General features: G+C 38.6%; 2 protein-coding genes and 5 long non-coding RNA genes across 36 annotated transcripts; all 7 read right to left on the minus strand.

Annotated features, from left to right (window-relative positions):
• Positions 1-7,055: 7,055 nt before the first annotated feature.
• Positions 7,056-11,520, minus strand: LOC311432758. The gene is made up of 3 exons (XR_014690294.1): positions 11,489-11,520; positions 10,745-10,811; positions 7,056-7,144 (listed from the first exon to the last, which is right to left on the minus strand). It is a non-coding gene; the product is annotated as an uncharacterized lncRNA (long non-coding RNA).
• Positions 11,521-39,218: 27,698 nt separating this feature from the next.
• Positions 39,219-96,295, minus strand: LOC311432737. The gene is made up of 5 exons (XR_014690280.1): positions 96,191-96,295; positions 73,212-73,358; positions 65,037-65,231; positions 40,721-40,826; positions 39,219-40,073 (listed from the first exon to the last, which is right to left on the minus strand). It is a non-coding gene; the product is annotated as an uncharacterized lncRNA (long non-coding RNA).
• Positions 96,296-117,398: 21,103 nt separating this feature from the next.
• Positions 117,399-164,071, minus strand: LOC311432717. Of its 5 annotated transcripts, none has more exons than XR_014690253.1 (7): positions 163,973-164,071; positions 140,466-140,549; positions 140,007-140,132; positions 138,926-139,515; positions 137,961-138,163; positions 118,740-119,001; positions 117,399-118,608 (listed from the first exon to the last, which is right to left on the minus strand). It is a non-coding gene; the product is annotated as an uncharacterized lncRNA (long non-coding RNA). The 5 variants fall into 5 exon arrangements; XR_014690257.1 differs by lacking the exons at positions 117,399-118,608; positions 118,740-119,001 and adding exons at positions 135,217-135,490; positions 135,857-135,931; XR_014690255.1 differs by lacking the exons at positions 117,399-118,608; positions 118,740-119,001 and adding an exon at positions 122,717-122,868.
• Positions 164,072-177,644: 13,573 nt separating this feature from the next.
• On the minus strand, positions 177,645-415,396 carry EPHA3 (EPH receptor A3). 4 transcript variants are annotated; one of them, XM_084511168.1, is made up of 17 exons: positions 415,331-415,396; positions 381,720-381,784; positions 329,862-330,522; positions 259,088-259,243; positions 258,236-258,571; positions 238,745-238,869; positions 232,046-232,208; positions 229,702-229,804; positions 229,178-229,245; positions 224,775-224,900; positions 217,993-218,178; positions 212,921-212,982; positions 210,391-210,600; positions 199,075-199,224; positions 196,919-197,112; positions 183,423-183,578; positions 177,645-181,992 (listed from the first exon to the last, which is right to left on the minus strand). In XM_084511168.1, the coding sequence occupies exons 3-17, from the start codon at positions 330,454-330,456 to the stop codon at positions 181,887-181,889; spliced, it is 2,736 nt and encodes a 911-aa protein (XP_084367294.1). In that variant the 5' UTR covers positions 330,457-330,522; positions 381,720-381,784; positions 415,331-415,396; the 3' UTR covers positions 177,645-181,886. The 4 variants fall into 4 exon arrangements, with proteins under 4 accessions (XP_084367294.1, XP_084367292.1, XP_084367291.1 ...); XM_084511166.1 differs by lacking the exon at positions 415,331-415,396 and adding an exon at positions 398,972-399,142 and having other exon boundaries at positions 232,046-232,205; XM_084511165.1 differs by lacking the exon at positions 415,331-415,396 and adding an exon at positions 398,972-399,142.
• Positions 309,355-312,675, minus strand: LOC311432747. Its single transcript, XR_014690287.1, has 3 exons — positions 312,238-312,675; positions 311,885-312,110; positions 309,355-309,505 (listed from the first exon to the last, which is right to left on the minus strand). It is a non-coding gene; the product is annotated as an uncharacterized lncRNA (long non-coding RNA).
• LOC311432750 lies at positions 367,438-370,602 on the minus strand. Its single transcript, XR_014690289.1, has 2 exons — positions 370,555-370,602; positions 367,438-369,908 (listed from the first exon to the last, which is right to left on the minus strand). It is a non-coding gene; the product is annotated as an uncharacterized lncRNA (long non-coding RNA).
• Positions 415,397-500,705: 85,309 nt separating the features above from the next.
• On the minus strand, positions 500,706-529,695 carry LOC311432768 (uncharacterized protein). 23 transcript variants are annotated; one of them, XM_084511245.1, is made up of 10 exons: positions 529,569-529,660; positions 528,238-528,315; positions 527,217-527,294; positions 526,500-526,612; positions 525,841-525,958; positions 525,151-525,234; positions 521,292-521,353; positions 521,151-521,223; positions 520,758-520,874; positions 500,706-501,789 (listed from the first exon to the last, which is right to left on the minus strand). In XM_084511245.1, the coding sequence occupies exons 6-10, from the start codon at positions 525,211-525,213 to the stop codon at positions 501,769-501,771; spliced, it is 336 nt and encodes a 111-aa protein (XP_084367371.1). In that variant the 5' UTR covers positions 525,214-525,234; positions 525,841-525,958; positions 526,500-526,612; positions 527,217-527,294; positions 528,238-528,315; positions 529,569-529,660; the 3' UTR covers positions 500,706-501,768. The 23 variants fall into 23 exon arrangements, 13 of the variants coding, with proteins under 13 accessions (XP_084367371.1, XP_084367370.1, XP_084367372.1 ...); XM_084511244.1 differs by lacking the exon at positions 527,217-527,294; XM_084511246.1 differs by lacking the exon at positions 526,500-526,612.
• Positions 529,696-576,716: the final 47,021 nt, after the last annotated feature.

Raw genomic sequence — 576,716 nt, forward strand, 5'->3', positions numbered from 1 at the left:
GTATTGCCTACAGGATGATATCTCTAAGATATTTGATCTTTCACCCCCCATGGGGAGAGCGATCGAGGCCACAGCCCTCATGGGGTAACTTCTCTTCCCCGCCATACCCAGTGGAAACTTCTGTTTCTCTCCTTTAGCTTCAACCAGAGCGATGTGAACAGCAGGGAAGAGGAGGCAGCAGGGAGAGGCTGGAGATTGCTTCCCCCTCTGAGGGTGGGCAGGAAAGCCGGCTCTGCGATACAGCACGGCTGAGATCTGCCCAATGCACAAAGCGGATTCAACGGCACGTAGCAAAAGCCAATATGCAGCTTCAGATGTACAATGATCGCTGGAATCGGTATATTTCTGTGGTATAAATTAAGAGCATGTGCACAGAATACAGTAATGTTTCTATAAAACAACAGTTTCTAGAGAGAGGCAAAAAAAATCTACATAAAGGTACACTCACATGAACAGGTATCTGAGAGCACGCTGCATGGACTTTCTGTGCCCATCTGCATTTTGATAACCAGGGAGAACCTCTCCTCCTCTCCTGAGGTGGGGGTTTGGGAGTGCAAACTCGAAAAGTAATGAGGTGCTGAGATCCTTTCACAGCCGAGCCCAGCTTGATAGTGAAGAGGCACATTAAGCGGGATAGCCAACAGCAAGATGCAGACACTAGGCCTATGTAATAAACCTCAGCTATCATCAAAGGAACACATGGAAAATCAGGGAGTAGGAAACAGAGCTGCATTTTCTGCAGTCCCACAACACTTTCCCCTTCACCATACTGCAAGGGATTATCAAACATGGACACTAACACCAGGCAGCAAAACTCCAGGCAGTTCACCTGCAAATGAGGGATTCAGAAGATCAGAGAGGCTTCTCTGGTTTTTGTCATCTACTTTAACAAATATCTCTAAAATTGTTTTTCCACTATTGTCCTTCTGTCACTAGCACATCCATTGTCAAGTTGTCCCTTTTCATCTGTACAATACACTGGGAAACGTATTGCACAACAAGTTGCATGTGATTTGCAAACACCTATGTAAAAGCTGCTGATTGCTTCAAAGGTTATCTTGCTTTAACTTATCAGGAGATTGTTCACAGTAAATGAGTCCTACATCCAAGCTGGTAATAAGGAGACAAAAAATGTATTACCAAGCCAAAGTGCTTTTTTTTTTTTTCAGGTGTTAAAACAGTAAGCTATAGGCAGCCCTTAGAGACCAGCTGTTCCCTGGAGACAGTTTATCTTTTCTAAAATAACAGCACAGGAGATAGGTAACACAGAGATACTGCTGGCAACACACAGAGCATGCCTCTGTCAAGTTACTAGCCCTAATTAGAACTTGGCTCCAGTCAAGCCCTTGGATCAGGTACAGCAAAACTCCAGTGCATTTTGAATCCAGACGCAATGTTTAGACACGATCCAATTCCCAGTTCAGCCTCGCATTGTGCTCACTTGGAAGGGGATGGGGCTCATCTCTAATTCAAGCCAGCCTGATCGGAGGCTATCCAAAGTTGCCATCTGCTGCTTGATCTGTGGCCTGATGAAAAGTTTGCTGCTCTTTCTTGTTCTTCCAGAAGGAGGGAGCCATACGAGCAACTTCTGCAGCCAGGAGAGCAAAAACCCCAAACTGAACAACTATACATAGATATAGTTTATTCAGCATTAATTTTTACTGTTTCAGATTTGTAAATAGGCTAAAACACATCCCTAACGCCTCCGCATCTTGGTTGCTTGAACTTAATCCCCATCCCCAGCATGTTTACATTTCCAGCCATACATGGAAAATGATACAGAACTCACCCAGGAATTATGCTTTCATTCACCCACATTTCCCTCAGCTTTTTAAAAATAAACATTATTGCAAATGCCTAAACTGAGGACTACTGTCATGACTTTGCTTAGCTAACAGTGTTATAGGTTGTCACAGGGGGGCTCTTGCTGCCTCTCTTAACCCATTACCTCAAGCTCAGCACAACATCCTGTACCACCAGCAGCTTCTGTGGGGCATAACCTTCCCCTACACCTCCTACTGCATGAAAAAAACTTATTTTCTCTCCATCTCCTACACCCACACCACCCTGCTATTTGTTATGCAGTACAGCTTACAGCCTAATTTACACCTTCCATATCAGCCCACTGCACTTTCCCCTAAAAGGCTGTCTGGAGGCACAGCCCCATCCCAGACAGCAACCTCCTGCCTCTGTTCCTTGGGTTACAGTCACCCAGAACCCCTGAGTCCTGTACCTTTACCCTGGCAATCTGTGACCAGAGGTACCAGGATAATTGGAAAGGGGCAGCTAAAAAGCCAATGTTACAAGTCAGTAATAGTTGTAGCCGCAAGTAAGGATAACAGAGATGGAGGGAGGAAGGAAGGGGTTTGAAAATAGCAAACTACCCAGAAACCGCATGCCTCTTCTTGCCCTGCTGCTCCTGACTGCATTGAAAAGCCAAAAGGGGAGAAATAAAATAAGCTCCTCTGCAGCTAATGTTTTTACTCTGATTTATTTATTTATTTTTGATGTTTCAAATGAACTCAGAGGCTCTTAGGCATTTCATTTGGTGTTGAATAACATTTATTAAACTTTCTGGTTTGTAACTGAAATTCCTGCAGTTATAAGGCTTATGTGACTCAGCATCTGAGTACTTGGTGTCCCCAGGTTGCCTTTAGCAGTCACCAGATGGTTTCATCAAGGTGTGCCAAAGATGTGGGAAACTAAAGGTAGTGCCAGAGGTTCACATTATAGCTGTGAACTTCATTAAATAGTGAGATAGACAAGAAACATTATTAGCATCCTCAGTAAAAGAAAGGATGCAACATCAGCCTAAAACACTCAATGCAGCAGAAGAGCCTTACCATGACTCAGTCACAGAATAAGTATAAACCAAAGTCTTCACTGAAGACCATGCTAGCAATTCAGTCAGCCAGAGGTCTCCCCAGAATTTTTAATTAACCTTAACCTGCATTGAGGGGGAAAGGGTGGGAAGAGGAAAAACAAACAAAGATAACATGTCTGCATTATCTTCAAGCTTGTCATCAGGGCAACTGAATGCATGATTCCATTTTTGTACTCACATGGGTTTAAGCAATTGTGTCTCCCATCCCAACTCCACTTTCTAAAACACATGTATGGTTTTGGAGTTTTTTTTCTAAAGAGGAATATTTTCAGCATTCTAGCCTGTAATGTCACAGAAGAGCACGCCACAAGTCCTAACACAGTTCAAGAGTCAGCAAACTGCACCACGGGATTTGAAATCCATGAGCCAGCTTCATTATTAAAGAAAATTTCCATGGAACCACATCCTGTGACACGTCTACTGTCCTAAGCCATTCCCAGCTTGTATGAATTACTTCACTTTTAATTTCTTTTAAAACTGCTACAATTTGATCCTTCTACATTCCTGGGCTTAGGACCTTCATGGAATAACTAGTTCTATGCATAAATTAAGGAAGTAGATAAAATACTGTGATACCTCTAGCATTTTCTTTTAACAATCTCAAAGCATTTATGGAAAATAATCCTTCTCACGATACCCTTTTCATCCCATTTGATTTTCTTTACAAGTCTCTAACTCAATAAAATAATATTTAACTCAGTCACGCACTTGTGCAACAACATTTTTTAAATTATTACTACTTCAACTACAACTCTTTCAAGGACCTTATTTTCAGCTACTTCACACTGAGCTCCATTTTTGACTTCTGGCAGAGTAAGCCTAAATATTCAGAGACCATACATCTATAATTTCTGGCTGTCTAGCAAATGGGCTAGAGCAAATATCAGAATAACTTTACCTAGACAGAATTTCTATCTTGGGACTTAAATACAGAAGCCCTGAAATGGCCCTGAAAGGATTGCCATGTTTGCACGCATCTCATAGCATGTATATGCCTACATGTACAAGAATGCCTGACTGTGCACATAAATCATATATCCTACATAACCAGTAAGGCTCCCACATGCCTAATTGGTAGATACACAGAGGATATTTTCTTATGTAAGTTAAGAGCATGCAAGGTAAACATGAAAATTATAGGGCCTGTCCCAGGAACTACGGCTTATATGAACTGTCCTATACAATTTCATAAGATAGAACAAGGCATTTTCTGTTTCATCTTGAAGAACATCTCTTCTAATAGGAAGCATCTCTTAGTCCAGGATAATAGAACTGTGTTCAGAGAAAAACTGAAAAATCGAGGGATGTAAATTTTATTCTTTTTCAAACATTAATTAAAAGAGTTGCCACGCTCACAGTACAATAAAAAATAGATAAATCTGTGGCACAGCAGAGGACTCATTGCTAAATTAATTTATACAATATAAAATCCTAGGCAAAGAAAAATCAAGGGGCACTGAACAGTTTATCTGTAACCTTTCTACAGTTTTTAAGCACTGAGTGATGTCTCTCAGTTACTGAGAAACTGATGATTTTGTGAAGTCATCATTGCAATGAATAAAGAACTTTCTTCTGGTTCTCTTATACTATACCCTGATTTCAGTTACTTCCAGCACATGTGAAGATTTCCCTTCAGAGATTTGTTTTGCTGGCTTTCCAACAACAAAATATCATAAACTAAATCTTTTTAACTGAAAGATGCAGTTTTCTTCTGTTTTCAGTTACGAAAGATTTTCTGGAGAGCTAAAATCAGAGCAGATTATGAACAAATTTTAAAGTTCAACCTGAAAGTAGGGTGATAAAATGACAACTGGTTGCTATAATCTCTAAATACTTTATAGAAGCAATTTTATGAAAGCAGAATTGGGGAAGGGGGGGGGGGGGGGCACATACTAAATGTTACCATATGCATAACAAAACACGATAGATGCCTTATGTTTATGAATTCTGAAGCTTGTATTTCCTCTAATTTATTTTGTGTGACTTAATAAAGGACAAGTACTTACTGATCATTTATCCTATTTGAGATTTACTGAAGATGATTTTGCTGCAGCGTAGATCCTGCCACTGACTGGCTCCACGATAATCAAAATCTATCCTAGGTTAATTCACGTTAAACCCTTCTTAGAGCATTCATTGTTAAGTTGTTCTTGAAAATTTATACCACAACCACATGTACTTTTGCTTTATATAGAATTGAATGTTTTCCACATTCTTAAAGATTTAGAAAGTTTTACTGCCAGTTTGGCCATTAAGGGAACTATAACTTTTATACTGATTGCATATTTGCTGTGGATCACTTATGGACCAAGATCCTTCTGAGCTACTAAAAGGTATTTCAACATTTTGAAATGCTACTAGCAGCTTTATCAGCCTTTCTGCTTCTTGGAACGTGAGTATGGGAAGATGGGGAGATTCTTGGAAACTTGGTAGGTTTTTATTCAGAAAGCTGATGTTTGCCAAGTCAGGAAGACAATAAGAAAGAAAGAAAAAAAAAAAAAAAGTGAAAATTACATTGTTTTTACTGCTTTGGATGCATGTTCCTGGAATTAAGACTTTCAACCTGTAAGCATGACTTACTGTTTAATCAAAACATATGCTTGCTACTCTCTCTCAATGCAAATAAGAATTATATATACACATGTATATAAAAGAACAAAGCCAAACACACAAAAAAAAATCCACCACCTACTACTACAGCATTAACACTAAAAGGGAAGTATCTGAATTACCGTTGCCCTTTACAATGTTGACTCAGCCCCACTGGTAATATTTGCATTATGATACAGTCCGTAATTACATATTCCATTTTCTCACCTAATAACAGAATACTGCCCATGTTTATTACACAGGATAGAGGTGTCATTGAGGACTGACTATTTGACATTTTCCTGTACACTCACTGTTTGGAACATGGCCCTGTGTTGCTTTCACCCACACAGTTTAACGTCTTCTTCCAGTCTTCTCATATATACACACACACATATAGATATATATAAAATCTTTGTACTTCATTGTACAAATTTTGTACAGGAAAGCTGAGGAGGGACTCCATCAGGGAGTGTGGTGATAAGACAAGGAATAATGGCTTTAAACTAAAAGAGGGAAAATTAGATATAAGGAAGAAATTCTTTACTGTGAGGGTGGTGAGGCACAGGCTGCCCAGAGAAGCTATAGATGCCTCTTCCCTGGAGGTGTTCAAGGCCAGGCTGGACGGGGCTTTGGGCAACCTGGTCTTGTTGGAGGTGACCCTGACCATGGTAGGGGGGTTGAAACAGGATGAACTTTAAGACCCCTTCCAACCCAAAGCAACCTATGGTTCTGTGATTCATTAGAACAAATTACAAGAAAGGAATTAAAACATGAGTAAGGCTAGTCCATTACTGTTGCAAGCATATATTTATTTGAGCACTAATACGTCTCTGTTTTGGTCTCATTACTTTTACTGGAAGGTAGTGCACAGTTTCAGCACTCTTCTAATCTTCAGTCAAAATATAATTATAGATAGTTTATATTCATTTGTTTTTGTGCACTGATCTTTCACCATAAAGAGTTCTTTTTTTCTCTCTCTCACGGATTTAAAGCCAATAAGGTTTTAAACAGCAAAAATAGCTCCCGTCAAAATGGTAAACAAGATTTATCCCCAAATTAATCCTTCGCTTCACCTTTAATCTGCACTGTAATCTACCTTTCAACAATATTTATCATGTCTGTGCTTCATTTACCTTAAAATTTATCTTACAATTCTCCTATTAAGCATGCCTTTTCCAATTTTTTTTTTATTAGTTTTTCCATGACTGATAATTTTATGAACACCAAGTTGGTGCATTATGCTACACAAAGGATATATAGTACCTCTATGAAGTTATCTGAGTGACGAATCTGGTCTGATCTACACCTTAAAGCCAGTGCTATAATTAAAGACATTTTCTATGTATTTCAATCTGTTCACCTGTTCATTCCGTATTTTTATTCATTTTTTGATCCATTCATACTATTAATGTATGTAGATGCATGCATCTCTTTTCTTTTCCTATTTTAAATATAGGTACCACTTCTAAACCAACTTCTATACCACTTCTAAACCAACGTCTACAATTGTGTTTTCAGCACTGTGGGAAAGTTGGTTAATTTATTTACTTATTTGTATAGCTGAAAAGCCTTTTCTTACCTGTGTTAGATTTTGGAAACTCTTTCTTCATCTTCAAATTTTGTGCTATCACCTACAAAGGTTTTGGAGATGAGTCTCTCCAGATAACCCTGTGTGGACCAACACAGTGGGGTAATTACAGATATTCTGGGTCCACCAATATTAGAATACTAAATATTAAATAGTTAAGCATAAGATGTATTAGCCTACTACAGATTGGCTTTCACAAAAGGGTGATCTGTTATTTATTACATTTTCCATTTAAATTAAGCAAAAGTCAACCATCAATCATTTAATCCAAAGTTATTTTCCACATTTAACTCGTTTAATGGCTTGAACACTGTTTGGCAAAGTTCTTTGAAGGTTATAGACATTCCACTTTTCTCTAGACAACAGTGAAATAGAGATTATCCCGATTTTTAAACTCAAGATGCTCTTTATTCCAAGGAGTACTTCATATCCTCTACTTAATAAGAGTGAAGCTATGCTTTTACAGTTTAGTTCCACCAGGAGGCAAGGTAATGAGAGTAGCTAAGCAAATTTTCATCTAGTTGGAAAGTTATAAAAGTTACCGAGAGGTTTTTCAATGGAGTATCACACGTCTTTATATACAGGTGATAGCAGAGACTTAGCGTGTGGTAAGTGCCCAAAGAACAAGAGAGAATTGTGAAATACCAATTTAAACTGCATACAACACATTCCTCCAAGTACAAGGTTATTTGTATAATCTTTATATATGCCCTAGGTGTTGTAATTTAAATGAGTGTTTCATTGTGATGAACTCTGTATAAACACACAGAGACATATGTAATTTCCCCTTCCCAGTAAGCCTTCATCTTGAATAAGACTAAAGTCAGAGAGCTGCAGGACAAGAAAGCAGAGGTCAGACAAGCCATAAAGGATGCATGCAACCAGGCAAACTAACAGAGGCAAAACTCATCTCAGCGCAGTGTTTTGGTGCTGTTATCCATGCACATAAACAAAACATACAAGACACTGTCCATATTGTAGCAAGAAGAGTACACGTTTTCTCAGTAGAAAATTTCTGGATTCTGCTGCCAGGTGAGTTAAGCTTTTTTTTTTTTTTTTTTTTTTTTTTTTAAAGTGTTGTCAACACCATTGCGCAAAAAACATTTTAAAGACCAGTTGATGTACCATATCTACTCTGCCCATTTCTCCCCTTCTCTATGAAGTTTGTTTATCTAAGGGAAAGTTAACCCAATTAAAGGAACCTATTATCTTTTGCAGTGGAACTGATGGCATCCTAACACATTCTAGGAGTAAACATACCATTCAATCCATCTGCAAGAAAGGCTCTGTTCATGCTGCCTATTAGTTTCTGTTATTTCATAGCTGTCATGGGCAGGCACGGTCCTGTAGAGGGAGGCAGCTCCTCAGGTATCTAATTTCCAGAAGCGTTTGGAGCAGGACCTAATTCTTAAATTTAATTTTTCACTCAGGTTTTATCTGGTACTGAATAGGATGTCTTGTTCTGATTTTTGCATTCTAAATCTCATATTATTTGATATGCTGCTGTGATTTGACTGTCTCCCTTTTCAGGAGATAGGCAGAAATAGAAAAAATATATACATTTTTATAAAAAGAATATCATTTGACTCTGGCTGGAATTTTTTTCCACCTTAAAAATCTGCGTATAATTCAGATTCAGTGCTTAATGTCATAAAATAAATGTGTGGAGTATTAACCGACTCAACAGATTATAACTTGATGGGACAAGGGGGGTACTGTTTTCCTTGTCCAGGAGGGAATATTGCTTCTTTAACTCTAAGAGCTGGTATAGGAAAACAATCTCTACGCATATGCAGGGGGAGGCAGGGTAGATTCACCATCAAGGAAGACTTCATAATGCCAGGCTAAGTGGAAAATAATACTATTCAAATACAAAAACATTGTTTGGCCCAATAGCCACTAGCAAGGTAAAGGAAAACAAGAAGACATAGATTAAAAGTATGACAATCTCCAGCAGAGAGATCTCCTTCAGGCTGCCTACTAGCAAACTTACTTGGCTTCATCTGTATGATCCTTGGTACATTCAAGAGTCCCTGTATGGGACAACAGGGATCTAGAATCACCTTCATACTAACATACACAATTCCCATGCGTGCTTCAGTTCATAATGAACATTTTGTGCAAGAAAGTAAATTTATTTCTAAGCATATCATAAATACTTGCAGGACTGACTACTATGTGTGTGTTGACCTGTCACATCCTATCATTATTATGAACCATTTCAGTGGCCAGTTAAAAAGACTTAATGATCACTCCCATTTCAGATGTCTAACTCAGATTTAGTTATAGCTGACCAAATCAAGTGTTCTCACCTGTTAAGTTCAGACCACTTAAAACAGAAAAAAAGCTTAAGTCACAGCTACTGTATCTTGTTCATAAAGCAGAGCATTTCTGACAGCTGGGTTAAGGAGAACTGAAGCTAATAAAAAAAAAAAACAAAAACAAAAACAAATAGTAATAAAAGAGCAAGTCAAACAAGCCCTAAAACATCACAATAAACCTTGTATTAGAAAGCAAAGAAGAATGGCTGATCAGGGTTCACCTTCAGAATGAAAACTAAAGGGTTGCTTACTGAAGACTCAGTACACAAAGACTCCCTTCAGTTCCTTTACCCTTCCACTAAACTCCCAAGGTAAATTTTCTCAGTGAAGTCCAGGAGACAAAGAAGCTCAATGATGAGCCAAACGCGGACCCCAAGAGCAAAAGAAACTACTTAGATTCACACACACTTTCATATGTACATATTTTATGTCATTCTTTTTCTCTACCACCTTTGCTTTTCTTGACATTTAATTAACAGCATGTCTCTGATGTCAAAACAAACACAAAATATAGTTGCTTATAGGGAAAGCAAACCCTAATTAAGATGAAATTTTGGATCTAAGACAAGCTTTGCATTTTCAGCAGGAAAATACTCCAGTTTATAAAATATTCCCAGATGTGCTTTTGACTCTCTAAATCTCTCTATCTTGAAAAACTACAGCTTAAATTAAAAACTGCAATATTCATCTTCTGTGAAAGAAGTTTCCTTCTTGGAATTTTAGACAATATTTACCACTGGCCTGATTCCACTGACTTTGGTGAAGCTTAGGATGAGATGGAGCACACCATCTTGAAAGCATTAAGCTTGTGTGAAATAAATTCAGACATTTAATTTTTCTTTTAATTTACACTAAGGAGCAATGATCTTAATTTTGGACATCTTGAATCTACCCCAGGAAACTTCAGAGATAAGGAATTTGAAACAATAAAAAAGTCCACATTTATTTATGGTTGGATTCCAAGACCTGACACTGAATCTACTTCCTGTCTCCCAGTTCAGTAGGACCATTTGTTGAGTGAAATGCTAGTTAGCATGAGTACATCATAAGCTAGTCCATATTATTTTACCCATTATAAATAAATAAAAATGCGCAAGCCTTGTTAGTCACTTGTATTTAACTAGTTGCAAGCACTATGTAAAAAGCAAAACCCAGCCCCTCTGCCCAAACTAAATGATAGAAATGGACTTCCAATCTTTCCTTGATACTCCAGAATAAATCCTTTTTTTTTTTTTTCCCCCAAAAAGTATGACAAAAGCTTTTATGTAGGTTCCTTGTATTTGTTTATCACCATGCTGTACCAGAACTGAAAGTATGAATGGTTCTCAGCAAAGATCCCTTCTATGTTATTAAAAGTACCTTTTTGGGTAGTCCTGGTAAAATGCCTTCTAACAGAAAAAGGCTTCCAATGAGCATATCACATGTCCTAAAGGAGGGATAATTAAAACAAGTTACTTGTGAAATATAAACAGAAAATTTTAAGGGACAGCATCCTCAAGGCAGGGTGTGGCCTTTGTTTTGATTTTTTCATGATGGTATGAAGCACCATCTTGTGTTGTGCCTTCTCTGTTATGCCATATCCACCACCTTAACAAGGTCCTAAACTCAGGGAAAGTACAGAAGGATCACCACACTACCTGCTTTTACTTCCCCTCTCTCTCTCTTCCTCTCTCTCTCCTGAATGAAGTTCAGAATTTTTGCCAAAACAGAAAATAATCCCTCTGTATTTCCGGTGAAGTTTTTGTGCTGAAATGTCAAGTAGTAAATACACTGTGTTCTGTTAGTGTGTTCTCCCCTTGGCTTGTCCTCAGATGGAAAAGCCAAAACCTCCATGGGGACACGACAACGTCATCAGCAAACACAGTCTGATCTCTCCATGTATGCTGCAGGACACCCAGTCAATCCAGCAACGCAACTGTCTGAGAATCCCCAGGGGAGCCTAACAATTTGACTTGTGCCCTATATCCTTCTTGTGAAAATAACTCATGCAAAGCTCTGCTTTTCATCAAACTTAACAGGAAATATTCCAAGTCTTCAAAGAGATCTTGGTTCTGATGGGAATGATGAGAACATGTTGTTGGATTTATACTCATTTTGCCTTACCAGAAGAGAAAATCTTGAAGCATCACATAAACCTGTTGAGAACAAGGTTGAGAACAAGGGTTTAAGAATAAGGCATTTGATATTAAGTCCTACGTCCTAGCTAATCTTTATAGATGCTTGCTCTTTTACCTAGTATTTTCTAACTCGAAATGGAAATCTGTTTTTCCCCATTGCTGTGCAGCATGCTATAGTAGTTGTATAACATTAAGAACAGATGAACTAAAGGGACCTTTTGGTCCCAGCTCATACATACAGACTTCATCTAAGCTAGGAAACCAAAGAGAATAAAGCTTGACACAATGCTGAGCTGTTACTGCTCCTCTCTTGGCCAGAGGAAAACATACATTTGCTTTAGTCTTGTCTATGCTAATAGTCCACCTTGCCTTTAATACAAATTATTGGAGATTGATTCCTGATATGATGGTAATTTTGTACTTTCATGGGATTCTTAAGCATGTGTAAATCACATACACTATTTTTGAACAATGATAAAGAGCTCAGAGAAATTAAAATACAATTCTTCAGGGCATTTTCAATATTGAGCATTTGGCTTTGTGTAATTGCTAAATTGGGGAATTCCAGAAATTAATGAAGGAAATATAATTTGCAGTTAGAAATGATTTAATGTTCAGGATCCAAGATTGCCTAAGGATATCGTTTAGTTTTGGGTCAGATTTGTAGGCACCAATTCTGAATGCTATTGATGAGATTTTTGACCTAAAATATGATTCCAATGAGATAGAACATATAGACAGAATTTGTGAGGACCTTGAACAGTGTAAACTAGTTGTAAACTGAGTTTCATTTATAAGGTTTTGAGCACACACAGATGGAATTTAAGATTCTCAGACAAATTCAAAAAAAATATGTATTATAAACAGATTAAACTCCTAGCTTCATCATAATAATAATAAAAAAATATTTCAGATTCTGGTTTTGATCCATCAACCAACTGAAGATGATCAAACTTAGAATAGTTCTTTTTCCAAGACCAGTTTTCCACTGTCCCACAAAAAACAAACAACACCCTGGAAGAATGCAGGAGAAAAATATTTACTGATCCAAATCGACTCTTGACAGCAATATTTTATGTTAGCTATACAGAACAGAAATACCAGCTCTGTGCTGAATAACCTACTGTTCGAGACTGTTCTGAATCAAACTGGGAAAATAAACCAGTAGGGAATTTTCTAACAATTGCTCTTCTACAAATTCAAAGATTAATGTCAGGCTTCAAATTATTTTTTGACTCATTCCTCTTTGTATTAATACCAAAGGCACTAGAGAACATCTCCTACAGCTACTTCTATAATCTTCACATAATTGAACTTCTCAAAGGAACAGCAAAAACTCTGCCCACAAACTAGAGATGATTATAAGAGTTCATTTCAAGATACCTACTCTCTCCCTCAAAGCACTGCAGATAACTCTTGCAATAGAAAGTCCTTAATGGGTGGGAGCAACAATAGCCCAATCAAATTTAAGTTGTTTAAAGAGCTGTTTCCTCAATCAGGTTTCTATGTACCTTACTCCTCAAATCACCATTGCTCATCATTGCTTCATGCTCATCACCTGATGGCTGTTTTTTTTCTGGGAATGCTGAAGAAGCACAAAGGACAAAATATATCTGGTTACTTTGCCTTAATCCACAGCAAGACATCATCATGGTAGCCACTGTTCCTACCAGAGACAAGTCAAAACCTGAACTACAAAATACGTACCCTGTTTTAAAAGGAATTGTCTGGTAAACCGGAGATTCTCAGAAGGATTTATTAGCAAAAATTCTTTGCTTTTCTAGTTGTGTCTAGCTGCCTTTTGTTTGGAGTTATTGCTTGTAGGTCCATTTAAGACACATTACTATTTCAAATACATCTACCATGTGTTTTTAGGTTATTTTCAAATTTGCGCATTTCAAATTTAAAACAATTTCTACAATGACAGCTACACCAGCTGCCCTTTTATTCATGGAACTGGAAGATGACATCTTGTAATATTGCAGGACAATTACAGTTACATATCAATTTGAGATTTAAGTTCATCGTACCCTCAACCATCAATTTACTGAAATTTGTTTCTTCTTGGTCTGTTTTCTCTTTCTGAGAAGCATCAGTATCCTGTTGTTGATCTCAGTTACAACCTGTCCTAACACAATATGAACTCAGAAAAATCATTAAAACTGTATGGATTATCAATGAACTTGAGGTACAGAGATCCACTTTGTGTGCCTCAAAGGATGAAGGCAGTCACAGGAAAAACTTAGTCAATCTACAGGTTAGATTTGTTCATTGTTTGGAAGAGAGATGAAATAATAATTTCACATCACACATTCAGTTACTTCCCCCACCTCCTCCCCCCTCCTTCACTTGTGGGCAGAACCAAAAATCTACACCTTCAACAGCAGAGCAGATGGCTAGAACCAAATGTGTAATTACTCCTAGGTTGTTTGGATTAAATTTAGGAAAAAAAAAAAAAAAAAAAGAAAAAAAAGTTATGTTCATTGTTGAACCTTAGTGATCAAAGCTCAACCTTTTATGAAATTCTTATTTTTCCACTATGGATCAATACTTCAAACAACCTAACATCTTCAAACAACACCCACATCTCTAATTACAAAGAATGGGTTTAAATTAAGTCTTTACTAAAATGACAAAATAGTCAATGAGACAAAATTTGCAGGAAGACAGTAATCTTTCACTGTGTCACCTAATCAGGCAAAAGTTGTTGGGGCTTGCAAATCATTCTTCAGGTCTTGCAGGTCTGATAAAAAGCATAACCTTCACTAACAAATCTTGTGTGTCTTCTATCCATCTCAGATGCAACAACTAGCTAACACAGCATGTGAAATAATTGCCAGAGAAATTACTGACTACTGATTGTAATTACTGTCTGTGTAGGGGTCAGTCAACACATGCAACTCAAATGAATTTACAGACTCTCTTGATCCATATTGCACATGAAAAATTGTAAGCTTTCAGATACTATAGCTACTATGAATAGATTTAAAGAAAAAAAAGTCATCTTTAAATAGCCAAAGTAAGAGTAGAATAAATGAGTGCATTTGTCTGCTTATGTCTTCATAAGAAGTACCGTGTGTTTTCCTTTTGGTTAAAAGGCAAATTAGTAGAAGTTAGTTTCTGACATGAAATTCACAGTCATCAGTAACAGTGCTTAGGATCTATCTGTGAACTAATTTGACTCTGATAGAGAATTGACCTTTGGCTATAGTGGTCAATATATATTCAGTGGTCAATTTCTGATTTTTTTCCTGAATTATTCTGTTTAATTAAAATAAGCATTATATTTGCCTATGAATAATTCCAAGACATTTCTATTCAGAGGAGCAAACAGGTTGGCATACACATCACCCCTTTCAGGTATCCCCTGTGGAGGTATTACTCTACTAGAGCAGGGATCCAGTTTGGGTAACTGCTTGATAACGTCCAAAAGATGTTGCAAATATTTCAGTGAAGTGTTCTGGACAAAATGACAAGCAGGAAGAAAGCACCATGATCCAAACCATTCTGCACAGTAGGACAGATACAGCCTCTTCTACAAAACTTCTCAATCATCTTGACCCTAGCAAATTATTTCTAAACAATCACACATGGGGTAGATGATAATAAGCTGCCCTTCTACTGGTAAGTTCTGCCTGGTTTGACTGTGCAGACATCCAAAACAGAACCCAACATTGCGTGTCTCAGGTCGACCAACAGTGGATCTTTCAGGAGAATACTTAAGAATCAAAGCAAATAGTGTTCTTTACCTTATACCAAACAGCAATCAGGGACTCCTCCCAGTGAAGCAGTGAACCATTATATTTAGTTCACAACTCCTTTATGAATTTACATAACCCCTTTTTTGATGTCATTTATATTTCTGGTCTCTAAAACATCCTGTTGTAGTGAAGTTAACTTGCATTCAGCAAACTTCTGTTTATTGGAAATAAACTTGGAGGTGTAGAGTAATACCTCCACAGGGGATACCTGAAAGGGGTGATGTGTATGCCAACCTGTTTGCTCCTCTGAATAAAAATGTCTTGGAATTATTCATAGGCAAATATAATGCTTATTTTAATTAAACAGAATAATTCAGGAAAAAAATCAGAAATTGACCACTGAATATATATTGACCACTATAGCCAAAGGTCAATTCTCTATCAGAGTCAAATTAGTTCACAGATAGATTCCACTCATCTGGTGGATGCCTCTGTATTCAACCCAATCTCCTCATGAGAAAAACTGAGACAATATGCTATAAACTTTTACACTTGAAAAAAAATAGATGCAAGAACTTGGGAATCTGGCAACCCTACAAGAACCATATGCTTAACTTTTATCCTACGGCTTGATCTTCCTCCACACAGATATACACATGGTAGTGTTAGGATGAGAACTACAAAATGTGCAGTTTATCTCATCTCACTCTGAACACAGGTGTTTTATCCAGTTCAATTGTTGCCCTCAGTATTCTGTGTTGCAGTTAAAATTTCACCCGATATGAAGACTTTATCACTTCTGCTGCTTTTCTCCATTCTGTTGTGGATCTTTGTGATTTGTAGTTCTGTATCTTAGGACAAAGGTTGCAATTAATTGCAGTTAATACAAAAGAACATCCATCCCCTGATGCTAAGGAGAGTAAATTTATGCATAAGAGTGGACTAGGATGAATTAGACTAGTTTTATGCAGTAAAAATCCCTAACAGATCTAGGAGAGTAAAGATCATGCCAGGAGTTTACTTCTTTGTACATTCTTCAACATTTTACTGAATCAAGCAAGATTACTCAGAAGCTTGTCAAAATCATTTTTAAGTAGCATTTTGGGAGAACTCACGTTAATGCCTCAATGCTTATCAAGATTAGAAAAAGTAGCACATCTAAGTGGTTTGTTATATAAAAATAATATTCTTGCTTTGTTTTCCATACTGTACTTAGTATCTCTTCTTTCAGAGACTAGTTATCAGTGGTCTCCTTCTTTCTAAATACATCAAGGACTTGAATAGTTTGTAGAAGTGCTCCCATATATCCTGAAACAAAGTGTGCTACTGACTGGTCCTCCTCACTTTGAATCAGCAGTTCTGTATTTACATAACGCAAAATTTATTTTTGCACATTTTCTTCAGACAGCTTCACTGACACCCTCGTGTTATAGAAACCTCATTGAATTGAGTACAAAATGATGCAATAGAACTGGATATCTTTTGCCATCTACTGTACCTGCCTTGTATGTTAACTTGATTATATATTTAATGATATTTATATCATTAAATGTATAATTTAACATTGACCACACGGATTTTAATTGGTCCTGGTTCTAAAAATGTCATGAACTGAGAGAAAATCTCTGTTATGAGACTGCTTATTGGTTCACTTAAACCTTTTGGATTCTCAAATTGCAAAAGTAAATTGGGAGAAAGTATTTAAGGTTAGTATTTGCATTTAAATAAGCTCTGAAGCATAGAGACTAGAAGCAGAGAATTCCTCTCCCACCACAAATCCAATCGTAAACTCCTGTGCAAAATTCCATGTTTTGGAACAGAGAGCATAATTTTTTCAGCAAATAGCGGTTACAAACACTTAATTTGTTTAAAGTGAGGTACACAAAATACTGCCTACAAAATGATGAGGGAACCAGTATTTGAGCTCAAGTTTTCTTTGTTCTACTCATCACTCTCCTGCGAAACCCTATAGTTTGCAATCTAACTAGCAAGTTTGGGATGAATCAAATTTGAGTGTAGTGAGACTATACGGCTGGTTGCCATCAGCACTGCCAATGTACAAGCAAGGAACTGGAGAAGACAGAATGGCGATGTAGTATTGGATGCCTTTTTCCTTTTCCATTTCTGGTCTTTTCCTTTGAAAATCTAAGAGTATTTTCTAGAAACTGTTGGGGTTGGCTTTCTATATATTTGATATTTATGTCAATCCTGTTTTTATTGGCTGTAAAACACTAACTGTCTAATAAAAGAGTATTCTCTTCCTCATTGCCGTGTTTAAGTAAAGGTTTCCTAGGACAGCACCCTATGGTAATTTTGGTCCTATATTTAGATTTTCTCTTTTTCCATAGTATAGTTAACATTTTGATTTGTTATTCAAGACTGTTTTCTTCATTATTGCCCCCTTTTTATCTATTTTGTCTATGAGGAGGCAAAAGTGGATCTGTCAGAAACTCTGTCAAGCAAAAGAAAAGGGTGATATTTCTCTTACTTTACTCATCAGTCTCTCAAATGTATTGTATATTGAGAAAATATAGTAATCTGCTCCCATCATTAAACAGCAAAAACAGATCAATTCCCTGGAAATAGACTGCAGTCAACTGAAATCCAGTATCTTTGACTACTTCGGATCAGAAGCAATCTAATTCTATTGCATTTATTTGCTCTGAAATAAAAACCTCTGAAAATTAAAAACAAAAGCAAACACACAAACAGAAACCCCAAAGCAAGCAAACCTAGTAACATTCAATGCCTTCGAAACAGTTTCTGAATCCAGTACGCTGGTGTTGTGGAGAATTTGAATATCCATATTAATATGTTCTTTGGCAGTCCTGCTGCCCATGAATATGACAACTGTCAGAGCCTGGAAAGTCACTCACTCACTACTGTCACAAATCTGCCTAAAAACAAAGCCACCATATGTTTATGTAAAGAGATGAGTTACTCTCTTGGCTCAAGTGCATAAAGATGAAATATAGAGCATTCATCAAAAAACTATAACATAATGCTTGGCTCTCTCCCTTCTTCCTCTATTAAATTAACTTTTTTAAGATTAATATTTTCATCCATTTTGCAGCATGTCATAAAATACAGAGTAGTACTTACTTCCAGGGAAACAAAGATCATGGGTCATGCCATAGAGCAATTATTTAAAAGGCAACAAGAAAGTCCAGATTCAGAATGCTCTACGGCAGCTGGAATTCACTTCTGCAAATGCAGCGCTGGGTTCTCTTTTACATGGAATTTAGGTGCCTTATTGACTTTTTATTTAAATAAACATGTGAGCCACTTCAATTTAGCAACTCAAAGCTTACTAAAAGGAAAGACAAAAATAACACAGTTGGAGGAAAACCTCATCTGATTTTTTATTATTATTTATGGAAAATGACTTTCTATTACATTCTTTGCTTTAGCCATCTTAAGCATGTATATATGCTTACTATATATGCAGACTTGCATGGCTTTGTTGCCACTACTTGTTTCCATCAGTCTGCAGGAACTAACACAATAATATGCTGTCCAAAATGATTTATGATCTCACTCTGTGTATGCAAATGCCTAACTTTCAAATGTGAATCAAACTACTGTGGTAATGTGTCAAACAACTTGCAAAGTATTTAAACAGCTGACTACACCTGTTTCCACTTTATGAATGCTTTCAAGTTTGGGCTACTTTGATTCAAAGCAATATGTTTAGTTTAGAGCATTACTATTCACTATGAAAATTAAAATTGCCTTCTCCTGGGTATAACAATGTGATGAAGTCTAACAGCACAGATCTATTAAAATGCTGAGGCCCAACTGTCTCAGACTAACTGGGTGGTTCCCGTCAGCACAAAGGAAAGCTGTGCAGCTTGCACTGAGCACACGGCTTCCAGAAGCACCCTCCTGGATATGTGTAAAATAAGCACCAGACTAAGACATATCTGCAGGCTTGATCAGGCAGGCAGCTGTTAGTGAGCTTGAAGTCTTACAGCCTTAAAACAGGGGTGAAGACTAAGTCACAATCCACACCATCTCCAGCTGAAGAGCATTCATTTGATAATAGCAGCTAATGCCCAATGCAGCAAGAATTTATTATTACTACACATAAGAGAGGAAGGAAGGTGGAGCAGAAGGCAGGCTGTACACATGCACTGCCATGGGCTTAGCTAGTAGCACATTCTCCCTCCTCTTGATAAAATCAGCATGGCCTCCTAGAGCATCTGGTCTCAATTGCTTGGGTAACCACTTGCATGACAGCTCCTGGAGTGCTTGTCACCTGTGTGAGGTAGGGGCACAACCTGCATGGAGAGCACCACTCAGATAATGCCTGCTGCCTTAGCAAGCACTGGAAGACACCCATGTAAATGCTAGAGCTTGAAAGATGAGCAAACATCTACAGCTCTACATACTTGGAAGAGGAAACTCAAAGTAAGTTGCACTGCACATGTTGCCTTAGGTCCAGATGTAATGGCTGTGAATAGGATGGGTTTAGCACTGACTATAACATACTCCTGCTGTTGCATTCAGTTCTGAGAGGCCCTGCTCACCACTCCACTTGGCATGTTTGTAGGGACAGATTTTCCAGAAATGAATATTCAGTCCTGCTAAAACCTGAAGATATAAGCAGAGCGCTACAGACACAAAAGATATCAGGAGAAGAAACACCTGCTAAATACAGAAGTCATAGTAATTGCTATGTCAACGTTGACTTGGGTAACAATATTGCTACATCTGATGTCAGCTATTATTTGAGAGCTATTTCTGGAGTGCAATTTTTTTTATTCATTTTTTTAAAGGGTTTTAATAAAAGTACATTTTCAGTTTCTGAGTACAGGAACATGACCCAAACACAGTCCGAAATACTCAGACACTAGAAGGCAAGAAAGCAAGAATCAACATTTTCTTGGACATCAAATAATCCAGTGTTTATACTTCATTCATGATTTTAAAATGCTTCATTAGCCAATGCTGGATTCACGTGGGTCACTCATAGAAGCTACATCAGTTATCTTCCAGTCAAGTTGGGCCATATGAATGCATTTCTCTTATGAAACTATTAGAAATCTTAAACTCTGAATTCAATATTCCATATAGACTTTTTTAATTAGAAAATACCTTCCTCGAGGCAGGTTAAACACAGCAAGATCCATGAAGAGAGTGGAGAGAAATGAAAGCAGATCAGATGTGAGGGGAAAAAATACACTGCATAACACAGGAAAAGATTCACATTTCATTTACTAATTTCAAGTTTTCCTGGATTTCTATGTTGTTGCTTGCTTGGTAGTAACTGGGTAGCTGTTGGGCTGAAATTGGTACACTGCTTTAGGTGGAAAATCTGTTTCACTATACTAGCTAGTTAAAAATAAATAAATAAATAAATTACACTGTTGGGTCATTCTACTTTCCACCATTTTTTTTTCCCCTGTTGGGCTTGGTCCACAAAGTGAACGAACATTTAATTCTTCAACGTCAATGCCTTCTTCCTTGAGGGAATTTGGAGACATTATCCATTTGTCTTTCAGCTGCCGCTTGGGTTCAAACTCATTCTGTGAACAGCCTCTAGACCCTTGAAGCCTCCTGTACTTACCCCTGAGCAGTTTACAACAATGACCACAACAGCTACAACAACATCAGATCTCCAGCAGAATAGACAAGGCAGGAAATGTATCTCACAATAACAAATCTCCTTGGTCTGGCTAGCAAACTCTCCTGAGCAGCTGAGTCCAGACTTGTTATATAAGAAAGGGGAGTGACAAATCCAAACATCTGACCCAACTAGCTTTAGCAGGCCAAACATATACATCTCTTCCAAGCATTTTTCTTGAAGACTGCCTCTTGGGGTAAAACGGTTCCAAGAGAAACATTTAAACTAAGGCAAAGGATTTCCACACAAACACAGTCATAGCAAACACACACTTATTTTCTATAATAATCTGGAATTTCGTCTTGTGGCCTATTTGTGAGCCCCATGACTCTGAATGACCTCATTCCTCTCTCACTCAATCTAAGGTGAAATTCTCCCTTGTTACAGAGGGCATCCAACTCCCATTGATTTTTAAGAGCCTAAAAGACTGAAAAAGATCCCCTCTGTAATCCCACTCATTCTAGACATACGATTTCACACAGCAGTTTCTGCTTCCAGTCCATAAACTTACGATTGAATTAGAAGATATTCTCCATCCCTAGCTCTCCACTGGGACACCCAGATTTGGTCTAGATACTCCAAACAATATCTATTTCACCACTTTCTTTGCTCATTTGTTACAACAGTGAGTTTTTTAGTGCTATAAGGAGACTCCTTTCAAGTGTAAGTTTGTTTCCAGCCCCACTTCAGACACTTGAATTAAGTGCTGGTGAAGATACAGCACAACAGCATTCAGAAGTAGGCTTTTGGGTGTTGCAGTCATACAGGTAGACAGGGTATCTGTCAGTCCTTTACACAATGAAAAACTTCACCTTTTTGCTGTTGTAATGAGGCAAGCATAGTAGAACCGATCCTCGTTAACTGATGTAACAGAGAAAATTATGACACAGTCTACCTTTTTTCCATCTCTGATTTAACAACACACAGCCATATATATGATGTACACAAAACATAGTAGTGAGATACCTTATTTAATCAGAACATAGTCAAAGCTGAAAGAGTTGAACAGAGAGGAAAAAAAAAAAAAAGGTCATAGGTTTGATGAAGCATTAGGCTGACAAACACATCCACAGCCAGTGCTTGAGTCCTCTATTAACATAGATTTTTCTAAGGCGGAAAAGTTAATGTTCCCCTAAAGCTGAAATTTAAATGGCTTTAGCTTTTAACACAAGACCCTTTAAATCGGAGACTAGGTGGAGATTTTTCATTGTATTACAAATATCTGCCCATCATCCTTCTTTTCTCCTTCACAGTGAGACCTGAGCAGCTGTGATTAGTGGAAGAAATAGCATACTTCACTATAAAATTAATTGCTTCTATCTACATTGTTGTCCCCAAGTTTATAGCTCATTTGCTGCTGGGTTCCACACCACCTGCTCCCTCATGTACCTAATTTTCCCTCCCACATGGCCCAGGAGGCAGAACACAAAAGGAAATCAGAGCCTGGGACTTCACCTGAGAGCCATTAAGCAGGTTCTAACAGATCTAGGAGGGTATGGAAACACGTTATTGCAGAGGTCTTCACAAAGATAACAGGAAAGATCTGTCGTGCCGTGAATGTACTTCAGTGTCTAGCTTTGCTCTAAATCAAACTCTAACAATCCTTTCTCATAAATTACCATACTACAGACAGATGGAAGAAGTGCAGAGTGGTATAAGAATTTCTTTTAAAAATATATCAATAGTGCTTTGAAGAATCCCTCCATTTTACCAACGCCTATATGTGTGGGTTTGTATTTTAGGTATAAATCACATTCACGCACAACATACACACCCGCTTCATACTTCCTTTCAGAATTCAAAAGATTGTCTGTTCTTGAAAATTCTTTCATGGTAAAAGAACTGAGAGCTTAATTCCCCCCTCCACATTTCTGGGGGAGAGAATGGGTTTATGAACACTTGTCAAAACTGATCAGAATCCAGTAGAAGCATTTTAATTCTTTAACTAAGGTAAGAACATCTCTTTATGTAGGAGTCAATGTTGTATTCAGAGAAGTATATCCGCCCACCTGCAGTCAGTGCTTCATTTGTTCTGTTGCATCCTCATTTTAATACAGAGAACTGACTGAACACATAAGTAGATTATTAAATGAATAGTGAGTGACTGGTGAAAAGCTTCACAAATAATGATGTTAATTCAACACCCCACATGTAACCAGCAATTTATCCTTAGTGGTTTTCAATGGGGTATTAAGCTGTAAACACAAGATATACCCTAATGGTATTTTCAAATAATAATATCCTATTTCTTTATAATTTTATGAAGACTCCCCAATTTGCATTATGCATCTCTTGTTAAATGTGAAGAACACAAAACACGGTGACACCTAATTTATTCTCAATATACGCAGTATAAGAATACTGTATTTGACTCAAACAGCTGTCATACTACCACACCTGGCAGCATCCTTCTTATTTGACATATCTAGACAAACTATTCTGAGGACAAAGAAAAATTGCGACTTAAAAAGAAAGGAAGAATAAAAATACACTTAATTAAAATATGAGACTCCATGCAAGTTTACTGCATTGGCTCTTCAGCTTGATTTCTGTTGTTTTGCTTAAGACTATTTAACATGTCAACACAAAAGATGCCTGGAGCATAGGATTCCACACCCTTCTAACACCTGACCAAGCATCAATTAACTGCTTAGAAGCAGTCAAATCCATTCCCACCTGCTCCTAATAACAGCACATGCATAGTTTTTGCCATTCAATATTTTTAGACATTTCTGGGAGGAATTCCAACATCCTAGAGCATGAATGCCTGTAATGCCTTAAGAGGAAGAATTCTTCCTCCAAGTAGGGTTAGCAGGTGTGTTGCTCTTACAGAATAACATTTCCTGTTATAATGCCAAGCTATTGGACTGCTGAATGGCACTAGCTCCCTTGGAGGCATGGGGGACTGATAATAGGGACACCACTAGAGCTGATAACGGCAGTCTTACTTGCAGTTTCAGGCCTAAACTTTCAATTATAGGGGAAGATTGCTAAGCATAATGGAAAGTGAAAGTGAAATGAACTTACTAGAGTGAGCCAAGTAGAAGGCATTGAAGATAATTAAGGGACATAAGCACGTGACCTATGAGGAGAGGCTGAGGCACGTGGGAACGTTTAGCTCCAGAGAGACTCAGAGGGATCTTATCAATGTGTGTAGATGACTGACAGGAAGGTGCAGATAAAATACATCTAGGTTTTTGACAGTAGTGTCCAGTGAAATTTGTGCAACAGGCACAAACTGAGAAAATAAATCATTTAAGATTTTATTTTTTTTTTCCTGAGGGTGACTGGACACCATCACAGGTTACCCTGAGGGATTGTATTGTCTCCATCCTTGGAAATTTTCAAAATATGACCGAGCATGGTCCTCAGCAACTTGGTTCATCTGACCTTACAGCAGGACACTGAGCTCAGCATCCACCAGAGATCTTTTCCTGCCCCCAATCAATTTGTGATTTTGTGAAATACCTTAGACAGAAATGTATTTGAAATTTTCTCCCATTACTAATCCTGCTGTATTTGCCCCCAGTTATAAGTCACAGCTTCATTCACTGAAAGAATGAACCTGACATCTCCTAGCACTAACAAAGAAAAACCCATACCCATTTATGGTGATATATTTATGATGCCTCAGTATTTAAGTGCAAATGTGCAAAAAGGTGATTGTTGTAGAAAAGGTCTGCTTGAAGAAAAATAAATCAACAGCACTTTTTTTATTAAGTAAAAAATGAAGACAATCATGACATGTACTTCTTTTTTTTTTTGGATTGGCTTCAATAGTAAAACGTTCTCAGTCTTCCACTGCAGAGGTGAGAAGCTTCTCTTGTATGTTAATGACAATACCCACTTGGATGTCCTGAAACCTTGCATGGTCCAGTGGAAAAAGACTCAAAAAGCACAATGGTACTTCCATAAATTGCTTCCATAATGTTTTTAAAACTACTGGTTTTGAGTGTCTTCATACTTTTTCTTCTCCTTTTCTTTCCTTCCACAAACTCTTATCGCCCTCCCCTATCCATTCTCTCTTCAAGCCATTTCTATTTATACTTGTCCAAAAAATAAAAATTAAGGATTACCTCAGAGAAAAATAGAGAAAGGAATATGGGAATAAAAGGCAACAAGAGTTAAAAGTCTCATGACAATATAAAGCCAAATTTTAACATTGAAACTTTATTCAATCTTAAAAATTACTACTCCCACTCTGGAAGTACTCCCACCTTGCACAGCACAGTTCTGTCCACTCCAGGCACATCCCTGCCAAGCTGGGGCTGCTAGCCTGCTTCACTACGAAGTGCAGTTCTACTGACGCTTACTCAAATTCTGTAAGAGCTGCACTTCAGCTGGAAAATAGGAGCAGGAAAAAAGCAGAGTTCTCAAAATAAGAAATCCTATGGGCTATATGAACTAACATTTTTTTCCATTTATTAAATCTTAAAATCCATCCAGTAAAAATTTTGGATCAGATGAAGAATCTTGAAGAAAAGCTTAACTATGAAAACATTTGCAGCTCTTCCCTTATACTATTTGTCCATGACTGACTACACATACAAATCGTACCCTCACATAGCTCAGTAATCCTAAAGTTTCTAGATTAGTTTCTCCTTTTTTCTTAAGGAGTCAGTTCATCCTCTCAAACACACGCTCACTTGGGGCTGTCCCAGATAACTAGTTTCTTCTTTTGCATGTTCTTTCCACTCTGATGTCCTTTTCATGCAAGTGGTATTAGGAACTTCTCATTATCGCTGGTTGCTGAAATTCCCATCTGCATAGAGAGCACTTCCCAGTAGCCCAACCCATGCTCTAACAGCCAGTCCAGGGCCTCCGTGAGGAGGAGAGAAAGCTCAGTAATTGAACTGATGCAGCAACAATGAAGTATCCCTTGGTTTGGGGTAACTTGCCATTATACAGGAGGACTTGCCCAAATAGGCATCTGCAGGGCATAGGACACAATATCATGTCACATCCTTTGGTGGCCCCATTCAGCTCCTAGATATTCATATCGCTTCCACAGAGAGCCTCCAGCGGTCAGGGGGATAAAAATAATTTTGACTGATTTTTCCTCAGATTTGAGGTTCCCACCCCCAACTCCCATAAGACAGTGTCATACTCTTCCTTTTCAAATACATCCTGCAGCATCTCGAAACTTCATTTATAGAGAGTATCATAAACAAAGCCTTATCCTTAAATAAGAATTGAGATGAATTTCTTTATCAGTAAGAGGTACCTTTTGCACAGGTGACTCAGGTAAGACATGCCCTGGTAGCAAAGAACTGTTGCTAGAGACGTGCAACCAGCTGATGGTGGCAACACTGGACCTACATGAGTGGCTGGGACACTGCTGACCTACTTCATTCAGCAAGCAGAGTCAGGGCAATGTTCTGGGTGGTCAGAAAGCAACTTTTCAGAAGTGCAACACTACAGCTAGGCCATGTCTTTGCCCAGGGCTTTCTGCCTTCATCTACTTCCTGAGTTTTTGTCTTGCCTTTGGCAAAAGTTTTAATTACTTTGCTGTCAGGCACACACCGTGGTGCCACTTTGTATGATGTTCTGCTGTATCAGAGTCAATACTTCGGATTCCCTATAAAATCACAGGTGCTTTGCTTTACAGAACTCAAAATCTGATAAGCCACCACAGCAGAGTACACAGAGTCTTCGCCACAGGAGTTACTTACATTCAAGTAAGCAAGTGTGCCTCCTATTTCTTCTTTCCATTATTCCTTTTCAATTCAGTACTTATTGAAAGAAGGAGGGAGAATAGTAATAATAAAAAGAGCTCTGGAAGTTCTAGATATCCTTCAGAGACAATACTTCTCCTTCACTTCATGGAAAAGTGACTCTTTTTTAGTATTGTAAAAATTAGGAAAAGTATTTTTAGAAATGTTATGACTACCTCACTCTGGCAGAGAACAAATTTACTTCGTCAACATTTATTTGAGCAAAAATCTGTTTTCACATAGCCTCACGTCTAATTCATGTAGCCTGAGCAATATCACTGAAGGTAAGCACTTTTTGTCCCTTATGTGTGTTTTTTTTTTTTTTTTTTTTTAATTATTATCAATATTTTTTAAAAAAAAAAGCTTTATTCAAAGACCATGAACCAAACCATGTCATATTCAAAGTTTGTATGAAAAAAGTCAAATGCACATAATCCAGACACAGAATATCTTCCATAGATTTAAACTTTAAGTTTGTCCTGTGTGTTTAGGAAACCTGGAAAAAAAGCTCAGATAACAAGCCTATAAACAGCAGTTTTCTAAGCTTTTAGCCAACAGGTTGTGCTTTTCTTAATTAGGATCATCCCTTTCCACATCATTTAGGTACTCCATAAGGGATACAATTAAGATGACCATGCTGCAGGATTTTTTCATGAGTTCAGCCTTTCTCACTGCTTGCTAGAGCATTCTCCTCTTTAGCTCTGTATGTAGCACTGCAGCTCTTCCACACATTGTTCTTCATTACTAGAGGTGTCAATCGCCCTGACTCCCTGAGTTTTCCTCTCTGCTTCACACAGCTGAACTATGAATGCATTTATTTTCTCCTGTTGCCAAAACTGTCAGGAGTAAAATTTTAAAACCCTGATCTAGCAGCAATACATAAGTATGTGACAAGTCCCATTGATTCACTGTGACTCCTCAAGTGCTTAAAGTTAAGCATTTACTTAAGCATACACTTGCTTTGTTGGACTCCAGCACCAGTTTCAGCTTTGTACGACCCTAAGTCTCTGCACTTGGGATTTCCTATCTACTGTACTCTACATTCAGAGGTGCTAAGGCACTAAACAGCATTAGACCCATGGACTTCTGTAGGCTTTAGTTCACAGAAACATGAGCCTTAAAGCCATGTGCCAAATCCTGATGTTTGAAATACTCCATCCCATTAAAAGATATAAATCCTTCCCTTCAAAGCTGTTCTTTGCTGGGCTTGCAAATGCAGCTGTAAACAGATCTAGTCCTGACAGATGAGCCCAGGCAGTACCTAGCTATGGACAAACAATATGCGTCTATACATTTCACTAAGCTAGGAATGGAGCCAGTTTTCACATTTTTTCACTTGAGAATACAATATGCAAAAAAAACCACCTGTCACCAAAGAAACATATGTCCATCAGTCTGGACATATGCACATCACCCAAGTGATTGCCACAGTAACTGAAAATAGCTGCAGTAACATACAAGAGATTCTGAATCAGAGGCAAAACTGTCCTTTTCAGTGACTGTCAGAGGTGTATGCTATCCTTCCTGCAAGGAAATAAAACATTTGCAAGGTGCATCCACTTTTGGCTAGAAATTTCAGCTGTGCTCTAAAGAGGTTTCACTTAGTTCTTACCTAAAAGGATATCCCTGCTAAAAACTGATGCACCAAGAGCACCCTTTGACCGGTGTCCTCACTCTCTAACCTACTCATTCGTACTTACTTGCATCTTCTCTTCTTTTCTACTATGATTTCTTGCTGCTTAGGTCTTGCACCCTTGTTCGTGACAAACACTGGGAAGGAATCTCCTCCCTGGTGCAAGGCAGACCACCAGAAGAAGCAGGTGGCAGTTGTGAGCAGAGGATGAGAGAAAACCAAAAGAGAAAGCTATTTGGGAAGTAACGAATACAAGCGCTAATTTATATTTTAATGATTAAAGAGAAATTAAAGCCAACAGCATCACGATTTTAACTCTGCAGCTGGTGGATTTCTTTGTCTTCTGGTCAATGAAGCTGAATTATGAGACTGAGGGAACTTCAGAAGTGTTAAAAGATGTTATAATAATAATAAAGGGAGGTCTATAATTATAGAGAGATTATTGCATATAATATATAAGTGGATTGCACTTAAAGAGCCTCATCAAACCAATTTCCACTGCAACTCATTGATGCCACAGATGAGAACTTCAGGTGGGAGGATAAGCTATAGGAATGGATGAACACTTAAGAAACAAAGTCCTCGTTTTCATGCTAATGTCCTCGTACAGTTTAGAAGAAGGAGAGAGAAACAGTCTTTGTATTGTGATAGCAACGCAGCATGACAGGGGAGGAGGAAACTTCTCTGGTGCAATGATGAACAGCTTCAAATGAACATTTAACAAAGTTGTTCATGAGAAAGCAGCTGTAAGCCTTCTGCAATCCCAGCACATTTTATTGTGACTGCACAAAGTGAAAAAAAAGTCAACGTCTGTCTGGTATAACTAGAATGACAGAGAGTCATCAGGGACTGGGAGATTTTGATGCTACTGTCTTTTCATCCTTCTCTTGTTAGACTGCAAGAACAAGCTATATTCTCATGGGACTGTTCAAAAAGACTTGTCTTTCCCCACGGGGAATCACTAGTTGAACTCCCTGTAATATTAGAAGGAGTTATTTAAGTTTAAATTTAATGTAAGAATATGAAATAAACCCTCTCCCAAACAGCCCTCTTCCTCTCATGTGGATGTTCTTCTCTATTGCAACTCATCTTGACTTGTCATCTTCCTCTGCATCCTGCTTCAGTGACATCACTATGCCTCACAAAGACAAAGGCAGGTACAATTTTCACTCCTTGTTCAAATTGCTGGCTGACTTAATAAAAAAAAAAAAAAAAAAGGTATAAAAGACAAAATCAATACAGGAAATTAGATCCTGTCTGTGCTTTTTGTACCACGTACAGAAGGGAAAGAAGAATGGGGGCTTAAATATCTTGACTCTCTTCCCCAGTTTTCAGGGCTTGCTAGCCTTGTGCTACACCTGTAGCAAACACAGAGCAGATGGTTCACCTTTCTTGCTAACAGGACACAGGGCTATCACTCCTGGCACTTATTTCTTCTGCTGCAGCATGCCACAGGCACAAAAAACCTGCAAGTAACCCCAAAGCAGAAGTGGTGCTCATATCCACCACATCACATGACCCTCACTCATTTTGAGACTGGATCCAGAGGATAACACTTCTGTTTAAGGCCTACATTCAATCTGTAAGAAAACTTTTGCTGATTTTTGCTGTTTATTTTCTCCATGACTCCAGACAGCAAGAGTCCAAAAAAAATTTCTTGTTCTTCACAGAAATTAGAGCATTTATCATCTTGTTGAAACTAAATTCTTATTGTTGTACAGATTCTAGTGGTAGCAGGAGTGAGTTGAATCTTTAATTATGAATACACTACAACTAATTATGCTCCATCTCCTGTTTGGGGCTGCACAAGCTTTTTATATTCTCAGAAAGTGCTTCTTTCTGACATCAAAGGCTTCAATCCCATTCAGCAATGAAGCTGGGCAATGATCACCACACTACTACCACCCCAGGTCAAATATCACTGAAGTCATTAGGACCTGATTTACCTGCATTCCTATAAAAACAAACCATTGGGATAAATTAAATTCTATTGTTAGCCTTACCCTAAAGATGGGTTAAATATGTATTCCATCAACTGTAAATAGCTGGAACGTGACCCTTCTTTTGTACATGTTGCACATGTTTCTGTCCATCATGACACACTAGTTTACCTTTGTGTTCAGTATACAAGAAGTTTAATTCACACCACAAAACCTCCCTGTTTGGATCCAAGTTTTTTTTTGATTCAGCCTTCTACAACGAGTAACATTGATTGTCCTCATGAGAAAAATTACACAACTTCAGCTTCAGTAAGGGGCCAAATTCTCAGCTGCCATGAACTGATATTACACCAAGGTCGTTACAACTGCACAGATTTACTGCATTGTAATCATTCAGACAGAGGACTCAAGGCCATCCATCAGTGTTTCATATCTTGCATCATCACTTAACACTCACATCTGAAGACAAAATACAAAGATGAATTAACCCCTCTGGGTTTTATAGCTACTAGAAGTTGCTTTGCTTAATGATGTAATTAATCTTTTCTATTGTTTGTTTCACACACCACCTCCTCTCCCCACCCTGAAATAAAAGAGTTGTTACAGCATCAATTTCTGTTGCTGATTTTTTTTCTTCCTGTCCTGTCTTTTTTTTTTTTTTTGCATATTTGCTAGTTTACACTTAGTATTCATTCCTCTCAATAATTTATTTCATGTTCTTGTTAGTCTGCTGTCTAAAGTCAGCCTTCCAATAGAAATACTCATATTAAGATAGTCAATTTATAGGAGTTAATTGGGTTTAAAGATACACACATGTTTTTTTGTTTTTTTTTAAACTAAGGAGTTGATGATCACACAGTAACTACATGGTGTCTAGCACAATGGAACCAACTCCTGTTGAGTTCTTCAAGACAACAATGATAGGCTGAACACTGAAAAAATCCAAATATAATCACACCCATTTAAATCTTTGCAGACCTTGCTTTTAGACAAAGAGCATAAGTAATTGCTTGTTATAAGACACTTCTCAACTAATTCACTAATTCATTTATCCCCACAGTTGGATGACAATGCCTACTGCAATGTTAGTCTCAAACAGTTCTGTCCTATCATTCCACCACTCTGTCCAGTGATAACCCAGACAACAGCAAAAGTAAAGGAAGAAATGAACGTGATGGATCAGTGTAGGGTGGGCTTATTTTTGGCAGCTTCTGATATTTAGACTGTTTTTGAAACAGCTACCCCCCTCCCTTCCAGTGTCCAGTATTCCAAGAGGTTCCAGATTGCACTTGAGAGGAGAGGGGGGAAAAAACAAAGCCAAACCCACTTCCACAATCTAGTAATTCTGAGGGCTATATTCTTTTATGTATTGCCAAACTTATCAGATTTACATTGAGGTTCATATGTAGACATCTATCTCAGAAACATTAATACTTTCCCTTTTACCAATTCCTGTCTATTAAACTCAGAGCAATGCTGATCACACACATAGAATTAAGCCCATGCTTAAGTATTTGCAGCAGCTGGGCCTTAGAGCCTATTTTTTCCCCAAAGGTGTTTAGGCATCTCTGTTCCTTAATCATTTTTGGCAGCACACAAATAGATGCAGATTTGCATATATTTACCAAAAGCATACTGCAGCCTGCAGCTACTGTAACTTTACTTGCAGAAAAGATATCTGATTTTTCAGAATTGCAAAGCACCTCAGCTACCAAATGTCTTTGTGTATTTAACAAAAGCTAAGCTTGACTGAAGTACAGAGAGATCTGCAGTATCTCACTTGACACATGTACTGATGTATCGCCAATCAAAGCTATCTGTAACACCACCTTAATCAGTTAGTCTCCAACCTTGGAGAATAACTCATTAAAGAGAAGCACAAAAGAGAAGGCAGCTCAATAGTGTTTTCAATGATACATAAATAAAGCTGCCCTGTCATGGTAAATTCTGTGTAACGGGGAAAATGGTATAAAACCTGACATTGATCTAGAAGTGTGGTACCTCAGGGCATAGAAAGGGGAAAAGCCATTTAATCACTGACACTGACTGTCTCCGTGATCTGGGAGGAAGCTCATGCCCGTAGCTGTGACCCACCAGGTGACCCTAAGTCAAAGTGGATGAGCTCTGAACCTGAGGGAGCATGGCTGACTGATAATCAAACTGGTTTGATGGAAAATGGGAAAGGAAACTCAGCAAGATTTAGCCTGCATTCAAATGCAGAAACATTCTCTACCTATTCTATTCCATCCTGTGGTTATAAACATTTCGGTTGAGAAAGAAATAATTGAGATTCTGTTTGGACTAACAGCCTTTTAAGGAAAGTTCTTTGCAGACCACCAATATGGGAAGATAACTTGATGCTAATGTAAATTCATTATCGTATTTACTGAACATTTCTATTCACGGTATTTTCACTTTCCAAATACTGTTGTTTTTCCAGCCACCTTCCAAACTTGGAAGGAAGAAAAGCTTTCAAATATTACCCATCCTGATTGTCTCCTATTCAGGAACACTCCTGAGAAGTTGCTAAGGACTTAATTTCTGATGTTAAAGACGGTAGATAATTTAAATTTACATTTTGCTATGAAAATTTAGTCATTCCAAGTTAACAGTGCTTAGCCGGTTTTAGTTTTTCATTCATTTAATTTTATAGTTACATGCCTCTGACCACTATGTATTAAGTTTACTTATCTAAACAGCTATCTTTATAGGCTGGACCTTTCTGCCTTAATATTTTAGTTGATTTAGGAATACGCTTTCAGACCAAATCTCTCACTCACCTGGACTTAGCAAGTTCTGATGAACAAAGCCTATAAACGGGATCCATTTCTAATCAAATTAAAACAGAAGGTATATTTTAATACCCTGCCTAATGTTATCCCACTTAAATGGGCAATCAGGCCAGACTAGCTTGTCTGAGGTAGCATCCTGAAATTGGTAGATGACAGACTTCAGGTCCACAGCACCAACTGTTTTGCTCTTTAGTGCTGCTTCTATGGAGTTGAACTACTTACTAATGTACTTATATATGGAGTAATGTACATTTCTGAAAAGAAAGCATGATATAAATTGAAATTCAAGCAGTATATAGTGCCTTATACATGTGCTTTGCACAGGCAAAATCTTCATTCAAACACTCTAGTCACACTTGTGATCTCGTCCATGCTCTCTGCCGAATATCATACACTAACACAGTACTGAATTGCTTTAAAGTATGAACACATCCCAAAGACTACAGGATTCTGTGCTTAAGGTTTATATTATGTTGTGACAATCACATCAAAAAATTGTTTTATGAACATTGCACACAAGTCACCAATAGGTACTCTATCAGAGGATGCACAAAAACAAGCAAATTAGTCTATCTAAATTTCTCCTAGTTTGAAATTTATAGCAGCTCAGCTTTCTTTGCAAATGCATTTTCAAGTTGGTTCTTTCACTTCAGAAAGGACACAATAGAATGTCAGATCTTTCTGAAAAGTCATTTCAGTGGATTATTTTCATTATACATCATGTTGGATTGCTTAAATGTCTAGTCAGATATCAATCTCACCTGAGCCCTGCATGGTACTGATTCACTCTCTGACATTACGTATCTAGCAGCAAAAAACATGCCTCTGTGTACATGGGAGAAAGTGACAGCCTAAGGATTAACCTGCTTGTTGATATTCATGTTCCAGCACATCCCCTGACAAACAGAATACTCCAGGGGTCAGGCTTCATCCTAATCAGAAAAGAGAGAATACAGATTGTTTTGATCAGAACTACATGTGTCTGGAAGGCTAATCCAAAATTAATTAGATCTGGGCTGCATAACATTCATTTGGATTTGTAAACATGGTGACGGGGGTATGAGGATTATGCAGATAGAGAACAGATAAGGTAACTAATTTGTAGGTTGATGATGCTTTAATAATGTCACAAATGTACTCCTTTGTCTTAATAATTGCTAAAAATAAGGAATATTTTGCTGTAAATTAGTGTGTAGACAGCAATTCATTCAAAAATGAAGACATTTTAGCAGTCAGAATAAGATACAGATAGAAGTAGTTTTAACAACAACATTCAAATTAATATTTGCATTCTAGCACTGTAGTCAGTTTAGAGCTGTACAACCATTTTTAAGATGGACTTCATTTAAAGAGAAACATACTGAATTATTTTAGAATGATTTCCTCACTACCTTTTTTAAACCATGAGACTGATACATACTGCAAGCTGACGTAATACTACTGATTTCAGCAATGATAGAATGGTCATCTAATTTTTAAGCAGCTTCTCCCCACCCCATAATCAACCTTCCTGTGCCAGTAGAATAAAAATACAGTATTGTGCTTAAAGATTTTAAAATAAGCAGAAAGTTACAAGAACACCAGGGCAGCTGATTATACCATCCAGAGAAACAGAGACATTGCCTGCTTAATTTCATGTGGGTTGGGAGGGGTGTCTGGGAAAATGGCCCTCTGCAGGACTCACCTGAGGAGATGAGACATACTGCAGACAAGGTTCACAGTCTGCCTAACACAAAACGTTGATCAATTTGGAGGGAAGGAATGGGAATGAGAAAGCATGAAAATGGAAACTGGGAGCACTTACAAATTCATTAACGAAAGTGCCTTTTTGCAGACCAAGGTCATCCTTATTCAGCTGCTAGATTACACCTCCTCCCCTCCTGCTATCAACGCAAGCAGAGTGAGATAATAATCTTCACTTGTGTTATGAGAATGTCACAAACAGACCATTTCTCATTTTCATTTTACAAATGGATTAGCGCTGTTCCAATTCATGAGCCATTTCAATCTGTGTTGCTAGTGAAGACTTATTAAAACTATACTGAGATTTTATCCTGTTATATATATATTAAAGCTCAATTCTACATATTTATACTATAGTTTCACCTCAAAAAAATATCTGTATTTCAAAGAGGAATGACTGAAAACTACTTCAGAGAACTGCATGTTTGACAAGATGTCAGACAATGGCCCCAAAAGCTAAGAGAGGATGAGAACGATAAAAGTGCTTGCTTACTGAATAAACCCTCCAGGACAGATTTTATGCTGTATCTGTACAGTCCTAGTGGTGCCACTATGACCCAGCTCATGACTGGTCTTCGTCAGTACTATTGCAATGAACTAGTATTTCAAAGAAAATGCAAGTGTCAAGAGTCTCACATTAGGGAAATTGTATCAGAAGAATAAGGAAGCAATAAAGTTAAGATAAGGAGGTGCTCCCTCCTCACCCCCTGCAGGAGAGTAACACTGTAATTTGGAAACCATTTTCAGCATCTGACCACAGTTCCCCACAGAATTTGCTTGTGGGAAAATGCATTCCTCAGTGTTGTTATACACATTGTCAAGAGGCCATTTCCTTCCTCGCTTATTTACTGGAGTTTACTTCAGAACCGTCTTTGTAACCAAGCAGTTCACAGCTGACCTCTGAAATACCTGCTTTGGTTCTTGGCAGGCTCCAGGCAGAAAACATATGAGATATGCTTAAAGCAGAACACTCACAGAAATAAATAGAGGAAAAAAAGCTAGAACAAACATTTGCTATTTTAACATCAGCAAAGTCAAGAAAGTATGCTGCTGTGATATTTAATACTGCTCAGCACAATCCAAAGGGGATTGTGCAGCATCGGAACAGACTGCTAACAATAAAAAGGATATTTGCAAAGGAGAAGAAACAGACTAGCAACGTAGTAAAGCTTACTGTGTTACATACAAGACTTGGGAAAAAAAAAAAAAAAAAAAAAGCACTAGTCAGAAATTGTCAGAAAGAACAGTTTTAGAATATGGTTACACCAATTAATTCTACCCTCAAAAGACTAGGAGATATGAACTCTAAACTGATTTGCAGCTTAGTTTACTTACAGGCGGATGGCCAGTCACTAGTATTGTTCTGCAGAGCTCCATTTTAGGGTCAGTTCTACTTAACATTTTCATAAACAATTTGGATGTAGGACTTAAAAGTACACTAAGTTTGTAGATGACACTAAATTGGGAGAAGGTGCTGACTCCTTCAAGGGTGGAGAGGCCTTGCAGAGAGATCTTGGCAAATCAGAGGCAATCACCTTAAATATCAAGCTTAACAAGGCCAAGTGACAGACTCTGCTCTCAGGATGGCCATCAGTACAGACTGGGGATGAGAGACTGGAGAGCAGCCCCACAGACAGGGATCTGGGGTTCTCATCAGCAGCAAGCTGAATGTGAGCCCTGGCAGCCAGGAGGGCCAGCCCAACCCTGGGGTGCATCAGGCACTGCCAGTTGAGGGAAGAGATTGTCCCGCTCTGCTCTGTGCTGGCATGGCCTCAACTCAAGCACTGTGTGCAGTTTGGGGCACCACAGTTTAAGAAGGCTAAGAAAACTATGAGAGAGTGTCCAGAGGAGGGCTGCAAAGATGGTCAAAGGTCTAGGAGCCAGGAGTTGGGGTCAGTGATACTTGTGAGTCCTTTCCAGCTCAGGATAGTCTTTGATTGCCAACCATTTACATACTGGATCTTCCACCAAGGATGCTTATCTCACAGTGAAACTGAGAACTGAGGGCAACGTCAGAGCTGCTTTGTGCAGGTCTAATACAGGCTGCTAAGTGCACAAACCTCAATTCACACAGTTATTCCATATAACTATGCTACAGTAAAATTAATCCAGCAAATATTCCCAAACATCCATACGGTTTCAAATAACAATTCAGACAGGAACCTCAAAGCTCATCAGAAATATCAAAACCTTGGGGAGAAAAATACGCTCAAAGTAATTAAAAATATTTTGCTTCCTTAGCCTAGAAAAAGGCCAATTCAGTGTCAAGCAAGGCAAAAGCAAGAAGAAATATGATGGGGATTCAATATCATATATCTTCACTTAAAAATAATACTCCCAAACGAAGAGCAAAGGATCTGCTCTGGAAGTATGAACTTGTTTGGGGAAATACAAGATTTCTCATCACAAAGACTTCTACGCTAGTCTAATTTGAAAGCTGTGACCTTCCTGTGAAAATGACAAGCAGGACAGAATAAGTTCTTCAAAAGGGCAAGCCTCAACAGCAGGTACCACAAGTAGCTTAGAAAAAAAATAAGAGAACAGGATTCCCTTGGTACTTGGTATTGGGGTATACAGATCTTCCTTATCCCTTTACCTAGCCTCTGAAGCAATACAATTAAAAAACAAAACCAAAAATACTACCAATGTGGGCTTTGGAGTCCAATTTGGATACTAGCAAATACTTGGGGGAAGGTGAAACAGGAATGGCACAAAACTCTATTCCCCTTTGAGGAAATTGCTGCTGAGTGGCTGTCACTCCTTCACCAATCCAGCCACCGATATCCAACCATCCAACAAAATCAGCACAGGCCAAATGCTGCTCAGGCTCAGTTGACATACTTGTTTTAAACTTCTTCACTTCCAAAATAGTACTTGCCTCAGTCTTGACAGCATCCACAGGTTTACAAAGGACCTGCTTATGCACTTTAGGGTGTAAATTGACAACACAAAGTATTTGTCAAGCACACCCACAAAGTTGCTGCCTTCTGGGCTGCTCACACTTTCCAAGCCAAGTCATTCTTCTACATGTGCATTCTGGGAATCTCATCATATAAAAACATGTAAAAAACATCATGTAAAAAACAGTCTAAACAAAGGAAATGGGAAAAAAAAAAAAAAAAAACCTGAATCCAGTTCACAGCAATCGCATGGAGATTTGTGCCAGCACTCTGTAAAACAAGGGAGGACGAAGAGCTGCCAGAGCTGAATACATTTTATCCTCAAATCATGGTATTATTCTAATTAAGGAACACCCACATTTTCCTTCAGACTCTTTGAACTGCAATAGATTTTCCTCTGCAGCTGCTCCTCTCCACATGCATGCAAATGGAGGCAACTAGCTAGCTGTAGCAACACAAACATTTCTGAGCTAGATCCAATCTGGCCAGTTTAGAAAAAGCACTAACTGCATAACCTCATACACGGCCAAAATAGCTGAAAAAAAAAAAAAACAAAAAACAAAAAACAAAAACTTCACTTCTCAGCTTCATCAAAAAAACTTGTATTTCCATAGCATTACTGTCCTAAATATGCTACACTTATATCAGTTAATGGAAGCACACAAATACTTTGGAGAAACACTTCCTGCAAATAAAACATGGTTTTAAGTGATAAATAATAGGCCCACAACAGTTGTTACAAGATCTTACAAGTGATACCAACAGTCAGTGGTTATCAGTGTCAGAGTGTATATCAATTTTGATAAAATAAAACCACAAAACCAGCCAAAAAATATCACAAAAAACACACCTGAGAAAAAAATCACCGTTTTACTTGGAAAGTCACATCACATAATAAAGGACAAAGTCATCTATGACAGTGTTCTGTTTTATGGCAAAACACAAGGATTAGAGAGAGGAAAGCATGAGGATTAGAAAGAAGCGATCAAGTAACAGAAACGATCCCACTGAGAAACGTGAAAATAATGCAGTATACACATACTAAATCCAGAATTTAAACAAGATAAAGAAAATATAGCCCCAAGGGAAGCCACATCACTAGTTGGAGGTGAGGATTCAACACTGGAAATCAAGTTACAAACAACCGTACTAATATAAAATCGCATTAAACATACAGTTATAATCCTAAGGAGGATATAGTAACGTTAGCATGATTGTTCTTTTAGAAGCATAGCCTTTTGTTGTGATCGTATCAGAGCAAACTGTACGCTACAAGTATCTTGCTGCCATATAACTACATCTACCCAAAGGCGATGTGTTACTTGCACTAATATTTCTCTAATCCAGTGTAATTAAAACAGATGACAATATTAATCAAGTATTTTATATGCAAGCTTGCCCAGAGAATTGTAATCCAATACCACACTTTCTCCGCAGCCAGAGATTTTGATAGTCATTTTAGCTTACCTGTTTTATCACTTTTTTTATATATACAGGGAAAATGAACAATATGAAAACAAATTCATTAATGTTTGTGAAGCATTAGGATCTCAGATTAGCAAACCTCACTGAAAATACAATATATAAAACAATCACCTTCTGAGATGAACAACATGAAGTGTAGAGAAAATATTTATATGAAAAAATGAAAAAGAACACCCTCATTCAGTTTATACGCACAACTAAGCATAGTATTAACTTTTAACTTTCTTTTGTACAAGTCTGAAGTTTTTCATTCAAGAGGCACATTTTACAGCATAACAGCTGCAAGCATATATTGCTTTTGTAGTAGTACTCCTTAAAGAGAGCAATAAAGACAAAGTGCAGTAGAATTTTCAAAAGTTGTGTGGTGTTACATTATATAAATAAAGAATACATTTTTGTTTCCTATTAGCGAAAGTAGGAAAGCCAAACTGTCAAAAGAAGTAGGTTGAAAGGGAAGTTATTTAAAAGATAATGTCAAATCCTAGCAGGCTGAAACAATTGCATTTTACTCCTGAAATGCACGACAAGTTCTCTATTAACTATTTGTAAACCAAACAAAAAAATAAACCCATAGCCTAAGGAGTAAAACCAAAACAATTACACTAAAAAATATCCAAGAAAAATACAACTCTTCACAAGGTAAGTCTTCCTAATACTACTTTAAAGACCATCTTAATCACCTTAGATATCTACTCTATTTTCCTGTACTTGCACAATTACAATTGATGACTGTTAGAAGTGACAAAAGATAAAAAACATTTTACAAGTAACCCTCAGTCCATCATCGTCCTATTATCAAAGTTTGTATATACATATATATATATATATATATATGTACATGTAAATAGAGGAAAAAACTATGAAAATGCACCAACAGATAAAGTTATTGTTAGTAAAGTCACACAAAGATTTTTTTTTCTTCTCCTAAGAATATTTTTGAAATTTCACTAGTTACATATTCTATGTTCTTGCATTGAGACAATTTAGATAACTTTTACAGCATGTAGATGAACTTAGGACAACCAGTTCCTTTGTTGCTGCAAAAAAAACAGAAAGGGAAACATAAGAGCATTGTTTAGCTTCAGATCATCTTTCTCCTCCATAATAAAGAATGCTGATTTTCAGCAAGATCCCATACAGCCAGGCTAAACACAGCGAAACACACTACATTGAGAAAGAAAAACAAATGAATGATCACTTACAGCCCCACCAGCCCAGGAAGAACCAGGTCCTCAAAGAGGTTGCTGTTTGCACAATGCTGAGCTAGGAAACGTTTGGTGCATCTGCCCATATTTAAAAAATCTTCCTCTGAGCATTTTGAGTGGTACCTCTATAATCAGCCTCCTCAGGATCCAAGGTAACACCTGCTGGGTTCTCCAAGGGGCACAGAATTGGGTCAGGCACCCAGATGTGACGCAGAAAACCTGGGTCTGGTTGCCCTCCTGCAGCTAGGGCAGGGCAGAGGCAGCCTGGTCCCAGCTGGCCTACTCTTAGGTGGGTACTCCTAGTCACCTGGCATGTCATCAATGAACAGCACATGGGCTGTTCATTTGATTAGAAATATCACTGAAAAATCATTCTCGAAGAAGGATCTCACATATCTACATGAAACAGTTACGTGCCTAAAGATTCTTAAACTGAGCAACCATTGAGTAATACCCCATAAAAAGAACAAGATACTCACAGCTCAGGACAGGCAGACAGAGAGTGCTGGATGGGGGCACCCAAGGTGTGGGCAGGTGGTCCTAGGGCAACACACTTAGCTCAGCTGAAAGGCCACCACAAGAAATCTGTCAAGAAATCCCTGTCAGTCACACTGCAGTGGTAAATATATAATCTCCAGCTACAACACGAAAAAGCTAATTGACTCTCAGTAAACCTGAGACCCCAGTTTTCTAATTTCAACACAGATGAATGCTGTATTAGCAGCTCAGGCTGTTTGCTTCCTGTGGGTTAAGCAACAGCTGCTAAAGAATCTGCTGCTCTTTTGTTTGCTAATTAATCAATAATAAATTTTATGGGTGACATATGATACTAATAACCCCCCTTAAAAAATGAAACCTATAAGTTATTTATTTTAAAATATACTAACATAAAGCTACTGCTGCATCAAGCAACTTATTTCATGTATACTGCTTATTTTTCACTTCTACTACAGATATAAAGCAGAGACTGTGAGAAAAGCTCACTTTGATTAATTTCTGTCCTTACCATTATAAACAAACTTGATAGCTACTTTCAGTCCAAACTGACAAATTAAATAGAGTTCTACATCAAACTACGTTTTGTGTTCCAAGAGCTCAGTTGTACTTTTTATCCCTCTGTCCCTACCTGTCTTATGCCCAGGCCTCAGCTTGTGTAAACTACTGCTGCTCCTTAGACACCAACTTAGCAGGAGGAGTTTCAGCCAGCTGAAGATCTCTGGGTCAACATGTGGTGTTTTAGTTGTCTTATCTTTCCAGAACCAGAGAAATGATTCTTTATGCTCACTTATCCCACCTGAAGCTTTAACCTCTTTAACCTTCCCCCCCAGTAATGACACTGGGAGCCATTTACTTTCCTTGAGGGAGGTTGTCATGTGGCACCCACATGGGGGGACTGCTTGGAGGGAAGAGGTTTTGCACCTAGTCTCACATTGAAGTGAAGCACTACAGCTGGTTTGCACTGCAAGTCTCAAGGAGGGTAGGGTCTGGGGCTGCCTGACCCTATATGCTGAATAACACCTGATATCAAAATTTTACATAGGAACTGCTCCAAACCTTACATCCCAGGAACACCTAACAGCCTTTCCAGGAGCTTTGCTTAGCAAGGATGCTCTGGCACACCTGTGGAGCTGCATGTTGAACTGAAGGCAGCGGGGATCTGCCTCCACTGTGGACAACTGCTCTTGTTTCTGCCATAGACATTTCTCAAATCATAAAGCAAATGATCACAGGAAGAACAGCACATCAAATTGGTTTTGAAACGAACCGGGTAGCACAGCTTTAGGCTCAATTCCTTTTATAAACTGCATCTATAATTAATTTAATTTAAGCACTGCTCATGAATCAAAGGATAGTTAAAAGGATGTAATTTAATCTTTTCTAATTAATGTGATTTGTTTATATTTATTTCACAATATCTGTATGCAAACAAATAACTGTTCTCAGAGATTTCATATTTGCATCATGATTTCATATAAAATACAGAAAGAGCAGAAGAAAAACAAACAAAAAGATAGAAAAAATAACTAGCTCTTTTCATTTTACACAGACTGCAATTTGATTTGTTTTCATAACTACTGCTTTGCCACACAGTACCTGAGTCATTGGAGTGAAATCAAAATATTTCTCCATCAACATCCAACCATTCATCAAAACGGTTTTACTCTACTTAATAACAACTGAAACAGTCAGGTATTGTCTAGTAGGGTGTGTTTCTAAGAAAATGTTAATTTGTTTAAAATCACAACTTCCTGTGACAGTTGTTAATTTCAAATGAAATGTTTTTTTTTTTTTTTTTTATAGATAGTTTGTTTTTCAACTCTCATGAAATGTTTAATGTATATCTCATAATTCAAAATCAAAAGACAAAATGTTTACTTTGAGTACAGCAATTCAATTTATCCAAAAATGATTTTCTGAAACATTTTATGAAAAACAGGAGTTCTAGTTTAAATTTAGAATAAAAATCCAAGCTGTAGGAGCTCATGTCCTGTGAACCGAAAATCTCTTAAGTTTGATCTACTGGTAATGACCAGAGCGTGGACTCTAATGGTAAGATAAAAAGCATATAAGACCATATTAAAAAAAACAACAGTAACGCATCCTTCTATGTTAAATGAACAGTGATGCTTTAAGATTCTGGTCCTCACTTGCAGAACAATGAATTATTTGTATGCTGGACTGTTTGCCTCATCTTTGCACCCAAGATAAGTGCAGCACAAAATCCAGAATGACACGTCTTTTCTCAGCCTTATAGATACACCTAGTGCTGTTCCTCTCATTGACCATACAGAGCCATCTCCAGAGTACATCAAGTATTCAGCTTTTCTTTGAAATTCTCCCAGTTGCAACACAATAAAAAGAAATGAACACTTTCAAAATTCACAGAACAATCTCTCTTCCCTGCTTTTCATGTAGGAAATATGAGGAGCTTCATCTGATTGACCAGAAGTTCACAGACAAGGTCATGGGAGTGGTTGAGAATTGTATGTCAAATAACAATGCTTGAGTCTTGCCTACTTAGATGACACTGAGAAAATCATCTTGACTTTTCTAATCAGATTGAGTATTCAGGGATGGATGATTCAGTGCCAGGTTAAGGATCTTCCACTGTGAGTAAATACCCTCAGCACATTTCAAAAGAGTTATCAAAGGCATTCAGTTTATGAAGTAGAGATATTTTTTTCCAGATGTCTGAAAAAAAAATAAAAATCATTCGTCTCCATTACGGTTCTGCCTTTTAAATATTAGCTCTACAGACACAGAACTGTAAATGGTCTCCTGGGTCACTGCAACTAGATCCTGATTATGCAGAGCTGCATTATGTAATTCCTTTCATAAACTAGCACAATCTTAAAAACAATAAAGGTTTTTGCTCTCACTGATAACATGCAGAAATTTAATTTAGCACCCAGTCTGGTATGAATAAAATAAAGACAGGTGAATCACGCTATTTCTCCTTTTCCTAGTATTTTGATTCATATCTTCTTAAACCTGTCTTAACAACCTAGAACATAACTTTTTCCCGGTTGTACATATTCATATTGTTATATTAATAAATTTAAGATATTTCTAAAATCCTTCTAAACTCAGCAATAACACACATCCTATTTACTAACACATTCCATTAACTATGTTAAAATAGGTTTTCTCTCTATTTATTACCATGGAAAGTGAATGGAAAAATACAGAAATTGGCCAATATATCCACATATCTATATCAAATAACCATTTATGAATAATAGTCAGTTATAAATTTCAAAATTAATTTAACTTTTTATTCAGTCTATCTGTAATGAAGATTGTCTGCCAGGGAGTCTTCAGCCAACTTCCTGAACCACACCTAAGTGAACGCAAACTTGAACACTATGCCAGCAATGCAAAATTTCCAACATGATCTTTAGCTGTCACACCCAAATGGACACCCAAAATAGAGCTTCTCAGCCTGGGCATGAAAAAAAAAAAAAAAACCTAAGTTACCTAAAACGAGCACCAATTTTGGGCAGTATAGTGGCAAACACCATCTGACAGTTTATTTTCATTCTTCTCTATTGGAGAACATGGAAAAACAAACAAACAAAAAATGACTGAGGATCACATTATTTCCAACTAAATGACTAAAAAGTCAAAACAGAGTCCCAGAGGATTTACTGCATTAAAAGTCAGAAAATGAGAGAGGGAAAGCTCATAACATTTTAATGGTTTTAGACATGGAAAATTCTCATTCTGGGATATCAAGAATCTTAAAGCCAATGCCTCAATATCACTCAGAAGAATAATGGATCTGATTACTCAGGTCAGAAACTCAAAGACAACCTTCCACATTGTTCTGGGACACTTCTCTTTGCACTCCTGGACAATCTGGATGTGAATTTGGGAATGAAGTGTGAGGCAATGTTCACTGAGTCTCACACTCTTCAGGCACTTGTTCACAGATGCACCACATTTCACAAAGGCAGAGCAGAACATGTATTGAGAGTGTAGGTTTACATTAAACAGAAGAGCTAAATAAATAATTAACACCATTTCAAGTGTTCAGTTAATTACTTCCTTTTCTTTATATATAACTTCTGTTACTCTGATCTTGATTTTTTTTTTTTTTTTCCACTTCATAAGTAAAGATTTCCAGCAAATATTCCTCTATTACTTCCTTCAGCTTCCCACAGGCATACAGGGTTTTCTTCTCCCGTGGTTGGGAAGGAACACTCTGTATTTGGGCAGACTGCCAGTACATCTAATTGCAGCTGGAGATGGAAGTGTAGCAGAAATAATGATTCCTTAAATTCCTAATTCTGTTCAACTTGGATCACAGCTGAACCCCATAGCTTCTTCAAAAAAAACACCTTTGATAAGCAGCTCAATGACTTAACACTTGAACCACCATGTCCACAGCTAGACAAGGCTTTTTCTAGTTCAGATGATTTATACAAGCAACATACACAGAGACCATTCTGGTTAGTTGCATAAGTTAACTGGTGAAAACAGAAATTTAAATAAACCTTATACATTTCTGATACATACTTTTAGGTTAAATATACTCTTTTTCTGAGGTTAGAATGTTTTTTGTTCTATACAAACCCAAAAGTTATGAACATTTTCTTCATGTGGAAATGTTTCTTCATTTTCTTCTGTGAAAACAACTTTTATCAGAGTAAAAATCCCATGCTTTCAATCAGTTCATTTCTGTTTATTTTTTCTTATGTCTCTCATATAAAAACTAGACTGAATCATTCACTCCAGAAAATACAAAGCTGACAGCAGCTTTGATCAAACAACCCAAGAAAGATTTGCAATATGATTTACTAGTATAACATAGAATCACAGAATCACAGAATTTCTAGGATGGAAGAGACCTCAAGATCATCGAGTCCAACCTCTGACCTAACACTAACAGTCCCCACTAAACCATATCCCTAAGCTCTACATCTAAACGTCTTTTAAAGACTTCCAGGGATGGTGACTCCACCACTTCCCTGGGCAGCCTGTTCCAATGCCTCACAACACTTTCGGTAAAGAAGTTCTTCCTAACATCCAACCTAAAACTCCCCTGGCTCAACTTTAGCCCATTCCCCCTCGTCCTGTCACCAGGCATGTGGGAGAAGAGGACAACCCCCACCTCTCTACAGCCTCCTTTAAGGTATCTGTAAAGAGCAATAAGGTCGCCCCTGAGCCTCCTCTTCTCCAGGCTGAACAAGCCCAGCTCCCTCAGCCACTCCTCATAGGACTTGTTCTCCAGAACATGACTAAAGTTTATCTGTTTGATAGTGTTCTGCACATCTTCCAAACCTGCCTAAAGTTTCTCAACATCAGTAGCTTCTGATGATTCTTTTGCTTGAGAAATCTCGTGTTAATGGTGGCTGCATACTCTCCCAGCTATTTCAGCCCTCTGTCCCAAAACACTTAGGTTGTCTTATATCAGATTTAAAAACAGCTTAATGTATCACTTTCATAAAGCTGAATTAATCCATCTACAATGCTATTTTGATTAAGAAAAGGAGATTCTTTTTAATATGTACCATCATTTAGTAAACAAAGTGCAAGCAATATTCTAAAACCTGATTAAACACCAACTCCAAACTATGGGATGTCCTCAGGAAAGGAGTATATACGTTATACAGGAACACAAAGAGCAGCAGTCCTTTAATACTTCAGGAGCACCTAGCGGAAACTAGGTGTACCACAGTAAAATGAAAGATGATATTACATGACATCCTTACTTTCAAATTCCACCCCCTCTCCCTTTTTTTTTTTTTTTTTTTAAATCCTCACTGTTTACGTATTAAGTACTAAAGTAGCTGCACTAGAAAAGACAAAAATGGCCCTAGAATCATGAACTAGTATTTAACGGAGTTTCTCCAGAGTCCTCCAGTCACAACTCTAATCAAGGGTAGTTTCACTGCCCACCTCTGCACTATATCTGGGCCTTCAATTAAATTCCTCTGCAGAGAGCTGAATGCTGAGACTTCCACCACTCACCCCTCACAATTCCTCAGGACTTGGTTTGATAAAGGAGGCTATTAGAGACATCAGCGTCAAATGTTCAATGTGTTTCCTGTCTCTTCTTTTAACCATCTTACAGAAAATAGGCACATTTGCTCCCTTACACTTCTTACTGCTTTATATGGTTAAATATATGTCCTTTTAGAAACGAAACTAATGCTTCAGGCAAAGCAGAATGAACCAGTTGTATTCAATGATGATACAGAAAGGTTTGTTTTTTTTTTTTGTTTTTTTTTTTTTTTTTTACTGCATCCACCTGAAGTTAGAGAGAGATAAAAAGATTTATTCCCTCAGTATTCAAACGGTAAAAGAACTTGCCGTATCTTGTTCTTGTTTAGCCTTAAAGCTGGATTTATAACATCACCAAAGAACAAGAATGGAAAAATGAAACCAGGATTACACTTAGCTCATGGGACTATGGCAGTGCTGTGTTGGGGAGGGAGTACATTTCCATTCTCCCTTTTGTCCTGATGAATCAAAGGCCCTCTGATTGCTGGTGTCATGTAATACTGATCAGAAAGGAATTAAGTCACTTGTGAGAATGTGCTTTCTATCAAAGGGCTGGCAAATTGCAAGATGTAAAAGCCCAAAGGTCAGTGTAAATCTCCATATCAGAAACAGCAGAATGGAAAGAAGAGAAAGGGGTGTGGGGAATCTATTACAGTCAGTCCAATCCCTCACATCCAGATTTCTGTGAAAACAGAGATGATCCTCTCTCACTTTTCAATCATGCTGTGTTCTCCATTTACTGCCTTTTTTTTTTTTTTTTTTAAACAGACTTCACTTACTGGATTTTTGTCTTTCCTAATTTAGTGTTTTGTTTTTATCTTGTAATGATACAACAGTCTAGGCTGAAGATGAACTAAATCCAGTAGAATATTTAGCTTGGTAGCTGTTATATCTCATATAAAAATGAATTAGAAAACCCTCCTAACACAAGATGTCTGTCACCCTCAGAGTTCACCAGCAATTCATTCTGCTTGAGGTCAAAGACTTGTTGGGTGGAATGGGGAAGGTGCGAGGTGAGGGTCTGACCATGGGAGAGAGAGATCTAGAAGACTGCTAGTCCTGTGCTGCTCTTCCAGAGCTATTATGACAGATAAAGACAGGAGAGCCACTCTGTGCAGGTCACCTGTAACACCACCAAAGGCACGTATCTATCTACCTCCACCTTTTTCTGCATGAAAACATATAGAAAATTTCTTTTTTTATCACCTAGAATTTCCCCTTTTTCAACAAAGTTCCACACACCATCAAGAAATCCCAAGTATTTCAAGCACTCACAATTCAGGGAAGAACCAACTAAGCGTAGCTCAGGTCCTGGGGAATGTCATGGCCTGAAGTTTACTCCAGCGGAAGTAACTGCTAAGACCAGATGAAAAATAAGCACTCCCTTGCTAAATCTCTTCTCAGTTACACACTGTTTAATGCTCTTTGAGGAAACAGCAAAGCAATTTCTCCCATTGCAGAGCATAGAAGAACCCCCTTACGACTTAAACATATGGACATTGGTTTGTGTCCCAGGTAACCACGGTTGTTTAGCTCAATAAACCTTCATTTTCTAAAAGATTAATTTTCTTATTCTTCATTAAACTTAAATCCACTGATCCCTTATGCTGAAATTTGCATAGCAGAGTGTTGTGTCAATGGCAAAAGGATTGGGCTTTGAATATGGACTTCTAAAATTACATACTGTCTGTCCAGATTGCCTAGGGGAAGAAGCGTTCTGCCAAAAAAAAAAAAAAAAAGGGAGGGGGGAGAGGGAAAGAGAGAACTTGCATTGGATACAACTGGGTAACCAATATGCTGAATTTGTCAAATGTATGTATCAATTCCCCTCTCAATAGGAGGCAACAATTATGGCCTGGGATGATTGTTGCCCCTATTTCGCTATTTTTGCATTTGGACAGTGAAGATGTAAGGGGCACTTCAAGCATTTCCAGTTCTTCCCACAAAGCCTGCCAAAATATCTTTAGATTCTGCATGTTGGTATCTATTTTGCACGTGTTGTTAACAATACAGGCAGCCAAACTAGACCGCATCCATACATATGGAGCTTTGTTAAATGCAGATGGTGCAGTTTAAGTTGTTCATAATTAGGAGCCATGTCACTGTAACTTGCATGCCTTTCATAACGGAATATAAAGCTCTCCATCTGCTTTGAAGCACACTAATGTAAATAACTTACTGGAACATCCATTTTGTTTGTTCTAAGGAATTAGCATGGCTGCTTTGAAAGGATCTCTTCATAAATTCACAACACAACACATTCCTAATGACATGGTCATCATTAGTGAGCCACAGCTTTGCACTTGTCTCTCACCCAGTCCTGGCTCCAGCCTCTGCTCCACTTCAGTTGCTCACTGGGGACAGAGTTCATCCTCAGGAGGGAAACCCCATTTATAATAGGGAGAATGCTGTAATAACAGCCCACTGAGAGCAGAGCTGAAGCAATGTAAGATATAAACATTTTTCAGAACTGCAGCAATCACTAAAAGAGCAAGCATCCTACTGTAAATTGGAGAAGCATCTGATACTCACTTTAGAGACAATATAATTCCTTCTGTAAGTATAACTGCTTAGCTGGATTGTGTTCCTGCATTGTATTTATACTCGTTGTTCCATTAACTTCAGTGGAGTCAATTATTATACTAATTTAATTGCATACAACATCCTGTTGTAGAACCAACCACTTGTGAAATGAATAAAATGTTCTGACTTCTTTTACACTGTTTAGGTGTTTCGCTTGGTTGCTCTGTGACTTCCAAAGAGTTACAAACTTTTGTCGAATGGTTGGCGTTACTACCCAGGCCAGAATGTGAAAAATGAAAGTTCAAGCACTTTATAATGTGTTACTCTTGTGAACACTGTAACTGGGTGGAGCAGGGTGGGGGATGGTAGAGTAGAAGTAAGAAGTAAGTAGAAGAAAGGAGAGTTAGTGGAAGCGCCATAGGAATCAATATAATCTGTGTCTTTTCATTTCCAGAATCAGCTGTTGGTAAAGATGGTTACCTTCTTTCTAAACTTTAGAATTTCAGCCACTGAAAGAACATGGGACATGAAGAACGTGAAGAACAAGGGACGTTCCAGAATAACTCAATGCAAACTCCTTCCTCCATCCCTCCTCCCCAGCCCCACCCCCCCACCCCCCCCCCCTTATTTTAATTTCTTTTAAATAATGGTGGTCTTTCCAGTAGTGAAAGGTTGGGAAAAATCCACAGGTTTTTTTTGGTGGTGGTCATGGTAAAAGTTATCTTGCCCATACATTCTGCATAGCCCTGAAATAAGCTTCTGCCTTAGCAAAATGATTACCTTGCCAATGTTCTTTACATACCCTTATACCTTCAGAGCCGAGGCACTGTTTTAACAACTGCATGTCAAAAAAAACCTGTATTTTTACTTACATGAGGTAAAGCTATTTTGTACGCTTTCCTTATTTCCTAGTATCATTAGCTGAATGATCAATAGTCCCTGACATCTCACCGGAGACTCTGATCAGAGCATAATCTGCCAGGATAATCTGGTATGGGACCAGAGCCACAAATCATCTGTAATTAAGGTGGGTTCAGTGGATGCCCAAGTACCCTTTATCACAAATCTGAAGAATGTCTTGATTTTAGGTATCTGTAACCAATATGCTATTTTCCAAATGCCACATCACCACAGAGGTGGTTAGGTGTGATGCTGCATTAGAAATAATAATCCTACCATTCTGCTTATCTGATGGTTCTTCCCATTCACAAGCTATCATTTTCTTCTCCCACTTTGAAATCTATGTATGAAAATGTGTTTCTGCATCTGAAAGAAAAATAAAGTGTACAAAGTTTTGTACTGGACTTCTGCATGTAGCAATAAGTAAAGATGGACTAAGTATATTCCTGTAGGGAACTACTAAGAGAAAAAGTCTCCTAAGTCTAATTGCTATAATATTCATCGCAGACTGTACGATTATGCAAATTTACAACAGATCTCCATAAAGAACAGACTACTATAAAGAAAAGACTCCTCTGTTATTGATAAGAACACAAAATAGAATACTGCATATCTTTTCCAAAACTAGGGATTTGAAAATTTAATATAATGCCAACCTATTATCCCTGATTTTGTTAGTCATTTCACAAAAGACTAACATCTTGTGAAATGACTAACAAGATGAGAAAAACCTTGTATACCACCACAAGTGAAGATTTGGCCTTATGGTAAAGTTCTCGTCTTCTATGAGAACATACATATATTCTGCAATTTTTCCTCCAAATTTAGTCATTTTCAATTGGTCCAAAGCAAGAACATTCATGATGTAAATAGATACAGAGAACATTAAGATCTTCTTAAACTCTTTTTCTGCTTCTTTTAATAGAAAATATTGCTTTTTTACAGTTTAAAAAAACAAAACAAAAACAAAAAAAACAGGTTCCCTATGCTCACTTAACCTCAGAATACTATGGTAATTATTCATCTGTCAAAGGAACTTAAATGAACATCTTTCAAAATTGCTAAAATTATTTGAAGTCAATACCAGTGAAAGAAGCTGGACATGCTCTGTTAGAAAGCACATGCGTGTGTAACATTAGGTCATCTCAAGCACTGGTCCATTTATATTTATGGCTACTTTCATTAGTTTTGATTGATGCACTGTTTCCACATACTCGTGGACTGTAACTGTATTTATGTTAATTACATTAATCTGCTGTATGAACTTTTAATATCCAACCATATTAACACATGGCTGAATTGTTCTAACACTGAGGGAATTGTGTGTTGATCTACTTGTGTGAAACTGAGTAGGCAGTAGGGAGAGACCATTCAAGCAACTGAGGAATTATTAAAAAAGAGTAAAAATAATAAAAAAAATCACTCTCTGAACCTAAAAAAAGAATCTTAGAGGCGATGAAAGAATTTGCCCACTTATGTAGAAAGTCCGTCGGATGCCTTCCTCTATATGCAGCAGACACTTCTTAATTAACAGCTCCTGCAGAATGGAAAGAATGAGTTACATTCATTAGGAAGACAGTTAGATACTTTTTCCACACTGAAAACAAATGAGCAAATAGCAGCAGGGAGCAAATGGCAGTCATGACATCATTTGTTTTCAAGGCTTTCCTTTTTAAACAAACAACTGTGGTGAAGATTAGCAAGTTCTTGCCTTTATCAGCAACATCTGATCTGGGGAAGGAGCACTCTCAGACCCAAACAAATGATGCCCCTGTTGTGAAAGTTTAAAAACAGTAATGGAGAACTGGAGGAATCTAAAAATGCTTCCAGACCAACATCAACTCTTAGGTGTCAGATGTGTTTTTTGTGCTCCAAAGCACCACTACTGAATGTGCTAAAATTCAGATCCTAATCTGGATTCCAGATATACCAGGGAGGGAGAGGGGGGCTTTCTGGGGGATGATTTTCAGTCATTGCTTACATACCATCACCAGCTTCAGCAGAAAAAAATCTTCCCAAGCTAAACTTTGGGCCTCTCATCTACATCCAAATGTAGACTGCAAATGATGACCATCTGAATACTCGACTGGTGACTCTTTTGTTTATAATTTTTTCAACAACTATGCCTTTGTGAATACTGTGACCAGGAATAAGCCAAAACCCCACCACAGAATCAAAAATCTCCAAGATGTAACTGGGTTCTGCCTTCCTGGGGGGGTCACCATGCACCTTGCTGTGGATGGGGTCAGACTGAGACCTGGCTGGGACATGGGCCTGCAGGCAGGCTCAGCATGGCAGGGCCCACGGCGGGCAGGGCTGTGGGAGCTGGAGCCCGTCCCTGCTACCACCTCGCTGGGGCAGGGGCTGACAGCCCTAGGGTCTGAGATGGGGTCCTGCGGTGAGGGGAGACCCAGGGAGGGAGGTCAGGCACTGCTAGTGCCCTCGGGGCCCTGCTGGTTCTGCCAAGTATAGCAATTTCAGAAGGGAAATAAATCAGCTGATAGGAGGCAATTTTAATCCGTCAGCTGTACTGTGTGCCCTGAGCTGGTATAATAGTTTTGAAGAGAAAACAAAACTCAGAGAACACTGGAGCACTCAGCAGCCCCATTGCAAGCCAGCAAGACTTGCAAGTTCATCTCAGAGTAAGGGCAGGACACAAAAATACAGGCTAAAACCTTACCAGCTGCTCTCAGACCTTACTGCTAGAAACTCCTGCACAGTCATGCCTTTACTGGCACCTGAGCTTCAAAAGAGCACAGCATTCATCACAGAGCCTAAGTTTCATTATAGTTAATGCATCATATCAAGACCATTGTGAATATATGCATATTTGTATATATGCTCTCCACATCATCAGACATGGGTGAACAGAACCTTTTAAAAACAATATATGCCTTTAAAAGACCACAGTCTGGACACACAGTGCCTACTCTGTGCCTCGGGGAAATCTTTTACAACTTTGTTTCATGTTGAGTAATGTTGCTCTAGGAATTAATTTCTTGAGAACCTGATCTGTCATTTTGAGGGAAATGGTTAATAGCGCCAGAGGAATCAGGAGATTCAGTGGGTTTCTGAAATGATAAGCTTGTTCTAAAAGAGGTCAGATCTTCAGATTTGACTGATGATAAGGTAGGCCCCAGGGAAGCCGACTCTTGTGGCATCATTAAAACAGTCTGGTCAAGACACCACATTGACCCCATCCTTTTACAGTTTGTCTGCTTACATGATGCAGTCCTACTGCTGATTTACTGCTTCTGTGTCTTACCAACCTGACAGCCCCACCTGGGGAGGTACTCTTTTCTAAATGAAGGCCATCTCTACAAACCAAGTTAACTACATACTGAAATGGGCTGCAGTCTAACAATGTGTGCTAAAAATGTTTCGTGGTGTTTTCTGTTTTCTTACTGAACCTCCGTTCTTCCTTCCAAATTCTATTTACAAGCTGATAACTCCATTTAGAGATGCAGCACACCTACTATGATGTGAAATAAAATATACTTCCATTGTCTGCAAACTAGTTTCAAAGAAAGAAAATCCTATTTCTCTTTCTCAAAAGGAGACAGAGATTGAAGCAAACTAAATCTGAATGATAATATTACCTAACAAATCACTTGAGTACTGCAATACAGTATCAACAGTGATTAAGAAATCATTTTTACTGACCAAACCAGTATACTTACCCTTCAAAGAATTTCTAATTCACAGGGCAAGAAGATACTGTGCAATCTCTCCCAGAAATCCTTAACACAATAATCCAAGCTGCCCTGATGTATCCCTTTTAAAAAGTAATGAAACTGAATTCCTTGAGACACCCAATACACAGTGGAGTTAATCCCTTCCATAAGGGTGGTCAGGGTCAATATGAATGACCTTCATAAACCCACAGATTTGGAAGCAACAGAGAAGAAAATACAATATAATTACAGTTAATTTAAAGTGTTACTTGAACTCAATTGTCAGTGTTAGATCTATCCCTATGAAAAATCCATTTCACTTTAACCATTACTCAGGTCTACTGAACTGGTAAAGGTAATATGACTGCAAAAGTAGAGACTTAGTTATATTATAGAAGCATAAATAAGGCTGCATTCTTCTCACAATGATTAGTAGGAGACTCCCAATTGTTCCAGAATACCTGACATCTGACATCTTTCTCAAGCATGTTTCATCTTCCAAAGGCTCAGATAGCACTATTCTACATTTTGTGTCTCAGAATTATTTAATTGATACAAATTTAGAAAATGCTCTTCTACTTTTTAACACTTTTTAAAACAAAAAAGTTTATGCTATCATAGTCCCTATGCCTCATAAGTAAACTTCTCAATTGGCAAGTCCACATTTCCATTTCCCTTTTGAGTGAAACTTTGAGCACTTTAGAATACAACTCTAGGTTATGTCTCTTTGGATACCAAGCTGTGATGTCAGCCAGTTGCAGGACTCATAGATGTCTACAAAAGACCAAATCTGCATTGATTAAAACAGCATCTTCAAAATAAAGTTTTCTTGCCTTGCCAAAAAGTAGCAGAAATCAGAAATGGGAATGCAAATCAGAGAGTGCTAATACAATTACATGTCATTAGCTATTCCCTTCATCCTAACTAAGTAAAACCTAGTTCCTCCTGTTTCCAAGCTTCAGTTGACTTGATACAGACTGTGGTACTCTCTTCTCTCTAATTTGTCTTTTGGTCTTTTCTACACACCATATACTTACTGTTCCACTTAAGACTCCATTTTAAGCTTCAGTGATTTAGCATCCTCCTTCTTTACCCTACAGTTAGCTTCATCCAGCCAGGGTGGATGAAGAATGTAATCTTTCTAAGAATGCATTCTCCATCTTTTTTTTCTTTCTATTTCCCCAAGAATCAGGACATTCTCCATAAAATCAAGAATCTTCAGCATGAGGTTGGAAAGCTATTCTAACATCTTTCAATGTCCACCTTGATAAAACCAGAAACTCTTGGTACTTTCAGGGAGCAGAAAAGAACAGCAGCTCTCAAACTGCAGGCAAGCCAGGAGGCAAGGGTGACCCTGGCCCAGGCAGTGCTCTCACTGAAAGGGCACTGCCCTTGATGTCTGAACATGGCAAGAAGAGATGGGTGCTGGTAACACAGTCTATCAGCAGCCACAGGTACAGCAAGCAGTGAAACAGGCTCAGGAAGGAACAATGGAGATACGGAGATTATCTTTCTTCTCTTCACGATTCTCATTACATGGTTATCACACTGTTTTCCTTGTTCTCTTTTCTTTATCTTTACTTTACAAGGCCAAAGAATCCTTTTCCCTTTCCCTTTCCTTTCCTTTTGAAACAGGGGCCTATATCACAGACTTTTCTCATCTCTCTATTAAACTGGATTGCTTTATACAAGGTTACCTGAAATGACTAACCCTCCTATGCTATACTTGTTGTTCCAGAGGCCAAGTACAAAGTAGTTTTACGTCAAATTGATTATGGAATTATTTGTTGAAGTAATTGGTCAGCTATCATATCCAGGAATAACTAGATAACCTCAGTTGAGAAATGTTTGTGCAACACTTCTGAACCAAAAATTATGTCTTCTGTGGTGATGACCCCTGCTAAGTACATCTACCTTGATAATGAGGTTACAGGGACTCTGCTTACAATTTTAGCCAAAATCAAACATGGTTTCTCAAAATACTTCAGTTTCATCAGAATAGATGAAGTAAGAATTTTCATTATCCTATCCTGATGAAGTTTTTCCTTTATCTCTTATTTCTTTTAGGGTTTTCCTATCAGTAGTGTAGAACGTTGCCTCCTGCCCAGCTCATGATGCCAAATGTACTTTTGTTCATATAATTATAGCAGTACATACCCTACTAACAGATGTCCATCAGTCATTATTGAGATTGTTGCATGTTATCCCTGTAGACACTATTCTGCACTAGTAATACAAGTTTCTCTGTTTTGTTGTCCATGCTCTTTTCATTACGCTATAAACATTTCTCTGGTGTGGCTTTCTTGCTTGTTTGTTTTTAAGCTCAGTGCTTCAAAAGCCAATTGTCTTTTCTATACAAGATGTCTTTGTTTTTAAACAAGTATGTACAAACTTGAGACAAAAACTTCTCTCAGCCTGGATTTAATATTTCATTTGAATAAACTAGCTTAAATAATGTAAGTATGATTAAATCACAACATAGACAGAGAAAATAATGAATTTCTACCTGCGATAGAAATGGACATTCTGCTACTTTTACTGGTGCTTTCAGTAAAACTTTTTTCCAAAACTATGAATTAAAAAAATAGTATTTCCCTCATATAAAAGCTAAATAACTTGGTTTTCCTTTGGAACCTCAAAATTGAAAGGAAAAAGAAAGGAAAACCCCGTGGTGGGTATTGTTGCTGGCTGTAAATCTCAGACATGGATTCTGGTACTAAAAACTGCATTCCCACAGTACTTTACATTCATTCCAACAGATCCTCAAAGCAAAGTCCACATTTGCAAAAACACAGTGTAAAAAGCCTCCAGCAAAAAATATTTCTTTCTGAAGGGTTTTGTCTTAGCTACTGCTCATCAGACATCTTTAATCCCTAAATCTTTCTCTTTTACTTTCTGAGTCTTCTTGACTGATATTGTTAACTTTAACTAAAATAATTCTGTTCTGTAAGTTTTTCTACATTTCTCCTGACCTTATACCTTCCAGTGACTGTTTTATCTGGAAGTTAGGTATATGAAGGCTGATCCAAAACCTGTTTACCCTTTCTAAGAGGGAACAATTTCTATAAGTAGCTGGCAAGCACAATCAATTCTGAGTGTTATTTCATCAGGACTGAGGCAAAACACAAGAAACACAGTAATTTTTTCTCAAGCAAGTTTAAAACAAACAAATAAAAACAAAACAACAACAAAAACAAACAAACAAACAAACAGCCCAAAGCAATCACATATTCAAACAGAAGATTAAGAATCAAACCAGTACAATTTTCCACATACCTGAAAGCTGAATGCATGTCTGGAAGGTTCATCAACCCATTCATTTTTAGACCATTGAAACAGGATTTAATTTTTTTTTTTTTTTTTTTTTTAATGACTCAGCTTTTCAACTTTTAATATCACCTTCTGGAAATAACAAACAAGAGGAGCTGAAAGAACTTCTCAAGCATCAAAATTCTAACATATGAAAGAAATTCTTTGTGAACTGTCAACTTGCTCTATTACTTCATACTTCACTGCTCTTGATTTCACCTGTTTATGATTCTTTTTAGCATATACAGGGTGTGTTGTTCTGATAAAAGTACTGAGCTGAGGAATTGCTCAGTGAGAAATATGCTAACAGAGTAGGCACCAGTGATTTTGCCAGGAAGAAAAAATAAGTCTTAACATGCGGGAAAGAGCCTATATAGATTTGGAAAAGAAATGCATGCAGCACCACTGAATAGTCAGTGTATGCATCCACAGCTTATGGAAAAGATTCCCTATCATCACCACAACAATGGCTACAAAGAAGGATGTGCACCTGCAGAAACAGGATATTGTGGTTAAACATAGAACAGGAAAAGTGTATTAGGCATTGGGAGCTTAAACTAATTATATGTGATATGGGGAGAGGGGATGGGAGATAACAACAATAAGAAAGTTGCTTGTAGTACCGTATCATTTAGTTGTGTTTAGCTGACATGTCAGGCAGGAAACTTGTTACACTAAGCCCAGTTTCACATAAGCTGTAATATAAAACAATGTTATATCTTTACCTGTTCACCACGCTCTGCAGTCATGCTGACAACAAGCATTTTTGCAGCCATACAGGTCAACTTAATATAGGAACTAATCCAGGTTAAATTGAACCTTTTCAATTAACTGATAGGATGGACAATGAGAGAAAAACAGAACGAAAGATAGCAAAAAGAAAAATGCGACCATCTCTTCTAACAGCTTAACCACAATTTCAGTTTCAACCAGCTTATAGTGTTCAAGGAATTGATCCTTGAACACTGAAGAGAAGAATGATACTCAGTAATCCTAATTGCTGATAGAAAAAGCAAGATGATTTCTTGTGTCCCAGGTGGAAGTGAAGGAGAAAGAACTGGATGTTGTGGTTGTTCATCTGGTCTAGGACTGTCAGTGCAGGAATTAAACAGAGAGCTGAGGACTTCTTTTTTTTGTCACATTTTATTTTATAATAGTACCAGCTAGTCTGTATTTCTCTTTCCTATAACCTGTGATACAATTTCATTTGATTAAATGCCACCTCTTTTTCTCAAGTTGTAGCAGGAAATTGATTTGTTATTACTGGTCAAGAAAAATAGTTATGTATTGTTATGTATTTTTCCTTATTGTCTTCCAGGTACCCAAAATTATTATTTTATTTTTCTAGGTTTTGAAATAAAGTTGGTCAGCCTGTGATTACTTGACCCTTTCTCTTTTTCCCTTTTTTAGTAGGTGGTCCCAATGTTTGTCCTTTTCTAGCATTTTGCAGCTTCCTTTTGTTTTTACAAATATTTTTACTAATGTTTCTGTGATTGTTTCAAGTTCATAGAATATTACAGTCAGTCCTAGGCAACCTGAAAGTATCTGGATTTTTTGAGTAGTTTCTAACCATTTCTGTTCCCCTGTGGCTTCATGTCCTGTTCTTCTCATCACTGTGCTAGCCACCTTAACCATCTGATGCTGTGAGACTCTTCACTTGGTAGCAGAGTATAACATGTGCATGCACACACACTTACAAAGAATGAGACTGTCTACAGGGAAAGACTGTTTTTAAAGCCCTTGCCTTGACAAGATCATTAAAAGATTAAGTTAAAAGAAGCTTCAACTTCCCAAAATAAAAACATACTTTGGTGGTGCTCCAAGATCTTTCAGCAGAGTATCTAACTTACAGTTGAAATATCAGTGCATGGCAATGGCCAGCTGTTCAGCTAGGAAAGGGAGCCTTCACCAGCTGGGGCCCCATCCTGGCACCCCAGTGAGGTGTGCAGGGCAGCTTTGTTGAGAGCACCCTGACCTGGGCTGGTCAGCAGTGATCACAACTTTTGAATCAAGCCAGGATATCAAGTCACAAGGCTGACTAAGTTCTGCCTCAACAAGATACATGTCAGGAGGAAGGTAAACACAGTCTCTGTCAAAATTGGCCTCAATCACAGGCAGCCCAGCTCCTAAAGGAGCAGAGGAAAAGTGGGAGAGACACCTGGTGCATTTGGGGCCCCGGGTGAAACCAGGAAAGAGCTGGCTCCAACAGGAGTCAGATTTGGCAAAGCATTGCAGATGCCAACCAATACCATGAGAACAGGACAACTGTAGCTGTTTCACAATCAAGTGTTTAGAGGACATAGAAACTTCACCCCCATCATACTTCCAAATATCAGCTCCTACAAAGTTGGTCAAAGCCCAGTTAATTTCTAATATAGTTTATTAACTGAATTTAATTTCCTTTTATAAATCAATGACAAAATTCTACTGCAAGGTTTGCCTCAGGCACAAGGTTCATCTGTAATGACTTTCTCCTGTCTCCCCTTCCCCCCTCTGTTTCTCTATAAGATATTTTATTGGACCAGACAAGAGATATATTTCTCTTCTTGCACTTCGGAAGAAACAGATTTGGACAATATAGTCCTTTCTCTGGGACAAACAGCTGCAACTGGAGCAGATAAAGCCTCTGGTTCATATGTCCTGTACGAATAATTCAAGTTGAAATATTTTCATATAGAAATTCAAGTACTGCCTGGACTATATCACCATTTTCACCCTGGCTGCCAGAGAAGAACATGTGTCAGTACTTGAGAAAACAGTACGGCCCTGCAGGAGAAGAGAGACTCTGGCAGTAGAAAGCACATGGTTTTTTTGATTAATATGCCAAAGTCAACTTTTTCTGAGCACACTGCAATGCAGCAAACTTTCAAGGAGCCTGTTCTTCTGTCAGTGTGACTTATTTTCTTGAAAGATTCCCATTTCCTTCCCTTTTATAGGCACCTCAGGTGACATCCTTTATCTGTAACACATTCTTCTCTAATGTCAAATAATATTAAGCCTAACTAGATCATACAGAGGATACTGTTCCTGGATATTATTTTAATAGCAGTTCAATATTCATTAACATTATCTTATATGTCAGGGACCAAGATATTCCATCGGGCAAATAAACTTGGCATGATTTAATCAAAATATATCTAATGGTTAGGAGAGACAGAACTTTTGAAATAATTCTCTGAGACACAAGATACTCTGAAGAAAGTTCAACTTTTGCAGTTCACAAAACATGAAAGCTATCTAGCTGTTCAATGGAGAGAGCTTGCAGTCTCTGGTGAAAGGCTTCCAAGGAGGAACTTGCCAAGGAGGCTATAGAGACAGCTGTCAACAAAGAATAGTCAGTCAGCTATCACCTTTGCTGAGTTTTTAGAGTCTAGAGACCTGGAGTTTGCTATCCTCCCACTGTGCTTCATCTACAATACGGAAACTTACAGAAAGAAATGTCATGAAACACTCAGATATCAAACACACTTCTCCTCTTCCCTCCCACCATTTCAACACCACTCTTTTCTCCAGAGTCACTCACCCTTAAAACAACTAAGCACTCTCTTCTCTCCCATGTTTTTGTTCCACCACTTTAGATCTGAAAAATACCATCTTTATAAGTATTTTTTTTCTTAGGCTGAAAATAAGCTCCCACTAGTGCAGCTGCCAGAGATGTTACAAGCAGAATTTTATTTTAAACAAAATCAATATGGCAGTATTACAACATTTCTATCAGTTGAACAAACAGCATTAGTTTAAATGACAATCTCATTACTGCTATAGAAGCTTCGATAAATGGGAACCTTTCTTGCTAAAATATAAAACAGCGAAAATAAGACAAAACAAAACAACAACAACAAAACCACAAAACAATAAATTACCCAATAAAGAGCACTACATCCTTAACACGACTGAAAAATCAATACCCTTTCAAATGTACAGAGAGACAATTGCCCCCATCTGCCTACATAAGCAATTCATTCCTCCAGCTGTTATCTCATAGCAGGATTTTCAGGTACGATTAACCTATCATGGTTTTTCACTGTTAAAATTACAGTTCTCATTGCTGAGCCTATACAAAAAGCAGCCTGTGAAATAACGCGAACCCTGTGAAATAAATGAAATAAACTTATTCTTGCTCTACAACAAAGATTCTTCAGAAGTAATGTATTAAAACTCACAGTATTGTTATTTTTATGCTAAATCACCATTTGAAATACAATATGGTGTTGTGAAACACAATATTAATAATGGCAAGTGATTATTATAACAGCTATTTGGTTTTCTTCTCACTTACTTTTCCATGGCTTTCTATTATGCTGAGGATTTTTAAGTGTTCATTCATATTTTTTCTTATTGCAATACGTTCATGAGAAATAAGAAGTGAGGAGATGATGATGATGTAAAGGCAGATAAACCTCTGAAGGTGTCAGTTTGTACCTAGCTTTGCAAGTCACTCCAGAAAATCTTGCTTTAAAGATCCTTAAAGCCTACAGGGCTCTAGTACAGGGAAGCAGACTTCAATACATTCTATGTATTATCTGTAGAAATCACACATAATAAATAAATAAAAGAACGGTTCAATATTCGTGACAGTATAAGCTCTCTCCACCATATGTATCACAGAAGGTAATACTACCTGCGATACAATCTGTCAGGATCACATCTCCGGATAATTTCAGAAATCACAGGGACATAAAACTTGAGTCTCAACCTGAGCTCAACTCCCTTCTTCTCTCCTTAGCACCCTGATTCCTTAAGAATTTCATTTAACTACTTGCAGTAACATATCTCTCATTTTCTGTATTAGCTGTTACCAGATGTACGCACCTATTCCATACTAGGGGACATATGATCAGTTGGGTACTTTTTTGAGCAGACAGGAGATGTCAGTGGAAATTGAACTGTGCCAAAGCCAAAACCCTCAAGAAACCAAATGTGGATTTAGCAAATAGTATTGGTTGAAAGAAATGGGTGGGAAACATTTGAAAATGCTAAAGTATTTCCTTTTAAACTTTTGAGAAGTGGAGGAGTATTAAAAGCATTTTGAAGTATCATTTCACATCTAGAAGCTAACCTTAATTGGCAACACAGAACAAAACCAAGAAATTATTTTGAGCTAATGGGAAAGTTTTAGGCTAAATTGAAAATAAATTACGTATGTTGTTTCACAAAACTCTCTTTCCCTCATCATCCAAAATTATTTTTGTTTAGGTTTTATGTGAGTTAATACATTTCCCTTCTTTTTTTTTCATTTCAACCAACCAACCAACAAACCAAAAAAACCTGTCCAGATACACTTGTTATACTACAAACTGGCCTCAAGACTTTTTTTTGTATATGATTAAGGGAACTGTACTCACTAATTATTTTTGAAACCCAGGCCAATAAATTCTTTGGTACAGTCAAACATTAATATGACTCCGTAGCATCCTGAACAGAAGTGGAGCTGGAAAACATGCATCCTTTCAGTTTTCCAAAACAGTATTCTCTGTGAATTGAATTACATTTTATTATTCTGAAATTGATTAATATATTTTTGCTGGCAACATGTCATACTAATTTTCTGCCATTACTAAAATGATTTTAAAGATTCAGTATTCAGAGAAATAAAACCATCTTGCTTAAACTGAAATTCAGCACGTGTGGAGCTTACACGTAGGAAGTATATGGAAAAACAACCCTAGCACAAGACAAGCGAGTGTCTGTAATTCACAAAACACTGCAGATTCAGCTCTTTAACCTATCTACCTAACCCTTTCTTGTTCCACCAGTCATTGGGCACAGCCCACCACCCCCAAGAACAGTGTCTACATGGTATGCCTCAAACTCAAAGCACCAGCAGACACCTTTTCCAACTTAACTGTGAAAGTCATTTCCCTCTCTACCATGCCTGGAAAAAGTTCAGGTATTGTGTTCCTCTTGCAACAGTTAATAACACGGCAAGTGCCTGCAGCTCAATGAGAAATACCTTTCCTAGCTTTGCTTTTACTGTTACTGCTGCTGTGGTCAGATTTTACAAGAGAAACACAAAACTCTCAACACAAGTTATGGCCCCTAAAATCCCATTGGTTCACCTGCCAGCATAACCATTACCGTGCATCAGTCTTGTGAGGTCGAACAAACACATGAGTATATTTAAAGATTTCTAAAAGGTGAGATAGATGAATTGTTGACTTAGCAGTCCTACTGTGATAGAAATACATTTGCTTTGAATTTATATTTTTAACCATAGATGTATGTGAACATAAATAAGGCACATGCAGTCTACTCATCATCATGAATCCTCAACCAGAGAAACATGAGTATTTTACCTGAGGGAAGACAAAAGGGTAAATGTGTCTTTTTATTTTCTAAGGAGGATTCTTATTCCACCGATATGTATTTCTTTTTCCACCAGTTTTCTATCTAGTGCTGACTGTCTATTTTAAGCATTAGCTATAAAGATGAAAACAGTCATTATATCTTTACACAGCAATTCAACAGATAGGATATGAAGAAAAGAACACAAGGAACTGGTGGTGAAAAACGTAGAGGCAATTGGGTTTCCCTCTTGAATGTTTTTCTTAGTATAAAAATATATTAAGGTTTAAACAACCTTTTTGTTTGTTTGTTTGTTTGTTTGTTTTGGCATATGATTAAACTGTATTTCACAGCATTGGTTATTATCAGAAACAAAATAGAAATCTGACACACACAAGCTGACTAACTGTTAGAACCTGGAAGGCTCTGTGTCAATTCTCTGCATCCTAAACTCCAGCAGAGTCTGTGTTTATGATCTACATTTCCTCAAATAGAGTTTTTCTTGCTGAGCTAAAAGTTCCAAAGGTTAATGCTAAAAAACACATGCATTTAGACTGCATATATGAAGACAAGGTCACCATCTTCACCTTTTTATTACTTGATTTTGTTTTAAAAGGAACAGGCTACATTCAGTACCCTTCACTCTTTTTGAACAGAAAATATGCCTTATGTGTAGAAATATAACACATTAACAATAGAAGTATAAAGATTTAGGCTTTCAAAAGTAAAAATTCAAAATAGTCAAAATTGGTACATCCATCCCCAAAAACATGAAATATTGACAGAAGGGATGAATTTCTGAATATATAAAGGGACAAAGTTTTTCTCAGTCTTGAATATTAGAAAGTCAGGGGAAAATTAGAGGAAACAAAGCTAATAAAGAAACGTCAGTTATTTCTTGTTTCCAGAAACCGAGGAAACATGTTGACTATCTTAAGTTTTACAGTCAGGTCAGAAGATGTGGCATACAGGAGTTCTCAAAAAAAGATAGCCCTTCGACTCTACACATATTGGAGTATTTGTCTCTACAAGCAAATTCATATCTACACATGCCCTAGGCATCAAAGGTAGGTGAATGCTGTTATTGGAATCACAGCATTCTCAAAATATGTTTCAACATGAAATTTTGTTATCACATTTTTCACTGTACTTAATATTATTTAGTTTTAGGTTCACTAGCTGATGGATTTGCAACTGTATGCATGCGATCTTAAAGTACTTGCAGTCCACAAACACAAATACGATCAAATGGAAACGAAATTTGGTTTTACATTTGTCTTGTTCCTTTCATTCCAACCTGGCAGGAACCTGAGGCTACATTTCCTCACATAAACAAATCTGTTCCATTATGTCCCACACAATCATAGATAGCAATGCCATTTCTGAATGCTGCTACGACGTGGGTATTTATGTTGGTTATTGTCTCTCATTCCCTTTAGTTAAACTGAAATGCTGTCACACGTATATTAGGATTCTGATGAGTGTTTCCTGTCCTGCCTTCTTTGCACACACAAACTTCTCATGAAGCGAAAAAGAAACACCAAACATTATGCACAGATTACCCACATTAAGGCTGATTTCAACTGTTAGTTCTTACTTGCATGATCTCAGGATCTCTTTGTCTGCCTGGTTCTTGCCATTTCCTTTTCCTTTAGGTAACTGCAGGTATGTTTCCAGAGGTCTGTGCAAATCCTCTCCTGGAGGCAGTACCCTGGAATCAGACTACTGATAACAGAACTCAATGCCAAGGTAAGTTAAGTGCTTCAGAGCAAAGAAGTGAAGAAGGTCTCACCTGTAGATAAAAGAAAGTATGCCATTAATACAGGACCAGGTGGTCTGAGGTCATCAAGAAAGCACATAGCCCGTATCAAATCATTCATTAACAGCTCTAAAGCTAATGAAAAGCAATGCTCTTCTCTATTCCATATCAATAGAAGTCTGAACTGTGAATTTTTGCCAATTTAAACTGTTACTGTAGAGACATGAATAAAAGAATCCATGGACCTCTTCCTGACGCAGGGGTACTAAATTATCCTAAAATCAATATAAGTGTTTTGGTTCAGTCATCTCTACCAGAGCTAAAGAAAGTTGGCATTTGTCTGCCAAGTCTGTGGCAGGCTAAGAGGCACAGATTAAATAAAGTGGAACGGAAACTACTCCAGCTGCCCCCACATACATTTTTAAATCCTGACAAGAGTCAGTCTGGGAATGTGAGGATTATGCTAGGCTGAACAAATGAAAAAGAACACTGCTTCTGGAGCATATGTTTCTTCTCAGTCTAGAGGTGGTCTCCTAGCAAGTCTGAATTTCTTTGTGCTTTATATTTGGCACCAGTGAGCAGAATCCTAAGGTATTTTTGACACACAAAAAGAAAATGACTGGGCAAAATGCCTCCCACACAAGATGACACTCGTAATGGGCACTCTTCTACTAAATTTCCAGACTTGCTTTACATTTGTAATATGGATGATTTCCCACACAGTATTTTTCATTTTAAATATCTACAAGCAGCAAAATAGTTTTAGACATTTCAGAAGAATCAAAGAACAATGCAAACACAATGATACTGTTAGTGGCAATATTTGGTATTTTTCCTAAGGTCCTGCTACTTTAAGAACACTTAGCTTCCTTTTTGCAACCTGTATTTTGCAGGATAGTTCTTGAACATACACATGCCCAGAAGCTTAAACCCCAAAAGGATGGAAAAAGGGAGCACAGAGGGTAAAATTTATGGGCCTGCTAAATAGGAATGCAAAAGGAAAATACCATCGGTATGCTCAAACTCTTCTATTCAGCTGAAAGGCAAGAAAAAAAAAATCATTTTTCATAACATAATAGATACTTTCAAAGAAAAAACAAACAAACAAACAAACAAGGAAAAAAAACAAAACTTTGTTTATAACACCAATCTCCAGTATCTGACACCATATGATATTATTCTCCTATTCTACATTAACCTATGTATTTTGCATAAGTTTGCAAAACATTGGATTTCTACAGAATTAGTTTAATCTGATCAACAACCAAAAATAAATACAGAAATCATGATGTAAGGTATTATAAAAGTAAGCTCAACTTTCTTAATCTAGGGTGGTTTACTATCTATCTTGTGTCCAGTACGCTCTGATCAGAAACACCTAATACTACTCAAGAACTGGTGAACCTAGAACACAGGGGTCTTGCTGTCCGATATACTCCAAACTTTTAAAGTCAATAACTTGCCACAGCCACAAACTCTGAAATAGGTATTTCGAAGTACAGAGATCCTACAGGATATTCAACTCAGTGAAACCACACCAGAAAGTATGAACTAGCATTCTCAACAGAGGTTAGACGGTAAACCAAAAGAAAATCATGCCTGAAGACTTCCATATATCTGATGAGAAGTTCAAAAGGTTTATTTCCAACACCTCCCCCTGATGGAAGTATACTCCATCAGAGAATTTCAATGTGTGTAACGAAGACTGATAATCCCTTGTACACACAAAATCGCAAAACACCCATGCAAATGTCTCTTCAGTCCCAATACCATTCCTAGGTCAAGCACTCAAAAGATGTTCTGATGGATTCGTGAATGCTTGGAGTCCAGTTCTAGCCCCTGAAGGAAAACTGCAGAGTCCCAAAGCTCAACAGCAACTCAATTGCTCAATGGCAATTGAAAGCCATTTTCTAAGTTCATAGTAGAGACAGACAGAAATACTGAAGTCAGCAGGTTTAAACTGGTATAAAAATCAGCATGATATATAGTGAAGCATACTATCCCTGAGCCTGTTTGCTGATAGACATCATTTTCAGACTTACTTTTAGATGATGACACTGAGAGCATGGTAGGTTAGGAAACAATGCTGGAGTTATCAGTTATCGCAGAGAGCTGGCTGGAAAAATACCAGTATAGATGAAAAATAATGACTTATAAGGGTTACTGTAGAACTTACTGACACAATCATAAAAGTAAATCCAGAACCAATAAAATCTGTCAATTGATAATGTCAGATTGCTAGGAAGGGCTGTGCCTACAACGCTTGTGAAGATCCTTGAGAAAACACTGGCAGCTGAGACAATCCTCACATTAGCCCAGAATTTCTGAAGCAAGGCAGAACTGGAAATTTATCAGATTTTTCTCCTGCTGATTAAATCTTTTATTAATTGTGCTTCTTCACATTAGTTTTAATTTTTCATATCCTCCAAAAACACTAAACTTGAATTAAAGGCTTTTGAGAGGTGGAGAATTTGCCACAGGCTTTGAAAAAAATGCTTTGTGTTTACTCACTCTTATTGCTTTTTGTTTTCTCCCCAAAGGCTCTAACTTCACATCTAAATTTACCACATGCATACTACTTTGTCTTTTCTTATACAGGTTTTATAATGCTACATATGGTAAAAAATATGATCAATTCAAAACCTTAGTCAAATAAAACCACCAAAATCACATTCACATTCCATGCAGAACATTGAATTTTGGAACAATCCCTCAGTTTTGGAAGCACAGCAAAAGATATCTGTGACATTAAGTCAGTTACCAGTTCTGTTTTTCAGATAGTAATCGGCCTTGCTCTGTATTCCAGCCACATTGCTACGGCACACTCAAGAATACTGCACGTGAACACAGCTATAACATACACTTCATCTTCAATGGGTTTCATAGTTCAGCTGTGCTGCTTTTTTAATGTTGTCCATATTCAGGCTAATGGGCATAGCAAACGGGTTGTTTGCCCTTATGAATAATGATATTTCAAACAGTAATTTGAGTTGAGAGTTTTCCATCATTTGCACTCAGTCACAGAAAGGTCTTTGAGCAACTTCCATGTTTTTTTAGTTTCTTTTTGCTGGTAGTTTATTGATTTCTAAAGATAACATGACTTGAAAGATCAGTAAAGGTTAGCTAGTAAAAGAAACATGCATCATTTAAAATGCCTCTGTGCATCTGGGAGTTCAACAACGTCTTTTAGTGTTACTTAGGAGTTATAAGAAACAACTGCGTTTAGGATGATTTTTAATCCAGACCTTTTCCTTGCAAAGCCAATTCATGAGTACCAATTTGGCTATCTTTTCTTATGAAGACTTAGAATGCAACTTGGACATGAAATAAGAGCATACATATTTGTTCAAAGTTAAGTAAGATACCAAATTACGATCATCAGCATCAAAATGGAAAGCATGTCTGGGGTCCTCTATACAGATTCCTTTCAGTGCTTGAAATGACAGGAAAAGAAATTCAAAACCCCTGCTACCTGCCATGTTTGTGCAACTCTAGAAGCTGAAGAATGGTGACTTAGGCTTGACTGGCAAAAATTGTTCCTGCAGGTCACAAACATCCCCTTGTCCAGTGGAGTTTTCTTCCCTGCAGCTGGCACCAACCAATTCTGCGTTAGCCAGAGGCTCTCCAGCTCCTTGGAGCTTCCTAGAAGCTCATGCTAGGAAGGACTTGTAGGATTTTAGCAGTGCAGAGGAAGAGGTAACGCACGCATGTGTTTGGCCATGTCTCAGGGGACCTGCCCCCGGCAGACAGAAGACACTGGGGACAAACAGGGGCAGCTCACTGTCTTGTGGTAGGAACTCTCTGCAAAAGCTTCTAGTTGAGACTATTTGGGTAGCTGTGGAAGGACCTTTGATTTCCCCTCTGTAACCCAACAGGGAGGTGCTCCAAAGTTCCCTCCCCCTACACAGAGTTTTGTTTTTTTCTTCAGTCTCCACTGTTGATAGTGAAGAGAGTAATTCACATTACAGAGTTGTTCATTGTGAATCACAGTGATCTAAAGAAAACTGCTTATGCCAACTACCTCATATGCCAGAAAGAAAAGCACTTCTCTTTCATAAACAGTTCTTGACTGAGCTTTTAGGGAAATAATTTACAAAGAGTGCATGAACAAAAGAATCCAGTTTATCAGGAAGATTTATTAGTTTTGTTTAAAAAAACAAATGAAACAAACAACAAACAAACAAACAAACAAACAAAAAAAAAAAAAAAAAAAAAACACAACTAAGTACATTTAGAGATCCTTATTAATGCCCTGGCCTTCTATGAGGTGGGGGGTTCAGCATTCTTTCTGTTAGGAGAACTAATTAAAAAGGATACAGAAGAAGCTGAAAAGGTGTTTCACTTGTACAGTCTTTAGTGAAAGCTGAATCACATCCATGACTAACAAGAAGTATTCTATGTGTTTAGAAAAACAGTACTTTTAAATCACAGGTATACAAGGAAGATTTTGAATATACTTGTTGTGACTGAACTCCCACTGTAATATCACTCATTTATTTCATATACACTGTCCCTCTACTTCTCCTCACCATTCTTTCTGCAAGCCCCTGCAGTCATCCAGTGTGAAATTCAAACAGCATACATATGTCTAAAATTGACTTTCCTGGTTATGATGCAGTCATTTTCTATTAGTAATGAATTCAACTTACAAACCTGATATGCTAATCTGGAAAATTGTGCAATGTATACGATAGCTAGACTAAAGGCAGTAAATGCTCTCTTACCAAACATTAAACCATTCAGTGCCTTACTAATGAGCTCACTTCCATTATCTATCAACCTACAGCCACCTTTGCTATGCTATAATACCAGAGATAATTAGTGCAGGCTTGTCAATTTGATTTTGGTTAACTTTATGGTCTTTTTATTTTATTCTTTACTTTATGATCCCTGTGGGAGCTAGTAGCTTGCTCGTTGGCCAAGTGAAAAAAAGGCATTTATTCTGGGCTAAACAATAGCGCTGTTTAATTAAGAGGTGTCATGCTATTTATTGTATACTATGTGCCGTACCTTTGATGAGGGGCTATAAAAGCAAAAGGTGCGTCAGATTCAATTTCTCTGCTATAATTTCCTACCAGAGAAAATGTGACACAAGGCAGAGATCCAATTTCCCTTTCTATTTAGCATTTATATTGACAGAATTAATGATTTTATCATCATCTTTGGCCTGCTGCTAAATGGAAGACATCTACTGCCTGGTGAGATAGTAATTCTTCCTCTAAATGGTGTGTGTGTGTACACATACATATGTATATATTTATACACACACATACATATAGATTTTCTTACTTATTTTTCCACAGGGAAATTGTACCTTTTTATTAAACACATGCTCAGAGAGGAAGGGTAGGTGATGGGAAAGGTAATTAGGAAGACTAATAAGAGTTATCTTAGACAATGTTTCTAAGCAGGGATGAAGATGAAAGAGTCCTTTGCATGTTTGCCATGACAAAAGGTTCAGGAAGGCCCAAGCTGATGAACTCTTGGCATGTTGACGGAACTAATTTTATTTCTGAAGTTCTCCCATGAGAATACTATACAATATATATGCTGCACATTTGTCAAAGTTGCCACAGAAGAAATTTCAATTTCCTTTTCTGAAAATAATTGACCAAAGGATCATGAAGTTCAAAAAACTAGGGGGAAATGAATAAATATTATATAAAGATATAATGCATTGTAATCATACTGTATATGCTATTTTAATAGAAATCTAGAGAGCCCTGTTACAATTCTTGAACCTCTTAATGGGGCCAGAAAGAACTATTTTGTAGCTTCAGCAGGCTGAAATAGGGCTGAATTCTTTCCCTGCTAATCTAACCATCTTCATAATTTTGTTAGATGTGACTAGCTTTAATTTACTGCTAAAATAATATGAAGTGGATGGTATTTTAAATCCTTTTTCATGAATATTTTAGATTCTGGATAACTTATTTTCAAACCTTTTCTAAGTAAGAGTCAAGAGCAGCTTCACTTATTGTTAGGAAACATCTACTCACTTACCTGACAGAGCAAGGTAAGAAACTCAAGCTTCAGAGGACATGAAAAATTTCACTCTTCTTTTGATAGCCTGACATTATGGTGCCATTATCATTATCATACCCGATCAGTACAAATATGTGTTTGTTTATCTATATGTATAGTATATATATAAAAAAAGCAACAATACATTAGAACTTCTATGCCTCATCTAGGAACCCATTTATGGCTGGATAAGTGAGATGTCACAGAGCTGACATCTCCATTTAGAAGGAGTCGAATTAGCTGGTTTTGGCAGGTTTTTTTTTGTTGTTTGTTTGTTTTGTGTAGGAAAGCCACTCAGAAAGCAGCCTTCATCCTTATACATGCAGGTTTTCCATACTAAAGATTTGGTAACTTCTTAAGTTAGCAATCCCCAGAGTCCCAGGCAGGCTGCACTTCTACAGGCTTGTAATTGATGACTGTCTGACTACATGACTGGCTGACTACAATATCTAAAGAAGTGCCTTTCCTCAAGGCTTACTCTTGACTATGGGCTTGATGTACCATATTCCCTCAATCAGGGCACTTTGGTGCTCTCTCTCCTCCACCCAAGCATACTAACATGACTGAAAGAGCTGCCTACCAGAGCTATCCCGGTGCACCAGGCCAAGCCAGACATCTGAATACACAAAGAACAGGAGTGAGAGAAAGAAATGCCCAGTTGCAATTACCAGCCATCTACTTGTGGCTAGGCAAACATAGCTGCTCATCTCTGGAGACCTCTGAGCACAGAAGTGAGGCAATTTCACGTTGATTTTTTTTTCCCTGTAGGGAGGTAGCACTACAATGACATAAAAAGACTGGAGGAAATGGTAAACTGACCTGAAATTGCATTATTTCTAGGTGAACATCTGCAGAGGGAAATATTTTCCTCAGCACTGGAAATATATTCTGATGCTTCTACGTTTGCTAATCAGCCTATGGTAGGAGGCTTTTCCTCCTACAATAACCTCCTGTATATAAATTCACTGGAAGTAAACATTAAAGTAAGCCAGTTCTTGTGTCTTCATCTCTTAAATAGCTTTTTCAAACTCCAAGTCTGCTTGGGAAAGCTACCAGGAGTAAATCCCTTTTAATATAGGCCAGCACCCTGGTCTGTGGCGTTATAGGACACAGATGTGTTCTGAGTAAAAGGGCTTAATTGGTGGTAACCATTTTAACTTAGACATTTGGCATAAACAAATTAGCCTTAGTTAAGCATATTCTTATGGGAAGTAGTTACAGGGAAATATTTCTGTATACAAAAGCACATTTTATATACATTTATAAAAATTAATATTGCATATCATTCATCTGGCAACCATATATACATTGAGAATAGGTTAAAAGGCATCAGAGAGGTTCTGTTGGTCATACCACACACATTGGTCTGCTGAAGACCTCATTCACACTAGTGCCCAGATCTTACAGCAGGATTTTGGTTGGTTCATTTCTTTGAAAGTCTAAGCAGCTTGAATTCCTTTGAAACACAAAACTACTTTTCTTTGTTTTGAATCACTGTCTGCTCAGTTCTTTGCTGTCACTGTGTACATTCTGGCACCACCCAGTTGGCACCAAGAAGTGGAATGCCATTAGCTGATTTCTCTGCTTTATTTTTAGAATAAAAAGAGATTTTATTAACCTTAGCATTTATAAGTAACAAACCAAACTAGAACGTGACCTCCAGGATAGCTCTATGTAACCTACTATCTTTTACCCAGAACTGGTGGAAAATGTCTATCCCAACAACACTTTCTTTACACAACAAAGTACACTGAGCCTGGGCAGCCACTGCCATCATGTGTGGTTCAGCACTTCAGCCACAATTTGCACATCACTCCAATAGCAAGGCTGAAATACGATAGCAAGTGAAATACGATAAAAGTTTTGACCTTACGTGGTATGCAAGTAGCCAGCAATAATACAGAAACATTCCTGCTTATCAAATTGATGCATATATTCTCTACCCATGTACTACAGCTAGTTGAAATGAGAGCAGAATAGTTACTTTGCCTTTAAAATGAGGATATAACATTCACTTCAAAATGCAGGTGAGGACGTTTTCTTCTCTGAAACAGTACAATTCCACTGAGCTCTGTAATGGTGGTTTGGCATCAGGTTCGACTTGGATTTCAGTTTTTGGCAGGTTTAGAAAAATTACTGCAAAAATAGAAAACGAAAAAATAATGTCTGCAGCTAGCTTCCTTTTTTGAAAATCTTCTAGTCATTTTTATCAGGGAAACAAACAACATACTTAAAATACAATTGAAGGGAATGAGCATCATTGAAGTGAGCAATATAATGTGAGGTTTATAGAAAAATAATAATTTTTATATATGGTGAATGAAATAAGAATATGCAAAACAAGGCAGTAGAAATAGAGTCACATTATTTTTATAATGTAAACTAATAAAATTTCATATTATACAAATTATGGAGAAATCCTATTTCTACATAAACAGTGTTTAATATATTACTGTAAGAACAACATCAACATCCTTAGAAGGTGCATAGAAACCAGAAAAAAAAAAATAACAGTTGAACTATTGGATTCTGCTCTCTGCAAAGTCATCTACAAAAGTAAGACAAAGAAGCAGTGTTTTTTTGCCTATCCAACAAGGCCTGGAACAGTAATGTGATCACTTCGGTCATTTACTGTTGAAATTAACCATATGAAATAAACTTTCAGAGATGTTGTAATTATGTATGTTATGGGGATCTGGATATAGTCCCCATCTGGAAGGGCTCTCAACTGTACTGTAAAAGGGAACACATAGATACATTCATGGCACCACCTTCAATTTCTTTTCAGTATCACCCCCAAAAAGCTGTGAGGAAAAAAAAAAAAAAAGAAAAAAAAAAAAAAAAAGTGGAAGCTGTGTCTGCATTATAGGCTGAAGACAAAAAATGCCTCTGCCTCTGTAGAGATGTTCTGGTTTATTTATACGATTTCCAATGCCTTAATTTGAAATGCAGATCCCAGGATAGTTCACAGACCTCCAGCTCCTCTGGTCACAGAACAGTTTCCCACGAGGCCAGAGCCCATGGGAGCATCCCTGGCACCAGCTCTTGCTGGGGGTTTCCAGCTCTGCTGTTTATTGAGAAAAACCTCAAGAAAATGGTAACATGAATCATTCCAAACAAGATAAGAACTAAAATCAAACTCTCATTTCAAAACTATTGACTGCTAATGTTGATTTATGACCTTTGAAGGCTTATAACTAGTAGTACTATATATTAACACAACTTGCCTATACTTTTCCATTCATACTTCTCCTGGGACAGCTTACACCTTAAAAATATGACAAGAAGTCCAGGGCTTGGAACCAGGGAAACTACAGAGATTTTTTCAGGAATGCCACATGCCAGTGAATGAGAACAGAGTTTATGGCAATTACTTTAAAGAAGAAACCTTTCTGCCACATGATTACATGGTGACAATGAGAGTCTCCCAAAAGAAGTTGTTTCCTGAAGCTTTTGCTGTGCCGTTTTTCTGTGAACTAAAAAATACTTCACATCAATTAATCTTTAACAAACAACATGCATAAATAAGCACCAACAATTTTAACAAACAGTACAAAATAAAATTGAATGTAAAATCAAACCTGGAGCTATCCAGATAATTTTTCCAAGGTATTAAAGTGCATAAGTTAACCAATGCCTTCAACTATTTCTTTTTTGTAAGATTTTTAAAACATGGTAGGAGTTCATTAGAAATTTAGCAGGTCTTTTCCATGTGTAGGGCTGCATAGCAACACAGACACAGAACTACAATCAGCACTTTACCTATACTTCCAACTTTTATTGGGAACCAAAGAAAATTAAGAGGCTCTATAAAAATGGAAGGAAGAGTTGAGTTAGTGATGATTTCTACAGAGAGGGAACCACTGCAGAGGCAAGAATCTGCAGCCACACATACCCATGCTGGCTGCAATTCCTGTTCCTCGGAAACTTTGTCCTTGTCATTGGTGCCGCAAGGTTCCAATTGTGACTGCCCTGCTGGAAAGGCTTGAGAAAACTCTTCAAGCAGCTGTGATATTTTATATGGACTGATTTCAGTGGTTAACAGGGATTAAAAAAGCAAGCACGGTCTGGAGGGAGAGGAAGAGAGAAGGACAATAGGAGTATTTCTATATGCAAATCAAAGCTCTAGAAATTTGGAGCTTTTCACAGTTCAGATTGGAAAATGGCACATTTAGAGCATTAAAATAAAATAATTTGATGAATTAAAGAATTTTACCCACTGACAATCGATTCATGCCCTCTAAACAGCTCTTTAACAGCAGATGATATTATATAGGTGCTGTGCATGAGGGTTAGTGATAATTGCTATACATTATACGTGTTAGACCTCTCACAACAGACTTTATTGCAACAGAGAAACTAATTCATGAAGAGAAAGGTAACCAGTACATTTTGTTTCTTTTCCTGCTCCATAATCAGACTGCAATTTCCTATAATGCTTTCATTATCAAAAATTGCTCAATTAATTCCTTCAACTTTGCAGACGAAGCGTGAATTCTTTCTTCATATATTCACTTTTTGAGGTGTATTGATTAGTTCACATTAGTTGGATAAGTAAATAGCAGTGTTTCTGTTCTCCATCAGGCTGATACTTATGGACTGTTGGCTCAAAAACTTGTTTATAAATCCAGAAACGTGGATCATGAATACTCAAGCATACAAATTTGACATTTGTTTTGCCCAAACATACATCACGCTCCCATCCACTTTGATTTTTGAAATGGCACAATTTTGTTGGACCTCTGGCAAGAATCAAAGTCAGTGCTGTAAGCTTACAACATGTGGCATTTTACCTCCTGGAATCAAAATGGCAAATGTAAATTTTAACTTTTATTTTACAAAAATTATTTCCTTCCCCTCACCCCATTTCAAAATGGAATTTAAAAGCCACTGAAACCTCCGTGAGATTTAGACCCACAGGAGAAAGGGAAAAGTAGTCTAGCACTCGATTTTAAACTTCATCCTTCTGTCTTCTTTTTATAGATCTGCCAATCTTGCTGCCCCAGCAGTGGGATGTCCACAAGCAACCCTAGTGCTTGGGGAGCATGACACGCTCAGAGCGGTGTGCCAGAGGGTCCTCACACTGTCACTCAGTAAAGAGAGAAACAGAAAATCATTTAGAGAGGGAAAGATGAAATTCATTCGATAACCCCATATTTTTCTTTTATTGCCCACAACCTTAATCTTTCAATTCACTGAAATTGTATGCAGAAAAAAGAATAGGGAAGATACAAGTATTAATGAGGTAATAGAAGAAATTATTTAAAAATAATTCTAATGAAATTGATTTTCCAAAGTTATAGTGTTGTCTCTTCTCGTCATTTGGGCTGAAGTCTTTAGTACCATGTTTTCAAGCTCACTTGGAATACAACCTATGGACAAGAACTTGACCAACCTACACTTAACTAAAACAAAACAAAACAAAAAACTCCCCAAACCCCCAAAATTCCAGAGCACTGCCAATTTTCAAACCTGATGGCTGCAAACCAGAGCTGTTAAAGGCCTGAGAAGGATTCATGGTGACATGTTTCCACAGATACCTGGTAGAATGGAACAATCACCTGAAGCAGATTAAAACTGTCCAGTTTTCTGCCAGCTCAGCTTCAATCCTAGTCCTATTCCCTGGCCTGGTCTAGGCTGTATTTTTCCTCTGAGTCTCAAAAGAGCTGCAACTGACAACTGTGAAGACAAGACTAAACTTTCCTCTGGGATGCAGGATGCTTCCTTCTTGGGCTCTACCTGATCCTGACCTAATGAAGTAGAGCATTGCCCAGGCAGCTGCATCCTCATGAGAGTTGCTAGAGCAGCAGCCCTGAAATCCTCTGCCATGCACTGGGCAGGGAGTGGGTGGCAGCACAAGCCCCCCAGAATGGTCTTACCAATGGTACACAGTTGCGATGGGGTGGGAAACAGGCAATTCTTTCTCAAGGTTGCCAAAAATATGTAAGTGATTATCCTACTTGCACAATATGGGAATTGCTCCACTGCACTGAGTAAGACCTCACAAAGCAGCCAAACCAGCCATAAACACTGCACATAATTACTCCCAGTGAGTGCAAACTCTTACACCAAGATTAAGGACAGACATCAACCCACTTCCCACGTGTTTGCTTTACCGCTGTTTTCTGGATGTCTGTAGGCAAGCCATTTCACTTCCTCCCTGCTTATCTTCTTATATTGTAGGAAGATGGCAAAATAGTACTACTGAGAGAGCCCTGAGATTTTGAGATGGAAAATGCCATGTGAGTCAAACACTGGTGCTGCTGTGTGTGCTCAAGCCTGAGAATTTGGTACCATGCCTCCACACACTGACTAAACAGTCATTTACATCATCAAGGAAGCAGATTGGATCCTGTTGTCCTTATGTGTAAAATAGGAAACTCTCATCCTAAGACCCCTACAAGTGGGAATCGCCAATTCCTAACAACTCTGGCAGTTGAAGTACAGCCTTTTCGCTGAGCATAAGCCTCAGTTAGTTTCAACACATGGTTAAGTGCATTGGAAAACTAAGCCTTGTCTTATCAGTGTTACAGGAAGCGTCAAAACGTCCTAAAATGATTTCAACACAGGATCATTTTTCAGCTAGAAACCAGCAAAATAAAGGATTTTCCCATAAGAAAGCCTCTGGCAGAAATTTTGCCCTTTTTACAGAGTGATGATTTCACACATACACCAAGGTGCATCTCAACCCTGTCTTGTGGCATTGTACAGTATTAACAGATTTCAAGGTTTGAAGCACGTACACAGACTGATAAATTAAGGAAGTTCTCCTCCATATCATGTGATTTGTCACCATCATACTAGCACTGGAGAAATCTCTTTGACCAGATTAACGGTAATTAAAAAAATCCTTTGAGTTACCTGGCAAAACCCATTTAAGAGTTCCCAGGCTCTGTTATTAATTGCTACTATTTGCCTTTCTAAACCTCTAAATGTCATACTACAGATGTTTTTTCATAGTGCACAAAGAACTTGGAAAATAATTTGTTTTAGTTGCCTTCCCCCCTCTTGCAGGACACTGTAGCAAACACCTACCAGAGTCCCATCCCTCTTAAAAGCACATATAAGAATACGACAGTGCAAAGCACCAAAGGACTCCTATTCCTTTATCAAACGGAAAACATGCCAGACCAATCCACCACCAAAAGTGCTGAAACAGAGGAAAGTGTAACCATATAATTTATAAACAATCTTCCAAACTCATAATGTCAGCAAAGTAGTAAAACATTGCTTGCTAATTTGAGATACAGAGAACCCCAAATAATTTTAGAGACATTAATATGGAAATATTTTGTTATCAAAGGAACTCTAAGCCAAAGTAGCTTTTTTTCACCCAAACACAAGTTATTCTCTGAGCTACTGCCAGGTGCACACAAGGACACCACAAGCCAAAAGGGAACCAAAAAGCCAACATACTAATTTATTTTGCCAATACTTCAGGTGGTGTTTGACAAATAATGTGTTGAGAACACAACCTTAAACAACAGACAGGCAAATAGTAGTTGTTTTCCAACAGTGACAGGTGCAAGAAAGCTTGAGGAAAGTATTCATTATGGGCAAGGCTCAAATTAGGTACTTAAAAACTGTGGCTTAATTTAGGTCATTTATCATTCTCCTCAAAGCCCCTTTTGTACAATTGAATTCTGAAGTGGTTCGTTTGCTATTAGATCATCACAGCTGCTGTAGCATCACTCAAAGCAGATGCTACACAGACAGAGAGACCGACTAATTTTCACAGAAAGGCAGTAACTGCGAGTCCCTTCCTGGCACTTCTGCCCACAGAGGTGGATTCCACTCTGCAGGTGCCACCATGTTCAGATATTCGCAGGCACTCTGCATGAAGCAAGTACCAGTACTAGCAGACCCCAATCTGATTGCACTCCTGGGACACTTGCAATGAAAGCTACAGACCCCAAATTTTCAGCTGCTTTTTTCATTTTGAAACAATTGGGTAAGAAATCAGCTTAGATAATTATTGAGCAATCTCAGGTATCTGCTATGGACTGAAAATGAGGCAAATGAATCTCCTTGATTTGGCAGTGGCAGAATTGTTCCCAGCTTGTGCAAACTGCAGACTCATCTCACACACTAACAAACCATTCCTCTGAGACAGGAAACATCGCTCATCTGCCTACAGCTCCTCTACCTCCATAGACAGCAATGTGTTGCTGCACAAACCTGCAAGCAGGGATGTGCTGATGAAGGAACACAGAGAAGACTGCAAAGAAATTATTTCACTTTTCCAGTGACTACATAAAACTGCTGTGAATTTGCTTCTTCCACACTATGTTTTAGCAGTATTGAAATTTTTTAGAAAAAAGAGACTATCTATAAAGAATATGTCTGTAATTTTGGTGGTGGGAAAAATGGTTGTTTTACTTATTAAAAAACAAAACAAAACAAAACAAAACAAAAAAAAAACCACACACACACAGAAGAAGAAGGCAGCAATGGGAGCAATACATTCTTGAAACAAGTAAATGCAACAGGTCAAACTGCTCTTGTAAAACTACTCATTAATGGGAATCCTAGACTGTTAGGCACCTAAAATTAGTTAAGTGCAGAATTAGCTCAGAACTGGCAGATCAGCTCCATCTTGCACGGCATCTATTTAGTTCCAATAAGTACTGGGGCAGAGACATTTAACAGATATTATAGTTCTCTATTTAGAAGGAACCGGGATGACATAATCATATCCTTTGAAGGCGATGAAGTACTTTCCAGTCCATTAGTAATTGAGAACGATGTCATTAGACAAGATGCACTAAGGAATTAGACAGTAAAAAAGTTTAACTCCAGGAGTGATGTTAACTTTCACTCAAAATCCTAGAAGCTTTTTTTTTTTTTTTTTTTTTTTTTTTTTTTTTAAGATCTGTCTCACTCTTATTTCTAAAAATTGAAAAAACAGGGATATTTCAAAGGAAAGGAGAATAGTAATATAAGCTGCTTCTAAGAAAGACTCACAAGATAATACAGATAACACTAAGCCAGATAATTCAAGACAAAACAATGAAAAATGAAATAGGGATTTGAACTGAGAAAGAAGTCATGTTTTTAAGGAATGAAATCCTATGAAAAACAAGTAGTATCCGATAATCACAATGTCATCTGTAGTAAAATAAAAAGTTAGGTCACTAGAAGTAAGTGATTGGTAAAAATTAGGCTTTTGTGAGATTTTTGACTTTGCTCTGCAGAGCACCCAATTAGCAGTGCATAACAACAAAGCACATGGTAAATGAATTCAGATCTGTTTCTCAAGTCTCAAAAAGAGTGTCAGAAATGAATCACTCTTGAACAGCTGGTTTTATTACATTTTTTTTTTAGGCATTTCTTTTAGGCTGAATCTATTCAACTGCCTATTCAATGGATTGGCTTAAATTCGATCACTGCTGATAAAATTTGTAGATGATACAATATGTAGTGATCTGCATTCTTGATAAAGTCCTTTGAGAATAAACAAAAGGCTTCAAAGGAAATAAAGAAATTTAACATTAAGAATTACTTAATCCAGTTAACAACATAATAGAGACAATAGCTAGCAATTAAAACAAATTTGAAGCAACTAGATCCATGTATTTTAAAGTACATCATGTTAGCCATTAGAATACATCACTGAGGGAAACAGTATGATAACCCCAAGTCACAAGCTTATACCTTTCTGGAAATTATGCTTTAGGCCAACACAAGTTACTAGACTCAACATGCAGTTAACTGTGTTAAGGGTAATGGCCTGTGGCAAACAGGAGTTCAATCAAATTGATATAATAGTCCCTTTTGGATTAAAACTCTGGGAATTTAAATCTGGCCTGAAAAATGTTAGCAAGAAAAAAAACACCCTCCCTGACTATTTAAAATAGACCCACCTAATATCCTCGCCACCACTGTGTACTATAATCTGCCACTTGAAATTATTACCATCTCTGGAGCCCAGTTTATTAAATAAGGGGGAAGAAACACTGGCTACGTGCCTAGAAACCCTCAGCTCTTCACAATAGCATCTTGGGCAATAACGCTTTTAGTTGCCACAGACTTTAACCACAGCCTGTCCTTTAACCCCACTTTCCAGAATTAAGCAGGGATGACGTTGACATCCAGCAGAAAATTTGAATTTCCGGTCGGCATGGTCTCTTGCAATAGCTGTCAGTTGTGGGTGAAGCAAAGAATTTATCCCCATCCTTATGAAGTCCTAAAACAATCATGAAAATCATTTCCTCTGCTTTCTAAACCCTCAAGGAACAGTTTCTCGAAAAGCACTTCCATATGGTGATAGGTACAGGAGAAGACTCATTTGGCCCAAGACTCCCTCTCTCACACAGAAAGCATAAAGGTCCAAGATTCTTATTATTAGGTCTTGAAGTCTGAGGTATACCAAGATACTGTTTTTTTCCTTTATGCTTAAATACTCCCACTTCAGAAAGTTCCCCAATAACGTCCAGAAAAATACATATGATTCATTAAGGTTGAAGGTTTTCAACTCATTTTGGCTGAGTGCTCATTGAAAAAAATAAAAATCTATATTAAATGAAAGAGTTTCCATATTTCAGAAATGTGCATACAAGTTCTTTATTCACCTGCAGCAGAAAAAGAGTGAAGTAAAAATGTACCTCAGTTAACTCAGTGCTGTGAGGTAGAGGTACAGAGGTTTTGACCTGCCCAGAATAGGCAAGAGTCACCTACTGGTCACCCTATATGGTTATATTTCATCTAATCAGCGTAGACACTAACATTCACTAACAGGTGAAGATCTCAAGGCATACTGTTCAGTAACAGAAGTATTTTTAAACTGCATATACAAAATAGTAATGAAATGTCTCTAAATCAAAACAGAGTGAAATTAGGTGGTGCTGTAAAATAGAAGTCACAGTAAAATTAGGATTTTTATTTTTTTTTTAAGTGGAAATATGACCTATTTTTCAAAAGGCTGCTAATTTTATCACCTCAAAAAAATAACAGCCTTTGAGCACTTGTATCAGTCTGATCATTTCAAACTAAGAATTGATGAAGAGCAATTTCATTCAAAGCCTTATATTTGGTGTGAATCTATTTACGAGTGATGGAGAAAACTACGAAATTTCCCTTCCTCATTTACTTAATCTCCAAATCCTATTCATTTCACAGCAGGGATAAAACCTTGGCTCTGCACAAATTATTTGGCATTCTGACATCAATCTAGTTGGGGTCAACGTGCTCAGCACTTCATCAGGTGCTTTTCAGAGCCCAAACTGAGGATACCCAGGTGGGTGGAAAGAAAATCAGATTTCCTAACAGCTGAACAGGTGACGCTGGCTCAGCTGGATTCCAGCATGACAACAGGAAGCAGCCTAGGGGCAGCTCTAGAAGGCTCAGCATGGACTGGTAGAATTAACCACAGTTCAGGGTGCCTTAAGTAGAGTAAGGGGTCTAGAAAAGGTCATTGGGATTGTATATTCAAGGCAAGAATCATTACTTCGATAGCACTCTTCAATAGCCTCACAACTCTGTGCTCTCAGGTGTCTGGGAAGACACCAAGTGTTTTACACTTCACCTTCAGAGACTGGAAATAATCTTCTCTGTTCTTCTAGTCCTGAAAACTGGCAATACAATAGATTTATTTATTTATTTATTTAAGAACTTAGTGTGGCAGAACTGTTACAGAGACTTTGTGGCAAGTTCTACAGAGACATAAGAAGCATAGATGGTGACCAGTATGACAAAACATCCTCACAGCAGGAATTCTGAATGCTTTAACAAACAAACAAACAAAAAAAAAAAAAACACAAACAGGCTCATTTGAGATTTTTAGCATTTACTAGACTAGAGAATGGATTTTTGCTTCAGTATATCTAAGCTTGTTGCAGTTTATTGCAGAATTTGGACTGCAGAGTTAGATCAGAGTTAGAGTTGATTTCCTTTGTAAAGCAGAATACGTTAAAACGGAACCACTGGGGAGAGGTAAGAATATCATAATAGGACGATGATTTTTGCCTGAAAGGTTCTTCCAGCAAGTTGCATGATCCTGATCAGCAAGGGGTGACATACAATTTGGCTAGCAGAGTTGAAAATAAAAATCACAACAACATCTGGCCGATATTTAAATGTCAGCAGTGCATGCAATGTAACTGTGATCCCAAAGAACTAAAACCAAAAAATCTCAGGTACCTAATGTGATACCAAGGATTTGATGTTCATACACTGGCTGAAAGGAGCAAGGGGAAGAATTAAGTCTATGGTCTGAGAGTACTGATGTGCTAAATGCTGCCTGAAAAGGGTGATTATATCAACAAACAATTATCTACCACTGCAAATTAGTTTTGGATGGAAGAGGAACGAACACTACATTTATTTATTTATTTTGTATTCAGGGAAACTCATACAGGCAACCGCAACTACCTCTGAATACTGTCTTTTTTTTTCCTAATGTCTATGTGCATTTCTAATTTGTGGCTTAGTGTAGACCATCCATTTAATCTATGGAACAGGCAGTAAACTTGAATGTTTAGAGTGATAAAAGCATGTCCAGAGCTTAATTTTCCCAGTTCTGAGAGATTAGGGGAGTTTCTCCCTCATAGTTACTATCTACCTTGCTGATGCTAAATTAGTAATCAATTACTTCTGTAACATTTAGAGCATGAAAATTTATTTTCAGACAAGACTGATGTGCTTCTGGAGTTCATATAGCTTAAATTCAACAAGGTCTGTTTCTTAGTACCAGCTGCTGTCTTTCTTTCTTTTATTATTTACTCCTGGAAGAGCAAGCTGTGCTACAGTCATAAGAATAGGGAAGTGGGACTATGTACTGAATTTCAGAGAGCAAAGCTATTGGAGTTGTACTCATCAAACCTGGGCACAACAAAGCAGCATACGGCATTACAAAATCCAGCTACTGAGCAAACTGATGTGCGACAACCTGGGAAATCCAGGAGCTGAATGAAGTGAAAGGGGCAGCAGGCTAGGTAGAAAGATTACATGTATTGAGTATAGTAGAATGCGTACAGGTATTGTTTTTTTCTGAAATATTGAACAGAAAGATAATTCATCTTGAAGATTTTTTAAGGAGCAGAAATATAGGTTGGCAATTCAGAAAAAGTAACTGCACAATCAGCTTGCTAAAGTAGGACATAATGCAGTGTATGACCCGTAGAATAAACTAAGTTTAATTCCCTGTTCCAGTTCATTGTTTCCAGTTGTTCCAAATACTAAAAATGTACCATGAAAAAACAAGAGATCATCTAAAAGGATGAGATCATGAAGCAATTGTGACCGGCAATCAAATAATCAAATTTGAACAGATACCAGAAGGGGGAAAAAATGCACTATGCATCCTATCTTCTACAGTGACCCATAGCAAAGACCATCAGCACTATCAATTAAAGAAAGGGGAATGAAAACACATAACTGCATCACTGGAAAAAATAAGTATAGAATTTTCTGTGCCTTGCTATACATTTGAAAGTAATTGCTGACTCCAGCAAAATAATTCCAATTTATACAACAGAAGTGGAATTGATAAAAATAATCTTCTATTTCTCTTTGTTTCAAATGCATGTTTTTTTTATTTTTATTATTTTTTTTTATTTCCATATAATATAATACCTCAGATTAAGGATGTTCAATATATTTGATGCAGCTAAAACTAATGTAGGTTTGTTAAAGACTTGTGCAAGGGGAAAAGGGAGAAGGATGAAAAATTTGCAAGATTGTGTTTCCAAATGTAAGTCCATTCTTTCAGTTTACTTATTGCAATAATTTTACATTTTAAGCTATTTATTTACAGAACTAGTTCAGAGTCATGAACAATTATGTTTGGGATACAACAGCCTTTTGTAAGGCTGAAGTTTCCAAACATGTCATGATATGAATATTAAAATGACTTGCAGAAACATTTCAACCTTACGATACTTCTTCTCCTGGTACTGGATACTCCTACACAATTACAAAACAAGAAACCTAACAAACAAACAAAAAACAACAAAACACAAACAAAACAAAACCCAAAACCCAAGCCTGTTGAAATGCGGTGATTCTAAGATTCTAACATGATCTTTCTGATATTAACTTCTTTCAATTCAAGGAGGTAGCAACAGTCCACTAATGATTTTGAAGATACGTCAAAACAAGAGTTTTTATCATTGAGTATCTGGACAGCTCCACAGAAGAGATCTTCCTAAAAGTAATTCCGTTTTTTTTTTTTTTTGTTGTTGTTGTTATTTTGTTTTTGTTTGTTTTGTTTTTACTTTTAACTGCCTGGCATGAGTACTTCTGGCACGGAACATGTGGTTTCAACTTAAACACATACAATTGTTCTATACATCCAAGTTAAGTTCAAAGACCTAAAAATGCTGCAAATCATTAAATTTACCACACTTTCTCCCCTTCCACAACTGAGTTTAAGAACCAGTGCCAAACAATTATTGGGATGAATGGAAGGCAAAGAAGATCTGAATGCATTACAGATTTTACCTTCATTACACCTATCTGAGCAAGACTTTCAAGTTACATCAAGCACTAGGAGATAAAGGAGAAAAGAAAAAAAAGAAGAAGAAAGAAGGAGGAAACCAATGTATCTGACCAAATTCATATATTCTTAGGGTGTAGCCTCCTCAATTTGTCAAGGTCTCATAATAAAATCCAAATGTATTTTTTATATCTACTAGGCCCTCAGACCATCTTGGTGAGATTAGGCACTCCATCTGTTTTGTTATTTTGTTTTAGTTACCTTGGGTGACTGAATCTTACCGTTCAGATGCTTTTCACTATCTCTAGGTGATGACTCTCAACACAGCTAGCTTCTCCACTACTCCCTCCTCCTTTTTTTTTTTTTTTTTTTTTTTTTTTTTTTTTTTTTTTTTTTTTTTTTTTTTTTTTTTTTTTTTTTTTTTGGTTAAAAGCAAAAGAAACAAAAAATGATCAAACAAACAAAATTATTTCCAATGTCATCTCCTGTCTTACCTCTAAATGGGCCGAAAGGTGTCAACTCTGCCCCTTCTGTTGCTGGAGGCCCTTATTCACTCCTTTCCACTGAACACATGGCATAATGTCTCTTCTTTCCTTTCAGATTAATCCAACTCACACCTATTGCCACCTCACACCTCCCCTTTGTATGCAGTGAGATCGTTCATTCCTGTTCTTGCTTTCTCACTGTAACAAATTATCTTTCTTTTTCCAATGCCCTTGCTGCTTCAGTTTGTACCAAACTGATATGCTCCCTGCTTATTTTTAATTAAAATGTCTTTCATTAACTTAAGGCACAAAGAAAGGTAGATCACTTATTACGTTTGAATAGGTTTTGTATTTTTAACACTTGTTTTCCAATATGTTTCTCCAGCAAGATTGTCTAAGACAAGAGGGCTGGTGCATGTGACACTGTTTCTTTGTATTTAGACTTCATCTTGGAAATTTTTCAGAATTAATGGCTCTGAGCTCTTGCTTAAAAAGGACACAAACACTGTTTTTTCCCCAATCTCTCTACTGTATTACCTATTGTTTAGGAGTTGTGAAATGTTATATTCAAGGCACCAACTACTCTAGAATCTGAAATGTATTTCCTTTGGGGAGAAAAAAGAAGTCATTGAAACATCACAGTGAAAGATTACTTCAACTCTCAAGAAAGAGTCGCTGATGTCTCATGGGTAGTTTTGGCAAAACCATCTACTTAGATTAATATCAACTGCTTACTTCCTCCTTTCCTTCCCCCTTCCCCAACTGACTACTTAGTACTAGGGATAAGATACATAAGAGAATTCTCATTTACTTGAGGGCTTCTCTGTTTCTGAAATTATATCTCGCCATTGGAGACCAATAAAGCTGTAAAATTTTGTTTAAATTGCTCTGGATTTGAAAATGACTGATTTTACAAGCAAAGGATCTGACTTGATATGGTAAACAAACATCATTCATCCCAATCTACTCTAGAATATTACAAGACTTCAGAAAAGAAAAAGAAAAAAAAAAAAAAAAAAACTCCAAGAAAATAAAGCCAGGTGTCCAGCAATAGATTACAAAGAAAAGAAAAAGAAGAAACCACAAAAAGTCAGTTAAATTACATACAATGCAATTTGGTACCAATTACATTTGCTGAGGCCACTTAGGGACCCGCATAGGCATTCATTTGGTTTCAAGGTTGAAGCTGTATGTAGTTACATGGACATTTTTACTTGCTAAAGGCAATCAGCTCAGAAGCCCTGAGTTTGAGGACAATCTAGCTCCAGGCACCCTTCCAGTTATCTTAGAGCTACTTCAACACTGCGCTGTGACTGCAGGAAATCCCATATCCCAGACATCAGAAGTGTCACTGAAATTCTATCAGCAAGCATCACACTCTGAAATACATTGCAGCAATAACTGTATTTCACCTTCCAGTGCAGTCTAACTTAGTTTTGAAAAATTCTGATAATTTGTTTTGAATCAATGTACATTGATAAATAAAATCCAGACAAAATGTTCAAATTTTCTGTCTATTGTGCTGATAATCATTTAGTAAACAATGAAGCGATCAATGTATTTTTTTTCATGTAACAATGACAATCACAGTAGTTTCTCTGACTTAGGATTAACTTGGGCTATCACTTGTACAAAGGTCAGAGTAGTAAACTGAGTCATTCTTTATCTCTCTCAGTGAGAATAAAATTTCCTGACCTCTTTCTGTAGTGTTAATTTTGTAAAATGAAACAGTCAGCAATGAAAACGTCCTTTGCTTGCCAAGGAAATAAATTTTCATGTAGCATTTAGGGGGTTGTAGTATTTAACCACTATTTAACTGCTAAAAGAAATCACATTTGTCAAGCCACCTGAATTACTTCAGACTAGTAATTCAACTAGTTAATAAAGACTTCTGTTGCTAGAAATTATTATAGTTTTAGTAAATCTATTATCTTTCTGTAAGTGAATCCCCTTTAAGGGGTACTTGAATTTTTTATTGTTAGACGCTTTGTTTTTTGGTCAACGCAGATATAAATTCTCAGGGATGAGCTAACTCTTGACACAACAGTTTCTGAGGAAACAGAAGCGCATATACCTTCTTGGGCATCAGCTGTATAGTCAAATTCATCACTAGACAAATTAACATCCAAATAGGCCTGCTGAGAGGAATAATCAATTTCCTCCTCAGAAATTCTTTGCTTTACAGGCTCAGCAGCTGCACAGATTGCTGCACTTGCCTCCTTAACAATTGGAACAAAATCTGTTCCTGGTGTGGCTTAAGACTCATAGCTTTTTCTCTATTTTCTCTAGTTCTCCCTGTCCTCCTTTTGCTTCTCCATCTGTCTTGTTCCTCCACTTCCATTCACCCCCTTGGAGTTAACTAGCTTAGACTCTACTGAGAGGTCAGATTAAAAGGAAACAAAATACTAACACAGTAGACACACAAAAAGGTCCTTCATGAGTTTATTCATGAGAATATTGCTATAAAGCAAATAGGCAAGCATCACCATATACGAATAACTGATCAGATGGGATCCAACAATAAAGACACAGAGTAGTTTCATTATAGGCAGAAATGATATCTTAACATTTAATGCAACACCAGGAACTGAAAGATCTCTTTAGAAATTTGCCAACCATTTTCCTTAATTCACTGAAACTATTTATTTTGGTGAGCACAAGTGATTTCTCACACAGAGATGGGGAAAGAAAATTCTTCAACTGGGAGAGAAAAGATGGGAGAAAAAGCCTCGGGGAATATGGCAACCTGTCAACACATGAAATGAACAGTGATACAAAATGGACACATGGTCCTAACCCCTCCAGGCACAGATACTGCATTATCAAGGCAAAGTCTGTCTCATCATGCCAGAAAGGTTGTGAAAGCAAATTGGGACTAAGCCCTCTGCTAAGAGTACCCACACTAGTTAGATTTCAGTTTTGCACCTGCTCTTTCCAGCCTCTGCTCCTATACTGCTGTCAGTGTTTTTCTGTGAATAGGAAAAAATTCAAACCTTTCACATTGCTGCACAAAGTCTTCTGTCTTTCATCCACCTTTACTTTTGTTTTCTGGGGAGTCTGTTTTTCTGCCTGTCCTGTCCCCATACTCTGAATGCTGTGTTGAACTCCTCCTTCCTTAGGACCCAATTCATCACTAGCCTTCACTGTTTTTTCCCTCAGAGTGACCAAAATTACCACAGTCATTTGTCACCATGCTTCCCCTCCTGTCCCATAACCTGAATTACTGGATATAAAATTAATAAACCAAAATTTTACAGAGTTGCTTAAAATCACTTAGTCTTGAAGAAGTTTGATCTTTCAAAAGTGTTGACTCCACACCTGTGTGAAAAGATTGAGCTTTCTTTTATTTCTCCCAGCTCAAATAATCTTGAAATATTCAGACAAAAAGTCTCCATAGTTCCCAAATGAAAAGTTGGATGACAAGTAGTTGCTTTTTTAACCTTAATTCTAATACAATTAATTTCCAAAATTATGTTTTAGTTTTTGTTTTACATTTTCTTTCATTGACAATATGCAACACTGAACTTGTAAGTTTTTGCTGTTGTTATACATAACAATTTTCCTAACAAGTCCTCGATATTCCTTACACATAACCTATCCCCAAAAACCTACAGAGAGCTTCTAATACATATTAGCTATCAAAATGTTAATGTTCAAAGATCAAGAACAATCAATGCAAGTGAATAGAAGGGCCCCCTAGCAGTCTGGGGCAGGTAAAGAAGGCCAACCAGGAAGCCCAGGTGTCACTTTGCTACTACCCTTTGCCATCTCCATGACTTTCAACAATGACCATGAGCCGAAATGAGTAATAATAAGCATTCTTCTATTGGCTTCCTCAGGAAGAAGATAACCCTATTTTTATAAATTACCAACAGAAGCTCCTAGTTCAGTTGTGTTGGTCAATTCATAGATTCATAGAATACCCAAGTTGGAAGGGACCCACAAGGATCATTGAGTTCAGCTCCTGGCACCACACAGGTCTACCCAAAAATTCAGACCATATGACTAAGAGCACAGTCCAAACGCTTCTTAAACTCCGACAGGCTTGGTGCCATGACCGTGTCTCTGGGTAGCCTGTTCCAGTGTGTGACAACCCTCTCGGTGAAGAATCTTTTCCTGATTTGACAAAGCAAACACTTGGAAAAGCAGCCCATATTCAGATTCCCCTTGAAAGGGAAATAGTAACTGACACTTGTAAAATTATTTAAAAACCTAAATTAGAAAAATTTTAACACACAAGACAAAGTTGCCATAAATGTCAGTCAAGGAAATGTTAAATCATTAAAATGGTCAAATAAAATTAGATGGAGATTTCTGGCTGAGATTCTTACTGATTAATGGTTTCAGCTACTCCTGGTCAAAGGGGTTCCTGACAGTGCATTTTCTGGAATTTTATTCAACCTATTCAAGAAATGACATAATTGGTAGCAGTCACATAGAAGAGTTGAGTGCCCCTGCCCACATTAACTTTTTTCTCTGAAAAATTGAACCAACTTAGTATCAGCTACCTGCAAGTGACATATTTTCCCTGAGGCACAATATGAAGACTACTGGTTTAGCATGCCTCATCGCTCAGGACATTTTTCCTGCTAGTTAGCATATCATTTTATCTTCAAACACACCTGCGTACTTTGACAATTTATGCATCCTTAACATCAGCATCTCTTTCACTGCTTTACAGCATGTATTTCAGCCCTAGGACAGAGCCACAATGTGAACCACCAAAAGAGTGCAATGCGAGAGTTACTGCTGCAAGACTTTGCAGTCCACAGATGGAGAAAAATACAGTATGTTTTTCCTTTCTCAAACACATCCTTCCCTCTTCCATATACATACTTGTACCATTCAGCAGAAGTATCCCCAGGAATATATTACATTTTATATTACATTTTAGACCTTATAGATCTTGGAGTATTTTTACAAATACCTAAGAAGTCATGAAGCATAGCTTTTGCAACTGTCTTCTACAACAAAAGTTTGAAATTGAAACAATAATCAATGAGATGACAAGCGTCTGACCACTCACAGCTATACTCCAGGGTTATGGGTGATATCAAGCTCACATGATCTACACAGAAATATAGACAAAGAAAAAAGACCGTCTTTATAAAACCATTAAAGGTCTGTCATAACAGTTCACAGTTAAAAACACTCATTAAGATCTAGTTAGTTTTCAAATAATGATCCTGTGTCTGCTAAGGTCTGTTTGTTGTTCTTTGTTTCTTTTGTTTTACCATAAATGTGCCCATTTTTAAATTCCCACTAGTTTATTTTTCCTGCCAGACAAATCCAACAACACAGCCCTCTTCAATACTTCTCAATGACCTTTGAAAGTCTGTGGAAATTGAAGATAGCACAGGCTGCTTTACTATGTTCTTCTGAAGAAAGACTTAACATTCAAAAACTGAATTAATGATTTTTCTTGTTTTTGGAAATGTCAGAAGTGAATTAGTGACGCATAAGCTTACACTGGGCTTCTCCTCTGAGACCCACTGCCATCCTTAGGACAAACTGCTCTGTAGCTGCTATCTAGCCTCTACAGAGCTGTCAGACACACACCTTCAGTGTCCTTCATAGCCCAAATTAAAAATTCAGAGATGCCAAAGGCAGGAATCCTGTGCTGACTTGCTGCCCACTGCTCTCCTTTCCCCAGCCCTGCTCAAATAACAGTGATGACTGAAGAGGGGAGCCTGCAGAGATTTTTTGTGCAAGTGTCCTTGTCAGAGCACTGGGACCTGAGCCCTTTCTCTCACATCCTAGGTGAGCCTTTCAATCAGCTGATTACAGATTAAAACTCTGGCTGCATAGCAAGTTAGCTTTAAAGGAAAGGGACCCACGCTGGAAGAGCTTTATCCTGAATATGAAGGTGCACTTGAAGAACAAGGATGGATGGACTCAGTGCTTTATCCTAAAATGTGTGGACAGCCATGTATGGTACCTCTCCAACTTTCCCTCTGTCATCTTTCCCCAAGAAAAGAAGAGTGAGCAGAAAGAGGTGTCTGCTGCTTGTGGACTGCTGAATGCCTACAGACTTCAACAGAGAAGAGAAAAAAGACCAGGGCTTCACTCCAGGCTAGCAGAGGTAGCTGCTGCTTAATTTCCAGAAGACCTCTCCCCCAGATGCCAAAATCTCCCATATTACATCAAGACCGCATGCACCTAATTCAGGGCTTCAGATCTGAAGCATGAGAGAAGACAGGTTGATGTTTCAAAAGGACTTATACATCTGGGCCTCAGCCCAGACATTTCTGCAAACACTCAATCATTTGCACTGAGTTCACTGGGTATAATATAAAGCTGCTTATAAACTGAAAAAAGGAATTTTCATTTTAAACTTCTTTAGGAGGAAGAGTTTGATTGCTTCTCAATACAGATCTAAGATGGGACTTGCTCCTGCTTTGTGTCTTTGAAGGAGGATAAGTCAGAAAATTGCTTATGATACGTATTCCTCACACACTCCTGACAAATCACAAGTGATTTAGTCAAATAATACAGGTCATAAATGTACACTTAGAAATAAAAGTACATTTTGAATTGGTCTCCTACATGAAAAAGCTCTGCTGTATGTGAATAAATATACAATCTGAGAGGCCTTGAACATCTCTATGGAAGGTACTTAAAAATGCCATATAAGGAATATATAAAATAACGTTGAAACGTAACCTGCAATTAAACTACTTAAAGCCAGCTAAGCCATTGCAAATAAAATGATGCAGGCAATCTATACAATTAAATGCACAGAGAACTGAATCTCTCTCCAGTTAAAATTGTGACTTGGAATTTGAATGTTTTAACTTCTTTAGCACAGCTTGCTAATTGCTGGAAATATGTTAAGAAAGTCTTTTCAATTTTTTTTTAACCCTATGTTTCCACTTATATTTTTTTTAGAGCAGAGGAATTTAGATTGGGCTTGCCATTTCCAGGAGCATTCACTGAGCATTCATTGAAAGTTATGTGCTTGTTTTATCACTACTATTGGCATTGGTGTTGATGCAACCCCAAATTCATGTGGCCATTCAGGGACTCCTAGCCACTCCACTGTATTTGCTTTAAACTTAGACACAAATACATCGGATGTAGCCCAAACATTCTTCCAAAATGAAATCACTTCACAGAATCCTTCATTCCCACCAAAACTCCAAGAACAGCTATTTCTATTTTGAGGGGTTATCTGAGATGTTTCATGCATGGGAGGTGCTTCAGGAATGCTGCAAACAGGAAGCCAGACAGGTGATATCTGCTCAGCTTTAATTGTAGCAGAAGGAAAACTGCAGCTTCACAGTAACTAGTAAACCACTCACTTTACAAAGGGATATAATCAGACAACTCATAATTCTGTGCAGGACTTAGCCTGTGATCAGCTCTTTCACTTGGTATTTTTTTATTTTTGGCAGTGGCATACGCATCACCAGGTGGCTGTCAGAATCAATTAAGATTTTTATTTGATTGAACAGCATTTCTTGATAACGGGCACCACTATGCTGTGGGGCTGTGTGGTTCTGGATGCAGACCTACACAAGTTAAGTTCATTACCTTATACTCTGTCAAATATACATCCATGTCTGAAGCTGGGGAATTGCTTTAGATTCTTTTTGTCATTTAAATTCTTAAAGAAAAGAAAACCAGGAGGTAACCTCAGGCTTGCCTCAACAATGACACACACAGGGAGCCTGAGGATGTTGGAGACCAGGGGAACCAAGGGCATTCTGTTCTTCCACATCCCCAGGAATTCATCACTAGTGGTGTCATATATCTTATTGCTTCAGGGAATGGAGACGTCCTTCCTGAAGGACATTATCAACTGTTGTTAATTTAAGACATGCTGACCGAAGGACAGAGGCGTCCTCATAATATTTGGCTATAGTTTTCCTGACTGTAAGTCTATGTAAGTTTTAGATTCTCTACCTACTGTTTCTTAACTATGTTGCTCCAAAACCTGGGAAATTACAAATCCAGTGATCCTTAAACTCTTTTCATTATTGTTATTTTAAAACAAAAATATTTAATATTTTTGAATATATTCTTTTTCTGAATACTATTTTCTGAAATGAGCAGTAAATTACAAAAAATACACTCCTAACTGCACAAAACAGAATTATAACTGTTTTAAAGAGCAACTTATTAAGAAATGTTTACAACTGTCAACTTGGACAGTCTTGGAAAGAATAGTGTAAACAGCTTAAAGAACAGTAATGAACATGTATTTCTTTCATTCTGATTATATTTTGCTATGTGAGACCAGTACTTGTTCCAAGAACAAGTATTAAGTTTTCTAAGGAAAGTATTTGCAGTGAGTGTTGCTCTGCTCACTGCTGCAGCAAGCAGTCCTCCCAGCCCCACTCAGCTGTGGAAGGTACCAGTGGGTCTAGGCCCCTGTGGTTTCACCCCTCCTACAGTTAGTTCTTCAAATGCTTTAAGAATTACCAGTTAATATGTGTCAACAATCAAGTTGCTGATAGCTGTCAGGGTCTTACCCCTAAGTCCATACCCTCCTACCACTCCTGCTCTGCTGTGCTCTACCAGGAGTTTAGCTGGTAGATTATAAATAAGTTCAGTGGATCTGCCCCTGTGCCTCATAGGAGGACAGAAGTCTGTATCTTTCAAAGAAGTTTCACAGAGCTTCTGTAAAAAGCCTGTGTGAAACTAAATCTTTGTGCTACAGGATTTCTAATTAGAAATTTCTAAAACTGTGTTTTTTTGTTGTTGTTGTTGTTGTTTTTTTTTGTTTGTTTGTTTGTTTTTTTATTAGCTGTAGGATTTTAGAGAGTTTAACAGAGGAATAGAACAAGGTCTTTCCCATGTAAGCTCCACTCAGGAACAAGTCAGCACCACAGGAGCACTGAAGAGCTCGATTCTGAAAGGAGGAAAACTCGAAAACATTTCCCCAAGATAAGTGTTTGCCATTAAGCTTGTCATCCTATTAATATAACAGCAGCTATACATACCAAAATTAATGCAATATTGGTAATGCATCTGAAGAGAAGAGTCTTTAAGCTTATTTCTCAGATTTGAAGCATGACAACGTCATAGCCAGCTGAGGAACAAAGTTGGAAAGGCTGAACATTCAAACAAGTTTGGACGTCATCCTAGAATATGGATCTGTTTATGCCTTCATGATATCTCATACCTGGCATTTCTCTCTCTCTTTCCTGAATTTGAATTTGCTCTGCACTCTAGCTATACATACAGGAAATTACTTCCTGCAGGACCTCCCGTAAGATCTACTTGCTTTTGCAACCTTCATTAACCTGTCCTTCATCTGAGTCCCTATTTTACCTTTCAGGGGTGTCAGTTACATGGTCTGCAGACAGTTTTCTTGACGAGAGATAATCCCTGGGCACAGACAAAAGGAAGGTGAAAGAAAGGCAAGGATGAGGGGAGTATACAAAGACCAGTACTTTTATCTGTGTCATAGCAGGTGTATTTGGCATAGCATATAGTACCATAAACATCATAAATAAATACAACTCTTATACCATATACTGTGAGTGCATTGCACATGAGGTAAACTGCTGACTTGAGGACCATTTCTCCATTCTTTGCATGTATATGGCCTGTATCTGACATGGCCTGACAGATCTCACCTCTGTGTTCTACATCTGAATAACACACCCAAAGAATCATCTGTGCAAACAGAAAAGAAACAAATGCTGACCGTTAGCAATAGAGGGATTTGTAACATGGTGATTTGGAAATCGTGTATGTAATGCTGTCTCTTTACCAGAGAGCAGGAATGAAGATGTTAAAAGGAAGCAGGCACTGCCAGTAAAACCTCATCCACAGCAAGGAGCATGCTCTGCCAAACACCTGGCAGCACAGTGCCCACCTCAGCATCCTCTGCCTTAGCTTAGATAAGTTGCCAGATGTATTCAGATGCATAGAAAGTTCTCCCACTACTGAGACTAGGACAGAAAGCCCTGTTTGCTCCCACTGTGCTAACAAACATCTTCAGCCTCAAGAAACCAATAAGAAAGAAAGAAGGGAAAATATTCTCAAAACAACATTTGCAACAGAAGAACAACAGGAAGGCAGACAGGAGACCCACTCACCAGCAGTCTTCCACTGAGAGTCTTGGAGCTGAAGGGCTCTGGGGCATCAGAGCTTTGTCTTTTCCCAAGGGAAAGGAAGCAAAATCTTTCCTCAAATAAAATGCTCTGCTGAACACTCTGCAGTTTTTAATTCTCATTTTCCCTCCCTCCTTGTCTGCTGCCTTGGGAGGACGGTCAGCCCCCATGAAAGTCTGTGATGGAAACTAAAACCCAAGGCACCTAGCAGGTCAAACTGGGAGTACAGAAATATTTCCGAGTTTAACGGAAGCCTGCTACCGTTAAGCTATGAATTAAGACCAGCTTAATGATCTGCAGTGGCTTCCCTCTCAGTTAAAATTGCTGCCTTGCTGGCATGACTATGCCTGCTCCTCCTGCTGGGCCACCAGGTGACAGGACACACAAGTGGTCCTCCTACCTGTCCCACCGAGCAGCTTCTGGCAGCTGCAGCACAGTGGAATACCACTCCTGAACAGCAGGCACCTGGCCTGTGCCAGCGAGAAGCCCTTCCTGCATCAGCTTCCATTAGCAGCACTGCCAAATCCTAGCATTGGTAGAGCCAAACACATGGGAACTGCCACGTAGGGGGACAGGGAAGAAAGCACTGGGGACATTTATGAGGCAGATGTGGAAGTGGGCAGCACCGGTACCTCACAAGCAGCACCTCCTGGATGAAGGGTTGCTGATAAACGAAAATTGACTTTTTTTCTTGGTTGACCGACATCTTGGTTGCCAGCAACTGAGATGTAATGCACATTGGCTGCCGGCCTAACAAACTGCAGGTGGACCGGGGTTGAGGTGATGCCATTACAAATTATCATCTGGTAGATCAAAGTGCACAGAGAAGAACTGCAGGTGTGCTGCGTTAATACCTACATCTATCTTTCAAGTCATCTAGTAATCAAATCTAATGTGGCTTCCATATCAGTATGGTCTCTGGGACCCTGAATACTTTGATGAAGCTTAATGCATCACATATTGGCAATATTCACATGCTAGATATACAATGCTCATATTTTCTTCCTAATACTCATGTCATCTCTGCAAGGGGAACACATAAGATGATATTGTGTGCACGCAAAGGAACAATGATTCAGGCTTCATGATCTCAGGAAAGCTGAGGTTTTGTTTTGCCCTTTTCTTGCCCTAGGAATGCAAATATCTGGTCTAAATCTGGTTTGATACTCATTAGTAGAGGCTTGACTAGGCTTACACTATTTTTTAAGTTACCTGGCTTTGACAGCTTATTCTTGCTGTTCATAGTCGTTGAGGTATTTCCAGACCTCAATGCATTTATCCCCCAAACACTCCAAGTGAAACACAAAACTGTCATTTATCATCCTCACTTTTACATGACGTGGAACAGAGACAAAGATGACCAGTCTCATGCCCTTCACCAAGAAAGAGCCTAGAGCAGAGGAGGAGACACTAAGCCTATCAGCCCTGAAAGAACCTTGTGCTTTCAGAGCATCTTCCCCTTGTCACAGATGTAATTTCATTAGCTCCAGAATTGCAGGCAAATGGCTCTCTGTGTCTGTGTGACTGAGGATCTAGGTTCTCAATTAAGCTTAATTCATTTGTAGCTTAGCAAATTACCACAAGTCAAACGAACCCCCGGTGTCTGCGTGCTTGCTCTCAGCAAACATAAGCTAATGCTTAATCCTTTTTCTTTGGGGGTTAAAAGAGCATGCGTTGTTTGGATCGGCCATGAGCTGAAACTATGCACACGGACAGTTGGTGGGAACACTGAAACACAGTAATTTGCAGAGCTGCCATAACTTGTTTGGGAGTCAGAGACAAGAGAGAGAGAGAGAAAGCATGCACAAGTGTTTGACTGTTTCATTTTCATTGTAATCTGAATACAGTAATGCAATAGTTGCTTTTTGGAAAAAGTTAGCTTTCTCATATGTTTCCACAAGCCTTAAAAACATTTGGGGGCCTTTTAGTTGTCTTGTCTTAAAGAAGGCAATTTAAAGAAAACAAGACAAGACAAAAAAAAAAAAAAAAAAAAAAAAAAGCAATAAAAGACAATAAGGCTGGAGTCAGAATAAATTCACATCATTTTTAAAGGCAGGAGGGGACTGTAGGCTCAGAGGCCATGATACTTCAGTGCCTCCCAACCATCAGGCAGTGCCACACCCAGCCACAGAACTGCAAATTGTCAGCAAGACAATTTGGGGCCAGCAACAAGCGCCTTCTGCCCATCCTCTCAACCCCTTGTCTCCTGAGGGATCAAACACACTGGTACCCACCCCAGGGACCACACTGCTCCCCAGGTAGCGAGATGCAGCTTCCCACCACAGAGCGTGGCCAGCAAGCTGCTCAAGGCTGCAGCAGATGTTTCTGCTTTTGGGGGGCCACAGGAAACTTTATAAGGCTTTTCCTCCTATTCAGGGAGGGATGCCAAAGCAGTCAAGAAATGGGAAATGTATAACGTTACTCACATCTCAAAACCAGGAGGGAAATGCTATATTTGGATTGGTTGAAAGTATGTACAAGGCCAAAGTCTATCACTGAAAAAAAATTGGAATTGCACCTGTGCAACTCAAACACCCTTGACTGCATAAAGGGGGAAAAGCTCTTCTCTCTGTTTCAAGAGATAACATATAATTATTCAAAAACTTCTTTCAGACAATGATATAATAGCAATTTAAAAAAAAATATGAAATGGAACAAGGAACATCTTTCTGCACACATCTGGCACTTCATCTTATCGTAATAATACTGTCTTAGTTGTCTTCAAAACACATGCAGTCTAAGTTTCTTAGTCAGCCAATTCTTTGTTTAAATTAGACTTTAAAATGAACTATTGCACGCCTGCTATCAGAACTAAATTTCACTTAGTTTTTGAAAATCAAATTATGTTAAAGCAAATCTAAAAAAAAAAAAATAAAAATATCCCAAGAGAAGGAGAAGTATTTAATCTGTTTCATTTGCTTTTTGCAGTTTTTGCTGCCTTGATGATGATGTACAGACATGTTTTCTGGTGGAAATAACTACTGGTTTTTAGAAGCTATAACAATCAAAATTTTTGTAATTTTTACAAGTTCAGTATTTAAAAAACTTGCTCATTTATGTTTCTGCAGGAGCCCTCCTTGTAGACCTCTGCAGGGCTGGCTTAGTAGAGACACGTTCATCTGAGCAATTATTCCAATGAGCAACTGATGTATTCAATTTGAAATTAACTACCACAAGCGCTCTGAGAACAATCCTTGAAGGCAAAAAAACCTTAATGCATCTGTTACACCCTGCAGGATGGTGGTTTTTTGACTGTACATGTGTTCATCAATAAGCCACTAGACTCCTATTCAGATTAACCCTAAATATGAGTGTGGCAAATATAAAATATTTCACTTCCTCTTATTAAACTCAAAGCATGGAAGATTATTTTATTTTATTTTTAAATCTTCATATATCCTCACCTATTTCTTCACCTGCCTTGAGCCTTCTTTAACCAGCAAATACTTGCTACCCACTCATATTAGCTATTCTCACATCTCTTTATCTGTCACTTATGAAGATTTTTGTTCCTCAGGATCTCCCTGACTCCTTATCCCAGTAATTCTGTTTCTTCCCACAGGACTTCAGCTCGCCTATTCTGTCCTGCCCCTCTTCATTATCATAATTTATTACCATTCTAATTAACAGTTGTCCCAGGGGCAATATCCCACCAAATAGCTAAAGAACACAGAAATTGCTCTCTCTGTGAAGAAGGGAGTCTTCTGCCCCTTTGGAAGACCATGCAGAAGAAAGACTGTTTCTGGTATGAGTAGCCTTATGGCATCGCTCTCTTTAGCAAAGGCAGTTTCACCTTCAGCAAGAGCAGACTGAAAGCACGATATGCTCCAGCCACTTAGCTTTGAAGAAGAACCAGTACATCAAGACACTGTAACATTGTGTAAGCTGACAACTGCACAAAAGTAGGCTGCAATCGCACAGACAAATTCACACAAGCCAGTGAACCTGTTCAAACAAGTACAAACATATTTAACCTGAGCTTTTGCTGGAGATTCACAGCACAGAATAGTCACAAATTCATGAAAAGGTCATAAAGGCAGATAAGCAAAGCTGCTTTTGGTAAAATGCAAAGTAAAGATTTAACATTACAGCTTAGATTTAAAATGTAACGAAAAGGAAGTAAATTCCAATTGTGTGAACTTATACAAACGCCCACTTGAGGGACAAATACCAAGAGAATGATCAAGCTGAGTACCAAAAAATGTGAGATGCTTGAACTGGTGTTGCTCATCAACTGAAAAGGCTGAAATATAAACTGCATCCTGACAAACTGCTCTATATTCACCTGTACACACTGAGATGCAACTTACACCTCTTCCCTCTACGCTTCTCTCTGAAGGAACTCGGAGCAGTAAAATCTGCAGGGGCTATGAGAGGATAGAAGCTGATCTAAAAGACAGTGAGGAGCAATCTGTTTTGCCTTGAAAGACATGCTGTACCCACACTGTCTCCTGCTTCTATTGTCCAGTCCTGATTCTGAGGACAAAACTTAACTTTCCACTCATGTGGTCACCCTGCAGTATCACCTCCAGCCCAGCTCAGCACAATTATTTTTCTCTTGTACACTTATCTCTCTGCCTTTTAGTTTCAATGATGTGCTGGTGTAGGTTAAGATATGACTTCGCTACACATACACGCTGCAGCTTGGTACGTGACTCAAGAACCTGAGAAGTCTCCAGTTCCAGTACATGCTAAATCCTACCACAGGAAAAGAAGATCCATGGCCAACACCAATGCACTGTTCAAGAAAAATCCATTAAGCACATGCAAGTTTCATTCCACAACACATGCTGTGTGGGATGAATGGCAAGCTAAGGTACAGTTGCAGTCAGTCATCTATTTTCAAGAACCAGCCTTTTCTCACATGGTAACTAAATAGGTACAATCTCTACAGCATCGGGAGAGGTACCAAAACACATCAGTGGAATCAGACCTTCCCCAAGGAAGCCAAATTATTTTATTTCACCAAATGATCTTTATACTTTGAGCTAATTTGTAATTAAGTTAAGCTTTTTGGTGTCAAGCTTGCTCTTTGATGTCAAATTGCATACTCCAGATGCAAGTGTATTCTGCCTGTTGTTCTTGAATTATTTGTTACACACTCTTAACTTTGTATTTTGCAGGCTTGCCAATTAGGGATAAAAGTCTATCTAAATTGCCTTTTTTATTTTCCTGATGTGAGATTGAGTTATGTGTCAACAGGCAGGAAGTTAAGGGTTATAAGACATCTAAGGAAAAACTTATTTCAGGAGTTTCTTTGGCTATACATATTTGCATAGCCTGAGATTTCCGTTTCCATTAATGAGATCTCTATCTCCCATTAACAGCAATAAATTAATTAAAATAAAAAATAATAATAATGTTCAGAGCTTACAGATCATCTAGCTAATATGTAGTTTTTATTTGAATAAACACAAACAATAGCTTACATGAATATTTGCTGAAAATCTGTGAACACGTATGAAGTTCTGTAAGAACAGCAGTTTTGAAAACTTGCAAGCGGCACTAAAATCTCTGAACCAGAGAGGCCATCAGTAACTCACAAGGCTTGCTGCTCACTGTTTAGAAACTATTTTGCTACATATGGGTGCAGAAGCCCGCGACACAAAGAAATGTGACATGCAGTTTCAGAAGTGTATGCATGTCTGAAAGGGAACAACAAGGGTCTGGGACAAGGAAAACTTCAATGCACAAGAGTAGTTTTTATATTTATGGCAACAAAAGAGCATTATTACTGAGATCTCAGTCTCACCAAAACATCTGGCCACTTTCCTACATCTGGGCTCTCTCTCTCCCCCCCACCTCCCCTTTTTTTTTTTTTTTTGATTTGCTCATCTTAGGGCTGGTGAAGGTTAAGCAAGGTCATGAGCAATGAAAATCAGTGGAAAGCGTTTGATGGTTTGGGGCACAGCCAAGAGGACATTGCATAAACTGCTCCACACTGACCTCCAAGTGCCTGGAGTCACCATGAAAAGAGAAGATCCTCCTGTGAGACTAGAAGTAATTCAATCTGTTTCTGGCTGGCTCACGTCTTCTTACCAAAGGCTACAAGTTCATCTGTAGTGTACACATCATGTCCTTAATTGAATGAACTGAAACTATCTAATTTATAACCCTTGAAACATCATCTGCAGCTTTAATTCTCACTTGGGAATTTGCATTACTCTGTCTCGGGACTTGTTTCTAGCAGTCTTTTTCAGAGTGGAACTGATGAACATCATGTCAAAAAGTTAGGACTTCATCTACAGATTCTGCACTTATTTTGGCATAATAAAACCCTTTAGTTCTAACTCCATTTAAGACTTTTCACGGGTGTTATATCTGAAATTTTGTTGAGTTTTTACCTTCAGTATTATTTTTTCTTCTTTTAACTTCACCCAGATCCTAAATGGATTTATGTTCCAGATGCTGTATGATGCTAGGGTTAATCACTGAAAGCTAACAAAAACTCTCAGACAGCTTTTAATTTGGCATGAGGGAAAATTGTACCTAAGTAAAGGTGACACTTGTTCAACGAATACAGAGGAGCATGCCACTTCCTAAACTTCTTGCAGCTTGAAAGGAAACATGAAACATGAAAGAGCCAACAGCACCATGAGCTTCCAAGAATGATTAAGGGCTGGAACATATGTCCTGGGAGGAAAGGATGAGGGACTGGGGCTTCTTCCACCTGGAGAAGGGATGGCTTTGAGGGGACCCAACAGCTTCTTCCACTGCCTGCAGGAAGGTCACAGAGATGGAGCCAAGCTCTTCAGAATAGCACATGGTGGGAGAATGAGAGACAGTAGGGAGAAGAAACAGGAGCAGTTCACACCAGATCTAAGGAGAAACTTTCCCCATAAAAACTTTTTTTTAGTTTCCCCAAGAAACTTTTTCCCATAGGAGAGTGAAGCAATTGCTCAGTACAGTCTCCAGCATTTGAGGATTTCAAGACCTGGCTGGATTAAGCCCTGAACAACCTGGTCTGATCCCATGGCTGACCCTGCTCTGAGCAGGAGGTTGCACTAGAGACCTCCTGAGGTCCCTTACAAACTGAATTTCCCTATGATACCATGATGCCTATGAAAAATCTACGTTTACCCCACAAGCATTTCTTCCATGACTTTTCCAAATGTTGCAGAGCTCTTAAAGGGGCATTATAAATATTACACTAAACTCTTGCTGCTTCTTCTGTAATTCTGAAGTCCTGCTGTCATGACTTAGCTAGTGATCTATCTATTTTGCGTAGCTATTTGTAAGAGTCTCACATGCACCTTGTAGTGATAAAGTATAAAGGTATGTCGTGGTTTAACCCGGCTGGCAGCTAAACACCACGCAGCCGTTCGCTCACCCTCCCCCCTCCCTCTCTGGGACGGGGGAGAGAAATGGAAAGTGAAGCCCGTGAGTTGAGATAAAGACAGTTTAATAAGACAGGAAAATAATAATAATAATAATAATAATAATAATAATAATACAATGATGATAATAGTACTACTAATAATAATATGTACAAACAAGTGATGCACAATGCAATTGCTCACCACCCGCTGACCGATGCCCAGCCTAACCCCGAGCAGTCCGGCCCCCTCCCCCCGGCTAGCCACCCCTATATATTGTTTAGCATGACGTCAGATGGTATGGAATACCCCTTTGGCTAGTTCGGGTCACCTGTCCTGGGTCTGTCCCCTCCCAGCTCTTACTGCACCCCCAGCCTGCCTGTTGGCAGGACAGAGCAAAAGGCTGAGATGTCCTTGGCTTGGTATAAGCACTGCTCTGCAACAATTAAAACATCGGGGTGTTATCAGCACTCTTCTCATCCTAAGCCAAAACACAGCATTCCACCAGCTACTAGGAAGAAAATTAATTCTGTTCTAACTGAAACCAGGACAAGGTAGAAGTCCTGTACTAATACACCTGCAGGGATAATCAAAGAAAGGAACAAGCAAGCACTTAAAAAGATAAGAAACAAGTAAGTCTTCATCTAGTCATGTTGTCATGTTCACTCATGCTTAATAAACACATGGAAAATATGATATCTGCAATACCATGAATAACTATGCAAAAAAAGGAATAAGTATTACAGAAAATTTTGCCCAAGGATTGCTTTCTATGTGATGTAGCACTTTGGCCTCTGGGGCACCTGCAAGCCTTAGTTTACCCTTCTGGGCTTTGCCAGACCCATGCACAGGCAACCCCTACCTGAGCCCATTTTGTCTCAGACCAGACCCATGTTGCAGCTCTGTCTCCAGCTCCCTGAGGAAGCCTGTCCCTGCCTCATCCCCAGCAATGGCTGGGACTGCCTCTGGACCCCTTAATCACCTCCCTACTCTGCCCACTTCGCACTCACGCTGGATAGGGAAGGCACAGGTTGTGCCGGGTCACCTCAGCTTCTGGCTTGGCTCACCTCACAGGCCAGCCCCAATCCTGTGTCCTTCAGGATGAAGATTTCCTAAATCTTCCACATTTTTTTCTGAAGCCGAAGTGCCTAGTCACCTGTACTTTCCACTATGATTTTCTAGGCATTAAATACAAATAAAGGTGGCAAGCCCTAGCTCATTCCTAGCGCCAGGGCTACTGGTCTGAAAGCATCTAGCATAGTGAGTACAGTGCTGGCACTGCAGCAATTATTGAGGAGCACAGGATGATGTTTTGAAAGCTCTCAAGACCTTTAGTTATGGCACCACGACCACAACAGGCTATTTTTTAAAAAACATGTAGTAGTAGATCTGTTAACATTTAGTTAACTTTCTGCAATAACCTCTGTTCAGAAATGGGCCAGCATAGAAGTGTAAGAACACAATACATTTGTCTAAGCTGAAAAATGTGTTTCCCAGCCCCCCTCCTTGAGCAACCTTTTATTCCTTCTAAAAATTATGCAAGAAAGTAAAATAACATTCCACCTTTAGCAGAACTATCATACATGAACTCCTCCGAACCTGTACATCCAACCATGCCTCAGAACTGGAAACTTCCACCACACTTACCACTACTCAATTCAGTAAAAACAGAATTTAAAAAAAAAAAAAAAAGTGTAAAGTTTGTAGAGTTTTCCAAGCACTGTGCTAATCTCACCAGCATGACATAGACTCATCTCTCAACCTAAAAATCAAGTCAAACATTATCAGAAAAAGGACATTCTCAGACATGCTAGTATTCATTCCCTTTCAAGACACCATTAATACCCTCCCACATATAGCTCCACAGTCCTTTAGCAGTTCTAACAGTTGATATCACCAATAAAATATATTAGGAAGGTACTGAATTTGCAGAGTCTTTTAGAGAATTTTAACAGATGTCAGTAGAAGGTTGGTAAGGCTAGCACACCAGCTAGCTCACCATCTACTGAAGATTTATCAGAAAGTAAATATTCTACAGATCTCAGCTGGAATACCAGAGCAGTAAAGCTCAGGTCTCAGGAATTGACCAGTTCACTATCAATACTGTTTTAAAGTTTATGGGTTTTTGGTCTTTCTTAACTGAGTGCAAGCATTCTGTTATTGATCCATAATCTAGGCCATTTTATAGATTCCTGTAGACTGGCAGGAAAGATAAGGGTCTCTGACAAGTAGTAATTCTTTTCCACCTCTATTTTTGATTTGTATCTTTAGCCATCACCCTTCCAAAGGTATCTGTAATAAAAGCTTCCAGGCAAATGAAACTTAGGTCCTCTCCAGAAGTTAGAGCTAATACATCACCATAAAAATACTTCTGAGGATTTATAGCCTGAAGAAAGTACATATAGATTGCACAGGGAGCATCTTATGGGAATACCCATGAGAGAAAGATGTGGGAAATTCCTCCCTTTTATAGTAATCCTGCATTTTTCACTTTGTTAAAGAGATTTTTCAGTTCAGAATTGCTTACATCTATAGATGCTTATTACAAATTCAACAAAGGAGTGACATAAGAGAAGATTACTTTTTGCTGAATAAAACATCAGAGATATTCTGTTACAGAAGAGAGCCAGCAAATGCACAAAATCCTTGTTTAAGCAATCTGAATTAACACAGCACTTCAGAACAGCAAAAACATTCACAGCACTACCACAGTTTAAATGCAGAGGTAGAAAGCAGCAAGAATTATTCAAAATGTCTCCATGACAGATTAACAGTGTGGTGCTCCCAACATAAAATTTGAAACACATGGGGACAATTGCTTTTTGGCCATTCAAAGTCTACAGATTGCCTCCTGATACTCAGCTAGCTCTTATATTGAACTTATTTCTTGGTGATCAGACGAGGAGCCATGAACTGGCACAAGAAGAGGAAGACTTCCAAGATGGCCATCAGCATAAGATTTAGCAAAATGGATTTCTAAGTCCTGGGACAATAAGAAGACATTCAGGATGAAAGGAGACTTTCCCCTATCATTCTGGCAGGGCAGAAGTCGCCTTTGGAAGTCTGAGTCGGGAACTGCCTGAAGCCTCTGAGAACTGAGCTGCTTTGGCACCTCTTAAGTGCATGAAGTGTCTTCTCCTGTTTCCAGGTTTTATTGTGTTTCCAGTTGTGTATTTCATTGGTGTGTGTGTTTTTTTTTTTTTTTGTTTGTTTGTTTTTTGTTTTTTTTTTTTGAAAGAATGCAAGATAATTTTTTCTCTAAGAGAGATGAAAAAAAGTGGGGCTACAGACCTGGTGTATTTTAGTTAAGCCTCTGCTCAGCAACTTCATTGTTTTGGTTAAGGACTGATTTTGAGAATAACAAATAACTTGCATAATGCTTTTGATTTGGGTATCTCCTCATATTTTTAGGAATTTGGATTTGTAGTGCTCCTGCATAACCTCTTGCCTTTTCCCTCTTAAGAATTAGGAAACACTGATGCAGAGATGTAAAATCCATTCTGCAAAATCAGATGACAATAGAGAAGAGTGTGAACCCTTAACACATGAAGTGATTTACAAATACTTTAGTATTGACCTGGTTAAAGAAAGAATATGAAGTATAAACAGACAACTCTCTCCAGTCATTCCATCTTTTTTTTTCCCTCTGTTTCTGTGAACTGCAATCCCTGTATTATTTCAAAGTTAGTAAGCAATCAGAACTTGTCATGAACTTTTGTTCCCACCACATTTCACCAGTTATCTGTAGCATTGCAGGTTCTTAGCTCTACATCACGTTGGCATGTGCTGATGTCACATGATCAATGTACATTAAAGAAAAAAATGTTTACAGAAGTCTGTGTTGACCCATAACTTCCCCCCTAAAGGCACAAATATTGTACTCAGCAGAACACAGTAAATTTAGCAGGTATATAGGTTCACTGCTTCTGAATGAGGTACATATCTCAATACAATATATTAGTCGGAGGAGGAAAGCCTTGTTTGCCCAAGATAACTGATAAGGGTTCAAATAAAATTTACTGCAGAAAGCTTGCAGAGGCATCAATGAAAACCCTTGTGAAGTCATCCTTCAAATACATCTAAAAGGATTTATTTGATCAAAAAAATATACTAGCTGTTGCTGGTGATTAGTAGACTCCTAAATGTTCTTATTTACAATAATTTAACTAAGAAAGCATTTGGGGGGGGGGGGGGGGAAGTTTTGTTAATACCAGACCAAGACTTCATGGAGAATTTAAAAAATCAATCAAAACAGGAATTTACAAGCCACCTGAACACAACAGATTAAACCCAGAAGGGGAGAATCAGGACCACATTGACTACTTACTACAGACATCCTTATCACCAACTACTTTTATTGTTATACTTGTATACTGCTTTCTTCAATGTCTCAGTGGATATACAGGCATATAAATTCAAGTAAAATACCACTTTTAATTAAGTTCTGTGTCTGTGAGGATCTACTTGAGTCTCATCTTGGTGACACACCAGGGTGGAATGCAGCAACAGCCCAGCAACTCACCACAAAGTTCAACAGTCTAAATCAGCCCCAGCCAACCTGCTGGTAGGTATATAGGTAGGAGATAGAGACAACAATTACTTGAGAACAAATAGGTACCAACTTACTCTGAATAAGTTTAATACACAAAATTTGGGGCTGGAGTCCTAGGAGTATTCTGGGAGCACAGCAAAGAAGAAACTTAATTGACTGTAAGAGACAGCTCGATGTTTTATCAAAAATATGAGAGTAAGTACCTGGATTCAACAGTCCAGGAGATATCTGAAATCCTGATGTAGCAGCCTAACTTCCCACCTGCTCAGGTCTGTGGTTGAAATCTCAATGTCTTATGAAAGTTGATATACCTTACTATAATTCAGAACAGTCAACAAACCAAAAGGTAGCGTTTAGTTACATATATTTAACTTAAACTTAAAGACAGCCTAAAAGTTTGTATCAGTTAAGAGTAGTTTGTCTCTTTTCATCTCAAAACCATTTGTATTACAATAAGCTGGTTAGAAAAATCAAGCCCATCTTAGAAAGATAAGAAAGCATTCGCATAAAACAAGGTAAATTTTGACAGTATTGCTACAGGCAAGCAGAGCAGCTGCTTATAGACAAGCCTTCAACAGCTTAACATCTATTTAATTAACAGCAAAACCTTCTTTGGGATCCTGTTTAGAGGCTGCAATTGCAAAGAATTGCCACACCTCAGGAGGACCCACACTGCCATGGACCCTGGATATTGGGACACCAACCTCAAAGGGTGCTAGTCACACTCACTGGTGTGTCCTGGCTTCTCTTGTGGCAGAGCTCTTACAGAACTAGGTTAAGCAGCCCTTCTCCTTTCAGATCTGGAGCCAGGATACTGCAGGGTGCTGCACTGCCTTATGGCCTCCTACACATCCATACTGCCAATGCACAAACTTATCTGAAATCAGTGCAATAAATCACTGTAACACAGCACAAGTCATTCCTTTCTGTATACAAATGTGTTAACTAAACGGAGACATATCAATCCCTACATTAATCTACATCCCAGAAGTTATTTTCTTTATTTACTTTCCTTCAACCTTTCTCAGCAGTTTTTTTTTTTGTTTTTGTGTTTGTTTGTTTGTTTGTTTTTTATTAAGTGAGATTTATTAAGGTAGATGATCAGCTGAGATCTGCCTTGTTACATTTTCTCTATAATGAGACAGACCTCTACTGTTAGGAAGTTCTGTAAACTCCAAACATGACACATAAGCATTCAGTCTTCGCTAATTTAGGTGCAAATTTAGTATCTCTTAATGTTAAGAAAACGGTTAATTTATCAAGCCCAAGAGAATCCTTTTAAACAAGATAATTCTAGAGTAATATGGGGAAGGTAAATTGAAAAAGGTTATTTTATGCTGATGCAGAACTGGGAGGGGAGTATTTATTCCAGTGCTATTGATTCCGGCTGCTACAGAAGAAACATTCTTGGTCAAAGTAAATATCACATCAGCTTCCAGCTGTATGCCAAATCCAATCTCTAAAACTTTCACGAGGTTTCTAGAACTTTCATTTGTAGAGCCGTACCCTTTTTCTCAGAGTACTGAAGTCTTGCCCCAAACCTTTGTCTTAAATTTAAAGTAGAAAGTAGCTGTTCACAGAGGAACAGCATGATCTCAAGCACAAAACAACTAGGGATTAATTTAGGGGAAATACTGGCTTTTTAGGGCATATATTCAATTATATTCTCCAAGACGAGGAAATAGAGTGTCTTACTTCCAATTGCCATTGATAAAACATTGTCAATGCTGTGAGAATTATATATGCTATATAAAGAAGTAAAAATGCATCCAGGAACCTGGATTTCTTTTTCAAAAAGCTGACATCTGCTGACAGTAAAGCAATTCCAAGAAAATTCCCCCCCGCCCAAGGGAAACAGTCTGTACTGTCAAAACTTGCTAGAAAGATTGCTTTCAGGAAGGAAAAGTTTCAGAACTCAACAAGACATCCAAAGCATTCTTGGTAAAAGAGCAAAACTGCTTGGTTGTACTTCTGAAGGGACGTCTCAGAGGCACAACGTAGCTGATAACACAAAGAGCAAACAGCACCGGAGCAGATGGTATGACACTCTCACAGAAGGAAGCTGGGTCGCACAACTATCAGCAGAAGAAACCCATACACTGCTTTACGAGCAACAAGACAAGCTTTTCCCCACATGAGTGATCTACGCTTTGGCTGCAAAGACCCTTGGTCTCTTATGCAAGAAGCATGCTGCAGAACTAAGTTCCCATACATGCTCATCAGAAGAAAAACATGTTCAAAAAAAGCCAAAACAAAAACAAAACAAAACAAAACAAAAAAAAAAAAAACAAAAAAAAAAAAACAAAAAAAAAAAAAAAAAAAAAAAAAACACCAAAACACACCTCTGACTTGAAGAAATTACTTGAGTCTTCTATTACTTTACATCACACTCTGGCGTGTAGTGTGTCAGTCACTTCGTAAAAACAAGAATTGTTTACATTAGCAAGATGTTAAATCTGCTCTGATTCTGATGAAAATTGACCTACACATGTCCTAAACAGATGCAGCTGATCTTATAACAGATTTCTACGTGCTGTATTATACTGGTCCAGTACTTAGAAGAAAAACATTAAAAGCACTTAGAGAAAAAAGGAAATAGAGAAATTATTAGCCATAAACCAAGCTTATGCAGGAAGCAATTCTGAAAGAGTCAGTAAGTGGAAAGAAGCATGGCAATGGATAGGTTAATTACGGTTCAATTACACACATGCAGACTTGCAAAATAAAATGAGCCTTCTATCTAGCCTAGGTAGATGTAGAAATGTTATCAGCATCCCCAAATAAACTTTTTTTTTTAAAAGAAACTTCTAAGACTAGAGACCATGAAGCACAAATCATAGTCCCCCCTTTCCCTCTCAAAGTATTTATTTTACATTTATTTTACATTTGTTTTTTTCCCTTCTTCTCATTATTTTTTTCTTGTTTTAGTTTCAGATTCAGTCAAGACAATTTCCTAGATCAGGATTTGGTATAATTTTAAATGGCTTACCCAGTTTTACTTCAGCAAAAACTAAGCTCAGACTGATGTTGGGCCCTAAAGGCTGTAAGGCTTTTAAAGGCAAGGTTGTGCAGTCCAGGTAAACTGGTCAAGTTTGTAACCTACGTAAATGCAGTCTTATTTGCTTTGTGCAAAGATGCTACCCTCTTTTTAAAGCTCTGTTCTACTTTACTGCATGTAATTAAAAAACCTACAGAACTGACCAGAGTTTATTGGTGGAGAGCAGCTGGGTAGAAGATGATTCTCACACAGCACCTTGCCATATAGAAACACAAGGCCTTTTTTTATTAATTGTTAAGCAATTTGTCTACTCCACCACCAAACAACTTTCCCTCATGTGTAATCCACAGCTCAGCCAAGAGAGCCCTGCCAAATCACCACTCCCTTCACCTGAAAGTCATTTTCTTAAGTTCTTGTTTAAAGTAGAAACCAAATGGTTATTGCATTTTTGTTAATGTAACACAGCTATATTATAACAACCTGTGGCAGATACACAAGACTTGGACAGTCATGCTAACAGATGTTTGAGAAGGGAACAATTCTTTGTTTGGTTTGTTTATGTGCCAGCAGACCTTGTGCTGAATCTATATAAAAAACATCTTCCTCCATCCTGAAAATACATATTAGAGAAAGGACTACATAAATCCCTAGTGTAAATCCACTGAAGTCAGCAGTGTTACATCAGCAGTGAATTTGACCCTTTGTGGTTAGTTTACATTTATTTAAAAGTGTAGCCATGAATCCATCTTCTTTCTGTCTGCCTACCTTCCTTAAGAGAGGGTGGACTACACCAGATAATGAAGCGGATTAGTCACAGTGGCTCTCTGAATATGTACTGAATTTCTCCAGTTATTTAAGGATATGGTTTCATATGTTTAACTTTTACATTTGGATAAAGGGATTACACCATGAGTAATGTCTAACAACCACTGCATATGGTTTATTTGCTTTGCAACATCTGCTGAATCTGCTAAAGATCATATCCAATAAAAAAAAAAAAAAAAAAAAAAAAGATTAAAAAAATAACTGAAGCCTCAACAAAGCACAAAATTAGGGAGCCTGCCCTTTCGCTTGAAGACAAATGTTCCCATGTCCACAAGCATCTGAAATGGTCCTGCTCCAAACACATCCACTAATTTGCATCAGTGGTGCCAATAGGAAATATAACAGTGAAAAGAAAAACAAACAGCAGAACAACAAGGGGTAGAAAAGTAAGTACAGGACTGAGCAGAAATGGAATTTCTATAAGGGTGCCAAGTAATACGGGGAAAGGGTGAGAATGGAAACAGCAGAGAAAAAGTTCTGCTGGTAAATTAATAACACAACAGAAAGAAATTGAAAAGTGCTGCTGTGCATAGGACTGTTGGCTTGGACCTGCTCTTGGTTTCTTCAAACAAATCTCCTATTTGCAAAGGACTTGGGTGGCCTGGCAGTCTCCTGATTTTCCCTATGAACACTGACATGTGGAACATGTCTTTGAGAGTCCATGAGGAAAGTGACCACATAACAGATGGATTTTCTTGTTTATTGGCAGGTATGAGCTAACGACAAACAGCACTGCAGCTATTACCTTTTGCTTGAAATATTTCCTTAACAAAAGGACGAGTTCAATTAATGATTCCAAGTAAACAAAGAGTGAGAGCACCTTTCTAATTATATTCACTCAAAGAAAAAGGCATCTACCATCTGTATTTTTATCCTTGCTGTTCTCCTGTTTTTCTTTATCACTTATTATTTATTGATTTATTTTTAAAGCATTTAATAGCGTCTGCAATTGTTAAATCCAAATGTGGAAAATTTTGATCATCAAACATTACCTTACTTCTAGAGACTGGAGTAGAACTGAAATCTTTGTAAAATTTCCTCTCACTTGGGCCTAACACAAAAAGGAATCTGTCCTTCTTGAAAACAGATGCTTAAGTAGTATAAGAATACTGTACTTATCCATCTTTAATACATTTTATTGGTGCTCGGTGCCTGGTGTGACGCTGTCCATGGGTCACTAGAACATGGAACAAAGTTGGTCACTGGCTGAGGGGTCAATTTTCTATCCCAAAGTGAGGGTAAGTTAGACTTTTAAGACTGAAGGTTAAAAAACAGCTTAGCAATTTGGTATGTGTGGGATTCTATCATGAAGAACCTGCTGGAAAACACCTGAGGAAGAGGAGAAAAGAATGACATGATAAGAAAGAAAAAAAAAAAAAAAAAAAAAAAAAAAAAAGGAGGAAGGGAGAAGCTCAAATAAGCTGGAAAAAAAAATGAGGCTGTCTCAGGTCTTTAACTTTCTCACATCATTTAGGGAGAAATCATCTCAGCAATGCTTGCTTGTTATCTTCCATTTTCCCCTATATTAGGACCCTAAACTCATGTAGAGTCAAAACAAGTGTGTTTAGACCATAAGCAGTACCTGGGTTTGTTGTCCAAGCACAGCAGTTTTATGTGTGTCATCATTTTGAAAGTTGTCAGCCCTGTCAGCATTTCTCTGAAGTGTGAAATAAGGACCCTACTTCACTGTTCAACAGTACTTATTTATAGTCCCTATATTTCAGCTGAACTTGGGAATTGTAAAAGAAATTTAGCTTACCTTCATCTTCTAAAATATTGAGGAAAAAAAAAAAAAAACACAAACAAACTATCTTAATTCTGCAGCAAATTCCAAGTTAACAACAAAAAAATATGGACAGTTTGAAAATATTTAGTCAAAGTGATATTCACTCTAACAGCCACTGAACAACTTACTATTCCATCCCAGAGCAACCATCAACTCAATTAAGTAAACGAGAGAATCAAGTTATTTGGGGAATGTATACCTCTAATTAGCTGGAATTATTTGTTGAGTTAATTCATTTATAGATAGATTTCTCAGCAAGCCCAGGGCTTCCACTGCTTTTGCACTGCCGTAACAGGCTTAATTGCCATTCTGTTTCTCTTAAAAAAAAAAATAAAAAAAAATACTTAATGGATAATTGAGTGCTGTAGGGGAATGCTAGAAGACACAGGCTGCAAGCTCCCCCTTTCCTCCTCATCAGGGAGACTAACAATTCTTACTGCACAACCAGTACTTGTAGTGGTTGGTACAAGTCTCACCTAATTATACAGGTGTAATCACTGCACAAATACCACATCAGAGCAGATGTATAGAGCTTGCTCTTCACCTAGAATCAGCCTTCTCCACTAAATCCTCTTTGCTTCTTTAAGGCAGCCTGTCTTCCCCTAAAAACTACAAAGCAAAGACTCCTATCAAGTGATGGAAAGAAGCCTGAGCAGAGACACCATATAAAACCCACCACTTCAAATACCGACACGACAGACAGAAGTTAGCACAGATAACTTATAGAACACAGTGGTTTGCATGTTAACTTAACTTCAGCTAGTCATCTCTGGTAAAGAGAGCACAACCACAACTGATTTCAAGTAAATGGATACAAATGAAAAAAACAAACAAACAAACAAACAAAAAGAAGAAATCAAATGGTAGAACAGAGGATTCTTGCCATCTGACTCCATGAGGGAAGGAAAGAATCTGACACATTAATTTATTTTTACTGCAAAGCTTTCAGAACAGATTTTTTTCTTCTTCTTTTTAGTGACTTGCTACATTTTTGCCATTGAACAAGCATGATCCTATTTGTTTAATTAACAGCTAGGCAGCTAACCAAGTTGCTCATGACTAGAGCTATCTAAAATACCTCTGTGTAGGACTGTTGTTTTAAATGTATTAGAACAAGGAGATCTTTTATCAAATGAGCAATAACTTTTTAAAAATTACAAGAACAGAATTGTAACCACTGAGCAGAGGATAGAATTCCAAGTTATTGTCTTGCATCAACTGAAAGAAAACAGAAGAGGTGCTAGAAATACCGAGAGAGAACTCCCTCTTTTCCTACTAGCAGGTAACTTCAGTTGAGAGTTACATCGCCAAACCATTGCTACATTTCTACACCTAAGGTACCATTTTTGGCTTTGCGTTAATGATAAATATTGTCATTAAAAGAAAGCACGAGCAACCCACACACACACCAGCCACCCAAGTGTTATGTTAAATTGCCACATGACCCCAGATTTTGGAGGTGCACGTGGTACATCTGTTAGCAGACCAAGCATGCTCTTGCCAGCAGCATGTAATGCGTTTGGCTGATGGGCTGCTCTCCCACCACCAGCCTCCTGCCAGAGGGTTGCAGATTTACCCCACGGTAGTTGTTACACGTCTCTGTAATGCCGCAGTACATGTAGAAACCACTGTCCAGTGGCTGAAATTCAAGAGCTTCCTAGCCAAGTTGCTTGCTCCCCTGAGGTCTGGTGTTATGTATGTCACTTCAACACTTCTCCACCCTATCCCGGCTGTGCTGGTTTAGACTGAAAGACTTACAAGTCAGGGGATGGATGCTGATTGTTGGATGCACACCGTAACCGTGACCCTCGCTGAGGTTGCTAAGTGCTACAGTAACACAAATAAGGATATGGTATTAGACCGTTGCCTAAAATGAACAGACTAGATGGGAACTTGGGGACTCAGCTTCAGTTTCAACAGCTTTTGAGAAATCTTAGACTAGTCACCTCCTCATACTGGGTCCCAGCTTCTCCACCTGCAAAAACTGAAGTCAAGAGACTGATTTCATGTGAAAGTTCATGGGAACCTCCATGAAAGCCAAACACTAATGGCAAAACTATGTCCATTTGTCAGAAGCTATTACCCAATTGTTTTGGTAATGTTCAGTTATCTGAATTAAAGTTGAATGTTTTTTCTTTATTTCTTTAGATATAGAAACTTCACATACTGCGACCTTGACTGATCATGCAAGCACAAATTGTTTATTTGTGGGGGGTAGGGGGACTCATACGTGCTATTGGTATTCCTACATGGAAAAAGATATATAATGACCTGCCAGTAATGTTATCAGTGTAAAGATTATTTATGCCCTTGAAATTAAACCTGGGCATTTCTGAAGGAAATAAATGCATATATGAGCTGTTTGATTGATTTTTAATTACACATTTTAACATGTATTTATTTTAACTGGCTTCAGGGACAAATCATTATTTATTGCCACATTGGGTGATACTGGAAATTGGAGGCATGGAATTTATTTGTCAAGCTCATTGCAGACAGAAGAAGGGACAGATGAGTCTCAGCCATCAGTTGGGGGATTTTTAAGGCAAAAATTTTCATGGGCAGGTGATCCCAAAGAACAAACCCAGGGGAATCACAATTTCAACTGCAGAAGTAATTCGAACAACATGACAACAGGGAGCCCACACAGATAGAAACAGATGACATTGCAGAGCTGGAGAAGCCAGGCACGAAGCTGCCCACGCTCCTTGCCCAGGTCTTGCAGCCTACAACCTCCTGCACTCTTCTCTCAGCCTCCCCTGTCCAAAAGGCCTCCAAAAGTACAAGTCCCTGGCACCAGAAGGACTTGTTCCCTTCAAACTCTCTTATCTCCCCCCCCCCCCCCCCAGCCTACTATCTTCTGGAAACCACCATCTTCCCAGGCCCACCATGGCAGCCAGCCCCAGCAGCACATGTAAAGGGGCCACGATCCAGTGCTCCCAATTGAAACATTGGAATTAACTCTCTGGCCCTCTTCCCAGGAGGAGAAAAAAAAAAAAAAAAAAAACAGCTCCAGGATGAGCTTTAAGTAGGAAGGCTTTGATCCACAGAGCAGTCCATTCCTCTCCAAATACCACGCTGATTTGCTTTGCCCAGAGGGGTGCAGAGTGGAATTGCAGAACAGGACTGTTTCCAGATGGCTATCACAAAATAAATAAATAAATAAATAAAAATTGCCTCTTTTCTCTGCCAAACTTTCAACTGTCTGAAGGAAAGATATGAGGGCTAAAAATCCCTTTGGATGGGACCCTGCAGCCAAAAGGGGCATGTTTGGGGGTGGGGAAACTAACTTGCTTCCTTTCCTCCATTATTCCTCAGGCATCAAATAGTATATCTAGATAAGCACCCCTCCAAGCACTGTCCCTGGTAATTCATGACTGGTTATACCAAAGACCTCCCTAGGAGCAATAAATCTCAGCTTCAAATGATGCAGAAGCACCTTGACCATGAAGGATGCTTTTACTGTTTATCCTGCCTCTCCCTTTCATTTTACACAAGAACATCGCTTTGATGATTTTTGAGGAGGGAAAAGAGGAATAGGTAGGAAAAACAGGGGTCCAGAAATTTTGTCAGGGATTGCAATGAATACTTGGAGAAAATCACAGGTGGAGAAGTCCAGACACTTATTTCTCCCCAGATACAAGTAGCTGAAGACTGAAGGTGAAATGCTATATAACACAGGAGAAACTAACTAATTATCTAATCAAGTCAATACATCCCAGAAGTGGTGAATTTATTCAGCCATTACATTTGTCATTGTTTACAAGCCATTGAAAAAATTTAGATGCAATGAAAGTGAATGTTCTGTAATTCTGTGAAAGCCATTTAAGTGTTCTGCACTGATAAGCTACTGGCAAGTTTTTGCTACTCATGTGCTACCATTTCACTCTTGCCAGAAACTGGGAGGAAAAGGCTGAAATTTATAACTACCATGGGTGCTTCTAAGTAGTATAATCTTTCAGTACTACAGCTCTATTCCCATCCCCCCCCCCAAAAAAAAAGGGACAAGGACAAAATTCCCTTTAGCTGAATGGATGCTCTCATGCCTTCATAGAAAGACACAGCTGGCTTTGGAGGAAGTGAATAAATGAAGAATCCACAACATTACATCGAATAAGAGTAATTAGGCAGAGGCAGTCCTATGTTTACAGAAAACTGATCATCAGTTGGACTCTCTCCTTTTGCATGACTGAGTGCCAACAATTCAGGTATAGAGGGGATGGGTTAGCTTGCTAAGGATCCCCCCAAGGGCAAGTGAATGCATAGCTTCCTAGTCCGAAGGTGTTCCTCTTCAAGTGATCATAAATTGAAGAAAGCATAGATGGTCATAGATGAAGTGCACTGAACTTCGAAGTGTTTTGATTTCTTTTCAAATTAACCCAGTGTCTGTGATAGCCTTTACTTTTTATTTATTAATTTTTAGAAATATGGTATACAAGTACTGTGGTAAACTTTAGTCAGCAGACTAGTGTTTTTTTTTCTTTTCTTTTCTCTTTTCTTCTTTTTTTTTTTTTTTTCCCTCCTGTCTCTGGAGTCATCAAGAAAAGCAAAAAGGGAGAATCAAGCTCAAAGTGAAGTCTGAAGCCTTCTTTGTCTTTACTACATCGGTGTTTTTCAACTCAAAACATACAATATCCTATTGAGGATCTGACTTTGATCTAAGCCACCTGATATTTTAACAACAAAAACAGTTCCAGTGTAAGGTTCTCTTCTCTCACACAACACCTAATCAGCTATAAATAATGACAAAATTATTAGAAATAACTCCTGTAAATGCTCCTGTATTGATTCAACCATGATTATTTTGGTGTTTTATATCCTAGAGGCCTGAAGGCTTGCCTTTCCAGTCCTGTTAAGTACCTCTCCACCACCTGAAGCACCATCCATGCTACTGTGCCTCTCTTCTGCTGTGCAACTATGTATTTCCTGAAAGAACTTGGAAGGAGGTATTAGATATTCTTGAAGACAACTCTTTTTCAAGATCTAGATAGGTTTCTCTTGCTGCCATTTGGTCTATGGCTGGAAGATCTGGGGAATTTCAGCTTCCAAAGACTCACGTCTCCAGTAGTCTCCACCAGTCACTTTGATTTTCTCATACTCTACGGGTTTACCTTCAGGTTTTTGCAAGTCAGTCATCAGATGATTTGTTTTGTCATTTATTAAAGCAAAGAAAATAGGTATTTACTAAAATAATTCACAATATTTCAATATTTCCTCAAGTCCTGATTTTACCTTGAAGATTTCAAAGGTTAACACTTTTACCTCTTGAACACAGCAGTAGTTAGAGTCTGGCAAGACCATTGTCCAAAGTGATGTAACCTGTGGGACCAAAATGGAGCAACACTGTTCTTGCACATGAACATACAGTACTGCATTTCTGGGTCCTTCTAATCCCCTCTCCCCCCCCCCCTTTTTTTTTTTTTTTAAAAAAAAAAAAAAAACAAAAAACAAACAAAAAAAAAAAAAACAAAAAAAAAAAAAAAAAAAAAAAAAAAAAAAAACAAAAAAAAAACACAGGCCCAAAGCCCTCTGGGGATCATCACAAAAATCACAGTGTTCCCAAGTGCTGCACTTCGCATTTAGGGTTTGGGCTTTACTGATAGATGTGAAAACACCTAACCAGGTATGTTCCAGCAAATGCACAAGAGGATGCAGAGAACACAAGTAGTCCCAGCTAAATTCAAGAATAACATCCACTTAGGCTATTTTATTCTAAGTTTACTTTATATTGTGATGGATTTATTGTTTGCTGATCTGACTACAATGCAGACACTGCTTTCTTGCTGCAGAAAAACACCAGATAAGATGATTTAAAATGCAAGCGTCCAAATGTGTAAGATCTAAGTAATGTCAGATTCAGGAAATAGGATAATGTCGATCTTACTGATATGATTTGAGATCCTGTTTTCATTTAATGTCAATGTATAATTGCCTATGAACAGTTTTACTCTACCCTATGCACTTTCCCTTGTTCTTCCATAGCATCCAGATGTTGAAACTCACAGCATTTCCTAAAGTTAGTCACAATTGGATTCTTTGTAGTTCTCATTCGTTTCCTATCACGTATCTTCATTTCCTATAGTCATCCAACCCAGCACTTGGTTTTAAGATGTTCCTCCAAGTCTGAAGCTTACCACAAAAATGTCACTGTACATAAACCTTAATCCAAATCAGCATGATTGTTCTTGAATAATTTAAAGCTAGTCACATACTGCTGGTCTTTTTTTTTACTGTATTAAAAAGCTTTGTAGTATAGCTCAGTGGCCACAATGCACACAGAAATAAAACACGTGCCACACACACATTTAAAAGGTATGTTTCGACAGCACAGACAATAACTTCCAGTCGCTTACATTGTTTCTTCTCTAAAATACAATACCAATAATTTTCCATTGAGTATTATGACCTTTCATACCTGTTAGTCTTACAGCACTACCTCTTTTTAGGATGCAGCACTGTCACTCACGCTTGAATTATGAAAAATAGTAAGTCAGCAAACATGACAAGCAATAAAACAACATCCCTGCCATTGAAAGTGCACATGCATTATTAGATGTTAGAGCATAAAGCTTCTCTTACTATTAATCCTAGGGAAAAATAAAATAGAGACAGAAGAAAATGACTCAAATGTAAAATAGACACATCATTTAGTAATGGTTATCTGCAACTGGTTACCACAAACTATAATAGATAGTTGAGCTTTCCCCTATGTCCCCAGTCTCATCTTGTTCATACTTGTTTTTAGCTCTGCATAAAACATTATTCAGTAAGGTTACATATTTTCAACATTTTGCTATCTGTTTTGAGCTAGGGATGCACGATCAGGGCAGTATGGGAAGGAAACTTTGAGAAGACTTGTTCAGTCTTGAGAAGACTGAAAGAAAATCTTATTAATGTTTACAAATACCTTAAGTGTGGGAGACAGGGGGATTTGACCAACCTCATTTCAGTGGTTTGTGGGGACAGGACAAGTGGCAATGGTCACAAAATGGATCACAGGAAGTTCCGTACCAACATGAGAGAGAACTTCTTCACAGTGAGGGTGACGGAGCACTGGAACAGGCTGCCCAGGCAGGTTGTGGAGTCTCCTTCTGTAGTGGGATTACGTGGCAAGGTTTTGGTAGCAGGGAACCATAGGGGTGGTTTCTGTGAGAAGGGCCTAGAAGCTGCCCCATGTTTGGGAAGGGCCCCACCGCTGACCAGAGCCAAGCCAATAAGCAATGATGTTGTGTGGCTCTGTGAGAGCACATTTAAGTCAGGGAAAAAAAAACGCTGCGCCACACAGCAGCTGGGAGAGTGAGAGGAGTGAGGAACAGCCTTGCAGGTGCCAAGGTCAGTGAAGAAGGAGGGGGAGAGGTGATCCAGGCGCCGGAGCAGAAGTCCCCTGCGGCCTGTGGTGAGACCATGGTGACACAGGCTGTCCCCCGTCAGCCCATGGAGTACCACGGTGGAGCAGGGTTCCACGCTGCAGCCCGTGGAGGAGACCATGGTGGAGCAGGTGGCCCTGCACCGACAGAGGCTGCTGCCTGTGGAAGACCCCTGCTGGAGCAGATTCTGGGCCGGACCTGTGGCCCATGGAGAGGAGCCCACGCAGGAGCAGGTGACCTGGCAGGAGCTGCTGCCCGTGGGGGACCCAGGTTGGAGCAGTTTTCTCCTGAGGGATGGACCCCGTGGTATGGACCTATATCTGGAGCAGTTCTGGAAGAGCTGCTGCCTGTGGGCAGCCCACGCTGGATCAGTTCATCAAGGACTGCATCCCATGAGAGGGACGCCACAGCACAGGGGATGAGAGTGACTGAAAAGGAGCGCTATAGACTGACCATAATGCCCATTCTCCCGTGCCACTCAGGGGGAGGAGGTGGAAGAGGGTGGATGTGGGGGAAGGTGCTTTTGGTTTCTTTCCTTTCTCACTTCTCTAGCTTGTTAGTAACAAGCAATAAATCTTACTATCTCCCTACATTGCATCTGTTTTGCCTGTCACAATAATTACTGTGCAATCTCCTCATCCTTATCTCAACCCATAAGCCCTTTTCATTGTATTTTCTCCCTGTTGCTCTTTGAGGAGGGGGAGAGGGAGCAGTTGTGGTGGAGCTCGGCTGCCCACCTGAGTAAAACTACCACACCTTCTATGGAGATATTCAAGGCCCATCTGGACACCATCCTGGGCAACCTGCTCTAGGGAACCTGCTTTGGCAGGGGGGTTGGACGCGATGATTTCTTGAGGTCCCTTCTAACCCTTACAGTTCTGTGATTCTGCAAAAAGAAGCTGAAAGATTTAGAAGCCATTGTTGCATTATTTTCTTTACTAGGAGATGCTGTTTAAATAAAACTTCCCTTCTGACTTCACATTGACCATTTGTAGGAACATGTGGAAGAGCATCACGAAAGAGGACTGTGAGATAACTCCACCTTTTTTTTTTTTTTTTAAAATAGATTGAAGCCATTACAGCAGAAAATGTTTATGAACCTTAAGTCTGACTTCAGGATGTTTTATTCTCTCAGCCTCCTCAACTGGCTTGACAATAAATAACCCAAAGCACCTTAAAAACTCTTCAGATACCTTTTCTATTTTGTCATGTTTCATTTCAATCTCATTTTGTGATGATTTATATTGTGAGCCCTCGGAAATAACAGGCTGGTGTATGGTTCACTGCCTAGCTGCTTACCTGTGTGTTCATTTGCTTTAGAGGCTGTGCTGAACTGAAAACTAGTGATAAAAGACAAATGCTACCCACTTAGACCAACAAGGCACATACAGCAGGAGCAGTGGAGAGGGCACAACTCCTCCCTAATCACTGAGGACTTGCTCAGGAAGGACCCCTCTTCCTCTGTTCACTCCATGTGAAATTAGGAGGCAAATGAGCTTCTGTCTTGAGAACCACCAACTCAGACAGCCACGGCCATCTAATAGCTCTCAAACACCAACCTTTTTGTCAACACCACACTAAGTCAGAATAAGGGTCCAGCTCCCAAAATACTCCAGTAACTTCCAGTTATTTATGACTCCAACTTTCTGAGCCTGATTTTAACATTGTGCTTGATATCAATTATTTTATTTACTTCAACAAATGCAGATATTTAGCTCATACAGCATCTTTAGATGCAGACTGTGCTGAAGCCAAGACTGGATGTTACGAGCATCACAACAGCATGGACAGGTGAAGTTTTCATGATCTTCAGAGCTTCCTAGGTGAAAACACACATTCGTATTAAGCAGCAAATCAGGTTAGCTGGTTTTGAAAGATTTGCAGCGCCTCAGCAATATTCAGCTCTGATCTTCATCTATGTTTTTATTCATTTGTTATTTAAATCCCATGCATTTAACCTAGAGGCCACAAATCAAAGAACAGAATCACTGCTGCAGAGATACTCTGTGATTTCTTTACTGTTATTTATTGCCTTAGCTCTATAAGATTGCAAGCATTCAATGCTTATGTTTCCTAAACTCCCCTCAGACTCTTATTGAAAATTCTGTCAAAAGAACTATTTCTCAATGGTGTATTCAGTAACAGAAAACAAATTTACTTGCCTATTATGAAAAGACAAAAATATATTATTTTTTTTTCTTTCGTCTCTACTGTTTTGAAAGCTTTGGTACATTTAAGTCTGAAAAATTCAGTTCTACTTGCTGTTGCTCATTCAAGTGATTAAGATAACAAAACTGTCAAAACAAATGCAGATTTCAAGGAACACTGAGCATTGAAAATATTTCATTTACAATCACTCCTAAAAATCCTTTCTTAGTGTATACCGTAGACCTCTTCTTAGTGTGTAACATAGTACCAGCAATTGTTAAGAACTAATAAGACAGACTACATAGTATTTCTGAAGAGTTACCTCTCACAGCCTTCTACATAAATGAACCTCACACAGTTTCACATTGAGAAAACACGCCACGCAAAACACAAATGCAATACAAATGTAGGTAAGTTTGAGTTCACACTCCATTTTCCAAAGAGTCCCACTGATGTCAATAGGTACAGAAAAGCACCTTCAACTCAACATCTGCCTATCAATTTTTAATCGCAGCACTGAAGGAAAGAGTGAGGACAAAGAAAATAGTTATTTGAAATAAATCAGAGTAGCATAGCTGCATAAATCACACAAGGAACTGGGTGGATTTGTTCACTCCCACTATACCTTCTTGAACCAGGTTTGGTGAATCAATCACCACCTGCCCTGTGGCGAGGCTGCCTCCAGGGAGCTATACAAGCAGCTATTACCAGTGTAAAGCAGCACTGCGGCACACCTAATACCAGCAAGGCAGCGCCTTGCCCCACAGGAAGAGCAGGGAGAAGGCAGGTGCAATTACTACCTCAATTATTTGTTACTGACACCAGACCTGGCAGCTCCACCTTGAGGGAGGGGAAGGGAAGAAAGCATGCTATGAGACCATAGGTTAGCTAAAAAAAAAAAAAAAGCACCAGATCTCTGTTTTCCATGTCACTGTAAAACAATGGGCTTCTGGCAGCACAGGGCACTGCAGCACCATGCTGGCCCCTTGGTCTGACAGCAGCTACTACAGCTCAGCCCACCAAGCTCTACTTCCTAGGCAGATAAAATTATTTTGATGTATTAGAAATGTCATTCACTATATATTGGTAGTTAGCAAAGAATATATGCTGCCAGCAGAGACTGCATTAAAGTAACACATAGATTAGGTGTCAAAGACTTGTAGTTAGTTTCTGCTCAGGATGACAGCGGTTCCCAGTAGTTCCACAGGGGTGGTCACTTCAGTGGGACTAGGATAAACTTCTAGATATAAGGACCCATCACATTTACCTATTTCCTGTGTGATACATGAAACAAGGTGAAGCAGCAAAATTCTCCTTTCACACCAACAGGAAAATTGGAAGAGGAAGAAACAGATAAAATTGAACACATGTTTATCCTAACTGAATGATCAAGCTCAAAATTCAGGGCATGGAAATTTCCCTATGTCAGAAAAAATGAAAAGGTATATAGTTTTTTTTAACCAACAAATATTTTAGTTTTTGTAGTTCTTAGGTAAAGACACTAATTTTAAAGATAGCATTGACTATTCCCAAGCAATTCAGATGGCTTGTTGAGTTCCCTCAAATTACATCTCCTTTTTTTTTTTTCCAGAAAAAAAAAATATACTTCAATATCTTACCACAAACACATCACCTTTCCTACTCAAGAGTATGACCAATCCAGGCAAAATACACATTAGTTCACAATTCATCTATCATCTCATGTCTCTTAGTCTCAACTGGTTATACCACCAAGACCACCATTCTTGTCAGTGACTTTCAAACACAGCCTTTAGCTCTATGTACATGGTCTGTCACATGCCAGGAGCGTACAAAAAGTGCTTCAGGGTCCAGACAATCAGGTGAACTACAGCTTCTCTGGGAAAAGGCAGGTGCATTACACTGTCCAGGCCAGTGAAGCACTAGCAAAGATTTCAGATAAAGTCACTGTGCTGTTGGGAAACTAGAGTGCCTTTTCAAACTGAGGTCTCACCTGAAGTTGAGATTATAGGTGGTTCAGTAATTCAGGTACCTTTTCTGGAACATTCAATCATTTTTTCTTGAGCTTTTTAATCAAGGAATACAATTTATTTGTTTCCCTCCCAGAAATGATGAATACTTTGAGGAACCTTCTTTTTTGGGGGGTGAGGCTCACATCTGCTCAGACTGGATGGGTTCGAGATGGATACTTCACTCACCTCATGCTCTGTGTGATGTTAAGGGAACTGATTATCACCTGCAACATCAAACACCTGATGGTCATCTGGAGATAGCACAGCAAGCAAAGAATGAGTAATGGCTGTAATATGGTTAAAACCTAGAGTGAAAGTAGTAAATAAAAAGAGGACAGAATAAAGCTAGAAAATCCTGCACCGGTAATTTATGTGTGCTAAGGAGAGAACCTTCAAACTTGAGAAGTACGTTCAAAAACCAAGAACACAGAAAAAACTACTATTCAGAGAGAGAAACAAGACCAAAATGCTAGGCAAGGTATCAGGGGGAAGTGATCTAGGTGGGAGATTAGGAAGGACTATAAATTTCTGTTCAGAAAGTGTTCGAAGAAGAAAAATGTCTTTCACCTACTTCCATCAAAAATAACAATAATCTTTATACCCTACAGCAGTCTCCTTTACAACTCAAGATTTCTCATGCTTATTCTGTTTCAGCTGCAGTTTTACTACAAGCCATGTAAAATAAGGAGGGGAGGCATACAAAATGCTGGAATATACCAATTTTATACATATATGCACACACAATTAGTAATCTGATGACAGAGACAGGGTGAGAGGTGAATAAAACAGTGACCGTAGGTTTATTTCCTTAAGCAATCAGTGTCTTCATTTTAAAACAGAAAACGTAATGCATTTCGTACGATCTACTGCGTATGCATGGAGTTAAAATTTCGACAAAAACACTACTTTCTGAAACACTGCCATTTCAAAATTTACAGTGCAAAATTTACAGTGCAAGCACCATAATACTATTCCAACTGAAGTACCACAGCAGAAGAAATATTTAACATGAATTATGATCTTTTGGCCTCTCTTTACTCTGTTCTGTCCCTAATGATATTTTTTCTCCCGAAATATACAACAGATATCAGGTATCCAGATGGAAAGACACTGTAGAAAAATTCAAAGCATGTCACAACTTCCAGTTCCCTACCTGCTTTTAATTATTGTCATCACTCCATCTCTAAAAAACAATGCAATCAGATACTGAAACCCAAACAATGCAGATTACAGGAGCAACTGCTACCCACAGAAGTGGAAACCTCATCAAGGTAAGGATTAAAATCTGATTGAAATCTTAGTTATGAGGGCAAACCTCCCATTCAGTTTTTGCTGTGGCCTCTCTCAGGTCATGATTTTTTTCCTGTGTCTTCCTCATTTAAATAGAGAGTCAAGCAGCCATCAGAACAAAGATCTCACGTAGTGTAGAAGGAATGTAGAGAAATGCTATGAAAGTTTCTGAAAGCTTTGTAGCTCACCATCTTGACAGGTGAGAAGAAAGATGTATTATTTTCCTGACACTAGCTGCAACTACTATGATAAAAAGGTAACAGCAAGAAGAAAAATAGGTGTCACTTTCCTGCATTAATTTGCAATATTGTTTCACATTCTTTAAATCCCTTCCTCTCCCATGAAATCACCAGTGTAGGGGAATGAAGCAGTAATGAAATTCTGTTCTAGTGAAGAAGGAACAAAGAGGCCTTTCTGTCTGTGCAGTGCTACATGAAAACTAATTTATATTTAAGTTGCTCACTGAAAAGTGTTCCTGCTAAAAAAGATTTGCACAGTACCTACCTGTCCAAAGGACTGCAACCACTGCATTTTCAAATAGATTCCCTTGAGAGAGCGTAGTAAGCTGTCCCCAACCAATTCACACCCCTCTCAAATCTGTACTTCAGATTTCTCTGTATTCATCAAGATTAGGGATCAATGAGTACATATATCCATAGTGCAGTGACAATTCATTAATCTTGAATATATTTCTTGCAACAGAACATTAAGTGCCTTAAATCATACAAGACACAGATTCCCTTATGGAGCCAATACAAAGTGAAAAGCAGTACAAGGAAGGTACTAGCACAAGACAGATACATACTAAACAAATGTTATTATGGAAAAATGGCAATTAAGATTCTCTTAATTAGCCTGTCATTTTATATTTATCATCATAATGTTTGTTTTACAATGCTTTATTAAATCTGGCTTTATGACAAACAGTCTGCTGGCAATGCATCCTGCTGTGCAACATATGGTGTTACACCTAATGAATATTAATGCTGTGAAGTACAAACGGTCTTCTGGGACAAGGGCTGATGGCTGGGAAACTCCTGCAGATGGCATTATTATTCAAGAAGGTTAACCTCACGTGTTTCTCATCAGGTCTCTTCCACAGCTACCTGGTATTCTGCCTATGGGCTTTTAAGGGAATACAGTAATGCACCAAAGAAACCTCTCAGTTCTATTCCTCTCAGTTGTCAAGCTTCTATTATTATTATTTTTGTTTTTATAACACCACTTCATAGTTAGACTTCATAATGTAAATTCTTCTCATCTTGATACAATAAAATACAACCACCTTCCCAAGCTGAAGCTTATCCTCACTCTGGACTTCCTACTGTGATAGAAGGTGCTTGTTTTAAGTTCTTCTGCTCATGTTTGTGTTACAACCTCCTTATCACAGAAACACAATTATCTTTCCCCTGGGAACTTAGCGGGACCTCTGGTGGTGCCAGCAGTCACAGGTGAGAGCTGGAGGCAAAGGGATGACAGTAAGGATCAACGACCTGGTAGCTAAGTCTCAGAGGCCACAGGAAAAACTCCCTGGGATGAAGCATTTCCTGTAATTCAGTCACTGAGCATCCACAATCAAACCTGGAGAAGAGGAGCTCTCTGCAAAGATACAGTAGGACAGTGATGCACAACCTGTTTTACTTCTGGCTTACTACTTCATTTCTGAGTTTTCTAAGAAGTGTGAAGTCCCACCTTTTCAGTTTTCGAAGCCTTTCACTTCCCTTGGGGAGCTAGCAGTAGGAGAGCATCCAGGCACACCCATCTAATACACTTTGAGTCACATCAAACATGCATGCAAAGACTCCTCAATAGGCCACAAATTCAAGATTACCCTAACTTTGAGTCCACATCAGTCTTCATTTGGAAAGCATATTGAAAACATGAAAGGTAAGCTGCTTCTATCCAAAACTGGTTCCTAAAGGGCCTGCCTGGCAACTTTCTTTAAGGTGCAGAGCCTTATGGAGAGCACTTCTCCTCCTCTCCATTGCTGTCATCCTACTCCAGTCCTGTATTCTCCTGTGTGATCCAGTTAATTGGCAACTAAGAAAAGGGAGAGGTGGCTGCAGTACCCCCAGATCCCACTGCCCACACGTTTTAATGGCACATGACATAATGTTGCCTTTGTCGAACTCAGAAGGTCCCTCATACCAGTAACAAGGGGCCTGACTTCCTCCCTACCCCTTTCTTGGTGTGGGAGATCAATCACAATGCCCATTTTCCCTAGCCGAAAAATCATCACACCAAGAGAAGCAGACACTTGCAGTTCCTTGAGCGTATCTGTTTAGGGAACTAGTGCAACTGGAGAGATTCCTGCTCTGAACTAGTTTATGATTTCTTCACAGTTGCAGGAAACTACCTCAGATCTGGCAATGATGTGATCCAAGAAGTTATTTGCTGGTCTTTTCAGCACATTAAGCTTTTAGGATTTGATTACTGAATATGGCTGGTTTTTAAACAAGAGTTAGATGCTTGTTTTAGAAATCAACCACTACGCTAAATTGAAAAAACAAACAAACAAACCCCAAACACTCAAAAACCCTGATTAAGTTTGGTTTCATTGCTTCCCTTTACACGCAGAATTCTGACAGCAGATTTGGTAGAAATTAATTTTGGACATTGAAAATAAAGCCTGGAGGAAATAGCATTGTATCTCAATGAGTAAAGTGATTGTGGCTCCCCTCCCCACCAGAGACAAGCACATTATGTTTGTTTGAAAAGTCTTCTAGATTCTTCTAGAAGCTTCTGAATTAGGAATGAGAAAACAGACCCACCAGATTTCCATAAAAAGTTACTCCCAGATTCTCCATCAAAGCCTGACTATAAAAATGACAGCTGTGCTCGCCAAGTCACTTTGTTTATGCTACACCAATTATGCAGCATATTCTCCTAAACAGCTGGGTAAAACACTTCTTGCAATGCCATAAATGTTCCAGCCATTCACAGAACCACCCCAAAATATGCTTTTGGCTTTCTCCTGCTGAGAGAAGAAAAACATCACCGCTTGAGTCAGAGAAAAGAAAAATAAATACTATGCTAGCTGCCAAAATGCTGAGTATAGGCTGTTGATTTTCCCAGATTTATTTTGAGAATATTACATTTATTTTAGCCTTTCAAACTCGTATTGCTGCAACAAATAGAAGATACAGTTCATTTCTATCCAAATATTTCTGGGTAAGCACTACAGAGCTGGCACTGACTGGAACAGAAGAAGGAAATCAGAAGCTTGTTATAGGCACTATATATGTTTATGGCTTTTGCAATGCTTCCCAGATCAAAAGCTTCAAGAAATATCACACACAAATGGTCCAAGACAGTAACAGCACAGCACCAAAATGGACCCAGGCCATTACAGTGAAGGAACTCCTGAAGAAGACCAACCCACTGATTAACCCTCAGAAGCTCAGGCATTAGCTTCTTGGATGCTGTAAGACTAACAGTTTTCAATTGCTTCAGTTTTGTTCTTCTTCCCTGTACTACAGGCAGAACAGCATCCCCTTCCCCTGTCAAAGGGCCACCTCCAAGCTGAGACATAGCCTTTTGTCTAGGGAACTCTTAACAGGCAGTTTCACTTTAAATCATAACAACAGAGGCCACTGTGAGACCTGAAGTTTAATAAGGCAGACTTAGAGAGTCACCATTATCCTGAAGCTCAGCACCTGGAAACAAACCATGATGTTCTTCCACCGTCAAGACCTATGTGCATAGTTTCTCAGAACAGTTTGTGGGTGGAGACCTCTGGGAGGCATCTGGTCCAACTCCCCTGCTCAACCCAGAACAGGCTGCCCGGGACAATGTCCAGGCATCTTTTGAAGACATCCAGGGAGGAAGACTCCAGAACCTCTCTGGGCAACCTGAGCCAGCACTCCATCGCCTGTACAATGAAGAAGTGCTTCCTGATGTCTAGACTTCTGATGAAGTGATTTTATTGTGATTTTACTTTGTGTATACAATCAAGGTTCTAGATTGTGAAATAGTTTCCAGAAATAACAACCACTGTGCAGTTCTCAAAGCCAAAACTGCTCAGTTGCTTGAAATGAGCCACGTCCCTTACATACAGCTTACAGTGCTTGATGATAACACGTAGGCAGACAAGCTCATTTCCTGTTATTGGGAAGAACTCGCGGTGTGCCTGACCCCAAGATCGCTTCTCAGCTCCAGTCCCCCTTCCTAAACAAGGCTGATCTCCAGCAGACACCCAAGGAACTAATTAGATAGACAAATTAGCACAACAACCTACTGCAGAAGAGCCAGTAGATATAGCTGTGTCCTTTTAAATCCTGAGGACCAGAAGGGTATGCAACTGAATATTACGGTGAATAAATCAGAGATTTCCCTGTCAGTGGACAGTTCCGTTTCTATGCTTGACAGAAATCACCTGCTAGCTACTGTGAGTCTGGTGTGGTGTAACACTAAGAGGAATGAATGGAAATAGCAGCGTATTAAAAAGCTATTTCCATCCGTCAACAAAAACTGTGAAATCTTGGCAGTCTTTGGACACGAGGTTAGATGCTGTCCTGCCAATGTCCTCCCTTATTCCTCTGATTTGACGCATACCTTCTCTGTTTGGCAGACACCGTTCCCCACTGCATGTGGAGATCAAAGCAGAGGCTAGACTGCCGCCCTCTCACTTGTATTCCGGTTTGCTAAAGGCACCATCAATAATGTAGGCAGATCTCTGGGAATAAGATCTGTTATTTTGCTCGTAGCACATTTTGCAACTGAATCCAAAGATTGTAAAACATCATTGATGTTTTTGTGCAAGTGAATCAACAGTAGCTACCGCTTTATGGATCTTTTGGCTTCGGAGTGAAGCCTCTCTAAAGAGAGAAATTCTTCATTTTTCATACAGGAGGTAGGGAATACATCACTCTAGATTAGGCTAAATTCAAAGGCAAGCAGAGATATAACAGGCCAAATGGTTTAGCCTTGATCAGACAAACCCAGGTAAATAAGAATAAGGTGTATTAATAAGGTTACATTTAGCGAGGTGGGGGTTGGTCTGTTCTCCCACGTGCCTAGTGACAGGACAAGGGGGAATGGGCTTAAGTTGAGCCAGGGGAGTTTTAGGTTAGATGTTAGGAAGAACTTCTTTACCGAAAGGGTTGTGAGGCATTGGAACAGGCTGCCCAGGGAAGTGGTGGAGTCACCATCCCTGGAAGTCTTCAAAAGACGTTTAGACGTAGAGCTTAGGGATATGGTTTAGTGGGGACTGTTAGTGTTAGGTCAGAGGTTGGACTCGATGATCTTGAGGTCTCTTCCAACCTAGAAATGCTGTGATTCTGTGATTATTACGTTGCTCGTTAGAGTAGATGGTGCCATTCTTCTTAAAAAGTTCATCGTTTCCCTACCTTATTTACTTTTGACTTAAAGTGAAAATGTTTTGGAGATATGGAAGATGACAGAAAGCTTACATTTTAGCCTTTTTTTTTTTTTGACAAGTTTAAGGAACTATCTGCCAACAAAGAGCAGGGATTCCTTGAGCTGTTTCTCATTTAAGAACATAGAAGTTGGCCCTTTATGACCCTCAGCTAATGAAGAAACATGGTACCAATTCATTTGTGGGGCTTTCACTGACCCAGCATAAAGGGGTGCAGCCAGCACCATCCTGCCAGGTCCAAAAAGGCCTTCTAAGCTGGCTGCTGATGATTAATAACAAAACCAACCTGACACCCCTTAGAATTTTTATCTCCCCCCTTCATTACTTCGATGCAGCAAAGAACAGATGAAGAACAGATCACAAAAAGAGCTGCTAGTATTTCATTCCCTTGAGTCTGGACCATTGCTTCTGCTAATATCTACCAGATGGGTTCTAGGTGGTGACTTGCAGAATATCAGGTCTGTACTGAAGCACAAGCACAGGTACCATTAATGAGGGCAGGCCTAGCAACACAGCACAACTCTGTTTGTCTCCTCCAAGAAGTCTTCACACTACTTCTCTTTGGGGCATCTACGTTCACCCCCAGCAGCCCTCAGCACCCACATGCATGGAAAAGGGTAGAAGGAGGCCATGAGGAGACACCAAGCAAAACTCCCAGCTCCTTTCTTAGGGGATTAGGGGACGACTGCTACCTTCACACCACCTCAGGGCAGGTGTGGAGAGCAGGAACTGCTGGTCCATGGCTAGCAGAGTGCCCTGAGGGGAGCAGCCCCAAGCTGCTGAGGAAGAAGATTCCCAAGGAAGCCACTTCTGTGTCCAGAGACAAAGCAGCTGCTGAGGAGTCCTGAAGATCTTTTTTCATCTGGCTTAAGGCTGCAGTTCTGTGGCCTAAGGCAACTACCTTATTTTGCCTGTGCCCAAAGTCCATCATGTTTACCCAGGAGATGCAATTAGCAGTTTCTCCAGCACACCAGCTATTTGAATACCAGTTTTTGATTGTTCTTTCTGCTCAGAGGCTTTACATTTTATTAACCTTTACTGAGTTTTTTAAGGAGTGAATGTATTCTGACCAGCATATGCAATGCGATTGCTGAGGTAGTTAGCGCTCTTGTAATCCAAATTTCAAGTATTCCATCTGAGCATTCAAACCAAAGACCCTGAAAGCCTCATCCTAAAGAATGGTAAAGGAGAAAGATTCTTCAGGGTCTCACTCTTGATAGGGATCCTGCCAAGTAAATGCAGCCAAATTACAGGTTTGAAACCTTCCCTATTACTCTGATTCCAGACACCTACTTGGCTTAGAGGGCACCCACTGAGGTCTGTTTGGTGAATGCTGGCCCAGAACCCCCTCCAACAGCCACATACATTTCCATGGAAGTTACGTAAATAAATAAGCAAGCAGCAAAAACATAAGAAAAAACTGTTCTGCTTTCATAGATGAAGCTTGCAGCTGCAAGACGCACTTAGAGAACATAGAACTACCTTTCCATGGACTGCAAATAGAATCAGAACAAAGTTATTCTTAACAAGTCCATCTTCGCTCTTACAGGCTCACAGATAAATACAAGTATTAAAATAACCCCCACCTCTCATCCATGGTAAACCAATTTTTTGTTGTTGTTGTTTTGTTTGTTTTCTTTTGTTTCCTCTTGTAGAGTAAACATGGAGCGTTCAAGGTAAACATTCTTGACATTTTGGTACCTTGTACAGCTGCTTCTCCTTCCTGATGGAGAACGACACAACACCAAGAACTTCCTTTGTTGCACATATAACAAACATGTTGCACATGAAACAGACTCCTACAGAGATTTTAGCAGAATTGGTTAAAAAAAAAAAAAATTGGTCAAGATGACTCCATTAGCAAACCTGAGCTATGCCAGCTCTGCTGGTTTCAACTATACTATATAAGATAGCCTATAAGCAGCAGAATGATTTTCTGAAGAACAAACAGCTGATACCAGATACCAGCTGCCTCATTTACAGTGACCCCGGTCTTCCCATTACCACTGACACCAGCCTTGCCACCATGTGGCAGCTTTCTCTAAATGAGTTGGAAGACCAGAATGTCTAGGTTGCAACCTACATCCTAAGCATATTTTCCCCATAATGATAGCAATATTCAGGTCAATTTGTTACGGTGAAATGAGCAGCTTTTCAGAAGATGCGAGCATCTCAACAAATGTTATATCCTTAAGCAAACCAGCAAAGGTTAAGATACCATTAACATTGATGACTGGCTTATGAATTGTTTCTCACACAGAGAACGTAAGGAATTCACAATACTGTGCTAATTCAATAACAGGATTAGCTAGGAATCTTGTACTAGGTTATATTTTTAAATTAATTGGTGCTGTATCAATCTTAAATGTCAAGTACCAAGTTTCTAAGAGCTATGCACCATCCATGAACATAACAGAATTGGCAGGTATAATGCATCATATCTTACACACTAATAAAAATACTGGCTGCTGTGTTTTATAAGGTCACGGCTTACTGCTGTCTCTCAACAAAAAAAAACTTAATGCAGTACTAGTCTCTGCATGATCTTCGTAGTCAGACTTAATGAGGAAGAATCACAATTAATGGTTTTCTACAAGCCCATAGATCACAAGTGACAGAAGCTTATTCACAATTTATGAAGACCTGATTTTTCTCTTGGTGGGAAGAGGGCAAGAAAATTGCAAAACGATAATGAAAAATAACTGTTACACTGAATATGATAATGCAGGTTTATAATCAGAGCCCACAGATTTGCCCATTGTGGGGGGACGAACAGGCTGCAGGCTCACAGCTCCAGCCTGGACAAGATGTAAGGTACAGTCCACAAACCAAGAGAAAAGTACTTCGGGCAGCATTTGACAGTAAATCACCACTGCATAAAATGATCTCTGGATTATTTCTGTATGATTTGTGGTTTTAAATATGAATCTGAAAACAAGGAGGTAAGGTATGTTCCAGGGGAAGAAGAGCTGTGCAGGGAACAAGACCAGTCTAGCAGCAGTTAGTCCCCATATTAGACACTTGTGCAACCCTCAGTGCCCAGGTTTCAAAGTAAGTCTTATTCTGAATATCTGCGGCTCAGACCTTGAGTCATGGGTCTGAAAACTCTAGGCCACCATGGTCCAAGCTGCAAGCTTTTCCAGTTTTATTGTTACAGTGAAAAGGCCCAGGAAGGCTTATGGCTATACCTTCAGACAAATACAGAGTTGCCTCCAGTCTCAACAGTGCGGTCCCTTGCTCTTTTTTAAAAAGCAATCAGGATATAGAAATTACATTATTATTATTTTTTTTTTTTAAATATAATCTTCTGGAAGAAAAATGGAGGGGGGTAGTTTAGTAGGCAGTCTTTGAAAGCCTCTGACACAAGTTTGCAAGTTGGGTCCACTCAAGATGTGCTGCCAGTTGCCATTCCTGCTTAGGACATGAAATGCTTCCACTAGGCAAAACTGCAGCAAGCCAAGTTTGAGCACCAGAGACTTCCCTGTCATCCAAGCTCATAGTTTATGTGAAGGTGGTTCTGGAAGAAGCATTTCCTCTGATTGATTTCTTCTAGCAAAATTATCCATTGGTTGTAAGCCTCAAGTTCAACAAGCAATATGGTCCAGGCCAGCTATGATAGCAATATTTAGCGCAACCTACAGAGGTGGAGTGAAGCATTTGAATCCAGAGGAAGGAAAAAAAAAAAAAAAAAAACAGCTCCTAGAGGAGAACCCACCAATTAGTAGGCACTGAAACATTAAGCTCCACCCCCTCACAGTATCATCCCTATTGAGATGTTTCATTTCAGACACATTTGTCTCTGGGGACCCGTGGGGGCAGGTTGCCAAACAGGGACTGTGGGGGTCTATCTAGCCACCCATTCACAGAATCAGTTAACCTATAGACAGAATCCTTCACAGGGTGATCTGAGGCTCCTCTAAGTTTCACCTAGCTCTGCCAGTCCCCGAGACACAGAGCACTGCCACCTGCAAGGGGCTGCACAGCCTCCCTAAAGCTTATACCAGGAGCAGTGGTAGTGCAGGAGCAGAGCTGTTCAGAGTCTTGAATCCTCACCATCTTTGGCTGCTTCACATCATCTGCATGCCAGAAAAGGAAAGCAATATCATCTCCCTTTTCAGCTCTTTTTTGAAAGAGGAAGAAAAATGGCGATAGAAGAATAATGCTAAAATACTAGTGAAAATATAGGACAGAGTTTCACTGAGATTTAATACCTCCCTTATCAGCTATCAGAAATAATTAAAACACCTCATTTCGTAATTACACCTCACATTAAAGCTCTTGTGCAAGTGAACATCAATGCCTACACTCAATGCCCCTTCTTCTCAGCAGCTGAAGTGCCTGCACACCCACATGGCTGCATAGTGTTAGAAGAAAAAGAAAACGAGACTCTTGGTTTCAACCAAGATACTCAAGTAAGACATGCTTTGCTTGCTTACTGTCAAAATAAAAATTGGAATGAGCTTGGAAGGGTTTTGCTTGATAACATAAAAATACGAGTGTCAAAGTGAACATCGTTGGTTCAAAGCTTGCATGTCCTTTCCTCCTCCCCCCCCCAAAAAAAAAAAAAAAAGATTTCTAGCACCTAAAGTTAAATGTGTTTTCCATCCCAACATTTAGGTAATGCAAACCCACCAATTGTTTTGCCTGTCGGAGCCAGTTACCAGAGAGATACAAATGAAAGCAGAGTGATGAAACCTGGCACAATAATTCCAGCTATGACATAGATTGTGCACTCTTAGATTAATTATTGAATTGGAGTGATTAGTTACAAAGAGAACTCCTGTTTTCCTTCTGCAGCAATACATGCAAATCGGAGTAGGCAGCTGGTGACATCAAAAGGCCTTGCCGGCACATCTGATTTTCTCCTTGCATCTGCACAAGTCCAGTGACTTCAGATTTAGAGTGGTGTGGAATAGAGAATAATCAAAGCCAGCATGCACTTTTTGAGTTGAGGTGGAAAATGTCAGCAACCTTAGTCTTTATAAGAAATCAATCAAGCAGGGCTTTAATCTAGTCTCAATGTTATACCCGAATCTGCTATTGCATAATGATAGATGCGTGGTAGGTAATGTGGCTTGAAGGCTAGGAAGAGATAATTGAAATACACATGTAAACTATTAGGCTATTACTCCCTGTGGAGCAGGCAGGGGGAGCAGAGGCAGAATGGCTTCCAGGTGAAGCTCGCAGAGCTGCCAGATTGCACCAGTCCCTAGAGGATGCACATGGCAAGGGAGCATGGGAGAACAATATGGCTCTTTTATGGACTTAAATTACAATAAATAAAAATAAAGCTACAGAGGCACATGGTATAATTACAACTAAAAGCTATGATGCAGCAGGGGTGCAGATCCTGGTTAGGATCCCATAGCTGACAGGTTGCTTCCCTTTAGCTGGTCTGAAGGTGGCAGGAAGCAGGGAAAGGGAGAGGCTCAAAGGAACTTCAAGCAGCAAAAGTGACTCTAAGCTGCATATAGTTTGTATAAATCCAGCACTACACCCCTTCCTCCCCCACACATGCACGCAGCACATGAACAGAGCCAAACACACCGCATGCTATTAATACCAGTCTGATGGGAAGAGATATTAGGGTGGCGGTACGGAGAAATAAAGCAATCAGTGAAACTTAGGCACAGGCTAATGGCTTCTCAATTATTCTAAGAGCATAAAAAACACCTTGAAAATCCTCAGCGCATCTTCTGCTACAACACATCTGGGGATTCGACCTTTCATTTTCACCCACACAGTTATTTTAGCCTCTGATGTCTGAGAAAAAGAGCTTCAGAAGTGATTCCTTGCAATGCCAAGGAAACTACAGATGAGTTTTCAGGGAAATATTTGGCATAGACTTGCTATTATGTCTAACTATTAGAAGTGATAAGAAATTGAGCTGTGTCTTTTTTTACATAAAGATAAGCATCAGAGCCGTGCTTAGCTGTGAAAGAGTAATTAGCCCAAGATATAAAGCTGGAACATTTCACATAATTACCGAAATGAATGAGCGGTCTACTTGTTGTAAAACTGTGTGCTTGTTGCAATACCACAGAAAGTAATAATGCCGGTATAATTAATCTTTGTTATAAATGCACAAAGAGCCCACGCATTTACCTGCCAGCCCCAGCATATGATCTGTTCGCAGTCCTGATCTCCTCCCACACGTTCCCAGTCCAGGCAGATTTTGCTCCATCTTTCCCCCAGCCAGTTCCCATAAAACACAGATAGATGGTCGAACCCACTCAAGCAATCATTCCAGCCTGACAGCAAGTTAGGTTCTGCTTTACGCTCCGCATTGGAATCAGAGCCGAGTGACACTGCAAGTGATGACATCAGCATTAATACAGGCTCAGATTTAGATTATGTACTGAACATTTCTTCAGCAATTTCCCAAACCAACAGCATCTTTCCTGGCCTCTGATTGCTACATATTAGTCAGAAAAGATAAACTGCACATGATGCACTTGACAAAGTGAGGTCTGCTTTGGAGCTTTGCTCAAGCAATAGCTCAAAGCTGTTCACAACATAAACTCTCTACGCAAGGGGACTGAAACACTGCGAGTCAACCTGCCACCTGCTCCTTTCTCCCAACATGAGACGCTGACGTTCACCTCCAGAATCCCATTTCCTTCCTGTTCCTCCACTTTCTCCCACCCTTCACAGAGCAGCTATGTTTAAAGCAAGGAAGAGGCTTCCCAGCTCTCCCCAGTGTGCTCCAGGGATTCATGACTGCTGTGCAAGGTGGGTGTCCCACCAAGGTCAAGTGCCTCTGCCATGAGCTGGCAGAGCATGGGCAGACAACAGCAGGATAGCCAAGGAGGTGAAGGATCCAGCCCACAGCCCGTTGCGGGCCAGATGGGCCAAGCAACTCATTTTGGGGGTCCAGTGGCTTGTTTAACCTGAAGATGTTCTGTATTTGTAGCATCAAAATACTTTTGCTAATCTTGGGTTATTTGATGTACACGTGGTTCTTATTAACAAGGAATGATTTGGGCTATGCAAAGAGATTAACTTTGGTGAACTTGCTCATTGGGTAAAAAACAACTTTCAGATGCAGAACTTCTGTGATCCTTACTTACCCTGGATGATTTTATGATATGAAATAAACCAGTTGCAAAATCAGTCTCGCTTTTTGCGGACCCTGGGAGTGAACAGCAATAAAGAGCATATTCATCAAAGGTTAGTGCTCAGAGTGAAGGAGTCCATATGGCTTCAGACTGGAGGTAGAGGGGGGAGAGGCCAAGGAAGGGGTAAAGGGGAAAGTTTCAGTGAGGCCAAAAGCCATGAGAGCTGCTGCACGTTCAAATGAGAGCATTGCTTCAGGAGGCCTGAATGCTATTTCCAGAGATAAGTCCAACAGACAGTGAGTTTTTCAAACACTCTGAAGGGAGAGAGGAGGACTCAAACACATCTGGTACTGCATTTACCATGCTCAGAGTGGCTGGGGAAGTCAAATGAGAGTGTGAATTGAACTATAAAGAAATCCTGAAAAACTCATTGTGTATATGTTTCATGCTGTTGTTCTTCATGAGCTACTAAATATTGTAGTGCTGCAAAACCCAGAACAAAGCACTACGTAAACTTATTGAAAGAAGAGCTTTATCACCCTCAAAGATTTTTCTGGTTATTCCAATTTCAGGTAGTCCATACAAGTTCTGAGTGCCTCCCACTACAAAAAAAAAATTACACTTAAAATTCTGGATATTCAAAGTTAACTTTAGTCATTAAATGGAAATGTTTAATTGATCAAACCATAGAATGGTTTGGGTTAGAAGAGACCTTAAAGACCACTTAATTCCAACCCCCTGCCATGGGCAGGTACACCTCCCACCAGACCAGGTTGCTCAGAGCTTCATCCAACCTGGCTTTGAGCACTTCTAGGGATGGAGCATTACCTAATTACCAAAAAAATGAAATTTATTCAGCAAATGAGAGACAAATTTGCATCTATTCAACTTAAATGTGAAAAAGATATCTATAGGTGGTATGTAAAAGAACTCAGCAAGCATTATCTGTTCCTTATCAGCCGTGAAGGATAACAAAAAAAAAAAGGAGAAAGTTGGAAACAAGACTTTAACCCCTATCACCGTGGCTTCCATCACCTGCATCTGTAGAAACTGTTCAGCACTCTGAGCTAGTACCTCCAATCCAGCACCTTACCTTGCCTCCAGTTTGCCGGCAGCCTGATGCAAAGAGCACTGGGGACAGAGTGAGTGAACTAGTGTCCAAGCACACAACCCGTGGTGTGGTACTGCAGATCAGCTGGCATTCACACCAGATCTGCTTCTATCCCATACATCACACAAGGGAAAAAAAGTATAAAATGTCAGTTAAGGTATTTATAAATGGTCAGACTTTGTTACAGCAGATTGAATACTTGTCTGCATCTTATCAAGCTGGGAGAGAATTATGCCACAAATCTCAAGTGAAAGGCAGAGTGCATGGAGCAGACATGCTCTTCATTTGCATCCAGTGCTCAAACGAAAGAGCCAGATGCAGGAGGTAAGGTGAAATGTCCTTTAAGAAGAAATGTTAAATCCCAATCTTAAAACGTGCCAAGGGAATAAACAAGTGAACGAGCCCATCTGTTGTTGTTGAGTAACTCAAATAAAGACCCACCTCACTGTGGGAAAAAATTCCAGCGTGCCGCACAGCTGCAAGCGGCTTTTCAGCAAGACGGATCCGACTGCACCCCTGAGCTTCCTGGAAAGGTAAGGGCGAAATCTTTATGCAACTAGAAGCAGGTACATAACCGATTGCATTTTCTCCTTGCCAGCACATAGTGTACAGCCAAGACAGAGCTGAAGTTGGCAGAACAGCTTTCAGAAAGGCCTGAAACGCTGTCAGGCTTCCCATGGCTTCTTTACTTTTCCTTGTGCTAAAGCAGAATGGAAGCTATTCCAAAGACTAAGAAAATGTCAATTTAAAATATTCCTGTGAGAATTTAGCACTGGTTGTCTTGCTTAGTGTTTTCACTGTAAATTAATTAGCTCTTCCACAGGCACATATTCTATTTATAACACTTTCCTCTGCGATATTGATGCTGACTTCTTCCTGCCTAAATATTAAATGCCATCTGTGGGTTCCCCGTTGTTTCACCCACAAGTCAAACAAACAAACCGCAACAGAAAGCACTGCTATCAATGCACTCAGAAGCAACACTGAAGTTACACTTGAAATTTGACAACATGTAATGGGGAATGCACAAAGGAACATACATAGGAAAGGTATTAAAAATAAATAAATAAATAAATAAAAGCAATAGCTGCCTTGGCCTTCTGTGGGGGGAAAAAAAATTGATCTGCCTTCCCCTCATCTCAGAAGGTTTCACATCCCCGATCTATAAGGATACATAACAGACATTTTTGGTCCCCGTGGTCTCTACCTTCTGTTAAAGTATCCATTTAAAAAAAAAAAAAAAACAAAAAAAACAAACAAAAAAAAAAAAACAACAAAAAAAAACACACAAGCCCAGACAGACTGCAACAGAGTCAGTAGTGGAACACCCCACACAAACTTTCAGCACTCTGTGGCCAACTGGAGAGTAACATCAAAAATGAGTCTTACAGTTTAAAAAAAAAAGTAAATGAAAATTTAAGTTTATTTCTAAAGCCTATGTGGGAAAGAGGAACTCCTGCCTTTTCCAGCCAAGCCTTTGCTTTCTGCCTGCCGATCTCATACCAGACTTAGTCCATCTCTAAGAACCAAGGCTGTGCAGGTTAGTAGCACCTAGCCTGAAGATACTTCTTTCACCTCTCTCCTTCTGGTGGTGGCGATCAGTCTCATCCCCTCCCAGTGCACCCATCAGCATCCCGTCAGTAACAGTGAAACACCAAAGGAAAGCAGTTGTACCCAGGCACCTCAGGGCTCCCACCAGAGAGGCCACCTTGCTGTCATCCTCCTTCATCCCCATCAGCTCTCTTTCATAGTAAGGGGACCAGGCCAGGAACCATGAACTCTTGTTAAAAACTATATAAAGGGATTTTCTGTTATCTTTAATTTTTTATTTTATTTTTATTTATTTATTTTGTGGACAGCATCCTCCTAGATAATATAAAGACAGCCAAGAATACTCAGATGTTCCACAGTCTGATCTGGAAAGCTTTTAGTAGGTAGGTTGGACTTTGGGATTTTTAATTAAATAATTTCAAGACATCAATTCCATAGTGATTATTTTGAGGACTTATGAATTCTAATTGCAAAGAGGTGCTACAGAGGGATGCAGATATTTTAGGGTCTTTTGTAGCTTTGTCATCCCTTCCTTTCTCTTATAACAATATGTAGCTCTCCCACAGCACTTTAAGAAAGGAGTCTCAAAGGACTGTGAATTATTATTATACACAGAGAAACAGTCTTGTAAAAAAGCCACGCAAGAGACTATAGCCAGACCAATAAATTCCACACTCCCAAGACCTGCTCCACTTGAGTCACTGTCTCTTCATAAGAGCTTCAACTTATTAATAAAAAGCAGAATAAAAACAACTTGTGGGAAACAAAGAGATAGAGCATACTTTAAATCTTTGCTTTAAACCCAAGAGGCAGAGCTTCCATCTTACAATAGATTTCCTGCAATCCCCTACAGAAAAATACTTAACTTCGGCAAAACAAAACAAAAAAAAACACCCTGGTAAAGGTAGCTGGTACAGCATGTTCCAGCTGGAAGTCCAAAACAGCTATACAAGATTTTCCCCCTCACCTCCCCCGAGAATCTAATTTAGTTCTATCATTAGAAATATGTTGAATAGAACTTCTGTTCCCTCTTAAAAAAAAAAAAAAAATGGAAGAAAGAAATCAATCTTAATTATTGGGAGGTATATGGTTCATAAGGGGATACTGGGGAGGGTGTCAGGAAAAAAAGAAGGCCAAAAAACCCTTGGAGACAGGAAAGAGTGGCGTGAAAAGGGTGCACCTGAAGAACATATATTTCTCTGCACTGACTTGCAGACTCCAGAGAGGGGAAAACCCTGCATGATGCATCCAAAAGATTGTTGCTCAAGCAACCACAAAGAAATATATTATGCGCCAAAAAGAATATGAAGAAGCTATATAGGAGATGCTGTTTTCACTCTAACAATATTTTCTTTTTTTTTTTCCCCTAGAGATACTATGATAAAAAAGGAAAACTTATTACTTCCATGAATTCTTATCAACATTTAGAGTGCTCTTATATTCCATGCATTGACATTTCACACGTTTAAGATGTGTGAAAGCGTCCCTGTACCACAAACTTTCAGCACACAGCAGATTCTTGGAGATGATAATTTGGTAAGATAATGTACATTTAGTAAACATTGCTCAATGAATAGTTTTCCCTAAAGCTTCATACAGCATCCAAAGGTCTATTTTATTGGGTGCTGTGTATAATCAAAACCCGATGCCAGAATCTCAATCATGTGAACTCACTTCCATGAAAAAAGATCAATTTATCTCCGTTTTCTTATCACCATTTCTGATTTAGCTCCAGACAGGGAGGGAAAAAAAAAGCGTGTGGGGAAAATGCATCTTGAACAAACATCCTTGTCTACCTCACAGAAAAAGCAACAACAAAACTGGTATATTTTACACATCCCAGTGGCTCGTAATACTAATTCACAGTGAAGATCACTAGCCAGCTAATGGGTTTAACTGTTTCCAGAATAAAACTTGGAGATGTTATCAAACTTAGTTGTGTTGGTGAATAATTCCTTAGTGTCAGAGACTGTCCTCTACACCAGCTAGAAGCACAAAGCAGTCTTATTTGCAGCTTTGCCATTCTTCAGTAACATTCTAAACACAGCTTTTTGCAAAAACAGGCCCAGCCAGTGTTTCCTGAAAACAGAAAACCAACCACATCCATTTAAGACAGAAAAAAAAATGACACACACAAACAACTAATTAAATAATCATTGAGACTGTAAGCAGCCACATTCCAAGAGGAATTATAAGAACAAGATGCAACTTCTAAAAGGCTTTGAATCTGTAGCATTCTTTGTGCCTATGGCATGTATCTTCAGCAGTTTTCTCTTGATACACAATTCATATGACATTGAAGTCCATAACATTCCTGAAAGGTGTAGTGGGTTTACGTGAACCACGACAAAAGGTCAATAAGACGTTCTTGGCAAAATGCTGTCTTGCATGTAAAACCTCCAAAAGTTTAAGAAAGTGAAAGTACAGTAAAGTCCCATGACTTGTTTTCCATTAATATTACAGATCTTCTCTTATGTTCTCTTATGCTAGTTTTCCAGATTGAAATAACAGCATCTTTTTAGCTTCATCATGCCTTCACAAATGGAAAAAAAATGAAAAATAGAGAGGCAACAGTAGAGACAAAAAAAAGGAAAATACACACACGAAGAGAAACTGAAAAAGCAAGTAGAAAACAGGAATACTTGATGCAAAATATTTTATGCAGTATATTTTCACAAAACTTTTGTTTACATGAAAACTAGATGCAGTAGTAACGAAGAGAAAATTAAATGCCCAACTCCTACTCAATGACATACAGTGGAATGAAGTTTGTAACATGACTCTTGCAATAACATGGACATACTAGAGTCACTTACTGATATTAAGGACTCTTTCTAGGGAAATCAGTTTCAACATGAGAACGGATGCAGTAATTGCATACAGGTCTTTCCTCTTCTCAGTGATGAAGTACCAGCCTTACCCAGACTCAGTTTGGTGTATGTCTAGCACAACATCAAAAAGGATTGGGTGCCTATCAGGTCTCCAGAAAGTCCTCAGTTACTAAATTGGGAAAGCACTAAGTACAAATAAGAGGAAAATGATGGATCTAAGGAACTATTCTTTTGACATTTATGTTAAAGGTTCTTCCAGAAACAGTTTATATCCAGGCAACTAGTCTTACCAGTGCCCATAGCTTCCTAATCAAATTAGAAAGATTGAGTCATTAGGGTCAAGTGACCAGCCACAAAAAGATTAAAGACAGTAATCAAGAAATCGAAACTAATTAGTACCTAAGCCTATTAAAATGGCTTGGAAATAAATTACTTTTACATGAATTTATGTCCAGAGGTCCAATTTTGAGAAGTAATAGGAGAAGTTTCAGAAATCAGTAGGTCATAGTACTCCCACGTTGAACAAAGTACACTGGATTTCACTGGGATACGGTTGAGTTGGGGGGAGGGGAGGGAAGATACAGTTCCAGGTCAGCATTTGCAGTTGGATGACCAAATTTTGAAGGATTGATATTCACAGATCGAGTACTTTTCCACATCCTCCAACTATTTTATCTGTCAAGTTCAATTTTGATTTCACTTGAGAAAAAGATTTGGACTTGCTTTTATTACGAATACAAATCCAAAGACTTATGCATTCACTATATATATTATGCATGTGCACAGAGTGCGTTTTTGAGACAACACTGCTAAGAACAATAAAATTAAGCATGTTACTCTTCCCAAAATTAAGGCTTTCTTCTTGCCCAAGTCTCTGCTGAAAGCTGCCAATATATTTTAGGGAGCATATTATAGATCTTAGTGGAACAAGTAATAGAGGAAAAAGCTCTCAGTGAGTAACGCAATAATCAACACTAATAATATAGCAAGTATTTTTAAGTTCAAAGTTAATAGCTTCATAATTATAGTCAACCTCCCCCCAAACACACACATGATTTTTTTTAACCCCTCCATAGTTTACTCCAGCCCTTTGCTTTGTGATATTTTTCTTTGACTGCATCATCATCCTGGTTTGCACAAATCTTGCTTGCAATTCCACAATGCAAACATACCTACTACCTTCTACAAGAAAGCAAACATCACCTCCTCATTTGACACAGCAAGAGGTTAACTCTTATGATTAATAACAATGCTTTTCTTTCCATTTGTACAGCTTACCAAAAAAAAAGTGAAAACAATATCCTTGTTACTGGAAAAGCAGGGGCAGTAAGGTGCTCCAATTCATTGCACAAGCAGCAACTACTCTCTGTGAAGTTGTGCTAAGAGTCTTGTACATAATTACACCTTCCCACTTCATGCTTAGTCCACCTTTTTCACTTGTTAACACCATCGAGGTTTTTTCTTTAATTAAAAGAAGTTATTCCATTGGAATCAGTCTCAGGTTACCCTTTCACAACTCTACAAACTCACATAAGGCTGAGAACAGGTAGGATACTGGAACTGTAGATGTCTGTCACACAATGTGATTTCAACTAAATCAACTTATTTTCAAGATGTAATCTACTTTTCACAGGTGGTTTTCTTTTATTTTCAAAACATTTTTCCTTTGTCAGAGGTGCTGAGTTTTCAAATATATCTCTACAAGACACTTTGGCAACCAAGAAGAGAAGTGATAGAACTTACTCTTCCTTGCCCCAACCACACTCTCCTCCTTTAGGAACATTTAAGCAACAAACATATATTTTGGCTTTTAACTGACTGAAGAACTTTCACAGTTTTCTCCTTTCTCTCCTACTTACACAACACCTTAGCATCATTCATCTGCTCATTCAGCTCTCACCTCAGCTTATTCATTAGTTCTGCCTGCTTCCTTTTATCTGTTCCTTTCCCCTACAAAATCACATGAAGTCCTTCAGAGCTTGGGTTAGCAATATCTCATAATCCTGTCTGATGGCCCTTCTCCAATCATTCAATTGCTCTGGAGCATGTCTCAGTACCAAAAGAATCAAATAGAACCACACCAACGGTGCACACTAAATCTACATTGATAGCAAGAACATCATTTTAAACTATACCAGACTATTCTGGCTATAAAAGTGCAAAGAAAGCAAACACCAATGGTAGATTTTGTTTAAAAACCCACAGACGATCACATTTGCATCACTGACTGAAGCAAGACTAATGCCAAGTTTCTCTTCCTTTGATATGAGGCAGCGCTGCAAGACATGAGGTACCTCCTACAGGTTGGCAGGAGACTGCAGCTCCAGCTTTTGTTGGCGTAAGGGAAGGAACACATCTGGACAGAGAGGCAGTAAGCTACAGTTGCAACCTGCTGTGTCCTTTGGTAGGGTGGGAGCTCCCCCAAGGTGCCCATGCATGCCACTGTAGGTTGCACTCTGGTCAATGGCTTAGATTATCACAATAACTTGAAACTTATTCCAAGTGGATATTGCAAGCCCATCATGAACCACACAAGATAGCATGCAGCTCTACCTGATTTCTTACACACAAGAAAGAGAGTTAATAATAAAAGTGACACGCATAGCACATTTCTCAGCATTAGGCAAGATAAGCAGCATGTCTGGCAGTAATTCAGTTTGAGCTTGTTATATTTCTAAATGGGTGTGTTTCTTGATGTTTGGATAGCAAATGTTGTGCTCTAATTATCAAAGCCTCCTAGCATTCTCTCTTCCCTTTGAGATATTTCTGCTGGATATATTGGGCTTTTTGCAATAGTAGCAGCTGCTGGTAGTCACCTGGATGCATACGTCAGTGCAGGGCTTCTTAACACCATTTCAATCATTCATGCTGGAAAAATCAGTACTAAGCAAACTCAAATCTCTCTAGCTCTTTTTGCTTAAATTAAGCCTTCAGACATGCTGGTTTTATGATATGCAAGTCAATGGCTTCTTTGCATTGAAAATGTTAATTTGGCTCCATTGTAGAATAAACCCATGCCTAACCAAAGAACAAGTTCCATTAAAGTAGTTACAGAAAGTTTCCCCCAGATAGAGAAGAAAGCAGGGTCCTCCATTTCCACTTCTATCATTAGTTACACATGTTGAATTTTATAAATATTTTTCCATGATCATAGACTATATGCCCTGGGAAAACAAACATCTGGGGGAGGGAGAGGAATTTGCTGAGGAACATTTCTCTAACAGTAGTTTTTTCATCCATTGATTTACAAGCTACTGATTTACAAGCTGTGAATGAATAGTAGCCTTCAACAACAGGAAGCCGTGCCATTGGGAAACCCTATAGCGTCAGGTGGAGCCCAGAGACAAGCCTGTCTGCTTGCAGGGAAATTCACTCCAGGAGTCCCCTGTAATCAGAGCTGTTAACCAGAAGGAAATGTCTTCAGTACTCTTACATGGCCCTTAATCAGATACTGACAGGGTCCCTTTGATCAATGCATTTTCAAAATGAGGGTAACTGCAGTTTACAGTACGTCTGCATACATTTCACAGCCAACTCCCAAAGCACACAGCCAGAGGAATTACTCGGACTTCACCCTCTGCTCTCCTTTTCCTTTGCTAGCATAGAAAACTGAGTCAAAGAGATTGAGGAATTAGCAGCACTGAGAGTCACTGATGTTTAATAGCTTTGCTGGTCCCCTGAACATGGCAGGGAAGCAGCTTTCACTTATGTGCCTCATAGCATTTAGCAGCCTTGGGGATGGGGCAGCTGGGGGGAGGGGAAACAAAACAAACAAAAAACAGGGAAAACACTTGCTCAGCTTCTTTTAAAGGGTCCAGGCTGATGGGGAGCCAAGGCTGGAGGGTCCGTCTAAAACAGCCTTGCATACATTTACTTTGATCTAAATAGCACTCTAAGGAAAGAATTACTAGAGAGTAAGACCCTATACCCTGGAAAGCCACCTCAGAGACAACTACTTTAAATCAACTATTAGATGGCTAATAGATCTAATGCATTAAAACAATTAGGGTCACACACAAGTGCATAACATCAAGTGTTACTTCTATTCCTTTTACACCAAACGCAAAGAGAGGCGGTTAGTGAAGTTTCCCATTTAATCACTACAGCGGCATTCTGCAACACAAGAGCTGGTATGTCCCCAAACTATATATATATATATATATATATATTTTTCCTTCCAACCCTGAGAGTAATTTGGGAAACCTGAAAGGCTTGAGCATTTTTGCTGCTTATGGAGAGGACCTCCGTTTCTAATGAGAAGACTAGAACAAGAGATTCCACACATTACAGAGGGGAAAAAAAAATGAAAGAACAGAAGTGCTTTTCAGAGGGAGGAGAGGAGGGGGAACAAAAAGAATGAACAAGATGATTTTAGGTCCCACTCCATTAAAAAGAATGTGCTGCAAGCACAGAGATCATCAAGCAAAATAAGAAAATATTAATCAGGCAGTCAATCCTCATCCTCTTACATCACCTGGTTGTACCTTGGTACAGCAGGGGTCCAAAGCAGTGGGTGATCGTACATAGCATATGCAGTGAACTGTGTAGCACATATGGTGTATACATTGCAGAAACACAAGATAAAAGCTCACCTGCTGTTCTGTGGCTTTCTTAATAGAGTACCTACGCACCACCGGGTGAATTAAGAGTAGAGGAGCAGCTTTAACTCTAGATTTCCTCACTTCTGTGTTAGAACACTTTTCTTGTTTAATTTAAGTACTTATTAAGTCACTGAGGAAATGAAGTAAATGAAAAATGTGATGTTAAGACAGAATGTAATTTAAATGTAGCAAAGGAGACCTCTCAATTTTATGCAATCTTATTACATAGTAAAGGATACCCCCCCACACACAAAACATGTATAGTAGACCTATTCTATAGCAGATGTACTCTGCAATATTACTAATGGCAATAGTTGTATTCATAAAACCACAAGCAGTTCAAAAACTTGAAAGAACACTAATACGTGTTCAGAAACCCATCAATGAACTAGACAAGAACAAGACTAGCATTCAAACAAGGCTGTACACCTTCAACAATGAAGAGACAAAAAGATTAAAACATCTGCAAAGAGCTGTGTTCCATTCAGAGCTTGATATTGCACCTGTACACAGTGTATCTACATATTTCATCAATCCTACAATTAGTTGGAATAACAGCAGCACCCAGAAAGCTTGCAACATTTTGTGACTGAAATCCCACCTTAGACACACCCCTTACTTCTTTGGCCATAGAGGGAAACAGATGAACTATTTGCTAATTCTGGCCCCCGAAATTAGGTGGGATGAATTTGTGGTGTAATATTTATATTAAAAAATAAACAATAACTCTGCATCTTGATCCAGACCAGATGTGAAACTGGAGATTGTGTTGGTTCTCATTTTTGCTATTTTCCTGAAAGAAAACACTTTCCCCTGGACTTCCCCTGCCACCCACCACCATCTACTCTACAAGGCATATGATATGATCTTAGTTTTCTAAGAAACACGTTTTAGATTTTCCTTCATGCATAGCTGACTTATCACTGATCCACATGATGTTGCTTGTAGTAAGAACATCCCACTGAGTAACTGTTTCTCTGTTTAAGGATAATTTTGCCATTTGTCTGTTGCCTTAAATACAAAAATTCTGAGGAGGTTCTCATTGCTTCCATGAATTATTCCATGATAGCTGAAGAAAACCAAATGTCTGTAAGAACAGCTGTCTATTAATGTTTTCTATGCCTCAGTAAAGAATTTTTATCTTCATTGTCAAGCATCATAGCCAAAAAATAGTTTTATGAGCTATTGTTAGACACAAAGTAATCCTGTCCTTAAATCTGTATGCATTTTATATGCTCTCATTCATCAATATATTCCCCCTGCTTATGAAAAAAGAATGAAGAACTGATAGAATGGGGTAAAGAGATTGAGCACATGCTTAAGCTGCTTTACTGACAATCAAGTTCTATTGACTGAACAAGTGTAATACACAATCAGGAAGTCATATCTTACAACTCTGCACTGATTCATGGAAGTTACTACCCCTTGTGGCTTAGAAGACGAGACCAACTTTTGGAAGTGAAGCTCTCATTTCCTCCCCTTCACCTCCCTGTTGAATTCCCAAAGTCCTGCAGGGCTGTGGCACCCACCTTGGTGCTTGCTTGGTCACCAGCAGATGAGCAGAGCCAGATGGACAGGGCACCAAGCAGAGAGTTCAATGCCAACCTGCAGGACTGAGCAATGCTCAGCAGAATAAAGATGTTACCAGGTGATGGGCAGAAAAAATAAGCAACCAGAGCTTCATGAGATTCTTCTGCATCAGTATTCTTATACCCAATCTTATGTTTTTCTTCCTCAGAAAGAAATGTTTTTTTCACCTTTTGTCCCCTAAGTTTTCTAGTCACCCCTTTCATTCAAGTGTGTCCCATGCTCTTACCACGATGCCTTTTGTCTTCCTAACCAGAGAAGGAACAGGAACTTCAGTGACACATGACCATTTCACACCTGATACACGACATAAGCTTACGCTGGTAGACTGATAGCATTCCTCCCCATGTCCATTATATAGCATTTTGTTTTGTTTCAGCTAAACATTTTTTTTTTCTTCCCAGCATGAAGGAAATTAACCCCGAAGTTGGAAAGGGAAATTTTATTCAAGTGTTTAAGCACTTGGGTTCCTCCGTGTTAGCCAAGCACAGCTGACGCAAATTGAAGCAAACAGAACAACATTCATGTGCCCCAGTATAGCTTCAGCAAGTTTGGTTAAGGCTAGAGCTTTGAGCTTGTTCTGTCAGAGCTTCTCAAGTGTCCTAAGAAGCAGGGAAGATGGAGAAAAGCATAGAAGTGGAAATCCTTCCTAGCTGTTGTGACAGATGTCAGGAAACTGTTGTCCTTGTGGATGTTTATACATATACATTTTTAAAGCAAAACATCAACAAGTGAAACCACAGTGTAAGCCTAAATACAAGAGCAACCTTGTGTGCTAGCCCATAGATTGAAAGCAGATGTAGGACTTGGTAATTAGGCCTGATTCAAGCTGCCTGAAGTGCATAAAAGCAGTTGTTTTGGAAATGAAGGGAGGGACCAGGGGAACATAAACACAATTTGTCTTTTTGCAGCACATGGCAATGGATTAAAGCAAATGCAAGCAAATTAATCATGGGGCAAAAAAAAAAAATCTTCAGGGAGGACACTTACACACTGTCATCCTTCAAAAATGAAATGTTTAAATGTTACTGTTTTGAAGCTAGTATTCTAATGATTCAGGTCTGCAACCTGATTGAGAAGCTGAACTATTTGATGAACTTGTATATCTATTGAACACATGCCTCTAAGAAGCATAATTGAAGTGACTGTGAACTCACCACGAAGTGGTTGCTGCTTGTTGCTTGATCTGGTCTGATACCTGCCTGGCAGGATTTGGATCAAGACCTTGTGCTTGGTAAAAATTGAATACTAGCAAAAGCTTTTCTACGTCTATGATGCCAATACAAAATGATGCTTTGAAGAAGGCACTATAAATATATATCATTTTAAAGTTCGTTGGTTTCTGCTTTACAGACAGTTAAAACACTTCCCACTCCTCACCGAGAGACAAGTTTGACTGCAGTATACACAACTCATAGGTTGCTATGATATGCGCTGAAGGTGAATTGGACCCACTGGTGTAGGTTCTTGTTATTAAGACAACTCTGACATCCCCACCTGAACATGAAATTCCTTTGTTTTTATCTCACCGCAGCCTACTAGATGCTGTCAATCACACAGCGCACACACATTTTATTGAACTTAACGAAAATGTTACATTAAATGCTGAGGTCATGTAGGATAACAATCCGTTACTTACAGTACTGTCACACAGATGAAAATACAATTTTTGAGAAATAAAATCTGATGTTTATTAACCTCCCATAGCTATGCTGAGGATAGCAGTATTATAAACATTCACTATTATTCACTATTCTTAATCTTAACTCACCATTCTCACGTAAGTCAAAGTCTTGCCATCACACAGAAGCACAGTTTTAGTGAAGTAATTCTGAGAATTGCTGCCTCAGAAAAGGCCCCCACTCCTCTGAGATTAAACATGTACATTCCTATCATACCTGCTTTCATAACAGCACTGCTATACTTCTGTCTGAAGTTCCACCCTTACTTAGTATATGAAAAATTGGAGTAGAGTGATGCACATCTTCTGTTCAGTAGAAGTTAAGACTGTGACACATTCATCCACTATAAATACACAAGTACAATATTACAGGTTTCTGCACCAAAGGCCAACTAAGATGACAAGAGGGTCTTCAAGCCCCTCTGTGGAGCACTGTTGCGTCACCACAGTTCAGCTGCATGGTTTATCAGCAGGTTTTTGCATAATCCCAGGGAAGTCAGAGGTACATTTATTATAAGGGGATTGCTCTAATAGAACTTGGAAGAAAGACATTTTGAACACCAGCCTTCCATTTCTTCAAATAGTTGCAAGTACACATAAGTACTTAACACCAAATAAAACTTACACTCCCTGTCCCTGTGCTGAGAGTACATGTGCATAAAATGCAGCTAAGAAATGCTCCCTCTTACCCCCCGCCCCAAATTTCATTACTTTCATCTGGAGTTTAGCAATTTCTGAACATGAACCACATATCCTTATCTGCGCGCACAGAGGTTTTTCTGGAGGGGGCTCCTTGACTGAAGCCTCCAAGAATGACAAACACAAGTACTCCTGGTTTGTGCCACACAAGCTGCTCTCAGTATCCTGCACCATGAAACCACACAGGGATTCTTGCTGTGGCCAGATGTCAAGAGCTTGGATAGAACAGACAGGCTGAAGAACCCCATATCTAAAGTTACCTTTCAAGTAGAATCACTACTTTTATTTATATACATGTATTTAAATGATGTGGGTAGGATTTTTTCCTCGATGCTGTGTGTTTTATATAGTACAGAACTCAAAGGACATACTTAAAAACACTTGCATCACTGCAGAGAAGCAGAATCACTTCGTACCTGTGGTTGCTACATTTCAAACTTGTTAACATCAGATTGTTGCCCTGCAAAGGGAGATGTTACATTTTTAACATCTGAAATTTACATGTTCTATATTAACAAACAGAAAAATACCACAATAGCTTCAGTGCAACTCCATTCAATTTTTAAAACTGGATAATGAGCTAGATCTCTCGCATATCAGATACGATCTTGAATGCACTTTCAAACAGTGACTGGCATGGTTTTAGCCTAAATATTGCAATAAAGCCTATGTGACTAAGAAGAAACCTTGCGAAAGAATAAAGTGCTGAGGAGGTGGCTGTTGCTGTGGGTTCCTCAGGTCTGGAGTGACAGAAGCAAACAGCACACAGCTCTTTGATTCACATGGGCTCCCTCCATAGCCATCTCCAACACTTGGCTAACTTCGGCTTCTGAATTGCTTGGGTGTTGATTTGCAGAATTTACCTATAGCACCAGAGGGATTTTATTTTTTTTGGCTCATTAAGTCCAAGGCAGTTGAGGTAGCAGAAGGGGAGCTATCTCCCATTCCAATACTAAGGGCTTTATGTTCCCCACAGCAAACAAGATTACTGCAGCCACAGAGGCAATGAAGCTAAAAAGCACAACAGCTCAAGCTGATACAAAAGCCATACAGAAAATCAAACTCTGAGGCTAAAAAAATGGGGGGTTGTTTGTTTTGAATGCACTGACATTAAATTCCAATTTAAAGGCAATTCAAGAATCAGTGCAATCATTTCCAAGTAGTTAGCCTAGTGGTTTTATGAAAAAAGAAACTCCAACCCAAAGAAGGGATCATTCCCCCCTCACCACCACCCCCACTTTAGACCCTGGATTGACTTTTTAGGGGAAATTCAATGCCCTGTATCACTTCTGATAGGACTTGCTCTCAGATTAGGGGAACTCCCCAAATCCCTAGGATGGGGACAGCCCTTCCCTGGCAAGGAGAGCCAGAGCAGCACAACAATTTCGCCAGGGTTTCATAGCAACATCCTCACCTACTCCTGTGAGGACTGGCAGGAGCAGCAGAGCTCAGTACACCCACTCAGAACAACAGTACCAGGGACCTAAGACTAACAGTTATTTCCTCAGAGTAGGAGAAAGGGAAGAGAGGAAAAGAAGATAGTGCTCCAAGCTTCATTTTCACTACCTTGTTTTTATTTCACTCATCTTCCGCTTTCTCCAAAGAAGCAGCTTTTGACTGAAAGCTTAATTTCTAGCATTTTTCAGTATGTATTTAACTTACAGGAATATGGCTAAGGTTATGCTGAACCAGCATCTAAGCTATATTGAGCTTTCCTTCCTCACCATTCAAATAAAACGGAGTATTTTCCCAATTAACATTTTTGCTTCCTGTTTAAGTGCATGACTCCAGGCTCTGGAGTCAGTACCAAGGAGCTGCGGTTGCTCCAGAAGATGTCGCTATTCTGCAGAAATCTCCCTAGAAGGCTCGGTATCTTTGCAGCCAGTGAACAGATTAATATAGTTAAAATGAATCAGACGATTTTCAGAACAAGTCTCTGATAAGTTCAGCCACTCCATTTCCTCTGCGAATACAGCTCCACCATCTACGTAAGCCTTTTATCATAGTTAATGTGTCTTAATATATTAACATTCATTTTATTCTGACCATTTGCTGAAGCATAAAGTTACCTTTAAGCTCCTTTCTCCCTCTCAGGGTACATACTTTTCTCCTAATACTTCATTAAGGACAAAATACATTTAGCAAGGAGGACTGGGGATGGAGGGGAGGGCAAGCAGGCAAAACAGGTATTTTCTCTGCTTTTTCAACCACAATATGCAACTACACAACATTTCCTCTTTAGGACAATTCAACTGTTAATGTAGTGACATCTTTGTGAGTTTCAATGCAGCATAGTAAAACAGTCCATACCATGAGTTCAAGACCAAATCATCACATTCTTAGCAATTGCTTCTGCTCGTTAAAAAGAAAGAAATAGTCTCACAGCAGACAGTGCCCAATTGACAAGCCTTCTGCAAGTCTAACATACCAAATCCTTTATCTCATTTTCCAAACTGAGAATACTACTCTTCTGAAACTTATCACCACGGCCCCAGAGCTTTCTCTGGAAGGAAAAATTTGATGCAAGGTAGAAATATCAAACACTATCGAGGCCCCATTACTCCAGCTTATTTTAACAAGTACATTTCACAGTCATCACAATCACCAAGAACACAGATTTGTTGTTGATTTAGGTAGCCATCTGCCCTTGTCACTATTTGTTAATTATTGTTCTTCTTTTCTCTCCCTGAATACATGAACCACTTATCCCTTGACTTAACCCACTTCTTCCATCTTTCTGCCCTCTGAGAGAGTCAGTATTTTGGCTAAATCCACATGCACACACTCCACAGCTCCTCTGCATTAACTCAGCAAGTCCCTTACTGAAGACTCAGGCAAAGCTGGACCAGTCTCCAGCTCTTCTTCAACTCAAGATGGAAGCAGAGCCAGCACCGAGGAATCCACACTGCTCTCTGCTGAAAGACCAGCCTGGTGCTGGCAGGCTTGCTAGCAGCTCAGCACTGTCATCTGATGTCTCATGCTCCAAGGCATGAAGCCTGACATCAGGACTCCGCACTCAGAAGGGAAAACAGAGTGATTATCAATGCAGGTTTTAAAAAGAAAAACAAGAACAACAAACTTGAGGAGACTTGCTCTCTAACTCCCCATCATGGTTCTGGGTCTGTTAACAGGGACACTTTACATCACTCCGAGGTTTTAGAAGGAAAATATTCTTTTTCTCTCTGGTCAAATAGCCATTATTTAATTAGTTTCTACTGGTAACTCTACTCAGCACTTGTGTCTTTGCTCAACACATCCAGCAACCAAGTGACAGACTGCTGCTTTCCTCTTCAGCTGAGAAACCACATCTACCAGGTTTGACACCAGGTGTGGTGGAAAAAAAGGTGCCCCATACTAAATAAATCCCTGTTCAGCAGCACTATCACTGCTGGTCTTGTGTTCACTGGTTTTCAGTCTTAAACAATGTTTATCCACTCTGAAACCTAAGGTGAGGGAATGGTAAGGACATGCCCATAATATCTTCAGAGACCTCTGCCTTCACCAGGCTTTGCTCTGTGACTGATGAGGTCCTTCCCAGAGGGTGAAGGAACTGCTAGAGAAAGCCCAGCTGTAGCTCCTGTACAGTCAATATTCACCAACTGTGCTGTGGGGAAGCAATATATTTGCCCTTGGGAAAAAGTTGGTGCCATCATTCAGTGGGAGCTGTCATAGTCTAAGGATACGGGGAAGTACAGGAAAACCTAACTCAGCTGATTGACATCCTTCTTCCCCCTCTCCAGGGCCTCTCAAATACAGAGGCCCAAGACTGTGGGGCAATAAAGCCATACCATCAGACCCCCTCCATCAGCTATGCCTGTGCTGTTACTACGATGAACTGGTATTTACTCCAAAACCTGAGAGGATAAGCTGGGCTAAACAGTGGTATCAGCTTCCTAAAGGGCTTCCTTCACCAGAAGGCTCCCTGCTTTCCCCCCCAAGTTTTATTGATTTGGCTGATCAAAGTTATCACCACATTTAAAGAGGCAGCAGTAAAGGAATGAAAGTAGTTTCATCACGATACAAGTACTTGTACTACAGACAAGTAAGACTGCTTCCATCACCACGTTCCCCTCAATGACCAGAGGGTCCCAGACCTCTGCTTTTGTCCAAGTTTCACTCCAAAGAAAAAAAAGTAATCAAAAAAATACACACAAAGCAGCACACAACTACCCTCTCTTGCTGAGAACTGTTCAAAAGCAGAGTAAAGACATTTCCCTACTTCTCCTTCATCCAGAGTGAATAAAAAGATGAGCAGCCATGGATGAAGATGTGTTACTGAAACGCACAGTAATGTAAAAGGTTTTAAAATTGAAACTGCTGGCCTTTAAGTGGTTGTAGATAATAGCTGAGCTGCAGCCATGCTGCTTTTAATCTAACAGCACTGAGTGACAAATGATAGCATGAGGTGGAGAAGAATGCCCTCCCCTGCAGCGTCTTCCTCTTTAGTGAGGTTTTAGTGTGCTTACTAATCAAATATGAAAATAAGCATGCCATCAGCAGCACCTTTTAGTTTAGGAAGGGACTTGAAATATGAATCTCACATACATGCTCACAGCTCTGATACAGTTGAGTTAAAAATTAATGAAAGGCTTTCCATCTGGAAATTATCATTTGCTGTAAACTTCTCCTTTTTTTTTTTTTTTTTTTTAAATCAGAACACCAGAGATCAAAGCATAAACAAGGGACTTTGGAAGTCTTTAACAAGATATAGCACAGTCAAAGCCAAAGATGCTATGTAAACTCTGGATATAAAGAAGTTTCTCATCTCTGTCAAGGTGGCCATCTCCAGTCCCACTGCTCTTTGTGACATTTGATTTCCTCAGTGGTTCTCACTGCCTGCTGAATTCCCATGAGATTTGTCCTCAACCTCCTCTTTTCCTTCTGCCTTTCTCCCTAGATCTCATGCAGAGACCTGGAGTAGGATTCCAAAGCACCCCCAGCTTAAGGATGTGCTAGACCTGACCCACCACGTCCAGGAGGATGACAACACAGGCCAACTCCCAATACATAGAGGTATGGCTGCTGCAGTAGAAGAGAAGTATTCATCACTCTCCTCCAGTAAGCACTGCCTTCTGCCACACACACACAATCCTGTATGTATGATAAATTGCGCTGTCTCACAGGAAGACTTGCAGCCCTTTGTCTCCAGGTACAGTTTCCAAGCATTTCACATGCTTTTTCTGTTATGGAAAGGGTAAGTCAAAGCTTGATTTATATGAGACTACAGCCACTGCTTTGCTTAGGGAGGGGGATTTCAGTGTATATTTTACACACTCTGCGCACAGGACAAGCACAAAGGTGGTGACATTGAGAGGAGCATAGAGGACTTGCACTCAGCTGTCATTCACTGACAACAGAGCTTGGACACTGCTCCACCTAAGTAGCTATAACTTAATAAATACGTAGTCTGCTTGCAATCTCATGCACCTGGTTTAAATACATAACAGAGAAAAGCAAGGGACAGTTGAAAAATTCACTTTTCATCTTAACTGACAAATTCAAGTAGTTTCTGCTATCTTCTACTTGGATTTATTCAGAAAAAAAAAGTTCAGATTTACACAACTAAATTTGCACAATTCACACATAAGGAAAAATTAGATCCTCAATGTCCAAGGCTCATCAAGGAAGGTTTTTCCGTAAGTCATGGGTACGCAAAGGTGACACAGATACCAGACCTGGCACTGCACAGGATGCATCCCTAAGAATATTTTAATCACTGGAGCCAAACCCCCCCACCCCATCAGGGCTACTCAACAAAAAGGTCTCACTGGAAGTCAGGCTTCACATTGTCAAAACATGGCCTTGATCATCTCCACCTTTAGGTAATCAGCAAACACTCCTAAGGGGTTTTGTTTCTAGAGCCCTATTTCCCAGCCCCTGCTGCAATTCCGGTAATGGAAAATTAATGTACAGAAACTGAAACATTCACAGCCACTAGCCTTCTTAAAGGCCTCCTGCCTTCAGATGTCTTCCAAAACTCAGTTTTCCCTCTATCTGCTCCGGACCTCCCTTTTTACCATTTCAGTTGCTTCAACTTGAGCTCTACAACACCTTTACAAGGAACTACATATGGCAAGACTGAAAAATAAAGCCCAGATCTTTCACTAAAGCTCGCAAGTTTCAATTAAGTGAGAAACAGTCAAGACTGATCAGTAGAGCTTAATTAGCAGAAATGTGGCCCTTTCTCTCTTCCTGGCATAATCAGCAGTAAAATGTGCTAAAACAAGAGGAAGAAAGGATGGGCTAGGGACAGAGGTGATCATCTTGAACAACTGTCTAATCATTCATAACCTTGATTCACATATATAGTAAATATATCCTCTTCCTTTTCATCAGCATGTGTTGACACCTACAGTAATTACTCCCAGAAAGTTAACTCTCTGAGGCAATATTTCTAACCCACTTAATTGCACAAGTACCAACTTACACTCTATCAGCACTGATGAGCTGTGACATCCTCCTGTCAGCCAAGTAATTTGTTGGCAGAAAATGCCACAGACACTTTCTTCTCCATCTTTCAAAACCCTTCATGCAAATGAGGCAGAGTAATTAGCACTGACCTTTGGCTAATGGTAGTTGCCAATCAGGGGTGTTTCCCTACTCAGCTGCTGAGTTTATATATTCCACTGAACAACCAGGAGTACAAACCAGGCACACTGTGCTCGCAGCAGGCAGCCAGCAGTACTCACAGCGTGGTTGCCATCAGGGTACGGGATGCTTCCCTACTACTTCTAGGGACTGGCATTAGAAGCAAATAAAACTTCATGATGCCCTACACCTCATAGCACTAAAGGCGAGTTTTAGACCAAGAACAAACAGAAGAAAACAAAACAAGCACAGAAACAAAAGAGAACTTGACCCAGGTACTTTTCATTCAGAAACCTTTCAAGGGGAAAAAAGAGCACAAGGCTGTTTGGGAGTTGAGTTGGGTGAACTCGAGTATTGCCACCTGGTCTGGCCAGACTTGCTGGTCTGAGACAGCATTGTCTGTCAGCCTCACAGAACACGTTATTTGAAGCTTCAAAGCACAAAGTTCAACATTTAAAAGTGACCACGAAGTGGTCTATTACCATTTCCAGAAGCTCCTTGCCCAGGGCACCCCAATGAAGGCGTCCCTTTGTCCGCCTGCTCCCCTCATGAGGGCTCTCGCCACCATAGGCCTCACCCTCCACACCTCCGGGGCCTATTCTTAGCTTCCCTGCTCCCAGCAAATTGGTCACAGTTGCATTCACTGTCAAGCAAATCCAGCCAAAGATAAATCACCTCACATTAATCTTTTACAGTCCACACACAAGGCCGAAGAGCAGTAAGTTGACACTTTAATCACGGCACTGCTACATGCCCCTGTTCCCCACCAGGCTGTGAGCACCTCCTGCGCTCTGGCCCATCGTCGCCAGCCACCCCGCAGCTGTCACCAAGTGAAAAATGCCATCTCTGGAAATGCTGTCGCTGTCTGTTTGCAAGCATAAAGATTAATACAGAAATCAATGGAAGTTGCTGGTGTCTACCAGGGTGATGGAAGAGGCAAACAGCCTGGGAGCCCAGCCATCCAAAACTGGAGCATGAGCATCGCCCCACAGCAGGTTTCAGCTTCAAAGGTGGTAAAGCACTGGTAAGGGATCAGTAGAATTGGATTATGGAGTTAAGTCCCAAATACATACGCCATAAGTAATATTTCCAGTTGTGACAAAGCTTGGTTTGACTCAAAATAATGTACAACTTCAGAAGGCCATCTGTCAACAAAATACCTCTCTCCATCCCACATCCATGGAGTTCAGCAAACAAACTTGTTTTGATGTTTTCAGCATCTCCAATTAGCCAAGCATCGCAAACACATGTGCCCAATAACACACTGTCTTTCATGGATGGAGGCAGAAAATGGTTACTTAAGAAACCCGTAACTAATGAAGTAAGCCACAGGAAAATATGTGCCTAATCCATCCATTGGTGGTCTATACTTAAAAAAAAAAAAAAAAAAAAAAAAAAAAAAAAAAGAGGCTACCTTTTCCTCCACCACAGCAGCTGTGCATTTTACAATCGAGATACAGCAAACTAGCACAGTCACAGCAAGCCTAGTCAGGGAGGAAGAATGTAAAAAGATGGAGATAATTTCATTTTTTAGTTGCAGGCAAGGTCACACTCCAACAGCAGAGGCAGGCCACCCAAAGCATATTTATCAGCCTGCAAGGCAGACAAACAACATATAATTGAAGGGTTTTTTCTTCCTCTCTCTCCCCCCACCCCATCCAAAAAAAAAAAAAGTCATGCACACTTCTCTTTGTGTATTACTCCCTGGAACAAGCCATTCCTTTTGGAGCAGACTAAATATTCATGGACAACTTTTCTTTGAGATCCTGAGCCAACAGCTTCCTCTGAAGCCAAGGAAAACTGCAGTTTCTCAATACCTTGAACTACCAGGCAAACTTGTAGATGTACATGTGTGGATCATATATACAAACCACATACAGAGCTGTAGGAAGATATTTGAAACAAAGTACTCTTTCTTATTTACTTTACAATCACCATGGGACACAACAAATTAACTGAACTAATCAGCTAATAGAGAGAATTAACTCCCAGAAATCTAGACGTTGTGGTTCCTGTATTTGGGAATTGATACCAGACAATCTTCAGTCGCTGACTGTGTTACTGATTATGTCCAATTATGGACAAGAAAAGGAGTCTGAGATGTTTGAGCTGGAGCAGAGAGAGGCATAATTTGTGCCTTATGTTAGGCAGATCCTCTTCACTATTATAGCATTATTCAATTATTCACAATCTATTTACAGTCAAGGAGACAATACAGCCATGTGCTCTGTAATATTTACCATTTTACCAAGCTGTCTGATGCTAACACGTTCTATTAATAGGGTACCAAGGGGTGACACTAAGTGAAACTGCACTGGAGTGGCTCAAATCACGATCAGCTAGCATACAATTAGTCAAGGTGGGAGGTTGAGCTTCAAGCCTGGGATGTAATTCAATTCAGTGTCCTGACAAGAGGCAGCTTTAGTGCCTTCCGTGCGCTGGGTAAGCAATACTCCAAAGCGAGCACCAGGCCAGCAATGCTATTATCCCACACATCCTCAACACAGGATGTCTTCTGTGCCTCAGCACCACAAAGCTGCTCTTTCTTTTTGCTAAAATAATTAGCTGTGTGATTTAAAAAAAAAAAAAAAAAAAAAACACTTTTCTGTCACTGTCTGGCATCCATGGCTCTGTCAAATGGAGAGCATTCAGCACAAAACATAAAGCACTCCCTGCTTGCAGACAGAATCTGGGCAAGGTGTTGCTTTAGAAGAACAACGTGAGTCATTGCTTTTCCACTACTCATCTTCTCCCTTGATCACAGACTGCAAATATACACACCCCAAAACACTGCCTCTGACAACACACAAAAATATCTTTCTTTTGAATTAGAAGATTTCCAACTACTAGGTAGCTGTTAAGCAGGCTGAGACAATCACTCTCCACACTGAAGGTAGTATCTCAGTGACTCTAATCCCCTACCTGTTCCTAAGCATAAACCGTCACCTCCAAATACATGTTTCATTTGGGAAACACCTTTACAGTATGTTAGTCCAGCACCTACCTGCTCAGGAAAGGGTGTGAAGAGGAAGCCTGGAAGAGGAACTATAGCTCGATTTCCAACAAAGCAAGTAATATATATCACAGGGGATTTTATCACCTCTTAAAAAGGATTTGTATGATAAAATGACAGCCATCATATCTGTAAACCTTCAGGATTAAAAGGTATTTCATTAAAGCAGATACCATCAGATCTAGCTAAAACTAAGATATCCTGCCCTAGGCATTCAGGGTGCACAGAAGCGCAGCAGATCTAATGCAAGCAAGTTTAAATCCCTCCAACAATATGAGAAGAGAAACACTACAAGGACTAAATGAGTGTCAGTGAGACAAAGGAGAGAGCCAGATTAAGCAGTAGTTTTCTTGGCCACCTTCCCAACGCCATAGGGATGGCAAGTGGGTCGCCAGAAGCTCAGTGGCAAACTCTGGACAGGGCAGGGACACTAAAGCAGCTGGGGACAGAGTGGTAAGAAGGGCAGACAGAGCTCTTGGTCAGTAAAAGAAAGGAGAAAACAGAAGGGAGAGTCTGCCCCTGCACTGCTTCATAATTAAGCCAAACATGGAGCCACCACTGCAAACCCAGAATATGATTTTTATCAGCATTCCCCTAGCATGGCACAAGGCTTACAGCAAGAGCACAAGAGGTCTCCAAGTACTATGACAAGAGCCTAGGCAAGATAACATAGGGAAAAACCCCAACATTTTTAGGTCCATCCATCAAAGCTACAGTTTCCAGCAGCCATAACACGTACTGGGCACGTGGGCATTAGACCACCTGAGGAGGCTCAGTCAACCCAAGCTTTAAAAGGCATCTTCCAAGACTTCTTCCTTCAAACAAGCATGCCAAACACAGCAACAAGCCTTTCACTCTCCAACACTAGATGCTACTAAAACATAAGCAATGTTTTTGTTGTTGCACATACAGAGATACAGAAAGCAGAGACCTGGACAAATCAAAGCCATGGGGATCTGTTAACAAGCCTGCTGCCCTCCCACACAGGAGGGGACCTACAAGGGCAGGGCACAAAGGATGGCTGCCACCACTCCTGGTTTGAATTCAGCAGCTTCTAGATTGTTCTCAAGCTGCAAAGAAGCCTCTGCACAGCCCCTATATCACCCCCAAAACAAATCCAGGCATAACCCAACTCCCAGCTCTGGCCTTACTGGGCCAGGAACCGCTATTCACCCCCCCACCCCATTCCTTCCATTTCAGAGGAACTCCCTCCATTTGAGAGCAGCTCACAAATCACTCACAGCACAGCAGCCATGCCAGTAAACCTTCCTCTCAGCTACCACATCACAAACTTTTAACCTGCAATAGCCAACATGCCAACCTATACCCTCTACCATTAGCCAGCTCACCCCACATTTGGTGGGCACAAACTAGGATGGTATTAAAGGTTATCCTACCTGCTGCCAGCCAACTCAGATCAGGCTTCAGGAAGTCATGGTGACTGCCCGTGGTACTTGCTACCACATTGCCTTAAATATGCACAGCTGTGACCAAGGAACCACCTTTTACACCCATGCAAAGAAGCTGCCTTCAGATTATGTAGTATTTTAAACAGGTGCTGAGAACTATACATGATAAAAGGTTGTAAAAAAAAAGGGGGGTCCATTAACACCAGGTGTTCTTTTTTCTTTCTTTCCTTTTATTATTTTTTTATTTTTTATTTTAAACTGTTTTTAATTGGTTCTTCAGGATAGAAAGCCAGAGTAACCTATTAATCCCAATATAAGCTTTTCCCTGAGTAAAAGTTTGGACTGGCTTTACTTTTATCCAAATCTCTCCCTTGTGTAATACTGTGGAAGACAATCATGTTACAGCATGGGAAAATGTATGCTTTTATATCTAAGGGAAAGCTCTCTTTATTATTCACTGCAGATGGATGCAGGTGTAGGTAGTGGCTACTGATACCATTTAAAAGCCCAGCTACGTAACTTTCCCTAAATATAGGCAGATGCTTAAAGGAAAAGGTTGAAGCTGTACAGGTTAAATGTTAAGCTCATATCTCATAACAACAAAAATACAGGTTCCTGTGACAGTAGGGCAAATTTCTGGTTACTTGGGTCTCCAGAGTTGCTCCCTTATTACCACATAGTCCCTGACAAGTGACTCCTGAGCAGTTTATGCACTTGGGAATATCCATTTAGATGTCTTGGAGATGTGTTTTGGGCCCCTGGGCATATGACGTATTTTTCTCTCACATGTCAGTACATGAAATCACCCCTTCTGTATCAGATGATCATTTCCTAAGCATTTTCTGGAAGGACGTAAATCCCTTAACTGCCTTGGAATAAATCTGCAAGGCATTAGGCATCTCAAGGGGACACGGGGCTCCAGCTGTGCCAGGATGGAAGGCAGCACTCCATCCAGGGTTGGCTAAGCAAGAAAATGGACAGACATCTTTTTACCTAAGCCTGAAGAAGCAAGATACAAACACAAAACAGTCTGATCATCTTTTTTGTTTTGTTTTGTTTTGGTTTTGGTTTTGTTTGGCTACAGCCCAGCTAGTTTTTATTTGATATGATTTTGGTGTTGTTGTTTTTTTTTTCAGTCTCATCAGTTAACAGGAATTAAACCGAAGGGAAGGTCCTGTGCATTTGATCAACCCACCCACGCAGTTTTGTAAACATCCAGTGAATCTACATGTGGTATCACTCAGTTAATAAATAGAAGCTCATGCTTTCACCATCCCTGTCGCTATGCAGTGTCCTGAAAGGCAATGTAGTGCACAAACTCTGAACACGCAAGAAACAGGATGCTTTCTTTTTCTTTTTCTTTTTCTTTTTCTTTTTCTTTTTCTTTTTCTTTTTCTTTTTCTTTTTCTTTTTCTTTTTCTTTTTCTTTTTCTTTTTCTTTTTCTTTTTCTTTTTCTTTTTCTGAAAAACTGCAGCTAATGTAGAATTGAAGTTCCAGACAGCAGAGAATGAAAATAATGATTTCACAGCATCTTCGAAGACACCTCTGCAAATACGTACAGGCTTAGATTGATGCAGCAGTGTCTTTGATGTGTTTTCACCTCTCTGTTTCAGGGGCCACTTTCCACCCCAGCTCCACCATGTCATGAAGGAGTCATATCCCCTTTATCTGCAAAATACTGAAGAACAAAGCAGCTCAAGGCTACATGGGGAAAGTTTTGCCTCTGGTTAGATCTTCTACTGCTCGCAGCTCATGAGGTTGCTTTTGACTGCTCTATATGACACCTAGCTAAAAATACTGATTTCTTTTTTTGTTTGTTAGCTGGCATAATAATAACCTCTCTAAACATGTCATCCCTATTCTGGCTGAACCTGCACTGCATAAGGCCCAATGAGCAAAGAAGAAAAATAGTGGAACTCCTGACTCACTAGTACAGATCTACTCATTTTCTTCAGCTCCCACAATGCAGGACATAGATATTCACATGGGTACAGATGAAAATTCAGCATAGTGTACTGCACTGGATAGAACTCGGATAGCTGGTGCTCTCCATATTTTCCTGTCCCACCACCTTGCAGATGCATGGTTTTCAGCAGGATCGCTTGCAATGCTCTTGACAAAACACCTTTTCATTAGAAAATGGTGATTTACAGAAATTCAAGTATTCCACGTAAAACATAAAAATGTTTCTCCCCACAGTAACCTGATAAGCAGCTAATAAGTTTACAGATGTTCTCACCTCAGAGCTTCTACACTATGAGAACTGCCTCAGAGCTAAAAGCTAGGGATTTAAAGGAACACAGGAAGTTGTATAAACTGCAGCTACGCAGATGGCTTGAGCCTGGGCTCCTGGAATTTCCCAGCTCCTGGCAGGTGGGCACGGATGCCTGTGCTCTCCTCCTTTGAGCATCTGGGAGTCCTGTACAGTGGCAGGCATCTCAGCAAGGCATTTCAAGTCCTCAGCAAGTCTGGAAATCCCATTTTTCTGGCCTTCTTACCATTTTCTGCCCATGGACCAGAAATTCCCTGTGGTCTTGAGATTCAGTATTTTTCCCAAATCCTCCAGAGTTGATCTGGAAACTGCTGTGGAATCCACAGCCAGATGTGCTCTTTTGTTCAAACAACAATAAAGAGAGGGAGACAGAGGGAGATAAATGTTTTTAAAAACTCCATACAAACTGAACAGAGAATAAATCTGACAATTTTCCATGTTTAACATCACCCCTCTGCAGGAAATAGACATTAATTCATATTTATTTTCTGGTCTGGAATAAAAGGTTCTTCCAGAGATCAGTTCATTCTGACTCTTCATATGCTGAGCTCTGTCCAAGCCAGATGAGATGTTGCCTGCAATGTCTGTCATACCTCTCTCAGACCCAGTGATGGATCTGAGTGGTCAGCACTCACAGAGTTGACAGCTTGGAAGTAAAGCTCCTCTGTGAGGAACCCCAAACTTAATTTCCTGGTGTGCATGTTCATGTCTGGCACCTTTCTCATTGCTATTCCTTTACAACCCTTCCACTTCCACTATGGTCTTGGGTTTGCAATGAACCTGTTAGCCTGCTGTGGAGACATCACATTAGGGTGATGGCACCTTTGGACCCCTGGCTGTTGGACATGTGGTAGGCAGGCCCACAGCTGGACTTCTCACTTCTTTGAGGGTGGTGGCACCTTGTCCTTTCGTTTAGCAGCAACCCTGGGGGATATGAGTCCTCCAGCCTTGCTTCCTGCAGTGCCCTTAGTCATATCTTGTCTCTGCCCTGCCCTGAAGGACTTTTGCTTTCCACCCATGGCTGAGAGATGTGTGGCCCCCTTCTGACAAAGCAACCACTTAAAAAGTTTCTGAATGATAAGTTTCAGGCTGTTGTCAGCACTAATCCTCATGGGTTTTTAACTGCTACTTCAACACGACCTGTTTAAAATTGAGGTAAACAATCACATGTTAAGAATATTCATGTGTACCTGAGTGATGTATATTGATGGTATTCCGTGTATCAGATTTTCTCTACTGATAACTGCAAGAGAGGGTTTTACAGACTTTCTAAGACTGTATTCACTATGGAGGTTCTGGTTCTATCTGTGGCAAAACAAAACCAACACATCACGTATTTCGTACTCCCTGGATTGCCATTATGATGTCTAAATTACCAATAAAATCTACTTTGAGTTCCCAGATGCAGGCAGAAGCATTTCTATTAAGATGGGACAACTGGACTGACTCACTTAATATTCTTCTGTTGTTTTCAGTATGTGTGTATACATATATACACACACATATGTGTGTGTGTGTATATGTGTGTGTGTGTCCATCTGTTTTTCTTCAGAACTTTTTTATTACTTGCAAATGTCAAAAGTTCAGAAAAAAAAGGGTAGGGTCTCCAGTGTATGCTGGAGAAGTTACCTTGTGAAGAGATATGGGTTAAGCCAGGCTAAGGGACTGGGCAAGGTGCTAGGGGAAGGTCCCAGCATTACAGAGCTGTAATGAGATGATTACAGGGACTATAAGTACCCTGTGTCAAAGGTGATGTCTCAGCCTAGGGAGGGCTATGAGTAGATACAAGCTGACCACTCTTCCAAAAATAGGCCATGGCTATCTTCCATCACGCTGCCAAGGAGCAAACACTTAAGCACGTAATTTTATATAATTTATGTAATTTTATTCAACACCATGCTTCCTATGATATCAAATGGCAGCTTCCCACAAGAAGCTGAGTTACACTAGCATTCACCTTTCCATTGGTCTCCAGCTGAAAATACAGCAAACAGGCCCAGGCCTAGACTAGCTGAGGGCATAGCTGCCACTAGGGCCTCTGGTCACACTCCCAGCTGCAGGCTCCCCACCATCTCCCGAGTTTTCTGGGGAGCAGAGGGTGATCCTTCCTTGCCCTGGCTGCAGGCCCTCACCCCACGTCTCTCCCTCTGCTGAGGGGCTTGGTGATAGCCTTGCTTGTGCTGCAATGGTACCGTGGGCCTCAAGGAGTTGTTATGTTCTCTGCCCTTCATCTGGCTTATGCCACGTCACCACAGTACTGGTGACAAAAGCAGTCCTGTCTAAAGCAGGTTTCAGAGCCAGCATGCCAGAACTTATATTTCACCTACAGTGAAGTGAGACCTAAGATTTGGAAAATACTGGTAGCACAGAACCTGTTCCTGCTCCTGCCCCTGCCTCCTCCTCCTCCCTCCCCCCTCCTTTTTTTAAACATTGTCCCTTTTCCTGTCACCACAGTGAACTTTATTATAAAAATAAGACAGATTATGAGTACATGGAGAGACTGATTTGAAGCTCTAACTCCTATCATCTCTCTTAGTTAATTCAAGAAAAATAAAGGCTCTGGGGAGGTGGAAAGTCTTTCTGCAAGCCACAGGAGTCCTCCTTCAAGCTCCTGGTCATCATCGATACACATTGTAATGACAAAGGTCCTCATGAGGCTACATTAAATAACCTTTAACAGGATGTTCTTTAAACACAAAGTCAGCAAAAAGCAATGCACTCAGAAAACAGTATAAAAATACAATGTTTTGCCAGTACCTGAAGAAATGTGTGTGAAACTTTTAGAGCTGCAAACAAATTCATTTCCGCTTACAGAGCAAAAACTTGCCAACAAAATCAAGTCATTTGATTGATTTTAGTTTATATTAAGTCATCCAGAAATAGTCATCATTTAAAATCTATTGTAATTTCATGTATTAAAAATTTAAAAAAAAACAAACAAACAAAAAAAAAAACACACACACAAACAAGCAGATGCCATACTCCTAAATTTCTTGAAGCTACAATTGACTTGTAATAAAATCCCCCTGTGCATTACAAAACAGGGCTGTCAAGTTGTAACAGCTCTATTACAGCTTCTGCTTCAGTCTCTTCTAGTCTTTGTACAGACTGCCAAAATTTTCACCTACCCAAGGGAAGTTATATTCAACAACAGGGAAGAGGAAATTGTGCTCAAATGAGTTGTTCTCTCACTGAACAGATTGCACAGGTTGTTCTCTCATAACTAAAATTGTGAGGGTGGAGGACTGAGAGAAAAGCTACGGATTGATGAGCAGCAGGAGAGCAATGTGCAATTTAGCTTTTTCCCCACTTTGCGACTCCAATACTTTGTCAGTATTTTGTAATAATAACCTTACAAGGCAGCACAGCCCAGTGGCAGAGGTACCAGACTGGGTGGGAATCAGCTCTGATTCAGACGTCACCATTAATGACCACCTGAGACACTTTCAGCAGGCCTTATTGTCTGTCTGTGCCCAGCATACCAGGAAAATGGGAAGGATGATTTTTGTCTTTTATTCCGAGGACTTTTCAAGAGTTTGGGTGGGAAGTGCAGTATAACTATGGGTGGAATCAGCCAGTCTGAAGCTGGAAATATCCTGAGACTTCTGCCTCTTGCCATGCCTTGGCTACAACAAACGATTTCTGTGACATCCCATTCTATCACCTTCTTGAAAGACTTCACTGACAGAGGCTTCATAACTGCTTTTGCTGCTGATTTTGTAAAGTAGTTAGAGTGCAAGTGAAAACCTCTGAATTATTCGACAGCTACACCCATCACTGTATTTTGCTTCCTGTTTGCTGTGATTTAATGGAAACATTCACACCTTCCCTATAAGGCTGACCTAAGGCATGTTAAGAAGTTTGAACAGAAGGAAAACAATATCCACTTAAATTAAAAAGTAAGTAGGTCCAAAATACCATGAATAAACAATGACAACCAAAGCTGTTGAGGTGTTCATCAAAGACTGTGCTACTACCTTAGTTTGCCTCTGAAACCAAGGCACAATAACCAACATACAAAGAGAATGAAATCTCAGGGGCTTCAAATTATGAGCATTTTCATTAATAAAGCATTCTATCACTGCTCACTATTTTGCATTGCCAAAACTGACAGTGCCCCAGTGAGGACTAGAGATTTGTTGGGCCAGGTGCTAGTAACCCACAGGAAATCCTGACACCAGGCTTCCAATTTTACAGCCTGAATGAAATCTCTTTCCTCACCACCACCCCCGTGCAGCTGCTACTTCGGGCCCTTGATCCCTCCCCTCCCTGTGGCAGAAAAGCCTTCCTGCTGCCGGGAAATCCCAGCCCCAGCAGTGAAACCGGGGCCTTTGGCCAAGGTACCACAGTGCATGATGCCATGTGGTGTGCTGGCTGGGACCCACCACCAGCCAGCGGGAGCCCTCACCTTTGACTATGCTGACCTGATGACACCAAGTGGCATGTTGGACCCAAGAAGATTGAAATGAAAGAAAAAACACCCCAATATTAAATGTATATATATATATTTCCATCTGAGGGTTGGATAAAGTGCGCATGGTCTAAAAAGAAAAATATGTGTACATTACTCTAAGCTTATAATGGTAGCAATGTCTCATGGGTGCTTCTCCAAGTCACAATTGAACTTTTACAATATACAGAACCCCACTTTTAAGACATCTCATTCTACTTTCTCACAAATGCAAAGTGCTAGGCAATTATTGCAAAGCTGGAAATGCCTCAACCCTTAAATGACACGAGAGTCAACATATTTTTCTTCCAAGAATCTTACACTCCTATGCTCTGCAAAGAGATTTATAATGCACTGTTCCCATTGCACATGCAAGACCCTGCAGAACATCTCTGGAGAGAGGAGTAACTTTAGCCCTGTGTCCACACTCAGCTAAGGCTAAATGAAGGAAACAGGAATGCTTCCCCCGAGTCCTCTACTTCTGCCTCTGATTTTTACTGAGCTTGGTATTTCAGGTACTCAACCAGATTTTTTTTTTTTTTCCCCTCACCCTCCCATCGGAAAATTAATCAGTTCTTCACAAACTGTAGGTGAAATTTCTGACAACTCTCCTGAGCTCTGTTGGAATTTTTTTTTTGCTCTGGAAGATATAGTTTTTCTCTGCATACTAGTGGCAATTTCTCCCTTAAGAAAAAGTGCTAACGTTCAGCCCTCAAAAACAAAAACACTAGGTGTATTTCATATGTCTGTTGATCCAAGCCTGTGCCATCTTTATTGGGAAAATATTTTTAAAATGTTAGTCTCAGTATCACTGTAACACAGACTGCTTACACCTAGACATCCCTATCCCAGAAAACTCTGTGTTTTACAGAGTGACAAGAACTGTTAGTTGAGAAAAGAAACAAGTCTTATTTGTTTATAAAACAGTAGAAGGTGGGTGATCTGTTTTGAAAGTTTCCTTTGGGTAAGCTCCTAAGTCATTTTTGACCCTCAGTTTATTTAGATCAACTGTACAAACAGCAAGGACATGGGCTAGGGAAGTGTCTGATCTTAATTCCAGACCATTTCAGTAAGGTCAGAAAGGAAATTTTCAAGTTGCCTTTTTCACTAATTTCTCACCATTCTGGCTTGATTTGAACAGTATTTTTTTTTTTTTTTTTTTTTTTTTTGTGGAGCAGTGTCTGCTGTGACCCACAAGATCTTGCTTTTGAGAGAGGTATAATTTTACTGCTCCCCTAGCAGGCACTTAGCAACAGAAGGATATAGCCAAAAATCATTATACAATCTCATTAGGAGGCCATATAACAGCTAGTGACTGCCTATACTAATCTGAAAGATTTGGGCCAAGAAAGTAATACTGGGGAAGAGGTTCGTATAAAAAGGTATTAAACAGATACCAGTGAAAACCATCAGGTCATTGAAGCAGGTAGATTAGGGGAAAAAAAGCGGATTCTCTTGGTGTCATGTTTACCATGGTTAAAAACAGATGAGATATTTTTGAAGCTTGGTCCTAGAGGCACTTTGGCCTGAGAGCACTTTCTTAGAAATCAAACAACACTAGGTAACATGGCAGTCAAAGAGACTAAGCTGAAGAACCACTTGTACCCATAACAGTCATATACTTTATAAACAAAAAAGCAGATTTGAGTTAACAGAGCCCAGACTACTTACCATAGACCTAGATCACCATTTAGCATTGGCAACTTTATCTAATTAAGCACAAATAGCAGAGGATAGGGTTAACATGTGGGTGCCATTAAATACCTTTTTTTTTTTTTTTTAAAATACAAATGCATGCTTTAATCAGCATTTGTGTGGCAGAAAATACACAGTCTAGAAACCACATGAGAAGGATGAAAATAAGCTGTAGTTTTACACATAAAGGCCAGCAAAGGTCTGTGACTTCTTTAGCCCTGTGCTTCAGGGTGTCTTCCTTCTGCCTGGGGAAGGCAGCACTTACCTGGCCTGCATAAGCACCAGAAAAGTTATAAAACCATGTTACAGGGTACAGGGTTTGGCTGGCAGTAGGAACAAAGGTCTACTTTCATTTGACCTCTCTTTTATTTTATATTATTTTATGTTGCATGTCTGTTTAAAGGAATCTAATTATTTCTTTGGTTTTCTTATGGTTCTTTATATAGTCCATAATGAGGTGTTCATGTGTGTTTGGTCCCTTTGTTATAGTTGCTTTTACAACAAAATATATCCCCCCCTATATGAAGGGAATAGCTTATAGATGAGGGAGATGCAGAAAGGGACAGAAAAAAAGTCCTTTGTGGGCCAACTCCTTCTCTTCCCCAAAGTCCACATGCACAATGACAGAATGAAAGGTAACAAGGAAGAGAAAGAGAAATGAAACAAGTAATGACAGAAGAGAAAAAAAGCAACCAAGAAAGCATCTATATCTAAACCTCAGAAAGAGAATGTATTTTCATATTGTTTCCTATTTCCATTTGGCTTCCCTGGCAGGTAGCCCAGTGCTCCATCAGTAAGAGGAAAGGAAGTTACAGTATCACATTGTTGTAGGGATTGAATTTTATTGCTTTGCTATTACAATTAGGCAAGTATTAACTCAGTTAATGAGGCATAACTTTTTTTAAAAAAGTATATACAACTGGGGATTGTGGATTAGTCCTTTACTAAAGCCCCAAACAAAAAACTTTATGAGAGCTAAGGAAAGAGATTAAAAATAGTAAAATACTAAAAGGTGATGCACTTTAAAGGGGAATACTAAAAGCAGGGAATCATTAGTGTTGATTAGCTGACAACCAGCCTGAGGGAGGCTGCATGCTTTTGCAGTGACCAAACCTGCTAGCAAATATCGAGCTAGCCACGCAAAAAGCCACCCAGATACTAAACAAGAGATGGGGGAACAACCCTGGCGCCCTACTTTACTGGCCTGTGTGCAGGATACCTTTTCATTGTTCAAATTTTGAGCTTGGGATGCATTACCTCCCCCAGCAACCTGGATTTTTTTTTCTTTCTTTTTTTTGTTCCCATTCTTTTGTCTTAAGTGTCATATATTCCTACTAAAACGGTACATTTCTCTGGCTAAAATTATTATTCTACCACTCTAAATCCTAAGTGGGAAGAAATGTCTACACGGAACATGATTTATGGAGGAAACATTACAGGCAAATTTAAATGTCTGGTGGGAATCCACATAGTTAAACTTACATGGCAAGAGATCAGGAATGAAAAGCATAGTGAGGCAGGCAACTAACACGGTAACTTTTGAAATATTGCTTTGGTCATCTCCTAGCCTGAGTTCTGGATTCTCTGGCTGGTTGGGCTGTGGGCCATGATGGATTGGGGGCCTCCACAGGGCTCGTGCCAGCATCAGGAAAAGGGGGGGGGGAGGTTGGTACGATGCTTGCTGGGCACACAGGGGGATGGAGGGACCAAGGGAAGTCTGAAGGAGGAAGGTGTGCTTTGATTTGCAAAACATTTGTGGCTTGAGCCTACATTTGGGGCCTCCTGCACTGCTGAGGGAAGATGGGAGCTCTGAGAGTAATGAAAGGACTGCGTGAAGGGAGCGAGCCACCCTGTGAAATTGCTTCAAGCTGTAAAATACACTAAAGGAGTCGCTCCTGCTGCGAAAAGGGGGACAGGAAAATTGGCCTCAGAGATGCTTATTTGAATCGCTGGCCAGAGTGTGGCACAAAGGTACCAGACCTCCAGTTTATTTTTTTTATTTTTTTTATTCAGACAAATCGTTTTTAGCATATATATGTTTTTCCTGGCTTCATTTCAGCTCAGTGCCTTAAAATTAAATGTTATACTCCATGCTCTCAGTGAGACTAAACACTCTGTTTTTCGTCCTCGTGGGCTTTGTGCCAGGAGGAGAAATCCAGCCCTGGGGGGTGAGCTGGCCTAGGGCCCGTGCAGTGTTTTGGGGTGAAGACCATGGTGCTCCCAAGGTGGATGTCGTTTTGGCTGGAGTATTGGCGACTCAGCGCCTTCACAACGGACAGGGCTGCTCAGCAGGGCAGAGGCACTTGAACTTCAGCAGTTGAGCTGCAGTCTCAACATACATCCACAGCACAGTTTCTTCTGGGATTTACATGCAATATGTATTAAGGGAGCAGCCCACAGGCAGGCTACATGCGCAGGACGATGACACTTATGGGTGCCTGAGATCTCATGCCTGGTGCTTTATGCCAAGATGTGCTTTACTACTGCTGAAATGATAATTTCAGCTACATTTCATGGCTTAGCAATGAATCAATACGAGCTCAAAATCTGCTTCCCTAAATCCCCCAATACCAAGAATGTTTCACAAAGCTCTGATTATTTCACACTGTCTTGCACATGTACACTTCTGAAAGGGTTAGAAGCCCTCCTCAGTATTAATTACAAATCCATGGTGGGTAAGCTCAAGTGGGTCACTTTACTAAAGAGATTTAGAAATGGGGCTTTCTAATAATGTTCAGATAAACTGAATTGAAGAGGGGCAGAGATAAAAGGATATTTTCCCCCTTATATCAGCAGCAGTAAAATGAATTAATAGATTGCTAATGATCCCAGACAGTGGATCTCAACTACCTTCTGCCATGGTTTTGGCTAGGACAGAGTTAATTTTCTTTGTAGAGGCTCACACAATGCTGTGATTTTGATTTTTTATTAAAACAATGGTGCTAACACTCTGATGGTTGTGGTTGTTGCAAAGCAGTGCTTACACAGAGCCGAGGTCTTTTCAGTTCTGGTGAGGAGGCTGGGGGCCCACCGGGAGCTGGGAGGGGACACAGCCAGGACAGATGGCCCAGGCTGACCAAAGGCATGTCCCATGTTGTGTGGAGTCATGCTCCAAAAAAAAAAGCTGGGGTAAAGAAAGAGGAAGGGTGGGATGTTTGGAGAGATGGCATTTGTCTTCCCAAGAAACCATTCTGTGTGATGAGCCCTGCTGTCCTGGGAGTGGCTGAGCACCTGCCTGCCCGTGGGAAGTAGTGAATGAATTCCTTTTTTGCTTTGCTTGTGCTTTTACTTTACCTAGTAAACTGTCTTTACCTCAAACCATAAGCTCTCACACTTTAACCTTTCCGATTCTCTCCCCTATCCCACTTGGGGAGAGCGAGCAAGCACTGTGTGGGGCTGAGCTGTCTGCCAGGGCTAAGCCACAGCACCTGCATAGGATGCTTGACTGTATTATCCAGCCTCAAAGTCATACAGCAGTGATGAACCTCACTTGTTCAGACTAATTAAAAACAAATAATGAAAGTTGCTAATCAACCAGATGTTACGACGCATTTATTTAATGGCGACTCTTAGTTGCTTTCTTGCTTGCAAAAGTTCAAGACACAAGCTGAGCTCCTAGGCATGCAGTAAAAGCATTTGCCCATATGCATTGCAGTTTTATTTTAGAACTAGGAATCCTCGGAGTCAGAACAAGTGATTGATGCTCTCAGGTTGTCAGTTTGTGAAAATTACTGTAACAAACTTGAAGAACTAGTCCAAGAGTAGCCACTGGCTATTCTCATGGAGCTCAGCAGACTGGAGAGGAGACCTTTAAAAAGGGGAGAGAGGCAGAAGCAGGCAATTTCAGACTAGGTATGCTAACCTTGCAATACATTTTTATGCAGCTGGAGAATTACAAGGTCTTAAGAAACCAGCTAAGATTTGTCTGTCAAGAATAAACAGATCATGTCAAACCAGCCTAATTTATTTCTGTGACGGGATAATCTAAAAACTAGTAGATGTGATTTATCTTGTCTTTAGTAAGACTTCTGCTGCTGTCCCACATGACATTGCCATGAGCTAACTGGGGAAATATGGGCTATTATGAAATCACTGTAATGTGAACGCATAGCGAGCTGAAAAATCTTACTAACTTACTGAGTACTTATCGTTTATCAGAGGTTCTCTGGCAGTCTGAAAAGCATAAGAAGGCAAGAGAAGGCTGTTCTCCACATTTCATAGTTTGCATTAGTAACCAGCATGATGAACATGTGTATGGTTATATGATGTGTGAATGAAACAAGGTTGAAATAATTATTTCTAAGAGAAATATTTTAAAATTACAAGATTAAAATCCATTTAGAATTACACAAAAAAATTGGACTGAGGACTGAAAAAAAAAAACTGAGAGCACACATACAAATGGGGTATTACTGGTGAGGCTTGGAAAGGATCTGAGGAATTACAGTGGCTCACAAAATGAAGGGAAGTGTGGATATATGCATTATCAGGAGTGGTATATGTAAGACAGCAGAAGTAATTGCCTGACATTGCTTGGCACTCCTTAGGCTTTTACTGGTTTAGATAGGTAGGTCTGGTCATCATCCTTAAGAAGGAATGCAAAGTGGGAAAAAAAGTCACTTAGACATTCTTAAAAACAAAAAACAAAAAACAACTGTGTATCTGTATTTATGGAACTGATTATCAGCAATTTATCCACCCAGATTTGAGCTGAGAGATGGTGGTGGGATGGAAGACATTTGCTCATTCTGCCACTGTTCATTTCAATGTACCCTACTGTTATTTCAAAATTGGCTGTGAACGCTAACACCATTTTACAGCAAATGCAACAGTTACAAAAGCATTAATATCCACTGTGCCATTGGGGATATAATGCAAACACAATGCATCAGGTCAGGTTAAAGGGACAGACACGAGTCACCATAACAGAACTGCTGAAGTGAAACCCATTTGCACTGCAAACAGTTTGCATGCAGTATAGATGGGACCAACAGAGCTGCATCCCTGTCCTGCAAGTTGAGCATTTAAATCCCCTCATTAGGATTTAAAATGACACCAGATGCACCCACCACAGAACAGCGTGAGGCATGCTGCTGTTAAGAAGGAAAAGTGGGTTTCAATCCAGCTGTTGCTGTTTCAAGTTAAGTCCAATTTTTGTCTGTATATTCTGGGTAGCTGCTTTCGGTGATTTCCCCCTTCTACTAAAGATACCAAGATGAAATGCCAAAACAAAACCCGTATGTTTCATTCACATCCATAAAGTTTATCAACTTACACACTCCAGAACAGGTATATCATTCATTGTTTTGCACCGGTAAGCGCAGTAATATACAAAAGCATGCACAATCATTTATGGTACAGAAAGATTCTATAACTTGAGGAATAAAGTAATTTTAGCTGGTTTTGGCAAACATTCAAACCACTCATATTTTTCTGGGAAGATAATTCCTGAGATGCAAAGCTGAGTTGTATGTTGGCATTTTCAAAGATGCTGTACTTTGGTGAAGCATACAGAAACAAATCGGTAGGGACACAACAAAACAGGAGCAAAATATTATCTAACACAGATACTCAGAGGCAAGAAATGATCATGGGGTTAAACTACTGTAAGCGGTGGGCTTTTTTATTTCATTGAAAAGTACATCTATTACTGGATCCAACATAGTTATAAGATGAAAAGAGGTCCACTGGCAAGGGAAGAAAAAAAAAAGCTGAAGTTTGGAAATACTTGACACAACTGAAATAAAAGACAGCTTTTTCAGTATCCCATAGGCAGGCTGTAGTAGACGATGCTTTCCTATATCCATGGAGAAATAAAGTCTTTGACTGATGTAAGTCAGTTTAGCACAAATGCTGGTCTGTTTATTTAAAACCTGCACTACTTGTTTCTTTTAATAGATAATATAGGCAATATCTAGCTTTCACTCTGAACCCATGCTTTAACACTCAGAATTTATCCATATTTAATTACAATTTTATCACACTTTTCTAATCAAATAAATTTACTTTGTCTTCCAAGCAATCACCTCAGTATTCCAGTATGTAAAAAATACTTTCATTATGTTTATTATAAAAATATAAATGTTTCCACTACAAATCATTTTACATTAGTAAGAGGCCATCTACAATTGCACAATATATAAACTAAATGAGTAAGTAATGCTTTAAAATACAAGTTAAAGTAAATACATATTGCCAATCAAATCACATCTATACATTGCTTATTGAATGCTAAGTAACAGCACAAAACTAGATATGTTAACAGAAATAAATAAAATGGAAACTATATTTAAAGATACAAAACCAATAATATGGTATGACATTTTTATGAGCAGTTGCATTTTGCTTGATGTCAATAACCAATGCGAGTCCTGTACAGGAAGATGGCCACACGAATTCTAGTATCTCTACTCCACAATGAAGAATTGTACACTGCTATGTATACATATGTACATGGGGAAAGGGAGTATAGGATGCTTGCAACAGAGGCCACTTACAGTACAAATCAGCTTTTGATGGGGAGAAATAACTAAATGTATTTTAAAACACGCTATACTCCTAAGAGCAAAGAAAAGCAAAATTTTTTTGTTTTTGTTTTTTTTTCCCCAAGCATCAGTGAGATTGTTTTGTTTTGTTTTATGCTGAGCATGCTCAAACAGTGGGCAAGGAACATGATGTGGTACTATGAGAAAATGGAGGGTGGTTGGTGTAAAGTTTTCAGTCATAATCTAAAACTCTGAGAACTGGTTCTGTGTTTTCAGAAGCATTTCTAAGATCTCTTCCCCCTACCCCAGCCCACTCTCCCCCACTCCCTAGAATGAAGCTGAAGAGAAAGGTCATGAGGAAGCTGTTACAAAATACTGTCACCACACATATTGCCAGCAAATGGATTTTGGTGAATTTTTAAATTCACTGACAATGTCTGACAGTCTCAAACAGGAAAAGAAAGATTCTGAATGAACTAAGCAACTAAAAATACAGCTTTTATATTTAGCATGCTGTATGTCAAGATAGATTGGAGTAGATAAGAAGTGTTCTCTACTGTTTAAGTGCTTCGTATTTTCTTCCATTTTTCATTTATTTCAACTTACTTTAAAATCCATTCATTTTTCTTTCAGAAAACATTACTAAATACTATCCTGTGAGTGCATTTCAAATGCAATCCTTTACAGCATGTTCACTGCCCCTAATTCTGCTCCTATTTTAGTAATGTGAGATAAATTCTGTCTCTCTATATTTTATAAGTCTTGGACCCATGAAGAGCAATTTAAAAACTGATTCAGCCACACAAATCCCAGGAACTGATTTCTCCCTTATTTATGTGCCCTATGCTAGCTACAAAGAGCTTCAAAAACAAGACCAACATGACAAAAACCATGGCTAGTTAGCTTGTTTTGTGCACACAGCACAAGGTGGCATGCCACACAGTCATCTGCCTCACCTACAGTCTTGGACTGCCAGGGACTCACCGGAATCAGGTTTAAACTAAAGGATGGGGAGCTAGAAATCCAGGGTGGTTTAAAATGATGGCCAGAGCGTGACACCACATCAAGAGCATTAAGAAACTGGCACTGGAAGTGCCTCACACTGAGATTTAAACCATTCAGTTTCAGAGGAAAGAGCTGTGTCTGCTCAGAGCCAGGACTGACACGCTCAGGAGCTTAAGAGCTTGCTATTGGGAAGATGCTGAAGATGGGGGAGGACTCAAATCCCCTCCTGGAGGCCCATTTTTCCACTGGAAACTGAATGCTCTTCTGTAGGTATGCTCCTTCCTGCTTTCTTTCAAGGAACCACACAGTTCCTTGAAAGAGTTTACTCTTCTCTTTTAAAAGACCACAGCCTGCCTTACTCCTTGACTAACCTTGCAGAAGGTTACTCCTCCTGTGTGGAGCCTGGCAATTTTTGTTACAGCAGGACACCTACCAGTGCACACTCATGCAAGGGCTGCAGCTTCTGGACTTTCAAAAAACAGTGAGACAGATTTTGAGCTTTTTAGCCCTGTTGAGACTGGGCTGGCTACAGCCATGGGGCACCAAGTACGTTCCCAAAGAACCTGAGCCAAAAAGCAAGGCCCCTGCAGGATCACAGCGGCTGGACAGAGGTATTCTGGATCAAACTTAGGCAAAATTACATACCAAATCACCATTGCATGACCTTAAATCATCCTTGCCAGCTATCCAACTAACCTTGGCTGCAAATCACCATCTCAGTTGCTGTCTGCATGGTCATACAACTCCCAGTTACCAGCACTGGGAGTGGAGCTCATCAGATGGAAGACAGAAACGGCTTGTTCCTCAGAAAGCACCCTCAGTTCACTCAGGATGCACTCATTCCTAACTCTTTTTAAGTTTGCTAGGCTAATCTCCCATCTGAACAGCATCTGTGAGCAGTGGTCCTTGCTGTGCCTGACATGAAAACAGGCCTCTGCGAAGTAACAAAATGTACGTGCCTGAACAGGCCAGGCATTGATCAGGAAACGAAGAGGCAAACAATTCTGCCAGAATTCAAGCCTGGGTTAAAATACCACTCACTGCAAAGGGAAGGAATCTCAGCAAGTCCAGATGCTTTGCCTAGTGTCAGAGCTGGAAAAAAAGACCATCTTTCTTTCCTTTTGTATTTCATATATGATATTGTGAGCATAAAATAATCTAGTAATTAACCCTCATACAGTTTCTCAGGTTAAACCAATGAAGTTCGGATAACATTTGGCACTTGTCAATAATACAGCCAGGTTAAGGTATTTAAGCATAAATATAAACAATAATTGAAAAAAAAAAAAAAGGAAATAAATAAGTCTTTTAAAAATGAAGACTTTTTTTTTCTATTTAAATGAACACAATTAGGGAAGCTAACATAACGGTGAAAATCTTTTGTCAACTAACTCAAAATCACTACAAACTTTATTTCTGTATTTCTTTCTGAAGTTGAAATAGCATGTTACAATGACATTATAGTAAATATGGCCAGACAGGTTGTGAGGTATAGTCCTCTATTTTCCTTGCATTTAAAGAAATAAAATACCTGTTACAGATCTCTTCTGTATAAAAATACTGCAAGTCTTTCTTTCTTCTTGTTTGCTGTATAGATCAAATACACAGCTTTTATGTCCTTGGGTTTTTCATGTTATTCAGTCACTTAATATTAAAATGGCTCTAGGTTTTAGTATCACTGTTTTTTACTTGGAAGGATTTTTTTTTTTATTTTTTTTTTTCCTTTTTGAAATTTACTATCTGCATTAACAGTCAGTTAAGAGCACCCACCCTTTAGGATTAACAGATAGAAAACAAGTTCGCTCCTATTTTAAGGCATTTATACTCAGTATTTGAGTGTCTTAGTGGGTTTGAAATTTCAACCGTTACGTTTCCAGAGCTGTTGCAAAGAAGTCCTTTAAATGGTTCCGTTTATCAGCCATCACTTTTGCCCTTAGATGCAACTTTTCTTTTTTTTTTTTTCTTTCTGTCCTCAGCAACATCATTTTGGTACCTTACACAGGAACGGGGCTGGTCTTTGTATGAGTTTCTAGAGCTTTGATACTGCTGACAATCTTCTTTTGAGGCCCCACAACAGTAACGCCAATTTTCTTCGTGTCCCTGGAAAAAAGAGAACACGCACCAGGTGAGTGAGCATCCTGCATCTGCGCTTCCTAGAGCAGATGAGAGCAAACAGCAATCAACTCGCTTGTCTTATATTGCTGTGTTGGATGCACCTCCAGGTATGGCAATACAGCTAAAACACAAACCCTGGCATGAAGACTACTGAGAGCTATGAAAACAGCAGGAGGCTGCAAAAAAGTAAAATCTCATTTAGCCCTGTTGTGTTAGCTTCCCTGGAAGCAAGGACAGTGAAGCAGTGTTTGCCGCTGGCATACGCACTGGGACTTAGGGGAGAGGGGCCCACTTCTGGGCCAGCTGTGATCTTGAGCCCCTCTACCTCCTCCATGCCCCTATCAGTCTGATCACTCTTCCTGACCAATGGACATCTCGCCGTTATGTGCTGAGCCCACTGAACAATCAGTGGTGGGATTAATGGCTGTGTGGCCAAGCTTCCCGGGTCTATTGCTCTATCGCTGTTTTTCACCCCTCATTTCTGCAGGCAGCCAGTTCTCTTTGTTCCTTGTGCAACACAGAAGTGGTTTAACACTTGCCAAGGGCTCATTAACCAGTGGCTCACAGGAAATTGGGCATTCCTGGAGGATTTCTGCACTGTCCCCAAAGGGTAATTGCCATAAAAACCCATTATCAGCCTTTTTATAGTTGCAATAATACACTAATTAACAGCATTGATGTGTTTAATTATCAACCCTGCAGCTGTTGGCTACCTCTTCATAACTGGTCCTGTATCCACTGAGCCCAATGGGGAGTCAAGATTTTCCTGATCAGTAAATTTATAACCATACTTGATGCCTTTTCAGGTGCAGATAACATTACCATACTCTTCCTCATCATACGGCATTTGAACGTAATGAACTTTCAAGTTTTAAGTTTCCAAGTGTGTCTTGATTAAATGTCAAAAGGAGAGGCAGGAGGGAGTTTGCCCCCGAACAATAATTATCATGTAGGAGGAAATGCTACATAGCGCTTGTTCTTTGTCGCATGAGTTGATGGAATATGGGATGGGCAAAAAAATAAGGATTGGCCCACATGCCACTTGCGGGGAAAGAACAGATAAAGGGCAGATTATAAACAATGCACAAAGCAACTACAAAACTGTGAGTGAAGGTAAGAAATGCTTGTGTACCGCTGCTATGCACAGTGCTGCTGTATCAGAAGAAATGGCAATTTCCTTTACATTACTGAGAAAAAGGTATAGGACAGTGGTCTTCACAAAATCAACAGAGCACCTAGTTTTTTTTCATGTGTATCACAACCACTACAATACTTTACAGTTATCCCTTTATAAATAAGATTATTTTAACTAAAATCTGGAAGCTGAGTATAAAAATGCCACTCATGCTTATTTAAACGTGTACCTCCAGTCGTACATAACTGGTAACAAGGGGCTGTGGTTATTTCAAACTTACTCTGTGGAAATCTTGGCTATTGTATCACAGGAGCTGTACTCCACGCCCGTGAAAATGTCTTTGCACTGTCCTGTCCGAAAACCATTGAGCCAATCACCTGTTGAGCGGAAGGCTGCAATGTCAACGTTACTTTGGTCCAGGAGAAGATTTGATGGCCTGAAATGAAAAAGAATATGATGAAAGTTATGGATCAAGTACAAGTATAGATTTATTTTGTCTGAACTTATCACTGGCAGCAGTAAGAGCTTCCATGCTACTTGCAGCTTTTCTGCTCATCTGTGGAATTTTTCTGCCACTGAGGCCACATGCACTCATGCTGGCAGCTTTGACAAACACTGTGTAATCACCTCGCTTAAGAGCTCCAGCTTCTCATGCCCAGGTTTTAAATCACTGAAGCATCACCAATTCATGAAACGCACCATTACGTTACAATTTAATGTGTTTAAGCATTAGCAAAGACAAGCCTAATTTAGATTATGTTTATGTGATCCACCTAGTCCCAAACAACATACTAGTCAGTACAACAATGTGCACTCTAAACTTCAAATTGAGTGTGCTGGTAGAATTTACTGGTTCAGAGTATTGCAGCCCACTGAAAAATCCTAAGTGGTGCTATTAAGTTAGAAGCACATAAAATAAGATACTAGGAGATTTTTAAAAAAGTTGTTATCAAGTCTAAAAATGAAATGGTAAGTGAATTGTGAAACAAATGTAACCACAAAAGACTTGTATTCTGCAGTGTGCAGAGGCAGAAATGAGGTAATTTGTTCTTACATACACGTAGCCAAATTGAAATGTAATTGCCTTGTCCAGTTTAAAGATGGTGTTCATTCTAAGACTGAAACTTCCATAAGGGTATCATACAAATAATCTGAAAGTGCAAACTGAATTACCGCCTGCCTTTGAAATGAACTTGGTGCTCATGAAGGATGCTGAACCGACCCAACTCGCATCCAAGTTCTCTACTTAGAAAACAATCAAGAAATCAATAAGAAACGAAATCAAGTCAAGAAATCAAACAAAGCACATCTCCGTGCTTCTTTGCCCATTTAAATATTTTTTCCATAAGTTTAAGACTACCTAGAAGCTATTGGGAAGAAATAACCCTTCTGAAAATAAAACAAGGCTCAAATACGTAATTTTCTAACAAGGAGGAATATATTGTAGCTGACCCTGCACTTTGCATATTGCATACAGCAGCAGTGGCTACTCCTAAAATTGATCCAGAAAATTAGTTCTGTCTGGTATGAGGGCTCTTGTTTTCATAGTCTTGTCAGCCTATGATGGCTTCTCATGTGATGGCATGAAGGCTAAAAATAAAGGTCAGTTCTTCTCTGTAATGTCACGCAAGTCAGTCTCAACCTCACCTTGTTTTAGCCATCTAGAAATACAGTGGTTATGCCCGGGTAGCTTTCTGAACTATTTGCTACAGTCCATGGAGAGATGCACACATTTCCAGGCAGGGGATTCGTCTACTCTGCAAGAGGTCTTCCCAGCAGGCAGCTTGGATGAGACATCCAGCTCTGTCCTCAGCAGCCTCTCCTTGCTGACCTGCTCTTTATTTTATTATTTTTATTTTTTTTTTTGGTGATAAGGAAGCCCCTGAATAGCAATGCAATCAGTAACTTCTTTCTGCTGACAAGACACCTTACTAATTCCAATTTCCTTTCTCTCTCAGTGCTAATTAGTACAATAATGGCTTCCTCGACTAGTCAGATGCTATTAGAGACATCGACTATTTTTACATTTATTTCCTCCACTGACACACATATGCCAAATCCAGGCAGCTTTTTAGCCCCCATTCAGAAATACGCACGCTCCATTTTAAGTCAAATATAGAATCACAGAATCATTCAGGTTGCAAAAGACCTCCAAGATCATCTGGTCCAACCACCACCCTGCCACCAATATCATCTACTAAACCATGTCCCTAAGCACCATGGCCTACCTTTCCTTAAACACCCTCAGGGACAGTGATGCCACTACCTTCCCTGGGCAATCCATACCCTCTAAGTACATTATAGGTGTCTTGTTTCAGGCTTAAACCTAAGAATGTGCTTAGCTGTCATTTCCTGATGCTGCTACTCATGAGCACAGGAGACTGACCTAGAAGATGATCGCTGCAACTTTACAGACTGTTTTCTGCCCATGGTTCTAGTGAATATCATCTGAAAAATAATTTGACTACTACAGCTAAATCCATCTGAAATTACTTTTGTCACTGGAAAAAAATGAAAATGAGAGGTGGTTAGACTACTGTGTTTGAAGATCATGATAATGCAGAGTAGCGAGTAGGTTACAGTTCTGGTACTGGAGAACTGATATGGAGTGTAAAATGCCCTCTTCACCCCAAACCCAACCCATCTCTGAGCACTGGAAAAAGGTAAAGGGAGAGCTTGTAAAGGCCTCAAAGAAAACCAAATGTTTAAATACCAGTGAATTTAAACTTCCTTAAGAAGCCTAGAAAATCCAAACAAAGCTTCTCTATCCCAATTCAAGTCTTTACTATGTTTCATTGGGATCAGTAGCACTGGAATAACATACTCTGGCAGTAGGTCTGACTTGCACTGGGATAAGAAAAATGCCACATCAGTGACACTGAGACTTTTACCTTTCACCTTGGATGAAAAGAACAATGCAACCTTGCAATACAGCAGCTCCTGGAATTGGCTACATATTAAATGGCTTTTGATGTTTTGCCAACCCTTTCCATCAGCTGAATTCTTTGAGGGCCAGGAAATGATTTTAACACCTTCTTCCCTTCCAGGATGACATAACATGCCTGAAGAGCTCATCGGGTGCTTGAAAACCTTAGCTTCCAAATCACGAAAGGACACGCTCTGCTGCAGACCAAGCCCCGGCCTTCACCAGGTCTCAGAGCAGGGCTGTCGCTGCCTGGGCACCTTTCTTCACTCCTTGCTCCTCGGAGACCGGCCAGGTCAGGGGCTGCTGCTTCTTTGGGGTTGCCAGGTCCTGCACCTCTACTGCTGCAGCCACTGACACTAACTGCAGACCCCACATGTTGGGAGCAGCGGTGGGTGGAAAGGAAGGTGACAGAAGACATCAGAAGCCTGCTCTGCCCCCCAAAACCCTAAAACAGGGAAAAGGTGGCAAGCAACACAGAACCAACATCTGAGCTGAGGACAGATGATATAGTACACTTCATGCTACTATTCTCATGCTAACACCAGATCTTATTAGGCACCTAAATGATAGGCAGCTTTAAACAACCTCCAATTTAAGGCTCAGGTTGGATAATCAGGTCCAAGATATTTTTATTCAGTAGCTGTAAAACCTGCATCTCCCTGACTACTGTTTGTCCCACAAAAAGCCAATGCTTTTTATTTATAGTTTTCTGGATATAGTGTCTGGAATCCCAAGACATTTATTAAGAGTATTTATGACGTGTTCTTAATGATAAAGCATGGAGATTTATTTTTTTCAGCCCAGTATGCCTTTTCAACTTAAATCTATTAAAATAAGGCCTGACACAATAATCATTAATTGAAAAAAAAAAAAAAAAAAAAAAAAAAAAGCATAAACAAGTTGAAATAGAACAGGTCACCAAGATTAGGAGTTAGAGTAGCCCGAAAGAGCTTTTATGTTTATTACTTGGATCAAAGTATCATCAGGACAAAATATACGACCTAATTTTAATGTAAGTGACCTCAGAATAACCAGCACTGTAAGGTATCATTTTTCTCCTTGTAGAATTCCAAACAAAAATTAGTTACTTTCCTCCTCAGAGAGGACATCTGGACAGTTTATCAATGAACAGGAATTTGTCTCACAGCAAAGAGCCTGTGATGTCTCCTTGCATGCACCAAGGGAAAGCTGGGCTTTCAGAGCATCTGCACACATTGGTGTTTTTTTCCCCCTGACCCAGCCCCTAGACAGAAGGTCTGAACATGAAATTTATGGGCTGGGTGATGTGCGCCATGAGCTCACACTTTACCAGACAAATTAGATGGGTTGCAATCCATGCAGCTGTAAACGACGTCCTGCAGGGTTCCACCTGATCTTTTACAGCTTTTCATAAATCAGTACCTACTAGCTTCAGAGGAGAGTCATTAAAAAGAAATCATGGAAATTACATGTTTGCTCAGGGGAAGTGAAATAGAACATTTCCCTCTGTCTTGTCTTTTCTACCTCCCCCCCTCCTTCCTTTTTTAGCTCTCTTTATTTTGTTTCTTTGACCAACTATGATATACCCCATTGTGTTATCTTTCAACAGAACAGAAAGACTTTCTATCCTGTCGATCCCAACTGTGTGTCTATCTACAGAGTTGTATTTACTGATATGCGGTGCCCTGAAAAAAAAATCAGCCAGACTTGGGTTAGTGAGAGAAATTTAACAGTGAGATGCCAGTTACAAAATGTCCTGTTGCTGAAAGCTTTCTCTGGATGTGCCCATTATATTAACAGTTGGAATTAACCTTTGAGTCATTCGCAGCAGCACGGAGAGCTATACTTTGTTAACATTAGCACAGCTTTTTGTCACAATATGGGGAAACGTTTGTTGCACCATATAACAAAGACTGCAGAAAACATCATTACGGCCCTCCTGATGCAACCTCCTCTCTAGATGGTTGCTGTCTGGCTAAAAAGGGATACATTAACTTGTAAAATTCAGGAACCATGACAAGATACAACCAAAATGTTCCATCACGTCTGCGAAGGGAGAGAGGCATTCTGCGAATGCACAGAGGACATCTGCACACATGAGCCTAGTCTTCATGTTGTAGCCCTTTCCTTCCTCCAAACAACACAACCAATCTCCAGCTTTAAAATCTGGACTTCCCCTTCTATAGTCAGATTTGTTTAAATAGGAAAGCATCTAGAAAACAAAGTAATTTCCCATGGCAAACTTTAGATAATTATAAGATGATTTTGTAAAGTGAAATTGCTCCATGGGGAGGGAAGCAGGCTTGGTTTGAGCACAAATGCTATATTTTTTATAGTTATGACAATCTGAAGTTCAGAATTCTGGTCTAGCAATAAAAGTATCTCCTATTTCAATAACAACAACAACAACAAAACACATAAAAATGAACAGCTGGCACACATGGCAAAATTTACTTTTATCTTCTAGAACAAACAGAATCATAGGTACTCCACTGTGACAACAGGAGACCAGGAAATAAATAACATGTTAAGGAGAAGTAGAGACCTCACGTTTACTTGTCTGTCCCTACAAGTTATGGCAAGCATCTCTGGAGTTCTATGTCTTCGTGCCCCTTTTTTGAAGTACCTGTAGCAAAATTTGTTACTTAGCCCCCAAAATACAATTCACGTCTTAGGGAGGTCCATTTGCTTTTCTCACGGGGGCTCATATCATGTTTGCGCAGTTTGACAGGAAGCAGGCTGTGACTCCCCTTTGAAGTGAAAAGAGAGCTAGAGAAATAAAGAGGGGTAATACAAATAATCAACAGGGGAAAAGAATGCAAGTCAGGCTGCTGGCTTGTAGCAAAATGATATGTCTCTCTAAATGTCACACTGGACTTATTTTCTAGCTCTGTACTGTCCACTGGCAAAAGATCTGCCACAGTTTCCTCGAGGATAACAAGCCAATAAAATTTCAGCTGCCCCAGATGTCAGCCCTCCAGTCTTTCATACTGCTCTGGCTGCCCCTCAGAACGTGGTTTTCAAGGGGCTTCTATCTCTTTTAGAATCCCGGGGAGGGTAATGAATCATATGCCTGGGTGTATCAATGCTCCTGTATTCACTTTTTTTCTCACCAAAACCAGTGAAGGCAAAAAATACCAGCGTAGTGCTGAAAGGCTTTTCTCTTTCTCATAAAACAGCTTAAGCTGTGCTTTTAAGCAGCAGAAGTAATGTCACATGGACATTTCCTGGGATTCAGAGCTGGTCCAGAGATGGACCCTTAACAACAACCAGTCATTATTGCTTGGACAGTCTATGGGCTCTTCAAAAGGGGGAGAGGAAAATGCCTTAGAGAGCTTTTAATATGCTCTTCTGGCTCTTTGTGTCTACCATTTGGTGTATATGACCTGCCCTTATATCCCACATTTAGTTGTGCTGTGAATTTCGACTGACGTTCACTATGGCACTTGCTGCGTCAGGCCATGGCTTCATGCAGCTTCTTCAGCATGCCCATTCTCCAGCATTGCCATTAACACTAACGAGGGCTTCACATTGTAAACCCAATGCGTTGAGCTGAGAACAGCAGAACAAAATCCCTCAGAAGCACAAGCAACAGCACACACTCAAAATAAGGTCACAGGCTGATCTGTCCACATTTAAATTCTAACTACATAACTCAGCCTGCTGCAAAATTCATGTCTGAGTTGCATCGGCAGCAGCAAGCTAGAGGTGCGAGAGTACAGATAGATGTCTTACTGCACATGTGAACAGTGAACCCTCACAATTCTTAATTTGGAAGAAACAGTAATTCATTCGTGTCTACCTCTGGCAGGATGAGTCAGGTAAAGATGTTTTTTTTCTGTTTCTAGTATGCTAACTGAAGTTCCAGAAATCTCTTCAGTTTAATGCCTGAATTGCACACGCAATCCAAATTAAGATTAGACATCAGCAAGTACTGGTTTGAACACAATCTGACATTTTTCTGTGTGGTTTGTAGTTTAACTTCCCCCAGTCCATAAATTCAGTGTTTTGTGTTTAACAGACTTTTGAAAGAGAGATAGAACACCGGGGTTACAGAATATGGAGTCTTTTAGAGCTTTTTAGGTCACAGACTATATTGTTGCTGTATTTTAAGTATGGCTAAAATTTTTTCATGGGCTTCTGTTATGCAGCATTCAGCCAAACCCAGATCCTGTTTGTAATACCTGGACAAGTACAGAGCCTAAGCCCTCTCTGAAATGTGCAAAATGAAGCTGACAGCTCCTTCCTTCAATCCAAACGTCCCTAACAGGGTGAAGCAAGCAAGCAATGTGACAGCAGGTCACCAATATATTTCAAGCACCTAAAACCATCCAACCTGAATGGCAGAAAAAAACCCTTTTTAATAAAATGTTCAGGAACACAAACAGTAGTTTTGTTGCAAGTATTACTGTAAAAACAGGCCCAGAACTACACTGCAAAATTGAGCAGACTGAATTTTTGTTTTGACCTGTTTGCTACTCCTACTGAGCTTAATTTTCACAAATATCTTCTCAAGCTATCATACTAGAGAGTTTCCAGAGAATCATCAGGTTTTAGGTGGAGACAAACTTTGTTAGAAGAAAACTTCAAATTTTTAATTGCTAATGATGGCTCTTCTGCATGTTTGAGAGCAAACACACTTCACACCAGTGAGAACACCACAATGAGGGCCACCAAAGACAATTTTCTGATGCTAACACTTGCAATCAACTACTCACAAATAACAAGTAGACCAAAAACTGCTGAAGAAATTACTCCAGTGAATAATTCAAGCAGGTTTCAAACTCAGGAAAATTGGGATAGGGATGTAAACAACTTGCTAACACATGAAAGTATGTATGAGGAATTATTCACACACATTTTCCAACACTTTCAGATTTTCATCAGGAAGGCCATCTGACCTTGACCCCTTCAATTTCCTGGACTATACTAAAAGAATTTCAACTATGCTTCTTCTGAAAATAATAGGCTTTTTTTTTTTTTTTTTTTCTTTAGATTTAACAATACCAGCAGAACTTATATTTTAAATGGAGAACTCCTAACATGTATGAGAGATCTGAAACCAAATCTACCTTCTGTGCTGAAGTGGAATCCAGAAATAATGTTTTTTTTTTCTCTCTTTGTTTTTAATATATTTATTTATTTTTATATATATATATATATATCCATCATCAGGCATGCTGCTTCCTCATCACAGATTTGCAACTTGGAAATTAATGTAAGATGTGAAATTGTCTAACAGTACAGGATATACAGTCTTATACCTCCGCTGTACCACTGACCAATGGCCTGTTTCTTCCTTTTTTTTTATTGTCAGGACAGTGGAGGTACATGGAGGCACCTACATATTTTGCAGCCTTGGTTTTCAGAGCCTCCCATTAAATTACAAAAAGGTTTTATACATGTATCATAATTGTTATTCATAAACACAAATAACTTCTCATTGCATATTCATTATTTAAAGCAAGAATAACCTGACTGAGCTTTATGAAGTACCTTTGGATTTATACCTATATTCTTGAAATTTTATTTAAGTTCTACCTATGAAAAAGTTGCATAGTAAAATGAATAATGATCTCCATATTGAAATCACCGTAAATATCATTTTAAACATCTTTTTATTTTGGTAGTGGTGTAATTTTTTTAAATGTCTGTTTTCATTTCCATATTTCAGACTCAGCTTTTCATGTTAGATATCTATTCAGAAGTCCCTTAATAAGCTGCAAATAAATGGCAGACTTTTGCATATATTGTAATGTGTAACATCCAGAGCACACTAGTGGATTAAAGTATTTGTAATTACAAAATAAAACTTTGCTTCAGAAGCTTCTATGTTCTTGCACACAGACACTTCTGATTCAAATTTTTAATCCTTTTATAATTTCTTAAGCCCAAGGGCTGACTGGAAGTTAATGAGGTTGGCTGATGCTACAGGCAGTGCTTGATGTGCAGAGAGGAGTCTGCAAAGTGCAAGAGAGCTAGCACTGTCCTGTCCCTGTTGGTGAAATCAAATATTCTTACTGAAATTTGCTGTCTTTGCTGAACAAGCTCTGCCTTTTCCATTTAAGTAAACACCTTCATCCCAAGGAATTGGGGCAAAGTTGCTGATTAATTCTCCAGCAAAGAAGGTAATTTAAATTTTCCAATAGACAGGAGGAGAATAACTGTATTTGACATAGATGACATTTTGACATTTTCCAAAATAAAGCAAGGGTCAACTGATCTCCCAAGCACCAAGGGATAAGACAAGAGGAAATGGCTTCAAGTTGTGCCAGGGGAGGTATAAGTTGGATATTAGGAGAAATCTGTTTACTGAAACAGTTGTGTGGCATTGGAACTGGCTGCCCAGGGAAGTGGTGGAGTCACCATCCCTGCAAGTATTCAAGAAATGTGTGGATTTGGAACTTAGTAGCATGGTTTAGTGGTGGATTTCAATACCAGGTTTTTAAAGGTTGGACTACATGATCTTAGAGGTCTTTTCCAACCTGAATGATTCTGTGATTTTGCAAACCTACAGATGCATTTCCAAATTGACAACTATTTCAGAAATGTATTCCAAACCACACTACTGACATCTTATTGGATAAAAATTCACCACTTAATTTTAGAAAAGTACCTGTGAGCAGTAAGACATGATAATGACTTCCTATGTTAGATGTTTGGGCTGATAAGAAGTACGAATAAAAATACAAAATGATGACTTTCATTAAAATCTCCTTCCTCTTTGATAGTCCTCTCAGTTTACACTGAAAAATAAGTAGCATGTTTCAGTTTAAAAAAGTTTTAAATGTTTTCAAAAACGTGTCAGCTGTTAACTCTGAGCAACTCATCAATATCTTTTTTTGGAAGGAAGACTGTCAGACCTTTTTTTCCACATTTGTTATGAGACACTCTTGCCATTCTTGCCCTTAAATATAGCTATTAATAAAGCTAGAAACACATATCAGAAAATGATTATAGACCACTTAATAAATATTCTGAATTCTCAGGTGGTTTTCTCCCCTAGTTTGCAAAACTATTTGTCTTATATATACATTTGCAGTATAAAGAAACAATAGGAACGGTACTGGACACTGACTTCCACTTTACCAGAAGGTTGTAGGAAAAAAAATGCACAAATGCAGAAGCAAATTAAATATTTGTTTGCATGGAGTCCTTCCCAATTTTGAAATCAATCACAGATCTGGTAGAAATTCACAATTTCTGAATAATGTGTGTTGGAATTAGAACATTTTCCATTTTTTTAAAAAAGTGACTTTATTTGGTTCCTGCATCACAGATATGAATGAACACAGCACCAAGCTCACCACTGCAGCTACAGGGAGGTTGCTATAATACCTGGACTGCCTGAATCCCATATCAGAACCCTTATACCTAAAGGTCACATCATCTTCTAACAGCCTAATTCACTTTGGGGCACAGAAATGTTTTAAATATAATTATAAATATATGCTATATTTTAAGCAATAAATGTCTGGGTAACATAGAGTAAGCTTCATATACCTAAAATGATAATATACACTGTAACTCTAGAGCCATCATGTAAATATATATATATATACACACACATACAAGAAATGCTTTGTTCAGAAACCAGTTGGAAATAATAAGAGAAAAAAGTTTAAACAGATAAAGACACCAAAGAGGTACAAGTCCTCTTAAGAGTTGTAGAGTACACCAGATATTTTTCAGTTTTGTGACTGTTGGGTTATATTTTTTCCACACAGGTGAAACAAAATACTAAGTCCTTGTAGATAACAGTTTCACCAACTGGTTAGCAGGTGGGTGAAGTGACTCTGTCTCTCCTATTCAAGTTTAGAAAAATTTCCATCTGCTTTGTATCTGCATGAAATGTTCACAAATGTGAAGCAATACACAGCGGACTGGAAAATAATAAGCTCGAGAAGAAAAATAATAAAACTGATCAGAGCTGGAAGAACTATGAACTCACTTCCACCCTAAAGATATCCAAACAATCTAAAGACTTTGTTATAAAAATGAACATAATGCTTAGAAAACAAGAAAGAACAGCAAGACATAAATCAAATAAAAATATCATGCGGTTGTGGCTTAGAAAACTGCATGACTTGTACAACTCAGCATGTACCACATTCTGCTTCTACAGCCCTTTACAGAGCTGGATAATTCAAGGCTGCCTGAAGGACACAAAACACCCACGTGTCCATAACCATTGCAGGCCTTGTTAGGAAGAACTCAAGGCGGCCACCTAATTAAAAAGTGGATGTTGACAGACAAGAAAGCAATCAGCCATATTCTATACCTTGCAAGGAATAGGAAAGGCATTTTCAAGTCAATTTGAGATGAAGCGCAACATGAGGAGAAGGTATCATGAAACATTTGCTACGCTGAGGTTACAAAAAGCTTTTCTGAAGGAAGGTTCACAAGCACGTAGCAAGGTCTGCAAAGAGACAATCAATAAGGATAGAAACATCCTCTCGGGTATCAAGAAATTATTAGATGCCACGGAGTGGCCAGAAGGGATAGAAAACTGAAAAGGAAATACAGCTGTGAAAGCTTTGACTCCTCTACTGTATTCCTATGAGATATTAGTACTAAATGTGCTGGGGCTGTGGCCTTGGCATCAGACTTACAGCCGAACACATCCCTCAGTTGCAGGCAGTTAAAAGCAGTGTACCAGAGAACGGGGATATCCTATGCACCTCCAGAAACGTGCTTGCGAATAGGATACAACATTGCTGTGAATATTTTTAATAAACATCAACTTGAAAGAAGAGGCACACGTTGCCTCTGCAACAGACATCATCAGGTTAAATATTTTTCCTGACCAAGTACATTCTGAACACCTGAGAACATGTGTTGGGCATAAAGCTCTAGTATTCTTCCAGTAGCAGCACAGACATGGGTAAAAGAGAGCTGGGACCTCCATAATTTAGATTAATTGCTTACTTTGGGTATGGGGAAAGGTGCAGTGGGAGTACTACAGCCTCAAATAACAACCGACAGCAGCAAGGGAAGGAGGGAAGAGAATAAAAACCACCTTTGACATTCCCCTCAGAAATGCGCATCAGCCTGTCACCAGGAGCATTTTGCTTGGAACTCACTTAAAGCAGCTGTAAGAAGTCCTCTATGTTCCTTCCCCACAATCATCGCAGCAGGACAGGGCCACCGCCACTGCTGCCTGTGCCAGTAAAACAGATCATGACATTGGAGCAAAGATGGCAAGGCAGGAGAGAGCAATGGTGCAGTGCTCCTGGGCACGACTCAGACTGAATTTAGGCCTTGCTAAGGATATTAGCTTTTACTCGCTCTGAACTGGTAACCCCAAACCAAAATGGTACCCATGATTCCCTGCTTCCCTAATCCAGCAGACTGCTCTGGTATATCCCTGCAAAACAATTATTTTCACCAATCGTTTCCCAAATGGGGGTGCAAGATGTTTAGAAGAAATCTGCTTGACTGAGAAGACAATGTTTAAGGAACTTTGATTTTTTACAAGCTGTCACCTAGCAGGAAACAGAAATAACTGCCCTGCTAAGTATGTTGGTTTAATGTGTGCTAAATGTTCACCAGTTAAATTATTAAATGTAATTACTGTGCAAGCAGCCTTCTCTCATTATATATTTCTAGTAGCAAAGCCCATTAGCATGGCTGCCTTCCTCCTCCCAGCTCTGCTTTCCTTCTGACACCTCTGGTGTGGCAGCAGGAGGCGATGAGATTGGCCAGCCTCTAGCTCAGGATGCTGCACAATGTTGGATATGGGAAAAAGGAGGCAAGGCCTATGCAACCTGACCAGCAGCCCAAGGCCTAGTGCAGCTCTCCAAGCTGCACTGCCTTACCTCTGCTTCCCTCTGCGCTTTCCCGTTACACTGCTGTGACAAGAAATGAGTTGTGCCAGACATAAAGGTTTGGGAAGAGTGTTTTGTTGCCTTCATTTGGAAAGTTTGCCTCATGGCAGACCCTGGTCTGTCCCCTAACACAGCCCTCCAAGACCTGGGTCTGAAGCAGCAGAGAAGTGTGCATTTCCCCCGACTCTGTCTGCTTTGAGGAATTTTTCAATAGTATTTGTGCTAAAAATAATGTCACATCTCTTTAGATCACCGAAGTGAAAGTGTATTTTGTGCATTAAAAAAACCCAATTCACTTAAACCCTGCTAAACCAAAGCTCTTATTTCACCACATCCTCATTACATCCTTAGGTGTCAACACACTCTTCATTTTTTCTCAACGAGATCATTCTTACCTCATCATAGAGATGTTCCAGAGTGTATTGAATAACCAGGATTATAAATTAATGTTTTTAATGCAATTAGGAATATTGCATGGATTGGAAATGAATTCCTAGCTAAGGCATTTATCAAACAAGGAATGTAACTGCATCTTTAATTTTGTTAGTCCTAATGAAAACAATAAGATTATTCATATGATTAAACTTAAGGTGACTTGTCAGAGAAAAGTGTAAGAGTGTATGATGTATTTGGACCCAGTTCAGAACAATACTTAGGAACACGGCTGGCTGTGACCTATCAAACACTAAGCACTTAAAGCACCGCATAAGATCAGACAAGGAATAAGGAAGATTACAAGATGACATCTTTTGTCTGTGTCTCTCTCACAAACCTCTGCTCAGTCTTATAATGGATTTCACAACCATAAAATACCAGCTTTACAATATTTGAGTAAATCTTAGTACATCAGTAATAAAAATACCAGCAATAATAAAAGAATATTGAATAATTCTCCCAAATGTACAATCAGAAAGCTTCTTGTAGCCTTCAAGATTGCAAACAGCTATGGTTAGAAGTTGAAGAAGTGGGTGAAGAAATTAAATTATGGAAGATGAATAAATCATAGACATTTAGACATGTGTAATGTAAAATATAATATGTCACCTTGCTGCCGCATTGGTGATTATTTTCAGACTGCTGGGATTACGAATCAGTTTATCCAGGATGCTGACAATCTGCTCAAACTTGGGTCTGTTGTTTCTGTCTTTCTGCCAGCAGTCCAGCATCAGCTGATACAAGGCAGCTGGGCAGTCCATAGGTGGTGGCAAGCGGTACCCTTCATCAACAGCCTTAATTACCTGCACAAGGATAAAAGTTTTTGAGAACTTGGAGGCACTTACATCAACTTGTTTTTATCAGTTCTGTGAATCACATTAACATGGACATTCTGTGTTTAAACAAATGTGTTTATTCACTAATTGTCTTGCAGTGCAATGCTCTTGGTTTATCTGCAAAGTAAACCAGGCAGTAAATTAGGCATACAAAAAGGGCTGTAGGCACGTTAAGATACAGTATGTGACTTTGAGGAAGGTGAGAGTCTAAAAAAGATCTCCAAAACTCACATTTGACTGAACTAACTCTGTAAATAAAAGCTATAGTTAATAAGATGTCTGCTTAAATATGCCAAACTTCAAAAGGTCTTGAATATCAATGATCCTTAGCAACATGTGTCCCACACTCTCCAGTGGACATTGCATGCAGCAGAACACCAGCCAACTCAAGGGAGTCCCTGCACTGAAAGGTAGAAAGTCAGGTAGAGAACTGAGACTGTAATTAATCTCACAGTGTCAGAAAATACTTTAAAAACATACCATAAGGAAACTATATATATATTCCTACTAGGCAGTGCAGCCCCATTTCCTTTGTCATTTATCTAGATGCAGGGTCAATAAGATCAAAACTGTCATTTGACAAAACAAAATTTAGTCTAGTATTTACAATGTTATTGAACTTTTTGATTGTAAGTTTTTCACAAGACTACAAGGCCTCTTGATCAGTCCTACTATATTTTTTGCACCATGAGTCAAAAAACCCGACATATTCTAAGTAGAAAATGATAAAGGACTATTTTGTTATCCTTTCTGCTTTATCTGGATCAGTTAATCAAAAAAGCAGGAAAAAACTATTCTGAATCAGAACAGGGATAAGAAAAAATCTACAGTTAAAACAGTCATGAAGCCAAAATACATAAGTGGATTAATATTTCTGTTTCTGATTTCAGTGTGAACAGCTATTATGAAAGGCATTCCACTAGTACTTCAGCCTATGTAACACAATTCATTAATCTCCACCAACAATTGTAAAGCTTTCATGGCTAATTAAAAGAAATATAGAGCTTGCTGCAGACTTGCATTCCAGAGGTACTCATTTCAAAAGAGAAATATATATATATGGAGAGAGAGAGAGAGAGAGAGAGAATTTCATATGAAGTAACATAAACAATGTGTGATTACAACTATGTTAGTGACTTTCTTGAATGCTATGTACTATATGTACTAGCAATGACATATGCCAACCCTTTGGAAAATCTGTGCGTGTTAGTGAACTTGGTTCATAACTCCTATGGAATAAATCTAGGATTAGTGAGGCACCATCAAAAAACAGCCATAAGAAAAATCTTATTTTGAGAAATGTTAAGCTTCTTGCAGAAATATTGTGAGAGATATATTAATCGTTTGGATTGCAGACTTGGACAGTTCACTGATGTTGCAAAGAAGCCTTTATTGGAAGTCTTCTAATCAAATACTCTACTTCTCTATTTTATCCGTTGATTACTTCCAGAAGTATTTTGGTTTTATTAAACTCTTAGTAGAAATGCTCTGCTTCTCTTTTTCACAGGCTCCAAGAGCAATTTATTCTGTGTATTTGACATTTATGGAAACCTTCTATGTAATATTATAGAAGTGGAACCAAAGGGCATCCACAGAAATTTAGGAGGGCTTTCTAACAATAAGAAAAGGAATGTAAAAGGGAATGACATCATTGCAGTGGAACTGTTTGAATCATCCTACAGAAAACCACCAGAGTGATAAAATCCTCTTAGTTTGCTCCTACAGAGGTCCAAAATACCCTGTTAAAAAGATGTTAGCTTTTTGTTAAGTTCGTAGGAACTTTTACCTGACCAGGGACATGTGCAAATTTTCATTTCTAAATCATCTTCAATGTCAAAAACTCAGAGCCACCTGGTTTCATTATGCTTCACTTACTTTCACAGTCTGATCCTCTGTTTGAGAGCATAACTCAGATAACAGCATACTCACATCCTGGTTGGACATCTCCCAGTATGGTCTTTCTCCGTAAGACATCACCTCCCAGAGAACAATCCCATAGCTCCACGCATCACTGGCTGATGTGAACTTCCGGTATGCAATGGCTTCTGGCGATGTCCATCGGATAGGAATCTTGCCCCCCTGGGAGCAAAATCAAATAAAAAAGTCCATTTGACTGTGATACAATGAATAGAATTTAGTACAATGGGATATTTTAAATGCATCTCTGAGATTATTATTATATAAGTGTTTAAAAAAACCAACAGCGTAAGGTGGAAAATGCTATTTCCATTTGTCATTATAGTATCTTGGACGCTATACAGAGTAAAATACATTACAGTGCAAAACCTATTGAAGCTATAGATATGTAGTATAGTATACATACTGCATGCACATACATAAGTATATATACACATATATTTACATAGAGTATAATACACAGTCAAAAATTGAAAGTTAACAATGGTTGATTTTCAGTTATAGAATGTTTGGGAAATGTTGGTGAGATAGTCTACAGAATTAAGGATGAAAAGGTTAGTACCAGGCCCTTGCTTACATCCTAGATCCCTTTGCACAGAAAAAATTGCCCACTCTAGGCAAAGCCTGCAGAGACAGTCAGAGAAAGAGAGATTTAGATGGTGGTGTTTGTGCAGGGAGGAGAGTAAAAAAAAATGCCATCTGAGAAAGTGGTTTTAAACTTTATTTTTTTTACAGTCACGATAGAAGAAAACCATTCAAGATTAAATTATTTAATCTTGAACAGAATTAAAGCTACCATTACAATTAATATTTTATTAGTTAGAGGAACCTGTCTCTGTTTATCGCCACTATTTGGTGCCATAGGTCAAATTGGTAAAATGCACACAAGCAGCCTTGGGCTGAGTTTCTGCAATCTGAGAATTAGAGGGAAAAGACAGTTTCCAGTGGTGCCAGATTTGACAGAGGGCTTGAAGACTCTGATTTGTGGGTCACACAGGGGAAAAAAAAGAAGTCCGAAAAGACAGCAGTACAAAGCTTCCTGCTTAAGGCAATCTGAAGTGAATATATTTGAATGCAGAAAATTGCGAGAATATAAAGTTGTTTCCAGTTCCAGGGATGTACAACATATAGAGAGATGTTCTCTAAAGATATTACACTAGCCTGTAGCTATTTGAGGTACCTCTGCAAACCCCTTTATATTAGATCATGCACCTAACTTCACCATAACCTGTGTGGGAAAGGAGTGCTATTACTTCCGCTATTCAGTGGAAATATTCTATTACATAACAAGAAATAAAGCATAAAGACTTTGCCTACACTTCCATAAAGTGTACCTGCACTGAGGGCAGGCATACACTTACCAATTTTAGTTCAACTAGCCTGGTTAACAACAGAAATGCGGACATGAAGCATTCATTAGAAACCTGAAGACAGCCCATGTCGGAGCCTAACCATCTGCAATTTCACAGATAAAATTGCTCAAACTCACTTAAATGTAAGAAACACAGGCACATGTTGCTCAGGCTGCAATTCAGACCTCCAAAATGTCACCAGATATGTCTTAGAAGCTTGGCAAACGTCAGAGAAAGGATATAACCTGGTATATATACTTATATATACATATATATATATTTTTTTTAATCAAACCCATCCTATTTAGCAGACTCCCTACCTTAACCAAAAGACAAACCTGCATTTCACACAAAATCGTGACCATTAGGTAAAAACTGAATTTCCACATTACTTGTGGACCAACAAATAGGACAGAGAAAATACACAGGGGTATTTCAAAACACTGTTTCATCAAAGAAGCCAGGCTACAGAGCCCAATGTCTGTCACTTTCAGACTGGGAAATCTATAATGAAACGTCCTTTAGTCACAAAAAGTATATTTTCTATTCATCATATGTTATTCATAATTCCCAGTGCTGCTGTTTAACAGTACCAAGAGCATAACAATGATTTTGTTTTTCTCATACCCTATTGAGAAACAATGCTATATGCATTTTATAAAGGTCCAGAATCCCTCAGTGAGTCCAAGGCACAGCTGAAATTGCAAAGTTCTCCTGTGTGCCAGTGTTTTAACAAAAAATCAATTTGCCCTTTAAGATGTTGGGATGACAAAGAAATCGGTGCCACTTTTTCAACCTTTTTTTCTACGTGTACAGTAGACTGAACTTTGTTTTCTTCTCCTTCAACAGGTCATGCAATAAGTACTGTGAATACTAGGGGGAAAACCAGATCCTAAACTTATAAGAACAAAACCCCACCACCAGAAATAGGAAGAGCTTCCAAGGCAAGACAACATCTACCACTCATCCCACAGGCTCAGAAGTCATTTGCAATTCTGAGCAGAGTCCAAGTGTAGCAGAAAGGCTGCACAAGCAGCAGGTCATAAAAGAGATCAACACTGATGTTTAGTTGGAGAGAAGTTTTGACTTCCTGGTCAGGTGGAGAGAACTGTTGATCCTTGCTGCTAACATGGCAGTGGGGCAACCTGCAGACAAGTCCCAAGCCTTGCCTCACCTCTGCTGATTCCTTCCCTTGTGCCTGGAGACATCAGCACTGCTGGGAAGCAAACTGTTCCACCTAAATGGACAGAAACTGAGATATAGGAAAAAGTATCCTCAGTGGACCCATGGCAATGTAAGCCAAGTTGCGCCTCATTGTCCAGCAATTGCTTTGGCTACATTTTCAAAAGAGAGATGGCAGAACATAAACTTACGATGTTCCACATAAGAAAGTCCTTGAGGCAGTGAATAGTGATGCTGTTTTTCTTACATTGGCATAATAGCTGGTTTTCTGAAACATAGAAGTATCACTTCGGAATACTCAGAATCCTATTGTCCTGAAATTTGAATTTCCGTGGGTGGCTTCAGGCTCACTTTTTCAATTTTGTGTTAAGATGTGAAAATGGAACCTTTCTTGCTGAACCGTAGAGAAATGATTGTCAGATGCCACATGGAAAAATGTGCTTGTGGCCAGAACATGAGCACTTTGTGTAAGGGCAGGAAATATCATTTTTGATAGAAGGCCTTTATAACCTTGTAGGAAGTCATTTATACAATTGGAGAAAAACATTTACACAAAGTGATGTTAATTAATCTCCAAGTATTTTAGAACTGCCTTATTGCAGGTTAAGGAAGATTATAAGCTCAATGAAACAAAGTTCTTTGGTCTGTGTTTGTTTTAGTTAAAAAAAATGTAAGTACATCAACTCCACTACAAGGAAATACATTTTTTTTTTGCTAAGTCTTAGCTGCAACTCTATACAACTCTGCAGACACACGTAGCATTACCATAAACGAGAGTAAAATAAGAAGAGTATTAAAATGTAGCTAAAAAATAAATCAACTATCACTGATCATAGTATAAAAACTGTAATTTTGCTATTCTGCTTTCCAATTTGTCATAAAAATGTCAATCTTCTCTTTGTATTTAAAAGGGGACTTTGTTGACTCATATCATGAATAATTTAAGAGCAAGAACAGCAAGCAAAGTTCTGGTAAATATTTTTTAGACACATAAGCATTTTAACACAAAAACAATTCCTCCCAAAGGACTATGTAGCACACACATTTTAGCAGATGTTCAAATATCAGTATATGTAGAAAAATCTGAAGAGTCATATCAATCTAAATGCATGATGTTCTATCACTATTACCTTTGAAAACGTTAAGGCTTACTGCGATTTAAGAAGTCTATTTGCAATTCCAAAAACATGTGGTCATTCAGCATAAGAAAATTCCTTCTCGCTTATCTCCACCGTTTTAAATACACATCTCATTTGAACATGTAGCACCTCTTCTATTTTCTTCTTTGTCAGGATTGAAGATATCTTACATTAATTATCTTTGCATAAACAAAACTGAATACTTTCTCCTAGACCACATATTCGGAACTAGAACACTAAGTTTTCCTACTTCTTTCTTTATCCATCTCTTGTTTGTTACACTCTTTCCCCAGTCTCTCTATATTTAAAATTAATATAATGATTCCTACTCTAAAAACTGCTGTAATGAAAGTGCTAAGAAACCCTACACTTGTTACACATTGTCTTGTTACACATTGTATGTCCATTAGGTTTTCATACAACTTAGTCTTCTTTATCTATATGGCCTCACTATGGGCAAATCATACCTGATGATGGGGTTACAACATTGGTGGTTAAGACAAGCTATGTCCCTCAATGGCCTGTATTGTGTCCGGTGTTAACATCTTTGTTGGTGACATGGACAGTTGGACTGAGTATTCCCTCAGCAAGTTTGCCAACGACACCAAGCTGTGTGGTGCTGGGGCCGGTCCTCTTTAATATCTTCATCGATGATCTGGACGAGGGCATCGAGTGCACCCTCAGTAAGTTCGCAGATGACACCAAGTTAGGTGCATGTGTCGATCTGCTTGAGGGTAGGAAGGCTCTGCAGGAGGATCTGGATAGGCTGCACCGATGGGCTGAGGTCAACTGCATGAAGTTCAACAAGGCCAAGTGCCGGGTCCTCCACCTGGGGTGCAATAACCCCCCTAAGCAGAGCTACAGGCTGTGAGATGAGTGGTTGGAGAGCTGCCTGGCAGAGAAGGACCTGGGAGTGATGGTGGATAGTCGGCTGAATATGAGCCAGCAGTGTGCTCAGGTGGCCAAGAAGGCCAACAGCATCCTGGCTTGCATAAGAAACAGTGTGACCAGCAGGGCTAGGGAGGTGATCGTCCCCCTGTACTCGGCTCTGGTGAGGCCGCACCTCGAGTACTGTGTTCAGTTTTGGGTCCCTTGCTACAAGAAGGACATCGAGGTGCTTGAGCGGGTGCAGAGAAGGGCAACGAAGCTGGTGAGGGGCCTGGAGAACAAGTCCTACGAGGAGCGGCTGAGGGAGCTGGGCTTGTTCAGCCTGGAGAAAAGGAGGCTCAAGGACGACCTTATCGCTCTCTACAGGTACCTCAAAGGAGGCTGTAGCGAGGTTGGGGTTGGCCTGTTCTCCCACATGCCTGGTGACAGGACGAGGGGGAATGGGCTTAAGTTGCGCCAGGGGAGTTTTAGGTTAGATGTTAGGAAGAACTTCTTTACCGAAAGGGTTGTTAGACATTGGAACAGGCTGCCCAGGGAAGTGGTGGAGTCACCAGCCCCGGAAGTCTTTGAAAGACGTTTAGATGTAGAGCTTAGGGATATGGTTTAGTGGGGACTGTTAGTGTTAGGTCAGAGGTTGGACTCGATGATCTTGAGGTCTCTTCCAACCTAGAAATGCCGTGATTCTGTGATTCTGTGCGGTCGAGCCGCTGGAGAGAAGGGATGCCATCCAGAGAGACCTGGAGAGGCCTGAGAGGTGGGCCTGTGCAAATCTCATGAAGTTCAACAAGGTCAAGTGCAAGGTCCTGCAAATGGGCTGGGGCAATCCCAAACATGAATACAGGTTGGGTGAAGAGTGGATAGAGAAAAGACCTGCGGAGAACGATTTGGGATACTGGCTGATGAAAAGTATGACATGAACCAGCAAATGTCTGCTTGCAGCCCACAAAGCCATCTTTATTCTGGGCTGCATCAAAACTAGTGTAGCTAGCAAGTTGAAGGTGATTCTCCCCCTCTACTCTGCTCTCCTGAGACCCCACCTAGACTACTATGTTCGACTCCGGTGCCTCCAACAAATGAAAGACAGACTTGTTAGAGCAGTTCCAGAGGAGGGCCGTATTTCAGATCAGAGGGCTGTAGCACCTATGAAGAAAAGCTGAGAAAGCTGGAGTTATTTAGCCTAGAGAAGAGAAGGCTCTGGGTAGACCTTATCGAGGCCTTCCAAGACTTAGGAGAGGCCTGCAGGAAAGATAGGAAGGGACTCTGTCAAGAAACGTAGTAATAGGACAAAGGTAACAGTTGTAAGCTAAAAGAGTGTAGGTTTAGATTAGATATTAGGAAGAAATTCTTCACTACAAGGTCGGTGAGTACTAGAACAGGCTGCCAAGAGATACTCTGGATGTCCCATCCATGGAAGTGTTCAAGGCCAGGTTGGATGGGGCTTTGGGCCAGTGGTCTAGCAGAACGCGTCCCTGCCCATGGCAGGGAGGGTTGGAACTTGGTGATCTTCAAGGTCACTTCCAACTCAAAGCATTCTATGATATTGCTATTCCTTATCCTCTAGTGGAAAATCTGACGCTCTAATATTATCAGCTCCTACTCTTCAAAATCAGGATTTCTGAGGAACATTCAACGGGTAAGACAAACTTGCTGAAGAAAAAACAAAATTATATTATCTATCTATCTATCTATAAATCTATCTAGGCTTATTGCCTGGGAAAAAGGTTTACTCACATTTGTTTAAAATGAGCTTATGAAGAGAAATTTACATGTGCACAAATGATTAAGTTAGTGGCAATACATTTACTGATTATTTTCTGAGGATAAATGCAAGCTGTATATATTTTTGTCATGGTCTCCCTTTAAGGATATGCTTAGCATGAGGGCAGATAAGCTGTCTGAATCTGGGAAGAAAGAAAGCCTTGGTATTAGGGATGGCTGGAGTTTGTTATTACAGTTCCAAATCCCAGGCAGCCTAGGTCACAAAGCCACTCTCAGGGTTTGAAATTAGTAAGCCAGCAGCAACTGAAGGTTTTATCTGCTCTAGATGGAGCTGTGATTCCTACAATATCTGGCTTTTCAGTGTAATTTATCTCAAGCTGATGAAGTCCCCACTTTATTTCTCGCACGCCTAGCACACTGGCACAAGGCAGCTGTTTCCAGGCCTTTGCACCCCTCCCAGTACTGTGATTTATCTCCTGTACGGGGTGACTGCCACAGGCCTCTCAGCCACAGGCCTAGAGAGAAAAGAATCAAGAAAAACAGGTTCTAACAGAAAAATTAGAACAACTTTTGCAGGAAAAGCTAAAGATAAAAGCCTCGCTTTAATTAATTACCTGAGGACTTTGGCTATTCAGGAGACACCTTACTACTGCTGAGCAAGATGGTTTCATGTGAGTGAGATGAGCCTGGCTTACCCTCATAAGCACCTGAAAATTACATGACCCTACTGCTTCATCCCTTACTAATTAATATTTTATCTTGAATCTAACTCTTTCCTTCTCAAGTGGTAAATGATAACAGAGCACTGCTTCCCTCTGACGTGCTTATCAGAGAAGAGAATTTGTCGTAGTTTTTTTTTGTTTGTTTGTTTGTTTGTTTGTTTGTTTTGGCGACATTCCTCAGCAGATTTGGTTGGCTTTACTGTGTTTGCACATTTAGAAAAAAAGGAATGAGCCACAAATAACTTCTGGCAAAAAGAAGTTGCAATAACAGGTGCAGTGCAAGGGCTTTTCTCAACAAAGCACTTCCTTTGGCACGCCAGAGAGCAGTGCCTCGCTGTGCTCTCCCTGCTCCGGCACGGTTACCTGGGGACATGGTTATCAAGGTACTTGTCACCAAAGTACAATACATCTTGAGTCATGCAGATTTAAGGCGAAGTGGGTTATGCATGCAAATATAGTAACTGGACAGCATTGTACATTGAGATGCCATGAACACCACTGATGTGCCCAAGGATGAACTTAGTCTAAGTTCATCTACTGATTACCCAAATATTATGCCTTTGAGAGAGATAATTACAGTCCTTCTACATATGTGATGGCTTAAATTTACTTCCAGTTCATACTGTATGATTAGTCCACCCACTTGTTATACAGAAATCTAAAAATAATAAGAATAGAAAAGATCAATTTGACAATGACAATTTTAATACAGCCTTGGCCTTTCAATTGAAATCGAATAGGTATGGAGAACACAGATAATTACAGTACATCCCCTCTGGCACATTTAGTCAGCCTGCCACAGACACTGGCTTCTGCTTCTGTAAGCAGGCAGACCTCAGGCTGCTGAAGGCCTTTTGTGATATGAAAGCAGTGACAGTAATTCAGGAGCTAAATTATGACCCTGCCAGGTAGAAAAGTTTTCTTACAAATCCTGATTCCCCGTATTTCATAGATACACCTGTGATCTTTGTGCTTCAGAGCTCTTGTACAATAGCATGAATATCATAGATTGTGTATTGAAAAAGGAAACATTATATCTGTTAGGCAAAACTTCAGACACAGCTTCTGAGAACAGAACAAAGTAAAATTCCACCCAGTCAATGTTTTATGAAAGCTTAAAGGGCTGACTGGGCTTTTTGGGGTATACCAATCCAGCATTGCAACTATGAATTAAAATGATGTAATCATTCCCAGGCTTTGACATTTCCAGATAGAAAGTAGGGGCAGAAGAGGAAGCTAAATACATAAAAGACTTACCTTCAGAACTATGTCTATAAATTTGCCTAGTACTTCTGACATTAAACAAAGAACTAGGATTGTGATACACCATCTTTAATGTTTGAACATTTGGAAATGTGGCTATATCATGCTTTTGTTTTTCTTTCTTCAAAGATCCTACTGATCAGTAGGGACCGTGAATTGCCCAGCTTTCTGCCAGTGGCTCACAGTGCTGTCTCACAGGGCACTTAGGGCAGTGGTCAGAGGCAGCTGAGCATCACCAGAAGGTACAACGGGAACAGCCCAGGTCTTAAACACATTTAGGACATATATCCAACTGAGGGGAAACGTGCCCTGTGGAGTGCTTTCATGCTTGTGATTACCATTTTTTTAAGCTGGGGACCAAACAAACCTCAGGGACATGCTACCTGGATGTGTGTATGACATTCACTTCAAAGGACATTAGATCAGAGAGACAAGCAGCAAAGACCCTTGTCCTTCTCTCAGAGCCAAGACGTGGCTGAGGTATATTCAGTGACTACTTTTGAAGGAAATTAAATTGCCCTAGGTTGTATTTGAAGGTTGTAATTATCTGAGCATCTCCCTGCAGCAGTTCGCATATACACCATAAATGCCAGATGGAGTTTACTGAACACAGATGAATACACTTCACAAAACAGTTTCTTTCCATTGCATTTCATTATCTAAATGTAAATAGGAAGGTAGGCTTAGAAAATAGGTGTCAGAAAGAGAAGAAGAAAAAAATTTTCAACACTGCACTTGGTCACAGGAAATTTAGATGTAACACTGGCAGAAAACAGTGACACCTTGTGCACCCTGGTTTGCTGTAGCCCACCCAGGGGTATAAGCCATTTATGTGCACTCAATTTTTATGGAAGTCCACCTCTCTTATACAGCTGTATGCTACGCAGTTTGTTGGGAAGCCAGTTTTTGTGTCTATACAACTTTTTTCATTCAGGTTAACTACAACTCAAAGGTATCCTCAGCTCTTAATGTGAGTACACAAAATGCAGTTACGAAATTACAGATCAGTTTGCATGCCTGGATGAATTTTGGAATGTGAAAATTCACCATTCAAGTCTGACAAAGGCATGTGTCACAAGGTTAAGTTGTGTTGGGGGTGGGAGGAGAAATACAGAGTCCTAACTCATGAAGATACTAACAGAAATTGCATGTGTATGAAGCAAGAGCTTCATGCTGTGGCTGGTGCTAGAGATTGATTGTATCCAATTTTGGGCATTGCACTTAAGGAAAATGTAAACATGCAAAGAGTCTGAACAAGACCAGCAAGAACAGTCAAGTTTGGAAAAATGCTTAGAGAAGAAAAGATTGGAGGGATGTGTGTGAAGAGCATGTCAATCTCCATGCATGTGAGTGGCTGCTTTAAAGAGGGGATTGATCACTGGCCTATGAGCAAGCATATATTCTGCGGGAGGAAGGTTAAATATTAGATTACATGTATAGTGTACCTGAAACTGTTTAGCTTGGAAACACTAACACCCATTATTTTCACAGGAGGTTTTTAAGAAGAGGTCAGGTGAATATATCTGACAAGGCAACAGACCTCTGTGGTTGAACTATAGGTGATTTTCTCTTAAGGAACTCCTCTGTTGTATTAATATTTAACTATGGATGTTGCACCTGTATACTGAGCATGAAAGCTGCTTTCTCCTACCTAAAGTCTCTTCATATTAATCATGTGAGATCTCTGTGGACACTTATTTAAAGCAGTATACATTGTCTGCTTCTAACAACATGCTAAAGCTCATCAAAAATCCAAGAAAGCACAGAAAGGTCAAGTAAAGAACAATGTCATCATATCTGGTAAATTATGAAGATATGATTGATAAATATACATAAACATGAATATATATGTACATATATGTATGGATACATGTGTTAAACCAGAGTTTCTTAACTTGTTTTTCACTTTTTCACATACTATTTTATTTCAGTCATGAAGAGGATAGCGTGCACACTACCACAATAATTGATTGCTCCTGTCTGAGATCAGGAATGAAGGAAACCCTAGAAAACCCATATTAAGATTCTGCTGATACATTCTACTCTAATCTGGTTGGTACAGTGAAGAAGAGACTATTACTAAGCTTCAGTACAAATTACACTCAAGTAAGATACTGCATATTAATGACACTTTTCCTAAAGTTAATAAAATCCACTTGCAATAACACTAAGTGAACAACTGGGCATAATCCCAGTGTAATATCGAGATACATGAAGCTAAATGTATGCCTTCAAGGTCTTCACAACAAAACAGAAGTGTTATTCAACTGAGAACAAGAGGTGCAACAAAGCTGTGCTTAGAAGACAATGTGTTTTTTTTCTAAGGCTCCTGGCTAAGCAAATAGAGTAGCTTACAGGTAGCTTTTCAGTCAGGATGAAATCCAGAAAAAAAAAAGAAGCAAGCTACTCTATGGGGTAGCCAAAAATAAGAAAGCACAGGAAGTTTAATTATATTGTTAAGGAAAACTTCTTTTCTTGTTTTACTCAAGATTTTGCTCAGTTAGAGGTACAAGCACAAGTATGACTGATGCACCCTTCATAGAAGAGTGATCTCAGTATGTTCCAATCAAAACATACATCCCATCATACTAGAAGATATAAAATCATAAAGTTTTTTTTTTTTTTTTTTTTTTTTTTTTTTTTTTTCCCTGAGTGGGATTTTTTTAAAAACTGTGTAGTAGTCAAATCACCAGTGTGACAAAATCTGCACACATCAAGTCTTACATCACTGTGTACTGTTGTGGTATTCTTTCCTTGACACACTCAGCAGAATGAAACCGAGCCATAAATTTTGCACACTGTAAGAAAATTAATCTATCAACACAAACTGTGTTTTTTGCCTTCCAACTTCCCTGAGACATGACTACAAATACAGCTATGATATGTTTGATGCTATGCTATGTTTGATGCTATGATATGTTTTATGCTATGATATGTCTGGCCAAGCAAGACGGGATAGCCTCTGCAACACAGAGTATAAACCTGAGGGACTCCCTCAGCTTTCAGACTAACTTTGCCACAACAAAAACCAATAATTTTAAAAGGATAAACACAGAAACTCACCCTTGTTGTGTACGCAGCTTCGGGGTCATCTTCCAGCACACGAGAAAGACCAAAATCGGAGACTTTGCACACCAAGTTGCTATTGATGAGGATATTACGAGCAGCTAGATCTCGATGGACGTAACCCATATCTGACAAATATTTCATGCCAGATGCGATCCCCCGAAGCATGCCTACTAGTTGAATGACTGTGAACTGGGCATCATGTTTCTGGAAAACATTTGAAATGTCATTTCAGAGATCGTTTGTGATCCTTCTTGCACAGGATTTTTGATAAGACCTCAGAAATTCCTTGGGTGAAGAGCTCAAGTCAGGGATCAAGAGTTCAATACCACACATGGAACTACTTTGATCTGTAGAGAATAATCTCCCCATCAGCTGAGGGTAAAGGGACAGATTTTCAATTCAGATAAAAATTCAGTTTTCCTGTTCTTGCTCTCATCAGAATTTTAATTTCCTAGATGGGACTTGTATATAAGTGGCACATAAATCTCAGTTGCGTGTGCCTCTGAGACTGGAACGTCAGGACATTAGGGAAACAGATGTCCGGTTTCTCTTAAAGGCCATAGGAACTGGTAGTGAAAATCCCAGCCTTATCCAATGGCCTAATGAAAATTTTCTATTACTTTTTTCTTTCTTTCTTTCTTTTTTTTTTTCCCCAATAGTAACAAATGCAGTTTTGATTCATTGGTTTTCAAACACCCCTCAAATTTCAACTCATTCCTCAAGATTTTCCTCAACTTCATGAACACAAAATTACTTAAGCACAATATGACTTAGCCTAAAAACCAACAGATGCACAGATTCCTAATTGTATACTTCTAGACATATGTTTTAAATCTTCTAGCTCTTACTAACACTGTTTGTTAACACTAAGCATTGGTATTGATATATGGATACACAGACAACAAGACAACAGTATGACCTACAACAGCTCTCAAATGAATCCTCCATTGCCATAAATGTATCATCATGGGCAGCTCTCCAGCTCTTCCTGCTGCTTCTTCCAGAATTTTATTAAATACATCAGAGTTGGCTCTGCCATGTAGGGTGAGCTCACACGAATCAGCCTGCAAGACTGATTGCATTCATTTCATTTCTGATTAATATACTTAAGGGCAATGTTAGCACTGTAAACATTAGATAAATATATTGCACAGAGGATGCTTAAAGATCCTCTCAGAATTCTCTTTAATGAAGAAATTTATTATTATTAAAGACTCTTAGCAATTCTCTGCTATGAAGCTGTCTTAACTAGAGCCAACACAAGAGGGTCTATGTAGGCCCTGGAAAAGATTTAGTTCGGAATCACAAGGTTTGTAACCATGAAAGGAATGAGATCCTCAGATAGCCTTTCAATGGCAGTGGGGAAGGCAAACTAACTAGTTTTAAGAGGCATTTATAAAGTGGGTTACATAGCCTGTGTTGCCTATGATATTAATGACTCACAAGGTTCTTAATCTATATTTCCATGCAACAACAGTAAAAGAAAAAAAAAAAATCACACTCAAATGACCAAACAAGCTGAACAACCGGTTTCTACAGTCAGAAATTATTCTCCTGTCCTCAGAACTTTCTTCAAGGATTTCTAGCCTAAACAAAATATATATCGTTCAGTATAGGTATATTTCATTCAGATACACTGACACATTATTTATATGTATTTTACATGCTTCAGTGGACTTCATAACATATACAGTACATACTGAAACTAAGGTTGACAATATGTCCCCTTTTGGGGTTAAACGTCTAGTTCAGTGTTATGAATTTGGGGGATAATGTCATTCAACCGTGGCAGAACCAAAGCAGTATCCCAGCGACAGCTGAGTTTGCCCTAACAAATTAAAATTAAACTAGTGTTTCCCCTCAGAAGGGATTTCATTTCTGCTACACTTCGTGTTTTGCCACAAGTAAATCTTGGTGACACAGGGAGCGTTCAAATTTTTTTAGGCTCGCTACCAACTTCGACAGAAAACAAAGATAAATCAACAACAGTATCAGTATGCCTAAGGTTGTGGAAAGAAAACACGCTAATAAAGCTTGCTATCAAAACATTTCAAACACCCCCATGTAAGGGCTTATTCCCTAAACTGTTCACATTTAGGGAAATGGCCCTTGGTTCACTATTACTGGTTTACCAATAACATTTCCACAAATCCGTTTGCTTTGGAAATCACTTGTAAGACGTACGGGCTGCCAATCAAAATGCGCAATGGCATTACAGTGGTAGTTCTGCCCTAAGAAAAATAATCTTAATTTTAGTGTGCCAGATTTATTTTAATAGAAATGATATATTAATAAAACAAACAAAATCTAGTTAATTTTGGAATAATAATGACAGCAGTCAAAATGCAACAGCAGATCCTTGCCTAGCTTTCTGAGCAGATCACAATGCACACAAAACCCAGTTGAAATAATGAAATACCAAGCAATAAAAGCTCATGATACGTCAGAGCAAAGTGGCTCCACATTCATAACAAGTTCAGAACAAGAGATGGTCATGCCCCATGTAGTTATCTATTGCGCTTACCCGCAGAAAGCTGTCCAAGGAACCATTTTCCATATATTCAGTAACAATCATAACTGGTTTACCTGCAAAAACATTACAGTGGTCAGGTATTTCAAATGAACACGTGAATACAGCAAAAGAGGTATTTCAGAAACATGTCCAAATTTACCAAATACCAAGAATAATTTTACCTTTAAAATAGAAAGCAAAAAGATACATGTGCAAAAATCGCTGTGCCCACAATGTAATGGTGATTGCACTGAAAAAAACAAAACAAAACAAAACAAAACAAAACAAAACAAAACAGAAGTGCTTCAGCATAAGCTGATACTATTTTTAGCAGGTGAAGCAACCTGCACTTTCAGTGCACTGTGCCTGATCCAGTAGTTGTGCAGAATGGTTGCATTTATGCAACGAAGCAAGTGTATTCTGCCAAGCACTTACCCAATGCTTCTTCCAGAAGGGAACTGGGCACAGGCTATGGAAGAGCCACAGCTTCTCTCCACAGGTGCCTTGGTCTGCACAATGGAGGGACAAGGGCTCTACCCCTGGGGCACAGTCAACACGTTCCCCAGATTATGAGGTACCTGAGAGCAGCAACACGCTCCCTAATGTAGCAGCCCTGTGTCTCTGAAAAGCCTCTCATATCTGAAAACTCATCTGGAGAGACTCAGATCAGTTTGTGGAACTGCTTTGTTTACCCTAAGTTATCTTGTAACATGCCCAAGGTTTTATATACAACTCTGACATGCTGGAGAGAAATGAACACAAAATTAATGTGATTATGGTGAAGTTTCCACACAAAGGTCATTGCCCTGCTAATATTTTATTCATTATGTGGATTTTACTATTTCATAATATTTTCTAAAGCTTTGATTATTTTCTCTTTGTGGTAGAAAGGTGGGTAGGAGCATGAAGTTATTTAAGGAGATGAATTATTATTTCACATATAATACAGGAAGACTTCTGACCATAAAAGCATGACGAAGGCCTGCATATTGTACAGTTGGTGATACTTAGCTTCAAAAATTGAACAGCATGAGACTTGAAGAAGTACTGGGTATAATTAAAAGCAAGAAAGCCATGAGAAAAGCAAATGGTAACAACACCTTTTTCCCCACCACACACCCAAAAATACAACTTTCACCAAACAGAAATTCTTAAGAAAAACATTCACTTCAAAGAATTTGAAATTTATTTCAAGAACTTTTAGAAGAAAATCCCTTGTCCTCTTCGCATAGGTTAAGGGTTGAAATACTTTTCTTCTGCTCTGCAACTGACGCACTATACTGTGGGAGACATACTACTGGATAACACACTGTCATCCATTAAGTAGTGGGAACAAACTCTTTATTCAAAGCATTGATATCAAGTTATATAAGATATGGTACAGATAAAAGAGCTAACAATGTACAATCTAAAAGAAATTCTGTTGCTTGCTGTAAACAAGAAATATGCAGTGCAAGAAGTACCTTATGGCGTGCATGTAACATTAGCCCCAAAGCATTTCTGGTAATGCATAGAAAGTGCTGCTGGACCTTTAAGGTATAGGACAGTGCTCTGCTGGGGCTATCCAAAACTTTCCATAATAAATCCATATACTTAGAAAACAGGAGACAGTTGCCTGGTTTCTGTATAAACTCAATTTTATGACACATCAGAAGACTCAAATTAGAGTAAGAAGATCCGTCTTTCAAATTCTTAGGAGAGCATCTTCCTGACTTGCTCACTCATACTAAGAAAGCCCTAAGTGCAGGGTTTTGCTCGCATCCAGTTGGAAATGTGTCCATAATAAGAAGCATATGCTCTGAAGCAACATTGTGCACTTTTAAAAGCACACTCTGCATTCATTTATCAAAGCACAGCCGTTCATACACGATAACAACTTGTGTCAACAGTGTTGCTGAAATTTATTACACTAACAGGCTACAAATTGCTGTAAATTATTAGTAAACTAAGCAGAACATGTGTGCTGGTTATTAGGACTACTGCCTACTGAGTGCCTGGGAGACCAGCATAGCAGGAAAACTCAGAACCGAAATCAAACTGTAGTTGTATCTGGTGAGTGCCCCTCTCTCTTACTGCCAGCATGTCGTCAGGCAAATCACAGCCACTACAGCTGCAGAACTTCTCATACCAAGCAGTCCTGCTACAGGAATCGTGGCCATTGCATCTACTACGAGTTGCTTCTGAAGAGGTGCTTAGTATGAGAAGTGAGTTCACTGTTAAGGGCCACCTGTCAAAGGAGTTTAGTTAATGAAGAAAAGGTCACATTGCCTGCTTATCTGTATTGGGGGTGATCCAGCAAATGCTTTGCAGATTTTCTCTTAAGTTTGTATATAAACCAACACTTCTGAGTGTGATTTAATAGCCACCATGAAGGATACAAACACTTGATAATTTGTTATTACAATATACTGGTCTAGTTTAAAAAAATATAATAATAATAATAATAATTAAAACAAACAAACGAACAAACAAAAAAAAAGAAACAGCAAAACACAAAGAACAAAACCCACTTTCTTACCCTTCTATCACCTTAGTAAATGTTAGAGAAAAATTGATGATTATTGTTGCTTGCATTTATGCCATATGATTTTACCCAGAAAGTACTTCCAGAAGAGTTTTCTCAAGTCCCATATTGCTATTCCAGCTATCTGGAGAGGGGGATGAATCCCTGATGCTTATATTGACTTCAGCTGGGAATACTCAGATCTTGCTCTCTCATACTTGAAGGTGATAGACAGCTAGCACTCCCAAACACCCCTGAGACAGATAGCAAATATGCTGTGAGTACAGCCGAGGGGCAAACTTACTAATATTCTCCTATACAAGAATATATGAATACAGAATTAGCAATGCACATTTAAAAGCAGTGCAAAGAATCCTGAATGCAGAGCAGTAAATCATTTCTGAAGTGCCTCAGAAACAGAAAATGTAACAAAACAGATTTTAGCTCTGCTGTGTAGACTGACATTGGTGTTTCAAGAAATTCATGGATTGTAAATATAATTCTGACTGTACAAAGTGTGTGTCATTAGAAAACAGGAGATAACTTGAATTTATACAGGCAAATCTGGCAGCTCTTTCCCAATGGGAACTGTGAGGCATAAGTTGAATAATAATTTTTTAAATCTAAATCAGCAAAACAGTCTTGCATGAATAACACCTAAAGAAAACATTATAATTGTAACTGTTTCTTCATAACATATAGGGTTTTACTGCACTTTCATTAATTATTATTAAACATATATGTGTATATATATTTCTTTTACTTTGTTGCACTAAGCTGTGAAATTCTTTTGTGCCTTTTTTGTTTGTGAAATCTTGAACCACCCAATTTTAAAAAACAAGATTCTTTAGAAACAACAGAACCATCTACTTAAAAACAAACTGGGGTATACTCTAGTAAAACTGAAAGTGTCCTCAGCACACTCCAAGGAGCTCTTCATTCTAAAGAGCTGTTTTAACAGCAGTCCTCTGGGATGAACTAGAAAACGTGCTACGCACTTATTCTGCTCCCCTGAAGAATTTCAGGGCACTCCTGAATCTTTTTCATTTTTCAATTTTTTTTAAGAATAACTCATATAAAGTTTTAATCTCCTACTTAACAATTACTACAGGACTTTGATCATTGAATATATTGCCTTGTGCTGCAATGGAAACAATGCAGATGAAGTCTCTGAATTTAGGTCTTTCAGAACAAGCTTAGATGTCATGCCTCTTTTCTAGTACCAACTATTTCTGTCTTTGTATCCCAAGATAGAGGCCAACCAGCAGCACAAGCAATGAGAGCCAGAACTCTCCTAAAGAAGGCAGCATCACAAGCAGGAGATCCCACCAGCTGCTTGTAAGATGAAGGGCATGTGGCTCTTGGCAGCTGGATGGAAGAGGCAACTGCAGCTGTCACAGGAGAGCTTCCAAGAGCTTTAAGACCAACACCAGCATTCAGGAATGCCTGTTACGACATGCTGTTATCTTATATAAAGTGGAGCTGGAGATGGTTCTTCAAATAGATTACCTTCCTGGACAAGTAATCTAAGTGTGGATAGTTTTCAATTACCATTTTGTCTCAGAAGAAACTGAGTTGTTATCATAAACATTGACAATATGCTTTAAAAACAAAGTAAAACATCCACAACCCAAAGGCAGATTTATAAAATGCCCATTAGCAAAAATATAAATATTAAAAAAGAAATAAGATTAATTTTATTACCGATAGCTTAAGTCTCCAAGATGTTTTAGGATTTTTACTGAGGTATTATTCTGGAGGACCCATGCTGTTAGATACAGAATATCACACAGAATATTTTTCCTGCATGAAAACCATGTAGGAAAAATGTTACTTACATACTAGCATTTGTTCTGGTAGCCAGGTAGACTGCTCATTAATTTGTGCTGATTATAAAGTCTAATGATTTAGTTGAAAGCAGGACATATTGCTTCATTGCAATTAGGGAACCTTAGGACATCAGACTCCAGAACTCCTAACAGATTATCAGCAAGTGCCTCTTGGCCACTTTGTAGCAATTTATAGCTCCAGAGTATTAAATTGGTTCCTAAAATCTGCCAGTTCATTAGTTAGCTGCAATGTTCTTCAGAAATGCTCCTTTTTCTCCACATTATCTATATAATTTTCAAGCAGAGTATCTTTATTCCCCATTTTTCCTTATCTCATTAACCCAGGGTGCTGTTTTTAAGTCCTCAGCATCCTGAGAGCAGCAAGGCAGAGAAGGTCCTGCAGTTTCACTGCAGGCAATTGCCTCTGATACCTCTCTTTATTGGATCCATCAGCATGAGCTTCCACACGGGTAATTTTTTTCTCTGCTTTTGAGGAAATACAATACACATTGCAAAAGTCAAGCTATGTGTTTCTTTTGTTATCTCTTTTGAAGGATATTTGGTACACATTATCAAGTTTAGGACAAATGTCTCTGGAAGGATTTGCAGAGCATAAACACTGATGATTCACTCTTTTCCTCTCTTTTGCTCTTTCTCAAAAGATCAGAGGAAATAGTATAGATTGGAAGGGACCTTGGAAGGCCATCTTGTGACACTTCCCATACTAAACGGATGCCCCCCTCAAATCTTACTTTTAGTGACAACGCCCTCCAGTCGAATGATGTTAGGGTGGTCAAATTGTCCCATGATGCTTGCTTCTCCCAGGAAATCCCTCCTCTGTTTTTCTGTGTAGCCAACTTTCAGGGTTTTGATAGCCACTGAAATTTCCTTTTTAGAAGGCAGCTTTAAGCGCCCACTGCACACTTCTCCAAATTCCCCTAGGGGAAAAAAAAAAAAAAAAAAAAGTGGAAAAAAAGACAAAATATTAAATGCAGTTACTTCAAGAGAGTTTAAGAAAGAAGGTACAATGTTCAGCCGAAGTCCCTGAAGTGCTATGTCTACTGAAAAACCACAGACCTGAGCTCAGAGGAGGCCTCCAGACCACTCACTACTTAACATTTCCCAGCTTCTTTTCTCTGGCTGTTACACTGGACAATGTCACTCATTTACACCGCATATTTAGATGACTGCAGAGCAGAGGAATGCATTAATGTCACCAGAAAATTCCTATTTTTTTTTCCAGTTGATGCACTTTGAGACAATAATAGGAGGTCAAACCGCTTAACAGAAAGTATCAGAATAGTTGTGCATCTTTGCAAACATTATATTAATTTTTACCAGAGACAGTTCAGTTCCCAATTATTTTTATTTCAGTTAAAATAGCAAGATAATTTATAAGGAATAAATTTGTCTACATAAACGCCTGATGGTAAAAGCAAGCCATACAGATTTCCTTTGTTCCACCATTATTCAGATGGATCTGTGTTAATATACACTCTCACTATGGGTCTATAGGACATGACAGTCCACCATGAATAATTGTGCCCACTGTGAATTGCATGAGATCCTTAAATAGAAAATGGCAGAGATTACCAAATGCCTACTTGTATACAATGTGGTTTATCCTTTGCTATGCAACAGTGAAGAGGAGACAAAACTTATCCTAGCATTCAAATGAGCATGTATAAAGCATGTTAACAGATTGCTGGAAGAAAACGTCTCACTTGGAAATTTCTATATTTACTTAATGACACCAAACATATAAGAAAATTTCAGTATATCAAAAACCACTTGAGCTGACTTTTGATTCCCAATTATCCTCCCCGCTCATCTTAGATTTCATATAATAAACTGAACATAGAGCAACCAAGTTAAAAACACATGAATAACGTTTTGATTTGTCTGAAAGACAAAATAGTTGAAATAATGAAAAATACGATACAAATGTAGAATAGATGAAATGTATGAGGGATATGAGTGCAAGAATTGCCCTACGTGTTTATTATATTTAGAGATAATAACGAAAAAAAGACACTGCACTGAACAGGAAAGTAAAGAAAGCGTTTTTTCCTTTGTAGACAACAGAGGGTGTTGCTGGAGAGTTTTAACACATTTTCTGTCAATTAATGGGTATACTGTATTTTTTTTTTTCCTTCAAAGTATGTAAGATCTAAATGGTATTTTGTCAAGTGCCCTTGTGCAGAAAGTTTGACTTGGAAAGCAACGAGCCCAATAAGTCTAAATCTAGGCAGCATCACTTTTATGCAAATTGTGATTTTTCTCTGGTTTTGTCAGTAAAACATAACAGAAAAAGCGATTACACTTTTTATATATGAGCTTCTTCCCAACTTTATGTTCAATAATTCTCAATGCACTAGCATTGCTTTATCTCTAAAGAACAAAGGCTTTTCGAGTTCATTTGCCCACAATAATATTCCCTTTACCTGTGCAGCTGACTGTTTACATTAAGCAACATCTGTGAAAAATAAAAGTATCCCAAAAGCATACAAATATGATAATTCTGATGAGCAAATTGAAATCATGTTACTCTTTGTGGATATAAAGCTCAAAAAAGTGTGATGGATTGGCATCTCTCTACTGAAATTCTCTGGCACTATTGACTTCAGAGATGATACCACACGGGATAGGTTTTAAAATTTACCTTCAATCCATTTGTTTATATATTACTGTACTTATCTGTAAATTTAAATTATTCTTCCATCAATTTGCCACCTATATGGTTGGCATTAGAGTCCATGTCCCATTAGGAGTATTGCAATTTAGGAAGGACGAAGGCAATAATAGCAATGACCAGAATCTTAAAAGCCAGGGCTGTGTATTCCTGTTCATAGCTCAGGGAATTGGGGCTGTTTATTTGTTTATTTACAAAGACTTGAGAAATGGGAGAAATTTTAATGGTTCTGGCATATCAAAGTAATGGTTATAAAATGGGCACTAACTCCTTTTTCAAGAGGCAAAAAAAAAAAAAAAGATGTAAATTAAATTAAAATAAAGTTAAGTTAGATCAGGAAAAAAAAATCTACCACTAAGGACACTTGGAGAGCAGATTTATTTTTTTTTTTTTTCAAGAGAGGCTATGAACTCTTTTATCTTGGAGTTTGTAAAGAATAAGCATCTGTCAAGAAAGGTACCTAACAAGATCAGTTTTGGTCAAGGGCATGGACTTAATGACCTCTTGAGGTCACTTTTCAGATTTATTTTCTAAGGTTTCTCTGTCAGACAGATAATTTAACAAAAAAGCCCTGAACAAATGTGTCAAAGGGCAACAACCTTTCTCTGTTGGTAACCCATGCTAGAGTCAACAATAAATTGAAAGTCACCATATCTTATTACCAGTTGCTGAGCTGCTTCGTTTTCCAGGCATGATATTGTGCTATTAATGTAATAACCCAAAAATTAATAACAGGGCATATCTTGATATAAAATTGCACTTATATTACATCCACTATTTCTACTATTATTTGTAATTTCAGGCTGCCAAGACAGGCAAACGCTCAGAAAACGCATGATAAAATCTACTACTAGTACACTAATGAGTGTTGAGTTTCACCCAGACTTCTTAATTAAAAATATTCAACATGTAAGCTAAGATGACTGGTATGCTCTACCAAGAGCAAACACTTCAGTTCAAACACCAGCCTCAGCTCTATCATGCCAGAACACCACAAAGAGGAAGACAAGAGCATGTATTTAAAACAGGAGGAAAGGGGAAAAAAGTGTTTAAAATAAAGCCTCTTATGTTCAGATTTGTATTCCCTTTTCTCTATGCTTCAATTGTCCAAAAAGCTGTAACTCTCTAACCTCTTAAAACTGTTGGTCAGTTACTGTCAATAAAGAGTGTATCTGTGATTGCAGAAAGCAGTCTGGGCAATCAATCCTTCATTTCAGCCTGGAATCATAAATCTGGTATTTGTTTGGCTTTTGGGAAGGAAAAGGTTATGGCTGATGTCCATCAACATGGTCCTATTTAGCCATGGCTGCGCAACTTAGAGCTTGGGGGAATCAGATTCCACAAGTGCCTGAAGGCCAGTAGATGCTACAGGAGACTGAAAATCAGACACTTTGTAGTGACGAAACTCCCTGGTGTCTGGGAACATGACATGAATTTACTTGCTTGGGAAAACAACAACAACAAAACCCATAATTCTTCATCAACATGTAAATATTGCCTTAGTTTCCAAAATTTTGAGAAGCATAAACTACTCTGAGTAAGCTGGAAGAAACTCAGCAGGCAATCTAAATATGTTTGCTTCCTTCATATACATGGCCATATGGACACAACATAAGTTTATCTGGCCAACACCCATAGCGATATGCAGTTACACTACTTTTTTTTCCCTGAAAATCACTACTATATGGTCCCAGAAATGGACTTGGGACATCTGTATGTAAAGAAACAGTATCTATCTCATCAGATACTGTTTTGGGGGAATAATACTTTGTGTATAAGTTGGAAGGTGGAAAAACTGGCACTGACTTTAAGAGATGACATTGATGGCTTTTTATGTAAAGCCTTTCTGAAGTGCTCATTTTTAATTATGCTACGCCCATAAACATTATGTATCCTGTCCTGCAGACTGATGAATCTATTTATATATGGAAAACAAATACATATTATTAGGAGGGCTACTTATGATATAAAGATCTCTCTTCAGATTTTTTTTTTTTTTAATGGGCTGCTTACTGCATCAGTAAATGCTATTTGCCTTGCATTTAGTCCCAGGGGACAAGGAAAAGATGAATCTGTGAAATTGACTGCTCCATTAACTTAGCTTTGTTTTAAATAGTGATAGTACTGCTGTGCACAGACTGCCTCAGAGTTGGAGGGGCAGCTAAGTTGACTTTCACAAACCTTGTGAACCACAGTAATATTACAGCAATAAACCATACGACCTGAGACACTGCAAACCCTCGTGATAAGGTAACGCAGCTAACCCCAAAATGTTAGAAATACTTAGACAAACAAGATGCCACGCTACAAGTATATTTAAACTTTGAAAGAAAAGCACACGCATGCTCTAATGTTCAGCGAAGTACAATCTTATGTTAATTCCAAATCAAGAAAGCATTTTCCGTAGTATTCTCCTGTGATCCAATTGGATTTAAACTTTTAAAGTGGTTTGCTGAACTGGATCCATAAAAACAATGAGCTTTTTTTTTTTTTTTTTTTTTTAAAAAAAAAAAAAAAAAAGGAAGGAATTATTGAAAAGAAAAACCTGAAAATGTGGCTCCTGACCTGAGTTTTATTATGCTTAGCCTCTCACTAAAATCCCTTGTGTTTTTCTTGAGGTTCTTTTGGACAAGAGCATTTCCTTATTGCATATGAGCATGTTCTGAAAGCTATGTAAGCTGCCCTCTATTCTCTCACAGAGTTCTGGCTAAGGCTGTGAAAAACTATTTGGAGAAGTAACCCAGAATACCAAAATTACTTCTCTTGCTTGAAGATCTCATTACTTCTGTCATACTTGAATGCAGTTAAATGAATCCCTTCCTCTCAAATCTCTACCTTTTTATAATTTCATTCACACTTGCATTTGTAAAGGAGAAGGCAGGAAAAAAGTCCTTCACGCAAGTACGTCATTGACTCAAGTAAGAGACAGAAAATGCCTTTCTGCACTGGGGGAGGAAGGAAGGTGGTGCTCCTGCAGAATCAGCCTAGGAGGAACTCACCACTGTTCAGCGTCTTCCGTTGTGCTCTGAATACATGAGCTACCACATGTAGAACATGAGGGCAGCATGAAGTGATGCTACAAATGCATTTTGGAAGCTCGTACCACTGCATAACCCGCTTTTCATCCGTGCTTCCCCTTCCAATTCCTATCCTTGATGACTATTAATAGGAAACGCTAACTGTAAACCCACATGTAGAGTTTAGGCTGCATGAAACTAAGCCACGGGCTCCAAACAGACGGCTTTATAATGTATACTAAGTCCCAGCTTAATATATGCAGAGGACCTACAGGTTTTGCTGTTGAACCTACCAACACTGTCACTGGAGTAGAACGTAGGGACTTATTTTTAAACTGCCAATGATTTTTAGAACATTTAGAACTTTTAGGACAGCTTTTTTGAAGCTTCTTAGAAAACGATTCCTCCATTTTCAGAGCTCACATTTGTCCAGTTTTGGTTTACCTCTCATTTTCACGTGCACTTGGAGCTAAAAATATGTCCAAAAATGAGTTATAAAGTAGGATATATTGTTGATTCTTAGAGATTTGCTTTCTGCATTCATACACTCTACAATGCAAGTTTAGGAAGTGTACATTTGTGAATGAAGACTCCTTAAAAACTCACAGTGAAATATACTGCTCTTGGACTTAGCTTTTCAATAACACCCTTCTCTATCTATACTCATTCTCTATTGTGTGGTAAGCAGAGCTCTGCTGCCTTTACTGAAGATGATGGAGAACAGTGCACTCTTGTGGGGCAAAATTAAAACCAGCAAGAACCAAATCTATCTTTTCTGAAAACAATCTAAGTTCCTACAAGCAGCTGAGTAGCTGCAGTAAGAGAGAGTGAATAGTGTTTCATTTCACTGGGCTATTCAGAAGATACACTGAGCACAGAAGCTTGCTTCTACATTTTTTTTTCCAAATGAATATCTTTTGCTGTGCACTAGGAGTCTGTCTCTCTCACATCTCATGATTTTAATTCAAATAGTAAATTTAGAGAGAAGCAAAAAAAAAATCAATAATAAAAGAACTAGTAATTTTCAATGGATTAAAAATCAATAGTACTTCTCTCATAAATGCTTTAATTTAGCAGGAAAGCTAACACTTCATGATCATCTGGCTCAATGAGACAATCTGCCACTTCACTTCAAGAAGCAAGCAGCACGCAACCTGTCAAGAGCTCCATTCTGCATTGCAACATGGACAACTCGATGTGATGAGGCTTTCCGTAATCTGGCTCCTCTGCTACAAAATCTGCTCATTTCAACAGTTTGTTTTCAGTAAACCCAACAGTCTATGGCGTCTGCATGGCCCAGACAACCGGTTATCAGACAGACAACCCTTTCCTGCTAAATCAATAATTCAAATCCAAAGCAGTGACCAAAATCAATCTAATGGCCAAAGGTCACTGCAGTCTGATGGATGTGTGGTGACTGGTATGAAATGAGTTTGTGCTTTCACTCAAGGCATAATAGTCACCATTCCATTTAAGGAAAATATAGAAAGCATCTTCGCAGTTGATACCTTTTTCTGTGCTGACAGATTTTAAAGAGAAACACAAGTGAGTCTGAAGTCTCTTTTCGCTCTTAACCATACTGCATCCAAGAGTGAGCTGTGTGCTGTCATTTGAAAAATGGTCTAGTTATTTGCTTTCTTTGGGAAAAAAAGTAGATGTGTGTGCTACTAACTATTCATATGTATGGAAGTCAGCTATAAATATGATTTAGGAAGTTGCAGACCTTTGAAAATTTCCTTTCCAGTCACAAGTATAAAATCAAAGATGTAAAACAGTACACACAGTAAAAAGATATCTTAGGTTCAATGTATCTGATGGTCATTACCTGCTCCAACAACTTTATCAATTGATATATTGGAAGCATCTAGTTCCTTGGCAAATTCATGTACAGCTTGATTGGGATCTTCATATGTATGTGGATCTACGTAAGTTCGCAGGCCTGGGAGTTTTACTGTGTAAAAACAAATTCAGAGAGAAAATGTTACTTAGACTTAACTAATCCTTCTAAAGAAAGCAAATGAGACAACAGAAACCAAAACAATAGCAGAAAAAGGTACACTGCTTCTTCACATACCAAACAGCGTTTGATGACTCTCCACAAATCTTAATATAGAGTGAAACTGAAGCCATTGATGTAGTTATTGCATAGAAGTTTGAAAAACACTGCACTTGCCATATTTGCTTGTCAAATACTAAAATACTACCTGCCCCTCCCAGCTTGCTCTGTTTAGATGTTGCCTGATTTTTTTTTTATTTTGTATTTTTAAGAACTGCAATGAGACATAAAACTAAATGGGTGATGCTACAGTCAACCTGAAAAGTTCTCAGGAATATACTACAGAGAGCACTTGAATTCACACTTTTTCTTTCTGATTCCTCCAGCAAGATGCATAAGAAAACTACACATGAACGCTCCCCCCCCCCCCCCAGTTCCTATGTTAATACTGTACGAGGATGGTAGCCACATTAAAGTTGGGATCTAGCGCTGTTACCCTAGCATTGATGCCATTATTTTGTCCCCTTGAACAATCCCCTCGCCAGAGGTTCCTCTGTTTGCCAGAGGCGAGCACTGGTTCTAATGACCGAATGATTTTAAAGGTGGTTTCAAGCTGTCCACATCTCCTCCTCCAGCAGGATTGGAAGCAGAAGCATATTATCATTTCCAACCCTTCTCTCCACAAAGATGCTGAAAGTAAACCATTCCACCTCCCCGGCTCAAGCCCATGCTTGTGCTCATACCTGGTAACTTGTGTTTGCCTCTGAATTCATTTTAGAAAGCAAAGATATTTCTCTAAAAAATAGTGAAATACCCAGTACATCTGTCTTGATGTTTGCTGCTTCTACCACAAAACCTGAGCTCCTGGCTGGACATGTATTTTGGCTTTTCCTAACTGAATCAGTTGGTTGTGTAAAAGATATTAACTCCTCCTCCAAACATTGCCTTAACCCACCTAGTAATATCCTTTTCAGCTTGGCATGATTATCCTGCACCCAACTGTTGAGTGCTAGCATACTTAAACACAATTTGTTGTGGCTTGACAGATGGGAAAAAATACCTTTCTACCATTAGTTAGAGCTTGCCATTGTTTTGTCAAACAATCCCAAGTGTATGTGGAAAAAAAAATCCATTTTATGGAGATTTATTGGCCTCAGAATTGACAAAGAAATAATGAAACCGAGTTCCCAAGCTAATTGCCACAAAAAAACAAAGCAAACTAAGAACCCCGCTCTTAACAGAAGGGCTGCGTGTGTGCAGCATTAAATGCTGAGCGTGTTTCCTTCAAGAGTCTGATGATTACAGAATTACTTGCAAGTAAAACAAAAAGTAATTGGCTGTATATTGCTGTTGGTTAAAAACCTTGTAAATGCTCCTTTCCGTCCATGCTGAATGTACGTTACTGGCTCCCTCATACCCCCAATAAAAATAACAACAATTAAAACCTTCTGCTCTGTGGGGATTTTGGCTGCAGATTTTTAATGCTGACCCCAGAGGTTCCCAAGATCAGGTGATGGTGACTGCAAGGAGAATAATCCCTTCACACCAATAATTAAGGGCAGCCTGTATAGTAACTGGGTTCTGTCATGAAAAACAGATAATAAACACATGCACATGTGTTAAGCTGTACTACTTTACAGCTCATTCTGTGCAAACATAATAATTTACATTTTCATTTTACCAGCATGAATTGCCCTAAGGGTAGCAAAAAAATAAAAAGGGTCTAGCCAAAGAAGGCAAAGGGAGAGGATCTGAGGAGGTGAAACACATTTTTGCTCCTTTGAAGTAATATTATAGGATTTGTAATAAGGCTGCAGGGAATAGTTCATGGCTGGAGCCTTTTTTAAAGTAATTCAGAATAAACTGACTGAAATAAACCAGCTGCTGTATTTGAGATGCTGAAAGTTTACGACAGCCAGGGAAGTTACTTTACCAATTTTTAGTTCATAGGAGCTATTTTCTTATTCTTTGAGGAAGACTAGTTTAGCAGAATAATAAAGTTTCAACAGCCAAATGCATACATACACACAAATTCTAACAGATAAATGTCTGCAAAATCAATAAATCATTTTCAATATTTTCTAACAAAAATACCAGATTCATGATCAGCTCTGCTTTGACTACACAGTGGATCAGCATGGTGCTGCTCAGAAAACAGTACATAAATATCTAAAGCCAAATTAAAAGGAATTTAATCCACAGGAATTTAACTGCACTGACATGTTTAAGAATAGTGATTGCAACTTTCCATTGTGTGGGAGTAAGGAGAGCAAACTCTGACCTGTTATTTGTCTTCAACACTTTTTTTACTGGCTGCTTTTATTTTATAACCTCATTAAATTTGGATGATGAAGCATTAATTCTATGGGCCACATGTAACCGTACAGATTTATTTTTTTTCAGGCTAGTTGGTTAGCTGTAGATGGGCTGCATAAGGGAAACCCGTGGCTATGGCTTGCATATCCCTTGACAGTGCAGGGGACGGAGCACACATTTGTGGATACAGCTCTCTGGAGATAAAGAAGGGCTCCTAACTTAAAATAATAATAATACGAACAGTCAGAGAACAGTTATTCCACTGCCACTGGGATTAGGAAGCAGTTCTCATTTCCAACTACTGCTGGTAAATCCCTTATTAAAATGTTAATTCAATTATATTTGGTGGGGAGGCATATTTGGGGGGTTGGGATGCTGACACCAGTGGCTGTCTTCTTGAGGGTGGTATGGAGTCACTGTCATGTACAAAAGGATATGCATGAAAGGAAAATGCTTCAGCATAAACCACATTAAACTTACAATATGCTAAACAATAGAAATATACAGTTCAATGTGGTTTACACAGTATAGCAGGGTTCTTGGCTGGAGCTGAAGCAGCTTTAAAGACTAACTGATGCTTCTTATTAAAGGCATGCTCATTAGACACCAAGAATTCTGTGGGTGGAAATAAAGGAGTTTCCAGTCCTGGTGTTTATGAATGGCACTGTCTGCTCTGTGCAAAGATGAAAAAATCAAAATGCAGTGATTAAAAAAACATGAATTTTCTCCCATTCCTAATCAGGAGTTTTAAACCATCACCTTCCTCTCCCTTAAACTTCTCCTCCAAAATTAATTCATTCCTATTTTGAAGAGGTTATGGGCAGAGCTTTGATTGTGACCTTGTTTTCACAATCCACAACTCCTCTGCTGTGGAAAAGCACTGCCGGGTTATTCACCTCACAGACCTAGGCATGGAGAGGAGCTGCCACACTGCAGCAAGACCTCTTCCTCCAACTATGGTCATAGCAAGTGACTTCTTCTGGGTAACCACAGTCTTGGGCTTAGAAAATCGGTTCCTCCCTCAAGCACTTCCTGGATGGGACCTTGCTGCATGCTGTTCCTTTCACAGGACGCAGCCGAATGACCCAGGAATGAAGGGACATTTAGCCTCAGCAAAAATGGGTATGAAAAAATCAAAAATGGATATGCTTTGGGTTTGGCTTTGGGAGAAGTTTCAAGAGTAACCCAGATTCCTCAGGATGAGCATTAACTATTTACATTTTTTGTGATTCCAAGTCAGCAGAAAGGCTCTCTTCCTAGCTGCGGGTGAGACCCACAGAAAGCACAGACATATGCACTCTGGCAAGTGGAAAATCAGGTCTTGAACAAAACATAATCATAAAGAGAGCTGGATTAAGAAATCCCATTAATTTGTGGGATGTTTGTTTAGTAGTTATTCTTAATCTAAGAAGCTACTCCAAATCACTTTTCAGCCTATGCTTACAACAATTCCCAGATAAATTTATTATCAGGTCACCTTTGTTAAGCAAGCAATTTTCATGGTCCCTTCAGCAGTCATCAAGACCCATTTCATTGATTTTATATTTAGCTTTGAGAAAAAATGTCATTGCTTAGATGTTATACAGTTGATAAGGAGGAAGTTGAAGTTACACTCTGCATTTCAGTAATGCACAGCAGAATCAATATCATATTGCTAACCACATACCTTGTTTGAACATAGACTGCAATGTTTTGCTCATTACTAACCTGAACATAAATGAATGAATCTGAGGCTAAGACTGATTGTTTGGGGAAAATCTGCTTACCCACAAGAGAAGAGATAATTCTCTTCCCAGTTTCACTCTGGTTTAAGTGAGTTATGGCTTTTTTCTTTTGCCCTTTTTTTTGAAAAACAACAATTATCTAGGGGATGAATTCAAAAGATCTGAAAGCATTAGAAGGCTTCAGTAACTTACAATGGCCGTTCCCAAAATGTAGTCTTTTCTCATCAGCACCATGTTTAGACTTCTTGTATCCACAGAATCTAGAAGCAATAGAGGGGAAAAAAAATGAATATAGAGAATTGTATACGTTAACTGCAGGTGGAAAAAGAATAAAATGTTTTTCCTCCACAATTAAATGCCTGTTTGAAAGTTTAATGATATTTACATTCTCTGTACCCTATAGAGGCATGTTATGTTCTCAGGGAATTTGAGGAAATTGGCTAATGAGAGGATTTGTTGATTTTTGACCCCTACAGTTTAATTTTACAATTGCCTAAGAATGTGTTTATAGCATTTTTTAACAACTGCTGCATGATTGGGGTTAGTGGGCTCATTACCTAGCATAAAGCAGTGCTCAGAGCTCCAGGGGCAGCAGACAAAGGAGAAGGTGCAAACCAGCCACGCTCCCCCTGACGATGCCTGATTTGCCATGCTCATCAAGGCCCCACAAGGAAATGCAGGAAGGAGTAAATGTGCAAAACAGAGGACAAACTAACCTCCCAATCAGGACGTACACCACAACCGTAAGGAGAATGATGGCAACTGCGGCTGAAATGGCAATCATTACCACCTGGCTATTCTCACTGGAAATGGAGAATGCTGAAAAGTTAACACAAAAATATATAAATAACCCCCCACGCACAAAACATTAATTACACCACAACTGACACTCATATAGGGAACAGACAGATTGAGTCATCACTATACAGCATTTGGTTTCCTGCCAAATATTTAATCTGTGAGGTAATTTTTCATCAGACAAATAAATACAAGGGAAGAAAATGAAAGAAATCTTTTCTTTGAAAATTTACATGAGTTGTTGATCCTACTGCTGATTTTTACTATTGCTGATTGTAGTAACAGCTGTTAAACTGATTCTTACACATACATTTATACACAGAAACATACATACCATGACACACATATTGTTTTGTTACAGACAATAAGGAATTTTTCCTCTGTAAGAAATCCCAGCCAGTAGATAATAACCAACCTTACTCTCACTTCCATGTGATGGAAAGTGTTTTAAGGAATTAGGCATTGCAATTAAACCTAACAGTATCACTGAAGCACAGATTCTACCTACGTATACAAGACTTATCTAGGTTAATCAGTGCCTATAGAAGAAAAGAAGGGCTTTTTTCTCCTTACTGTGGATACTTCGCTGCAGTGCCTAAGCCCGGCCTTGGGCACACTAGGCTGCCATAGACTGGACACCTTTAGAGCTTTGGTATGGTGAAGCATCTTCTGTAGACACCTATCTATCTTTGAGTAAGCAGAATTAGGCTTCTCACCATAACATTTCAAGTTAGTTGTACACAGTGAGGTGAAAGATAGCCCTCCTGTTTCCCATAAATTGGGCAGTTTGTCTGTGTGATGCCTGGTCACACCTGTCCCCATGGGGAGAACCGCACTTGTGTTGCTATGACATGGCAGCAGTTAACTCAGTTATGTGAGTTGGTGTTTATCTGTATAATTTGTGTGTTCTTTATTGAGATACATGCAATGCTCTCTGCTGACACCTTCCACATTTTAGGTTAGTTACTCTACCTTTTCTCCCTTTTTCTTTTATCTTTTTAAACTTCTATTTTAAAATTACTTTAAAAGCTCATCAACTTCCAAGTTATGATATCTTTTATCATCACAACTGATTTCTTCTCCTTGTTGTACTCTGTCCTATTGTGAGTTTCATCCATTATGCCAATACTGCATGTAATCATAAAAGTAATTGTTATTATTATTATTATTTTCCTTAAACAAGGACCTCATTTATTTGATTTCCAGAAAGCTGAGGTGGGGGAAGAATAAGGGGAAAAATGAAATACTTAAAATATCTCAAAAACACATAGATGTTAAATGCAAGACCAATTGGCTCATGCTTCTCTTCTTAGTTAAGAATTTATTTTAGCAGAACATTTCTCACACCATGGGTTCTCAAGCCTTAGCATGAGTACATGAAAAAGCCTTACGAGTCCATATCAGAATTATAGTCCTGAGTTGTCTTACAACTCTAAACAGCAGATACAACTCTGCCTGCCTTCCAAAAATTAAACAGTCTTTAATTATGCAGCATCAGCCTACATTGGTAACTGGTTACCTAAACAAAGGCAGACTTTTTGATGCATTAAGCCACTTTCACCTTCTAGCAAAGAGAAGGTCTGATTTACTACATAGTACCAAGTGATGAGAATGTAACAATTAGGATGAAGAGCACCATTACTTTCTGATGTAACAACAAAACTGGTGAAGAATACCAATAAGGTCATCAGGTAAGCAAGTGCTACTATCTAGGCATTAGAGAAAAGAAAAAGGCAAGAAAATCTAGCAAGAGAGAGAAGGGAGTCAAACCACCCAGCTCTGGGACCAGCAGCTTAACTGAGTGCATTAGTTTCACCTCAAAGCTGCACAGCAGACATCAGCTGCACAGAAACATAGAGAATTATACCTTGACCCACTGGAGTAATGGACCAATATAATATTAATTCTTTTGGGGCACAAGGTTTAAAGTCCATAGGGTCCAGGCCACAAACTGAATAGGTATTATACCTAGCCCTCCCTCAATGGGATTTGCAGCCTAGGAAGGTATTGATTCTGGCATCAGGCTGCAGTAGGGTACAGAATGGAAGAAAATAACACCTGTGACATTTGTGGTATATTCTTTACAGCATATTTCAATTTTAATGATAAAACATAAAGTTATATAGTAATGCTACCCAGAAAGACACATCATAAATAGTAATGAGTTGCATTTACTAAACCAGAAAGGGAATGAAAAGAGCCACTCAAATCAGTCAGAAACTGGCCAGGGAGTCAATTTAAACCATTTGAACAAATACATACAATCTGGACTGGTTTCAAATTCAAACTTGCGGCTGTTTGTCCCATATCCAGCTGCAGTTCGGGCTCGAATTTGGAAGACGTAGGTGGTATCAGGTTTGAGGCCACTGATAGTAACGTTGGTGCCCTTAGCTCTCAGAATAGTATAGCTTGTCTCTTGTTCCTGCTTTTGGGAAAAGAAATTATCAGATTACAACCACACCCTAAGAAACAGAAACAAGAGGTGCTCAGTACAAAATGACTACAAATCACCTGGAGAGCACTGGCATATTTTTTGAATATTTATAGCCTGGCAAATGCTTGCACAGCCATTCATTTCCAATCAACTAAAAATCTGTTGATTAGCAAGAAATCTAAATCATTAGAGCTCCTACGGCCTTGCACTGTAAATCAAATACTAGACATGCTGAGCATACGACATTTCATTAAATGGCTTTGTACCATTTTGTCCATACCCTGTAATACAACAAGAAAAATGAAGATTACAATTTTATTTAAAAAACATAAAACAGATTTGCCTACTGCACTCAACTGGAAGTTGTAACAGGCCAATTTAGAGCTTTTAGGGCCCTGCAGAGCTATTGCAGGACTCAGTTTTTACTACTTCGTGTTTTACAAGACAGTGTGTACCCTTGTAACAGTCAGAACAGCAGTCTGCTCAGACTCCTTACCCGAGCTCTGTGAACAGGCTAATATAACCAGTTTACTATTATGCCATAAAAACTATGAGCCTGATGCGTCAGTCCTCATTTGGGCAAAACCCCACTGAACTTGTTCTTGAACACGTCTAGGGCTTCAGTAGCCAGGAAGGACACGCATATTTGCTCCATATGTTTTTTTGCTGAAGAACAAGGGGAGCATCCAGTACAGACGATATTCTCACAAATAGACACATATTTCTGACATACTAATTTTTTATATGAAATAAGAAATAGAAGACTTCATAACTTAGTAAGTTTGGATACCTTTCATACTGCGTAAAAAGCTAATTATGACAAAAGTATGTCTCAGTCCCCCTCTAAGCACATAGTCTAAAAAGTTAAGCATGCATTTGGGGCCTGAGGTATTGCTTATTTTATTAAAGCCATTCTGTACCAAAAGAGCATTTTTGGCTTTCTAAAAATGGCAGCTGGAAGTGCCTCAGAAAAAGACTTGGACAGTAGCCACATGTGGGGAGCCACGAGAATCTTAGTTGTTTAGGCTTGTGACAAGGAATTTCTTTATTTTAGAGGTGGTGGGGATTTCATCTGCTGTCCATTTACTTTGAACACTCTGAAATACACTCAGATTGTTGAGTTTTGCCTGGGTGAAAAGTAGAATGTGAGTTAGGTTAACGTATGTCGAATGCAAAGAATCTCACTCAATTTCCACTGTTTTATGGTATTGTCTTAGCTTGCACGGTACTGAGATTTTAACTTTGCCAATGCTGTACTGAGGCCAGACAGGTTGGAAAACACTCCACTTACTCTGGGATTGTCAAAGCTAGCTCTCCTTTATGTATGTGAGCAAAGTGAGTGGAGCTGTTTTAGCCTGTTTGCTCTGTAGTACTGTCCGGAGTAACAGTAAGGACTATTTCAAGTTTGCAGGTTGGTATCAGAAATTATTCCCCTCTTTGGTGCTACAGAAGTCTAACTAATTCTTGGAAATCTTTGACAGAAAGGGAAACAGAGACATTTGTACCATAGTTAGAGAAACTGCCCAAATTTTTACATAATATCCAACATTATGCACGTAAGTATTCACACTGGGGAAAAAAAAAAAAAAGCTGAGTTTCTGTCTAAAAGTTACCATCCAGAATCAAAACCTCAGATAGGATGAGCTGGACCTATTCTTGAAAGTCTGTCTATAAAAATGCTTATCACGGTCTGTTTTCTTTGCACCCTAAGTATTAAAAGGAAATCAGCATTGGATTTTCTTGTGGTTTTCTGATACTTCTCTGAAAAAGTTTTTGGTTATAGATTCCAGGGAGAAAACTAGGAAGACATTCTAAAGAGCTAACAGGTTTGCCTAAAATATGTATTTTTGAACTAACAAAGGCCTAGTATTATAATTTACAGTCTTTTCTTATCTCATCATTCAGTTGAATGTAGGCAATGACTTTAATTTCAAAGACATAATAATCTTGTCTTTAAAACATAAGATCTTTTGTGTATGCTGTGGCTGGACATTCATTTTGATCTCACTTCAGGCTGTTTTTATGAAATGCAAACATTTCCCTCTTGTGCAGATACATACGTGCAAAGGAAAATATAGTCATGGCCCTGTCTGTTAATAATCCACAATGGAACTTAGAAAATAAATGTTTAAAACAACGGTATGGAGGATGTCATGGTATCTTAGTTTATGGCAAGCTTTTTACACACATATTTTGAAAGTCATTTTTTATGTTAATAGTAATCAAATCACTGAAACACCACATAAAAGCCCAAGTTTATCTTTCCTGGGGATGAAGTAAAACTTCAGAGATACAGTGCTAGAGCTGCCATAAGCTGAAGGGATATACAAAGAGGAGAGTCACTCTTTGCCAAGCCGAACTTTAATCAAACACTCTGTTTGATGATAAATTTGAACTTGGATGCAGAACACATATTCTTCTTGATCATTTCTACATAGTTTATGAGACACAGTCTTTACTGGGAAGCAAATCCCACTACTGTTAGTGTCTCATATGCAAATGAAATTTTATAATTATAAACTATGCTTCACAAAAGACATTTTTTGGATCCATTTAGCATTTATAGTGGCAGCACTAGCAAGAGTGAATGGTATGTTCTTTTAAGATAAGTACAGTGAGTGTTTACACTACATGAGGAAGAACATTTTCTCTCTTGGCGGCATGTACACAGGAGAGGCCAAAACCAGGCTGCACATCTTTGGGAGGAACCTTTGTTTCCAGCACTGCTGGCGACAACTGTTTGTCAATATGACAGCTCCTACAAAGCTCACTGAGTATATACATGGCCTGCCCTTAAAGCCCTAACAATAAGAGTTTAAAAGCACCTAAGTGCATTTGCATTTAATTTACTTCTTCAGCCTCAGAAAGATCACAAACTGGATATAATTATTTGTTTGCTTTAACCAGTCTACTGAGCCTTGATTTCAATGATAGCAAAGGCAAATCCAGTTTAGCAATCTAAGACTGCAGTTAAATTTCACTCATCGTTTTGAACAGAACTTCACCTTTACAAAGACTGTGGGATTTATTTATCACAATTACTACCCACATATTTAAATGAAGAAATTAATAATTTTCATGGGATATTTTGTCTTTGCATAATAAAATACTCCTTTGAGAGAACTTGATTAGGTGAGCAAGGACAAAAGGAAAAAAAAAAGTATCTGCTTGTGCAAGAAGAAAACTTGATTTTTGTTATATGAGCACTTTGTTGGCTGACACTCTTAAAATCCAGCACAGCATTATATATGGACGGACTAAACTAGGGTGTCATTTTGCACCACTAACATACCATAAAATATTATGCCTTTCCATAAAGCAGATGACTAGATGTTTCATATGGTATTCATTTTTATACCTGAAAGAATAATTTATTTCTTTTAAATGCTTTAATTAAATAGTATCTAGTCAAATAACCTCATAATCAGGCCATATATGTTTTTACAGAAAAGGCAATTCTATTCCAAACACTGAGTATAAGGACTTGTCATTCTCTGTTCATAGTGTTAAGCATAAAACCCCATAAGTTCATTTTAATATAGTTTCCCAGAACTGCAATCCTAATTTCTCTAGAAACATCATACAGAGCTCTATTCTTTCTTGGGTACACAAGTGAAATCACTGGTGATAAAAATGGAAGAGTTTAGTTACATTTTCTGAAAACAAGAATTTTCCACATACTTTATATGCCAATAATGCATTAGAAAAACAAAAAGATGACATTTTTTAGATACAGAAAGCCCTATTTTTTAATCCAAATCTATTGTAACACGCTGAAAATCAGTAACATTTACTTGCCCCAAAATATCACTACTCTTCAAAATATATCAACAACCGAGCAAAGTCAAACACAAATTTGCATGGTCAAAGTACATGATGGAATTGGGCTGACTTGTAATAATCTATGAATACTGTGTATTTTAATTTATGAGAAGTGTTGTGAATAAAAACAAGCAGGAGAGAAAACAATGGCTCAACATAAATCATCTATCAGCAATCATGTACGAGTTGTCAGCAGAAATACCCAGACTGCTAACTGTGAAGGGTTTATATCCTAGCAGCTGCCACTTAACAGCAGTGTTTTTCGATGAGCACAACCAAGATGACTTCAAAAGGACTGGGCATTTTTAAAAAGCAAGCCTTCTTTTCAGAAAAGAAGAGGAAGGGACTGCTCAGTGATCTCAGACTGAAAAGCGACATCTCCCCGAAGGACAACTGAAATGTCACCACCCAGCACTGGCTGGCCTGTCTCTAGGTAAGCTTAACCTGTCTAGAGCAGTAGTTTTTTAACATTTTCTGATTTGCAGACTTAAAGAGGGCAATGGATTAAGGCCTCCTAACTACAGTCTTGCTTTTCTTTGTTAACTCCATAAACCCCAAGGAATAGGCTTCTGACTCCCAGAGGGGCAGCAGACCACACATTAAAAGCACTGGTGTTGGAAGGTTGTTTTTTTAAAGCCCCTTTGCTCTGAATGGTCTGGCTCCTATTGTTAAGCAATTGGCTCTTTGGTTTAAGAAAGCTGTCTGGTGCGTATGAACGCTTGATCACAGACTTCAAAGGGAAGAAACACATGTGCATGATCAGCCTCATAAGGCTGGTTGTCTCATGAAGCTGTCTTACAACAAGCAGTTGCTCCACAAGACTGGATATACACAGTGGGAATAGCAGCCACATGCCTAAACTGTGAGTACCCTTGTACTGGAGGGTGACAATTTTCTTGAATAAAACAAGCCAATTTCAGTGCAGAATGATCAAAACACCAAAAAACAAAACAAAACAAAACAACAACAACAAAAAAACTAAACTAACAACAACAAAAAAAAACTAACCCCACAAACACCCCACAGATACACAAATATAACTTGGTGGTAGTTCAAATAAAATGAACTATATGTTCACAAGGAGAAAATTCTTTCCCTTCAGAGCAGCTAACACTAAACAGGTCAACCTTATGCCAGGGCAAGCAACACACCTGAGTGTCACATCCCTTGCCCCACAAGACTTGTGGAGCCTCCTAGGACAGCACTTGCACTTGGAAGGGCTGGAGGCGGAGCTGAGATGGGTCTGCGGAAGCTCTTGGGAAACAAGGGGCCAGCCAAGGGCAGCAAGAGCAGCCAAAGGCTCAAATGAAATTCAAGTTAAGCCTACAGGCAAATAACCTGGCCTGTTAAAAAAAAAAATCCTGCATGTTTTTACTGCTGAGGATGTACTGTACAATTAAAAACAACCTGATGTATGAGCTGGTGCTCTTTTATTTCTCCTCAAGCCCAGGATCTGGGCTTACTCTTGTTCCCGCTGAAATTAACAGGAGAAAAAATAATCCCAAAATGAATGTTTACAGGCTACTGCTCTCTAAGGTGAGACTGAATGAAGATGTTTAAGAAGCTTTTTTTTATCCTTTTATTGGTAATACTAAATATGTTTAGAATTTTACCAAAAAAAACTCACCACCACCACCAAAACACCCCAAAATCAGATGGCACAATAATTTGGGATAAATCTTTTAAGAATATAGACTTCCAATCCCCATTCTTTGGCTGAAGAACAAGTGTGGACTGTCAATATCCCATTGTCCCACTGGAAAGCTCCATGAAGAAACTTTCTGAAGACTAACTGAATAGCTGTGGAATCTTTTCAACACAAGTTTCCAAGTGGATACTGGCACCAAGACTTCCCACGTATGCATGAAAACTAAGCCTGATTTCTAGATATGAACAGCATTAGTAAATACTATATTAAACCATTATTTCTGCCATTTTTTCAAAGTTTTCTCAGTTTCAGTAGCAATATATTCTGTCAGAGTCATATCTGATCAATCTACAGATGGCCAGTACCATTCTTCACAATCTTTGCAACAATTAATGGTATTTCCAATTCTACCAGCAAGATGTAGAAAAAACTATTTGTTTAAGCAGATTTATTATTATTATTATTATTTATTTTTTTTACTAAATCCATATCTATATATGAGGTAGTAATAAACAGCTATAAGTACAAAAAGCATTTGTACAGAGCATATTTAATGGCAGATTTTCTTTGGTTTGCAGTTATCTACATATAATTTACGAGAAATTCAGTTATTTATGAAAAGTGGGATCTTTCACAGCACAAAGCAGTCCCTAAAAGGATAGTCCATTTCTTTTCCACATTGCCTTCGTGTAACAGACGTTTGTGAAAGCACCAATACATGGGTACTGACAAATTACTCTATGAATATTGACAGCATAATAGAACTCAGTAAATAAAGTGTACTTAAGACAAAAAAAAAAAAAAAAAAAAAGTATTGCATCATTTCAGAATTAGTCTACATTAGTTCTGATGCATTTAGGGATGAACATCATAGACAACACTACTTAACGGTTTCATTTCATATTTTCATGATGTTCTGCTTCCCAAAAATGGAAGGGTTTCATCACTACTGAGACAAACAGTGAGTGAATAGTGGTGTCTCTGAACCCTTGACTTAAGCGAGACTTAATAACTACATTACTAGCACAAGAACCTCCCTGTCAGTTTTTCTTCCCACCTTTTCGTAGTATTTGACCTCATAGTCCAAGATGATCCCATTTGGATGCTCAGGTTCCTGCCAAGACAGAGACACGCTGTTCCTGGACGTCCGGTCCTTCCTTATTACCGTGATGGGGGACGGAGCTGTATAGGGGATGGGGGGAGCAAGGAGGAGAGAAAAGCAAACCGAGTTTATCTCCGTTCCAATCCTTGGCAAAGAGTACTGTTTCCATTTAAAAGACTCATGAGCATAGGTCTGGACTTATATCAACATTCAGCAGCTGGATTATCGTCCTGGTACACATGCCTTACAGCACGCCGGCCTCAAGGAAAATGAGCTGAGATTTTCTGTTAGACTGGCGGACTAGTGGCAAGACAGCAGATGGTTTCAATCTGCTACTACAGTGTAAGCAATGAAATACATTTGATGGACTAGAAGAGAACAAAACAACAGTACTACCTATTTGTTATAATGCTGATGTATTATCATCACCAGCCTCTGCAGAACTCCGATACTCTTTTCATAAGCAAGTGTAAAACGGTGCTGGGATGCCCCATGCACCACCACTAACTGCTTCCTGCAGAATAGAGCCTCTTTTATAACATTATTTGCTAAGTTCTCCAGATACAAATTGCTCCCATATACCACTTTTCCTTTACCACACTGCTTTGAAAATGAAATCTGAAGAAAAAAATACCTAAACTGCAGAAAAACCTCATTTCTGATCTGCATTAACCATGGTTAGGCATGACAACTGATTGCATGCTACAGACTCACCCACCACCCAAAACTTGGAAGTACCATCAATGTCAAGGAAAAAAAACGATAATTACCTAAGATCCTTTAACATGGGTTCATCTTCAGACCACCCAGCTCTATGGGCTGTTCCAAGACCAGGCCTAGGTTTCCTAGACTCCCTGAGAGCTATGCAAGTTTTTATTTATTCATTTATTTATTTATTTATTTCCCCCACTTCTTACGGGTTGGCTTCCTACTCCAAATGCCTCTTGTCCGTGGTTTTGGCGAAAATTCATCAGATGATAACTTACAGATCACACATTAAAGGTTGCAACTGTCTTTAAAAAGAAAAATCTTTTACCAATAAACAGTCTTTTATCTTAACATGTAAAACAAATGTGTTTATAAGTTCACATTGTGCTATCCTAATAAAAAGGCTATAGCTGATCTAAACAATTTAATTTCAGCTGAATCCTATGAAGTTTTTACTGTTCATATAAAAGTGGTTGCACTTTACAGGCTTTACACATTTGCATGCATTAGCCAGTGCCCTGTGTGTTTGGATTTTCATCCCCCCAAATTCATGCTGTGTTTGGTTTTGCTTAACTTCCTCTAAAATGTACCTCCTAGTCTTGCATCATAACCTAATAGCTTCCTTTAGCTGAGTAGAGCATCAAGAAAGCTGCATCCGCCCACAGAAGACATATCTATATACACACTTTCACATCCGTTCTGGGCTGAAATGCATCCTTTGGACAGCATTTTTACATACCACATGGCTCCCAACAGCTTCCTGACAAGACTAAAAAGTTGCTAAAATCCCCCTTTTTTTTTTTTTCTTTCTCACTAAACACAAGGAATTTCTCCTGAATTTAAATTATTGAAGATTATTTATTTATTTTTCAAGTTCAATGGGAAACAGTCTCTTGATTTTACTTAATCTCACCAGACCCATGCTGGCTGAAGAGGTATACAGGACTAGCTGGTAATGAACATCCATCAGCAATTCCACTCAAATTTCACTAGGGCACAAACCATCACTGGAGCCAAAACGCAAAGCAGCGAGCTGGCTGGACTGCTCAGCCCTAGCCAGCTCTATGCTAACTCACAGACCCATGCCTGCTGCTTTTATGCTCCTGTAAGTCATTTTTATAGCTTCTCTAAGTAGTCAAACTACTTATCTTTTGCTGTGTTTGAATAGAGTGCCAAGCCCAGTACCCAGCTGGTAACACTCCCCTTTAAGGTAACATTAATACAGATTTTATGAATAATTAATATATGATTAACAGAAATGGCTCTTCCCCTAATAAATTATGGTAATTTGTGCTATAACACACTCTCAGGGCAGGCTGAAACAATCTTATACGTGCCAATACAGATGTGCCTTAAAAAAGCTTTCTTCCAATACAGCATTAATTATTTTAAGCTAATTTACACACATCTTTGCAGATGCTACCAGTAACTTATCTCACAGTGGCTTACTAGAAAAGCGTCTGCTCTGTGGTTATCAATAACATTATAAAACATTCATATACCTCTTCTGATCCCTAGGGTTCTCAAAGCTGCTTAGAAATCACACAATATACAGTGTCTGAAAGAGACAGCATCCCAGAGCACGGCGGGTGGAGGGGAGACTAATGATCCCAGGGAACAAAAAGTTTCAGGGCCTTTCAGTCCCACACACAGAGCAGACCTGGTTTCTGCAGCACAGCACTGCGCTCCACCAGCTGCTGGACTGTTGAGCTATGGAAATTATGTATATAAACACACATATATATGAAATACATGTATATTTATATATATATATATATATACACACACAAATCTGTTTAAATCATCATCTTAATTATGTGACAGAAATTATCTAGTTTTACATAGCCTTCAGTGCATAAAGGAACAGTTCTACCAGATAATTTTGTGGTGCACTATCTGCTTCCAGAGGATACACCACACTGTTTCTATTCAGAGAGGAAGACGTTTGTAATTTCATTTTTAATTTTTTTCATCGTTTTGTATATTATCTTTTCGTTATCTTGTTTAACCACCTCATGCTGCATCTGAGCATTTTAACTTTGAAGCACACATGATTTTGAAAATAAAGACTCAACATATGGGTGGGGATTTAATTTTCCTGCTGTTCCCATCACCTCTGTGTATTCCCATTGGATTTCATGTGCAATAGTTGACTTTGGAGTGCCCCCCTCATCTCTGCCGCTGGAAGCAGAGCCTTGGAGAGGACCCCCTCACAGGGACCTCTCCCAGCAGCCAGCCTGGCTTTCCTGACACCAGTATTTTCTGCAAGCTGAGATGTAGGTGACCTGGCTTCTGCTGCACCTGCTGCCTTGCACAACATGTGTCTCTGTCTGTACTTACTCTGTTGTTTCTTTGCCAGTTATAGGTCTAGTTCTGTCTCCACCACTAAAACAAGACTAAGAACACATACCAGTTACCCTCTGGTTTGACCAAGTCAAGATAGAAAGCAAAAATTACCACCACTGTTCGTGGTTCAAGCTTCCTTTGCTTGTCTAAAAGAGTCAGAACTAACTATTCAAGTTTTAAATCTCAACACAAACATTTCTTGTTTTTCTGCTGTATCTGTTGGATAGGTAGGTTTGAAAGTGTTAGAAGTCCTTCAACCCTAACATGAGTAAACATCTTGTTCAGACCAACTGAAAGTTTATGCTTCGATCTACTGTAATCAATGGATTTAAGACGTGGTTAAAGTTAAGGTAACCTCTAAGAATGTATTATTTTGTATCGGTATAGCTGTGTGAAAACACAAGTGCCTTTGCCACCTCACGCTCAGGTCTGGGGTACATTTAGAAAGAATAACTTGACATTTGGACCATGGTATTAATTTCATTTTTTGTACGCCTCCCTAGAATACAATGCTATAAAACAAACAAACCTCATATAAACTGTGCTCTAAGTGTCTTTTGATATGTACTTATCTTTTTTTTTCCCCCTTAAGTGTTCTTGAATATACCCACTGAAGCAGAAAAGGACTACGTCCAACCAAGCCCAGAAAGCTCTGATAACCTCAAAACAACCATTTCTGGCCCAAAGCTGGTCAGCCTTAATTTCTATATTGTAAGACAACTCATCATCCCTTCTCACTAGAAAGGCTCTGTGTTTTATTGCCTCCTCTGAAGAGACTGAAGTTGTAGCAAAGAGACAAACTCCTGTTGAAGGCAGTTAACATTATAAACCATTAAACAGCAGAGATATCACCAAGAGCAGTGCTGCGTATTAGTCTCTTGGATGAGGAAGATAGAGATGAGTTTCTTGTTTCCTTAAGACTATTAAATAGCTACAGTAGGATGAGACTGAATTCAAAATCAGGTTATGGAAAGGAATAGAAGTATTTCATACATAAATTGTCCATTTTTCATTGCAGTTTCAGGATTTTCCTTTCTTAAAAGTGAAAAATAACAACATTGTGCAACAAGAATGCTAGAACAAATCTTCTAAATGGCTGTTGCTCCCATTGACAAAATCAAGGTTGTTACTACAGGATAGCAATAAATGACATATAACAAAGCATTTTTAGATAAGCAGAAGTTTGTCAGAAAAGTGTTAAAGAATCAGCATCAATACAAAGATAGGTTGAATTAATTATCATAGGTGGAATTAATTATCAGTTAAAGAACATCAGTTTCAAAGCAAAACTTGAGAATGCCTTTTTTGTTTAGACTAAAGAGTTGAATAAAAAGCATTCCAGTGACTGTTGGATAAATCCTGTTGATCACAGGCTTCTATGTATTTACATTTTTATTGGTGTTATGATTTATGTATTAGCACTCCTTCACTGGGTTGTTTGTTTTGCTTTTATAATTAACTTTAGGCTTGTGTGGCCATGCATGGACAGGTTATGTCATTTTTTTCTTCAACAAGAAAGTGTTTATTCTCAGTAGTCACATGCAACCTATACAGGGACATTTTTATGCATCAGATGGTTACTATTGCTCCGGTACTACAGTCTAACTGGTTTACGACTAGTTTAAGCAGTCAATATGAACATTCAAAACTCCCTAGAGCTACAAGGGGAAATGTACTTTGAGCGCTCAGTGCTGTTAGGTAGCATTTGTGACAACTGGGAATGTGGATGTTGAAAAGGTAACGAATGCAATGATCCAGAGAGCTTAGGCTCACAAGTGTAAAACCCTCCTCACTCACGACTATTAAAGGTGCAAGCAAATAACATGAAGGATCTAGCAGAGAGGACAATAAAACTTTGCTCAAATTGATTTCCCAGAGAAACTGACCCCAACAGATCATTTGTTTTCCTCCAGTTTAATAGCAGCTGTATATAAATCTCCTTATTGACTTTTTCTTATTCCTTGGTTATTGTTTTCATATGTGACTGGCTTGCAGATGTATATATTGGAAGAAAATTCCCTGTCCTGTGGCAGAGAGAACTCAGTATTAACTTTGGGAAGCCATGTGTGTACAACTGCTGAAATATTTAGAGTCGCGTTGTTTCTTGCTTAGGTCTCTAGATCACAAATTAAATTTTAGGGAAAGCCTTGTAGAGCTCTACAGGATTTCATTCTATAAATGTCTGTGGTCTGCTCACTTCCAGCTTTTGCTTGCAACCAGCTATCAGTGTCAGACAGTAAAATATTCCCAGTTATGCTGAGAGATGGTGATCATGAACAAATCTGAGCCAGCAAAACTGACTGTATTACCCAAATTGCAACTCCTGCTGAATTGTTGAATAAGTGGAAGGCTTGCTTCTTTTTCCTTCTTTAAAAAACTGGTGATTTTATTATCTAATCATACTGCTGTCATCTGATACAACATATAAATTTTCTTGAATGCCCCTAGGAGGTAATGTAGAACCAGAACAGTAAATAAAGATCATAATCTCAGAATGAGAGCTGCAGCCTCTGACAGTAGGATCCACTGGGACCCAAACCCAAATCTGTACGTTTTAGAGCACCAATTCCAAACCACAAAACCATCATACATTGCCAAGCATAAAGACCAAGGTCTGAATGTCTCTTACTTAGAGGCAGTTTTTCTTAAAATCTGAAGTCACATCCACAAAGTGAGGATGTGTGGCAGCACTTACCCAGCTGCAAGTATCATGTGCCCATGTTTAGCTGGATCCAGCACAGCCAGACACCCTGCACGTACATGCTACATCCAAGCAACAAGAACCCAACACCTGGGTTTTTAAGTATTGCCTTTCTATCTTCAGGTTTACCCAACCATTCCACTGTCAAACAGCATTCAGCCTGTGCCAGAGTCCTAAGCAACAGACTCATTGCAAATCAGTGCAATGACACATCTCCATGATATGATCACATTATGTTTGTATGAACTGCTGCACTTACCCTTGGACCCTTTACATCTCCAGTGTCTAGCCTGTGGATTAACATCTAGGTGGTTTATTACAGAAGACTGCTCGCAGAAAGCAGCAGTTGCACTATTTTAAGACTTGTTGGATTGCGCTATTATTTACTTTCCTTGCTGAGCACAGTTACATGCACTGCCAGCCCCAACACTGCTGTGCTACAGCAAGTAGGGATGGGGCTGGTCCCACAGGCATATTCCAAAAAGGCATGGCCAGAGTGGGGTCCCCAGGGACTCCCTGGTCATGGGGCAGAAAGGGGAAACAGCTACACTTTAACAACATTTTGGAAACCTGCTAACCCGCATCTTCCTCCTCCAGATGCAATTACCCACCTCTTGGCAAGGCCTGCAGACACAGTCCTTCGCTCTTTAATCTCCACGGCACGCAGTTAAACCAGCAAGGTGCATTTGCATGGGCTCTTGCACCTTTTGCTCGAGCTGCAGCAGACTCAATATAGTTTTATGACTTGCACTGTAAAATGTCATCTGATTCTGCAATATCATTAGGTGACTGTCAGCCAGAATGCAGTGCACCTTTCCTGTCACCAGAGACGAGGATTTAGGGAATTTAGGGAAAACTATCCATCCCAACAGCAAGGGGCCTGTGGCAGCATACAGGGCTGTTTCACTGGATTCAAGCTGGATCTGAGCAGCATGCAATCATAATCAAAGCTTCACCCTTTCTGTGAGAGGGCTACCAAGACCTGGGCATTTACACAAGTCAAAATGAGGAGAATATGAGGACAAAACTTTTAGGATAAACAGAAACAGCTTAAACTTTAGATGAAACAAAGCAGTGTGGGGCAGCTGTTTCTGCCAGAAAAGGAATACAATATTTTGGAGACTAACTGGTTTGTGATTATTTTAATGGATGATTTCCTGCATTGTGGCTGAAGCACTCCACTGCATCTGGAAGCTGGTGGACTCTAGCCTGTGGTTACAGACTCCAGAGCGGCTGCAGGCATTGCACAGGTGCCACGAAGGAAAGAAAGCAGGGAACTGAAAAAGGGAGAATGCTCAGCTTCAGCAGGAATTACACTAAAAAGCAGCTGTTTGATTTCCCTCTCAAGTGCAGAGAAAGGCAACCTTCTGGGCAGCAGCTGTCACTGGAAAAATGATTGTCAGAGCTCATTTCTCACTCTTACAAATAAATTCTAAATTAAAAGCAAACTTCATTAAGTGGTGCTCGTTCATGTTCTCATCTCTCCCCCTTTTTATTAAGGGAGATAGCAAATGCCTTCCACAGAGCGAACCAAACATTAGACTTACTCATATGTTTAACACATGTGTAATAAATCACAGAAACGCCATGTCCATTTGGGAAGTATCAGCCTGCACAAGGCACTCACCTCAGAAACCGAAAATTATGGTGCCACAGCGCTCACAGCTGTTATTTCACAGAGGAGACAAATGCCGTATATGCTTTCACAAGGATTCGGCCCAAAGGTACTCAAATATAAATGTTATTCTTTCTGTTCTCTGTTTGAGATGGTGATGGTGGGAGCTTATCAATACTTCATATTTTTCGCTGTATGCATTTAAGACCATATTGGTTTAAAATAAACAGTTTTGCTTTGCCTTTCTCACCCCATTGTTACGTTACTTCATAGGATGTTAGCATCTCAGGCTTCCTGGTGTGAAGTTTTCAGAAAACAATTTATTCCCCATGACTGTGACGTCAACTGTCAGATGCTGATTAGGCTTTCCCCTTCCATGGAAGTTATTACCTCAACCAAAGCAATGCCACTCACAATTTAAGAAATGTGTTTAAGAGCCATCTCTAGAAATACCAGTATCCAAACCCAGAGAAGACAACAATCGTATTCAGGTAAGTAATTTCTACTATGTTTCTCCTTTGTTTCTACTATGTTTCTTCTGTATGTTTCTCCTTTGAAATAGCTACCATGAGCTCTTGAACTAATCTTTTGGTAAGTTCCAGCAAAGTCTTTTCAGCCTGGTCAGAAAACACTGAATGGGAAGAGTATTTCTCAGATCCCTGGCCCTGTCATTCCCTGACAGTTTCACAGTCAGCTGCAGAACAAATGATTCTGTAAAGGCTAACCAGAACATGATAATCTGATGGAGCAGGCCTGAAAAGTGATTACATCTCCTTGCACTTTGTTTTAGATTTTGGGATGATTTTATTGTTATCTTTGTTTTTAATGTTTCTTTATATCATAGAATCATAGAATCATAGAATCATAGAATATCCTGAGTTGGAAGGGACCCTTAAGGATCATCAAGTCCAACTCTTGACACCGCACAGGTCTACCCAAAAGTTCAGACCATGTGACTAAGTGCACAGTCCAATCTCTTCTTAAATTCAGACAGGCTCGGTGCAGTGACCACTTCCCTGGGGAGCCTATTCCAGTGTGCAACCACCCTCTCTGTGAAGAACCCCCTCCTGACGTCCAGCCTAAATTTCCCCTGCCTCAGCTTAACCCCGTTCCCGCGGGTCCTGTCACTAGTGTTAATGGAGAAAAGGTCTCCTGCCTCTCGACAACCCCTTACAAGGAAGTTGTAGACTGTGATGAGGTCTCCCCTCAGCCTCCTCTTCTCCAGGCTGAACAGGCCCAGTGACCTCAGCCGTTCCTCGTACATCTTCCCCTCCAGGCCTTTCACCATCTTCGTAGCCCTCCTCTGGACACTTTCCAACAGTTTCATGTCCTTTTTATGCTGTGGTGCCCAGAACTGCACACAGTACTTGAGGTGAGGCCGCACCAGCGCAGAGTAGAGCGGGACAATCACCTCCCTTGACCTACTAGCGATGCCGTGCTTGATGCACCCCAGGATACGATTGGCCCTCCTGGCTGCCAGGGCACACTGCTGGCTCATATTCAACTTGCTGTCTACCACGACCCCCAGATCCCTCTCTTCTAGGCTGCTCTCCAGCGTCTGATCGCCCAGTCTGTACATGCAGCCAGGGTTTCCCCGTCCCAGGTGCAGGACCCGGCACTTGCTCTTATTGAACTTCATGCGGTTGGTGATCGCCCAGCTCTCCAACCTGTCCAGATCCCTCTGCAAGGCCTTTACGCCCTCATTTGAGTCCACAACTCCTCCAAGTTTGGTGTCATCAGCAAACTTGCTCAAAATACCCTCTATTCCTACATCCAGATCGTTTATAAAAATATTGAAAAGTACCGGCCCTAAAATGGAGCCTTGAGGGACCCCACTGGTGACCGCCCGCCAGCCTGACGCAGCCCCATTTACCATAACCCTTTGGGCCCTGCCCGTTAGCCAATTGCTCACCCATCGTATGATGTTTTTATTTAGCTGTATGGTGGACATTTTGTCCAGTAGGATCCTATGGGAAACCGTGTCAAAAGCCTTGCTGAAGTCCAAAAAAATCACATCAGCTGGTTTCCCTTGGTCCACCATACGGGTGATCTTATCATAAAAGGAAATCAGGTTAGTTAGGCAGGACCTACCCTTCACAAACCCATGCTGGCTGGGACCAATGACTGCTTTGTCCCCCAGGTGCGCCTCAATAAGTCCGAGAACCATCTTCTCCATGATTTTACCAGGCACTGACGTGAGACTGACAGGCCTGTAATTGCTAGGGTCTTCTTTCTGACCCTTCTTGAAAATTGGCACAACATTTGCCAGCTTCCAGTCTACCGGGACCTCTCCAAATTCCCAGGATCGTTGAAAAATAATTGAAAGAGGTTCCGCGATGACATCCGCCAGCTCTTTCAGCACCCGGGGATGAATCCCATCCGGACCCATGGACTTGTAGGGATCCAGGTGGAGTAGCAAATCCCGCACACGTTCAGGGTCAGTTGGGAGTTTGTCATCCCCACCGTCCCGGTCCTCCAGCTCAGGGCACCCTGGGTCCCGAAGCCCATCATCGGCATTGAAGACAGAGGCAAAGAAGGCGTTAAGCGTCTCTGCTTTGCCTATGTCATCGTCTGTGAGGAGACCTTCCCTATCAAGGAGCGGCCCTATGTATTCTTTAGTTCTCCTTTTTCCATTTACATATCTAAAAAAACCCTTTTTATTTTCTCTCACAGACACAGCCAGCTTCAACTCTAGCTGTGCTTTGGCCACTCGAACTTTCTCCCTACAAACACGAACAGCATCCCTGTATTCTTTCCATGACGCCTGGCCCTCCTTCCAGTAGCGAAACACTCTCTGTTTCCGCCTAATCTCCATTAGAACATTCCTGGTCAGCCACGCCGGCCTCCTGCCCCGCCTGCCTGACTTGCGATATTTTGGAATTGCCTTATATATAACAGTATAGTTTACTAGAAGGATATGTATTCTGCTACAGTTCTATTTTATGTTAAAATGCGTTTAAAAATAAACATTGAATTAATAATTCCAATTGACAGAAATAGTCCCCAAACCCAAAGAAAAAGATAACTTTTTTTTTTTTCCCCCCAGCTCTCGCTGCTTTCCAATTGTCTAGATGGAGGAGCTTTAAGAAGCAAGGAAAGTTGACAGCTTTGCTTACAGTCAAGAGGGACAGAGATTATTTCCCTCAGTGATCACTCAGAATGCTATCACACATAAAGCAGTCAGAAACCTAAGGAATTGTATTTAAGTGAGGTCTAAGCATCCTGTTTATTCACATTTCTTTCTTTTCATTACTTTAGCAAACCAAGGTATTAAATGAGAACCCACGTGTAGCTTCACATTAAAGACTGATAGAAGTGGTATACAAAAACATTATCCACCATTTCACCATGACTTTTGAAAACGGTAAAGTGGGTAGCTAAAAGCACAGAAGGGGAAAACACTGTCTGAGCTCAAACTTCACCTTTGAACTTCCCCTAAGGTCACGAGCCTTTACACAAGGACTGTGTTCACACAGAAGAGATGGATGTATGTCAGAGACTTTGAATCCTCAGCATAGCTTCCTCCACATCCAGGGGAAAAGGGATCAAAGGCTTTGCAGGCAGAGCTTCTCTAGCTAATAACAGGCTATGCATGGAGTGACATTGTTAAAACACTTCCCTTTTATATCCCTAAAGGAGGAGTTTTATTGAGTTAAAACGATCCTTGAATAGCCTCTGGGCTGAACTGTAAAACACATTTGAAAAGCGTAAAATCTTTATTTATGCCAGGAATGTTTGAAACTCAAAAGATAAATGTCATTCAAAAAACAATGTCCTAGGTATTCAGTACATAATGGGGCACAGCTGTAATAACAGTCAATGAACCAGAGACTCCCTACATCATGTCATTAGCTCACTTTTAATAAGTCTATCTTCTTATCCTTTTCATAAGGACCATAGGGAAAGAAAGAAATATATCATGCACCAAACATCTGTGGCTTTCTCAAATTGTCTCTCTTCAAAGATATATCTACTTAAGGGACCTGTCTTGGGATATAGATTGTAAAGTGCACACAACCCTTTCTAAATATGGATTTTATTTAACCAGGGAGCATCATACGTCATTTCTAAGTTGCGGAAGACTGTGCAGTCTAGCCTGACAGAAAGAAGGCTGAATGCAGAGATAGTGTCGCAGTTCTCACAAGCAATCAGAGATCCGTACTGAAATAAAACTTGGTGCCCAACTTGGTGTTGAATTTATTCCCTCAAAGCAACAGATTTCAAGCAAGCAGAACTCTAGTTCTGAGGAGGTTTGAACAGCTCTCCCTGGGAGCCAAGTAAGTCTTTGCCTTCAACAGATCCAAAAACTTCTGATTTCTTTTTTATTTTAAATGTTTATCCCTCAAGGCGAAGCTGAATAGATAGCTTGAACTTTTCTGTCTACAAATGAGACACATAGATCAAGATATTACAAACCAGCTATACCTATCCTTTAAGACACTCCTCCCAGTGATCCTAATTTCTGTGCCTAGTGGCCAGTTTTGTTCTCAAAGCTTTTTTTTTTTTTTTTTTTTTTTGACTCTTTTTTGATACTAGCCCCTCACAAGAGCTCCTTACTGCCTTACCTGTTACCTTCTTCTTTAACTACCTTATCTGTGGTGCATTTTAAAACTGTTACATTTGGCAGCTAATATATTTAAGGAAGAGATAGAAAGAGGAATAAAAATAGATTTGATTAAATATATGTAACAGAATGGGCTGTATGTTTACATCTGAAGAAACTATCTGGCTGATGTGGTTTTATCACATCATTATTCATTAGTCCACAACGAATGAGAGGCAAAAACAGATTAGAGTCCTCTCCCAGAAGCGATACTGCCACACTGAGGTGCACAGGAGCAGCAACTATTGCAGCCATCTGTTTTCCTGCACCTTTTCAAGCATGGTTTAAGCTATTAAACAGTAACAGGTTGTTCTTTTTTTTTTTTTTTTTTTTTTTTGAAATGAAATATGAAAGATAAAAGGAGGAGGTTTCTGATAGTAAGCCCACTACTCCTGGGTATCTTTTTATTATAATTCTCTATGCTATAGATGTATACAGATGCCTCAACTTGGATTCAGGGACAGTTTAAGTTTCCTATATAAAAAAAACTGTGCAGAGGAAGAAATAAACATTTCACAAGTGCAAAACTGAATGGTGAGGAGACCAAAACCCAGGTTTAGGCTGTTAGTCACTTCATGGAGGAGCATAATCACTTCATCACAAACACAGGTAGAAGTTAGCCCACAAAATCTGAAGGCAGAGTCTCAGATCTCCTGCTAGAACATATCCCCTTTGCTCTTCTCCTGATGCTAGGATGCACGGCATCAGAAGCTTGTTGGAATTGATTCAGTGGTGACACTGGCTTGTTGGCACTGAGCTCAGCTGCTATTGCCTTCTCGCAGCTGCACTGTGGAGACTGTGGAGGTTTACAAGGCCTTAACTCCTTAAGAACTAATCATACATAAAACTACCTCTAAAGTTGCTACAGTGTGCTTTTAGCTATTAGAAGAAAACAATCTATTTTATTATCAAGCAGGCACATAGTAAAGACACAAGGTATTAAAAGCCAAACATTTGGGCATCAGCATAGGTTTACTTGGAAAATACAAAAGCTGTAATTATTGACAATGAACTTGCTTGCTAATAATTATTTTCCAAGAACCCTGGACTCTCTGAATCATATTGTAAATAATTGAAGGAAAATACACATACAGAGTTTGGGTTTGGAGCCAGAATATTTAGCTTGATATGGAGAAGCTGCTGAATCCAGGAAACTGCCAGTGCAGAAAAAAGGCCACAGGCGTAACCTCTTGTTCCCACCTACCTTCTACAGATTTTTGACTTTGTTCTCTTTTCTCTGCCTCTGTGGCTGCTATGGTGTAAACTGGACAACTGGATTTGCTGCCTGCTTGGTGACCCAAAGCTATTTTAATACAGTAAATGGAAATTAAAAATATAACTGCACACAATCTCTCTTGGGACAGCACTTCAGTTTTCCAGACCTTATACAGTTCTTGCAGCTAGGAAGCCCAAAGACATCTTCAAACGTAAATTAACTGTCTCCTTAGTAAAACTGTTCTAGTATAACGTAAACTTGTTTATAAACCAACTTGATTAGATCCCACATTGGGGCACTCTTCCTGTAGAAGGTCCCAATTAATTTAACATTATAAAGTATGAAAAAAATCATTCTTGCACTAAGTGGGACTATGCAGTGGTTTGCAACAGTTTTACTGGAATGCTCACATGGGATTTAAAACTGCTTTCCCCCATTATCAAGCATCCTAATATTCATGTGGGGAAAGCTAGTTAGTGGAATGTAGGTCTCAATTTACTCCCTGCTGACTCTAAGGGGGGGAACCATAACTGTTGAACAGAATACAACAATGCTGTACAGTACATGGAAGAATAAGAATGGATACTGCAGGGTCTCTGGTGAAAACACTTAGGAGGGAGGCATTAACCCACAGGCAATTTATCTAAATCACATCTCCTCCTTTAAAGCAATCTGTTCTTATGGAGGTGTTCCACAAAATAATCTAATCCTACTGTAGTTTTTCCTGTTCATGTATGTATAAACTTTATGTGCTATGACAAATGGTAAGAGATTTGAAGTTATCATTGCTAAATAGCAGAACAATGATTCAATAACACTCTCTTGAATTTCTTTGAAACAAGGATAGAGGTTGGCAGCCCCTCCACACCCATAGGCCTTACTCTCTCCAAACTGAGTACATGTATGTGAAGTTTACTCCCCCAAATTTCATTGAGAAGGCCTAGTTCTATGAACAAAAAGTTGAAGGTGAAAAGACAAGGGTAATTACTGATCAGTCCCTTCCAGCTGCTGCTATCCCCCTTTGCACACAAACCACAGAAGGACTGAGGTGGGAAGGGGCCTTGCAGAAGCAGGGTCAGTTGGAGGAGGTTGCCCAGTTCCTCCATTAGTTGGGTTTTGAATACCTTGACAGACGGAGATGCCACCATCTCTTTGGACAACCTGTCCCAGTGTTTAATCACACAGTAAAAAAGTTTGTTGTCTATGCTTAAACAGAATTTCTCATATTTCAGTCTGTGCCTAATGCCTCATCCTGTCACTGGACACCAATAATAAGAGGAGCCTGGTTCCACCTTCTCTACATCCTCCCATTAGGCATTTGTACGTATGGTTAAGATCCCCCAGGGCTTCTCTCCTTCAGGATAAACAGTCCTAGCTGTCTCCACTTCTACTCACATGACAGAAGTTCCTGTCCCTTACATGTGTAAGGGACACAAGTAATGCCTGTCTCTGGACTCGCTTTGCTCTGCCCATGTCTCTCTTTGTACCGCAAGTGGGACAAGCTGTGGACACACCACACATGGTCTTACCAAGGCTGAGCAGAGGGGAAAGGTCACTTCCCTTGGCCTGCTGGCAACACTCTTCCTAATACAGCTCCAGGTGCTGTTGGTTTTCATAGCTGCCAGGGCATGTAGCTGGCCCATGGTCAACTTGGCATCCATCAGAACCCCCAGGTCCTTCCCTGAAAAGCTGCTTTCCAGACAGTTGGCCTCCAGCATCTCCTGGCACATGGAGATATTCCTCCCCAGGTGCAGGAGGCAATCAACAACAGAAATGGGGATGGCACTGGGACACAAGGGATGGAAGAGGCTTCTTAAGACCTACCTGACAGATCAGCATCTGCTAGCACTGCAGATTTCTGCAAGTTCTCCTTGTCTCCTCTGGATTGCAAAGATCACTGCTGAGTATATATCTATTTAAAGTGCAGCTAAGTCAATTAAGTACTTGGTTAAAATACAAACATTTTGCTCAGCATTCCTGAGTCAATCCACATGACACTATGTGATACCATAAAAACACTGACATGGCAGAAAAAAACATTACTTTCCCATGCAGTATCAGCAAAACATGTTCAGCACAGGTATTTCCCTGACCTGCTGGCTGTGTTTTGCATTGGAAAACCTCCTCCTTCAGTGCTGTAAAATGATGATCTAGTAGCATGACTGTGCTCTCCCTACCAAATCTTAGCCTTTCTTGAGTCAGTTCCACACCCTGTATCCCTTTAAAACCTCTTTGGGCTCCAGTGGGAGTTTTGTGCTTGCTACAGCCCAAAGCCAGTAAATACAGCGCTGCCCTGACCTGGAATGAACAACTTTTGCCATTGGGTTCTTTATAACTCTCCAAGGAAGATGCTTCTTTCTGGTTTTACAGATACTAAAAAACAAACAAACAAAAAAGCACAAACTGTGACCAGAAAACCCAATGAACCTATAATATCTGTGCACAGGCACCTGATCACTTCAGCAGCAAGCCAGGCAGTGTGGCACAGCTGTCAGTCCCCCTGCATGGCACATTCACAATTAGCATACCACCTCGAGGGACACTGAATTCCAGACAACCTCCTGTAGCAGTCAGTGACCCTTTCTAAATGGGGTTGATTGGTATTATTAGGAGATAACATCTGTGTGGTGCGACATACTGATGTGAGGTGAGAGCCTCACAGTGCTTCAATATAATTTGGAGGATGCCTTATCAAGCAGCAACTGAAGGCATGTATTACAGTGCAATCAAAGAGGATGATCAACAAGCTAAATTAAATAGAAATGTGTGCCCTTTCTCTTATTTTAGCTCCAAGGACAGAAAGACTTAACAGGATTAGAAATATTGCAGTGTCATATCTGTCTGTCTAGCCATATATTGCAAGATACTTTTTTTTTTCTTTCTTCAGACATGCCTGCTTATTCATTCACCTTCACTAGAAGGAAATGAAAACAAAGTGCAGTAAAAATATGACAGAAAGAACAAAAAAGCCCAATCCATTTCCCAAAATGATTCTGAATTTCCCTCAGTGCAGGGGACTGGAGCTTGGTTTTACACCACTTTTGTACAGTAAAATGTATTAACTTCCGTGAATTTTCAATGACAGCAGAATCAGAGTCTGGACGTTTCAAACCCCACCACTGACAACAAATAACACCTTTCCTCTAGTTCCAGATCAGGTCTGAAAACTCTCTAGTATAACCTTACTGTGGCTTTTAGTTATAGATTCCAGAGCTCATAGGCATTGCATAGGCATCAGCGATCTTTTCAGCAATATTTCAAGTGTGTATCTGCAAGCATATGCAAATTACAAATATGTGCATGCATGTGTGTATATGATGTGTTTACATTTAAAAATGGAGCTGCTGTGAAAGCTGACTGACTTGTTAACGTATCAGCTGAATTTATTTTAACACACACTGGCAGATCTCCCAATTGCCGTATTACAGAAAATTAGTATTATGTATATTCTGATCTATTAATCCGTGATGGATGCGTGGGAAGATACACCCATTTGTATGCTGAGAAGCATGGAGAGAAAGGTTTATTCACTTTTCAGTGGGACTTTGCAACTCAGAGACACAGCAAACATAATACAGCCCATGTGTCTCTTGAATAGAGCTTGTCTAAAGATGTACAATGTATGATTTTTACCTCCAAGAGAACTGCCATAAACATCTTGTTTTTGTCATTAGAAAATCTACACCATTCTCCAGGTCTGCCTGTGATTCTTGGAAACTCATATACTCAGATAACAGTGTTTTATGAGCGTGAAGACATTCTGCAGAACAGTTTTCACTAAGTTGGGATGGATCCTGTCACCAGGCAAAAGAAAAACATGGGTACTGAATCTCCAGGATTAAAACTGTAACTTCATCACGTCCATTGCAAGGGCACAGGGCTCTCAAATCATGGTTGGCAGAAGATAAAGAGCCTGGATTCAGGAGATCCCAGAGAAGAGTTATGGACCTTCTGTACTTCAATCCTCTCTGCAAAATTCACAGCCTGCTAACACCTTTCCCTCCCTGGGCCTGCTATGGGCTCTGTCCCCAGGATCTGTCTGGCCATCCTGAGCTGCACCACCATGTGTGATACCCCATCCACACAACCACTCCCAAAGCAATATGCCCCTTCTCCTTTCTTGGGTCCAGCACAGCATAGCCATTTAACCTAAGTTTTATCCAACTGCTAGGTACCTCTGTCCTTGAAGGAAATGTACCTCTAGACAGACAGTACAAATTACAGTCCTGGTGTCATGACTGGCTTTTGGGTCTTCTGGTTTCTTCCAGATCCAGCTCAACAGTGCTTTAAATCTTTTTCTGAAATGTTAAATTACAATGCAGTGTAAGGTGTTCAAACTTTCTCTCCCTCCTCCCAGTTGTTTATGTATAACATGAACCAAAAATATGCCTCAGGTGTGTCCCTTTTATGATCTAACCAGGAAGGCAATGCTAGAGAAATTGTGTTCTTTTAATTACTCTTAGAAAGATGACTTATATGGGTATTTAAGGTCTAATTTTAGCAACTTACATAACTTCTAGTGGAAATCTAACAAAGTAAATCAATCAGCATGATCAAGAGACAGCACAATTAAATCATTCAACCTAAAAGTACTAAAACCATCACCTAAGTACTTAAAGCAAAAACGCATACAAGTAGAAAACAAATTGCTTAAGCAGCCTGTAGGTTGCATTAAACAAAATTGCTGTTGCCAGAAAGGCACTGACCCTGACAACCATGTCACAGGAGTCATGCATTCCAAAACAAAATCAAAATCTACCTTACATTGTAGTGCAAAGGCAGCCAGCTCTGAGCCCTAGGGAAGCGCGTTGCAAAGCAGAAGACCTTTGCAGAGAAATACCTTTCACTGATCCTAGAGAGTTCATTTAATGGAGTGTCCCCAGGTGATTTTTATCTGCTACAATGATGAACAGGCTGAAAGACAATATCTCTGATACAGAAAACAGAAGAAAAGAGAGCAACTAAACAAAAGCTGCTCAAGGCACTGACACAAATATCCCCCCAAAATAACAGTAGCAAATTATTTGGAATGGACATAAAATGCAAGTTTCAGAGCTGAAGTCAATGTCTAGATGAGAAAGAGATCACGCAAAGACAGTTCAATTGGGTAGATTCTCCTCTATGTGCCTACTGCATAGTTAGACAGTTCTCGAGAGCATTTGGAAATTTACTGACTGCTGTCAGAAAACCGTCTGTTCTCACATCTTTATGCCTCCCACTAGAGCAGATCTGTGATCTCAGGAGAAGAGACACAGCCTCCCTGGTGAAAAACATTGTGATAACATAGCTTGCTGGGAGAATGTCTACTTAGAATGATGTTAACTTGGTTTGTGCTTTGAGGAAGACAGAAGTGTAGGTATTTTAAGGATGTGGTGTGGGATGGGAGGAGGTGGGAGCAGACTTATCTCATACACACATGCTTTTAGCATAAAGCTTCCTGATGGTGAACAGCGGGAGTAGGACTACTGAAATTTCAGCATTTAGTCTCTCTTTACTGGCAAACATGGCTCCAGCCTTGGTACCTAAACAAATGCTTGCAGAAGAGTCTAGATTCTCCACATCTTTCAGATAAATGAAACTTTGCCAAAGGAGAAGCAAATGGTAGAATAGCACAGCAGCGACAAAAGCTCTGATCCGACAGTCTGGGCAGAATGCTGTGCTCATGCAGGGCCTCAATGACTTTAATAAGTCACAGAAGCAGAGCAGTCCCTTTGCATACTATCAACCAATAGCCCAGGACCTAATTCAGTATGCAGCTCCACACCCCCATCATGTTGGCAGTGAGTCAGAATTGGTGAGACAACTTGCAAAGGAAAAAAAAAAAGCAGCATTTTAAACCTAATTTAATGTTAGCTTTTGATGTGACTAATATCAAGGCATTTTTTCACTTCTATTTAATCAAAATTAATCACTAAGATTACTACAGTAATTTATGTTGGAGATTATTGAAATGAGTGTTTTATTAAAATCTGGTTTTATTAATAAAACACATTCTGGCTATGGGATCTTACAAGTCTGCTATTAGAGACTATTAACTGGGGACTGGGAGTTAATCATAACAGCCATGCTGCCAGGTCCTTTGACAGCAACACACGCTGGGTTTGTTTCTGCTTTTACTTTTACTAGCATATTCAAGTCAATTAGTTACCCTAGCACATGAGCATTCAGAGTAACTCCTGTAAAGCAGGGAATGGAGACAAAGGTACATACGTCTCAGTAGTTTTGAACAAAGAAACGGTAATCAGGAGGAGACTCACCAGCCTGATTAGTCGTGATGCTGACAGCAGCAAATTGTCTGGAAAGTGTACTCATGTCGGATACCCCATTGACTGCATCAATCTCAAAAGTGTAATTAGTATGTGCCAAAAGGTCCACTACTGTCACCGTGGTGTTGGTGAGGCCAGTCTGACTGGGTAAGAACCGCACGTTGTCACTACACGGCTCACACAGCTTGCTGCTTCCTCCACATTTTTTGCAAATGATGTTAAAAGTGACATCTTTCCGACCTCCTGTGTCAAGGGGCCAGCTCCAGTCCAGGATAACAGACGTCTCGTTGATGTTAGAGATAACGTTTCTTGGAGCAGAGGGTGGTCCTACAAAAAGAAAGCAAACGCATGTGTTTTTCTGTAGTGTGCTAAGATGGGGGTATCAAGGACACAAAAATACAAAAGCAAGTAACATAAATAACCAATCTCCTCTAGTCAATTCCTGTAGGGAGAGTTGTAATATTTCACTGGACTACAGACCTAGTCTGTCAAGGACCATGTTTTAGTATAAACAATTGTTACTCTAAGGGAACAGTTCAGGACTAAGAGCTGCTTTACTAGAGTTGTGCAGAACAGCTACTGGTAATTGCACTTGGATTTTGCTAAAGATATTGTTAACAGTTGAAAAATCCTAGCTCTCCTTTTGGGGTCACGCAGAGAATAACAAGGAGAAAGAGAAAAGGCATAAACCTAGCCCAAGAATCTTTGGTAACCTAACACGTAAGAAAACATGGCAGGCAGTGGATGGGTGACAGCAATGGAACATGAGAGGAAGCAAGCAAGCTGCTCAGATACAGATGGAGGAGCAAGAACGACAGCCCCGAGCACAATGATGCTACTCACTGGTGCAAGCCATGGATGGAGGGTCTTTCTCAGAGCGAAAGTAATTCTTTTCACACCTGCAGTTCAGAGACGCGTCTTCATAGGTAGAGCTGTGAGGTGGACACTTAGCACATTTCACGTTGCCAGCAGAGGCTTTGTAGAACCCAGGTCGACAGGCTGCAAAATGACAGGAGTGGAGTTTTAAATTCCATGGACATGTCCTCCATTTTAACAGGTGATCTGGTTATTATCCTGGAATCTATCCATAGGTAGATCACATCTTGGGGGAGTTTATGGTCTAAAACCCTGAGTTTTCTCATAATGAGAAATAGAAATAAAACCTCTTAGTAGAATGAAGCAAATCAACTTAGATTTGTATTTAATTTTGCCTGTATAGCAAAACAGTACAATCCACCACCAGGAGGAAACATTTTCTGTATTACATTATGAGAGCTTCACCTTTTTTTTTTTTTTCTTCCTTCTTCTCTTCTGGTTAATTAACTAAAACATGGGCCTTGTCCTGTATAAGAAGTTAACTTCATCCTCTCCCTGTTGCCAAGGCTTACCGACAAGGGGACGCTAATTATAACCTATGTCTATTCAGTTTGGCATGACTAAGTCAGCCAAAAGGAAGAAAATAACCTAAACAGTATAAAACGTATTCCATTTCTGAAGGCCTATGCATCAAACTCAAAGAGCTGCTTCTGATCCTGATTGACTACTGGGAACTTTCATGGTCTGTACTAAGAGGATGCTTTTTGCATTACCCAGTCCTCTAAGGATGGAGCTTGAACCCACAAAAGCTGCATTTGACAAAGCCCTGGTGATGATGTTTCATTAACATTTGCACACACCCTCTGTTTTGGCTCCTGTTGCACTTCAGACTGATTCATTGCCACATTTGCATCAGATGAAAACAGCCTTTGAAATAAGTTACAGAAATGAACAATCAAGTAAATAGCTTTATGAAAAACCCATGTAGTCAAATAACATGGTTGACTTCTTTCCGCTAAGATGATCTCACCATCTGAAAACCAAAAGAAATATATTAAACCCAAACCAGATAACACCACTCAGACTCTACTGTTCAGCTGCGGTTTCTCTCCAAGGCACACATTCTTCTCTGAACAGCATTTACCCAGCACAGTCGCTCTGCTGACACCGGTCACCTGCAGGTCTGTACCCACAGCTACAACAGCAGTACACAAACAGACAATGTAACAAAAGGAAATGCATCTGAAAACTCGATCACCTTTTGCTACGCTTCTGTTCCACAGGAAACACTGCCTAATGCACTAGCATGCTAGGAAAACTGCTTTTTGTATCTGGAGTCCAGACATTCAAGCTTGAATAAAATGGCTCTGGACCTGCCATGGATTTCAATGTTAATTTGAAGCCAAAGGAATAGGTTTATCATCTTAGCATGAAGCTAAGCAGGCACACCTTGTTCATTTTTGCTTATGGACATGAGCTGATTCATAAATGTAATATGCAGGATTCCATTCGTTCGTGCACTGCCCAAACAGAATAATAATTAAAAAAAAAGTATTTCAAATGAGCAGTTTGAGGTGAAAAAATGCCAGAATAAGAACCCCAACACCTTTTTAAGGGATGGAGGAGAGAGGGAAGGTACAGCTTTAAAATGACCATTCAGCTTCCACATAACAATCCATAAATAAATCCTAACTGAATTTCTGGGCGAGGCTAACTTGTTCATTAGTTCCCAGTGCCAAACACCCAAGTGAAAAACGCTGAAGGGAAATCAAAACCCAGTACAGCCACATGTCCTGTTCTGATACATCTTAATAAAGAAAAACCTCCTTGCACGGCAGTGAGCCCGGCTTGAGCAGTATAAAATGTTTCACAAGGAAGCGCTAATCTCAGCCACCCTTCAGCACTTCCCAGCCCTTGCAAATAGATGCTGCCTGGCTGCAGCTGCTACCTCCTACTGCCACACTACTGAAACAGCTGAGAAAGACATCTCCCACTTCACGATCTCTCCTGCAAGCCCTAATGAAACAATCCCCGGGTTCAGCCTCTGATGCGTGGTGCCACCAGACAATCTGTGAAAGCAGAATTGCTAAAAATGACCTCACAGCAGAGCTTGCAGAGCCTAACACCAATCTATAGGATCTGGCACAGCCTGCCCTCCTTCAGTCAGGGCTGTTTTTGTTTCCATCTCCTCTGAAGCTGCAAGGGTCTTTGGAGACTTTTGTTTGCTTAACTTGAGGAGAATAAAGGAAACCTTGACCCCTCTTAAACACCTCCGCTAGGAGAAAATACAGCAGAAAACAGTTAGCTTCTGGGGTTTTGTTGCTAGAGCAGTCCTCAGATCTCATCCCCTCCCAGCTATTGCCCCATGACAAGCAGGTCACACCTAGAGCAAGTTTCTGTTCCCCCTCCTGCTGACAGAGGAGCTTCCGATTATTTTATTGCCTTGTGGCATGGAATGGCTGTTCCTGGCCCAAAGAAAAGAAGTGATGTCAACCCCATCCTTACCATTACCACTCACCGAGAAAGGACATAAAAAACAAGAATCATGCTGCCTCTATTTATACATTCACACAGCATGCTCATCAAAACTTCCTATGGAAACTCAAAACCAGTTATTAAACACTTAACCATATCTACTTAGCTTGAAGGGACATTTTTAAACTCATGGGAAAGCATACACCAGACAAAGATGTATTTATGAGTACATACAGCATGAATCTTTTTTTTTATTTTTTCTAATAACTGTCTATACTAGCTTAACATACAGATTGCAGAAAGACTAGTAATGTAAAACTGAACCTTTGTCATGTACTTGGTCTTCCTACAGGACCCAGTTTCAACTTCTTATGAAGCATAATTTATTCATAGCATTGTTAACACCTGAGCATTCATTCATGGAATGCAACTACAGTAAGACTGCTTATTTGGGACACATTCAAAGCACCTACTACCAACATTTTAATACGATAATGAATTAAACATCAAAAAACAAACTTGCACAAGCAGTAGACTTATTTTGTGGGGTAAGGATGAGAAAGGAAGGAATCAAATTGCTCCATTAAGAAGCGCCTCAGATGAAAACCTGCAGACCCCATTTAGTTGTTGGTGGTTGTGTGGGGAAGGAGAAGAAAGGAAGAAGCAGGAGTATGTAGGAGGCATGATCAGGCTTTTTCTCTTCCAGAGGGACAGAGAGGTCCCTGTTTCAGGCTGCTGCCACCACTGCACTGAACGAGCAGTCGGGCTGGGGGGGAAGCGCTGCTGGAACCCTGCTGCCCCTGCACATTCTAGTGAGGGCATCCCAGTCTCAGAGCTTCCCCTTGGGCTGTCTTGTGCTTGCTGTCTCTGTCTATAAGACCAATTTAAGATTATTCAGCACCGCAGCCCACAGGAGAAAAAAAAATCAATTATACTTGAAATTGAAGCCTGGAATGGGGGTGTGCCAATAAGAAGCCATCTCAATGTATTTACAATTATTATTTTCCTAATAATTGCTTATTTCTGGTATATAAGAGAAAAGAGCCAAAGTCCTTAATTCAAAAGGCATTCTTCTTTATGTCAGAAAAACTGGATTACATGAACTAATGGAAGAAAGTGGCTTTTTGAGCTGAACAGCTTCGATTTCAGTCAAGTTGAAAATAAGCATTAGCACACCAAGTCTTCACTGAATCTGTAATTTCAGCATGGGAACCAGTTGTGAGAAGTGCTTGATTTTCCTTAACTTTTTCTTTTAGAAGCCAAGGAATTTTTTTTCCCTCGCTTCCATGTTGTTTTCAAGTGGAAAACAAAAATGAGGCTATCCATTTCTTTAGTTGTTTAATATACTCAGTTCAGTAATAGGTTAATGTTCTAAAAGATAAAAAATAATGGGGGTGGAGGAGGGGACCACGAGTCTATGCTTGTGTGTTTTTCATGTTAAGCATTCAAAGCCAACCAAATTCTTGGTAGCAGTAGTGTGGACACAGGGCTGGCAGAACAGCTGCTTGCAGCAGGCTCCAGACCCTGGTGCTGCTACCACTGCTGTGGCCCCAGTGCCTGCTCCCTTTCTCAGAAGGGTTCAGAGCAGGGGGTGGTGAGAAATTGTCCCCAGGGTCGTTCATTGTCACCGCTGGGGGTGAAGAAGAGCAAGGAGTTTCCCCACCACCTGCAGCTGTCGCTGGTGAGAACTAATCCCCAGAGCGGGATGTTGGAAGGGGAGCGACATGAGCAGAAAGATGAGAAATGGTCCAGGAACCTCTCAAGACACCAAAAGGGAGTAAAAGAAAAATGGAGGGTTTCTATATATGCCATGTACACCGTACAGCAAGCCTGTTTGGTTTTGCTTCTTAAGAACTTCTAAAGTCAGATGCCCAATACCTGTTTGCACTGGTACCTCCTGTGCTAACTCTAATCAGAAGTTATTTAAAATCATATTTGGTCTTATTTCAGTCTCTTCTGCTTAAGTGCGAGCCATGCTGGCTTCATTGAAGTTGCTTGCTGGAGTTTCAGGATTGCAGTTGTCTTTGTTAATGTATAAAAATGAGTTCCCTTAAGCTAAAGTTGATGAGTGTCTTACAGAGCGGAGAAAGTTACTTCAGTGAAAGAAAATAAAGGTATGTAGCAATTCATAGTAGTTACTGCTGAAAGAAATGAGACTGTCTTTTCAACAACCAGGTGAGCTTTGCCTCCGCCCAATGTGTTTGACTTGGGGAGGAAAACACATTCCTAATTAAGGGTTATACAACTGACTTCAACTTGAATTGACTTGAAATTAAAAAATAAAGCTGTCAGGGACATTTCAGCATTCAGACCACCTCATGGCCCCAGAACACCAGTGCTGGCAGAGCCCCTTGGTGGGCACAAGGGCACCGCAGCTGCCCCTTGCTCCCCGTGTCACCAGGCCTCCCTCCGCTCCTTGTACCAGGAATGGAGGTGCCAGGCTTTGGGGCAAGACCTAGGCCATGCAGCGTGCTGGAGGTGGATATGGCTGCAGCCACCAAGCAATCAGAGTTCCCCTACTGTTTGAGAAGACAGCCTGAGGGCAAAATGCCACTGTGGCACTGAACCACAGCACCTGGCACCTAAGGGAATGTAAAGCACTTCCACACTCATACACCTGTGCGCATGCAAAATGAGATGTGACACAGCTGTCAGCTTGTGAAAATGGATGACATAACCAGCAACATAGATTATCCTTATAAAACTCCTAAAACCGTTTTGTTTTCCTTGGGCAAGTCATCTCTTTCCCTTCCTGCACTTGCTTATACCTCTGGTAAACAACAAAAATATGAAAACCATGATTAACTTTAAATGAAGAAGACTTCACAACTGCTCATTTCACACTTCCGTCACAAATTATATCCAGCCATATGTGTCGTTCATGCCCTATATTAAAAAATAACACCATATAGATGTGCTATAGTTCTGGCTCAGATGCATGAGGAATAGGAAATGAAGGTAAAATTTTGCCCTGACTCATCCCATCATCAGTTTCTATCACACATCGTTCACTACACCAAAAATGTCTCATTTTCTCCTTCCATGCTCATTACAGCACCCTGCTCAGCAGGAAACACTGCATTATAATGTAGGTATCCTGCAAAATCCCTCAGGACAGGGAAACAATCTTCAGCAGCTCTCACTGTTCATTAGCATATGAAAAGCCACTTAATCTATGGCATTACATAGGTGTACATCTTTTCTCTTTCTGGGCCTCTAGGTATATTCTTGCACAGCTACATAACCCAGACAGGCTTCTAAAAACTACAGCATATTTTGAATTCTCATTTCCATTGGATTTAATACAAGCTTTTTGTCACTCGATCTGAATAAACAGTATAATACCACTTAAGGGAGCAAGCCTCAGAGCCAAGTACTACACCTTACAGTAGGAACAGAGGCAGAGACCTGAATGTCACTGTTCCATTGTACATAGCAACTCCCTGTACCTGCTGAGGAGGAGGAGAAGGAAGAAGAGGGAAGGCTCTCCATCTGGTGGGGATGCCCTCTACAGGCTGCTGCACTAGCAGCACATTTTCTCTTTGCTGGGCAGTGGTACTGGTATAAACTCTGTGCTGACCATACTGCTTGTGGAAATAAAAGCTTACAATTATTCTTTCAACAAGACGCAATAGACACCATCTTCACTGCAGTCTTTGCCATGCTATACATAATACCTGAAATAATTACAAAACTGGCCAGCAGAAGAAGCAACCCAGCCATTTTTGTTAAGCATTATCAGCAAATCAATTAAGTCCCATATGGTATTTTCTGTCTATGAGACATACATTTTAATCTGAAAATGCAGACAGAAAATTAAGAGTTGTATTTTAAATGTTAAAGTGATTTACCAGCATTATTTCCATTATTAGCTTTGCAATAGCTTTGGAAAAATGCAGCTATTTATTATTATAACTTATCTTCGGGGGGAAGACCACTGCAGAAGGAAACATGGATCGTGTACACTTGCATCTGTTGATGGGAAAATACAGGAATCACAGCCAAGGATGTTGGCAGATGTGAAAAACTACTTCAGCTGTCCACAACTAGAAGAGATCAACAATTAACGAGACCAACACAATTCCTTTCCTATCACTAGACCTTCTCCGACAGGAACAGGTCCACAATCCGAGGGTTCAGGAAACACTCTCTTCTCTCCACCATTTCCTACCCTCTCCAGTCCCTCTCCCTGTGCGTGCAGCAAGGATTCTCTTCAGTGTGACACTGCAATGCCATGCAATGCCTCTACTCTAGAAAAATCAACTCTAGAATGAGCACTTTCCTTTTTTTTTTTTTTTTTTCACCTGAAGGCTGCTGCCAGTACAAAAAAAACATATTCAGTGGTATTTAATCTTACTCATGAGTAAATTTCTGCTTTTTCCTCCACACTTCATATTTTATAGTGATCTGTGACCTTAATGTATTTTAATCAGATGCTTTTTAAATTGGCTTTACTCCCAGGTCAAGTCATTCAGCAGAAACAATTCCTGTTCTTTGTTTAATAACTGTTACTGGCAGACATATTAATTATATGTACATAAGAGATAGCTTTATCCTAAGGGAATAACACTGCACCTTTCAACCGCAGTCTGTAATAGTTTCATGTTATGCCTTGCAGGCTTCTGCATCTCTTTTTATGAAGTGCATTACGGCCATGATTGCTACCAGCAGTATTGTTAGAAGTACAATGACAAAGACAGTCGGTCTTAAATGCAGCATTACAGTACAGATGTATTTGGTTGTGGGTACACAAATATCTTGCTCTAAAATGCATAAGGCATTTCAGCTCATTCACAGGCATTTTTTGGAGAAAAATAAATCTTTCATTAACAGGAAAACACTGAGAACCACAGCCTTGATTCAGAACTTAAAGAAAATAAACAAAGTTCTACCTTAATTCCACCCATACTTAGTGAATCACTTGAGCAAGTATTTAAACAGGGAATTTAATAAACCCATGTTTATAAGCAGTGTCTTTCACTTTCCCTAAACAAGATGTTTTCCCGAAGCAGAGCCTGGACGTGCTGAGATATATTAAACTGTCATTTTGTCAAACAAAGAAATCCCATGTTCTGTTTCTTTAGAAGTTAATTTAATCCACACAGAGATGAAAAATAACTTCCTAATTAAGAAGCATTTCCCCCCCCAAAAAGTAAATTAAAGAAATACCAGAAAAAAAATACCCACCATCAGCTTCACTGGGGGGAGGGAGAGAGGAGGTTGTAGACACACACACACAAAGAAATCTGAGAGTTTTAAATGACCATTTGGCAAGGATATAAAGTCATGAGATACTTTTTCCTTGAACTAAAATTACACTATGGACTCCTCCAAGGCAAAGGCGATGTAGGATCCCAACAGCTTCAAACAAGGAACTTTTCTTAATGTTAGCATAAAAAATACAGGCCCCCCATGCCACAAAGGGCACAAGCTCTTGGGAAGAAATTTCCTTTCCAGTTTGGTGGACTTGGTGGGCACTGCACACACATTGCTCTTGTCAGAGAATTAAAATCAAGACAGTGCCCAGTAATCCTCCCAGACTAGATTTAGGTAGTAAGTAACAACCAACTTTGATCGCTTTACTTAGCAATGTTTGTATAATTGCTCTGAGCCCAATCCAGGCCAGGTTAACAGGTTAGTGATAAGAATGTTGACACACATAAAGAATAAATGAATTGTCAAACAAATTATTTAACCCTAAGTCTTATCCTTTGCTTACCTTCCATCTAACGGTAATACCATATGAAAGTGCAAGAGAAAGGCAGAGAGAGGACACTCATCTGTCCTCCCCTTTTTTTAACTCTTATCACTAAAGCCTAGATTATCATTTCACAGTCCCAAAGCAAAAGGTTCAATAGAACCTCTTATTTATTTTTAATTAAGTTTAAATATAATAACCCTCCATATTACTGTCCTACACGTAGAATAACCAATGCTTTTTTCGCTAAATCTTGATATCAATACATTTCTCAACATTCCTGTCCAGTTGTTCACGGCAATACACGTATCTTGAGCCAGAACAGTTAACTCAGAAGTACAAAAAGTCTGCATTTTCTCTCTGGGATGGAGAGAAGATGAATTGGCATTTACCAAAGCTGAATGTTCTTTTGAAGCCTTCCACCTTTGCTAACACGTGTGGGAGAACATCACTGTCCCCATTTCACAGGTGAGGAAATTAATGCCAAATAGGCTCTGAATCCTTTCTTCCACTGACACCTCCTAATCACAATGCTGCCTGGTGGGTTGTGTGATGTTAAGAAGAGCTCCCAGATGACACAAGTCCACTACTGCAATTAGCATGAATTAGTACTTTTGTTAGTAGTCTCAGCAGAGCTGTCAAATTAATTGGAAAAGAAATTTAACAAATATCTTTCCCCTTAGAGATACTCTTTCAGGTCAGGGTTGAGGCATATTGATTGAGCAGTGTGGGGGATGCTTATGCGTTGTATACCCTCACCGAACCTGTTTTGTTGAGGAAGCAGAGGACTTTGGCTTTGGGGGCTGTTAATCTGGTACCTGTCACAAGCAGTACATGGACACAAAAAGAGAAAACTTATTGTACAATGCTGAGAAATAGTCCAGCTCATGGTAAAAACAAATTAAAAGGCTTGATTAAGTGACAGTGGCTAGAATATATATAACATTTGTTTTTGACCTAATCTTGTTTTCTTATACCTCAGAGTTAGTTCCTTCAGTTTATCTTCAATTTGCAGAGGCACCCATAGATACTGCACTGTTTCCCCAATTTTAAACAATTTCTGAATTCATCCACTGCGAGCAAGACACGGCTAGTCCCATACAAGCCATAAGAGTTAGGAAGCAAGCACTGGAGATGGCATACAGTTCTTCCACAATACACACAGCAAAAAAAAAGGCATTTTTTAAGCACTCAGATTAACAGGAGACCAAATGTTAAAATCATGTGTCTATGCCTCATTCAATGACAGCTACTGAATTTCTTACTGTTAGTTTCACTGCCAGCCGTTGACACATTGCTGCTTGAATTCATGGAGAGGTGGAGCTGGGAAAGGGAAGCTCTTAAGAAGAGAAATGGTGCATCAACAGCAGGAGCTGAAAGCTGTATGAAAAATTTCCTATGGTTTAAGTTGCTGTTATTACTTGCTGACATAACTTTGGGATGCAATTTCATGTATCAGAACGTACTCGTAATTTGTAACAGCATGTAAGAAATTGCCCTTGCTTTGCTGGTAAAACTGTTAATGTCACTTAATGGGTGCATCTACATAAGCATTATAGTTCAAGATTTGGAAAGCATTTTTAAAGCAAAATCCCAGTTGTTCCTTCATGTCATGATTTGTTTTACACTCTCATCTCTACAGCATGTGAATAGGTCAACTGGAAGGTGCTACACACCTTCTACATGACCAGACTAGAAACAATCTGGAATAAAACCCAGCAAAATGAGTATGGTATTGGTATAGTTATGTATATCATACCAGCTGCTTATCTCTACAGATCTGCTCCTACTGGGCCACACTACCTGCTAATGTAGACATAACTCACAATTATCAGCTTTCAAATATGTTCATGCAGTCAGCATCGCTCAAATTGCTAGATATTTACATAACAACAAAGATTTAAAAAGCCCTGGTAATGGAAAAAAAAAATATATGATTTTATTAAAGCCATTAAACATATAACTACAAACAAACACACATTATCTGCTGTATTTTACCACATTTACTAGGACATGGAATGGGCACAAAGGGAGGTTCCAGTGATTACTAATGTAAGGCTTTAACCAGAAGAACAAGACATTACGGCTTCATCATCTTCACAACAACCTCTCTTCTTCATTTGCTTTTTTCACTGACTGCAATTTCATCCTTCCAGAAGAAACTCTGAAAATTAACCAGTTACAGCCTCTGGGGACATCTGTGCCCTGACAATCTTCTTCTCACAGCTAAAAGGAAAAGCCCAAGGCTTTTGCAAAACTATCTAACCATTCAAGTGCAATATTTATATATTGTATGCTTGAGCTTTTATCTGGACTTCCTTGGTATTTTGCCATTTTAAAGAACTCTTAATTACTTAACATGCATTTTCTATGCATGTGTTAAAAAAAAAATCTCTAGCTTTGCAGAGTAAGCAATTATCTGCTGAACAAAAACCCAATTAAATGTAAATGGAAAAAAAAAACAGTTCAGCATTTTTATTCGCTCACCTGATACCTATGTGAATACAAGGGGAGTAGGAACTCAGATGTTTAGAAAACAAACCATCTGATGCAGTTCTGCAGAACTAAAACTGTTCCTGTAGTGGGGAAGCCTTACCCATGGCAAATCAACAAGAATTCAGTATTCCTCAACAGCACTCACTTTGCAATGTGGAAAATTAACTAGAAGGAAAAGGGAATTAAGTTCTCAGTCTTGCATTCTGTAGATATTTACTCCAGCAAGTGCCACTGTGTGCTAGTATAAAATACCACTTGTTTAAGTAGCAGATTTCAACTCTACTAAAGCTCGACACTAGCAGCAGGTTGGCACCACTGCATGCTATAGGGAAAAGAACCATGGAACGGCATTAAAACCTATTTCATGATTTTGCACTGCTTTATACAAAAGCTTCTGCTGTGTATATGTCATATGATTTTTTTGACTGAAGAAAGAATATAAAGATAAGAAGCAACTATACTTCTTATATTCTATATATAAAAGTATAGTATATAGTATATATATACACTATATACACAGTATATAGTATATTTACAACTATACTTTTATATAAGAACTATAAATATAAAGATAAATATAAAGAAATCATCATAATCAAAAAAAATCATAACTAAACCATTGGTTTATATTTTATTTTTTTCAATTTCTTGCTTGAGCAATTCAAAAGTAGAAATCAAAGAGGCTGAAAGGACATATGAATCCCTCAGGAGTTAAAAGCATTTAGGCAAATACAAAAGGAGATACGAAATTCTGCATCCATCAGTCCCCCCAAATAATGGAGAAGAAGGGTTGCGGCATTTTCCTGCTGACAGCTCAGCCTTCTAGAAATATTCACACCTACTCCCACTACAGTGCCATGGATTTGACTGGGAATCTTGAGTCACACAGTCTGCAATAAACTGAAATGATTTTTCAGCTTTGTATTGAAAATAGGGAAGTCATGTTATGTTTGGTTACATTTGCTTAGCCAAACTCAGAGTTCTGCTTCTACAAGATCTCTTTTACTTCTGATCATACCAGGCCATAAAACGTTTTGTTATCAAAGTAAATTATATGCTAGGATATTGAACCAAAATTGGATCTTTGTAGGTCAGGGCAGTCCACTGCTGTCTTGATTATATGTGATATACCATCACAGTGATATATATAAAACACAGGAAATTGTTGCATATTAATAGAGCAGTAGTTCAATCAGCCCTATGAACAATATCCAATATATTCAACCACAGACATATTTTGATCTGGTTGTAAAAGTAGTGAAAGGACTATATTTTACCATTTAATAAAACCTTACAACCCTTTTAGTACATGCAAAAATTACAATGTCACAGCCATAGAAAGTAGAGCAAATCTCAAGAGAGTGAAGAGTGCATTCTTCTTTCTTGGCTAAGTCACATATTCAAAAAGTGTATGTAATTATATTATTTTAAAGAATAAAAATATCACCTGGAAGAAAGCACTGTGAACTCTCTAAACTTGCAGCCAAACAGTACAAAATAGCACAAAAAAAACCAAAAAATATCATGCGAGACTGGACACAAAATACATTTCCTTGATTACCAAAAAAATATTGTTACACAACGCCATTCAGATAACTGAAATATTATTACTTTCAGATTGCTTTTGGTGAAGCTATAAGAGAAGCACCCCCAAGTCCTCTATTCTTATTTCTTCCACCACACTCCATGCCACAGAGCAACAAACCCACACCCTGCCCTGCTTCTCAAACATTTCCTTGCCAAGCCTGGGGTTCAGAACACAGCCAGAGGGGCTTACCAAGACCCCTGAGCACAGCCCCCTGCTGTATGGCATGCTCTCAGCAGTCCTTCCTGCAACAAGTGATGCTACAGGATGGTCGACCCCACCACCATTTGATGTGAGGTGTATGATGTATTTCCAACACTGCCACGGATTATGCTGCTGAACATGAACAGACTAGCTAATTTTTTCAATTAAAACAACCAGGTAAAGAAAGACTGATCTTGAACAATAAGGTTATGACAGAAAAATATGATTATGAACATCACTTCCATTTTGACAACTGGTTTCCAGCATACACAACATTGTGGGTTTTTCATCCCCAAACATTACATTTCCAAAAATTGTCAGTTGAACATTCACTGGTAGACACCACTGGGCACTGGACAAGAAATTCCCCTTCCAGAACCTGATTCTTAAATCAGAACTACACCAAGACAGATACAATGAATGCAACAGTGTTGCCTTCCTATGCACAAAAAAATACTGAAGTGCACATGGGCTCTTCAAATGATTTTTTTTTTCCAACCAACCAACAAGATAATAAAATCCCAGAGACAAACGAGCTCCTAGGAATCTCTGTTGTACTCCCCATCTGACATAGAAGAGAACGTAAAGGTTTCCCTTACTGACCCAATACCTGCTTACACACCCCACACCCATGACTAACCATGCACATTTCTGAGAACCCAGGACCAACGGATCAAAACCTACAGCTGAGGACAAGGCTTTGCAGGTTGGTTTGATCATATCTGACACCTTCCTGGCTACTGCTGGAGCTCCCAGTCTCATGCTGGGATGCTACTACAGGAGCCAGATCCTGAGGCAACCCGCTTCTCATGTGGAGATGGTGCAGAGCATGCTCCAGGATTCACCTAGGAACACCAACAGACTATTAGAAGAAACTACATAAAACATATTTTTCTGCAAACCCATGGTTCCGTAAGCTCATGAACTCTCATTTCATAAGCATCCCATATGCAGGTTTTCTCCTGCAGAAGTGGCTCTGTTTCTCAGCCAGATGAATGCAGATAGCTGGAGTAAAATAGAAACCCTGTAACAATAAATGGAACACCATCTATAAACATGCTCTGTGGTCCATCGAAACCTTGGTGTCCATATAAGTCAGTAAAGCATTTATACATTTTCTCTTGCTCCTCTCCTGGCTGCCAGTGCTCTGTGTCAGATTAGATGTATAGGGCGAGTGATTACGATAAGCAAGTATAGCTGTTTATTTTGAAGGTACTGTCAAAATGCATTAGCGAAATGCCATATTGGAGCATAACTAATCTGAAATGATCTTCCACTAACATGAATGTCACTAATGCTGCGGTCTGCTGTGCTGACATCATGAAGCAAGATTAAGATAGCTTTCCACAGTTAGAAACCTGGCCCCCTAGATCCAAGCTGATTAAGCACTTGGATCCCAACCTAGTGCCAAGAAAACGGCTTGCACTACCCTTAGTTTTGGCTTTTTCCCATCCTATGAATTAACTGTGTACGAACCTCCTTTGGACTGCCTTCTGTACTGATAAAGTGCTGCTATCCGTGCAACATGTACCCAGCCTGGTAAGAGCAGGCAGCTTGCTCCAGGGCTGTTAGAAGTTCCTCTGCTGGTCCATGCTGCCTAGGACAGGGACTATGAGCCACTGTGTTCGGGGACAGACGGTTCAGCTACAAACAGGGACAAAGATTTGCACCGACTGGCAACAGTCACTTTCAGATACAAGCAGAGTTCACTTTCTACTGCCTCCTTCCTAACAAGGAGAGCTTTGCTTCTATGTTAGGATGCACTGTTACGGAATGCTCCGGTCTTTCCCCACTGCTTCTCTTGGTTACACCAAACACTGGGTTTAACACATGGAGAACAGTGACTTCAAGTAGGCTAGCAGCAACTAGCCTCATTAATCTCAATGAACAGCAGAACTTAAGCCCATAATACTCGCAAACTGATTTAATAGCTGCCAACAGTCCCAGTTTAATAAATCCTGGTGCAATACCTGCAAAGCTGTCTTGAATCACACTACTCCCTCCTCCTGCCCTGCAAGCATGAATGTTACCACCCTGCCCACTTGTGGGCACCTTCCTTTTGCTCCACTATATCCACAGCCACAGTTCTCAGCTTCTCCCAGGCAGAAGATCTTGGCAGGGACTGGCAGCACCATGATCGATTCAGTATTCATTTTGTCTCACCCAGATTAACAGGTGGCCACTCCTGAAGTTCAGGAGTCAAGGTGACACTTGATGGAGCAGAGAGGGGAAGAAGGAGCAGTGCTCTCCAGAGCCGGCTCTTGTAATGAGCACTGGACAAGTGGTGCAGTTCCTGCATGTCCTGCAGCTTCTTCCCTTTGAATCTGCAGGGGGGAAAATAACTTTCTGAAAGTTGCCAGAAGAAACATGCAGCTGCCTAGGAGCCAGGGACAGGAAATTCTACACTTGTGTTTTTTAGGACAATTTGTACCTATCAATCTTTGTGTATCTGCACTACTGACGGCTCTGAAACAAAACCTAGTTGCACAGAGGCATGACTTAGAGAATTGAAACTGATGGTACTAATTCTTTCTATTCTATTGAAAATATCAGAAGATCACATAACCAATCCTGGATTTGCATTTTATATTGAAAAATCCCTCCTGCCCCCCATCTCAATGCACTCTCTGAAGTCTCCTTAAGATTAGGAGTTTATTATTATCTCATTCTTCTTACAGAGTCTTTTCTCCATCTTTTACATCTCCATCCACGGATGTTGTGCCCCATCTGCAGCACAACTCTCAGGATAGGAGTTAGGGCTCAGGTAGCAGTAAAGGAAAGTGTTTTATAAAAAAAAAAAAAAAAAAAAAAAAAAAAAAAAAAAAAAAATCTTTCTCCTAAAATTCAGAGCCATGAGTAATGTCTAAGAATAGAGATTTCATCATGTACAGCTAACATTTAACTGAGTTTATGAAAGTTGTAACAGCAGCTATCACCCAGCAAAACCAATCCATTTTAGCCTTGCATCTGAAAAATATGGACAAGGATACAGCATATTCTCCTTCCCTTTCTCTCCATCTTTTGTCTACTTCAGCTTTTTTTATAAAGAGAACTTTCTCACAGGGAAAGAATTCCATAGTCTTTTCTGAGGTTACTTCTGATGGCAGTTTCCCCCCCACCCCCAGGAAAGCATTGCACAGCCAAGCAGTCATAAGGTTGAATCTTTCGCTGTAATTGGAGGGAAGGAAATATTTGAGGACCAAAAATAGTAGAAAACAATCATAAAGCAACACCAGTAGGAGGAGAGGCTAATTTTTTGTAATCAGCATTTTGCCTAATTTCTATTATTTTCAAATAAACCTACTGCCTTAATGCTCATTCACATTACAATACCACAGTTCAAGTATAAAAAAAAAAAAAAAAAAACAAAAAAAACCAGACAGACTGCATTATCTGAGTGGTACCCTACCTAATGAAAAAAAAAAAAAAAGCTACTCTGATGTTTTCGTAGCCAAATCTTCCATGAATTCCAGATTACTAAAATAACTTAGTTTTATAAGCTATCCTGAAATGGTTCCAACTCAAGCAATAGCTGAGGTGCCTGGATGAGCAGTTAGGAATCCATATGATTATTCAGTCTTCACGCTCACTAAATTTAACGTTGGCTCTTTGGAGACCGGCTCCCAGAGAGGAGACAGAAGAGGGCCAGTCAAACACTGCCAGGTTCAGTGGTGAAAACCTGGGAGTAACAAGCTGGCTTCCTAATTGTTAGCAGCAGACAGCAGCAGTTTTTAAGTAGCAGATTAGTACATTCGGGGGTTACGCAACGCAAAAATAAATTTACAGCAAATTAGTATCCAGAGCATTTGTAATCAGACACGATCTAAAAATCCTGAATTCCCATTAAAATAAATTGGAGTTAGATTTGCTTCTACCTAGCGCGATTTTGACTGCAGGAATGTTAAGCAGTGCAAACAGATTAGTGGGGGGCTGGCTTTATCTATAGACTTTCTCTAATTATATGCTTAAAACTGGCAAAAAGAATACATGAAATCACTGAAAAGTTATTGAAAGGCTATTATACAGGTCAGCCTTTTGCTGTCATGTGGAAGGCAGGGGCTAAATCTGAATACAAGAGATCCCAAATGAAGGATAAGCTCCTGAAGCAAAGATTTAGTTCAGGAATAGATGAAGAGAATAGAAAACGTAACAAGAAGGAGGAGGGGGAGGAAGGTGGGGGGGGGCAACCCCTCTCCTCTGGAAAATTTCAAAGGTTGTTTCCAATGGTGACACCAGTGAACAGGAACACGATCACATTATAAATGATAGATAACCAGTCGGCATGGAAAAGGTAGATAAGGCTGATCTTGCCTCCGGGGAAAGACCTCTTGGGATCCCTGCGTGCCCATTTCTACAGCCCGGTGACAAGGTCCTTTCTCATTCTTTCAAGCAACAAAGCACAGACAGGAAATTCTTGAACAGGCCTTGAAAAGAAAGAAGCACATTTGCATCATCACATAGTCACCAACAGAAAAAAATGCCAAAATGGGACCAGTTTAGGAGGATGCAAAGATGAGCACTGCACACAACAAGGGCCCCCAGAGTCACAAGGAGGGAGTGAATAACTGTGCTGCAGGGCACAGGATCTCTTCTGCAGCAAAGGGGTTTGTTTACTCTAAAACAAAAACAGAAAGGTTACTACTTATTTTCCTGTAATTTTTAAGGCTTGTCTCTCCAAAACAAGCACCTCATACTGATCACTATCAGAAGGAGGAGACTGGACTAGAAAACAGCTTATCCCCATCCATTCTGCACGGTGGTTCCTATATTTCACAGAATTACACTGCTGTAACTGGCTAAGGTATCTTTTTTTTTTTTTTTCTTTCAGTAATTGCTATATCATCTGCTGCATATCAATATTTTTCTTAGCTATATCTTCACACTTCAGCCTATAGCTTTGCATTTTTATAGCTATCAGTAACGTAAGATCATTTCTCCTTTGTGGCAGCTGAAACATAGTCCTAACGGACACATACCAAGGACTACTCATAAGGCAAATCTTTTTAACAAGTTTTTTAAAGCTCATCACAAAATCCTCCCTCATTTTTATATTTGGCTTAGGCTATGTTCAGAAGGAGACAATAGAGTTCAAACACAACACACATTAAGAGGTTATCATGAGTAATAACAGTAACTGCGTTTGTGCATGCTCTTCCCCTGGCATAAATAGGAGACTGTAAAATGCACCAATGTAAGCTATTTTCATCATCTGCTGTGGGCTAAATGAACAGCAGATCCTTGCCTTTCTTTCTCCACTCAACAGCCTCCTGGGCTATGGTAACTCAGGTGCATAGCTATGCTCCAGGAGAACAACAGCAACCTGTATTAAACCATTGCAAGCAGCTTCAGCACATACAAAGCAATTCAACCATGTATCTGTGCCCTGTGTGGACACATTTAATACAATTTCTTTTGGTTTGCTGATGCTAATCAAATTTCAGGTAACTACTAGAGAAAGATGGACCATGTGAATGTGTGCATGAACCTATTTTTGTTAGAAGACTTCAAATCTCTCTGCACATCTTTTGCTTAACAGTCATTTTTATTAGCTTATCTTAAGTAGCTTCTTAATCAATTCCAGTTAAAACAAAATTAGCCTGAAATTAAGCCAGGATCTATAGAGGAGTTGCACTACCTTAAATAAATCAATTTCAAACAGCAACCTCACCTAAAGCTACACAGCTTGCTGATGTGCTAAACAAGAGTGCAGGCACTAAATCCAAGTAACAGTTTCTTAAATCAGAATAATGCACAAGCATACCTTTGCAATTATCTAATTAAGCTGTTTTCACTAATCAAACATCAGTATATCTAATGGGAAACCTTGATGTGAGGCAACAGGATTTGCTAATAAACGTAGATCTAAAATATAAGTTAAAATATGTATTGCAAATGACTGATTCTGGCTTTTCTAATGTCTCTGGGGAAATCCCAGCAAACACTTGGAAAGAGGCCAAAACCATATGATTTATACAGTGGTAGTTTAATTATTTAATCCCAAAATTTTTAGGACAAGACTGTTTTTCTGTTCTCATCGTATCCTGGGACTTCTCTATTTTTTCCACCTTTCCTTCTTTACTTAGATGACTATTTCTTGACTCTCCTTCCTCAGCTCACACCCATGCTACATTATAGCTCCTGTGATGGCTCTCACTTGGGGGCATCCCACATATTTGTTAGCTGGTCACCCCAGTGTGCAAAATAAACCATGCCAAAACACCACTGTTGTGTTCTCATCTTTTCCTTCTCCTTTTACCTATGCTATGCTATTATGTTACAAGAATAATTTTCCATGACTTCCTGCAGGCTTATTATAACATAGATCCAGCAGAGAATTTCCCAGCGGAGGACTTCTACATATGAGACTTTCATCTCCTCAGTTGCCTCTAAAGCGCAAGCCACCCATCCAGCGTTCTTGCCTTGCTCACAAAGATGACACACAAAATAGGTGAAGAAACACTGAAGGGTAGCAACTTAGGATGACCCTAACGCTGACTGTACTCTATGTGGCATCATCCCTGTACTAAGCACTGCGTTTCCTTTAACATCAAGTTTTGTGAATGTTACCATTTCTGGGGTAACTTCCAGTTTGCACAATGACTGCTTTCTATTTGCCTACATCTATGATCATTCAAATGATTCATAGAATTACAGCATCATAGGACCATTCAGCTTGGAAAGGAACTTCAAGATCAAGTCCAAATGTTAACCTAGTATTTCCATGTCTACCACTGAACCGTGTCTCTAAGCACCACATCCATTTGGCTTTTGAATACCCCCAGGGTATTCAAAATACTCCATCAAATACTCCATCACTTCCCGGGCAGCCTGTTCCAATGCCACACAATCCTTTCAGGGAAGAAATTTCTCCTAATATCCAACCTAAACCTTTCCTGGTGCAGCTCGAGGCAACTTTTTTGTTAATTGATATTTGCTCAGACAAATATGAATGTGTATATAAAATTAACTTATATATAGAGAGAGAGATAAAGGAGAAATGTATAAGCACTAATAAATAAATACCGCAAAATTACTTGTGTAAATTTCTTATTAGGAAAAAGAACACACATCCTATTATTCACTATTTTATTCCTGATCATAAAACATTAGAAACCTAGCACAACTATTTTCAGTATTAGTATATTGATTTCCCTTAGCTCTCTGCTGTTTAATCAAATGAAACATTGTTTCACTATTTGTGATTAAGTAGAGTTGCCACACATTAGCAAGCAAACTATGACACTGTGCAGAAATTAGGTTCTTTTCCAGGTGAAGCTGTTTCAAAAGCTGCAGACTACACAACAAGTACTTGTTTAGATAAGTGGATCCCTGGAGGTGTTCAAGACCAGGCTGTGGTATCCCTGCCCATGGCAGCGGGTTGGAACTGGGTGATATTTAAAGTCCATTCCAAACCAAACCATTCTATGATTCTATTTTAAAATAATCCTTTGTTGGACTTCAAGATGTCTATTACAGCACTGTTCCACCTCCACCCATTTGCCTCAAGGCCCAGGAACGCAGCACCTCCCCGTAGAGTGATGTTCACTGGTTTACTTTACTGATGAGCTTCTTCAGTATTTGCGATGAATAAGAGGAAAAAAAAAAAAAAAAAAGAAAAAAAAAAAAGCACGAGATGATCAACAATCAGTTGAAGTTTTCTTCAAGTAGAAAGGATTGAATGTATGTGAATCATCAAACTAACAAAAAAAGAAAACTGGCTTTGGAACAGTATTGCCAGAATATAGCACAAAAACCTGCACAGAAAATATTTCCCGAGACAAATGTGTATGTTAGCAAAAGAAGCACACACATTGACTAACGTGAAAATAAATACAAGCGTGTTCAGAGACATACTGGAACATCCAGGCAGTACCTGAACTCTCCCAAGGACTGTGAGGCCATTCCAAGGATATTACCCATCCCATAAAATGTCCTGGGCTAATGCTATTACTGATGTTGCAAATGGAGCCCACAAGATTAGATAAATGGATTTAAAACTTTGGTCAGTCCATCTGGGAATTTCAGAGAAAACAAGGCTGCACAGAGAAGGCCAGCTAACCGAAAGCAGACAGTATTAAACTAAAGCCATAAAAAGCTGTGCAACTTCTGGAGAAAAAAGCCCATGCTGGGGTCAGTATGTAGAATGATTTGTTGCTTCATGATTGTACTTTGAACTTCACCCAGTACCAAGAGTGAAGCTACAATGGGAACATCTACCTTTCTCATCAAAACTTAAGAAAAAAACAAGAACAAAAACAAAAGCATTATATTAGGAAGAGGATAGTGAAGTCTCTCTTTTAGGAACTGATGAAAGAGTACCATTCAAGTTATGTCCAGTCTTTCTCACCCAGTGTGCTGAGAGAATTTAGTGCATCTACGTCTTACTTGGTGCTGAAGTGCCTGCACATGGTATTGAGATGCAACTCTGTCCAGAAAAGCACACAGAAAATGTAAAGAAAACTATGTTGTATTAGTTTAAAAGGCTGATTTTCTAAAAGTGGTATCAACAGATGGTGATTTCTAGATAGCAAAAAGGAAAAAAAAAAGCTATACTTAACATTATTCATAAAAGCCTAGGAGGAATTCATAAAAAGTGAGGCAAGTGCAAGAGAAAAACGCCTGCAGTCAAGAAACTAAAACTAACATCTTAAAAGATGAAAAGGAAACTACTAAAAACAAATAGTGTAACAATTTGGCAGAGTAGGTTTTGAGCTCACTATTTCAAACAGGGTTTTCAAGGTTGGATGTGACAATGAACTACTGTAGAAAACAAGCGGTACCATCATGTAGCAATCCAAAGTTAAGTACAAAACAACTCGAGAAGCTCTTTTCATCCCTAATATCTATGACTGTTGCTTTCAACCTTTGCCATCATATGATTTGGTTGTAAACAAAGAAGTGTAATGACCTTGCTCCCTGACAGCCATTAGAAAAGCAAGCATGAGCACCAACCACTGAAATGTGGTTACGACCCACATCTTGAGAACACGTGTTCTGGGACCTTGGAGTCTCCCCTTGCAAAGTATAATTTAAATGACTTGAACAGCTTTGTTCTTACCAGCTACAGCTCAAGTGCCTTGGCAGAGTGTTTCAGCAATGTTGTTGTAGCACTTCCCCGCGCTAATCCTGGCATGAGCTACTGTTGTTAATCCTTATTTTCCTAAGAACGAAATTCATTATTATTTTAAATACTCATGGCAGATGCTGAACTAGTGTTTTCATGCACGTGAATCAGAGAAAGGAGGGGCCCTACATTTGTCCAAGTAATGCAACTCCACAGAAAGCTCAAGCACATCCTTTAATCATAATATTCTCATAAATAAAATACATAGGACTCTTGCCAAAAAGACGAAATAAACTTAAAAACATAGTTTAAAAAAAAAAAAAACAACAAAAAAAAACAAACAGCAAACAACAAGGAAAGAGAAAAATATCCCTTGATTTTAAGTAATCATTCTCAGTAGAGACATAGAACATTCACTTCCTTTTTAATGTAGTAATTCTTTATTACATTGTCACTGTACTTTAGGATGAAGCTTCTACATCTCAAGCACCAAAATAGGACTACTTTTGAACCAGCAATATGTAAGCAGATGGAATATAATTCTTGCAAACAGGAAGAGAAGAAAAGCAGCTGCAGAAAGCAAAAGATCAAGAACAATTCACAGACTCCCCAAAGGAAAGAAGAGCTATCTTAAGGAAAAAAAAAAAAAAAAAAAAGGTAAAAAATGGAATGATGGAAAAATGAAGATGTAATTCTTGTTCTAAAATTGAAGTGTTAAATAAAGCCATTGTTCACTGTCCCATGACAAGTATACAGCTCTTTTTTTTTTTTTTTCAGAAACCATGCAGTATCTTTTTGGTGTCACTAAAAAGTGAACAGTTTTTGTTTTTGTTTTTTTAAAGGAAGCTCCTTTAAAAAAAAGATCCTAAAAAGGATCTTTTTATCATACCTACATCATAACTATGCTAACCTCTAGAAACACAACATCTAGAAGTTATACTTTCTGCCTCTGAAAAAGATCAGGCAAAAACTCTACCACAGGCAATTTTGACATTTTTGAAGAGTTTGCAGGGGCCTGCTGGCAATTGAGACAGACATTCATTTTGACATGTTAACATGCTTCACTGATGTCTTCCTTTAATTAGGATGCTTTCTCCTGTGAGTGAGTAGCATCCTCTTGAGACTCCTGTTGTACTCTCTGTATGACCTTTGGGATGATCAAGTCACAATCTGATGAATATCTGTACAAAAATATTGTCTAGGTATTTCTTGTTTCCCGTGTCACCTTTCCGAAGCTTAACTTGAAGTTACCCCATCCACACTGAGCAACATCTTAATCTAACAGATCAAAGGCTTCTCAGACACAGGGCTACCGCGCTCTGACTTTAAAAAAGCTGCCACAACTGAATGCCCAAACTTCTCAGGCAAGAGGCATGCTGACGGGAGGTAGTAACTTGCATGGAACAATAATGAGTCACTGCCTGTTACTGACCAAGCTACACAAAAATCACAGAGTAGGCAATTGGCAGAGATGCTGTTGACCTTACTGTGTGTCATTTAACCAGTGTTTTATTTCAAATACCAGCTTTATGAAAGAAACATAGGAAAACTGCTGCCTCCAAGATGCAAAGCTGCTGACAGATACTCAGCAGAGGAGCACCACAAACAGACTTAGCCAGGTCCTGTCTAAGATTTGGGGTTCAAATACCCCTTTCTAACAGCTAAAAGAAGAAGCAAGCACAAATGAAGTGTTGCACCAGGTTGGCCAGATGAATGCACGAGCAGAGGCAAATGGGTGCAAAGTAGAGGGCCAGTTAAAAGCCAAAGGGTAAGTCGCTGCTGTCGTGGTTCCCAGCCCAGCATACAGAAGAGAAACATCTCCTGCTCTAAGAGAGTAGTAAAGAAGGCAGGAAAATGAGGCTTAGGGCTTCTTTGTTTTATCAGAAGTTAGGAAAAATGTAAGGGTTGAAATTACGTGTGGAGGTAGCTCTCTTTATGATAATAAATTGATGGTTCTTTGAGTGCTCACTGGTGCTATAAGATAACCAGAGCAATTACAACAGAAAAAATTGAGAAACTTCACAAGGCTTTCCTTCATTATGGCCACTCACTTGAGCACTGGCAGGTGCCAGTGGCAATTCCTCAGCTTGTTATTTGTTTAGTTTCAGCAATCAGCCTGCTGAGCACAGCTGAAGAGAACCAATGGTGCAGGCTGCAAAGGCATCTGAGTTACACTAGAGGGAAACAGAAGGGAAAGTGCTGACTGCACGTACCGACACCTGAGCCTGTTGTGCCAAGAACAACAGCGAGAGAAAAACTAGCAAAGCCTCTAACAGAAGCACGAGTGCTGACTGAGAAGAGCACTGATTTGTTAATTATCAGTTAATTGACAATTAATAACGCTTGTCTCCTGGGGCTTCTGGAGGAGAGGGACCTCAAGTGACAGCAAGTCTCAGCATCCACCCAGGGCCAAAAAAATCAATCGCATCATATGCCTGTGGTTCAGCTGAGATGTCAGCACATTTGTTAAGGTTTCACTGCCAGCCAGCCCTAATTTATCTCCACTGCCTGGGCACTGAAGCTGTCATAAGGCAGAATGTAAACCTGCTCAAAATACATCAAATCTCTTGCGAAACAACAAGAAGTTCATCAGGAGAAGAGATGTTTTCATATATCACGCCAGACGGGCACCCACGTCACATCAATCAGCCCAAAGTTTTAGCCATGCAAGACAAAGTTTCCTTCTTTTCGCTGTCAGCAAGCGACAGAGTTATAAAGTGCAGGAAATGATCCTTGCACGTAATCTCATGCAACACTGCACTTCGAGGACCTCAGTTAGCGGCTTAATAATAACTCTTCAGCTTAAGTACCTGAATTGCCTAAAAGGTATCTTCAATGTGCCATCTCCTACTGATCTCATTATTCAAATATTCAGTAAAAAAATCTTGTTTCCTCCCCTTTCTTCCAGGCTTGGGCTTTTGTTCAGGAATAAAAGTGAAGTTATTACTTTACTTAAGCATCTCTACATACAGGTCAAGCTGCTCTACATAATTAGGTTCTGCAGGTTTAAGACCATCATGACTTTTCTCAAAGCTAGGCATGCTTTGCATGTCTCAGGAGTGCTCAAGAGATCAACTTCTCGTGTAAGCAGGCTGTCTGCAAATGCCCTCTTTCTTCAGGAAAGGTGAGGAAAAGCCTCAGTACTGCGTGCCCCATGAGAAACATTCATCGCTGAGCAACAGAGAGGAACTGCTGGAGACGGCTGCTCACATCATGAGTTTTTGATCGCTCCCCCTGAGGCCAAATGTCTTGCCTGCCAAATAAGTAACTGCAGGAAAAGGACAACAAAAAGGATCTTGGCTATTGAGATCCTCAATAATAATTATTGTAATTATTTGTATCTAGTTGTCACTGACTCAGGGCTGGGTCTCTAGGCATGCCATCTTGATCATCCATTTCCCCATTTTCAAACAAGGCCTGCAGATGCCTCTGAGATGTCATGTCCTGTTAGCAGGATGCTTTACTATTTCCTAATATTGAAAGAGCTTATCTGTGAAAGCCCCTCCTTGTGCATAAGGTGCTTGTTAAGCTATTAACTTTCATAAGAAACAGTTGGATTTATTTTAACTCTCCTAACCTTTATACATTGAATAGCATTCACTTTCATGGTCAAATGCCACAAATTGGATACTTTCATGGATGATGCAAAAAGGATATATTCCCTTAGCTTTTACCACTTTGCAAAGTTACAGAAATGAGAACCATCCTGGGTCACAGAAATTCAGCCAGGCTTCCAAAAAAATAAAAGCTTCCAAAGCAAAATGTTGTGTCAGTAGACTGCATTCTGTGTCACACTCTATTCGTTAAAAAGCGAAAGCTTTGCAAACTTCAAGTGGCCAGAAGTTGAACTTTGAAAGAAGACGTGATCCTTTTATATAAAATGACTCTATCAAATCCCATGTGATCATCCACATTTGCCCAAAACTGCTGAAATATATCTTATGTACAGGTAAGATGATGCAAATTATACTCGCGTGCAGAACAGAAAACCTACCCCCATCACTGAAAAACATGCCTTCAAAAATTACAGAAATAGCTAATTCAAATATAACATACAGCATTGCAGGAAATAAGAACAAGCTGTTTTGTACAAATTATGTTTTTGGGTATAAATGAGATATTTACCTGGTATACTAAGTAGCCAAAACAGACAATGAATTTATGAGAGGGTGTTTCTGTGTGTGCAGGGGAAGCTTCTCATTCCTACCATACAAAGCTTAAGGTAAACCTTAAACTGACCTCTGCCTGCGCTGCCAAATTAAGGTTATAGGTAAGAGAAAATTGAGGTTAATTATGGTATTTAATGCAGAGCTGTTCAGAAAACTACTTTAACAAGGAACTTTCAGGGTAAAAAAAAAATACCTTCAACAACACAGTGCTTTAATGAATTGCAGTCTACCTACACAACCAACCTAACAGAAAATGGAAGGAATTCATATAACAGTCACATGACATTTTCTAATTAAGATTTTCTGTATGAATTGAAAAACACTTTTTTTTCTAGTTTAAGGTATTCATTTTTGCATTAAAAATTTAAAGATTGCCATTGAAAGTAGACCTTTATCATAATTAAAGTTTTTATCAAGAAAAATATTTTTTCTGCTGTAAACGAGCTCTGGAATATTATTTCTAAGCAGCAGCAGCCATATCTCTATGGGTAGAGTTATAGCCACATTGCCATGTATGCATTTCCACAGCTTTGCAAGTCCCATGTGAAGAAAACACAGTCTACATGTTTTGCAGCTGTTGAAAGTAATGGTCCACGCCTGACTTCTCACTGAGTTTGTACCCTATGCCCATATCCTTCCTAATAAGGACAAAATTATTATATACTTGGCCCTGTAAAGGCATGGCTGCATTTCAGCAGAAAACCAAAAACCCTTATCTGCAAACCAAGCACGACTCACGATTTAATACAGGCATACCCTTTTCCTTTTTTTTTTATGCATTCATGGGTAGGTCCAAACTGATCAAAAATAATTACCATTCTTTCTAAGAGAGTTAAGGTGGTGCTTTAAAAGAAAAGAAGAGGTTAAATTCTTTTCCCTAGTCCATACCAACCGTCAATGGCAGAAACTAGTACAGCCCCCTTGGTACCATGTATTTTACATCTGACACAAGGACAACTCTGCTGATGTTTCAGCTGAGGACTTAATTTTCCATCAAGCATTTACATCGGAAACCCCCTGGGGCTCTCTAAAGAGTTGGCTGGAGCAAAGCCACGTAAAATATATATTCAAAGTCTTCTAAAACATCACAGTTTCACTCCAAATGGCTTTGCTGCTCTGCATATACCTGTACAATAGCAACCCTCTGGGTGGCTGTAGGGTGCTGTGCATGCCCACGGAAAGCACTAGGATCGACAGCACACCCTTCCACGTGAAACCATTGCATGGCGAGATACTTTTTGAATTTTTATTTTTGTTTTTTAAACCAACATCAACTTCTCAGGAAAAGGTATGTGATGACACGTGCACAGAAAACGTGTGAATGATCACACTCCAACTAATTATCAGCTACTGAAATAGAGTTTCTGCCCAATTAGGCCACTTGAGGGAAATCCCACTAAACTGTAACTTGAAGTCATCCATCCCAAATTGATGTAGTCTAGTGAGGGGATAAAATGCAGTGCACTGACCCTCCTGTCTTTGTTACATGGAAAGACTGCCAATGCAACAAATCATGCAGTGTGCTAAGATTTCAGGCCGTAGTGCTGAAGGGAAAGAGAAGTAATGAAACTTTTGTGGGGGCCTTTTTGTAAACACATAACTCTGATTATTTTTCTTGTTTTTTCCTCCCCTCAGGTCTGTATTACCACTCTACTAACATAGGTCCTGTGCACCTATACCATGCACACACACTGACATGCACGAAATCCACAGCAAAATAGCATCCTAACTTTGTCAGATTTTTAAAGCAATTTCAATTAATGAATGATATATTTTTCACAAACAGTCATATGGTGAGAGGGATCTCATTCATAATATGCTTTTCATTCTAAACATCTGCAGAAAGTGATGCCAAACACAGCTTCTGGGTAGGTTAAATATTTAACTGGTAACATGCCTTCCCTGACAAATGAAGTACTGTGGTGCAGTACCACGTTGGCATTTACAGCCTTTTTCATAGACCATACTGAATAGCTTCAGAGCACATCAAACCTACTGTAGCGCAGTGCTTGAATGCAGCCAAACACAGGGGTCTTTATCTGATGAGCACTATTATATTAATGGCTGTTTGCATTACTAACATTTATTAGACAAGGAACTGAGGGACAAACAGAAACTTGCACTTACTGCAATTCTAGTGGAAAAGACCTACATCTGTAGCTGAACAATGCTCTAGTATCACAAGCCTGAAATAACGTCCTATAGCTCCCAGTAAATGCCACTTTTGCAGGCCTCTTCACACCACGTAAGCATGCCAAACACAACCCCACTGTAGCAGTTACAACCATATTGACTGTTAGGGACGGTTCATAAACCTGCTTTTATCAACCAACCTGCTGAACTTGGGTCTGCACATAACTGCTTCCTCCAAGCGGTCCCTTCCTAAGCCCTACTCCAACACTACCCACTCCCGTTCGTCAGGAGACGAACTGCTCAGCTAATCAGGGCTAAAACACCAAAGCTCTTAATTCATGATCTTCTCAGGCACACAAAGAACACAAAGATTTGAAGCCCAACTACCGCAGGTTCTTAACCTCTACTGACTATTACTGGCCATGTCGAACTTGGGGCAAAGAATGTGCCCAGAGGAGGGCAGACAGCGGAGCTGGTATGAGGACAAGGAGGGCATGTCCTGTGAGGAGGGGTTGAGGACACTTGGGTTGTCCAGTATGGGGGAGAATGAGGCTGAGAGGTCACTCTGCTGCTCTCTGCAGTCCTGAGGAGGGGAAGCGCAGAAAGAGGTGTCAGCCTCTGCTCCCGGTCACGGATGACACAAGGAGTGGGAATGGGATATCATAAAAGTGCAGCTAGAAAATCATCTCAGTCCCAATTTAGGAGAAGTGTTTTTCACCAGTACAACAAACACATTAACATTTTGGCTTCTGAAAACGAACATAACACCTGCAGTCACAGCTCTTTCTAGAATCATAGCAATTTTTAAGAAGCTCTGTAAGATAGCTAGTGCCAGGAGAACTGGTAAATTTGCATTTCATATAAACCACTCATGCAAAGAATATGCTCACATAGGGAAGAGGAAGAGGAACACCCAGCATTATACATCATAGTAACACCATGATTAATGTTGAACCCATCACCATCCCCATGATATAAGAGTGTGGTGCCACAGACAGGGGACTGAGGAAGAAATGTAGGGATTCAGCTCTCACACAAGGATCCAAGAGAGACAGAAAATCAACCACAAAAACCCCAGCTGGGGACTTACCCATGAGACTATTTCTTCTCATCTTTAAAAGGAAAAATGAAAAACAAAGAAAGATACAGTAATGCTGTTATTACTTTGATCATATAGCTAGCTAAATCAAAATAAGTATTTTTTCCCTAAAACGTCATCTTTACATCGGACACACTTCTTGTTAGACTCTTGAACAAACCACTTCAGAGAAACAAAACACAAAAGATTTACTCTTTCATGAATGAAAAAACCCTAATCTGAAACATATTAAATTACAAAGGATGTTCTTAAATCAAGCAAGATGTCAGAACCAAATATTTAAATCTATCATCAAAAATGCCTAGAAAGATGTTAACACAACTTTCCCACATTCTAAGACAAGCCTGAAAAGGTTTACAATTAGACTACAGTCAGAAGTAGCTTTTCAATTCCCACAGGACAACCTGGAAATTAAGTTGGGAAGATTGTGGAATGTATGCTGGCAATCAACTACATACATACTTCCAAATTAGCTTAAAACTATTATTGTTCAATCCAACTATTATTAACAATTCCAGTGGTCTAGTCTTTACAAAACTAAAGACAGGACTTTCTCCCATTTCCCGCCCCCCCCCCCCAAAAAAAAAAAAAAAAGCAACAACAACAGAACACAATCAAACCAAAAAAAATCCCCACACCACAAAATCAAACGCACAAGGAAAAAAAAAAGACCACAAAAACCCAGCCCCACATTGACTTAAAAGGTACCCTTCTCACTCTTCTGGAATATTTTGTTAATTGGACCACTTGCTGAAAACAAAGGGAAAAGATGTTGCCCAAGAACAAGAGCAAGTGATAACATTTTCAAATATTTTTTAGATGATCTTGTTTACAGACACAATTATAACTGACAAATGTGTTAACAGCACTTAATCATCCATTAAAGACTGTTGAACATCACTGGAAAAGGTACTGGCATGTACACTTCCTCTAAGGCGGACCACCGTCGATGCAGAGAAATACAAGCCAGCTTAACTGCCCTCTTTTCAACAAGCAGAAAGAAACATCAAAGTCACACCAAAACTTTCTCATTCCCAAAAGAGTATATTCAATATCAAAATGGAGACTCATCAAATTAAGCTTTTTAACTTTCTATTTTTAAAATTAACCATCAAGTACTATTCAATCCTAGACAAGCTTCACAAAACATTCATGGAAAATTTATTAGAATATTGAAATCCTAATACTATCTTATCGTATTACAGAAGTCAGAAATGAATTGGAATTAAGAACAAAATATGCTTCAAATAACTAACTTATAGGAATACTGGATTCTATATATATGGAAATATATATCAAATGTTCAAATAAAAGCCAGATAAAGTACGTTAAATGCATTAAAATGCATTAATCCTCAAGTTTTCCACTTATAAATAAGCACATCCTGTTCTGCTAGTTATTTAAGACTAAATACATGTACAAACTTCATGTCTAAATACCATCTTACATGTATACTGGTTTACATTCATTTTGAACGGTTTAAAATTGCTGTGTCATACAGCACAGAAAATCCAGTGAAAATACCTGTGACACTAGGCAGAAATGATCTTGCTGCACGGGTTTTGGTAACTGATAAAACAGTAAACTGATAGTCAGATATTTTGCAAGTTTTACAATAGCTGAAACGGCATGTGTGATTGACACCATTTCTCCTTCACTTTTCATTGTTGGAGTTGCATGTAGGAACTGTTGAATAGTGAAGCATATGAGGAAATCTGTTGGTAAATCTATTTATGAACAAATCCTGTGTGCTAAAACGAGACAAAATTCTGTCAAAGTATGTTTCTCATAGTTTGGATGGTCTGTACCACGAACCATGTCTGTTTTGATGGGTGGCAGTGGTAGAATGTTGCCTTCAGGACATAAACATGCAAGACTTCGTTTCTTTTTTTTTTTTTTTTCCTTCCAAGGTCAGTATGTTACAGTTCTAGTCAGAACAGTCTTATTTTTTTTAATATTTTTTAAAATTATTATTGTTAATTTACTGCCTTTATGCAAGTGCTTCAATTCTCCTGGGTACTTGTATTAAATGGATATAGTCTTTGACATTTTTCCTATGTGCACCATGCTAATTTTCATGAGATGTTCAAACATCTGAAGTTAAGCTGTTGGCAGTGGTTAGTGTAGCTAGCTTTGAGTGCCTCCAAAATTCTGTTTAAGCTCTAGCACATACAAGTGATAAGGAGGAGAAGGCAGTGAAAAGTTAAGTTGCAGCTGGCAAGCAAGAATAGAGACTTCTTGGCTTCCTTGCTCCATCTTTGACTTACTGCCTAACCTTAGACTCATTATTCATCCACTCCATGTCTCAGCTAGCACAGATACAGAATAGAAACAATACCCAGTTGCATCAGTCTATCATAGACGTGTAGATGAAAAGTGACAGAAAATGCAAAGTGATATTATTTATGCTTCCCATTTATTTATCTGCAGTCTTGTTGCAGGTTTGAAAGCCTCATCCCAGCCTCGGGGTACTTGCCTTCTGAGTAGTCCTATGCTGCTCTGATGATCACGCTGTCTTCAGTGCAAATACACATGTGATAGTCTCTTTGTTCTCAGCTGACAAATAACTAAAAATATTGCTGCTTCACTGATGTTCTGTAATGGCAATTCAAATCAGTCTGTCTCTGACCTTCCTTCAAAAATTTATCTGCCTTGAAATATTTATTCAGGCAGTTAAAGTTCTTTCAGTAAAACGCTAAAGAAATCACTCCATAGACATAAGTTTGAGAGTGAGAGGCAGGTTACCATATACAAAAAGCTCTGTAGGGGACGAACTTACTATTACTTTAGAGGGACACAGAGATCCCATGCAGTTCCTGCCATAGTGGAAGGAGATGCCCAGGTTTGCAGCTACAAGTGTTAAAACCTGATCTCCTGCATGTTGCCTCACTACATATGTCTAAATATTGTTATTACAACATACATGGTCTGTTCTGAAAGTAGTAGGACTGGCTTTTTCCTGGGCAAACAGGCGGACAAGAGGCGGTCTGCACGCACAGGATCGGTGGAGGGGGATATTGGGAACGCTGGGAAAAATCGGCAGTTGGCTGTTGAAGAGAGCAGGTTGCTTGTACATGTATTCATAAACGTTTGTTACTCATGGTAATACATGTAAAATACTACCAGTGTCATACTATTTACTCTCTCTTCTTCAAGTTAATAACTATGTAAAATGCATGGTACGTGAATATCACAGTCCCACCTAGATCTCTATAGGCTAGTAATGTTTATTTTCCTTTCATTTTCCTTAAAGCAGGAATTAAAATCCTGATGACTCAGGCACAAGATGACTGAGCAGTTTAATCATGAACAACAGATCTGATAATTCTCAGTTCACTCTGGCCCCAGTGCAGCAAAAACATTGTAGAAATGTTTGGCAAATTTCTCTGTTCTATGTGGACAAGTTTCCAAGCTGTATAACCTACCAACACTTTAGATAAACAATGTTCATAATGCTAAAAAAAAAAAAAAAAAAAAAAAAAGCAGAAAACAACTAGTGAAATTGCTTCATCATCCGACTTATTCTCTCGCTGACCTGTAGTTGAAGCCTACAGTATTGGAAAAATTTCACTTATGAAATATTAACTGACCCCTTAAATAAACATAGATAAACATAGGACAGCATTCTTCATGGTTACCATCAGGCAAGAAAATAGAAGAGTAAATCTTTCCATCTTCTTCATCAGCACATTAAAACACTCCATGCTATTCCTCTTCAAAATATGAGAAATTCAACAACAAAATTGCAGCTGTTAAACAGAAAATATATTAAGATAACGGGCAGATATTGTCTAGACTTCCCTTGTTACACAGGTTAGAAACTTGTCCCCCACGGGTGAAAGTTCTTCAAAGCAGATGAAGTGAACACAGGTGCCTGGCTGCCCCGATCCTCTGCAGTAGTTGCGAACAATTCAAACAGCAAGGTCTGAATCCCATAAGGAATCTTATGGGATCCAACTACTCTAGAGAGCTGCAAAGAGGAAACTGTGCCAGTTAAGTTTTTCATTCAGTTACCATTCAGCCTCAGTTTTGACTCAATTAAATATTTGTTGGAGAAGGAGAAAAATCAGCTGAAAAGATGGTTGGTTTGGTTTGTCATCCTGGAAAAAAAAAAAAAAAAAAAGATAATAATAACAAAAACAATTGCCTACCAGCTTTTCCAGGAATGACAAGGCCAGCTGATCTTTTGGAATTAATCTCCCCAGGCACCCTCCTGCTGGGAGCAGCTCCAAGGGAGGAATAGTCACTTACCTATTTACTATATGAAACTGGGCTATAGAAGACCATGATAAGCAACAAGACCTCTGCTGAAAAATGACCATCTGTTGAAACAACCAACTGGTATAGGCTGGCATATGGCCTCCAAAACCAACACAGCTTCACCACTTCCCACCTTGAATTTCCATCTTCAATTTTTGTGCATTGCTTCGGTGGCTGGACCTTTAACTTCTATTAATTTGGCTTTGGTGATTGTGATGGGCGTGTCTGCCTTTAGACCACTTGGGAGAACCAAGGGCCAGGCTCACCAATGCTCAGAACCCACCTGTAGCTTCTACTCAGTTCCCGCAGAAACAAAGGTAGTACCAAGTAAGACTCCAACCATATCAGCTGCACTGATGGAACGCGTACCATGTCTGAAACCCAACCACAGGACACCTGACTCCGAAAGACAGTGATTCCCTCCAGGACAGTTCACTCAGCTGCGATCGATTGGAATAGAAACATCACTCGTCACCACCCAAGTGCTTTGATTTGTATGAGCTGTACAATACGCAGCAAAGACAAGATGACAATGTGTCCCCTGATTTCCTTCACCAGACCCTGGCAGCCTTCGTATTGATCTAGTGTTAAATCTGAGAAGCTCTCCCTACACCACTGCTATGAAGATGCAGACAGGCTGACTAACACAACAGGTATCCTTAGTCACTGGAAAAAGGTCTCAGCTTTCTAGACCTATTTTTCTCATTTTCTAAGGAAAAAACTACCAATACTTCTGTGAAATATGACATTGCACTGAAAGAAATTCAGAGATTTTTCCAGAGACCGACTGAATAATGCGTAAACCTGAGGCATTTAATCCCACTGCATACATTTGTGGATCATGGGTACCCTTTATGTTTTTTTCTTTGCCCTGTACTTCCCCAAAAAGAAATCACAATAGGACTAAACATCTAGGCTTACAGTTCTCATCTTACTTTTTTTTATTTCTATTATTATTATTATTAATTTCAAATAATATATTCTGAGAAAGGGAAAAAAAATCTTTAGGGAAGTTGAGAAAAACAGCAGTTATTAATTACTAATTCTCAAAATATTAGAAAAGAAAAAAAATAGAGTAAAATAAGCTAGATATAATTTACATCCACAAGACCGTATTACTGTAAAGAAGAAGTACTCATGTTGCTTTATCAGGGATTATGTGCTTATATTGTACCCAAGCTGTATGTTCTTCTCCTTTTAAAACATTCCAAAATAGATTCAAGAGAGGTTATTTTTCAGTCTTGCATGTAATTATGCTGGAGATGCTAATCGGTACTGCTCGTGGTCTCATTACTCAGTATTTATGTGTTGCCATCTTATCTAGTGTTAAAAGGCTTTAACCCCAGGCTAAGCTAAAAATTAATGAGGATAGGGTACAGTGGGTGAAGGGCATAACATGCATTTACCTTCAGTATACAGCAGATGTAACAAATACATGTTTTTAAAGGACACTACTGAAGATGCATGCACTTGTGTAGGAACCAGGGGCTAACACTTGTGATCAATTAGTCAGAATCATACGTGTACAACTGGTCAACGCATCAGCTGATTTCACTGAATACTGAGCAAATTGAGCCATTTCTCTGAATTTTCAGCTCCATTTACCCTAAGCATTTATTAAACGAACCTTTAAGCTGTTAAACAATTATCTACAGACAGCTGCTTAAAAGGAAAGTATAAAATTAATCATGGATAGCTCATGATGTTTCTTTTATAAATTAGATCTTATCTGGTACTTTATCTGTAAATATTACAGTACAGCAATTGTACCTCATTGACCTTTTACATCTTCTCCAAAAAGACAAGCGGACTGCAGCTATTGTATAAGTCAGAACTGCACAACCTTTTAAGCGTATTTCTTAGTGCTCAAAGAATCTACACCTGACTGATAACAGTTGGCTTTTAAGTCAGAAACTGCCACTTTTAGCTTAACAAAACATGATACTTCTCGTTAGAAAGAATGTTTTTGGGTTACAAACTTAGAAATAAATATCAATTCCTTGCCCTCTTGAAAATCCTTCTAAGGGATGATTTTTTCAAAGGCGCAAAGAGCAATGAAGACACCTAACTCCTAATGCATGTCCATGTCAGATGAACACGTTTCCAAGTGCCCTCAAAAGCCTGTGAAAATAGTTTCAGTTTGCTTTTATTTTTGATAATACTGCTGACAAACTGGAAAATATGGGGAGTACAAGTGATGAGCTCTTCTGATAGGAATGACTTCCTCGATCATGTTGCTGCTGTTGCAGAGCTCTGTGATGGCTATGCTACGGCAGGCTGATTCTGGATCCTGCAGTCCCACTCACTGAGGAAGGACGTGATCCTGAATAAGGATGTAAAAATAAGGGGGGCAAATAGCAATGAAACAATGATAAAAGTAAAGAAGTACCAGATTTTGGTCCCTTGCTGTCAGTGAGTGGAATTTATCATGACTGTGGAGCTCCTCCAACCTGGGGAGCTCCTGAGCTGCTCAAAATAGTGAAGGACAGCAACATCTGGAGCCAGAGAGACTGTTTTCATCAAACCCTGCACCGTATTATGTGCAGAAGATTTCTTCTATGGACGCAATTCTTTCAGGCTGCAAATGTCACATATCTAAGCAGGTATCATTACTCATTTTCTGTACTAAAATATCTTAAAGGCAACTGTAATAGTCTGATTGAGATATTCTGTTACATGACAGTCTTCCTCATTTTATCTAAATGCTGCTTTGTGCATATACCCAACAGTGAGAGAGCAAGACAAAGGAGAACTGACAATACAGATACTATACGTGACACCAGCGAGATCACAAAATGACTTTCTGGTAGAGGAAATCAACGGGAAATCTGGAATGTCCTCCCGCTGGGTCTACACATGGTATTCCACTCAGCGAATGAAAAACCGGATTGTTTCGCTATACCAAACACAGCGAGCAAGGGGAACCCAGAGCTGCAAAAGTTTTCATTTAATGAACTCTGCAAACTAATCATGTTTCCATAACTCAGCCTGACAGGTTGATTTCCCACCTGAAAGAATGCAGCTTCTTCGACCTGATGCCACCTACAGAGTGCACCACATGCTTGCAGCTGCCTTTATTCAAGAGAGATGACATACTTGCATACCGATACCAAACCAGCAGAGTACCGGAATAAAATCATGCAATATGCCTTGAGTAATGCTCTGGTGTACTTGGGATTAGCAATACATCTTTAAAAGGGGGAAGGTGACCAAGTAAAATCATCACAAATGTGTCTTCGGGGTAATCTTCATTTGGCAGCAAAGCCACTGAAGTCCATTTTAGAAAAGCTTCATGGGAATTAAAGAGGTGTTATTTCAAAGGCATCTCGTAAAAACTACAATCTCATTGCAAAGCTTCTAAAAACAAAGCCACAGACCATCCGTGAACCTCTATTTTTTTAAATATATGCACAGTGAAGCATGACCTGCAACCTAGTAAAATGAGGTGTTGCCAGCCTTCTCACAAACACGAAAAGCCTTGTCAGCTGAGTTGATGCCTGACACAATTTCCAGAAGCACCGCTGTTTGAATATCAATTGTATTTTGCTAAAGAAAAATAAAGGTGTGCTGACTTCCTTCAGCTTGTGTTTAGATTTATTGAAAGTTCAAGTTTATAACCTTCTTCTCAACTCCAAGCTATTTTTCAGTAAGGAGACATTTTCTTCCCCATTAGAAAAAGACAAACAGAAATGTCACATACCAAAGCTCAATCTAAGCTTTGAAAACATGAACTGGCATGACTGGCCGTTCTTTTTATAACAGATACTATTCATATTTAAAAAAAAAATAAATTTTATATATATATATATATATATATATATATAAAATCTGTTCCCTTTCCTCCACTGACTTTGTCTCCTTATTTTTCAATTTTTCTTTCAACCTTTATTGTATGTACCCTAGGTTTTGCTTTCTGTGGTCCTGACCCAGGAAACGTATTTAAAGTATACTTTATTTTAAGCATGCACCTACATCTTTTCGAGTGAGGCATATACTCAAGTGCTTTCCTAAGTAATGCCTTTTGTCCCTCTTTATCATTTTTATCCCCTGGAGGGATTTGGCAAGGTAAAACACAGATGCAATTGTGTTAATCTCACTAATTTGGGGTTGATTCATAATGGATCAAGACTCTTATAAACACCTTACTGGTTCAAAATTTGCCTCCTATCACATTATTACTAAAAAAATTAGTATCAAGTTTGTATTAGTATCAAATTTGTATTCAGCTTTTGGTCTGCTACAGTTGGAAATTAAGGTAAACAGCACTGAATTTTCATTGTTAAAGGAAGAAAATGGAAAAGGAGGCCCTTTTCAACATCAAGTCCTGAGAAACTGGGAAAATAAAGATCCATATTGATACATGAAGTGGTAAGAAGCAGTAAAAAGTTGACAACTCATTACTGCAACACAGTACCAAGTTCTGTCTGAAAATCTTAAAGGTATGTGGAAAAGATTTTGTGAGTTAAGCATATTTCCGGGAAGATAATAATTTTAAATTGAACTATTTAATAGCAATATTACAACTTCCTGAGATGCAATCACACTCTTGGTACCATTAGCCTGCCAAGCATATTAAGGTAAAAGCTATTTTAACAAATTGTTGACTATTTCATTTCTTCAACTGTCCCTATTTCATCATCTAATCAGAACCTTGGTACAAAAAATAATACAACAACCAGACAAATATTTGACCTCTCTGATGTGGCTTCATTCTGTCCTTCCTGCTGAAGACATGGATTCTGATGGAAGTCTAAGCTACATACAGTATGTCTGCTCATTTTCAAAATGTTCAGTTCTCTATCTTTCCAAACTAAACAAATATTGCTTAACCTCTCAAGAAAAGGCACTTTTTTTTTTTTTTGGTGGAACACTCTTCAGAATTCTCAGGAATTAAACATAGCCTAGGGCTGTTTTTATCTATTCACATTCTTAAGTGGTTGTTTCTATTATGAATCTTCTGTTCCATGACAAAGACACCTTTACTAGAAAATCCACAGTGGGACTTTCCCTTAAAATGTAAGGGCTTGGTCTTCCCAGGAACAGATGATCCTGAGCTGTCAAGCCTGTTGCTTGCATGCTGTACAGCGAATTCCACACTATAAAATTTTAAGGGGAAAAAGGTCATTGCATAGGACAATTAGTTAAAAAATGTTACGGCATTAAAAGTTTCTAGTTTAATCCTACAATGCGATGTTCACTAAATGTAAGCAGAGAGATCATGTAGTGAAAAAAGCTGCTTTTATGGTTCCAGCCAAACATGATCTTCTGGAATTTCTGTAACAATATATGCTCACATTTTGTAAATTAAAGACTAACTTTAATTTTTAAGCTTGAAATAACGGATCTTAAATTTTAGTTTCTATTGCATGTGGAGGTCAGACTTCAGGGACGGAACATAACTAGTGACTGCAGCAGGATCACAGCTGTACCCACAAGAAAACCCACAACAGAACAGTAATCACTTAAGAAGCAAGTTGCTCAGATCAAATGCTGTACCTCATTAAAAAAAAAAAAAAAAAAAAGCAAAGAACTGTGAGATGCCAAAAAGATGAACAAAGCTTTTGAAATATTTATACATTGAAATATTCTCTATAAGGCAGTGGGGAAACAGTTTTCATTTGCAATTTAACAAAATTCTTTTCTACTAATTGTCTTGCCTGAATCTTCAGTTGAGGGGGAAGACATTTGGCAAAGATATATCTAAGTCCATCTTTGACCTTATTTTCTATTTTTACAGAGAGCGAAATGACAGTGGGCAGGAATACCATCACAGCTGCACTCTCTCAGCCCATCAGTGACTCACAGATATGCCTTTCAATGCAGAATGCCTGCTTCAGTGTTACAGAAGAATACACAATTTCCTGCGTGCTGTGGGAACTTCGGCTTCCTGAGAGCAACATTCAGCTTACTCTCATAAATCTTCCTACCAAATGCAGAAGGCTCAGTAAAACTTGCTCTCTTACTTAACCGAATTTATTTTGCAAGGCTTTTTCAAACAATGTTGAAGTAGTTAAAACTAGCTCTGTACCTTTCTATGCTGCTTCTGGCTCCTGTGTTGTTGGTTTTTTTTTTTTTTTTTTTTTTTTTTTTTTGTTTTTGTTTTGTTTTGTTTTTTTTTTTTTGTTTTGTTTTGTTTTGTTTTTTTCTTATTAAATTTATATGCCCAGCTGAAATGGCTTCATTAGAAATAGAAGACAGAAAGTTATCTTTGCATATGCTATTATTCAGGTTTCAATTTGGCACAAAGGATGCACAATAGCACTCTCCATGCAGAAAGCCAAGTGTTAGAAACCTTTTCTTTCAGCCACCTCTCGTCCTGCCAGCACAAAGAAGCCTGCAGCAGGAAATAGGATCAATAATATACGAGGGCAGGCTGCAAAGTCTCCGGACATGGCATAGGGCTCCTTCCTCACACAGAGGACTCATTTGAAACTCATTAAGCTGCCTTTCAGATAGCACACCATTTTCATCACTACAGGTTTGGTAGTGTTAGCGTTACCATTAGAAAAGCCCATTTGCAGTAATTTCTAATTTGACAAAGACGGCAAAACACAGAAGGGATTTTGGATTTGCAGAAGCAACGCTAAAGAAACTTAGGACAGTTAGCTGAAAGCACTGTTGACAATACATCCGAGCTTTGCTGTTCCTGATGCAAGTTCTCCAGCATCACTTGGGCAAAGCACCATAACCTGGAATAAGACAACTCCCGCGAAGACATGAGGGGGAGTCTGCTCATCCCTCTGTGGAAATTTGTCAGCTATAAAGATCACTCTGCCCTGCTTTGTGAGGTTCAGACTGGATCTGCACTGAAATTAACGTTGCATAGGAAAGCTTTCAACACAGTTTATTTAAGCTAACAACATATTTTAAAATGGCTTTACACAACTCAGACTTAAGCTGCCAAGCAAGTAGAAAAACTGTATGAGGGTATAAGAAAGCTTATTCAAGTGACTCAGACTGATTTTGCTTAAAAAAAAGAGAGTATTAGCTAACAGTAGTTGTCTAAACAAAGTTCAGTGCTATAAAAGACATATGAGAACTAATTTCTAATGTTACATGATTTAATCCTCTTTAAACTAGGCATGAAACAGACTTTGCAGTCTTGCTGTGCTTCTCAAGTCCCTTTAATAATAATAAGAATAAATAATAATAAAAAAGTACAGCTCATTATAAACAATACAAAAAAATAAAAATAAAAAAAGATCTTTCACATTCATGTCCAGCGGTTCTGAAGGGAATTTTCACTGGACTGCAAGTGAGACGATAACCCATTTTAAACCCTAGTTTTAACACTTAAGGTACGCTATTGGCCCTTTGGAAGCCCTGTTAAGCCTTCAAACAGGCTGCGTGGCAACATGTAAGCATCACTGTGCAAAGGCTAAAGCTATCTAGAACAATTCTCATGTTGCTATTTCACTTGGTGTCTGTCTTGGTCTGTCAGAGTAAAAATCTAAACTTTTAGTATCAGAATCACAAATCATGCTCTATGAGCATTATTGACAAAAACAATAAAGAAACATTTCATTTACTACATGGAACCCTTTTTAATTCTCTGTCCCTAACATAGTTTTCCTAGAATTTTGTAGAGAGCCAAATCTTACATTACTCAGTACAAATGATCGTACAACTTTTACTTTCCAACATCATGTTCCCAAAGAAATATCCCTATAATTTATTCCATACGCCCTCACCCTGGACAGGTCACAACTCCTATTTTCTGAAACAAAGCACATGGCTACGTGAACAAAGAAAACATCAGCAAGCTACCACACATACAGATACAGAAGTAGCCTGTGTAAACTTTGTCAATTCTTTCTGAAAACGTCACGTTAGAAGACAAGTTTGCTTGCAGGGGAACATTACTTGTTAACATTAAAGGAGACTCCTAAAAAAAAAAAAAAAAAAAAAAAAAAACAGGTAAAATAGATTTCCTCTTGAGTTCAAAACCCAGGAACATCGCTCAGATTTCCTCCTCTAACTCGGTCATTATTAACTGAAGGACATATCAAACACCTAGATGTTTGTACAGGAAAAAAGAAAAAAGGAGCAGCAGACAGACACTTCAACTAACCACAAAGAAAGCAGCTCAAACCATGGTGAAGACATGACCAGCAAGAGCTGTGGTGCAAGGCGTGACAAGCTCACCATGGAGGTAAAAGTGAAGATGATGTAGTGAAAGGCAGGAGGACAAGCACCTGCCCCATTCCAGCTTCAGGCTTATGAATTAGGCATGACAGAAGGCTGAAGGGTGCTGCAACAAAACCTCTATAAGGCATCTGATGGTGGTAAGTTCTGCGGAACAGGGACCAACATGGTACGGACAAAAAAAAAATGGGGAAGGAAACAATATGGACACCAACCAAGGTAAGTCAACCTTACAGAATAACTACCCTTATCAATAGTTTATTAAAACCATTTCTTCCTTGAATCCTCTGAGCAGCTTTATTTGGGCAGATGACCAAGGAATACTGCTTAGCTGTAGTTACACTGGAGAACCAGCCAATTGACAGCAGCTCTGACTAGAAAACGGAGGCTGTGTTTGATTCAGTATCCCATATTCTGAATTACTGCCCAGCTATATTACACACACGAGACACACACAGCTTCTTAGGTTACCAAACACCTCATTTCTGCTGCCATCCTCTTCCATATCAACATACCCCAGGCCCTGAGAGCTAAATGCAAAAAGCAGCCATAAGAAGATGGGTAAGTAACTGCAAAGGAAGAAGAGGAATGATAGAGCCAGCAAACAAATACAGAAAAACTATAGAGAAAAGCATCAATCACGACATGAGCTGGTCATCCATATCATTTAAGTTTTGCAATCTTACATTTTCTTCCTGCTCTGCTCTCTGTGAGTGGGAGAGGCTCAATATGTACCTAGCATAACTGAAGTATATCAGACACCAAGAAAATGAAGAGAAAGAAAAAAAAAAGTATTAACTGGAAGCAAGGGATTGAAACTACTGGGAAAAGATTTAATGAGTTCCAGGGGAAAGAAATATATACGTGAGACTGACATCTGCTAGACCCCAGAATAACTTCTCAAAAGAAACAATGGAATTCAGCCCTTAGGATCTATTTAAGGTAGGATCAAGCAAAGCTGAGAAAGGCCCTTACCGCAGGGAGCAGACAACACTGAAAGACAGAACCAGTAGGTCTTCTATCATCATTAGCTTCGAAAGTTCTAAATTTATCATTACAAACTTTTGCCACAGATTTCCAATTTTATTTTGGATTAGAATGACTATGAAAGCAAGGGAAAGTAAAATCATTAATGCTATAAGCACTCCGGCCTGTTTCTGAACAGTCTTCATAACCTCATTTCATTTAGGAAAATATTAAAATGTCTTAACATAGTCTCTATGAATGTATTATAACCAAAATCAAATCTTGGTATTGCTTCTTTAGAAAATTCTTAGCATGGTAAAATAAATAAACTCTTTGCAAAACATTCCTCACCTGCTTTAACAAAGGGGAAAGCTGATCTTTGGAGAACCTGTGTTCAGCCCTAAGTAGCTGTTAGAAATAAGGTTGTGTGAAACACTTCTGTCTGAATGCAGATCATATAAACCTTATGCCGTCAGAGTTTCTTCAACCTGGTTCCTGGTTTCATTCAAGGCTCAGTATTTTTGGAGTATTTTTATGAAAAGATCTTGGACCCAGTATAATAAATGACTTCACATGAAAATCATGCCCTACTTTCATACCTAAGCTTTTGCATAACCACTGATGTTGGAGAAGCGTGATACAGGTGCCGAACCAACACGTACAAACAGTGAAACCTGACCACTTCGGCTTCTCCTATTCCTCTGAGCAACTCACTATCAACTGTAAGAAGAAATCAGCCAGAGCCCAGAACGACCCAGAGTGTTGTACTTAGGGCAAACGCAGCACAGTGGCAGGTACTCCCTCCCCTGCCAGTGCCACAGGGCACCCCTGGCTGGCAGGAAGACAACTCCCTCTGCCTGCCACCATGTGTCCTGGGCACCCCCTCCCAGGGTGAGGAGGTAGACCAAAGGAAGGTGAAAGCAGTAGTTATGTTCAGCCATGGAGAAAGGTCAGCATCCTAGCACAGTGTGGTACCTGCTCTGCTTTCCTGGTGTGACCTCTCCCCATCAGAAACAGCAACAGACCCAAACCACAGGACAGAGCAATGAAGCCTTAAAAATAAGTACACAGGCCTCCTTGTAAGGTCCAAGGTCACAGCCGGGAAAGTTTCATCAAAGATGCAAAACATACAAACCAAGCCCCACAGAACAAGCACAGCCAAACAGAACTGGAAACACTCGATAACAAATCTCTATCACAAGGCAAACCTTAAGGGTTTGATACCACATCATGAACACAGAAAGCTGAGATGAATCAGAGCAGAAAGGATCCACATTTTCAACGTATTTGCCTGTTATTTGTCACGGAAACTTTTGAAAGCATTTTGGATTTAGCCAATACAGGTTAAGTAACAGTGTCTAGTCGATACCCTTCCTGTGACCGGCGCACCAGCATCTGAGCCCAGCATTTCCTGACACTTATTTCTTCTTGCATCACTCCTCTCCCTGATTTCCAGAGGGAATTGCAGTGCGGTTGCTCACTCTGTACATCTCAGCAGGATTTGCTGACTCCTCGTTTTTTTAATGAGAATATCCCAAGGCCCAAATAAGCCTATTTCATAGATTCACAGAGGCTGGAGATGGAAAAGACCAGGGTCATCCAGCCTGTGCCTTTGCTTCTCCTCCCTCCTTCCCCATTTCGCTAGCGTGTGATTGTTTCCTACAATATATTTCTTTCCTGTTTGCTGTCCCAGTAACGTCTGATTTATCCACTGCATAAAATAACTGCAGATAATTAATTACATGGTTTCAGTGAATCTACAGTACACTGCCTACCCTCAACTCGAGCTCCCCCACCATCAGCCGGCCAACTGAATTAATTTACCGAGCAAACAATAATGTTGTTCACCAGCTCCTTAAGTTACTTCTGGAGGCCTTGAAACATTTTCTGTAGCTTTCAGAATTTGGCTTTCTGAGGCTAAGGTTACTTTTTCCCAGTGATCCACTTTGATTTCTGCTAATTTTCTGTTACATATTTTATTCAGTTTCACTTCCAATTTAGTTACTGAAGAAAAAGAGCACAGTTTCAGGGGCTTTTTTTTTTTTTTTTTTTTCCTTTCTTCAGCTTCTCCCAGCAAGCTTGACTGCATTCTAACAGCAAGAGAGCATAAAATGTGTCCATGCAATGAATAACGTCTGAGAAAAAAGATGTAGGGAAAAGAGTTTCACTTACGAAAACTCTCGTTTGGCATTTTGTTTTAAACATTTTTTTAAAGGTCAACTACTCTTGAAGGACTTTAAAGGTTGAGTAGGAGGATCTCAGTATCTGAGCAAAACGGAATATATCATAAGGTACTGAAGCAGTGCAGAAATGTTATGCATGGGGAGTTTGACAAATTACAAGGTCAGTGATCATCATACTTCACCTGCTTCATTTCTGCACTTACTATTTACATTCCATATTCCAGAAAAAATACACAAGTTTTTCTTACCTCTCACACAGTTCTCTTTCTCTCCCGTATATATATTGGTCAGGAGTACCGAAGCCACTGTATTTTTGACTCACCTGCGTTTGCTCCCACAGGTACCCCAGGTTTCAAGAGAGAGACATCTTTCCCTCTCTCAAAGAGGTTAAAAGCGTTAAAGTGGGCAGTTCAGCAAATGCCTATTCAAACCCCTCATTTTTGTGGAGTTTTGCCCAGAGCAAGCACACAAACTCACGGGGGCTGGCATGGAGCTGCTAATCCTGCCCCCACTTCCAAGGGAATTTCCTAGCCAGTGGTTGTCCCTGTGTCTTATTCCACTCCTTGACTCTCAACGTGTCCTCTACTGGCCCTTGCTCCCTTTCCTGCCTTTTCCCTACTAATCTCCTCAGCCTAGCTCGAAGACAGCATGAGAACAAGCAGCTACACTGGCATACGTGGGACAGACAAACATATAGAAGTAAATTTGCCTCTCTTTCTCTCTCTCTCTCACAATTCCAGTTGTGCTTGATTTTCTGAAGACGATATAAGTAAATCACCCTCTGAGCTATGCAGGCACTGTGGAAGCTCTCACAGTTCAGCCACCTGAGGGACTACGTATGTGGGCAACCTGAAGAACAAGCAGAGCACTCTCAAGAGGGCGTACCTGATTCTCAGTGGCACATCTATGAAGTCTTCCTTTAAGTTGCACAGGGATAAAGTACATATAAAACAAAGCATAATGCAAAGGGAAAAGAAGATGACAGTCAGCTGACTGACAACAGACTAAGGGATCAGTTCCTGCAGTGGTAGACACAGGTCTGTTCTCAACAGGCCTCTTAGGACTTTGTGCCTCCTAATGTAAGCACCTCCCATCGTGATTAGGGGACTAGTCTGTTTCCTATTAAAATTAAGCTGTGTCTTTTGCTTTGCCCTTCAAACCTCCAAAGGAGAAAGAACTAACAGTAAATTATGTTTGGCCCAAAAAATTCTCCAAAAAGACTGACAGAGAAACATACATACATTGAATGGTCTCTCTCTCCCACTCTTTTTTCATTTTGCCTCAAGAAAAGCATTTTGTAGCTTTGCATACAGGCCAGTGACAGTTCAAAAAAATGTATCCTTCTGCCACTTGGCCATACAAAATATGTCAATACCTCAAAGAAACTCAATGCAGCTGAACTTCCCTTCACAAGCTTGTTTCACTCAAATCCCCTAAAGAACCTCTCATATCCCACTCTGAAGCTGCACAGCACTAAGCCTGCAAACTGTTATACATCAGTGTGCTTTTGACTTGAATAGGAAAGGACATCTGGAGGATTTAGGGGCAATGACACAGCCACTGCTAGCCTTTCTGGGGGGTGGGGGAGTCCACGAACTCCTATGATCTTCCCCACTATTTCTTAATCATAATTACTATGTGTAGGCTCTCACTGAGGACAGTCCCACTTTTGAAACAACTGCAGCAGTGTAGGATGACTGCCATTTGTTTTTAAATGCTACTGGAAAGAGCAGATGAAATGCAACTATTTCTTGAAGATACGTACCATACTTCATTTCCCAAACAGACAAACCAAACTTTTACGATGCACTTGATGTTGTTTTCTCTCAAGAATCTCCCCACTATCAGCAAGGGATTTTGAAGCTCTTTCAAAATCACAAGTATGTGGAAGTGCAGGATGTCCTCTACTAATCAAGGTAAGCACTTATTGCTGCTTGACTTGGTAATCTCCCCCAAATCCTACGCCTCTTTTCTTTATATGTGAGAGCTGAAACTGGCCTTTATTTTTAATACACCATGAAACCAGGACCTGATCTCTCCCCATTATACATGGGGTCATTTCTGACATACATTCTCTTTTTGATGAATTCAATACATGTTACAGCTCTCAAGAGACCAACTGAAGTTAGAGCACAATCATAGCAATGAAGGCTTACTCTGAGTCCTTAAAAGCTATTCCCCACCCCTTTCTTTGTTTGGACAAGATTTTATAGTTCCCTTCTTTCTTATGAAAGCAGTGGTTAAAAGAAATAAGAAGTATTCAAACTATTGTGTGAGGGTAATTGTTCTTATTTCATAAGCCTGAAAATCCTCTTTTTTTTCATATACTAATACGCTTTCAGATCGTCTGAGCACAAATGTACTGGATTAACTTCTATTATGCACCTCAGGAATCTACAGGCCAGAAGAGGTGACACTAGCTTCCATGAAAAAAAGTCTCCAGAAAATAATTTATGGCTATTCACCAGGGGAAACTTTGCAAAATCTTCTAAAAATGCAAGCAGGCCAGCAGCTCCTGCTGGGATCAGGAGTATCACTTGCAGCAGTGCTTTAACCACTGTTTCACCTCCACACTTGTCAATGCATAAATCTTACATTATCGCTGCGAATAACTGAACGACACCTGGGAACAGAACTGAGGAAGGATGAAAAAACACCCCAAAGTCTCCTACATTTCCTTAAACCAGATGAGTTTGACGGGAAACTTATCCAAAACATGACAGTCAGACTCATTTCAAATATATTCATTTTATGTTCAGAGCATTCTTGAAAATGAGATATGTGATAAAGAAGGCCATGCCCTACAGGTAGTGAACACAGTATCATAATTAATACAGACTGAATACTCCATTAGTGGTACTGAGAGCCCACTCACAGAGAAAATATCGCTCTCACCTCAAAATGTATCTTACCTCTATTTCTAAAAAGGAAGAGATAAAACTCATGAATTTTCAAAAACTAGCCTAGAAATTCTCTGCGGTGATTTGCTAGAGGCACTACAGATGTATTTGCTACAGATGGGTTTGGTACTACTGTGAACTTCACTGTAGTAGTATTTAGGATATTAAACGGAATTTAGGAACAGTAATCTCATGGCATGGTTCCATCTCCTTTCCAACATGTCATCTGAAGCATGTTTTGCAGGAGATTATCTCCAAACTATTGGGATTATATAGGAAATCTCATCCAAATACCAATCCCATACTCACAATCAAATCTACTTGCCTCACTCTTGTAAAAGTCCTGCTTATTTAAATCATTGTCATTGCCTAGCACAAATGTATTTTTAAAAAGTCACAATAATTCTGTTCTCAGGAATATATGTTAAACAGACAGTCAAAATCTAAGAATATCATAACCTCAATGTCAGCTATCAAACTTTTAGAAAACAGCGTCTAAAGTAAAAACATTTATGTATTTTATGCATTTTGTTTCAACCTATAGGTCTTGTACTACTTCTGAGATACTCTGCAAAAGGTAGTCAATAAAAGCAAGCCCGCAGCAAAGCTTAAATTCACCATACAAACATGTGCTTTTTCAATTAAGAAAAAAAAACAAAAACAAGATCTGAAAATCCAAACATGTTGGAAAACACTAAATCACACTGTTGCCAGATTTCTGCATTATACTGGCTGGACTGGTTAAAAAAAAAAAAAAAAAAAAAAAAAGGAATTCCGGGATGCAAGGTGATCAGGGAAGCAACCTGTGCCTCTTGTCTGCATTCATAAGCTATCTGTTAGCACCAAGTGTCAAAATAAATATTAAGTTAATAAACTGATAACTGTCATTGTTGTTAATGGCAAAACTGTTACCCTCCCAGACAAAAAAAAAAAAAAAAAGTATGTTTCTCAAAGTAGATCAAAGATGTGTGCATTTGCATTTAAATAATAAAATATGGGACATTTCAAGTGCATACCTTCCTGTAAGCCATCCTATTAGACCTGTGACTTGTAACGATGCTGACATGATGTGTAATGATGGTCTGTCCAGTTTCCTAAGTAAATAAATGAATGTACTGAATGTACTACAGTATGAAGACAGGAGAGTCTTATTAATACAGATATTTGTCCTGAATCTTCAAAAGATTAAAGTGACCTTCAAAGCTGTTCAGTTAGAGCCATAGTCGTATTCCTACTGTTCACAAAACCGACCTAAAAGTTTAAGATCCCTGCCAGTTAGATGTACTCCTTCAACTTCTATTTTGATCAGAAATATACTGCACGACTGTGTGCTATTATGTACGAACTTGATCCCCAACTAGATTGATTTAAGTTTTACTCAAAACAGAGAGCCAAACTATGGTCTACTGGGAGAAACAAAAATCAATGGAACTCTATCCAAGAAGAGAGCAATAAATAAGTGAAATACTTATGCACAACTCAGAACTGCCTAATATCTGCAGACTGATACAGACTAACGCCAGCAGATATTTTATCAGAGCCAGCAGTTGATTAACCAATGAATCAATATTTGGTCAAACATTGCAATGACATGTTTGTTCCAAATCCAGTTGTGCCTTTTTGTTTGGTGTAATCAGGCTCACCTTAGTTCATTCCTTTTGTTTCATCCTCTTGGAATTTTAAAAATATTCCAAGAAATCACATGGTTTAACTCAGCTACTTCTACAGTGAAATTTTTACTACTCAAAACATACAAACATCTCTTCCTGCAGCTTTGTTTCCTGAGCAGAGCAAGATGGCTAAACTCCACAACGACACATCAGAACCCAAGCCACCTGAAAGTATGATGAAAAGCATGTGGGGGAAAGGGCTAAACATAGAACAACAGGCCAAGAACACACCTTTTTACCTTTTTCACCTGTTTAGTGGAGGTTGAAAACACTTTGTATATTACCACCTCGGGGTCTAATTGCTCATCTTGCATTAAAATATATTACAATGTCTTTCAGAAAGCAACGGATATTAAGCAATGCCCTGTGATAATAGTTTCTACCATTTTCTTCTTCTCTCACAGGAAAAATAGAGAGGAGCTAATGAAGAACTAGTGCATCTTGTCTTGCATGTTCCCCTTTGACAGGAACAGCTTCCAGGAAATGACCTCCCTACAACACGAGAATCACTGTGAAGGAGTTGTTTTTTTTTTTCTTGATTATTTTACAGGATGGACTCAGTCATGTCAAATTTATGACTTTCCTCTACAGAATGCCTCACCTCACTGAATGCTTAGGGGTCCTTTTACTGTTGGCTGGATTGTTTTTAGCTAGTTTGCCATGCAAGAGGCTGTAGCTTGTGCAGGGGAGAAGGGAGGACTCCTCAGCATCCAAGTATCTGCTGCAGCTCACGTAAATGACTCACCTGACTTATGCAAACATACCTTTCCTGAAGAAGCTTCTGAAGCATGCTAGACACCACCTGCAAGCCACAGCAAGAGCCAAATTTTTCACTTCAAAAATCCAATGACTTTTTCGAACATTTCAGCCCTCCAGATCAGCATGTTAGTTAGTGCAGTGCTCCCTGGTCTTCAAAGCAATCGCATCATCCCTCAGCCACTTAGGCGTGTGGAGACATCTGCACCCCAGAGGGCCAGAGCAGATACCAAAGATGAACACCAAGGACTACTCGCTTCAGATTCCCTCACAGCTGTCCTACTGATGTGTTATTTCAACAAGCTGTTAGGCTTTCATCCTTCAACTACAAGGTCAGGAGGAACCTGGCCCCGCACTGCCCTCTGCTCCAACCCTGTCCCGATGCTGGTTTTGTCTGCATAGCCGCTCTGGGCTTGGGGGGAATCAGCTGGCTGCAGGGGGACAGGCACAGGCCTATTAGCATCTCCACAGCTCAGGCCAGTCTGCTTGATTACTAATTCATTCGACTTAATTAATTTTTAATTTCACACAACCTCAGCTGTTATAAATCAGGCCAACCAGGCCAAAGAAACATCCATAGGAACAGGCAACTGCCTGCCGAAGCGGTGTCTGATCACAGGTTCAGCTTCAACAATCTGTCACCTGAGAGACAAGAAGGAAGCAAATTGCTTTTCACAGAAATTATTAGAAAATATTGCCTTGATTAATTATGCTGTCTCAGAAAGGGAGGAAAAAGGACAGAAAAATCTGCATCAGTTCTGAGCTCTATAATCCAGTGTTTGGTATTGCAGCCTGCTGAATTGTTTAATCATCTAGCAAATCTAATTAAAAGAAAAAACAACAACAGCAAAAAAAAAAAAAAAAAAACTTTTTTTTTTTTTGTGAAAGAAGTAATAAGAATTTCTTCATTAAATAATGAAGAAAACAACATAAAATATTAACACCCCTGTATCTATGTAAACAGTATCTAGGCTTTTCATAGATGTTTCTGTCTTACTGTCTGTCCTTAGGTTTCTCTGCCACAGCTACAGGAAAAATAATCTTAATGTAGATATTGCCAGATGATTAAGATTCACTTGATAGACTTCTCCCTGTCTTCTGGTGCTTTGTTAACACGAAACAGTTATTTACTAAATACACCTGTACAGCAATAGCATGTTTTAGTTCCATCAGAATTACATCTCATGCAAGGCAAACCACTTTCTCTCATCAGCAAACTTCAGGAAGGGCTGCTGCCTTCTTTTTACTTTTAAAATTAAAAGTCATTGGAAGTATAAATTCAAACCTTGGTTAGAGCTGGGCTGACCCTGCTGGAATAAATGGAAGACTAATTAATTCCAGAATCTCAAAACATGAACCTGAGTGGGTCCAAATATTAGCCTTTTAATATTCATATATTGGGGACCACTAAATGATATCATAACAAATGCAGTACAGAATATGATGCATCGTGTGCACATAGCTAATTTTAGACAAACTGTGGCTGAATCCAGAAATTTCCTACAGAACTCCTTTCTTTTCTACTGGACAGGCCTGCTGCATTTCCATCTACATATTAGCACTGATTTGCTACAAATAAGGTTATTTTGCTTCTGAAGAATAGAACCATATATTCAATATATTTACAATTGTGAACACAAAAACTACTGTACCAAGTAAGACCAAAGCTTCATCAAAACATCTGTCCTTACTGGAGGCCACCTAACTGCTCGTGCCTGAGATGAATACAGCAACATGACAAATGTTTTGATAATTAATAACTTGTGTGTGTGAAGAAAGAAATGATAAAATATTTTTTGTCTTTTTTGGTATTAGAGAAGTACTCTGAGGTACGCTTGTTTCCAGAATGCCCTCCTGGTACAGTGTAGGTGCTTCAGTCTGTTGTCTGATATTCTTTTTAAGCAACTATCTGCAATAAAAATGTTCAGCTTTGTATACTTAAGATGCAGTGGTCTGGAGAACACAGGGCCTGAATCAAAAATACCTCTGATTTGACACTTAACCTCCAAAATCAAGGTCCAATTAATGCATCTGCAAAACCACAAAAAGGTGAGACTCTTGCTAAATTTTTATCTTATTTTGTAGAATATCACTTAGGAATAGCAGTCACTACTTACATACATAATATACTGAGCAACTAAAGCAACGCCTCTTCTGTAAGTCACCAGGCAGATTAACTATAACAGGCAAATGTGCTAACTGATCCCAAGGAAAGCAATTTTAGCAACAGCAAAGCCAGCTTGCTTCTGCTATAAGGGCGTTTTCTCATATGACCTCATACACGCTGATACTGCATTTAGTCTCTTTCATTCCACAGAACAAAAATCTCACTTCTGATTTGTTTCAAGCTAGATGTCTTCCTCCCCTGAGAAGGTTTAAATACACATTATGAGCTTGGTCGAGTAATCACTCAAAGCAAAATTCTGACTCAAGCCCACAAGAGCTTTGTCTGCATAAGGACCACAGGCCTGGCCTCTTGTGAATACTTTCACTTAATACTGAAAGGCTTCATTGTTTACTGTATTACCAGAACATGTATATGTGCTTATAAATGGGAGGCATTTATCATTCTCAAGCAGTGATGAGGTGGCCGTGGTTCACGAAGCGAGCAGAGAGATGAGACTCAAGAAATCTGGGTTCTGTTTCTCACTGGGTGACAGATTTATGCAGCCAAGCAACTGCATCTTCTTCTTTTTTAAGACTCGATTTGTAAACTGTAGATGAAGCTTGATTATGCTGCAGAGTGCTTTTAGATTAATGAATTAAATTCCCTGACTGATCATTAAACAAAGAGATTTCTTAGCAAATATAATCATCAGTACAATGAAATATGAATGAGACCATTCAATGGGATGGCGGGGATACAGGAAATCTCTCATTTTAGAGAAGCTAAAGTTGTATTTTAGTCCAGTTTTGCTAAAAGACTGTTTTCTGCAACAAACATTGTGCAGGAGCCCTTGCAGAAGGCCAATGTTACTGCAATGTTACTGCAATTACTACACAGAGACAGAACAGACGAACCTTTTGGCACGTAGGATGCCAACTCCTCTTCAAGCAGCCATGCACATCAAGTTATGGGAGATCACAGAGGATTTTTGCCCGTGCCATGGGTTGCACTGCCGCTGCCACAGCCCCTGCTCCTCTCCCCCAAGGCACAGCTGCAGGGCACCTGGGCCAAGGGGAGCACACTGCAGGACAGCACATCCAAGACCTCCTGCTGCTGAGAAGCAACTTCGCTAGCTTGCACCTGTGAACAATGAAGCAGGCAGCCTGAAATCAGGTCTGAGAAACAGGCAAAGGACTGTTTTGTAGCAGGAAGAGCCTGCTCTCTGAACACAGATAGACGTTTCACTACAGTAACCTTTGTGACACACCTTGAACAGGAACAGCATGGGGCAGAGGAGGTCAGAAAGTACTCAACAGCCTGATTCTTGGAGAGTTTTCTTCCTCTGGAAGAGCTGCTGGGGCTGTGTTCACCAGAAATGCTGAAAGAAATGATCTTCCTGAGTGAAGAGGAGCAGCTGCACACTGCCAAGCTGTGAGCCTGACTCGAATCCAGGTGGTAAGAAGAGGTCACATCATCAGCCAAGAAAAAACATGCAGTATGGGCTGGCTACATAACCACCGGGCACCGAAGAATGAAAAGAAAGAGAATGAAAATAAAAGGAAAAAAATGACTGAACTAAAACCACAAGGAATGAAGGCGGGAGGCATATAAAAAGTAGGTTATGAGATCAAGTCACAGAGGAGCCTACAGGAGAGCCCAGGGGAGCCACCCTGAGCTGAAGGTGGGAAGTCAGGTGAGGAGGAGGAGGAGGAGGAAGAGCAGCAGCAGCACCTGGTGCAGCACAGGAGCACAGCACCTGCAACCAGTGGGGATCGTCATCTTCAGCTGTGTGGCAACCCGCAATGTGCTATACATATAGTGGGAACATATTAGAAAGAGTGCCTTCACTTCTCCCCTTTTTTCAAAAAAGGGATGAAGACACATATAAACTTTACTTGCACTAGGAGGCTGACTGAAAGCATCGCAGCACTGGAGGAGATGATGCTGCAGGGACATCCATCTCTTCAGCTCCACACTTCCACCAGAACACGTCATCTGGGGGAAATACCTCGTGTTTCTGAATGCCGCTGCAACTTAAAAAGAGAACATTTCAGCTCTCACAATACCTTATGCTTGTGAGCAAAGCTGAGAAGACATGAAGTGTAACATATGAACAAAAGCCATTCAGATGTAACAATTTATGTCATTAGTTAAATAATTATTTTTAAACAGCCCTCTATAATAAATTTCCTCAGGGTAAACCAGACCAAAACAGCTGTTGCAAAGAGCTAGTAACCAAATCAGAGCTCAAATTAAGCCTGGCAAACAAACACTTTTTTGGCTGCAGCCGCTGAGGCTGCTGGAGGGTTTAAACAACACTAATACTTCATTTCCGCATCAAGTTTTGATTCTTTCCACTGCATGTGCCTTGGTAGCTAAGTCTTTGAAACAGAGTTTTAAAACAGACCTCCCTGATCTAAAAGCATTAATTATTATTTATGTCACAGCTCGCCTCTGTACATTAATTCTATTACTTTCATGTAAACCTGAAATCCTGCCTTCTTTTTGCATTAGCACTATGCGTATCTAAATGAAAAGTTTAACACTTGTTAGTTGCTTTTTAACATACCTTGCATTAGGTAAAATTCCCCTCTGGCAAGCTTTGCTGCCTGGCATTACCCACAGGGCAATATTTGGCATAGGGCGGCAGCGGCGGGTGATCCCAAGCCACCCCACCCCTTGGCCACTTGGTGCCGAGCTGGTGCAGACCCCCAGCCCCAGCATGGGGCACCCAGCCCGGCCCCAGCAGCTCCTGTTTGGGTTCAGAGGGAGCACCCCATGCTGGGACAAGCAGCCGCTCCAGGCTGCACCCCCACCGTTTCCATATGTTTTCAAATAAATCTCCCTGTCCTGCCTGTTATAAATGGCTCTCTCAAGACATGCAAAGCAAGTAAAGGCCAGATTTCAGTTCTTCTCTTTCTGGGACGTATCCGTGTATGTATATATACCTATACAGGGATATATATATATATGGCTGTGACAGAGAGAAAATATATGTCAAGACGAACAGTGGGAAAAAGGACAGTTTTTCTGTTAAGGCACTGAAAAGACTTACTTGAACCAGAAGACCAGACCCAAAGCCCTTAAGCACGCTGGAAGTTCAGTTCTATGAACATAATAATTCATGTAAATTTCTAAATTATAGGGCAGAAGCATGACAGTTGCAAACTGTTTCAATATATTGCTACTTGAAGCATTTCTCATGCATACAGCTCTAGCTACAGTGAAACTATGATCAGGAGGACTCTGCAAAACATAAAACCACGAGCACTGAAAACAAAGCCCTCAGGTTATCATAACTCTTCTGCAACAAGATACATACAAGCAACTGGCAATATCTGTCGTAACTGATAAATATTTTTTAAAAAAAGCCTGGGTGTACAAACGTTCCATTAAAATGTTCCATTAAATTTCTTAAAATTACTCAGCATGCAGAAAGCCGGCAAAACTGGGCCCTGAGTGACTAGAGCTGTAAAAATAATGGAGTATGCAGTTATCTACATTATAACCTAAGTTTTAGCTGGACCAATTGACATCCACAAACACACGGTTATTGCAAATACATGTAGCTGTGCTGGTGAAACTCAGTTTCTGATTTATTAGTAAGAAGCTATTTTTAGACGGAATATTTGCTACAGAACCTCTTTTTTTTTTTTTTTTTAAATCAAGTTGATCACCTGAAATTTTGATTCCATCTATTCGTAAAATCACACAGCTAATTGCTTTTGCTTTCTAACTGGATAATTTACACACTCAAATTAGCATCACATAGACATTATACAGTTCATTGAAACGTTTATGAGTACATGTTCACATTAGTTGTAGAGGCTAGCCAACTGGAATCTAAAAGAACACCATCTGACTAATATTAGCACTAACTGTTCAGTATTTTCAACTGCAATTTAATACAAAATGGTTTTGAATAACCGGCAGAGCTGAAGATCTTCACTGGGCAAATTGGCTAAACAATTGATTAGTTCCTAATTTTGCAAACTTCATAATCTGATTTGTAAGGTATTTCAAAATACAAAAGGAAACGTATTCAATGATTTATTGTAGTGCTTCCCCTAACTGATGCATTGCCATTTAAGAGGAACAGGATTTTATCAAAAAGCCACATACATTCTCATCTGTACAAGACCTTCTTGTTGTTAAAAATGCTTGGCTCACTCCCATCATCAGATCAATGGGAATTTTGCAACTGATCTCAAAGATGACAAGAGCAACCCCTTGCTCAGAGGCTTTGTATGTGAAGCATAAAGACAAAAAATACACTCCACCAGGCAGCCATTGCCCAGCTCCCCACCCTCAGAGAAGGTGAAAGCAAGCTTTGCTGATGAGGAAAGCATTCCTCCTCGCCTGGGCCACTGCCGTTTCAGCTGACAGACTTCAGCATGCCATCATCTGTCTCCGTCACAGGTTCCACCGAGTCCTGCTGAGAGCCAGCAAGGAGCATTAATCCTCAGCCAAGCAGCCTGCCAACTGTTTGCTCTGGGAAAGCTGTCTTCCCCTTGCCCACCCGCTCCCTCTTACCAAAACAGGAATGCAGTAGACAAGGATAAAAAAGTAGTCTGTGCAAAGGTCTGCAGGTCCATCACAGCATGAGAAGGTGAAATAAAAAGTTACGTCAACAACAACAAAGAACAAATGAATGCTTTGATGTTATGAATAGCTGCTGAAGCAGAAGGTGAAGCATGCTGCTTGCACCCCAACTCCTTCCTCCTGCCTTCCCCACATGCCTCCACTCCTCAGGGAAAAGCATCCAGGCAGACTCTGGCCATTTTTAATGTTTTTTCTCTTCAGCTGAGTTCCTCTACGATGAACAAACCTTTAATTCTTTGGAAACTGCTTACTAGAAATTATGAAAGTTGTGCAAGCACGATCTTGATGATTTTCCAGTGGGACTCATATTCTCCTCATAAACCTTTAAGAAGTAATAATACACAAAATCTTAACCATCATAGCTCTTCAGAGGTTATCTAAGTGATGTCAGGGAGCCTCCTGTTGGGCCCTTGTGGGAAGGATACCCCATTACAACCAAAAGTCTCTAATACATAGCAGTCAAGATCCTTCGACTCCAAATTTCTTCATAATTTCAATAGGAAGAAATGCATAGCATTTTCTTCTTCACCAAATAGAAACTTCCTCAGATTACAAAGGACATGACTGCTGTCCAAGAGTAATTGTTTCTAAATTGGTTATAGAGGCAGTACACAACCTTGTACTTATTGTTTGTTTTGTTTTAAAACCAATCCTTCTTGGATACAGCCAGATTTCCAACTCAAAGAAACAGTCCACTGAAAGTCAACAAACACATCATCAAGCACTACAAGTTTCAATGCTCCAAAACAGATTTACAGTCCACAATAAAAGACCAAAAGCCAAAACTGTATCAAAAACACATCATCTTTGAGATTGGAATTGCTCTTGATTAAGTCCTAGATCACAACAGCAGCAAAGATTTATGTTTTTCAGAGTTCCAGATGATCCAAAAAAAATATCAGACATCCTACAGTACAATACAATTGTACTGAATACAAAAATGTTCAGATGTTTGGGAATCAGATAGACTTGGGCAAAACAACACAGGAAACCATCCCCGTCCTACCCTTATATCTCAATTCTGGCAAAAAAATTGATGTAGAGAGCTGGAGAAGAACATAGCATCTAAGGTGCCTAAAAGAAGTCAAAACCTGGAGAAACACAGGCAGCCCTGAGCTACATCTGATTGCTGCAGCTGATCCAGTGCTTCAGAGGAAACTGAAAGACACAACAACTCAAAACCAAAAATTCTAAAGCATGACACACACACACACACAAAACAGGCTGTAGATAAGCAGTAACTTATGAGAAATTATCTGAATCAATATCCTCCTCTATCTGTGTGAGACATTTATAATTAGGAACTTCTTTTCTCTCCAGTTGAAACTGCTTACACCACCATATATGTAGTCATAGAGGTATATGCTTATTTTATGCTAACATATTAGAATATTTGCTGCCCTTAAGAGAGACAAGAAAACACCTGTACTTTGGATGATTATTTCAATCTGGTGGATATGCAATCTGTGGATGCACATCTGTGGATCTGATGCTAACATGCAAGTGTGTGGTAACAGCTTGACTGCTATTATTGCAAGACAGACAAGGAAGCTTCCCAACAGATGGATAACTGAGAGGCTATAAGATAATCCCTAATTACAAAAGAATTTGAGATAGATGGCAGGCCTGAATTTTAAGGCAGTAATTTAAACACATTGGCCCTAAAAAGCAATTATTGAACACAAAAACAACCAACTCAGTTCCAAAGAAGCCCTTAATCCATCTTTAAACAAACTTTCTACTGAAAGCATTTCTGCATGAACACCTACTTTTACCACAGAATTTGGGTTGTGGGGTTTTTTGTTTTTTATTTGCCTGTGTGCATGTTTTTCAATTAAAAATACAACAAGGTCTACTCTAAGCCAAAGAAGAGGCTGAGAATTAAAAGGTTAGGTTGTTACCACATTACAGATACACATCTGAGCCTGAAATCCCATTGAAAAAAAATTAATGCGATTCATACTACAATCCCATTTCAGATTCACTGCAGATTAGAATGGACCAGCATCACTGGCTACAGCGTGGGGGCAAATCTAAAAGGGAAACTATATATACATGTATATGTACATACGTGTATATAAATATAGATAATACATACAATATAATACATATAATTATACATATACATACGTGTACATAAATATATTGGTGAGTTGCTAGCCTCATGCCCCTCTATTAAGTGCTCTGCAGGCTAGGGTTAAGCTCACCGGACAGAAGGAAGCTCTTGGGATCTCTGTATCATGAAAATGCAGTCCTCTGAGCTCAGGACAAGAAGCAGCCCTTTCTCTTTGAAGTCATTTCCACAATTTCTGAGACACTGTTGAATGTTGAGAAACTCAGTGGTCTTAAGAATTCAGCAATATAAAGTAACATTAAGGAAATACTTAAAATTCTGGACAGTACCATAGAAGAGAAACAAAGGGATCATTTGCACACACCTTCCTCCGAGGGAAAGGTTTCTGAGAAACTAGCACATCCGTTCTAGACTACAACTTCATTTAGACAACCTTAATTGAACCATAGATGCACGTGTCTCAGTTTACTGTAATTCAGGTAGGATTTAAATCTTATAGCGTAACACATTTATTACTATTATTTTATTATCATCATTTACAAGTAATTCCATTCAAGACTTATGTCAAGTGACTACCATATACCCAAACATAGATATCCAAAAGCCAACATGATTATTATTTTTTGTCCTGGAACTTGTACATCTTCTTTAGCAGTTAGGCATGGAGCAAAATTACATGGAGATGCTTGTTTGCCTTTAAAGACACGATAAAATCCTACTCCTGTCTCAACTCAAATCAATATGATTTCCCTTCTTATGACAGCTTTACCTTCCAAATTTATTTATGAATACTAGCAGCAGCATTTAGATCTTAATAGAAAAAAATACATAGGCACTTTTTACTTACCCCAGTACCTTTTTCCCTCCTTTCTTCTCTCTTCCTGTTTGCTTTCCTGTTCTGACTTTTTTGGAAGTACTGTCTCTGGCTTTCTTTCTCTTCTACCATCTGCTGGTACTCAGTGCAGGTAGAGAAAAGATACAGAAATCGATTCCCCTTTCTTTTACAGTTAATTTCACTGCCAGTTCATCCCCTCACATGGCAGTAGAAACAAGACTTCCACCGCTTATTAAATGGTGCACAAGTAGTAATTAAATGCCTTTTTAATTCCACCCCAAGTTAACAAATACATATTCATATGGCCTTGAGGTGAAGGCTCTGGACACCACATCTTATCAGTCAAACTTGGCCCTAAAGTCACAGAGGTTATGCACCATATAATGGCAGTTTAATGAATGGTCTATTAATTTATGAAACAGAAGGTTCATTAGCCACACTTAACTGAGATTTCTGAACATTTTCTTCTGCTAATATGCCCTGCTCCCTACCCAACTCTAATTTTTTTCAGGGTGAACGCCAGTTTTAGAGCTGGAACAACGATCTCATGTTCGTGGTTAACACACCTTGACTTCACTTCAAGTCACAATCCCACAGCCTTGCTTTAGTTTTCCATGAACCTTATGGCAGCAAAACCTGGAAATTCCTAGAACAGATTTGAAGAGCAGCCTGTTAAAGTAACTGCCCTTACCTGTCATATTGGTATTAGGATCACATTACAGAGAGGAAAAAAATAAAAGAAGAGAAAAATATTGTTGGAGTTTCAGAGAATTCAAGTTGTTTTGTAATCTGAAGAACACTAAAGCAGTTGGAGATGCCCCATTAAACTGGGGCTATGCAACATTGAATAATTTGCTTGTATCCCTTTGTATAACAATAATGAGTAAATTATGCGATTCAATATGATAGCAAAAGAGCAGTTCTTATTGCATTTTACGGCCTCCTATGAATAATATTAAAAATTTTGTTCTGCAATACACTTATAAATAAAACAATTCTTTAGATGCATACCTAAATCTTAGAATTAAATCAGAGATTGAGGGATTCTTCAGGTTAAGTCAAATCTCTGTATAATGTTGCAAAACATCGAAGAACATATTTAATGACTGACTTTAATATAATGTTAGCCAAACTTTATGGCCTTTCTTTCTTCAGCTGGCTAACAGATGACAACTTTGTGTTTCACTGCTTTATAATAATCAGTTTAGAGATTTTTTTCTTTTTCCTGAAGATATATTTTTTCCTTCAATAACAAGTTTCTTCAATATATTCCCATTATTTAGCATTCAAAAAAAATTAAAAAAAATACGTTCTTAAACATAAGTAGACTGTTGGTGGAAGATTGTTAGTTGCTTGTTTATTGGCATTTCTTAGAGCTAAAAGCTGGGTACTTCCACGTAATTTCTTCTGTTATTCTCCTTGCATTAAAAATCCGTGCCAAATCAAAGTGAACAGAACCTACATATTTTACTCAAGACTAATTTTTGTGAAAAGTTGTTCCTTCAGATGGGAGGATTTTGAACTCCTGATGACCACCTCACTCCAACATACGAATTGACCACTACTAATGTTTATGCGAACCATAAAATTCATCAGGTTTCCTGTTATTCACATGCCCAATTTACTAGAATTAAATTAATTCTAGTAAATATGAATAAAGGCAATGTGACATAAGTGAATGCTTAAATAATCTGTTAAAAACAAATGAACTCATGAATTAATCAGCTTCTCTAACAAAGCATGTAGTTTTGGTTGAAAAACTTCGAAGGAATTGTACTATGAAACTTTGATATGTTTTTACAGCACAAAGAGCGGCCTAGACAGTTATAAACAAACTACTTTTTTTTTTCTTTTTTTTTTTTTTTTTTTTAAGCCTACAACCTTTTCCTGTCTCTTAATCGTGATCATTATTCAAAAATATTATTTTAAACTATCTACAGAAGAAGTATCACAGGATAAGGTACAATTTGAGAAAAAACAAGCGTAACTGTTGTTTTACCAACAGTTGTAACTGCTGTTTTACCAACAGCAGGTAAAAATGCATTACTTCAACCATATCGTTGAAGAGAACTGTCCTGTATCACTTCTGCAGTTATTCAGGGTTGGCATAGTGTCAACTTTTACCATATGTTTTTTCTTCCCTTGTTGAAAGTGAATCTTTCTGTCAAAGAGCAGCTGTTCTAAATTATCACATCAAATTTTAACCTTACAGTAGACAACCACTGAACCCACAGATTCACAACAGTGAAATAGTTTGCCTCCTTGACCTATGAAGGATTTGTCCTTGTTTAAGTCTACTTCTGCCTTAGCACAACAGATATGCCAATTGTCGTGGTATAAGATGTGGACAGGTACTTAGAACTGAAACCACAAACAAATTTTAGACAATGAATTTCTCACCTTCTATTCCTAAAAAGACTAAGTGAAGTCCAATGTATTACTGTTTTTGTTGTGCTATCAAGAATAAAATGCAATTTCAATGAAAAGAAAATGGGACATTAGGAATGCAGGTCTTGTTGTTATTGGGTTTGCAATTCCAAGAAACAGACAATTCCAATACTTCTGCAGTGTAAGTGTTTCAAGAAAGTCTGATACCAATTACTGGTTATTTAGATGTCTGCTAACAGCATGTTTTGACAACATCCCTCACGTTGAAGAGCAGCAGACGTATATATATTCTTGTCTTCCTGTACTCATCTTTCAAGATGGTTCTTACTTTAAGAGCATTTTTGTGGAACATTATCAAAACTTGCAGTTCTCACTACAATTGCTCTCTATTAAAGTCTAGTGCCAGCTGTCAGTTGTAATGCAAACCCCTGTTAGCCTTTACAAGCTCTGCTCTGGAACTAACAAGTGATTGTCAAATAACACTATGCACAGACACAAGTGGCAGAGAAACCGATGCAAAAAGTGCGTGCTCAGTGACTTCACACTGACAATGCAATCTTTGTGCCACTCCAAGCTAAGCTTCTACTCAAAATCAGCAAAGATAGTACAAGCAAAACATGTTCAGGATGATTCTATTAATTTAGCTTTTAATCTTCTGAAAACCTCCAAAGAAGCAAAGCCATTAAAATGAAAAGGTTAAGAAAATGCCATGAGCATCCCTTAAGATACCTGAAGTAAAATCCTGCACAAAAATTTAACAGTCATGGTTTTGAGCATGTAAGAAACTCTGACAACATAAGGTGTGGATTTCCAAGTTAAAAACCAAGTACAAGTCTCACACATATTTGTTGAACTGTGCAGAATCTGGATCTGCATCAAGTATATGCCCTAGCTTTATTTATTTATTTATTTATTTTGCTGCTGGAAAAGCAGGTGAGGTAGATGAGGAAAGAATTATGTACAGTGTGGCTCTTTGGCACAGCAAGTGCCACCTCTACACCACCAGAGACCTGCACTGAACAGACAGTGAAACTATATTAGGTTGCATTTTGCCAGTTATTAATATTTTTGCAATTATTTTATTTTCTGACCACACATGTCCATTTCCATACTAGTTTCAAATACACTCTGAAAATTCATTTCTGAATACACCTGCTCATGTAACATGCTGATACCTTGGAGCAAAGTATTAGAAAGCTTTTTTAAAGAAATACTAGGTTCCTCATCAAGGAATATTAAACGAATAAAGATATTTTAGAAAGCTTTTTTTAAAAGAACACTAATACTAGGCTCTTAATAATTGCATATTTAAAAAAAAAAAAAAAAGTGATATCTGTAAACAAGTGTTTGTTTAAATATGCCTGTCAAAATCTGCAAAAAATTAAAATTTCTTTGCAGGTAACTGCAGAGCAAATGCTTTCTAACTTGAGAATCTGTACAGTATCGTACCAAAAAAACTCCATTCTCAAAATTTCAGAATATATGTATAATCTTGGCTTGTTTAGGATATGTGAAAAATGTGTTCACAAATCACAACATTGTGCCCAACCAGTTTTACCTCAGAAACCTGCATTTTTGAATCTACTGAGTTTATGATATACAAATTGGAGAATTCTTTCCAAATTTTTAATAGAAAATACTACATAAAAAGTTGGCTGTGATCTTTTCAAAGTGCTCAGAGCAGAATTAATTTTGCCCATATGAAAAATCATCTGCGTATCTAATTTTTTTAAGATTAAAAAAAACTCTAAGAAAAAAGGTAAATCCTTCATTGTGTGTTGTGCTTATAGAATATAAGTGAATAAAAATAATGAATATTTTACAAATAATGTGATTCATAATTTATAGCTGCTGTCATTTTAAGTTTACTAGCTTGAGAGATTGAGTCCTTTTAAAAAAAAAATAAAAACAAAACATCTATCTTCCTTTTTAAAAGTAGAAACGTACTTCAAATCTAAGGAAAAAATACACCTCAAGCCTGTGCTTTAAATAATTGAAGTCCATATGCTTTTCCAGATTTAATGTAACAGGCAACTCTCTTAACAGTTATTTTATTTATATATATATATGATCTTCATATGACCAGTTCCCACGTTTAGCAAAACTGTTCCTATACAGTGTCTAGGAGTTAAAAATCACACACTTCAGTACCATAAGCAACACATCCCAAGTCACTCAGTAATTTCCAAGGGAAAATGTTATCATCTTTGCAGTTGCAGCAAGCATGTGTGCCTTCCGTCTGTTTTCACTTGCATAAAGCTAAACAGTTCCTCGCAGTACCTTTGTTCTCTTCACGTGTAAAGTTGTCTTTCATCTACTGCTACAAGCAAGTGAAACATATATTTACTTATTCAGAGACAAAATGATTATTTTAAGCATAGAAAGAAAAGAAATGTTTTCCATCCTAAGTATTAATGTTGTTTTGCATATTTTTATCTCAAGTGCGGTATTCATTCTACTGAAAGAATCAAGCATTGAATGCAATGATTCACATTTAGCAGTCACAGATGGCATTCCTTTCATATCTCCAGGAACTCTCAGAGAGAAATACGATTTGGGATATGCTCACTATACAACTTAAAGCATTGAATAATTTAGTGTTAGTAGAAATTTCATGAAGTCTTTTTTGCAATAACCAGGCACACTTCACCTCTCCCTCCCTCACCCCTTACTCCCTTTCCTTCCATTCAACCCACCTGATTAATTGCTAAAAATGATATATACAGGGAAGGGCCATTAGAATAAATCCTCTCTTTTTCTTCTGGCTTTGTCATAGACAATGTGTCAGTCACTTGTGGTTAAAGATTACAATTTTATTACATACTTTTACAAGGAAGTTTACAATTCCAGTTCCAGCAACTAAAATTTAGAACTTCCCCTGAAATGGTAGTATGCAGAAAATATAATTTTGTGCTTAGAATCATTCTTTTCAAGCCCACAAATTTCATTTTCCTTTTGATAACTGGAGTCACAAAGATTTTTTTTGGTCTTGAGGCTCACCTGTTAACACCACTCAAAAGAACGTTCAAGCTCACTCATACTTCCACGTGGATATACGATTGTACACTGCATGCTCGCTCATTATCATGAAAAATATCATTCTCCATGTCCAGCTAGGCTTTCTGAAGCACACAAAATAAACCAACGAAAGAATAGACACATTTGGGATGGAAGAGGTTTATTAGTCTAACCCTGCTAGTGCAGGATTTGCTTTGTCAGTTGGTTACTGTTTTTATAAAGAAACATCTCCTGAAAGGAGTTTTCCACCGTTATTTCTCTGAGGAAACTTCCAAATTACTACAGAACTAACAGCAAAGACATTTCTTCTCATGTTTATCCTACATTTACCTATTTATTTTGATGCTGTTACCCCAACTAACCAACCTTCATATCATTAAGGCTGTTTCCTTTGTGTATCATGCAAAACTAAAGCGAGCCTAGCTTCTCCACATAAAAATCACTCATGGGACTGGTGATGTGAATGCTCTTTTCCAAACATTATGCCACTGCATCCATTCCTAGTATACTTGCAAACTGAATATTACATGCAAGCCTCATTGCTCTTTTCATAAAAATCACATTCTTTACTTTAAGTATCTACAGAGACAGTCACAATGGATGACTCAGTCAAAAAGGATGAGTGAATGTATGGAGAAATTACTCTGTCCTCCAAATAAGAAGGCACTGAAAGAGAGGGAGAGCCTGAAAAACAGACAGCAGAGATAACAGGAGAGAGAGATCGAGATTCATGTTAATAAAAAAACTGAAAAGGTAACAGTTATGTATTATTCCTTACTATATAAGGATATGGAAAATCTTACCCAACTGACTTAAAACAGAAAGCAAACACATTAGAAGGTATGCTTTTCACATAGGACAAGTTATGGAATTCATTCCCATAAAACTTATAGATATGAAATATATCTGAGTCATAAAGGCAGACAAATTAAGAGGTGGCAGGTCACCGATTCCTATTACATACCATTTTTCTTACAACACACGCCTTAAGGCTTTGTAACTCACTGGCTGATTGTTAAAGGCCAAGGAACATACCCTGTAAAGCAGTGCTTTATTCAGTTTCTTATGTTTTTCCTTAAGAATCTGCTTTGGGATTCTATCAGAGAAAGAACACTAAGGTGCATAAACCTGCTTCCATCTAATTCGCTATGGCTTTTTTATGGGAAACAAATGGAAAAGATGAGTTATCCATGTTGACTGCAGAATCAACAGAAGACTCTCAGAAGGTGTTTAGTGTGCAGTTCTAACCAGATAATTATTATTATTTTTTTAAATCAAAGGTTAAAACAGTAATTCTAAGAGAAAAGATGCTATAAAGATATAGTTTGGACAAGATGGCATAAAGACAACTTAGAAAAGACATCGTGAGGAAATAGCCTTATTTAACCATGAAATATTACATAAAGATTGAATAGACAAAATCACTATGACGCATGTGCTGAAAAAGCTCCAATAATAAACAGTGTACAATGGATTAGATATTCTGTATTTAGTTAACTAATGCATATTAAATAACAAAGACAAAAAGTATGAAAGAGTAGATTCTCCAATATAGCACAAACATGACATCGTACCTTACCTTATATAACCCTACTCCCTACAAAATATTTAACAGGTGCCAAAGTCCTTGCTAGAGGAGGTGTTAAATCTTAAATGTTAAATGCTGTTAACTGAAGTAGGTTATGAAGACAGCATTCCTTGAACTGATGTATACAACTGCCTTTTGAGAAATTGTTTCTCCACACCTTCACAATAGCGAGGATGCGTATGGTCACAGCAAAAAGAGTCATGATTCTTTATCTGACAGGTGGATATTGCTCAACTTGTAAAATGTTTATCAGCTGGTAAGACTGGAAACAGAACAACAATTTTACTGATGAACCAAGACGCCCAGTAAAACCAATAGACCAGTCTTGGCTTTTCATGGGGTACGTTTGTATCACACCAGGAAGAAAAGAGGCTTGAGCCTTGTGTTCTCTTTTCCTGGTTAGACAGAGAAAGGGAAGCAGTCTCAGAAGCATGTTAAAAATGGTATAAATTGTGTTATTTTGAGGGCGTGACTACGCCTTAATATTTTATCAAGTACTGAGACAGGCTGCTCTCAATAAAATTTAAATGGGCTGATTACATACCATTAGGGTCCTTCATTTTAATCATCACAATGACACCGTTTGGAAAAATAGCATTACTAAAGCAAACAAATTAAAAATAAAATAAATATTTAAAAAATCAGAAACTGTCCAAATACAGGATCAAGGAGTGATGGCCACTGTAAGTCAGTGAATGCTTCCACTTATTGTGAAAACAAAAATTTCTATTCATTGCTATTCCAAACTTCATCTGAGCATTTTTTTCCGTCAATTATGCCTTGATTCCAGCCCATACTTGCAACATCATTTTGACTGTTCTTCATACTCTACTATCTTGACTACACTGTTCTCTTGCTGAAAAACAATCGAACACTCCTCCCACCCCCCTCCCTGAGAAAAAAAATACAGCACCCTAAAAGAAGGATTAAGAGAAGGAGAGAAGAAAAGAAAAGTGAAGGAAAGGTGCAAGAGCAGCCTTCAGCAGGAAGTCAAAGCATATACTTTAAACTTTTTCCAAACCATCCAACTCCTGCTGAGTTACTGATGCAGACAAATGGGAGGTTTTGGATTACTGACTGCCTTTGGAGTGCCACTTCAATCACACCACACTGAAAATATTTGATAAATATGACTTTCAATAAAAGTTAGCAGAACATCATATGTTAAATCAGAATAAACCAGAATGACCTGTCACTATTGTTAATGGTTTCATCATGCATCACTCCCTTGATCAACAGTTGGTGAGGAAGTTAGAAAAAAAAAAAAAAAAAAAAGATGAAGAAAGAGAAATGATAGTAGTTCTATGATCTGATTTTATGTCTTCAAAATCATGAATGATCACAGAATCACAGAATTTCTAGGTTGGAAGAGACCTCAAGATCATCGAGTCCAACCTCTGACCTAACGCTAGCAGTCCCCAATAAACCATATCCCTAAGCTCTACATCTAAACGTCTTTTGAAGACTTCCAGGGATGGTGACTCCACCACTTCCCTGGGCAGCCTGTTCCAGTGCCTCACAACCCTTTCTGTGAAGAAGTTCTTCCTAACATCTAACCTAAAACTCCCCTGGCTCAACTTAAGCCCATTCCCCCTCGTCCTGTCACCAGGCACGTGGGAGAATAGGCCAACCCCCACCTCGCTACAGCCTCCCTTGAGGTACCCATAGAGAGCGATAAGGTTGCCCCTGAGCCTCCTCTTCTCCAGGCTGAACAAGCCCAGCTCCCTCAGCCGCTCCTCGTAGGACTTGTTCTCCAGGCCCCTCACCAGCTTCGTCGCCCTTCTCTGCACCCGCTCAAGCACCTCCATGTCCTTCTTGTAGCGAGGGGCCCAAAACTGAACACAGTACTCGAGGTGCGGCCTCACCAGAGCTGAGTACAGGGGGACGATCACCTCCCTAGCCCGGCTGGTCACGCTGTTCCTGATACAAGCCAGGATGCCGTTGGCCTTCTTGGCCACCTGAGCACACTGCTGGTTCATATTCAGCCGACTATCCACCATCACTCCCAGGTCCTTCTCTGCCTGGCAGCTCTCCAACCATTCCTCTCCCAGTCTGTAGCTCTGCTTGGGGTTATTGCGCCCCAGGTGCAGGACCCGGCACTTGGCCTTGTTGAACTTCATGCAGTTGACCTCAGCCCATCGGTGCAGCCTATCCAGATCCTCCTGCAGAGCTTTCCTACCCTCGAGCAGATCGACACACGCACCTAACTTGGTGTCATCTGCGAACTTACTGAGGGTGCACTCGATGCCCTCGTCCAAATCATCGATGAAGATATTAAAGAGGACCGGCCCCAGCACCGAGCCCTGGGGGACGCCACTAGTGACTGGCCTCCAACTGGACTCGGCTCCATTCACCATGACTCTTTGGGCCCGGCTATCCAGCCAGTTTCTAACCCAACGAAGCGTGCGCCAGTCCAAGCCAAGAGCAGTCAGTTTCTTGAGGAGAATGCTGTGGGAGACGGTGTCAAAAGCCTTGCTGAAGTCAAGGTAGACCACATCCACAGCCTTTCCCTCATCCACCCAGCGCGTCACTTTGTCATAGAAGGAGATCAGGTTCGTCAAGCAGGACCTGCCTTTCATAAACCCATGCTGACTGGGCCTGATCGCCTGCTTGCCCTGCAAGTGCTGCGTGATGACTCTCAAGAGGATCTGCTCCATGAGCTTCCCTGGCACTGAGGTCAAACTGACAGGCCTGTAGTTTCCCAGGTCTGCCCTCCGGCCCTTCTTGTAGATGGGCGTCACGTTTGCTAGCCGCCAGTCAACTGGGACCTCCCCCGATAGCCAGGACTGCTGATAAATGATGGACAGTGGCTTGGCCAGCTCCTCTGCCAGTTCTCTCAGTACCCTTGGGTGGATCCCATCCGGCCCCATCGACTTGTGCACATCTAAGTGCCGTAGCAGGTCACCAACCAGTTCTTCATGGATAGTGAGGGCCACATCCTGCTCCCCATCCCCTTCCACCAGCTCAGGGTACTATGATATACCCATACATGTATATATTGTTATATACATACATGTAAACTCAACCTAATCTCTGCAGAACAGAGTAGGAGCTTACCCCAAGCATCTGACAACCTGTTTTTAATAACAGCATTTATTTTATTTTACTAAGCTCAACTTTTGTTTGCTCACTTGTTTGACACTTTCTGCAGTGATTGTCTTTTTGCACTCATGTATACCTGAAACTGCAAACTAACTGCTTTCAACTGTCTACAGGGAAGCAAGCTCTTATACAGTGATTAGAAGAATATCACCAACATTTCAACATTTTTAAGCATAGCTATAAGAGGCCCTAGATAAAGTATTCCTGCATGCCTCTCCTGGTTTTAGCTCTTAGCAGAACAGTTCAACTCATTTTTCCTAATATCTGTAACTAACTGCATACATAAAAGCTCAGCTCCCCTGTTTATTCACTGAGGACAAAAACAATTTAACATCTACTGAAAAGCAAAACTAAGTAAAAGACACTCATACGCTCCTCCAAATCCAGGCAAGACACCATGATTAAAGGAACAGGTTTCTCAAGTACTGTGGCTATGCCTACTCTTGTTTGGTGAGCTCCTAGTAGCCCCCTAAGACTTGCATGTTAACTTTCATTTATTTGCTTAACTAAAGACAATTTTAACCAAGCCAGCACCCTTTCAGGCACTCTGCAAAAAGCTATTAAAAACTCAAGCGTCATAAGATCCAAATTATGCTCTTCGAAAAAGCAAAATGTAGACCAATGTTTTGATTAATACTGAAGTTACATAAATATTCTATGCATTCTGATATCGTTACAGAAAACATTTATGGGAAAAAAACAACATCTCTGGTGTAAGTCTGTTCTTGGGAGCATTCACATAACCACAGTTTGCGGAAAACAAAGGCCTGCAAAAAATGATTTTGAGTTAAATGCAGGAGCCTTAATGAAAATACAATTTTGAAATTCAAACATTTTTCCAAATATACCTGCATTTAGGGACTACACTGCCTGAAATAATGCTATTTTTGATGACCAACTCCAACTAATCAATGCAGCTCAGCAGCAGATACCAACTACTTATACACCAACACAAAGTTAGAAAAAAATCACACAAATATTTTGATATAACACATTTGGGACAAGTTTAACCTACTGAAAGGAAACCCAAGAGTGGTAGAGAGATACTGTATTTGCTACATACTGTATTAACTAAAAATCAATTTTTCAACCTTGTCAAATATTTTAAAATCAAATTACATTACTTACAGAGATCAAATAAACCCCATTTTCACGGCAATTTTATGGACTAATTTATTTCTCTCAAGAATTTGCAGGAAATTAACATGACCCAATACATAGAGTAGGGACATAAAGTGAAAGCCCTGTTAATAATCGAACTGTGAACATCGAGTGCATCGTTACCTTGGCAGGCAAAGCCTCTTTCTTCATAGCCAGCATTACACAAGCACTTCCCTATGGGCACTAGCCATTCTCCTTCTGTACTGCAGTACATCTTGGGCGGCTCTTCCTCCTTGGAATGGTTGACACAAGAACCCCGCACCTCCACCAGTGACTGGGAGTCCATGGGAACTGTATCTGGAAACACGGCGAGGTTCTTGACAGTGAAAGGGCACTTTTTGAAGTACACTCGCACCGAGACTAAGGCAACACATGCACCTACATCTTGAAAAGCCAAGTAAAAGCCTTTCCTGCTAACAGGCCCCACCTCACGGACTTCTGTATTCAGCTTGAGAATTCGGTCCCCAAGATCCATTTGGGTGAAGCTCTCATCAGCCGCAATGGTGTCGATCTTTGTAAACTGATGTTCTCTGAACTTTACTGAATGGTCGTCGTCAGATTCCATGTAATACAGATTGAAAGTCTCTTTGCAAGTGCCCAGAACTAGAGGAATACTATTGCAGTCCCTCAAGGTAAACTTGAGTTCCACATATATCTTCTGAGCTGAGTTGCGTGGAATCCAGTTTGTTCGCAGCCAATTGTTTTGACTGTGATCCATAACATTGCACACCTGGTAAGTTCTGATTGGAGTATAATGCTCATCAACACCACTGATCTCTTCCCACTGGAAGAAACAAAAAAAACAGGAAAAAAAGGAAATATCTTAAGATTAATGAGCATACTAATAAAAATTCCATTTAGAGACAGAAGTTGTGAAAAAGCAATTCCAAACAGGTCTGATACCACTTTGGACATTACTATAAAATAGTCAGTAAAGTCTGGCCCACCTTGCACTTACTATTTTTCTCTTAAAACATGTAAACATCTTAAATGAACATAGAATTCACTCGTAAGAAATCAGTTTTTACCAAGTTATTCCAAGGTGGCATGAAAGGTATGACAGCTGTTTTGCACTTACTGAAAACTGGTTTCTTAAACTAATGGTACATGTTTACTATGCAATGCTTTTGATTGTGATCCCGATGTGTCTTTTCTACAACCACACTCACTTCAAACAGAAGGGGGTCCTCTCTAGAACACCACATTTACACTGCTAGAATCAAGTTGTACCTCAAAGACTCAAACAAGACTCAGAGTAGAGACATAAAAAAAAAAAAAAAAGCCACTGGCTCCTGCTGAAATTCCACATAAAATAAAATTTTACATGCTTTAAATTTCCTCAAAGCGCGACAGTTGATTTTGCTCAAGATATATGTCTTCAAAACAAGTAGTCCAATTTAGCTCACTTTCCAGATTTACTAAAATTTACTATCAACTTAGTATCTCAGTTACTAAATTCTTGCGTATACTCTATAGGATATAATGCTAAAATAGATTTTGAAGAATATGTTGTCATTGTTTGGTTTGGAGGTGACAAATGTACTTGACCCAGATACTTGACCCAAGAAAGGGTTTCCTATTTGTTAATGACTCATGGGCCAATCTCACCTGGATTCTGAAGTCACTTACAGGACAAGAATATTTGCCATTCACAGTAAAAAAAAGAAATCCTATAGGGATACTTAAAAGTAAATATTTACCATTAAGGCATTCACCATACACCACTGAGTGAATTCATATGCATCTTCCTTTGCTTTTTCCCCAAATGGATGACTATGACCACTTGTTTGTTTGTTTTGTTTTCCAGGTCACAATTTTTCAACTTTTATCCACACAAAACCAGCAGCTGTTCTATATTCTGAGTCTTATAATACAAAATGAAGAAGCCTGACCACTAGAACTAAAATAATCCTTGCCATGAACATCACCTGTTCATTACAAGATTACACCATCGTTTAGGTCAAAAGGGACCCCCATCCACCCCAACTCCCTGCTCAAGCAGGATTAGCCAGAGCAGGTTGCTTAGGATCGTGTCCATTCAGGTTTTTGACCATCTCCAGGGTTGGGTACTCCACAACTTCTCTGGGCAGCCTGCACCAGTGTTCAGTTGTGTTCGGAGTACAAAAGCTTTTGCTTGTGTTTAAATTTCAGTTTGTACCCACTTCCTCTTGGCCTTCCACTGGGCACCAGAGCAAAGTTTGTTTCCATACTCTTCATGCACTGCTATCAGGTATTTGTACACACTGTAAAGATTCCCCTGAGCCTCCTCATCATTTTTCCTATGCTTCAAACTTAATTACAAAACAAAAAAGGCCAACTCCTATCATGATAATGAAGTGTATCCTAATAGAGCATATGCTAGCACAGCAGCTACAGAAATCCCTGTTTCCCTGTCACCCACAAACATAGCCTTTGCAAGATTTTATATATATATGTGTGTATATGTATGTATATAAAAACACCCACAAACGCTGTCCCACAGCAGTGACCAGATGCAGTGCACCTGGGGAGCAGTAGAGCATAAAACAGAGCTACTGCATGGTACAAGTACAGGAGTACAAGTGAAGTAGATTGAAATAAGCATGTTACAAAAAATCACTGCCACCCTCAGAGAATAGAGAAAAAGAAAAATTTCTTCCAGGAAAGCATTTTCTCTCAAAAATCAAGTCACGTCGATGCTATATTGAAGATCCCAGTCCAAGAATTTCTCATTTTACATAAGCACCTTTTGCTCAAGTGTCTTCAAATCCTGCAGAGAAAACACTGGAAAAGGATTATTCCCACTTAGCAGACAATGCAGCTGAGGTGTAGAAACAGTAAGTGCCTTTATAGAGTCTTTGCTTTGCAAGACACATATTCCAGCCTCCTCCCCTCTCTCTCTCACACATGGAAGAAGGGAAGAGAGAAAGAGAGAGGGGGGGCAGCGAGAGGGAGAAACAGGAGTTGGCTGTATCACAGTAACATCTGAGAATACTCAGTCCCAACCCACTGACGCAGGGAAGTTTTGGTATGACTAAGAGCTGCTCTGCACAATGAAATTGTCCACACACCACTGACAATCTGATTTTAAATCATGTTATTAAACCAGTAGATAAAAGCAGTGTAAATACTCTTCCTTTAATTGAAACTAAGTTTATTTTAGTTCATTTTAAGGAACTGACTATACACAAGTTTTATCTCTTCCTGCCTGCTTCAGCAGAGCTAAAATCAACGTCTTTGCATATGCACGTGGCAGCCGAAAGCTGCAGCAAGCCATGCCACACTGCTCTGCCAGAGAGTTAGCAGTCCTGGGGCTTTGGGAGCCAAGGCTACTGCACCAGAGCCCGTGGCCACCAGAGAACTGGGTGTCCCACGGCAGCCCATCGTACAAGGACCTGCCCCCACCTGCATGAGAGGCAGCTAGACCCTTGCTCCCAGACTCAGCTCCCAAAACTTACCAGAGTACCTTCCTCTGATATCCATCCTTGTACTAGTAGTGTCCCTGAGCCAACAGGCTCTGTGCAACAAGCCATTCAGGTGCCATCATTGCCTCCCAGGAAGCTGGATATACCTACTTAACTACAGGTCTTATCTGCACAAATAAAAATTCAAAAATTCAACTACTAGATGAAACTTGGCAAGATTATGAAACAGCATGTTATTGATGTTTAAAGCAGCTCACAGTGATCCGTAAGTGATCTACTTATTATCTCTTCCATAATATTTCTGATCAGTTCAATGTATTTTACACATCCAGTGGGATATAGAAACAAAATCAGGAACTTGCAGCATTTAAAGCATCTCTACAGCAGATGTTATTTTTCTGCACAAATCTCACTAATTTTTATTCATAACTTTCTTATCAGGCATGCCTACACGGGGAACTGAATTGCATGATAAAGGTAGCACCACATCTATGTTCTTCACCTACAAGTCCCAACGAGCAGTTATCACTTCATTAATTTGTAATGAAGACAGAATTGCTGGGCAACAATTGCCACCATGTCATTACCACTTGCATAAATAAGACTTGAAATCTATCATTTAATTCTCAAGTACTGCTAAACGGAAGGCACACTTGACCAAAATATTGTCACAAATCTATCAAGATTGCAGCTAATGCTTTTGAAAGAGCTAAGGTGAAAAGTAAGTCAGTGAAACTACAGAAATTGTTTCCAAATCAGAACGTTTATCAGATTCACGTAGGTTGATGACTTTGATAATTCTGGTAATGAAACTAAAGAAACAAGCAGTTTTTTTTTTTTTTTTTTTTTTTTTACCTTGTTCATACATAACAACTTTTCCCAGTAAGCTATCATAATGCCATCCCCAAGTGATTTTAATTCTAAACAGACTATGAGGCTTAACTGCTCTTCATGACCTTTTTTTGGATACTACCAACGGCAGCAAACAAGAGACTGCTTTCACCAGTAGAAAAAAAATCATATATATGATATTTATATTATATATGCGAGATATATATATCATATTATATATATGATATTCCCAATAAATTCCCAGTAACTTGTATGCTCAAGTCACACTGACTGACAAAGTTGGGGCAGAATGGATTTTTATTTCTGGAACAGATATATTGCAGCAAATATATATATTTTTGTTTGTTTGTTTGTGTGTGTGTCTGTGTTTTGTTTTGTTAGTTTTTTGTTGTTTTTTTTTCCTCTTCTCATTCACTTTTCTTTACTAAAGGGAATGTGGAGAAGTGGCTGTAGTGCATTTCCTAGGATTCCACAGTAAAACATTACTTGTAAATATAGGAACCTCAGGCACAAGTCCTCAATTCTTTCACTCCTCCTATGGCATACTTCAGTTTTTGTGGCCTTTACCCTTTATTATCAAAAATCTTAAGTTTAGATTAAGAAACTGAGGGCTATTATGTGTTTTACAATTCAATTCATATGCCACTGCATGATTCCAATGAATTAAATCCTATCTTTCAGATCCTCATTGCTATAAATGACTATAAAACTCCCAAAAATGGTGTTTGAACATTTTTCAAGGCACCAACAGAATTCAGGCACCTATCTTCTCCCTGAGACTCCATTGATGTTCCCAGGCAACAGTCTAACAATATCTATCTACAATTTTATTTTACACCCAGAAATTTGGTATGATGTTATATTTGGTAAGATTGACAAGCACCATTTAGATACGTCCAACTGTTGTTAAACATAAAAAGTAATTCTGATTGTGGCTGGATTGGATGTACCTTGAACTACACAACCACTGCGTGCTCTAGAATACAGGTTGGGGGAACATTGCTGAGAAATCAGAACAAACGTGGTAACCTGGTGAAATGATTTCAAAACCTCAAAAAAAAAAAAAATCTTCATGTGCTAAGGTGCCTCAGCTTTACTAAAAAGATCAGTCAAACCATTGTTTGTTTCTAAACGAATAAAACACGTGATATTTTTCTTGTCAGTGAAAATGCTTTTTTGCTATCTACGAGGTGTTCACGTAAGCCACCATTCAAACCCCTCCCCAAATCTTTTTTTGCTCAAATACTGAAAACTGACCCTGCTCTCATTTGCTGGCTCTTAGCATTCAGTACGATTTCTCAGCCAGCAAAAACACCATCTTTATTACACTTTGCTCAGCTATGACAGAAAAGTATGCCTTCCCGTGTACACACACTTTCTGCCTTCTGCTACTCATTCAAGCAATTCCCTCTCCAAACAAAAACATTACGATAGGAATCTCACGTTTCAGATAGTCAATGCATCCAACTTATTAACATTCCACTGACAAAATACCCACTAGCTCCTAATATCTTTTCTTATTTCTGCCTTTGGTTGCCAGGCAGTTACAATACAAAGAGGTAAACAAGCACGAAGCCTGGTATCCTACACATCTACGGCTCATGCTTGGCCTCCAGCATGGATTCTGGTGTTTAACAAAAGATGAGTGCGAACAGAAGCCTTCCTGATTGGGAGAATTAATGCACTTGCTTTCACTCTCTCCCTCTCTGTCCCCCCTCCCATTGCTTATTTTCATAAATCTTGTAGGAACTTCAGTCTCCAGAGACCTCAGCTCCACTGTGAAACTCTGTGAAAATTCCCCTCTGGGTTCAAAATCCACTACATGGCATCATCTTCTTCCCTATATATACACACAAGTGCATGTGTCTCTGTGTAGTTCCATCTCCTTCAGACATCATGCTAAAAAGAAGGCAGATATGGCCCACAGTGCTTAAAACAGTAAGATTAGTGTAGACCCTATTTATTTCTATTAAAAAAAATAAAAAGTAAAAATCTGTATTTGCAAGCAGAGAATCAAAATGGTCAGTTCTGAGCTGAAGTTAGACATACGAGGGCTTCATGAAGTACTTGGAGCGCTGAAATATTCCAAAGCTGCATTAAAGTTCAATTACATCAAATACTCACATCACTGACCAGCAAACATTTGAGACATGACACTATATCATACTAATATTGTTTGGAATTAGCGTTTGCCTCAGTGAGTTTACATTTACATTAAATTTACATGAAATTAATAATTTTGGACACAAGGACAGAAGTTACAGCTGACAATTCAGAAAAAGAGTCCTGATCATGAGCATAATGGAGATATTTCACACTAAAAAGTTATTTTCATTGAAACTAAGAGATTTCCATCACAAAGAAGTATTTGACTTTTTTTTTTTTTTTCCCATGAAATCATTAAAAAGATCGGATCCTAGAAATTATATTTAACATCTATACATTCAAAAGAAGTTCATTTTCTTGTCTTGGAAAATGGAAGTGCTACCAATAAATATATTCCTAACCAAACAAATTCAATGCCTATTACACCTTTTCAAGTTGATATTACAAGAAAATTGTTTCATGTATTTGTCACTGGAACAGTTAAGGATGCTTCAGCATTACACAGTGCTCTGTTATTTATCTTAAGTGTGGGAAATTAATCCTCACTGACATAAATCTTTCATTCACTTGTTTGTCTGTGCTTGACACTTGCCCAAGAATCCATAATCCTGCTTTCAAGGAACATGGGCAATTAACTTTACTAAGAGCATGAGCACAGCCTGAGTTGAAATGCTCAAATAAAACCTCAAGTATATCTTGTGAAAGATGACTTCTGATAAGCAAGACTTTCAGAGAAGACTAAAAACTGAAGAAATACTTCTGTTGGGAAAAAAAGAACAGCAAATCTTTAAGCCCAGCCATTACCATCGTAGACATCTGTATCTTTAGAAAAGACCCCAAAAGATCTACAAGTCATTTTCTGACAACTTTCTGCTTCTTACCTTAATTAAGTGAAAAGATAATTCATGATAAGTATGAAATGTCTGACATATTCTATATCATGACAACATAAAGGGCAAGATGAAAGGCCTCAGGCATGGGAATATTCACCACTCATCTAATTTTTTTAAAAAACATGCTTTAAGAGTTTTACCTAAAAATCTTTCAATATGATAAAAAGCAATTATACCATGATATATGCATAAATTAAATATGATTAATTATATATACATGTAATTAATATGTGTATTGGAGTCTAACACACTTTACTGCACATTATCCAGCATTCCAAACAGGTGGGCCTAATGAAGCACACATTTGGGAAATGGGTATCAGGATTTAAGACAAGACAAATAACTGATGCCTCTTTTCTTTCGCTACTTAGTTACTTTAATACTTCGATCTACAGCATTGTTTTTTTGTTTGTTTTTGATTTTTTTTTCAGCGATACTCCATAAATCCAGAATTACATTCTGTGAAATAATTAGATCTAAACGAAAAATGGAACCTTCCCAAAATGCTATATAAAAGTTGAACTGAATAGTAACAGGAAGTAAGAGCTCTGAAAGCCTGTGCTTAACAAAAACCCTGTGATGACCATATCAGAGAAGAATGCAGTCCAGACCAGCTCATCAGTATGAAAGGCTGTCCTCATAACACCACCCAAGGCATTGATACAAACCTCACAAATACCAGTCAGCTGAGATCAGAGGATAGATAATGATCAGCTTTGGGAGTTTAATAAATCTGGGAAGGACCAGAGTAATTTTCTTGAATGTTTAGCATTCAAAATAAATGAAATTACCTGCTGGCACTGAGATTCCTCCAGCTTCTTTTAGTTTTATCTAAGTTACAAATGAAGAAGAGGAAGTTGCATTGCAAGACATTTCCAGTTAAGTGAAATTATTGCCAATACATAAATCTAAGACACAGATTTGATACACTTTTGCCTAGTGCTTTTTTAACAATCTATCGCATTACATACCTGTTAGTCATACCTGTTAAATGAAAAAGCTTCACTGGGGTACTACAAAAAATCTAAGGTTGAAAGAAAGTTGTATTGGTATAAAATTACATGCAATGATATTTGGTCTAAGGTCAACCTAGTATTCCCATGGTATTCCCTAGTAGTCCCTAGTATTCTCCCTTTCTGTTCAGTTATCCACTATTCTTCACATTTACAGGAACAGAGGAAACACAGGAGATTTTCTTCATAGCTTCAAACTAAGTTAGGTTTTCCTTATAACTAAGCAAAACAGTTTCAGAATTACCACAAATTCTAAGAAATCTTGATTTCTTGTCTGATGAGAGATCAGGTGAAATGAGAAACTCATTAACAGCATCCAGGCACTCAGTTTTGACCAAACTGAGGTAAAGCATTTTGACTTACGAAGCATAGCTTCAGATTTACCTCCATAGAAATAAGTCTAATGGAAAACTCTTAGAAAACTTTTTGAACTTTGTCTGTTTTGCTTTTTTCACCTCCCCCCTCCTCCCATCCCCCACTAGTATAAGCTCTTCACCAAATCATAGAATCACAGAATGGTTTGGGTTAGAAGGGACCTTAAAAGGCGAAGTTGGAAGGGGACCCCCCTCAATGGGCAGGGACACCTCCCACCAGACCAGGTTACCCAAAGCCCCATCCAGCCTGGCCTTGAACACCTCCAAGGATGAGGCATCTATAGCTTCTCTGGGCAACCTGTACCAGTGCCTCACCACCCTCTGAGCGAATAATCATTTAACATCTCATCTAAATCTCTTCTCTTTTAGTTTAAAGACATTATTCCTCATCCTTTTACTATACTCCCTGACAAAGAGTCCCTCCCCAGCTTTCCTGTATGCCCCCTTTAGGTATTAAAATAATTTATTAGTTTCAATAATAACAAGTTTCAATGTTATTAAATCAAACAAAACAACACAAGAACAACAACAAATAAAACAACCCAAGCTTTATGAAATAAAATGAATGTCATGTTTGTTCATCTCATAACAATGCCGAGCAATGTTGAGCAGCCTGCAGATATGTTACAACGGTTTCAAACAACACTTGCATTTTAGAGGAATGTCAAGAGAACAAAGACGCTTACCCCCCTTCCTTCCCCTGGTATTATTCCCCTATTCTTTTCTATCCTCCACACAACCCCCACAAATAGTACACACAATCCAAATATTTGAACGCATCTCACAAGACTGGTGGTTGACCAGATAAGGGACTGGAAACCAACAGTATCCCAGGAGGTGATAAGATACAAAGGAAGGTGGAAAGGACCAGAGCTTCTTCCCTCTACCTCCTGCAGTTGCACCATCCTCTGCTATCTACAGCACAATATACACTGCCACAGTGTCAGAATGTCTTCCAGTGTAAATAAACCTCATTTCTCGAAGGCACAACAAACGTGCATAATTAAATACAAATCCTGACCCTCTTCCTCTCTCAGCTGGTAAATGAAAGCATCTTACTAACAACAAAAAAGGTGTTGGATGCACTCACGTCTCCTAGTCGTCTCCTAGGTTTTTTTTTTTTTGTTTTTTTTTTTTGGTTTAGTTCTTCTGTGAAGTAACATAAACATTAAAAATAGGGCTAAAAAACAGTGCAACTGTAGTTGTAGGTGCTAAGCACATATTAACATCCAGTATTTGAAAAAGCAAGGGTGTACACCTCATCATGGCAATACTAGACTAATAATTGAACTGCAGAAAGAAGAGTGGAGTTATCTTTTTCTCCTCCCCATCTCTAATTGCTAGACAGCTGAGTACCTGATCATCAAACTTGCAAGGACAGCTGATTCTCACCCTTCTGCAAGCAAAATTCCCGGAATCATAGGGAGGTAAAAAGGTCACTGCAATGAGGAAAACACCTGACTTCAACTTTCTACCAGACATCTGAACACAGCATTCAAGTGCCAGTTCACAGCTTGGACAAGCAAAACACTTACAGCTTTATTTTCTCAAGGCTGCATGTCTTCTTGAGAAACAGATTTCAGTCTAATTTATCTTGCAGGTTAAAAAGATTTGCTGAGTTCCCCACACCACAGTCCCCATGGCTGAAATCTGTACTAAACTACCAGTCACAGAGAAGTGCCTTTCATCCACGAGCATTGTACAAACTAAGGAAGATCCACCCTTCAAGCATAGCTGTTTCAGAGATGGAAATAGACAGCTGTTTAGTACAATGGGCATTTCAGCAAGCAGAATTTAATGCCAGATGGAATTTACCCAAGGCTGTGGGTACATGGCAATCTGGTAAAAAACTGTCTTAAATACAAGTAGAGATGATTTTACACTTCATATCAGACATAATGCTTCCAGTTATACAGCTCACAACAAGCTCCTGTTATTAATTACAAATATTATGCGTGAAATCATTGAGTCCTCCAACATTACCCCCTGCTTCACCTAAAGCACTACCTGTGATGTTGCCAGACATGTACTGATGACAAACACATACAAAGAACTGACCACGGCAAAGTGATTCAAGAACAGAAAGAAGCCAGTTCTTCTCCAAACTAGTATTTGCTGTATTTGCAGTATTTGCTGGCTAGGTAAACCCAAAGACAGCCTACACCCACACTTACATCTCAGTTTCCTAATATGTACAATAGGAACAAAATCATTCGAAATATTTGAAATAATTCTTGAAATTATTTTAAGAAATAATTTCAAAATAATGCTTGAAAATTCAAAATAATTCTCGCAATCCTATCTGAAATAATTCTTGAAAGATCTTTAAATCTTAAACAATCTAATTGTTGTTTAACCACATTTTAGATTAAGCTGTAATTCCACTGAAGAAGAGCTCATTACAGTACAATCAGTGACTAAATTTGTTACTATTTTAGTTATCACCTAGTCTATAATAAGAGAGTGATCATGCCCATATATATATTTATTTTTTTATTTATCGAGACAGACACATAAAAACACATTAGCACATGGTTTCAGAAGCAGCAGCAAGCAGGAATTTCGAAGCATGAAACCACTACTTAAATAGGAAAACACCACAGCAATAGAAAAAGTGAAAAGCATGTGTGCCACAGGAACATCTAAAAATTTACGTCTGAAAAAAAACTCTGCAGTTTGTTGCTATGTATCTTGCTGGCAAATACAAAAACACTAAAGTATTTACATCAGAATGCACAAAACAGGTGCATAATCTATCATTTCTTTGGTACAGCCAGTCTTTCAAAACAAAGTATTTTTACACAATGGCATTTCCTAGAGAAATCCCAAACCACTCCATGCTTTCCTATTGTCATTAACACAGCACTGAATGTACAGTGAAATTCAGTAGTGTTGTGCTTAATGTAACTGTAAAAAGCACCAGCTGGCTGTATTAGGAATGGCATTCTTCCAGGTCTCAAATGTCTTATTTATATACAATGGAATTCTGCCAGCTGTTTAATATTTAGGGCTAATAAATATAATTGGCAGTACTACTGCACAAGGAGAAGTAACAAATACACACCAAAACTACTTCTCAACAGAAAATCTGATTTGTTCTTCGACAATTAAACAAAAGATGGATGCAGAGTTCTGAGAAAATTTTACATAGCTTATTTTAATTCTTTTTCTTTAATCCAAACAGTATTTGCTTGTTTTCTAAAATGCCAAACTGAACAGAAAAAACTGCCAGGCATATTGATGCCAGCTGCTCTGAGATCAACAGAGCCTTCAACCAGGGTTTTCCACAGACCATGAATAAAGAGAAATTGGCAAGGATGGTGTGCTGAGATGGAAAGAGAGGAGACAGGGCAAGTTTCCAGGGGGCTATTTGCTGTTCATCCCACAGAAAGCAGTGGATCATCCCAGAAGACTGGGACAACACCAGCCAGCCCAGAAGTTATACACGATCCTGCAAGCCCTTGCTTGAGTTTAGGCATCCAAGATGCAAAGGTAGCAGAGCTGCCCTATGTACAGGCCCTAGAATTGTGCTTGGTATTAACAAATTTCTAACAGATGTGATATTGGTGAGGGCACCTTGTCACTGCTTGAGTGACAGTGTAGTAGATGACCACTGGGTGTAGCAGTCTTCCCCCACATCAAGGGGGTCACTGAGCTGAAGGAGCTGGGCCCCTTTTTGCAGGCAGTCCCACAGGCTCTGCAGCCTCCACCAAGGCAAGTGCCCCCAAGCTGGCAACGAAAGGCAAGTACCGTGACTTCTTCTGTAAGGCTTTGGTTGCCTTGAAACTTTCTCCGACTCCTTGGCACGACCTAGATGGAGAACTAATCTAGAAATGGGGGAGCTTAATTTGCGTGAGTGAAGTACAGTTAATGTTTCATAAATTCATGCGAGAGAACAATTTAATCTAAAAAATCAAACAACTTCCATGACAGATGGAGCCCACAGTCAATTCCATAAAAGGCTGCCTAGTGTAATTATCATCAGTTAGAGGTATTTGTTTTGCCTTGTTTCTTTAACTTAGTTCACATGGCAATGCTCTTTTCTGACATAGCTCAGCTAAGCTGAGTTGCACACTCATACACCTCCATGTTCTCATCATACCTTAACAACTTCAGGAATCATTCTTTCCATTAGTTGTTTAGCACTTTCATTTAAAACTACATTCTTAAATTACTTAAACTACAAGGTTCGCTATCATGTCTACCAGTAGAAAAATGTTTAAGAGGCATACACTGATGTCATCCACTCAACATCCAGTTCTTCAGCTCAGCTGGTGTGAACAGCTCGGGCAGCCTGTTGCCTAGATGCCTGCTCTCACACTGATCTTCACTCAGTGTCTAAGACTACCCTTCCAACATCCCTGCCACATATTTTAGCTGTGGCAAAATCCACGACCTATACATGCTCCCTTCCCTTCGCAGTATGGTGAGTTCTCCCCTTCAGCCTCTTGTCTCAGGTACTGAGGATGTATCGTATTCAGAACCAGCACTCTTGCCTGCAGAGAGAGGCTTTGGTTCTGGTACCCACAGGATTTCATGGAAGGACTCACCTCCCTGTGTCAGCTTATGAGCAGCTAGTCAAAACTGTTACAACAGGTTAACGGAAGTCAATCGGCAGCTCTGCTGTTCACAAAGTATGTGTCACCCTACTGTGATCACCGTACAATAGGTCAACAAAACTCAACATTTTTCCACCTAAGACTGCCTTTTTCCTCTTGTAGAAGGCAACACATGAACACAAAACCCTCTTTTCTTACAGGAAACAATGTCTGAAATCCTGTCTCTGCCACCATGCCTTCCCTTTAATGGGGATAAGCCAAAAGCAGATGCAAGATGCACCTGAAAAGCACTGATGTGGTTTCCTCCAATTCCTTGCTTGGAGAGCACTGCAAAAAATGGCAAAAAAATAATAAAAAATAGCAAAGGTATTACTTTTTAAATCTAACTATCACATCAGGTCTTGAAAGTTAAGCACGCTCTGAAATCATACAAGAGTCATTAGGCTTAAAATGCTAAGTAAGTAAAAAGTACCTCTAAAAAGGTTATTATTCTTTTGTCAACTGCTGGGTCAAAAGAGTAATGATAATTATTGCATTTTTACTGTAATTCTATGGAAATTAATTTTCTCACCACGCAATTAGGAAAAGTTAGTGCTGTGTGCGTATTTCCATAGTTATTTTAATTGAAAAATGTTTAATACAGAAACTCATAACTTGACATTTCATATTTTCCAAAGATAAATTTGCTTCAGTTCAACAAGAAGAAAGTAATTAGACTGGGAATTCTGGAGATAGTCCAGATATCTTCTCAACCTCTGGCTAAGTTGCTCTTAATTTCTCAAGGCTCTGAAACATTATTAAACAATTACTTTTCATATGTCAAGCTAGGGATGAAAGAGGGACTCATGCCTAATTTAATATGAGAAATAAACAGAAGTATCTCAACCAGGATTTTAACCAAAGACTCTTGAGGAGCTACAGCATCAGTTCATCTTCATAGTTCTACACTAGAGTGGTGAAGTTGAAGATGTGACGTTTTCTAAAATGTTTTGGTTCATTATTCGATAAACTGTACACATTGGGAACTGCAAAAAAAAATGTGTCAGAGGAATATGTAGTTTTGCATGTAGGAAAAAAACACTTAACCATATTTTAGGGGAAGCCTCACAAAGATTCTCAAACCCAAATCTCATTACATAGGTATATTTACATACATGCTGTGTGGGAGGTTGACAGACATCAGCAACAACACAAACTCCTGACCTATAATTCTATTAACAAAATTCCTCCATAAGGCCATGTATATAAATATGCGGCTTATATTTCATTTTTGAGCTTGCAATGGTATAGTGGAACGTGATACACTTTAAGACATACACTTCACTAATCATTATCATTACTATCAATACCTTACTGCAGAGATGAAATATGATATGGAGAATTACCCTAAACCTAAACAGTGCTCATCAGCTGCAACGCTGAAAATATTTCTGTAATTTACTTTTATTTACTCAAGCTTCATTTCTTTGTCATAACTAGCTCAGATATAAACACACTCAACAGTGCACTGCAGTTTTTGCATTCAGATATTCAAATTGCTTCATTTCTAGGTTCTGTATAAGAGAAAAGTTAACCTTGCATCGGTCTCAGTAAGGGTCTGATTACATACTGTTACAGGCTCAAAATGAAAACAACTGCACACGGAACAGGTTTTGTTTTTGTTTTTACTCCCCTCTCCTACCCCCCAAAAAAATCCCACAGCACTAAACAAATGAAAGCCTGCTGGGAAGGCGTATCAATAAATGTGAGTGTGTTTGACTTTGTCCTCTGAATCTGTGATTGTGGAGGAAAAAAATCAGACAGGGATTTAACTGTTCTATTTATTTTGATGAATTGTGGCTCTAAAGGTTAAAGTTTACACAGAACCAGAATACAATGAAACCCTCTATTTACCCACGAGGTAGCCCCACAGTAGTAACCATATGGTCTTCCATATTGTCCTGACAATGACCTCAAAGCTAGTGGGGGAATCACCACTCAGAGGATAAGAGAGAATCTAACCTCCGTGCTATCTCATTCCCCTGGGCTCTTCCTGCCCAAAGGTCAGGAACTGAGTTCCTGTGTCAAATTATTTATGCTTCTGATAAAGAAGACTCAATCTCAGGACTCTGAGATAAGACCACCGCACATTTTCTATTTCAGTTGAGTCTTTGAAGTCCTATAAACCAGAAGATAAAACTTACATTTTAATATACTTGGTCAGAAAAGCTACCATATGTAGATAACTGTCTTTTCGATCTCTGGCTTTAGTCACTCGTTTCCCAGTGTCCATCTGAGCATGTTGAGAAAATGAAATTCAAAACCCTCACGTTTCTAACAGAGACCCTGAGCTGTCAGGAATCCTCATCACTGCTGGGACCAGAATTCTCTCGTTCAAGATAGATGGCATCTAGTGAGAAACCCATCACGGGAGAACACTTGGAATGTGCTACAAGCCACAGGAAACAGAAAAAATTCAGTATCACTACTGATTTATAACCCTTGAAATACAGCTAGTAACGCAGATTTACTGATATGCAATGAAGTTCAAAAGTGCATTTAATAGTTGATTCACATTCACATGTCCCAGAGCCAATGTCTCGTATCCCAAAATGTTGTCTAACTGGCAATACTTTGGGATATGAGAACTACAGCTTGGACCCTGTATGCCACTTAGAGTTTACAACAGCTGAAAAGGTGAGGGAGAAAGTAGGAGGAAGCTAATAAACTACCAAACAAAATTCCATTCTTCAGAGGATAACCAACAGAATTATTACCAATGAACCTCTGAGGTGCAATATCCAAAACTGAAAGGAGTCAGGAAAAAAATACAGCAGTTCCATAATGAAAATAGTGATTATCCCTCAAACAGCCTGAAAATACACCTTTGTTTGTCTCCATTTCATTTTGGCAGAAATTAAAAAACTCGTTAAAAGAAATAAATAAATCAGAATTTCCAACTAACAAAACACAACACATCTTCACAGAATCACAGAATCACAGAATTTTCTAGGTTGGAAGAGACCTCAAGATCATCGAGTCCAACCTCTGACCTAATGCTAACAGTCCCCACTAAACCATTTCCCTAAGCTCTACAATCTTTGAATTCATGCAACTATTTGATGCAGGTGATGCCAAATATATACCTTATACCCAGTAGTTTTAAAATGTATACATTAAAAAATTTGGAATACTAAAGTTTGCTAATTTTAAACACAATCTTACATCTCATACTAAATGAAAAACTGTTTACTGTAAGGACACTACACCTATTTTACTCCAGAAACAAGTATCCTTGAAACAGAAAAATCATTCTATCACCATTATGGATAAATCAGCAAATATTTACTTTAATATAAAATGCCAGTGAAATAATAAATAAATTATACTTTGCCTGTCCTGAACACAACTTATCCAAATTTAATTTTAATTCTTCATTCACGATATGCAGAGGTTTTAGAAAAAAAATAAGAAAACATTACTTATGTCTATTTACATGACAGTCTTAGAAAACAAGTATCACAAAATACAACAGTGTGGACAGAGAATCCAAGTAGCTAAAAATAAGATTTTTTTTTCCTTAAATAGTGGGGCAACATTTTTCATTATAAAGAACCCTTTCTATGGGTCTCCACACTATTTTGTGCTGCAATTTCTCTGTTATTAAAACATTTTTTTAACCCTATAAAAGAAAACTCAGTTTCTCATGAAAAGTGCTGGACTGACAAAAAAAAAGATAAAAGCCTATGCTCTATGAAACACAACAAGATGGCAAAAGCACAATGCAATTACGATTTATACTAACTTTCACATATGCAGGTTCCTGATTCAAGTATAAAACTGTATTTTTGTTCTGTTTCTCACTAACGAGTAGAGTAATTAGAAAAAAAAACACACTCTTTGTAACTCTCGATGGGGGTCACATACTGGTTTTAGGAAAGGTTTTACCTTATTTCCTATAGGTATAGGGGACAGACTGGAAAAGCAGACAAAGTAGTTAGGAAATGTTTGAAGGTTTTTGTAATCTTTGCAAAGAAACAAAAACTTCAAAATGCAGTGTAGGTGAGTAATTGGACAACACGTAACTGTGAGCCTTCCACAAGCTGAAATCTTCTCATTAAAAAAAAAACAACAGATTATATTTATGAATGATCCCAGTTTTTACAAGACATAAAAAAAAAAAAAAAAAAAAAAACTAAATACACAGAACTAATTGGAAATTGTTTGTACTGCGCTATCTCAAAAGACAGGGATATATTTTTTTAAGCAGAAAAAAAATACGTATTTCAAGAAAATATAAAGTAATGTTCACAAGAAAGGTAGCTGAAACTTAGATGTCTGTGAGGGTGAGAAAGGAAAGTGGGGACAAAAGCATGTCAGGCTTATGAACCTTAGCGACTGAAAGAGAAGGATGGTTTAAGTGACAAGAAATGAGAAAATCCTGCTTCAGTCAGAAAAGGGAAAAGAAAAAATGATAATCCAATACAAAAGCGAGTATGACTCAAGCAATTATGAACAAAGGAGGGAAGGAAAGCAAGTTGTAATTGAATTGAGGGAGAGATTTAGACACAAGCAAAGACTGAAAGTTGGGGGGAAAAAAAGCAGGCTATTCAGGCATTAAGGTGATAGTGCAAACAGAGGAACTACTCCCAGCCACTTGGAGGTGTGGAGAAGATGCAGAGGGACCACGTTTTGGATCAGCAAGCAGATATAACAAAGACCACAGAGAGAGGGTGGAGAAAATTCATGCAGCTTTCCAAAAGCCAGGAAGGCAACTTCAAACTAAACCTGAAGGCTGCGAAGGTTACACAATACAGAGGTGATACACTCATGTTCTTTGGAGCCAAACTGTAGTCTGACTACAGCAGACTGGACGCCCAGTCTGCTGTAAGAGCATGCAAATTCAGATAAAGAGCGTGCAAATTCAGATAAAAATGGAAACCTTGCAATTTTCAAGGTGAGGTGTTTTGGACATTCCTCCCCCCCCTCCCCCCCCCCCCCAGATGGTCAAACACAAATGTTCTAAGGCATAATTTTAAATTCACTTACTGCCAAGACACTGCCCTTCAGAAATAACTACTGCCTGACTAGTCCAACAGCAAGCTGACATGAAAATACAGCAAAATGCCTTGCCAAAACACTCTTCCATCTGATGTCTTTTTTTCTGTGAAGAGTACAGAAATGTGCATGTGACCTCTAACCACCACATGGAAAACTGATTTAACTTGCACAGTATACAGGTGAGATCATGGCTCTGTAACAGCTTAACTGCTGATCCTGCTCTGCCCTAGTCCCACCTTCTCTACTTCCTGAGCACTGAAGTGGCAATACAGCAAAGTGATACAGGGAGAAACCCACCTGAACCCACCCTGGTGAAAAGACACTGAAAGCAGACCAAAAAGAAATAAACAAGCCACAAGGCAGGCTGTATCAATGATCAAAAGTGACCAAAACACTGATTCTAAGGCTGGGGCTGGGAAACAGGGACAAGGAGTAGGGAGGACCTGAGCAACTACAGGCTGTTCAGCCTCCATGCCTGGCAAGGTGACAAAACTAATCCTGGGAACCAGCATTTCCAGGCATATGAAGGACAAGAAAGTCATCAGGAAGAGTCAATATGGATTCACCCACAGGAAATTGTTCTTGACCAGACTCATAAGTATCTACAATGAAATGACTGGCTTAGTAGATGAGAGGAGAGCAGAGGATATTGGACTGGTCTTCAGTAAGGCTTTCAATTCTTGTCTCCTCTTCATAGACAAGTTGTTGATGTATGGGCTGGATGAGCAGTGAAGTGGATTGCAAACTGGCTGAACGGCCAAGCCCAAAGGGTTTGTGGCACAAAGTCTGGTTGGAGGCCAGGATCCACTGCATGTGCATGCTCCAAGTAGGTTTGAATGAAACAAGACCACAGTTAACATCAACTCATCCACAGCTCTAGAAAACAGCATGCGAGTACATGCCCAGCTGTTCTCCCAATTAAGACAATTTGGTTGTTTATTGTATTTCTGTGGACATCGTTATATATGGGGTAACTGAAAGATGTAGAAGAGTCTTTAAAAAGACAAAATGAAGTATTTTACAAATACAAAGAAATGTTCCCTGCAGAACACCAGAGATGAAGATCAAACTCATGTCATCAATGCATACACAGACACCTGCTTTGACTGAGAAAAGTATAGTGACACAGGTTGAGACAGCCCTCTAACAAGGAGTAGGTGGCTACTCATTTGGGGGTGATGTAGCTGAGGACAGTATTTGAGAAATAAATACATAGTGTTTTTTTCTCTTTTAACTGAGGGAAGAGAAAGATGGTAACCAAGTCAGTTTGAAGGAGCTCCCCTCAGTAAAACAGAGGTGACAAGTTGAAAACGAGTCAGAACATAAGAGTAATGGTCATGTAAGAAGACTGCAAGCTAACGCATACCCTGTCATCACACGCTTCATTTTAGAACAGCTAGCTAGTTGTCTCACAGACAGCGCATGAAACTAAGAGCAATACTCAGCAGACCTCAGCCCTGCAGGATTCCTATCCAGCAAGTAAATCACTTCAAAAATCATGAGGAGACTGATGGTATTCCTTGCAGCTAAGACCAACCGCCCATCACCTGTGACACACGGTGTGCAGAGGTACACCTGAGGTGTACACGGTACACCTGTGCTGAAACAGTCCTTCGCATCAAACTTTGGAAGACCCTGCACACTATATACCTATACAAAAAAAATTAAATATATATATATATATCTTGCTGAGTTGTTGCAATTTGGAAAATGTATAATGGTAGAAAAGTAGTTTGAATTACCTTCCTCATACCAACCTTGGAAGAGAGCAGAGTATAAAACAAGCCACTAAAACTGCTGGCAGGAAAGCAGCCTACAACATTTTGGTTCAGGTTGTCTTCTCATAAATTAAGCATTATTTTCCCAAATCACTACTGAACCACGTGGGGATCACTTTCCCTTTACTACAGGTCTTCTCGAAGAGTAGCAGATCATGAAGAGACTGAAAGCATTTTTCCCCTTTAGTACATTATTTTTAGGTACTCAATATTTCTTTTGGCATATACCAATTGCTACTGTGCTTTACATCTTTTAACAGCTGGAATAACAACCAAACAGATCTCCTGCAATGAAAAATGTAAATTCACTATCCCAAAACTACTTTAAACACTCATTTCTAAATTTCAAAACAATCTTATTCTCCATTTATGAACTTCAATACATATATGTATAAAAACAGTGCCTTGCACAAATGACCTAAGATTCACATGATTACTCCTGTTTTACTCTCATAAAACATAGCATTAAATTAAAATAGAAGCTTTAGCTAGAATAAAAATAACTTACTACACAACAAATGGCAAGAGAAACTGAAATTTACACAATAACGAATACAGACAGATGGCTGTGGAAAAAAGAAATAACTGTAAGAAGCATCTACCCCATAAAATAAGTCATAAAGGAAAAAATAAAAAAAAAATAAAAAAATCTTGAACATTCCCAACAGTGAGATAATGGCACTTTTCTTCTGTGAGATAAGTCCAGAGAATAGTATTTTTACTGGTACATTCACTACCTGAAAAGTGGTAGCACTAAGAAGGAACAATCCCATTGTGCAAGGCATAATAGGAATACGTAAGAATGCTTGTCTCTGCCCAAAAAAGCTTTCAGTCTGAATGATATATGCTATTTTATAGCATGAATTATCACAGCGAGAAGTATACAATGCATCTCAAAACAGAACTTCAGGTTTTATCAATTTAATTGTCCTGATTTCCAGTAACTACACATCAGAAAACTTAAGCAGACATTTCTGTAACATTTGAATGCAGATACTTGTACATACAAATGGGCAGTCAGTTTTCATGCCACTTTTTTCTGAAAACTACCCAACAACTTAGCTAAGAAGACATAAACTGGATGGAGTTTGGATAAAACCTTTCCATTTGTGCTACTAGCATTCACCAACTAGCAATACCCTGCTAGCAGAAAATACACATCAGAAATAATCCCAGGAAATAGGACAGAGTAAAATTGTTCACACAATTAACTTACTGGTAAAAACAGAAACCTGACCCTGTTTGGGGGCAATGTAGAACTAGAGACAGATTCAAGGAAACAGCTTTGGCAGAGATAGCAGAGAGAGGTTGGAACGAAGTGTTAGAAGAACACCTTGTGAAAAGCATTGTTCGTCTTCATTGCTTAAAAAAGTATGTTACAAAAAACATTTTGTGTTTTCTGTCTTGATATGAAAAATATTAAAGATAGCACAAAATGAAGACTTATGAAATGGTAATTTATATAATTTAAGCTAACCTGTACCTTTTTTTTTTTTTTTTTTTTTTTGGGGGGGGGGGGGGAGGTTACTTTAGCCAGAAAGTTCTGATTAAACATCCATAATCTTACTACTCTTGTCCTGTAGAAGTAAAACGCTTTATTTAGCACTCATGGGAAAAAATGAAAGCACACAATGGACAATCTGAAAGTCAGTCACTTCTGAGTATAGTGTAACATAATACAGAATATAACAGGAAATATTTCATTGCCTGACAACTTCTTATCAGACCGCTCTCTCGCCATTTTTTTTTCCAATTAAGATCGAATTTTCTTAACAGTAACTTCTTTGGGTATTCTGCCGTTTTTATCTTTGCTTTGCTTCTCCTTGGATGCTTTCTCACTTTATAAGGAGAGGAGAGTGGGGCTTGCACAATCCAGCAGCCCTGAAGTGATACGAAACATTTGCCTGCTCACTCCGACAGCAAAGCTCCTTTAAGTACACTTTGCATAAACAGACCTCTAACAGCCTTGCAATTATCAGCAATTTGAATCAAGTGACCAACACAAAGGTTAACCTGGAGTAAAAGAAAGCTTGGCAACTAATTAATATGTCAAAGTAGCACTCTCTCTTCCAAAAGAGTTAATGAAGCTTATGAAGGACACATGCGTGCCTTTTGGCGTGCAGGCCAGCCTGTGGAGTGTGGTGTGGCTGACATTGGTTCACTTGCAGTTTACCTACCAGCCTGCTGGTAGATAAAAGAAAAAAAAAAAAAAAAAGGAATTAGGGTTAGTGTACTGCAGCTCTGGCTGGTTCCTGTGTATTAGGAATTACTGCGCGTGGCTGGCCCCACAGCGAGCTCCTTGCCACTAACCAAAGAGCAGGGGGACAGATGATAAAAGAGGCGTATCCACTACGGAGAAAACCATTTCATAATCACCTCCTCAACAGAGTTTCTTACTTACACTAAGCTTCCAATCAGAAAGAACCAATACCCAGTCCCAGGCTGTTGCCTTAGAGAAATTATCCTCTGCATTTTGCTTTTTGGGAAATGAGTACGCTGTATGATAAAAAAAATATCTAGTAACTTCAAATTACATGGATGTCTACACCAAAATATTTGCCCATAGCAAAATAAAACCATGTGAAATACTGCTTATAGATGCAAGTTAGGGAGAGCAACTTTACAAGTCAACAAATCAATTACTCTTGCTTCTATGACTATATAAAAATCCAGTCAGTTTTAGGACCACTGTATACCCTTTGAGGACTAAATTATTTACTTAAGTCTGCTAATAATCCCCACTTTTATTAAACAGATTTTTTTTAGGTGGCTGCAAGAGAAATAGTAATTTCTCCCAGACTTAGGGTTTAGTTTTTCCCTCCAGAAAGCAAATTAGGGCTATAAAGAAGTTCTAAGCTGTCAAATACGTCCAATTTCACTCCTTGCATAAGGAAAACAAAAAAAAAGAATAATTGATATTTAATTCTTTTTAAGTGTAAAAAACACCTATAAAAAAAAAAACAAACACATTCTTTTACAGTAGGTCTATTACGACTCTGCATGGCAGCCCTAACTTCACACACTCAGAGTTCCCTTCTGATCATTTTCAGCAGTTAATTCTGTTTCCATGGATGCCTGCATGTACCTTGGGACACCATGACATTGAACCTGCCAGGCTTCCACCTGCAAATACATTACTCAGGACAGCAGGCATTCCCAATACCATTTTCATGCTTCAAGTGACAGAACTATCAATTCATCTTATTAATCATCAGCTGAGAAATCTCAATTTTCATGATTTTGACCCATTGACAAATTAAAAAGAAATATGCACCATGACTCAGGTTGTACTGTGTACTGTGTCAGGTAAGCTGGCTCTGAAGAGGTGCCCAGAGGAATCTGACTGAGGAACATACCTACTTAGAATCAAAAGGCTCCTCAATGGTCTTTTTTCCTAGCTGGGATGAACAACAGTAGAAGTGAACTGTTATAAAAGAAAGGCACCAGGAAGAAAACAAATCTGAACTTCCTAAATTCCCAAGCCATCCTTGGGACAAGACAGACAATCATTGGGACAAGACATATCCATTGTAAAGTGCTTTTAGGCTTTTTCACAAGATATTTGCACGTGCAAAATATCCACAAGAAAACATCCAACCTCAAGAAAAAGGCTAGTGAGCCTAGAGAGATGACATTCTAGAAGCACAATATACTCCACCTAACTCCTACATTGTACACATCCTACAAGAACCTCATCAGGCATTTAGGGAATAAGAAACTACATGAAGTGATTTCACACATCTTTCAGTTCAAGTCAGATCTGCATGCGAATTGACACTTGTGGAATCAGACATAACACACTTCGGAGAACTCTGAGTTCACAGACTAGTAGACAGGATTCAGCTCTTCACACATGACTTCCTCTGCAAAGGACAGAAATAAAGGTGTTGTAATCTGGTTCCCCAAGAAACAAGGCTTACATAATTATGCCAACCCCAATCTACACTGCCCTCCATTAACTTTTGAATCTCTTGGCCAATTTCAACTACATTTTAGAAGAGTGGTGTCTCAAAGGATGTCTATAGGTTTTGTGAAATCCAATGGACAGGTAAAAGAAGGAAAAACAAAGTCCCTTTTGAAGGGTAAGGCTACAGTGTGACTGGACAGCTGCATGCTTCGCCAGCCATCCCTTTAGTGTGAGCACACACATCCACACACTTTTTGATCCAGAGTCCAACAGAAGAGGTCTGTCCAATGCCCACTGGTGTTTGTGAAGGAAGACAAGTTTGAAGTGAGGAGCTAGTGTATATGGAAACCAATTTGAAACTCTACAGAACGAATAGCGATGGATGCTAAAGTAATGGCACTAATATGAAGGAGAGACAGACACCACAGGACAGCTGCGGGCAAGCAAGGAATAGAAGATGAATCTGTAGAAAATAAAAAAGGCTTTTTTCTGCCACTTGCATACCAAGCTGCCAAGTTTAATTGTCCAGGTGTAATTCAGTAACTCTGACAAAAGCCTGAATTTCATTACATTTTAAGCCATTGCACATAAAGTACAGTTGAGTGAACAGAGGCAGGCATTAGCATTTTGCAACATCTGGCAAGATTTTCAAAAGGGTGGAAACATACATAAACTTTGTGATTATAAACAGCTTAAACAACTTAGAAGTGTCCATAACCTATTTTTTTCTTATTCCTTTTAGTTTGAAGAACCATTCATCCAGTGCTCTGAGCATAATCTTTTGTAAATTACTGCACCATCAGGTAACACTTTTGCCTACCAAGAAACAGTATCCTTGCTCCATCAACCCCGTAATGCCTGGTTGTCCTGGGATGCATGGATGAGGCAAGATGCTTGGCTCGCCAAGCATCAAAAGATCTGGACAGTGTAGAAGACACATAATAGGCTGATTCCAGCTATTAACTCTGCGTAAAAGCTACTAATGTTTACTGAGCAAAAATATCTCTACCAATCCTTAAAAGACAGAAATTAAGAGAATAGCATCATTTCCTCTCATTCTTCACAGAGCCACTGAAATGCCAATCAACTGCATGCTCCTCGAGACATGGAAATCTAACTCTGCTCTGCTGTGCATATGCATTATGATACAGCCTAATTAGGTGATTATACATTTTTCCCCCCAGGACCTTTGCTATCCAGGAGAGTGCAAAACTATGCTGAACAGTAAGATCTGGTCTGGATTCAGGTACTTGTAGGGAGTGCCAGTTTGCAGGGCAATCAAAAGTCGTGTTCCCCGTTCTGGCTGCAGGCCAAGATGTCCCTGCATTTGATACAGAGGATATAGAGCATCCACCCTGACACACCTTGGGATCTCTCCTCCGAAGGAAGCCAAGTCTGCAGAGAGACAGAGCCTGAGCACGGTCAGGGGCTTACCAGCCCCAAGGATAGACAGAGTCCAAAATGAAGACACCGAAAATAGGCTCTCAGCAGCCTGCCATCTCAAAGTCCTTGCTCAGGTGTTGATCCAGTAGCCTCCGGACTGTGATGAGTTTTGCTTCCAGGATCTCTGGCAGGCAAAACGATACAAAATGATTCATACCCATTTAACATTTTGCGTCACTGAGTGTAGAAAGCAAATGGTGCTTATGCAGCAAGTCAGCACTTAGTATTTGGGCCTACTTTTGTTTTTGTTGTTTAAACCTTTCAACAAACCTGTTTAGGAGCTCTGAACGCTCAATATTTGCTTTCCTTAGTCACCTCCCACACTACTAAACACCACAAAGCAGATCTCAGGAGCACTGAGACAAAAGCACAAGCAACCAGTCAACCTTTGGGGTTATTTTGCTTAGCTAGGCCCAACGTTTCTTTGAATCCCTTAATGTGGCCACACTCTGCCTAAGGCATCCACAGCCCACTGCAGTTCTGTTCTGGCCACCATCTACGCACGTCTAAGTTCCTGGGGAAACATCCGTATTCTCATCACTGGAACATCACTAATTGCAGACAGAAGCAGAATACTCACCGAACTCTTCCTATTTGAGTCTGCATGGCATTTAGAAAGCAATCAAATGCCTAAGCATCACCAAGAAACTCCTTTAAAACAGAGGACATGCAGCAGTAGCTGACAAGCTGGAAAACTTAAATCCTCAATGTAACAGCTTTACCTGAAATACCTAGAGACAAGAGAAGAAAAAAACAGCTCACCTCCTAACATATCAGTTCTTCTGTCAAAATTTTAACTAGCAATTTGGCCTCAAAACCCTTTCTTTACTGATGCACTTATTTCAGAGACCTTTACTGCCAGCATTACACCTTCAGGGTAGGGTTCAGAAAATGGTCTCCACAGGAAGACCACCCAGCCATAGTTCAGGCAGTGAGTCATTGGTCTGAACGCTGCTTTGTGCCCTCCTCTTGGTTTATTCAATTTATTTTACAAATGAAAACCTGCTAAGAGTTCTCACTTGTCCAACAAGATAAAAATGAGCTATCTTGGGTACACTAATTGAAACGTGTTGTTTCCCCTCTTCATTAAACACTTTCATTTTAAAAGAGCCTCATATTCATCCTCATCTACAAGCATGTAAAGCCGATTACCTAGACGAGAAATGAAGCACGCAAGCCAGAAAAAGAAACAAACAATCCTGAAGACTCTCGAAGCGTTGTTAACTAAGTTACAACATGCAAATCAGACTGGAATCTTTTTGTTTCTGCTTTTACTTCTCCCTGAGTAATGACATACAGCTGTATTTACGCTGCTAAATATTTATGTAAAACGGGCCTGCAACCTGTGTAAGATAAGCAATGCATTTTGCTGTTGGAACATTAACATTTGGCTTCTCTGCCCTGTGTGCTCAAAACGTTCCGCCTTCATATTCCCTTCATTCTCTTTGCACTGAATATTTGCACACACAGTCTGCAGAACTGTTTCGTGTTTGCAATGCTAGAATTCCTCGCTGCACTTTGATCAGGGCACAGTGAGTGGTAATTTTCTACCTTGAGCATGTCAGCCTAATAAAACGAACAAACTGTTCCCAGTCACAGAGATTTAAAAACAAAAAATCCACAGTTGCCGAAGTTATCTGCTTCTTATCAAGATCCATGTTTGGCACCAGATGCATTTGATTCATTCATCATTGTCAGGGCACTCGCACACTAATTATTTCAAATTGTTTCCTCAGGCAGAGGTCTAGGACAAATGCAAGCAAGCCAAAAATAGCAGTTATGAATAATTATGCATAATTTACCTCAAGGCCTGGGCCAGTCTATCTTGCCACCTGTGATCTGGACTGATTGTGGACTTCAAATTAGTTCAAGATTACTTTTTTTTTTTTTTTTTTAATACAATGCCAACATTTAACCTTTCTACAAGTAGCTTTCTGATGCTTTAAATATTTCTAATGAAATGCCAATAGGATCCCTCCTTTTCCTTTTTATTTTTATTTTTTTTAAATCCTTTCAATTTCACAACCCAGAAAGTATAATAATAGGAAAAAATTCAGAGACAAGGTCAGCACATGCAACCTAATGGTAAGGCTAAGGAATGAGGTACTAGGCAAAGCACATTCCTTCCTCTGCAATCTCGAAGTCAGCTCTGATGCTCCAAAACTAAACCGCTTTCAGACCCTAGAACTTTCTCTATTACCCTTTATGGAGAAAGAAAGAGAACTATCCTAATACCAATGTTTCAAACAAACAAAAAAAGATTGATGACACACTTGCCCCTGCAAATTCAGAAGTATATATTTAACTTTATAGATAACAAACTCATTAATTTCAATGGATCCAAAGAAGTGTGTGATTAAGGTGTGGAAGGTTTTTGTAGAACTTTTTTGCCTCCTTTCACTCATTGTGCTGAATGTACATTCCACCTTGGTGTAGCACTTTAAGCATTAAAGCTGTATGTTTCAAACCAGCATAGCTGAAAGAAAACCCACCCTAAAGGTTTCCTACCAGGAGAAGAAACACGAGTCATACCAGAAACTGAGAAGCGTACATATCACTGATAATTCAGAAAGACCATTCCAGTTTGGGAACACAGTACAGATGTTTCACTTCTATAGAGATGACTAAAAATATGTAACAGCTAAAGCCATCCATGCAGAAATCAGATGTATTGCTTACTCAGGGAGAACCATCTATGAATTCCTCCACTCAGGTATGAATACACAGACCTCTCAGGGAGGATAAAGACTCCACTGTTGAATAAACAGCACAAGACATGCAAGAACCAGTCCAGCTATGTTCTAAAGTTGCTTACGCTACAGATGCACTTATGCATTTTCCTGATTCTAAACAACAGAAAAATATCAAAGTAGAGAAATATTAACTAAAAGAAAAAAAATACATTCAGTAACAAAGTTTAAGATATTAATAAAAAATGCAAAACAAACAGAAAAATATGCCTTCCATCTGTCTTTCAGATAGCTCCTTTTTTCAAAGTATTATTTACAAATAGCTCTTCTGTTAAAATCAGGTAGTCATAAGATACTAGTGGATGAAGTTCACACTGTCTGAACAGCTCTCAAGCTTGACAAGAGACAAAACAAACTACTGGGTTTCAAATTAGAGCTTACTAAGTTTCATCAACAGGAGAAGGAAAAACAAAGTTTACATTCCTGCCACCATACACAAAATTTGCAATTGAAATGCACGTAGAAACTAGAATCTAATAAAGCAGAAGAACAAATATTAATTTTTAAAAGCTGTGCAATGTAATGCGGAAAAATCTGTGACACGATTGAAATGACACAAAAAATGAATGCTCTTAAAATGATATTTTTTCTTTGCCATGCTGTGATTTTAAAGCAGTGAAACTAATGAAAAATACAAGTTCCATAAAATGAAAGCATTACAAGTTGACGTGGACAACTGTAGTAGCATGTATGTTGAAATTGGTTATTTAAATCTTAATTTGGCTTAATCTGGTTTATATGGAGTCACATATTTTAGAAATGCAAGGTTAAGTTTATAATGGACATTGCTTAAAATGTGTATGAAAAACATTTCATGAAACTTCCTTTTGTTCACTAAATCAAGTGATCTGGAGTTGGATACAACCACACTGTGAAAACCGAAACTTAGAAGGGTTCTTACATCTCCCGTGCAAGGATGATTTCCTTTGATGATGTCAAAATATGAAAACAAATATTTTCCCCTCAAGTGATAGTGCCTAGCACTTCCTACTTACTGTATAAAATGTTTTTTCCTCCTTTCAATTACTTCCAAATTATCAGAATTTGGTGGAAGTTCAGTTTTATGTACAAACAGGATGCAAGCAACGAATGCATCATTAGTGAACTGTTACTTTCAAGAAGAACAATAATTTTTCAAACATTTTGGATACAATTGAGACAACTGAATCACTCATTTCACTTCAGAAATCCTATTGCAACCACTGTTAATTCACACACATGCCCATTCTCACAAATAGTCACTTAAACAGGTGCTTTTCAGCAGTGAAGGTCAAGTGAAACACTTTTTAGTCTCCCTCAAATGATAACTACACTTCCATCAGTTCAAAACTGACCAGTGAATTCGCTTTTGTCTGTTAACAGGAGGGGATCCATGCTGGGAGAGAACCAAAGGGAAAAAAAAAAAAAAATCAGGTAGACTGAGTTAGAAAGCTATCTATTTTTGCTAAACAGAGCAATGATCAAATGATCACGCAACAGCTAATTAAAGAGCAAACAAATACAAAAGGAACTATTTCTTATGATTCTCTAGAGTAAAATTCAAAAAGTACTCATTTACTCATTTAAAAGAAATCCCATTAAGAAATAAAAGACTGATTATTAGCAAATAATTCATAACAGGGAGACGTATAAAGCAGACTGCAAGAGGTCTCCCAGAGGAAACCCCATTAGCTGGAATTTTAAAATTAGGTTGAACAACGTATTAGAATATGTACTTGTGGGATCCAAGCCTGCTCCTCTAGGGGATGGAAAAATATCCTTTTATGTCTATAATTTTCCCAGTTTAGTTGGGTTTAGTTTGCTCCTGTGTGTGATAGCTAGTTAGAAGGTCTGAAATGAAAATACCTATTCCTATAAAAAAGCTACAAAGCAGTCTAATACTATAAAAAGCACCCCCTGACCACAATTCTTACAGGCCTATTAACTTCTCTCTAAGAAGCCCACAATAGCAAGCTTTAAAAGCATTAAAGAGGAGTATTGAATATGTAGATACTATTGCAATATCTGCTCAGCTTACACACATTGCTGCAGTAGCGAGGCAGAACTACCAGAGGTTAGTCCTGAGGGGAATAGGTTTGCTGCTTGCTCGAAATCTCCCCTCCAACCTGTGGGGAATCCTACAAAGCTGGGGTACCCAGCTACAGTCCTATTTGAACTCTTTTCTATCTATAGAATTCTCTTTGTGTACTTTCTCAGATCAGATAAGAGGAGAGGGATGCAAAGATAAACTGAAGACATACTACCTAGACCTACTATCTTTTTTGAGGGGAAAGTAATGAGCCTTTGTACCAATCCCTAAAAAAGTACTTCTGCTTCTGATCCACCTGTTCCCTTTCAACCTAATGCTGTGTCTTACAGCTCTCCCAGCGCTCATTTTTAGTACTAGAATTACCTACAAATATTTTCTCCCTATTTTATTACATCCAGATATTGTTTAGGAACTAATGAAATCTTACCATAAAACCAGTTAATACAACAAATTATACTCTGAGCTCCACTATAACATCTCAGTCACCTTACATAAATAACACTGACTACTGTCAGGACATTTCACAAAACAAACACATTCAGTTAGTCAGCTGTGGTGGCACCAATACTACTGGACTATTTTTCCCCCTACACAACTCAGTTTTTCTCCAAACACTGCTCCTTTCAAGAGGCTTTACTTCACATCTTTTCAGTGCTATGCCCTCAAATTCCTTATCATAAAACATCTGCTTTGAGTAAACCAGTATTTATAGAAGAAAATACAATCCTGTTCATTGCGTTCACACATGAAGGCTAAAAACAACAGGACAATGAAGTATCAGGTATTTATGACAAACTCCGGGACAAATTCCGAGATGCTGTGAAATGCTGTGTCAGTTACCCAGAGCTAAGTGCGTAAAATTTAGGGTGCAGAGGTGTGGCTGATCGTAAGAAACAGACAAACTGCCCCAGAAAAATACAACAGGGGGCTATTTCATGATCTTAAAACAGCCTGTACTTCAGTTTTCTGGGAAAACCTGGGAGACTGTGCATCCAATTCTGCATTGCACTGTTGCCTCTACCATGGCCACAGACACAAATACACCTAAAGAATGCTTTAGGAGAGAACTAGGGACATTTGTCTTGGCATTCAAGACCCGTGGGCAGTAAGTTCAGAGAGCAAGAGAAAACCAGAGAAACTGACAAAGCCCCATCTCTCACTCACATGCAAAATTTGTCACTGTTTGACCTTCAATTGTCTCTATTTTTTTATTTTTTTTTATTTTTTTTTTTATCTGCAAGTCGTTTCCAGGCTAATTTCCCATTTTCATTTTTCTACATCCGTGCTGCAGCTTCTGAGTATAGTAAATATCTCTCTTTTTTTGATATATAATCTCCTTTAATATCCTGTCTTCTCTTATCACACCACAGTCCTCCCCTGTTGAATATTGTCTTCGAATTTTTCATGATACAAGCTTTAACAGCTATGGATGTGATTGAAATACAACGTTAACTACTTTGATCCTACAAAAACCTTGTATGGAGGGTCATGTTCATTCTTCATGCTTATGCAAATTTAAAAATGACAAGAAAATTATTTTAGTGTCAAGCTGCAAGTCATAAAAGACAACACCAAAAATGATTCTTTTGTCTGTTTTCCTCTGATGTATGATATACAGTTACTTGACCATGAAAGGAGATGAATAAGCATTTTAAGTCAAATACATGCAATAAAATGCTAAAACTCTAAAATGTGTTGTGTCGTTATGACAGCTGATAAATATATCAGCCATAAACATATCGTGGTTACACGGTGTACAGATCACGTTTCACAAATGAATAGTGAAATTGCAAACAATTTTGTAGAGGATTGCAAGGTGTTACATAATACTGAACAGCAATCCTCAATCCTCCATGATAAAACACATTTTTTCTTCCTAAAATGAGTCCCTCACCCACTGGAACATTTAATTTTTGCTACTTCTTTCAGATTTTTGCTGGGATAATTACATCAAAGTCCAACATTTGCATTGCCTGAATTGAAGCTCTGCTTTGAGAGAATTCCAGCTAAGCTTACACGTGCTAAAGCATTTGTGGTGTATTTTGAATCTCACAACTTATTTTTCCTGTCCCCAGGTTCCAGGAACCGCAGTATTCCACTCTGTGGTACACTCTATATAATAATATAGACAAATGCTTATATTTGGTCACAGAAGCTCAAATACATGGATTTTGCTGCAAGTTACCCTTTGACATTCTTGAGGTTGCCTAAAGATATAGCTCACACAAGTTTCTGCATGTGTAGGTCCAATTCCCTACTAAATTTATTTAATGATTCCGGTGAAGCATCCTTAAATTACTAGTTAATTTTAAACAAAACTGCCTACCTTAAGCTCTTTACTGGTATCCAATTTACTCATTGAAAGTGATAACAAAAGATTATCTTGTAGTTTAGAATGTGTCAAACTACATTAACAGAAAATTAAAGCATTTTTTCTTAGTTGCAAGAAACCTGCAAAATTAGCCTGACACAATGAAGTGCTGTATCAACAGAACAGCTTTATTAAGTCAGGATTCTAGATAGATTTGTTCACTTCTGTGTGGTGACTGCCTGAGAAGAAAATGTGATTTTATTAACAATATTCTAAAATAACCATTTGTTCTCTTACAACGAGGAAAGCATGTGGTAAAATAGAAGAAAACCAAACAAAACTAGAACTGCTTAAACACCAGTGTAACTACAGCATATAAGAGCTGTTCCTCTGAAATCAACTGAGTAATGTTATGGTAAAAGGTAGAATTATTGAGATCAGACTTGCACCCAAAGAATTTCCTATTAATATTTAAATCAACAAAGAAGAAAAAAAAATCACTAAAGAGCACACACATATTCAAAACCCTTCAGACGCTATGATTATAGCTGCTATTGAAATTATGCTGCAGCCCTGGAAAAGCTCATTGCAAATTACCTGTCAGTCACAAACACATTCTGTTCTCATGACTTTGATATCCTAAATGGATTTACTTCAACACTACCAGAAGACTCCATGCCAGGAGTTCACAGAATGAAACCAAGTCCCATACACCAACCCATAGTAGGACCTACATAAGAACCACTCTGTGTTATACTGAAATCGATTCAGATTAGAACTGTTAAATCAACGCCACTGCAAGTTACTCGTGTACAACAGTAACAGTTCCTTCTCTTCCCTCAAGAAATACTCATTTTACTACACTCTACTGCTAGAAACTAGAATTAGATCAGGCTTAAAATATGGAATATCACCCTCTGTCTCTTAAAACTAAGTTGCCATGATCAAAAGTACTATGAATCTAAACTTGATAAATTTGACTTTTTCCTCAATGCACACCATAGGTCTACATCTCACCTGAAACTATTACGAGGTCTGAAATGCCCATTATTTTTAAGAAAAAAATCCAACCCCAAAAGGATTTTGTACAATATGTGACAATATGATAGCCAATATTGTGTTTTTTTCTCCTTCACTATGGAAGTGACACTGGAGAGGTATTTATATGGCTATTCCTTGCAGCCAGCCCTTAAAACAGATCTGAATGGATCAGGGGAATACCAAAAAAGCTCTGAACAGTATGTACAACAGTTTTGCTATGCCTACAAGCACCAAATAGCTAGAGGTAATTTTATGAAAAACTAACATTAAACTGAACACTGTTGTGATGTCTAATTGCAGCCTATACTGCAATTTAAATTGCAAAGTTTATAAAATAAAACACATTTATGTGATTTGATGATTTTTCAAAGAAGCTATTTGAAACTATTCAGAGCCATGAAATGAAAGCAATAAACTTAATGGAAATAGATCAGTGAATATAGAGCAAGTAAAATGATCCAGGCAGAGGAATTTATCACCCAGATTTTACCTCTGCATACATAGTGAGACTTTTATACATATAATCATTGAAAAAGTCTAATTTTGCTATGCAGACTTCTGAAGCAAGACATTTGATAAAGACTTAATTTCTCAGATAAAAATTAGAAGGAAAATAGTCCAGACCAAATCACCTAACGCCAGCGAAGCCAAACGAATTGTTCACAATAGTAAGAAGAGCGAGGCCAGAATGCTCACTTCTCTCTTCACATTAAGAAATAAAAAACTCAAGTTAGAAGGAATAACCTTTAAGAGCAATAAGAAAGCAGTCAAAATCTGGAAGACAGATATCACGTTGCACATTGTCAATACATTACAGTACGAGATCAATGACTATTAAGTTAATTTCACATTCATTCCAGAACCATAAATCATAAAGAACTCGATATCAATACACTGATCTGATCTGCAGCTTTCATTTGAATTAAACTGAATTATTTTAATACTTAATACTTTCTTTGGGAATGGTACGACTTTTTTTTTAATTTCCAGTAAAATAAAATTTGGTTTCCAAGACTTGACAGTGGTTCCTTCAATTCACGTTTGCTGCTATTGACTGCTCTGCGACAGCAACACACTGCTTTGCACTGCAGGTTCTAATGTAATAAACATTAGTTTATGACAAAATATCCATATTTCATGGTCTTTTAAGAGATTCTTTTTAAAATCAGTTTGCATATACTTAAAATCCTGGACAGGATGAAAAGATGAGATTTGTATAGCAAACTGTAACAATAAATATCCTTGATCTGTGAGATATTTTTGTATTGAGTGCCATATACTTCAGCTAATGATTTTAACCAAATGCCATAAGCTATTACCAGGCTCCCAGAGCTGCTGGTGGGAGAGGAACATTATTACTATTTTTAAGTGACTGGTAACAGCTCCTACTCCAAGCAGAAATTTCTACTCAAAAAGCAGAGCTACCATGTTAGCATATGGCACTAAGCACCAGTACATCAGTCCATCAGCAGAAAATCTTTTGTAAGGCAGACTTTCTGCAATGGAAGTGATGAAAATTTCCCTGTTATTGATTTAATCGAATTACTAAAACATGTAATACATGTTCCCTAGAACTTACCTGCATCTCCAGAGTAGGAAGTTACAACAATGTACTTGTCCTCTGCAACCTGGTAGCAAGTCAGGACTTTTTGTACTGGCTGCCAGTCAAGGCCATCAGTAACATGGAGAACAGCTTTTCTTTTCGCTCTTACACTGCTACAGCACAAGCGAGAGGCAAAACAAAAACCCTTGTCCTCAAAAGAATTCACAAATTACAAAACTGCCAGCACCTGAGACTCCTCTTGAATGGTAACTGACAGCTGCTGGTGCTACCATCCTCAAAGTACAAAGCACGACCTTATTCCACAACTGAGAGATCTTCCACAGCTTAGCACATCATAAACAAACACAGAAGGAACTAAATAACATCACATGGGAACAAACTCTTCTTCCACAAAATTTGTCTAAAATGCTTGACTCTAAACTTTTAAACTGATACATTGCATTCACAAACATAAAAAAATAAAATAAAATTGACAGAAGAGCCTGTTACAGATCAAAGTATTGGTTTCTGCAGAAAATCAACAGCAGAAACTTCACCTCTGTTTCTGTCCTGGGGGACTAGGGACAAGAAACAGAAAGAGAAGACGACAAGAGGGAACTTCAGTCTGCATGATGCAACCACTTGCATTCCAGTTTAAATCCCAAAATATTGCTTTTAATGAAGGGGTAGATCCCTCTCACAAGATGTCTGTGATACATATCTGTGATACGTATCACAGACATCTGATAAAGTAAAATTCTTCAGCAAACTAACTCCCACAGCACCCAAACATTAATACTCTAGAAAATTCCCTAGAAAAGGCAATCTGCATGCCATTAAACTATGCAGACACTTTCCCTGCATCCTCAGTTCTCACTCACGCCTTGCTTTTTTCTGCTTCCTACACATACATGGAGGTCTTTGCTCCCTGCACCCTTCTCTCCTTCCAGTACAAGCTGCATTGCTGGCGCAAGAATATTGCTCTAAATGAGCTGCTAGAAAGCTCTGTGTGACAAGTCATGCAAGCTAAAGGAAAAATGGCATGTGCCTCAGTTGGAAGTCTTAATAAGGAAAGCAAAACATGTAGAAAGATGAACGGACAGACCGAAAAAACACTTGCACTCGGAAAAATGCAAGCTGACATTTAAGGACATAAGTGAGAACTAGATTCACTTTTACTAAGTTCCCTGACGGCTGCTGACATGTGATTTCATCTTCATACCACTGCATTTTAGGAACGCTCTGAAAGAGGTGCAGTTTCTTTTGACAGATCCACGGGGAAAGGAAATGGGATAACTTTTATGTTACCAAAATGTTTCATATTTCTTCCCCAAATCTAGAGAAAATCCTTCTCTTATGCAAAGCAGAAAGAAATCTAAAAACCCCTTAAAGAATACCAAAGCAACAACTTCCCATAGCCAAGTGGACTCAGGCAATTCTTGAATAAATGGACAGATCTAATACAAGTTATACTGCACACATACATCCTACATCATGGTCTGATATCCAATCCTTCTACAACTGTGACTATACCATCCTTTTGTCTCTGTCAGAATCAATTTAGGCAAAAACTTAATTTTCACAAGGTATACGGTTTTCTCTTCAGCTTTCCAGAAACAATCTTTGTGAAACTATGGCTGAAAGCCCCTGAAAATTAATTCATGAAACAAACTCATTATAAACCAAAACTGTCAAGATTTATGCAGTTTGCAGATAACAAGCATGTGCTGTAAGGCTATGAAATAGGTATGTGTGTTTGTATGCTGAAAAGGCTGCATACGGTATCAACTACACACAACTTTGCACATCCATCATCTGCATTTTCAACTACTTCATGAGGCAAAAAAGTGAGTGTGCGGATGGATCATAAACCTATCCGCATTTATGTGACCTTCAGAGAAAGAAGGCCACAGAGAGCTTCTACTAGGTTCATAACAATGGGGACAAATAATTGTAATTTTGCTATATATGGTAATATTTTTGGACAGAATTGTGTACTCATTCGAACCATTAAGATCTCTGCTAAACCTTAGAATAAAGTAATCTTAAGAAATAAAAAGTAAAAAAAAAAATAAAATAGTAGAGAAGTGGTTTTGAACAGCACATGATATCCCAATTTTTCTTTTCTTTTTTTTTTTTTTTAATCACACTTTTCATTGAACACCAGAGAAACAACAGACCTGCAAATACAGAGCAACGCAGACTGCTTTAAAGCCACTGATAAGCTTTTACAAGCACTGTTTTTTAAAAATCAGAGCTGATAGCAAGTTTGTATTTCATCAACTAAACCAAACTTTTGAAAGTTAGATAGGGCTGCTATGGGAAGAGACACCACTCTGAGAACAACCCCCTCGTCTCCACCTTTGGGGAGCATGGAAAGCCCTTTGGAGAGAAAGAACCATCTTGCCATAAAGACCATGGGCATGAACCACATGTGGATTCTCTTCTGCTGGTTTAACAAACAGCAGGAGAAAGCTGCTGGCTGTCTTTCTCAGCATACAGGTTGCTCATACATAGCTGTATATTTTAATGTAAGATTGCTTAGACAAATGCAAATGCTCTATGATCTCTTCAGCTTGAAGCTTGTCTTTTGTTCAGAACCCAAATATTTCATATAGCAACATAGTACATTCCTTTTTCTTTCTATTTTCCATCATTTTTCCTGCTTCATCCACAAAAATGGATACTTAATTTTGTTTTTTCCTCCATCTTCCTGAATTTACTGTCTGGGGCTCTTCTCCTTAATTCCATCTCCTTCTGTGCAACATTTGCTGTTGACCTCTATTACATTGCTATCACCTACAGCATCTGTTACCTACTGGTTTTCCCCCATAGTATTTCCCACTCCTTTCCATGCACAAAATGCCAAGGGTCACCAAAACAAGCTAAAGCTAAACCATTGCCACGGTCAGTTACACCAATATGATCTTTCTTGCATTACTCTTGGTTTACACATTTTTAGAGATTTGTGGATATAGAAACAACTCTTTAATTTAATTTTGGTTTTATGCAAATTCTATGTTAATCAAATTATCCTGGATTATTTCTAAGGATGCTTCACTATTTTTTTTTTTTTTGTATTGCCTTGTTTCTCTCAGATACTACAATATGTCTTTATTATTTATTTCGACCTTTTGGCAGTCTTACTGTATTGTCATTTTAATATTGTCATTAACCATTCCATAACCTTTCCAGTCTCCCAACACACTACGGATGGCTTGCTCACACAACCCATCAGTGATTGCTTATTACATTTCTGTATTCATCCTCTCTTCACAGCAAATATATTTAATAGCCGTTTTGAACCAATGATTTCTCTTCAGACACTTAGTTCACCTCTGTCCTTTCCAGACATGACTTTACCCCACTGAATGTCATGTCACAAAATGTGCTGCCAAATTATAACAGTTTATATTCATTTTGGTTCATCACGTTTACAAACCATTGCTCACATTTAGGATGACAGAGGTAGGAAATAAAAACGGCATTATACAGTCTCTTGTTCAGTACAGGAGCATTACTTGCACATAGCTGTGTTTTACTCTTAGTTACAATGTAAATCCAACAATTCTTATGACTAATATGGGTTCATGTGTAGGTTAACATTAACTTCAGTACACTACAGACCTTTGAGCTCTGTCCAGCTTCCAGACTGTCCAATGTGACAGTTGATATAATAAAAGTAATTGTCTCCTGCTAAGAAGTAAGTTTAGACCATTTACCTCGGTCACTATTGTAGACATCCTTTTCATTATTCCTTTCATTTTTCTATATAAACCTTTTCAACTACTCCACATTGTTAAAACCATACAGACAGGAAGTTAAGTATGTCAGCTATCAGAATGGTCGTGGCGTTGCTTGTGAGGCCACAGAGCAAAGACCACCTAACATCATCTTGTCATCTGACATATTTAACCTAAAAAAGTCTTCTGTTACATATATATTCTGGGCACTTCCCACTGCCACCTCCACTATTTTAGTCCTGTAACACTTCCCTCTGTATCATTAAGATATTGCAGACGTGGTGTCCTGTTCCCCCCACCCCCCCAGTAATTTTCAAATGCTGTTAATACTTTTTTTTTTTTTTTTGGTTTTGCTTTGTTTTATTGGGATGCAGAATCACATTTTGGTGGAAAATACAGTAAACACATGCACACATTCCTCTCAAATGCAGAATCACATACTTGAGATCTTCAGAAGGATTTTAATTGCTGTGAATACAAACACTGACTTTCAAGCATACACATACTTGTAACACTTTTTAAATTCCAATCAAGTACTATGGTACCACACCTCAGAAATCCACCAAAGGCAAAGGAAGTTTGCTAGAACAAAAAATTTCTTTGCATGTGAGAAATGAACAAGTCTGACTTTGTGTCTTTTTTTTGTTTGTTTTTAATCTGGTGCTCCTCTGACTGTGCTTAGAGACGCAGAGCTTTATCTAGAGGCTCTTCCTGAGCTGGACATTTTTAATGGCTGTCTTCCACATAGGTATGTAAATCATTAACGAAGTCGACTACAACTTTTGAGTGGAGCAGCTCAGTGAAAGCCCTTCTCACATGACCCATGTAGGAATTAAATGTGGCAGGATGCAATTCTAACACTGAAACTGTAAATTCTTTTTTTTTTAATCATATATTTTAATAATCATTTTTAGTAATGCAGTGCATGTGAGCATGCATCTGCATACACACAGATATAGGTCCCAGAGATGCACACCAACGCCACATTCAGAGAACATCCCTGCATTGTCATCACTTTCCCCAGGATCTCACAAGATGACTTCAAACCACGTGAACCTTTGATAGAAGGCTATCAACAAATCAAGTGAAGAATGCATGTGTCTCAAAAGAATAGCTAATGTATACAGTCATATACATAAAACTGTTCCCCCAACTTTGAGAACACACAGAATTAATTCTTGCAATCCATAGCAAAGCACTGGAGACAACCTCTACACTGTTTCCATCCTTTTGGGACTTCAGCAGAGTCTCGGTCTGGCATTTAACTGCATTCTGCAGACTCCTCCCATGCAGTTGGTACAATGTGGATGTATGAAACAAGACGAAAAAAGTTGGATCGAAGTGTTTGCTGGCAAGAAATACAGAGAAGATTTGTGTCTTTTTCCTGTAAGGACAAAGGAGGGAAGTTTAATGGTAAAAAGGTAAGTTGAATGGAATGCTATCACACATAGTTTTGTTTTTCTCCCTGCTTTTGTTTTGTTTTATAAATAAAGGAATACAAATCGTAAGCAGACTGATTCTTGTCTATTTCCTAGGTCTCTTCCGGATGAGGACCTTTTACTGAATTTGAACATGAGAATAATAAGAAAAAGAGATGCAAGTTTTTAATTCAAAATCTCTGTTTTACAAAAGAATGCAAAAGGAAGGCTTGAATTTGTATATTTAAATCAGTTTTTCCAAACAAGGCATAACCAAATAGAAAAAAGCCAGTGCCCTTCTTACTAAATGAATTTGATTTATAAATAAAACACATTGCAAGTGGCCATGCCAAAACTTGTTTACATTTGGTCACAGTACTGCCTTTAACTCAACTAGTAAACTAGGTTAAACAAACACACATCACATTTGACCAGTGTTTGTAAATAATTCTAACATGCACCAGTTAAAATGCATATGGTTTTTAAAAAGTTCATTTCCAAACATGTCAGAAACAATTAAATATAGATTTTATATATAACATAAAATAGGATGGCAAGCAATCCTGCAAACTTCTGTACATCAGTCAGATGCAAAAGAATCTGAGGGCATACCTTCAGTTCAGATGCTTCCTTGCCCCTTTGTTGAATTCTTTCAGTTTCTAAAAGGACATAAACCTGAACAGATTATGTACTTTAAAAGACGTATAGTCTTTTACACCACCTATACAGAGATCTGCCATTCTTCCTATTAAAACAGAACTCTTAATCAAGTGAAACCGTATTTTCTTTGCTCAGTCCTCGAAGTCACCACTTTTTAACCTACACAACACAAATTGCAGACTTTTCAATTTGCATCTCTATTAATAAGTGGTTTAACAATATAAGTTAGCTCTGAGTTCAATACTGCCCTCCACCTTCTAAATTAAGACATTGCACTAGTGCAGTCACATGCAACTGAATTCTCAAGATTTAGTATGCCACACATCTATCAGTTTTCCTAAAACTTTTAAAACACCAAAACTCCACGTTCACTTTCTGTTTCCATAATTTTCTCCTTTTCTGCTTTCATTTTAGTTATGAATGCTTTAAAACCACAAACTCCTCAGGGGCTCAGAAGTGGGGTAACCCACAATCCACCTTCTGTTACTGCATTAGAAAGACAATGCACAACCATCTCTTAAAATAGTGTGTAAACTGAAGATCTCACAGTAGTGAACTTAAGTAACTGGTTTGGTTCCACAATTTGGGAACTGTTGTTGGGAGCTCCATGCTTTAAAGCCAATACCCCTGTTTATTTGCATGCATTAGTTTTCAGCCTACAAGACAGAAATTATGCAGAAGTCATATTGTCCTAGCAAATCAGTCATGCAGTTCAGTTTCCACCTGGGCTGCATGTTCATTTTGTGCGTGGACTACTTCTCCACCCACCTGTCCTTCAACTGCATCATACTGTTCTAACAGTCTCATTAGTGTTCACCCCTCCGGATGGTTTCATCGTAAGAGGATGTTCTAATCTGAAAACCATTTACTTCTGAATATACACTGCTAAATTACAGTGCCAGCAGGAGAAGCACAGCTCAGCCTCTCCTCTAAACATTTAGTCAGGCTAAAACACTTCGACATAAATGCTCTACAGTTCAAACATTTATTACAAGGTTTCAGAGTAAAATTAAATTACTGTCATGGATACATTACATTTATTAATAAACCGTCACAGGAATATTAAAGAAAGTTAAACAGGTAACACAAGGATATCAGGGAATATAAACGCTCAAGTTCCAGTAGCAATGTTTGCTTTGCCAGGTTACACATCCCGTAAGTTTGATGGAATGCACTGCACATAATGTATGAAACTACACAGCCACGAAGAAAATTAACTTCTGAAGTTCTGGTTGGGATTTTAATTTTGCGCTCTGTGAAAAGCGGAAAAGCAAGGATCCTGTTTATTTGAACTCCTAGCAAATATTTACACAGAGGTTCGGGAAGGCAGAGGTTTGAAGAGGTGACAGGCACAAACATTACTGCAGTTTGAAGGAAGGAGTCAAAGGGATGCTAGGAGTTAATCCAAGCTCTTTCCTTCAGAAGCAGAAGCCAAAGGGTCCTACCTCGCTTCTGGAAGACAAAGGCTGTTGTGGTATCTTCTTTCCCATGCAACAGTAGGGAATAAAGATCTGTGTCTTCCAGATGGAAGGCAGCAAAAATAGCTCCACCAGCAGTTTAAATGTGGGTTGCTTTCTGCAGATTTCAATCTGGAGTCTTCACTCGCCCTCACACCTAACACCTCTCTCCACATATGCTTTGACTGTTTACTGTCATTCCACCCAGAGATCTCATCTTCACTGCAGTTTAGCTTCCATTATTACTTCATCCCTCTTTTTTTTTGTGCCCTATTCACCCTGTGGAAACATTTGTTTGCCTTTTTTAAAAACAGGCAAACAAAGCAACAAACCACTCAAAACAAAAAGGTATTGTCCTTAAAATGCTCCTGGCCACAGAATCTTACATGAAATCTCCCCTTCAGGCAGAAAATACAAGCTTAAGATCTTTGACTATCATGGAAAATGTTTGTCAGCTTGGAAAAGAAAACTTTCCAATTCTAGACAAATTTATCTTCCCTCACAAGAGGTTTTGGAAAACAAGCTAGTGTAGAACGAGACTTATAATTTGTAGGAGCTGTGGAGACCTAAGCGACAGTATGCTGTTACTATCTCTTCCCAAGGAATCTTAACTCCTCCAAAACCCATTTTGGTTCTACTTGTCAAACCTCTAGGTGGTAAAGGGCACACACCTAAAATAAAATGTGATGTTGCTAAACAAGGTACCTACACTGCTGCTTCATCCTATTCTTGGATCCTTTCTGCCATCCTAGTAGGCATTGTCTGCATGTTCATCGGTAAGCATAGCATTGCAACTAATAAGACTGCTCAATACCAAGACGGGAGAAAAAACACATGAAGTGAGGAAGAAGGGTTTATTCAAAGTCTTGTAAAGAGAAAGCCAGGCAATGATCTAATTGCAGACTTCAAAATCTTGAAGGGGGCTTAACACAGCCAAACTCTCCTCAGTAGAAGCAGATGGTATATGAGAAAATGGCATCAAACTGTGTCTTGAGAAATGCCAACAGGTATCAGGCAGAAGCCTGTCACTCAGAAGACTGCAGCATTAGAACAGGCTGCCTGCAGGGCCTGAGGAATCTCCACCTCAGAGGCTTCCTGGATTCCACTAATACAACACTGTAGCTGCATTAGCAAGGGTCCTGCGTTGAGCAGGAGGCTGGATGGACTAGGTGGCCTCCTTTAAACTCTTCCAAAAGATTTCTTCATTTCTCCATTTCTCTGATAACCTACACGTCTGAAAATGAGACATTTCAATATCAAAGTTTAAGAAAAGATACCAAGTGAAAAGTAGATTCTGAATTACATCACTCTGCAGCCTGATTCACAAACAACACTGACATTTTCAACCAGTTATAGGGCACAATCAGACCTTGAAGCACATAATCCACCAGAACTTTTTGTCTGTATCAGTGAAGTTTAAACAAACCCTAAATAAAGATTGTTCATTAAAATCTACCTGAAATGCTCTAAGTCAAAGAATTGATAAAGTATTTAAAAAAAAAAAAAAAAAAAAAAGACAACCGTATCTCCTACCATTCCCTAGCATTTCTGTACTGAAAGCTCACATCTAATATAGAAAGCTTCAGTAATACAACTACTGCAAGCAATTATTGTCCTGTAGATTTAAAGATTCACTTTGGGATTTTTATTTATGTCCTTTAGAAATGAGAATATAGACAGAGCGATTCCTCTTTTTCCCTGAAGCCTGACTAAAATCAATCGCCAGCCCTTGAGGAAGGATGACATTGACTACCCCTACTTGTCTAATGCAACAGCACACAAAACACAGAGCAGCACAGCACTAGCCCATATGTACACGTGCTAGCAGGCAACTATCAACCGTTCTGCGTGTCTTAAGTTATCCTTTTGGGCCTCTGCAAATCCAACAGCTGAAATACAGTTCTGGTCTGTGGGACATGGAGGAATAGCAGTTATGAAGGGCAAAGTGACACACGGACAAAAGGACCAAGTGACCCAAATAAATCTCCTGGGTTTCATCACTATGTTATGCCTAAAACAACATCTAGGCACAATGCAGAGAGCCTGTTTTGGTGGTGATGGCCCACAGGTGCTGACAGGGTGGCAGCCCGCCCATAGCCCCACGGCCATTCCTCCACACCACACAGCTCCTCACCAGCCCTCAGGGCTGCAGCTGATGGAGGCCGAGGGGAAGGACGCTTGGTTAGGAAATCTGCAAACACAATCTTTGGGCTGTTTTAGTAAAATGTTTAATAAAAACAGCCTGAGGTGTGGGGAGTTGAATTGACATGTGCCTCTCCTGCCTGCAGACTGCTGCAGTCTCAGCCTCATCCTTTCAGCATGAGACCCAGTAAGTCATCAGTGCACTTACACCTCTACGTCTCAATACCTTTTAAAAGTCATTTTAAATTTCCTGACAGAAAATACTGTACTATATAATACTCACTTCATGTTATTTTTCAGAAATCTAAAAAAAAATAAAAAAAATAAAATTAAAAAAAAAAAGACCTACCAAAAGTATTTAGACTGTAAAAAATAATGCACAAATCCGGGAATGCTACCTGGCATAAACATTTTTAGTCATTTTTAAATTGAGATTATAATTAGCATTATCTTCTAGATGTTGTAAAAGCAGGCTTAAAACCAACTGCAGCGTGCCCCTTTGATAAATAATGTAGCATTCCATGACAGTTACTCTATTAACTTTGTTTTATTCTCCTTTATGTGAATAAATTCAGTACAACAGAAAATGAACAAAATTATAGAGTAAGCATTTCTTTACAAAGAGAAAAATATCTAATGGTGATCAAGCCACTTGAGAGAACTTCTCACAAATGGCCTGCATTTATGCTGACAGGGCTGACAGAAATAAAACTCTGCCCATGAGGGGAATGATGTTGTTTCTAAGCTTTGAAAGCTAAAAAGAAAAAAAAAAAAAAAAGCAAGCTGAAGTATCTGCAATTCCAAATCTAAATACGATCTTTAAAGTCTGGGAATAGAAGCCAGAACTTATTTCTTCTTTTTTTTTTTTTTTCCTTTTATAGGAAACCACAGAGAACTGATACCCAACCTTCAGCAACCCACCACCAGTCAGTAAAATGACTGATGAGGCTAATATGTTTTTTTCTCAATAATTATCATTATAAAAATGGAACAACGGCACTGCACTTATTTTACATTTAGCTGGTTTTCTGTTGTTTCTATTTAAAAAGAAAGGAAAAAAGGCTCTCCCCCCCCAGTGATGACATCATAGAATCTTTGTTAATGTTAATGAGAAATTAGCACACTTTTCACTTTACGTTAAATTAAAAGCTATTTTTAAATAGCACCAAACTGCAGTATTTTTATGATCATACTGAATTTTTCAAATAAATAGACAAGAGACTACAATTTTCAAATCAATATGTATAAAGAATATTCCAGTGCACCACATCTTAAAACCACATTTCTTTCTCATAACAATGACTAACAACTTATAGCAAGAAAGTTGTAAATACAATTTTGAATTAATGCTGCAATCTCAAACTTTAAAAGCATTTCTCCCATTTGTTCAGACAACTCCACCTAAATTTTTGCATTTAAATTTCCCTTTTAAATGCAGCTGAGATTGAGCATAAAATCTAACAGAAGTCAAAGCCAGCTAAAGCGTATCTGAGCTCCATTTTTATTCTGGAATGCTCGCATACTGCTTCTGTAGACTACAAAACTTTCATATTATGTTCAGAAAGCAGGATTGATCAGTGTGGTCATTAGTCTAACACTATTCATATAATCAACACAACCATCTCACATATCTCATAGCTTTAAATTACTACTAACAGCAGCTATCAGAAAGGGGAAAAAGTACAATACAAATACTTTTTATTTTTCACCCATCACATTCAGAGTTAGTGTAAAGGAAGCATCCACAGACTTGAGTATTCTGATTCAGGGCTGTGAATCTGAACGAATAGATTTTAGTCCAGGCAGATTTCTAAACACCTCTGCAAAACTAAATCATTCACTTTATATCTTATGAATAAAAATATGATCCAAGTTGTTTTTTTGTTTTTTTGTTTTTCTTTTCTACTGGAATAAATGTCTGTGAAGGACAAAGAGCATTTTTGATTACAGGAAATCAGAGGTGAAAGGAAGAGTTTGTGAGAACTATAGTAAAAATGATCCTTTAAGACACTTTTATTATTCTGAAGAAAGAAGAATAAAATGAAAGGAAAGTACTTTCAACGTAAACCAAAAGCAGATATTTAAGTTGAAAAAAAAAATCAGAATATATTAACAAAAAACATTTTCTCAATCAGTTATTCAGAGCAAGACAAAACAAAGTCTACGATTCACAAAAACAGAATCCCTAGTGGTTAGTTTGACTTTCAGTCACCAAAATAGTCTGCTTAAATTTCAGACCTGATACACAAGCCCTGAAAAGCAGAGTGACAGTAGGAAATATATAAAATTGTAAGGAGACCAGACCTCAGGCAAAACATACATAAATCCTGGTTTTAACAGAATGTTAACAGAAGTACTAAGGAAATTCCACTGCTAACAAGTAGGAAAAAGAAAATGTATTACATGCCCATTTTCATTTTGGCAGCAAAGTACTTATTTTTGCATTTTAGAGAGATATTTTTCAGTTTCAATCTTCTGTCTTACTCTGATTGTTTGATAATGTTTTTGGTACATTTTGAAACATATATTCACTACCACCTTGTGAGTTTGGTAACACTCCCCACTTCAAATACAGTATCACTTAAAAGTTGACAAGAGTGGTGTCTCAGACAAAACTAAATAAATTTATGTATATATACAAATGAAGATGCCAATCAGTATTGAAAGAAAACTAAATTTAGGTGAGTTCACAAGTTTTTGTATTTGTTGGCCAGTTTCAAGTTCAGCTTAAGGCTGAGCTGTCCTAAGATTCTGCAGGGGTGTGAAAACCAAGGACATGTAAGGTAAAGGAACTTTCTGTGTACCCAGCTGAAGGTACGCCTGAAGCATGACACCAGGAAACCCACCCGCAATAAGGACCTCCTGCAAGAAAAGCTTCAATCACAGGACGCAATGAACCACAAGACACAAAGCTGCAGGGAAACAAGCCTCATTATTTCCAGTACTCATGGACGTACTGGAATTAATCTTGAAAACTTCTGTCATATAAACAGAAAAACTTTCTGTTCCTAATGAGCTAAATAACTGATTCCTGAATGCAGTTAATCCAAGTGCAGCCTAATCACAGGCAAAACGTAACTGTGCCCAAATTTTTCTATGCCTTCGTCTAGTCACAAGCAATAGCCAAATACTTATTTACTGAGACTTTTCTTCAATTGCAATATCACACAAAAAAGGGCCAAAAAGTTTTTACATTAGCAGACTATTGCATCCAGAATAAATGCAGCCAGGGAGACTCGTTTTCGTGGGTAGGCAGTAACAGGGACTAAGGTGACAAACTACTTTCAGGCTTTTGAAATGTAAGAAAAGAGACATTTTCCTCATTTACACTTAAGATTTTTGATTCTAACCCAATTCTGGTTCATGGAAAAACTCTCATCAATCTCCAACATGCATGTTCTGGCCTTCCTCGCATAACACAAACTATTACAGAAACAGGGAATGTTATCCTTCCCTCGTCTTAATACTTACTAAAGTTTCCATTACTGAGATCCACATCTCGCTTTGTCCAAATGATCATGAGAACAAGCACTAAGAAAAAGCAAATTATTCACACCACATTTCCAAAACACTTCAGTGTACAGTCAGCAGCTGAAATATGTGCCCCAAAGTTTACCATAATGAGCACACCCAGATATTGAGTCAGACGGATCTGAAGAAACTCAGGGACCTAAAAAAACTTCTCTCATAGTTTCTCTCATAATTAAAGGCTGTATCTTTGTTTCCCAAGCATTATTTTAAATTTTTGCCCACAATTTACTAACTGTGATCATGTATAGATATGGTTTTGTTTGTTTTAAAATAATTATCTATTACTTGATAACAATAAATTCCAGAGCATTCTTTTCTCTAACTACAAGAAAAAAAATATATGAAAAAAGAAGATTAACATTTACTTTTCAACCAACTACCCAAAGAAAAGCAGCCAGGAAATTTCCAATCCATAAATACACATGATAAACATGTAAATATCAAGTCACAACTTGGGCGCCAGCATAACAATGCACTGCAATTACGTCAAAGACATTTTTCCAAACTTCCCAAAGAACATGGAGATAGATTCAAAGTACAAACATCTTTCTTAATAAAAAAATCATACCGAAACCAATACAACGACTCACATGAATATGCAGAGCAGGATTTAGACTCTACTCTTTTTGTCCTGTATGAATTATCCATCACATTTCTATTGTGCATTATTGAAGTGACTTGCTTTTTTATCCTCCCAACCCCCACATCTGTGCTGCTGTAATTTACGTGAATTGCAGTTAATGATCACTTGCATTATGCTTAATCAGCATATCAATAATATACTCTGCACAGACTAAGTAGCTCTTCTTTCTTTCCCCTTTAATGAAACCTATAGAAATGGAACTGGTATTTGACTGATTGGCATTACAAAAAGGTTGCTTAGGCAGGTGCTGGAGATGGTAGCACAGGATACAGGCCTTGTGGCTGCTGCCAATCATGCTCAAGCATCAGCAAAGCCAGCTATTATATTCTTAATTCAGTATCTAGAGGGACCTATGTTTGTTACTTAAGGGATTTTAACAAGCTTGACCAGATCAGTGTTCCTCCTGATGCCAAGGCTGTGGCTGTGTGGGATGGTTCAATGAGAGATCACATTCTTAGGGGGTGATATTACTAAACCACGAACTAAAACACTGCTGTCAGAATGTTCTTATGTGGGACACGGAAATCGTTGAATACAAATGAGCTATAAATCTTAACATGAATATTCAGGAATTTCTGGAAAGCTATTATTATATATGTCCAAGTCAGACCTAAAAGAAGAATAGTCATAGAATGCAGAAAATGACAACCATCCAATTTGGGTCGTTTTGCCAGAAATCAATCAATAGCATGTATAGATCAGATAGAATGATTAACCTAATAAGAGGTTTATTAAACACTTTGGCTAGATTTCCCCTCCCCCCCCCCTTTTTTTTTTCTGTACGTCAGCCTCCTCAGTATATTGACATTTATGGCTTCAGCTGAGAACACTGCTGCACGTTGAAGAAGAACTGGCACAACACCAATATCCTCATTTGTGAATCACAGCCTCAAGAGTAGCTCTATTACCTTTACCTTGTAAATCACAACTGTGCTATTAGCAATCTTTCAGTGCGATGTGACAACTTTATTATAATGTTTTTCCACTGAAGTTTGAGTTCATATTTTAGTTAGCTTGGAGACTGATGCAGACATATTTACCAGGTTTAATTAATTGACTATAAATAATGGGCTGTAAAAGGTGTCTCTTTCTTACGAAGTTCAGGTTGTCATCATTTTACAGAAAACTGCCTATTCAGACAGGATACACGCTGGTGTTTTCATACTTTACATTCACGTTTCACTATGTAAGTTTAAAATTTCTCACTACTTTGAGGACTACAGTTTAGTCTTAGCTCTCTTACAAAAACACAGTACATGATCTACATCAATTTACTAGTAATTAATTTTAACTAGGAATTTCATTAACTTCTAAGGACAAGGTTGCAATTCCATGATTTTCTTTGGCTTCAATGTACATGGACATTACAGTAAACAGGAATGGCATGCACAGACACAAACAAGTTGTGCTGGATTTACCTGACACAAACTTGCAGAAGCTAATACAGTTGTTTTTAGAGCTGGAGACTCTTTCTGGTGGGGTAATGCAGCACATCTGTTTTTCTTATAGCCCCCAAGATACTCTATGTCATTCCCTACCAACTGCTTTAGGCATCCACAGCAAGAGAGGCACAGATGCAGGGAGCAGAGCAGTAGATCTGCACAGCTGCAAGGAGATGAGCAGAGCAGAAGAGTAAAGCAGAAGAGGGCAGGGCAGATGAGAGAGAAACGAAAAAAGACTTTGCAAAGGAAAAAGAAAAAAAGTGCAAGTGAAGACAAAATACTGATGAGCTTGAAATTACTGGAGAGTTCCCTCTTGGACATCCTGTTTACAAAGGTTTCTTATTGGGAAAAGTCAGCAGGAACAGCCACTAGAAAGAAACTTGAACTCTCTTCCTACCTCTTCCCCTTGAGAATGGAACAATTTGTTCAGAGACAGAGAGAGATCTACGTATTAACTCAGAAAATAAACCAAGCCTTAATCCTTAAGTACTGCTAAACACCCACAGAACAATTTGTATCAATAAGGGACGACTTTAATATTAAAAACTGAATCCCACAAGGCATATATGCAGAAGTACTGTTACTACCAATATCTGTAAAAGTAATAAAGGCCAAGTAACAGCTTGCCCAAAGCTACAGAATAATCAAAAAGTGGATGCTCACAATCCTGCAGATAAACAAATAAGCTAACACCTGCCAACTCTATAAATTCAAAAAGCAGTTGGTTTGGAAAAACAATGGACTCCTAGCTAGAAACTCCTTGCCCTTATCAAGAATAGAGACATTTCCCAAAGACTTACAAGGGGCAGTGTGCTCTGGCAGATGTTTACTCATAGGGTAGAAGATAGGCTGAGAGATACACAAAAGCTTCTAGGAGTTGACATCAAAAGACCTGAAGTAAGACTTCTCTAAGAAGAAAGAAACGAAGCACCACTTTGTGAGGGGAGGCAGAAGTGAAAGGGCAGCAAGAGAAAAAGCCACAGAGCGTCTTCTTTCAGAGGTGGCTTGACAGCATAGCCTTCTCTGAGGACACGGGAAGCTCAAGGCACTGGGGCTTCAGCCTACTAAGTAGGTTTTTTGCTAAGGGGACAAAATGTAGGAACTTGAGTTTTCTTGCATATCTGTGCTATGCAACATAAAAAGAAAGAATTTTTTTTGTTTGCTTGTTTGTTTTGTTTTTCCCCCTATGCACAAGCGCACACACATTCCACATAGAAACAAAAATGTGGTGAGTGACTGGACATCAGTGCCACTGGACAGCTACGAATTAATATTCAGATGGCAAAAATGGTGGCAAATGCTATCTAAAAAATAGCTAATGCCATAATGTGAAAGCGTAGACGCTCCAAAACTGCACTTTTCCGAACAGAATACCCAGTTTCATTACTTCTGGATACAAGATAAACAAACAAACAAACTCAAGAACATAAAACATTTCTTTCATTACGTTCCAACTAATAAATAACAGTACCTGAACAATTCATTACCCAAGTTACCAAATGAGTACTTACATCACCCGTTTACGTCCACAAGTTTTTCACCTTCCGTTATTTCCATCTGAGTAAATCATCAAGTAATACTAAACAGTTCCATGATATCTTTTAGAAACACACATTTTAATAGAGGGTGAAATGGTGCTTAAAGACAACTTTTTTGTTCAATGCACCTTTTGCTTTCATTTTCTCCAATAAGCTTCTTCATGGGGATTACACGCATTGTGATAAATGTTCTAAAGAAAAAGCAGCAGAACTTCATAAGCCTTATATTTCAAGTTTATCAGACAATTTTTGAAGCTCCAAAGAGCCACAGCTATTGCACAGTGTCCTCTGAAGAGGAAACAATGGTTAAATAGCACATTGGTCTGTAGCACCACTTTTCCATTTCACAGTCTACTGAACTCACCCCATGTGACGGGTAGGAGATCCAGCCCAGCTCCCCTTGAATTGTTTTTGAATCCAGCAGATTAACTACAAAAAGACAAAACGAAGAAGAATGAGTTTCATTTGCCTCTGTCCAGTTAACCTCAGTTACCCATGCTAAAAGATGTGTTTATTTGAGGACCTTGTGAAGCAGTTGATTTGTTCAGGTGGCCTGGCAGATAGCTACAAAGAAGAAAAAGACAAATGAAAAGGATCGCCTTGTTTATCTTAAAATGTGGTATGAACAGCAGACACGGGAACTTCTCAAAACACAAAAGTGACAAAAATAAACAATGGATCTCTGTCCAAATTAATTACAGCAGGGGGTAGGAACAAAGCGGTTCCATCAGCTGCACAAACTACAGCATTTTCCCCTTGGATGCCTGAAATTTGGGTCAATGCATCTAACCAAATACATGTAGGTGAGATCTGAATATTTTAATCATTATTTGATTAAAAGCCTGTATTTGGCATATATAATTTTCTCAGAATGCAAGAATAAATAATGAACGCTGATTAAAGTCTTCCCTTTATCTCTTTCTTCCTTCTGATCTAATTTGTTCTCAAATTGTCTTGTAGTAGTGAACTGTTTTCTACATGTCATGTGTAATACCATAGATACAAAAGTAATTATTTACAATGTTCCAAGTTCAGACGGAGCTACTTAAATAGCGGCATCAATTTGTATTTAATCTGGCCATTATCTTTTTTTTTTTTTTCTTTTTAAGATGAATGCAGCAATTTTCAGAGAAAGAATGAAGGTTTTATTTGTAAACAGTCCAACATAGACATTTTCCAGCCAATCCAACCACAGTGTTTTTATATCCATTTTTAAACGTGATGTTAAAAAAAATAAACATAAAATAAATTGAAAGATATTCATCCTTGCTGTTTATGTACTTTTACCAAACATAAAAAATAAATTTAGTTCCTTAACCTGGTCATAGTCTCGAAGTGCTTAATCAAAAACGTTCCTAAGTAACCATTTATTTATTACCATAAAGCAGAACAGGTGAGAACAGACACAAAGCATCATGAAGAATTGTCATCTCGATGAATACAATCCATTGAGGTATTCGCATACAACACAACAACATTGCTTATGGTGCTCACAGAAAACAAAAAAGATAGTTTCCCTCATTTGCCTTTCCTAGTCCTATCAATCTGCTAAATTGACCTATTTTTATTATATTGGCATTGACCTTCTAGTAGCTGTTTAATTTTGGTTATCACTTAAAAAAACAAATGAACAAAACGTAAGAGATATCAAGGCTTTTTTTCTTTCCCTCTCCTTTCCTGTTATTGGAACGTATAGGAATACAGAAATATTGGAATACACAGTAGGGAAAAACAGGTATACAGTATTAGAAACCAGGCCACGTCACCAACAATCATAAATACGTATGTTCATGTGTGTTGTGTATATGTGTGTGTATATACACACACACAGATATATATATATATATATATATATATATATATATATATATATATATATATATAAATCTGCAGTGCTATACTACCATGAATGATCTGCTTCCTCATATGGGTGAAAAAAAAAAAATCCCCTGCAGTTATACAACACTTTAAAAGACAACAACAGCATTTTGCATTTTACCTACGTCAATAGCCAAAACATTTCTATTAATCTTACATAAAGAACATAGCCTGGCACTGTATTTCTTGACCTCCAATTTTCATCAACAATTCAATTTTCAATCATCTACACAATCAAAGAAATCAGTCTTTTATTGAGTGCATGGGGCCCTAGGCAGACTATCATGAAGCAAGCTTTGCATCTATAAAAAGGAAATACTAATAAGAATTCAAAATGAAAAAGTGCAGTTCTTGCTTTTGTGACTACAAATTCCCACAGATTATGGATCTCCTGGGATAAGACATATATTTGCTGTGCATCTGCAATACGTGGTGGTGAAGGAAGTATGACTTTTGAGGCAAATTACTTGGCAATACATTGCTAAGGCAAATCACTCAGGAAAAAACCTGAAGTAGTATATTTAGTTGTTAAGAATGAGCTTCTTGAAAACATGATTGCAGTCACCCTGAAATTTATAAATTCAGTCCAAAATCATCAGTCTCATCTGGAAGAATACACAGGAACAGAGTCACAGCCTGGTGCTAGTTCTCCTCTCAGGGCTTACCAAGCAGCCTAGCAGTGAGAGCACACCCTTGAAGCACACAAGATCAGCACTCAGCATCTCTGTCCACATCTCCCTGTGCCACCTCAACAGTTACAGAACCCTGCTGCCTGCCTAGCTCTCAAAAAAGGTTCACCAGGTTGCCAAGTAATCTGATGTGAAGTGCTCGCAGGGATTAAATAAAGCTGGAGGGGCAATCCAGTGGAAGCCACGTGTGCCTGTGAAAGGGTGGGGATGGTTTAACACCAGTAGGTAGCAAAGCTCCACCACTGCCCCACAATAGCTGGATGCCCCCACTATAGGGCTAGAGAGCAAGTTGCCACGCCCTTCGACCCCTCTAACAGGGGAAGCTTACAAGAGCACGGGACACAGACCTGCAACAAGACCTCGCTCCAGCAGACCTCTAGCTCAGGAGGTTTCAACACCAGAAAACAAAATTCAAGCTCTTTCCACAGTTAAGGGCAAGGAGTCTAACCAGTCTTGCTCCCCAGCAAAGTAACTGAATCCGTAAGACAACTCCTTCAATCCTCCTTCCCAAAGCTGTTTTACCTGGGATCAAATCTTTTATAGCAAGAGCAATTTTTCAGCATATCCTTCATTCCACCTTCCTCATCACATTCAAAGTGGCACCACTACGCAAACTACTTTGCCATGTTCATACATATTTCACCACATTTTAAAAATACTAGATCCAATTCCTTTGAGGGATGTGTGTGTGCATGTCACATCAAGAAATAAATAAAAAACATAGGGGAAAAAATACTAAATGAAACACATATACATTGCTATAGTGACCCCCTAGATATCTGTCACTGCCTTATACCTTTATCGTGTGTCTAGTGAAAACTGTATTTTAGGCAAGCAGAAACACACAGCAGGCTGCCTGAGCACTCACATTCTTTAGAATTCCCATGAAAATCATGCATTCAATACTTCTTTATTCGTGGTCTTTTTTCTTTTTTTTTTTAATCTTTTTATTAAAGGTGTACAGTTTTTTTAATAGTGTCTGAAATGCAAAATATTTTTCTTTTCAGGTTGCCACCTGATAAAAATGACCCTGCCCTCTCCCCCCTAGAAAAAAGCTGTTGACCCACAATCTTCCTGTGAGTTCAGGAGAAAGTTGTACACCTCGACAGAGAGCAAGCAATACAGATCTTGGAGGCTACTATGTTCATAGTCCCTAGAGAAAATGATAGGGAACGGTAAAACATTACCTTTTGACATTAGGTGTCTTAAAATTACCTATTAATCTAGAATTTGAAGGAGAGAACAATTCCCTACACTAAAACTGAAGAAGTAAAGAAGGAATGGATTAGATATTAGTTGTCTTAACTTTTTTTTCAAGGATTTGTAGGATTAAGTGCAAAAAAGTGAAATATTAGAGAAGCAATTCATTCATACAATTACTCATTTCAACATGTTTCAGCTCTGATATATCCTCTTGTTTAACAAAAGGCAACATTTGATTCACAAAAGAGATCTTAGCAATTCATGAAAGGTAACATACACAGATATTCTATCAGATCTTCACATCAGCAGGCATACACCAGCGTGACCCTAACAGATTTTTCCCCAAACACAATGAAATTTAAATGAAAATGTTAATATTTAAACATACTACAGGTGCTAATAGACACGTATTTATCAGATAGGAAAGAGAACTAGAGAGAAAGGAGTTGCAGCCTTTCTCTTGGCACTGTCCTCTGCAAGGTGTGTACTTCTAGTCATACTAACATGAATTGTAGGACTTAAGAAAAGTCCAAAAAAAAAAGAGGTCAAACTATGCAATACATTTTCTTCCATCACATATGTAACAACCAGGTATTCCAAAACACCTGGCCCAACGAAGCCTTTGGCTGTGTAAGCAATAATAACTACAAGTCATATACAGCCCTCACTTCAGAGCCTGATTACCTGCAGCTCTCATGCACTTGAATAGAATACCGGGGAACAGAAGAAGTGGAAAGTCCCAAAAATAAAATCAATAATTCTTTTTACTTCCTAATTATTGCCACTTCTGAGATGAGATTAGAGGAGTAGTTTTAGAGGTCAGGCCACATGACAGAGAATAAGGACTTGCAGGCTCTTTATGAAGGTTAAGCACCACATTCTTTCTCCCACAACTCAATTGCACTCCTTGTATTTCCTCCTCCAGCAAAACTGTGTGAGCACCCTTACAGAGACCCATGAGGCTGACATGTTGATTACTAGGGTAATTCTTAAACTACCTGAATGGTTGTGTTGCTACCTCCAGCTCTTTTCCTATAGAGCATCTTGAGCATCACTGATTATGGTAAGGAGACGCAGAGGGGTTCTCACAAAACTACATTAAAAAAAATCCAATGCTGTCTAACAATCTCAGTGTACTGCATGGGTCCCATCACGTAAATAACACTCTTTAAAACTAGTGGTAATTACTAGGGGAGATTTGCTATAGAGACGTTGCAGTGCTGTACGAACTGAGCCACCACCATTCTGGCTCTGGAAATGAGCGACTTGGCGCTGCCACGCATCAGCCTTGCTCGCTATACCGCGGCTACTTCTGCCAAGCAGCAGCATACCGGCAGCGTGCCTATTAAGAACATGTGCTCTTCCTAGAAGCTCCCTCTCCTGCCTGACTCTTCTGGCCATCAGAACTTCATGAGAGAGCATTTTTCATTTCCTCAATGTGCGCTTGTTCCAAGGGGGTAAAGACAAGTGCCTTCCCAGCAGCCGGAACAGGCAGCAGGACACAAAGTGCAGAGCTCGCTCACTCTCTTCTTTGTGGCATCAGGAAGAAGACGAATGGAGGCTCGAGTGGAATCTGACGTGCAGGCCCGCTCACACTATCTGAAATTGCTTCCAGTTTGAGAGTGATGGCAGAGGGCCTGACTCCAGGCTCACTAACAGCAGGCTTTATCAGGAGTGATGTCACCAAAAGAAAAATAACTGTAAAACTAACGAGATACCTGGATTCACGCTGAAGGCAGATCCAGAAACACATGGGATAGTGGCTGGACAAGGTACTGAACACAGTATAAATACCCTTCCAGTAAAAAATAAATAAATAAATAAATAAATAAAAGATAATACATGTTGTGCTAGGTAGAACCATCCTGAGATAATCCTAACTACCTAGAAACAGGGGAGGAAAACCTGCTAAAAGACAGCTTGTAATAGTTAAAGAAGAACCCACAACAACTTCCCCACAGGAATGTATTTCTAAATCTTATTCTATACACAGAAAATGTATAACAATAGCCAATGAGGTAAAATATAGAAAGCATTTTTTCAATTTCCAATTAAAAGTTTTAAAAAAAAAGGGAATAAAAAAACTATTTTGTCTTTTATTTGGTATCAAACTGCCAGCTTAGAAATATGCTAGTTATTTCAAAATATGCTAACAAATGGGAAAATTTAAATTTGCTCCACGACCAAAAAAACGAGTGTATGCCCATAATTGAAATGTGTCATATAATTCTGAGCAGCAAAGAAAATACTTTGCGGCAGGAAGTTAGCCAGATCTTGGTTTTGGGGTGGGACAGAGTGGAGTCAGTGCAAACACAGATACGTTTTTAGAAGGGGGGCCTTTTTACATCAAAGAGCACCAGCACCTGGATTTTCATACATCTATAAGCACAGATTTAAATACTCTTAACCCTCCCTTCTCCCAATTAGTGAGGATAGTGAAAGTAAGAAAGGCTGCAGCAGATCAGCTTTGGTTTATCATCTCTGGTTTATTCTGAGGCTTATAGGCAACACCTATAGACAGATAGGCTAGGCCAATGTCTTGATGCACTCGCTATAATTACCAACTAGGATCTTGCTGATAGAAAATCTACTAAGGTGTACCAAAAAATCTTTGGGAAGAGGAAACAAGTAAAATCAGCTGATGAGAAATGTCTCCACAAAGCAACGCTAACTAATGCACTGCTTTTCTCATGGAAGAGTGTTCACCATTGAAGCCTGCTTCCAAGAAGCAGACCTGGGACCTGATTGCTGCTTGCTCATTAATAAAGAGTCAAGTCTCCTGTGATATTATGGTCCTGCATTTCCTCTCAAGTGTTGCAATGAAGATGTAATTATTGCTAAAAATGCTCAGAAGCAACTGACCTCAGCATAAAAGATGTGCTAGGAGCCCATGCAGAGAGCTCTGCTTTTACTGCTTTGTCTCCCTCCAGCCTGGAGCACTCTAGGAAGCAAAGTGACACTAAGCTACATAGAGTAAGCATCCTAAAAACAGCCAGGACTAAATCCTTGGTAACGCATACCCCATACAAGTGCCAACAAAGCTTGGCCCACTTGCTAGACAATTCTTTTCCACGTGTGAGATTTCTCAGGGAGATTTCTGGTACAGCTCAAAGCCAGCCTATAGTCCTCCGAGAGGCACAACACTGTGAGGTCTGCACTTTCAACCTTTCTTGCCTATGCCATTATACTGTACAATGCAAATATGATTTTGTGCAGAACATTCCAAATTTGGCAACTGTCATGTTCAATCTGCGGTTAAACTGCTGACTGAAGAACTCCACCAGGGTGGGGGCAAGAGATGAACAAACAAGGGAAAAACAAAATGAATTTAAAAACAGTTGTGTTAAAACTGAACCAGGGAAACTTCACAAAAGGCCACCGGATAGCCCAAGCCTCCCTTCCTTTCAGCTAAATGTTCAGTAAATAATTTATAAACTACTTCAAAAATTAAAAGATGGTTAAAAATTTCAAATAAAAGACAAAAGACTAGCAATATGAATCAAGTTACCTTATTGATTATTTCACCTATAAAACATATAAGACTTCCAGGTCAACTTGGATTATTTGATAAATTCTATTCTTACAATAGTCGTCCTCAGCTCTACAAGAGGAAGAGTTTCATTTTCCTCCCAGATCTTTCTCTCTTCAAGCGCACTCCTTAAAAGCATCTGGGGCCAGATTGGGGTGCCTCAGTTTTTCCATGGGTTGAATACAGAAACAGCCAAAACAGGAACTTGGTTGCAAGTTTTTTATAGAGGCTGCCATAAAAGAGGGAAGACAGCACAGCAACGAGCAATACAGGAATAAATAACAGCACAGACTGTTAACACCAAATGGAGCAGATAAGGGAGGATCCACAACTGTGCAGCAACCCTCTCCCTGCTCGCTACACCGAGGGAATGCCCAAACTGCTGCTGGAGGGAGACCAGCCAGCTCCTAATTCACCTGCACTCAATGCTAAGGAGAAGCACTCTGGTAGTCTTCCTCCTCTCACTAGGTATGCAGCCTACAAGCAGGAGAGGGGCAATGCCACCCTAAGTCTCCTGAATGTGACTATCAGGTCCAAAAACACAAGCCTTGCAGGAAAGGCTTCAGAGAGCAAACTGGCAGAGGTACACTGCTCCTTAGCAGGCAAAATGCGAACAAATTTCAAAGTAGAACAGAAAACTGCTGAGCATCGTGTTGCTGGAAACCTTGGGAGTGTTCAGGTAACACCAACAGCTTTTCCCCCCGCCCTACCATGGAGGGAACTCGAGCAATAGTTAAGGCTGGGTAGCACAGGTAACCTTCAACATTACTCTCTACTCAACCTGTATTGAGCCTACAGGTGTGCAGGTAGACTCAAACATCCCAACATCACACCTCAAGAAAGTTATTCTGGTGATTGTGAAAAGGAAACAACCAGCCATTTCTGCACAGATGACGACGTGTGAATTAGCAGCTCCTGTCACAGGAGTGGGGTGGCAAATCTGCACACTGCTTTCCCTCTGAGTACCTGTCTGCATCGTCTTGACAACTGCCTGGTTTGCAGGAGAACTTCTCATGGATGAACACAGACAAAACCGATTTTATTTCTTTTTTATTAGTTTGAAACATGAGAGTCCTCTTGATATTGTTAAAGCAGTGTAAAGCTCAATTTCCAAGTATGCAAAAACATATGACTGGTGGGCTGGAATGCAATGTTTATCAAAAGGGCCTAATAAGGTTTTGGTTTTATTAGGCTATTTCCTGTAAGTTGATATGTGCCAGTTCTTTTCATTAAGACAAGGATATCAAAATTAAAAATGGGTTAACCTAATGGGTTCCAAATTATTGTGTCACTTTCATATCTTTGCATCCTGGTTTTTAAACCAATTCTGACTTTTTTTTTTTAATATCTCCTACAAGACATTACATAAACCCTTAGATATCTGAATTACTGTTCAACTGAACCTACATTCAAGTCCAAATACTCTGAATCTCATTTTAATCTACTACTACAGTGTTAAATCTGACATGAGCAAAGCACAGCATTAAATAAATGCAAAATGAGGGCTACTGCATCAAAAGAGAGTTTAAATGGCAAAAGCTAAGTTCACCTTGCTCAGAAAAGAGAAAAAAAAAAAAAAAGTGAGATTCAGTTACCTAAACACAGGCACCTCACCTTTTAACAGCCCAGAATAAGCAGGTCTCTCTCTCCTGGGATAGGAGACCAATCCTGTTGGGTTCCCCAAATCCTGAAGCACCATATGGCTATGGATAGGCAGCCCAACCCAAAAGTAAACACTGCTAAAATCATTTTAACAAGCTCTAAAGCACTTCTCAAAAGGGCTTAAGCATATTGCACAACTCTTCCCTTGGGAAAAAAAAATAATACTCAGTATTCACTAGTTTTGCAGAACTGAGCCCCTCTGAGGATCTCATACAGTTGAGGTCTACTGGAGTTTCACAAAGAACCATGCTTGGGAAGGCTTCTAAGAAATTCAAGGAAATATATATATATGTTGCAACAGTGTCTGTGTTTATTTAAGGTAAACTGAGAGTTCAAAAACTTGTTAGACATACTTAGTTTCTAGTTTAGACACCTCAAAGTATCACAAAAAAAATCTAACCACATGCAGCACCTATGACTAAAAATCCTTAAGAACTTCCCAGAAATTTTCCTGCAGTTCAAACACTAAAAAAAAAAAAAAAAAAAAACAAAAAACAAACAGGAAATAATAATTCATTGATGAGAATTTTTTTTCAGACAGGGACTTGAGCAGAAGAATGACCACTCATGCATTTAGAAAAATGCTGTGATTCCCCCAAAGTGAATCAGCTGGCAGCATGCCAAACCTTAGGGGAAAAAAAAAAAAATTGCTTTTAAGAAATTTCTCATACAGGGCACAGGAAAAATAATAATAATTAACTTTTTTTTTTTTTGTTAGGTTCAAAATACAGAAATCAAGATTTAATAAAAAAGTTTATGAAAATCCTAAAATACTACATGCAGAAAGAAATCTCTGCAGGTGTGCCCTGATAGAGTTTTGTCAAGGTTTTCTTCTCTGCTCACAGGAATCAAGGGCTCCAGCTTGCCCGGGCTATGAAATGCTTGGGTCCTTCCATAGCCACTCCACAGATAAAATAAACCCACCAAACAAATGACTAAACATCTTGGTGCAAATCAGGGGAGTAAAATGCCAATAGTATAAGAAATCTCCTCGAGTGTCACGCTGAGAAAATCAAGATGCTAAAACCAGTTCTATTTTCCAATACAGTGATGTCACCAACATGATATTTTCATTGTTTGCCAGGTTAAGAGAATTTATGGAGGTAATTAATGCAGAACATGTGTGCCGAGCTATCCATATGAAAAATGGAATTGCCCCTGACTTCATTTGCTGCCTTTGCAACCAAAACCCTGCTAACATCTTTTTTCACTATTTCCATATGTGAGAAATACAAATATTTATAACAAAGGTAAATGCTTAAATGACTCTTCTATTCCCATCTACCCATAAGCCAGTTTTTCAGGCCCCCGTTTTCTGCTTACTCTTCCACTTCCATTACCTTCCCACAAACAGCTCAGGTTTCCATTAAGTTGCACAAACTAAGCATGTGACTTTTCTCCAGAATTGGTTTTCTTGGTTAGAATGGAAAACCTCTCCTTCAGTTTCTTGAACACCCTGTCCAGCTTTAATGTGGCTTTTGATCAGTTGGGATCAGTACAACCAACTGATTAGGGAAAAGGCACCGTCCTTAAACCTATAGTTCTGTACCTTTTCTCTGGGCACCTGCAGGATTGCAGCATCTCCCTTCTCCCTGTAAACAGCATTTGGTAAGAAGGAATGGACACGTGGTTCTCAGAGTTGATGGGGAAGTAAAAGATGTTTTCCACTTTCTACTCTGCATGGCTCAATGTGGAATTATGGGAGGGCAGGGAGAGAAGAAAAAACACAGGCATATAAGAAAGGCTCGTGGCACTGTGCACAGGTAAGGTGGGAACAAAGGAGACCAATGAGGTTTCCCTAAAGGTGGGTTACCCCTAAACAGTTTGGGTGATCACATTACATCTTCGATAACTGTAACCTTCTTCTCCAGGCAAACTGACCTCTCACCATTAGTTAAGACATTTGCCCTCTGAGCTAAAGCATACGTGGCAGACCAGTTTCTGCAGGATAGGGCCCTAGCATTTTCAGAACCTGTTTCGATATACGTGTCTGTGTCATGAACATTATAGCTGGACAGATATTGCCCTCTCTTTTTTTTTTTTTTTTTTTTTCTTTAAGAAAAAGAAGAGAATCACCATTACAAAAAAAGATTAAATGGAATGGTAAAAATGCATCTGCCCCTCCTAAATTGCAGTCTCTGTTGAAATTCACCACTGGTAAATCACAGTCATGAAGCTTACTAATGTAAACAAAGCTTAGACTTTCAGAGAGGCAAGGAATTTCTTAATTTGTGCTTTGCTCAGTGTTCAGATCATTGTCAGCCCTGAATTCTGGGTCCCTAACGGTGTTAATAATTGGAGAAAATTTGAGTTTGGGTCTGATTTTCATGTGATTCAGTTCAAGCTTTCACTTCATGTCTGTCTACATCTCTTCTTCCTCAATCCTTCCCTCCACTCCAAAAGGGAGCTCTTAACAAGCCTTGCCCCTCAGAAAAAGCAAACGTGGCAGAAGTCCTCTAGCTGCTTTCTAACTTATCAACAACTAAATCAAGAAACAATGTCACTGTTTGCTATTTGTTACTGCAAGGTTTCTGGGAAGACTACTGTGGACCAGAAGGCTTTTTGGTGCTTTAGTTATTTCAACAGAAACTCTTCACTGTAGATTTAAAAAAAAAAAAAAAAAAAAAAAATCTCCTTCCCAAGTCACAAATTTAAAAGATTTTTTTTTTTTTTTGTAATTTGAAATTATTGTACTCGTATGTATGGCAGCTGTGCTTGAGGAGTTTTTTTCACTATCGTTATTAATAATAATAAATTTTAAAAACCACATCCAGAACAGACCAATGCAACATGAACTTCTCCATCCAAATAGAGACATAAAAACGATATGAGAAAGATGCTGGCAAAAAAAGAAATCACCATTCTCGTAGCATATGACACTAAACTGCCCTGACTGAACCTTACCATTCATCCTATTGTTCCCCTAATTGCTAGGAAGTTTCAGCCACTGTTCCTTCGCTCTGCTATTATTCTTTCGTCAATATTTTTCAGTAGATTAATGGGATTTTCCTCCATATTTTGCCTGGAACAGCAGGATGCAATACTTTATGGAAAAAAAAGGAGCATGGTGCTTAAGTTTCTGCTTACAGTGTGTCTGGTTTAATAACGTCTCTGCAAATTTAAGACTGTACGCTCTGGCGTTTCATTCATCCTGCCCGGCACTCTCACAGGCTGCAACTCTTTTGTCACTGTCCTAAGATTTCTTTCAGGCGGGATTATCTCTATTTCTATATCTTTATTTCTTCCATTCATTCGCTGCAGAAATTTCAAAGGAACCGTCAGTCCAAGGGACTGAATTTCAATTTTACATCAGTTTCACACTGCAAAAGAAGTCCTTGTGCTAAGAGTTATCAAGCACCTAAAGCTAAGAAGAACAAGACGACCAGTGGGGAATACGATCCTAACCCAGCAAATTACTGCCATGTTCTGTTTCCAGAATTACACCACCGGGAGTTCACGTCTCATCTTCTGAATTAAACTATTCCCTGTTGAGCTTTGTTTCTTGCATAGAACAGTTTAAACATCAAAAAAGTAAAAAAAGAACCTTCTATAAAAATTCATGGAAATAAGAAGGGCTACATCACTAAAATGACTTCTAGCAAAACGGAAGACTTAGCAGGAGTCACATGCATTTGTATACAAAATCTTGCATTTCACTGTATTAGTTCTTACTGCAAGTTTTTATCTCCCTCACAAATACATGTTCGACTAGTTTCAACAATGCTTCAATAAATTAGGCTCCTTTCCATAAGAAAGGAAATAATAAAAAAGAAAAAAAAAAAAAAAAAAAAAGAAAAGAAAAGAAAAGGAGGGAAAAAAGAATCCCTACATCTCACTACAGAAAAGCAACACTTAGGATACTGGAATTATCTATTGGAAAGGTGATGGGCTTGAGAGATGCCTCTGTCCCACCTCTTAAATTTTACCAAACACTTCTTGAAAAGTCCAGTCAATTTTGCACTTTAGGGTATCAATCTGACCTTTTGGGGTTTCAATACCTGCTCCACTGAGCACAGCTTTGAACTTCAACAAAAAATAAGGACACAGTTCTATCTCCCGTTATTATTAGTAACATTTACATATTTATTTATTTGTTTATAAGAAAAAAAACATCTACAAAGCTGTGGTGCCTCTATGAATTACAGGTAGCCCGTGGAGCTAACACAGGCTCTGCACAAAAAGCGACCGACTGCACTGGTGGATTTGGTAACAGCTCTGTAGTGACCCTCACTGGTGATAAAATCCAGAGCTCTGAAAACAAGGAAATGAACACCTGCATCTGTATTTCCAAACTTTCATCGGGTGGGGATTACAAGAACAAGAGCCGTTACATGCACACTCCTGGAGGAAAAGTTCTGAAACAAAATCAAAAGTAAGTCTACTAATAGCAATTAGCTTAACTCCTGCAGATAAAAATAGTAATAATAATAAAGCTAATTTGCATGTTTTTCCAGATGGGAATGAAAAATTTAAGTTCCATCAGAACGCACTCCTGATTCGCAAAGACTTCTTGCAAACAACTGTTAAACTTCGCATGCCTACTATCTGCGCAGTGATTTCATTCCGGTAGCGCCCCAAAGCCTGACTTCTTATGGCTGAAAGTACAGAAGAGAGTTTTAACGAGCATCTATGATTTGACTGGTTCATTGGGTAGCAAATATGTTATATCCAAACTAACTGCAATAACAATTAATTGCTGTGTCCAATTTGAACATCTCCCCGTTTCAAACATCTGCTTTAAGTTTGCTATAGGCAATACGGTGATTCTTCTTTTCAGTACAGTGTATTGAAATCAGGGGTAAGCGATGACACATTTCAGCAATAAACAGAAAAGAAAATAAATTAGTCCACGTGTGAGAGTCAGGTATCAAAAATACTGAGATAAAATGAGGAATTTGCTCAACTTCCTTCTCCTTTTGCACAGCTTTTTGAAAACATCAGAGTGTGAATTTTAAAGCATGTTCACTATCTGTCTGATCATACAGCTTATGATGAAGCACAGCAGCTTTGAGTATATACTGTATGAAAAACAGCTCTCTAGACCCACACAAAATTTAATTTCAGAAAGCTCAAACTTAAGTGGCATCATATTCAGATTTCTAAGCCTACTTTTGATTTCTTTTGCAGATAAACACTCAACAGCGAGCTATAAGCAGGAATTGTGTCATGATACATGAAGACTTATCCTGACCTAATGATACCTGACATACAGTAAGGCGAGATTTGTAAAAAGCATTTCCCTGTGCAATCCCTTTTGATCCTACTGAGAAGTTTCCAATATTTCCAGCCTTTCCCAAAATGATATGCGAAAGTTGGCCAGGCATTTTGCTCCACAGGCAAACACTGAATTTCTCAAAAACATGCCAACAGCTGTCACAAGGCACACTAAGTTGTCTTGAGTGACTGTAAGTGTTAACAGATAAAATGGTGAATTTAAGTGTGCACTGTTCTGAGACGCTAATGAACGAATAAAAGATGAAACCACATCTCCAAAGCTAGCACGGACTGAAAACAGCGGCTGATTGGAACCTTCTTGCTGTTAACCAAAACAGACACTATTTGAAACCAAGTACGATAAGCAGATTTACCGTATTGATCTTTTGGTAGCTGTGTTCACAAGAAATTAATTTTATGCTAGATTGAGAGGTTACAAGAAGTTTCCTGTCTGCACAGTCAAAATATTATTGAAGCAATTCAGGTTGTCAGTAAAAGCTTAAACAAATTTGCTGATAATCCTGTTAATGACCTAGGTCAAGTGTTAACTGTTGTGGGTTATAAAACAGTGAAATTAAAGTTGCTGGTACCCTCGGGCAGGCAATATAGTTACCGAAGAGACAGAGGAAAAATTATTAAATTACTAAATGATATAGCACATTCAATTTCTTGATACCATAGGAATTATTCAAAGAAAAATTGTATCCTTCTAAGAAGAAACCCACAATCCTCCCCAAGTGAAAAATATCGACCGGAATGGAATAGCAGAATGTGTGGTTTCTCCACACACACAGGGTTCTGCTTGTGACTCCAAAACCCGAAAAATTAGACATTAAATCTTCCTGACATTTTCCTGCCTCTCAGAAAATGGCACACACTTTGCCACTGTACACAGATAAGTCTGAACTTTACAGAACCTTCCTGAACCTCCGTGATTACGTAGGTAAAAGGCACGCAGCTTTGCAACGAGCACGGTAGGGAGTTTAAAAATAAACTCAGTGGAAAATTTTATGTTTCAGCAAGAACAAACTCCAAACTTTTCTGGGATGAAGCAAATTAATAAACACCCAAGGTCTCCAAGATAGGAAAAAAGGGGAGGGGGGGGGAGGTGAGAGGGGATGGTGGACTGCACTGGATAACAAAGTGAAGTAATCAACAACTTGCCTTCAGCCCCCCCTTTTATCCTTTTCTCCCTTCTTCCCATCTGCTTCCACTACAGAAGCATCAGTTCTGGTTCAAACGCTTGTCAGCTTTAGTATTAACTGCAAGTGTTAACTAAAGATGTTTTTTTAAAAACAGAAGTAATTCTTTCAATCCAAATAAATTTAGGAAATATTACCAGGAGCCCTGAAGGCACTCCTGTAACATATCTATTGCTACATTCACATCTCCCAGAAGTTACACAAAGCTACATAAACGCACTAAAAATGCACTTCATTCTTTATTAAAACAATCCATGAGATTTTCAACAGTAGCTTTATATTAAAGTGCATGAAAAAAAATGTACATATTGTTAATATAGGCTTTTGGATAAGAATCTCCATTCAAAAAATATATTTTAACTTCTCAGCGGTAAAGAAAGAAAACTTTTCTAAATATCCCACAGAAATACAGTAACATCTAACTTCAGCCTCGGGAAAAAATTAATGGTAAGAGCAATAGTGAAAAAAGTGTAGCGAGAAAATCATCATTTAAAAGAAGAAAATCTTTTGACGCTATTTAAGGCTTCAAGCTAATGCTTGATTACCAAACAAACTAGCATCAGCAAATTCTAATTTGGATTTTCTCAATTCATATCATCAGCCCAAGAACACTGCAAATGAAGTAATTACTGAGCTTCCCATAGTGGAAATAATTAAAACTCTGATGTTGGTCCAATTTTTAAAAGAAACTGGGAATGCTTTTTTTTTTTTTTTTTTTTAAATGAGTAGCAACATATATACTCCAGAAAAAGTAAGCATGCAAAAGCAGGTTACTGTCCAGTACTTGTATTTATGTTGTGCCTTTTCACTAAATATTTTGAAAATACTACCTTTATGTTACAAGTTTTTGAAGCTGAAAATAGAGAATAGGATTCTGACTCGGAAAAGATGCTTAATATGCTTTCTATGTGATACTGATTTTTTTTCTTCCTTTCCCAATTCTGGGTGATTTTAAACAAAGAAATAAAAAGTATCTTTTGTAAACCTGAAGGCTCTAATATCTTTTTTTGCATAATTAGTCTCAGCTTTCAGACTGCGTCTGCCTGCCACTGCCGTGGAGGCAGAGCTGCTCTGCTGACTGACTGAACTACACACGTTTCCAAAAAGCTTTTAATCATAGGGCACCAGTAACCCCTACTATCGCTCGTGTTTTCATTTCCGAAAACCATTTGTGAAAGATGACAATAGGTACCAAAATAGTGTGTATACGGAGGCTTAAGAGCAACCAACTATTAAAAGTAACCTGGGAAGCAGCGCCTACGTAAAATAAATTTACATCAAACGTACAAACAGATGCTACATTATTCTTCTGGCACGGTGGTGCCACAGCTTCTTCCCAGCAATAAAAACAACCTATTTCAGATTACCCAGGATTTGTGGAGTTTAAATCTTCCCTTATTTGATGTGATTGTTAATTCCTTTCGGAAATCATTTTGAGTGGCTACCTCACTACCGTATCCCGCCAGCAGCCCCAGCACCAGAACACACTCAGCATCATTCGCTGGGGAGAAAGGCTAATTGTAACGGCGACACTGTCCGCTGCCCTGCGGATGCTGCAGGCGGAGCAGGTGCTAGCTCTACGTGCAGGGCTGACACCCCAAGTTCCTCGCACCCCCTGGATGTGTCCCCAAAGCGGGCTGCGGCGGACACCCCGCAGGCACCGGCTGCGGGAGGGGGCAGAGGGGGCTCTGCTCTTCTTCTCCGCGGGGAAATGGCAACCTTACCTTTCCCCCCAAAAAAGTGTCTCAATTACTTTTTCAAATAGCGGTCGTGATTTCTCCCTGGCACCTACCACGCGTCCCCACCAAATGTCAGCTCGGAGACCGCCGCAGCGGAGGAGAACAAAACGCTGCCCAAAATTGGGGCGCGGGCACGGTTCGACCGGCATCCCACACCCAAACGCTCCGGCACCCCCGGCGGGTCGGGGCAGGGCAGCGGGGCCGCTTTTTAGCTCGGGCTGAAACTTTGGCAGCACCAAATACCGCCGCAGCCCCCACCGCCGCCGGCCCGGGGGCAATTAGGGCGAACCCCCAGGCTTGCTCGTAAGGGCGCGCCCCCGGCAGCAGGGACCGAGCACCTTAAAAAGGAAAAAGGAAAAATAAAAATAATAATAAAAATTTAAAAGAAGAAGAAAAAGACGGAAGAGAAGGGGAGGAAGAGGGGGAGAAAAAGGGAAGAAGGGGGAAAAAAGGAGGAGAGAAAAGAGGGAGAAGGAGAGAGCCCCCCCGCCGCCGCTCACCTTCGTTGCCGGGGCGGGCGCTCAGACGCCCGGCGGCGCCGAGGGCAGCAGCGCAGAGCAGCGGCAGCAGCGGCGGCAGGCGGCGGCGGTCCATGTCGGCGGGGCGGCAGCGCGCAGGCAGAGCCGCATGTCTCCGCGCCGCATGCCACCTCCGCTCCGCTCCGCGCCCGCTCCCGCTCCGCGCCGCCGCCGCCGGCACCGGGACCATGCCCCGCGCCCGCCCGCCCGCCTTCGCGCTGCGCCCGGGAGGGGCCGCCCCCGCCCGGCCCCGCCGCCGCCGCCGCCCCGGGTCCTAGCGCCGCCCCCGTGCCGACAGCCCGCTAGGGCCGCCACAGGCCGCGGGGGGCAGCGAGGGGGCTTCGCGCCTCGCCCCCCAAGGGTCGGGCACTGCAGCGCTGCCCCGGCCTCAGCTCACGCAGAGGGGTCCCTCAGCGCGGGGGGCTTCTTCTGCCAAGCGGCCCCTTGCAGGGAGCCAGACGCTGTGGTGCTGTGGAAACAGGAATATATTTTAATAATATTCAAGTCAGATAAATATTCTGCCCCGAACCGCAGCTCAGCGTCCATATAGGACGAGGTCCTACGAGTTGGGAAGGAGAGAGCCATGGGCAAGGGTTGTAGGACCACCGAATGACCAAGTGACATCTAACTTCCTTGCCACCACAGGAACCAGACCCCCACCAAGTTTCACAAGCCAGTAGTGTTGAACACCCAAGCAACTGAACACGAAAAGGATTGTCCTGTGTCCCCTCAGGGGTACCGCTACCAGCGGGACAGCTGAGGCTGCCTCAGGAGAATCAGAGAATGGAAAAGACCTCCAAGATCATCTGGTCCATCCATCATCCTACCACCAATGTCACCCACTAAACCATGTCCCAAAATGCCAGGTCCAAGTTTTCCTTAAAACTCCCAGGAACGGTGACGCCATCACTTCCCTGGGCAACCCACTCCAATGCCTGACTACTCTTTCTGAGAAGAAATATCTCCTAATTTCCAACCTGAACCTCCCCTGGCACAACTTGAAGCCATTCACTCTAGTCCTATCGATGGTTACATGTGAGAAGAGGCCACCCCCAGCTCCCCACACCTTCCTTTCAGGTAGCTGTACAGAGCAATAAGGTCTTCCCTGAGCCTCCTCTTCTCCAGAGGAAACAACCCTGGTTCCCTCAGTCACTTCTCATGGGACTTTTGGTCCTGGTCCTTCACCAGCTGTGTAGCCCTTCTCTGGACACAATCCAGGGCCTCAGTGTCCTTCTTGTATTGAGGGGCCCAAAGCTGAACACAGTACTCGAGGTTGCAGCCTCACCAGAGCAGAGTACAGGGGAACGATCACCTCCCTGCTCCTGCTGGCCGCACTATTCCTGACCCAAGCCAGGATGCCGTTGGCCTTCTTGGCCACCTGGGCACACTGCTGGGTCATGTTCAGGTGAGCATCAACCAACACCCCCAGATCCTTGTCCTCTGCACAGCTTTTGAGCCACTCTGCCCCAAGCCTGTTGCACTGCATGGGGTTGTTGTGGCCACAGTGCAGGAGCCAGCACGAAGCCATGTTGAACCTCATCCCATTGGCCTCTGTCCATCGACCCAACCTGTCCAGGTCCCTCTGCAGGGCCTTCCTACCCTCTGGCAGGTCAACACTTCCCCCCAACCTGGTGCCATCTGCAAACTTACTGAGGGTACACTCAATTCCCTCATCCAAATCATTAATAAATATATTAGAGAGAATGAGTCCCAACAAGGACCCCTGAAGGCACCGGGCTGGTTCCAGGTCCATGCCAAGGGGAGGTCTGCCCTGTACAGCACTGCGCTGCTGCCATACCCCACACTATCAGGTTTGGCCCAACCAAAATTTCCAGAAGGAGCAAGAAGGAAGCCCAAAGCTTGTGAGCAGACAACTCCGGGAGTAGAGAGCAGAGCAGGGTACTCTGGCCATACAGTTGGCAGTCTATGGCCCAGAGAAGGCTGTCTGCTCTCCTGCCTTGCCTTCCTCAGATCTCATTTCATTATACCTTTTCATTTGTTTGACAATGATATGTTTACACAGCAAGATGTTCAAAATGCCCCAATTTCCTCAAAATTTCACGTTCCCTAGTAATAAAATAATCTTGTTGCACCCCTTCCCCATACCTTTTCTGGAATACAACTGTCTCCTTGAGTTCTCTTACAGAGGACAATCTTCTACTTAAAACGTTAATAAATTCTTAGGACTACTAATTTTGATCTCCACAGAACCACATCCTTTCTTTTGTGGTGGAAGAAAAAATGTACAGAGAGATCTCTGGGCAAAAAGAAATACATATATTTCTGTTTTCAGTTAGTGGAAAAAAAATATTTCCAAAGAAAGAGATTTTTGTTTTTCATTCTTCCAGTTGTGTGCATATAAAACATCTGCACCTTCCAGCTGCAGCACCGTGAGAGAGGATCCTGCCTGATTCTGCTTGCTTCCCCTCTAGGAGCAGGAGTCTGAGCACCCATCGTAGCTTCCCTGCACAACAGCAGTTTTCTGAAGCAAGAGAGAGGAGAGGCAACCATGTGCATCTGCCAAACCTTGTTTTTTTCCTCTTGGGAAGAGCAGCTGCAATCAGCATTTCCCTTCCCATACTACTGCTTTGTCAAGGAGGAGCTTTTACAACACACAGAAGATGGAGGTGGGAGAGGTAACTCTGAAGTCTGCAAGAAGTCAATATTATCCATTCTGACAACAAGCAGGGCAGAGCACATCATCAAAGGCCAGAGCATAGCTCTCTGCTCCTGACCAAGCGCACCTGAGCACTACCAAGCCTGATCAGCACAGTAACACAGCCATACATCTGGTGGTCACAAGAGGCATCCCACCAACCTTAGCCTGCCAGGAAGGAGAAGAGCTCCTCAAAGGAACTGGGGGGCAGCAGCCAGTGCCAGAGCCCAACCTCAGCATCACCCCGCACTTACCCACCTTGCATCACCCTTTGAAGTTTGCATCAACCAGCATCCCTCTACGTTGTACACAGCACCACCTCAGCTGCTTTTGAAGTATTCCCAAGCTGATAATGTTAGGATTGGGATTGTTCTCAGCACTCACACAGGAAGCCCATGTTGGAGAGAAACCACTTTGATCTTCTCTCAGCTGTGGCAATGTCATTCTCTACAGGTACAAATGCAAGATAAGGAAAAAAAAAAGCAGGGGGGTGGTGTGGAGGAGGGGGGGGGGGGGGAGGTTATGGGGTAGAAGCATAGATCTATAGAACATATTTGTAGAACATCTTGTGTTGGACCCCAGGAGGATCATCAACTCCAACTCCTGGCTCCACATAAGACTACCAAAAATCAAACCATATGTGTAAGAGTGTTGTCCAAAAGCTTCTTGAGCTCCTGAGTTCCTGCAGGCTTGGTGCATATCATCTTGCCTCTTGACCAAGAGGCAAGATGATATAAAGGAGCTAGTAAGAAAACATCATGGAAAAGGTAATGTAGGGTACAAGCAACTGTGCTCAAAGCATTAGTGTCACTACTATCTCCTTCACTGCTTGGTCATATAAAAAAAAAAATAAATATACATATATATATGGATATTGATGGATATTAGAGATATCTATGTGACTTTGTCCAAGATGGCAATGTGGTTAACAAATAAAGAATTTGTTTGAAAAAGGTGAAGGGGGGAGGTAAAAGAAGGGGAGGAACCAATCAAAAGCTGTACAGAATGCAACAGACTGTAAATCCCAAGTCTGTCTCATGACAGTGCATGCTTACTTGTGAGCACACACTTCAGATTGGTTTCACCATACATGCACCAAGGGATATTTTGGGGCCTTTCTTCCTCCCTGTGAGAATTAGAAATGCACCTCTTAGAAAGAAATGAAAGATCATATTTTTATATAGTATTTTTAGAGAGCTGTTAGAGAGTTTCATAAGCAAATAGTGAAGTGGAAACACTGAAAATAGGGCCATTAACACTGAAGTTGAACTCTGCAGAATTTTTCTCCAAATTAGAGAAACATTACTTTAAGCAAACATTTTGAGGTTATTCATAGCAAACATGTTGTGAATTCATAAATGTCTTAGCACCAAAGAACTCATGCAGAAAAAAAGGAATCCCAAACAACACAAATGTGGCTCAGGTTCTTAATATCAAACCTAATATCATAGGACACGTCTCAAACTAAAAGGAATAGCAAAAGTAATTTGAAAAATTTGAAATAAAGAATGCATTTCAGGGGGAAAAGAATGCAGGAGAAAGTAATGATAAAGGTCATTACAAATTGTTCACTCTGCTTTTTTCTCTGTGACACACAACCTGGAATGTGTTGTGCTAGTTTTGTGCAAATTGCATGTATACTCTATTAAGGGTAATTTTGTGTTACCTTAAAGGGCACCTCTGAAGAAAGAAAACAGCCTCTAGTGGCATTTCTACATAACTAGAGTGCACATGGTAATATCTTTGCCCTAGCATCCATAAAATCATTCTAGAGAAACACATAACAATGATTTATGATTTTCTGCCAACCTTGGACTTTAATTTCTTTAATATATTGAAGATCAAAATCCTTACTAAACACAAATTTTATCTCTTACATTTTTCTTTCATAAACAAGGAAGTGACACATTCTGTGATTGCATAATGGAAAAAAGAAATCATAACACATGGGTAGAATGCTCGGGATCTCATGTTTGCATACTAAATAGGAAAACAACTTTCTGTCTAATGAAAAAATGTTACAGATTATTAGGAACAACCACAGCAGTAATCAATCAATTTATCCAGCAGACTAGGCCACAGTCTGCTTTCAAGAAGGCTTTTTAATGTTTATGGCTCTGGAGTTGCATTGTTTAATTAATCAAATCACATGGAACTTCTCCTAATCTGTGAGATTTATAGATAAAATATTTTCTTTAAAAACAAAATGAAACAAAGAATTAACGATAGGTTCACTACTCATAAAGAAAGGTGGCCTGGCAATCCCCTATTTATTCAGGGAGGAGGCAATGTGAATAAGAGAACAATGCACCCCATCGGTAGATGCCTCCTCTGTGACTTGATGGGATTGTTCGGAGGCGTGAGAACATTTCCTCCTCAATTTCTGTTACTTATTTATGTAGGGTCTTATTTGTGATGTCAATCCCCCTTCGTGGAGACCTGGACTGACAAGACATTTCCACATAAATCATAGCAGGAACAGCCTTCTGAAGTAGTTCAACTATCCGTTAGGCCTCAAAATAAGTGCCTGAGAATGTATCGGCATATCTTTACGGACTGACTGCTAAGTGTTGGGCTCAAAATATCACAACAGGAAGTGTTGCTGCTTGAATTCATCACAAGGAAACAGACAGCTGTTGGCCAGTCTTGGAAATGGTGACCAAGTAGGGAAAACTCTATCTGAATACTCTCCTACCAGCCACCAATTAAGTGGTAAACATTTGCTCATTTAAAGTGTTCTTGGGGTGTACTTTATAACACAACCTTATGTTCTCCTAATGGTGAACATTATGTTCTCCTTCCAATGCCCTGGAATTGCACGCAGATGAGAAAATAGAGGAAGCTGAGAAATAGAAGACAGGAAGCAATAAAAACAAATGATAAATGAAGTGTGAAAAGTTACTTTAAAGAACTCAGTTATTTAAAGCTAAGCTATAGCTTTTCCTAATCAATACTTACACAATAATTATGTGAAAATCCAGAAAAATGGATTAACAAGGCAGCAAACGAAATTCAGCTTTGAGCAGCAACATAGCTGCAATTGTAATTATGAAGTGACTGCACACCAATTCCATAATGAAAAAAGGCATTACTTATTATGGAGATGGAATACAGTAGAAAAGCATGCAAAATGCAAATGCAGTTAGGCTGCAAATTTTCCCCATAAAGGCTGAATCATTTGTTAAGGATGCAATAAAAAGGTGACGTTCCAAGCACTTAGACTGAATTTACCTATTTCTAAACAAAAATCTATAGAAGCCATAAAAGAAAAGCTTCCCTAGCATTACTGCCAGTTTTCAGACAGCAGCAACATTGACATGCAGAAGAGAGTATTACTTTATCATGAACAAGCTTGCCAAATTTCAGCCTGGACTGAGCATTTGCAGATGAAATGTATCAATCCTGTACAACTATACTGAATTATAGAGATATCAGCAGACCTCCGATAAGATGCACAATGACAAGTTTGATTAGTTTCTTTCTTCAGATCACAGCCAACGTTAATATATATATATATATATTTATAAAAACATCATCTGTACTAAAAAAGTCACCAAGAAATTAAATGATTTATTCTCATGTATCTAAACTCATAGACTTTTTTTTTTTTTTTTCCTTTTACAAGATAACATCAGGCAATATTAGACAGTAAACAGGTAAACAGGAATACACTTTTTAAAATAAATGCTGCCATACTTCTAATAGAGGGGATCAGGATCCAATTTAGGGAATGCACTTGAAGAGTGCACAGACATATTTCTGTGATCTGGCTGAGCTGTATTTGAAGTGTTCCCTTGTCTTTTCAGAGCCAAGCATGCACACTTGACAGTGAAGTAGGTCATCTATTTTTGTTAACTAAAAAAACTAACTGCAGAAATATTTATTGTAAATTGGAAATTGAAATAACAATAAAAATAATTTGAAGAGCCAGCACCCACAATGTGAAAAATCCTTAAAGGCATATTTTTCACTGTCCACTCTTCACATCTGACAATTGATTTGGCATTTATTGCACGCTTTTTATCTATCGTAAAAATAGAATAGTTCAGTTACAGAGGACCTACAAAGATCATGTCCAACTGCCTGACTGCTTCAGGGCTGGCCAAAAGTTAAAGCGTATTAATGAGGGTGTTGTCCAAATGCCTCTTGAACACTGACAAGAACAGGGCTTCAACCACCTCCATAAGAAGCCTGTTCCAGTGTTTGACCACCCTCCCAGTAAAGAATTTTTTTCCTAATGTCCAGTGCAGCTTTGTGCCCTTCCCATGTGTCCTGTCATCCATGACCTCCACTTCCATCCCTCTGGACACTGCAGAGTGCAGCAGGGTCACTTCTCAGCCTCCTTCTCTCCAGCCTGGACAACTCAAGTGTCCTCAGCCTCAGAACCACATGCAGTGTTCAAGGTGAGGATTCACCAATGCTAAATATAGTGGGAGAATCACCTCTTTTGACTAGCTCTCTGTGCTGTATTTAACACATCACAAAATGCCTCAGATCCCACATTTGAATTTGATCCATTTACATTTTGTGTGGATTAGCTATTTTTCCCCAAAAAAAACTCTCACCTTCTCCCTCCTAATCAAAGCTAGGGTTTTCTCTTCTTTACCCTCTTGGAACAGACACTGTTAGTGTTATTCATAACCAACGCAGCATCTGGGGGTGGAATAAAATTTGTTAAAGGCCATAAATACCATAATCTTAGGATGCTCAACTTTACATCTAGCACAAAGATGTGAAGTAATTTCACACCTTTGCTTAGAATTGCACTATATATATATATATGTATACATATGATTGCATGGTGTACTCTTAATTAGTACTTCCCAACTAAATGCCTCCCTCAAGAAGAAAACCACAATACTTAAGGAGACAACCTTTTTCAAAAGATTTGTTTCAATTTCTAATTACTGCATGGAGACAAAAAGTTACTACTGTGCTTTAAACTGCTTAGTTCAGATCTCTGGGGAGAGATTGATTAATTTGGAAACTGAAAACAACATCATATATGATGAACAAGAGCTATGTAAGTTTTAAACAAATCCTTGTCAGAGTACACATGTCTTTCAGAAGTTCTTTGAGGGAAGGAAATGTACATGCCAAGCTTTTGCCCAAATTACTGAGTGTCCAATCAAAACACAGTAGGAACAATACCATACAAATCTAGGAAACCCCATAATCTTAGACCACAAACCAGACTTGCCCTGCATCATAGTCAGCATGGTTTAGGTGCACAACAATTTGACAGCAGTCTTACCAGTAACACTGAATGCTTTCAACTTCTGCCCCAGGTTATGAATCACCCTTACCCTGGTTTCATTTGCAACTTATCAGCTGACCCAGGATGTGCTGGGAAGCTCTTAAGTCTTCCAGTGTTTTCTTCTTGATGATAATGAGTTAATCACTTTGCCAGAACTGATGAGGTAGCTTTTCATTAATCCTCTATGGCCACTTGGGCAATGAAGAATTGCAGTTTCTGCAGAAGACTGAGCTAACGTTATCTAAATATTCTTCTTCATCATATTATTGTTAAAATTATACAACACATGCAATAAGTAATTATACATAAGTAGTATTCTCCCAGCACAAGTGGAAATGACAGACCTATAGCAGGACAGTCTGTCAACCTTGGGTCAAGCAATTCTCATCCATTAAGTAGGATATTTTGCAGATATAATTTCTTCCCCAGTTCTGTAGCCAACAGCAGCTCAGTTGTGAAGGATGCAGCTCCTCAACCTATATCCAAAGCCCACCAAATAGGGCTGTAAATGCAAACATGTCATATTCTCTACTGCAAATGCGCTGTTTGTCTCAGGAAAATGTAGTGTGAAAATTTGTTTTCCTGTATGTGAAAAAATTGGTATTTCCCACTACAACATCAGATTTGGTTGATCTGAATTAAATTTTCAACCTTTAAAACACCTTTATTCAGGGTTGTTTCTGTGTATATGTAGTCCAAAACTCAGTAGGACTCTTAGCTTAAAAATTTGCCTAATCAGCTTTTTCTTTTTTTTTTTTTTCCCCCCACCAACATATGGAAGATTGCTACTGTTATGATACCAGAAATGGAGAGAGTACCAATTTCCTAGTTATTTGTATTACCAAACTACAGAAAAGTTGCAAGGAAAAAGTATATCAAAGTTGAAATTTTGTTTCTGAGGGCTTTAAAGAGAAAAATAGAGCACCAAGTATTCACTCAATCCAGTCAGATGCCTTCTGCATCAACTTTGGAACTGGGAAGTAATAGCAGCATGAATAAAGAGATGTGAAAAATAATTGGACAACATGGTCAGGGGAAAGAAATGTATTACAACTTGCTGCAAGATTTTCCTAAATGAATGCAATGTTCTAGCTCAACAGGCAGCTGTAGAAAACATACAGCAAAGGAATCAGAATTTAGAAAGATTCCTGAAAAACCTGGGGGCAATTACTAGAAGATAGTACACATTTGGATTTCTAAGCTGAACTGACACTAACATCATGCCAAGATAAAGGAAAAAACAAAACAAAACAAAACAGAACAACCAACCACCACCACCAAAATGCAATAGTGGAATCAAAGAGTCTTTCTTGAGAAAAGATGACACTCATCAGAAATGACATAAAACAAGAAACTGACATAAAATTAAAGAATTATTATGCTCTGCAGAAGGTTTGTGAAAAAAATTCCAAGGGACTTTCCAGATCTGTGGAGGGGAAAGTTTTTCTGAAACACAAGATATGGACATAATATACTCTACCGTTTTTATGGACATGCTTTCTCCAGTGTGACTCCAGTTTAAATAATACTTTGCTTTAAGAAGGCAGTTTGGTGACTTATTACTGTTGCCCAGAGAAAGAACTGCGGCATATACAGAAGTGAGAGCTGCTGAGATAAATCACAGCTAGTGCCAAGACTGTAACCTCCATCGCCACTTAAGAATGGAGAACCACGCAGACTCCTTCAGAGGAATGTGATAGCCTGAGATCTGTGACCCAGAGGAGACAACATTCACTGAAAGACAGAAGATAGGGTCAGACCATCTATAGAACGGGTCCAGATTGCTGTTGCTCTTGTGGTTTTTGTTTCTTCTTTTAATTAAATTTGCAAATTATAATATTACCCATTTCTATGTTTGCTGTTTTGTAAATTTCATGGGCATTTATATATTAAAGGGCACCTGCCTTTTAGCTTTCCTTAGGAAAGCTGTGAAAGATTCTAGTGAGTTTTGGAACAGTCAAATAATTAAGGCAGCATCTTCTATTATTTTATATAGAATCAAACATTCTGTCTCAAATTAAATAAATTAAATAATTGAGGTTTTGAAAAGATGTTTTTTAGTTTTATTTTTTTAATGAAGCAATCTGAACTGGATTTGTCAGATAAGCAAACATATTTATATTCCTTTCACATGTTTAATTTTAGACCTTTTGCAAAGGAGACAGATAAACTGCTAAAGCCTCTAAGAAACCTAAGCTCATGACCTCCAAGCTTTTACAAGAAGAAACAAAAGGTTGCTTACTAAAATGTTAGGAAGGGGACTCCGTTTTTAAAGGATGTTATTTGCACTGGAGTTATAATGGAGCTATGCCACACCTACTTAGAGACCAGGGCCAAACACTGCTCTCAGTTACAGCAGTTTAAATCCTTGGAGGCCTTTATTACTAGGAAAATGGAGTAAGATTTCAGTAAAATCAATTTTTAAAAGCACTAGGAGTTTGCTGTTGACCTCAGTTACAGCAATCTCTGCAGCTTTGCAAAAACATGCTCTCTCTCTCTTAAATCTGGCTGACGCCATTGATGAATTGTGCTGTAAAATTTATTGCTTCGTTGCTTCAGTCCCTTAATACACAGAAGCTGCTTCTTATGTTTCTGGACGATGAAGTAACCCGTGAAAAGAAAGAATATTTCAGGCAAGTGAGCAGTCTTACAGAACTAACTGCAGAAATATTTGAACAAAAATACAGGTATATTGCTAGTGTCTGGCCCCTTCTCATCTCCTTCGGCACTAGATTAACCCAGAGCAGCACTGGAGATTTCAGAGAATGACACAGTATTAAAGGTAGCACTGGACCCATTTGTATCCAGCTCTATGTCTTTACAAGCTACTAAGCAAGCAAAAAAATATATATATATATATATATAAATAAATAATAATAAAAAACCTCAAACCACAAAATAAACTTGTTCATTCTCATGCAACTGGAGATGAAATGACTACATTACCTTGGTAAGCAATATTGTCATATATATATATGATACACAGTCATTGGCTGCATTATTTCTCTTGCTTTATATGTAGTATTTTAACTGGAGTTTCAATTGTGATATTTTTTTGTATTTGTTTTATTTTTATTTAGTTTTGTATTATTGCATAATGGGATCCTTGCCCACAAATATAGCACACCATAGTATTCTCAGAGTCTTTCAGGCTTTCTAACTAAAACAGAGTGAAATAAATCTGTGTTTCATGGCTTTCCAATGAAGTAATATTATTTCCACAATATCAATATATTCACATTTTCTCTCTCTCTCTCTCTCCTTTTTTTTCTTTTTTTTTTTTTTCTCCCATAACTTTTGCCTCCATAAAGGATTATCCTTGATGGCACCTCACAACATGAGGGTCAGTGGTAATACTCAAATATCTTATCCAATACACAGATATCAATACTGCATATCTGAACTTCCCAAGTCTTTTTATTTTTATCATGTCTCTGTTTGCCATCAAATCATCGTGTGCACTCTGACCTGCATGCTTGACACGTTTTAATAGACAGAAGGAGGAAAACAGTTCTTTCTGGTACCATCTGGGGTTCTTTTTCAGTTACTTTCCTCCTAGCTGCCTAAATCTTGATTCTTCCTTTTTTTCACAGCATCTCCCTGAGCTTCCTCACTCACCTTTAGGTTTCTTCACCTTTCAAGCCCCTACCTTTGTCACGCATTCCAGACAATGCTGCTGTAAAGCTCAAGAGAGGGATTTTTTTTTAAATTTTTTTTTTTTTTTTTGCTATTCTCATTCTGCTTCGAGTGCACTGCAATTACAACAGGATATGAACTATCCTCCACTGTTATAGATGTGTTCAATTTTCTCTCTGTTAGTAGAAGTCTTTTCCCATCACTTTGGCCTGACAAACGTGACATTCACACATTGATTGTATATGTCTGCTTTACGCAGCATAGCTAATGACTTTCCCTTATCCTGACTTGAATTTTCAATGAGTTTTTTGCACTACTGAGCATTCCATTCCATCAATAATTGCAGAACAATTATCTCATTTGTGATTTTTTCCCCAACTGCTGAACAAATCCATGGATCTTATGGTATACGACATCATAAATGCAAGGTTTTAAACTAATACATTGTTCTGGAGACTTGTCTTGCTGTGCCTATCAGCCTGCATACACACCAATGTCTTCCACAGGGTTGCAAATTCTCAAAAGGGAATACAGTTTGCTTTCTGCATTGTCAAGTACTGAGTTTTCTCTGAAAGCAGTTACGTGGTTCTGTGACACTAAATGTTACAAAAATTGAGTCTTAATCTTAAAAGCCAAGATGGAAAATAGATTTCTATCATAAAACCTCAACACTGTCTCACCTGATTCTCCTATCACTTGCCTTACTACAAAATGCTTTATAAATCACGCTGTTTTCTAGAAGCAAAGGCCAATAATATCACAGAAGATTTTCCTTTTATCTCAGGGGGATCTCAAACATCATCTCTTTTGTCAGCTGCTATTTTGGGCAATGAATCATGGGTGCCATTTACTGTATCATACACCTCTTCATTTTGGACTTTTGATCTCAAGTGTAAATATCAGGTCTCACTTGAACTCACTTGCCCATTTCTGCCATTTCTTTTTTTTTTTTTTTTTTGGTAGACTTTGAAATGAAAAAGAAAATGGTAGTGCTACCAGTCTGATTTCAGATATCAAAGAAAGATGGCACAGAAAGTTCTTTATCCCAATCTGTAGGCTCTGCTCCCTTTCACACACAGAAAGACTAGCCTAAATTCTTCTGCCTAAAGAATGGCACAAGACCCTGAATGTTAAGAGATGTAAAGCTATCTTTGACCTGTGCTTCTTATTTTTGCACCAGATCATCCTAAACCTGAACAGATGATCTGATCTACAAAATTAATATTCTCAAATAAAAAAGCAAATCTAACTAAAGAATACTTAAGTGTATGTAAATAAATAATATGTATATATATATATATATATATTTTTTTTTTTTTTTTTTCCTGAAGAAGCTTATGATGTCAAATACAGGGCATATGACATCAGATTTGATAAGAGGAATATGACCTTAGTGTTTCAAACTCAGGAGACATTTCGTTGTTTTTGATGGACATTTTCTGTATTTCAGTAGCCTTTTGTTTTTGCTTAATTCATCATCCATTGCATTAGATTTTATGTATATTGAAATAAAAGTAGATTAATAATGAGACTATTTAAATACCTCTTCCTCCCCCACCCCCCCGTACTCCTAAAAGTTGCAACAATTTACTGAATATACAGAAACTTAGTTCATTTTCCTCTTTTTACACATAAGAGGAGAGGAAAACTGAGTTATTCATGCTTTTTTTTCTTCATATTTATTCAAAATTGACCTCAGTGAAAGACTGAGGCAACTGTAATTCACTGCACATTTTACTACTCTGTGATCAACCAAAAAATTAGAATGGTGAAAATGTGACAGAAGGTTTTCTTTGTGTAACACAAAATAGGAGAATAAACAGGTATAACTGAAGAAAATTAGGGTTGTTGTCTCTCAACATGTATTTTGAGAATTATAGACTTTGTAGTTTAAGGTAGACATTTCAATATTGAGGCATAACTTTCTCTCCAAAAGACTTTAATGAGTCAAAAAGATAAACAAGACTTCATCAGAAGTAAGGAAGTGGTTACAAATCCACTACAAAAGTTAAAAGGTGCGTTGGAACCAAGAACAATTAAAATATGTCTCTTATGAAGTGTGGCTGCATTTTACATTTATCTCCAGTGGAGGTTGCAGACTGATATAAATGTCTATGTGTTGTTTCTCTGTCTCATTCAGTTTTATTGTTGATCAATCACTGAATACTCTTCATGCATAAATATATTCCTGGCAGTGCCTTAGCTATAGATTTTTCCATTATTATTTTTCAATTCCTTCTTGTGCTACCTTCATATAGTCCTAGTCCTTTTCACTGTGCTCCCTGGAATTAAATTGGTGGTGTCAGATTTCCGTTTTTCACAGAAAAGAATAACGTCCTTTCATAATGTTTTTATCATTTCACCACACCACCCCATCAACACATCCCTACAGGTACAAACATGAATATAAACAGCATATACAATTACTCTATCCCCTTTTGCATTATAGCAGTGCCTACAGATATGAGCCAAGAACAACATCCTTCGGAGCTGTGATCTCTGAGAATATAGTCCTCAGCCACAAAGTTCTTGCTATCAACCTAATAAGATAAACAAGGTGCAAAGAATATATGAAAGAGAAACAAAGCACAAACACTAGTTCATTGCTAGGTTGCAGATGCTAGGTTCTTGAAAATCCATTCCTCTGTCTCCTTTGGTCTAATGCATTACTAGGTCTTTCACCCTTACTAAGCACGACTCTGTTAAAACACTCACTAATCACAGAAGGTCAGGTTAGGAACATTACTGGGGGAAAACAACAACAAAAGCTATCATAGGGGAAAGATACCACTTTGGTAATGTCTCTCAAAACAAAGAAATAAAGACCGAAATTTTGATAGCTGTCTATGGCAGGGTTCTGCAAGGATCCCCAGTTAAGCATGGGAGGATCTGGGGAGACTCACTGGGTAGCAAATATCATCTTCCAGGTGATGACTATCAAACAAATAAAGTTTTGAAATTTTGGTTGGCAATATTTTTTTTTTATACATACAGCAATGCTTTTTTATAGCTAAACTATTATTATTCTAACAAAGGCCATGAAGGGAAATAATAGGTTGATGTAGAGTGTTTGTTTTTTTTTTTTTTTGTTTGTTTGTTTGTTTGTTTTTCCATACTGCTTTCTAAGACCTGATACCTTGCACTAGCAAGTAACACTTGTAGCTACTGGCAGAATTGCAAATAGTTGCAGAAAGAGTTTTGCAGGAAATGGGGAGCTATCTGTTCCTGTACTATTATTCAATTCACTCATTTTCTTTTAAATATCCTCGAATATTTTCAGAAAGTCCTGAGCTTTCAAAGATCACATTTTGAGGGCCTGGCTCTCTGCATAGTCACTCCAGTTTTGCAAGGGCTCTGAGAGAGGTTGCTGGAAAAAACAAGAGCCAGGTAGGCTGCTGGGCTGAGCATCTCTGAAACGCCTGTTAATTCCTTCAACAGCCACTGGGAGGCCAAGAAGAGAGCACAGACAGTAGGACACTTGCGACGGGTGCTGGCGCAAGCTTGCACACCACTTAACCAACTTCAACAGGTCGAAATGAGCAACCCTGAAAGTGTACCATGCACGTGCTAAGCTCTCTTGCCCCCACAACACCTAGCTGCCTTAGGAAAAGCAACGCAAAGCTGAAGCTGCTGTCCCATAAGCAATTAACCACCATAAATAAAGATTTACTCTGCAATATGCCATGCATGGGATTTCTAGGTTGCTGTAAGTCCTGTGGCACAGCTGTTATGGACTTGGCAAGCATGACTTAGACCAATTTTGTAATACAGTAGAATTATTCTGAAAAAGAACTGTTGTTAAAAAATAAAAAATAAAAAAAGGAAGAGAAATGGAATATCAAATTAAACCAGGTATAGGAATCTTTCTGGCAGTACTCTTGCACCTTCCCTGTTAATTTTCAGTGGATCACTTCAACTGTCATTCCTGCATGATAAGGTGTAGAAATAGCCAGTGTAGTAATGCTGTAGCAAACTAGTGTCCTACTGAAAACACCTGATCTAGAAAAAAAAAAAAAAAGTACTCTTAATGGTGTAATGTGGTGAAATGCAGTTAGCCAGGGAGATTTCACAGCTGTAGCAAAAAGGGCTAGAATTTCAGCCAGTCATTACCACTCAAAGCCATCAAAAAGCAGCCAGCTAACTCCAAGGAGCCAGCTCTGGTCTGCTGACATGCATTTCCCAAAGAACTGAACACCTGCGTCTCCATCTCATTTGCACTAGTGAGTACCAGTCAATCCAGTGAAAGCAATACCCCAAGAAACCCATACTGGGAGGCAACACAACCATTCATTCAATGCCCTGTACCTCCACAGTCCTATCAAGCAGCCTGCCTGTGGCAATACTATAAAGTGCAGCTGAGCCTGACCCTATGCTCCCTGTAGGCCACTGAGAAGTCAGGACATGGCTAAAGGGTAACCTCCAGCCCCAAGCATGTGAGATGCTCCACAGGAACCAACTGCTGGGATTCAGGCTGGATGGACATCTGATCTGTGTCTGAGTCCATATTCTCCCTGAGGTTGTCAAATCAGCTCTTAACGTCAAATCCTCTATCTACATTTCTGCTGTTTTATCACCAAAATATGTACTTGTTAGGGAAGGGCACCTGAAAGTGAGCCTCTCTGACAGGACACCTTGAGGACCTCTAGAATAGCCAAATCTGTTTCACACTACTGCTTCTGCACAGCTTCAAACATTCTTTTGATGGGTGACTTGAGAAGACAAGGACAACCATCTATGGAGAGAATCTCAGACTACACAGATTTGCTGAATCAGTGCCATAATAAGTCAATACCTGAAATGTTTTCCTTGAGAAGATGAAAATGAGATGAAAATCCTGAGGTTTCTGGCAGGTGGAACAATTTTCCCCACAGGGAACAGGTACAGTGAGCTTGAATATGTATTGCTGAAATACAACAAAGGTATTCAATTAATTTTCATAAGTCAGTATCAATTTCTAAACTTCTATTGAGATACCATAAATAACACTTTGCAAGCCTGTTAATTTAATAGCTCTGATATTCATTCTATTTCATCATGTGTTTCCTAGGCTTTTATTCATTTTGATTTGTTTTTTTCCTCCTCAAATATTATTTTAAATAGCTTTCACTAAATTGCTGCATAATAAGTGAACCATTTTGTTCTTATTCAAGGAAGCTCAGCAAAAGCATAACAAATAATAAAGCTGATAAAAGGATAGATGAAATGCATACCAAAATCCAGGGGGTTATTCTGATATCAGCACCACTTAACTTCAAGCTAAATCTCATCAGACAGCTTCATACCAAGCTGTTGGCCAATGGATTAGGGCCAGCATCAAAGACTAGTATGTACTGAAATTGTGTTTTTACCCTCATCAATCCTTCCTGACTGTAAGCGTGTAATATGTAATTTTGTTATGTGTTATTTAGCCATCCAGCTCTGAAAGGTAAGAAGGCCATTTTATGGCTTTCAACTTTGCTGGCTGAGCTAGAATTAAAATTAATTGTTAACAAAAAAAAAAAACAAAAAAAACAAAAAAAAAACAGAATACATAATGATCAAGGCAGAGTCCAAAATAAATTATGATGTTTATGTTCACGCACCTATATTTGGGAGAGTGAATGTGACTGAACAAGGCAATTACCTTTAATTTGGAAGGGCTAGGGTTATGTCCATCACAGCTAGTTAACAATATTGATTAACAAGATAAGAAGTAGAATAAGCCATTCATCTCTTGAATGGGGTTTTTATAGATTTCGTAGAGAATTCCTATGGCATATTTCAAAAGGCAAATAAAAGGACTGATGGTGCAGTAACTCCAACCAAGCAAGATTTCAAAAAAGCTATTCTGAAGAACATTCCTCCTCAATCAATCTGCTTTTGTTAATATGGAATAATTGTTAAGCTAAGTAAACATACAAGAACATTCCATAAGTGTGTCTGACATACGCAGGGAAAACACTCTTTGATCCTTGAAGTAAAGGGATTCCAGGCACAAACTTTGCAGGGCTGAAGAAAAAGACAAATTAAAATCTGATTGACTGCAAGTGATTAAGGAAAATGCAGATTTGCCATAAGGAGTTCTGAACTAACATTAAAATGGTTGTCTAAAAATGACTCAACGTAATCCCTGGTTTAGCTCAATAACAGTCAGAGGAATCAAATTATGAATTATTTTGTCTTTGAGATATTATGAAAGAGAAATACAGACATACATATGTTTCCTCTCTCTCACTTGCTTAGGCTTGCTCCTCCACATGTTTCACAGTAGACAAGTTCTCAATCTGTGAGATGTCTTACTATTTTCAAAATAAAAGTCGATTTTTAACCTGCTTCTCTCTCTCCTTTTTTTTTTTTTTTTTTTTTTTTTTTTTTTTTTTTTTCTTCAGTCTCACAACACAGTGATTGCAGTGATTAATCCCCAAGTTTAGTGGCAAGCAACCAAGTGGATATCAAACATATTTGGTGCTTCTGAAGCCCCAGAGCCAAACTGCAAATTGGAAATGCACTCCTGGTTACTCCATCAACAAAAGAGATCCTTGATGTGCAATTCTACTCATCGTTCCTCTTAAGTCATTAACAGAAAGCTGAGATGAGACAACAACAAATGAACATGTGCCTCATTGTTAGCATGTCAGACATGCATTATTAAAAACAGTAGGGGCAAGAAAAAAGATGAGAGGAAAGGCATTTACTACTTTGTTCAGATGTTGGAAAGCTTATTTTGGAAGAAAAGCATTCTAGGACTCACTGACAGAGATATAAGGACTTTCTGCAATGAAGACACCCAAAACTTCAGTGTATTTTAGATAATGAAGTTTTCAACTATCTTCTGTTCTTTATTAAAGGAATATATACACTAGGCTCATCTGAATTAGAAGTGTACTCTATCACTTGGGGTAATTGTTCCTACATCTTATTTTTCATTTATTAAAAAAAAATTAAAAAAAAAAAAAAAAGAAAAGAAAAGACGGAAGCAGCCTTTTTTGACCTTGTCTATAAAACACAAGTTCTAGGTCACATTCAAAATCATCTCATGTTTGCTATTTAAAAAAATAATGCAAAGCCTCAAAGTTTTTAAGGTATAAGGCAACCACAAATTGTTAATAACAATATTTAAATGGTTCTCTTAATGAAAACATTTACCAAGCATTTAACTGCATTGTTCACAACAAATAAAGCTATTGTTGGGTTGATAATATCTGCTAACCTCATCGAGCAAAGAATTAGACTCTCTCAGAACATCTGTCTCAGGCCGCAGATACAGTAGAACAAATGCTAATGGAGAAAAAACCTCTCTACTCAAAATGCACAACTTTTTTTCACCCCTCCACTAAAAAGGTGTCTTTTTTGTTTTTGTAGATCCAGGCAAATTATTCAGAGAAGTTTACCTTAACAAACACGTCCATTTTTGAGAGTATATAAGTAAAATAGCAAATAAATGACCGAGAAAGAGATGTGCAACACTAAGGCAAAGTATGTCAGTAAAGCATTTTAAAAGGAATGTCAAAACCTAGAGAAAAAATTAGAACTGACTTCTGTCAAACACTGATACTGTTTTATACATACAGTATGCTGTAAGTTAAGGTTTGGCACCAAGTTTCCCAACACACCACTTCTTTGCTTATAAACGTAAACTTCTAAAGACAATCAGTAAAATATGAACTATTTTAAACATAATAGATTTTGTACTTGTAAACATTTTTACAATGAAATGACATCTCAAAGAATGGTGCTTTTGACAATAGTAATGACAAAGTTTGCAAATGCGAAAAGCATCTGAGGGCCCAGAAGATAACTCACTAAAGATGCTTACACTGCAAGGACAACTGAGCAAGTGAAAGTTTCTGTCAGTGCCATGAAGCTTAAAACGTAGACACAGTGTGAATCCCATGTGTTCCATGTGAAACAGAAATCATCACATACTTTTGTCATCGAAAAACAACAACACACAAAAAAACCCCACCAACCTCAACACAAAGCTACAGATGGTTTCAACACTGTGAGAAGTTTGGTGCATCATGTTATCTATGAATTTCTAGAGACTCAAATTTGTAAGATAACAAGATATTAACTTGTTAACATTCATTTTTTAAATACAAAACTTCCAAATGACTTTGTAAACATCTTTAGGCCTTGAAATTAGTTTAATAGAGAAGAAGAAACGTACTGAAAATCATTCCTCTCATACCCCAATTCAATGTTATTTCACAATTCCAAGAGTTGCTAATACCCACTGTTAAATATGTTCAAGATACAGGGACACAAAGACTATTGTGCATTCTCCAGCTAGAATTTGGATTTACATGAGTTTCTCAAAACTAACTATCTTAAGTGCTTATGGACAGTAGAAAGAATAAAATTGGAATGTAATCTATGATCATCATTTTTTGGTATCTGCTCAAGATCATGTGAATTGAGATACCATCCCAGAGTTACTTCAGTGGAATGACTCGTGTTGATATCAAAGGCTATAGCTGAGACTAGATTCTCATCCTCCAAAAACACTAAGTTCCTACTAAAAGGTAGTTTAACCAGTGACAGTGAAGAACTGTAATGAGAGAAATGGTGAACTTTGTGGAGACTCCTGCGTGCACTGTATTAGGCTGGGGAGAACTTAGTGACAGTGATAGGTACACATGAGAAAGAGGAAACATTACCAGAACACTGGGAACTTTAGGAATAATTCTAGGAGATAATTGTAACACTTGATTAAACCATGCTATTGTTTATGCATCTTAATGCTTTCAACATTACCAAAAACAAAGCAAAGCATTTATTGTTTTTGTTTGTTTGTTTTTGCTAGGCACAGAAAATACTGTTTCTAACCAGATTAGTTGAATGCCAGAAGATATAAACTACATTGTAACCACAGCATTCTTAAGTTCACAGTAGATCCCCCTTTCTTTGAATTTCCCAGGGCTGGAACTCTCGTGTTGACTTCTGTGGTTGAAATCAATAAACTGTCTCCCTTTCTTGTTTGTCCCTCTTCACAATGCTTTTGAAAAAATCTCTCTCTAGTAAACACCCCTACATTCTTTTAGCTACCAAGTCTTTCATGCTTCTGTCAACAGAGAGAAGCTTTGAACAAAATCAATTATGTCAAGATTTTTATTCTTATTGCTAATAGTATTTATTAAGGGACAGCAAACTGTGAGAGATGTTTCTGCTTTTATACAGAGGTGGTACATTTCATTCTAGACATGCAGCACATGTGCCCGTGTTGCAGCTGTCCTGCAAAATCAGATTTACAGAAAAAAAAAAGAAGAATTTCTTCTTTTAGATCTGCTAACTAAGGTTTTGAGTAAAGAAGCTGTGGCTCAATAGGTACATCTGCATCCAAAAAGAACATTTGTACCTTTGCTTTTACTGGCAGATATAACAGAACCCATAAACTGTGAAGAAACCCTGTAAACTTTGTAGCATGGGTGCACAAAGGTCTGTGCATTCCTGTACCAAGGGGTACAGGTCTCCGCCTCTCTGAAAATGTAACTTTAAGATCCAAAGAGGAATTGGAAGGAGAAAAAAAAAAAGGCATATTAAATAAATTCAGTAGCATGCCAGCCCCGTTACCTATCTTGTGATACTTCTTCATAGATTAAGTAATAAGCATCTTGTTAGGTGAGTGCTTATCTGCAGTTGCCAGGCTCTTTAATTTTCATTTATCAGGCCCACTACTTCTTTCCTCCTCTCCTTCATTGTCTTGCAATGTCTCTCCTGTGCTTCTTAGGGGTTGTGGCATGCCGCATACAACACATGCTGGTGACAAACTACACACTACACTGTTCTGCAGTTATTCTTCTAATCTGTTTCTTGGTTAAAGAACAGTACTAAATGGTAGTAATCTCCCTATGGTAAAGCAGTTTGTCATACTTACTTTTGAATACTGATATACAGTTCACTGTTTACTTCACTGTTTAATTTGATTACAAAAGGGAAATTCAGCCAGGTGTAGGAGTTGGCTGCCTTAAGCAAATGACAGCTAGACAGTCCCAATTAAAAGTGAGTCACCATTGCTGAAACGTCCACCCCCTTAATAGGGCCTGAAGAGAAAAAAATGGTTGCAAGGAGAAAAAACTACTATACCTTGACTATCATAGAGGTTAATCCAGTCAGCTTACAAAGCTGCAGAACTCAGCAGTTATCCATCTTCACTAGGTCTCAGATGCAGGACTGCTGGCACTATCTGAAATACAAGGACCAAATGAGAGTTTGCCTTGGAAACAGAGATACAGTAGGCTTCTTTACAGCACCAGAATAAGCAGGAGCTGTTTGACAAGCTTTGTGAGTACTGTCTCAACTTTAAAGGTGTCATTATAAGCAACCAGGTAATCAAGGCAAATCAACAGGCTTAAAGGAAACTGGGGTGCTGGCCCAGGTCTACTACAAGGCAGAACATGTTTTGTGGAACTCTGAGAACCACAGAAGGAGGTTTCCTAATTCTTTGTTGTACCCCTAATTCTTTGCTGTACCTCTCCCTTAAGCGAAATAAAGGATTCCGGTACCTTGAGTCAGGGCCCTTCTTTGCACCTAGGAACTGACTGTACCCATATTAATAACTAAGGATGGGCTGATTGAAATACCTAGATAATGCATACTGCTATACAAAGAAATTGGTAAATGTAGTTTTAATTAATTAGAGCCTAAATACTTTTTAACTTTCTCAATACTAAACTGGATAGTTTCAGTATTTCCATAAACACATTGGTTCTATTTCTCCCTCTTTAAAGGTGCATTTAATATTCTCTGCAGAACACTGGAAAGCAATCATGCTTTCCCCTTCCTGCTTTACATGAGTAAAAATGGTACCTGCATAAATAGTTTAATTCACAGTAAAACCATTTCTCTTGTTGTGAACACTGTGAAGCCAAATATTCCTTTAGAGTTCTATTGCTGAACACCTCCCCACCAGTATTATGCAGCAATGAGGAACGGAACGATCGTAATTTGCCTTTACACATTGGATTAGTTCAAACGCAGAAGCCAAATAAAGGCAGGGTACTCCAATTAGTGCATTCAGTCACTCAAATGCACATTTGCATTGACCCCAAGAAGATTATATTCCTTATGCCACAGCTCACAATTATGTTAGAGTTGCCAAGAGAGGAATGAGAAAACATGTATGCTTAGGACACGTATATATATAATTATGTCACATTTATTTTACTTGCTACAGCTAGAGCTTGCCATAAGGCCACCAAATTCATTATGATCTCTGATTACTTTATAACATGATGAGAGGGAATAGACGTGTGAAGGATCTTTTTTTATCCCAAAAGCACACTAACACTTATGACACCCATGAGGAAGACTGTGATAAATAAAAACATCAGTTTGCTCTGAGGTGGAGAAGTCAAATGCTTTTTGCTTGTTATGATTCCTCCATCTCTAAAGCATGTTTACAAAATCTCATTTACTGTTGACAATTGCAAGGCTTGGGTCCTCAGAGAACCACACACCTTCTGCTGAGATGATGTCATCACCACCAACTCAGTCTTTCAATTCTTAATCTTTACTTGTCATTCTTAGCAACTAATTCAGAGCTCTTCTAGGACTTGTGGTGGTTCTGCTCTAGCGGACAGCTGAGCTCCACCACAGCCACTCTCTCACTCCCCTCCTCAAAGAGGAACGGGGAGAAAATACGATGAAAAGGGCTCAAAGTCCGAGATAAGGACAAGCAGATCACACAGTAATTATTGTAACGGGCAAAACAGACTCGGCATAGGGAGATAGTAAGATTTATTGCTTGTTACTAACAAGCTAGAGAAGTGAGAAACAAAGGAAAGAAACCAAAAGCACCTTCCCCCACATTCATCCTCTTCCACCTCCTCCCCCTGAGCAGGAACGGGGGACTGGGGTTATGGTCAGTCTATAGCGCTTCTTCTCTGCCGCTCCTTTTCGGTCACTCTCATACCCTGTGCTGTGGGGTCCCACCCACGGGATGCAGTCCTTGATAAACTGATCCAGCGTGGGCTTCCCACAGGCAGCAGCTCTTCCAGAACTGCTCCAGATATGGGTCCGTACCACAGGGTCCATGCCTCAGGAGAAAACTGCTCCAACCTGGGTCCCCCACGGGCAGCAGCTCCTGCCAGGTCACCTGCTTGTGCGTGGTCTCCTCTCCACGGGCTACAGGTCCAGCCTGGAATCTGCTCTGGCAGGGGTCTTCCACAGGCGGCAGCCTCTGTCAGCGCAGGTCCACCTGCTCCACCGTGGTCTCCTCCATGGGCTGCAGCATGGCACCCTGCTCCACCGTGGTACTCCATGGGCTGCAGGGGGACATCCTGCTTCACCATGGTCCTCACCACAGGCCGCAGGGGACTTCTGCTCCGGCGCCTGGAGCACCTCTTCCCCTCCTTCTTCACTGACCTTGGCGCCTGCAAGGCTGTTCCTGCTGAACAACCACTACGCGTTTTGAGGCCCTGCTTCCCAGGATGTGGCTGAACATCGCCCATTGATGGGAAGTAGAGAATAATTTTTTCCCTTCTCTCTGTGCTTCTGCACGGACTTACTGTTTCTGTGGTTTCTTTTTCTCCCCATTCCCTTTCCCTTTAATTAAACCTTTCTCATCTCAAACCTCAAGTTGTCTATGTTGTTTTTTTCTCTCCCTTCCTCTTTGAGGAGTGAGGGAGTGAGAGCGCGGTTGTGGTGGAGCTCGGCTTCTCACCTGAGTGAAACCACCACAGGACTATGTGCAGTATTGATAACATCACAAGTTTTAAGTAACACCAAAGTCCTATAGTCTCCTCAACTATTTAAATAAATAAATAAGTAAATAAAAATCTTAAATGCAGAAGCTTGCAACATCTATTTTCTAGGCTTGTTTTACACTCTGGAAATATGTAGATAAGGTTTTTTTTTTGTTTTTTTTTTTTTTCATATACATTTACTTCGTAAATTTAAATAAAAAATAAAAATAATAACTTAGAATTTAGGAGGAGAATATGTTAAGACTCATAATATCAGAACTGCAGTAAATTGTGATCATTCATGCATCTAAGTCCGAAAAAGCATCGTGTGAGTTGCATGAGATGAAAACTATGCTTCTTTAGCAGTACCATTGTCTCTGTGACAAAATAAATCAATTTGAAATGGCTATCAGAATGTCGTTTCATTAGTATTACTGATATCACAGGCCAACATCTCATCACGCACTTCGTGTGCTTTAGAAGAATGATAATCTAACTCAGTTGATGGAGAGTTCACAATGCAGCAATAAGTTTATGTCACCTGGAGCTGGGCGATGACTGATTTCACAGTACAAAAACTATATCAATGTTAAGACACTTTGGGCAGAAGAACAAATTAGCTCTTGCAGAGATCCACATCCCACTAGTGACAATGCTAATTATTGTATGAGAGTGTATTTAAAGCTAACATTTAGTTACACAGTAGTGTCATTGATGAAGTTCTGCAAAGGCTTCAGAGGAGTTTAAGATGTGTTGAATCAAAACAGCTTCCAAGTGCTGAGATGGGTCCAGGTAACCATCAGCTCTGAGGTGCAGCTGTCAGGGACTTATATGTAGCAAACATAATTTAAACAAATCACAGAAAACTTGCTTTGAAAAAGAACAGAAGAGAACCCTTGCTAAAAAAGCAAAATCCAAGAGAAATATATTCAGGTAAAAAGAGAAGCAAAAAAAGAGGGAAAAAATGAAATAACTGAAACAATAACAGAAGTGGGGCTGTGACTAATAGTCACAGTGATTTCCCCTTATTGGAAAAGATTACATGTGAAATGATTCTCACAGAGATGTTTCAAAACTACTTAAGTAGGCAGTGCCATCAATATTCCTAAATAACTTTCATTCAGGTTGTCTTTTCTCTTTCATATCTCCTGTTGCCTACAGTGAGTTAGGTGTGGACAGTTCCTGCTGTCCTGAGTGAAATCACTCTTCAGTTGATAAGATTTCTTACCCACAGATTAAATTTATGATCTTGAGTTGTCATTTTCAAATACATCCAAGAATAAGCATCTAATTCCCCATGGGATTTTTCACAGAAACTTCAGCATATGTTCAGTTTGAACCACTGGATGTATTCAAATCCACTTTAATAGACAAAAAGAAAAAAAAGAGAAAAAAAAAAGCAATGTTCCTATTACTTCATTATTTCTGCAAGAAATAATCTTTCCCAGCACTGATTCTACGCCCTGTGCCAGGTTTGACACTGAACACAGAACAAAATAAGCTTCTTTTAGAGCTGATTTCAAGCAAGCAAAATCAAATACGAAAACAAACCAAGCATATAAATAGGTAGGCAAAAGAAAATCATCCAAATTCTGCTTTCAAGAATATATATTTTAGCAGTACAACACTTGTTTTGTCATTTCTCATTACCATTACAACAACATTAAACTTTAAATTGTAACTCCATACAATAATTGTAATCAGTGAGTACTCTGGATGATGTCTCAACTTCAGAAACACAAAATATGTAGGCTTTGCAGAAAAGAAGATTCTATAAAAACTAAGTATGATGTCTTTTTTTTTTTTTTTATATATATATTTACATTTTTCCTCCTTGGATTTCACATAAGATTTACTAATTTTATGATACAGGTGTAACAGGTGTTGAGATAAAATTTTCACCTGTCTGGAAAACCTTATATCATAGTAAATATTGACAGCTGTCACCATCTTGCATATCTCTACTAGTTAGAAGGACAGCCAATAGTTGACATGACAACAACACTGAAAAACAGTAAACTGTAAAACTGAATGCATACTGAATCTGATGACAAATAGATGTGAAAGGGTAACAGCTCTGACTAATTACGAAAAATCCCCTCATCTTTGTGGTCACGAAGAACGGTTCATATTCAGTGCCTTTTTTTTTCCCCCTTCTCCCTTTCCCAAGGAAAGTAAGGGAAACTTATTTGAGGTAGCTTAACTTGTTTTTTAACAGTTTTAGTTTAGCCTTCCTCTCTGTTTACTCCAGCTAGGAAATGTTTTCCACTTAAGAATTGGAGTAATTAATTTAATTTAATCCATTCTATATGCCTTAGGTAAAAAACATCACATTTTCATTTATTTATGAGTTATTTTTCCCAGATCTTGAAACTGGTGGCAAAAAATTGTAGTGGAATTAATTTTGAAGAAGCATCTGATTTAAATTACCCCTTAGAGCAAAGCCATCTCCTTCCCATGGCAAAGGCTGTTTTCCCTGATACCCCCTCATCTGCAAGAACAAGTGACTTTTTTTTTTTTTTTCTCTCCATTTGAAGGGAAGTGTTCCCAGTGATCTCTCACTTTTACATACTGGAATATATAACTCTTAAATGTTATCATTTTAAGGACTCTCACAAGTTTTTGTATGTGTTTCCCTGTCTCAAAGCTCATAACCTACTATATCTAAACTAACACTGATAAGGATTTTCTGTTCTTTTTGGAAGGGAAACAAAATATGTGTTGAGCTACAATCTTAAACTGGAAGGCCAGTTAGTTTAACTTTATGCCAGTTAGGGATACTACTGCTTTGATTATTGACACAGGTGAATACAGCTCATTTGGATGTCCCACTGCTTTTCCTCATGTCATTTAAATAATGCTCCTATTACCTCTTTTTTTTTTTTTTTTTTTTTTTTTTTTTTTGGTCACAGATTGCCTGTAGAAAAGTGTAAAGCCAATTTAGGTATTACATCACCCTCAAGTTTCCACAAAAATCAAAATACAGTGTACAATTGCACAGTGTACAAGATTTGCACAGCTTCTTAGTAAGTCTTCCAGCTAACACCACTGCTTAAACTAAGACAAAAATTAGTTTGTGTGTTGCTGGCCACACAGATAGCACAGATATGTGGGTCTCCCTGAAAGTGCTGTCCTTAGGTTTCAATTAAGTCAGAGTTAAGTGAATAAACTAATAGAGCTTGGATTTTCTATCACTTCACATGCAATTTCACCAAGCACCACTGTTTTAACCATCTTAACATTTTCTACAATAACATAGAAATGGAAACACTTTCTGTATTTCAATTTATTAGCCAGGGTGAAGCTATATAATGGACATCTTTAGACTCAACCATTGGAAGTGACATTTTGCATGGCCCTTGCTCATGGTAAAACAAATTGGTGGAACCTGACTTCAACTAATGGCTCTAGACATGGATTTGAAACTCAAGGGCTTGCTTTGCTAACTGTCAGTATTTATCTAATACTTGTGTGGAATGAAGAAAAATGTCCTGTTCACTCACAACTGTTTTCACTTTGGGTATATTGCATATCTTAAATCTCAGCTATAAACAATAAAGTTAGACACATTATAATTCATGCACAAAATATTTGCATTTTTCCATAACTGTTTCAAGTTTCAGCTTGTGCACTTCAGTCTGGAGGGTATCTATATTCTCTCAATCTCATCTTATATTGAAAATACGCACATTTTCATTTTTAGTCTGCCAAGCTGTTTGCCCACACCAACATTCATGCTCAAATCGGCTGAAGTAATTCATCAATTTACATCAAACCAATTATTTATAGTTCAATTGCTTTTAAAGGAATATAGCTGTTTCATGTCAATTGTTTTTGAAAGGTTTTATTTTTTTTTTTTAAGTTTTTACCTTATTTTTCAAGACTTTTTTTTTTTTTTTTCATTAGTCCTTATTTAATTAGAAAGTCAAAATATTTCTTTTAGGTAATTACATACTTCTCTTCTCCATGAGAAAATATTCAGCTTTGTTTGAAAATACTGCACTTCAAATACATCCTTACTTCGAAGCTAACTTTCCTCTCAACATGTCGCACAATTCACTCTAGATGCTCTGCAACGTGAAGTAGCAACTGAAAATATGGTCAGATCCATATTTGGAGCTGGTGACTGTTTACAGCACTGTAATGGTTAAGCAAACCTTCAGAATGAAGTAATGAATGCGTTCATTTTCTCTTTTTTTCCAAATGTGACATTTGATGTTAATGATTTGATTACTAAAAACAATGCTTTCATGCCTGTAAATTGTAAAAGAGTCCTTGCTTTTAGAAGAATGATGACTAAAATACTAAAAAAGCATAGCATTTTTTAAAGGTGACACATCTCTTGTGTAGCTATTAGTCACTGCTAACAATCATTCCTTCAACTATAAATTGACAGTTGCCACATAGAAAAGAGATTGTCTTTTGTTCAAAAGATCCTGTATAAATCTGTGAATTAAAAAAAAAAAAAAAAAAAAAAAAAAAAGAAAAGAAAAAAAGACATCATTTATATCTGCTTAAGGCAGACAAATACATTTCATTCAATCATTTGCTGATGCTGATTGGCAGATATACCTAATATAATCTATTCTGTATCACAACTAAGCTATCCTTCACTTGGCAAAGGCTTGCTCTTATAGATTCTTTTGTCCAATTGACAAAAGATACAAGCAAATGAAATTTCTTTAATTTCAGTGGAGCGTAACTCCAGTGCCTGCTGGAAAGAGCCAAAGCAGCAGTTTCATATGTGTGAACATTAAGCAAAGATGCCAAATACATTCTGGGATGTTGGAGGGAAATGAATTAGAAATGAGAATCCAGAGGTGTGAATGGGTAAAGTTAGTACTTCAGCAACATTTTTCCTCTTAGAAGTCGTAAATTAATAGTATTTATTTTACAGTTGTAATTAAATTCTGTAAAGTCCTCTCCTAGAAAAGCCAGAGAAATGGGAATGTATCTGGAAGAGAGACTACATTTAAGATCAGTCCAGCCCTTTTTAATCAGTCTGCAAGGAGCTCCCAAGATCCCAAGAGGACTAAGTGATTACTCATTCATGAGAAGGAATCAGGGCTTTCTTGAGAAGCAGTGCTTATTCAAAGCTTTCTCAAATACTTCTGCAACATCTGTATTTCCACACAATGAAGTAGGAAAAGGGTCCTAATTTGCTTTATTTATAAAAGTGAGTGCAAATGGATGTGAATGTCTTAATTTCATGCCATCTACTCTTTCCTTTGTCTTTTTTTGACTCTCAGAAAACACATAGGTGTTACCTGAGGAAAGAAAGGGCATTCATATAGTTCAGCAGTGAGCAGATTACCTCTTTGGCTAAAAGTACAAGGGAAAACCATTTTTATTCCCCTGGGTTAGCCAGGGAAAAATTACCCAATCTTGCCAAATTTTTGCTGCCAAGGAGGTGAGTAAGCTGAGTAGAATGGAATCAAAATCCAAGCAAGTACGATGATGTTTCAGTTAGAAGGCCCTGGGTCCCTGGTTCTTGCAATCAGATTAGCAGCTTTGGATCAGAAACTCTGCAGAGGCAACGTGTCTGCCAGAGCCACTTGTCAGGAAATAATTTTATCATCATTTTCCTCTCTGCAATAAAGTAAGATAAGGGGGAGGACCCAATACAAACAGTCATCTCAGTTTTCTACAGTCTCAGGGTTATACCTAATCAGTATTGTCAGCCTTAGGCACACGCAAATATTGAGACTGGCTTAAACTGAAACACACTACCCAAGAGCCCAAGACAAAAATTTTGTTTTCCCTGCCTTCAGCTTGATTTTACACTTCCAAGTCTTTCTCTGAAGACAGAAGTTCATTTGTTTAAATGAAAATATGAGATCTTTCCACTTACCAAATAGACTCAGAAATATAAATTTTAAGGGATAAAAATCTCCACTAAATTTATATCACAGCAATGGTAACATGCATAACTTTTGCACAATAGTCTTTCTAAATCTCTTTGCATATTCAAGAGGGCAGGATATCACATTTGATACTTCAGCATTTCTAGAAAGCTACTCTCACCCTGCATATTTTGGTTTGTCTTTAGAAGCATTACAAGCTTCATTCTTTTTCAGTCTGCTAAGTGGTATTTCAGAAAGCAGAGGATAGAAGGCACCAAGGACATGTCAGTTTATATTCTCATACCCACACCTAAACCGGTGAAGACCTTCAGAAAGATCTTCAGACTCATTTATGGGGTTTATTTATGAAATGACAATCACAGTTTACATACATCAGTTTTTGTTTGTTTGTTTTGTTTTGTTTTTTGAACAACTCAGCTAATACAGTTGACCCTGAGCCTTGTCCAGGGTGATTTTTCCAGACGTCATCTCTAGCTAAAATGCAGAGGGATGTAATGATAGTGCTCACTGCACCCTATCACAGTCAGTAATTCAGTCACAAGGAGCAGATATCCAAGCTGTGCTCCAATGTGAGTGACTGGAAAGCAACAGTACTTGTTACCACATGATGAAGATATAGCACTCCCATGTATTGCCAAAAGGCCACTTTCACAGTTCAGAAAAAGCAGTGTTCCACAGCTCAAACTTTTTATTGTGTTTTTTTTTTTTTTTTTTTTTTTTTTTTGTAGTTTTTGTCTACTGTTTGAGTCAAACCCATCCAAAGAGCAGTAGGCTCTGAAATATAAGACCCTCCTGGAGGAGGATGGCTGTTAGGTAAACTGACTGTCATAACCAGATGCAAGAGCATGGAATAGATACACTATTAAAAGGGATTCTGTACCATAGAGCCAGCACTTTTCTCTGACAGTCCTCAACTAGACTTGGACACACAGAAGATAAATAGTTTTAAGAAGCTGCTTTGACTTAGCTCATTGGCCACCATCCCTTGTGTCTATATGGAACAAGTTCTTGCTGTCTGTATGAACAAATAACCTCTGCCAGATCATCTTGCAGTTTCCTTTAACTCCTTTAGACAGTAATTCCACTGCAGTCAGTGATGTTCCTTATACATGAAAAAAGGCCCTGGTGATCTTCTTTAGCTCTGAAAGCACCAGAAAGCTAGCAAAGTATATATCACTTAATGCTCTAAATCATCAAAAGGTATGAAGCCATTCACATTTCTGTGATAAGGCATGTTCTACACCTTTTGCAATTTTTATTAAGTTATCGTACTTCTGTTTACAGAAGAGGGTTTAAGCACAATACTTTGTCTAAATTTGGAAGTAATTCAGATATTGAAACTAAATTTATCTCATACTATAATATTTTATCATGTTATCTAAGTGGTCACCACAGCTTTAGCTGCAAAAACATGAAGTGCACAGAGCCTAAAGAATAAGTTCTAAAAAGCTTTGGGTAGGTACATGAAGGAAGGGATGGGACAGGGCAGCCAATTATTTCTAGGTGCTAGTCTCCTGATATGTGAAGGCTTCTTTACATTGTGTCACAGTAAAACAACCTCAAAGTGACCCAAGTTTATAACCAAATTATTTCAGGAGTGCTCTATGTTTCCAGAGCTAAGCAGTATAAAAAGGGAGTGTAGCATAAACAGAACCAAAGCCCCAAAATTCTTCAATATTATGGCTTTACATTTCTCTTCCCTTCTATTTTTTAAATATAGCACATAGTATTAAAGAGCTATATCTGCATATTACGAGCAATTACTAGGCAAAATGCTTTTCTTTGTTAAGGTCATTGGCAAAACTTGCATTATCTCCAGAGCAAACAAATGCTGATCACGGTGTACGCTGTAAAAGTGAAGTGTGTTTTAAGAAGAAAAGGAAGACAAATTGCATTAAGTAATTTAAAACATGTGCTCTTAAGAAAAAAGAGCACAACTCAAAGATTCATATTAATATAATGAAGTCTCACTTTCCTTCAAAGAATGTGTTAAAACCCTTACACATCAATCCACGACACTAACATGTGGTAGAATACTTGATTTATCTCAGCTGTAATCCATACTGTCACAGACCCTTAAAGGCTTATTGTACTGTTACTGAAACCTGCAAGTTGCCCAGATGCATCTGCACCAGACAATTGAGTGCAAGGAGGTTATTAGCAAATGCCATGACACGAGGCACATGTGTCCTAATCCATTTTTTTCTAGGAAGCTTTTATAGTTTCTGATCTTTGTGGTTTCTAAGAACATTGCATGACCCCAGTAACACAGGGGAAGACATTTTGGAGCATCAGAGTATAGTTTTTAAGTCTCTATAGTCTTTTTATTTAATGTCTAGGTTATAGCTTTCAGGGACATACTTGAATCATAGATAGTAAAGTTGACTTTATATCTATCTCATTGGTTTGAAAATAGTGCTTCACTCAGAAGGTTTACAGCCCATTAAGACCATGTGTTTTCCATCTAATATCCCCTCCTGTGCAGTACTAATTTCATTTTAACACTATGATTTGAAAACCACACATACAATTAGTTTCTATCAGGAATGAAAGCTCTTTCATTCAAGGTCAAATTATACAAAATCTATGAAGCAGGATAACAAGACAGTTTCAGTCCAAGAAAAAAACAGTCAAAGCTCTATTGCTTCTTTTTTTTTCCCCCCTAATTCTGTCTAAGAAAAGTCTCATTTCAGTCTCAATTTTCTTCTGTTAGTGTCATTCCTCTACACATATTGGAATTCAGTTTTAGTGAAATTAACAGAAACTATCTACACAGAAAATTACAAAATATAATGAAATACTGTTTTAGAACTTCACCAAAGAGCTCTCTCAGTCATTTCATGAATATTAAATAGCAGTGTAACTAGTGCGGCATAAAGCACTCTAAGAGAGTACTGAACATCTTGTTTTCTTTTTAAGAAAAACAACAACATCACAAAACAAACAAAAAATAACAAAAAACCTTCCACCACAACAGTTCAGGTAAAATTACACCTGCAGTGGCAGCAGATCTTTCTGGCTTGTTTCATTTGTCAGCTAGTCACTCATTTAGAGAATTAGAGAAAACTTTCTTTAGGGACTTCTAATTTCTTATTTTAGAAATCATGAAGTTATTAAATTACCACAGCAATTCTGGAAAACAGACATTTTTGCATACATCCTACAGTGTTTAAATTTTCCTGAATGAACTGTCACCTTCACTTTTAATGTTTATCATATATCAGATCTTTCCAAGTCCCAGCAAGATGAAAGGATAGATCACTCTCTTCCTCTTGATACATACAATTAAGTTTTAAAGATGTATCTCTAATCTTCCTGAAATAGGGGGGGTATATGCATGGGATACAAATATTGATAAATTCAGTGGTGCTTCAAAAAAAAAAAAAAAAAAAAAAAAAAAAGTTTTTTCTTCTATCTGCAAATCTATGACATTTAGAAAATACAGTTAGAAAACAGAAAAATTAAAGGTTTCTTCAGGTCTTTAAAAGATGCAACAGATTCAAAGGCAAATGTGAGGTCAAAGAGCTGAGACAAACGCAAGGTGGTAGTATTTCTGAAAGTCATTTAGTACCTGTAAAGTAGAGAAGTGTTTAGAAGAGGACAGTGGAGAAAGATGGGGAAAAAATGACTGGGGGAAGGTAGCATGCACAGTATAGGGATTTTAGTGGGAGGAAGAAAACAAGAAAGGACTGTAAACCCAGATTGGTTCAGTCAGTTGTGTAAGTACTTCTACAATCCACTTAAAAAAATAAATAAATAATAAAAAAAGACATCTTCCTATTCTACTTTTTTTTTTTTTTTTTTTTTTTTTTTTTTTTTTTTTTTTTTTTTAAGGAAAATCATGTAAATTATCTAAAAGTCTCTTTAAAACCAGGAAATAAATATATTAGCTGCTTTGCATCCTTAGAAAGCATTTTTTTCTTAGGGCTAAAGAGAGTGAGCGCTGTATCCAGTTCCTATCCAGTTGAGGTGGATAGGAATGGATAAGAGTTTTCAATTTACTCCTGAAGTTCACACCAGTTTAGGCTGAAGGTAACCAGATGCTTATTAACTACTGGAGGACATCTGAGAAAAGGTGATGAACACATATGATCCTGAGTTCACTGAAACAGAGGCTTTCTTACATTTATAGTGATATTTTAAAGCATACTATAATTGTGTCTATTACTATTATTTTGTTCAAGGTATCATTATCCAAGTTAAATAGGACCTTTGTTTGATATAGATAAAGATTCCTCGATCTTACTTTTGCCTCAAAGACAGCTTTGTTAACCTAGCTATCCACATATTGAAAACCTTATAAATTTGCCATACATTCAAGAAAAAGCTGAAGTACTAAATCTCAAATCAATGAAAGTCCTATTTAGAATTTTAATATGTGCTTTAAAGAGTCACTTGTCATAACTGAAACTGAAGTTCTACTTCATGCCAAATTTCAACATTTGCATTCATTTCAATTAAATCAATGTTAAATTCAGACTTAAACCTTCAAATGAATCATAGAATCATTAAGGTTGGAAAAGAGCTCCAAGATCATTTGGTCCAACCATCGCCTACTACCAATGTCACCCACTAAACCATGTCCCTAAGCACCAGGTCCAGCCTCTCCTTAAACACCCCCAGGGACAGTGACTCCACTATATCCCTGAGCAAAGCAACCTGGGATTAGGCAGCATGGAATGCAAGAATTTTTCAGTATTAAATGTAATTGAGGTGCAGTGGATTTTCAACAGTAAAACAACTCCACAGTTTCCCCATTAACTGAAGCACTAAGGAAAAAATATGAAAATAACTTTGCTCTTCTGCAAAGCACACCATGCGTAATGCAAAGAAGCATATAAGAGTGGTCTGTACAGCTCCAATTTAATGTCATATTCTGATGGCTATAACATCACTTGATTACCTTCTCATTGAAAAGCTCAAATGGGATCAGGCCCCTGTAATTCTACACAAAACGCAAATTTGTATTATTCTTACTGTATTTGTATTATTGTTCTTCAAGTCCAAGAGAGTTAGCTTTTATAAAACTTTATGAGATGCATACCTGGGAGTGGGACAACATACTCAAAGCTGAAGCAGAGGAAATAAAGAGAACGTGACTGTACAGATACATTGTGATTTGTAACGGTGTCCTCCTAATCTACCAGTGGGCCATTTTCTGCTTAAGGTCCCTTGTCGTTGTAATTACAAATGTCAGTTGCACAACATTCTCAGCTGACTTACCACCATGTGAAGTGAATCCCAGACTTTTGCTTCCCTTCCTGATGGCACTGCGTCATCCTATTTTCTTGCTTGTGATTCAGCAATGGGCATGTAGGCTGTCAGCCACTGAGTGAATTTCACATTCAGTTCAAAGATATAGTATTTTAAATTTTGTCTTCTACATCTTTGTGGTGCAACTTCCCCTTCTTACTTTGGAAAAACGGTAGGAGTGTGCCTTATTTCACCTTTCCCTATGAATGAAAATACAACACATTATCCACTAAGTACATGCCTGCAATAGTAAAATACATTTCATTAATTGCAAAGTAAGAAGACCTATAGTTCATGTCTATTCTGTAGTTAATACATGAAGTGAATATTCTGTTTTACCTATACTGAAGATAAATAATGTAAATTAATTTTGGGAAATATCATAGTTTATTTACATATATTTTTATACACTTGGTCTCTTTTACATATGCCCCGTGAGCTCCCTGAAAACTGCTGTATACTCACATAGCCAGTCTGTAAGAATGATAAAATGTGACTTATCCGATTAGCCACAAATATGCATTATGGTTTAAATTCAGAATATTCATGATCAATCAACTCAGTAAATGGTATCTAGGAAAAGCTATTAATAAAAAATATTTGAAGAGATGAGCTCAAGGAAATTGTGATCTGTTTGTGGTTATTCTATAAGTAGAAAAGAGGGACTAAAATCATTCAATATACTACTCCTGTTGGATTATTTGCTCTGCTCCACTGAACACCCATAAGCACATTCAACTATTAAATTAGCACTGCTAAGCTGTGCTATTTGTGTTGGCTATTTTTATACACAGCAGGCAATAATCATTGCTTAATGAAAGACTAGGCTTTAACACCAGGTGTGATTTTGTTGTTAGGCGATCTATTTTTCCTACTTTTTGTAGTTTCCATCCAAACTAGTTTTCATCCCCATCAGTACCACCTACTTTTGTCCTGAGGATTGCATGTTGAATGCTGATTCCAAGCTCAGCATGGTGTGCAGTACTTGATTTGCACTGATTGTCATAAAATGTAACACATAGCATTCTGTGAAGATGTGTAAGGAAAGTGTGATTTTTGTTATGTACTTTGAATTAGAGATCACTTCTAATTTTCAGTCTCTTCTATTATATTTCGTCTTTCCTTTGCAAGGAAAAGCAGGGCTCTGTTAAAAATTTTGGTCTCTCAAAAATGCACCTGTAATAATGAAAGAAAGGTATTCACAGTATTTACTGCCAGAACACTACACAAGAGAAGCAAACATTTTTTCCTGTAGTAATGACAAATGTTCAGCATATAAAGAGCTTAATTATATGTTATAAATGGCTGACTTTCTACTTTGCTATTCAACTATTCAAGCAGAAAGAACGTTGTGAAGTCTTTTTTTTTTTTTTTTTTTTTTTTTTTTTAATCAAGGAAGAAAAACAATTCTGCACACTTTACAAGAGAAAGTCCTGTTCTGAGATAGTTAAAAGATGGACATAAACTCCTACTACAGACATTTTTGGGCAAGAGACAAGTAAACAAACAAGAACTACATATGATTGTATTTGCCAGATTGTTGTAGTTTTTTCTTGTTGTTGTTTTTTAACTTAATGAACTTAAGTACAACCAGATCAAGCAAAAACGTGCATTCTTTTTCCCAACAAAACACGAGCAGATCCAATTCCTTTTGTGTGAGATTTTTAGCCCAACATAGAGAAAGTACAGAGCACAGCCCTAAATATTCATTTTAATAGAATACCTTTACCGAAGACAAATATGAAACAAGCTGGGAGCATCACTTCACCTGCAGATTACACATTTCACACTAGAGTAGCAACAATGTAGAACTGACACCAACTTTCAATATGCAAAATAAAATATTATATTATTTCTAAATTGAAAATCTCATCCAGAAAACTGAAGACTAGAGTAGTCAAGGATGCGGGATAACTCTCACACTTAGAGAACATCTCTTTGAGAGAACAAATGAATTTCTTTGACTATAAATAGGGAACTTTGATATCTATTCCAAAAATTCCAGATATGGAATTCCAAAGCACACAAAGGACTTGAATGTTTGAAAATACTGGTCCAAAAATAAGCAGATATAATACAGACTAACATCTAGTGTATTTGATCTCAGTTTTCATCTTTAGAGTGAAGAAGGTATGCCTCAACTATTGCAAAATAATAGTATGTGAAATATTCACATTTTCATGGTATATAATACTCACAAACATCATCAAAATGTTAAAGATAGCTGCTGGCTAAAGCAAGAATTAGTATTTGCTGTCTTCAAAGTTTTTTGTTGCTGTTTGCATTTTTCCTTTAAAGTGTTATCTGTTACTCATACAGATGAAAACTCAGTAATTTTCCTGGCCTCCTGTAATCAGATTGAGAGTGCTAACAACATGGGATAATTTAGAAATAGCTCTGTAGTAATATAATAATTTTATCACAAACTTACAAGACTGGATAGTGTTCATACTACTAAAAATTGCTGTAAAATGCAAAGTAGCGCTTGCAAAATGTGATTGCACAGAACCCTCAAGTTCTAAATTTGAATTTATTGGTGACCATTTTGTCTCATTTGTTCTATGCATGCTTCTAAGCTCGTGAAAAATAGATGGTTCCCGTTCCAGTTAACATCAGAATCCATACTTGAATACGTATTTTCCCTAATTAACGAACATAAAGGAAGATGAAGTACTGCATCAATACCACATCAGGAAACCTCAGTTTAATCAATTTGCTTCTACAGCATACCTGGTTTACTTTCACAGCTGAAGCATTGTAGATTCACCTTTTATTGCACTTATCTCATAAGAATCATATGAAATTAGTAATCATCATCCATGTAGCTCTTAAAACACAGTGAGTTACATAGAAAAACTATTAACAGTCATTTAAATTAACTATCTTGTTGTGCAACCAAAATTTCACAGCATTCAGAAAAAGCAAAGTGGGAACAGGATTTCAGGTCAAAAGAGAAAAGGAATCATATAATTGAAAAATATTTGCTATGTGACACTACAGAATACATATCCCCATTTTACAGTCCCCACCCTATCCCCCTTTTTTTCCTTCTAAATTTTCAGGGAAGTCCAGAATTTCTGTAGAGATACCCAAATAATGCATATATTTTCCACCAGGCAAGGGAAAAACAACACATTTTGTTTTTTCCCATCAAGATAGATCATTATAATCTCCATGCCATGCTAGCGGCACACACTCATCCACCCAGGTAAATATCACTACTGCAGAAGAAAGTGATCCAACTATGCCTGCAACATGGATCACTGCACATCCTCACATCCTGCAATACTTCAAATCATGCTGTTTTCCAGATGAAAGGTACTAATAAAGTCATATTTGTTGAGGAAACAACCACATTTCTCTTCTATATATTGGTTTCTACTCCGTGTGATAAGCAACATAAGAATATAGCCCATTTCGACAAATGGGAGTTTAATGCATAAGCAATTGTTCCTTACTGAAGTTTTAGCTGCTCATCCAAGTTATACCTGTGGCTTATTGACAGTGCTTACTACTGCTATGCATAAATCACTCAGACAAGTGAGAAATGTGGCTGTGTCAAAAAGAATGCATTTATTCATCAACATATTACAGGTCTCCATGAATCTATGAAAATTAAAACAAAATACCCAAATCCTCGCTTTTAATTGTACTCCTTCTTTCAGGCTTGCACAAAATGACTAATCAGAAGAAACTAATCACCTGGTTTCAGTTTGATTTATGGAGCACTTTTTGTTGCGTTTTCCTATTCAGAGAGATGTCAGAATGTCTGTTCTTAGATGACTAGACAAAGCCACAGCTGAGTTAATCTACTGTTAGTGGCAGTCCTGCTTTGAGCATATGGTTGAACTTTTATAGGTCCCTTCGAGCCAACGTTTCCATGATTCTGCTTTATGAAATAACTTATATACCAACTGGAATTTAACACCACATTTCTTATGCTTTTTTCTAATGCAGCACAGTTTTCTTACCTGAAAAACCTTGCCCCAACAAGATTTCTCCTTTCATACTTGCCAAGGACACCCTTGTAAAACATTAAGCTACTATTAATTCTCCTTTCACCACATACCTAATCGTGGCCTGAAACAAACACACACTACCCTTGGAAGTTAAGCAGAGTTGCTAGGTTGAACCTGTAGTTCTGAGCACTGCTTAAATCCAACTGCTAATTTAGTGGAAGAAACTTGACCTCTCAACATTTCAATTCTCTATTGCTTATACAGCCATAGTATTAAGCATCCATGTTTGCGTATCCATGCATCCCTTATGCATGGGATGCACAGTTGCACTGGCAGATGTGCAATGTGACAAATGTGACTGTACAAACACCAAATTAAAAAAAAAAAAAAAAATCCTTTGAGTAGGAGATAACAGGAAAAAAAAAAAAAAGAGTGACAGCATGGTGTATTTCTGATGAAATTATTGAGCTGCCATGAGTAGCAGCATTGGAAGAGCTGAAGGAGGGACAGAAACCATAGTCTTCAGAATTTTTTTTATTATTATTTTTTTTTAGGACCAGCTCATCAGAGGGAGAAGGAGACTGTAACAGAAGTGAGTGAATACAGAATAGCCAGTCTGGTCTGACCTTTAGAAGCTCTGAGTATTTAAAGTGTGGCAGTTGCATTGATTTCCTATGTATACCCTACTGTATTTCTCCTCCACTGACAAACAGAAGACTGGGCTGATTCATGAGAGTCACTGTTTGCATCTCAAGTTTATTAGCTTTCTCTGCTACAGTTTCTGTCAGTAATACTCAACAAAAATCTTTTCACAATTTTTTCTCCCTATTGTGTTCTCCACATAAAAGATTAAAGACAGCAGTTATATGTACACACATTTTTGTTTTCTCTGCCCTTACTACTTTATGTTTTAGCTATGGAAACTGGTGTCCACAATTTTAAGAAAAATAATGTGACAGACTATGCAGTCTATGCTGATGTATCTTTCTTTTATCGACATTTTCTTTATTGTACTGGAGAACCAGTTCTTGATTTTCTACTTCCTATAATAGAGCACTGTTTTTCCTCATGGGACCATTTCTTCCCTTTGTATTTTAGTTCTTGTCCCAGTAGGACATATTACATCACTTACAATATGGCAAGAGGCATACAGTCTTTTCTGGTATTAAAGAGGGGATGAAGGGATGGGGAAAACACCTCATGTAAGGCTTGTAGAATTCTTTAAAAATTAGAAGTGACAGGGCAAAATTCTCTCATCAGAGAGAATTTGTAACATATTGTAGATGCTGAACTTTACGACATCTCTCCAAGGTAAACTGTCTTGGTTTTTCTCTATATCATATGCAAGTCAGCCAAAAGAGGGATAGAGGGACTGCACCCAAACTGCAGGAGGAATCAATGAGGTTATTGCCACCTGAACTACTTGGAGCAGAACCAGCAGTTTTCTTAAGCATCCTCATTTTCCCATGTCGGAAAAACAGCAACAACAAAACACACACAAAACCCCCAAAACTATGACTTTTGTGCTCATTACATAGCCTCACTTGTAAAGGGCTAAAAAATTTCATCCAACAACAACTGAGTAGGAGTTTCACTTGATTTATAGTGACTGAATTTCCTTTCTTGAACTACTGCTTCCCTTAACATTCCCAGAAATGTAAGCTGCCTAACTAGTTATCTACCTCTACCTTTTGGTATCTGAGGTATGTGAGACACTACAAAGAGCTAGCAAAGATTAAAAAAAAAAATCCTACAGCAAACTGTTCAAAGTCAAAGCAAGAGCGAATTAAATAATTGAATGTTTCACTTCAGTAAGTTCTTTAGAGATTCAGTTTTATAACCTAAAATTTTATTCTTTCTACAAAATACGATGAAGTAATAGAAACTGTTACAAATTTTTATAAAGGTGGTATTCAGCTGCCTAAAGATATGTATCTAATGCCATTTTGCATCCTCTAAGGTGTGCAAGAGATGAATATTTGGACAAAAAGCATGGCTGAAGCCCTCCACCATTCTGGAGCAATACTTCATGCCCAGAGATAATTGTGCAGAGTTTCTAGGGCACAATACTCAATCAGTGCTATTTGGCAGCTGAATCACTCCCTAAAAATCTAATTACTTTAAAAAAAGTGTATATAGTAAATAACATTACAATTTGGAAATAAATAGCGTATTCTACAAACACAATTAAGAATTTCAAGACTTCAACATCATAACCTAGTTTATGGCAGAAAAAAAATAAGACCAATATTCCCCATGGAACAAAAATCCCGCATGTGGCTATCCCTTTCAATATATTTATGTTATTATACCAAGATAGAGTCATTAATCAAACTCAGACTGTAGACTTGAGATTTCCGTCTTTGACACAAAATCATTCCTTTTAAATCACTGTCCTTACAAAACGCTTCAAACTCGTACATTGAATCCTTGTCTTTCACACATATTATATTATAATATTTAAAGATTTAAGTTAAACAACTACATATTCATAGATTTGTGGTGTCAGAGCTGCAGAGAAACTTCAGAAGCTTCTCCAAGAGTGCACTGTTTTCTGGGATGTTGTCCGTTGTGCATCACTTTATCACTTTCCTTTTTGATAATATTAGGATTTAATATATATATGTGTGTGTGTATATATAATCACTAATATATATATTTAGTGATTATCGTAAGCCATAATTACTTAGTAACATTTGTGGGTTTATTGAACCAGTCTGCTCAAAAACTTGCAAACAGGAAAATTATTTCAAACTTGGCTTTAAAGCTGGATGCAGTCACATAATTGGACTCAGTATCAACTCCTGCTTTCATTGCAGCTCTTAGTAAAATTTAATTAATCAAATAAAAAGATTTTAAATGTTCATCTGAAATATTACTAATCCCTAAATAACACTCAAGCAATACTAATTATTTGAACTTTAGGCCTCCCCTTTCATTCTGAGCCAGATCATGACTTTGGATGACAAAAACAACAGCAACAGCACTGAAATCACTGAAGTGTAAAAAGTATGAGATCAGAATCAAACCCATTTATATAGAAATAGAAAAAGAAACTTTCATTTTAAGAAGTCTTTCACTGCTCCCATGAACAAACAAAAAGTCATTACCAGAGACAACAATAAAACACAAACCTCTGAACTCATTTACATTTTACAGAAAAAAAAATTACTATTAGCATTGCATAAAACAAGCATATTGCATATATAAGGCACAAGTTTCTTCAAGACCATGCAAAAACTTATTTTAATGACTGAGTCATTCAAGAACTAGAATTATTTTTTAGAGATCTACTGTTATTTTTAAAATGGATGTTGTTAACTAATAACATGACTAATGTTTTAACTAGATAGCCTTAGAACAGAACCATATATGAATTTCCTACTGGAAACACAGCAAGGAGTACATTGCATAGACATTTCCTAAGTTTAACAGTCCTTTAGATCTTGAAAAGGATAGGGATTCTAGGCTACATGGATCACTAATATGATCAATGGTACTGTAAGTGAAACCTCGTTTTTACTTTTGATTCTTCATGTTTTAGATTAACGTGAATTAAAAGATTATTATGCATTTGTTAGACTTTTACTAAGTGGAAAATTCTCACTGGCATTACTCTAATGAAGCACACTAAGTCAGCTGCTATAAATTGTGAATGTGGCATATAATGAGTATATCATGAGACTTAAATTCAGGGAACATTCCATAACAGACTTTTATTCTTTTTTAATCAACTTATGCTTAGCCATTTTTTCCTCAGATTGTGAAATTTCAGCCTAATTAAAAAGGATCAAATTCTCATAAGTTTTTGAAAACTTATCTATATGTAAGGATTTTACACAATCAAGTCAACTGTTGTTGCCATCTTTTATCTTAACAAAATCCATAAAGATTCACATCAATTTCCATCAAATAAAATGGTTACAATAACAACTCTATACTTCTCTCTTCTGGTAGATCACAAATAGTAGCTTTTGTTAATAGAAACACTCATTATACAATGATATCTGAAACAAATCTGTGCAGGTTGATATACTTCAAAGTTAGGGTCAATTAATAAAAACAGGAGAAAGCAGAAATACAGACTAGTAAGTAATCTCATCCACAGATATTACCCTGCAGTGATAAACAACAACAACAAAAAAACACCCAGCAATCTTGTCTGTGCTTGCAATACAGCATGATGTATGCCAACTTATAAGCAGCTTATACCTTGCAGAGATGTGACTAAATACTGAGATGTTGCTGAACAGCAGCAGCAAAATGAAGATAATGACAAAAAGTAGATGCAGTCATTAGTTTTTCTATTTATGCCAGGAAAGCTTGCCTATTTCTCTAGAGAAATAAAAGTCCTAAGCTATACCTAGACCATAGTCTAGGCATACTTGATTGCATGACTTGCAGCAAATGTATTCTTACCCAGGACAAATTGAAAACACCTAACTCAGATATTAGCAAGAGAAAAAAGCCTCACACGAATACATGGCCTAATTATCCTCGGTCATTGCTGGAACCTTCTTACTGATACCTGAACTGATTAACTAGATTAAAGCAGGACTTAAGTGTCTTCCCCATCCCATCAAAACCAGCTGGACTACTTTAAATTAGAATCCCACTCTGAACTAGAAATAGATTTTCGGTGCTGTATATTAAAATATTCTGCCCTGGTTGTTTGGCTCTAAATATTGACCTCTTGCCTGCAAAAATGTCTACTCAGCTGGGTGGCAACACATAAGCATCACGGGCTGGAGGCTAAAGTTACCAAGTACATGGACAGAGCCCTGTGATGATCCCAGCTGCAATTCTGTCTCCCTAGAATTACAGGGGAAAGGAGAACAACATTGCAGTTGCACACTGGCGTCTTGACATCTGTCCCAGCAAACAGTAGATCCCAACAGATAAAAACTTGCCCTTGTAATTAGACAAAACAGTCTTTATGCAGGCCATCAGTTAAATCCTTTTATTATGTAACTAATGATCGTAGTTTCTCATATAAATGTTCTCCTATGTTCTCAAAACTGAATTTAAATTAGAATGTATCCATTAGAAAAAAAATGCCTTTAAAGCTGAAGACAGCTTACCAATTTAAAGGGACACTGAAGTTGTACCCACTCAAGAGAATCTCACCAACGTCATACAGCTTACAAATCACTGGCATCAAATTGCTTACAAATCATTTAAACTTAAAATTAAGGCCTATGCTTGTTCTCCAGGCAAATGATGCAGAAACATCAATACTGAAGATGTAGAAAACCATATTTAATTCTGGTGATGGAAAATTATGCATCTCCTCACCTATTTAATTTTCCTAATAAATAACCACCTCAATAGAAAATGGTAGTTACCTATTTTACTTTCTCTCAGATACCTCCCAAAGCAAACAAACAAACAAACAAAAAAAAACAACCAACAGAAAACCTTATCTTCTTGAGACAGAGGGCAACCAGTTGCTGTAACCTGTTTTCCCTTGGAACAGGAATACTGAAAGAAAGCTTACCTGCCATTTGGCATGACAGCTTTCTTAAGGCTGGGAACTACAGTCCTGTCACTAAATGGCTAAAATACACTTCTGGAAAGAAAACGTGCCCCTATTTATATTACCATGCTTGAACCGCCAGCAGGTTTTTTCAATTAATACCGTCATTTGGCCAAACACTCATGAAATTTGGCAGAAAATGTTGATTCACCAATCCCATGTGAAATTTTTCCCTGGAAAATGCAATGCATAATAACAGTCATGACAGAGAAATGCCAAAATACACAAGGGTTTGTAGAATTCTCAGCACTGATCAATAGTAGCCAGCAGAAAATAAAGCAGACACAGTATGAACTGTTAAGCATATTAAGCTCCAAATAAGATTACTTTGAAGATCTGGTAAACTTAGAATATCCTAAAGCAGAAATAACATGCAAATAGGCATTGATTTTCTTCATTGTTAAGCACCGAAATAATCTTTCTGTATAATAATAATAAGCCAAAAACCATTCTGTTTGTCCATCTCAGGAGTCCTAAAAAATATTAAACTTAGTAGACAACTACCAAAAAAATAAATAGTGTAGGCAACTAACGAAATATTTAGCAAATCACCCTGGCTTCAAACAAATTTTAACAAGGGAAAGCAATACAAAAAGGATGAAAGCCCCAGACAAACATGGAATGATGAAACACCTCTAGTACGTCCAGATAGAGCATTTCACTCTAATAATGTTGAGAAAATAAAATTCAACAAGTGACATCCAGTAAACAGATAATCAGAGAATGCTTAAGTGACTTGGGATTTGGAAGGCAGTTACTTTAGGAATAAGTTAACTGTTTACGTATCTGAGCTAAAAATATGTAAAGATGAGGGTGTAGAATGACTTGCTAGATGTCTTTGGTAATAATCCAGCAGGTACCACACAAATAGTTTTGTTAGTATTGGCAAAACAAAATAAACCCTGAGGAGAAGTATGATTGGAAAAAGCAAACCTTGTGGTATAAAATAAACATGTATGTCAAAATCAAGTACCAAGTTCACTCAGATTCCTGACAGGAGTCTAGAGCAATGAATTGGCAGTCTTACTGTTTATACTGCTTTAACTCAAGTGTTACTTTAAAGGAAATTTTCTTTAGCTAATGCTGAAACTTTGGGGTAGGAAGGTCTCCATCTTACTGACAATCAGCTATAGAAAAAATAGCTTCTCATTCTTATGTATCTCATCCTATCTTATATTTCACCATTGAGGTCTGTGTGATAAAACAGATTATGATTCAGCAAACCAAACATCTTTCTTGTAGTTGATTTATACTTTAAAACACAATCAGAAAACAAAACAAAACAACAACAAAAAAAAAAAACACTTTGAAACAGACTTCAAAATTCTAATTAAAACATACTAGAAATAATAAAAAAAAAATACTGGGATGAAACTGTCAATTTATATGCCAGCCTGCAATAATTTAACCATACCAAACCAGCAGGTGCAAATACTGAAGGTATGGGGAAATATACATTCAGGTTTTCAGCCTTACCACAGATTTACGATTGAGTCTTGCTCTGACCCAGATTTTTGAAAACTTTGCCCTGGCATATTGGTTTTATGTTATCCAGACAATAATTACAGGTTTTCTAGGTATTTGAAATGATGCATGGTTTCCCTACAGATTAGCATAAATGCTAGGGATTTTGCAATATTTGCCGGGATTCCTGAATGAAAATGATGCTCAGATGCAAAAATTAAATAGACATTTTGTGAAAGTTCACATGAGCCAAGGCCATATGAGATGCATGAAATATTTCCACTGGCTTTATTGGAACTCGATTTGGCCAAATCAGAGCAAGTGAAAGCATCAAAAAGTCAGGCAAGCTGCCTTCTCATCTCCTGCTGTTCAGACAGACAAAGATCAGTGTGAGAAATACATCTGTCCTAATACAGTTATTATGTCTGGAAGGTGACTCACTCTCTCTCCTAAGACATACTAGTAATGCCAGTAGAAATTATTGACTAAACGACATTTGCCAAGACTTACTTGGATGTTGATTGTATTGAAAGGAAATTAAGAAGAGATATCCATGCAGCCTTTAATGGTTGAGAGTAATTTTTCTGGCTCAAAAGTACATATAGTTGTGGTATGGTTTGCATCCAGGATGTGGTTTCACTGTGTCTGGAAATCTAAATTAAAAAGACAGTCTAAGAGCACCCAACAAAATCTGAGCACATTAAAAGTACTACATGCTTGACAAAATGAATTTTTACTAGTTAGCATTATTGACGTCTTTTACAAGGAAGTCTGTCTGCATTGCATGAATGATTTACATTCAGAAAGTTCTGATTAGATGTGTACCTCATGCTCTTGACTAAGTTACAATTTCTTAAAATATTTAATAGCCACTATGAATAGATTAATCCTGGGTATTTGACAACAGTGGAAATTACTGCGTAAAGATTACATTAATCGTGGAATCTTCAAGCATTAATACTACCAGCTACTCAAGAGACTGATAGTTCTCCTTTGTGATTAGAGAAAGACAGAATTTTCACAGAATTTTCTAGGTTGGAAGAGACCTCAAGATCATCGAGTCCAACCTCTGACCTAACGCTAGCAGTCCCCACTAAACCATATCCCTAAGCTCTACATCTAAACGTCTTTTGAAGACTTCCAGGGATGGTGACTCCACCACTTCCCTGGACAGCCTGTTCCAATGCCTCACAACCCTTTCAGTGAAGAAGTTCTTCCTAACATCTAACCTAAAACTCCCCTGGCGCAACTTAAGCCCATTCCCCCTCGTCCTGTCACCAGGCACGTGGGAGAACAGGCCAACCCCCACCTCGCTACAGCCTCCCTTGAGGTACCTATAGAGAGCGATAAGGTCGCCCCTGAGCCTCCTCTTCTCCAGGCTGAACAAGCCCAGCTCCCTCAGCCGCTCCTCGTAGGACTTGTTCTCCAGGCCACTCACCAGCTTCGTCGCCCTTCTCTGCACCCGCTCAAGCACCTCCATGTCCTTCTTGTAGCGAGGGGCCCAAAACTGAACACAGTACTCGAGGTGCGGCCTCACCAGAGCCGAGTACAGGGGGACAATCACCTCCCTAGCCCTGCTGATCACACTGCTTCTTATGCAAGCCAGGATGCCGTTGGCCTTCTTGGCCACCTGAGCACACTGCTGGCTCATATTCAGCCGACTATCCACCATCACTCCCAGGTCCTTCTCTGCCTGGCAGCTCTCCAACCATTCCTCTCCCAGCCTGTAGCTCTGCTTGGGGTTATTGCGCCCCAGGTGCAGGACCCGGCACTTGGCCTTGTTGAACTTCATGCAGTTGACCTCAGCTCATCGGTGCAGCCTATCCAGATCTTCCTGCAGAGACATTGGAGTTGATCATCAAGTCGAAAACCAACCTGGGACTAGAATATGTGGACTGTGCCATCCAATCAGCTTGAAATTTCCACAGAATTCAGTAATGGATATTATATAAAAATCTCCATGTCATACAATCCTAAAAAGGAAATAGAGCATTAAACACCACATTTGCCTTTACCACCTTGGCTACACAGAGACTGATGAAGTTTCTCAAATGACGTCTATGTTTTGTGAATGTTCCTTTGTATTTTTATGTCTACATTGAAGTATAAAGTATTCTAGCTTAATTTAATCATATCATCTTGTTTTACCTAAGTAAGCTTTCCCAACAAGTTCCCAAGGCTCATTTCCTAAAGATAGAGTTAATATTTATTAGCCTCTCCACCAATATTTTTTAAAATTATTATTATTTTTAATACATGCACACATATACTATAAATCTTGCATGAAAGAAGGCAATCCAATAAGCTACAGACATTCATTCTTTCCCTGTGTTCTTGGTGACATATAAGAATGAAGTTCTTATATAAGATCAATACAAGTTTTTGTATTGAATGAAACAGTGGTTTATATGCTTAAGGAGAGCAAAGCCAGTCAGAGCCTCCTCTGGAAGATGGAACAATTTTTTCACTGAAGACTTATTTTTGAAACACATGGGTAATTCTCAAAGTGTTAGGTTAAGAAACTATTTATGCTAAGAGGCCCATCATTAAGAGTCCGGAGCTTAACCAGTCACTTTATGAAGCAGATTTATGCCTTATGACAGTAATTGTTCACACCAAAGAGGCAAGCTGGTACACCATCAAAGCACAACTCAGAAAACAGGGAGAGTAAAGTTATTGCTATTAGGTGAGGTTAGGGATCTAATAATGTCTGATTTTTACAACTAGGAAATGGGTTTTCATTTAAATAAAAAATGTATACTATACACAAACAGGTATTTGCTTATGTAAATGAACATAAACACTGTAAACACTGGCATTTCTGTTAATCTTTTAAGTAAAAAAAACAAAAACAAAAAACACAACACAATAAGCACAGTGTACTTGCTCCTCTGTGCTTAGCTTTGCTTGGTTCTGAATGAACTAATTAAATATAAATTTAAGCTACTGTGTTTCCTGAGTTTATGTGCTCATTTTAAGTGAGCTAAAAAGAAATAATATAAAAGCAAGGAAAAATAAAACATCTGTGAGAAGTAAAGTAAATCTCATACCTGTAAATTGCTGGATTGGGATCTCTGAAAGGGGCAAAGGCCAACTCTGTGCACCCAGGAAGTCAATGTAGAATTTTTAGTATAAGATTATTAAAACAGGAAAAATCAGAAATTTTCCTAAAAGCAATAGTAACCAAAAAATAAAAATAAAAAATGGCTCTATCTTCATATTCTCTCTCATTTCCTACCCCATTTTACATTTTAAAACTTTTTCAGTTACTGCATGTCTTCCCTCAGAAAAAAATAAGTAAAAAAAATAAAAGAGCACCATAAAGTATACTTGGTGTGATACGTCTTTCAGGTTTTGCTTTGCTAGTAAATTCAAGCATGATCTGAATGATAACAGCAAGTTTATGGGCAATGAGTAATAGCATGACATAGCTAATTAATGCTATTTCAATCCATACTGTTTAAACAATCAAGCCTAATTGTGCTAAGCAATGTGATGGTTTTATACAGACAGCAGTGAAAGAAAAAATCCAATGGATAGTTAAAGGTAGAGCCTAACTAATTTATGCTGGATGAGTTTAACAAACTCATCCTAGTACCTCCATTACTTGTAGCTCCTGTTGGTTTTCCATTTTTTTGTCAAAAAACAAAACAAAACAAAACACATGCTGCACTTTGTTTGGACACTGTTTCTATTCCTGATTTAAAACAAACAACAACAAAAAATAGATGCCAACTGCTATATAGAATGGCTCAGCTACTGCAGATTCTTGAACTATGGCTGTGGGTGGCAGCTCTTCCTAATCACCATGTGGCTGATCTTGATATGATAAAGTATGTTAAAGCTCTGAATTCTGATTAACCTCCATAATGTTATCAGGTCTGGATGCACTAGGGCACTCCTATCACTTTCTTTAAATAAAGAGAAATCAAAGTAATCAATACCAATTGCTTACAAAAAGGACAGTTTAATTTTATTTATGTCAAAACAGCCAATCCTACTGTGTCCTCCAAAGTTTCCTTGATAAAGGGGAAAAGTGTGACAGTTGAGAAATACAGAACAATGACATAAGTGAAAAGCAAAGAGCAGTCAAAACGGTTTGCATTCTCCTCACCTCCACTGTGAATTCCTATTGTTACCTGCCTCTCTGCCAACCATACCAGTTTTTTGACTACAGCTGCGGGTCACACGCATGTACTTCAAACATTACCACTGCATTTCTTCCAGTTCAGCGTTGCAGTAACTTAAAGATATGTGGTGGTCCTGGTACATTTACAAGGGCTTACCCTCTTACCAGGCATTTCAAAGTGCTGCTCCTTGTGCACTACAGACCCACTCAGAGGCTGGCTTTTCCACCAGAAAACAAGGCAAAGGAAGTGTTAGACAGTCAAACCCTTAGGGCAACAAAATCAATAGCTAGGTTTTTATTAAGAAGCCAGTTTGTATTGAGTAAACCTGAATATCAGATCTGAAATAGACACTTTTTACCATACAGCAGTCTGTAACATTCCTATCAATTGTTGTATTAAAGTACACAAAACTCCTACAAAATACTTCTCATTGCCCTAAGAGTTTTATTCAATATTTACAGAGAATTATTACCTCTACATTATTTTCTTTTTAGTCAGTCATTTTAAGCACAAGTCTAGTTACCTATACATTTAATCTTCATTATTTCAAGATAAAGCTGGTAGTAATTGTTATTCCAATTAAACCACATTACAGTGCTCTGCAGGATTCCTCTTCTGCAATATTCAAGTTGGCCAGCAATTTATGTCACTTTTGATACTTGGATTCTTCCCCATAATGAGGTTCTTAAGTGTCCTACCTGACATTTACATTCCTAATGAGATTCCTATACCTCTGCTGGGGGCCATAATGGCTAATATAATAGCTCAATCTGTTTGACTAGATTGAAAAAGTTAGAATTTACTTTTATATTATGGCCAAGTATAACAGTGCTTTGCAGTTCAAATATACTATACACACAGGGCTATAAAGCATTTCATGATTAAATACACTAACTTGCCCACAGTACAAAAACACTATTAAAGTTGTGGAGTATGTCTGCAGTTCTCCCTTAGGAGAACCACAAAAAGCTTCTTACTGCAGTTACATCTGGCTTTTTTTTTTTTTTTTTTAACTGTCCACTGCTTGGCTCTCTGTTTCTTCTCTTTGGAGTTGTCTTTACATATATATACATCCCTTAAGTTCTTTATCCCAGCCCTGGCAATAAGAAAAAAAACCACTTGGTTTACCACAGTTGATGCAAATTTCAATACCCAAGTCATCACAGGGTTTTGTGGGAGAACACGAGGTGGTACACAGGGAAACTAAACTAAGGCAAGAGCCAGAGGCATGCTACACAGAGCAGTGGCAAGCCAGCAGAGGAAAGGCTCTTGTCTTTCCCCTCCACCCTGCCTTTTCCGCTTGCTTGGGGAAAGGGGAGGAAAGCTGGGAGGACCCAGGCCAGGTGGAGCAAGCCAGGGTGCTTGGTGTGTGCAGGTGGTGAGGTTAAAAGGTACATCAGAAAGGTTTTGAAGGGAAAAAGGTGGGCCAGCCTCGTGCCTCTCTGCTGCTGCCTTGTAACATATTTCCAGAAAGGAGTTTCTGGGTATAACTGTGAGGAAAATTTATCTTGTTGAACCCAGATGCTGAAAGAGAAGGGAAATGTGCTGTATTTTCTGCCTAAGAGGTTTTGTTTGTTTTAAAGAGAGCCCTTCAAACTGAAAAGAGATGATTACTCTTTTCTGGTTACTTTACAAGTGAATGAACAAAAGCACAGGGCAGGGTTCTGCATTATCTCCACTGTTTGGTCACTCTACAGTGCGGAGGGGGTGGATAATTCTGATTTTATAACACTTTAGTACTCATTTAGTCAAGAACAAGTGGTTTCAAAACACTGTGATGAATCAAACTTCCATAATTAACTCATTTTTCAATCGTTGTGCAAGAAGTATATTTTAACCTTTAGTAACACTACAGAAAACACTGAAATCTATACAGAGTAAGTCTATGATACTTATCCAAAGATTTTATAATTGAAGACAGAGTTTTCATAGAGTAGATCCTGGAACAAGCTTAGAAACAGAGATGGAAGGTCTGGCTTAACTGTCTGGGATTTTAGCTACATGATCTTTTTACCTGCTGCTATTACTTGTATGTTCTGATGGAACTAATGGATAGATACACATTAGCAAAGTAGTCATCACCCCACGTTATAATTTCTCACCTCTACAAAATTAATGTGCATAATTTGTTTCTGTTTACATGCAATATTATAATGGCACAACAGCTTAGGCAAATGCAGCATTTTTTCTGAGAGCTAGCCAGGGGCTGGATACTTTCTCTGATATTAAGCATCAATCCTTCATCAACATGAAAAGTGACAAATATTTTTCTCATGACAGAATTGATTTTTTTGCAAATGGAGTTTGGTTAAAGTGGTCTAATAATCTTTGTTACCTTTTACAGTTGCTCAACGCTCAGTCTCATCATTCAGTCATAATCAATTGGGTGATAAAGTATTCCCCTCATCAGTGAAAAAGGAGAGCTGAGGAATGCCTTGTGTACCTGTTACCAGTTGCCCTCTTGTATTTAGTTGGTTAATAAGATGTTATACCTCTGAGCAATCCTAGCCGCAATAACTCCCTTAACCTTTTAAAAACATATCAAATACACCTACCTGCTTCAGAGATTTCATTTCCAGATTTCCAGTAACGTAGATTTTTTTTTGCATGGTTACCACTCAAAGTTCATTGTACAACTGTGTTACTATTAAGACAAATTCTCAATACAAAAGCTTGATAAGGAAACTATACTCACAAGACTAACTTCCCTGTTGCAGGGAGAGAAACTTACCATTTCAGCAGCTTATAGGATGTAGTTTTTAGGAAGATGACCCATCCAATAAAATTAAGAAATTCTCAGAATAATTTTTAATTTAGAGTAGCTCTTATTTCTGAAATGTGGTTTTATTTTCCTCTAAATAACATCAAATACCTTGCTCTTTCTTAAAAATCAGGGCATGAACATTTGATACGTGTAGGACAAAATTGATTTTTTTTTTTCTTCTAGGTTTGGTACATCATTCTGCCATTTGAGGCTGGAAGGTTAAATAAGATGTCTGTACACAGTTTCATTGAAGCTAAAAATATATTCCACTTTGGATTTTCAAACTCTGTAAATTTTGTCTCATCTTGTCACTTCAGTTCTTTCTCTTTCCTGAGAAGTTTCAAGACTGTTTTAGAGCATGGGGTACACCCAAAGTTACTTCTGAGAATAAGCTCTCTGACAAAATTCATGTGATACCTCTGTCACAAACTAATAATTACTAGATGGTATGTGTTTTGAAAGAACACTTATTGCTCAGCAGCTGATCTGCTTGCATGGCTGAAGCAGGTATGCAAACAACTAGTCTTGGCTAAAAATGACTGTTATTGTCCTGTAAGTGCTGACTCCTCACTGCACACTAAACACGGATCTGAATGTCAGATGCTCTGATGATAACGCATGTGCACAGTCAGCTATGTCTCATTGATTTCTGGGTGTTGTACAGAATACACATCAGTTTTCCTGTGGCCATCCCCAAAACAATTGATCCAGGCAACATTTTTCACCAGATCACTAAGTGCTAATTCAATTTGATGGGCACTGCAGGCAATAATATACATGTATACTACACGGAACTTACTTTCAGTAATGTATGAAGTACTTCCTTTTCATCCATACACATTGTCGATGCAGATCAAATGAATTTTCAAATAAAAAAAATAAACATCATTGGTTGTCTTTCTATAAATCATCATGTTGTAGCAACATTTTGATTTTCCTAACAGTTCTTTTGTAGTTTTGCTATGATAATCTAAAAATATAACAACACAACTACCACAGGCAAGCCATGTTTCACACATAGTACAGAAAGCTGTACTGAAAAAGCCCCCAATGAATTAACTTGATGATAAAATAGTGTATTTAGGAAAGGAGAAGATAAAAACATCTGCATTGGTCTGCTCAGAAAGGCAGCACTGAAGCTGTCCAAAGAGAGAAAAAACTGAAATTGTTCCACTTTAGCTCAGTCTGGTGAAGTAAAAGGGGAAAAATCAGAAATAAAATTAAATATCAGACTAGTAGTAGTAGTAGTAGTCCATGGGGGACTACTACCTCCATAAATATGAGGTATTATGGAGGTAGTATTTATGGAGGTAGTAGTCCCCCATGGAAGCTGACAAATCTTTCTCTGGATATTACTAAACTTACAATCAAATAAATAAATAAAAACAACATATGAAGCTTGCAATTATTAACAAGCCAGGCTGCAACAAGAAAACTACTATTTTTAACAGTAATTTCTATTGATAAGAAATGGCCATCATCTCCATAGGTTTAGGCAAACAAAGCATATCAAGTATTGTGTTATCTTTTCAGCCCTTATAAATACTACTTTCCATAAATAAAATATATACATTCCAAGAGAAAACAAAGAAGCAACTACTTACTAGCTACTGCCTTCGTTTCTTTCTGTTTTCAGAAGAAAGATAAAAACTGCAGTGTTGGAAGGTGATAGAAAATGGAACAATTTTTATTCTTTTTGAGCCCACATGCTAAATAAAGTGAAGTTCCTGAGAATGAAGAGGAAGGAGACAATTAACTTCACGTTCGTCTAGGGATATTAACTAAACAGAATTAGAAAAAATCTAAAGAAAGAATTTCCAGATAAATTCTTGCTGCTAAAATCTAAAAGCAAGGAAAGCTAGAACAATACAGTGGGATGTTACAAATGATGTAATGAACATACAATTAATAGCCCATTATAGATTATTAAGGTTGGTAAATTAGCTGTCCCTTAATCACAAGGGCTTAAGATGTTAATGGGGAAGGAAAGAAAAGAAGTGGCAATATCCTCCCTTCCTCCTCTATACCCTTTTCCCGTTATAAATATATGCTTTTCAAACATCTACAAGGCCAAATCACACATTTTTCTTGTGAATTTAAGCAAGCATACCACCTGAGAAAAAAAAAAATAATTTGGAAAAAAAATGAGAGGGCAAGTGTATTGTAATGAAGTGGCTAAAGAAGACTTTAAAAGCATTTTAGAAACACAAAAGTTTTTTTGAAGGCTAAATTAATAGCCTCTACACAACTTGTGATGTTGAGAATTAATAAGCTGTAAGTCAGAGAAGAAGATTCATTTTAGCCAGATGTGGTCAAGCCTAGCCATGCTTTACCTATGCCACTTCATATACATACGCTTAAAATAATGCAAGTTAGGGTGCATTTTAAAGGGATTTTTGCTCAATATCATAGTTTTAATGATTTCTAGGTCATCATGAGACCAATGACCTTTTCTAAAGGGCAAAAATGGAAGCAAGGCCTTTCTAATACAATTTTTGGAATTATTCTTGGCATCCTACAAGTCATATGTGATAATCCTCAGTCCACCTAGAAAAAATAGGGATGACCAATGTCAAGGCACTGTCTATACTCACAATTGTTTTATGTTGTTTTCACAGGAGTTGTTACACCTTAGCTCAACTTCATTTAGAAATATCATAACCATGAGTTAGATGTTCAGAAATATTTCTGAGAATTGCAACCAGTGGAAATCATGCTCTGAGTCAAAACACTCAATCTTAAATGTTAAGGAGCTCTACCAGAAACAACCTGTGAGATTCTATGGAATACAAACCCATATGGATCCTATGGAATACAAATCCATAAAGGTAGATAAAACGCGAAAGGCATATAAGCTTTACATAAGGAAGTCTCAGAACAGTCTACAATATTTTTTTCTTAACTCCAGAAGTGCAAGGAAAGTTTTGGAGCACAAGACTGATAAGAATTTGGGACATCCTCCTTGCAAAACTGCTGCATTTATGACATCAGAACAATGCAAGGTAAACCATGCAGACTGAATTACATAGCTGTCTCATCTTGAAGCCACTGAACTATGGAAAACTAAATGTGATACACACCTCCAGCTTTCTAGCCAAAAGCAAAAGACAAAGAGAAGTTTTAATGCAAAAAGACAATCTCAATCCATTAATTGGCTTTGTAAAGCCAAACCAAAATCTGTTGGTTACGGATTGAACTAAGTATGTAACCTACATCTCTTGTAGACACTGATAATCTCAGAAACTTCAGGACAAAGAGTAGTAGAGATCAAGTGTATCAGCTCAATTGCACCACAGGGAAATCCTTATTGCTTATATATTTCTATCAGCTATTACCAAACTCAAAAGTTCTTCCACATTTATAATTATGAAGATGAATTTGATAAACACAATGATGGGAAGGTAAAGATTTCATCATGAGTCTTTACCTTTACATTTACTGAGAGAAGAATATGAAAGCCACTCCTTGTCTGTAGAAGTCCCTACAAAGTCTAAAGGAACAAAAAAGGAAATAAGTAGAAACCACATTCTCTATGTCTACGTCCAGCTTCAAGAAACCTGCTTGTTGGATTTAACCTGTAAAAATCTCAAATAAAAAGTAGTGCTAGAAACAGCTGGATGAATCTTGGGCAGCCATTCAGCTATTTAAGTTTATTATACTGGCCACAAAGAGCTTTCTGTGAAACAGATGCAGTCATCTCTCCAAAGTATGCTAAATGTTACACCTATTGCTTCTCTGACACTTAAGGAAAAATATTAGCAGTAGCAAGCTGACCTAAGGCCCAACCCTGCAAGCGTACATGTAGCTGACACCATAATGTCTCTGTGATGATTACCGAGGACTTTATTCCCAGCTGTCCTATTAAAAACCCATAAGCCACCTAAAAGGGTCAGAGAGCATATGAGGTTCTCCTTTAACTGCTATCACCAAACAAGCAGATAAATCTACGAAGGCCAGCCATCAGGAAAACAGTTTCCCTGGTGTTAAAGCAAACCAGTCACCACTGTATGTTATTTCTGAAGTCATGACACTAGCTGCATTTTGCCCAGGGTTTGTTTGCCTCTGAATTCACTTGTAAACGGCAGACAGCATAAAAGATTACAAAGCCATAGGTCCCAAGGCTACTCACAAGGACTAGTGAGCACTAGAACAGTGAGGCATTTGATTTGATGTGTAGATTACAAGCTGTGCAAGATATTTTTAAGGAAATATGTAGACATGCAGAATGTTACACAAAGAAAGTTTATCAGCTTTGTGCTTGGTATTGTCTCTGACCAGAATCTATGGCAAAGTTACCGAATGGAGTGCAGCAGCATCCTGAATGGAGTTCAGATAAATTCACCATTAAAATCAGCAAGAGTTTCTAGAGAAGTTGATCCATTTCCAACAATCTGGTGAAACAGTTTGTCATGGACCAAAGCAAGGCTTGGGAAGAAGAGAAGGGGAAACTAAACCAACAAAATGTTCTTTTCTTATAACATGATGATGCTCTTGGAGCTTACTTCAGTTCCCAAATCCTGACAGACCAAACATTAAATATGTCATTCTGTACACTCAGTTATAAAATTAACATTACCTTAATTCCAGAGGAAATTATGCAATTCCTAAATCCTTCACTGAAGTGAAATGTAGGGACAGCAGCAGAGACTAGAACTTCCAGGATCATGTGGTAATGTAGGCACATGGTCACAGACACAATTTAACATATTTCATGTCTATCTGGGGTGACCCACCATGAGAAGGTAAAGAAAATGCCCTTGGATGTAGGTCAGCAGATCCTATACCTGATATTCTTGACTTTACTGTCTGCAATGTCAGGCAACTAGTCAATGCATTTTTATTTTTATTAAAATACAAGCATGTTCCTTTGACAAAAGCTTCTACCTAGATACAATCTGAATATTCATCTCAATGAATTAATGAACAAGATTTGAGTTAAACTGAGATATTTCCTATGCAAACTTGAATTGTGTTCACATTCAGTGAATATCTTGTTCGCTTCTACTGTGTACTATGGATAATTATTTAGCTAATGTTACTTTCACAAGCAGAGTCTACTAAACAGTACAGGATAAAAGCTATTACTTTTGAATCTAATCAGTAATTCTTAATCACTTACTATTTTAAAACGTATTTTAAAAATATCAAAATAAAAGGAAAAAAGTTCATTGAAGATGGTTTATTGTTAGTGGTGATGCCACTCCATTAACTTTGATTAACCTGGGGTACATTAAGTTTAACATAATAGAAATTTTCTTACTAAACTGTCATTGTTGAAGAGCCATTATTTAGTGTTTTGCTTTTTTTTTTTTTTTTTTTTAATTTTAAAAACTCTCCCATTTCAATTACATCAACCCCAGAAAAGGAGAAAGCTTTTAATAAATTTATTTTCCATTCCTGTACTTACAATCAGAACATCTGCATTTCAGTATGCAAACTACTTGCACATCTTGAAAGGAAAGATTAAACCTTGTAATAGGTGAATAATTTTTAGCATAAACATAATTTTGGATTAAAGTTCCTAAATTCCAATAACTAAATGAAATGTCTACAATAGAAGAAACTGGCACTGTAGTAAGTTTGCCATTTTACTTCCCAGTGAGGTATTTAATTGATTGAAAGGGTTGTGACTTATTGGTAAGAAGAAAAACTGCAGTATCCAGCAGGAAGAATTTTCCCATGATTTGCCTTCTATCTAAAAGACACAGATCTGGCTGTTTCTCCTGATTGTGCATATGTCAATCAGTCTACAGGCTTAAATGTTTGAACTTCACGAACACGTTCTTGAAAGCTGCTGCCAAAAGCCAAAGAGCATTTACAGCCACTCTATATTCTCTCATTTTAAGTAGTCACAGAAATGTCACTGCAAACTCCCACACAGCAATGCACACTCTGACCAGGTCACTTGTGTGCCACAGTCTTCTCAGCAACTCCATATGTGCATAGAATTGGGTGAGCTCTGTAAGGCAGCATATGCCTGAGCATGGACTACCTAGCAGTCCTGGATAGCCAAATCAAACCAAGTATTTGAAACTGCACCACACAGATGTTTTAAGTCACTGACAACTCATCCTCCCTAACACTACTTCTGATGGAACATTTTGATCTTCAGTTCAGGTTTTCCTCATATGAATAACAAAAGCTAACAAGAAACAGTGCTTGTCTGAACGATTTGATATGGTGGTCTTTTTAAGTTTATTAATAATAATAATAAAAAAATAAATAAATAAAAAATAAAAACAAACAGGAAAACTTTTGATTATATTAGTGTTATTATTCCTGACAGAATTCTAGAAGATATTCAGCATGGGGACTAAACTGTCTGTGTAAGAAATGCTTATTTTTTTGGGGGGGGAGTCATGCCACAAGTTGCCATGGGTCCCCAATAGCTCTCAAAGATACCCTTTTTTTGAAAACATCTTCTAACAACAGATATTAAGTATAAAACTCATGATAACATTGTCTCAACTGTTTAACGCATTCAAAGGATTTCCTTAAAAAAAAAAAAAAAAAAAAAAAAAAAGTAGACTGCAGAACACTTGTTTTTTTACTTCTTATCAAACATAGGAAAAAATAATTGCACATCTTCTGCCACAGAATAACATTTACATGTATATTTGCACTATCCTAGTTAGTACCCACTAAAATTTCTACTACGGAAATATCAGAGTACAATTATGATAGTTCTCTTTATGCTATAACCCAGACATGCAGTTAAGCAGATGTTCAATTACATGCTTATTAGTAGCCCTGTTTAAGCAATGATATAGAATTCTCTTATCTGTACACTTTGTTTTCTTGCTCTCCTTTTAGTTCTCTCTGTATTGCACTATCCAGATCAAAACAAACAGATTTATGAAATATACTTTCAAAAAACTGCCCTTCACTGTGCCATATTTCCTATGTTATAAATTTAAACATTGCTTTCTTCACGAGGCTACAATTTACTACATTTAGTGTGTACTGCTGCTTTTCCTGCAGCATTCTGCCTGATATTGCCAGCTGATACAACATCCACATTTCAATGCATACATTTTGTCAACAGAATGCATGCTACAATGCTAAATTTTGAAGGCTATGTGTGTCATCCTAGTTATGAATACGTGGACAGCCATTGCTTCAGGTGAAGACAGCTCTTACTTCTAACATTGAAAGCTACTCCCTGACTGACATAAGAACATGTTTCTTCTTTTTCAGCTCATCTCTCAAAAGAGGTGAATATATGCTGTATTGTTACAAGCTAGCAGCACCCACGGATACCCTCCAAATGGCTCCACAGAGAGAGTAAGCTTCCTGAAGGAGCATCTGGAGCACTGCCGAATGGCCATCTGTGTTTTACCGTGAACAGGGTTATAAAACTATTTTCCAGATAGAGCCTTCTGTGATTTCCCTCCTGCCCCCCAAACAAGCTAATTTTTAAGAGCAGTATCTGGAAAATGGGCCTATAACTACAAGACCTGGATTTTCATTTCTCAGTATTTAAACAAGCATGTATGAACATACCCTGTGCACTATTCTTCAATTTTAATTGCTTGTAGTCCGTTCCTCCTTTCTCTCCTCTGACTTGCATATGGAAATCTTTTGCCTGCAAGGTTTTGCAGTGCTTTCTCCACCACTTACTGAAAAGGAAGGCAGCCCCTAATTATTTGAATCCCCTACAATAAATAGTTTTTGAGAGGAGAGAAACCTTTACAGCTCTGTTTAAGTAATTGGAGTGTGACAGTGCATCGCACTGCAGGAGATGTTCCTCTCAGAAGAGGTATTTAAGCTGTGATTGAGCTTGATATAATGGGAAGACTGATGGAGACTTAAGTAAGAGTCAGGACAAAAATCTTAGCTGACAACTGGAAAAAAGGCAGAGTAACTCAGAAGATGCACTGATCATAAAGGATCAGATTATAGCGGACTAGACATCCACCAAAGAGAGTACAAAGCCTTTCCTTTGCCTCAGAGATGGAGTCCAGACTTGAGGGCGGAGGGAAGAAAGAGGGGGAGAGGACCTCCCTTGGAGGAAGGAACTCTGACTTCTTTGTTTTTCCAACACCTTGTTTTGGCACTAACAAATACTCTATGAAAAAAAAAAAATATATATATATATATATATACACACACACACACACGCAGACAATACAAAAAGTTCTTTCTGAGAAAGAGACAAGGATCTGGAAGAGACAAGTTTTAACTGCAGTTAAGAATACTGATGAAGAACACACAGTTATCTCAAATACATTTGTAAAAAATAAGAGTATGTCCACAAAATAAAAATAGCTCAGTCTTGTGTAAACCTGAACTTCCGGCCCAGTTTTTCATTTGCAATAAAATGAAAAAATAAAAATCCAAAAAAAGAAAAAAATCTAAAACAAACATTTGAGTATATACAGATAGAAAACCAAGTTATATTCACAAAAATAACTGATTTTATATTAAAATAAAGAGCTGCCAACCCTACATTCTCAAACAAAACAAAACAAACAAAAAAAAATTACACACAAACAAATCCCCTCAAAGATCAAATATTTTTGTGACGCAACTGAACTTGAATGAGGTCATCATAGAAAAATTTCTCATTAACAAAAGCAACAAATTTTATTCATAAAATTCCAAGAAATGAAGTAATAAAAAGGTGAGAATTTTGGAATTACCATTTTCACTAGACCACAGACTTTGAACCTTACTTATAATAGATAGAAATGAAGGAAATGCTGCTGAAGAGCAAAGGAGATAGCACAGCAAGTTAAATTCATGACATCCCCATAAAAAAAAAAAAAAATAATAATAATGCATAGAAAAATAATACATTTGGATTAAGTCTACTTTATGATATGCTATTATGGTAGATCCAGAATATATTGCAAGGGAGTCAGGTCTGAATAGGGATGACTAAGAAGTTAACAAAGTTATCAATTCAGCTGGGTCACACAGTTAACGTATGTAAACCTTGAGGTGGGCTGAATCCAATTAAGGAAAGCGACTACAGTTATTAGTAATAATTCAGAAATAATAATATTAATAATATGGGCAAGGACTAAGGAAGGAAAAGTGATAGCAAAAATAAGAAGAGGAAGGAAATTTTTAGGAAGGATGCAACAAATCAACCATCTCTAGAAGCATATTGGGAACAAACTGAGAACTTACACAAAATGGGAGAAAACAGGCTCATTGAGAGGCCAAGCTGTCTCAGAGACCAAAACATGTAACAATAAAGCAAGAACAGCCAGAACTGGTGCCAGGCCTCGCCAAAGTGTAAGTACCAAGAGGAAATGGAGCAACAAAGATACAACTTAGCAGCATTATTGCTTCATGTGAGCCAGAGGGACTGGAAAATATCTGCTCCAGAACACTGAAAAAAGCTGCATACAAAATCACATGTCCAGTAGCAAGGATGTTTAAGTAATCCATCACAATGTGTAGACCGCCCTGTAAATAAAAATCTGCAAATGCAGTAACTTTGGCAGGAAAGGAAATGTTTTGCCTGACTGCAGTTTTAACAATACATAGAACTCTGGCTCAAGCTTTAAAGGAAAAAAGATAAAGCACAGTCAAATTTATAAGAAACAGATTGATCCAAACTGACCCAGGATACTTTCTTTTGGGATATACCTGGCTTCCTAAAAGGAACAGAGAATAAAGAGATACTCTGTTGACATTCAGTAAAGCATCTTGACTTACTGCCACATGAAAGCAGTTAAGATCAAGTTTAAATGAAGAAAAGAAGAGAAAGGACTGTGCCCCCTGTAATGTGAAATGGGAGGGACTACTGCCTGGCAAAAAGCCTTTAGCTACAGTTCCTCTTATATCAATATCCAAGGACAAATTTTCCTGATATTTTTAATAATACCTTAACCAAAACCATGCAGACGGACATCTGAATGTTTGGAAGTGCTGCCTGTGAGAGGCACAGAAGAAGAACTGGATGATCTGAAGGAACAGAATAAGAAAAAAAAATGGATAAAACAGAGTGAAAGGTTGTGCCTTCGGGGACCAAGTATGGTCATCAGTACAGAACAGTGAAGGCAACCTGTGCATACTACTCAAGACTACGCAGGATGTTAAGAACCACGATGGTGACACCTGGCAAGGAACTGAATGCAATCGTAGGACCCATGGAGAGAGAATTCGTGGTCTGCCACCCACAAGAAGGGGAAAAGCTGAAGGAAGAGTCTAAGGCAATTTTATGTGAAGGGGTGAAGTGAGCTGTTTTGCTCAGCTTTGCAAAAAAAGCTGACAGGGGACAGAAATGTTTTCTATAAATAGAATAAGACTAAAGTCAAAAGCAGAGAGCCAGGGTGTAAAAGGACAATGTTAGCATAGCAACAAAGGAATTAATGCGCAAATTTAAAATAGAAATTAAAAGAAGATACACAACCATTAGGTAATGAGGTTTGAACAGTTTTCCAAGGAGGCATCTCAGATCTATTCCTAGAGCACTCTTTTTAAATGCAATTAAAAAAATAAATGGATGTTTATGACTTTAATCTGCTTCCTCAGGTTTTATATTTTTTGTTTATTTTTTCTGGTGGGGCACAAAATTGGATATGAACAAGAACTGTTTTAATTTCTTCTTTTTGTTTTCAGAAAGGGATGATTACTTAATCATTGGAAAGGCTTTGAAAATTTTGATGTTTTGTCTTAAACCTTGATATATATATGTTTTTGATGATTTTTTGTTTTTATTTTTAAATCTCCATCAGTTCCAAAATACACACACAAAAGTCTATTATGCATAGTAAAAATTCCATAAAGCAATTGTACAGTTTGAAGTATCTACATGTATATGTAACTGCTGTGGAGAGGCTAAGGACTCTCCAGAATTACAGCAACTATGTAAGCATCAATGCTTTTACTCTTTCCTCAATGTAGAGGAACAGTGAAATCTTGGAGCCTTCCTTTATCTTCATTTCATTCCTTTGGATCCCAAATCCTTGGAATATACCTGATCCCTCTTCTTTGTTAATCTCTGGAAGACAAACCTACAATTCTCTCTGTTTTTTTTTTTTTGTTTGTTTGTTTGTTTTTTTTTTTTTTTAAAGACAAAAAACTCTGTTTTTAGTCTAAATCAGTACACCATTTGAAAGATTTTTTTTCCTGATTCAACAGAACACCAACAATGGTGCTGTAGAACTGACTCTTGTGGGAGGGAGGGGGCGAGGTAGTAGGGGGCAGGATATAAAAAATGTTGAATTCCACGCATATATTCTACATGTGTTACATGTAGAATATAGCTTGTAACAAATATACATGTAACAAGCTTTTAACCATCAAGCACATAGAACATGCTTCTACACAGTGTGAAGGAAATGACGAAGGGTTATTGGTTATTTCATAAGATATGCATGAAAGATATGCACTACATAATCTGTTTTGCCATTCATACTAAATTGCAATTTCTTATCTTTGAAATAGAGAATTTACAGCAATATTTTAATAATGCAGACTAATCTTGCATTCCAGGAAGGGTGTGTTTTGTTTTTTTTTTTTCTTTTTTATATATTTATTTATTTTTGGTTGATGTTGAGACTATAATAGAAGGCCTCCAGTCAGTGGAATATGAATTAATTGTTTCTGTAGATAGTTTGTCCTAATACATTTTATGCAGTGCATTCAGCATGCAGAGAGCATGTATGAACTTTTCAGAAGGTCTTTCATATTCAAATCAGGTAAACATCAAGCTATATGCATTCATGAATACAGCAGTAATTACCATGCTCTGAGGACATGTTGAAATGACATTATCACTTGTCAGCAGGATACCACTGGCTGCTGTCATTGACAATTTACATTTAGCATTGATGTTAAATAGTCTGCTTATTGGTTTGTTCATGAACCCCAAAAATCAATGATTTAAAGTACTTTAGGATATAGAATGTTACCTTATAGCTTTGGTGGATGGCCAAGATTGGCCTCACAAAGCAGTGCATATACAATAACATGTTAATTCAAAATTATGAGTCAGTTATAAGTAGATTGCACCCACAATGGGCAAACGAGATGATCATAAATACGTATAAAAGAAATGATGTAACAGCTATTAACAGAAGAATATTAAAAGGGAAGATCAGCACATTAAGTTCCATTCCTTTACTAAAACAAGACTTTCAAAAGACAAGAAAATGTTTTAGAGCCCTTAATTCATTTTATTGTTCATGACCCATCTTGTCTGAGATGTTGGGTCTCTCTTTCTTTGGCAGACAAGTCTAGAAAAAACAGTATTTATAGTGAATAATAAAAAATAAAAATAAAAAAAAAATAAAAATCTCCTTACAGCATTCAAAAAAGCGATGGTCATTTGGGATCTTTTTTCCATTTTATGATGAATAAAATTGGTATGGCCTCCTCCAATGAAATCAAGCTTGCAAGTGTCCGAAGCTATCAATTCTGAGACACTTATATTCTTTGGAAATACTACCAGATCTGAAAAGCAGCATCTCCAACATGTCCTGTCTCTGGTTACTTCACACAAGTAATTGACTCACACATGTGCAATAGTCAGTTTTTGACATCTATTTGCCCTGATTCCATTTGCCTTAAGGCACAAAGTATCTCAAGTACAAATATGCTGAGCCAAAGACTAGTTTCTATTTTCAAGCCTACCAAATTTCAAGGAGTTCTTCATAAATTCTATTGCAGTATTTTATTTTTCCTTCAAGAGTATGAAAAGTATGTAACACTTGAGCTCATAGAAAGATGATTAGAGATTTTAGGATTTTAGAACAGATGAGCTGTATTTGAGCTACTATATGAACAGCAGGAAAAGAGATATTTTCAGGACTTCCCCTTCACATTACAAAACAGTATGAAGCTGATATTGAAGATGAACATTATTCGAACTATGTACTGGGAAATAAGATACATCTTCTAGCACTAATATGCTGCCTGTGGAAACTAAGCTTTGCAAAATTTAACTACAGACTTTGATGTGGCTGCCACAAGGGAAGATTTGACTTCATCCAAGTTGTTTAACTCTTTGTTAAACAAATTGGATGAAGTTAAACAAATTGGTATCCTCTCCACTGGGTAAACCATGAAAGGTTGCTATTGAAAACATTTTTCATGTGTGATCTGTTACTTTGAATGTGTGTCTGCAATATGCATATATAGCAAAGTAGATGATAAGAGGAAGAAATCAAGTAATATGGATATGAGTCCCTTCATGTGGTTATTCTGGCTGACATTAAGAATTTCCAAAGAGAATAACATGGAAATGTCAATAATATTTTGCAATAAACACTTGGCACTAGATTTCTTCCCTAAGGTATTGTTAACCCTTGTTAGTCTGCAACAAGTCAGAAGTCAACAGGAAGAATCTGATTTGCTTCTTTCCAGCTACCTCCAGAAAGAAGAAGTAGTAAGCAGAAGGTTTTTTCTTTACAGTATCTTTTCACAAGTGGGCAAACTACAACTAAGTTCTTAATTGCAGGAATCCCCTCTACAGGATAAACCAACAGGTATTTGATTTTGATTGGCCTTTACAGAATAGGTTGCCAGCCAAACTTTTTTCATGTGGTCCTCATAATCTTCACTTGAAATAACAAGTTTGAGGCTGATACTTCTATGACAGTTCAAGATATGTATCTAATCCCATCCTTACTTGGATAATATGTCGCAAGACTTATCTACATATAAGAAATATGTTTTTAATACATACCTCAGGGAAGGCAGTTAAAGTGAACACTGGTACTGGTAAAGTGAACACTGCAGCACTAATTTGAAGAAAAACTGCTTTTAGTTTCAGTAGAATGTCGACATCCCATATAACTGGAGCCCAGGTTCTTTGTCCATATATATGTGAATAGAGAAAACCAAGTAAATGAAGGGCATAACCATGATCAAAAGACCGTTTGCATGACAAAGTAATAATTAAGTAGCTGGCCCAGATGCAAACCTAGAACAGGTACCTAACTTCTCAGTGGCCTTTACTGGCAGTTATCAATTTAAATTAACTCCAAGAATTCACATTCTGAAACAAGAACCCTCTATTAGCTGTGCATCCACTTACTGCATGACCTCATCTTTCTATAGTAAAACACAAATAGTACAAGTTTTTGATTTCTTGTGCTTTACAGGAATGTGAAAAGGTAGTAACTTTATGCAAGATTTAATGGATGTCAGGAGGATACCTACAGTTTTATCTTGGGGAAGCACCAGTTAAGGAAGAATGTACTTTTAGTCTTCCATTACTCAAAGAAAGGTTAAAGGAAGACAAAGCTTAACCAAAGGCGCACAGTGAAGAGTACACAAAGCAAAAGGCAGGACACGAGATGCCATGAAGGAAGTTCTGACAGGACAGAAGTAAAAATCATCTCACTGTGAGGGAGTTCAGACACTTGCAAAGGTGCCTAGCCCATGAAACACCAGCAAATTTTGCACAAGTTATCAGTTCTGTGTTGGAGGATATAAATATATTCTACTTTTTTTTCAATTGATACAAAGTTTATTCTCAAATTCTTCAAATTGTTTTCTTCCCACTCTGTAGTCTTCCTGATCAACACTGGGAAATCAGTATTTGGATCTTGAGTTACTGACCTAAATTTTCATATTTTTTTTAATCTAAATTCTGAATAATTTAGCTAGGTTTAGTAAGTTATGCATTTGAAGAATGTCCTCTAGAGTCCTCTAGCTTATATGCTAAAGGAAGGACTAGCATTCTTAAGAACGTAAGAGTGGTTATACTAACTTGCATCAAAGGCCCATCTTGACCAGCATCTCATCTCCAACCCACAGGAGATCTCTACAGAATAGTTTAAGAAAAAGGAAGGTGTACAGTATAAAGAACAAAGAAAGTATACAGCCTATATTCCCAAATACTTTCCACACTTGTAAAAGTTTGTATCTCGGGGATCTTTTCAGCCAAAGTGAATACCTCTGTATCTGGGTAGATTTTCTTCTATGAAATGGAATTCAATCTGGCATTTGATAGCACTCTTACACAGACAAGGCTACATAAACATATCAATCCTCTTTTTTTTTGTTTTGTTTTGTTTTGTTTTTTGTTATGTTTTGTTTTGTTTTCCCCTCATGTCGGTTTTCTTAACTTCAGTTCTTTAGTCTTTGTTCCTTGTGATATGCTTCTAACATGTCATGCAGACAGTTATTAGATTCTACAAAGCAGAAGTGCAGAACAAGAAGCTGCTTCAGGAAAGATGAAATGGTTTCAAATAGAGAGTGAGTTCCAATGAATACTTCATGATTTTCCTTGGAAGAAGGCAGTGTTACCAGAAGAAAGAATTTGCCTTACCTCATTATTAGCTTTTGGCTCTTCAGAATCACTGTTTTTCCTCTGTACTCTTAAAAGTCTATCCTGTTGGATAAAACTGACACAGACCTGCTGTACTGAGAACTTTGGTGGTGACTCAGAGGAAATATCAGACAAAAGCTTAAATCCCTATTAGTATAGAGAAACAAATATACACTTCCAACGAGCACTAGGCAACTCTGCTTGGCAGGGGAGTTGGACCAAATGATCTCCAGAGGTCCCTTCCTACCTCGACCATTCTGTGAATATGTGAAAAATAGGTAGCTACAAGATGAGCTATCTAACTGTGGGCTACAGAACCAACCCCAAATCATTCTTTCACAAGAAAGTCTTTCTTCCTCAGCCCTTCCCATATCTGCATCAATAATTCAGACCCTGATTTGGATTCTTTGAGCCCAATATATCGGTGACAAGCAGAGTGACAGTCATAGATAATATCAGAGCTGACTGGATTTTCTGACAAAATCAAATATCTCCTCCTCCAAACCGAAACACATTCATAACTACAGAGTAACTGTGATGAAACTTGCACTGACGGAGCTTCAGAACTGACTCTGGTACAGCAAGACCTTGAATTTTTACAACAAATAACCCAATTTTGGCCCACTAGTCAGCATAAAGAAGCTAGCATAGACATCAATCAGAAAAGCATATTTTATGTGAGCTTCAAAGAATTTTCTTAAGCCTTTACAATGAAGCCAAGCAAACCCTCTGGTTTAAACAGGAAATACTAGTCTCAATACATTTGGTGGAACTTACACAGATAAAAGCCAAGACTGACTTTTGCCTTCGTAATCGTGTAAGCTACCATAGTTTTCTACTCGAATAACTAAGGAAGGAGAAGAAAAAAAATAAAAATAAAAAAAAGACAAAAGACAACAACAAAATAAAAACAATTTTATATCCTTAGTAGAGGTAGAAGCATTTAACTACTGGGGCAAACTACAGGCAGATCTCTAGGTATCTGCAGATATGCAGAATTTGACTATTCCCTTAACAGATGTGTACAAGACAATTAATCTTCATTTAATATTTTAAACAATCTATATTTAACTGAACAGTCCCCATGTTCCAGTCTTACCTATAAGAAAATAAACAAGGTTTCCATCAGATTTGGAGCCATCAGTGTATTTCATATAAAAGAACTGTGTGTACAGACTTTTCAGCTAAAAGTTCCTTAAGCTTTATTTTTAAGCAGCTCATCATTATGTAATCTCTTTTAGCCAGATGTGGGAGGAGAGTAGCAACCCCAGCTTAAAACAATATTGATTTTGTTGTTGTTATTGTTGTTTAATTAAGAAAACTACACAAGCGCCATGAAATTGTGTAGGTAGGTGCCATCTCAAATTCAAAGAAACCAAATATAAAAAAGTATCTTGCAAGACTCAGCTCATCTGCTATTAATAAAATGCCATCTGCTATTTTATAGTGCATGTATAAACAGTAACAGAGAGATGCCAAGATAATTTAGAATTTCCAACTGCATCTAGGCGGAAGCTAATTTCATTTGTGGGATAAATGAGGAAGTCTCCCTTTGCCAACTGACAAACGTAATGATTCATGATTAATGAAATCTTTTCTCCTCCATAGGCCTTTTCTTTAAACATGCTTCATTGTTATCAATGGAGTGAGAGAAACTATACTTTCACAAACCAAGCACAGCAGAGAAAATCTACCCCTCAAAAAACTGAATCAAATTCTTACAGAAAATCAGACAGTAGTAATTACGGAACCAGTAACTGCCTCTACAGAATTCTAGCACCATGTACATTTCCAAATGTAACACATAAAGTTGAATCTGTGTGCATTAAATTGAAAACAAATATTATTTAAAAAGATGTTCCAGTGATCCAGTGATAGCATTTTTATTTTTTTATTTTTTCACATGGAGAATTTTGTCCAGAAGGATTTATATTTGATGCAGAGCTTCAACAAAAAATAAATTCTTCAGCACTGTTATTTTTGAAATCTGTTTTTATTCCATTTTCGCAAATTAAAATAATAAAGAAGCAATAAGCAGTTCTAAAGATTCGGAGCATTTCTTTCTTTCAGCTCTTGGTTTCAGTCTGACAGGTAACATATCATATCCTTTGTCTCCTAAGCAGGTTAACTATGAAATATATATACAAATTTATATACATTTTACAGATGTTTGTCTGATCTTTTCGAGCCTCAAAAGCAAAGGCTCTATGCCTGCATGTAAACAATTTCCAAATTCCACAAGATTTACCATTTTGATTGACCCCTTCCCACTCAAACTGTGCTAAGGGAGGTTCAGCGGGAGACACCTGTCTCTTTGAGTATGGATGTACTGGTAGATCATCCATTTGTGTAGCTTAAGGAAGCCTATTGTCTTTAAATATACCTAATTTATTTTAATTCTTCTGTTTTCCCTTTCAGAATTGAGAATAATTTCTCTTGCATTAATACACTCCTTTCATCTCCCTAGTTAGAGGTTTTTTTGTTTGTTTGTTTGTTTCTTATTTCAAGTATCAAATGTGATCAATGACATCCAAGGAACTCACCTGTAGATTACAGTGGATATTCAAAACAGTTCAATAGTAGACCTACTACAATCTCTCTGGAAGTCAGGGGAAATTTATTACCAAGTCCAGTAGGTGCCCATTAGATACTGAACTATCCTACCACTTTTCCCTTCTCTAAGATGTTGGCCCTGAGAATTCAGACTCTTAGCTTGGCAGAATTATGTTCAACTTCAATGCAGCCCACTAACTTGACAGTATGTGTCATGACAGAGTGAGAAGTAACAGGTTTGTGACTTTGAACATATAAGAAATACTCCTTTACTATTTTAAGTCAGAAGGAAGCATAATGAACAATATGATGTTGGTAAAAATGATATTCGTGGAAGATTCCTATCACCCCCTTTTAATTATCATCATTGCAAAACACTTTAGTGAATACCCCAGTGTTGACCTATAGCCAAAATTAGAAGACAATTGTATGAGGTATTTGATTTTATAGAGAGGCTACGTAAGCAGATGCAGCTAGATCTAGCTCTCAGATCCCTCAAAACAGCCTTTCTTCCCTTCAGGATCACTGTGCATAAGCAGTGGGTTAGATTCTTTCTCACCTTTAATTTCTCACATTGTAAAGAGATTTGGTCTTCTGTAGACCATACTCTCTAATGGAATGAATGGGAAAATGGATGTGGTCACAACAGGAGATGATTTTTAAATAAAGGAAGAAAAATAGGTATTAAGAGACCAGGACTAAAAATTGATTAAAAGTAGATTTTGCTGCCAAAACACCAGAACTTTCAAATAAGCAGCCTAGATCCTAGCTAACACAAAAACACAAACAGCAGAAATTAGTCATAACAATACAAGGGAGACAGATTTTCTTCATATGGAAGGAAGATCATATGCATCAAAAAGTCTATCAATGATAAAGAAAGCACTTCAAGTTTACTATAAATGTTTATTTTTCCAATTCCTACATGATTAAAGCAGTTATGCAGTACTCCAAATGTAAAAATGCTATAGCCCCGACTGTGATTTCTTGAACAAAATAAATCTTACATTACAAACAAATAGGCCCAATAAACTTTAGAGATACTTGTACATTGAGTTCGTTTTCCATGTTTCTATTCCAGATCACATGGAAAGTTAGTTATGTTAGAACACTTGACTTGAAGTCTCAGTATGTACCTTGGAAAACACATTCAGTAATGCTATCTCTTTATTCACTTACATGTATACTTCGCATAAGCACCTCATGATCATTACTTCTATAATATGAGATTAATAAATCTGTAAACACTAATCTAACTTTTCATAATCTTCATAATCTAATTTTAATGCCTTCTTTGGAAGGAGAACTGACTTGAAAGCCAAAAGAATTAAAAACGAAAGAATTCTACGCTCATTTCTTGTCAAGCAAGCAAGCTGAAACCTAATTACTGTGAGAGTCAATACAAATTTTCACCTTTAAAGTTATATCCCAAATTACTAGTTTTAGGACACCTACTTCTGTTAAGAACAAATTAACTAATTAAAATAATTAACAAATTAAAATGTCCATCTTATAAAAAAAATAAAAGCAATACAAAGACAACCTCTGTCTCCGAAAAGCAAAATAAAAGCTCAATTTCCCTCTATGTGACCTATTTATGCAAAGGTAAATAAGGATAAGCTTCTACAACTTGTACATCACTTTGTGCACAGAAGATCAAATGTGTAAGAGCAGCTAAAATAAATGAAGAATTAACATTAACAGTCAAAGATCTAGCTCTAAACTTGAGTTTGGAAAAAAGTGACAGTACTTTTATAATTAATACTGCATCCCAACCCCGGTGGTCTGGTTTTGCACAGCTATCATCAATTGCCAGGAGACAGATGCAAATTAACTCTCCAGATATGTCCATCTGCAAAGATTCAGTGTTATCATCTATATCTTTTGAGTAACTATACAGTTAATTGGGGTGGTGACCCATATGAAAATACAACATTATGAAAGCAATACGAAGAAACACGAAACATAGTGTTAGTTCATTAACAATTACTGACAGCTGAAAACATACCACCTGAATGGCAGGTATTTATCATAAATTAAAGCATGGAACTTCAGTGTCACTAAAAAAAAAATTAAAAATCACCTTATTCCATATTCAAAATAAAAACATTTCAATATCAAGGCCTATAAGCTGCTCTGAAGAGCTTAATTGCTGGAAGCATTCCAGCACAGCTGTTCATTCCAAGGAGTCTTGAAACTGTTAACACTTATCTAAACAGGAAAACACTATGAAATAAAACTTTATTTACAAACTCACACTGCTGCAAAAAGTGAACCCTCCTTAAACTTTTGCATTTTGGCACTATTTCTCTTGAATCTTTGACAGAGCTAATTTATATAACTTGGAGTTTTACAATTGTTAGTTTCCCTTGTTTCAGCAAAAAGCACCCAGAACTTCAAAGGAAAATAATGTAAACGTTCTGCCATCTTCTACCTGCAAGAGACCTAGGGGGAATAAATCTCCTACCCAAATCTCTTTGCCATCCCATTTGAAAATATATTCATGGAAATCCTGACCAGGATTCAAGCAAGAGCAAGGCCACAGAAAATTAAGGTGCAGATGTTAATCTCAAAACATTACAGTGAGTTGGGCTGTGGCTATTTATTCAGTCCTGCGCAGGTTTCTTGCCAACCTTAGCACAAGTATGCCAGGAATATGGTTGAAATGGAGCAATTCAAAAGAGACAGCAGGCAATCCCCCAAAGACTCTGGAAATTAAAGCAGATTTGCTCTCATATTTACACTGGGGTAATGTAGAAATGAGATCCAAGAGGTGGCTTCAACAGCCACACACTGTCTTCCTTCCCCTAGATTTTAATTTCTGAAAAGAGAGGACAAACATGTCATCCTTCTTTCTGTCTATTCTATTCTCATGCAAATGGTATGGAGTGCTTTTCTCTTAATTACCCACCTTCTTGCCAAAGCTGTCAAAAAAAAAAAAAAAAAAAAAAAAGCTAACTTTTTGGATTTATTTTATTAAACTTTTAATATTCAAATTTATGGGAGTCCTCAAGCCTAAATCCTCATGAGAGCTTATCAAATAATTAATGCTGCAGAAATTAACTAACTGAAAAAACATGCACACCCCTCATCCAAATAAGCAGCTGGACAATCCATTGAAAAACAAAAAAAAAAGCTAGAACTCTTTCACTACATCCATGAACAGAAAACATGAAAATATAAAATAAAAAATATTTGAAAAGATCCAAATACAAAGCCTATAAAGGTGTACTGTCCACTAAAGTGTCTGGCATATTATGGGAAAGAAGTGAAACTCTCAATTTCTGTAAAAAACTACATGAAGCTTTAAAAAGTTCCAGCCCTTGAAAAGCAGTTAAAAAATATTCCTTTTTTTTTTTTTAATAAATATATATATATAATTTGATTTCTTTTTAGAAACACATCATTTAAACACATCCAATAACTTCAAATTTCATTTGGGAAACATAACCTCATCTAACAAACAAAATTCATTAGGGTTCCCTACTAAATAAAAATTCAAAATTTTGAAAATTTGATTTACCTTCAAGACCATGAAAATCTGAAATGAACGGGTATAGCCAGGAAAGCTTGGGAGCAGTAGCTGAGGTAGGAACAATACAATTTGGTTTGCCAAGCTTCATTTCTACTTCCAAATTGTTTGAAGGCCAATTTCTGGGGCCAAAGTTCCTACTGCCCACCCAGAAGGCCACATGTTGCAGAGCCCCAGCTCTGAGGAAGGCCAATCCATAGAAAGCCCTGTGGAATTCTCATCTGAAAAGAAGGTATTGGAAGTTCACCCCAAGAAATTAAGACGCTGGAAGCTCAGAATGCTCATCGACCCATCAAGTAGACTCTCAGAAGTTATACCAGTTTGAGTGTAAGACTGTTAAAAGTGGCCTTTCTCCACAACACAATTTAGGTAAAAATGCACGTCAAAAATTCCTCACAGTACCACCAGTGGCCCTCTTCCAGATGAGGCCCCCCCTTTATTCACATACACAGCTGATGAAGAGATCACAGTCTAGTCTAAGCCCAGGAGAAAGACCAAACAGAATGTGGATTTTGGCAGTCTTCCACCCAGTTGACAACACAAGAAAAGACTTGAAGAAGAATGTCTTATTATGCTGGAAAGAAGCAATCTTCTCTTAACCACTATAGGTATTTAGCTGCTATTCCAAGGGAAAAATCTAAAAAATTGCACAAGAGCGTATAAAATTAGACTACCTGGAGACAGCTTTAATTTTTATAAAACCATAAGAATTTTTTTATATAACTGTTTAATCCCTTAACAGCTGCTTCTTTAAGTACTCATTTGCACTAAATATATAACATGTCACCGTACTAATGATCTTTCTAAAACAAAAGAACATCTTCCAAAATGACTATAACTAGCAATATTCAAGCAGCACCTACTGGCATCATTATATTTAAGTATCTGAGATAGACATTACTGTCAGCAGATTTTTTTTGAACCTTTCCCCCTTCTTTCCCTTACAAGAGGTTATTTGACTTTAGTGTCCTATGTCCTGTGATAAAATGTTAGAAATGAACAATTAAATTGGCAATAAATACCTATATCCCATGAATTTAAGTTTCTCAGATCATTTAGGTACTTAAAAATCATGTTCAAAGTAGGTTCTACCAACTACCTTGAATTCATATAGATCTATCTATCTATCTATCTATCTATATATTTAGAAGACTGCTGATATAGTTATCCAACAGTTTCCTACAAAAAGACAAATAAGAGATTCACCCAGAATACATCTTGATCTCCTTTTTCATGATATATTAACACATGTAGAATGAGCAGTTAGCTTGAAATTCACCAATTTGTATTCATATGGGGGAGTACGTCATTGGGAAAGATGGGGTTTTGGGTGCACTGTCAGCTACATGTAGGTCCAAGTGATGTTTCTACAAGGATGCTACTTTTTCTTTCCATCATTAGCAGTGCCCTGAGGCACTCAAGTCCATATGAGTTCCATAGTCTTTCCAACAGAGCTGCCATTTCCCTTCAAAGAAAGCCTACTCTCTTTGAAATAATCAAAAAGTTTGCTGTAGTTCTCAAGATGCAAATAAGATGTGTGAGAGTTAAGATAGAAATTATATTCTGCTCATTTACCTCAACCCAGTGATACAAGTTCTATAATACCCTACCATATGTCTAGCATGCCCTACCATATGTCTAATGAGTTATGTGTTGCTCAGAACATGTTTGGTTTAATTACATTGTGCTATCATGTAGATTCCTGAACTACCCCCAAAATGTGAATGCAGTCTACCTTAAAAGGGAAGTTCCTGCTCATAGACACTTCCAGTTTCCCGATACCATACTCTAGAGGCCACTAGCGATAAAGTGGTTTCTCTGAAAAGGTGGAAGGCTTAGTTTTATGGATAGAGTTTAGAAAATACTGGATGCCAAATATCAGAAGCCAGGTAGTATGAAGAACTGAAGCCTGAGTGGCATTCTGAGCACCCCTGTCCTGTGGGAAAGGGCAACAAAGGTGAATAAGATCAATGAAAGATGAAGTGTTCCAATGACAAAATTCAAAGTTGAATATATTCAAAAAGGATTTACTGAGTGACAAATGGATTATCAGTTAGATGAAATATGTTATGCTACAGAAAGATGTTATGCAATCTGCCTTTATTTAGAAAAATATTTTTATTTTTGTCTCATCACCACTACTGTCTCTCTTCTCAGACACAAAATATGTGAAATTTTTGAAATATCTTAATATCTTGAAATCTTAAATCTTCATATCTTGCAACATACAAGAATATAGGGCTACACTATTCATGAACATTTTGTAAATACAGAAGTTTTAAAAAGGGATTAAAAACTGAAGCCTTGATACATTCTTCTTGCACAGATATCAGCTAAAACGCAAATCAGTTTATATACCATTAGAAGAATAGGACAGTTCTGTTTCCCCTGTGGGATCCAAAATCAAGCAGGTGCTTTTCTAAGCTCCTCAATGTCATCCTGTAACTTTCACAACCTGCATCTCCATGTGTGAGATATGTTAAGCTTCGCCTTCCTGTTCAGTTCTCAGGCTCAACAATGCTCAGCAGGCAGTAGTCAATTTAGCAAGAGATCTTATCCATCACTGCTGAAAAAGTACCGGGTATTGACTGATGAATGGAAGATAAATCACAAGAGGGTTGTCCATTCAGGCAGGGCTGAATGACACTGACAGAACCCTGCATGAAAGCTCATTTTGTGTCTGCCTGTACAATATGTCGTTTGTAGAGAGCGTTGTTCTCCAATGATATCAGTCCCTTCTCAGTATGACGCCCTCTCCCTTTTTTCCCTTCAACAAAGGTGTCCAGTTTGTATGAAGGAAAATCCTCAAAGTGAAGAAATGCTGTTATGATCTAAAATTCAAGTTCATATGTAGACGCTGGCTTTCTTGTTTGCTACAAACTAAACCAAGTGCAGCCATTTCTCATGTCTGAAGGAAGGAAATAAAAAGCACAATGGGACAAGTGCTGGGGGAAAATATAATTCAGAGGGGTTTAAAGCATTTAATTGAGTAGTAACCTACCATCTATTTAATATTACTTATCCCAACAATATATTCCTTTAACTGGTCAAACCTGTGGTGGTGCTTACTGGAAATTATATTCCCAAGTATCACTAGAGTAGAGGAGCAGAAAACAGAACGTTAATTTTGTTCCCCACATGTAATATTACCTAGTCTATGACTCAACCCAGCAAGGCGTAAACACTTCTGATAGCCAGGACAACCCCAACTTGTTAATGAACCCTGAGGAACCAAAAGTCTCATTTCCTAAACAACTATTAGCCAGAAAAGTACTTTAAGAATTACATAGCACCTCTTCCTGTGCTCAGATTTTTACAACACGTATTTAAAGTAACTAATAAAGCAGGGTAAGTAAAACACAATTTCAAATCTGCTAAAGATTTCATTGTTTACTCCTATTAATTCAATGAGGCACAGGGCTGCTAAAACAGGGTTACATATTCAGTTCCATGTTGATATCAAAGATGATAATATGTGGCAATCAGTTGTATCTGCACAGCTCCCCTCAGGAGATGATTAAGGGTTGCAAAGCTGTCACTAGGGACCTATCTGGAGATCAACCCAGGAGTGTGGGCTCAGGTTGCCATTTAGCTGGGAATGCATTGACCATTGATGCCCTCAGAGAACAGAAGTTCATCTGAAAGAAGAAACACTTGGTAAACATCACAGGACTGACTTTCAGGTAAACAAAAATCTCTCAAATGTTTTTAACTGTTGCATTAATTCACATGTTGAGATCATTTCTACATACAACAAACCTAGTAATAAACATTCCTTTGCTGATGAGCCTTTTACCTGGAAAGAATTCCTGTGACTACTGCTTGTTTTCTTATAATACAGGAATTCCTATGCGTATTTCCAAGCTAATGTAATTATCACCAAGTACACTATGAAAACAAAATCTGTAAAAGAGACTGTAAGCCTAAGAGCAGGGTTAAATTCAGAAGGATTCGAATTTTTCAAAAGCTTGGTTATTTCAATATTTTCCAATTCAGGGAGAAAGAACAAGGAACTAAAGAACTATCCCTAATATAGCAGCTTCACAGGGCTGCTTTCCATGTTGGGCCATCAACCACAGCCCCCAAAGTCAAAACATAACCTCTGCTATTTCACGTATTTGCAGTTTCTTGTGGTAACTCAATAAAAAACAAGAGAGAGAGAAAGACACTGGAGATCTTGTCCTCTGAAAGACATTTTTCTTTTCTATTGCTTTAAATCATCCTTGGACTACTTAACTCATTTATGGATTCATAAGCTATGCCTACTAGTTAAGAACTTCAAAATATACATTTAGATACTAAAAATCTCTCAATAGAAATTTCACTCTTCTGTCACCAAAGCTATTGTTTTGCCAAAGACTAAATTTGCGGGTAACTTAAAAACCAAAGGAGCGTTCATCAATGTCTTATTAGATCACTCGATGGAAACAGTTCGACTGTTAGGTTTACAAAGACCTCAAAAAATGGCATACTGCATATGTGTGTGTGTGCTAGTGTTGATAATGCTTTACTAATAAAAATAATAGTATACTTCATGAACAGGTAAGATCAATGTAAATTATTTTATATTTGTTTCCATTTATGAAAACAAAACTTCTCGCTAAACCTCTAGGAACCACGACCAGTTTGCATGCAAACCGTTATGATGAGAAAGCCTTAATATGGACAAACATCCAAATACAATTAATGATCTAAAGAATATACCTGTAAAAGAACTGTGAAAGAGGGGATAAAAATAAGTGACACCCTCCCCTTAAACTGAACTCAGAATATCCCAGAAAAGACCCCATCTCAGATTTCAGCCTGCATCAGCCATGTTAAGCCTAAACTGTCACTCAAAAGAGCCATTCCTGCCAGCAGCTACTCACCAGATTTGTGACTCACTCTCACTTTGGTTAGAGCACAAAGATTCTCTCTCCAAGGACAGGACAGTTACTCCATCAGCTAACTACAAAGTATGCAGCACAATTCATTCCAGTACCTCATAACTTCAATTAAACTAGAAGGTAAGCATGCTCTATTTGAGAGCATTTTTGGCTTTGATGTACTTCTGTGTGGAAGATTCTAAAAGATAATTCTTTTCCCCTTTTGCCTGCTTCTAAGAATACACAAGATTTGATTGAATTAATTTAAGAGGCATCTGAATCATGCATTTATCTATGACAGAAATAACTCTGTATTAGAAGGATGGATAAGTAACTACCTCTGCTGCAGAATTAAATAGCAATTCTTGCTGCTGGACAACTCTACATTGATTCTAGGCCATTCAAATACGTCCTCAACAACTCAAAATGTTTCATCAAATCTTGAAGATCCATGTATTCTGCCGGTGGCCAGCTATTGTAAAGCTGCACATTAGGATATATACAGGTAGAAAGGTGCTGAATTAGTTTTCTAGCATGGGAAGACTAATATTTTTCTATGACTTATGTACAATAGACACACAATTTTCATGCATAGTTAATGAGGTTGATAGTTACATTTTACTTACAATTTGATTTTGCAATAATACACGATAAAAATGATTGCAAATAAAAAATATTAAAATAATCTGTGAACAGTTTTTTTTTGTATTATTGCATGATTTTAAGATATATTAATAGCCTGTAATTCATCAAAAACATACAAAATGTTTTGCTTTCATGGGAATCCATTTTTTTCAGCCTTCCAGATATCCCCTTTCACAGGCCATGCAGAAGTGCAGCATATATACTTCAGTTAGGAACAATTGGGGGGGGGGAGGAAGGTTAAATAAATGTGCAATCTGTCCTACAGATAGCACAATGCAAACTTAACTAAGAACATTAACGTAAGTGTGAAACTTCAAATCAGTATGCTACACCAGTCCACAATAAACACGCACATATTCCCTGGGCTCGGGGATATCAGCATATAACTTAATCTGCCAGCCTTACCAAATAAGCCGTGCTCATATTACTTCTCTGTTCAATTAACACTAGGGAAAAATTTCCACTAGTTAAACTATCACTAGGCATGCTGGATTTATTTTTTTTCCCTCACATAAAAAAGACAAGGAAGACAGCATTGGTGGGCTTCCTGAGACTACAGGAAAAAACACTTGAATCTCATGGAGTTTCTTAGGCAGGGACATGATTGGAGAGACAGATATGGAGTGAGGAGATAAGATTTTATACCCAAACTCAACCACAGCTTTATTCAAATGACCTTGAAAAGTGATTTCCCCTCTTTGTGCCTTTGTTTCTTCATCTGCATAAGCAAACAACAATGCTGATTCCCTATTACAAAGTACTTTAAGGTCAAGGTATCACTGGAAACAAATTCCATGTTGTACCCAGGTGATATAATGATATAATTCAACTGGAATAAAGTTGCCTCACAAAAGCAACTACACTTACAGAAGAGATTCAAACCCAACTAGACAATTCATCTTTCTTGAAACATGGAGGGGACAGTCAGGCGTCAAACACAAAACTGCTGACAGATAGAATCTGCCAATGTTTAACACTGTGTGGTAACCCCACTCCAGGTCCTTCCCAGCGACCAGGTCTAGTATTCAGTGGCTGGGCTTCCACAGGGCTATGCCAGTCACTAAAAGTGACCTACTGGTTCAGGTGGGTTATTCTATAACCATACATAATACTTGTATCAGTTACAACACCCCTCATTATGGCAGTGTCTACAAACACACAGGCTGAGGCAAACTTCCACCAGTGCCCTGAGTGCTGCCTGCCCTGGCCAGGTTTGGCCTCAGGGAGGCTCACCACCCCAGCCCCTTGATCTGCTCTGGCAGGGGCCTGGCCCCCACTGCGCTGCAGCCCTGCACGGCCCACGCGAACCAGGCCCACATCCCCTCTTGGCCTTGGCTCACTGCCCCATGCCTAGGGTTGTTCCACTCCCCAGCAAGGCAGGGCCTGGCCCACAGCTGAAGGCTTCCTTGCAGCTCCCCCGAAAGCTGTGGCATGCTGCCAGGATTCTGGCACCAAGTGGCTTGGGCAGCTGGACTTCCCTCTCCACTGCTCAGTGTGGGTGAAGCCCTTGCTATCATGTATCTTCCTCTCACAGTTCTGGTGTTCTCTATTTAAAAAAAAAAATAAAAATGAAAGAAACTACCACTGAAATTCTACATGGTATATATAGGCTTGTCATCACTTTTCTGCAAAGATTCTCAACACACTGTTTTAATTAGATGAGTAAATTGATTGCTCTTCTCCAGAAGTGCAAGGTGAATAAAACCAAGAATAGCAGCTGGTCAGTATGAACTCTATTTAGAAAAGGAAGGGTTTTGGAAATGTTATGGAAAAGTTCAGCAGACATGTTCTGAGTCACTTTGAATGCATGATGCTAACTAGAACATCGACATTTTCCTTTGGCTTTTTGAGCATAAGACAGGCAGAAGTAACCTTATTTACATAATTACAATTATACACAGTAATGAGATTCCATCATATAGATATAACAGCTTCCTCAAACACAAAGGAAAAGAGCAGGTCTGCAAATCTAAGCCTTGGAAGAAAAAAACATTCTACAAAATAACAGTTAATGTTATATGCACTGTGCAATTTAGCAACATAAACCAAATCCTATACAGACAAGAATGTTTTATTTATTCTGTACTCTAATAGTTCAGACATCCAAAAATATTTTGAAATCCTCTAGCAGAGTATACTTTGCCTTGTTATTTAAAAGGCAATGCCCTGTAGTCTACATTTTTCCCTCTAATCAAAGTTCAAGTTGCTTAAGTTTTAGCAGTGCCTGACTTTATCCAAGGTGCTTGCTGAAGAAGAGAATACAGCTTCACAAAATCGTAAAGACCACATAGGTTGAGAGTTTCTACATGGTTTTGTATCAAAATGATACTCATAACAATCTTAGAGGCTCAGCTTGCTCTCTTTGGTCCAAAAAAGGGCCTATAAATAATAGTACAACTTCTATGTTATCCTAGCCTCAGAAAAATTATTAAATCCAAACTTTTAAAGGTATTTGTCTGCAAACAATTTTCTAAAATAAAACAACAACAAAAAAACAGATGTCAATCAGTGTCTTCTTGTAGCAGCAATAATATAGGTTTTATGCAGTGGATTATTGAACACTAGAGGTTGTTTTCGGTAAAAGTTTCAGGTGTGAATATTCATGCTGTTAAGTCTCAACTACTGATTCTAATTTGTGCTTTGTGCTACCCAAAGATGTAGCCTTCCTACTCAGATATCATCACAACACAGAAGGAGAGAAAATTAGAATAATGAACAATCTGTAGAGAGGCAAATTCCATAGGTGCATGGCAATGTGTAGGCTGGAAGGGACCTCTGGAGGTTGTCTAGTCCAAAATCCTGCTCCAAGCAGAAAGCCAACTATAAAGTTAGATCAGAAAGCTCAGTATCCAGCGTAGCTAAGCTATGAAACTCTTCTGAGAATGGAGATTCCTCACAGCCTCTTTGAATTTGTTTCAAGGCTTCACCTTCCTTTTTTCCTCACATTCAAATAGAATTTCCTTTTTAACAGCCTGTAATGGTGCCTCTGGTAGCCTTTTGGGCACCTCCAAGACGTGCGTCTCCTCCTTTTAGGTAGTAGATAAAGTTAACTGAATCCGACACAGTGTGATCAACACAGCAGAAGGGGACCTCCAGAAATACTTGGCATTGTGCAGATGAGCTGATCTTAATACAAAGATGTTGGTACCTAAGACAACACCTACTGGTAAGTGCACAGGGAAAAAACATTACTTATGACCCTCTGCTGGTATTAAATGTAAGCTGTTGAGGTTAATAAGGAATTAAGTCCTATTTCTGGATAGCCTTCCTTAAAAGCATGGATAACACTGAAACTTTACCTTCAGATCTGAAAAACTGTTTAAAGTACTGTAGGTAACTGTAGAAGACATCAGTGTAGTTTCAATTTATTTATTTTTACACAGGTTGTTTTACTTAAGTGATGCACTTTAGGAGACAGAACAGGGAGGTCCATGTGAATGAGGAACCTATGCACAGGAAGGTTTGAAGAGGGTTTCAGTCGATTCAAAATATTTTTTTTTTCTGGGAGTAAAGACCGTTGTGTTTTCAGAAAACTTAGAACAATATCATTAACACAGCCCCATTAAAAGACAGATTGTTGTCTATCTCCAGAAGAAGATGGAGTAAGGAAAGCCAAGTTCAATTTAAACAGAAGCACATGAATGAAACAAAATATTTTTCCATTTAAAATCACTTCAGATTAGAGCATCTGGCACTGTGCACATTAGAAAGGGCCTAAAATATTACAGCTCTATTTTCTATTTTAATGGATAATTGGTAACACTAGATTACAGGATTTGCAGGTTCCAAGTGCTGTATTTTCATAGGGAAGAGCTTTCTTTCAGGCTTAATAAGCTTGGCCTATATCAGCTTTTCTCACATCAGTCCAAGTGTCACATTTGGGTTGGGGGAAGCTTGTTAGCAGTAATTACCAGCAGTAGGTTCCATTATTTGCCAAAGTAATTTTCCCTGCTAAGTACCACCAAAACTGCCTCAAGCCTTTAATTTTTTCTGCCTTCCTCTGCTGCCTTTAAGCGGGCGCATTTTCCCATGATACTGCTGCAGGCTGCGCGGGACGGGGCAAGGCGAGGCGCCGGGTATCAATGTGGTCTTGAGAGACGGGGTCAGGCCTAGCGAAAGCCTTTCACAAACAGGGCCTGAACCCTATTAGAGATGCAAATCCACCCTCTGAGTGGGGATTGTTTCGGCAGCATAATGGGGCCTGAGGAATGCCACGGCAGCCCGCTTTTCAGTGCAGGCCTTTTGTCCGCGCCTTAGCAAATTTCTGCAGCCTGTTTAAACGGCAGCCATTGTCCTCGTGGCTTCATTGATTTCTCTCCCTGCCACCAGCTCACAATGGGCCGATATGAACATCTTTGTTACTGCTTTTGTACTGTATATCAGAGTAATGTTTCAGCAGATTGGGGCCTAGCAGGAAGAATTAGACCTGTACTACACAGAGCATGATGAATTGCCGGATTTACATATCATTTCAGGGGGTATTTCTGGTGGTTCTCTCTGAATGGTGTTGTGTCTCGAAGGATGTAGTGGAGGGAAGAAGTGACAGAAAAGGAAGTGATTTAGATATTCACTGACAGCTTAATACCAGATACAGACAAATTGCGGTGATTCTCCCATCATATCCTTCCACATTACTAAAGAGGCAGGTGTAGGTGGATGCATACACATCCTTTGGACCTGCCACCTCAAGCCCTAAACCACAGCTGAGAGAAAGAGAGGTGCAGCAGATTTAGCTTATTCAGTAGGAGATCGCTCTGAAACAACCCAAAGGTGCCAGGGCACACCACCCTGGTGTTTTGATCCTACTGTTCTTGGCCAAGAGATAAACTGCTGATTGAGTCAGGTCTTGACATTACACAGGCAACATATTTCCAGGTCCTGACGTGCTGTGCAGCACACTTGTGAGAAAATAGCTGTGAAGCTGCATCATTTGACACAGGCTAAAACTACTCAACATTTTTGGCAGTTTTAAAAGACTTGTTATAAGCTTGAGTTTTTATAAATTTACTTTGCATCCCAAAGCCAAAAATTGGGTAGCTATTTCTGCACCTTCTGTCAATTGTACTTTTAAAGTATTTCTTTAGGATTCCTTTTCTTTTTTTTTTTTTTTTTTTTTTTTTTTTTTTTCCTATTTTGTCTGCACAAACCACTATCATTCTAAAACCATGTTGTTTATAATGGACTTAAGAATAGATCTTAGTAGAAGTAAGCTCCACTGTTTAAACTCGTAAGGCTTGACAGTGTTTACATAGTTTACAAATGTGCACCACAATCCACATATGGATCATATTTTATGTAATTGGCACTAAAACGTTGTAATAAGGAGAGATAAGTAAATAAGTCTGTAAAATGGTGAAGTAACAGTAGAAATAATAAGCAGTAATTTCAAAGTTTTCAAATCAAAAGAAAATTTGTATTGACAGAAAATCAAAACAAAGAACATACATAGGATGCAAGTTCCTTTCCATACAGAGTAGGGCTACATCCTATCCGCAACAATCAGGCATAAAAGCTTGTCTTTTCTAGCTTGCAAAGCACCCCAAGTTGGAACATGGCGCATAGATTTGTGGAAAAAATACCAGAGGCCAAAACAATGAGATTTTAGAGTAGTTTGAGCACTATTTCTTAAATATAGAGGTTTCTTTGTGTCAGAAATTACTGCTTTTAAAAATCAGAACCTTTGAATATTTACGCCCATGATATCTGGTAATACAGGTAGATTAAACAGAATCATCTTAGAATACCTGATCCATTACAAAGACAAGCACAAAGTTTTATTTCAACAAAAGGAAAAGGTAATGTTCTGAGACATCAATGACAACTGCTAAGTGCAATCTAGAAAACTACAATATATTTGAAAAAAACAGCGTAGTTAGACAGTGAAGGAATCAGGATTGAGAGAGTCAAGTGACAGACAAAATGAGTTGTTCTCATGGATATATTTGACTAAAGGATGCATTTATTTATTTATTTATTTAATAAACTCTAAAAGGGTCAGAAATCCGTTCAAGATTGGCATTAGTAGTATTTCATCCTTTTCCTCACCAGCTAGTAGTCTTAAGCGTACCATTTCCACCACAAATTAGTAGTAGCTGAAAATCCTGGCCCCTGTGGTAGTTTCTAACTCAATTATTGTTTGAGAGATCCTTTGCCATGAAGCTTGGATTCATAGCTAGATACATATTCAGCTCATTAATTCACAACTAGTCATTTTCATGGACTTCACAGGTATATATGTATAGCTGTTAATTTCACTTGGAATAGAAAAAGATTTGCTAAGATAATTTGTTTACGGCAGACAGGTAGCAAAGCTGGTTTTTGAAATACAAGCAAGACTGTGATGGAAGACGGGGCAGCTTGACACCCATCCATATTAGTCATCAGCCATAAAAATTACTCGACTCCTTATCTCTATTATCTTTCATTCCAGTTTCTTTACAGGTATTACATGCAGAACTCTGTACATATACAAATTCTATGCTGGAAAATAAAAGGAATGCAATGCAAAAAAATATTTTTTTTTTTGTACCACATTCCTTTTATGTTTTTTAATTATATGGAATGTGGAAACTTGAGGTCAGTAGGTCTTATCAAAGTGTTTTAAATGGTTGTACATGCAACTCTGGCAAACAGATGAGCTGCAAAGCTGGATATGCCTTTACATAAAACAGGACTGATTCAGGCAGTTCTGTTATTCTTTAATGCTCTGTTTTGTTTTCTGTTAACAACATAAAGCCTACATGCTTTTTGGAGAATGTGCATCAGTCAACCATAACTGAATTAAAAACAAAAACAATCTGCCTCCCCACTACAACTGCAAATTGTAAAAGTCAAGCTTGGTTCATTTCCTACTCTACTAGCAGAGCTACCTACCAAACAACCTCTTCAACAAATTCGGTGTATTTGTCAAAGAGGCTAGTACTGCAAAGTACTCTTTGTGAAAGACTGCTTCAAAGAATTTTGGAAATAGTTTCATATTAAACTATTTTGGCAAAAAGGCAATCTATTCACATAGGTTTTTATTATTCTGTTGTGCCATAAATGATCCTCTGGTCTTGCTGTTAAACAACACCCATTACCAAGAAAGCCAATGGTCAGTCTGTTTCATGCTGCTAACGAGACATACTAGCAGAAAAGAGACACCTGATTACCTTTCCCAATTTCATTTCCAGATGTGAGAGATATTTCTTCTAGTCTAATTGAAATAACATTTTAAATTATTTCCCAGTGTATTCCTGATACCCTGTTACAATCACCAAATTGTGGTTATGTAGACCCCATCAAGAAACTCCTTCCTCCTATTCTAACCCACTTTCACTTCCGATATTACCATCCAAACCCTACATTCCCCCCCCCCCCCAATCTTTTCCTGTTAGCAGAAGAAAGAAATCTATTAACGCTGTCTCCAGCACTGCAAACTTTGACCAAGTCAGTCTTGTTCAGCTGCATGCCATAGGCACAGCACTTTCTCAAAGGCTTGAGAGATCTGTATTTATTTGGCAGAAATGTTTATTAAAACTGAGGGTTATACTCTTTTAAGCCACTTAAAGACATACCAGAAGTTGTCCCATACACAGTGACTATTTCTGCTCAAATGATGTGGAAATCTTCTGTTCCTTACAGAAGAGCAGAAATAGAGCACAAAACCATCCTCTATAAAAAAATAAATACAAATATATATATATTTTAAAAAGTAATGTTTTGTAAAACGCTACTACTTAAACTGCATTCAAAAAGTATTTGGGTTTTGAGTGGAAAAGCTTAAAGAATAACCTGCCAAATTTGCAGATATGTTTACAAATGTCAGAAACACAGGTTCCCAAATAGTATTCTAGATTAAGTTAATTCTAGCATCCCCAGTTCTTCTGACTTTCCAACACAGTCTTTAGTACTTCAAATGCTGAAGGAAAAAAAGAAAAAACAAAAAAACAACAACAACAAAAAAAAAAAGAAAAAAAAAAAGAAACAAACAAAAAACATAAAACATAAAACAATGTGGTGTTTAGAAATTTCTAGTCTTGGCAAATAGAAAACTATTCCACATGCTCCCCTCTGCACATACACACACCCCTTTGCCCATCAAAAACAAGACAAAACAAAAAACACCAAGAACTCTAATCTCCAAGACAGATAAAAAGTACCCTTAATATTTCACAGTTTTTAAGCTAATACCATGGAGACTCTTATTCACATGTGTGTTTTTTTTTTTTTTTCTTCTTTTTTTTTTCTTCTTTTTTTTAAACTACTTGCTTTTTAAGCCTGGTTGTCAATTTATAATCTTCTGCATGTCATGGATACACACACCAAAGCCAGGGGAATTTAATTTCACTATGAATAACACAACAGCTTTTCTTAAGATGCAGTCTGTTTCCAGTGCTTCAAAGAATAGTGAAAACCTCCATTAAACAGCAAATTATTCATCAAGAGGGGGAAAACCCTCCTTTTTCCATAAATCTTGGGATTAGCAGAATATACCTATAGCAATAACAGAAATCTCCTTAAATATATCAGCATACTGGACAAAGACATTCTTTGTCTCACAAGTTTAGGCTGTCATCTCTAAAAGTTTCCCTACTTTATTGTATAGCCTACTCTGTAAGAGTATCAACTGCTACCTTAAGCAACTTTTTTTTCCTGTCACCACTACCCCACTGGGAAGCATTTGCAGTCTTTTGCTTCCTCAGGTGATGAGAACACTTCTCCCTGCTCTAAACCTTAATTTTGGCATAAGCATTTTATACACTGGCATTTTTAAATTGCACAGGACAGCACAATAAAAAAAAAAAAAAAAAAGAAAAAAGAAAAAGAAATATGGAAGTTGATAAAAAGGAACAAAGTAATGCAGAGTCCCTTTTTGTTACTTAGAAATTGCTCAGAAATATTAGGCACTTGGTTCTAAACACAGATTGTATAAACACAACTTATTCTGAGATTCTGTAATGAGACAAGGATCTATATTCCTTATCCTTGAATCCTAGGTGGATCAATCTAGATGTGATGTACAACATAGAGAAAAAGCCAGGTTGTGGGCAGTTCAGTATATTTATCTTGTCTGTGATGTGATCATTTTCATTATTTACTTACTAAGTGTTTTTCTGTCTTCCTTAGCTAACTCCAAGTATTAAGGACTTTGTTGCCACCCAGTATTAGCTCCTGATGGATCCTGCTGTCACCCATGAAAAAGACTAACCCTCATGGCTCAATTCATATTCCTGGTTCCCTTAATGTTTGAGTCATTCCCATTCTTTATTCTGCCCTTGTCGCGTTAAGGGGTGTAGCTGATTAACCGTTATGGGCCCGGTCGGATTCAGGGTACTGAACCAGTCGGACATTCACCAATAACGCATTAACCGTCTGGGGGTCCAGTCAGACATTCACCAATAACGCATTAACCATCTGGGGGTCTGGTTGGATTCAGAACACTGAACTATCACAGTCACGGATAACCATCCTTACCCTAGTTGCACTTAATGAGAGCTATCACAATGCAATCAAGTATGGTTTATTACAGCAACAGATAACCAGGTTCTTTTGGATTGCCAGCGATAGTGACTGTCTGCAAAAGCAAGCTAGCATGCATGAAATGCACAGGTGTTACAGGTGCGCAGCCTAGAAATAAACACGTTAAAAGGATCAAGTATTCAGATCTCACCCAAAGACGTCCCAATGGGGGGGGGGAAAGAGGCTCAGCCCGTCGACTGATCCCAGGAGTCAGGAGGTCCTAAGGATGTTGTATTTCCACGGGATGGTATCTCCCCTGACGGTGGTATCTTCCCTGACATCCCCTCTCTCGGGCCAATTTATATTATTTTCTATCTTTTAGGTGGAGCTTGAGTGGCTCTAGTCAAGCATATCTTAGTTATGATTGGTGAAAAGTTCTCCCGTCTCCATTTAAAGTATTAGGCTCCGAGAAATTCAGAGCGCATGCTCGGTGAGGGGTGGTTGCACCTTGGAAGTGGGTAGCTTTTGGGGTGGAGGTGTGTTTTGGTATTATAATGATATTATAATGAGCAAAAAGTACACTAGGGTACAGCATTTGTCAAAACATGACAGGTCCTTGGCTCAGGGTTGCAAAAGTGCAGCTTATCAGTCTTGGTGTGCACAAGAACAATAGAGTCCCCACCTGGTTACAGAGCCTAGCCGTGGTGTCTCCACTCCACTCTATGCTCCGTACTGTTCCTTAGGGCCAGCACACCAAGTTTCCCCAGTGTGATAGCATCTAAGGTTGGAAGCCTAGGGAACGCTCAGGTAATGCAGCTGTGTCCTACCCTGAAAGCCTCTTCAATGCTGTACATTTTCTTTAAGTTTTATTTTCCTAGTTACTTCAGGCAGTTACACCACAGTCCTAAAAAGTCAGGTTCATTTGCTGTTCTGCAGAATTCTCCATTTCTCAAAAGTTATTTAAGAGAAAAATAGGGTCACTTAGGAGCACTTCCAGAGGTGAAATGTCAGGTTAGACAACCTGGTTGTCTCTGCCACATCTATAAGGCTTTCACTTGAATAGCATGTGCTAACTCTTGTTTGCCTATACAGGATCCCACCTCCATTACTGTAACTGTACAGGCTACAGCAGTAGCCTGGATATTGCGACTAACATTTGAGTAACATAATGGCATTCTGCTTCATTCTCCTGCTGCCCTAAGACTCAACACCATATCTCACAGTATTCTTTCTAAATCTTGGTTTAAGACACCTAAGGGTACAAGGGGCTAAATGGTTTATGTAATACCTATAGAAAAGATAGATTAAGAGTGTGAACATTGAAGTCCTGAAACAGGGATGAAAATTTCATCTGCAAGCAGGGTAGGAAGCATTGATACCAAAGGCAAAATATTGTATCATTTCACCATTCCAACACGAGTGGTAGCATCATCATTTCCATATAACACTTCTCAAATTAAAACCAAGGAAAAATAATAAAGACAGGCTAAACACCACTTGGTGTTTTTCTTTTCTAGCTGTAGTATGACTTGTCAGAACTGGTATTCACATGAAGCATAGAAACAGCTACATCTGAGCCGTTGTTATGGTCATCCTCAATGCGGCATCTACATAAAACCATGCAAGTGCAAATAGAGGCTATGCTTAGCCATAAGTGTTGCTAAGCATGCTCTTCTGCACACTGTATTACTCATAGATGCTTATAACAATAAAATTAGGCACAAGCAGGTAGCATTCAGGCTACTTGTATTACAGCCTTAAACGCAACCCGTCTCAGTAACACCCACATTGGACACATATAACCTTTCTTCACTGGAGTCCATCAAACTAGCCAGCCCTTCTGGATGGGGGAGGCCTGTTAGGCTGGGTGCAGCACAGACATATTTGGATTACTGTTAGGGCCTGTGCCTGTAAGTACATATTCACAAGGAGCTCAAATGGCGGGACCGGCATGGAATCCCTTACTCCAAAGGCAGCCAGGCAACTCAAAATACCCTTTTTAATTTTATTTCCCCCACTCTGTCCTATCCAATCTTTTACCTTATGCCTCTTCACATGACTTATCACCTGGACAAACTGGAAAGATTTAGGTTGCTGATTAGGGGTATTTCATTTAAAATTAATAGCAATAGTGAGAGAACAATACCATATTGTGTAGCTTCCCTCCATTTTGTATTTATTTTGTTTAATTTATGTGCTTTGGGAGGTTTTGTGGAGTGAAGATAGGGTGAGGTCATGTCACGAGACATATGGTCAACATAGTATATAACCAGAATATATACTTCTCAGTAAAGGTGACAATGAAAATAGTAATAGTGAAATAAAAATCAACAAAATATTAATTTCTACTTTCAAGATAAGAGCCTTATGCTCAAAGCTTTCTAAAACTTCAGTTTTGAAGTTCAGCAATCATTTGAAGCTTAAGTTGGGTAACTCTGAACAACATGTAAACTAATTATTGATTTTTCCCCTTAAGACAGTAAGCTCATTCAAAGGAAAAGAGATAATCCTCTTAATGTTTTACTTTAAGAACCTCTAGGAACACTTAGATAGAATAACATTATAAATAGGTATCCATTGAGAATTTATTTGCAGTGTATCTGGGCCTGAAGGAGGTCTGAAAAATGGTCTTTAAAACCAAGCAAATAAGTTGCTAAATAACTGCTGCCCATACAGTTTGGAATGTTGCTATATGATTAAGATGTCACATGTTTTATGTGACACTGTACTGTCTAGTATTTGAAACCATTTGGTCCATTTACTTCATTCAGGGTGATGCTAATGACTTAAAAGTGCATTTTTGTAACCGTGACACCTCACTGCTCTTGGGGTAGTTTGCTTGTACCAGATGTTTAGCTCTGCTTACTAATCTCTGACTAAAAATATTTCAAGGACTACAAGAAATTAAGTGTTGTGTTTTTTTTTTTGTTGTTGTTTTGTTCTGTTTTGTTTTTCTTCAAAAAGCCATCTGTATTTTTCCCTACCTCCCCCAACACCTTCCTTGTTTTCTGCAATGAATACAATTATTGAAACATTAAACCAGACATTTATTATTACTCAGATTTAGACACACTTATGCTTACATATCCTGTTCTTTATGTCCTGATTATGAACAAAATCAATAGTTTATTACAGGAAGAATTTCTCATGTGTCACTTCAAGATTACAGCTCATCATACTCAGATATAGAGAAATATTTCCTATCACTTTCATGTACTAGTGAACAGGTCTTAAATTAGGGAGAAAACGCTTAGTACAGTGAGTTTTCAACTTGCAAATTTCAGATTGCTTCCTATTTACAACCATCTTATGCTATTTGTCAAGCCAATGAGAATTGAAGCCTAGTGCTACCCCTTTATTGTGATGGAACCATTTAGATATACTGTAAATCACCGAATATCTATTGACCAGCATCATGGTATATGCAGTGAAAGATCTTAAGGGAAAAATCAACAGTTTACAGATGTTTCAGCCTAGTTTCTGTTTCACACTAATTAAATCAAGTTGCAATTGACAATAAAACTTCACAGGTTTGCTACAAATGCAGCAGACAGTAATTTGATGTGACATAATATATGTCACCGGATGTTCTCTGGATACCCAGTACCCTGAGCTGGTGGAAGGGGATGGGGAGCAGGATGTGGCCCTCATTATCCATGAAGAACTGGTTGGTGACCTACTACGGCACTTAGATGTGCACAAGTCGATGGGGCCAGATGGGATCCACCCAAGGGTACTGAGGGAACTGGCAGAGTAGCTGGCCAAGCCACTGTCCATCATTTATCAACAGTCCTGGCTATCGGGGGAGGTCCCAATCGACTGGCGGCTAGCAAACGTGACGCCCATCTACAAGAAGGGCCGGAGGGCAGACCCAGGAAACTACAGGCCTGTCAGTTTGACCTCAGTGCCAGGAAAGCTCATGGAGCAGATCCTCCTGAGAGTCATCATGCAGCACTTGAAGGGGAAGCAGGCGATCAGGCCCAGTCAGCATGGCTTTATGAAAGGCAGGTCATGCCTGACGAACCTGATCTCCTTCTATGACAGAGTGACGCACTGGGTGGATGAGGGAAAGGCTGTGGATGTGGTCTACCTTGACTTCAGCAAGGCTTTTGACACCGTCTCCCACAGCATTCTCCTCAAGAAACTGGCTGCTCTTGGCTTGGACTGGCGCACGCTTCGTTGGGTTAGAAACTGGCTGGATAGCCGGGCCCAAAGAGTCGTGGTGAATGGAGCCAAGTCCAGTTGGAGGCCAGTCACTAGTGGCGTCCCCCAGGGCTCGGTGCTGGGGCCGGTCCTCTTTAATATCTTCATCGATGATCTGGACGAGGGCATTGAGTGCACCCTCAGTAAGTTTGCAGATGACACCAAGTTAGGTGCGTGTGTCGATCTGCTTGAGGGTAGGAAAGCTCTGCAGGAGGATCTGGATAGGCTGGACCGATGGGCTGAGGTCAACTGCATGAAGTTTAACAAGGCCAAGTGCCGGGTCCTGCACCTGGGGCGCAATAACCCCAAGCAGAGCTACAGGCTGGGAGAGGAATGGTTGGAAAGCTGCCAGGCAGAGAAGGACCTGGGAGTGATGGTGGACAGTCGGCTGAATATGAGCCAGCAGTGTGCTCAGGTGGCCAAGAAGGCCAACGGCATCCTGGCTTGTATTAGGAACAGCGTGACCAGCAGGGCTAGGGAGGTGATCGTCCCCCTGTACTCAGCTCTGGTGAGGCCGCACCTCGAGTACTGTGTTCAGTTTTGGGCCCCTCGCTACAAGAAGGACATGGAGGTGCTTGAGCGGGTGCAGAGAAGGGCGACGAAGCTGGTGAGGGGCCTGGAGAACAAGTCCTACGAGGAGCGGCTGAGGGAGCTGGGCTTGTTCAGCCTGGAGAAGAGGAGGCTCAGGGGTGACCTTATTGCTCTTTACAGATACCTTAAAGGAGGCTGTAGCGAGGTGGGGGTTGGCCTGTTCTCCCACGTGCCTGGTGACAGGACGAGGGGGAATGGGCTTAAGTTGAGCCAGGGGAGTTTTAGGTTAGATGTTAGGAAGAACTTCTTTACAGAAAGGGTTGTGAGGCATTGGAACAGGCTGCCCAGGGAAGTGGTGGAGTCACCATCCCTGGAAGTCTTCAAAAGACGCTTAGATGTAGAGCTTAGGGATATGGTTTAGTGGACGGCTGTTAGCGTTAGGTTGGAGGTTGGACTCGATGACCTTGAGGTCTCTTCCAACCTAGAAAATTCTGTGATTCTGTGATTCTGTGATAATTAGAGATAGTCCTTCTAGCAGCCATCTTAAAGGTAATACTGAATTTTGGTACTTGTAGCAGTATCTAAGGATTCAGTAGTAAAACCTGAGTAAAGCAACTGCTAAATAACCTTTGTTGTTGTGTCCTGATTTATTTCTTTCAGCACTTCAAAGACACACCATGAGGGATAAAAGTTTTTTTCACATCACCCAAATAGTAGAAATGTGCAAGGAGTTATTTTCCCATGGACCTCTTGCACAACCTACAATTCCACCCCAGGATTTCAGAGGCAGACCAAGGCATATATAATAAATGGCAGTTTAGGATAGCTACCGTACCCACTATGTCTGTGTAAAAAGGGAGCAGCAGCAGTACTATGCCTTAAACAGCTCCAACCTGCCTCCTGTTTTCACTCCTGCTGCTGCAGTGGAAAGACGAAGAGAGACGAAGATATTACAGCCAAGATCGGCAGATGCTTCCAAGAGCAGAAAGAAAAACACTCCCTGCCCCATGTCCATGCAGATAGCTGTGCTTCACAGAAATGCCTCTTACTTCCCTCACAGCTCATCTGCCTGCAGGAAGATCAAGCTCTTCTTGCCCTAGCTCTAGTCTCCATAGTAGAGCTTTAAAAGCACAAGACAGAGATCTCACAGATCTTTTGGTTATGCATCAGGGTAAGGTGGAGAACAGCAGCAATGTTACAGATGGCATGAAGGTGACAGGACCACAATAGAGGAATAAACCGCTTAACAGTTTCCTCCAAAATTCCTCTACACCCCCTCACAGGTTCTTATAACATATTCTGAGCTCCTGCTGACCTCTTCTATTATTTCTGTTTAATTTCCTAAATTTCCACAGTTGCTCAGCTGCTGTCACAAGTTCAGTTTCACTTGAAGTGCCAGGACAACAGCAAAATGTACAATGAACAAACTACACAGGTTTTCAATAGCAAGGTGGCAACCACGGTATCATAACTTTAAAAATCTATTTGTTTTGCAAGATTTATATGAGTGCTAACAAATGCATCTTTTTCTCCTTTATTCCTGGGAATAACATGCAATCACCAGCATATAATTCTCCTTTCATTCATGTATCTAATTTGCACACATAACAGTAGGAGGTGGCCACAGAGATATAACCTCTTCTTGTCCCTCAGCTTGGAGTTTGCTCCATAAGACTTCAATATTTCTGTATCTTCAAGGTCGCTATTCTGAAGCTGAGTGAGGACTACCACAGAAAACTCAGCAGTGCAATATTTTAGAGAACCAAATACACCACTGATGGAATGTGAGTCTTCGCTATGTTCTGGACTATCAAAGTTCTGGACTGGAATTAAGCATATGTAAAAATATGTAAATAATCTCAGAATATGTAAAATAATCTCAAAACATTAGATTCTAGTAATCTCTGAAAGCTAACTGAAAATCAACCTGAGAGGTAATCCAGAAGCAGGAATTTCTTGGATTGGTTTGAATAAGATAGCTCCAATAGTAAAAAGTCACAGATGGAATGGAAAAGGTAACAAAGAAAACCAATTTCACCTAAAACATTCATACACATTATACTAGAGTGTAAAATGCAAAAAAAAAAATAAATAAATAAAAAAAAAATTAAAAAAAATCTCCCAATTGTGACACCGGAAAAACTAATTGACCTAAACTCTGACAGACCCAAAAAGGACATGAATTTGTCTTAAGGGCATGCAAACCTCATGAAATTTAACAAGGCCCTGCACCTGGGTCAGAGCAATCCCAAACACCAACACAGTCTGGATGATGAATACGTTGACAGTAGACCCATGGAGTAGGAGTTTGGGATACTGGTGGATGAAAAGATTGACATGAGGTGACAATGTGTGCTTGCAGCCCAGAAAGCCAACTGTATCCTGGGTTGCATGAAAAGCAGCATGGCCAGCAGCTTGAGGAAGGCGATTTTCCCCCTCTGCACTCGTGAGACCCCACCTGGAGCACTGCTTTCAGCTCTGGGGCTCCCAGCAGAAGAAGGACATGTACCTGATAGAGCACATTCACAGGAGGGCCACAGAATGATTAAGGGCCTGGAGCACCTCCCCAGTGAAAAGAGGGAGTTCAATTTTATTTTATTTATTATTTTTAAGGGAGACATTTTGCAACTTTCCAGTGCATAAAGGAGGCCTAAAAAAGGAGAGTGTTTCACCATCTTTCACCAAGGAGCATAGTGACAGGAAAAGTTGTAAAATAAAAGAGTAGATTTAAATTATATATTCAGAAGAAATTATTTACAGTGAGAATGGTGAGGCACTGTCACAGGTTGCCCAGAGAAGCTGTGGAAGCCCCATCCCTGGAGGTGTTCAAAGCCAGGCTGGATGGGGTATTGGTCTGGTGTAAGGTGTCCCTGCCCATGGCAGGGGGGGGTTGTAACTGGGTGGTCTTTAATGGTCTTCAGGTCCCTTACAATCCAAACTGTTCTATGATGAGCAAGATCTGATGCAAAAACATCAACAAATATTTGTTGGATTGTTCTGGCAAATGCATTCATCTCCAATTAAATGCAACTTTAATTCACATGGACTAGAGCTGACAGAGGACACAGTTATATTGCATGGCAATTGTCCAGGTCACAAAGGCTTTATGTACCATGGTAGAATGAAAACAAAACCTCACAGAAGTTTTTTGGAAGTAGAATGGCCCATTTTCTACTGAAAAGCTGAGGTTTATGTTTCTGAAATAGGTGCTGAAATGCGAATGAAGTGTTTTGAGCTCTTGCCTGCAATTTCTCATTCAGCTTGATTTAAAGCAAAAATCTTTCATTCTTGATCTCACTGATTCTCTCAGAACAATGGCTTAAACCTGGGCCCTTTCATTCCAGCTTAATGCCCTAACCAGCAGGTTATATGGTATGAAATAGTGAGTTTCTCAGTCTCAAATATTCTGGTCTCATAAAGGACCTGCAGCCAGCTCCAACACCAACAGTGAAGATTATATATCTTGAATTTGGCAGAGAAACACACCCAGAACACCTGCATCAAAGTCAGACACCAATATTCTGCAGCATCTTTACTACCCATATAAGACAACAAATTCTGCATGTATTTCTCATTCAAATCACAGCATGTGAAGATCAATTCTGAAAATACTTATGTCAAAAAAAAAAAAAAAGATTAAAATGATGGACTCAATAGTCCTACTCATATTGCTGAAGTGAAAGGAAATCAATTCTTTCTCTGGAAAAATATTGTCCTGCTTCTGAAGATTCTCTTAAATTTACTAATTAACTAAGTAAGTTCTTCTAACATTCTGCATGACATTTCTGAATGTGAAGTTCTGATTTGTTAGTATATGTATAATAAAACATATGGGTAAGGTTACAATATTTTGATATATTTTTGATATTTTTCATTTGATATTTTTCATTTTATGTAAATTGAAAGTTTGTTTTGGGTGAACTTTCCCTCTTTGTGATACAATGCTGAAGTTTCAAATACAGTTTACTCCTAATACTTCATGTCCTTGTAAAAATTCCTCACTCTTAATGGTATTAATTTTACAGTTTAGTTTACTACTGTTTGTATTGCAATGGCTTCAAAAAATATGTTGAGTACTATCCAAACCCAAAGAAGCAGCCAGTTCTGACAGGAAAGGCAAGTTTAAAGATATATGCATACTTTTTTCGGTCAGTCCAACATCAACCACAAATTTCAGAAGACAGATAGAGAATAGTACAAAACTCATCATATTACTTCTGTTCAGTGTCCATCAGGCCTATTTTCCTTATTCTCTATTCATATTACATTCAGTACGTGCATTTTAAACAGACCGAATATTGAGACAGTTCAAAATAAATGAAATAATACAAAAATGAATGCAATAAGCTCAGCACTTTTCTGCACTAACGCTTACTATCTACAGATTAAACACACATACCTATAACAACTATACAAGCCTATCCCCACAGTTTCTTTGTTGATTCAATCCCAAGTAGTCCAGTTAGTATGTAAGACAGGAAACAATAAACCACTTCATCTTTACAGCACTGTTCTGATATTATAATCTTCAGATTTTTTTTATTTTATTTTTTTGGTGTCCTGGTTTCAGTTAGAACAGAATTAATTTTCTTCCTAGTAGCTGGTGGAATGCTGTGTTTTGGCTTAGGATGAGAAGAGTGCTGATAACACCCCGATGTTTTAATTGTTGCAGAGCAGTGCTTATACCAAGCCAAGGACATCTCAGCCTTTTGCTCTGTCCTGCCAACAGGCAGGCTGGGGGTGCAGTAAGAGCTGGGAGGGGACAGACCCAGGACAGGTGACCCAAACTAGCCAAAGGGGTATTCCATACCATCTGACGTCATGCTAAACAATATATAGGGGTGGCTAGCCGGGGGGAGGGGGCCGGACTGCTCGGGGTTAGGCTGGGCATCGGTCAGCGGGTGGTGAGCAATTGCATTGTGCATCACTTGTTTGTACACATTATTATTACTTTCCTATTATCACCATTGTAACATTATTGTTATTATTGTTATTATTATTTTCCTGTCTTATTAAACTGTCTTTATCTCAACTCACGGGCTTCACTTTCCATTTCTCTCCCCCGTCCCAGAGAGGGAGGGGGGAGGGTGAGCGAACGGCTGCGTGGTATTTAGCTGCCAGCGGGGTTAAACCATGACATTTGGTCACCAACAAAAGACAAAAATATCTTCAAGAAGATGTCTTTAATTTAAATAAAAATACCCACACAGAACATAATCCCTTTTCTAAGAGAAAAGCAACCCCCTCATCAACATATATACATTTAGAATTTTTTTTTCTTAAAACTGTAAGAAATTCACTTACTCTGTACCAGACAAAATGAAACTATTCTTCTAGGCACTTGGAAAGGAAACCCCTCTTTCCCTACTGCTTTCCATTCCAAATCCATCCTCCCCCAGGAAAAAAAGAAAGAAACAAACAAAAAAGCCACCACCCACACAGACAAAAAAAAAAAAAAAAAAAAAAAAAAAGCCATGAAACTTCTTTCCCTGCAGCTGGGATGATTTTTCACCCACAATAAATTCTACCTTTCTAATCATGGCTAAGAGCTTGCAGTTGGTGTTCTTTCTGAGTTAACCCTTCTCATTGCAACTATAGCAGAAGGCCTATTAATTAATGTAAATGTCATTACATTGACAACCGGAGGATGAGATTTATTTTACTTGAACAAATGACCTACATCCTATTACGTAGAAGTATGCACAGCATGTACCCATGAAGTTGCTCATGTCATTATATTTATTGTTAACAAATGTAGCCTACTTTTTTGCTCACGGACCATTGGTGAATAAATCCTGATCTCATACTGAAGATTTCATTAATTATCAGAAAATTGGAAAACAATTTTTCATTGTTAGAGTCTAATAAGTCAAGAGTTTGATTATCATGTCTGTAGCAGTAGTTAATGATTTCTTAACCCCTTATAAAACCTTTACAAATGCAACACTAGTAATAACAAAGTGACTAGTCAAGGGTGCACTCAGTTACCTTTGCTGAACTTGGTACCAGACCCATCTTGCATGGTATTATTCCCATTTCTCTATGAAACTTTCATTTTTTTTTTTTTTTTTCTTCTGCTTAGTAGAAAAGCAACCAATGCTATCAGGGAAGCACTTCACACTGAAATTTTCAACTGAATAGATGCTTATTTTATAATTGCTTAAGCTTTCCATGTTTGCAAAAATGTTCAGGAATAAAACTGTGGTTGGAAGAACATATAACCAATGAGCCATATTTCCCTTTCTATGCAGTTAAATGTAAATTACTTTTGTTTCACCAGCTTTGCCTACAATCCCCATCAGCAACTAAAGAAGAGAAGCAGCAGCAGTGGCTAAGAATGGTACACAAGCTCACAGGCACCTGGTAACGTGTGTGATGTCTCCCTCTCAAAGCACTGTTTATATCAACTTTCCAATGATTAAAGATTATTGTGATAGACAAAAGGAATAAATTGGAAAATAAATAAAGAGATGAATATCAAGTTAAAAATATCAAGTTAAGAGAGACAAGAGGATGACAAGGAAAGAATTACAATCCCAGGTTGCAGCTCCAAAGTAGTACTTGAAGCTTTCTGTCTTACTATCAAAGATAGCATTCTTTGTGTCTTTTAGCTCTGCAGAATGAAAATGTATCATACTAAAGGCTCAAGACATTTTCTCTCTAGACCCAGGAAGTACACCATTGCATTCTACTCAAATAGACACATTGCAGGAAGGACCTGTAAGTACAAGGAATTTGGGAACAACATTCCTGTTTCACAGAAAGTGCGTGTGATGCTCAGTACGCAGGACTGTTCATCTTGGAGAAGTACTGTTTGAAGACAAATGGACAGTACACACATCCTCGGATTCACAGAAACTGCTTCATTGTGGATAGAACAACCTATCAAATCTATTACTGTGAAAAAGACAGCAAATTGTGTCCCATACTTATATATATTTAATATCTTGGCTTTTACTACATGTGCTGAGTCTTGATGTACATGTTTTAATTCTATATCTGCATGCCAGAACCATAGTCCAAGTGCTGCAAGGCTGAAGTCTAGCTTTTGAACAAAACCAAAAAGGTCTACTCTTTGTTTTCAAATATTAAATGGTGTTCTGAACTTCACAGTTGATAAAATATCAGCAATTACATCTAACCATACACAACACATGCCTGAAGCTTAGCACTGCTAAATATATTGTAATATCAAACTTTTGGATTGGATCTGATTAGAACCTCTTGCTCTGCAACAAGTCTGGAAAAGACTATTAACACTATGAATGACTTTTCCCCCCCCCTCTACGGCCCTTACTTTTGGGCAACTTACCAAATTTTATATGCCAGGGTACAAGGATAGAATTGATTTTCCAAATGATGTGTTCCCATAACAATCCAGTTCTTCCATTCCTAACTGCTTAACAGTGGAACTTACTCTTGGGTTTTGCATTTATTGCTGTTAAATTGCCCAAATGATACATGTGTCAAAAAAAAAAAAAAAAAAAAACACTTGTGGTTTACACCTGACTTTATTCTATAGCACCTTTCCACGTTGGGTGTAGATTATTTTATAATTTCACACTTTGATTTTTGTCAGCAAGGGTTCTTGCCAAAACAGTATCTCTAGTGCAAAACACATAAGCACTATCCTCTGGGCTTTTTGCCTCTCATCTTGAGGAAAATATCATGTGGCTAACATTCAAGCCTCACAGGCTATAGTTTCTGGCATTTTACCATCTTACTAGATTTCTTTTACAATGCGGATAATGTTTGCTGATGTTCATACTTTCAACAGCATTGTGTACATTACCAGTTCCCTAATGTCAGATGATAAGGGCAAAGTTCAGTTTGTGTCTGACTACTGAGTGGTGCTCGTCCTCTGAAAAAAATAATCACCAGTATGATTTCATGTACTATGTATCCATCATGTTAACACTTTTCCAACATCCTTATCTCCGCCTCCAGGAAACTGTGTTTATGATGTTCTTTCATTATCCCAAAGCAACTGTGGTGAAAGGTGAAAGAGTCCTTGATGAGACTGAGCACACAATGCGGCTCCTGTTGAACTGATATGCAGGATGCTCTGAAATTTGATAAGTAGGATCTTGTCATAGAATGATTATTCATTTAAAGTTGTCTGAAAGCAGTAACTTAAGACTATTAGGACGCTTATTTGTCACAGCATTGCTAGGCATGGGGCTGAATAGCCAGATACTACTGCAAGGCAGTTTTACACGTGTTATTACTGCTTTGTGGACTGTGGGCTTCTTATGCTTTACCAGTGATGTAGCCTCTAAGAATTGCTTCATGATAGCAGGAGCTTACCTCCAGAAAGACTATATTAATAGGATTTCTAGTGTTCTTGACATAATATTTAAAGTTCCCTAGAAATAAGCTTTTGTCACACAGTAGTATCGGAATAGCTAACAATATCCTTATAGCTTGGCATATTAGGAAGGAGGCTACAGTAAAAGGATATTTTCTCATATTTGTTATTGGAACAGTTGTGTGATTTGTAGAAGAAAATTTCTAAAATACTGGTGCTTTAATGGGCAGAACCAGAGCATTTGCATTATACTCCAACGCTTTGATCGTGTTGTTGCTGTACCTAGATTTTACCTCTCTCCATCTGCCAAAAAAAAAAAAAAAAAAAAAAAAGTCAACTAAAGATGTATTTTTTATAACCAAACTTAAAAGCTCATTTATCTTTTTTTTTTTTTTTTTTTTTTTTTTTTTTTTTAATCTGTCATTTTCTCATCTTTTTCTACATGTATCCACCTGGTATCAGCTTCAGTCTCTCTTTTTTTTCGGTGTAATTAGAACCCACATAATAGAAGCAATGTATGCTATTTTAAATTGTATGCCCTTTTCCTGTAATTATTCCTCTATTCGTCAACCCTTATCACTTCATACTCAATAAATTTTATCCTTGCAACATACCTAAGATAGGAATAATATTTATCACTTACTTTTCTAGACAAGGGATAACAGCATGGATAGACAAGTTTTTGTTTGTTTTGTTTTTCTTCAAAGGAATACTGAAGATCTGTGGCTTCAACCTCAGTTCTAAGTTGATCATTGAATTGTTTTTGTCTCTATTACTTATTTCCTGCAGCATTATAATCTCACTGCACACTGAATGTAGTCTTCCATTAAAATTCTTGAATGCTGCCTGATTTTAGATGGATTTCAACTCAGGATACTCTGATAAAAGACTGTCTTGACAAACATAAAATAGTGTATAAATACAGTGGCTTTAAAAAAAACAAACAGACAAAAAAAAAAAAAACACTTTAAGGGGATTCATAACTGTAAGAGGAAAGAAATGTTATTAGAAGTACATTTGTTCAATATTCAAAGTTCAGGAGTATTTGAACAAGTACTTTGTTTCAAGTCCATGTCTTCTTCTACCTATTTTGTAATTTAGGATTTCATCAGTCTAATTTTATAACCACATTGAACTTCAGTTCCTGCTGTGAAAAGAGTTGCTTTCACTGTTCCTTTGAAATTTTGCCAGCAACTCACTTATAAAATCACTGATAATCATACAGGTAACATGAAGGGGGTGGGGTGTTAAGATTTTGGAGACAGCAATCACTGAGACTGACATTTTCAGAATAATGCTATTCCTATGACAGAAAATTTACAGGTGTCATACTGATTTTGCTTGAGGTGGAACCTGGCACAGAATACTGTAAAATAGCCTGCAGTACTGTCATGCGTAATGACAACTACATATAGATAGAAACATCTTGGGACAGATCTCTTTCAACTGTTTCTTTAAAAAATACTGTTGTGACTTTAAAACTGTAAATCATCTTTCAGCAACACAGAATTTAACTATCCTCCACAGCTATAAGCCAGAAAGCCAAGGATTCCTTCTCTCTCTCTCTCCCTGCCCCCCCTTTTTTTTTTAATTAAATAGTAAACCTCATCTGAAGACAAGTAAGACTTTGGGCTGGGGCTTCAACTAAGACTTCAGTGTTAAGAGATTCATGCAAGTTGGCTATACTGAATGTGATAGCCATGAGCTGGAACCCACCTTGTTTTGACTTCCAGAAGAGACAGCTGTGCCTTATCTCTGGGAAGATATCCCCTGCAGGGATCCTCTTTCTCCCCCCCCTCACTGGCTAAGGGGAAAATTGCTTTTTCAGCTCCTAGAAATAAATTCTGTTCATGAAATCAGGTACTGAAGAGCAACAGCAGACAGTCCTCCCTAAGGTCAAGTGAACTGCTTGCATAATATTCATAGTCCTTATTGGCCCAGTAAATGAGTGTCTTAGATCTGCAAATTGTTCCCTCCTATATTGTGTGGCTCTGCAATAGGAAGGTGAACCTTAATGCTGTAACCAAGACATGCATGACTTAAAACCCTTTACTCCTGCCTCTCAAAATCTCTCTAGTATTCATGATTAATTAATTGGCACATGCAGTTTGCTATGCAGCACAGTAAGAAAGACTAAAGCATCATAGGCATTTATTTTGGAGCCTGGAGAGTAAATGGAATTGCTATCATTTCAGTTTTTACACTGAGGCTATAACATCCAATTCTGGTTGCTGTTTTAGAAGAGGGAAGGACGCTTGAGATTGAAAAGGTCAACAAAATGATAGTAACTAATTCAAAAGCAAGATGTCAGTGACTGGAGTTATAAGAAAGGGATTAACCTATGAGCAATTTAGGTGGAATGTGTTTTTTAGTACACAAAGGGTAGCTGACATACAAGATCAAGTAAATTGGCAAGGTCAGCATCAAACGAGCTAATAAATCAAGAAGAAACCAGATAACACTCTCTAACAACACTTTCTAAAATAATGTTTAACATTAGGGAAAAAACGCCATAGCAGTGAGAGATTACATCAATTCACAAAGTTCAAAAACACAAGATAGAAGTAAAAGGGAAAGTTACAGGGTGCCCTTGTTCTTATGAGAAATACCAAAATACTTCAGATTCCAAAGCTCCAGAAGCCAAGCAGTTATGAACTGAGATACTATTTCTATGCAGGGTAGGTGCAGACAGATGAGGGGATTTTTGCTACTGTACTATATTAGAACACAACAGAAAATATTATTATTATTATGGTGCCAGTGGAGGGAAAAAAAAAAAAAAAAGAAAAAAGATTGTGGAAATAACAAGCAAGTCTGAGAAAAAGCTTTTTCATAGTACTATGGAGAGGTGGAAATCTGAGGCCTTGGTTTGACTCATAAACCCCATGGCATCCAATACCAACCTTTTTAAGTCTTAGACACCAAATACAAGAAAGTTCTGTCATTGTCATTGCCACTGATTAACACATGGTATCGGGTATAAATAGGTATAAACTGGGTATGAAATGAACTCACTACTCCAAAGAAGAATGGAACAATTGTTGGGGTTGAAATTACTTCATAACCATTGGATAAATCTGAACAGTGCCTTGCTCTTTATTTCTTACTGTGAGCACCAATAGTACCAAGTTTGGAAAGACATTTGGAGTGTAGTGTCATTTCAGGTAACTTTTGGTTGTAGAGTTAATCACATGCTTTATATTTATTAAATTATGAAAATTCATAATGGCTGTGAAGAATAAAAAATACTCCACTTCAAGTACAAAACTTGAACTGTTTCTCAGATTTTTTTTGTATCTATATATGTATACGTAAACACATGTGAGCAAGCAAATATATTTATCTTAGTAGGAATTAAAATGGAGAAATGCTTCTAAACGCTGCAGTCTAACCTAAGGCTGAAAACAATTTGTGGAAGTTAACTGACAACAAGAAATGGGCTGAGATTTAAACAAAAAGAGAAAACAAATTCTACTGAAAGACAGAAAACTAGTTTTAACATATTCATTTTGATCGATCAATACAAAGGAAGCTATTTGATTCTTTGCGCTATTCCAGCACTAATGCGACAGAGAACATACATTATTTTTCCAAATCACAGCTCTCTGAAAATCTGTGGTGATCCAAGTCTGAAATCATAAACTGTAGCATGATCAGAGGGATCAACATTGTGGGAATCACAGAAAGTTAAGGCAATGCCAATGTCTGGAAAATCATGCAAGATCTACAGAACATAACAATTGTTTGGAAGAGTTTGCATAGTGAAGCAAAGAGGATGACAACCATAGCATTAGCCCAGAGGTTAATTTATTCTTAAGACAAATGTGCTGTGGTACAGCAAATTTTTCATGCTGTTTGACACAAAGAAATCTTTCATTCTTAGAAGCAGATAAACTATGCAATGATATTAGTTTTGAAACAATCAAAGGTAAATGGATGAAAGTTGGGATTTACTGCTGTAAGCAAATATTTGTTATAAAACACAAACCAGAAAAACAAGCGAACAAGCATGCCACCCCTGAAAATAAAATAAAATAAAATAAAATAAAATAAAATAAAATAAAATAAAATAAAATAAAATAAAATAAAATAAAATAAAATAAAATAAAATAAAATAAAATAAAATAAAATAAAATGCACACTAGAGAGGAATATTCACTTTTGGAAGATGATATCAACTTTAAGAACCGTGTTCTCCTGGTACTCCTTGTAACTTTCTGTTGGCTGCATAGCAAAGAGCAAACAAGTACTGGGAAAGATGGCCACGCTACTTATGGAATGAGTAGGAAGACCACTAATATTGCTAGAAAGTCTGAAATTGGTGAAGAAGAGAAGGTATGGAAGAGATAGGTAGCCGTGGTGTGGAGACAAACAGCACAGAGTTGTTCATATTCTGTTCTTACTTGAGGAAAGTATCATTTCCTCAACCTGCTGTTTAGATTTTGTGTAGCATGAGGTGTTTATCTGGAAATTGCAACAAAAATTCCACAGCATACGTATCATGGTTTACAGAGGGTCTGTAATTTTTTGTGAGAAAAAAAAAAAAGTGGTAAAAAAACATGATCATCTATAGTAAGGGTCAACAGTACTGGGTTAAAGTTAAACCAGTAAACAATATATTCCTATAATGGAAATGCCATCTGGGGGACAGATGTTAATGAAAGAAAAGGTAAGAAGGACGCTCTTCCAAGTATGTCTGTCCCTAGAGAAAAACGTAAGCCACAAATATTCTTTCAAATTTGAGTGCAGAAGGAAAGGTTTCTAAATGTGCAGCTCAAATAAGAAGTATGATGTATAACACATCCACAGCAAATCTTAGAGCAACCAAGGTCCTTTAGCGACCAGCTGAACATACCTCATCAATATACTGAGTATTAAGTGACTGATAGCCACTGTCTGCTAATTCTTATTTTTGTTGTTTGGGTAAAACCGGATTATGGGGAGGAACCAGAGCTGTATCAGCTGATGGCAGGAACCAGGGAGTGGTTGGTAGTGCTGCGCAGAAACTGTCTGGGGTGGGTGCAGGTAGGGCAAGCACCTTGAGTCATGGCCATATGGATGTAGCTACTGGCTACACCAGTCCGCCTCTTCCCTTCACTGCTCAAGGTGAGAAAAGAAATTAGTCTGGCCACAATCTATATGGTGTCTAATTTCAGTAGAGGCTGTTTCTATTGTAAGCCAGTGAGAATTTGTCATCTATACTGGTTGGTAAATTGAAAACTGATTTTATTTATTTATTTTATGATTCAGTCCTGGAGGACTTCCTGTATAGTTGCCTTGAGAATGATCAAGTTTATAATAGTACAGATGTAGGCAAAGTAGCCTAATAAAGATATGTCTGAATATCAAAGCTGATCATGAACAAAGAAAAGGCAAGTGACTTTTGTCATGTCACAGATCAGGTCAGGCACAGCAGCAGGAATAACACTGCTGCTTTTAGAGACCCTAACCTAGCTCTCTACCTGCCAGACTGCACTGCCTCAAAGGCAGAGCTTCCTACATATTTCTTTTAGCTAAGTCCACGCACACTGTTTTGCTTCACTTCAGTAGAAACTAATTACTGTCAATGCACAGTCTTATTTATATGGCCATAAGAATAAAATTCCGTCAATGATATAGAATGTTCCACTTTAGTGTTTGTTACATTATCACTCTTGTGCTCATGGAGTCTTACTACTTCCTAAAAAACTCAGCTGAAATGTAGTGTCAGAAGAGCTGCATGGATTTTAATTTTGTTGGCGTACTTAAGACACAAAGAAAACACAATTGCAGTTCAATTAAAAAAGGGGGACCTGCATTATATCTAATAAAAAAATAGACATTTCTTAGTTAAAAAAAAAACAAAATCAAAATCAAAGAATCTTGAGTAAATTAGCTATGCTGAATTCTTCCAACATTGTCAGATCAACATCTGGCTCACATACTAAGATATAACAAAGATGAAACATGGCAGGCATGGTAAGTCGTGACTCAAGGTGGTTAGCCAGATGTGAAAAGGACAAAGGGTGCGTCCCCCAAGAGCACCAAGGATTGCTGGGCACACTGAGTCTGATTCAATACACTGATTTCACGGTAATGGGAATCCATTGGCTTAGGGAAGCCTCACCAGTATAAGGATGACTTAACTTTAAGTCCCAAGAACTCATTCCTTAAGTGGGTTTGGTAACCTTGAGTGTGCTTTTGACTGCTAAGAAATGAGAAACTCCAGGGGAAGATCCTGAGGTGGATGGAGTTACGCTAAATGAAGCCAGGTAATGACGTGGTGGAAGGTAGCTGTCAAGACAAAGAAAAGGATTCAGACATCCATGAAAAGTAGAAATTAGTAGTTAATTATAATGGACAAATACCCAGGTCACATTATGCACTGGTCTGCAATAACTGCTTCAATGGTTTCCTAATTCAGAGCCAACACGAGATAATCTATTTCTAATTGAAACCAGAAAGAAACAGTGGTACTGTGCGTAACACAAAGAGTCAGGATCAGAAATTTTGGCCTCTTAACTCTGCCACAGAATTTTTATGTGACCTTCAACAAATAATAATCTTTCGGTTCCTTATCTCTGAATTGGGGATTATATTCCACTGCTTCACAGTGGTGTTGAGAAATAAACATTTGTTCAGATAATGTACTGATAACATCTGAAATACAAAAATATTAGAGCTATTATCTTCAGGGCAAGGATAGAGACCTTGTATGCATTTGCCACAGCAAGGTCTCAGTCCCAACCAGGCTATTCAGACACTATCACTATCAAGATAATTAACAGTAGAAATAACTGTTTCAACACGTGCATGTAACTAACATACAAAAGGTTGGGGTTAGCAGGTGAAGATGAAGTCCTTTGCACTACAGAGAGACTCTTCACAAATCATTAATTTTAAACAGCAATGGAAACAAAAGGTAAAGTTAAAGATGTTACAAAAAAAAAAAAAAAAAGACTGAAAAATATTTCCTCCTGATAGAATTTAATTAATCTACTTAAGACCTCAATCACTATTCATAAAATCTGTAGCCTGGAAGTTCACTACTGTGGGAATCAATCTGGATTTAATCATTAATCCATTTGAATGTATTCAGGTTCTGAACAACTGAAACAATCTGGCCAATTTTTTTTTTGTCTCCCCAGAGGGCATCATCACAACTGACAGTGGTTGACATATGACATCCAGTTCAGAGAGGTACCAACTACTGGCTGGTTACTACAATTACAAGGAAGAATTTATTATTTACTTTTGTAAGTACTGCCTGGATTAGATGTGGAACCTCTCACAAAAAGTTTCACTCAACTAAATTATTAATAACCTTCATACAGGCAGTTTGAACTACTGAATTATACAGTTTGATTCATAAAACCTATAGAAAAATTTCTCATTACTATTAAAAAAGCATTACTGTTGTGTTCGTTTTCTTTTGATAAATTTATATATAGCCATATCTGTTTAGTCTGCATTAAATTATGCAGAACTTTTGCATAATGTGGGTAGGGGGAAGCTATTTTTCTGTTAATCTGGCACTGTTCATGAATATTAAATGCACTTCAAAAAAAAAAAAAGGAAAGACAGACAGTGTGCTATACGCTTATCATACCTACTGCCTTTGCTCTGAAAAAGCTGCACATTTCTGCACTGCCAACATGTCCAAAGCATAGGCCAAATCCTGAAATTTTAACTCAGTTTTTCCCCTTCAGCTTGTGCTCATGTAAATCTAACTAGGAGAACCAGAATAGCAAAGTTGAGGACAACATTTGTCTCAGGACCTGTTTCAGGAAAGAGCTCCAGTGAAGTTCCATGACTGGAGGACAGTTTGGAGATCAGGCTCATCAGAGCTACAAAAAAAATGTGCTCCCTGGTGGTTTTTGTTCATGAACTAAATTATTTTTGTGTAGATATTTTCATATCACTCCATATATGAGAGTTTAAAAAAAAGACTAGGGCAGTGGCTTACATTTACTAAACAGTGGATTATGAAGAAAATTCAAGAGATTCTCTGAAAACTAACATTTCTGTAATTCATTCATTCAGAACCACTTAACAGTATATTTCATTTCTTTGTATTGCCAATCATATGCTAATGTCCTCAACTTAATTTTGTCCATTAATAAGACATGGGAACTGGATAAAAGTATTAAAGATAAATCTTTGTTCTCAATGAATCATATAAATCACAGTACTCAACCTTTTCAAATAGTGATTACTGTCTACTCTAGTCTAAACATTGTTTTAATCTTTAAAATGCTAATATTAGTGTTTCTACAACATTATAAATCAAACAAGTCAAAACCAGAATGAGGCAGACAGCAGATATTTACTTTGATGACTGAACCTGTCATGATAAATACTAATGTCTCTTCAGCAAATAGTGCTATAAAGAGGGATAAAAATAAAAGGCAAATCAATTCTCTGCATTTAGCTGGAGACTTTAGAAAAAGGGCTGAGGATACACACTGAGCGGAATGTCCCTAGAAATTCAACATCTTTCTTCAGCTTCTTGGGCAATCCCATATGAAGAAGTACAATCTCTTTCATATGCACAACTTAACAAGATTAAGTGCCAGCATGAGCATCTAGAAGTTACTCCCCTTCCTCATTATTAAACAACTATTCATCAAAGTAGTATCTAACATGCAGAACAATACGACTCACTACCAGATAACTGAAAAGTGAAAATGTAAAATAAATAGCATGCATACTGATTCTGTGTAAATTTGTTGTTTGCATAAAACTGAATAAAACTCCCCCTCCTATTAAATAAAATAGAAGCTTATTTCTGGCAGAAGTCCATTTTATTTCTTTCTTCTCTCTTCCCTTCATGCCACTTGTTAAGGCTTGTTTTATTGTTCTAAAAAATAAATAGTTTTTTGTTTTTCCCTCTGGTCCTATCCAAAAAAACTCTTTGGAGTGAATAAGTATCAAATACCAGAAAAATATTCTTACAGAGCTTTATGAATGAAAAAAACTTTTAAAGAAAAAATAAGTGAACAAAAGTTTTTTACAGAAGGCTTTTTATCTCTTTATGCAAAATCTGGACCATTCCTTTCAGCAATCTTTACACAAACAATTGCAAATATATCTTTGCTCCTCTTATACATGCTTATTTGGGAGAAAACCTTCTAGTTCTTTCTTCCACTTACACGTAAGTTAACGATGTAGTTTTAAGAGCAGAAAAAGATAAATAAATTGTAAATATTTTGGAAAAAATATTTTAGAACATGTAACACTTCTGTAGGAAATACATACCTTTTATGCAAAATTATGCTATTTGAAAGTACACCCAGTACTGGACTCAGAGTCATTACTAAGGCAGAAAGGAGCTTAGCTCCCTATCTCTTCTGGCCTAGGCTTTGGGGGAAGAAGTTCTGTTTTCAAGCCTTTTTAAATCCCTGCCCGTAGGGACTGGCATAGGAGTAACAAGAGTAGATGCTTCTCATATACAGTGAGTTAAAATCATCTGAAAATAGATTCTCCAGCTGCACCACTTCTGCCTCTGAATAGGACTTTTCCTTTTCCTGTTAAGGACCTCAGCTGCTCTGCCAACCTCCCAGCTTCCCCAGTTCAGAAATATACCTTGGGGGGGTATGGGACACAAGAAGATAATTTTTAATCTTTCTATAAAAGGAATGTTTTCCAACGTAAAGAAGGAAAAGTAAGTAAGGAAAAGCTGAAGTTTTACACTAGAGTAATTACACATTCTCTGAGCACTGAATCTAGATTTTACACAGTAAAAGACCTTTGCTTTCAAATATAAAGATTTAGCTTCAACTTCCAAGGTTTGGTTTCTGCAAGTCAATAATATTTAGACCTGCTGCCTTTGGGAAAGAGAAACCCAACCAAGGACATAAAGCCAGTGTCTGAGCAGCCACAGGGAGATTAATTTGCACTGAAGCTGCAATATTTGTTCAGAAATGAAGGGTCTCAGACTATGAGACGAAGGGGAAGAGCAGTACAAAGAAATTAGTCACTCATTCTGTATCTTGCTTTAGAAACAACCCAACCACATGCCTGAGTGACCTTACTTATTTGCTGCATTAACTCCTTTAAGCAATCAACTATTGCAGTCCCCTGACCTGCCCTGACTACTCTATTAAGTCCAAGGCAATCTGCTAGTAAGACAGTGTGTAGCTCGTGAACTGTCACCTCAAGCACTTTACCACATGAATGAAAACTTCACTAGGAAACCCCGCTCCTTTTATATCTATATCCAGTCATCATCTATTCATTCTCTGTCAAAATTTCTTTTGCATTTGCAAATTTTTATTGTAAACTCCTAGATTGGTTTAGGAATCTCTGGGGACTCATTTATACTCCACAGTGCATTGTGGGGCTTTTCTTCATTACGTTTTAAAAAGACCCAATCCCCGGAGAGTAAGGTCACAAGACCCACTAACCATTGTGTTTAGTAACACAAAGACAATGTTCTGTTCTTATAAAATTCAGCAAAGCTTTAGTCAGGGAGATTTACATACCCAAATCCCTTGGCAATAGAATCCATCAGCCCCTGGAATTATGAGAGATGAACAAGGGCATGGGTTTATCAGGGCATGCTACATCCTTTTTGCCCTGACAGACTTGTTCTGTAACAGTTTAATTTTAGCTGTTTGTTAGAAAGCATGAAGACTGCATCAGTCATGTATCAGTTAAACCACAGCTGAAGAGCAACATAGAAAAGTTGTTCATTCATGCTGTAGAAGGCTAAAAGTGGCTTTCTGTAAGCCCTGCTATTCTGAGGCATTTAGCATTGAAGATATGGTACTATTTTGTACCATTTTAAGGATAAAAATGAGGCTGTGAATTCCTAAATCTTTTAAGTATCAAATTAAGTTTTTCAAACTTAAAGATTACACTTTCCAAAGATTTTACATCAAAATATTTTCTAAAATGTTGGTGACAAAAAAGCTATTACAGGTTTTCCAAATTACTACCTAAGATTTTAGCACTGAATGTTGTTAGAAATGTTTCTCCTGTGCTCCCATAACAACTACTGAAACAATGGCTTTGGAAATGGACTGAATGCCCAAACACAGAGCTTTTTTCACAATTTTAACTCACTTCATTGCTACTTTAAATAACTATCAGAAAGGTGTTTATGTTGTTATTGTTTTAAGAGGTAGTTTCTTTTCTCAACAGCATATTTGAATTCCCATGCCATAATTCTGTTTAGTGGTTTAATACAGATATAAGTAAAAGTTCTACAACTGATCTTTAAGCACTGACCAAAGATTTTACTGTTTTAAGATGAACATTTTAGCTAATAATATAGCTTTATATTTCATTTCACAAATCATTCTTAACCTGTTGTGTTAATATCTTGAAAAATGTTTTTCATGGTATAAATACTTTTTTTTGGATCAGATTATGGATTAGGAATTACTGTCTCAGCTCTATGTAGAGACCATGTGACTATTAAACCGAGTAAATGAAGAGAGACTCATGTCCTGAACAACTCAATAGCCAGTCAAATCAAAGCAGAAATGTACCACAAAAAAAAAAAAAAAAAAAAAAAAAGAGAATTCAAAGTTACGCTTCAGATTTCAAAATGACCACCACACACAAAGGGCCACCCAGAGGTTGAGATGTCTGGCTCCAGAAGTCTTTCTACATATGAAGCTTAACAAACCACTTTTATCTTGATATGAATTAGTTGTTTATCTAAGTGAATGAGATACAGGTGCTTTGAAAATGTTAGTATTATCATAGAGATGTGAAAAAGAGCTGTGGGGAGGTGGACAGACATCCTAATTTAATGTATCAAGTAAATATCAGCCAAGAACTCCAGGTTGTGGACAGTACCTTTTTACAGATCAGAAGCCCAAAGTAGCTTCTAAAGCAGGTAAGCATAAGAGAATACCAGTTCTTCCTGCAGATTTTAATCAGAAAGAACCTCTCTCCCATTTCCCTGCAGCAGTATGTGGTCCCTCTTAGCTATTGGTTTACCTTAGCCAGCAGAAAGGTAGTTGAAATACTTCAGAACCAAGCAGTACTCCAGAACTTGTCCTCATGCACTCATTTGCTTCACTAGGTCGGCTTAGGTGATCCAACATGTACCCAAAAATCTCTAGAAATCTTGTAAAATGCTATCGTGGGACATACAGGAAATGGTTAAAAATAACTTGTGGTTTTAACATGCTCCAAGCTCCATGAAGATTTCATGCTTTGATTTTCAGAGACCACATGTAGAATTAGAGAATAAATGATGTTTCTCTATGTTTAGTCCTTTCCTTTACGTACCAGCATACACATTTTCTTTATAAATAGACTCCTCCCTTTAATAGCAACACACTGAAGGCTTTTGCATGCAGAGGATAGACCAGTCTGCAGAACACCATCCCACTGTTTTAATACTGAAAGCAGAGACAGATGGTTTGTCTAAATGACATGACATTCAAGCAGCACTAGTAAGTTGCCCTGAGACTGTCAGTCCTTAATGTTACCTGAAGGTGAACCTGGGAAGTTTGTAGGAAAAAGAAGCAATCTTGCTGCTTCTACATGAAACCATTGAGACCACCTCAGCTCTGCCAGTCCACAATGTATTACCAAATAAAAGCAGAGGCAGTGTAAGATATGACAGACCTTAGAGTAGCAGTAATGAACTTCTGGTCATCCTGACATCTGAACTGTTAGCTCAGTTTTCCCAGTACTGGAAATGATATCTGCAATATTTGGCTGACAGTCACACCTCTATTCCTAGCATTTTGATGGAACTCAGGGGAAATGGCAACATGTAATGATGCAGGCAGTAGGCCCAACACAGCCAATGCTTAAAATAGCTTTTTATGGCAGGAAATCAATGCAAAACTGCATCTTATGCATTGAACAAAATCTCTTTTCATGAACCTGTTTCATTTCAGGGAAATAGCCTCATTCATGCCTATGTGCCAACATTAATGATGTTCCTATGACAATGAAAGCTCACAAGTGGATTAAAGGGAACAAAGAGGCAATAGGCAACAAATAGTGAAAGAACAATGGAAGACAAACAGAGTTTAAATACAATTGTCATAGGTTTGCTTGGTTGAGGGATCTGGGAGCCAAAAATACTTTGACAAGGTGAACAATTAATGGAGAAAAACTTGGCATTCTAGAATTTATAGTGACAAGACATGGCTAGGACTCAGAATGTAGCTATTATCCAGAAACTGGACCTGCAGAGCATGCTTTGGAGGTGTGTGAATGTTAAGCATAACTGTAACACCTGTTCTGATCTCTACAGGAGAAAGGGAATATTTGTGTCTCAAGCAAGTTAAACATGGAAGTGAGTAATGATGCATCTTTTTTCCTCTCCCAACTAGACAAAATTATCTGTTTTAAAATAAGATTGAGAGTCAGAGAACTGTATGTATGGAGATGTTCAAATGGAATAAGGAGAGTTCTACTACCTCCTTTAGGGGAAAAAAAAAAAAAAAAAAAGTAATCTCTCATACTCTTCACATGAGGAGTGTCTTCAATTCAGTGGAGTTTGATTTGTTCATTTCTGCAGACCCCTAAAACTTCTCTAGCAGAAACAAGAACCTGTACATAGTGAGGCTAGAAAAGTGATTGTATTTTGCTCAATTTTTTACTACTAGAACAAGTCCACATATCCCAAAGGTTAAATATGCCTGAATGAAAAGACATTGGTGTGAAGTACACACCTTTAATCCAGAATGCTTAAAGATAACACTAATTTTTCTAGACATTTGCAATGGAAGCTTCTGAACATTTACTAGTAATAAGATCAGGGTGGGCAGGGGGAGGGTGTAGATCTCTAACAACCCTGGTTACAGCCAGCTGTGTGTAATAAAGTATTTAATTAAGTAGTGCAAGTGTTCTCTGAGCTCATATGGGATGGGAGGGTGGGGAGAGTGGGATTACAACTCACAACACTAAATCAACATGCACCATTATGGGCACATACAGTGCAAGTGGAATTCAGAAGTTTAAACATCTGAGGCCAGATCACCTGCACTGCTATAAAAGTTATCCCTTTAAAGAAGAGGAGTAAAGGTCATAGTACCTTCTGCCAAATATGAAAATGAGAACTAGAGACAGGAAACAGTGTTCAGATAAAAACAGTTTTGAAACTCTGTAACATCTGCTTTGGGTCTTCCACTGGTCCAAGTGCTGCACACAAGTCCTGTTTTGATTAATTCAGGTATAGTAGAGGCTCACATTTTAACAGGCATCAAAACAACTGTACACCAGCTGATGAAAAGCTGTCTTTGCTATATGGCATTGTGCAACACATTGTATTTGTAAGAGTGAACTACTGGATGGTAATATACTTTTGGCTGCCCCACTCACATTTTGTTAGGCTATGAAATACAATGAATTAAAATTCTTATCATCCCTATAATAAAAATTCATAACTAATGTCTCAAAAACAATTGTGTCAAACAGAACGCAGAAACAGGACACAGAGTCCAGCTCTGTATCTCCATCTGGAATCACAGAACAGTCTACTTGGCTACATGCAATGAACACTGTCTACTAGGGCAGGATGAAAAACCAAGAGATTTACAGTCAAAATTACCTCAGAGCCTAAAATTAAAAAGGATTAAAAAGGGATTCTAGATGTAATGCTTCTCATGGTCAGTATGTTTCTGAAAATGTCCTATACTTTGGTCTACTATTAAATCAAGTGTTGCAAGCATCTTGATGAGGAAAAATGCAAGAAAAATTGAAGTATTGCAATGACTATATTGAGGGAGAGAAAATGAAGACTGAAGAATTAGAAGAGATGTTACAAACAGCTTGGAAGTGTTATAACCTTTCTACCCAGTTCATAGTATCAGCTTAATGACATGGTAGCATTTCTGCTGCATAGAGTAGCTTTCAGTAGTTTGTCAGCTATGTGAAAATTTATGTGACCATGTGTGTATTTAGTGTATTCACTGTGAGGTTTGAACCCTAGGAAAAAAGATTGGCCCTATAGTTAACAGATTCTGTACAAGATGAAAAATGTATTTTATATTTTTTCAGCTCATATCTACTGAATGGTGTAAGTAATACATGCAAAGTTAATAGAGACACAGATCTGCATTGTGTGCACAAGACCCAGATGAACACATGCATGCTGCTTTTAGCTGGTGTCAGAGAATCACTGATTGTATCAGGTGAAGAGCTCTTTCCTTTAGAGAACATTTCTTGATCCTCCAACAGAGATGAGTGCATTCCTTAACTTACACACTGCAAGCCAGGAACGAGGTCAACTGAACCTCAAGAAATATTAACAAAACCTTCCCTCTGAGTCAGGCTAGAGCATTCCACATTTTTTCTCAAAGGCAATGGATTTAGGAAGTGAACCAGCCTCAATTTTCAACCTGCAGAAGCAAACTGTTGACTTTGAAGTGTACCTCCCTCACTGAAATAAATGAGAAAAATAACAGGTAGAAATAAAAAAGTAAACCACACACACAATAACAAAACAAACAAAAAAACAAGTATCTTCTGCTAGAAACTTTTTCTTTACTTCTCTTGTTGCTATAGAGGTTAAACATCTCACACTTTCTGCACCATATTTGACCTATGAATAAATGCATAAAGTTTATTTTTTATTAGAAAATTCCTTAACTTTTGAAACAAGTGGTCTTATAATCACTCATACACCTGGGAAAATGGAGGAAATTATAGTATAGTTTTCACATATGGTATTGAAGTTATGATACATTTTCTGTAAGATGACAAATTACTACTTCTGGATTTTGCGTACTAGTAACTGTTGCTTAATACCTGCAAGTATTGTAATAGTGACAAACAATTCTGATAAATTTCTGACAATTTAACATTGCAATTAACCACTGTATAACTGGCAACTGAAGCAAGCATAGATATGAGCACAAGTTTTCCAATCAAAACTGTACCTGAAAATATTTGTTCTTTTGATCAACAAAACCAGTCTAGAAAGCAGTGAAGTTAGCCCCGGGTTCACTCTGGTACTGCTACACAGTCATTTTATGAGTACTATGTTTGGCCTATTTACTGATGCTGTGGCTAGTTTTGTGAAGCACACACTATGTTCATACTGTTTAATCCTAATGGGGTCACTGAAAGTACAAGCAGCAATACATGCAATGGCTCCTCAGATCAGAGCATCTTGGTACACACTTCAAAGACAAAAGGAAGAACTGTTAACATAATATATCTTGCTTCCAGTGTTGTTTCCAGCCAGCTGTCATTCCTTCAACCTGTTTTCCGTTTCCTCATTTTACCATAGTAGCAGCAACTAAGGGATGAAAGAGATCCCTTATGTTACTTAAAAGTCTTGTCAAAGGAAGTAGGGAAGATAAGTGAACAGAATAGGACCTGTTTTAAACCTCAAGGGGTCTCCAGGTACCTGGTAAGACACCAGCAGCAGCTCACACAGACAGTATGACCAACACTGTAAACCACATGGAAAAGAAATGATAGGAAATCACCAAGTGGTAAACTATGAAGAAAAGCAGGCATACAAGAAGAGAAAAAGTCCATTCCCTGTTTTGAAGTGCATTTGCTTCTTTATGGTTTGGTTCTAAATAAAAGTCTTTCTTTAAGAAGGTGATTTAGTATTTAGTTATTACGAATATTGTTTCCAGGGGGAATAAGCTAGAGACAACAAAGTTGACTTAGTGCTGCTGAAGCAGCTGTGATGAATCACAGGAGACTGGTGGGAACAGAGTGTGATTCAGCTGGGAGGTGATGGATGCCTGTGGTTATTTATTCTGGAGGGTACCAGGGTGAGCTGGAAGTGCAGTTATCCCTTTAACTGCAACAAATCCTCTGACTAATCAAGTTTGTATTTTAAGTCAAGTGATGTTTTGTATTTTAAGTGATGTTGAGAAGGCAATGGATTTTGTACCCCTCTCCCTTTTCTGTACTCTTGTTTAAAAAAATAAATTGACAAGAGTAAATATATTTATTTAGTAGCAAAGCACCACTGCAAACAGGGCATCTAATAACTAAAGCAATTAAATCAGTACAAAATAGGTAAGGTACCTAGCCATCTGAAACATTATCTTTCTAATGTTAGTATGAAAAAAGATTGAAAGCAAGTAAACTTCATCACTTAAATATATTTCCATACCGAATATCAGCTATTTAAACTCTGGCTTCTATTTTGGCAACATTTTGTAACCTATTACTTTCCAAGAGTATGAAGCTTACTGTGAGAAGCTCTTAGCTGCTGACGTTTAGTTACTACATTCAAACACAACTCAAGTCTAATGCCTACTATAACAGAGAAAGCAAGTAAATTTTTCAAAAGCTTATGTAAACACCACACGAAGTAGAACAAAACAGGAGGGAATAGTGATTAAGAGACAGTTAACATAAATAGAAAAAAAAAAACTTGCTTATTTCATAGAAGGGAAGAGAACTCAAAACTCCTTGCTTCAGCAGCACACAGAAGCTTGGAGAAATCCAGATAAAAATCACAATACTTCTTCACATCTAGCTATACCTGAAAGTATTGTCCCTTAAGTGTCTATATTTAATGTCCTGAAGCCTTGTTTAGATTGTGCTCCTGAAGACAGGATTAAGTAAATGTGGTGGTGGAGAGCAGTAGTCACAACCAACATTACTTTGACCTTATCACTGAGCTGTTACAAATTGCAGAACATAGCTGTCACTGTTAATATCAAGTTAATTCATGCACTACAAGAGCATCCTCACATGCACAGGTCACTCACACACTCAAAGCCATGCAGGCATCCCCAGCCAGGGTCATGGCATAGAGGGTTGGATATCAGGACACCACCAGAGCCAAAGCAACATTTGACTTCATCTTCTTTATTACTTGCTTTCCCTTATGCTGCCTTAGCACCTCTGCAGAGGATCTAAGGGAGGGTGATGTTTTGAGATACCGCATGCATTTTAAGTTTATTCGAACTTCATATAAAACAAGCTTTATTTAAAATTGAAATATTTCCTAAAACATCCCAAATCAGTGTCATTTGTTTCATTCCAATTGAGAAGCAAGCATAAAAAAAAAGGGGAAAAAAATACTGCTTGTTTCTGAGAGACAGAAGAATTCCAGTCTTCTCCTGTGTCTGCGTCACTGTTTACCCCAGGCTTAGCAGGGTAAGAGCATAATCTCATTCAATCCTCCATATAGCTGTTTGGAGATTTGTGATTTTTTTTTAAAAAGAGGATAATGCAGGGAGATAAGTTACATGTGTCCAATGCCATATAGCAAGTTGTTGCTGATTAGTGATCTTCTGTAATGGTAATGCAGCATAGTCTTTGGGGGATTGCAATTGATCTGTTCTGAAGATATACAGTGTGCCCCTTCATTGACCCAGCCTCCAAGACTGCAGAGTGCACTAGCAGTGAAGAATGAGAGAAAAACTCTGAAGGCACTTTAAAATCAATGGTAAGAATTCAGGTTATATTAAGAAAATTTTCAGTTAGCTCTATTTTGTTTACTCATTTAGAAGCATTGCAATTCTGAATCAGTGCTACTTTAGTTCATAGTTAGTAGGAAGAACAATTTAAAATAAAAAGCATCTGCATCGTTTACACCCTGAGAATCACAGCAGCCATGAGTTTTGACACTGCTTGTTCACTTGCATTGGTAATATGGATTACTTCCAAAAAGTCATAGAAATGTGTAAAACAAGACTGAGCTGTGACATTCCTCACAGAAGTTTGTTTGAACTGATCTTAAGTGTTTTAGCAATGGGAATTCTGCACATTTCCTAGACATTCCTTTTCACTGCTTACTTAGGCAAAGAAATTTCCACATCACCAACTGTGATTAGTTGCCATAGATGCTTAGGGATTAAGAAGGTACAGATTGTCGCTTGCTTATGCCTACAGAGAACATCAACACCATAGATGAACTCAATGTGGAGGGAAGAGGCGTATTCTCAGTACTGCAGCAAACAAGTACAGAGAACTCCCTTTTTGGTCCTGTGGCCCTGATAGATTCCCTTAGCTCAAATCAAATCCAATCATACCAAATGCTTTAAACAGGTAAATGCTTTTCTTTAAGAATAGATCATCTTCCCAATCCAAGAGCCTCAGCAAAAAAAAAAAAAAAAAAAAAAGCACAACTGCTGAAACATCACAAGATCACAAGGAATCATTCCTAGATTTCACACACGTATGGTATCATGTGTTAGTTTACAGACCCATGGAGTCTTCCCAAAGTAACTGCTGTCCTACTGGTAATAATCCACTGTTGCTTTAAGCTTCACCTTCACAGCTTCAGCACAGCAGCTGGATGTCAATAAAATGTTCAGAAGATTAAAAACAGATTAATAAATTGTGTTTTATTACCACTAAGTTAAAGAAGCAAGTGCTTTTAACTGTTTACAAACCTTTCTATAATCTCTTGAAAAGCTCCTTGTACCCATTGAAATTATCGGACAGCCTGATTTTCTACAGTCAGGTCCCAATTCAAGCAGCATTACCCCATCTTGATTGGAGATGGACTCCTGAAACATTAAGAATAAAGAAATTTAAAAAATGAAAGATATGGGTCCAAGAGGCTGAAGAGCTTTCAGGGCCCTGACTATTAATTTATTGTACTTATTTTTTATTTAGATCCTTCATGATAAACTAAGCTGTATATTCTTGCCGTAGTTGACTAGCTCAAGCATATGGAAATTCACTGAAGATAGTTTTTTACAAAACCTTTCTTTAACCTGATAACTGCAGTTCCTGAAAAGGTATGTTTTGTGAGTGATCTTGACACAGGAGGTATTACATACATTGTTCTGTTGGAACTCCAAATATCTTGCTGCTCCTCCATACGTGCCACTCATGTAAAGAGCATTATGTGTTCTGTTGCAAATGAAGGCAGTCAAAAACAGGCACAGATCTATATGCAAAGATGTAGTTTGCCAACTCACACTGAAGTGCAGTTCCAGCAAAGAAGGGTTTTATGCTGATAACTGCTGTGCAGCCAACCCACCTGTCAAGATACAGAGAGAAGTTACTTAAAATAAAGAATGCCTGGTGTAAATCAAATATCTATGAAAGGACGCCTTAATCTCCTGCCTCCAGCTCCACAAGGCACTGTGACTGTTGATTTCAGCCTTACTTACTGAGTTCCTTTCACCTATTTTTCCCCTTTGTTAATTTACTGGGGAGATCTATAAGGGTGGATAGGAGACCGTTGTCCAAAGAACAGATGTTAATGAAAGTGCTGCTACTTCTGACAGCCTTCCCCCTTTACCTTCCTAGTTAAAGGAAACATTCCCTCACACATATACACACATACTATGCACAAAGAGCTATCTGTAGAAGAAAGCAATTGTGTCACTCTTTGTATTATTTAACACTAGGATGGGTTTGTTAAACATTTTACCAGCTGCGTTTTAGATCAAATGATTGGTCTTAACCTTTCTGGTCCTTCTTTGGAGATTTCACTATGGGTACAGATGCAAAGACTGAATGAGGAAAAACTCTTAATCAGGTAGCTTGTTCACTTGGCTGTAGCTGTTTGGGGCAGGTCAGGAAGATTTTGACAGAAACTAGGTGTGTGAACACATAAGGGCACATTTCTAACCATTTTAGGGATCTGGCTATTAGCCAGAATTTTATTTTTTTTTTTTGGCATAGTCCATGGGTTCTATACTTCGTTGTCTTCCCCCTGCCCCCATCTTAGATTAAGAAGTGTTCAAAGTCCAGAGGGAAAGAGTGGTTGGAAACAAAACACTCATGTGGGGGGCAACTGTGAATAATAATATTACTGTGAAGCTGGGATAATAAAAAGTAACCCATGATGATCATTACCCAGCAGCTATGAAAGTGTTGGGAAAAGGGAAACATGATTCAGCTGCAAACAGCAGCTGAACATCCACTCAGGTAGCTGGAAAGTCAGCAGGGTTTGGGGAGGAATCAGGCATGCTTTTGCTATTAGAAAGCTTCACGTCATCAGCACTGACAGGAGGAACACATCCAAAGGTACAGAAAGTCTGTTTAGTTCCCTTTTCTGATGCTGACCATAGGCTCAGTACAGAGAACACTTAGCTGTTACCCCCACGTACTTCCTGACTGATACAGGATGCTGTCTCCCACAGCAATAAAGGAAATGATAGCCTCCCATATACATTCAAGTAATATTAATAAAATAAGAAGTATGTAATAATAACCAGAGCCATATGAAATGTGTACTTCATGAACCAAAATTAAACTAGAGAAATGGATAAGCATGAAAGGTCAAGGCTCATAAACTGAACATAATCTCCTGTGCTTTACGCCTCCCTCACCACAAGCAAATTAAATTTTAATGATTTTTGGAAGCTCTTGCTACTAAATACTGTTTCCAACTTCCGTACGAATGACAGCATAACCCTAAGGCCAGCGAGAGCAGCTAAAGCCCACATGCTTTACCATGAAAGGCATTAGATTTTTCCCTAATGAGCACAACATACAACACAACAATCCTGACAGGATGGTGTGAGCAAATGGAATTGAAAGCTTTGGTCAGAGCTTAAGAGATCCCAGATCTCCACTGCTCCAATGAGGGCAATACAATGAAAACCATTGCTGGAGAAGACTAACAAGGGTGCTGATCTCTCTCTGTGAAAAAATAAATCAATGCCCACACTAACTACAACACGGGGAAATCAGACTTCAGTAATCATCAAAGGTAATTTATGAATATATGGTAGCAACTGCAAGTCATTGCTTTGGAACACATTTTATTTTGCAACGTGATCTAGTCAAGTATTGATATGTGTATGTCATGTTCTGAACACCGTCCAGCACCCTTAAATTATGATGACAGAAGAAGCTTAAGACCTAAAAGGAGTTCTAAGATAGCTGTTTGGTTTCAGGCAAAGATTTATGGCCTTCATACAGCCATCAAGCAATTACAGGTATCAAGTTAGAAAGTGGTGTAAGCCAACAACAGCATGAAATTAACATGGGCCCTAGCAAGGCAAGACTTCAGGGGCTGGTCTAGTGAGACTAGAGGAAAGAAAAGGAACTCCACCTACAATACAGTACATGATGAGGAACTGGATGACCTCAAGCCAGCTGCTGGTCCTAATACACTTCAATCAAACCATAGATGACTCCTTACACTTAGCAAATATCTCACCAGCAAATATCTGTGTTCATCCTAACTGCTATATGTATGACAATCAAAAGACAGAGCAGATTTTGAAATGGTTGTTAATTGCACACCATTATTCAGTTACTCAAACTAGTTATTTGATTTGTATATTTGTACAAAGCTTTATTGTTTCCACACAGAGCTGATAAAAATACAAATTAACAGTAGTTTGTGGTACTAATTTTTAACTATCTATCTTCAGACAAAATGAAACTTCAAGAGCATGAATTAGAGTGTTCTTAAATGCATTCTACACTGGTTGAGATATACTATGAGTTTCCTCTGGAAAGGGACAGTGGTTTTCTTTTCAATGCATGCTGAACACACAAAATACATTCCTGTTCAAATATGAAGTGTCCAACTACAATCAAAATATTGCTTTCCTCTTAAATGTTATTTCTGTTTTCCACCTGCACATCACCATTCATTTAAAAAATTCTATAATAGGCAATGGTTTTTCAGATGAAAAACTTGAATCACATCCCCCCAGTTCAGCAGAGTAATCTTAACCAGAACTTGTTCACAGATCTTCCTACTCTGATTGTCAGATACACAGGGAATTAATGTTAGGTTTTGTCATTTGTAGTGTTTAGAAGTATGGCAAATGTGGCTGGCAAAAAAACAAGAGGAAGTGAAGATATATAAATACAAAAAGCAAGCCTTTTCTGATGTGAGACTACAGTGATGACAATTGCAGAACAAGCCTCTCTTTTATAGAAATCGAATTATCTTGAGGTCATCATCACACTTGCAAGAACCCCAAGCATTGCTGACTTATCACAGCTTTTGTGCTTGACCATCTGTCAATGCTTCCTCATACACCAGTGGAATTTAAAGCAACAGAAACCAGCAGTGTAATTAACAGGGCCACTATCTCAGGTGCTCCTTTTTGTAGAGTGCAGCTCTAATGTATTCTTTAGAGGCACACAGTACATCCAGGAACACTCCTGTGCTTCCAGAAATTGTGGTTTACTGCCTCAGCCCACACTGGGTTAGAGACACCTTTTTACACACCCCATTTCTCCCCCTCCCCCAATACTCTCAAGATACATGCTTTTTTTTTTTTTGAAGGACCAATTATCATTCAGCTCTCCAGCCTAAACACAGACTAATGGCACAGTCTAATAAAATCACAAAATAAATAACGGTTTCCACTGTAAACTACAGAAACTATGTGCCAGAAGCTTCTCTACCTGCTGTTTTCAACTACTTATGGAGGTAGTGGAAGTGCTACACCTCTTTGCACATGCTCCTATCTCTTAGTTCCTCATGAAAATATTTACCTGCACAAGCTGTAGGGGAGCCCAGAAATTGCACACATGTGAACCATTCCTGCTTTTCAGAGAACTTGATCTTATCAAAGTTCAGGAGGCTGCAGCCACTCCCTATGTTCACTTCTTCCAGTGAGATGGAAAAAAATCCAAATTCATATCAGCAGGCTAGTTTACAGTTTCGCATCCTGAGCAGAATCCTCAAGCTTCTTGACCTGTGCTTGGTCACAACAATTTAATTATAGCTGTAACAGCCCTTGCTACAGCTACAGTTGTAACAGTAATTATAGCTGCAACATCCCCCTCTGATGCCTTGCTCCTCTCTCATCACACCTACCACAGAAATTTCTCATGCTTTGAGACAAGGCTACTCACAGTACCAATTATGTTTTCTGCTGGTTTGCTTGAAATAGTCCAAGTGGTGCCGAGAGAATACATGTCATCTAATGAGCAAGCACACTGCAAGATGAGACAAAATATTTTGAGTGCTGTGCAGAAGAGAAACTATCCAAATTCAACCCCCCTTTTTTCAGGATCTTTGACTTGTTCTTGAGCTCATATTCAATGAGATCATTAGATTCTGAGAATTCAATTTCTCTGCATTAGTTCCTTGTCTTGCAACAGTCACTTGCAGCTTTTGCTACCGTTCTGAGGTGGAGCTACAGACTGTGACTTACTTTCTTTCGGACTGCACAATACTTTGTTATGTCCATGCAAAAATAAATTTATATCTATGTGAATTTGAACTACGGATTTTGCAGAGTATTTCTGAGGTATTTTACCACTCTATCAGTGCATTGCAAGCCTCAGTATCATACAGCTAAAGGTAGGCACCAAATTCACATTTTATCCTGAGGACAAGATGCTAGTTTTCTTGAGGAGGAATGGTCCTGCATCCTTCATTGTTGCTTGTGGTTTTGCAGAGAAATACTTTATAACACACACCAAGATGTATTCAGATTAGATGTATTAGGGGGATAATTGCTTTGGATTCAGTACTTTACCATAATTTATATTTCAGATTAAGGAAGGAAATTTACTGGTATTGCAACATATTTTACTTACCTAGAACTGCTAATAACTGACCGGAGATAGAGACCAGAAGAGCCTCTCTAGACTAAAATCCATGGAAGGATGAAATAAACATCAGTGCAGTGACAGTATGATTGACCCTTTGACTTGCCTGTGGACAAGTACTCCAGATTAAGCAGGATAGAGCAAGGGGAAAAACAAAAACAACAACGAAAAACAGCCTACACTAGGGTAATGCAGATAACACAGGAGAGATTATAAATCTAAACCAGTTAGATCAGTGCAAAATACCAGTGAGCATTCAAGATTCTGAAGAAAAAATCCCACAGGAACTATTTCTTCTTCACTTTATAAAAGTGACATTCTACTCTACATAGAGTAGCAATGTAGAATATAGAAAATTATGCTGTAAAAATAATCTATCATTTCAACAGTCAACTAAGTTCAGTCTTTCATGTCTAATTCACTCCATTAATATTCTGCTTTTGTATTTAAAAAAGCTAGTACCTTTATTATTATTATTTCTACTGCATGAAGGCAGCACAGTTGTATTTCAATTGTTCATTTAGCAGTACTCATCGCATAGGGTAACAGGAGCCACTGCGTAAATGAAAGCATTTACAAGCCAGATATTCATTTCACAGTACTGAAATGATGTCCTTTTCTCTTAATTTAACAGTTATATTATCTACCTTCAGACAGCTAGATTTCGTGTCCATATATTATCAACAGAGATAGACCCAAACTTCAGTCTCCTGAACTACTCCCAGAAGATGACAGTATTGGAGCTTCATTTTCTAAAATACTTGTAGAAGGATATAAGAAGAATATATGAGGATTTGCAGCACCAGTGTTAGAAAATGTTTCAAGTAAGATGTATGAGATTATCTTTTAGGATTTTTTACAGGTACCAAATTTGATATCAAATCTAAACTGAGACTTATGATTTATACAATTTTACAGTCATCTAGCACCAATGCAACTACAGCAAATACAGAAGCTCAGGACTTGAGTCCCAAAGAATTGTAGAATATAGACTTAACTTGTCCTTTAAAATTTTCATCTTTACACAACTCACCTAAATATTTATGTCATTACATGCTTGCCACATAAATAAACTGATGATGACATTTGCAAGCTCTTATGCAAATTGTACTGATTACATCTACCCTGACATAAGTTGCAACTACTTCATTCCTGTACTGAATGGTTCAGGTTCTTACCATGCATGATTATTTCAAAATTTTGGTATATTTATTGCTTTTTTTTGTTTGTTTTTTAAGTGGGGAGGAGAGGGAAGTTGTCTTCAGTTTTTACTTACAGAATGAGCAGTTATAAGCTAATAGCACTGGGTGTATTTTAAGAACATGAAGGGATCATAAAATACTAAAATACCTGGAGATATATACCTCAGCAGGATTTGAAAGAGAAGAGATTAGGAATTGGACTCAGTTTAATGTAGAGATGGATAACTCTTCCAGTTGAGGCTAGGGAAAGCAAAGCAATTTAATGTTCATCCGTATGGAGAATCATGCTGACAGTTTTGCAAACAGCCACAGTGAAAGCAGAAACAAGGCATGCTCCCACATTTCCTTTGACATGGTCCCCTGACTGCCCCATCTCTGTGTTTTCCCTATTAAATTATACTTGTCTGTGCTGTTTTTATTATAGATCTATATAGTGCTTCCAATCTTTCACAGGGTAAGATTACTTATCCATGGCCTTTCTTGCTTGCACAGATGTCTAAACCTATATATGCCTGTTGTATATCTATTAGGCCCTTCTTGCGAAGGCCTAATCTATCTGCCACTGGCAATCTGCAGAACAGACATGAAAGGCAGGAACCATCCTGCTAAATGTGACCAACACCAGCTATCTGGTGCCAGGGGTAACATTTAATTTCTGGCTAAATGAACAGGTCAATGACTTTATTTTTACTTGTATGAAAATCCACTCTTTCATAGATTTTGCAGCATGCATCTGATCTAGCATGAGCTGGCATGTGGACAGCTGGGAAAAAAAGGATGGGTGTTACTTAAAACACTGATAGCTGCCCTGTACCTTTAAAAACTGACCATATGTACCATTAAAGGAATACCGTAAATGTCAGTCAAGGCCTAATTAGTGTCTATAAAGGTACTTCCTGGCAATAATTGATTTCTTAATCCAGATCCCAATCTACTCTGCTGATATTCTTTAATGACTTTCTGATGTCAGTGATAACAAATTGGATAAGAAAAGATGTTTTCGACAATCTGGAGGATTCACAGGAGACACAAAGACTGAGTTAACATGACACTGTTGCCAAGAGTGACTGAGCAAACAGTGTTTGCAATTACAATTCACTCCCCAAACTCAGTTTCCAGCAGCACTTTAACTTTAATTATGGCTGCCCCAGAGTAAAGGAGGGGAAAAATTGCTTTCCATTACCTATTCATTCTTTTGTCTTCCATGCTCCTCAGCAATCTTGATCATGTAATTAAACTCCAAAGGCTATTTACTGACAACCTGTGGTCAAAACATAACAGAAGACAATAGCAATACTCCAATTCGGTTCCCTCCTTCCTGCAGGGCTGGCTCCTGCCAAATTGCTTCCTTTGCAGAAATCACCATATGCCATAACCAGATCATTTGGAAGTGGGGTGTTGTATAGGTAGCTGGCAAGGCATAAAACCTTGCTCCTACAATTACTTAGAGATATATTGCATTAACAGCCCATGTTTTCCCTATGCTTTCCGGAAGAAAGAGTAAATTCAGCCATTGAAATACCTAGAAAACATTCATGCCTGATCCTGATCTTCAGCAAAAGACTGAAATTGAGCCTTAAGAGTGAAGGCCTCAGTAAATTCTAACTTTAGTGAAAGTAGCATACAAGATAGAGAAAGAGCTTTGGGCTCTGCACAAGAAGGGAAATACCACTGAAAAAAATAACATTAAGAGATTTGGGCATCTAAGTCACACACACACACAAAAAATGTATCTAGAATCATTACACATTGCTTTCTAGCTTATACCTACACACTGTAATACACAGACATATAAACTGATTTTTCTTTTATCTCTAAATAACAAATAAATAAGGCTTCCGATGGACTTTCTATGGTGAGGAAAACTTGCTAATTTAAACCACAAGTAATTTGAGAAAAGAAGAGCAGTCCTCCTGTTTAAACAGCCTTCTACCCCCTACTGTTCTGCCTTGTTAATAAGCCTTGGAAATGATAACACAAGCCATCCAAACGATGAACAAGCATGGAACAGGACCCAGGATGAATGGGACAACCCTGAGTCCCCAGTCCACCACAGACAGCTATGGCTCTAAACTGCTTCCCACTGTAAGTCCACCACAGCACTTATCATCCAAAGAACTTCACAATTCTATACTGTAACTACTTACATCATCCCTTCTTCCAAAAGAGGAGGTTAAAGTGAGAAAAAAAAAACACACAAGGAAAAAGTGTGGAGGCTGGTGGCACCCATACTAAGAGCACAGGACTGCAATATCTCCTGAGCAGGAGACGTGCTCAAGCCACGCTCCTGCTGTCTTCTCTTCACCACAGCGAGCATGGTGCATGACATGGGGAAACAGCAGAGAGTTGAGGGTATGCTCAAACACTCTGAGAGGTATCTGCCTTTCTCTACTAACCAAGATTTGGGACAGCAGTCTCCTGCTTCTACCACAGCAAGAGCTCACTCAGCTTCTGTTGTGCTCGAGACAAAAAGGACAAGCAAGTCCCATCACCCAGCCAAGCATCAGCACTTACCACAAGTGAAGCTGAACATAAGCGAAGTGAAATCCTCTGGCTGGCACAGATTATAGCTGCTGCTGCTACTTGAAATAGGTGCAGCCCTGACTAAGAAAACGGGATTTATAACCTCCTTCCCTTCTTTTATAAGTAACACCTGATGAAGTTGCAGGCAGGTGTGGGGTGTTGGGGGGCCAGCTAAAGCACAGGTGGGAGAGCTTTGTGAGGCCTGGTCTGTGACAGGCAGAAAGCCAAGTCTCCAAGGTAGAAAAAAGATAAGTCCTGTGCAGAGATCCACAGGGTTTGTGCATGTGCACACCAGGAAAACACAGAGCTGCTGGGGTAAATGTTGAGCGTGCAGGAAAGAAGTCCCCCAGGAACTTGGGGGGATGTTTTCTCTCCAGCTTGTGGCTTGCTTGGCCTCATTCAGCAGCTCTGGTTTTCTAATCTTTGAGCACGGTTTCCTTGCTATATTACTTGGTGCTTTTCCTTTGCCCTAGATGCAGCTTTAAACTTAGGAAGTCTGTGATGCCTCTCAATGAGGTCACTTTAAAGAAAAGGCTAATTCCAGGGTTCTGCTGATTCTGGCGATCGGTCATATGCAGTTACCCTCCAACCAAAACTGGGTGATCGTTAGCGGTGCTACCCTAACTGCTCCCTGTGGGCAGTAGCTGTGGAGGAGAAGGTGGGCTAGATGTGCCACCCTCACTGTCCCACTGTCCCCAGTCATAATGCTGGAGAAGAGTGTGCTGAGGAGAGGGTGTAAGACGGCCATTCCTAATGCAACCAGTCAAGAGGTTTCCCTCCCTCCCAGCGTTTCTCCTGGCTCTTCCTTCCACTCAGACATGAATGGTGGGATGGTTAGGGCACAACCACATCCATCCCACTGGCAGGTGTGGAGACACTGAAACTAGCTCAGGCACTGCAAACTTCAGTACTATGACACCAAAGGCAGTCAGGTTATGCTTCTCTGGCTGCCTAAAATCCTTGTTCATGTAATAAAGCTTTTCCTTCCATTTGTGAATGCTTCCTTTTGCTTCCAGCAGCCAGGAGTGTTTCACAATTCCCACTTTGCTGCTTTGCCCATAGTTCTCTTTTGGCTTTGACAAGTTAGTGAACCTAATGACAATTAAAGTGCTGGGAATCTCAGTGTTTTAATTTTTCTGGGAAGCCACTTGGTTCTTAGCATACCCTAATCTTGAATTTCAGCTTTCTTCCAGGCCTAGACCTTTCCTAAGTACACATAGACAAAAGCTCCAAATTATACTGTGGTCTGGTGATTCTGAGCAAAATGTGCCCTAGGGCTTAGCCTGAGAACATCAACTCATTTTCCTTAGTGACCCAAGACAGATAACTAGCAGCTAGGTTTCCAAAGGTGAAAGGCTGCTGTCACTAAGCCACCACAGCAACTTAATTGAATGTTTTCTCCCAGCACTAGCAGCAAAGACTGCTTTTACTATTTGTTCTGTGCTGGGATTAGTATGGAGTATTTGACTGGCTTAGCTCTGAACAAAAACTGTAAAAGAAAAAAAAATGTTTGCAATTACTTATTGAGTGCCATTCTGACATATCCAAGGGTCATTCACACAGCTTTCCAGTCACTCTAGGTCAAAACTAATTTCTGTTTTGGTAAATCACACCCAGGGTGGCTTTGTTGCATGTTATGACCTGTCCCAGATCCACAGATCATCAAGCATCTAAATTAAAGAATAAACTACATAGTGCCTTTTATTTCTGTTTTCCTGTAGAGTGCTCTCTCTCTCTCTCTCTCTCTCTTTCTCTGATAAAAAGAAAGGTATTATCTGTAATATTCTGCTTCCCTTAGCTTTCCCTATTTCTAATTTGCCATTGAGATGAGGGAGGAGCTCAGAGAGGGAGTCACCAGGATGTTCATTAATTTCCCAGTAGGGCAATGCAGATCAGCTCACAGCCTGTACACGTAACGCATGCTTTTCTTCCCCACCCCTCCACACACACGCACTCATAATGGAGATGGAGGAGAGATAATAAAAGAGGGAACAGGCAGCTCTTCACCATTTGTGAAACTAATGAGCCCCTTCATTTGGTCTCATTATAAATGTGCCACCTCTGGCACTGGGCTGTGGTCTTGTTCCTGGCTATATCCACATCAATTCTGAGGCATGCTGATGCATTGCTAACATACACAGCAGCCAAATCCCTCCATTTCAGCCCCTTTTTTTTGTTGTTGTAGTATCTGGGACCTTCCCCTCTGCATTTCTCCCCCTCTGAGAGGCACAGAAACCTAGATTGAAAAGTAATGAGACTATTATTTAGATCATCTTTAAAGGAGCGCTATCCTGACTGGGTGTTGTCTCTGTCTCACTCTGTGTTCCAGGCATGTTCTGCAAGACTAATTCTTGTTTACACAGATTAATACAAGAAATGAGTACCTCCAGTTAGAAAAAATAATAATCTATCAGCCTGAGTAAGCAGCCTGATTCTTCCAACAGTGGACAGTCGAGGTTCCGAGGTTCACACTGAGGAGATGTAATTCTCTGTCTTCCTTGTGCTCCTACAATATTTCAGTAAAAAAGCATCTTTTATGAAGGTTTGATGTTGAGATAGTTGCTCAGTGTAGCAAAGGAGAGAAACAGAAACATTACATAGGCTGCTTGTCATTTTTTGCTGTTTGAATGTTATCCAGGGATGGGAATCTCTTTCTTGGCTTTTCAGAGGTCTTTCTGAAATGAGTTTGTGGTCTCTTACCAGTTGTGATGAAATGCAGCCCTGGGCTGAGATTTTTAGTTTCACCACAGGAATAGAGGACTGAATGGATAATGTCTGAATTTCCCTAAATTAATTGCTTTGCTGATAAATGAAAATGTGATTAAAGTACACATAAACAGTACAATACTAGGTTTGTTTAACTGTCATGGATAAGGAAAATGGTGACAATGTGATACAGGCTGCAACAACCAAACCTCAAGGTGTCTAGGACTCCAAGCAGATGTTTGCAACCTTATCATTAATATTATCATTAATCATTAATCATTAATCTTTGCTAATTAAACCAAAGTTGATTACACTATTACTGGCTACAAAAAGTCTTAGCAAGAGACACCTTCTCAGACTGTGAGACTAATAGAAAGCCACAGTGCTCTTAACTAACTGCTCTGACAAGAAAGAAGGTCTTTTAATTTGCATTATCTCAAATAACATCCTATTCTTCTAATTTTCCTACTAGCAACCAGTAGACTGAATAAGATTTGGCTGAAGGTTAAAAAGACAATACTTTTCAAACTGCTTTAAAAAATCCCAATCACTAGAAAACAACACCATGGACAAAATGCTAAAAGATCAACCCTTTTTCTGAAGAATCAATAATTTTTCAAGAACCTTTACATATATATATGCATACAGCATATACCAAGAAGTTTGTTTTCAAAGACAAAACAGAAACAGAAAAAAGATACAAATGTTGAGGTTATTTGCATTACAATCATGGTAGCTAAATCTTTCTGAAACTGGCATGTCAAAATCAAATGGAAAAAATAGCTAGCCAAAAGAATAATTTTCTTTAAGATAAATATAAATTAATTTGGTTAAGATTATTTCCTGCATTCACAAATTTACTATATTCACTCAGCAAGAAAGGCCTTTGCTTTAATGGAGTCAATACAAGATTTGTGAAAATCTTTCTGTCTTGTAAAGTGGTACTTGTTGGGTGCTGGATCAAGACAAGCTGGCAGCACTGGCAGGAGACACTTCACTTTCACCTTCATTATACAGCCTGATCTGGCTGGATCTGACCTCCTGGACAAGATGCAGGAGTCCTAGCTAAACACTTTTGCCATCATCTCAGTGCCTAAATTCTCTTTCCTGAAGGAAACTTACAGAAAATCTTAGCACATAATGTAACCTTCTAGGCTGGGCAAAATCTGGACTCAGGCCAGGATATGGTATTGGGGGAAAAAAAAATATATCCTCCTTGGTAATGAAGGATGGTGTCTTCTTTTTACCACTTTGGTGGGGGATAGCCATTAATTTTCTCTTGGACCTCTGCAGCATTCAGCACTGCTGGGCATGATATGCTGCTTCTGTCTTGCATAAGAGAGAAAAAAAAATTTTGTTGTTTTTGTTTTGTTTTGTTTTGTTTTTCTCCTCAAAGAATGCATCCAAGCATGCAGCTTCCCGCAGTTTACTACTGATCTGTGAGACTGAGGATGAAAGAATCCATTGTCTTTCTTTTAGCCACCCACATATAATGCTTAGGTGTACTAACAGGATAGCACAGACATACCCAACAAGATAAGATCACAAAGATAGCCCAAGTACTTGGGTGAGGAAGCTGAACTCAGACAGGCTAGAGAAAACATCTGTGAACACAGAGTAGTAGTTTGCAACATTGCTGGTTACCTCAGCTTTAGAGATCCGATGGATTCCTTTTCATACAAAGCTTTCACAGAGAAACATCTGAGTGAAGTGTTTTCTAATAAACTCAAATGGCTAGGATGATGACTTGGTAATTCATAGCCTTGTGGCTATGATCCTTAAGGGTCCCTTCCAACTCAGGATATTCTATGATTCTATGATTCTAACCTTTTGGCTGAACTACCTTCATGCAATAAATATATTTGAAAAGTGCTTTCCATTTTTACTGCATCTCTAGTCTGAACTAGTACATAACCAAAGAATAAAAGTTGCTTTCCTAAGAATTTAAAGGTGCTCTGAAGGATTTGCTGCAAGGTCTTCCACCTTCATTGGCTTTGATTTGAAAATTCCTGTCTTTCAGTCAACATTGCTACCAAACTTTGCAGCTAGTTTACCACAGAAATTAAATGGGAAACAGCTTTAAAGGAAGAAACTATATTTTATGATTCCTGCTAGCTTGTTTGTGCACATGCATCTATGTATCCAGATGCATACAACATTTTTGATGAAAGACACTTTGCTTCTTTGTCCTTCTACTCATACGGTTAAGCAAAGAATAATTTCCACTACATGTGATAGGTTAAAAAGCTTAGTATTCTTCAAAAGAAAAAAAAAAAAAAAAAACACAAAACAAACAAACAAAAAAACTTCACAACTTTGTTCCCAGGGGCAGCTTTCTAGTTAGCACAAATTCATGAATCCCCTACCTCTACCTCTGAAGCTCTGGATCGTGAGTCTTGCATCTGGCAGGTCTTGCATCTGGCAGGTCTTGCATCTGACCTGTCCCAGCTGCTAGGTTGTAACCCTAATAGCCAATAGTGAATTTCACATGCTACAGATAGGAAATGAGATAACTGTTAACCACTAAATCCATACATGTTCACATTATTTCCTTCTGTTTTTAAATCTCTGTACATGTCATTAATAAATAAATAAATAAACACCCTCTTTATGCAAAATATTTTACTGTATCCTTAACAAGTATCACTCGTACCACAAAGAATAAGAAAATAAATTATCCCATTGGAAACAAAACAAAACTGAAACACTCTTACTAGTGACTAATTTTACTATTTTGTGACCTTTATCACCAAATGTAGTATGTCTCCAAACCAGCTTGTCAGGCATGTTTTAGATTGAAATGGAGCCATATATAATATCTTTGTGCCAGACAAAATAATACAAAGTGAACAATAAGCACTAAAAGCTGTCCAGCTAAAAGCTCCAAGAAAAAAAAAAAAAAAAAGTGAATGAGGAAGATAGTGGTGTAGCTGAATTTAACAGGTTGTTTTATTTTTCTGAAATCTTCCAATTGGATACATTTAAGAATACAAAATCTTGAGCCTTAATTCTATCCCTGGTAACTATGCCAATAGATGTTACATTGTACAACACTTTAAAACATCTATTTCACTTGACATAAACCATAAAACTTTCTTAACTTCCTTAACAAACTTAAAACCTACAATTAAACCCCAAAGCTAGAATTATTGCCAAGAAGCCACTTTCCTGACATAACAGGGAAAAAATCAATAAAAGTCCCAGCTAACTCTAAGCAGACTACCATGTTCCATACCACAGAAGGCAGCAAAAAATGAGCAAAATATAAAGCCTTAGCAATCTGAGCAGAAGGAAAAATCCTCTTCCAGACCCAGATTTCACAATTATGCTATGTGAACTTGATACAAAATAGTCATCAGTGTCTGAATTCCTACATCTCTTAGGAGTACTGGGAAGCTCTGTCCTTTCATCATGATTCTGTAAGCTCCTCCAGTGAGTCAGAAGAGTGGGTGGAAAAAAAGGTTCCAAGGATGTAAACGGGGAGAAAAGACAAATTATACAGCCAATGGAAGCCTTCAAAATTAGTACTCATACAATACAAACAACAAGTAGATAAATAGCAATCACAACTGCTTTAAATTCCTTTCAACAATAAAATTTCTTCAACCTCCTTCAAAGTCTTCATCTAGAAATAGTTTATTCTCTTTCAACTTAAAATGAAGTTTCAGAACTGGTTTCTTCTAATGAGTGGAAACCTTCTAATTTCTAGTCTAAACCTGTTCGTTACTATTTGATAAGTAGCTATTCCTTATCTGTCTCTTCCTCCATGGTGAAAATTGCCCCTAAGCCCTAGATGTATACCCACATCTCTTCATTCAGCTTTCTTCTGTCTAGTTTCATGAACCATGCTCTCTTATAATGAGAGATACTCCATTTATTTCTTCATCTGATGAGATTTTCTCTGCATCTCTTTTGATTCTGTTTAGCTTTCTTTTATACTGATGACCAGAATTATTTATATTTCAAATTTTTACCAATATACTATACAATTACATGTAGGTATCATGAACACTATTAAAACCATGTGATTTATCCTTGAATTTTTAAAGCTCTATTTTGCAGCTCTGCGATCCTCAAAAAATTCAAATCAATGAGTCAATCCACCTTGGTCTTGTTCCTCTCCTGCCACCCCCAGTTTGTGAGTTCTAACTGAACCTTGAGTTAAGTCCATGCAGAAGTATTGCTCTTTCCAGATTTGCTATAACCTGTTCATGTTATTCTGCTATGACTTTTTATAATACTTTATGTTGCCCACGGCAAAAATGTTTCAGCTATAAGTGCTTGAAAAGATGTGAGTCACAAAGCCTCAGACCACCATATATACGGTATCTTCCTAAACCAACTCCTCAACCAGGTTTTTGTATCCCTAAAATTCATTTACCAGAACAAGAGAGTGCTAATCATTTTCTTTCCTTCCTTCCTTCCTTCCTTCCTTCCTTCCTTCCTTCCTTCCTTCCTTCCTTCCTTCCTTCCTTCCTTCCTTCCTTCCTTCCTTCCTTCCTTCCTTCCTTCCTTCCTTCCTTCCTTCCTTCCTTCCTTCCTTCCTTCCTTCCTTCCTTCCTTCTTTCCTCCCTCCCTCCCTTCCTCCCTCCCTCCCTCCCTCCCTCCCTCCCTCCCTCCCTCCCTCCCTCCCTCCCTCCCTCCCTCCCTATTGATCTATCTATCTGGGAGTCTATCTCTGAAATATCCTCATTAACTACTGAAGGAAGGGATCTGGAGTTTTACGAAAAGTGCTCTATCGTCCACAGTGGAATAATTCACTGATTTAGAACTGTAACTTGCTGAAACTGATTTAAATTATCAGCCTCATTAACAGGGTAAGGTTATGACTTCTGGTTAGGATAGTCATCAAAAAGTGTTACAAGGCTACAACAGTGTCTGCATGCAATTCAGTTGTGTCTATGTGTAAAATAAAGGTCAGGAGGTCAGAAATTCCAGTAAAAATATGTTCCGCAGCTCAGTAACAAAATTATAGAATGTATACTGCATATGAGGATATCCTGATTTGAAATACAGTTTTTTTGTTGTTGTTGTTTTATTTTGTTTTGGTTTTGAATCATTTGAGGTCTGAGCATCATGTAACTTTGATGTGAAACTGTTTTGTTTTTCCAAATTTTCCATGAATTTAATTGTAAATGCTTAGGTCCCTGGTATTCAACAACCTAGATAATTCATTTCTAAAAATGAAAAGGCAAGACATCTTCAAGCAGAAGAAAATAAAGATTGCCAGTACCATCATGGAAGGTTTAATTTCTATAAATACTGGCCTATTTCATGTTCTGTTGAAAATATCTGTAACATGGGATGCATCTCTGCACAGTAGTTAATTCATAAGGGGTCACAGAGGTTTCAGATTTCCTATTGGAAATTGCCAATTAACAGATTTTACATTGAGTTCATTTTTCCTCGGTGGTATGTCATTGTAGAATGACAAATTACAGGAAGATATTTAATACTATATCATAAATGATGACAAAAACTCAAGAAACTTTGGGTGGGCTGAGCCTAAGCTTCAATTGATACCAAATGTTCTGACATTTATCCTCCCTATAATAAGATATAGGTTTCACAGCTAGCTAAAGCTCTATGGTACAACACTAATAAACATGGAAATAAAAGTGTTCCAGACCCATAAGTAAAAAGCCCCAAAATGCACTTATGTGGTTTGAACTTTTTAAGGGTATGATCAAAGCTAGGCAGAGTGAATGGAAAGACTCATATTGACATCAATGGGCTCTGGAACAGGCTTGATGTGTTGACAGCTAAAGAGATGCTCTGAAACCATATGAAAATAAATTCAAGGTCCGATAGGACACTGTGGCAGAAGAGATACCATTGCTTCATTCTCCTCCACGTCAGGAAATTATCTCTGAGCTGTCAGCGTCAGTTTCTCATTTTAGTGTTTATGTTTCTGGCTCATCTCTTGCCAAATGGTTTTCCTTTGTATGTATGACAATTGATTAGTAATAAAAAGCAACAGGGTTATAAAAGTAACACACTTCGCATCTATAATATGAAATATTCTTGTGCATAGCCAAGTCTTATCTTCTTCAAATAACATCCACCACACAACAGAAAAAGCTATGAGCCAAATCAGTTTGTGCTAAAATGAGGTTTCTCTACTTTAACATTCCCTTACCCAGTCTAAACATTAGTTAGAAATTTTTAACTTTCCCCTAGGCTCTGATCCACCTTAAAAGCAGCAGTCACATTCCAATCGATTTGGTGAGATGAATGTTATTTACACTTCAGTTTGCACCTTTTTTCTAAGATTTCATAAGAGAATAAATCCACACTTCCAGGGACGGCTGTGCATGAGGAAGTCTGGGGCTGTTAAGCAGAAGTGTTAGACACGTATGGGAATGTATTAGTAAGGGTCACACCTCCATCTTAAGATTTTTAAGTGACAGCAAGAGCATAAAAGACAGCAGGATGGCAAAGAGAGATTGATCACATGTGTTTTTTTTCTTCTTCATAACCATGTTTTTGAGATTGTTAGCATTGCTATCCAACAACCTGGATGGATCATATCACCTAGGCAAATAAGACACTTGGAATTAAACCTTTGATGAAGAATCTCCTTTAAATTGCATATGTAATTCCTGTGCTACATATGCGGAAGCCAAGAAACATCTAATGTCAAATATGTTTCAAAACAGAGATTATTAAAGACATTTTTGTGGTTCTCCTAGCATAAATTCATTAGAGCAGCAAGGTGTAACTGTCAGCATTCTTTCAAAGCTGTCATACCTGCATGGGGTCAGGTAGAAAGGATCCTGATAAATCTGCACTAAAATAGGACAGATAAAGAAAAACACCAGTGTATTGTATCCCTTTTTAATCCTGACTCCTTCCTTCCCCTTTTTGCCTGTCTTTTCTCACATCCAGTGTCAGCAGTTTCCCTAGCCATCACACACACAAAAAAAAAAAAAAAAAAAAAAAAAAAAAAAACCACAAAGAAAATGTCATTACTGTGATCTCTCCAAATTGATTTGCTCATGGATCCTGCAAGTGACAGCAAAATTGAGGGTCATCTCTGGGCTTATCTGAGTTCCAGCTGCTGCATTGCTTCATGGCCTACTTTGCATTTGTCTGATAATCCAGGAGGAGAAATCTGGCCAAACTCTGGTCTTATACAGAGTGCCACTGGACATACCTCAGGCAAGGTGATGCAGACATATCTGCTTTATGCTCTCAGAGAGTTTCTTCAAGACAGCAACCCAAATGCTTAGTTAAGGCTGACTCAGCCTTTGTAACAGTAAAGCAGTGCATGTAACTGTAAAGCAGTGCATGACAACAGCACTCAGCAAAGAATCTGACTTCACTGGGAGTCATTTGTCTTATGAATTTGGGAATTCCACACAGCTGTGGTCTGTATGCTGTGCTCTGGCCAGGTCCTGAGCCAAATGGTCAGAGAATAATTATGTAAAGCGCAGTCCTCTTCTCACTCCATAAAAGCACAGTCTGTGCTCAAAATCAGTAGAGCTAAAAATCAGCACGACCCAGATTCTCAACTGCAGAAGCAAAAGCCCTGTGGTGGCCAGATCCCTGACCAGTACGATCCCACTGTGTTTTAGTAAGGCTGCTGGTTTGTCATGATGTCTCTCCTAAGGAGTGCTGTCACAGTCCCAGCTGGAATGACAGAGGATGGCGTTTATCGTTCTCTTAACTGAGTTACCAAAGGGCTCAAAAGTATTTTTGAAACCTTTAAAGCCTAGTTCTTTTTTTTAATGGTCAAGCAGCACACTTGCAGTATTTCAACTATTTCTATAAAAATTCTTCCTAATTTTCATAAAGGGAAATCAGTTTTTTTGTTTGGATGGTTGATTTTTATTTGTTTATTTATTTATTTATTGTCTGTTTGTTTGTTTGTAAGGCTTACAAGAAGCAAACATCTAAAGAAAGCCCAGTTATGACTAATGGCTGATATGAAAATCCTGCCTGGACACTCATCTTTCTGCATTGCGAGCCTCTGAACCTGGGAGGTCTCGCACATCAATAGCTGGAGTCACACGTCACAGGAAATTTTGTACATTAAGATTTTGCTTTTTGATTTGGGGAATGAGTTTGCAAATTATGAGTTCAATTGCAGAGAAATATTTCATAGTTCACATAGGTTTTGACTAATTCTTTGTCTTCTTCTCCTTTGCACTGCCATATTTGTAGAAATGCTAGTAAAAGGGGTTGAACGAGTTGATCAAGAGGACCAGTTCTAGGGAGAGCATGAAAGATGCTGCATGACAGGTACTACCTGTATGCACAGCACATGGATGCTTCCCTATCTATCAGGATGCAGCGTGCCTCGCACTGACTCTCAGCTGCCAGCTCCAGGCACCTGGCTAGCTGGCGGGCAAGGTAACCAGCTATGGTGGAGACTGAGATACCACAGCACATCTGTGACAGATGCTGAGCAACAGAAGAAGAGTGAGTGCTTGCTGACCACGATGGAAATGTTTTCTCCTTTGTGAGATGAAGTAAGGCCTCTCTGAGGATTTTCTCGCCTGCAACAGAAAGCATTTTACCCGCCTTGCTTTCTACGAGTATATCTGGCTTGACTGTGCAAGCTGACATCCAGTATTGTCACATTGGCTCCTTTCTGTCTATTCACACAGTGCTGCAAATCGAGTAAAAGTTACCCTATAGAAGCCACGGCTAACAAGATGGGACTATTTTTAGCATGAAAGTGAGTTTAACAAATGGATTGTAGCTAAGTCAGCATGACAGCCTTGCAGACTAATTAATAGAGACACCAAAGGTGATTTTGTAACAAAGCCAGAATGACTGCTACTCCGGGCCTTCAGATCAGGCGGATTTGGCAGCTCTGTTGTATTGTCCAGCTGGAAAAGGCAGCCCAAATATACCTGAAAATCCAGATCAAGCACGTTCTAACGTATCTTGCTCCAAGACAGATAATACAATGTTTCCGTGTTTTGTTTGGCTTCATTCCTTGTTTGCCCTAGCATTAATTAGAACCCTTATTGCTTCCAGCCTTTCCCTCTTTGTTATTCTGAACAGTGTCTAATAACTGCTGAGATGGATCACTCTGGACTAGACTGAAGCCCTCTGGCTGTACAGAAAGAATTGAACCCCCTTCTCTGTAGGATAACAGGTGACAATGTTGGCACAAAATTGAGACAGAAATCAAAATCAGAATCAGGGCTTTATCCCTTCCTCCTAGGCATGTAGTATATGATTCCAGTATATGATTCCTAGCCTAGCCCTGCTCACACTTGTGCTATAAGGACTTTATGGCTGCACAGATTTTTTTAATACTTGACATGGATCACCCAAAACAAAACATACCAGTCTATTTATTAGTCTCTCACTCAAATTTGCCAAAGATTTTTTTAAATAATATACAATGTAATTCCCTGGAAGATCATTTTATAGCAAACAATTTTACAATCACAGAGTTTTCCCACAAATGAACCAGTTTTGCCAGCAAGACAACCTCTCCATACTCTCTTTTTCTTTGAATTCCTATTAAGTTTGGCTTAACCCACATGCCTTTAAAAAGAGATTTTCTCCTGCAAACCATCCTATTTCAGGAAGTTCTTGGCTCACCATTGCTAAGATTCTCTTTTGAAATTATTATCTCAGGAGCTGCTCCCCGGGGAAATTACTGCAATCCAATCACCACAAACGTAAATTAAATCAGCATCCAATATAACCACAGCGGTTTGTGTTTCTCCCCACTCCTTTCTCCCTTTGAGAAATCTAATTCTGGAACTACTGGAATAAATTTCACTCCCCACCTCCCATAGGGAAATAGCTGCAGTGATTTTAGAGCAGATACAGTCTGTAGGAAATTACAGTACAGCTTAGCTGTGAAGCTGGGTTCTCTCTCTAGCTCACCCTTAACTTCACAACATCAGCAGACTTCGTTCTGCTCAGCTTCCCTCCTCATCTACTTTGGTGCTGTATTTTTTGTAGTGTAGTCTATGCTGGGAATTCCACTGTCTAGGTGAGACCCTGTTTATATAGCAGCCACGCCCCACCCCCCCACCCCCCCTCCACCAGAAAGCTGAACTTCCTTGGGTGCAGTTTTGGAAACCAAAATTTTCGACTACTTCAATCCCAATCCTCATCTGAGAACAAACTGATTTCCCTGTAGCAAAAAATGTTCATCTTGTTTACCAAATAAACCAGAGAAAATCTTTCAGCTGTGTCCTCCCCACCACTGATTGACTGGTCTGCACAATGACTTGCAAAAGTCAGCACTAGAACAAAGTCGTCAGAGTGCCACAGTTAAGTTACTTCACAAGCATCATGTACTGTATAGAACGGTGATGGCTTTCCCTTAATATAAGAGGTAACATGTCCACAGAACCTGCAATGATGAAATTTGGGATTACAAATAAATATTTCACATTGAAGAGCTTTTCTGTATCACTATTTATGGAAATAAACAAACAAACAAAAGGTACTGTTTGGCATAAAAAAATTTATTATAGCAATAATGAAAAAGAATACAGTTCATATAGATGAGAGAATCCTTCCATCATTACAGTACTTTGGATATGAATACTCAAGATATACAACTTGCAGCAAATCTCCAGTCACCAAAGTCTTACTCTTATGCTATTTAAAGAACTGTATTTTATTCACGTTGTGTCAATCTGCATAATTGCTATTATTATTACTGTTACTACTAATGAGTAATCTAGAGCATTAAAACAATGGCCTGATGTACCAGTGACATAAAAACAAAAACAACAACATAAGAAGATCAAAATGGAGTTCTTCATATCCCAATAGTCCCAAACAACTCTGCAAATCTAAAAAGTAGCACTAAAGTATTGGAACATTTTTCCCCCTCAAATGCAAATCACAGATATGTGTACATTCATTTACTTTGGATCATATAGACTAAAATTTTCATTCTGAATAAATATTCAGTATGAATAGTAAGTACCATACAAAATACTTCTTTCTAGTTATAAGAAAGCATTCAGCTAACATTAACCTGAACAGTTAAGCACATGCATGGATCATCCAGCAGTTTATATTGACAGCAAGTTTTGGTGTCAAAGCATATCACCATCAGTGAATATTGGGCTTTTATGTCTTAGAATTAAGATGTAATACAGCTGGACCATAATGGAAAAAAATACTTTTATTCTGTAGACAGGATAAGCTTTGACATATTTCCTTTTTTTTCTTCACTTTACCTTTCTTAAGTTTTGAATTTTCTAAATATATCTGATCACTACAACATTGTTACTAAGCTAGTCTCAGAAAGGAAATATTCTCTTTCCAGAATTTATAGGCTACTCTGTTTAACTACAAGTAAGTGACCGAGAAGTAAAAAAAAAAAAAAAAAAAAAAAAAAAGAAGAAAATTTCAGAGATAGAAAAGGCAAACAAATCACTGTAGCCATTACACAATCTCTGGCAAGTAGCGGAGGTCAAAGAAAAATCAGGCACAATTCTGTAAATCGTATATGTAGGCAGGAATAGTAAGAAGTAGTGAAAAAGTGCACTTAAGTATGCAGCTGTATTCTAAAGGATGGCATCATCCAGCGAGTGATAGAGGCATAGACTGGTAATGTAATGTAAGCAATTAGTTCTGGCAGCTACAAAAGAACTGGTGAAGCAGAAAAATCTGTCTCAAGAACTAATCTGTATCTGCACAATAGCAATGTCTTGATAACACATCTGAAACATGGCAGCTCAAACAGACAGGACAGAAGAGTTATATGGATTCCTCAGATAGCTGTCACCCACTAATGACTCTTAGAGCCAGTTGGAAGCAGGGAATTATCATTCAGGAAAATTAAAAGGGAATATAGAAAAGCCATCTACCACTTAAAAATAAATAAATGTAAAATGTGCCTCAGAGGATGAGGTCAGACAAAAACATTACTTACAATTCATTTTGCAGAGCAGCTTTCCCAAAGACAACTGTTTGCTTTGTATTGCTAAACATATTCTGTGCGTTTACAGTACTGACTGGTTCTGCATCCACAAATTACTTATTTAACTTTGTACAGATGAGCCATTCAAACAATAGAATTGTAAATTAGTCTTGTCTGCATAAAGTTTTGACATAAGTAGCTCTTTGGACAGAGTTTGGCAAGCAACTTTCCTTATCAACATCTTTTGAGATGACCCTGACCAAGATGTTTCCCCATTTCTTCATCTATGAAATGCAATGGCAATGCTGATCTCTGTGAAATACTTTGAGTGCCACATAATCGATGATCCTGTTCCAGTATTAAGTCTTTCACAGCAGGCTGGTGCATCGAGGCAAGGGAAAGGACATGCCTCCATAGCAGCGCATGGGGTGTACATGGCAGCATCTGTGTTGTAGGGCTCCTGAAGAGGACTTCTGGCTGACCCAAATTACCTTGGTTCAGACTAAGTGATGCTTGGGCAGGTAAAGGCTGGAATGTTTCTGATGCCCAAACTTGCCCCAGTGACCACAGAATTTTTAGCCTACTGCATGAGGTAAAATCCCCAAAACGCATGCAGTATGGATCTCAGCACTGACTGTTTCACTCACTCTCCTGTTGTAACCTACAGTGATAAAAAGGAGCTCAGGTCTCCAGAATAAAAGAGACACAGGTACCTATAGTTTTCTGCTCTGAGTGTAAGTTCCTTTGTGGGTCTGCTGATACCTGAAAAGGTTGGTCATGTTGTTACCTGGGACGTGACTAGGATTTCTCCCCTTGTCCTGATATGTATTTCTTCAAGAAATAGGAAAGTAATGTTCTGGACACCTGTATAATATCTGATCAAAAATTGGTGTTATAAGCTATTGGGACAAGAGGTTGGAGGGAAGAAGAGGGTCATAGTACGTAAACCTTGCTTCCCTAAAGAAAGCAGGCTACAATATTTCCTAAAAACACAGTATTGAGCAGCAAACTTGGACAGTTTTTCAAAGCTAGACAAAAACAATAACTTTTTAATGGAAAAGGTTCATTTTGAGAATTTAAAAGGATATTAGGGTGTTTTCTTTTTCAGTAAGGCAGTAGTATTTCTCAACAGTGAAGTTAAACCAGACTGGATGCCTTAAGCTACACACTCTCATAGCTTAAAGTATTTGCCTTCAGTCCCAGCATTATCTTCTGGATTTGAAATATAGAGCTTTAAAAAATATTAATATATACATATATATAAAACCTACTGATGTATTGATCTAAGCAAAGCACTTAACTAGGACTGTTTATTATTAAACTATTCCATCAATTTGTCCAGTGGTTTGGAACTGGGAGCTGTCTTTAGCACACTGATCTTGGAGCTAGCACCCAGACCCAGCAGTGTCCCCATGTCCCCTCTGGAGTAGCACAAGACAGCCATGCAACAGCTCCTGGCAGTTCACCTTGTTCTGCCTGCCACCCCTCCCTGTCCCAGGGACGGGTGTCCCAGTGGTTTGTCCACACCAAGTTTGATTTACTGCAGCAGCTCCTACAGGTAGCTGGCTGTTTGGTGTTGATGTGCCCACAGTGCCGTGGAAAAGCAGACCACAAGTTTCACGGTTTTCTTGTAACTGTTGCATTATCTATATTTTGATGTTGAATTTACAGCATTTTCCTCTCCAAAGCGTATCCTGTTAGCAATTACTAGAGTATAAGTCTTCTGCCTTACGTTTGAAGTCCACATAAGGTTTCAACTGCATCTTCATTTCTCTGAAGCAAATGGCAAGTATTTTTTTACATCAGGAGAGTATTGTTGTTCAGTTCCTGATAAACTGAAAATTCACACTTCAAAATTTATTTTTGAAAATCATTCATCTTTCAAAATTTCACAATATAGCATTCACAAGGTTTTTATAATATAAGAGTTTTTTAAAGGGTTACTCTTTTGAAGTTACAAATGAACTAATAATTGAACATAGTAATAGTATGACTATGGATGACAAAAGACTTTATGAACCTATTTTATCTTTAATTCACAATAGTTAAATGGTAAATTCAGGAAAACAGAAAGAAAACTCCATATTGGCTGGCCACATGGATCACTCCTATTTTAAAAAGTGGCTTGGTTCAACCCTAACTATGGACCACTGAGTGGCATTCGTATGTCAGAAAACTAAAAAGATTTACTGCTCTCATCCCTCTTGTAACAACCGAAAAGAGGAAAGTACCTTGTTTAAAATGCTATTTCAAAGCACAAAACCTCTATTCAGATTTCATTTAAGAACTGCCACAGCTTCCAAACTGCCCTGAACTGTTTAGGCATCTTTCAGAAGTTGAGTCCTAATAAGTTATAGGAGAAGCAGACATCAATGAGGAATTTTATCATCTCTTTCTTTAAACAAATGGAAGCTATTCTATATAGTAACTACCTGTCTGCTTAAAAACAAACCTGGTCAGGGATAAGTAGGGCTGTTGGGCCCTGGTAAGTTGTATGATCTGATCCACTATAGCCATGCATTGTTTTGCTGTTTCCTGTTAAGCCACAGAAAGCTTTTGTTGCAAGCACAAGTGTGGTGTAAGAGATTTCATAAAAAACACGCTGAAAGGGCAAAAGGGCTGAAGCATATTGCATCCCACAGAAAGGGCATGTGGCATTACGCTAAAGCCACCCCTGAGGATGTGCAGGGTGTCAGCAGGCATAGAGATTTGGGACCAGTGCAGGTGATTGTGTGCCATCCTGTCCCATGGGGAACACCTGAGCCTGGCCACACACCCACCACAAGCCTCTCCTCTTGCCTTCCAGAAGACTTACTTCTTTGACATGTGCAAAATTTACCCTAAAATGGCAAGAATTACCTTAAATTATGGATTTATTATTTTTTCACCTATTTTAGTAGCCTTCTTGCAAGAAGCACTTTTGTAAATGTCATGATGCAGTGGAATCAATCGTAGTACATACCCTTTAAGTAAAACAACAAAGTAATTCCTGAGAGCCGTGGTATTTCAAGACATCCAGGGTAAACACAAAATTTTATTGGTGTTTGGGTTTATTCTCAGGTGATCTGACAAGAGAGCAAAACAAGAAAAATCTGTGTTATCATTGTAGCTGAGATAACCGGGAGGAGATTTTACTATGTATGTATTCTAGTCTCCTTGGGAAGAGGACGTAAAGCCGAGTGTGGTTTCCTAAAAATGTGTGACCAGTGGATTATTTCCTGCTTAATAAAATGTAACTAAATGTGCCTAAGTTTCTCCAGATGGATATTATTTATGAATTGGGGAAAAGATGAAATTAGTAGGAACATCAAAGATGTGCTGAAAAGTTTCCTGATTAAATATCATCTGACCTCCAACTGTTCTTCCTCTGCATTTCCTGCAGCAATTTGGCTATTCGTCAACCCGTTAACTATTCCTTCTACAGAAATGCAGATGTCAGGTTTATAAATATCTGAATCAGAGCTGGAATTTAATTTTTGCTTTGATTTAAATCCTGTTCAACAAGGTGACATCTTTGTTCAGGAACCAGCTGCCCTGGCCTTAGCTCTTTGCATCACTACCCTGGCAAGAAAGGAGCGCGCACTTTCTGTGCTCAGGGTTTCTCTAGCACAGCCATCCATCCATCAGCTGCAGCACCAGGCAGAGGGGCTGTGTGGCATGCGTGATCATAGCACGCTATGCTGTTCCTACAGCAGGAGCCCTTTTGTCGATAAAAGCCTACAGACTGCTGTGGCAACTGAGAGATATTTGTCATTTTATGCTCACTCACACACTGTGGTTCAGAGCACTCAATGAGCTATAATGTGGATACAGGTACTGTTCTGTCCCGAAGGCAAGGAGATTCAAATGAATCAAAATGACTTTTCCATTTTCTTTTTTTCATCCATACTGTGTCCCTTAGTTGTAACACATACCAGGTATACTCCTCTATTACATTTTTTCCCTACAAGCAAATACAGCGATGTCACTGGGAGAGTTCCTCTCTGCTGGCAGTCATCCATATTCTGATTTTTCTGTCATTTCAGGAATATCTCTCTATCAAAACCCAGACATGCTAGGAGAAGCTCATGTCGGCAAATCCAAAGCAGCTCTTCAGACTTGTCTTTAAGAGCATACTCTGAGCTGGCATTTCACAGAAATCAAAGACGGAAGTGCAAGTAATAGTCTAGGTTAGACAGAATTTCATTAAAATAAATAATACACTCCCTGTATGTTCTCCAGGATTTTTACCAACATATGTCAAAACACTTCAGTGATAATTATGACTATTATTCCTCTTGGTAGACTGTAGCTTTTACTACTGTAAGCAGAGATTTCCAGAAACATACCTGCTGTCCCCATACCCCAGACTCCCTGCCAGGCAGATCATGTGGGGCAAATCTGGGACACTGCTGCTGGTGGGCCATAGCAGTCAGCCAGATAGATAGCATGGCCTCCAGCACAAGAACACAGGAGGCTATGATGCTGGGTCTGGAAAGCAAGTGCTCAGGCAACACACAACAAGACAAGGCTTCATCACTGCAAGTGTCATTGATTCTCAATCACTACAAAAAAATGACTGGATATCAGTCCTAGACAAAGGCTTCGGAAAAGCCACAGACATTGCAAACAGGGCAACCCCATTTTAAGTCATAGTCATGGGGAAGAGGTATCAGGAGTGAAAGGGATTTCTGATTTGCAAAGCAAATTCTGTGTATTTAGTTAAAGATTTGACAGATAATTCACTCAATTTTAAGGGCTCATATTGTTCTATATGAAAATTTAGATTCATTTACATCCCAAAGTAACTAGCTGTGTTTGCTGAGCTAGCTTGATCAAACAGCACTTTTCAATGGATTTAATCTTTACGTATCCTTAGAGAGATCTTCCCTTTCAGACAACCCAATGATATCTTGTGAAGCCCATATACTGCTCTGGGGAACCCACCTGCTTCAGGATACAAATTAGAAACGTAAGCTAATTTTATCCTGTGTCTTAGGTCAGAATCAATTGCTGTTGAAAACATCTGAGACCCCGATGTTTTTTGAAGAACACCTCAAGTAGTTGTGCCTGGCACTGGGTATTCCTGCCTCATCTGCTACAGCTGAGTGATCTTTCAGTGCCACAACAGGACTGAAATCCTGGCATGAAGGTACCATGGGACAAGCTCTCCTCAATCATATCACTCATTTATATGTCGACAAAGACATTGGAACTGACTGTGCTAGAGTAAATGAAGTTTTCAGAGAGGATGAAGACTGTCAGTATTGTCAAGCTCCTGCACATTTCTGTTGTGAAGTGGGTCATGAGGCTGTATAGCTCCATATGATCATGAAGACACAGTCTTTCCTGGCATCCTGTAATACAATACAGAGAATGGCATATTAGTCCCAGTTAATCTGTTCTACCAGTGTAACTTTTTTTCACGCTTCTGTTACATTTGAGAGCTCTCCACCAGCTGTTTGGGATTTGCGGATAGTTTCATTGTTGTGGTTTCCTCCAATTTTACAAATAGGACAGATCAGCCATATGCCATCAGCATTCACCCTTTTGATGAGTAACCACAACAGGTTCCCTCTCTGACCATAGAACAGCTGGACTGGAAGGGACCAGAAAGACCACCCAGTTCCAGCTCCCTGCCATGGGCAGGGACACCTCCCACCAGACCACGTTGCCCAAAACCCCATCCAGCCTGGCCTTGAACACCTCCAGGGATGGGGCATCCACAGCTTCTCTTGGCAACCCATTCCAGGGCCTCACCACTCTCTGAGTGAATAATCTCTTCCTAATATCTAATCTAACTCTACCTGCTTTAGTTTAAAACCATTCCCCCTTCTTCTATCATTCATTGTCTGCCTGACTACTTATGGCACTTCCATGAAAATAGTGTGAAAAAAAAAGAAATTTCCTAAAACGTCTATTAGAGCACTCTGAGAGCAAACAGATCTACACACTCAGGTTACTATTTGCAATAACAATGTTTCTAGTGAGTGTTTTTCTACATTATTAAACTGAATATTAAATGAATACTAAATGCTATTATCCACAACAAAATTATGTTATGAACTGCATTCACTAATTGTTTACACACATCCTTTTTTTTTTTTTTTTTTTTTTTTACTAAAATTCAATCAGTCATAAGAGAAATGATACTCTCTTGCGAAAGTGTAGTTCGTATTTCATGAAGAGTATCAGTTCTGTTACCTGCTTGTTAGGCAGAGTCAATACGAATTAAAACATGAGGAATTAGTAGATTAAGAAAGCCAACACTAGGCTGTAAAAACTAAACTCCTACCAAATGCCTTTTGTTTACTCATCCCTACAAACAGAACTTGCAGAATCAGAAACTTTAAATGTGCATAACATAACAAATACATTTAGGGTTAAAAGATATTTGGAAAGGTCTGTATCATAACCTCCATATACCTATTTTTCTCCTGTCTCAGTTTTGGCTCACTGCTTGTTCATACAGTACCTCATCAATACCAGAAAATTGGCTAGCTAAAAGATATGTATATGATATATATACATATATAGCATGAGAAAATTGTACTGCAGTGCCTAAAACATTAGAAGTAAATTCTGTATGTAATTAAAAGATGGAATGACATGCTACATGAGCATTTTATTTGCTGCTAAATTATCTGTTGAGATCACAGCAACACCAACAGCCAAGATGGAAGCACTGCATTGGTTCCATACCCATACATCATGAAAAATAATGAAAGTGCAAATACTATTAATTCAACTACACAGCTCATTATGATGAAAAATTTATTTGCAGATACCTCCTTGACTAATGGCTAATGCCTGGTTAATCTTAAACATAGCCAATAGGAAAGAAACTAAAGTCAATGAGAGGTACCTGACATCAGAGCGAACACAATTTATCACTCCAATGAATAGTCCATAGCATTGTACACTGTGCATACAAACATACACAAACACTTCCACAACCTCCCTAGAATAATGAAGTATCTAGGAAATGCACAAAAGGACAGAAAACTCATGAGGCATATAGTATAGGTATTTGCATAGAGAGTAGACAAAGGCAGCTGTGAGAAAGAAAGAAGACATGCCTGCACAAAAGAAATCTGTTCTGCTCTCTTCTGCATTACTTAGAGGCATTTTAGAAGAAGTTGCCAAAATTGTCAGTGATTTCTGCTTCAATGCACCTACCCAGTTTCCTCAACAGTTTGGAGCTGCATTTCAACTGGGTAGATTTTCTCCATACTAGTGAAGAATATTCTTTGTGTTACAATTGCTAGTATCAGACTGCTAGACAGATTTCTACAATACCTCTTCTGAGGAATTATAAAGCTATGATAAACAAAAAGTGATGTGTTTCATACTCTGCACTAATTTGCATTATATTAAGCCCAGTCCTTCAAAATATTTGTATGTTTAGGTAGGCTTGAATTTAGGAGCAGACCCTTTGATGTGAGTAGCTTACCTATAACAGAGGTAACATTGGGTCAGACCAAAGCACTGTCCAGCCCAGACGTAGTAGAATGCTATGAGGAAATACCCTGTGTCCCTTATGTCGTGGTTTAACCCGGCTGGCAGCTAAACACCACGCAGCCGTTCGCTCACCCTCCCCCCTCCCTCTCTGGGACGGGGGAGAGAAATGGAAAGTGAAGCCCGTGAGTTGAGATAAAGACAGTTTAATAAGACAGGAAAATAATAATAACAAAATAATAATAACAATAATAACAATAATGTTACAATGGTGATAATAGGAAAGTAATAATAATATGTACAAACAAGTGATGCACAATGCAATTGCTCACCACCCGCTGACCGATGCCCAGCCTAACCCCGAGCAGTCCGGCCCCCTCCCCCCGGCTAGCCACCCCTATATATTGTTTAGCATGACGTCAGATGGTATGGAATACCCCTTTGGCTAGTTTGGGTCACCTGTCCTGGGTCTGTCCCCTCCCAGCTCTTACTGCACCCCCAGCCTGCCTGTTGGCAGGACAGAGCAAAAGGCTGAGATGTCCTTGGCTTGGTATAAGCACTGCTCTGCAACAATTAAAACATCGGGGTGTTATCAGCACTCTTCTCATCCTAAGCCAAAACACAGCATTCCACCAGCTACTAGGAAGAAAATTAATTCTGTTCTAACTGAAACCAGGACACCTTACCACTGCCTGCAGTCCCTTCCTCTTGCACTACCCCAGCGCCCACAAACAGTGGATTAGCAATGGTGGAGTCCCTTCCTTCCACAATCTCTTAATGGGCCTGTTTTTCATGAAAATCTCTAACGCCTTTACAAATCTGCTGATACAGCCTGTCTCCACAACCTCCTGTTGCAATGACTTTCAGAAGTGCATTTTGCTCTGGGTAAGAAGTGCATTTTGCTCTAGCTTCTTAAGTTCCCCTCTAAGAGCATCTCTTCCATCCCCTTTGGCATTTTAATTGCCCTTCTCTTTATTTTCTCTAACTCTAGTGGTTCTCTCTTGAGGCACAGGCACCAGAACCTCACTCAGTACAAAACAAAAATACATTTTATATAGTGCAAGATGAGACCCTCTGCCTTGCTCTTAAAACCTTTCTTGGAGATGTCCATCTTCTTAGCAGCTGCTGTAGATCAGGGCAATGATTTCTGCCAGCTACCAGTGTTGATTCTGTGACCTCTTTCTTAGGCTCTAATTGCCCATATCAAACTCAGCACCATCAGACAGATTTTATCCTTGTGCTCAGTGGCCTTGTTTACAGTAGATTGTACCATCTTATCAGTCAGGAATAGAAGTCAGACTCAACAGGGTACAGCTCCCAGGATCCCTGCTACAGTACTTTAACTTTGGCAGTCCCTCCATCCTCTGGCACTACAGTTAATACCATGGTAAGTAATGTACTCAAAAAGATAAACCACTGCTTTAGCTGATTAAGACCAGATTACTTGGCATAATATAGAATGGAGCCATAGGCTTTTTAAAAGTTGCCAAATTTTCTCTCTCAGCAACAAGTATTTAAAAAAGTATTACTACTGTTCATCTTTAAAGTGATCACCTTGGAAATTCTCTTCTGTTGGGCAGGTAGTGAATCTTTCAGAGACAGCCTACAAGTTTCAGATCCAGTCTCTGCAGGTTATTTAGAGCTGTGTGCATGGAACAGACTCCCTTGCCAAACAAGTCATGAAATAATTTCATGGAGGTAACTTTACTTCTATAGTACTTCTATTAATCTTGTCTACTAATTTAGTGGAGTCTCCCTGCAATAGGTACACTGTTACCCTAAACAGATCATAATGAGCTCTGGGAGCAGATGCAATTTTCTATGCAAAACAGAAACAAAGTACAATGTACTGATGTCGATCAAAGCACTGGCAACCACTCCCAGCAACAGCATGTGCCAGTGATTTCATTCCTCTTTTGTAACCAAAAGGGCAAACTACACCATCAAGGCCAGTGACTCAGCTGAGTCACGGCCAAGGTTGGTCTGTTCAAAGCAATCCTGCCAGAGCCCTTCGAAAGTATCTGAGATGGCAGGTGGCACCACGGTCTGAAAAAGTGGCAAACAGTACAATCATGAAGGATATTTGTTAAATAGCTCGGTATAGCCTAGGGATCTCCAAAAGGATTAACAGTGAAAATGACTGAAATTCCCATGCCTGCTATCACCAGGTTCACCCTCAGGAAGCTTGATTCCCTGCTAAAGGGCAGGATGGAAGAAAGGAAGGAGAGATGTCCAATTAGTAGGGACCATGCTGGTAGCACGGTGAAGGGGGTTCAGATGAACAAATGCCACAAGTGTGTGTGGTACAGAGCAGAAACAGTCTGGACACTGGGGAGGGGAAGTTGGTATACCACAGGAACTTCCAGGACAATCAGACAAACAAGTAGATCAACTGCATCAGGTAGAACATATTTACAAATGTACCAGCCTTACAGCAGTGACAGAGACCAATCAACAAAGAACATCCAACAGTTGACTTAGAAGTATATTCTGGAAAAAATCTGCTTAGGAATTAAAATCGCCTACTTGTTAGTTTGCTCTAGATAAAATTCTGTTAGAATTTATCTTTTGCCATGCATTATTTTTTAAATGTATATATATCCAAACTAACTGAGAAAAAAAAAAAAAAAAAAAAAAAAAAAGAGAGAGAGAGAGAGAAAGAGAGAAACATTTAAGGTTTTCTGGAGAAAAAAAAAAGCAAGCCAAGCACTTCTTCTATTACAAATAAATAAATAAATAAAACTAAACTGTGGAATAACAAGGAGAGGTTTTTATTCCTGAGTACTCAACTGAAAGGGGTGATGAGAATACTAACTAGATGGAGCTTGAATAAAATTAATGAAATAAACTAAAAATAAGGAAGAGCTTTTCCATTCCAAATGGAAGAGAAAGAAAGAAACAATTTTGTCATGTGCACCTGCAGTAGTTCTAGCTGTCTGCAGCTTTACAAAAGCACAACATAAATTACTGTGTAAAATTTATGATGCTGTAACAGGACTCTGGTTTCTGAATTAGTTGCCACACAAACTACGCTAATGTTGCTAGAACAGGAGAGGAAACTGAAAATTCAATATGATATTGCTTTAAAGTAAAAACTTCTTACCAAAAATATAAACAACAAAACCAGAACCAGACTGGAAAATGTAAAAAAAGATGTTTTTTCTTAACAGAGGTTATTCAAGAACATTAACCATAAAGAATAGGACACCAGCAAAAGAAAGCAAGCTGATCTTCAAAGAGGACAAAAATCTCATGCTAATGTTAGATTTTGAAGATTTGGTAATGCCTAATGAGTCTGTAGTCTCATTAGCTTGTTAAGCCTGTCAACTGGCTACAAAGTAAAAATCTTCTTAGTGTTGAAAACCACATAAAAACCTCTACAAGACAGAATGGCACAAAACATGTTAAAAATATACAGGACTTGGATGGGCACCTGCAATGAAGTCAGCTGTTGCACCTTGAAAGAGCCTGCCATTTGCCATGGCATTCATTTATCAGAAATTTTAATACTTGAAAGGCAGAAGTTATTTAAATAGTCTAGGACCTGACTGCATCGAGTTTGGTCATGGAATAGGAAGACACTCAGTCCAAAAGTAGCCACTTAAAATATTTTATACTCCTTGATTTTTAAAAACCCAGGAGAAACCCCTGGTGTAAGAGTGCTCTTTAATCTATAGATCCTTTGACTATGCTAATCAGAGCAGCTGACCTCTTAAAAATAAGGTGACCAATCTTATGTTTCAATAAAATAGTGAAGTGCCAGTAGCTTCTGTGTTTTCAAGAGCAGTACATAATATTTAATGTTTCCTAGTCATTTTGTAGAAGTGGCCACTGGTTCTCTACCATCTGTCTGGGATGCACCAGAAGCTCTATGGAAAAGAAAGTTTAGCAATAACTGAAGAACAAGTCTATTTTGGATTGGTGTGCAGATTTTCTCCAGAACATTACAGGGCTGAAAATAGTTTCTTGTCTGCCCTCCAGTTCATAGGGCCAGATGATATGAACTCTCTGCAATAAAAGGCAAGAGAACCCCTAAGGATATTAGTTTGCTGAGAAATAACAGTACAGAAGAAAGAAGCTGTTAACAGTGAAAGATGGTGAGCTTGAAAGGAGAAAAATGAAAGAAAAAAGAATGAAATATTTTCAGAAACCAACTTGAGTGCCAAGAAGGGGAAAAAAAGGGAAAAAAAAAATCAGAAGCTACCGAGTGACCTTTACTTTTAACATGGAAAATAAATGTTTCCTTTTATAGTTTCTTGTTAAAATAAGACCAGTAAGGGATCACAAATCTTTATACATACTTCTTGGTTTCTTTTTAAGTAAACTATTTCAGTTTTACACAAATTTTCATAATGCAAATGCACAAGAAAATAAATTTACCCTTAAAATGTCACAGTGAGACCCTACGCCTCTGCAACTACATAAATACAAACACAAGTTTATGTTTAAGTACAAAATAATATTGATCTTTAAAAAAAAAATGCTTGGAAATTGAACTGAAATTATATTTTCTGACAGACTAATAAGCAAATCAAAACAGAAAACAGAATATCTCCCAAAACTATATATATATATATATATATATGCACACCTGTGATCAATATTTTTTAACAAATACTGTGCCTTTGATCTCTCCTGGCACTCTTCCATCTTCTAGACAGTACAATCCCAAAGAACTCATGTACCAGATACTTCTCCCATCCCTCATCAGCCCTGGTCTGCCTGCCTTTGCACCAGAGTCATATGGAAAACACAGTAACAGTCCTGCAGCAATGTCCTGTAGAAGGGAAGGAAGTCAACAACCACAGACTTTATATCTGACTTGTTCTCCCCATGGAAATAAACCCCTCAATTTTCAGAAGTCTGCGCGCACTGCTTAAAAACAGGGTGAACATAACACAACTGTACTTCCCTGGCAGCTGTAAATAAGGAGTTATCTCTACGTGTTGATCCTGAGGAGGCTGTTAAGACCCCAGTATTCATTGAGTCTGTTCTTACAGTAGACCTTGCTGAGGGTCTGTTCTTACAGTAGACCTCGCTGAGGTACGTGAGTGAACAGTGGTTCAGGATGCAGCTCAGAGGAAATGACTAAATGTCTTTCATACTGTAAGGATATTTTTCTATTTACCTCACAGTTCACTGATTTGGCAAGCACGTACCAAAGCCCAAACTCCTATACAGGCTCATCAGTCCAGTATCTCCAATCTGACCTTGATGCTGGTCCTCTAGCCTCGCATGTTGGTCACAGCTGATACCAAGACCATATGTAATGTCTTCCCCTGAAAAAAATTTCCTCTGGTTTCTGGAAATGGCTGTTTTCTGCTACCTGTTTTGCAGTGACTTCTGCTTCTGCTTTTACAGGTGGCTCTGATGGCCCTCAGCACAGCTCTAGTATTTAATCTTGGCTGCTGCTTCTCATGTCTATGTTGCCTTCTGTTGGCTGTTGCACTAATCCAACACTTTTCCGTAGTCAGTGAGGCACTATAGAAGTTGTCTTCTTGCCTTATCATCTCAAGTATTCCAGTCTGCATCTCTGCATCTGACATTTTTCAATAGTTTGAGCCTCCACAGGGAGGTGTTGTTTGTTTGTTTTTTGTTTGTTTGTTTTTGTTTTGTTTTTAAATGTCTTTCCTCCATTTGGGTAATAATCATCCAGACCAAGTTGTTCACAGTTTCAAGAGCAAGCCCATTGGGTAATTCAGTTCTGGGTAGCTCCTCCTTTTGGAACATCTCCTGGGTAGCTTGGAAGATTAAATAGCAATCAGATTCACCTCATGTCCTGGCCTTCAGTACCTGTCGTTACTGGAGAGGTGGAAGGGAAAGGAAACACTCTGACTGCTGCCCTGTGGCCAAAGATAGCCCCCCTCCTTCTCCCTCACAGAGAAGAGGGCAAGCTTAGCCTGGTGGGATGTGGGTTGGGATGCAGAAGCAGGGCAAGGCAATATGGCAATTTTTGTCTGCCCAAATTGACAGCAGTCTCCCTGTGTATTAAAGCAATACACATACCTTAAAGCTGTCTCCAAAACTTCTCTGTCCCTTTGGTTTATAAAGCATTTTAATGTGCTCAATTCCCCTTCAGTTTTAAGTTCAGGTTTTGAGCTCTGATTTTGTCAGGGTTTTAGTCGCAGAGAAGAAAACATAACCAGAGAAAATTTTGTCCCTTGAAGTCCATGTTGTACAATGAGAGCCTGCATGATATGCCAGAGAATATTACATCTTTTGCTCTCTTTTCATGCTAGATACAATGGAGCTCTATCAGCAAAGTCATAACACCAATAACTTCTAATACATACATGGTACATATCAGCTAAGGTGTAAAAGAAAACAACTGTAATGACGCTTACAAGACTCTCCGCACAATGTGTTTCTGGAGGGGTTATTGTTAAGTGGCAGCAGCAGCCTATTCTTCTGTCTCCTGCTTTTTGATATACACGGATTCATTGCTGGTCTTAAATCGGGTGTTTTGCCTTACAAATTACACAGCACTCCAAAGCATGTTCATAATCTGCTGCCAAGTTCATCGCTTGCTGCCCACTATCCCTTGCTCAGAGCCTGTTCCTCTGCCTGTCAGAAGGGGCTCAGAGGAAAGGAAGTCAGGATGCAGAAAAAGCTGACAAGAAACCCCAAGGACAGAGGAAAAAAACAAACCCAGGCAAAAGGCTAAAGATAAGAAGGAAAAGCAGCCTTTTCTGGTGTGCCTCTGTCACATTTTGTGAGAGGAAGACATTACGGGTGGTCATCCAGCCTGACTTCCTTTTTGTTAGGCTTGTTTTCCACCAGCACCCTGACTCTGGCCTCCACAGACCTGCTTACCACAGACACTGCCACGAGGCCTGTGCAGGGCTCTGGCCTGGAGGTCACCAGACACAGGCCTGACACAGCATGTTCATGTGCAACTGGAAGATGTCTGCCAAGCCTCTCTGGTGGGAGAAGCCCAGGCACTTCAGGTGCTATGAGGTTGTCCTCTTGGGCCCCACACTGGTGTCAACCAGCAGCAATTCCACCAACATGAACAGAACGATGACAGCACAGGTTCAGAAACAAGTCCTCTGGTGTTTCCACTTCACTATGTTTCCCTTTATGATTTCTTAACGTATGGAGGGGCAACAGAATACATACACACATGCTGATATGCATGGCTCCCTTGCACCTAGACAGCCTGAGGACCAAACGGATGGTCCTCCCCTGAAAGTAAAACAGAGACAATGTAAACAAGCAGTTTGCAACTACTGCAGCAAATAGAGCTCTATCTGTTATTTTAATGAAAATATCTGTTGATATATACAGGCATTCATTGCTCCAACCAGTTGTGCCCAACAGTGATCCTGAAAACCACCTTTCTGAGTCAAGCCAAGCAGGAATCACGTCTGCATTTGTTCTGTCCCAGACCATTGCCTGAAATCAGTTTGGTAAAGTAGATGACTGATGCTTGTACACTCTCCTCTCTCCCAGAGCTCCAACTAGGGTAAGATATTCAGAAGGTTATTTTGTTTCAATGTTAACCTGAAAAAAAAAAAAAAAAAAAAAAAAAAAAAAAAAAAAAGTCATATCAAGACCTTGTAAGCCACTGAAAACAAGAAAACACGTACTGTTTTCCACTTGTCAGCCCCAGTGACTGGCCCATGAGGTCTAGTGTTTACTACTACTGGAGTTCTAATCCACCTGCAGGACCCTCAAAGCTGACTTCCATTTCTACTGGGTTCTGGTACTATTTTCCCAATCTTGCTAATGGGCGTGTTCCCTGTTATTCCAACAATCTCTTACAGTCCTATTCTGCAAAACACATCCTAGTAGAGCTGCGTTTTGGTCAATAAAAAGAAAAAATGGAGGAGAGGGGAAAAAAATGAAGAAAGAACAGGAGGAGTTCATCCTTTTAATGTAACAGTGAGCAATAGTTCATTTGGCTTGGGACTGGGTATCTGTGGAAAGACAGCCAGCCTGGGCTGGGTAAGAAGACAATTTGCAGGCACTCAGACACCCTGAGACCAGAAACTGTCCTTCACTTTTGGAATAACACTGACCAATTTAGAGCCCCAGAAGTCAGGTGAGAAGATTTTTTAATATTTTATCAAGTATTAGTGCCTCAGAAACCTACTCCCCATAAAAACAGGTTCTGTATTTATTTGGAGGTTATAAAGAAAACCTCCTCACCTCTCCCCCAGGTGATCTCACATACTTAATACAAGGTGAGAGACATTATCTGGAAAAGCACGGGATAACAATAACACAATGAAATGCAGCAACCACAAGATACCAATCGTAAAATACGGTAGTTGGTATTACAAAATATCAATTATCTCTGACCAAGAGGAATATATATATATATTTAACCAGCATCTGTGCAGCTGCACTTCTGTGTATCTATGAAGTATAGTTATGACAGATGCAAAATATTTGTTAGTGTTTTATGAGCTAAGGGCAAACGACTGTCACTTTCAAAGCACATGATGGTAAAAGAATGTTTAAACACAAAGAAACATGAAAGGGAAGGTTGATCTTTTCATTTATGTACTCGCCAGTAGGTCCCTCGTTCATCCAAAAAAGTGTCACCAGTATCACTATTTGCAGACTTGAGGAGCTAATTGATGCAGCTGTGGCTGAACTCAGTATTTTTGCTGGCAAAATAACATGACACACTGTGGAATTAAAACAACCCAAAGGAGTTGCAGGTGTTCTGTAGAGAGATGCAACAGGAGACCAGGTTCAATCCATGAGCACAAAAGCAGCCTCATATCAAAATGGGGAGTGACTGTACATTTTGTGCATGCTTGTGGACAGCAGAAGCCTATGAAACACTGAACAATTCCTGACCTGGGGGATTAGAAGGTGAACAGCTGGAGTACCAGTGCTGTATAACCTCAGGGTTTCTCATTCAAAGACACAATTCACCCCATTATCAGGAAATCTCTGAGAGGATTTTGTCCATTCTGGCTATTGTCAGGGAGGAAAATAACTGTGGCACCTACTATAGCTGGCTGCAGGATCAGTCAGGCTTAATTACACATATATTTCTGGAAGGAATTTTTTGATAGACTTCGGATTTCAAACATATGTCATCATGAACTTCTTAGTACGTAAGAGCTGCATAGATGCTAAATGTTACTTTCCACATTATTTGAATTAGTCTTGAATTAGGCAAAGTGGCAGATTTATTAAAGAAATGCTGTGGGGTTAGTTCTTGTGCCAGTGTAATTATAAAAGAAAAAATTTGGAACTAACATATTGTTGTAGATGAGGTCGTATGTAACATAATGATCTGGCCATTAACAGTGGCCTAAAGCAGAAACTTCAAAAGTCATGTCCACTTTTTCCCAACTCCTTTGGGGTGGAAGGGGGGGGGGGGGGCAAAAAAAAAAAAAAAAAAAAAAAAAAAAAAAAACTTGCTTCAAACTCTTATCTATTCTAGTATCTCCTATATTTTTTATTTTTCTGAGCAGTTTGGGAAGTTATGTTTTCATAAACTAAAGTGATGCTCTTTGAGTAGTTATTCACTGAATTCAAATGATTCATTTTCCAAATAGTTTTACTTTGCACTTCTTAATGGAGAATTTTACCTTATCCCAATATAACAATTTATTTCCATATCAGTTGTAAATTTTGATACTTGATTTTTTATCCTGTTTTCGAAACCACACAGTAACATAAGGTGGTATGACCTGTTAAACCTTGCTGTCCTGTAAAATAATGATTTATTTGTACATTTCATCCTCCTCCCCCACCCCCCCCCCACATTTTTTTTTCTCTTACATCTCTTCTATTGCTTGCTGACTGCTAACTTTTCACGATGGTTTATGAATCTTTAACCACCCAAAATCAAGTCCCCTAATGCTTTCCTGTTTTTCTCATACATCTGTCTTTTGACATGAATGAGGTACCCGCATCAAGAATAAGGATTTTGGGAATCTTCCTGGAGCACCAAAGTATCACACAAGGATATACTTTTCTCCTCTATTTTCTTCTGCAGTGCCCATCTCTGCAAGAATGGGTTCACTGAGATTTGGCTGGATTGCACTAGTCATTTACAGCACCTACAGTTTGCTTAGGGAATCCACCTCTGCCACAAACCCTGACCACATAAACATAGAAAGCACAGGCTGCAAGAACTGCTTTTGAAATCCATATTAATTGTATGTTTCACAATGTGGTGAAACATTTATATTCTCCTCATTACTTCTGTCCAGAAATACCTTTGAAAATAAAAAAGTTGGGACTGTTACTTTAGATTTAGAAACAAAACACATCATTAATGCTATGTGCAGGGAGAGACTCAAAATATTTAAGTGAGGAAAAAGGTAGATTTTTTAAAAAAAGCAAATAAACTTGATAGGAAACATGAATTACTTCACTGTGAGTTTCTACAGCTCCACACCAACTAAATAGAACACGATTATCAACACTAAGAGCTTAAAAGACACTCTTGCAAGGAAATCTATTCTTGCAGAGTCAGCAACACCTTCCTATTTCTGAAAAGAAAAAACAACAACAAAAAAAAAATCCATAATTTTTCACGCACAAAGAGCAAGCTGTTGAACTGCTTTTTGTGAATGCTGTTTATGTTAAATGCAATATGCATTTATCACTGGAAGTTCTCAATATATTTTTACTGCACAGAAAAACAATAGGAACTTGTAAATTCCCCTGCACATAATAGAAAAACTATATAGCCTTTTAGACAAAGTACTTTTCTGTTTGTTTGTTTTTAAACTAATGCTACAAAAACAATTTTATTCAATAGGAGAGCTCAGCAACATTGCAGGAGGATGTCATGAGAAGCTTTCTTACTTGTGAGACATTAATGCTATTCACAGGAAGTAATTATATATAGAAAATGGAGGAGCATGCAAACATTTATTATATTGATTCCTACGTTTCTTTATGTTTCCAATTATAAATCACTCCTCACCTAAAAAACTGAGTTTCAACCTTTACTTTTCCTTAACTAAAGCACAGGCAACAAAAGCCTTATAGAACCCACACAAGCACCTGTTATACTGAATTTACACCTCTCCTCTCCAAAATAATCTTTCTGTTCAGAAAATTTGTAAATTAGTTAATTAGTATGGCAACATATCTGTATAGGTGAAACTTGGGGATATTTATCAAAACAGTGTAAAGAATTTATTCTATACTGTGGATTAAAAAAGGTAAGCATATAGGTAAACAATACACTGCTGACAATCTGTGTTTCTGAATACAACCACTCTAACAAAAAGCGCAAAGAAGCAATCTTGCTGTGATATACTGTCCTGTAAGTTATCTTCTAGTTGTCACTACTGCACAGAACTATAATAAAATGAGAATAAAAAGATATTAAATATAGATAACATATTTATCAAGGGACCACGTAAGTGACAGGAATTAATTTAAATGCACACTTGGCAGGTTGAGGAGGAAACAAATAATGATAAACAGTTATACTGTACTATCCTAGCTGAAGCAGAGAAGTCGTATTGCATTGAAGCTCTTAACATTTTTTATTTGCCAGGAGAAACTATTGATTGGTATTATCGTCATGTATATTTAGCAGAGTAAAATTCTGATGGTCATATAGAGCATGCATGATTGTGTACAGCAATAGAACTAATGGAAAGATTTTTACATTCCCCCATTAATCATCCACACACTGGCAATACCTTTTGTTTGTGCTTCACTTCAGAAATAAACTTGACAACTATATTTTCATTGAATTTTGGAACTTATTCCTGTTCTTAATTGCCATATCTGTTCCCTGAAAAAATATAATGGCCTTAATTTACCATATACTTAACACGTCTCTGAAGACAGAGTAATAAATAAATAAGTAAGTAAGTAAGTAAATAAATAAATAAATAAATAAATAAATCTATTGTGAGAATATGTTTTGTACTCAGTGGTTATCAGAAACCTCAAGGAATCAACCCCAGTTTTGTTTTCTAAAAGTAAACTTCTACAGAATGGATATTTTGTTTAGCATCATAAGTAACAGCGTAAGATACAAGGATCTGTGTGTTACAAAATTCTCTATATCACTCAAAAGTCACATCTCCCAGTTCAACATTTCTCAGCTTCAATTTCTATTCCAACTCAACCCTGAAATTCTGGACATAGAAACAGCAGAGCAAACCTGAATATCAGTACAAGGCTGACTAACATTATACACAGTTGCACATTCACCTGATGCACAGAGAACATTTTTGTAGCATTTTCTTGAAAAATAACAATAAAAATGCAGTACAGTTCAAGCAGAGACTTACTAGTGGGCAAAGTTCAAGTAACACTGCCATGCTTTTAAAAGGAAAAAAAAAAAAAAAAAGTATTAATTGAAAGGCTATAGATCTTACCTGAACACATTTTATATATATAAGAATTATACACACAAGGCAAATAAAAGTGTCTATGAAGTTTAGCTATAGAAGTATTTATATTAAGGAGATTATTCATGTTAAGTCACCCATGAAAACACCTTGAAGGGAGTACATTTTGGAGAGGTGAAGGTCAGAATTGATTCCTGGAAGGGAGCTCACACAGTTGTTAAAAAGTCTATACTTATTTTAGAAAAGCAAGGACCTGTACAGCTGAGATCCAGAAAGTGGACTTTTCTATTATATATATATATATAAATAAATAAATAAATAAATATTTAAATTATATATATATAAATTATATATATATATAAATTATATATATATATATACACACACACACACACACACATATATATTTTTTTTTTCCTGTAAATTGATTCAGGTAAACAAGTGTAATGTTCCTGGAACCTTTTCATCACTAAATAGCTGTTGCAGGGTAGGCCTAGCCGTCATTCCCCTGTGGTTTTATTCCTCAAAGACTGCTACACAGATATAAGACAGTGTGTATAAGCATAAGATGTTACAGACATCCAGAACTCATCCATGTCATCATTCATGGAGACAGAATGCACTGGTGACAACATATTTGATAACTGGCTGAGTTGTTAACTATAATAAAATAGTTTGGAACGGAGAGACTTGATGTTTTTATTAGACCAGTTCTTACAAAACCATTACTGCAGCAGAGTTGTGACAGTTTCAATTTTTTCCAAATTACGGCACTCTTGAGTGTAGAAACATTAAGATACAGAAAAGTAGAAGAGCATCTGTTTTTGAAAGAAATTATTTGTCAAGAATTTTTTTGTCAATATAAATAAGAATATATATGTGTATGTGTGCATATATATATATGCACCACACACAAACATACAACTACTCTCACTGAATTATTTTCACATGGGTCACATATGGCAATAGTGCAGAATAGCATACAGGCCCTTTCAGGAAATGCACATCTTTTAGAAATAAGTAAAAATACAAAAATAGGTCTATGAGAGTTTAAAATTCACTAGTTTTGTTTGTTTGTTTTGTTACATTTTTTTTCCCCTTGAAAAATTTCTGTCTGATGATAGAAATAGAAGATTTAAAAACCTATGCAACTCTGAACAGTTTCAGGACATATGCTCCAGCCTATTAACTAGGAAGTTATCCAACACTTGAATTATAATCCACAATTTTCAGCTACCTGTATGTTAGTGAAAACTTAGCCACTTAGGTGGATAATTTACAGGACAGTTTTAGCCAATGTGCCCCTCGCTCACTTAAGTTGAATGATCCAGCTCTTTCCGTCAAAGTCTATACAAGGAAGTACCTTCCCTTTGGCAGTGCTCTTTCTGAGAATCCCTGGTTGTGATTCAGAGTAGGCAAATGTGATTCAGCCATGATGACCTTCATGTCAGGGGTATTCTTTTTGATATTTCTCCAAAATACCAGTAGGCCAAGACAGAAATAAGATTTTCAGGGGAAAAAAAAAAAAAAAAAAAAAAAAAAAAAAAAAGAAAAAAAAAAAACACATTTGAGTATAGCACCACTAGAACATTACAGCTTAGCTTGCCAAAGCTAACACACTTCGACTTTTCTTATCAGCTGTAGGTCAAAACTCCTGAGGTTTGTGCTGGGTCTAAACAGCAGACTGGGTCGCAGTATAATTCTAATGTCAACAAACTCAGGTGAATTGCCTAGAAAAAGAGCCCACCCACTCCCCATCCAGCGCTGGTTCACACGGAATGTAGCAATGACTCTTAGCTCCCCAAATGGGAACAGAAGTCAACAGGATGCTACGAGAAGACTTCCAGGGAGTGAGTTAGAGGTATTAAAAATCTTGAAAATAATACACACAAAACCCCCTCTAATTAGAGATGCAAAATCAAACATACTGACAGAGGAGAAAAACAAAATTATTTAGTATCTCTTATTCTTATTTCTTATTTATTATCTCTTATTCTTATTTCAATGGGAGTCAATGTTATTAGTACTACAGGAACTGAAATAGAAAGGTGAAAACAAGCTTTGGAAGAGAAACAAGTTTGCTGCACCTCCTGAAATTCTTGCTTCAGCTTTCACGAGTGATCATTTACACAGTATTTATTTTTTGTGGTCTTCACATGCTGGATTTTTATTATCTAATGTCAAAAAAATCTGAGTTACTCAGTGAGAGAGTGGGAACTGCTTTTTCACTACATGATGTGTAAGTTACACCATACCCCATTGGGTTCTAACTATCAAGAGCCCAATGTTAGTGAATACTTTCCCATAGTTATCTGAAATACTACTTGCGAATTCTAGAACTTGGAGTGATGCCCCAAAGTGCCAGGATGAAAAACTAGTGAGAAAATTAATCCCATAGTTGACACATAAAGGTCTGAAGATTATTCTGTAAAGTAGGTGTGATGCTGCATACATGCCGAATGTTGAGGAGAGGGTAAAATGCTGTGTAACTGCCCATCAAGCATCTTCAGCCCAAAGAAAGGTAATAGGAAGGCAAGACATTATGTACTTACATATAATTAAGGGCTATAGGAAAATATATGCTCAGTCGGGCAAAAATATATTACACAACAGTCAAATACTGACATTTCTAATTGATTCAGTCCCCAGTAATGCTATTTAACAATATTAATCTTCAATAGTGTGTGTGTGAATGAGTGGAAATACAGGTACATGGGTGATTATTATTGCCTTATATGCAGTAATCTATTACACTGAGCATTTCTCTAATTCAGAAGCAGTACCATTGAAATCTATTGACTGTGTTATGAATAAAGGAAACCACTTCTCAAAGAGCATTTCATAAAAAGATAGTATTCTGTAGAAAGCATAATTCTGTAATGCAACTACCTTAATAATACAATGGATTTCCTGTTACTTCTGTAAACGTTCAGTTTTTAAATTACATTTGGACTTTAAAATGAACTTCTTGAGAGCACATTTGCATATTTATGTGCCCGTGCAGATGCAGGCAGCTACAAACCAAAGTGTACTTCCAAAAGTAAACAAATGGGGTTAAATCCCTAATCAGAAGAATTAAGACAGCATGCGTACAACACCACCAAGCTACTCATACTCACACATTACACCAGTTAGTGTAATCACCTCTCAGTGATGTTCATATAGGGGAGAGGTGAGCATGTTAATTAACCACCAGAGAAAGAGACAGCTCTGGTGAGTTTGTTATATGGGAAAAAGCATGAGCTATCTGCTCTTTCAAGCCACAATGACAACATTAAATAGGGTGACAATGATTCCAGTATTCTCAGTCCTCTTAACAGGATCTTGCAGAAAGCAGCAGTCAGAATATATCAGCCATCTCCATCCTTTCCCATTTCATCTTCCAGATTAGATTTAGGATTCCAAGAGTCTGCAAATATTCCAGATGCAGATTTAACTCAGGCTTTAGTACACTGACTTTTTGTTGACAGAAAAGGTACAAGTTTCACAGCATTATACTGGACTCCACTGGCAGAGACTACACACCCAAAGATCTGTATCAGTGGTTACTGCAAATTCTACAAACTCCCAACTGAACAGCAAAGTGTACATGCATAGGTAGCCAGCTCTTGCAGTCCTGTAAAGGCTTCCATCAATTTTATATTTGCAATAAATAAATAAACAAACAAGTAAATAATAAAAATAAAAAAAATACTACTAATAAAAAATAAATAAATAGATCAAATCTCATACCCATCTAGAATTAGGATTCCATGCACCAGCATTGACATTTTGAGAGAAAAAAATCGGATCTCATATTTAATTTAGTGAATTCCAGCATGGCAACTTATGAATGTCAGAGCTTGAAGAGTTTTCTATTTCCTTTCTGCACTGAACTTCTTGGTCAGACTGCATTTCCCAGGCTCCACCAAAGTCACCTCCCTTCTTACTGAGCCATGGAACCACATTCAAGGCCTGATCCAGAGAGGAAGATGTATTCACTAAGTACCAAAGCACAAACCCCACCAGGCACTAAGTAATTACCAGGTTTTTGGACACTAACCATAGCATAGTCAACTGTTAGACAAAATTTTTAACATTTTAATTTTTCCCATGGGAAAAGCAGATCTCCTTTCTTTCCAAATGATTTTTTTTTTGTTTTTATTTTTAAAAAGGAAGAGTTATCCTATACATCTCTGGGAGATAAAAATGACTAAAAGTACATTTTAAAATTTCTAAGTATGAAAGGAGTTTCATTCCAAGTTCTAAAGCTACTATCGTCAAGATTACATTTCCAACTCTGTTTACAAAAAAAAAAAAAAAGTCAACTACAGGATCAGGACCTGATAATATATTCAAAATCCAATTCCTCACTTTTTGTTGGTGCCAGCTCTCTCTAATTATGTCTTTCTTACAAACAGAAATGTCTAAATGAAAAAAGGTGGGGGGGAAACCTTTTTCTCTATTTTGTTTTCACTAGCTTAAGGTCCACACAAAGGTGTGTTCTGCTGATTTTATTATTATTATTATTATTTTAAATAGTAAGAAAAGAAGACAGGTTATTTGGAAGACTGAAGAAGCAATTATGAAATCTTCTCATTGTAAATTCCTCTATGGAATGGTTTTAAAATATAGGATATGATATACAGCATATGTTGTATGCTAAAATAATATAATATGTTGATGGCAGCCACAGGGGAAGGAAAGAAAAAAAAAAAATCAAATTAACCAACCTCACAATTTATAGCAAGCTGAAATATGCTGAGAAACTAATTTCTCTAAAAATTAGTCCATAGGACATTTCATGCCTGTAAACATGCATTTTTAAAAATTACATCTGGATAAAAGCTAGGCATCTGCTCCATCTGTCTTTGTGTTACTTTTCCACTAAGTGTCTATTGGCTGTAAAATATTTCATAAGCAGGCAGAAAAAAAGAGCTGTTACTCTAACTGTCTCAAAGAGCTGTAACACATTTGATATTAAGGAACATGTTCAGAATTATTATTTTTTTTTCATAAATGTTTGTATGCCTGTATTTTAACCCTATTTTCTCTGTCTTTCAATATTTTCTAGCTTCTGCCTACACCTGCAACAAATTTGGCACATAATGTTCACAGCTTTGTGTAAGACTCAAGTGCCTTGTATTCACACTGATGGAGGACATGATTGTGTACAGATGCTTATTTTCATTTTCCAACGGATTTTTTCTTTTCTCATCCAGACTTTTTTTGGTGTTGTTTAAAGTAAAAGATGGGTTGAGAGGTGAAATAACTCATAAACATGGTGTTTTGAAAAGACTTACATGGCATGTATGTGAAATAAACATTCACAAAGACATCGATTTACTGTTCAGAAAGCAGTCACAATTGCCTAGACCTATTTACATACCTGGTTACACTCTGTGTCTGTCACCAACTTAGGAACCAGTCGTCTGAGCAGCTGACAGAGTTTGGATTTCAGTAGAGTGCTGGTGCAGGGCCTTTCATGTCCCACCTTATGGTTAATGAATAATTTTACTTTTGGCTGTACATTTATTTTATCAACAGGATAAACCATTTTTGAAATTCAGATGAGCATGTACGGCTGTGCAGAGCACCACTCATAGCAATAGCTGGCAGGGTTTGGGCAGGAACCAGCCAAGTCTATGTTCTGGTATTTGGCAACATTCTGCATTGCACCTTCATGCCACGCTGACTAGTGGAAATGCTGAAAGAGTGAATAACATTATGAGCCTGGATCTTATGCTGGCAGACAGATGCAGAGACCACTGTGCTGAGAGTTGTATCATCCACACGGCATCAGGAGAATGTGTCTCAGCCCTTTACAAAGGAGCAAGAGTTTTCCGCTATTCACTTTGGTGAGAACAAGACCAAGTCCTGAACAGGGAAACTGAGAAATCCCAGAACTGTGATTCTATTTCTGACTCCTATTTGATGCAGAGATTTAGATTAATCACATTTCCACAGCCTCACTATTCTGGGGTGCCTTACATTTTCATATTTCAGCATGAAATAAGGATCATTCGATCTTCAGAAGTGCAAAGTGCTCTTAAAATGAATTAACAACAGTCCAAAATGAAATCCAAGTCACTGAAAACAAGGTTAGGAAACCCCACAAACTAGTCAATCTTGTATGTTATTTGATTTTGTCCCATCTGCAAAATAACGGCTATGCCTGAGATAGGATAACTATCAGATATTTACCCAGACTATGTATAGAATTGCCTAAATCTTGCTTCAAATTCTCTTGAAATTTGTGGTCCTAAGGAGAAAGGGAATAATATTAGGGCATGCCTTGCTTCCTGTTTCACAAACATCCTTGTCTTGTCTTCAGCATTGTTTTCCCTACACTCTGTGTGGTCCTTTTCAGCTTTCAAGGAGACCAGGCACATGGTCAGAGCAAGGGAACAAATTCATGCCATAGTCAGGGATTAGAGAAAGTCTTGTAAATTATCAGCACTTATCTATTGCCTTTATTTATTTATTTTAAAAACATGCACATGGCACATCTAGCTAAAGGTTTTTATCTGAATAATTATATCTCCACAGCTCCCTGTAAGGAGGGGAAGATTCTTATTCAGGCCAGAACTTGACCACCACAGAGTTCCAACTCTTAAAAAGAGATCTAGCCAAGGTCATGGAATAAAAAGCGAGTTTATGAAAGGCAAGTTGCAAGTAAGTCAGTGGATCTGAAGGTGATGGATGACATCTATAGGTACCTGTCCTCGGGTTCCTCTTGGAAGAATAAGTTTATATCACAGTTGTCAAAGATGAAGCTTTAAGTTGAAGGAGTTCATGCAAATCAGGCTATGAGTGACATTCTCCTAGTGTCTTCTCCAGTCACGTAAGTATGGAAACTGCACATGAATCTAAGACACTACTGAGGAATCATAAATGAACAGAAATGTAAACTGAGTTATTTGGGACTTGTTTAGAGATTTTTACTGCCATCTATTTTATAATAGCTAATTCTGCATTTGTCATTCTACAATAACAGGTCACATGCTTGCCACAGGCCTGCTTAGACATGCTGCCATGGTTGCAGACACAGAGACACACTGCAGAAGCTCACAAAGATATGTGTCTGTTTGGGAACTGTTAGCTCTCTGTTGTGTCATTTCTTAAAATGGTAGATCCCTGCTCTTCTTCCCTCTCCCTGCCCTTGCCCAGCATGCTTATTTTACTCTGCACATTGACATGGGACAGGCAGGGAGTCTGTAGGGCATGGAGCATAGAGAAAATGTCCTCAGACCTTCCTCCCCTACAAGAATCAGTAGGTATGATTTCAGGGTCCTTCTGAGCTTTCACATTCATGAACTGTTTTTCTGGAGTAACTGACTGAATGTTTTTACCTGACTTGTACAGCTAATAGGTATTGCTTAGAAGCCATATGTCCATGTTTATCCTTCTGCCCTGACTTTTTGTAACTGATATTTCTACTTGCTTATGAGTTGGAATTACTTAAGATTTTGGTTTCGGATGAGATTTTTTTGTTGTTGTTGTTTTAAATACAGATTTGATCATCAAAAAGCACACACTACCTCTGAACTAAAGGATTTTGGATTTGAGAAGTGAACATACATACACATGGAAAGGCATACATTTGAAAAATGCAAGAAATGCAATCCAAGAGTTCTGAGTAGATGGTTCACATTACTTTTCCCAGATAATTATTTACCTGCCCCCTGCAACTCAGACATTTTCCAACTGCAACATCCAACCTCAAACATTTTACGCAGTTAGAATAGTAACATAAGTCTCTGCAGACTGTATATAAGCACGCATACTTTCAATTTGTTATGTATGCTCAGAAAGCATCTCAGGTTTCTATAAAATGAAAGCAAAAGAAAACAACTTCTACCTGGCTTGCCTGAAAACAAATTTCTAACTTCTGCTCATTGTATATGTTCCTGGTCCTCTAAATTAAATTAAACTGAATTTGTACAATCTTTCCACTAAGAATAAGTTTTATACCTGCTCACTTTCCATGTCATCCTGTTGTCTTTGGTCTTCTACATCCTTAGGAAACATAGCAAAAATACCATTAACATTTCAGTTTGAAGTGCTATGCTACTGCAAAAGTTTGGACTCATATTTGGCAGTTTCCAGAGCAAGTTGCTATTTTTCTGTAAATGAAAAACCAGTTTTGTACCAGTAAAATGCTTGCATTGCATTTCTTCATCACCCTATATGTTTCCTGAAATACTGTAGACAAGTGACACCTCATCACCCTGCATGGCTCCCAAATCCCAAGGCATACATCAAGAAGAATTCTGTTTGCCTTAAACAAGACCTAAATCTTTTAGCTCTCTGTTAAAAATGTCAAGTGACTAGAAATTAGTCCCAGAAATCCATGTTCATTTGAAAACAACTCAACAGTTTGTGTGTGACAGAAGCAAAAAATCCCACACCATGGAGCTGCAGTCTGTACCATGATGGGAACTCTGAGCCCCAAATACATCCTAGAGCTCAGCTGGGTGACCCTCAGTGCAGTCCACTGCAAAGGACACTGGTCCTTTTGAAGGATGCCTCTAAATTCTTTTCTAGTTGTTAAGATATAGTGATAATTCAGATTTGAATCTTCACATCTATTGATTTGTCTTGTCCTCTGCCCTGTGGTCACCACGCAACTAGAGAAAACTGTGTCTTCAAGCCTATATCTGCTTCCCCCGCAATCACATCCCTAAATCTTGTCCTGTAGCCTTCCCTTTCCCAGGGAGCAGGGATTTCCTTCCCTTCACAGCAGCCCATCATCAGCCTTTGCCAGGCCCAGAAATCAGCTTCGGGTTTGGCATTTTTCCCCTCTGCTTTCAGGAACCAAGTTGAATCAAAGAATACTTAAATCACTTGGGTTGGAAAAAGACCTTTGAGATCATCAAATACAACTGTATTATCAAGTCAGGGAAAAATGAGGGATTTCTTCTCAGTGCTCCAGATAAACAGTATGTGGTGACTACTAGCCTCAACACCTGCCCTTTGCAAGGAAAGTCATCTGTAAGGCTGGGAAATCTAAATCATCAGTCTTACAGTACCTTCTGAGTGCCAGCTGTGCTCATGAGTTTTACAAGCAAGGAAATAGGCAAGATGAGGACTCAATTGTAGACTCAAATCCTCGCTTATTCTGAAGTTACAGTTTTTCATTTTTGTTGGCTTTCTGGTTTCTAAATTTGAACTTTTCAATCACAACAAACAACTTGATCCTAAATAATTCAGTAGCAAAATGTCCCTGTTGAGAAGAATGAAGCTGCTTGAAAATATGAACATACCTGCAAGTCCTTTCACATCATGCCTTGAATCAATCCTGTCACTGTTAGTGATAGCTATATTTCATGAGCTTTTAACATCATTGTCTCTATTTTAGATCTTCCTATAGTTGCCACTAATGTGTTACAGTTTGAAACAGTGATAAATATAACCACACAGGATTCTTGGAATGCCACAGATATGGATTTTCTTTGAGTAATTTTTATTTATTTATTTATTTTTAGGAACACACAGAATCCCAGCAGCTTAACATCTGCCAGCCCTGCAGCTCCACAAAGGAAGAATGAAACTTATGTCAATGAAAAAAAAACAATACTTCTGAATCAACTACCTGGCTTAATCCACTGTGTAAAGAAATGACAAAGCTGTACATCTAAAATAATTGTAGATTTTCCAACTGAGAACAACATATAATTTATGTTTTATGTATGTACACATAAGAAAACGCACAAATGCTCACCCCAAAAACACTAACAGGCAGGGCAATTTTTAAATTGCACCTTCTTTCTTAGCAGATGCTCTTAGAGAACTCATGAAGTGCGACGGTATTTATTTTAGCACTCAAAAATGCTAGAACATACTTAGTCTTCATTCCTAACATTTGCTAAATACCTTTGCAGATCCAGCCTGAATCTGTGTGCTGGGAACTCTGGCTTGAAATCAGCTTTGAAATGCCACCTGTGCTTGAATTTTTTTGAAATCCTTCCTTTCCTTCGTTCTTGCTATTTTAACACTGACCTGTGATTATATATAAATGGTCTCAGAAACAAGCAAAAAACCTATTACATTCACTTGAAAAATCTGAAAAACAAATGCAGAGGTGCTACAATAAATATAAGTTCTATTTTAAATTTTTATGTTGAATTTTTCTGACCTTTCTCAAAATCATTTTTTATAAACATCTGTAAAAATAGGTGTATTCAAAACTGACTAATATTTGTCAGTACATTGCTGAATGAAGTGGTATACCATTGGAGAGTCAATTTGATCCAATTCCTGGTCACGCTGAGGCCAATGTTTAAAGCCCCAGTCACTTCACAGGGACTAGAACTTGGCACATAGGATTTGTTAAAATTCCCAAGTAGATTCCTTAACGTTTTAAAATTTGAAACATTTCTTCTATAAACCACTTTTAGCAGTTGCTGGCAAGTGATATAAGTTGTGCAAATGCAGTTAACTTATTGTATGATTTTAAGAGTGATTTTTATGGTGACTTTTAATTAAATAATTTATTTCAAAAAAAAAAAAACTTTTAAATGAAGGTAAGATACCAAGTTGCTTTCCTTTTTTTTTAAAAAAAAAAAAAAATCTGCTCTCTGTGTTTGTGCATTTTCTCTATTAACATACGGAAATAATCTGCAAAAGGCTGTTTTCCCCATGTGAAGCAGCAAAAATTTCTTTCTCAGCCAAAGAAACCCCAGTCACTTCTGATGGCACTTCAGATGATGTTGCTTAACCTACAAATCTCCACAGGCGAGGACTAACTAACTGCATCCTGGGAGAGCTGCATTTGTCACGCAATAGCTCCTTATTCCCACTGTGAATTGCAATCAGCTGTATCCCCATCCAATCAGGTATACTTGCCGGTAAACAACACATTCACCCTGGACATTTCCCATACCAGTCTTTCATTAGCTGTCACAGCCTCCCTTTAATTTCATCTGCTTGATGCACCAGTAGTGTCCATTTAAAATGTCACTTTCTATTCACTGGCATGCTGCCAACGATAACTATTGCTTTCTACCTACAGTGCAGATAATATTAAAGGTGCACTCTCTCATGACTCTTATGAAAGCAATCACGGCTGGAACTATGAGCATTTCAGAGCTGCCAACAAGCCATAATGGAAGGCACACTGAGAAAAGGAATACATAAAAACAAAAGGGCAGTCACTGCCAGCAATTAAAACCCTCCAGGCTGGGCATCACTGGCAGGCCAAAATAAAGGCCTGCCACCACAGTGGTGGGACCAGACCTGAGGGTTGCTACCAAGCATCCCACAGCATCACTCATTCTCAGGCAGGGAGATCTCTGCTGTGGTATAGTTTTTCTGAAGAGACACTGCTGATTTTCAGTCTCTCCTTCTAAGAACAGAAAGCAGATTGCCTCTTCCATGGCAGACCTACTGATCTAATGGCCATTTTGTAAGTTCAAGTGACAGTCAATGCCATAAAATTAAGATGTTCTGAATATAGTCTTTTGCATATGCAGCCAGGAAAGAACTACAGAAACAAAAGGTGCTAACAAAATCATTTAATTTACTTCCTTGCTTATTGATATTTCCATAGCAACTTCATTGAGAAAGTCATTCTTCTTAATGTTTCTGCCTATGTTTTGTTCAGGACTGATCAAAGACCTGTTACAAATACTTTGTCCTCCTTCCAATAGCAATAATTTTTGGAAAAGTTATTTTGTTATGAATAAAATGAAGTCACTCAGACACAAAATGATTAAGCTTAGATAACTACATTTTTCACTGCTAAAATAACGAGGAATGCATTTGGTTTACCTTGAGGGAATATTATTTTGACCGTGATTCAGGAAAGCATGTAAGCACATGCTTCACTCCATTCAAGGCAGTGCTTTAACCTACTTGACTTTTACCTGAATAGTCATCAGCATGTCAAAATATGCTATTGAATCAGGACATTAAAACATCTGTCAGTCACCACTTAGTATGTGTCTCCACAAAGTATCAGTGCACCAAGGCCAATACAATAAGTAAATGAAACCAATAAAGTACAGTTACAGGCAATGAAAGTAATTCAAAACATACGGTCTACTTTGCAATTGCCAACTAGTTTTTGTATAAATATATATATACACACAAGAGATTTTCCTTCTCCTATTATTTAAGCATCTTGTTAATCCAACCTCAGTAGCTGAAAACATCAAATAAAATCCTTAAGCATCATTTTAAGCATCATAGTTTAAAGACAGCATTTGATTTTGGAAAGAAAACCTGAATAAGCTTCTCTGGAAAGTCTAATCTTTGCATTTATGAAATATAAAATTTTATTTTGTCATTGCTCCAAAAAGCTAAAAATGTATAATGTAATAACTGGAATCTTCCTGTAAAGAAGAAACCATAGAGTCATGCAGGGAAGTAAACAGCCACATAACTAATGCAATTTCTCTTTCTTTCAATTTCTTCTATAACACAAGCAATATGAGAATATCCAAATTATTTCCCCAAATGATTTAGCTAGGAACAGAGTCAAATCAACAGATGGCAAAAGGCAATGTCATTATACAAGAAAACAGACAAAATCAGAAATCCACTATCTGAACAGGGATAAGGAGAAAACAATGATTAAGCTACTGAAGTTATTGAACCATGCTTTCCATCCACCTACTGCATGTTTTTTAGTGACATATACACACATTGGGGGGGGGGGGAGGGCGTATAGATATATATGCACATATGTATATATTTATGTGGATATATGTATTTATACACATATATATCTACACATTAACCAACAAACCCCTGCTTAATAAAAAACAACTCCTATATTATTTATTTTTTCCTGCTAAATTTGAGCATAGATACTTAAAGAAGCTAAAAATGAAAAGGAAATTTAGGACAGTTACTGATCTACCA

The sequence above is a fragment of the Aythya ferina genome (assembly GCF_964211825.1).
Source record: "Aythya ferina genome assembly, chromosome: 1".
NCBI classification, from domain to species: domain Eukaryota; kingdom Metazoa; phylum Chordata; class Aves; order Anseriformes; family Anatidae; genus Aythya; species Aythya ferina.

Bases quoted from the DNA above. Each gene is read 5' to 3' on its own strand.
- EPHA3 (XM_084511165.1), bottom strand. From the start codon at position 399,065: ATGGACCGCCGCCGCCTGCCGCCGCTGCTGCCGCTGCTCTGCGCTGCT. The intron at 381,785-398,971 runs GTGAGCGGCGGC...GTCTTTTTGTAG, and splicing joins CGCCCGCCCCGGCAACGAAG to TTAATCTGCTGGATTCAAAA. The intron at 183,579-196,918 runs GTGACATATTAT...TTTTCATTTCAG, and splicing joins ATCACCAATGCGGCAGCAAG to GCCATCAAATCTTCTCCTGG.
- LOC311432768 (XM_084511247.1), bottom strand. From the start codon at position 525,213: ATGTATTCTCTCGGCACCACTTGGACTATTTCAAGCAAACCAGCAGAA. The intron at 520,875-521,150 runs GTATGTAATACC...TTAATGTTTCAG, and splicing joins TGGAGTTCCAACAGAACAAT to GAGTCCATCTCCAATCAAGA. The intron at 501,790-520,757 runs GTTTGTAAACAG...TTTTTTTGGCAG, and splicing joins TTTCAAGAGATTATAGAAAG to ATGGAGAGAGGTAAAATCTA.